Genomic DNA, 576,716 nt, shown 5'->3' with positions numbered 1-576,716 from the left:
ATACCAAATCAAAGTCTTCAGTAGACAAAATTCTTGTTTAGCTCAAAAGACTAAGTAGACATTGCCCCACTGAGTAAACAGGAAATTGCCTTTGAGAGAATTTGAACCTTTATCTATTAGTTGTGTTGCTAATGCCTGACACCTTTTTGTTTGACCTGAGAGAATGGAAAGCAGTTCAGAAACTTCTTGTTTTCCCACTTGAGCTTAATTTATTTAAAGAATAACCAAACCTAGATCCAGGCATTGTTACTGCCTGTGAATGATATGGATTCAGGATTAACCATCACTTCAAGCCTTGTCATCAGACCTGATTCATTCCTCATAGGAGGATCATGTGTTGTGTATGAGAAGCTTAAGAGAGTTTGATGCAAATCTAAGTACCCCTGGACTATTAAGAATTCAAGTATGCTTTTAGCTTGATAGAGGAGTAAGAGGCCACTTGTGAAGAAGTAGACTTAGGTGCAGTTGAAATCTAAGCAAAACTTGAAGCTGTTGTCCATTAATCTCTGAAAGTGGTGAGGGGCTGCTCAGTTATTGTTCAGCCTAATGTTTCCTCAAAGATGGAGCAGTTACCCACAGCAACTGTTTGGTATACCTCCCATTGTCTTAGAAAGCTTTTAGCTTCTGCCCATCCATCCAAAGTCACAAAACCCACTCAGGTGGGTTGTGTGTTTTTAAGACAAGCTCTTTTGTAAAAAAATATATATATATATATGTATGTAAGAAGAGCTTATAATAGAAAATCCCGGCCAGAAAGCTGTTCCAGATGTTTTATGATGGTGCTCAGTCATGTCCAACTCTGCGATCCTATGGACCATAGCCCACCATGCTCCTCTGTCCATGGGATTTCCCAGGCAAGAATACTGGAGTGGGTTCCCGTGCCCTCCTCCAGGGGATCTTTCCAACCTGGGGATTGAACCCACATCTCTTACATTTCCTGCAGTGGCAGGCAGGTTCTCTACCACTGGGTCCACCTGGGAAGCCCCTTATCTCTAGGAGTCTCTCTCCAATCAGATTTTAGCCCGTGTTTCCCAGCTTCTAATGTTGCTATTAGCCCACCTACCCTCTGCCATTTTTTTTAGTTCTGGCCTAAGTATTACTTGTTTCATTGATCCAAGGTTGGAACAAAAGAATTTAGAAAATCAAGGGGAAATAATTACAAAACTTTAGAAATTAACTCACAAAGCATAGATTTCTTATTCTAAGATGATAAGAACAAACTTGTTTTCTGTTCTCACCCCAATATGTCATAACTGTATTTATTACCTATTAATATATGGCCTTGATTTATCCATTCCCACTGCCAAAGAAATACATTTTTCTGCCTGTACAGAAGCATGTTCTTCATGTTGAACCAGTTTCTGATGTTTTGGTTATTTGCGGGGGTGGGTTGTTTGTTTTTAACACTGTGAAGTGTCCTTGTTCTGGCCTCATTTGCAAACAGCTATTATTGAGTTCAGGGTAGGCTGAGTAGGAAAAAGCTTATTCTGGCTCTTGTTTCTAATTCCTTTCACATCTCCTGAAGGGCCAGCTCACCCTCTTTTAGCTCAATAGAAGGCCTGTACAAACTGAAATGGAATTTTGATAAGGGTGGAAAGACACTTCAATTAGCTCTCCTGGGAATTAAGAGTTGAAGTGAGGTCACTTAGAGGATGATGACCTCTGGGATTTTAAGGTCAATGAATCTGGAGGTGAATGTCATGTGTGAGCAGAGAAGGACACTTTGTAGAGAATAAAGCAAATCACACTGAAAAAAAGGAAAGGTAACTGCCTAGAAAGAGAAGCTGTCTGAAATCGTTACAGTACTCATCAGGCACAGCCATTTATTTACTTCATGTCTTTGTGATTCCTGTGTTCTTAAGCTAGTTTGAGTGGGTTACTGTTCCATTGAATCAGATACCACTAAGGTATAGTTTTGAGCTTCCCTGGTTGGCTCAGATGGTAAAGAATCTGCCTGCAATACAAGAGACCTGGGTTTGATCCCCAAATTGGGAAGATCCCCAGGAGAGGGGAATGGCTACCCCTACTCCAGTATTCTTGCCTGGAGAATTTCATGGACAGAGGACCCTGGCAGGCTATGGTGTCACACAGAGTCACAAAGAGTCGGACATAACTGAGTGACTAACATTAACACAGTATAGTTTAATTCCATTTGTGATTTTTAAAGTTTTAAAAAGCTAAGAACTTGGAATTACACTACACACTATTTACTCAATATAAGAAGAATACTGATCTCAAATCAGCATCCATTCTATACATTCATTGTTAATATGAGGAAATTAAGTCTAGAGTGTGACAATATTTCCCTAAGAGTATTCATCACAGTATTATTTTTTTATCCAGTGTTAAGGAAAAGATTGCCATGTACACTCATAGTATGGAATGATTTTAATGGCTGCAAAATATAGGTAGTTTTTAGTAGGAAAATGGTCATACTGTGTCATGGAAAAGAACCTGTATCAATTTGTGTATAAAATATGGTGGCAACTAAACAAAACTATGTAGAAAAAAAGATGAGCAGTAATACTAGTTGCCCAGGGCTAATAGGATTATGAATGATTTTTTTTTCTGCTTTTTATAACTTTACAAATTACTATCCCCTCCAAAACAAAAAAGGTAGAAAGAAAGGAAATATTCCTCCCACATAGAGTAAGCATGCAATACTGAGTTGTTTCATGTATAAATGCAGCTCTCACATAACTTTTTGTAAAGGTATATGGTTACACAAACCTGGTTCAGTGCTTTGCTCACTTGAATGTATGTAAGAATCACCTGGGGAACTTGTTAACATAGATTCTAATTGGGTGTGGGGTGAGGCTTGATGTTCTGCTTTCCTAACATGTTCCTAGGTAATGTCAGTGCTCTTCTGGGAATTACAAGTATTTGTCCCAATTACATAGAGATAAAAATTATTTTTATATAGATAAAAATTAAACAATATGAAATTGAAAAGTTAAAACATCCAATTATTTTGAGAGTGGTGATAATACTTAAGTGAACTAAACGGTTTTATTCTAACATTATTAATGTGTTTGTTGGATAATGTGCTTTATTATTACTGCAGATACTGGAATTTCCCATACAAAGACATTCAGTTGTAACACAATATTTTAATAACAATCAGAATGAAATGTTCTTTCTCTGCATGCTTTATTGTGATCATTATGACTTACATTCACACACAGTTTTTGGCTCCATGCTCAAACCCACAAGTCCACATTCCTACAGGGTGGAATGCAGGCTCAGACTTAGGTTTGTGAAGTTCTCTAGTGAATTGGCAATATAAAATAATTAAACCAACTGGTCCTTCACCACAGACGGTTTGAGAAGCACTGCTCTTGAACATTGCATGCTACATACTAGGTGCTTAGAATTACTTGCTGAATGAATGAATAAATACAAAAGTGCCACTATTAAAAATGAATAAATAGAAAAGTATGACTATTAAAATTTTTTTCCTCATATTAATGTTTATGTATTGTGAGTGACAATTTGTTTATTTGTTGAGTATTCATATGATATCTGCCTTTTTTTTTTTTAGCTGCACTGCATGGCATGCAGGATCTTAATCCCCTCAACCAGGGATGAATCCTTGCCCCTGCAGTGAAACGCAGTCTTAACCACTGGACTGGTGGGGAAGTCCTCATACCTGCCTGTTAACTAGACAATATTATTAACCAAATCTCTCTACTCTTCAGTCAAGACAGCAAGTTTATTAAATACTATAGATGTCCACATATAAAGGGTGGTTTTCTCCAAAATTATCAGAAAAGAGAGTTGCTTTGTATTTGGGTTTTTATGAAGTCAAATTACAGAGTTCTGTCTCAGTGACATAGTTTTGAGAGCAAAGTACTGTCACCTCAATCAATGCTGTTAGATGCTTGCAGAGGTCACCTTAGAATTGCTAGAAAAGGTAGCAAAGACACTGAACGTGAATTCAATAACTTATTCTTCATACCACTAGTATAGATATCAATGTAAACAAGCCTTTTAAAGATCACTCTAAAAAACAATACTGTGTGTGATTATGTCGTAAAGATCAAGAGTAAATACTTATAATATGCACTGTTGTTGTCGTTCAGCTGCTCAGTTGTGTCCGACTCTTTGTGACCCTATGGACTGCAGCACTCCAGGCTTCACTATCTCCTGGAGTTTGCTCAAACTCATGTCCATTGAGTCAGTGATGCCATCCAACTCTCTCATCCTGACACCCCCGTCTCCTCCTGCACTCAGATGCACTAGATATACTGTTATGAAGCTGAATCGTGTCTTCCCAAACTTTGTATTTTGAAGCTCTCACCCCCCAATGTGACTTCTTTGAAGATAGGGCCTTGAAAGAGATGATTAAGGTTAAATGAGATTGCAAGGGCAGGGCTGTAATCCAATATGACTGTGTCCTCTAAAAGGAGACACCAAGGATGCATGTACTCAGAGAAAGAGGCCATGTGAAGACACAGCAAGTAGGTGGCCATCTGTCAGCCAAGGAGACAGATTTCAGGAGAACACAAACCTGCCAACCCCTTGACCTTGGACTTCCAGCCTCCAGAACTGAAAGAAAATAAATATCTATTATTTAAGCTGCCCCGTTAATGGTACTCCACTCTGGCAGCCTGAGCAGACTAATACAATACAGCATCCTACATGCTGGTTCAAATGGCAGAGCCCCCCAAACGGTGTGGATGGAAGTTCAGATTATGTGTCCTGGAAACCTGCCCAGATGGTTCAAAGTGTCCTGCTCCGAGGAAGAAGCAAGTGGCAAAGGTGTCTGTGAAATTTGATTGGAATTATTTCATAAAATAAGCATGAAAAAGGTAATGTTCTAAAAATATTTTTAGTATTAAAAGTTGACATTTAACTATTTCATCTATAGTCCTTTACATTTTTCTACTAGAGTTTGCTATTTAAAAAAAACTTTTTTATATTTTAAGAAAATGGGAGAGTGCCCTATAATTAGACTTTCTGAAAGTTTGCTTTTTTTTTTTAAAGACCAAAGTATAGCCCTCATGAAGAAATAACATGATATTATTTAGTATCGGAATCAGTCAAATTAGCTCTGGAGTAAAAAGGACATAATAGGGTATAGAGTTTATTTGAATTTCAAACAAATGCTTTATGTATAAATTTGATGGGAGTTGATCCTGTGGATATGTAATATGAATAGCTATATGCTGTTTAAATAATACATCAAATTAGAACCCTCTCCTTTATCCCCTGCCCTGACATCAGTGGCCATTGTTTGCTGGTTCACAGAAGATGCTGGTATTCACTGAGTATAAATGGAGATGTCCAGTGATGTGTAACCATTTCTTTTTCATTTTGGCATTCTCTTTTACATTCAGTAACCATGTATTTCTCATTCTAACAAGTTATGCTGCTGCTGCTGCTAAGTCGCTTCAGTTGTGTCCGACTCTGTGCGACCCCATAGACGGCCACCCACCAGGCTCCTCTGTCCATGGGATTCTCCAGGCAAGAACACTGGAGTGGGTTGCCATTTCCTTCTCCAATGCATGAAAGTGAAAGGCGAAAGTGAAGTCGCTCAGTCGTGTCCGACTCTTAGAGACCCCATGGACTGCAGCCTACCAGGGTCCTCTGTCCATGGGATTTTCCAGGCAAGAGTACTGGAGTGGGGTGCCATTGCCTTCTCTCTAATAAGTTATAGTTAGTCCCAAATTATGCATTTCCTTGCCATGGTTATACAGAAAAAAGTCAGTCTAATCCCAGGTTCATCAGTGAAGATATCACATTACTAACTTCACTTTGAACTTGGACATGCTGCAAGATGGAGATTCATGAAGCAGTGATTATTAAACAGGGAACACTCACACACAAATTTTCTAGGCTAGTTACCCCTATGACAAAACAGACAAAATGCCTGCAAATACTCTCTTCTTCAAAGTTTCCCTACCAGGGAAATACCTACCAAAATCAGAAACCATTGTACCCATCTAAAGAGCTTTACTTGTGAAGAGGTGAAACCTTAGGAACTACAAGATGTAAATAAAGTAGGAATATTATTATTGCCTTGTAATGAAACCAACGCGAAGAGATGCATATAAAATAGGTAAGAAGCTACAGACTGAAGCATAAGTTTTGGTCAAAGTGGGGATTTAGGTGCATGTAAATGAGTGCCTCAGCGGTAAAGAATCCGCCTGCCAATACAGGAGATGTGGGTTTGATCCCTGGGTCAGGAAGATCCCCTGGAGAAGGAAACAGCAACTCTCTCCAGTATTCTTGCCTGGGAAATCCCATGGACAGAGGAGCCTGCTGGGCTACACAGTCCATGGGGTCGCAAAGAGTCGGACACAACTTAGCAACTAAACAACAGCAAAAGAACTTTAGGTGCTTCCCAGATCCACCTGGTCCAGAGAATAGAGTCACACTCACATAAAGGATATGGTTCATATGAATAAGTATCTAGAATCTAAAAGAGGTTGAAGTACAGTGTACCTACCCCACCAGCAGTGTGCTTTTCTAAGAGATCCCAGTAACAACTATCATCAGTTGCTACGGGTGTCTCTATACCCACAGGACCGAGTATAATGCTGTGTATACAATAAGCGGTTAATAAGTGTAAATTAAACCAGTAAGTGCCTTGTCAGTGTAGTTTTGGAAAGCTGGAGAAGGGTGGGTTCTGGGAACTTTCTTTTCATCATAACCTTAAATTATGTCTCATCATTCAATTATTTCTGTAGTACATACAGAAGAATGTGAAATGTATAGAATTACAGGCATTTATGAGAAAATCGACCAGTATATTAAATTGAATAAGATGTATGCAGCTGGAAAAATGATCCTTGAGTATTTATCGATGGCGTGGGTGTCAATCCTCATGCTCACGTAGCTGCTCCTCTGGCTTTTCCTCCGCGGGGAGCTCCTCTCCGAGGCCAGCGTCAGCTGCACCATCATCCTGTCGGGCTTGTCTCCGTTCTCGGGGGTGTAGCTGCCCAGGTCGTTCACCTCCCCGTCACTGTAGCTGCCGTCCAGGAGGACCGCGCGCGGCTGAGGCAACCCGCAGGTGCAGGGAAGCTGCGGACACAGCAAACGCACGCTGGAATGCGAGCTCAGCCAATGAAGTTGCACAGAGGAGGGGATTGCCTTTTTCTACTTTCTTTCAAGGTGTGCCTGTTAGTTGCTCAGTCGCGTCCGACTCTTTGCGACCCCCTGGACTGTAGCCCACCAGGCCCCTCTGTCCATGGGATTCTCCAGGCAAGAATACTGGAGTGGATTGCCATTCCCTTCTCCAGAGGATCTTTCTGACCCAGGGATCAAACCCTAGTCTCCTGCATTGCAGGCAGGTTCTTTATCATTTGAGCTACAGGGAAGTCCTTTCTTTTAAGGGGTTGGGGGAATAATGATGGTGGCACTGTAAACATTTTATCAATGAAAGAGCAAGTAACCCATCAACTGTTAGGAAACACCAAGTCATATCGGAGGCCCACAAGAAGGTTCATGATCAGATAATCGCCATGTTCTCTCTGATACGACCCCTGATAGAATTGCTTGCAGTTATTGTGTGTGTTTGTGTGTGTATGTGTGTGTGAGAGAGAGGGGGAGAGAGAGAAAGAGAGAGAGATGGGGTGGGAATTTGAAAGGTGTGGCATTGTGGGGATAGTTTCCTCTACAGAGCCCGAGTTTTCTGGAGGAGATAATCATTGAACTGCAGACAGAATGAAGGGGAAACCAGGTGGGAGGGAAGATGATCTGGGAAATGATGGGAGTTGTATGAGCTCACGTATGAAGGAAATTTTCCTAGAATGGAGGATGTGCTTCCCTGGAAGCTTACATATATATATATATATAAGCTTTCAAGAGCCAGACATATCTATCCATCTGTCTGTGTATAATACATGCATATGTTTATTGCAGCATTTATTATACTGGCAAAAAATGGAAAAAAAAAACACTACCCATCAATAGGAGAATAAATCATGTTATAATACATCCAAGACATTCTTTATTATGCAACTATTAAAAAAATTGTCTTGGAAAGAGACATTTCTGGAAGCTTCTTTTATAATTCCTCTATGTTCATAAACCATTTGTCCCACCATGTTGAATTGCCATTTACTTTTATCACTGAACTAGGAACACCACCAAGATTGAAAAGATCTCGCCTTAGTTAACTTGACTTAGCAGTTCCTGGTCTATGTGTGGGTGCTCAGCCATTCAGTCCTGCCTGACTCTTTGAGATCCCATGGACAGCAGCCCACCCAGGCTCCTCTGTCCATGGAATTTTCCAGGCAAGAATACTAGAGAGGGTTGCCATTTCCAGGAACCTAGTTTATGGTAGGTGCTAAATAAATGTTTGAATGAGTAAAATAGGTAGCTCAGAGTAAATTTCACACCAGTTTAACTTATTCTTTTGTTTGCTGTCACAGCCAACTGGCGTAATAAGTGGAGATGGGAGTGCCATTATCCCATTTTACAGAGGAGGTCGGATCTGCCCAAGGTCCATTGCTAGACCAGATCCTACCCTTGCAGACACTCCTGCTCATGGTAAAGTCACCTTCTCCTGCGGCTTCCGCTCCTTCCGCTCCTGCACGGTGGTCAGGTAGTTGACGGCCGCGTACTCCAGCACCGAGAGGAACACGAACACGAAGCTGACCCAGAGGTAGATGTCCACGGCCTTGATGTAGGACACGCGGGGCATGGAGGCATTCACGCCCGTGATGATGGTGGACATGGTCAGCACCGTGGTGATCCCTGCAGACACAGAGAGAAAGGAACAGGGGTTTGTCTTTCACCAAACTCATTGGATGGCTTCGTGCCTCTCTTCTTTCTCCCAGCTGCTCCTCTGGCCTAGAACGTCTGCCTCCCTGCCCCTCCAGCTGCTCACCTTTCCAGTTTTAGCTTTCATGAAGTTTATCCTATTCCTCTGCTCCCAACTGTATCCCTGAATCTTTTCTTTTTTTTTTGGCCCTGCCCAGTGGCATATCTTAGTTCCCAGACTAAGGATTGAACCCGTGTGCCCTGCAATGAAAGCATGGAGTCTTAATGCAGTGAAAGTATGGTGTCTTAAGCACAGGACTGCCAGGGAATTCCTCCTCCTTGTGTCTTCATCATGGCACCTTTATCACTTTGTTTTTCTGCAGAGAGCCCCTGACAGGTTAGCAGTAAGACAATTCTTTCCATTCGGTTGTTTAAAACAAAGATTGCAGGGGAGTTCCCTGGTGGTCTAGTGGTTAGGATTCAATCCCTGGTTGGGAAATTGAGATTTTGCAAGCCTTGCAGAATAGTCAAAAAATAAATTAACTTTATTTATAAAATAAATATTTACAAAGAAATAAGAAGAAGATTGTATATACGAGCAGGTATGTATGTTTCTTGGAACTCCTTCTCCAAAAGAGAGGGGAAAAGTACACAAGTTACATTTTAATCTTTGTGCCTTGTTGCTGGTGTAGAATCCTGTAGTCCTCAGACTGTGTTATCAGCTGTCAGGGCCTGTCTGGGTCCTGGACCTGGCTGCCCATTCTGCAATGTTGACTTGAGGACTCTGTCAATTTTACCAAGGATGATGCTAACCTCATTTATGGGAGACAGATTCCTGAAACTAGAATGTTTATTTATTCAGCACAGTAACTGTTCAAGCTACAGAACAACCATTAAAGGCCAGGGCATCTGTCAGTGGGAATGTCCCTGAGATTTCAAATTAAGCTCAGAACATTTGCTTGGCAAACACCAAATCACAGCGAATTGGAGTCATCTTAAGGGCCAGCACCAATCCAGTTTCACTAAAACCTGATGTGTCATCCCCTCTCTTGAAGCCCCTGGATCTCTGAGCCATGGTGGTACATGTGGAGTGGGTGCAATATTTAAATCAGGGAAGAGAGTGGATGGCAAACAGCTATTGATAGTACAGTAGGGATTCTCAGACTTGAGTATGTATAAGAATTACTAGGGGAGGGACTTCTCTGGAAGTCCAGTGGTTGAGATTTCACCTTCCAATGCAGGGGTGCAGGTTCGAGTTCTGGTCAGGAAACTAAGATCCCACATGCCTCTCAGCCAAAAAACCAAAACATAAAACAGAAGCAGTGTTATAACAAATTAAATAAAGACTTTAAAAATGATCCACATCAAAAAAAAAAAAAAGGGTTACTGGGGGAGCTTGTTCAAAATGTAAATTCCTGGAACTCTCTCAGAGATTCTGATCCTGTACATGTAGATAGGCCCCAGGATTCTTCCTTTTAAACAATTTCTCCCAGAGAATCTGTCACAAAGATCCCTTGGGCCACCTTTTGAAAAGCCCTGTTACAGAATGTGACTTTCTTATCCAGGTAAGCAGAGAAAGCACTGCAGACCAGGACAACCCACTCCAGAACTCAGCTCTAATAAGATTGAAGATGAACTGTTTGTGTGGACTCCCAGGGGGACCTAGAAACAGCTTCGCTACACAGATTCTTAATAGGGGCATTATACCTGTGAATGAATAGCTTGATGTTTTTCTGAGTTATAATGCCCACAGGGATTCAGGACACATTTGGAAAGAAGGGTTTTATCTGGAAGGAATTCCTTGTATTTTCAGATGTCTGGAATGTGCACTTGAGATGTTGCTTACCTAAAGGGACTCTGGCGGGCACGGCTCTGCGATCAATCCAGAAGGACACCCAGGACAGCATGACCATCAGCGTGGCGGGAAAGTAGGTTTGGAGCAAGAAGAAGAAGATGTGGCGACGCAACGTGAAGTTGATGTACAGACGGTTGTACCAGCCTGGGGGACACAGGAAGAAGAAAGAATACACACCGTAGCCACTCATCTTCCCCATAGGACAGATTTTATTCAGAGAATCATAAATGTCTTAGACGCTTGCCTGGAAACTTACCCTACGTTTATAAAATGGAAGACAGAAAAACCATGGAACAGAATGATTATATGATAACCCACATCATAAGGGTTAGTACATTTCAAGGAATCTTTAGCCCCCGTCCTATACACAAAGGGAACCCCTTGGGAAGGACATGTAAGACTTTCGTTACTCAAATATGGCACAGGGCCCAGCAGCATCACCATCACTTGGGTGCTTGTTAGAAATGCAGACTCTCAGACCCCGCCCTGGATCTACTGAATCATAACTTCCTTTTGGGAATTTCCTGATTGTCCAGTGGTTAGGACTCAGTGCTTTCACTGTGGTGGCCCAGGTTCAACCCCTAGTTGGGGAAGTAAGATCCCACAAGCCCCACACTGTGGTCAAAAAAAAAAAAAGAAACTTCTTTTAACACTCCTCTCCAAATGATTCCTACATATGTTAAAGCTTGAGATGCGTGGATTTAACAACTCCCTCTGGATTTCTTTATGGGGGAAAAATATGTTTAAAATAAAAATACCAAGCTCACTACAACAATGCATTTAGGCTATGCTTTAGCTTCACCCTGGTATTCTTTACAAGGAAAACTTGTATGGAGGAATTGAAGGGAACAGAGAATGGTTGAAGGAGAGGAAAAGGCAGGATAAACTTGACATGACAAGCACTGAAAATAAAATGGGGACTTGGCAACATTAACTGGAAAACTGGCATCCCAGGACAATTTTAGTGCAACGGTTATATTTATAACAGCTCCAGAAAGTGATTGTGGAGGTGCTAGAGATTGAATATGTCCTTCTCAAATTCATGTGTTGAAACCTAATCCTCTAAGTGATGGTATTTGGAGGTGCGGCCTTTGGAAGGTGATTTCATCCTGAATGGGATTGGTGCCCTTATACAATAGGCCTCAGAGGGCTCCCTTGCACCTTCCTTCGTGTGAGGACACAGTGAGTCTATGAACTAGGAAGCGGGCTCTCATCAGACACTGAATATTTCAGACTCCAAGGAAGACAAGCCTGTCTGTGAGGCTCTGTGGGGGTTGTAAGTAGGGTAAGTTTCCTTGATCTTGACTTTCCAGCCTCCAGAACTGTGCAAAACAAGTTCCTGTTGTTTAGAAGCCACCCAGTCTATGGCTTCCTGGTGGCTTGGTGGTAAAGAATCTGCCTGCCAATGCAGGAGATGCAGAAGACGCCGGTTCGCTCCCTGCATTGGCAAGATCCCCTGGAGGAGGAAATGGCAATCCACTCCAGTATTCTTGATCCCATGGACAGAGGAGCCTGGTAGGCTACAGTCTATGGGGTTGCAAAGACTCAGACACAACTGAGCACGTGCGCATGCATGCACGCACGTGCGCTCACACACACACACACACACAGAGTTATGGTAGTTTTTTATAGCAGCCCAAGCACACTCAGACAAGAGGAAACGTCAAAATGCTAAGAGTCAAAGGAATGAGGGTTCCCCAAAGGACCAAGACTGGTGGGTGAGGTGTGCAAAAATAAGAGATGTGATATCACCATATGTTAGAAATGAGCAGTGCCTTCTGTTACAGATCAAAGAGTGTAGTCAACCATGCAGTGTTTCAGCAACAGAAATTGCAGAAAGATAAGAGCAAAGTCATCTTGAAAGGCAATTAGTTAAGAAAGAGGTAAGGGTTGGAGAGAGTGAAGCTCAGCTGTAACCTCAGCTGCCAGGAGGAAGACCACAGCACCTGTCCTCAGGCAATGTGGTGGTGGAGGCCGGGGTGGGGGGGGTAGCAAGCTTGCCCAAAGTCTGTTCAAAAAACGACAACGACACTGCCCGTGGGGTGTAGTTCCTGCACTGTGGCTCACAAGAGGGTCATAAGAGGAGCTGTGCAAACAGTACGGCAGCAGGGGACTGGTTAATAGAGAAGCACTCAAAGGGGCTGAAGTCAAGAGAACGCCAATGGAAAAGAATAAACCTGAAATTGGACTATTTTTTGCCCATAGGAGAGGGGTGTCTGGGAGTCATATCAGGGTGAAATTTCTGCTGTTAAACTGTCAATGCAATTGTCTCAAATAGACCTACGCAGAGGGCTTATGTTGGAGTTTTTATTAAGATTTTCTAGGTTATCACTTCTGATGCTGTGGTGGTATCAAAAAACCTTCCTCACCGTGTGCTCACCACCCCCTAGACCCGATCTGGAAATCTCATCTTTGGTTTCTAATCCTAGAGGCACAGGCTCTGCTCACTTGATAACCAATCCACACGCCTCCTGAGATCCAAGAAGCCCCCTCTCTTAGCCTCGCCCTCACCTGTGCTGCTGTAGAAGGCCAGCTTCGTAGTGGTGTGGAATTCCTGGATGAGGAACTGGGAGAGGGAGATCCGCTCGTCTGTCTTTAAGGAGTCATTGCCTTTCTTCCAGTAGAGCATGAGGTCATCTTCCGTGTAGGCATCTGAAAAGACAAGACGGCATCAGACGCTAGGAAAGACGAGCCTGTCTGTGAGGCTCTGTGGGGGTTGTAATAGGATCAGCTGAATAAACAAACTGCAGTCTAACAAAGCAAAACAAAATCCAAAAAGACAAATCTAATTCTCCTTAGTCTTCCAGAATCATCAGGGCAAAACTCTCAGGCCTAAATACTCATCCTGACTGCAAAAGTGTTCACCCTTCAAGTCAGCCTAAAAGCAGATGAAATTGCTATTTTTATAGACCAGAAACTACAATTTGCTGTTTAAAAAAAAAATTTTTTTTTTTTTTGCAGGTTAAATAGCGGCAACATTTCATATAGTTCAACTTTCTAAAGCACAGATAATTTAGTCCTTTCTTCTTTCAAAGGGTGATGATGCATCATTGATGGCAAATATGTTTAAACACTCTCAGGTAATAGGGGCTGCATTCTAGCAAGAAAAGACCCACAAGGAGATTTGCAGCCAAACAAGCTCTTTCTCTGCAGGCCTCTCATTGCTCTGCCCAGGGTAGAATCAAGGGGATTTCCCTGAGGATCCCTCCCTCTGGCCCCATACTTCCTCATCCCACTTATTTTAGGTGAGCACACTGCTTACCCCAACCCCGCAGACCTACCTGCTATCTGGGCAGAACTGGGGGTAAAACCTGAAGGGGCTGCTCCTATGTCAACAGTTCTTTCTGGGGCTCCCTGAGGCTCTGTTTTATTCCTTTTTTATTCTACCTCTAACCTTTGACCTATGCGTTGACCCCTTTCACGTGTGTACTTGGCCAGGCTACCGTAAGTATCAGGCGATTCAATCCAGCACTAATCTGGGTGCTGCTGGGGAGATGCTTGTAGCTGTGTTATCTACACCCAGCTCATTTGAAATAAAGGAGATGACCCAGGATAACCTGGGTGAGTCTGATCCCATCAGTTGAAAGGCCTTAAGAGCGGACCTGAGGTTTCCTGGAGGAAGATAAAATTCCATATGTGGACAGCAGGGTGGGGTCCTGCCCTGAGAGGCCCCAGCTTGCCCTTCCCCACCACCTGCCCTGCAGATGCTTACATAAGCCAGTCCTCTGCACTAGCCCTCTCCCTGTGTATGTCCTATGGCAGCCGTCCCCAACATTTTTGGCACCAGGGGCCAGTTTTGTGGAAGACAGTTTCTCCATGGACCAGGGTAGGGGGCATGGTTTCAAGCACATTACATTTATTGTGCACTTTATTTCTATTATTATTCCATCAGCTCCACCTCAGATCATTAGGCATTAGATCCTGAAGGTTGGGGACCCCTGTCCTGTGGTTCTGCTTCTCTGGTGGAAGCCTGACAGGTACCACTGCCTGGGTGTCATGGGGAAAGCAAGATTCTAGAGCCAACGATTAGTCCTTCACTGTTAAGCTCCATAAAGGAGATAACAGAAACCTTCTCACAGGGAGCTTGGGAGGATTAAGGACAGAGCGGGCGGAAAGCCATGGTGCATGAGGCAGTCACTCCCTTGGTCCTGGAATTTATTCTCCCTGACCCCACGTTGAGCGGCCCACAGAGTTGTCCATGCTGTCCCTCCTATGTGTGGAGTTCCTGTCCCTGTGCTCCTCAGTCCTGGGTGATTGGAGCCAGGGGACTCCTGATCCACCACCACGGCCCCGACAGGCTTACCAAGATGCCCTGGGCCAACGAAAGTCCTCACTGGGACTCTGACATGGGCTGGGATATGTCAGTGGGTGTGCACTGGTTTGAGAAGGTTTGAGTGTGGAAGGAGTCATGGTGGGGGGTGGACCAGACTGTGACAGTCAGAGGAAACATTTTGGCAGAGACTGGAGCAAGGGGCAGGTCCGTAGAGAGCTAGGGATGCCAGTCCTGGACGAGGTCGCAGCCTTGGTGCTCCTACAGCTGTTTAATTTTCCAGGGTTTCTGCATGTGTGTGCGTTTCCCAAGGCCCCTAGGTTATGCCCGAATGTCTCAGCCACCACCTGCGCTCACAGTGGCTGTCTCCTGGGGCAATTGCTGCCCAACTTGTTTTTGCCAGGAAATTCTTTCTTCAGTGGAAATCTTACTCAGAAAAGCAATAAAAGAGATCCACAAGGAGCTCTCTGGTGGACTGTGTGATGAGTGCCATGGTGGGGGCTTGGAAGGAGACCCACGTTTGCTGAGCCCTCAGCTCCTCTTCCCCAGGCATTTGCCCTGGGGAACTGGGAAATCTCCTGTTTCCACAGGACCAAGTTTATAACCACTGCCACGAGTATTAAAAGGGTCAATTATGGGAATAGAAGGTTTTAGTGCCAAATTTGTTCCTGATTTTCAAACTTACCCGAGACGTTGCTTCTATCTGAAAAGTCATCTCAAAAGCATAGTCATCTGTGATGACTTAGATGGGTGGTGGGATGGGGTGGGAGGTGGGAGGGAATATACATATACCTACGGCTAATTCATGTTGATATATGGCAGAAACCAACATGATATTGTAAAGTAATTATCCTCCAATTAAAAATAAATAAATTAATTAAAATTTATTAAGAGATTAAATTTCATGTTAAAAAAAAAAGCAGAATCACGAATAGGAATACATCCTGCTCCTACTCCTGAGAGTCAGAGGCGCCTAAAGTAACTTAAGGTCTGCGGGGGCTGTCTGGGCATAGGCTTACTCACAGCTCTCAATTTCAAGTGAGCACGTTTGTGTGTCCAGGGGAAACCGGCTGAAGTCCATGTTGCACATGGCGGTCACTGTAACCCTAGAAACATACAGATAAAATCCAATTGTGCAGAGGCTGCAAAATATAAGTGCAAAATGACAAAACAAAAAGAAAAGTCCTCTGCTTTCTCCCAATATAACTGCCTTCTTCTTATAGTTCATAAGCAATGTGCCAAGACCTAGAGAATCAAGTAGCTTATGTGTGATTTCCACACTGGAGTACTCTTGGGTGTTTATGTTTAACCCCAGGCTCACCGTGGGGCCAACAATGACTCTACTAACTCCCATCGCATGCAAACATTTTAGAGAAGCAATGGTCTCCATCGATAAAACAATGTGGGGACTTCTTTTGTGGTCCAATGATTAAGGTTTCGCCTTCCAGTAGGGTGCAGGTTCAATCCTTGGTCAGGGAGCGAAGATCCCACATTCCTTGTGGCCAGAAAACCAAAACATAAAACAGAAGCAATAGTGTAACAAATTCAATAAATATTTTTTTAAAAGAGCCACCTCTGAAATTAAAAATAAATAAAACAAGGTGAAACCACAACTCATATGGTTTCTTAAAAGAAACCATAGGAGTATATTGCTCTCCTGTTTCAGATTCATTCAAATTCTTCTTTTCTTGATTTTACTGACATTCAATATTTGTGTACAATGTTTTTACAATAACATTCATGAAGTATTTATGCCAGTTGCCAAATTAGGCACTTTATTTTTTTTTTTACAGTGTTGATATTTCTGTACTGATAATAACATCTACTAGCGGGTGCAGGTGTTCTTAGTGGATAATTCCATGGAGATCATAGTAATGGAAAAACACTGGAAGATCTTATGTATCAACATGCAAGCACTTGCTGGCATCTAATGGTTTTGCTTCAGAGTTTACTCAGGAAAATTGGCTTTTGCATCAAAGAATAAGCAAATACAGATTGTTAGTCATAGAAGAAAGATCTCCCGCCCAGTGTGGAATTCCATGGCAGGGTATGATTAACAGTCATTAGCTAGTGAACATACTATTTTTCCTTCAGCCATGGAAAATTGGCTATGTATAAGTTATGAAAATTATCTGGATAATTCATGGCCAAAAAGAAAAAATCACTTTTAAATGGAAATTTCAAGGAAAAGAGTTTTCTTGAAACTCAGTTAACCAGATATTTGCCTTATTTTCCTCATTCCATTTGAGTGTTGTGGTCTGGGAGGGATCTTGTGTTGTTAGCAGCTGGATCATCTTATCTCTCCTGGGAATACTGATACACAGGATGTTGTTTGGGGGGGTGGTCAGGCCAGCCTCTGACTTGGACACCTAATGGGTGGGCTCCCTTTTCTATGGGCACATCACCAGCACAACCACACCTGCATGGCATCACCAGCAAGGAAGAAACTAGGAGCTAAGCTTGGAGACATTTGTGGCAAACTTTGGGGACATCAAATGTCAAATGCAGGTAGGTTTTGCTATGAACAAAAGTATTAAATAGCCTCTTCTCTCTGTTGTCAGTTGATACAGGAACAGGGTTTTTAGAATCACAGACATTATCAGACTTGTTCTTGGTACCCTGACTTAATGCTTTTCCACTTGTAACCTAAGCATTGAACAAGCACAGCATGTGGTGTAATCTCACCCATGCTCACTGTTGTTCCCCTCAAGTTCTTTTAAATTATTTCATCTAGAGCATCTTCCCTTGGAAGGTTGACCAGTCCTGAGATTTTCCTGCTTACCCCTCTCCAATAACAGGCAGTCAAAACCCTCAGAACTAATCAAACATATCCCAGTTTAGTAACAAAGAATTTTGGTCCAAGGTATCGACATTTCAAACTTCATTCACATTTAGACTTCTGCTCCCCCTTCCCAGCTAAGGCACAGAGTTGCCATTTGAGTGGTCAGTGTCTGCCCATCTCTAATCGCCTCCTACATGGGTAGAAGTGAGATAAGAGGGGGATGGTTCTCTGGTGAGGTGGTTTCAAGCTCTCTGGAACCACTATGTGGTTGAAGGTGAGACTTTCTTTCCCAAGTCCTTCATTCCCATCACTGGGCACCTCCATCCTCCAGCAGCATCTTCCACTCCACCTCTTGGCTCACCACTCTCCATGCCCCACATGCTGAACTATTCCCAAACAAGCCTGGGAGTGCAGACTGGCCCCATCATGGCCAAAACTCCTCCTAGTTCTGCCCCTCGGTGGTTAAACAGCTCTTCTCTCACCCTCTAACTGCAGTGTGCCCCAACCATAAGCACACATGTGTCCTGGGCAGTCCAGCAAATGGCATGCCCACACCTCTCTCCCAAGAAAAATCTCTTCCTCCCAACAATCATTGACTCTCGTATCTTGAAACTGACTGGGAATTCAAGAACCATGGAATTGATTTTTCACTCTACTAGTGTGATGGAGCATCTCATTTGTGAATTTCACTTGTCATGCCTAGGAAATTTTACCATCCTATTACCTGTCGCTCCCTGCCCACCCCTCCTTGGTGTCCGTATCTCTCTCTGCATCTAATCCTTTGGTTCCTGCAGGTCTCCTCCACAAGGCTCCAATCATGCTAAGCTCAGTGACTTTATATTATTCATCTTTATGTACCCAGAGTTTAAGATGAGACCTGATAGGGTTTTTATCTGTACAACTCCGGGGGCCAATCTTAATATAAACACATTCTATTGAACGGATCAATGAGTATGGATGAGGTAAAGGGCAACATATTAGTACTGATTTAGTGTTAACTGCTGTTGACAGAGGTGACAATATCCAGCTCCTCCATGTTTTCCCCCAAATAAATCTCAAAGTAATAGCCCTCACTAACTTAGACCTCTTTATTTCTCTCTTAAACAAACCCATCATTTCATTTGCAATGAAAAATCAAATTATATGTTTTTAGGCACCTGTAGGCTCACTGACAACTTTGATGCTGAATAAACAGAGGTTTTCCACTTATTTCCTCTCTTCTGCCTCTGGTGTCATGTCCAATATTGCCAGACCAGACCTCCACCCATTCATGAAACCTGACTGCTAGACTATCAGAAGTTTACAAGCTGCTTGTTAAACATGATTTTTCCTTTTTTTGTTTTTTGTTTTTTGCTTTGCTGCTCAGCATGTGGGATCTTAGTTCCCTGATCAAGGATAGATTCCCCCCTTGCATTGGAAGCTCAGAGTCTTAATCGTTGGACCACCAAGGAAGTCCCAAACATAACCATTATTAAAAATTAAATTTCTGTTACAAACAGAAGTAAAACTCTGAGTCTGGTACCTAACTGCTTAGATTCTAAGCCAGGATGCAGTAATAAGAGATTACTATAAATATTCTTTAGGGGCAGAAATTCAGCTTCAAAAACATTGCCATCTCTGACTCTAAAGATACACTGCTTCGGTATAGGCACTCCCTTCCTAGACACTGGTGTGTGGATTCAGCTTTACCAAAATAAAATCTGTAAAACTGAAATGCACTCTCAGAACAGCACAGAAGGAATAAATCTCAGCCAGTAGCTGAGGCGCTGCTCTGTGAAGGCCTGCAGCTCATCTCTACACATCCTCCCGTGGGAGGTGGGGACCATGAGTTTCTCAAGTGGGCATATAGGGAAAGCCCCACTGCGATGTCTGTGCCTAAGGGAAGGTTATCCAGGTCAGTGCTTAATGCATAGTTAAACATTTTTAAGGCTACTGTTCAGCAGAGGGAATATAGCCAATATTTTATAATAACTGTAAATGGAGTATAGTCTATACACATATTGAATCACTATGTCATCCACCTAAAATTAATGTAATAGTGTAAATCAACTGTACAGAAAGAATGAATGAATGAACGAAAGGAAGGAAGGAAGAAAAAGAAAGAAAAAAACATTTCTAAGTCATCTGAGCTCATGATTTTATTCTTTATGTTTTCAAAGTGATGCTCAAAATACCATTTAAAATCCTCAAGTGGCCCGGGGTCCCCAGAGTCTCTCAAGGAGGATGCTCTGGTAAGAAGGAATTAAAAAAAAAAAAAAAATGCCTAAGCTGACCAGGTGAGGTAAACGACTTTTTTTTTTTTTTTTAAAGCAAAATTCCAAAATGGGAATCAGAGAGGTCAAAGGAGGCAGGTCTTTGAGAAGACTTACATTATCTACTTTTCTGACTCCTACTAGAGAAATAAAACCTTCATTAAACATTTGAAATTGAACTTGAACAGGGCCTAAATCATAAGCATCAGTATGAGAAATTTCCCCAAATGTATTTTCAAGGAGAAATAATTCTTTAAAATGTTTACTCGTGTGTAGAGTTAGGTTTTCCTGGTGTTGAAAAGTCAGAGCCCCTGGAAAGTTAGAAGTTCACTGTTCAAAGCCAAAAAGCAGAAGTGCTGTGGTGGAAGCAATGATACTCTAGGTTGACAAATGAGTTGCGCTTCCTCCCAGCTTTCGGGTTAAGAGGATGTTGAGGGGAAGAGATGCAGAAGGAGGTCAGGAAGGGCTCACCTGAGGCTGTAGAGCACTTTGCCATCAGGCTGGACCCGAAGCATCACATTGTCTGTGGTGGTGTCGTGGATGAAGGAGCGCTTGGAGTGCACAAAGAACATGTCGGGGACCCAGATCTTCTTCACCAGCCGGCCGTCAAACGTCATGCTGAGGTTGTTGGTGCTCGGGAAGGACAGCCTCTCGTCCTTCCAGTAGTGCCTCAGGTAGAGGGTCATCGTGAAGTCCTGGGACCAAGGGCAGAGAGGGGCAGCCCACACACTGAACAGCCGGGTGATAGCAGGGCTGAGGGGTGAACTGAGCCCAGGGAGGCCTTGCTTCTAGTCTCTGCTGCCTCGGGAGGGAGGGAACCCTGCATGGGGGACTCAGCAGGAGGCTGGCTCTACAGGGGTAGCCTGGATTCCCACCCCACTCCACCCCACCCCCGGGCACTTGCCTCCACTTCCAGAAGGCTGCTCCTGCCAGGGCCGGGACCCCAGCCTGAGAGTTCGTGCCTCTGGAAGCAGCCCTCAGCCAGGGAGTGGGGCTGGGGATGGGTAAGGGGCATGAATAACCCAGCTCTCTGGCCCCTCAGTGGAGACAACCCTGAGGTGAGCTCTTTGCGACTCCCTGAGAAGCCCAGAGGGACTGAGTCTCACATAGATCTGATTTGATGACATGACCCTTTCTGCTTCCTTCCTTTTCCCTGTCTCAGCTGTCCACCCTCTTCTTATGTAGATAATTTTTTTTGACAGCACCATATACATTTATATGGGTTTCCCAGGTAGTGCTAGTGGTAAAGAACCTGCCTGCCAATACAGGTAAACCCAGGTGATGCAGGTTCAATTCCTGGCTCAGGAAGATCTCCTGAAGGAGGGCACGGCAGCCCACTCCAGTATTCTTGCCTGGAGAATCCCATGGACAGAGGAGCCTGGCAGGTTGCAGTCCATAGGGTCACAACAGAGCTGGACACGACTGAAACGACCTAGCACACACACACACACACACACACACACACACAGGCTGTGCCACGCAGCTTGCAGGATCTTCATTCGCTGACCAGGAATTGAACTCAGGCCCTCAGTAGTTAAAGTGTGGAGTCCTAAGCCCTGGACCATCAGAGAATTCCACCCACTCTTTTCTTGTATTTCCTTGGTGTCTGTGTGTGCGCTCAGTTGCGTTTGACTCTTGGCAACCCCATTAGCTATAGCCCACCAGGCTCCTCTGTCCATGGAATTTTCCAGGGGAGAATACTGGAGTGGGTTGGCATTAAACTACCTGTGCCAGAATGCTAGTCTCAGGTCTGCTTCTCCCCAGCTAAGGCAAGTTTCTAAAAAGTCCTGGAAGTCAAGGAGCTGTAGAATGTTCTATTTGTTAATCTAAGCCCATTTAATAAAGAAAAACCGAGGAAACTTTCGCTTTTTCTGCATTTTCACAGCCAGACACAGAGTCCACAGGAGTAGCTGGTGTCTGGCTCCTTGGATCCCGCTGTTTATGTTGGACAGACTTTGCCCAGAAAGCACATCCCGCTGGCAAGAGCCTGGACACGGGAGTGGGGACGATCATGTCTGTCATGCGATCATGTCTGTTTCATACCAACAGGGCAGCTTTGAGCAACTGTCTCAACCTCCCTGAGCTACCTGTAAAATCAGTGTGAGAATTCCCACTGCCCAGGGAGTTGTGAGCCTGGTGAATTCTGGTGTGTGGAGTTCCTGGACCAGCACAGGGCCTGAGGGAATCCCCCATCCACAGCCTTGGTCAGAGAAGCACTTACCATGTCCACCTCTGAGATGCTGTCCAAGCTTTCCACCTGCACGTCCACACCAACAGGAATGGCTGGCCCTGGGGACAGGGCATGGCAAGAGCATTTACTCTTTTTATTTCAACTTTGACCATGAATGAGACAGGCATAAGGAGTATTTCCCCTAGAACATTCAGATTTGAAGGTTTGGTGTCCCACATGCCAGGCTGAAGTCAAACCAGAGATAAAAGGGTGGCATCATGGGCTCGCTCCCTGGAATATTCCAGCTAAGGTAAAAAAAAAAAAAAAATTCTTTTTTGGTCTGAGTCAGTCAGGTGATTCTGAAATGAGGAAGTTAATACAAAGCATTTGTCTTTGGTTACATATGTTCATCTAAAGGAACAATGAGACCTGGGTCAAAGTTGGGTCCCATCTAAAGAGCTACTCCTTAACATGATTTTTTTATTTTTGTATTTACCTCCTGATTTTGCACCATCTTTCATCTTGGAAGCCAGTGTCTCTGGCTAGGAGAAAGGCCCTGCTTGGTGAATCAGAACCAAGGTCAAATTCAAAACATTTGCCAAGGCACCGATCTGCATCTTTGCTAGATGATGGAGTCGCCTCCATGGGGGATGTGATACACTGGGTGGATATGAAAATATTATATTTGGGGGGCATTTATAACCATAAAAACTTAACATTTAAAAAAAGAAAGAATTATCAGGGAAGTAAATTACTGCCTCCTTTCCTCCCTGCTTTCAGGTGTATAGGACAGGCATGGAACATCATCACAGAATATCATCATGGAACATCATCACGGAGTGAAAAGGTGATTTGGGTCCAACAGCAGCAGATTAGGGACTGAATAAAGACTCCCTTCTAGAACCTGTTTATTCTTTAGACAAAAGTGACTGGAAGAAATAAAAGGCATGAGAATGATTTCTGAAATAAATATTTTTTTCCCAGGGGGAAAAAAAAACAAAACTCATAAGAATGAAAACCCTATTTGACACTAAGAAACCTGAAATCTGGCAGCTGCAGGCTAAGCTTCAAAGGGCTCTGGCACTAAATCATTATTTTCTAAACAATTTTAATTTAATTAAACTCAGCAGACCACACTCTACCCTAGGATACGGGCCCAGAGTTCTGTCTGCCAACTCCAGTATAAGAACAAATTTAGTCCAAGATTGATATTTCACATTAAATTGATAATGCAGTCATGATTTTAGAGGTATGATTAATGTGCATTTTTAAATGTATATTGCAGACAGAACTTTTACATTTTATTTAAAAAATTATGCATTTCTAGGAGCTATGAAAGTGAGCATCATTTAAGAAAATTTCAAAAACTGCTTCCACAAATCAAGAAATAAATTTAAAAGACCCAATTGAAAAAAAAAAAAGATTGCTGTTTTAGAGCATTTTCAGGAGGCACCTTTGGACTGCAACTGTCCCCACAGCCAGCTACTAACCTCCCAATTACTGAGACATCCTCGTTGGGAGATGTGGCCTGAGGACAGCTCGGCTGGTCTGGCCACCAACCAGCAACTGCCTCCCAAGAATGCGTTCAGCAGAGCTCGAGGCAGGCTGGCCAAGGGCAGGTGCTCAGATGACGCTGAGGGCTCAGGCCTTGTCCACAACCAAGGCAGACCTGATTGGGGTAGGGAGCAACACTGAATGGTTCCCTGGACTGATGCTGCCCACAGACAAACAGAAGGACCTGGAAAGAAGACAAGCCCCAAGAGTGTATGCCTCATACCTCCAAAGCCAGGCCTCATGCTGAAATCGTGGTCGTCTATCCTCAGAAGCTGCTCTGACTTTGTTAGTGGCGATTTTGTAATATCAGGGCTTCGTTTAAGAATTGGGCTGCAGAGTGGGAGAAAACAGATTGATCACATACCTTAATTAAGTCAGATGAAAACTATTTGCATTCAGACTGATCTTGACAAGCTTGATGGGCTATGGTATTTCTTCTTTAAAGCTACTGGAAATCCTCTCTTCCTTTCTCCAGCTTTCTGGATCAATAAACCAACCCAGAAGGTCCAAGACAGGAGTTTAGGAATGTGAATGAGGAGCTTGCAAAATACCAACTTCTAGGGGACTTCCGTGGTGGTTCAATGGTTAAGACTTCGCCTTCCAGCCTTCAAGCCCAACAGCACAGTACCCAAGCGAGAAGCCAAACCGAAGCGGCAGAAGAATGTGAGGAGGCCCTTCCAACACTGACACCCCTTCTCTTTCCTCCAATCAATGTCAGGGAGTCAAAAGGGTACAGCACCGGATGGAGTTTGATTTGTTTATTTTAAAATATTTTAAAAAGGGAAAATTTTAAGCTCAAATTGTTCACTCGATACTTTTAGGAAGCCCTGGAACCACTCTCCCTCCTCCACCAGCACCCAGGAACTGAATCTTATCTTCTGACAATACCAAAGAAATAGGGGATGTCTAGAACAAAGAACCTGGGGCCTGGACCTGGGCTGGACGGTATCTCCCACAGTGTGGGAACTGGGTATTTCCCTGGAATCTGTATGCCTTTATCTTGTCTTTTGCTTCTTACAGCAGATGACACTCCCCCCACCACCTTAAACGAGTCTGTCTGATTTCTTGACTCATTTCAGGAGGGAACCCCCTCCTTTGCCCTAGTATACTAGTTAAAAGAACAAGAAAGCATGTAACCCTAATTATAGGAGATATGTAAGAGTTCAGAGAGTGGGAACTCTCACCTTGTGGGTAATCACCCAACTTCATGCTTGTTGCTGCAGGGATGGACAAAACTAATAATTTTTAAAAAACAAGATTCATGCCCTCTGCCTTTGGGTGAGGGGGAAGGATAAAGGGGCTCCCGGCAGCCCCTTTATGATCCAAGGGTTTGTATTTTTTTAAGTTTGTTCATATTTGTATGTACATATCTATTTAAAGCCAGGGGATTATCTTTCTATAAATACATAACTGGCAAGAAAAAAAAAAAAAGACTTCGCCTTCCAGTGTAGGGGGTGTGGGTTCGCTCCCTGCTCAGGGAGATAAGATCTTACATGCCTCATGGTCAAAACCCAAAAAATATAAAACAGAAGCAATATTGTAAAAATTCAACAAAGACTTTAAAATAAATAAAATATTTAAAAACCCAACATCCAGGCCCCATCGCAGAGGTGCTGATCTGGGCAGAATGCAACCTGGACATTAATGTTTTTAAAAGCCTCCCAGATGATTTTAATGTGAAACCAAGGCTGAAAACTGCTGGTCCTGGGCTTACTAATAAGTCTAAACTCACCCAAAGCTCCTCAGCCATTTGGGGCAGGTTGCAGCTGCAGAGGAGAGGCAGTGGGTGTGGGCTGAGCCTGGCTCCCTTGGATCCCTCTGGCCCATTCTGCAGAGAGAGCACAGACTTGCCCCTGGGTCAAATGCCAACCTTTCTGGCTCCCTGGGAGGCAGCTTCTTGTGCTTCTGCTTCTGAATCGCATCTAGGGCCATTTTAATTCATTTTCACTTTTTCTAAGTAGGTAATATATTTCCCACAGGACTGGAAAAGGTCAGTTTTCATCCCAATCCCTAAGAAAGGCAATGCCAAAGAATGCTCAAACTACCACACAGTTGAACTCATCTCACACGCTAGTCAAATAATGCTCAAAATTCTCCAAGCCAGGCTTCAGCAATACGTGAACCGTGAACTTCCAGATGTTCAAGCTGGTTTTAGAAAAGGCGGAGGAACCAGAGATCAAATTGCCAACATCTGCTGGATCATCAAAAAAGCAAGAGAGTTCCAGAAAAGCATCTATTTCTGCTTTATTGACTATGCCAAAGCCTTTGACTATGTGGATCACAATAAACTGTGGAAAATTCTGAAAGAGATGGGAATACCAGACCACCTGATCTGCCTCTTGAGAATCCTGTATGCAGGTCAGGAAGCAACAGTCAGAACTGGACATGGAACAACAGACTGGTTCCAAATTGGAAAAGGAGTACGTCAAGGCTGTATAGTGTCAGCCTGCTTATTTAACTTATATGCAGAGTACATCATGAGAAATGCTGGGCTGGAGGAGGCACAAGCTGGAATCAAGATTGCTGGGAGAAATATCAGTAACCTCAGATATGCAGATGACACCACCCTTATGGCAGAAAGTGAAGTGAAACTAAAGAGCCTCTTGATGAAAGTGAAAGAGGAGAGTGAAAAAGTTGGCTTAAAGCTCAGCATTCAGAAAATTAAGATCATGGCATCTGGTCCCATCACTTCATGGCAAATGGATGGGGAAACAGTGGAAACAGTGTCAGACTTTATTTTTTTGGGCTCCAAAATCACTGCAGATGGTGATTGCAGCCATGAAATTAAAAGACGCTTACTCCTTGGAAGGAAAGTTATGACCAACCTAGATAGCATATTAAAAAGCAGAGATATAACTTTGCTAACAAAGGTCCGTCTAGTCAAGGCTATGGTTTTTCCAGTGGTCATGTATGGATGTGAGAGTTGGACTGTGAAGAAAGCTGAGCACTGAAGAATTGATGCTTTTGAACTGTGGTGTTGGAGAAGACCCTTGAGAGTCCCTTGGACTGCAAGGAGATCCAACCAGTCCATCCTAAAGGAGGTCAGTCCTGGGTATTCACTGGAAGGACTGATGTTGAAGCTGAAACTCCAATTCTTTGGCCACCTCATGTGAAGAGTTGACTCATTTGAAAAGACCCTGATGCTGGGAAGGATTGGGGGCAGGAGGAGAAGGGGATAACAGAGGATGAGATGGCTGGATGGCATCACCGACTCGATGGATATGAGTTTGGATAAGCTCCGGGAGTTGGTGATGGACAGGGAGGCCTGGCATGCGGCGATTCCTGGGGTCGCACAGAGTCGGACACGACTGAGCGACTGAAATGAACTGAACTGAATATATTTGCAGGGTTTGACAATTAAAAAGAAAAAGGAAATGCAGTGAAAAGTTGGCTTTCTACCTGTGCCTCCATTCATCCCATTCCCCCAGCCACTGTTACTGCTCTCTCTCTGTATTTCATTTGGCCGTGGGGCTTGTAGGATCTTAGTTCCCTGACCAGGGATCAACCCAGAGCCCCTGCTTTGCAAGCATGAGTCTTAACCACTGGACCGCCAGGGAAGTCCCCCTCCCCCTGTACCTCTCTTATTGGTTTCTGGTCCATCTGTTCAGAGTATCTTATGCTGCTGCTGCTGCTAAGTCGCTTCAGTCGTGTCCAACTCTGTGCAACCCCATAGACGGCAGCCCTCCAGGCTCCCCCGTCCCTGGGATTCTCCAGGCAAGAACACTGGAGTGGGTTGCCATTTCCTTCTCCAATGCATGAAAGTGAAAAGTGAAAGCAAGGATGATCAGTTGTGTCTTACTCTTAGTGACCCCATGGACTGCAGCCTACCAGGCTCCTCCGTCCATGGGATTTTCCAGGCAAAAGTACTGGAGTGGGTCGCCATTGCCTTCTCTGAGTATCTTTATAGGTACAAGCAAATACAAACATACATTCTTATATACCCTATTTTTCCAGTTTCATTGAGATATAATCAACACTTAACATTGTATTAGTTTTAGGTGTACAACATGATGATTTGTTACATGTATATTTTGTGGTAAAATTATTACCACAATGCATCTAGTTAGGCAATGGCACCCCACTCCAGTACTCTTGCCTGGAAAATCCCATGGACGGAGGAGCCTGGTAGGCTGCAGTCCATGGGGTCGCTAAGAGTCAGACACGACTGAGCAACTTCACTTTCACTTTTCACTTTCATGCATTGGAGAAGGAAATGGCAACCCGCTCCAGTGTTCTTGCCTGGAGAATCCCAGGGACGGGGGAGCCTGGTGGGCTGCCGTCTATGGGGTCTCACAGAGTCGGACACGACTGAAGCGACTTAGCAGCAGCAGCAGCATCTAGTTAACATCCCTCACCTCACATAGTCACACATTTTTTTTCTTGTGATGAGAAACTTTAAGAGCTACTCTTACAGTTTTCAAATATACAATATAGTAGTGTTAACTATAATCACCATGCTGTACATTAACATCCTCAGGACTTATTTATGATATAACTGGAAGCTTGTACCTCTTGATCCCTTTCATCCATTTCGCCCACCCCACACCCTCCATCTAGGGCAACCACCTATCTGTTCTCTGTATCTTCTAGTTTTTTTTTTTAATTCCACATAGAAGTGAAATCATACAGTATTTGTCATGTATCCTGTGGCAAATGGTCTCTTATTTTTATACATCAAGTACCATATAAACTTACACTTTTTCTTTCTTTCTTTATAATATATATAACTTGGATTTTTTTTCCCTTTCAAAGTATCCCAAGCCTCATATTCTTTTTCACACTACGTAGTGTTGCACTGCACGGATGTACCATCACTCACGTGCTCAGTCCTCTATCGGTGGACACATGAGTTGCTTCTAGTCTTTTGCTGTTACAATTAGTGCCTCAAGGGCCTTGCACAGTCTTCACTTACCCCTCAGCAGCATCTCTGGAACTCACAGAAACAATGAACTGCCCTCCCAGCTCCTCCTTGTCCCAACAGCAGTGTGTGTGTGCCCTCCCATGTACCATGCACACTCAAACACACACTCACACTTCTTTCAATGCACATGTCCCAAACTTTGGCCTACATCAGCATCTCTTGGAGGCCTGTTTCAAACCTAGGTTCCTGAACCTCCCCTTGCCCCAAAGTTTCTGATTTAACAGGTCTGGGCTGAGGTCTAAGAATTTGTATTTGTCACAAGTCTCCAGATGCTGCTGCTGGTGGTGGTCAGGAGATGGCACTTTATTTTAATGTTTTGGCCATGCTACCCAGCATGTGAAATATTAGATCCCTGACCAAGGATGGAACCTGTGCCCTCTACATTGGAAGCATGGAGTCTTAACCACTGGGCCACCAGAGAAGTTCCTGGAATTGGCACTTTGAGAACCAGAGCTCTGATGCATTCATCCTCAACACACAATTTCCTCCCTTGTAACTGGCTCTGTCCACCGTTAAGTCCTTTGCTATCTTCTTTCCTGAAGAAACTATCATTCTGGGTGGGGGGACGGGGAGGGGCGGAGAATATGTCTGGGAGACAGGAAAACAGAGTTCTACCCTCCAGTGACCTGCCTGCTCTGTGCCTTTGGGCACCTTTCCCTGGGATTTGGTTTCCTCATCTTATTGAAGGTGAAGCTCTGTGACAGGACCAGAGCCGCGTGGAGCCAACGGGATCGTGTGTGTGTACTTGCTTTTTGAGCTCGAAGGTGGACTGCACATGGAAGGAACCGTTGTTGTTTCTCAGCCAACAGGAAGTTTCTTCCTAAAGGAAGGAAATCGCTGAGCTGGCAGCAAAGGCAGCACCCCGCGGAAGAATCTTAACTAATGGATCAGGGTGGAGGTATGCTGCTGCTGGAAGGAAGGGAGGAAGCCACTGCTGCCCACTTCCTCTCTCTCCTAATGGAGCCAGGAGCCCCCTCCCTCTGCTCTCAGCCCCTTGGCCAGGAGTAGAGGCACTGCTGCAAATCACTGCAGCTCAGGAGTGGGGAAGAGACTCCTTACAGGGGTGTGCGTGCACCTCTGGTCAGTGTCTGCTTTACTTGAGCGCATCTTTGTGCACTCCGTCTTTGAGGCTTACTATGAAATTAAAACTAAAGGTGTTCTAGAGAGTCCAGGTACTCAAATCAACAAAGTATCCTTCACCCTCCAGATTTGCTTGAAATCTACCTGGAATAAAATGTGAAAGAAAAAAAAAAGACTACAAAACTGCAATGCATTATTTTAGCTTTTTGACAAGCAATTCCCATGACCCACAGAAGCAGGAATTTGAGGATTAATTATTCAGAAGGCCTGATTTGAAGAGGTCTGAACTAAACTATCTCCCCAACTGAAACTGATGGCATTTTTAACCTGGAACTGCCATGAAGCTGTCAGTATGGAGGCGACACATTGCCAGGTGGACCATTTCTCTTGGGCATCCTTGCACTGAAGCTTAGGGATTTAGCCAAAAGTGCTGGCAGGAGATGAGAGAGCAGAGGGCAATTCCTCCTTCTCTCTCGGCTTCGATGCCAGAGACTAGCAATGTCTGTGTTGCTCTGTGACCACCGATAATCACAGTACTTAAATAAGCTGCAGTTACCCAGTTTCCCCTTCAGTTCTGTGGGTAGCCGTGGCTTCCTGTTTTTCTTGTGCTTGGGGATGGGGCATTCACTTCCCTGGTTGCTGCCCTGAACCCTGTGCACCGCTCTGTGAGCGGTCTCTTTATTCAATTATTGGTTAAGCTCTTTTGAGTGCAGTGCTGTTTTCTGCCAAGACCCGACTGATGCCCAGGGATATCAGGGCTGATGCACAGGGATTATGTCATCCGAGACAAAGTGGAGCAGGGGCAGGTGTGCGCTCTGCAGGAGCTGGTCCCAGGGGTGGGGAAGGGCAGAGACTGGAAGGAGGGCTACAGGTCATCACAATGGATGGTGAGCAGGGGCAGGATGAGGCCACAGGCCACTGAGGGCAGAGTCCTCTTCATCTTTGGCATTTTGCACAGTGCTGGGTGCCCATGGACTCTCAGTACATGTTAGTGAGTGAAGAACGATATTAGTTCTTTGGATGGGTGCCAGAGAGAGCAATACAAGAGAGGCAGGAAGAAAGAGGTGGTAGGAACAAAAATCAAGTTTGGCCCTGATCTTACTGTGGCTTTTGTTGTTGTTTAGCTGCTATATCGTAGACCACCAGTCTCCTCTGTCCACGGAATTCTCCAGGCAAGAATACTGGAGTGGGTTGCCATGCTCTCCTCCAAGGGATCTTCCCCACCCAGGGATCGAACCTGAGTCTCCTGAACTGGCAGGTGAATTCTTTACCACTGAGCCACGAGGGAAGCTCTACTGTGGCTTTGGGCCAGTCTAAAACAGAACTGGGCACCGACTAAAGGAAGGGCTGCCAAATTCTGAGATGTCACTGCCTCTGCCATCATGAAGCTGAGATTCTAGCTTAGCAAAAAACTAATAATTAGGACACGTAAAATCTTATTCTTTTTTTGGCCACACCATGCAACTTGTGGGATCTTAGTTCCCCAACCAGGGATTGAACCCCAGCCATGGCAGTGAAATCACCGAGTCCTAGTCACTGTACCACCAGGGAACTCCCATAAAATCTTTTTAAAATTGTAGCTGTTTAATATTTTAAAATAACTATTATCTATTCACATTCCTATGTTAACTTTTTTTTTGGAAAATAGATTGAAGCCCAAAGGAAAGGATGAAAACCACCGAGAAATATCCTGTACCATCCTGAGTATATCCTTTTACAACACTGAGAGAGGAAAAAACACTGTAACTTGCTTTTAACTCAAGTTACAGTATATCTTAAAATACTTTTCATGTCACCAGCATCATTTTACCAGCTGAGGTATGAGTATTAAGCTTGAAATGAAGTGTAACATGCAGCAAATAAAGGAATAACTAACACTGCCTGAGTACTTACTCTCTGCTAGTTACCAGGTTAACTATATCATATGTATTAACTGGGTTAGTCCTTATAACCACCATGTGAGATAGGCCTTGCCACTGTGTCCATTTTATACATAAGGAAGCTAAGACACAGACGGTTTGAATAACTTGTGAAAGTGAAGGAGCCAGGAGTCACACTCAGAGGCTCTGGCTCTCAGGATGGGAGGCAAGTTTGTATCTCACCGAGGAAGAAGGAATTTGGTCTGCAGACTGCCTTCAGCTGTGACATCAGCTCCTACTGGAGTTTCCCCTGCCTGCCTGCCATGTAAATTTCAGACTTGGTTGCCCACACAATCACATGAGCCAATTCTTTAAATAAATCCTCCTCCCACCCCAGCTCCCCTAATATATATATATATATGTGTTGTGTGTTAGTCACTCACTCGTGTCCGACTCTTTGTGACTCCATGGACTGTAGCCCACCAAGCTCCTTTGTCCCTGGGATTCCCCAGGCAAGAATACTGGAGTGGGTTGCCATTTCCTTCTCCAAAAAAAAAAATATATATGTGTGTGTATATATATATATATATACACACACATATATATGTGTGTGTGTGTGTACATATGTGCTTAGTTCCTCAGTTGTGTCCAATTCTTTGTGACTCCATGGACTATAGCCCGCCAGGCTCTTCTGTCCATGGGAATTCTCCAGGCAAGAATACTGGAGTGGGTTGCCATGCCCTCCTCCAGGGGATCTTCCCAACCCAGGGATTGAGTCCAGGTCTCCTGCATTGCAGGCAGATTCTTTACCATCTGAGCCACGAGGGAAGCCTCATATATATACATATATAGGTATATATATTATAATAAATATTGCACTATATGTGTGTGTGTGTGTGTATGTGTGTAATACCACAGAGAGATAGACAGATAGATAGATACACATACATACATTGTTGTTTAGTATCTAAGTTTTGTCTGACTCTTTTGGGACCACATAGACTATAGCCCACCAGGCTCCTCTGTCCATAGGACTTCCCAGGCAAGAATACTGGAGTGGGTTGCCATTTCCTTCTCCAGAGGATCTTCCTGACCCCGGGACTGAACCTGCATCTCTTGCATCGGCAGGCAGATTCTTTATCACTGAACCACCAGGGAAGCCCCATATATATATAGACATACATATATACATGTTACGCACATCCTATTGGTTCTGTTTCTTGGGAGAACCCTGACTAATCGAGACAGTAAATACTCCTTGATGCCTAAAATCTGCACACCTGTGGGATACCTGAGTTGCCTGGAACTGGAAGGCTATGTCTGGCTTGGGTGGGGTGTCTGTGCTGTCTCAGAGTCTTCTGATCCAGCCTTCTTGCCACCACGATGGACCCAGGTTCCCACCAACCTGATGGATCCACAACATGCAGACTTGGCCAGTTATGGCCCTCCCAGGGGGACAAGAGAGCGCAGCAGGGCAAGATTGTCCACCTGCTTCTCTGGTAAAATCTCAACCTTGAACATCCCCTTTTCTTGATCTTTCTGTTTCTCAGTTTCCTATAAAATGAGGGAATAACCCTAACCTTATAGGATCACTATAAGGATTAAACAAGAAAATGTTAGCATGAACATTGCACTGGTTTTGACATATGAAAACATTTTCATATAGTTCAATCTGAATTTTACATCCATGAGTATAACTTCCTGTTCTCCTTTTACGGTTGTCAGATTTGGGCACAGGAAGTAGAGAAATGGGGGACGCAGAACTCTGAGGGTACACTGTGTGACCTGGCATGAGTTCTGTACTTTTCTGGGCCTTTCTCTTCTCATCTTTAAAAGGAGAGCATTTCCAAGGTCTTTGGAATTCTGTAGAGGAAGGAGTAAGGTCCAATTTGCTCACCACTGCTTCCAGTGCCTGGAACAGAGTGTTATCAATATATATTTGTTGAATGAATGAATGAATGAGTGAAGTACAAGAAAAGGAAGGGTTAAGAGTCTCTCATTTATTCATGCCCAACATTTCTTGAATATCTGCTATTAATCAGATACTGTCCTTGAACCTGGGGAGACAAGGATAAAGGTGTTAGTTGAGCCCTAGTTATAACTAAACTGTGCCCCGCCCATTCATATAGTCCCCTAACCCTCCATGTGACTGTATTTGGAGACAGGGCCTTTAGGGAGGTATTTAAGGTTAAATGAGATCACAAGACTGGTGTCCACCTAAGAAGAGAAAGAGTCACCACTTCCCCATCATATTCCGTCTCCCCAGTGGTGAGCCCAGAGGAAAGACCCTGTGAGGACACAGCAAAAAGGCGGCATCTACAAGCCCAGAAGAGATTCCTTCCCAGAAACCAAATTTGCCACCATCTTGATCATGGCCTTCTAGCCTCCAGGACTTGAGAAAATGAAAGTCTGTTGTTTAAGCCACCCAACCTGTGGTGTTTTGTTATGGCAGCCTGGGCAGACAGCTCTCATGGGGCTCATAGGCTGATAATGCTCAATGATTAGTTGTCTGAGATAGGATAGATGCGGGCCGTGGAAGCTCGGAAAAAAGTCATCTGAGACTTGAGATGCAGGGGTGGGGGAGGGCCAAGGAAGGTCTTCGAAAAAAGGTGACATCGATGCTAAATTTTGGAGGAGGAAAAAAAAAAACTGAGCCAGAGGAAGAGGGAAGAGATGGGTGTGGTGAGACCTGGGGCAGCCCAGTGAAGGCTCAGGAAACTATCAGGATGAGCGCTGCTTTGTAACTAGACAAGAGTGAGAAGCACAAAGTGAAGGCTCAAAGTTCTAGAAAGCTCTCTGGAGAATGAAGGGATTCAATGAAGAGAGAACACTGTTACTTAAAAGAAAAAAAATCACAGGACTTCCCTGGTGGTCCAGTAGTTAAGACTCCACATTCCCAATGCAGGGGGCCCAGGTTCAATTCCTGGTCAGGGAACTAGGTCCTGAATGCCTCAACTAAGACCCAGCACAGCCAAATTAAGAAAAAATATTTTTAAATAAAAATCTAATAAAAGAGGTGTAGGGTGATCAGAGAGATCCCGCCCATAACCCAGAGGTTTGTGCTTTGTCAGGACAGGTTCTGACAGCCAACAACCTCCTCCCTCCTGGCCTCTGCCCCTCATCACCTGAATCCACTGCAAGCTCCCATCACCTGCAAGCTCCCATTGCTGCCTATCCCTCTCACCTTCTTCTAGTCTCAGTGGTCTAGTTCACAGCCAGGCTTCTTGTAAAAGTGAGCCACATTCACTCCATTTTCTCCTCTCCACAACACACCGCCGCCCATCTCTTCTTGCTGAGACTGTTAACGGCTCTTCGCCCCGTAAGTGGAGCTTGCATCTTGGCCCTCTACCTGACTGATTTTGACCCTGGTGGGATCTGACCCACCAGGTTTTGTAATCCACCATGGATTGCTCCCTCCTTCTGGAAACCTTTGACACCTCAACTAAACACCTCTCTGGTCTGTAAGCCTCTTGCGGGGAGAGTGTGTACCTGACTCGGTCACTGATGAGGCACCCACTGCCCAGGGTGGTGTCTGCTCTGTAACAAGCATCTGATAACTGTCCCATAGATGCTCCCTTAGCCTCTTTGACACCTCTCCATTCCAGTTTTACACCTGTTTCTCTGATCATCCATTTCCAGCTTCCTTCCCTGAATCCTCTAGTTGTGTTATGTGGGATCTTTCCTCGTGGTGAGCAAGCTCAGTTGCCCTGCAGCATGTGGGATCTTAGTTCCTCAACCAGAGACTGAACCCACATCCCCTGCACTGCAAGGCGAATTCCTAACTACTGGACCATGAAGGAAGTCCCCACTGAGTCCTCTTCATCCTCACTTTAAATGTTGCTCATCCCCACAGCTCTCTCTCTTGTCCTGGTCTTATCTCATGCTGTCTTTGGGTCACTTCATCCATCACCACTGAGAAACTCTCTTTACAGCTACATCTCCAGACCCTAGTTCTCTTTTGAGCCACAGACCTAGAGGCCTTCCTGTCAACTGGACAACCATCTCCTAGTAGCTTGTAAGGACACCTGGGTCCACATGCTCATACTGAACTCATCCTCTTTGCCCCCAAACCTGCTTCTCCTCTTGCTCTCCCTTCCCAGGCACTCCCCTCTACCCAGTTACAACTTCCAGATACCTGCTAGACTCCCACCCAGTCTAATCCTGACAATTCTGCCTCCTTAAAGTTCTCATCCATCTTCCCCATCCCTGTTCATTTCATCCCACTAACACTGTCCTAGCTCTGGCTCTCACCATCCCTCATCTGGTCTAAAGCAGAGACTCTGGATGACTTTTTGTGTCTGCCTTGCAACTCCTTCTGCATCCTTCTGCCACCCTGCCACCAATGTCATCTCTCCAGAATGGAAATCAGCTGAAACTCTTAGATCCTCTCTTTCCTGCAGTTTACATTTGAATTCTATAGCATTACAGACAAGAACGCTAATGGTACTTTGCTTCTGATGGGATCAGTTTGTGCTTCCAGAGCTTGAGCAGAAATTTGTCCAGGGGCCTGCAGTGTAGACAGGCTAGATTTTCATTCTTCCAAGGGGGAGGGAGAGACCATAAGTACTGGTACATTCTAGAAACACTCCTCAATGCCCTAGCATTCTGATCTTTATCCAGCATGTTTCATGAAGGTAAATTCCATCTGGATATATCTCCCAAGAAGATGCTGAGAAAAACACAGAAATTATTTGCCAGGGCAGAGACTAGAGTAAGCCCCAAGTGAGGCACAAAATGTAAGGAGGCCCTTACTCTTGGGTCATGCAAGGCCCTATTCATGCAGTCAGCCACTTATTTTTCAGTTGTGCTCTGCTGCTTGTGGGATCTTAGTTCCCTGGCCAGGGATCGAACCCGTAACCTTGGCAGTGGAAGCAAAGAGTAGTAACCACTGGACCGCCGGGGAATTCCCAAGAGTCTCTTTAGATTTTGCATCATTGGCGCCTCACTAGCCTCACCCTCACTGTATGCATGTGTTCACCTTGCTTCTTATATTATTAGTATGAACCGTGAAAAGTAGCCTGGCTACAAATTACCTGCAGTTTATATGAGTTTAGAGTCTGGCTAAAATTAAGTGAGCCCTTTAAAAATTTAGGCTACATAAAAACAAAAAACCTGGCTAGGTTTACCATTTTGGAAAGTAATTCTGCCAGTTATTCTAGAACTTTACATGTTCTTATGCCATTTGATCTAATATACGTCTAGGAGTCTATCCTAATTAAATAATCATGCACGTAAACAATGACCTTACATACAAAAATATCCAGACAGAATGTTTATAATAACAAAGAGAAAGCAAATAAATACTGTAAGCAGAGGTGGTAAGCAGATGCTTAAGTGGTTGTAATTGTTATTATGCTTTATAGTGTGTCCATGCAAATGATAACACTATATACTTCATATAAGAAAATATGCAGATAAAATCACATTAAATACAATAAGTTTACGTAACTATATGCATAGAAAAATCCCAGACTAGTTAATATTCAATACATGCTTATTAAAAAAACAGAAGAAAATACACAAAAATGTTAACAAGGTTATTTCTAGGTTTGGGGATTATGGGTGACTTTTGTGCATTGAAAAAATTTTTTTCCTATCGTTTTTAAAACAATGTGTCTTTCATAATAAAAATAAAAGTTCCTTTAAGTAACTTTTAAAATGAAATGTATTTCACTATCAGGACTCACTTTGTCATTGTGCGTGTGTGTGTGCTCAGTCATGTCTGACTCTTTGTGACCCTATGGACTGTAGCCCACCAGATGCCTCTGTCCATGGGATTTTCCAGGCAAGAATGCAGGAATGGATTGCCATTTCCTTCTCCAGGGGATCTTCCTGACCCAGGGATCCACCCTGCGTCTTTGCATCTCCTGCACTGGCAAGCAGACTCTTTACCACTAGTGACACATTGGTATTCCTAGTAAGTCACCCCTCTAACTCTGGCTTGGGAGAGAGGCTGCGAAGTTTTTGGTGACAACCAATAGGATTTGTTGCTGTCGTCTGTAATCCTCGAGAGCACATTTGGTTCAGATCATCTCTAAGGCACAAATTCCACTGTTCGTCCAGCAGCTTCTGACTCTGACAGTGATATGACATGTGTTTTGTGCACAGCAGTCCCTGTCTGTGTCCCGGGCTCACCACCACCAATGGATATTTCAGCTCCTTAACTTTGCTATGTTGCTAAAACTGCTTAAAACAAGGGCTGTGAGCCATAGCTGGCTGTTCAGAAGCCCAGGTGTGAAGGGCTCTCTCAAACCCCTGAGTGGGTCACTGAGGAGTCAGACACCCAGCCCTCCCACTAGGCCCAGACTCCAGGAAACTGGATTTCCTTTCATATTCATCGATTTTACTTTTTTAAAAAAGTTTTTGGCCACACCTTGTGGCATGTGGGATCTTAGTGCTCTGATGAGGGATTGATCCTTCACCCCCTGCACGGGAACCAAGAAGGTTTAACCACTGGACCACCGGGAAAGTGCCATATTAATTGATACTTATGACCTCTGTTCATCTTACATTTAGAGATGAAGAAAGCTAAAGCTCAATTTGAACTCAGGCTGATAAAGGACCAAGAATCAAGAATGCCCTTCCTGCCTCCATCTCTTCATCAGTAAAGAGAGAGCTGGTTTTGGGGGTGGGGAGCGGGGTCTCCAAATATCCTATTTTATTGATGCATATCAGGCAAGCAGGTGTGCAGACGTGCACTTCCATTACCAGTGCTGTCACAGGGCCGCCCTGGTGAAGCTGATGCTGAAGGATCGGTCTGTTTCTGTCTGAGCTCCTTCCGCGGGCTGGCACAGCCAGGGCAGCACATACTTTGCTGGCAACCATCAGCAGCTGGTCCTTAGGCCAGTCCACCCCTGCACCCTCCCAAGTTTACAAATGGGGACTATCTAATGGGTCATATAGCTTGAAGAAAGCTGTTTTGTTCTCTTTTAAAAGATTGTAAAAGGGACCTACACATCTAGCAGAAATAATTAGAACTCACAGAATCATTCTCACTAATTAGAGGTCCCATCAGTCATTTGCGAATTCCCAGATTTGCTCCAACCTAGGATGCAAACATCATATAATTGCCCTTATTATTTTTAACATGCATATATGCTTTTTTTCTTCCAGAATCTTTCACCCAGGACAATTCCTAAGATATTGAAGAAAATGAAATGATAGCACTGTGTCAAATCTAAGCCTCATTTAAAAAGAAAACATAATTCTAACATCGTAAAAGGAGGAAGGGAGGAAAGCAGGAGAACAAAGGGAAAAGGAGCAAGAACGCAAAGGGCATCCACAGGAAACACCACATACTGGAAACGATTTCACAATGAAACTAGAAGCTTGCTGTACACACCGTCTCCCCCTAAACCCTCTGTGCTGAAATGTCCACTCACCTGCCTTTCTTCGACATCTCCTGTATGTCTCTTTTCCACCAGTGCACTCTGCTTTCAGTATGCAAAACCCACACCCACCACAAAAAGAAAATGCCAACTTTCATATTCTGGATGGCCAACATGGGTTTCCAAATCCAAACAGTTCTCTGAAGAAACAGCAAAAAAAAAAAAGGAAAAGGATGTTCTTTTTCTCTCTTAAGACATTATTGGTCTGTTCATTATTAGAAAGATGTTTATTCATGGACCAAAAAAAATCAACCCACGGTCTGTAATCTGGAGAGCAGGAGAAAGCAATTTCCACTAAACCTATAAATCCTCCTACGTCAGATGTCAGGGATTTTCTGCAGGGAGGTTGAAGTCCTGTGTCCCTGGCTGACAATTATTTTGGCTGGTCTAAATAAGTTCATTGTCAGAGGTGGTGAATTCGTTCATAAAGGGCTGTATAAATCTCTGGTCCAATGAATAGAAGGAAGTAAGGAGGAACCAAAACAATTTCCAAATCTAGAACTGCCTGAGGTGCTGAATTGCTTCTTACGCCCTGAAAATGAGCTCCTCCCTGGATCTATTTTAAGCTTTTAGCGGTTATTATTTGCTTCAGCTGAGGGCTAGATTTGGACAGCTCCCTGCCCCCACTCCTTTCTGTGGTTGAATCTGTGGAAACTGAGGGCTCTGTAACTGGGTGGGTTGTCTGTTTGGCTAACACTTCAGTGGAAGGCTAAGCCTTGTCTGGTGGACCCTCCAAGAATCTTCTCATCCTCTATGGATGTGGTTTTTATTGTCTTTGTTTTGTTTGTTTGTTTTGCTTTGATGTGGAGGATAGTAAATGCTTTCTTTTTCTGTATTTTTTCTTTATATTGGAGTATATTTGAGCTACAGCATTGTATTAGTTTCAGGTGTACAGCAAAGTGATTTAGTTATACATATACAATACCTGGGCTTCCAAGGTGGCACAGTGGTAAAGAATCTGCCTGCCATTGCAAGAGGTGCAAGAGATGCTGGTTCCATCCCTGGGTCAGGAAGATCACCTGGATCAGGAAATGGCAAACCCCTCCAGTATTCTTGGCTGGAAAATTCCATGGACAGAGGAGCCTGGCAGGCTATAGGCCATGGGGTTGCAAAGAGTCAGACAAAATGAGCACACACACATACATATATCTATTCTTTTTCATATTTTTTCCCATATAAATTATTACAGAATATTGAGTAGAGTTCCCTATCCTATACACTAGGTCCTTATTGATGATCTATTTTATATGTAACAGTATGTATGTGTTAATCCCAAACTCCTAATTTATCCCTCCCCACCTTGCCTTTCCCCTTTGGTAACTATAAGTTTGTTTGCTAAGTCTTTTAGTCAATTTTTGTTTTGTAAATAAGTTCGTTTGGATCATTGTTTTTAGATATCACTTATATGTGATATCACATGATATTTATCTTTCTCTGTCTGACTTTATGTAGTATGATAATCTCTAGGTCCATTCGTGTTGCTGCAAATGGCATCATTTCATTCTTTTTTATGGCTGAGTGGTATTCCATTGTATATATGTACCACATCTTTGTCCATTCATCTGTCAATGGACATTTAGATTGCTTCCATGTCTTGGCTATTGTAAATGCTGCAATGAACTTTTGGATGCATGTATCTTTTTGAAATATGGTTTGCTCCAGATATACACCTAGGAATGGGATTGCTGGATCATATGGTAGCTCTATTTTCGGTTTTTTAAGGAACCTCCAAACTGTTTTCTATACTGGCTTTAACAATTAACATTCCCATCAACAGTGGAGGAGTGTTGATTTTCTTTACGCTATTTTACAACCCTGTGAAAGGTAGATATTAATATGTAGAAAACTAATAGTAATATATATCTTTCCTGTCCATAGCTATGCAAATTATTCCTCTTGTCCACTAGAGAATATAAATCTCTGAAAAGCAAATCCTCATTTGAACTAGTTATAGCAAGTTCCCTCACTAATTAATGAGTTAAGCAAATTCTTTCACATGTGTTCATTTTATGGTTATGTGAGTCATAATTCAATCCTCTTGTGTAAATCAGAATAAAACACTTTCAATAAATACATGTTGGAAACAGTTCAACACACAGAAAGAAAGGCAGAATATGTGATGTCTCTAGAAGTCAACATAAGCCAAGCATCATTAGATACTTAGTTGATGTGTGTGTGTGTGGGTGCATCTGTGTTCAGTCATGTCAGACTCTTTGTGACCCCATGGACTGTAGCCCACTGGGCTCGTCTGTCCATGGGATTTCCCAGGCAAAAATACTGGAGTGGGTTGCATTTCCTGATCCAGGGGATCTTCTCAACCCGGGGATTGAACCCAAGTCTCCTGTCTCCTGCATTGGCAGGTGGATTCTTTACCACTGAGCCACCTAGGAAGCCAATAGTGACTTGCTGAAGAACCAAAGTAGCAAAAAGGGATGATTCTGGGGTTGAGTATATTAAAAATGTCTCCAGGCCAAGAAGGCATTGAGGGGGATATTAAATGGCTTTTTGATGCCCAGATTAGAAAATTTCTTTCTTTCTTGTTTGGAGAACCCTAGACTAGCTCCAACCACCAGAAGCCTGGACATAACCACAGAGAACAAATCTGGATGGCCTCACAGAGGCATTTCCTACCTTTTATCAGTAGCTTTGCAGAGAGCTGGCTCAGCAAATCTGAGTTAGCTCAGTGGAAGCACAGGCTGATAACAGGTGCTGAGCTTTCCCAGCAGGGCCATTTCTTCCTTCACCAGGAAGCTCCCATGTCAGAGCTGGATGGCAGGGGCCCATCTTGGAGCCATTTGGCCCCAGTCAACCATGCCCAACACAACTCAGGAGGATCAGGAGAGCTCAGAAAACTGTGTGATCTTTGCTACTTTCCTGCTTGTAAGTGCTCTTGATGAATGTTGTTTTGTTTTTTCCGTTAACACCACATGACTCCATTGCAGAGTATCTGTGCCCCTCTGCAGGACAGGGACATGGGAAGGAGTTGTCAAGACATCTGAAGATCAACAAATAAGATAGAAGAGTAAAAATTCAGAGGTAAATAATCCAGACTGATGGGGATGTCTGCTGCATATGATGGTCTTTTTTGTCTTGTTGCCCCTTCTTAGTGTGTGGTCCTTAGATGCACAAACTTGGGTGGCCACTAAGACTGTGGTCTAGGCCACCAAGAGAGGTAAGGAGAAGAAATGAAAGGCAAGCAATTTCACAAGTGACACAAGAGCTGTAGTCATCACTTTTATTCACATTCCATTGGCAAGAGCTTGGCCATGTAGCCACTCCTAGCTGTGAGGGGTCTGAGAAATGCAGTCTCTAGCTGAGTTACCTTATGTCTAGCTAAAATTCCATCACTATGGGAAGAAAGGAGAGTAAATTTGGAAGAACACTCAACCATCTGCCAAACTCTCCAACTTTGCTTTCCATCTTAGGAATCAGGTAGCAGTGACTTGAATTCCAGCATCTATTCCAATAAACCCCTTTTGCTAGGGTTTACTGGGTCCTTTTCCTCCTGGCCCACTTTATAATATAGAGCTGAACATTTCAGGTCAGTCAGAGCACCCAGACTAAAGAGAGAGGGGTCAAAACATCAGTCAGACCGTTCATCTGAGGCGTGTCGAAAAGGCTGATATTTATGATGAGCAGCCTCAGTAACCACCCCCGTTCTGCATTGCTGTTCTAATTCAGGTCAAAGTCCTTGATCCCTAGGTCCTTTAAAGCCCATCTGTAATGTGTGCTCTCTTTCTCATTTCCCTGTTGCCCCTTCCCTGTTGAACCATCAATCCCATGAAAAACACTTAAATTACTTAATTCAAGTTCTTTAATATGGCAAAAACAATAGGCTATCTGAAAACTGTGTGTGTGCCAAGACGCTTCAGTCATGTCCAACTCTTTGCAGCCCTATGGACTGTAGCCCACCAGACTTCTATACCTCTTAACTTTGGCATTTAATTGTTGTTGTTGTTCAGTCACCAAGTCGTGTCCTACTCTTCATGACTGCATGGACTGCAGCATGCCAGGCCTCCCTGTCCCTCACCAGCTCCTGAAGTTTGCCGAAGTTCATGTCCATTGCATCAGTGATGCCATCCAACCATCTGGCCCTCTGTCCCCCTCTTCTCCTTCTGCCTTCTATCTTTCCCAGCAGGCATTTAATTATCTGCTGCCTAAAATGGTTGACTACTTGTTTTCCCATATACCGTATTAGTCTTCTTTCTCTAAGGAAGATCATATAAATGTCATTACTGTATTTTAGTCATCTTTTAATCACATCAGCACTGAGCACAAGATTTTGTATACTGTTAGCTGAAAAATTACATCCCTTTTTAATTTTATTTTATCTTTTGGCTGTCCTGCACAGCCCGCAGGATCTTAGTTCCCCAATCAGTGATTGAACCCAGGCCATGGCAGTGCAACACTGGACCACCAGGGAACTCCCCTCCTTTTTGATTCTTTATTCCTCATCCTGCCTGCACGCTAAGTCGCATCAGTCATGTCCAACTCTGCGCAAAGCTATGGACTACAGCCTGCCAGGCTCCTCTGTCCATGGGATTCTCCAGGCAAGAATACTGGAGTGGGGTGCCATGCCCTCCTCTTCTTCCTCATAATTATAGCCGAATAATAACTGTTGCATGAATGCTTAGATCATTTATCTGGTGATTCTCTGAACAAGCCCTCAAACACTTGGCCAAAGTCCTTTGGATGCTGAGTAACTAGGTCTCCTTCCTGTGAGGCAACTGCTACCGCCTGCTTTGGCAAGTTCTTTCTACCACAAGCCATGAAAGACTTTTATAATATGGTTTTTAGAAGCTATAAAGATTAACTAGCAATGAAAAAATCGGTAAGTAAAAACACATATATCATCCCCCACCCCTTGAAAAAGAGAACAAAGGAAGGCAGCACTAAAAGATTTCTATTTTTTAAAATTACCACAGGGCTTCCCTGATGGTCCAGTGGTTAAGAATCTGCCTGCCGATGCAGGGCACTCAGGTTCAATCTTTGGTCCAGGAAGATTTCACGTGCTACGGGGCAACTCAGCCCGTGAGCCACAACTACTGAGCCCATGTGATGAAACTACTGTAGATCACATGCCCTAGAGTCCGTGTTCTGCAGCAAGAGAAGCCATCGCAATGAGAAGCCCGCACACCCCAACTAGAGAGTAGCCCTGCTCACTACAACAAGAGAAAGCCTGAGCATAGCAACAAAGACCCAGTGCAACCAAAAATAAATGGATAAAAGTGTTTTAAAATGACCATAGTTTGCTATGGTCATCAGTTAACTTGTTATGGTTGTTAGCTAACTTGAATTTTTCCCTCCATCAAGGTAGAACTAGAAATGAATGAAGTACTTATGAAGTACATGGTATTTTCAGCACAGTTGTGGACATCTTGGGTGACTTTGGACATGTTTTGACTTGCTGTACTTCTATCTCTCACTTGGAGAGATAACCCTTCTAAGTTACAGATCCATCTAGGACTAAGAATAAATAACAAATATCTTTAAAGTACTGGGTCAATGAAAAGAATAATATGCAACAACATCCTCGACAAGTGACCCAGGGAAAACCAACAGATAGTTTAAAATGAAGAGTAGTCCAGAGTAGTTACTCTTGGCCCCTATGTCAGCCCAGCTAGTGGGTGGCCTTGGGGAAACTGAAAGGAGTTCATTAATCCATATAAGCATGATATCTGCAAAAAAGAAAGATTGACACAAGCAGGTTTAAACAGAAATGTATCACCTCACAAGACAAGAAGTCCAGGTGACAGGGTTGTTGGATTTAGTGATGTTACCAAAAACCTGGTTCTTTCTTTCTCTCCTCCTTTCTCCTTTGGTCATGGTACTCATGGTTACAATATGACTGACAAAAGCAACAAGCTTCCACTTTCATTCCACATTCATATCCAGTGGGAGAGAAGGAGGGATAGCTTTCTTCCAGATCATAATAGATAAGCCCTACACTTCAGTCTGACTGGACCAAGAAACGTTCTAAGTCCACTCCTGGACCAGTTGCTTTTACCAGGTTAAAACATGCTCTGATTGTCTCAGACTAGTCAGGATCTCTTCTGGACTAGGAATGGGGAGATACTTGAGCAAAACCAAGGTTCTGAGCCAGGAAGAAGGAAAACAGGGTGACTGCTAGCTCAGCCACCAGTGGTGCCCATTGCTCACCAAAGGTGAAAGCATTCAGTTTCCAAAAGCCCAAGCAACTCCTGCAATAAAAAAAAAAAGTTCAAACCCATTTTGGAAGTGTTTGGAAGTGCAACTGAAGGCATAATGGCCTTCAGTCATGTCTTTTCTCCACAAAAATATTAAAACTACGACTGTTGTTCAGTTGCTAAGTCAAGTCGGACTCTTTGCGACCCCAAGAACTGTAGCCCATCAGACTCCTCTGTCCATGGGATTTCCCAGGTAAGAATATTGGAATAGGTTGCCATTTTCTCCTCCAGGTGATCTTCCTGATCCAATAATCAAACCTCATCTCCTGCATTGCAAGTGGGTGGCTTGTCGCTAAACCACCAATCATCTAATTTGAAAGGAAAGAAAGAAGACAGGCTCTTTGTGGTGTAAACCTTTGAACTACATTGCAGTTCCCTGGTGGCTCAGACAGTAAAGAATCCGCCTGCAATGCAAGAGACCCAGGTTCGATCCCTGGGTGCAGAAGATCCCCTGGAGAAGGGAACGGCTACCCACTCCAGTATTCTGGCCTGGAGAATTCCATGGACTGTATAGTCCATGGGTTCGCAAAGAGCCGAACACGACTGAGCGACTTTCACTTCACTTGACTTCACTCCAAGAGGAGAGTCAGTGCAGCCCTGTCGCCCTCTACTGGAATCATAGCAAAATTGTTGAAGGCAACTTGATTCCTTCCCAAACCTGTTTTTTTTTTTTTTTATAAATTTATTTATTTTAGTTGGGGGCTAATTACTTTACAATATTGTAATAGTTTTTGCCATACATTGACATGAATCAGCCATGGGTTTACATGTGTTCCCCTTCCTGGACCCCCCATCCACCTCCCTCCCCATCCCATCCCTCTGGGTCATCCCATTGCCTCGGCCCTGAGCCCTTGTCTCATGCATCGAACATGGAATGGTGTTCTGTTTCACATATGATAATATAACCAAACCACATACTTCTAGGTTCAAGTATGCAAAAATATTTTATTATCTTAACATGCTTTTTATTAAATCTTAACATGAGTTTTATAAAATCCTAACATGATTTTATTACTTAACATGTTTCTAGGTTCAAGTATGCAAAAAGTCCCCTTGTTTCCTGTTGATGGACTTTGATATTCTTGTCCTGACTCCAGGGGAGTCACTGTGGAGAAGAAAGGAAATACTGTGAGATCAATCTAGGTCTAAAGCCACATTAACCATATGGGGCCCCTCAGGGAGTCTGTTAGGATGGAAGAGTGGGTGAGGGTATGAGGTCCCCTCAGCAGCATTTGAAGGCAAAAGGAGAAGGGGCAGCAGAGGATGAGATAGTTGGATGGCATCACCAACTCAATGGACATGAACTTGAGCAAACTCAGGGAGAAAGTGAAGAACAAGGAAGCCTGGTGTGCTATAGTCCATGGGGTCACAGAGAGTCGGACACGACTGATCAACAAAAACAGCAGCAGCAGCAGCAGCCTTACGTGGTCTAAAGGCTGAATGTAAAACACAAGGACTTTGTTGCTGTCCCCAAAGCAACTGGACTACTAAATAATTGTAGTTTGCAATCAAATGGTCCTTTGGCATTTCTAAAACATTTTTACAAGATTAACTGGGCCCCAAGAATGAACTCGGAAGCAGACTTAGGTTACTACTTTTGCTTCATCAGTGAGGAACCCGAGGCCTTGAGACATCATTTTCCCCAGGATATGTAGCTAATAAATAGGAAAATTTGTGCTTTCAGTCCCCAGGATCCATGCTTTTTCATTGACTCTATATCCTGCTTTCCCTTCCTGGCTGGTCTGTAAAATGATTTTGTTATCTTACTTAACGTGTTTCCCAAGGCAGTTTGATGACAACTCAGATCTTTTAGTTAATTAGTTCCAGATTTTTCCCTGCTAACTTGAGAAACTGATTCATTAGCATGAAATAAAGGGTTTTTCTGGCAATGGTTAACAATGAATTCTTTGAGTGAGAAGCCACATTTGGACCTATTCAACTCTTGAAGAAAAGAAAGAATGTAATTTAATTGTATGACTAAATAAACAACAGGCTTAAACTGAACTCATGAGTCAATGTCCAGCAGAAAAGGACAGTTGTGCAATTTAATATGTGACAAGGCAATTTAATGTCCTAGGGGCAGACAATTTTTCCCTTCTTCCATTCTAGGTTCTTTGGCTGGTCTAATAATTAAATTGACATAAGACAGATTAATAAGAGAACGACCAAATTTAATTTTGTATATATAGGAGTCCCATAAAAATTTGAGACCCAGAGTTAAGTTGGGCAACTGAGACTTATATGCCATCCTCTGTCAAGCATTGGGTAGGTGTACTTCCCTGGCAGTAGGGTGGATAAGACCCTGCATTTTCAAGGCAGGGGGCAGGGGTTTGATCCCTGGTCAGAGAACTAGGATCCCACATGCAGTGCAGCCAAAATAATTGGACCACGGGCCTGGGTCTTCCAAACGGAGGAGGGTAATTCACAAGAAGATAAGAAGAGCTGGTATTTGATGGTTAGATGTTCATCCTTCCATGTAGATAGGTCGTTCAGATAAAATGTTGTCTCTAGTAGGATCTCTGCTTCTGGACCAGGCCCCCTATCTAAGTTCTTTTAGGCAGTTAAGGGAAAGTAAAAGTCTTCCCTGAGTCTGCTGGGTCTTGATTGCCTTCAGGTCAAAACAATCCACATGCCAAAGTGGCCTATTTGGGGGGTGACCTATTCGCCTCCCCTTCACTATTTAATTTTTTTCGGCATGTCACTTTCTTGGCTCATAGATTAACTTTGTTTGCATATAATTTAGTAAAATAAGTTAACAGATTCCATTTTTTCTTTGAATCTGTTAAAAAATCTTTTTAAACAACAAGTCTCAGACTGTATTCGTCTCCATGTTTTCAGATGACATGGTTCTTTGCTTTAAGGAGAGAGATGGAGATTGAGTCAGTGACATGGGATGTTTGTAGCCTGTGTCCACCTTCTGTCCTCTGAGAGTTGGGGTTAGGATTTCTCTGGGGGCCTCTGCAATCTCTCCTCCATGCCCTGCCACCCCACCGAGAAAACATCCAGGACAGCTCAGATGTGAACATTACAGGTATGTGGAGGGTTGTAGCCCTTCACTGGTGGTGACTCAAGTATACAGAATCGTGACTATTCCAGCTGGGAAACATGTTGGGGCTCCCCAGGTTAACCTCCCTTATTTAGCAACAGAACACAGCTCCAGATGGGTTATTTGGTTTTGCTGCTTTTTCCAAGTGGCTATAAAGTCATAGGAAGTTCTGGGTTTATTAGTTCCATTTAGGTACAACTGGTAATTTCCTGTTTTTAGTCAGTGCTGGAGAGAGAGCCGGCCAATCCCTGGTGATGTGGTCTTTGGATCCATGACTTGCTTTTTAATTACTCTATGGGTTGCTTGCTAAGTCACTTCAGTTTGTGTCCACTCTTTGCGACCCTATGGACCATAGCTCCTCTGTCCATGGGATTCTCCAGGTATTAACACTGGAGTAGGTTGCCATTTCCTCCTCCAGGGGATCCTCCCAACCCAGGGATCGAACTTGCATCCCTTACGTCTCCTGCATTGGCAGGCGGGTTCTTTACCACTAGCACCACCTGAGAAGCCAGTCAATTGTTCTATAGAAAATGCTAAAGAGAGCAGCTGCAGGTGGTTTTCTCAGCTGGTTCTTGAGTTGTATATTCAGTTGTTTCAGAAGTTGCTGAGTGAAGTTTCATCTAACTTTAGGATGTCCACAGCTCACACTCTGAAACCTCAGTGCTAGGGAAGTGTAATTTTTAGACATAACTCTTTTGCTTAAAAACCATGTTTTACTTTCAGGTCAATTTACAAGCATTAGTCTGTTGATTCCTAGTAATTTTTTTTAATTGAAGTATAGTTGATTTACAATGTCTCAAGTGTACAGCAAAACGATTCAATTATATACATATATATGTATAACTTTTTCAGATTCTTTTCCATTATGGGTTATTACAAGCTATTGAATATAGTTCCCTGTGCTGTACAAGCAGGTTCTTGCTGTTTATTTATCTTATATGTAGTAGCGTATGTCTGTTAATTCCAAATTCCTCATTTATCCCTCCCTCCAACTAGTAATTTTTAAATGCAAATGAAAAGCTGGTCTGTCCAGCCCCACCTGTCCACACCCAGTCTTACAAGCTTCTTCCCCAGCTCAGTTATTCATGGCCTCTCAGACAGAAGGAGGTGGCCGCTGAGGTGCTGAAGGAGTCTGTTAAGAAGCAAGTCCAAACTGCACAGGCGCTGAGGACAGAGACATTTAGTAAATGACCAAATGGCCTTGGGTGTGGGGATGCTCTCTTCTTAGCATTCAATGCCACGGGCATTTCCCACGTCAGCTGGACACCATGCTGTGTGTCCTGAGAAAGGCAGCCATAGGTGGGAACTCCTGGGATCTGTTCCAGCAGGTTGGTGGTTTTAATTATTGTGCAAATACAAAGTTTACACCAAGAATATGGCTGGCTCAGTCATGTCACAGTGAAGCCTCCGGGATGACCATTAGCTTTTAGGCAAGCTTTCAGTTTCTGTTACATCTGTTAGGTAACATGCCAAAGAATTTGAATATAGCAACCCTCCCACGAGGAAATAAAGGCTGAAGACAGTTCCTGTAACGTGGGTGGCTAGGAGGAGGTATAATGACAACTTCTTAGAAAGACAGATGGCACAATAGTAACAGCTCAGATTAGAGCCAATCCTACCTGGGTTCAAATCCCAGAGATGCTATTTATAGCTGTGTGGCTTCTGGGTGGTAAACCTGCCCAGGCTTCAAGTTCCTCATCTGTAAAATGGAAATGATAGCAACAGTGCTCATTTCTTGGGGAGGTAAATGAGTTAACAAACAAAAAGTACATGACGTGTAAAATGTTCCACTCTAGTCTCTCAAGGGAAAACTGTGAATTCGTCACAGACACCACCCACCTTGCACTTAGAGCTTTAAGCTAACAGTCTCCCATTTGCTTCTCACAACAGCCCTAGGAGGTTGGCTAGGTAGGAATTAATGTCTCTATTTTACACCTAAGGAAACTAAGAGCCCAAGAAAGTTCTCTGCTGTAAAACGGAACGATTAATAGCCCATCAGGAGTGGCTCATCTCTAAATTGTAGACATGTATTTTCCAACCAAGCCCATTTTCTTCATTTGGTGGCAACTGATAGATAAAAACCTTTTTAAAATACTTTATTTATTCTTATTTTTGGCTCTGTTGGATCTTCATTGCTGTGCAGGCTCTCTCTAGTTAGAGCAAGCAGGGGCTACTCCCTAGGTGTGGTGTGCGGGCTTCTCATTGGGGCGCCTTCTCTTGTGCAGAGCACGGGCTCTAGAACACAGGCTCAATAGTTGTGGCGAATGAGCTTAGTTGCTCCGTGGCATGTAGGATCTTCACCACTGAACCACCAAGGAAGCCTGATAACAACTTTTTTAAACTGCATGAATTCTGCTTCATCCTATCAACTTCTATGAATTCCTCACTCACCCCGTGTCCAACCAAAACAAACTTCAAGTCAACCAAAGCAAACTTCAAGTGTATGTTCGCCACCTCTGAGCTTTAGCCCAGGAACTTCTTTTTTTTTTTTAAGATTTTTTTTATGTGGAACCCCCCCCCTTTTTTTTGTCTTTATTGAATTCATTACAATGTTTGTTTCATGTTGGGGTTTTTTTTTTTTTTTTTTTTGGCTGAGAGGCATGTGGAAACTTAGCTCCTCGACCAGGGATAGAACCCTCACACCCTGCATTCGAAGGTGAAGTGTTGCTGGCCGAAATCTTGGCTTTCTCTGTCACTGAAGCGGAATTAAAAAAATATGGAAATACAGCCCAGATGAAATAGAAAAGAGGCTTTAATTCTCAAGTGTCAGGAGAGGGGAACACAGTAGGTTCATGCCTCAAGAACTGTGCCCCCCTCCATGAGGAGTCTAGGGGCTTATATTAGAAGACGGCTTGCAGTCAGGAGTCTGTGATGAGGAACAAAGGTGTTAGGAACTTGACTTCTTACTCTTGCATTGTTTCAAAGACAGTCATAGGCTGGTGTCAGTAACCCAGTAATTGATTCTGGCTGTTTGGTGGCTCTTCAGCCTTCTTTCTGATATGTAACTACAAGGGGAAGGGTGCTGTAAGGATAAATACCAGATACAGGATGTATTTAACATATGGTCAAAGGAAAATAGATGTGAAGTGTAGCTCCTACAGAGTTAGGGGACAGAAAAGCAAACTTAGACATGCAGAGTTAGAAGCAGTACTTTACTTTTTTTTTTACTTTACTTTTTTTAAAGTAAAAAAAATTAGGAATGTTCAGGCTTGCTCACTGTTCTCTTTATCTTCTTTGTTCTCAGTAAAAGGAAAGAAAAAAAAACTCATTCCTCTTTTTTTCTTTCCTTTTCACTGCAACAGGAGTCATAACCACTGGACTGCCAGGGAAGTCCCTAGTCCAGGAACTTCTCAATGAACATGTTTCTGTGCTATGTCAGGCACACACTCACACACACACCTGCCAGTTTCTTTGTTTATGAGTTACAAAGTCATTATTTGTTTACCATCATTATTATAAAAAACTTTATTTTTCCAAACCGGAAATAATCCAAATGTCTACCACATGAGAATGGATGAAGAAATCATGGTTTATTGAAACAATGGGCTACTTCTCAGCAGCAAAGAGTAATGAAATACAGATGCATGTAACGACATGAATTCATCTCAAAAATGTTATATTGAGTGAGAAAAGCCAGACACAGAAGGGTACCTACCTTATAATCCCATTTATGTGAAGCTTTAGAAATGACAGAACAAATTTAATGGTGAGAGAACTCAGAACATTGGATGTCAGGTCAGGGGGAGGTGAACACAGGGAATTATTAGAAATGGGGCACGTAGGGGCTTTATGAGGTGTCAGAAATGTTCTGTCTCTTAATAGGAAGACAGGTTAAGCAGAATATACTTTTAAAACTCATTGAACTGTACACTTAAAGTCTGTGCATTTTACTGCAAGTAAATCGTATCTCAATAAAGGCTGTCAGCTGTAGGTGGTTATACAGTTATGATTAAAAGGAAAGTGACTTCCCTGGAGGTCCAGTGGTTAAGACTTCACCTTCCACTGCAAGAGGCTCAGGTTTGATCCTTGGTTGGGGAGCTAAGATCCCACATGCCTTGTGGCCAAAAAAACCAAACCAGAAAACAAAAGCAATATTGTAACAAATTCAATAAAAGACTTTAAAAATGGTCAACATCATAAAAAATCTTTACGGTTAAAAAAGGCAACTTTCCCAGAAATACAGATATGACTAGGCATATAATTGGAAAGGGTTAATTTTGAATTTATGCTGGATCTGCTTCTGTAAATTTAACCCTCATTTTGCCACTTTTGTTATTGTGGTGGTGGTTTAGTTGCTCAGTCGTGTCTGACTCTTTGCGACTCCATGGACTCTAGCCTGCCAGGATCCTCTGTCCATGGGATTTTCCAGGCAAGAATACTGGAGTGGGTTGCCATTTCCTTCTCCAGGGGAACTTCACCACCCAGGAATAGAACCCTGGTCTCCTATATTGCAGGAAGTCTCCTGCACTGCAGGCGGATTCTTTACTGACTGAGCCACCAAGGAAGCCCCTTTGTTATTGCAGGTCAACGTAATGGCCTGCCTCAGGGAGATAGCCTGAGCTGCCAACCTTTGAAGGACTGTAAGGAAGTGAAACTAACACATCCCCCTGCCTGAGGCTTGCCGTTCTAGGGTACCTTTGCAAGGACTGAAGAGTCGTTTTACTTTGTTTGTCACCTCCCCCACCACCACCATCTCTGATCCATAAAAGAACCTGGCAGCCAGCCCCCAACAAGATGGTTATTTTGAGGCACTAGCCTGCCATCTTCTTGGTCAGCCAGCTCCTGAATAAAGTCCCTTCCTCATCCCAACACTTTGTCTTGGATTCATTGACCCATCTTGCGGCAACCAGAGTGAGCTTGGACTCAGTAACAAGCATGCCAACTATTTAGATGCCCATGTACATGCAGACAAGATGGTTGGGTGGCATCACTGACTCAATGGACATGAGTTTGAGCAAACTCTGGGAGATGGTGAAGGACAGGGAAGCCTGGAGTGCTGTAGTCCTTGGGGTCACGAAGAGTCAGACACAACTGAGAAACTGAACAACAATAATTCATACAGACTATTGACTAACATTCAATAGACAAGAGCAGCATAATATAGTAGAAAATAAAAGATGTCTTTGTTCTTGGACGCTACAACATTAAGGTAAGCAGTATCTTGAATCAAGCGGTCCAGATTACTGACTCATTTAGGGACCCATCGTTAATTTACAATGTTGTTTTTAGTGATCTTTTTTCTTTTGTTAAGAAAGACGCCCCAGAACAGTTAACTCCACCTATCCGATCTCACTCTGATATTCTTGTTTTCAATATATATATATATATCATATTTGCCTACTGACTCGATTTTTAAAAAATATTCAAACTCAGAAGAACCTCTCTTCTCTGTGGTCACATTTACATCCCCTCAGCCAGCAAGACATCTCAAAACAAGGCACTATTGTTGTGGTGAGAATGGGGGTGACTGGGGCAAATCCTTCATGCAACTGGGAGAACTAAGATGATGAATCACTAAGGAGACCGTGTCCTGCCCTCTTGAATGTGGTGATTAAACTTCCTCTAGAGGGTGAGGATTACAGGCCAGCTTGTCCTCTGGAGAGAGCAGCTCAAGGAGCAATCACCAAACAAGTGGGGCAGCTGGTGGCAGCGGAATCTTTGGGACTCCACAGTCTACCCCAAGGAGAATTGCCCTAGATCTCCTGACCCCATTGCTTTGTCTCCTAATTGGCAGAGTTGGAGGGAAAGGGAGAATACCTCCCTCTCCCAAAATAAACAACGATGGGGACTCACTGCCCGGGTCCTACTTCCAGGCTCAGAAACATTCCAAGTCTCCCTGAGCTTAGTTGTAGCAGAAGCTCTTGACATTACCACAGTACATTAGAAAGACCCATTTCTCTCTGACTGTCTGCTTCACACTTGAGATAGAACAGGAAAATGTGCGTGAGAGGCAGGGAGAGCAGAGGCATCAGCTATACTCGTCCTTAGAGAGGAGCTTCCCTATAGTTCTTAACTGGTGCTTCAGGAAGATCCCCTGGAGGAGGGCATGGCAACCCACTCCAGTATTCTTCCCTGAAGAATCCTATGGACAGAGGAGCCTAGCAGGCTACAGTCCATAGCGTCACAGAGTCAGACACGGCTGAAGCAACTTAGCACAGCACCGACACCTGGAATAACAGGCAAATTTGGCCTTGGAGTACAAAATGAAGCAGGGCAAAGGCTAATAGAGTTCTGCCAAGAGAATGCACTGGTCATAGCATACACCCTCTTCCAACAACACAAGAGAAGACTCTACACATGGACATCACCAGATGGTTGACACCGAAATCAGATTGATTATATTGTTTGCAGCCAAAGATGGAGAAGCTCTGTACAGTCAGCAAAAACAAGACCGGGAGCTGACTGTGGCTCAGATCATGAACTCCTTATTGCCAAATTCAGACTGAAATTGAAGAAAGTGGAGAAAACCACTAGACCATTCAGGTATGACCTAAATCAAATCCCTTATGACTATACAGTAGAAGTGAGAAATAGATTTAAAGGACTAGATCTGATAGACAGAGTGCCTGATGAACACGGAAAATGGGAGTGCCCTATTGGGTGGTATGGCAGGAACTGCTCTTTCCTATGCTCTGTGTTTCCCTTTCTTTCAGCATTTCCTCTTTGGGGGTTAGGTACATGCTTATTCAGAATAAATACATTTCCTAGCATTGTTTGCAGGTGGATGTGGCTAAGGGACCAAGTTCTGGCCCGTGGGAAGTGTGTAACAGCCTCCTGGAACTTTCCTTGAAAGATTACAGGCATGCTCCCTTTCCCCTTCATCCCCTTAAGCATCCTGCTTCTCCAGTGGCAGAAATGATGGCTGGTGGTCCAGAGGTTAAGATGCCATGCTTCCACTGCATGGGGCATGGGTTTGATCCCTGGTCGGGAAACTAGGATCCCACATGTCATGTGGCGGGACTAGAAAAAAATAATAATAAAATAAAAATTGAAAAAATAATGACGGCTCAAGCTCCTGCCACCGTCTTGAACCATGAGGTCAGGGGCCACAGTCTAGGGCTGCATCCGGTGAGCTAGAAAACCCAAGTTTTCCGTCCCTGAGGTCTATATGGAGGGAGCTGATGAACTGTCTGGACTGCCTCTTCCAGACTTCTTTCTTCTGAAGCCCTTGTTCTTTCACTGGTAATTGAGTCTAATTGAAACAGCAAGTCACTGAAAGCAAGTCACTGAGAACAAATGCAACCTGGAAGGTATTCCATGACATGAAGAAAATTTTTTCAAAGGAGTTTTCCTGAGGCCAGAAATATACTCCATGATGCTCAATGAACAGCATGATTCAGTGAAGAATCCTGAGAGCCAGGAGGCCAGGTACCTTCTGAATTAAGGAATGATGATAGGAGAAGATGGAAACTTCCCTTGGGCCCTTTGTCTCAGACCGCACAGTTTTCTTGTGGGAAACCGTAAAAGTGAAAAGGTTTGGGGGGCCAGAAGCCCCAGTTCTATTTCTGGCCTGTATCTTGCCATCTTCACCTCTTACCTCCTCTAAACCCTACTGCAGCATCTCCCACTCCCAGAACAGACCCTGAAGCACCCCCCAGAGAACCTTTTGGGTTTGCAACCATGTTTGAAAACCAACAGTTTGCAAACCATGCAAAACTCTCCCCCCAAAATTTATTTCAGACTTGGTACCAGCCTTTTAAAAAGAGTTACTGTTATCAACAACAACCACCACCAAAAAAGAGTTGGGATTATAAAAAAATCACGAACTCTGTGGGTGGGGCTCAGGCACTGAGACTATCTCAACAGCTTGCCGGGTGACTATTCCAGGCCTGGGAAGCATGGATTAAGGAGAATAATTAAAACATCAAGGAAATGCCTCAGTGCACAAATGCATAACATGCTTTGGAAATATAGATAAGTTAAAGTTATGCTTTGGGAAGGGAGAGGATGTAAGGGAAAGTCACAAAGGGGAGGCAACATCTGAGCTCAACTTTAAATAATGAGGGAGGGGTCTCTAGGGCCTCCCTGCTTAAGATGTGGTCTGCAGGCCAGCAGCACTGATGTCTCCAGGCTGCTTGTTAGAAACACATAATCCTGGAACTTTTCTGGTGGTCCAGTGGCTAACACTCTGCACTCCCAATGCAGGGGGCCTGGTTCAATTCCTAATTGGGGAACTGAGATCCCACCTGCCACAGCTAAGACACGGCTCAGCCAAATAAATATTTCTTAAAAAGAATGAAAGAAACGCATAAGCCAAGGTCCCCTCCCAAGCCTACTAAATGAGAATCTGCATTTTAACAAGGTCTACAGGTTATTAATAGGCACGTTTAATGTGAGATACCTTGGGCTAAATGGAATAAACAGCACTCGCCATCATAAACCTGGTCAGTTTAGATTCAACATGGTGTACTACACCTGAAGTTGGTTTTTCAATTTATCTTTTAAAATAAATCCCAAACCTAATATTCTCAAAGGTGACCCAAATGCCATTTCACGATGACATCTGCAGGTCTGAAAGTGAGGACTAAGCATTTTAATGAATCCACTGATGGAGAATATGTTTATACTACAGGTGTGGATTGCCCTCAGATAGCTCTGGAGGTTGGACAGGCTGGGACATAGGTCCCTTCTGGCATGGGATTTAGCTCTCAGTGCAAATAGGCCAATGTTTTAGCCCTCAGACATGTGCTGGGTGCACAGCTTTCCCTGTGGGTACCATTTCAAGTTGCGTCACGTTTCTTTGTGATCAGTGTGGGGTTAGGGTTAGAGGGTTGGGGATGTGTAGACTGCTCTGAACAGCTGCTGGTCCCACAGCTCAGCTTCTGGCCTCAAGGAGCTAAGCCCATGTCCAAGTTTAACTCTGAATTCCAACTGGCTGTTAGGATAACTCCAGCCAGACATGTTTCAGGACAACCCAGGCCAGTTTGGGGTTTTTTTTTTCAGCCCCTTCTCTAAGTAAAGAAATAAATCACGTTTTGCCTGAAAATACTATGAGCAATGAATTGTTTCATACAAATCCACCTACCTGATGGGTTGAACACAATTATGGAAGATGGCACATTTCATTCAGTGTGTAGGATGAAAATCCTTAAGACCCCCATGAGGTTTATGTGAGAAATGAATTAGGAGCCACACATCCAGCTCTCACTGTGGTGCTCTTTGGAGCAGAGAATGCACTCCGCACTCCTCCCTTTACACAGCGCAGTTGTGGGCCCTGCCCAGAGGCCTGTGGGATCCTAGTTTCCCCACCAGGGATCGAATCTACACTCGCCTGCAGTGGAAGTGCAGAGTCTTAACCACTCAAGACTCCTGCTTCCCAAGATGGGTCCACAGACCCAGTAACCAGGTTATAAACACCATTCTTGGACCACTTCCACCAACTCCAATAGAAGAGTTTGAAGAACTCACCATTAAAACCACAACCCTCATCCAGGCCAGGTATGCCATAGTATTCTTTTGAAGTCCTCCAAGAAAACAAGAGTCTAAAACCATCTCCTATTGTAAACATCAGTTCTCTGAACATTTTTCCTTCTACCTACATAAACCTTTTGTACTTGAGAGAATGGTTCCTCTTCTTTGCCAAGGAAGGCCATCATCTATCTGCATGATTTTTAAAGATTATTTATTTATTTGGCTTTGCCAGGTCTTCACTGAGGCACATGGGATCTTTAGCTGTGGCATGTGGGATCTTAGTTCCCTGACCAGGGATTGAACCTGTGCACCCTGAATTGGGAGTTTGGAGTCTTAACCACTGGAAACAAGTCCCCTACGTGCATGATCGATCCCATCTAGCCTCTGGCCTCCATCTTGCTTTGTTTGTTCACAGCCCTTACCCTTCTCAATTTTTATGTTATTATTTGCCCCCAGCCCTCCTCTCCCCTACTTGAGAGTATTCCTTCTTACTGGATCTGTGACAGTCTGCTGGTTCTTCTATTTCTCCGATCAGCATTCCTCTTCCCACCTAAATAAGTACTCCCAAGCTTTTATCTCTAGACCTCCTCTCTTCTACTTTTCTTCTGAGGAGTTTTGTTCCCCTTGATAGAGCTTCCTTGAGCACATCTGGGAAGATAGTCCCAAATTTTTATTCCCTTCAGCCCTTGACCAGCCTTTGTAAGTTTTTACTTGACATCTCTGCTTGCCTGTCAGACCCAGACTCCTCACCTTCCACTGGATTAGCTTCTTCCTCTGGCTGCCTGGTCTAAGTCAATATCAGCACACAGGCTGCACTTCTAAACATAACTGAGATTAAAATGAACTTTCTCTACTATCATCATCATTATTTTCCTGCCTCACTGGTTCCCTGAAACTCAGCAGCTTTCCATTTTTTGAATTCATGGTCTCCCTTCTACAGAGGGAAGAACAAAATCAAAGTGGTTTTGAAGAGTCCTAACTTTCTAAACTTGCTTACAACCCAGAGCTCTGGTTTTCTTTGACATTTGTGAGCCCAGACAAGAACCCGTCCAATTTCTTCCCCAGGTTTATTCTAAGTGAAATGAACCTAGAAGGACTCTTGACACTGGGGTCCTGGAACTGCTAGGATGTGAACCCAAGACTTCTGTACATTTGGTGGAGTGTCTGCTCACAGTTCCCTGAACACACCCAAGCTTTCCTTCTGCCATATTGATATTCCCTTCCCTCCTTTCCTATTAGTTGAAATTATATCTAGCCATTGCTCAAAATTTACCATAAACAGCAAAATCTGTAATCTCTCCCTCCTTTGAACCATTTTGAACCATGCCCACTATGAGTGTGAACTTTTTAAATTTTTGTCTTTCTTTTTTTTGTCACTCTGCACAGCCTTGTGGGATCTTAGTTCCCTCACCAGGGATTGAACCTGGGCCTCAGCAGTGAAAGCATCAAGTCCTAACCCCTGGACCTTCAGGGAATTCCCCAGTGTAAGTTTCTTAGTGACTAAAAGGAGTTTCCCATTCATTTCTTTATCTGCTACCACCCCAGGCACCACCCCATCCCCAACCTGGGCATAAGGCCTTGAAGACAAGTGCATGATAAATGTTGTCTCCTTGGTGTCCAAGAAGTATGTCTGATCATCAGTTTTTGTACAATACCTATTTCTTTTATTCTAGCATGCACATGTTTTACAATTTAACATTGGTGAAGTTGGGATTCATCCTATAATCATTGACTGCTATAATTTAATCAGCAGCATTTTTTTCCTCTCAGTGGTACATAAGCTATGCAGGCATCTTACATTTGATGGTGCCTTAGATTCAGTGAAATCAAGCATCATTCAAGCATCACTGATAACAATTATGTTTACTCATCTGTCCTCTCTCTACGGTGAATCATTCTCTTCTCAGTGTTTAATTCCTGTTCTCCACTCCTACGGTTGTCTCCTCTTCACCTCATTTAAATTTCTACCTTTCTCACGTAGAGTCACATTATTACACTGCAATAAGACTGTGCTAAATCTGAAGGTGTCATTGGCTCATGATAAAATGCTATTTACAGTTCTGTTTGCTATAGAATGAATGCCAGTTCACTATATAAGCTAAAATACATCTTTATTTTTGTTAAGTGTGAACAGGCCACCATGCTATAGGAGCTTCCATTTATGAAGACAACGTGGTCAGAAGTCAAGCAGTGTTGGAATTAAACACGACAACTAGAGCAACAGGATGTATTTAACAACAATGTAATTATCATTCTTTGAGCAGCAGTGTGGCCTAGAGAGTCTCCAGAGAGTCAAGGTTTCTAAACATGTCCAGATGCCCTGTACCATGCAATTTCCTTCTTTATGTACCTTCATTCTTCATTTGTTTACGAGGCTGGGAGAGCCACTGGTCTTGGGCCAGGCAACTACATGGAGGGGACGCTGTCCGCATCAGCATGGGTGTGCGGGGAGAGGTTGGGGGACCTGCCATGACTCCTAGTGTTGCAGAAATAGCTCGTCTCTCACCTCCTCCTGCAAACTAGGATCCAGCAAAAAAAGATGATTTGCCCCACAAACTCTGTACTCGGTGATCCCAAACTATCCTGCTTCTCTCAAGCTTTTTGCTCAGGCCAATCCTTCCATCCACACCAGCACTAATAAGACTTTCTGTGACTGTGGAAATGTTTTATAATCTGCACTATCCAATACAGCAGCCACTGGCCACATGTGGCTATTGAGTAGAGCACTTGAAACATGGCTAGTGCCATGTGGCAAGAACTCAGTTTTTTTAACTTTAATTAACTTAAATTTAAATTCATGGCCAGTGGCTACCACACTGGAAAGCCCACATCTAGCATGTACTTTCTACATGTGCACTTGGCATGAACATTTCTTCTCCAGATCCCCAACCTTCAAGGAACAGCGCAGAAGCTATTATCTCCAGGAGATCCAGTCTTCCACTGGAAATCATTCCTTCCTCAGAATTTCCATTACACATTGAACCATTTTTGTTGCACATAACGTTTTTAATGTACACATAATCACATATCACATCCTTGACCAGTCCTTTCCCCGAGGGCTGTGTGAGAATATAATTATGTCTTATTCTTACTTTGGATCCCACTATGTCTAGTGTAGTGAAAAAAAGTGAAAACGTTAGACACTTTGTCGTCTCCAATTGTTTGCATCCCTATGGACTATAGACCATCAGGATCCCCTGTCAATGAATTCTCCAGGCAAGAATACTAGAGTGGGTTGCCGTTCCCTTCTCCAGGGGATCTTTCCAACCCAGGGATAAAACCCAGGTCTTCTGCATCACAGGCAGATTCTTTACCATGTAAGCCACCAGGGAAGATCAATATCTAGTGTAGGGATGCTTTTAAATGTTTGTTGCATGAAACTTCTAATGACTGGAAGCAGAATTATTCACATTAACAATGAGGAATTGACAAGGATTATTGTGTAGTACAGGATTACCTTGACAAAAGACAGATCTGGGCCTTGGCCTCCAGGTCTTGGGAGGTAACTTCTAGACCCCTGAACTCTCCTGCCTGATAGGAGGGTCTTTGTTCACCTGGGGGCCTACAGCCATGCCAGATGGTCTAGGCAAACAGTTTGATTTATGATGGGATCTTGGGCTAAGGGTTATCAGCTCAGCCTCTGGAGGAATGGGAGACTAAGGTCAGCCATATGGGGAGTCAGCTGTATCCAGATGGCCAGCCCCCCCTAAAAAACTCTGCACCCTCATGGGTTTGGGCAGTGTCTCCCCAGCAGGCAATATTCAGTGCATACTGTCACATATTGCTGAGAAAAATATGCGCTGGCACAGGCTGGGTATTCAATATTTAATGAGTGGCTGAATGTATGGATGAATGAATGATGTCCCTTAATAACGCAAAATCATGGGAGTTGCCAGACTCACTCAGGTCAAATCATTTCCTGTCTGGGATCTGAGTTTTCCTTTATCTTCTTTCCTAGATAGGCACTTAATCTGGGTGTAGAGTTTACAGATTTTTTCATTTCCATTTTGAATCCTCATTTCCTGTCTCCTATCAAGAAAGCCCCTAAGATTGCCTTTCATTTCCTCCTCTCCTCTATAACAGAATCCTAGGCCTTATAAGGGTCTCAGAATATTCATCTGGGAGGCATTTGAGCCTTTTCTTTATTGGAAGGGGGCTCTCATGAAACAGTTCACATACAAAAACAGAAGAAGACAGTCCCAGAGAGGCAAAAAGTGGGACACAACACAGCATGAATGTCGAGTAAGCCCACGAGGTCTGGGGAAGGGCAGCTGGAGGGCTCCTGGGGTCCTCCAGGGGCCAGGATGCTGCTCGAGGTGGTCCAGGAGCTGCTGCTCTGTCTGTGAGGGGACATGGTCAGCAGGTCCATGTGTGGGCAGCCGGCCAGATCCCATAGATGTCCATATCAGGCAGGACAGTCCAAGGGTCTAGAAGTTACCTTCACCAGGCACAGCCTCGGAGTCCCTAGGCAAACACTGACCAATAAATCAAGTTGAAAAATATGTAGAAAGCTGGGAATATCAACCGGGAGTATTTGTCGATGGCGTGGGTGTTCTGGAAGATGCGAAGACCCACCTGGCCCTTCAGAAGCCCCTTCTTCCTGGAGGAGCTGGATTCATTGCTCAGGGCCAGGTGGACCACTATTTTGTCTTGTCTTTCTTCTTCTGTCAGAATATGGCTTCTCGGGTACCCAGCTAGGCTGTTGGCCTCAGACTCGCTGTAGCTTCCATCCAGCATCATGGTTCTTGAGTGAAGCATTCCACACATGCATGGGAACTGCAGGCAACAAACACAAGGGGAGATGTCAAGCACATTTAGACATGGAAGAGGCCCAGGTGAAGGGGCCTAGGCCGCGAGTAAAGCCCACGGCTACTCAGAACCACAGAAAGCAGAACTAGCAACATCTCCAGAGATCACTTGGTCCAATGACTCTCTACTTTGGCTGCATGTTAGAATCACCTTGGGGGTGCTTTAAACTGAGCACATGCAGGCTCCACTCTAGACTAATTGATTTAGGGCTCTCAGGTTATTCTACTAAGCAGAACTACTGATCTAGTCCAAATGCCCTCAGTTGCAGAAGCAAAAACTAAGAACAAGAGAAGCTATACAGCTCTCCTGGGATCAGACAGCTGGTGTCAGAATCAGGACTTTAAATTCACATATTCTGGTTCCAACCTCTGTGTATAAATACAAAGATGATTAGGTAGGAGAATGTCCTTATTTTAAAGGGTTACATTTAAGGTTCAAGGGTCATGGTGCCTGCCTGTTATGTATTTTTATTGTTTTATTTTTTCTTGGATAATCCTCTAAGTATAATTGATTTACAGTGTATAGTTTCAGGTATAGAACAAAGTGATTCAGTTTTATATATATAAGTATGCATGTGCAGATAGATGTAGATATATACGAGACTTTTTTCAGAGTCTTTTCCATTATAGGTTATAAGAAGCTATTGAGTACGGTTCCCTGTGCTATACAGTAGGTCCTTGTTTATCTATTTAATATATAGTAGTGTATATCTGTTCATCCCAAACTCTTAATTTATCCCCCCCACCAGCCCTTTGCCCTGTACTTTTAAATGGTTCAACTACACTGACAAAAAATATGTTTATATGAGAAAAAGTTCACACAAAAATGGCAAAATGTCAGCAATGTTCGATAGAGGGGCAGGTTATATGGATGCACATTATCCTATTTTTTCAACCAGTTCTGCAAGTATGAAAATGTTCATGAGAAATTATAAGGTGGAGGGAGGGAAATGGTTTTACTTAACTCCTTCTCACAATTTGAATCAGCAAAGCTGGCACTGGTTAAAGTTTGGCTCACGAGCCCATATTTGTTGAATGAAGGCTTTCCATATTTTGAATGACTCTATACAGCAAAGTCCAATACTTTCCTATATAAAGTCCAAAAGTATTTAAATATAATCCGAAGGTATTTGATAATAATCTATGTGCAGATTATTAAAAATTTAAACAAGGATTCACATACCCAAGTAAAAAGGATTTGTGTTTGATTGATGCTGTACAAAGGTATGATGCTAGCCAACTGACCATGGGTTTATTCTCAGTCTGTTGGTTGTAATATGTTTCAAACTCTGCTCTCAGCCCTGCTGTGCCTTTTCCATCTGGGAAAGTAAAATAATAACATTTCACACCCTGTCTCCTATTGTCATGGATCTTGAAATAGACAGATTGATACCAAGAGGCATTAGGATACAAAAATAGATGAAAAAAAATCAAAATTACTTGAAGTATTTTTACACTTGAAGAAATCTGTAGTTTGGAGAGCTATTTTTTTAACCAGGCATGATTGTTTCATTATAATTTCTATGTCTTGTCCCATCAGCAACAATAATTAAGTAGCACACTAATACATTCCTAGAATAATTAACATAGATTTTAAGGGTAAGGGTTAATAAGAGGTCATCTATTCAGTTCTTTGCATTTACCCAAACTTGGTAAAATTATGAGACATTGTTATATCACTGGGGACTTCTTTTTTTTTTTTAAGACACAGGTCTTTACTCCTTTTCCTTGCTCTAAGCTGAAATTCTGTCTGCTAAAATAGAAACAGACTTTAAAGATTTTAAGTTATAATCAGGTAATGCTCAAGATTATGGAAAATCTCTATTTCCCACATCAGCTCATTTCTAAGAAAAATTAAGTGGCTCTTGACACACTGGACAGGTCTGGATAATCAGCCAAAGAATTTGAGCACATACAGTGGAGCAGATCCCATGCCTCCACACTTTGCCTTCCAGCTTCAACCCAAAGCAGCATAGAGCCTCCTTTTGAACCCAGTTGAATCTAGCAGGCTCTGGTTAGACTTGCCGTCTGCAGAGCAGAAGTCAAACTTCAGTGGGCATCAGAATTGCTCAGGAACTTGTCAGCAATGCCAATTCCAGGGTGCCAGCTCCAGAGAATCTGAATCCATAGGTATAGGGTATGCCTGGAATCTTCATCAGTAGTAGGCTGAGAAGGTGAATCCAGGCCCCTTTGGGAACCTCAGCTCCCCTGGGGGCCATGTTAACAGTCATGAATAGTGATTTCTCTGTGGAACAGTGAGAGAGAGATTTCATGTCTCCCCACCTGTCTACCCTCCAGCAACTACACCTTCTCAGCCTTTCAATCGCATGTTTGACAACAGTGGAGAGCAAGCCCTTACTGCCTGGGTTTCTGTTCCCATAGACAGGGAACTAGACTTGGGGCCAATGGTCTGTCCACTGATGACTTCCTCTTTGCTCCTTAGATAGCATCGTATCATCACTGCCCAAGACCAGGCTCATAATATGGTAATAGGGTGATGATCTGCCTGAGAACATGTTATATGAAGTTAATAGTTCATAAGTCCATATTTGTTAGAGGAAGGCTTTGCTATTTTTTTAAAAGCTCTCCACGAGGAAAGCCTAACAGATTATAAATCAAGTGCTTAAGCAGAATCAAAAGCATTTGATAATGATCAATGTACAGATTATTGAAAATATGAACAAATACCCAAATGCTGAAGCAGAAAAGTTCTGAAGAGAACTTGAAATGTGTATCTTAAACATTCTAGCATATTTGAAGATACCATGGAAATACTTAGCAGATATACTGTGGAATTGAAAGACTATTTTTGAAAATGCAACACATCCTCTGCCTAAAATTTAAAGCTCTCTTATGCAAAGGAGCTCCCAGACACCTAGACATGCATCAATGTAGGATTTTTCAGTCCCCTAATCTCTACATCTTTCAGATGAACATTATTTTTATTAGTGCAATGATTAGTAAGGATTTGGTAACAAGTTGGCATTTTATTTCTTAAAGTGATTAATAAGAGTCTGTGTGTGAATAGAATAGACTTTTCCTCTCTGCCCAAGTGTATTGCCCTGTATTCCCCATTTGCATTCCATCTCATAGTATACTTTAATGTAGTGCAGTGCTGCATAGATAGCACAGCATTTCCAATGAGCCTAAAGGCTAAAGTCTCAGGATCAATGGGCCAGAAAACTGATAAATATATGAATTTTTTATTCTAGAACTTTCCTCTTGTCTGCTCAAAGGCCATGGAGACATTTTCCCTAGGCATATTCAAGAATGATAGTGAGACTTTACATGCATCTAGAACCATGCAATTTCAAAGTAACTTTCCCATACATTATTGCAAGGGTGTTGTAACCCTTAAGAGTAACCCTGGGAGGTAGGTGGGGTGAGGATTCTGTTATACTTTTTTAAAACAGATGAGGAAACTGAGGCCCAAGAGAAGTGGCAGAACTGAGATCAAGAACTCAAGTCTTCCTAGTTTTTGTCCAAAGACTAGCTACTTCTGGGATCCTTTGTGATAGAAGCTAGAATATTCTGAAATGGATCCTCCTCCTTTTGCACAAACATCTCCCTTTCCTCCCTCCCGCTATTCTCATCCAACCAGCAGCATGGACTCCAACAAGGAAATGAATGAAACTTCTCTTGCCTTCTCCTGCAGCTTCCGCTCCTTCCGCTCCTGCACGGTGGTCAGGTAGTTGACGGCCGCGTACTCCAGCACCGAGAGGAACACGAACACGAAGCTGACCCAGAGGTAGATGTCCACAGCCTTGATGTAGGACACACGGGGCATGGAGGCGTTCACGCCCGTGATGATGGTGGACATGGTCAGCACTGTGGTGATCCCTGCAATGTCCAGCTTTAGTTCAGCCTCTGACAAGTGTACACGGCTGCCCCATTTTACATTCTCTCTCTCTCTTATATCCAACCAGAAGTGCCCCGAGCAGGTTTCAACCTCATAGAGGTGTGAGAGTCTGCTCCAAAGCAGCCACCCTGTTCACCTCCTGGACCACTCACTGCGTGTCCCCTTTTACTCTGAGCCCCTTGGAGCTGGGGGTCTCTGTGATGTGACTGCCAAGATCCATGGTGCATCCCAGAGGATCTGCTCAGATGTGGAATTTAAAACAGTGACTGTGAAAATCGACTAGACTTCAATAAAAAGTAAAATTTTTTTAATTTAATAAAAATTTAACTAATTTAATTTAAAACTAATTAAATTAATTTAATTTAATAAAAATTTAAAAGCAGGGGCTAAAGAACCCCTCTCAAGGAACCTTCCCAAACCTCAAGAAAAGAACACATCCGCCCTCATCTGAGTCCAGAAAGCCTGTCACACCAGTTTCTTCCTCATTGTGTCTTGCTGGTCAAAACCTCTCGTGTCTCAGGGCCCAACCTGATTTTGTCCAAATTGACAATGATGAGGGGCAGTGTTGACTCTGACACTTAGGGGCTTCCAAGGCTAAGCCACAGCTCCAGGGAATGCAGCCTCCCTCTCCTTCCAAGAAATCATGAAAGATGGGCTCTGCTCCCAAACTCTGTCTAAACAAAGCCAACAAGCTAAGTTTTTGTATTTACAGAGTAGGTTTGGACATTTGTCGAATAGCCTCATTTATAAAAGTACTGAGCTCTGACACTGCCAGTGGTGGAGGTCCACGTCCCAGAAAAGTGCTCTCTTTCTGAAATGATTTGAGCAGAGGTGGTGTGGTTTGAGCTTCCTGAGGTTTTCACCATGTAGTCTGGGAAACTGAGAGCAGTGTGGAATTGGAAAGCAAGAAGTAGGAGGAAAGTTTGCTCCTCTGACTCGGACAGACCATCAGTTAAGAGTCCTGAATGGTGATTTTTACTTCTCTACATAGTGACCGGTTGAAAAAAAAAACAACCCACCCTGCCACACCTTATCAAGTGCTTTTACCCAGTGAGACTCTGGCGGGCACGGCTCTGCGGTCAATCCAGAAGGACACCCAAGACAGCATGACCATCAGGGTGGCGGGAAAGTAGGTTTGGAGCAAGAAAAAGAAGATGTGGCGACGCAACGTGAAGTTGATGTACAGACGGTTGTACCAGCCTGGGGGACACAGGAAGAAGCCAGTGAGGTCCCATCACAGAGGCAAAAACAAACTCTTTTCCTGGGAGCCCTTCTTTCCCCATCATCATATTCATCTTCAGCAGGAAGCTAAAATTCATGATCGGTTGCCTTAGTACAATAAACTTCCTTTCTAAAATCTAATCTCTCTGAGCCTCAGTTTTCTGGTCTATAAACTGGAGAGAATATCAATATTATCTACACCGTAGGTTTTTTTGGATAGAGAGTAGTTAATTCATATAAAGTGTTCAAAACAGCAGCACATAATGAAAAAGAAATTCTTATAAATGGCTTTAGGGACTTCCCTGGAGGCCCAGTGGTTAAGACTCCACACTTCCATTGCAGGGGACGCAAGTTCTATCCCTGGTTGGGGAACTAAGATCCCACATGCTGCTTGGTGCAGCCAAAAAAATAAATAATTTGTTTTAAAAAAAAGTTTTAGGAAAGAATTGATTTGAACTTGCCAAGAAGAGATGAGAAAAGAAAATTGTGTGGCAAATACACATCAGAGCAGAAGAGAAGAGAGGGATGAAGGTGAGCACTATGGACATAAAAGGAAGCAGGCACAGGCTGTCCTGACACCCTTGGCTGGGGCTCACTCTTCTCCACTGTTGGATGTTGTGGACAGAAGGGTGAGGCTGGGGGCAGGCGAATGGGGAGATAGTGGCCATGCAGGAGCAGACAGTAGCACAAAATCTTCCCACACCTGGGCCTGAGCTTCTTAGCACTGGGACAGGAAGGGTAAGGACCATAGCTCCTCTATGGTCCTATGGCTACTGCAGAGCTGTATATTGTATAAAGGTACATTGAAATTCTAACTCCCACCACCTGTGAATGTGACCTTACTGAGAAATCAGGTCTTTGTATATGTAATCAAAGTAAGGTGAGGTCCCTTTGAGTTGCTGCTGCTGCTGCTAAGTCGCTTCAGTCGTGTCTGACTCTTCGCGACTCCATGGACTGCAGCCTACCAGGCTCCTCCGTCCATGGGATTTTTCCAGGCAAGAGTACTGGAGTGGGTTGCCATTGCCTTCTCCGCCCTTTGAGTTAGGGTGGCCCATAACCCAATGACTGGAGTCCTTAGAGAAGAGGGAAATTTGGACATAGATGCACAAAAACACGGGCTTCCCTGGTGGCTCAGATGGTAATGCTCTGCCTGCAACGCAGGAGACCTGGGTTCAGTCCCCGGGTTGGGAAGATCCCCTAGAGAAGGGAATGGCTACCCACGCCAGTATTCTTGCCTGGAGAATTCCATGGATAGGGGAGCCTGGTGGGCTACAGTCCATGGGGTTGCAAAGAGTCAGACACACCATGGACATACCAGAGACACAGGGAGCCACATGACAATAAAGGCCGAGGTTGGAATAATGCCACAACCACCAGGAGCTGATAGGAGGCAGGGAAGGATCCCTTCCCAGAGTCTTCAGGAGGAGCAGAGTGCTCAGGCTTCCAGCCTCAGCACTGGGAGTGAACACATTCCTATTGTTTCAAGCATCCAGTTTGTGGTACTTTGTTAGGATGCCCCTAGGCCACTAATTACAAGGGCTGATGGTGAGATCAGAGAAGAGCTCACAAATGGATGCTCTCAAAACTTCAAATATGGCCCCAGGGTCCAAGAAGAGGTCACACTACACTTGAGAAATGAATCTATATCTCTGAATATAGGCTGTAAATATATTTCCCTGGAAAGCTATCCATCTATATCTTTAAGTCAGATGAATCTGTTTACAGAATCGTGTGTAAACCCTGACTTTTGTAAAATTACACTTTTGTAATTTTTCTAAGGGCTTCCCAGGTGGCTCAGTGGTAGAGAATCCGCCTGCCAAGAGGGAGACACCAGTTCGATCCCTGGGTTGGAACGATTCTCTGGAGAAGGAAATGTCCACCCACTCCAGTAGTCTTGCCTGGGAAATCCCACGGACAGAGAAGGCAGGCAGGCTACCGTCCATGGGGTATCCAAAGAGTCAGATACAACTTAGGGACTAACAACAATTTTGTAAAATGACATAATTAATCAGGATGTCTGCAAGGGTATTTGCTGAATTGTTCAGAATGACTGCCTCCAGCCATGGGATTTCAGAGGGCAGCAACTTTTAAAACCTCTGCATTTAAGTGCTGTTTTTGTTTTGTTGCACCATACATTATTAAAATGATAAAAAAAATTCTTTTCATTGGAAGGGGACCAAAGAAGAATGCTAATGTGTTTTCTTCCACATGTGAACCTAACCATGGCAGAAGTTAGCTACCCGTGCTGCTGTAGAAGGCCAGTCTGGAAGTGGTGTGGAATTTCTGAATCAGAAACTGAGATAGGGAGATCTTTTCATCCGTTTTCAGGGATTCGTCCCCATTCTTCCAATATAGCATCAGATCTTCATCTGTATATGCATCTTTGGGGAGAGGAAAAGAAGTTAATTTGACTCCTTGTCTTCTGAGGCAAGGTGGAGCAACAGGGCCCTCCTACACCAGCCTGGGAGTGAATAGGTCTTATCCCTGGCAGGAGGAACTCAGTCTCAGAGTTACTAAAATGGTACCGGGAGGGAAGAAGGTAAATATCTGTCATTATGAATACAGATACTTACAGCTTTCCAGCTCCAAAGAACAGGTCTGAGAATCCAGGGGAAAGTGGCTGAAATCCATGTTGCACATGGCGGTGACTGTAATCCTAGAACCCAAACAAACATGTTGGCTCATGCAGTGAGCTACTGACTCGCCTGTCTGCCCATAGTAAGGAGGACACAGACATGACCAGGAGCAGTTGCCTCCTTTAAGAAGCTTAGAAACCCAGGTCTCTAAGTTAACTTTTTTTCTTTTGGAGCACCACGTGGCGCACTGGATCTTATTTCCCCAACCAAGGATCGAACCCGTGTCCCCTGCATTGGAGGCACTAAATCTTAACCACTGGACCGCCAGGGAAGTCCCTCTAAGTTACTTTTAGACTTTTGTTTTCTATAGATGGTGATGTTTGCCCTGCCCAGATCCCAGCTCCTGAGGATATTGGTTGTGAATGACCCACACCAGCACCTCCCCAGGGCATTGTTCTTATCCAGAGAGCCACCTTCCCCAGAGATGCCCGGAGGTTATACCTCTGCACTCCCCATTCAAGGTTATTAGCATCAAACTATGGCAAACTGTACAGGCAGGCCACGAAGGTGGGAGATAAGACTATAATCACTCAAGTCGGCCCAGAAGACATTCTATGGTAGCATCTATTAAGCAGTAGCTATTGTTATTTTTCTAATGTTTATTATTAATAAACATTTATAATATGTTTGATAGAATGATAGACTCATAGGCTATCAGAGGCAGAGGGTGTAAAGATCATTGTCTCCCTCAATTTATTCAGGCTCAATTAGTCTCCTAACCCAAGCTTAAGATCCCCAGTGATGGGGAAGTTACCACCTACTATGGTGGCCATTTCATCTTTAGAGTCCTGTTATCAGATGATTCAGACCTTCCCATGTATTCCACAGACCCAACCACAGCAGCAAACTCTCCAGAGCCAAACGGACAGACCACACATTTTCTTAATAGAGGGTTTTTTCTTTGTGGTGGTTTTTTAACCCGGAATTGAATAGCTAATTTATTCCACAAATACTGTTTCCTCACCTACCATGAAAAGCACAGTTTAGCTCTGAGGATACAGTGGTAAATCAGTCAAACTCTCCCAGGCATTGTCCACACATATTAGAATGACACTAGACAGAGACCATGACCCCGGGGACAGTTACCTCATGCTATACAGCACCTGCCCGTCTGGGAACACTCTCAGCATGATGTTGTCCGTGGTGGTGTCATGGATGAATGACCGTTTGGAGTGAACAAAGAAGACATCAGGGACCCAGATCTTCTTCACCAGCCGGCCATCGAAGGTCATGCTCTTGTTGCTGGCACTGGGGAAAGCCAGCCGCTCATCCTTCCAGTAATGCCGCAGGTACAAGGTCATGGTGAAGTCCTGTGGAGCCAGGGTAAGACCAGAGACGCCTTACAAAGCTCCCTTCCTGACCATCATTGCTGCATCCATCACCATGATGGATGCCTCAGACTCAGCCTCCAGGGTCTGGGTGACAGTCTGCAGTCCTGCCGGATGACAGCCACCGCTGCCCCAGGAAAGAGAATGACTCATTCTCATGCCTTGTGAGATTGGAGCCCAAGAGACTGCACAGCTCCTCCTTCAGGCTTTGCAAAGAAAAAATGGCAGCTGTCATGCCCTCTGGCTGGCATGGAGCCAGCAGGCCAGGATTTCCCCAAAGCCTTGCACTCTTACCAATACCTGTGCACACATGGCTTCTTACCTATTGGCTAACCATTCATCTCAACTCAGTAGACACTTTCAGAAACCTGGACAGTCAAGTGTCCCATTTAGGAGGATTTCTACCACTAGACTTGTAAGATCTTTGAAGGCAGAATTATGTCCTGCCCACCACTGAATCTCCAGACCCTAGTTTAGTGCCTGGAAGAGCAGAGAAGTGGATGCTCAACAAATATTTGCAGGATGGAAAAAATGAGGGGAATGCAAGGATGAAGAGATAGGTAGCAGTATAATTTCAGCCTGAAAGCTTATTCTGTTAACAAGTGTCTCCATGGTTGTGCCTTAAATCAAGAGCAGAGCCCTTACACCGCAGCCAGAGCTAAGACATAAATGCAGGTGAGTCTTCTGGGAGCAGGTGGAGGAAGGCTGGAAAGATGCCTGTGATGGTGGGCTCAGAGTGGATGCCCATTTCTGCTCTACCAGCTACACCCAGATCCTTCCTGCCTGTCCTGCAGGCCAGTCCCATAGAGGTGAGCACCAACCAGCCCATCTCTTCAGTCCTTTACTTTCCTGTTTTGTCTTTCTGTTTGCAAACTCAGGGACTAGATCTGATAGACAGAGTGCCTGATGAACTATGGACGGAGGTTCGTGACATTGTACAGGAGACAGGGATCAAGACCATCCCCATGGAAAAGAAATGCAAAAAAGCAAAATGGCTGTCTGAGGAGGCCTTACAAATAGCTGGGAAAAGAAGAGAAGTGAAAAGCAAAGGAGAAAAGGAAAGATATTCCCATATGAATGCAGAGTTCCAAAGAATAGCAAGGAGAGATAAGAAAGCCTTCCTCAGTGATCAATGCAAAGAAATAGAGGAAAACAACAGAATGGGAAAGACTAGCGATCTCTTCAAGAAAATTCGAGATACCAAGGGAATATTTCATGTAAAGATGGGCTCGATAAAGGACAGAAATGGTATGGACCTAACAGAAGCAGAAGATATTAAGAAGAGATAGCAAGAATACACAGAAGAACTGTACAAAAAAGATCTTCATGGCCCAAATAATCACGATGATGTTATCACTCACCTAGAGCCAGACATCCTGGAATGTGAAGTCAAGTGGGCCTTAGAAAGCATCACTACGAACAAAGCTAGTGGAGGTGATGGAATTCCAGTTGAGCTATTTCAAATCCTGAAAGATGATGCTGTGAAAGTGCTGCACTCAATATGCCAGCAAATCTGGAAAACTCAGCAGTGGCCACAGGACTGGAAAAGGTCAGTTTTCATTCCAATCCCAAAGAAAGGCAATGCCAAAAAATGCTCAAATTACTGCACAATTGCACTCATCTCACACACTAGTAAAGTAATGCTCAAAATTCTCCAAGCCAGGCTTCAGCAATACATGAACCGTGAACTTCCAGATGTTCAAGCTGGATTTAGAAAAGGCAGAGGAACCAGAGATCAAATTGCCAACAACCACTGGATCATCGAAAAAGCAAGAGAGTTCCAGAAAAACATCTATTTCTGCTTTATTGACTATGCCAAAGACTCTGACTGTGTGGATAACTATAAACTGTGGAAAATTCTTTAAGAGATAGGAATACCAGACCACCTGACCTGTCTCTTGAGAAACCTGTATGCAGGTCAGGAAGCAACAGTTACAACTGGACATGGAACAACAGACTGGTTCCAAATAGGAAAAGGAGTATGTCAAGGCTGTATAGTGTCACCCTGCTTATTTAACTTATATGCAGAGTACATCATGAGAAATCCTGGTCTGGAGGAAGCACAAGCTGGAATCAAGGTTGCCGGGAGAAATATCAATAACCTCAGATATGCAGATGACACCACCTTTATGGCAGAAAGTGAAGAGGAACTAAAAAGCCTCTTGATGAAAGTGAAAGAGGAGAGTGAAAAGTGGAGGTGAAGTCACTCAGTCGTGTCCAACTCTTTGCCAGCCCCATGGACTGTAGCCTACCAGGATCCTCAGTCCATGGGGTTTTCCAGGCAAGAATACTGGAGTGGGTTGCCATTTCCTTCTCCAGGGGATCTTCCTGACCCAGGGATTGAACCCAGATCTCCTGCATTGTAGGCAGATGCTTTACCATCTGAGCTACCAGGGAAGCCTCATTCAGAAAACTAAGATTATGGCATCTGGTCCTATCACTTCATGCGAAATAGATGGGGAAACAGTGGAAACAGTGTCAGACTTTATTTTTGGGGGGCTCCAAAATCACTGCAGATGGTGATTGAAGCCATGAAATTAAAAGATGCTTACTCCTTGGAAGGAAAGTTACGACCAACCTAGACAGCATATTAAAAAGCAGAGTCATTACTTTGCCAACAAAGGTCCATCTAGTCAAGGCTATGGTTTTTCCAGTAGTCATGTATGGATGTGAGAGTTGGACTGTGAAGAAAGCTGAGCACTGAAGAATTGATGCTTTTGAACTGTGGGGTTGGAGAAGACTCTAGAGTGTCCGTTGGACTGCAAGGAGATCTAACCAGTCCATCCTAAAGGAGATCAGTCCTGGGTGTTCATTGGAAGGACTGATGTTGAAGTTGAAACTCCAAAACTTTGGCCACCTCATGCGAAGAGTTGACTCATTGGAAAAGACCCTGATGCTGGGAAGGATTGGGGGCAGGAGGAGAAGGGGACGACAGAGGATGAGATGGCTGGATGGCATCACTGACTCGATGGACATGAGTTTGGGTAAACTCTGGGAGTTAGTGATGGACAGGGAGGCCTGGCGTGCTGCGGTTCATGGGGTCGGACACGACTGAGCAACTGAACTGAACTGAACTGAACTGTTTCTTCTGCCTCAGAGATCTCAAACAAGCTCTTGCTGTGCCCTCTCCACAGCTATCAGGTCTCAGCTGAAATGAGACTTCTTCAAAGAGGCTCTGGTGACCACACAATCCTTCTGGAAACCACCAAAGAGTGAGAGGCGGGCACTGGTGATCAGAGACTTCCAGGTGAATGCATCTACCTCCTGCGCTCCTCCGAGTGTGGCTCGTCTGACCACTCACATTACTTGAGGGGTGTGTTCAGAACATAAAGTGCTGCCTCTCACTCCCAGAGACTGAATCTGCAAGACTGGCATGGGGGCTGGGATCTGCATTTAATCAACATCCCCTCCCAGGCTGGGGCTTCCCAGACGGCACAAGTTGGGCAAGAACCTGCCTGCCAGTGTAGGAGAGGGAAGAGTCTGGGATTCAGTCCCTGGGTCAGGAAGATCTCCGGGAGAAGAAAATGGCAACCCACTCCAGTATTCCTGCCTGGAGAATTCCATGAGGAGTCTGATGGGCTACAGTCCAGAGGGCCACAAAGAGTCAGACACGACTGAGCGACAGAGCACCCTCCCAAGTCATTTTGACCCATGAAGCTAGAGAACCCCAGCTCCACATTTCATTGCACCTGGGTCAACCTCCAAGTCCCAGTTTTATCCCCTCCAGCTGTGGCCCCGCCCCCAGGCACAGCTAGTACCAGTGTGGCCCCACCCACCGCAGGTTGTGGCAGGACAGCAGACGTGGCATCCCGCACCAGAGCTGCCCGCCAAGGGCCCCGCATACCATGTCCACCTCGGAGATGCTGTCCAGGCTCTCCACCTGCACGTCCACGCCCACTGGGATGGCAGGGCCTGCAGAGGGGCAAAGACAGCTGGTTAAGTTGCCTTCCACTGGGTGGGAATACAGCTCCAACCACCTTCCATGGGGACCCTGAGTAGAGCAGCAGTGAGGCGATGATTCAAATTCCATGAGGGTTTTCTTAATACTTCCTGATGTGTTGGGTGCCTAAGCTTTCTCCATGAAGGCTGGGACTGTGTCTACCTTAAGTGTCTTTCCTGGGTCACATGTGTGTGTGCTAAGTCTCTTCAGTCGTGTCTGACTCTTTGTGACTCCATAGACTGTAGCCGGCCAGGCTCCGCTGTCCATGGGATTCTCCAGGCGAGAATACTGAAGTGGGTTGCCATGCTCTGCTCCAGGGGATCTTCCTGACCCAGGTATAGAAACTGCATCTCTTAGGTCTCCTGCATTGGCAGGCGGATTCTTTACCACTAGCGCCACCTGGGAAGGCCAGGGTGGGTGTTTAATCTATGCTTGTATGAGTGGATGGGCTGGATGATGTATGTTATGCTTCTGTGAAATGATTTTTTTAGATTTTAATATTTATTTAAATTTAATGTTAACATTTTGAAATATTTAGTATTTTAGAACCCTCTTAAATGGGAAAAACCAAAAACCTGTATCTGTCAGGCATGTTAATGAATGCTGTTCCACTCACAGGTAAAAGATGTCTTTGAGAGCATCAGGTGGCATCTGGACAGGGCCTTCTAGGAGGAAGGTGTTGTCTGGAGGCCAGCCTGCTGCACCTGGGGCCTCTGGGCCCTGGCCAGTAGTTGCAGGACTGGGGCATGCCGACTCACAGTGGTCTGAGCCGGGAGAAACTTAGGGTGGCAGTGGGAGTCTGGGTCTCAGAGAATGAGGACTGGGAGGGCTGGGGACTTTAGCTGAAGGCAGGGAAGGAGGATCAGAGAGCCTAATAGGATCTAATGGGTCAGGATATTGGATGGGCTCACTGATTTCCCCAAACCTCTCCCGGTAGGTTTGCTAATACTTGCAATCTTACCATAAGAGATTTGGGGTTTTTTGACTGAACACGATAGAATGAGAACATTTTAGTTATTACTAGTGGGATTTCATGGCTATTTTCTGTGTTGTTAAACACGAACACAAATGAACACACACACACTGCTTTTTTTTGTCTGTCACACAGCATGGCTTGTGGAATCCTAGTGCCCCAGCCAGGAATTGAACCCAGGCCCACAGCAGTAAAAGCACTGAGTCCTAACCATTGGACTGCCAGGGAATTCCCACTTTTTATTTTTACTTTTCTCCTCCCAGATTAATTGGGTCATAAGCTTATCTTTTTATTTTCCTGTGCTCTCAACTGATGGCTCAGGTCAGGGCCCATGAAAGATCACTGCTCTGACAGCCAGTCTTTTAAAGGCTCCAGGTAGAATGGAATGGCCAGTGTGAGGCAGAGGCCCCCTCCTCAGGGATGACCGCTGGTCTTTCTCTCCTGAGGGGATTGCAACATGAGGAAGGGTCTGCTGGCAGCCTGGCCGGGGTCCCCCCTCCCAGCACCTAGACCCCTGTACTGGACCGTGTGCTCCCAGTATCACCGTGGGAAGCAGGGCTGTTTAATTCCTTGTCCTCTGGATCTCCCTTACCCCTGAGACATTAAAACAGCCCAGGCCCAGAGCTCTTCACCCTCCCTTGAGCCTTATCCCCTTTCCCGTTGTCCCCTTTCTATGGAGCACCATATAGCCCGTAATGCCCACTCATCCCCAAAGCCAAAGGGCAGAAATAGTAGAGCCATCTACTATTTGGACCCACTTTGGACCTCTTTGGACCCACTCTGGCCTCTTTGGATCCACTTCCTTGTGCCCTGGTTTTCAGATAATGAGTACAATGTTTGACCAGCGGCTGGACAATTTCCAGATAAAATACATCAGCTTCCTTGGTGCCTGCTACTGTGTCTCTCTATCCCCAGGGCCTGCCTTGCCCTCTGTAGCTCCAGTCGTTCTTTGGAGAGAAAGTTGATAAAGCCAGGGAGGGTGAATTCAAGGCTATGAGGTGTTGCCCATACGGGAGGGCAGGGCAGGTGTCAAGGATCCTGGGCTGTTGGAAACCATCTGTGTATTCAGGAGGCTCCAGAGCTGCGTTTGGGGACTCGCACCTGCAAACTTGAATGGGACCAAGTCTGCCTTCCTTGGTCCCAGGGCAGTGAAGGTCATCTTGGCCATTGACTGGCCCAGCAGCCCAAGGCTAAAGCTCCACCCCCAAGTTCTCCTCAGTGATCCACTTTGTCACCCTTCCCAACCTGATTTTTGAGAAATTGTTCCAAATTACTGGCCTTTCTCCTTCTTACATGAACAATTTTATGTTTTTAGTAGGACTGAGCCCTATAAGAGTTAGAAAGAAAAAATAGTCTAGTGAAGTTAACTAGGCATTCATGTCTTGGCTCCAGAACACTGATGTGGGTTTTTCAGCTTTAAGAAGATTGAATATCCCACATGCTGCAACTAAAATCCGGGGCAGCCAAATAAATAAATATTTTTTTAAAACTAGGAATAGGTACATAGAAATAAATCTAGCAAAATATCTGAATGTCTTCTATAAAGAAAGCTATGAACTACTGAGAGAAATGAAAGAAGACCTAAGTAAAGGAAAAATAATTTTCCTGAATTGGAAGATTCAATATTATAAAGATATTAATTGTGTTTGTATGTTTACTTTGCCAACAAAGGTCCATCTAGTCAAGGCTATGGTTTTTCCAGTGATCATGTATGGATGTGAGAGTTGGACTATAAACAAAGCTGAGCACCAAAGAATTGATGCTTTTGAACGGTGGGGTTGGAGAAGACTCTTGAGAGTCCCTTGGACTGCAAGGAGATCCAACCAGTCCATTTTAAAGGAGATCAGTCCTGGGTGTTCATTGGAAGGATTGATGTTGAAGCTGAAACTCCAATAATTTGGCCACCTGATGTGAAGAGCTGACTCATTTGAAAAGACCCTGATGCTGGGAAAGATTGAGGGCAGAAGGAGAAGGGGACAACAGAGGATGAGATGATTGGATGGCATCACTGACTCAATGGACATGAGTTTGGGTAGGCTCTGGGGGTTGGTGATGGACAGGGAGGCCTGGCGTGCTGCAGTTCATAGGGTTGCAAAGAGTCGGACACGACTGAGCGACTGAACTGAACTGAACTGTGTGTGTTAGTTGCTCAGCTGTGTCTGACTCTTTGAGATCCCATGGACAGCATCCCAGCAGGCTCCTCTGTCCGTGGAATTTTCTAGGCAAAAATACTGGGGTGGGTTGCCATTCCCTTCTCCAGGGAATCTTCCCAACCCAAGGATAAAACCTGGATCTCCCACACTGCAGGCAGATTCTTTACTGTCTGAGCCACCAGGGAAGCCCAAAGATATTAATTACCCCATATTAAACTATAGACTCAATGCAATTATACTCAAAATCCCATTTGGTTTTCTTGTGGAACTTGACAAAGAGGTTATTAAGGAAATTCAAAGTTCCAATAACAGTCCTTCTTGAAGGAAAAAAATGTGGGAGGATTTGTTCTACTGGATATCAGGATTTGCTATAGAAATACAGTAATTCAGAAGTGAAGTACTAGGACTCCAGTGGTTAGGACTCTGGTCTTGCAATGCAGGGCTTTCAGGTTTGATCCCTGATGGGGGAACTAAGACCGCATGTGCCATGTGGTGCGGTCAAAAAATTTTAAAAAACAAAAAATGAAGTACCAGTATAAAAATGGACAAATGAACAAATGGAACAGAGTGGAGACTCCAGAAACACACACACATTTATAGACACCTGATTTTAGATACCAGTGCAGATCATTGGAGAGGGAATAGTATCTTCAATAACTAATGCTGAGACAACGTACATGTGAAAATCATGCAATATGCAAAATAACTCCAAGTGGACTGTGGATTCAAAGGTAAGAGGCAAAATAACAAATAGCACGATAGCAATGGTCTTCTTTATCCAGACACAAAAAGCACTACCCTTAAGAAAACTAATGGCAAAACGAATCCTTTGGTGTTAGAAGCCAGAACAATGGTTGGCTACGGTGGAGAGAGACTTCTGGAGTTCTGGAAATTTCGTTTCTTGGTCAAGGTGCTGGTTGCAAGAATGTGTTCACTTTTTGATAATTTACTAAGCTGAACAGTTATGATCTGTGTACTTTTCTGTATACATGTTGTAGGTCAATGAAGAATTCTGATCAAAAAAATCAAGAAGTCTCCATGGAGAAAGTAAAAACAAGCTACTGAGTGGAAGATATTCCTAGTATATGTGACTGGCAAAGGGCTCATATACAGAATATAAAAATAACTCCTAAGAGCCCCATTAAGAAAAAATCAGATAATCCAGTACAAAAAGGGGCATGAGATTTGAATAGGCATTTAACAAAAGAACTGATCTTAAAAACGAGAGCCCTAGTTCCTCTTCACAGGATATATATAATGATCTGACCCATATGTTTGAGTTGTTCTGCAGAAACTAAGGCCCCCACTCAAGTGGAGGATGGTGACTACATGCAGACTGGTTGGAACCAGAAGGCTGATGATTAAGATTCCTAAAGCATCTTCATGTTACCTCACTAACTACCAAACAGAAGAAAGTTCCACAAGCTGCAACCTTTACTTCAAATGGTTGCCTTTAAACACCCTTCCCTGAAAGCCAGTGGGGAAAGCAGGTCTTTGGAGCACAAGCTGCCTTTCACAACAACCAGCATCAGTAAACTAGCTTCACTGTGAGTGGACTCAAGTTCAGTTTGGTAACAGGGGCAAGGTGTGGGTATAAGCTAGGGTTTGTGCTCCAGAAGGTAAGGGCCAAGGACACTGCAGAGGAGTTAGAGGGGTTTCCTCTGAGGGAAGAAGGCTGCTGGAGCCCCAGAAGGCCAACTTCCTCCCCAGCTTTAGCCTCTCCAACCTGTTCATCACAACAGTGAAGCGTAGACCGCACCCCCCGTGGACAAGTGGCTGGGAAGGTCCAAGAAGCATTCAGGGGAAGAGGCCACAGCTCCAAAACGAGGCACGCCCTTGCTTTGAGCTGGCTCCATGGGCCTTAGCTCTGCCAGCTGAATGGCATTTGGGGGCCTTGGTGGCCAGACCCCTATGGCTTGGAAATCCAGGGCTTGAACCCCTCCTAGGAAGAAGGCCACAGAGTAAAGCACGGGAGCATTCAAGAGAATCTCTGCTCACAGTCTTCGTGCCCTACACAGAGGGCTCCTTAAATAGGGGTGGAGCAAAAGTACACCAGGTGAAGATCATGTGTCTGAATTACCCTGGAAAATCCCTAGGAAGGTATCACATTGGAGACAGTCCACCTGGAGATGTAACTAGGAAGTAACCTTGTGAAGTGACACAGCAGTTGTGATACTGTGATATATTAAGATATGATATAATAAGAAATGTTTATTTGGTGTTCAGGCCCAGTTCCTAGCACAGAGCTCCTGAAACTCTTGTAGCTTCCTAAGTGATAGGGGTAAAAGGACTATTCTTTTGTTGTTCATAACAAACCACACCTGAGTTTAACCTAGAGTAGTGACTCTCAGTTAGCTCTCAGTTTCAGGATGGGGGCTGGTTGCTAAGGAAACAACCAGGTGATTAGATGGTTGGAACTTCCAGTCCAACCCCCCACCTTCTGGGGAAGGGAGGGCCTGGAGGTTGAGTTAACCAGCAGTGGCCAATGAGGTCGTCAATCATGTCTACACAATGGAACCTCCATAAACCCCTTAAACAGCCAGGTTCAGGGAGATTCCTGGTGAACACTTCAGGGAAGATGGTGTGCCCCAACTACGTGCGACAGAGGCCCCTGAGCTCAGGACCCTTCCGGTTCTCATGCTATGTCCTGCCTCATCCTCTGTCCCTCTGTATTTTTTACAAAGAAAGTGAAAGTGAAGTCGCGCAGTTGTGTCCGACTCTTTGTGGCCCCATGAACTGTAGCCTACCATGCTCCTCCGTCCAGGGGATTTTCCAGGCAAGAGTACTGGAGTGGGTTGCCATTTCCTTCTCCAGAGGATCTTCCCAACCCAGGGATCAAACTCACTTCTCCTGCAAGTCTCCTGCATGGCAGGGAGCTTCTTTACCTCTTGAGCCACCAGGGAAGCCCTAGGTAGTGTTAGAACCAAATTAAATTGTAGGACACGCAGCTGGTGTCCACAGACAATAAGGGAATTGTTTGGAGCAGAAAACCCACACATTAGACTCAGAAGTTTCGTGAGTAGAACAGATCATAGTAGCAGTAATAGTAACAGTACGAGCCCTTATCCTGGGAGAGGCCCTAACGGATTGTGTGCTGTGTGTCTAGGAGGCTGGGCCGCACACTCCCTGGGGCAGGAGCCATGTCTTTATCTCATGTCAGCAACCAGTGCTTGATGCATGGCCCACGCCACACTGTCCCCATGTCCCCATGCACATTCTCTCTGCCGCATCAGTCTTTGTTCAGTGCTTCCTGTAGGACACCTGAGTTTCAACCTCACGACAACCTGCTGAGGCAGGTACTGGAACTACCTCCATTCTATAGGCAAGAACCTGAGGACTCGAGATGGAAGTCTGGGAATTGAAGTCCCAGCCAGTGGAAGGCACAACCAGAAAGAAGTTGTGCCAGAACCCCCTCTTTAATGAATGCATTTCGCTGACCGGGGCATTCTCAATCAATAAAAAGTTATTGTTTCTTGAGCACTTCTTATGTGTTGTGCATTTTGCTGAAAACTCCACACATAATCTTCACTGAGGTTGCTCTAAGGATTCAGGAATTTTCCCTAGCCTCACAGCTATTAAGAGCTGGAGTCTGGACTAAGCAAGGCACAGTGGCCCCAGTATAATGGTTTTACAAGATGTCTGTAAATCCTTCAACACTCTTCCTAACAAAAGTCTAATTCCTCTCCCCTTTGAATCTGACTGGGCCTCTGTGGTCAACTCAAAGACTAGAATGCACCGGGACTAACAACGTTGTGAAACTTCCAGTTTCTGCTGGTTTCTCTTCTGCTGTCAGGTGGCCAAATTAGAGACCAGAGAGAGAGGGAATGATGAGAATGATGTCTTGATGCCCGAGGAGCCCCAGCTGTCCCAGGACTAGCTTTGACATCTTTCCACTCTGGGCACCAGACATGAGAAGGAAGACACTTTTGAGATGACCCTGAAGAGGAGCAAAACTTGCCAGCCCACAATGTCTCTTTGGCATATGCATTATTTTGAGCTGAAAACAATTGAAGCTAGAAAGACTCAGGAAGAAATTTGGACCTTCCACCTAAATGCCTTGGCTTCCTTGGTGGCTCAGGTGGTAAAGAATCCACCAGTAATGCAGGAGACTCAGGTTTGATCCCTCAGTCGGGAAGATCCCCTGGAGAAGGGACTGGTTACCCACTTCAGTATCCTTGCCTGGAGAATTCCATGGACAGAGGAGCCTGGCAGGTTACAGTCCATGGGGTTGCAAAGAGCTGGACACAATTGAGTGACTAACACACACACACACACACAAACTGCCTTATATAATTTACACAGAGGGCCTGTTCCCACAGTAGAGCTTGCTAAACTTGTTTGACTTTCTCTGGTGAATCAATCTCATGCCAACTTAATTCTTAGACCAGCCAGAAGAACCTAGAAGGATAGAGGAGAATTTCCTCCCGGACAAGGCCGCCCACTGCCACCATCTGACTGCATTCCCTTGAGAACTGAGCTGAGCACAACCTGATTTGTGAGCAGAAATAACCTGTTATTGTTTTAGGTCACAGCCAGGGTAGCTGGTTACATAGGATTGAATAGCCAGACACCAGAATTCTACAGCCCATGTTCTTAACCACAATGCTGTGAACAAATTAATTAATCAATAAGTGAGTGAAAGAATGAGTCTATGTGATGATTTCAAAGAAGAAAAAGGTCTTATTGAAACAGGAGGGAAGGGGGCAGGGCACAATCTTTAAAAGAATGACATAACTGTTGAGGACACGACAAAAATTGGTTAGAACCAACTAGGTCCAACATGGCCGAAGATTGGACTTCTAGTGGGCCTTGAGCCGGACCATATGCTCACTGTAATACATTAGCTAAATGACACTCCCACAAGAGCCATGATAGTTCCAAGGCTGACCATGAAAGGCCAAAAAGTGGCTGGTGGCCCAGTTTCTGGAAATTTCCACACCTTCTCCAAAATGGTTGGAATAATCCTGTCCTCCCACTTGTTAGCCTATGAAATTACCCAACCTATAAAATCTACCCACCCCATATTTTGAGAACTCTCACCTTCTGAGATAGCCTATGCTCTGTGAACTGTGTTTCTGCCATTACCACTCTCACCTTTCAAGATAGGTCATATTCTATGGCATGTGTCTCTAAATAAATCCACTCCTTACTCATCACTTTGTCTGTCACTGAATTCTTTCTGCAATGAGATATTAAGAACCTGAGATTCAGTCAGCCTTGAGAACAGGGGTGTGATTGCAATTTAAAGACAGTGGGTTCAGGTCCCAATCTGAGTGGGGCAGTTTCAATGCAGTTCCAAACAGCCAAGAGATGTTTCGTGTTAGAGGAAAGGCATTAACCCAGGGCTCTGGGCAGGGACGGGCCCTCGGATGAAGCAGGGAAGCACAGGGGGCCTCCGTGGAGAGATGCTCACAGCAGACACAGCCGGGATGTGAGGAACAGAGAGCCTTCAAAGACAGAGGAGGTGAGAGGTGAGGTAGTTCATGAGGTAGCTCACCTCCACCAGGGGAGGTGAGCCAGGGAGGTAGTTGGCCAGATTGTGGAAGTTCCAGGACTCAGAGGGGAGAGGCTGGGGCTGTATTTCATCTTGTAGAAGATGGGACGCCCTGCAGTTTCTGAGGGAGCAGCGTAGGGAAGGCAAGTTTCCAGGAGGTGAATTTGGTGACAAGGGGTAGTGTGGGGGCCATGGTGTGGGTGTCAGCAGGGCGTCCAGCCTTCTTATCACTATCATCCACTAAAGAGAAAATTTAATTGATTTCAGTTTATGAATTCATTTACACTTAAATGCCAAAGAATAAGATTTTGTCAGGGGGGTGGAGCTTTGGAGGGCCACAACCATTGTAACGTCTAAGATTTTTCCACCCTGCAACAAGGGGCTGAGAAACGTGTGGTGTGAGGGGTTGGGTTGGGGAGGGAGGGGCAGATCTGAGAGACACTGTAATGCATAATTCAACTTGGTTGATCAGGAGGGGGAAAAGGGTAGGAGGAAGGGGGGCAAAATCAGCAAGGGCCCCACAGCCCACTGCCTGAATACCTGCAGAAAGAGCTACAGAACATTGGCAGGTTCACTAAATGAAGGCCAGAAGCATGAGATTTGCAATTATCTCAAGGAAGCATGGGAGCCAATGTTTGCTGCCCTGTCTGCTACATTCTGGAGAAGGCAATGGCACCCCACTCCAGTACTCTTGCCTGGAAAATCCCATGGATGGAGGAGCCTGGTAGGCTGCAGTCCATGGGGTCGCGAAGAGTCGGATACTACTGAGTGACTTCATTTTCACTTGCATGCATTGGAGAAGAAAATGGCAGCCCACTCCAGTGTTCTTGCCTGGAGAATCCCAGGGATGGCGGAGCCTGGTGGGCTGTCATCTATGGGGTTGCAGATTTGGACACGACTGAAGCGACTTAGCAGCAGCAGCAGCAGCTGCTACATTCAGCCCTTTGTTGTTTGGATATAGCGCAGGAAGAGTTCTCCTGTGGTCTAGAAATGATATGGGGGAAGGGGCCCAGCCACTGCCCCGACCTGCCCCTGATCACAGGCTGGGCCCCCCAACCCCTTCTTTCCAGACTCACTCAATCTCAGCCCATCCAGACATGGCCCCTCCAGACCAAGACTCCACCCTACTCTGTGGGGGCAGCTGACCACTAAGGGCAGCGTCCACATGTACAAACCCACCCCCCAGGCAGGAGCATAATCAGAGATCCAGATGCCACATGCTTGAATACCTAAAGGTTGCAAGTCAAGCTAAGAAACTGCAAAATGGTATATATCCTGTCCTGCTGCTTTGACCAGTACACCTTCATGTCAACCCAGAAGGCCAACCCCAACCTTGGAACTCAGGCTTCTGGGAGCTCTGGCTGGCCCAAGACAGGGTAGGGAGAATGGCCCAGCTCCGAGCAGCCCTATTTCCACTCACAGCAGCACCCAGCATGTGCCTATGGACACCCAGATGCCCCACCCACACACACACACACACACACACACACACACATGCTGCTTGCATTCCACTGCCATGCTCCTGTTATCCATGAGCACCCTCCACCTTGGCCCCCTCTTCCTTTCTCCACCCACTGGGCTCAGCCCCTGTGCATCTTTCCTCATTGTGAGCATCACCTCTTGAATGACGGCATCTCTGATTCTCTCTCTGGACAGAACTGACCACTCAACTCCCTCTCCATCAGCAGAGATGCCCTCCATTTCTTCTGTAATATGTGACTGCACTGAGTCATTTCTATTTAACCTGTAGACAGCTTCTTGGGAACACTCTGGCATGCCAGCAATGCCAAGCGAAGTGACTGAACCCATGTCTTGTCCAGCAAGGGTGGCTCCTTGGCCTTCCTCCTCCTGAACTCCTGGAGGCAGCCCTTCCCTGGTGCCCACAACAAGCCCTGTTGCGCCCACCCTACAGCTCCTCTGTCCTTCCAGCAGTTCTCAGTAATTTGACGTCTTGATGTGAAGACTTCATTAACACTGGTCTCCCCGACCAGAGCATTAACACTCCAAGGACTGTGGCTGTATTGCTCACTGCTGGGTCCCCAAGTGCCGCCAACCCTGCTTCATATAAATCAGCTCCAAAAAAAACCATATTTGTCTTAAGAATGAAAATGAAAGTATTTTGGTTGGAGGACCTAACCTACTTTGTGTCCAGTTGCCCACCATCCTGACAAACTCCTTGGGTTTAATTCAAAAGAATCCATGATGACATCACATCCCTCCTTTACCTCCCACTTTTACATACATGTGTGCGTGCTAAGTCGCTTCAGTCATGTCTGACTGTTTACAACCCTATGAACTGTAGCCCACCAGGCTTCTCTGTCCATGGGATTCTCCAGGCAAGAATACTGGAGTGGGTTGCCATGCCCTTCTCCAGGGGATCTTACCAACCCGGGGATTAAACCCATGTCTCTTTAGTCTCCTGCATTGGCAGGCAGATTCTTTACCACTAGCACCACCTGGGAAGTTCCCCCACTTCTACAGTTTGAATTAAAAACCAGCACCATGTGGGACTTCTCTTGTGGTCCAGTGGTTAAGACCATACGTCCACTGCAAGGTGTGTGGGTTCAATCCCTGATCGGAGAACTAAATTCTCACATGCCGCTTGGCAAGAAAATTTTTTTTAAAGAATCAGCATTGTGCTGGTGAGAAGGTGAAATGATGTAGCTGCTGTAGAAAAAAGTGTGAGAGTTCCTCCAAAAATTAAACATAAAACTACCATGGGTTTCAGCAATTCCACTTCTGGGTATATTAGCCCCCAAACTGAAAACAGGGTCTTGAACAGACGTTGTACACACATGTTCATGGAAGCTTTTTTCCCCCATACCCAAAAGGAAGGAATAATCCAAATGTCTGTTGACAGATACATGGGTAAACAAGATGTGATACATTCATACAATGGACTATTGTTTGGCCTTAAAAAAGAAAGGAATCCTGTCACACACTACAACATGGATGAACCTTGAAGACAATGCTGAGTGAATCAGCCAGTCACAAAAAGACAAGTACTATATAATTCCACAGACACGAGGTGTCTAGAGCAGTCAGATTCAGAGACTGAAAGTAGAATGGTGGTCCTCAGGGATGGGGGAAGCAGGGAGTACAGAGTTATTGTTTATTGGAGCTTCGGTTTGGGAAGATGAAAAGTTTCAGCTCTAGACATGGATGCTGCTGATAGTTGGACAACAATGTGAATGTGCTTTGGCCACTGAACTATATGCTTAAAATGGTTGAGATGGTAAGTTATATGTTCTGTACGTTTTACACTCAATTTTTTAAAAATTAAAATTTAGTTTAAAAAAATTAAGCATATCACTTTTTCTAACAAATGGAAGGGAAACCCCAGGCAGGCCCCTGCGGGTTCTCCTAACCAGGACACACTTCCGAACCAGGCAGCTGGGAGCTTAGACAAGATATTTTTATTTCAACTGATCCCTGGGATTATTAGGAAGCTGCTAGATTTTTAATCTTTTCTTTTTCCAGACTGAAAAGGTCATCCAAGGGGTATCTAGTCTTAGGCAAATTCCTCTCTATCAGTTATTTTTAAATATCAGTCCCCAAGGAAGCCCCTGTTCGAGACACAAGTTAGAAAGAGAAGACAGGGATGGGAATACATACCCCATAATTGTTGAAGGGCACCCTGTGGGTGTGGCCTGCTGAGTATGCACAGCTGCTAAGGGGTGGGTGTGTTAGGCTGGACCTGCATTAGGGCAGTTTGGGCACAGGCTTTGCTTTGGACTGGGGGCCTGGCACAGAGCTGCCCCCAAAGAAGGCAGACTTACTATTACTTGCACAGAGTCACCTATGTGCTGTCTGTCAGCCTCCTTCCTCAGAGTCACACCCACCACCAGCCACCGCTCCTGCCCAGGAGTGAGGGGCTGGATGGAGATCCTCAGGAGCACTGGCAGAGACAGCTTCTGGGCTCTAAACCATCCACAGAGGCTCTAGGGACCGTAGATTGTGACAATCATTGGAACCCTGGGCAGTGGGAAGCCCCCTCCTGTGATGGCCCCGCTCAGCCTGCTTGGTCAGGACCCCTCCAGTTGCAAAGTTATTTCTGAGTTCATGTATGTGTACCTCACCGTGAGTTTCCCTAGTCCTACTTCATCCAAGTACCATCTAGATTTCCATGATAGCCCTGCAGGGAAGAAAAGGTGGCCAAAGGACCAGCTGCCCTGGGGGAGAAGGTTGGGAGGAAGGAGGAGCAGCTCCCACCCTTTGCCTTGGTGACTGAGACTGTGACAGCTGATGTGTAAGGGTCTTATTGCACCTGTTGGAGATGACATCTCCTTCTCCAGCAGCTTTCCCTAAAATCAGGGCTTTTCCCAGCCTCAGAGGCTTACTTGGGCAGGGGCAGGGGACTGTCCTGATCCTTCATATTCTGGGGGAGTCCAGCTGATGGGCCCAGCACTTGCAGGGATCAGGATACAGGAAGCCAAATTTGCTCCTCGAACGTGGCTTGAGGAAGGAGCACCCTGATGGGGCTGCAGCCTGTTGGATGATTCTGCTCAGAGCTGGGTTTTCTGAGAATGTGGCAGGATTTCACTTGCTGGTCCTGAGAGCTAGCTCCTGGCTTTCTCCCAGAGGAGGAGCGCGATTTTATGAGGCTTTCACTTTTGCATCTGACATCGCAGAAGAAACCCAAGTTTTGCCCCCAGTTTTTCTGTGCCCATCACTTAACTCTCTGGAGCCCAGGCGCTTCTTCTGTGAACTGAAGGTCCTGACCAGGTGATGGCTCAGGCTCCTGCCAGCAACAACAGCCTCCATGAGAAAGTTACAATGCGTGATTCAGAAGGTCACTCACACCCAGACGCACACAGCTGCCCCACAGAACTGTGCTCTGCCAAAGGGCTACACTGTGACTTTTGAGGACCCTGGACTCTTGCCTTCATGGACCCTTCCACCAGAAAAAACATTTTAAAAAGTATTGGTATAAAGATGAATATATTAGTATTATATATTAACATTTTATTCTACCTAAAATTTTATTTTTTTCTTCTGACTTTAAAATAAAATCTTTGTAGAGGCCCCTAGGAGTATTGTTTGTGAGGCCTAAACCCTATACCTACTCTGCCTAATTGCCTAGCACTGGAGGACATGCAAGTCAAAGGAGGTAAGAAAGAGACCCACTCAGGAGGGTGGGTCAGCAGCTGTGTGACGTGAGCCAGTCACCTCACCTCTCCACACCTCAAGTTCCTCATCTGGGCATAACTATATCTACTTCATAATTATGTCTACTTCATGGAGTTGTGAGGACTGAAGTAAGATCATGTCTGTAAGTGCCCTGATTAGAATGGTGCCTGGCACAGAAATCACCAAGAATTGTTCGTTGGCAATAATGCTATTGTTTGGCAACCTTGTCCCAGTCACCTGCTGACCCTCTGCATCTTAGCTCATCCTCTAGAACAGCGGTCCCCAGCCACCTTGGCACCAGATACTGCTTTCATGGAAGATAATTTTTTCACGGACAGGGGAAGTTTCTGGATGATTCAAGCACATTACATTTATTGTGCACTTCATTTCTATTATTATGCCATCAGCTGCACCTCAGATCAGCAGGCATTAGATCCTAGCGGTTGAGGACACCTGCTCTAGAAGAAAAACAAAGAGGAGCTTTCTGCTTAAGGATATCATCTCGCTTGGACCTCCTGGAGCACATCCAGCTAATTTTAGAGCTGCTTACTCAGGAAAATGTTACTGAAGTTCATGAAATTCTCTGGTGGCATTACCCAGAGCAAGCCCTCGAGGGCTCAGCCTGGCTGAGCAGCTTTCTGTCCCAGCAGGAAGAAGAGGCAGGGACTGTCATCAGTTGCCTGCTTTCTCCTCCTGCTTGGCAGGTGTCAGAGCTCAGGGAACTGAGTGAGAGGCTTTGAAAATGCAAAGGCCCCTGGGATACATTAACATCCTAATCCCCTAACAGTCACACAAGAGGGAGGCCTGACAGCTGGCTTTTTCTAAGGGGCTGTGAACCCGTAGGTGCCGGGGGCTTTATATACATCATCTCGTTTAATCCTGACAGCCACCGCAGATGGAAGGATTACTTCCCCCACTTCACAAACCACAAGCAGAGGGTCGGTGGCTTGCTCACAAGTCACTCCTGCTCCTTCCTGCCACCCCAGGAGGATGCTGGCACCTGAGAGAAGTTCAAGAGTGAGATAAAGGGGAATAGAGACCAGCCTGCCAGGGACTCTCTGGCCAGGGTGCATCAGCTGCCATGGTCCGAGCCTCAGTTTCCCTACCTGCACACAGGGTGCCTGGGCCTGTGTCTATGCATTCTGAGTCCCATCCTTCCGCCTGCCTTGTCGGTGCAGATGGCTGGCCCCTGTCCAGGCTCCTCTCTCCCTGTGGCATTTTCCTCCAGTTTCTGAGAGGGGCAGCCACCATCCATCCCAGAGCAGGGAAACTCTTTTGGGGGTAAGTCTGCAAGGGGGCTTTGCAAAGGGTTAAATTGTTTTTTGGGTTTTCTTTTTTTAAGATTTTTTTTTTTTTTGCCACACTCTGCAGCATACGGGATCTTAGCTCCCCAACCAGGGACTGAGCCCACTCCCTCTGCACTGGAAGTGTGGAGTCTTAACCACTGAACCACCAGGGAAGTTCCTGCAAGGGGTTAAATGGTTGCTGCATGCGCAAGCAGGTGGTCCCCCTCAGAAACCCAAATTCCCAGCCAGGCAAGGGGCAGCAGAGAACAGAGTCATTTTCTGTGCAGAACCTCCCACCTGCTCTTATTCTTTTAGGAAAGGCAAGTTGGCAGCAGCAGGGCTAGGCCTTTGAGAATGTAAACAGCTTCATCACCCCCAACGCCTCTTCTTGACAGCCCTCTCCACTCACTTCCTTCCATCGCTTTGCTCCAGGGGATAATTAGTGAGTTGGCCTTCGCTGACTGTGACTGGGAAACTCAAGGTCCCCCAGGAGGAGGGCTGTGCCTGAGGGAGACCGATGGAATAGCAGCAGGAGGCAGTCCTGGGATCAGGCTCCAAAGGGCTGAAGGTGGGGGGGTACACATCTTACCTCCAAAGGCGGGCCTCATGGTGAAATCGTGGTCATCCACTCTGAGAAGCGGCTGAGGTTTTCCATGTCGGATTTTGGTCATATCAGGGTTCTTCTTATACAGGTGACTGCAAAAACAGGCAAGAAACGTTTTCCATCCGCCCACTGAGGCATTGTATGAGATGATTTGGGGAGATTACTTACTACAGGATCTACCTGTTAGACACTTTTCCCCCCATCTTACTGTCTCTTTCTCCACTGAAGGGAGGTTGAGAGATAAAGGATCCGCGTCCCCCACCCCGGCTTGCCCCCAGCACCCCAGGCCCTCACAGACGGGCTGACCTGAGGACCTGGCCCTTCCAGAGGCTTCTAGAATAGATCCCTCCCAGACAGGACCCCATTCTCCCTTGGCAAGCTCCTAATTGTCTTGCCAAAAGTCATGATTGGATGATCAATGCTTGGGTTGAATGGTTTATGATGGTTTTGGTTTTTTTTCTTTTGAAATATTTCTTTAGGAATTTCCATGGTGGTCCAGTGGTTAAGAATCTGCCTACTAATGCAGGAGACATATCCTGATCCCAGAAGATCCCACATGCTGCAGAGCAGCTAAGCCCATGTGCCACAACTATTAAAGCCCGCATCATAGAGCCAGTGCTCAACAAGAGAAGCCACCCCAACGAACCTCAAGGGAGAGTACTACCTGCTTGCTGCAACTAGAGAAAGCATGCTTGCAGCAGCCAAGACCCAGTGCAGCCAAAAGTGAATTAAATTAATTAATTAACTTACAAAAATTTATTCAATGTTGTTATAATATTGGTTTTGTGATAAGTAAAATTCTGAGACAAATATAGTTAAAGTTTTAACAGGCTGGTTTGATCCTAGCCAGACCTGATATTCCTCACGTTGGTCCAGTTGGCAGCTGTCTACAGAAGCTACCCTGGCGGAGAGAGCCTCAACCCTAGGGAGAACAGACCGTTCATAGCCAGCGGGCATGGAGGCCACAGCTGGGCACAGAACTGCTCGAACCATCCAGCCAGGTGGTGAGGGAGGGGACTTGGAGCCCAGGACGGCAGACCCTGCTTCCCTGTCCTTCCTTTAACCCAGAGGACAAAGGAGTGATTCTCTCCTCACTCACACCTGCTCTTTCCATATCTTTTTCCCCCCACCACAACCACACATAATCCTAAATCAGTCAAGTTCCAAATATTCCAAAGCAATATTCTACTTACAGGATGATCACTAAACAGAAAACATAATAAGAGGAGAGGGAGAATAAAATGGAGAGGAAGGAAGAAAGGCAAGCAAGCAGTTATTTGAACATTTAGGTCTGACAGAATGTGAGTTTTAATTCTTTTTTTTTTTGGCCATTACTGTGAGGCTTACAGGATCTCAAAGTTCCCCAATAGGGATGGAATGCGGGCCCCAGCAGTGAAAATCCAGAATCCTCACCACTAGGCCACCAGGAAACTCCCTGAGATTTAATTCTTGATGGAAGGAAATAACCTTATAAGAAATCAGTGTTACTATAATACTATCTATAATGTGTTAGATACTGAAGGGTTTTAGAAATCAAGGAAGAGACTTTGTTTTTGAATGTCTGTTGTTCATTTATATACACCCCTATTTACTCTCTGTGTTCTTATCACACGTCATTGACTTTTTAGAGAAACAAGCATATTTCCTGTTTAAATTCTGTAAGAGGAGAGTGACACATTCCCTGTCTTGGGGTCCTGTTCTTTGAGACATCTTCCTATGAAATCCTTAAATTTCATTCTCTCAGCTCTGCCCAGATGGCATTATTTGATGTGAGGTCAAGGAAATGGCAACCCACTCCAGTATTCTTGTCTAGGATATCCCATGGACAGAAGAGCCTGGCAGGCTGCAGTCGATGGGGTTGCCAAGAGTCAGACACAACTGAAGCGACTTAGCATGCAGCATGCCTAAAAGAATTTGCACAGAGGGTCTGTTCCTGGAATAGAGCTGTCACCAGAAATGTCTGCAAAGAATAGAGGGTAGGGGTGGTGGAGAAACTCTGCAGGGCCTGGAATTCAGCATCCACCATGTCCCATTGTCTGCACAGCCTGACACAACATTTCTTTACCAAACATTTCTTTTTCCATCTTCACGTGAATTGCCTTCCTCCTGACTGAAGTCCTAAACCATTACCCCCAACATCCTCCTTTGTCTTTAGCTGAAGATGGTATTTAATGTGAGGACTTGGCCATTTGGGAGAATTACTCAGTTTTCCTCGGTCTCTCCCATGGATACAGATTATTAAACTTTTGTTTGATCTTCTCCTGTTACATTCTCTCATGTCAATTTAATTCTTACACCAGCCAGAAGAACCTAGCTGGGTAGAGGAAAATGTCTTTGTCTGGACAATATGGACAGCCTTCCTGCTCTCTCATTGCATGATTCTTTGATTCTTGGACTAAAATTTATTTTCTCAGCACATTCCTATGGAGCATTTACTCTGTCCAAAGACTCCTCATTCAAGTCATGAGAAGACAGACACTCATTCCCCTCACAGAGTTGATGAACAGACAGTAAACAAATGGAGAGATAGATAATATGACTTCAGAAAGTGTTAAGTGGCATAAAAATGTAATAAAGCAGAGTAAGGAAGAAGAGAGAGATGGGTTGGCGTAGAGGGTGGTCAGGGAAGACTTGTGAGCCCTGGAGAGAAGGTGAGCCATGAGAGGAACTGAAGAAAGTGCAGAGAGAGGGACCTGAGAGAGGGACCAGCAAGTGCAAATGTCCTGAGGTGAGTCTTGTGTGTGGAACAGTAAGAAGACCAGTGGGTGGAGAATGAGGAGAAGGAAAGCAGTAAGAAAGGAGGTGGAAGACAAGGCCAGGTGTCAGTAATGCCTATCGTGGCTCCCAATAGGCATTACTGACAGCCAGGGGCTAGGTCTGAGGCCCTCAGACGTATGACACCGAGTGGGGAAACCCATGGGAATTCTGAGCTGGGGAGTCACAAGGTCTGGATTAATACCTGAGAAGATCACTCAGGTAGAAGAGATGGTGGAAGGGCAGAGAAGAAGCAGGAAACCATTAGAAGGCTTTTGCTGAGAGAACATGGTACCTGGGTTAGGGCGGTGAGCAGTGAGGGTGTCGGAGAAGGCAATGGCACCCCACTCCAGTACTCTTGCCTGGAAAATCCCATGGATGGAGGAGTTTGGTGGGCTGCAGTCCATGGGGTCACTAAGAGTCGGACACAACTGAGCGACTTCACTTTCACTTTTCGCTTTCATGCATTGGAGAAGGAAACGGCAACCCACTCCAGTGTTCTTGCCTGGAGAATCCTAGGGACGGGGGAGCCTGCCATCTACGGGGCTGCCATCTACGGGGTTGCACAGAGTCGGACACGACTGAAGCGACTTAGCAGCAGCAGCAGCAGCAGCAGCAGTGAGGGTGTAGAGAATTGATCAGATTTGAGGGAGGCAGAAAGATCTTGCTGATGGCCTGGGGATGGGGATGGGGCAAACAGAGGCAAGGATGACCAAGTTTTACGACAAGCACCTGGGTGAATGGTGGAAACGTTTGCTAAGATGATAAAAACTGGGGAAGTGGCATGTTTGTGGAGATGATGGTGCATCAAATTCTTAGGAGCCATCTTGATTTCTAGATGCCTGTGAGACACCAGGTAGAAAGTGCAAATAGGGTGGCGGCGGCTCAGAAAGCAGGAGCACTAGCAGTGTTTCCACTTCCTTTGGCCTTAGGTTCTGGAGGTCCCTGGGGGCTCAGCAGAGGTACCTGACCCTCCTTCTTCCTGACCCCTTTGAACTCTGCCCTCAAACACCCCAGCCCAACTTCCTCCCCTTCTCCCCTTCTCACTGCTCATTCTCATCAGCATTCAAACTGGATTCTAGTCTCTCTCACCTTGAACCAAAACAAGGAAGAAAATCTGTCCAGAGCCCACAACTTCCTCATGCAAAATTCACTGGAAAGTGAAGGTGGCACTGTGGTGGTAGTTATACTCTTCTTTGAAGGTTTCTTTTTTAAAGAAATCATCTCTCCCTCCTCCCAAAGAGTAAATAACTTTCCCAAAGAGCTGCAGCCACTTCCTCAGTCCCAAGTGCTTCTTCCCCACTTAGCCTGAAGCCGAGGCCCTGCAGGTGCCCTTGCTGATGGTCAGGGAGGACCAGCCTCTGCTGGAAACCTCATCTTCCGGGACAGGGCACTCGGTCCTCCTCCCATCTCCACTGCAGTTTCTGTCCCTCCTCAGCCCCTTCTTTTCATGCCAGTGTCCTCAGGGCCCTGTCTCAGCCACCTTCTCTCCCTCTCGACACTCTCTTTGGCAATGGCTTCAACTGGCATTCACATACTGATGATTCTGAGACCTATGTCCCTTGCTCTGGACTTTGGATCCTACTAACTGATTATTCCCAGCTGGGTATCCTATAGGCTTTTCAACTCAGCATGTCCACAGTTTGAGAACTCTAAGTGCAAGGTGACCCAGCTGAAGGATGGGTGGGTCATTATATGAAACTGGAGAAAGGGTAGGAGGGGCAAGGATGAAATGGACAGACTGAGGCTGCAGAGCTCAGCCAGGGAGAGCCTTGAAGATCCTGTGAAGAATTTTATCTTTAACCAAAGGCTGAGGGAAAACATGGAAGGATGCTGGAGGAAGAAGCCTTGATCAGATTTGCTCTTGGACAAGCCGGCTGCAGCTGCACTCTCTGAGAAGAGGCCAGTGGTCTCTTCCTGTCCTTTAGCGGGAAGGTGGGACCTCAGTCAGTTCCCTAGAAGCTTGTGTGGTCACAGAGAGGTCATTTCAAGAACCTGCCAACCTCTTGAGTCTCTTCCCTAAGAAGCTGAGTGGGACCAGGCATGGCTCCCTGCGTGGCAGCCCCTGGGGAACTGTTCAGAAGCCTCAGCAAAGACATCTCAGGATGGTGGGAGGCAGAGCTCAGCCTGAAGGCTTAGCCCATCATGGACATTAAATTTTGAGGGCAGCCAGCTCGCTGTCTCCACTGCCTCACAGGGAGCAAATCCCTCCATGTCAACACAGTTTCTCTGTTTAGAGGGGAGGATTAGGGCAGCAGAAGTCCTCACGTGCCAACATGCTGGGGAGAGGGAGACTGACATCCCAGTGCCATTCAGAGGACCTGGAATTTTTGTTAAAGGTCCAGTCATTTGATAACTCAGGCTGCTGATACCCCGAGGCTTGGGCTGTTTGTGTGAGCTGGACGCCCTGCATCCATCCTTCACAATGGATGCCCACCCAAGTTCGAATGCCCGAGCCCTCCCACCCCAGACTCCAGGGGTGATATATTGGGCCCCAGCTATGAGGCTGGGAATCTTCACAGAACCTCAAATCCAGTGAAAGGGGGAGAGAAGAAAAATGTGTTCACTCCACCTTGAGAAGCAGGGCAAGTGCCATCATTGTGAGGGTTATCTGCTGCAATAACAGCAGCAATCATAACGACCACACCCCCCGTGAGTCACCCCTCCTTGCACAGGCCCCCAGCTGTGGTCACCCCATCATTCTATTTGAAGAAACGAGGTTCAGAAAGATCAGGAAACATGGCCACACAGTCAGCAAGCAGCAGAAGCAGGTCCCCAACCTGGTTTTCCCTGACTTCCCAACCCCACAGGCCCCTGGGGAGGGGGAGGGTCACTGGAGGGGGGGGTTTCCTGGGACCGGCCTTGGAGCCGTGATGCAAACAGAGAGAAGGGTGGTCAAGTGCAGGTGGAAGCAAGGGGGCAGCAAATGGAAGGAAAAATGAAAGGGGGCCCTGGGCTTTGGGACCAGGAGAGGCCAGACAGTGTGATCAGGACAGAGCCCAGACTCCCAGGTCTTGGTGTATTTTCAGATCTCAAGAGAGAAGGGCCTCTCTTGGCAGGGAAGCAGTCATGTGGTCAGGGGGCCACCTTAGGCAGCAGGATAGGAAGAAGTTGGAATAAAGCTGGGAGGCTGAGAGGCCAGAAGAAGAGAACAAAACAGAGAGCCAAGAGCAAACAGGCTCACTTGGCAGTGAGTCAGTAAAAGGCACACAAAGGGTCAGAAAACTGGAAGCAGTTTTGAAAAAGCTGCTGCTGGACAGAATAATTGTTTTGTCAGGGTGTGTTGGCTAGAGTGACACAGGGAAGGTTGACAGGTTAGAAGAGGTCCGTGCGTGTAGCTGTATGTGTGAGTGTGACCATATGTGTTACATGTGAATATATGACTGTGTGTGAGACCATGTGCGTGGTATGTGGTGTGGGGTGTGTGTGTGAATGGGACATCTAAGAGAAGGAGCGATTCCAAAGAGATGAAATGCTCTAAGACTGTAAGGAGAAAGGGTCAGGTCATTTTATTCCTGTTTATCAGCATAGCTTAACTCTTGTGTCAATAATGAAAGTACTTTTTCGTCAAATATTTGGCTGAAATTTTTCACACACAGACGTAGCTCTGTGGTTGTCTGAGTGTGCACACACCCTGGTGGTTTGCAAAAGGGCCTGGAACCATGTTTCCTTATGCTACTTTTCTCTATTTTTTCTCCTGCTTTCTGCTCAATAATTATTTTATATTCTTTGAATGATGTATGTTCATCTTTTCACCCACAGTACCATCTTATGGGATAGATTTCAAGAAGTTCTCACTCCTAAGGGTCAGATTTAATTCATCAGTAAACAGTATGGAGTTTCCTCAAAAAATTAAAACTAGAACTACCATATGATCCAGCAATTCCACTCTGGGTGGAAGAAACCAAAAACACTAATTTGAAAAGATATATGCACCCCAGTGTTCATAGCAGCATTGTTTACAATGGTCAAGATGTGGAAGCAGCCTCAGTGTCCATAACAAATGAGTAAAGAAGACGTGGTATATATTACAATGGAACAGTACTCAGTTATAAAAAGAAGAATGAAATTTTGCCATTTGCAACAACATGAATAGCAAAAGGGCAGGGAGAAGTTGGAATAAAGGAGGATATTATGCTAAATGAAATATTAATAAGAGAAAGACAAATACTGTATGATATCACTTATATGCAAAATCTAAAAAATAAAACAAACTAGTGAATATAACAAAAATAATAGACTCACAGATATAGAGAATAAACCAGTGATTAGGAGTGGGGAGAGGGAAGGGGGAACGGGTGAGAGAGGGGTAGGGGCATAAGAGGTACAAACTACTATGTATAATGTAAATAAGCTACAAGGATATATTGTACAGCACAGAGAATATAGCCAATATTTTATAATAACTATAAATGGAGTATAATCTATAAAATTTTTGAATCACTATGCTCTATACCTGAAACTAATATAATACTGAAAATCAACTATACCACAGTTAAAAAAAATTTTTTTTAATAAATTCAGTCTGTCCACAAGCTCAAGTAGGTGTCTGGGGATGAGACTGTGGGTCTTCTGAGGAGGGACAGAGATGCTGTGATTGCCCAGGTTGCAGAGTGGAGTCCCTGAGGGTCCCAGAGGGGCTCGTGCTGAACCCAGCACCACTGGAGAGAATAGACAGGTTCAGACGAAGCTTTCCCTCCAACCCGAGTAAGTCAGGGTCCTAGGTTCTGGTCCCAACAAGCCACTAGCAACTGCATGAGTTACTCAGGCTGAGGTCTTGGCCTCTGTAAAATGAGACAGTGTTTCCCCCTGTGTTCTCTGTGGAATATGAAACCCACAAGATAGTCCAAAAAAGTGTTGTTGTTGTTTTTTTTTTTTGGATAACCTCTGTGTAATTTATCCCCCTCTTCAAATACACAGTGTCTATTTACATAGTAAAAGTACCTGTTTAAAACAGTCTAAACCAGGATTTCCCAAGCTTCTTTGACCCTGGGACCTCCTTTTCATACAACACCTATTCACATATACAGAATTAGAACTCAGGGGAATTGCTGGATCTAGTGACCTCTGAGGTTCCTTCCAGTTCAACAGCCTAGGATTCTGAGATTATGTGTAACCAGGATGAGCCCTTGAGCGTGCTGCTTCTTTTCCATCATCCTAGTCAATTTGTATCTGGTTGCTTTCTGACTGAGTGGTATTAGACTCCACAGAGTCTTCACGTCTACCAGAGCAGCAGTCTCTAAAGTAGGGACACACGTGGAGGTCTCAAGATAGTCCACTGGGTTGCAGGAAGTAGAGACTGTAACTCTTATTTACAATTAGTTTTTATCTAAAAACAAAGCTATCAAGCTTTATATTTATAATAGTACATGTATGCAATTTGTGCATACACACACACACACACACACTGAAGGTACAGTTTCAAAAAATTGTCATTGATAGTGGTACATGATTAGAAAGGGAAACTAGGCAATGCCCTGGTGGTCCAGTGTTTAGGACTCTGTGATCTCACTGCCAAGGGCCCAGGTTCAGTCCCTGGTTGGGAAACTAAGATCCTGAAAGCAGATGTGACCAAAAAACTTTTTTTAAAAAGGAGACCACTGGCCTAGAAAATGTACCTCAAGATATTAGCTTATATTCATAATCACTAGTTCACACTGTGCCTAGTAGGATGGAAAACAGGTGTGTAACATCTCACACTTGATCTTTCCTTTGTGCTGAACAGACCTAGAGTATCGTGCTTGGTATATCAGTTCAAAACACATATGAAGGAACTTGATTTGTGATAATGAGTGCACATTCTGGGCCTAAGCAGTTTTTCTTGGAAATGTTTCCCTTACATCACAAAATTGCCTTCTCTGTTGTCCACACAAGTATTTCTGTTAAGCTAACAAATTTCAAACACCTTTTCTAAGATTTAAAACAGTGAAACGATATCCGAAACCATTATAAAATTGTTACCAATCAAATAATTTAAAGAAAACAACTCCCAGTTACATGTTTTCTTCATAATTCAAACTAAATTACTATATACAGTTCCCCTCAAAAAAAATTGTTGAGGTAATTGTTTAGCAAGCCATTTATGGTCCCTACAGGATGTAATCCCGAGAATCAAAGCAGCACAATCTGAGAAGCACAAAGATGCTTTACCCACTAAGTCTTCAGCTACCTGCCTTAAATCAGAATGTTTTGGAGGAATACAAACATCAGAATGAAAGGCCCAGCCTGTCACTCACTACTGGTGACACGATAGCGTATTCGTGCCCAGTGAGAGGCTGTGCTCATCTCCCTCCGACCGGAAAAGAGATTCCAGTAGGACGGACGATCTAACCCGCAGCCCTCCCGGAAACTGTCCCACAGAGTGCAGCTGCCACCTCCAGTCACCTTCCTCCCATCCTGCCCACGACTTTACCTTGGCTTGGACGTTTCCAGCTGCCCTGTCCATCTCCTCTTCTTGGGCTTTCTGCTCTCCACAAGAACCATCAAGCAAAACAGGAACAAAATGAGTCTTGAAAAATAAGGCATCCTGTGAATGTCTGTGATGCCGCAAGCTGCCTTCCAGGGACCTGCAGCAGGGCAGATCCCCCCAGGCTTAACCATTGAGTCGTGCTGCCTCGAGCCGGTGCTGCGAGGAGGGCATGGCTGGCCCGGCTGAGTTTCCTGATCTAATATTGATACCAAGGCTTGTGCCAACCCACTTCCCACCCCTTTGGGCTGTTGTGACACCAACAGCCAGGCTTTGCCCTCTCTGCTCCTTAGTGATTGGCTATTAGTAAGTTGGTTCTCCTGTGAAACTGTGGTTCTCCTGTGAAACTCAGCTTCCGCTGTGTCCTAGTAGAGCTTTGGCTAAAACTGTTACATAAAAAAAAAAATTAAATCTCTTGAACATGCCAGCTTTTTGCTGAGATCATTAATCCATCTTGCTGGCGACATAAAACCAGTCTGTCACATGCACAAGGGAGCAGGTTGGATTCTGAGCAGATTTGCAGGAAGGACTTGTGGACACAGAGATGAGCGCCTGACTGTGCCCAGGAAATGCTGAGCAAACACGAGATTGACCTGTTTCCACAGGCTTGCTTTACTCCTTGATCTAAGAGCCTGGGCTTTGCCTGTGGACAAGGGTGCTTAGTTTTTCCCCAAATACAGGTCTTTTTTTTTTTTTTTCAATCTTATCAAAGCATAAAATGCATTTTGATTTTGAAAGAAGGCATAAACCGAAGGAGAATTTGTGATTATGTAAGTTCATCTTCCTAGCAGGAACACTAGACTAATGCTGATCTTTCATCCTAAAAGGTATAATGTCGCCATCAGTGAGGCTTGATCCCTATCCTGGAATGTGGAATTATGAACATTAGAAGTGAAAAGATACACATGGTTGTTTCATCTACTCAACCAAAGAAAATGTTTAAAAACTACTTACTGGGGACTTTCCTGGTGATCCGGTGATTAGGACTCCAAGCTTCTATTGCAACAGAGCAAGTTCGATCCCTGGTCAGGAAACTAAAATTCCACACGGAGCAAAAAAAAAAAAACAACCAAAAAACTACTTATTGCTTGCTTGCTGCATCCTGGGAATGGAGAAAACAAGTGTGGCATCCTTATAGGTGGGGATGGAGGTCAGAAAGGACAATAGCTAAAAGTGAAACAGCATTAGGGTTTTCTTAGGAAAGAATCAAAAGCAGTTCTTTTGATCCCTTTAAGCAAAGTGGTATGACATGATCCACTTTATTTTTTCAGGAACTTCTAACTGGTATCAGTTAGGTCAGAGAAATTGTCATAATAAAAGAGGATGAGGTCCTGCCCTAAGGGAGGGGAACAGGGAAGACAGAAGAATGAGATAGTCAAGTTATCACTGAAGGGCAATATACATGGTGACTTTTCAGAGTAGAAGGTGAAAAAATTTGGTGAAAGAATTCAGTGAAAGCTAGGACTCTAGATTGGAGGCAGGTCTGGTAGGTCGTAAGGTTTCCCAGGTGGCACCAGAATCCCAGGTGGTAAAGAATCTGCCTACCAATGCAGGAGATGCAAGAGGCACAGGTTCGATCCCTGGGTCAGGAAGATCCCCTGGAGGAGGGCATGGCAACCCACTCCAGTATTCTTTCCTGGAGAATCCCAGGGACAGAGGAGCCTGGCAGGCTACAGTCAATGAGGTCACAAAGAGTCAGACACAGCTGAGCACTGGTGAGTTCAGTTCAGTTCAGTTCAGTCACTCAGTCCTGCCTGACTCTTTGCGACCCCATGGACTGCAGCACGCCTGTCCATCCCCAACTCCCGTAGCTTACTCAAACTCATGTCCATTGAGTTAGTGATGCCACCCGACCATCTCATCCTCTGTCATCCCCTTCTCCTCCTGCCTTCAATCTTTCCCAGCATCCGGGTCTTTTCTAGTGAGTCAGTTCTTTGCATTACGTGGCCAAAGTATTGGAGTTTCAGCTTCGGCATCAGTCCTTCCAGTGAATATTCAGGACTGATTTCCTTTAGGATAGACTGGTTGGATCTCTTTGCAGTCCAAGGGACTCTCAAGAGTCTTCTCCAACACCACAGCTCAAAAACATCAATTCTTCGGCACTCGGCTTTCTTTATAGTCCACCTCTCACATGCATACATGACTACTGGAAAAATCATAGCTTTGACATTATCTGACGTACCTGAGAGGTGGACAAGTTTGAAAGAGGGAGATAAATTTTAACTTGTGGAGTATGAGGTGTCATGGGACCTCTGGATGCCCAGTAGGCAGCTGGAGTATGAGCCTGGCGCTCAGGAAAAGGGTCTGAAATTGAAGAAATAGATGTGGCACCATCAGTGTCATGGCGGTAGTTTAACCACAGGAAAGGTGAGATCTTGTCAGGGAACAGAAGAGGTCAGAGCTCAAGCACAGAATCCTAAAGAATCTACACTCTTAAAGGCTGGGTGGGCAGCCAGAACACAGGCATAGAAGAACTAGCAGAGAGGTTGACTATGAAAACCAAAGGAATTTCAGGAGTGGGCCAGTTACCAGTCAGTGCTGGGAAGGAGTAAGAGCACAAAACAGGCTCCTGGATCTGGCAGCCCCGAGCACTGTAGTTTCAGCTGTGAGATGTGGCAAGAAGCCAAATTGCAATGAATTAACTAGAAATTTGGGTGTGGGAGTAATTTAGTATAGGGACTGGAGCTTCAGCTTCAGCACCAGTCCTTCCAATGAATACTCAGGGTTGATTTCCTTTAGATTGACTGGTTTGATCTTCTTGCAGTCAGAGGGACTCTCAAGAGTCTTCTCCAACACCACAGTTCAAAAGTATCAATTCTTTGGCACTCAGCCTTCTTTATGGCCAACTCTCACATCCATACATGACTACTGGGAAAACCACAGCTTTGACTATATGGACCTTTGGCAGCAAAGTGATGAATCTGTTGAAAAGTTCCATTCCTGATGAAGATTTAGTGAGAAAGAGATGTGACCTATGAAAAGTTCTTTTCCATAAATTTTGTCCCAAAGATCTCTTTTCATTTCTGTCATTTGGAACAGGCCAATCAGGGGCTGACTGGCTGGGAGCCTAGAATCGTGCATGAATGTAGTTGGTCTTGAAGTATTTGTTTTGTTGCATTTCAGATGCAACTTACGTCTTACCAGTTTTTTTCTCTAAGTTTTACTTTTAGTAGTTCAGTTCCTGTGATTACAGTAATAAAAATCAGTTGGAGATGTGTAACATTTTTTATAATTTTTTTTTGAAATATCATTCACATACCATAAATTTACCCCTTTAAAATGGGGTTTTTAGTTTTGTGCAACTGTCACCACCATTTAATCTTAGAACAGTTTCATCTCCTCCTCCAAAAGAAACTTCATACACAGTAGCAGTCTTTCTTCATTCTCCATTCCCCCCTGGCAATCACCAATCTACTTTTTGTATCCATGGATTTGCCTGTTTGGGGTATTTCATATAAATGGAATCATGCAATATGTAGTCTTTTGTGTCTGGCTTCACTCAGTATGTTTTCATCATTCAGCCATATTGAAGCAGGTATCGATAGTATAACTTCATTCCCTTTTATTGCCAAATAACATTCCTCCTGAGAAATTTGTATGCAGGTCAGGAAGCAACAGTTAGAACTGGACATGGAACAACAGACTGGTTCCAAATAGGAAAAGGAGTACGTCAAGGCTGTATATTGTCACCCTGCTTATTTAACCTATATGCAGAGTATATCATGAGAAATGCTGGGCTGGAGGAAGCACAAGCTGGAATTCAGATTGCCGGGAGAAACATCAAGAACCTCAGATATGCAGATAACACCACCCTTATGGCAGAAAGCGAAGAAGAACTAAAGAGCCTCTTGATGAAAGTTAAAGAGGAGAGTGAAAAAGTTGGCTTAAAGCTCAACATTCAGAAAACTAAGATCATGGCATCTGGTCCCATCACTTCATGGGAAATGGATGAGGAAACAGTGGAAACAGTGGCTGACTTTATTTTTCTGGGCTCCAAAATCACTGCAGATGGTGATTGCAGCATGAAATTAAAGGACTCTTACTCCTTGGAAGGAAAGTTATGACCAACCTAGATAGCATAATAAAAAGCAGAGACATTACTTTGCCAACAAAGGTCCGTCCAGTCAAGGCTATGGTTTTTCCAGTGGCCATGTATGGATGTGAGAGTTGGACTATAAACAAAGCTGAGCGCGAAGAATTGATGCTTTTGAACTGTGGTGTTGGAGAAGACTCTTGAGAGTCCCTTGGACTGCAAGGAGATCCAATCAATCCATCCTAAAGGAGATCAATCCTGGGTGTTCATTGGAAGGACTGATGCTGAAGCTGAAACTCCAATACTTTGGCCACCTGATGCGAAGAGCTGACTCACTGGAAAAGACTCTGATGCTGGGAAAGATTGAGGGCAGGAGGAGAAGGGGACGACAGAGGATGAGATGGTTGGATGGCATCACCGACTCAATGGACATGGGTTTGGGTGGACTCTGGGAGTTGGTGATGGGCAGGGAGGCCTGGCGTGCTGCGATTCATGGGGTCACAAAGAGTCAGACACAACTGAGCGACTGAACATTCCATCATATAGATACAACATGTCTTGTTTATTCATTCATCAGTTGATGGACATTTGAGTTTCCAGTTTGGGGCTATTGACAATAATACTATGAGGACTTCCCTGTCAGTCCAGTGGTAAAGACTTCACCTTTCAATGCAGGGGATGAGCATTTGATCCCTCATCAAGCAGTTAGGATCCCACATGCCTCTTTGCCAAAAAACCAAAACATAAAGCAGGAGCAATATTGTAACAAATTCAATAACGACTTTAAAAATGGTCTACAAAAAAAAAAATTATAAAACATTTTTTGAACATTCAAAAGCTATGAACATTCATGTACAAGTTGTGTGTATGTATTTGTCTTGGACATATACCTGGGTGTATTGCCGGGTCATATAACTCCATGTTCAAATTTTGCGGAACTGCTAAGTGGTTTTTCAAAGTGGCTGCACCATTTTACATTCCCACCAGCAGCACACCCTCTAGCCATCATAGTGGGTGTGAAGTGATGTCTCACTGTAGTTTTGACGTCCATGTCCCTAATGTCTAATTAATGATTCAAGTATCTTCTTTGTGCAAATGGCTATTCAAATCCTTTGCCACTTTTTAACCAGGTACTTATTTTTGAGTTATGAGTTCTTTAGATATTCTTGATACAAGTCTCTTATCAGACATATGATCTACATTTATTTTCTCCCATTTTGTGTTTTCACTTTATTAATGTTCTTTCAAACACAAAAGGTTTTGTATTCTGATGGAATATAACTTATCTACTTTTCCTTTGGTTGCTTATGCTTTTGATCTTCTAGCTAGCAAACCACTGCCTAACCCATGGTCAGGAAGATTTACATTTTCTTCTAAGTTTTTGCTCTTACTTTAAGGTCTTAAGATTCATTTTGAATTAATTTTGCATGTGGTGTGAAGCAGTGGATATATAACTTTAACATTTTTTTATTTCTCAGGACCAAGGATTGTCTCCAGTGGCTCAAGAGGGATGTGGAAAGCCCCCAATAATTTATATGCTGCCAAATTAGGCCAGAGTTAGGTGGGACTCTGGTCACACAGTCTTGTGTCCTACATTAAGGGTTCAGGCCTATTTTAAGGGCAATGCTACATGGGCCCTGAGCTTTTCTATTAAAATGGTACAAGAAATAGTTCAGTATTATGCATATTCCTGGAATAATTAAATTTATAGTGATTATAAAGCTAGGCACATTAACACAACTCAAAAGACATACAAGTCCAAGTAGAGCATTAGAGAAGTTTCCAGCTGCAGTGTGCAGCAAGAATGGAAACTTGTACTACTATTAATATATATGAAATAGATATCAAGAACCTAGTGTATAGCACAGGGAACTCTACACAACACTCTGTAATAACTTACATGGGAAACAAATCTAAAAGAGTGGATATATGTATATGTACAACTGATTCACTTTGCTGTACAGTAGAAAGTAGTACACATTGTAAATCGATTATATTCCAATAAAAATTAATCCAAAAAAACAGAAACTTAAGAGATTACTGTGCTAGTTTAGAGACGATATGGCTCATTAGGGTAGTGGTGGTGAGCAGGAAAAATGGAAAAAGGCAAGAGAACATTTAAGGAGGTAGAATGGACAGAACACCAAATGACACAAAGAATTCAAAATCAGGTACAAATAGTCACTGGTTTTATTCAGCAGCTCAAACTAGTTCTGAGGCATTTAAAGAGACGTTCCAAACAGCTCTGGAGCAATTATAGCCTCCCACAAAGGCTGTAAGAATACATTTCTTTTTTTCAGTGAGCCGCACAGCTTCTGGGATCCGAGTTCCTCGACCAAGGATTGAACCTGGGCTGTCAGCAGTGAAAGCACACAGTCCTAACCACTGGACCGCCAGGAGATTCCCAAAGTACACATTTAGGTACACATTATTTGTTTAAAGTTAGGTTCATTAAATGCGTTCACCTTTCATATACTTCTTTGTAAGTAATAAAACAATATAGGCTTTTTAGTACTTCAGCCTATATTTCTGCACAACTAAGCCCAATTGTGTGAGGTTTGCTTGTTTCTTGATTCGGCTCTATAAAAATGGGAGGACTCACGGTACCAGGAAGTTTATTCATAGCCAGAAAATAACAAAAAGATTTCTTATTCTCCTAAAATAGGAAATTTTATGTTTTCATAGTCAAAATAATACACAGTTTGAAAGGATTTTGTTTTTTAAAAAGTAGTTGAGAATTTTGATGAAATTCATTTATTTCAGTAGAATTAAACTATAAGCAGCATGAAAATGTAAAGTGCTACATAAAAGCCCACAATACATAAAATTTAAAAGGTTTCATTCATTTAAACAGTTACAGGCAAAACAGACATGTTTTTTTCAAGCAAGCATGCTATTTTAACTTCCCTTGTATGTGCTGTGTTGGTCAAAAAAAGTCACAAGTTACCTAAACCTGAGGATTTGGGAAAGGAGTCCTAAGCCTTTATCTACCAGATCACATATTTTTTCCTGCCCTTATGCTATAAATGAGGGATTACAGTGGGGCTTTAAAAATAATGGTTTTCTGAAGAGGCCCTTTATCGGGGTGTTAAGAATGGCTCCAAAGAGCAATTTTGTTCATTAACTTCACGATGGGGGTCAGATCGACAACTTAAGGATTTTTAAGTAGCAATGTGAGCTGAAAGGGAAGAAGCGAAAGATATGCCACTTTCAGATATGTGTATCAGGTGCTAAAAACAAAACAAAACAAAGGAGAAGCTGGCCTGGCAGTTGATGAGTGAGGGATGCGAGGCCAACTCAGGTAGAGGAGGAACTGTATGATGTGCCTTCTTCTTAATCAGTTTTAAGTCTACATACACCCCATGAAAACATGCAATGATATCGCATAGATTGAGGCTGGCTCAGAGGGAAAGCAGGGGAGATTGTTCCTAGCACACGATTCATCTCAGCAGAGACTGAGAGATGGGGATGTTCTTAGGCGGTAACATGACCTGGTGCTGTCCAGATGAGTCAGTGACCTCTTGCTAGGAGACCACTGAACCAACATCCCTAATATCTTACATTCCAAACCAAGACTTCAGAATGTATTTTTTCAGGGCAATAAAGTTGTAAGATACTAACTTATAATTTTTATGACATAGGAGGTCTTCATAAAGTCCTTAGGCTTTTTAGACTTTACCAACTTCAGCTGTAGACAGAAAAGTAACAATCTATAAAGACTTTAAAAATGCTAATTTATTAAAATTTAAGAAAACTGTGCATTATATCATAGTATACAATATGTTCTTATTTTAGATACAGACATAAACTGGGCTATCAAATGAAAACAAATTGTGTCTAACAGTTCATAGAACCAAAGCCCTATGAGAGCAGGAATAAAAATTAAATTGGCCTTTAAAATCATTTTATAAATTGTTTCTATATTGCCCATAATAAACCACATAAGGACTTTATAAATACCACTCTCCAAAGTACTCAAGATACATTATGGACTAACTTTTGTTGTCTTGCCTAGAACCTAAACACAATTTACAACACTGAGTTGTAAAAAAAATTAACTTACAAATGCACTTTTAGAGCATAACCTATTTGAAAGTTGGGGAGTGCCTGTATTTAAAAATTAAATCTTCATTAGCAACACTCTCGAGAGTGCCCTCAATGCTGCTACTGAACATGCTGAAGGCAATATTTTCCTGTGATTATATGTTCTCACCAGGCATTATTTACAATGATAGTTTAAATTATCTACTAGAGTCTGTGGAGCTAGCTAGCACTAAGTTATATATTGATTTTTGCACTGAAAATTATCTCTTGGGCTTTGATTAGGTGGGCAATTCTAAATAGAGGTTTTTCTAATTTCTATCACTGTTACACGGGCCCTGAGCTTTTCTATTAAAATGGTACATGAAATAGTTCAATATTATGCATATTCTTAAAATAATTAAATTTATAGTGATTATAAAGCTAGGCATATAATACAACTCAAAAGACATACAAGTCCAAGTAGAGCAAACATTCAAATCTTAAGATGCTCCCATTTAACTTTTGGAAGAAAATAAAGCAATTTCCTGGCTTGGACCCTTCCTTCCTTAAATCAAAGATCTATGGAGGATTGTTTTCCTTCTTTTTAAAAAAAATCTTGTGTGTGAACTGAAGGGGATAACAGCATATCAAAGTGGTTACAGAGTATTATTTCCTCTTCAAATAACATCCAGTAATAAAGATGTAATCTCATTTCCTCAGAAATGTTTGACCAAAATAGTTACTTTCACCAAAGAATGTTTAGGACATACAGTCAGTCATAGAATGGGCAATCCCAGTATCTCTCACATGAATACGTTTTAAGCAAGCTATTTGAGGAGTTTTATTTTCCCTTTTCAACTCTTATCCCTATATCATTCTACATAAGTAGAAACAGAGTACTCAATAAATGGTATTGAGTAACTAGTAATACTCACTGGAACTTAAATACCATCTTTTATCCAAAAATTGCAAAGGGTTATACAGAAGAGTATCACAAATTTACATAAAGAAAAGCTGAGGCGTGAAAAACAACAAATAAGTTATTTCCCTGTAGAGCAGGTTGGATAGAGAGACAAGGGACTTTGACTTCCAGTCCCTTAAACTAAGCAGGACACTGAATGTCTATAGATATATTTATACTGAATTTATAAGGATCAAAAAAGGAATGAAGGGTAAATATAAAATAATTATTTTGTAAACAATTCTTAGATTATACCCAATGCAGAATGTTTAATGAAGCAGCTGAGTCACAGCTCTTAAGACACAAAACAATATTATAACTCAAAGTCAAATATGTACTCATTGGCCAGATATATTCGTCGGAATATAAGAGCTGCCAATGCCAAAGTCAAGATGACAATCAAGACAGCAGATCCACCATGATCCGTGTGGTTGTCTCTTGGCTGCTGGCCCTGGGTGACATCTGGTGAAATAGATGACCTTCTTTGACTCTGCTGCTGGGCCCGGCGCTGTCGAGGGCTCATGGAGGTACTCTTAGCCACGGGTTGGGCAGGCTGTTGAAGGGATGCTGCTGAGGGGTTCTGGGTTCCATACTATGAAATTTTAAGAAATTCAGTTTGAAACTGGCAAAGAAAACTTGTATACATACAGGCTATTCAACAGTACATGGCACTGCACAGCAGTAAGGCAAAACCACCAAGAATTCTCTGAATGCTGAGATGAGTAACTCACCCTCCTGAATAAGCCAGCAACACAACTTATTTAGTGCTCATAGGTGGAGGAGGAATTTACCAGCAACAAATAAGACAAGGACGGAGTTTATCCACATTCTCCACAGATGGCTTTGTACTCGCCTCTGGCTGCAACTCCAACAGTATCTGCTAGGCATCTGAGTACCTCCCTTCTTTCAGGAGTCAAGGAGAGAAGCAATCTGAATCCCACTTTCTACATAAAGATTTACCATATTCTAAATGGCAAAAAAGGACAACTCTCAACAGTGTTCTTCCTCCAATGTTATCTTACTACATCCATAATCATAGAACATAGGAAATAATTTCAAACCATATGTTCTACATAGTAATATTGTTATAAAAATTAGATGTGGTTTTCAAAATAGGTTTATCCTTTCTCACAATCCCCATCAACTGAATTGAACACAAGTCCAGAACTCTTTACTGTGTGTTTCAACTGTGTTAATTTATGAGTGTAAAGCATGAACTATTGTCAAGAGTACCCTCGGTATGTGCTGAGAAAAATGTGGAAGTAGGTATGGGAGCCTCAAGTGTATCCTCTACTTTGGCAAAGGAGGTGCCCCCTAACAAGTCCTGGATGTCAACTTCTTTCTATCCTTTCAATGAATGCTTGGTCAAAGCAAAAACACCATGTGGTAACAAGTGATTCAAAGTCATAAATGTGGTTTATAGACAAGAATAGAGAAGGAAATGGCAAACCACTCCAGTACTCTTGCCTGGAAAATTCCATGGATGGAGGAGCCTGGTAGGCTACAGTCCATGGGGTTGCAAAGAGTCAGACATGACTGAGCGACTTCACTTTCTTTCTTTCTAAAGTTCCTTTTGGAGAAGGGAATGGCAACTCACTCCAGTGTTCTTGCCTGGAGAATCCCATGGACGGAGGGGCCTGGTGAGCTACAGTCTATGGGGTTGTATAAAGTCGGACACGACTAAGCAACTAACACACACACACACACAGAGAAGAAAGCTCTACAAAATATGAATTTCATTTTGCTTATACAGATACCTTAACTCTACCTCTAATAACCAAAGTCTTTGTTGTATTGAAAACTTTATACTGATTATAATAGAGCCAATACACATTCTTTCAAATAAGTAAGAATGCATGTTTTATTCAGAATAACTTTTTAAATTGAGTAAATACAAAAGATTTTAAATACTTTTCATTATAGAATATTTCAATATTTAGAAGAAAAAAAGAATCTAAAAATATAATTCAAATACTTTTTTAAAAAACAGGTAAGAGAATGAACTTTGTCAATAAATAGCTATAAACAATAGGGAAAAAACTGCTGATCTTAGTTATCTACAGAAGACATTACACTTTAATTCCGACATCACCTCAACATTAAAAGATGTAAATAATCTTTGGAAGCACTCAAACTTTCATAAAACAGAGGAAGTGACCCATAACACAGAGGCAGAACTTGGACTCTCGGGAGAAAGGAGCTCATTGAGGAGCAGGCGCACGAAGACTGCATTTTATGAGGTCTTACACTGTCACACTGCGTCATGCAGTGATTTAATACTAATGGAGGTGAACTGAGTTACAGTAACCAAGACAAGAGCACCACTGCATTTGAAATCTCCCATTCTTCCAACTGTTCAGCCAAGAAGATAAAAGTGTCTGATAGAGCAAAAGTACTCAAGGCTTATAGGGAAATGGGTTCTTAAGAAAAATAAAAAGGAAGGTGGTAGAATCAATCCAGAAACTAGCATAAGAGATTACTCATCTTAAAGCTTTTATTTACAGATGTTGTTTTTTTCCAGTAGTTTGAGTGGAGAACACAAGCCTGACCAGGACTAAAACAGGTAGTCTTACTATCACTAGGCTGGCTTCACCACTTCATGGATGTATGACCCTAAGCAAGTTATTTAACCAAAGACCCAGCTCCCTCTCTTGTACAAGGGTACTATCCAGTTCAGTAGTTGTGAAGATTAAACAGGATAATGATATAAAGTGTGCAGGATACACAATTGCTTATTAAATGTTAGGCATTACTAATATTACTATCAATATATCCCTTTGAAGACTCCAGATTTAGGTTAACAAAAGAAAAGTCATGACTTTATTTAGGACTAATTCTCACAATTTTATTATTATATTATTTAGAACAACAATCCCTCAAACAATGAATTTAGATGACATTTTAGTATGTGTACTGCATGGAAATATTTCTGTAGATATACTGCTTTAAATAGCTTCCTAAATTACAGATTCCTTTTGGATGATACATTACTGACTAAAACCTAGTGCTATGATATTATGAAATTCTCCCTATTTTAAACAATCCCATCACGGTAAAACTGTATGACTCCAAGGTTGTAGACCCAGAGGACTCTAGACTGGAGCTGAAGGAACTCAGCTGAAGGAACTAACTGAACTCAATTTTGGTGGTTCTTACTGAATTGCTGATGCAGAATCAATTTGGACTTGGCCATTTTCAACACCATTTCAACACCATTTCAAACATTTCAACAACATTTCAAAACACCATAGGTTTGGTAGCACAACATTTAAATCTTTGCCGTTTGCCTAAACTTGATCAAACACACATATCACAGAACGTATACTTGAGTGATAATTGTTTCCATTTCCTTCATTAAGATGAAGTGATCATTTCTGGGAATATAAAAGGTATGTGACATTTGTATCCAATTAAATTACATTTAAATATATATATATTTATACATAAACATCACGGTCACAGATAAGTCCCTTGTAATACACATAAAATTTTCTATCGTTTAACATCTATAAGGGAGTTTTGTGTTTGCTTCTTAATACAAAATGGAATGGCTTATTCAGAACCTCAATCTCTGGTCTGGGAAGAAGAAAAAAACCTGATAGACTGGAAGAACATAAGTCGACCATCAGTATTGTTCCGATTTCTACAGAGCTAAAAAAATCTGCATCAAAAAGCAACAGATGGCCTGATGTTATCTGCTGTACTTAGACTTTGAGCAATCTCTCGCCCCCTCAAGGATAAAAAAACGTAGCTTATCTGGGATTTGATGTATAACATCTCGCGAATTCATATTACACTGGCATGTAAAGCAGCTACCCCCAGCCAAAACCAGGTTTCAGTTACCTCCCTAGTGATCAAATTATATAATCACATTCTGAGATAATCTGTATGTGAATATAATTAAGAGCTAAACTTGTAACTATATGCAATTTATTGTTTTAACCAGAATTGGTATCAATTAATTACCTAGACCTATGAAGAAGAGTTCTGTGTTAGGTACTTTAAAATCAGAATGGGTGGTGATCACTTTGTAATGTATAGAAATACCAAATCACTACCCCGTGCACAGAACTAACTTAGTGTTGTAGGTAGACTAAACTTCAAAAACAAACTCAGAGAAAAAGAGATCAGATTTGTGGTTACCAGAGGGGTAGGAGAACAAGATGAAGGTAGTCAAAAGGTACAAACTTCCAGTTATATGATAAATAAGTCCTAAGGATGCAATGTACAATATGATTAATGCAATTAACATTGCTGTTACATATGAAAGTTGTTGAGAGTAAATCCTAAGAGTTTTCATCACAATGGAAAAAACTTTTTTTTCTTTTTCCATTCATTTTGTATCTATGAGCTACTAGATATTTGCTAAATTTATTGTGGTAATCATTTCATGGTATATGTAAGTCCGATCATTATGCTGTACACCTTTAAATTTATACAGTGCTGTATGTCAATTATATTGCTAAAACCGGATGAAAAAATAAGGAAGAAATCAAAATAGAAAAGACTACTGTAATAACAAAACCATTGTTTGTGTGATCTAATTTACTAAACTTTGTCATTTCTTTACCTGTATTCCTAGTATATTTTTAAAGTGCCAATCCTCAGATTCATTTATTCTACCAACAAATACGACCTACTATATACAAGGCACTATGCCAGGCACTAGGGATACAGTGCAGTAGAGAGGCCTGATCCTCAAGGAACATACATTCTGGGAAGTGAAACAGACAATAAATAATTGTAAAATAAATAACAACTGGAATAAGGATAACTGGAATACGCAACAGGGGACTTGACACAGATTTAAAATAGACTAAAGACAGATTTAAATACATTACAAAGTATTAGCAGACTGTCTTTATTACCCTCCTCCTCTCTGCAATAGGATGGTTCTATTTTTTTGAAAAACTATGACATAGAAAACAATTAGAATTCTAAAGGTGAAAAGTAATCTGAATATTTTTTTAACTATTTCAAGCTAAAACATATATTGACTAAAATTAATTCACTATATCCCTCTATGACATATAATTACATGGGCAACACATAAAGCAATTATCTCTTAGCACACGCTTTTTTCTTATACCTCCTTCTCCAGTCCCCTCCAAGAATTTACTTTATGGCAGCCTCTCTCCTGCTTTCTCCAACTCACTTTTTTCTACTCATCTCAGTCTCTTGAGGAGAAGGCAATGGCACCCCACTCCAGTACTCTTGCCTGGAAAATCCCATGGACAGAAGAGCCTGGTAGGCTGCAGTCCACGGGGTCGCGAAGAGTCAGACACGACTGAGCGACTTCACTTTCACTTTTCACTTTCATGCACTGGAGAAGGAAATGGCAACCCACTCCAGTGTTCTTGCCTGGAGAATCCCAGGGACAGCGGAGCCTGGTGGGCTGCCGTCTATGGGGTCGCACAGAGTCGGACACGACTGAAGCGACGCGGCAGCAGCAGCAGTCTCTTGAATGGGAGAGGACCACTCAGTCCCACTTTATATTTGCCTGGGCAAATCTGTATCTGCCCAGCTTCTATTTCAATTTCCCTGACTCTTTAACATCCTCTCTAAACTGGGGAAAGGGGGAAAGATGTGGCTACTCAACCAAACAACCTGTTACCAAAAAGACAATTCATCTCATATATAGAAAGTAAAGTCAGTGTTTTTTCCCTATAATCTTAATTATTTAGCAACAATCCAGTCACAGTTTCTTAATCGGTCTCTCCAATGACCAAGACCCACTAATGTTTGGACAATAGGTCAGGGCACAACTAATAAGACCCACAGCACCCATGGAATCTTTCCTTCAGTGATTATTTCTTAGACACTTACTATGCACAAGGCAGCACCGTCCAACAGAACATTTTTTGAGATGACAATAATGTTCTGTATCTATGCTGTCCAAAACAGTAGCCACTGGCCACTTGGGGCTTTTGAATGCTTGAACTGTGGCCAATGTGACTAAGGAACTGAATTTTTAATTTAGCTTAATTCTGAATAAGAGCAAGTACTTTATTTGGGAAGTGATCCCAAGAAAGCGTGCGCATGCATGCTTAGTCGCTCAGTTGTGTCTGGCTCTTTGCAACTCTTTAGACTGTAGCCCGCCAGGCTCCTCTGTCCATGGAATTCTCCAGGCAAGAATACTGGAGTAGGTTGCCATTTCCTCCTCCAGGGGATCTTCTCAACCCAGGGCTCAAACCAGAGTCTCTTGTGTCTCCTGTACTGCAGGCAGACTCTTTACCCTCTGAGTTTTAATAAGGTAAATATAAATTCAGAGAGCCACATGTGGCTAATGGCTATTCTACTGGACAGAGACAGTCTAAGGCAAATCTCTGACTCTAGGCCTTTGAGTCAGTGCCTTAATGCAGCTTAAGAAACCTGCCAAAGACAGAGTACCTATCAAGAAAGTGGCTAATGTATGTATATTTCATTTTATTCAGAGTCTAGCACTATACTGAAACTAACTTTTCAGAAAAGTCATATCAATAGAAGGAAGGTCCTATTTAGGTCCTATTGTCCTTTCTATAGAAAAGGAAGGACAATAGGACCTAAAATTGTTTTAGTCCAGCTCCATTTAACAAAAAAGAAGACTCCGAAAATATGAATAACTTGTTTAAGATACTATAATTCATTAGAGGGAGAGCTTGTCTCGAATCTGTTAGGAGGACCAAAATATTCAGATATTTCATCTAGAGATCTCCTCTTCCTACTGCAAATAATACGATGGTACAGATATAGAAGTAAAAGATAAGAGCCATACCGATGTACTTGCTGTAGCACCCTGGAATGTTGCAGGTATATCATCCTGTAAATCATTTAGTGAAAAAGAGTGGTTTAAGTCCGACTCAGCAATAGTCTTTCCAGATGAATTAACTTCTGCCTATTAAAAAAAAAAAAAGATACACCCAAGAGTAGTGTCACAAGAGGAGATGTACAGAATAACCCACAACCTACTAAATTCTCTCTTGGATTTATTTTTAATTATTTATTTTACTTTATTTAAATTACTACTTTAATATCAACTGTCAATCAGGTAAGCTCTGAACACTCATGGTGTCCAATACTGTGCTGGTAATTTAGGAGGAGGAATAGACAATACCTATTCTCAAGGAGCTGTTACTTGGTAAGGGACAAAACTAATACTCATGGTTCACGGTCCACTCCAAAAAGGTCTAAAAACTAAAGTTTTTTGTAATTTTCAGGCATAATCTGACATGTGAGGTTATTAACAGTGTATGTATTTGCACATTAGTGTAAATATTCCCAGGTTTGCTGATGAGATATTAATAGATTTGATAATCAGGAGCTGCCCCAGATCCCACCATGCATGTTTGTGCAAGTTTAATATTTTCTAAAATCTGAAATTCTGATGTACAAGAGACATTGGGCCCTAAGATTTTCAGAGAAGTAATGTTAAGTACAACAGGAATCCTCAGAAGGAAGAAAATAACCAACATTTATTAAGCACCTCTTCTTTTAGGCACCACAATAAAACAGAAGGAAAAGTTTCTCCCAAGACCTGGACATGGAAGGATATACAGGATGTAGAAAGGTGAGACAAGGGAGAAGGCAACATGCTGCTTAATGCAGGCTGACTTTTTTGATGGAGCTAATTAAATTCCAGAAGTAATTCAATGTTTGTGCAAAACATACACAGAACAAAAGGATATGAGAGATACGTCAGAATATTAATAGCAGCTATTGCGTGGGGATGGGATTATGCATGATTGTTATTTTCCTCTTATTGCTTATCTATAGTTTCTATAATAATAGTTAAAATTTATTATGCACCACATGGTTCTAAAGTGAGAATTAACTCAATCCTTATAAAAATCATACAAGTACCGTTATTTATTTACAGATGAGAAAAAGGTACAATATGAGCAATATGTCTCATGTCCTACACTAATAAGCAGCAAAGCTGAGATCTGACCCCTGGCAGAGTATACCAGAGTCCAAACTTTTAACTATTACTATGCTATAATGCTGCTTCTGAAAATACATTAGTTTTGTAATAAGGAAAATAATTTGTAAAGATCTCAGTACAACGGAACTATACTGCTTTACTTTCTATCCAAAATTTGGCTAGGCAACAAAAGGGTTTCATAGTTAGAATTTATTTACAAATTTAGAATACCTTAAAACTGATTTGTCTAGCCAGTTCCTTGGCTTCTTGGTCAGCCTGGCTTGAATCGCTTCCAGATTTCAAAGGCAACAGGATATCCTTCATGGCAAAGCCACATCCTTCACAACAGAAATCTTGTGATCTGGTAGGAAGTAATTTTTTGATGGATATAAATCAGATACTCAAAAGTTGATCTATCTAAGATACTCAAATACTGAGTGATTACATTTAAAAGAACACTGGACAACTCCATACCATATTCCTACATGTAAATTAGACAATTTTGGCAATAATTATAGTTCAAAGACAAACACACAAGTTAAATTGGTTTTTTAAAAAAATCCATGTCAATTATACCTCAATTTTAACTATCTGAAATTAAAAAAAAAATCAGCTTAGATCATTTTTTTCCCAATATACTACCTCTTTAAAAGAAAAGTTTTAGATCTATACGACAGCATACAAATTGCTTAACTACACTGTCCTTAAGTTCACACACAACAAGCCTATATTAAGTCTGTGTAAAAAGTCCATTATAAAGCTCAAATTGGGAGTTCTCTGGCAGTCCAGTGGTTAAGACAGTGCTTTCACTGCCATAGGCGTGGGTTTGATCCCTGATCCCGTATTCTTTTGGTGTGGCCAATAAAAAATTTAAAAAATCGAATACTATCTACAGATATTTCCAGGGGAAAAACTCAACAACTCTACTCATCTAAATAGCAGTACAATTTGAAAGATAAAAGACAATTCATGGAAAATCCAGACAATGAAATTTATCATTCATTACTAAACTTTTACAAAAACTATTTTGTCATACTTCTAGTTCAACATAATAAAACTCTTAGATCTTGAAGAACATATTAGTACATTATAAAGAACATACTATTTATAATTTCATGTAAACAAAACCCATATAAAAGCTGTACTAATTTAGTACTTACTGATGAATATTTTTTGTTTCACCAGAAGTAGCATTGCTGTCCACATCCTTTTGAGAATCAGTTGTATCCATATTATTTATCTTAAAGTGTGTTCACTTTTTTTTCCCCTCTATTTTTCTGTCGTGCTGAGCAGCATGTGGGATCTTAGTTCCCTGACCAGGGAAAGAACCCTCGCCCCTTGCAGTGGAAGTGTGGCATCTTAACCGTGGGACTGCCAGCAAAATCCCAAAATGTGTTCATTTTTTAACTGAGAAGTCAGATGAAGTTTAAAGGAGAAAGTTTACTTTTTAATACATTAGTTTATCCATAAGGACAGTATGCTACCATGGTTGAATGCAAAATCATGTTTCAGAAAGCCTATATCACAGACTAAGAACCTAGACTATATACAGTGAGAAGTCTAAACAAAAAAAGCCTTATTATTTTTTTAACCTTGTACATGAAATGAACTGGATACAAGCATCAATTTAGAAAGTCAACAAAGGAGATCAAAACAAATGCTATGTATTTAAAGTACATACTATAGTCTGTGAATAGTAGCTACAAGGTATATTCTGAACTTGGGAATAATGTTTAAAAGAAAAGTTGCTGATAAAACAGGGAGTCTATCAAATCTTCCTCAGGGATTGAACCCAGGGATTAAACCCGTGCCTCCTGCACTGCTGGCGGATTCTTTACCACTGAGCCACCAGGGAAGCCATGCTAGGGTAAGATATACTATCATTTAATTAAACATAATAGATCTGAAGGGTGGTAGGCAGCAAAGTTCAGAATAGGACAATGGTCAAACTCAAGAATTGGTCTCCACACTACTCAGAGGAGAGGCTACTCTGAATCTAATGACTACTCTGGGATATACAGACAGAATGTACCTGAAAAAACCTAGATGGCACAACTGCTGGGAAACTACAATTCAACAAAGAAAATCTCCTTTGCTTTATTCCAGATCACTTGTTGAGCACTTGCTATGAGGCAGATGCTACAGATACAAAGATGATAAAGTGGGTTTCCTCCCGGCCTTCAAAAAGGTTTTTAAAATCTTCATGGAAAGCAACATACATATCATTACTCTGGCTCTTTTCTACCTGTAATACTGCCCAAGTGGAGATAAATGACCAGCACTGTCTTCTAGAAGATACTGTGCACTGTAGGCTGGTATTACCAAATACTTTTTAAAGCTAGATAGCATGAAATAAATTCTTTAGAGTCTGATCACTCCTGGGAAATTAATACTTAATTTAATAAGTTTTAAATTAATTTAATTTAAATTAATAACTTAATTTCTAAGACAGCAAAACTAAGACTAGATCCTGTAGCGCCAAGGTAAGTCACACAAAGAGACAGAGCCTATCTGCTAATGGCCATTATCCAGAATGGTATTCACATCTTAACAAACAAGGAAAGGCAAAACTTACTTTTTGGCAAGGGCTCTTCTTTCCTCAGGTGTATAATCTAGAGAACCTATGGCTCCCTCTCCTTTTGTTGGCATAAACCCAATGATGGCTAATAATGCTGTTCTTACTGAAATAAAAAGTAAACATCAATCTAAGTTGCTTTGCAAAAGGAACTGGGTCTACTCTGAAAAGAAAAGACTCATAGGGTTTCACTAAAGAGGTACAAGTAGGGGACTGTATTAAAATGATGCAAAAATCCTGACAGGGAAAAGTATTTTAATTATTTATTCAATAATATAAAATTATTTATCCAAAACAGCTTCAATCTCGAAAGAGTATTATATCTTATTATTACGAATTGACTCAAGTTCTGTAAGACTTGTATTCACTGTAAATACTCACTACTCCATGAAGGCTGCCAAGTTTCAGGATGATGTCCTGAGATGCTCAAACAGATTTTCTTGCCTACTTCAAATCGTCCATTAGCCTTAGGAATAAATAAGACATTTAAAAAATTATGTACGTGTGTGTTTAATGTTTTATACTTTATAAGCATAAATATATTTTACATATAAATAATTTTTTAAAGATACTTTTTAGAGAATTTTTAAAGGATGGGATCTCTAAGGGGATACAGATTTTTGTCTTCTTATAGATACCCCACAAATATTTGTTAGATTCTGAATGAATAATAAAAGCTATTTTTAGAACCTGTCATAGCACATTTTGAAACTGAGTTGCACAACTGACATCTCAGTAAGACATAATGACGTCCTGATAGCCTCCTCTGTGCCTAGTATGGTGCTAGGCTCCAGGAAGGAGCTAAAAGAGAAGACATACAAAGGCTAGGATAAAATCTAAGGACTCGGTGTCACCTAACTAGATCCTGGGGAGGAAGGCTCTGAGGCTGGAGTGCCTCTCAGAAGGATGATGCAATTCCATACAGGAACACAGAAGTGAAAGACGAGAATGATTTCAGTTTTGTCTTGGTGGAAGAACTACTGATGGTGTCCAGCAGGCAGGCAAAAATATAGATGTGCTGATGGCAGAAGAAGATAATGCATTTCTGGTACTTGACTTTCACAGAGGTGATCAATGAAACCATTTCATAGAAATAAGAGAAAACAGATGTAGTCTGAACTTGTAGAATATCCATGCTTGGGAGAAGGAGAGGAAGAAGAGGCATGAAGTTAGAATACAAGTTCCAAGTAAGCAGAGTTTTTACTTATTCTCTGCTACACACACAGGGTTCATGACACGAGTTAAATAAATATTTGTCGAATGAAAGCTGGAGAAGACTTTTCAAAAGAGAGGAAGTGACTCAGAAGGAGCAAATACTGAACATCGGCATACATGATGATATCATCGATGAATAGCTGTGGCGTCAAATACCCTCCACCAGTTTCACCACGCACCAGCTCTCCCTTCAGACCAGCTGGCTCTCCCTGCCATCTAGCAGCTAAAAGGACTCCTAACACAGTAGGGCCCCTCCAGGGCTTCCTACTCCAGACCTACTGCCAACATGACTAATTCTCAATATCACCTAATATTTATTAAGCAGCTTCTATATATCAGGAACCTGACAGTATGATTATATTCTTCATATACATCCCTTCTGACAACTGAGAAAAATGAATTTCAAAGAGATTGTGTAACCTGCCCGTGACATGACGGACATGGCACTGGCCAGAATTCAGGTCTATTGGCTCTAAAACGAATGCTCTTTCCACTATAAACAAACACCGTAGGGAAAAACATTAATTTGGTAATGATGACAATTTTTTCTTTCACTATTTGCTACTCCATGTGTATCAGAAGTTTAACTTAGATGGAAAAGGATGAAGACTGAGAAGAGATGGTGTGAGTTCTCAAGCTGCTCTCTTGAGACTGGCATAGTAAGCATGTTTCAACAGAGTGCTATGTGTGGGAACCAGAACACAAGAAATGACACTATAGAGTTAGGATGTTTTGAAGGTTACAAAGAGAAAAAAAGGCTACAGCTTAAAGTCTTAGCAGAGACATGGGAAGGTTTTTGTTTCATTTTTGCTTCTTTCAAGTTAGAGGATAATCAAACACACATAAATGAAAGGAAATGAAGGAAGGAAAGCTTTAACAATTAAGAGAGGAATTTACTGATGGAACAAGGTCCCAGGAAAGATAAGAGAAACCTGGATGTATAGCTTTCCTTTACATGGAGATAAAATCTGTGAAGATGGAGAGAAATGCTAAGATATAAACAGTAATAACATAGCTAAAATTTATTGAGGACTCTATGTCAGTTCTTATTCTAAGAGCTGCATGTGAAGGTGAGAAAACTGTAAAAAAAAAAAAAAAGATGAGGAAAATGAAGGGCAAAGCATAAGGTGAAAAGCTGAAGGAGATAACGGGATTAAGGAGTACAACAACAGTAACTACCCTTTACTGAGTACTTATCATGTGTCAGACACTGTGCACAGCACTTTGTGTACACTAATTCACTGAATCCTAACAACCACACTATGGCAATGAGCATCATGAGTACTTCTCAGATGCTTCAACTTCCTAGGAATTTTTTTCTAGAAAAAATATAGTCCAAGGTCTGGTCTCCAAAAGCAAAGTTATAATAATAACGATCCACTTTATTCCTTAATGAAAAGGAATATGCATACTACACTTTACAGCCACCAGGAAGAGTTATTCCAGAAGCATTCCAAAGAGCTGAGAATTCTTACCGTCAGGAGAATGATGCTTGGTGGTTTCATGGGATACTCTGGTGGCAGTACTATTCGTCCATGATAAACTCCTCCATCAAAATCAGAATCTGGGGGCCCTCTAACTGTGAAGTGCCATTCAAAAAGATTATCCTGAACAAAAACAATAAGCATCAAGGGATCAAGAACATTAAAAAGTTGGATTGCTTTTACCAGTGAGTATTAGAAACATTAATGGATGAGAAGAATTAACATTTTATACTATTCCTAGGACAGTTTCTAATGCACAATGTCTCAAGTATAAAAGTTATAAGTAAAAGCTATTTACTCTAGCTTTGATGTCACATAAGAGCTAAAATATTTTTTTTAATGCATTTTAAAACACATGAGCACTGCTTTCATTGCTGTTGTTTAGCCACTAAGTCTTGTCCAACTCTTTCGCGACCCCATGGACTGTAGGCTGCCAGGTTCCTCTGTCCATGGGATTCTCCAGGCAAGAATATTGGAGTGGGGTGCCATTTCCTTCTCTAGGGGATCTTCCTGACCCAGGAATCAAACCCACGTCTCCTGTATTGGCAGGTGGATTCCTTGCCACTGAGCCACCAGGGAAGCCCCTTGAGCACCATTACATGTTCATAAATAAGATTATAGATTTACATACTTCCTATTATATTAGCTCCATTTATTTTTTCTGAAAAATCTCTTCTGGACCCCGAAGTTTTAATATGGACTAACTGCTTGACACATTCCGAAATTCTTCACTTGAATGTCTCCTGGCTTTACTGGAATCTCAATCTTCCTTTGTATGTTTTGTTCAGTTTTTATATTATTTTGGTGTGGTTTATTGTCAACTACATTTCTCTGAAAGGAATATAAGGAAGAAAATCTGTGCTCTTGTATGTCTAAACATGTATTTATTTTGAGTTCATGCTTGATCGTTCTCTGGATGTGGATTTACTTAATTAATTAAATTATTTTATTAAAAATCTATTTATTTTTATTAAATTATTATTATTTGATCTAAAAATATTATAGACTTAATTAAACTGATAAATCCCTGAATCCCTGAATCCCAATTAGTGAAAATTATTATTTATATAATCAAATAATTTACTATAAATTTGGATTATTTTAGCAAACTTTCCAAATTTATCCCTCATAATACTGAAAAGCTTATTAGTAAGTGGTCAGTAATATGAACACATAGGCTGTTAACATCATATGTTAATATCATCAGTTACCAAGTACTTCATAGTTTGCAAAATACTTGCACAAACATTATTACATTTTAGTCTCACCATTACCATGAAAACGAGACTGGACACATTTAAATACCCTCCTTTCACAGACTGGAAGACTGAGGTAGAGGTAGAGATGTTTATAGAAAAAGCCCAAACTAGCTGCAGAGACCCCTCAAGGGGCTAAGTCTCCAAATATAGTCTGGAGTTCTTTCCACTTCTCCTCCCTCATGCCTAACCTAATTTAGTATCTGAGGCCCCCCTCACTTTTTTTTTGGCCGAGCTTGGCATAGAGGATCCTAGTTCCCCAATCAGGGATTGAACTCCTGCAGTGGAAAACTGGCGTCTTAACCACTGGACCACCATGAAAGTCCCTGAGACTCATTTTATAGAGACCAGAAATCTGCTTCTTCTAAAACATCTGATTCTGAATGGCTAACAGAAGTACTCAGTATATACCTTAAACTAACACAACACTGTAAATAACTGTACTTCAATTTTTTTTTAATGGTTTAAAAAAATACTCAGAAAATATAGGGAATAAAATATATCAATAAAGCATACCGAACACATTTATAATGATTCAATGCAGTGAAAAAATAATTTTAAGAAACTTAGAAGACAGAAATAGGAACTAACCTCTAAAGGCTGTGCATGGTAATGATCTGTTGGATCTTTCAATTCTGCTGCTTCTTTCATTAAACGTTTAACAGCTAAAACAAAATTCACAAGATAGAGACATTTCAAATATACTTTTTCCATGTGATTAGCAGATTTACAGACCTAATGAATAAGTTCCTACTTCAACAAAAAAAGTGCAGAGGAATTATTCAATACAGCATATGATTTAATTATGTGATAATAGTAATAATGGGGGAAGAAAAGGCAGGTAGGCACTAGAAGAGTTACATATTAAATTAAATATATAGGGAAGTCTCAAAGAGATACTATTTTTCTCTGGTAAGTATTTATATATACTCCCTATTAGGTAGCACTCAAATATTAATTCACGTAATCCTCAAAACAACTGAGATGGGTGCTGTTTTTATCCCCATTTTCCAGATGAAGAAACTGAGACTTGGAGAGATTATACATGCCCAAGGTTACACAGCTGGTAAATGACAGAGCTAGGGATTTCAACACAGGCAGTCCAACTGTACCTTGTTAAAATATCTACATTAACAAGAAACATGGCCTCTGGCACTCATAACTCATGAAAAGTAAACCCCCTAAATATCCTCAACCTCAGGACTTTCCACTCAATATCTTCTTTGACTTAATGGCACTGTCCCAACGTCACTGAATCTTCATAGCCCTAACTGAATTCCTGTTTGAAATGATTCTTTGCTAAATTAAAACCTCCAATCCATTGACCCCACAACTTTCTTAACGCCAACTATACCTACACTCACGTCTCTCTATCCATGCTCTTGGCTCTTAGGCATTCCCCTTTCATACTCCCTTAATAAATTCAATTCTAACTGAGCCAATCCAACCATCTTCTAATTTGGAATCTATACCCAAACAGCTAGGCACTACTGAACGGGGTTTAAAAAGTCACAGAGACAGGCCCATTGATGCTATTATAGAGGTACTATTAACAACCTCCGCTGGGACACGGAGTGCCGCATCCAATGTCACACAATGTTCTGTATCTCTCCAGTAAACCCCACCCAACACCTTCCAACCAGTACCCCAAGACTATTTCATACCTATTCACTCTCTTTTCTTCCACCTCTTTCAGTTAATGGCACAGACTTTATCTCCATGATAAATGACTGTGAGCAGCCGATGACAGTTTAGAGTCCTATTTGTATCTGTACCTTCTTTGCTGCCCTATTGGATCATAAAGGTCAATCCTTTGATCTCAGCCCCCTCACCCTCAAGCTTTAGGTGCTAAAAAAAAATGTCAGGATACCGGTGTAGGATACAGGATAGCAAAGCCAGAGAAACACCAGATAGCTCAAGGCTCTCTGAAACTCTGCTTGAGAACAAACTAACATAGTTTAATACGTGTTATGAGTAAGGTACGCACCAGGCGGTAACCTGAGAGCAGACAGAAGAGAAAAGGGGTCAGGTACTGAGATCTCAAAGAAAGACAGTAGGAATTACCCAGCTAGGTATGAATAAGCGAAGGAAACAAAAAAAGTAAATATGCAGTGGCACAGATTGGAATGCTGTGGGGAGAGGTTACCTGAGAAGCAACTCACACATAAACCACCAAACAGTTCCTTATGTATCAGGACTTCTGCATAAAATTTCATTTTAATCAAGGGTTCCTAAGCTGGAAAAAAAATTCTTAAGTCACTATCCTATTCCATAACTATTAGTATTCTTTTCCATCTCCTACTCTGAACTAAGCCCTATAGGCAGAGAATTTGTTCATTTGATGAGTAAACAGTCACTAAGCTCATACTAGATGCTATGTGTGCTAAGCTGCTTCAGTGGTGTCTGACTCTGCGGAGCAGATGCTAGAGCTACAAGCAAACTAAAATACAGTTTCTGTTATCCAGGAGCTTATAGTCTGGGGGGGAGGGTCAATGCAAATAACACAATAAATGCTTTACTAGAATCATGTACATATTGAGACCCAATTTCTCCCCCACCCTCCACCCCCGAGTTCTAGTTATTAGGTTTTGTTCAATTGTTTGCACACATTCTACCTTCTATTTCAGACCTTCCTTCTTATGTACCAGCTCCTCAGCCTGCACTGCTGCTCCTCCTCCCATCCCCCACTTCATCAAGTCTGGCTCTCACTAGACCTTTAAGAAATTTACTCAGAAGGGTCTCCTTGACACCTTTTGTCCACTCTCAGAGGAGTGACTAGAGATTCCCATCTGGACACATAAAAGTCCCTGAGGAGTCCTGGGAGGACAGTGGATGCCAGGAATGCTCTCCAAGTTATTTCTAGTGGTCAGTCAGGTTTGGAAACCACTGCGCTGGAGACTACGTTGAGCCCCCTTGCTGTAAGTCCTCACAACACTCTATAATTTCTCTTTTATAAAGTTCACTTCTCACTTGTGATTAACACCTGTCTTTCATGCTCAATAACAACATCTACTTCACTGAAGTCTCCTCAGGACTTAGCACACAGTAAACACTCAAATATTAGCTGAAATGAATGTTAGTATCTTCCCCCAACAAAACTCTCTCCAAGGATCTGATTAAAAGCAGTGGTTTTCAAATTTATTTGATGAGATAAAATCCTTTGTTCAAAGAAAGGTTTAAGGAGAACCTCAATATGTAAAACAGGTAACAGCAGGCTAGCATGGAAGGACCTCTAAGCTATCTACCCCTTCCCACCTATTCTATCTAAGAGGCCCAGAGAAAAAGAATTGAAAACCCTTGGTTTAGAGCCATGTAAAAATATCTTTAGGTTAATATTATCAGATATAAATAAAATCATGAAAGTTGTTATGAAGTTAATTAGTTTAACATGATTGCTGCTGTCAGCAATCAAAGATGCCAAGGAAACTGTTTTTTCTTTCTCATTAGCTGGCTACATACGCTGAAGAGGTCAGGTTTTATTCATTCCATAACCTTATCACATTTTTCTCTGCCTCTTTCTCACTCAGTTTATTAGGAGAGAAGAAAATAAACATCCAATGGATATTACGAGAGATGTATGGAAGGGTCGGAACTGCTGCAAGAAATAATTTAAAGGAACAATCATTGGCTCAACTGAAACAAGAGGGAAAGGGCCAGGGCACAACCTCTGAAAGAATGACATGGCCCAAGGCCCATCAGTAACAGAAACTGATTAGAACCAAACGGGTCCAAGAGGGCAGACAAGTGGATTGCCACTAGACCTTAAGCCTCAGTATATGTTTATGCTCTTTCTAACACTTCAGCAAGCTAAAGGACACACCAACAGGCACCGTGACAGTTCCAAGGCAGTTCCTCCACCAAAAAGTGGGCGGTGGCCCAATTCCAAAAAATCCCAGCCCCCTTCCCCAAAACAGCTATTACAGTCCTCCCACTCATTAGCCTATGAAATTACCCAGCCCATAAAAGCTAACCACATACTTCCAGGCACCTCTTGCCTTCTGTGATGGCCTACACTCTGTCTGTAGAGTGTGTTTCTCTCTAAATCCACTTCTTACCTATCACTTTGTCTCTCACAGAATTCCTTCTGCAATGAGACATCAAGAACCTGAGCTTCATTACGTGCTGAAACCAGATGTGTGATCCCAGTTGGAAGACTGTGGGTTCTGGCTGAGTTCAAGTCCTGGCCAAGTGAGTACAAGTCTTAATATGAGGTGTATGGTTTCACTAAACAAGTTGATTTTATTAGTTCATGGGCCAACATAAGGACATACGATGTGAGAGTCAAAGTACATAGTCAAACAGAAGGTAAAACTATTCTAGTGTTCTTATACTCTATTTTTCCTGAAACAACATATACTATGAACACTTTTGTGAAAAAGAACATGGACTCTGGAATTAGAGCTGCATTAAAATTGGCTCTGACATTTTGTAGCTCTAAATACTTGAACAAATCTCTCAGTCTTATTCTGCTGCAATGTTTATGTCTGTCAAATGAAAGTAATTTCTTCACATAATTCTCCTTTCCTTTTCACTCCTCTCTCTTCCCCAGGTCAGAAATGGACTGGGATTTAAGGTCCTTTGATGATTATCTCTGGTTCAAATGCAGGCCTTAAGCACATGAAGTTGGCAACATAGCATGGCTCCCTGCCCGCAAAAGAAATGTCACTGCTATGGAATAGTCAAGATTCAAAGCACTGCCTGGAAACTAGGGCTGGAGCATAGACACTCCATCTCTTGCTACCACATGGCTAGTGAGGAAACTTTTCCCATTTCAGCTCCTCTCTTATCTCTTTGCAAGGTTATAAATGGAACTCTCCAACCATGGTAAGATAAGATGTGATAGGAAAGGAAGGTGGGGAGCACATGCATTCCTGCTTTCTTCTTTACATGGAGGCCACATGATCACTCTAGATCCGATCTCTAGGTTCCAAGGGCCTCCCATTAGCATTCTTCACATGCCCAGGTAACTCACTGGACTTTGGAGACAAAGCTCCAGGAAAAGGGGATCATTTACTGGTCACTATCATGCATCTATAACCTTTCTGAAAATAAATATCTTGATATCATCAATCTCCAAAGCATGGGCAAAATGCAGGAGACAGGCTTATCAAGGATGTGAAGCCAATGTTATGCTCCCCAAGAGCCTCTTCCTGCTCCCATAGTGAAGACATTTAAGCAAATATTTAAGGACTGATGTTTCTGCCCAGGAAGACCTTGCAAAGGTATATATTTGACAAACATTTAAAGAATATCTGAGTTATGGAGATAGAAGAATGACCAAAACTGTTTCTTGTCTTCAAAAAGCTCGTAGAGAAAGAAAGACATGAAAACAATTAAAATAGAAATACTGACCAAGGATGCACAATTATACGGACTACTTAGTATGCCTAAGGAAGCTGGACCAGGCGGAACCTTAAAGAAGCTTGAAGAATTAATAGGAATTTCAAATGGATAAAAGGGAAGGCATTCCAAGCAGAGGTTCCAACAGGGACCAAGGCATATAGGTAAGAGCTGCTCCATCTAGAAAATCACTCAGGCAAAATGGATAGACGGTGAAAATGCAAAGGAGCATAAGAGTGGTAGGAGATGAGGCTGGTGAGGAAGGCAAGGATCAAATCATGTTCCGCCCTCTGTGTTTAGTTGCTCAGTTGTGTCTGACTCTTTGTGACCCCATGGACTGTAGGCCGCTAGGCTCCTCTGTCCATGGGATTCTCCAGGCAAGAATACTGGAGTGGCTTACCTATTCCTTCTCCAGGGAAACTTCCTGACTCAGGAATAGAACAGGGGTCTCCTGCACTGCAGGCAAATTCTTTACCAGCTGAGCTACCAGGGAAGCCCATCTAGACCAAGTTAAACAGTCTACTTTGAACTTAATCCATAGCTACCAGGAAGCTATTAAAATTTCGTCAATTTGAAGGGGCTTCCCTGGTGGCTCAGCTGGTAAAGAATTCGCCTACAATGTGGGAGACCTGGGTTCAATCCCTGGGTTGGGAAGATCCCCTGAAGGGAATGGCTACCCACTCCAGTATTCTGTCCCGGAGAATTCCACGGACTGTAGAGTCCATGAAGTTGCAAAGAGTCGGACACAACTGAGCAACTTTCACTTTCACCAGGAAGCTATTAAAATTTTGCCAACTTGAGGAGTGACCTAATCAGTTTTTATTTTGTTTCAATTGATCTGGTGATGATGGACAGTAATTGATTAGATATATGTGACTTTGTACATTGGTGCCCGCATGGAAATGCATGTATTTGTGTGTGTTTCAGGGTAGGGAGTGGAGTAAAAAAGTAGTAAAAAAGAAATCAAAGATGACTCCCATGGGTTCCTGGGTGGCTGTCAATTCCTGGGATAAGGAAAGAGGGGGAGGAAAGAAAACTGATTGGTTTTTGGTTTTTACACCTTGTAGAGATTTTTTTTTTTGGTCTGTGGGAAATCTAGGTTAAGATGTTACATACCAGTAAGTTCTGTGTATCTCTAGCCTAGGAGAAGGGTTTAAATCGGACATTAAAACTTGAGAATGATTAGCGTGAAGGGGAAGTAGATATCCTGGGTATGGACAGAGTGCGTGTGTGCTCGGTCACTTCAGTCGTATCCAACTCTTTGCAACCCCGTGGACTGTAACCCGCCAGGCTCCTCTGTCCATGAGATTCTCCAGGCAAGAATATTGGAGTGGGTTGCCATGCCCTTCTCCAGGGATCTTCCTGACCTAGGGATCAAACCCATGTCTCCAGTGGCTCCTGCACTTCAGGCAGATTCTTTACCACTGAGTTACCAGGGAAGCCCATGGATAGAGTAACTCCTATATTTCTGATGGAGGTAATGGGTGACTTTGCACCAATCTCTTAAATGCCAACTATCTGCTGAACAAGCAGATAGGGCCCTTCTGAAGAAATCTTGCCACAGGAAGTTCTTTACACGTATGTCCCCTTACTTTGTACTCTGAGACCCTGATACTTAGACCAGAACAGACCCAAAAAAGAGAGCAGGGTGCCTGATCCAGAAGCAACTACTGACAGAGAAGTCAGAGGCTAATGAGGTGGTCTCACATAGAGTTCTGCCCATTATCACAGGTTCATTCTAGAAAAATCATTAAAAATACATTGTTCCATCTATAAAATGAACAAATTTACTATCCATATGCTAACAAACTGGCCTTTAGCCAGTCATTTGTATAGTCTTAACTTAATTGTCCCATCCATACCTCTAAGACAATTCCACGTCAGATAGAAAAAGGGTTATAGCTCTTACATTGTGCAGCGTTTTTAACCACTTCCTTTCATGCGTTCATTACCTTAAAACGTTATTACAAGACAGAAAAGAACAAAGAAAACATTTTCACTATACTTCCTGCACTTTCAATAAGTTCCATATTTCAGCTAATTCACTTTTTCTATGAATGCCAAATGATCTGTAGAATTAAAAAAAAAAAGTTTTAAAAAATTCTTTTTTAGAACAACAGCACTACCTTTGAGGAAATGAAACCAAAAAGACAAAGCAATTTATTATACAGCTAGAAGCACGTCTACCAAAGAAAGCTCGACCAGTACCAACCTCACAGTAGGTCATACAGTGTAGAAACAGAACAAAAATTCTGAAGAATTTTAAAAGCTTATCACAATCTCGGGTACAATAACCTATCAAAATTCAGCAAAGTCCTCTGACAACAATCTCTTGGGGCCCACCAACACTCCATTCCAAATTGCACTATTATTCATTTTCATTATTCTCTGGACATTCCACTAAGTACCTCAGCTATCTCAAGGAACTTGGTACCACGTGATCAAACAGTCACCCTACATTTTACCCACATATTTTTATTAAAATCGAGCACAATTTTAACATTCTAAACATTTGACCATCTAAGCTTAAAATTAAGCTTTTCTTTCCCTCTTTCTCTTTCATCTCCCCTTTTCCCCCCTGGAGTTCTTAGGAGATGGGTTGAGGATAGCAGGGGTGGTGAATCCACTGAAATTGAATCCTATAAACGTATTTCTTGGAGAGTCCAAACCCTTCCACGGATTTTTTTTTTTTTTAAGTCTATGGCTCCCCCAAACGTTATGACTGATTCTACAACACTTGGTTACCGGAGAACGTTTCTTAGCCTGAAATCACTCAAGTTAACAAAGCTCTGTTCAGTCAGTACCCTCAGGCTTTTCTTCAGTCTTTGTTATGTTTTTAAGTCATTAAAAAAAATTCAAGATTCACAGTATCAACTCTCTCCATGAGCATGCTAATCTTGCTGATTCTTACTGAGAAGTTGCTTCCTCGGTAGGAAAAAAAAAAAGAACCAATAAAGGTTGGCCAAACCATCACTAAAATCCTTTATCAGGATTATTTAGACCTGAAGTGTGGAGTTTCTCCCTCTGAACAAATTTATGAAGGTACAGATCCAATACCATTTATAGATTCCAAAGGTTTGTTTCAAGCTTATCTTAATCTGAGAGCTGCTTACTTTTCGTGCTTTTTTATTTTGTTGTTTAGTTGCTAAGTCGTTTCTGACTCTTTCGCGACCGCATGGCCTGTAGCCCACCAGACTGCTCTGTCCACGGGATTCTCCAGGCAAGAATACTGGAGTGGGTTGCCATTTCCTCCTCCAGGGGATCTTCCCGACCAGAATCCAACCCGCGTCTCCTGCACTGGCAGGCGGATTCTTCATCGCTGAGCCATCAGGGAAGCCCGCTCCTTTATTATACACCAGAAAAGTATTTGGGGCTAGGATTGTTTGGCTGCTTCTGTGAGTGAAGCAGGGGTATTAAATACAGGAAGAGAAGTTTCTATGCCTGAACAGAGACATACACACATCATACCAGTATGGCTAAAATTATGGTTAGTTCTAAAGTACACGGCTCAACTACTTTTCTTAGCTTTTTGGTTAAATGCTTTAGTCCAGAACATTTCCTTTACGTCTGTAATTCTATTTGCCCCAAAGGCTGCAAACTGGACGTTTAGACGAAATCCTCAAATGAGAGTGAGTCAAACAGCTAATAAAAGTCCGGTGGCGGCGACGGAGAAGAGCTAACGACCGTGTTCAAGGCGCAGGTAGGGCAAGGGGTTGATCTCTATTACTCACGGCCATCACCATTACACCTGTTCTCGGGGATGAGCTGATAACCCAGTTCTACGTGGCGAAAATGAGGGAAGGGCAGTCGGGGTGCGGCGGAGAGACCCCAGGTTTTGTGCCTGCCGGGCCGCCCGGCTCCGCGGCCTGCACCAGCCCGGCAGGCGGCGGGCTGGCGTAGAGCGCGGAACCGGGAGCGGAGAGGCGAGTGGCGGCCGACGCGAGGGGACCGCAGCGCGGGTCCCCGAGGTCTGGGGTCACTCCCCCATCGCGCTCACCGTGCGGCACCGCCCCCCGCCCACAGCCCCGCTCACCCGGACTCTTCAGGTTGTAGCGGGTCTCCATGGCGGGTGGCTGGCTCGGCTCCAGCCTCCCGGCCCGCCGCCGCAGTCTCCGCCTCTCCGCGCCGCCGCCTCCCGCGTCTCAACTCGGTTCGGGCCGACCCGGTCTGGCCGAGGAGCCTCCGCGGTGGCCGCCCCGCCCAGGCCGGCACTGAGGGCGGGGCGCGAGGGCGCGGGCTCCGCGGTGGCGCCGCCTCCTCCGCTGCTCCCCCGCCTCCCAGAGGGCCGGGCAGGCGCCGGCGCCGGCCGGGGTGTCACTGAAGCTGGGGCTGGGCTGGAGGTCAGCCTCTTCGTTTGGCCGCGGGCCCAAAGCCGCCGCGGCCGCCCGGCCTGCGTCACCCGCCCTCGCCCAGGTTTTGTGAAGTTGTCCTGACGTGGCAGTCGCTTCGTGGCGGGGGCGCGGCTCGGTCGCTGGTCACTTCTCCGGTCCCGCGAAGCGCACGCCGGGATCTGCAGGAGCGGGCGGCGCTCAGGTCTTATCCTTGCCCGGGCCCATCTGGGCTCCCCAGGCGCTTGCGGGACTCCCCGCGGAAAGGCGGCCCGAAACGCCCCGGCCGTCCTCGCTGCGGACGGATCTGGGCCCAGGTCCTCGAGACCCGTCCAGAGCTGCCCGGGCCCGGCGCCCGTGAGGACCCGCTTTGTTTTCAGATCGGTAGCTGTTTGGGGTGGAAACAGTTAAGTAGGAAAGGAGAAATCCAGTGCTAAGAGAATGAGAGGGTTTTTATAACATTTTTAACCCAGACAAATATGCTTAGGTGCAAGGCAGTTAAGCATTTGCGGAGATTTTTTTTAAAAAAAGAATTGGTTTCGGAACTATACATATATAAAAGGTATCCCCTCAAAGAACACATTTCAGGCTTCACTGTAGAAACTGACGTCACGAAAAAGACTTAAAAAGGGACAAGGATTTAGGAAAAGAGCGAGGATTGGGACGATGGAGAGTATGAAGAGAGAAGGAGAGAATTCTATGTGGAATGAAGGGGGTTAATCAGGTTGGGCAAATTTTATTTTGTTACATAAAAACAGAAAACTTTCTTTTTGAAAGGTAACAGTATGCCACCCCAAAACATGCCTCTTTGGCATAAGGATTATCTTGAGCTGAATATTTTTGAGAAAGAGCAGGCACAAGAGAATCTCTGAAAACAGAGTAGAAGTTACCCTTTCCTAAGAGAAATTTACGTTTTTTAAAACACATTTTTTTGCTGTGCTGTGCTTAGTCGCTCAGTTGTGTCTTCTTGCGACCCCATGGACTCTTTGCAACCCCATGGACTGTAGCCCACCAGGCCTCTGTCCATGGGGATTTGCCAGGCAAGAATACCGGAGAGAATTGCCATGCCCTCCTCCAGGGGATCTTCCCAACCCAGGGATCGAACCCAGGTCTTCCGCATTGCAGGTGGATTCTTTATGGCCTGAACCACCAAGGTCTGAGAAAGTTGAGGAAATGGCGAGAGAATCTCAATGTAGGAGGTGCTAACAAATCTGCGAAACAACTTTTACCCCTGTTCAGGTGCTTTCCCTATGCCCTCTCATTACTGGCCTCCTTCAATCCCCCTACAGCTTTCTTCTGTCTTTAGCTGAAGATAATATTAATCTTTGGAAGTGACTCAGGGAATTGCTCAGCTTGTTTTTTCTTTTGTTCATTTGTCTGTTGCAAGGGGTTTCAGCCAAGAACTCATAAGGGAAAAGTTGTGCCTTTTCACTGGTGGTGACATGGGTTATTTATACCCATTTTATAGATGAAGACAATTGAGGTCTCAGAGAACTCAAGCTTAAATTCTTCGTGTTTTCAACTACATCAAAAGTTCTTATCTGTGGCCCAAAAAAATATTGCCTGCCATTTCAGTGAACAAAGGATGTCTGCCTGCCATCAGTTGTTGCAGTTGCCCGTTGAAGGTGCACCCTGAAGGGAATTCAGGATAAAGAAAAAACAGGATACTGGCCCTAGAGAGTGGACAGAATAATTTCAGAGTCCAGACTCTTGCATCTTCTCATAGGTAGAAAAGCACTAAAATCATTAACTTGAGATACCTGTATTTTTGTGATTAACAGTAATCTTTTGATGTTCAACTACATGTTGTTTACGTTTTTTGTTTGGTTGGTTTTTTTCCCAGCAAGAACTCCTGTATATCCTGGCTCCTCTCTTATCAATTTGGAATGACTCCTCAGAGATACCTGAGAGGCAGCATCCTAGGCTAAAGTCCTCAGTAAGGCCACCAAATAAAACAGAATTCTCAACATTTAGAATGTGCATTTTTTCCAGTTGACATATCTTTCTGACATATTATTTTGTATCATGTTGATGAAAGGAAGTTTTCTAGATTTTTATTAATTTCATGATTTGAATACTTTGAAATCCAATTTACAGAGGTTCTTCAAGTTTCATTGACTTACATTCAAGTCTACTTATCTAGAAAGTGGAAGGACCCTGATTCAAGTCCATGTCTTCGACTCTAAAACTGTGATTGTTTTCACTGCAATAAAAACGAATCAGGCTGTCTTTCTTGTCTTATATTAATGAAAAGCCTTTCTTCCCTACCATTTGAAAAGAGGAACATGCTTCTTAGAACCTCAGAGGTATTCTTGAACTGCTGTCTATTGCAAGTTCATGTGCTTGACACAGTGAGGCCAAACAAACCAAAATGTTCAAGTTTGGAGCAGAGAACAGTTCACTGCAAGGGCCAAGCTAAGAGAGTGAGTGGCTCCTGCTCAAAAAAATTTGAACTCCCAGATGATTTTCTGGGGAGTTTTAGGGTTCCCAGGTGTGTGACTTTCTTCTGATAGGTTGGTGGTGAGGTAACAGGCAGAGAGGGCAATGGCACCCCACTCCAGTACTCTTGCCTGGAAAATCCCGTGGGTGGAGGAGCCTCGTAGGCTGCAGTCCATGGGGTCGCTAAGAGTCAGACACGACTGAGCCGTTTCACTTTCACTTTTCACTTTCATGCATTGGAGAAGGAAATGGCAACCCACTCCAGTGTTCTTGCCTGGAGAATCCCAGGGACGGCAGAGCCTGGTGGGCTGCCGTCTATGGGGTTGCACAGAGTCGGACACGACTGACGCGACTTAGCAGCAGCAGAGGTAACAGGGTGGTGCACCAGGAATCTTGTGCTCAGCCTGAAGTTACCCTGCTTCTTTAACTCATATGCAGAGTACATCATGAGAAATGCTGGGCTGGATGAAACACAAGCTGGAATCAAGATTGCCGGGAGAAATATCAATAACCTTAGATATGCAGATGACACCACCCTTATGGCAGAAAATGAAGAACTAAAGAGCCTCTTGATGAAAGTGAAAGAGGAGAGTGAAAATGTTGGCTTAAAACTCAACATTCAGAAAACTAGTATCATGGCATGTGGTTCCATCACTTCATGGCAAATAGATGGGAAACAATGGAAAGAGTGAGAGACTGTATTTTTGGGGGCTCCAAAATCACTGCAAGATGGTGACTGCAGCCATAAAATTAAAAGATGCTTGCTTCTTGGAAAAAAAGTTATGACCAACTTAGACAGCATATTAAAAAGCAGAGACATTACTTTGCCAACAAAGATCCATCTAGTCAAAGCTATGGTTTTTCCAGTAGTCATGTGTGGATATGAGAATTGGACTATAAAGAAAGCTGAGTGCCGAAGAATTGATGCTTTTGAACTGTGGTGTTGGAGAAGACTCTTGAGAGTCCCTTGGACAGCAAGGAGATCCAACCAGTCCATCCTAAGGGAAATCAGTCCTGAATATTCATTGGAAGGACTGATGCTGAAGCTGAAGCTCCAATACTTTGGCCACCTGATGGGAAGAGCTGACTCATTTGAAAAGACCCAGATGCTGGGAAAGATTGAGGGCAGGAGGAGAAGGGGATGACAGAGGATGGGATGGTTGGATGGCATCACTGACTCAATGGACATGAATTTGAGTAAACTCCAGGAGTTGGTGATAGACAGGAAGGCCTGGCATGCTGCACTCCATGGGGTCGGGAAGAATTGGACACAACTGATCAACTGAACTGACTGAAGTTACCATCCTCCACCTGAGTGGGGTGCCTTAGTTCCTATAGAAAGACTAACAGATATGTTGTTTTATATATCTCCCTTGAGGAGCTAGAACTCTGATTTCTGGCTGCACTATTATTCCCTGAGTGTTTTCCTTTGTTTCTGCATTCCATCACTTCCCATATTAGTAACTGTTTGAATCTGCCCTTAGAATTTTTTTCTTTTGACCACGCTGCTGGGCATGTGGGATCTTATTTCCCAGACCAGGGATGGAACCTGAGCTCCCTGCAGTGGAAGCACAGGGGTTCCTAACCACTAGACCACCAGGGAATTCCCAAAATGTTTTTTTCCTGATCATAAAAGTAATAACATGATTGTTGTTCGATATTGGAATATGAATAAAATACAACTCTCCTATAGTTCTCCTATTCAGAAATGACCATGATTAACACTCTAGTGTAGTTACCTTTAGCCTTTGTTTAGAAAGCATAGGTATGATAACATAGTTGAAATTCTATTGTTTATTTTTTTATACTAAAAATACCTGTCATCAGCTAATTGGATTACTTGTTTTGCAAGCAGCAGCGCTATTTTAACTTGTATAGTTAAAAAAGAAATGGCAGGCCCAAAATGGAGTCACTTGTATTAAGCCCCACATCAGCAAACCAATATTCAATACCCAACCTAACTGAAGTTACAACCTCCTCCAAGAATGCATTCTTAACTGGTCAGCCTGGAATTGTCTGGTCAGCACCAAGGTAACCTTCCACATAGTCCCCTGCCATACCAATAGGTAGGTTATCTAAATCTGAAACGATGCACTCGTTTCCCAATTCTGCCTATTAAGGCTTTCCAGTTTGTACAGCTCCTTTCTGCTTGCTACATGGGCTGCTGCCCGATTCATGAATCATTCAATAAAGCCAATTAGATCTTTAAAATTTAACTTAGTTGAATTAACAGTTTGAACTGACAAATTTTATGTCAGTGTCTTTCTAGTATATAATGCAAATTGAAAAAAATCTCAAAAAGCCATATATGGACTTTATTATAAACATTTTATTAATTACTTTGAATAGTTCATGAGGTTTTGATTTCTCATTAAAAAAAAAAGAACCTGCCATAGATTTTCCAATTTTCTTCCCCCAGGATTTCCCCTTTGTAGTGGTTAATATGGTACTAATCTGCTGGCAGGTATTAATGTCAGGAGATGTTGGTCGTTATCAGGGGCACTCATTTCAACTCTGGTTACCTAAACAAAAATGTCAGCCAGAAAGGAGTTCTTTGTTATTTTCATGCCTCACCTTACTGCATTGCAGGCATAATAGTTTTGTTTTTGTCTACCATCTGGTGGCCAGTTGAGGGATCCAGGAGAGAAACTGCTTCTTCGTTTTTTCTTTCTTAATTTCTGCTATAGTCAAAATATGTCTTCCCTGCTCATTCTGTGTGAACACTTTTCTAATATTATATCCCAGAAGAAAATATTCTGGAGAGGTATCAAGTGAGTATACCTGAAACCAGGGGAGTGCTTACAATACTAGTGCAGTAGATTCCTTCCATCAGATGACTTGTACCACATCTCAAAAAGTTTTCCCTGGGACTTCCCTGAGGGTCCAGTGGCCAACACTCCACATTCCCAGTGCAGGGGGCCTGGAACTAGATTTCCAATACCGCAACTAATTTCCTGCATGATGCATCTAAAGATCCTATGTATTCCAACTAAGACCCAGTGCAGCCAAATAAATATATAAAAAAAGTTTTCCCCACTAAGCAAAGAAACATTTTCTAATAGCTGTTTGCAACATTATTAAAATCATTTTTACTATGACTTTCTTAAAAATCATGTCTTTTCTTGAAAACCTAATTTGCTACTGTATCTTTGAATTTATCTGACATCTCCCCCCAAACTACAGCTCTTAATGTTAGGGGTGAGGAAAAGCAAACCTGCTTAGTATTGTGCTTTTGCTTTATTTGCATGATTGCATTTCTTTTTTTTTTTAATGTGCTTTTAAAAATAGCAACAAAAATTACAGTATTTCTTACTCCTTAGTTCTGATGAACTGATGAGTTTGACAGGAGATCTTTCACTTGCTAAACCTGGCTCTACAGGAAACACCTGCAACTAAGAAAAAACTGGTGGCTGTCATGATGGCAGCTAGAGAGCCAGGCACAGCCGTGTTTTCTCCCTCGCACCTTGAGTCCTCTCCTAACAGCTCTTTGGGCACTGTCCCCATATCCTGTTGCCCCAATTTGTCATTCTCTGGACTCCTTTTAGCCACTTGCTGAGGGATAACACTTGGTCAGCTACAGACCAGTCAGAATAGCTGAGAACTCTGCTCTCTACATTCACAGAATTTTCAGTTCCTATTCATTAGGAAAATGCAAAATGACCAAAAAATCACTATCAGAAGTTCAATACTTTTAAAGAAAATTGTGTTTTATTTACCACTACAGCATCCACAAACTTTCAAAAAAAAATCATAGTCCATAGATGTGTGAAACATTCTATTGACGATGCTCAAGGCATACAGGAATTATGGAACTCACAGTAATTCTACAGCCATTAGACATTAGACAATATTATTAACGCCTTTAGAACAAACCACTTTACCTGCTTCCTGGTAAAATTCTCTTCACAATTATAGGCGAATTTTGAATAACCAAGTCATCCACCTCTTTTTTAAAAAAAGTGGTACTGGACTTCCCTACGATGTATTCTTTCATCATAAAATAACCAAAAGATATGGGTATCCCATACTTTGTCTGCCTTATCACATCTGGTGAGAAAACAACTGGGCCAGTCTGACTTCCCCAGAAGCTGAAGTGGGCTTTAGGTGCACATGTTCTTAAATGGAAATATACAGTATATATGCCAGGATAGAAAGCAAACTTTTCCCCAAAATATCATTCTTCAGAAGAGAGTTGCCTTATATTTTGTCTTTGTCCTTTTTGAAAAAAATACTCCAAGAAGACACTATCTCTTGAAAGGACCTCAAGCAATGAGGCAAATTTCTTATACATTTTTATAAAATTTCTTATAAAGGCCACCTAGCAGAATCAGGCGAAAACTGTGAAGACATATTTATTCATTATTCCTGAGGTTATGACCTCAGAGAACAAGCACTGGAAATCATTAGTAGTAAGCTTCTTACAAAGGCATTAGAAATACAAGAATATCTATTTGTGGAGATTGTGAATATGCAAGGGAACAAAACACCTGTCCTTTGTTTAACAAATGGCTCCTGAGATGCAGTAAAATCTCCACTGACAGCAAAAGTGAAATTTTTCTGATCGACACAGCTGAAAGCCTGGATCAAATGAAAGAAAAATTAAAGAACTTCCTCAGAATTTCCCTACATTTGTTAAGATCTTAAAATTAAAAGAGAGAAGGAAAATATTTTAGGTTAGAAAGAAAATCCTCAGGTATCTTTGATCTTGTCAGTGGGTTTCTTCTAGCAGTGCTTACAAATGGCAGGTCATGACCCAACAGTGGATTGTGAGATCTTTTTTTTGTATAAAGGAAAGAGAACACTAGAATGCCTTGGAAATTGACAGGATAGTGCTTAATGAGAGGTTTTTAAAAAGTAATTGCAAGTATGAGGGCATGATAGTTTGCAATGTGAAATTGTATTTATTGTGTCTCACAACAAAAAGTTAAAAATGGATTTCATAAAGGGTTAACTCCTACAGTTCTATCCTATGGCAGTTTTAAGCATCCCATTCATTTTAAGCTTTGGGTATGAATTCACAAGGTCATTCTGCTTTTTAAAATAGTTTCTTTTCAAGATTGAACACTGAGGACCAAACTCCATCTCAGCTTTAACTGTAAATAATTTATTGAAACTAAAAACCATAATATTCTATAAAGACTGCTGAGGGTGCAGGTTCAATTCCTGGTTGGGGAGCTAAGATCTCACAAGCCACACAGTGCGGCCAAATAAATAATAAAAAGCTCTGTTTTAGCCTTATTTCCTACATCAGCGTTGCCTCACATCTTTCACTGTAACTCATATCAACATATTAGGAGGATATAAACATCACCTTGGCCAGCACTCACAGTTCCTGGTACAAACAGATTGAAAAGCTCTGTATTATAAATGTCTTATTAAAATAAAAGTTTTGTTTTAATAAATAAAAAAAGAAAATTTTATTAAAGTAAAAAATTAAAGTTTATCTATAAGATAAACTTTTTATTAAATCTAATTTGGAAATCATATTGACTTTGCATGTGGATTAAGTTAGAAAAGTCTGAACATTAAAGTAACACAACACATTTTTAAGATAATGTACCTCTTTTCTCAATTACAAGGGACAGCACTACTTCAGTAAACATTTTTACTTTCACATTCTATTTCTTATATTTACTGGGTTGGCTAGTTTGTTCAGGAACCTGAACGAAGTTTTTGGCCAACATAATAGTTACATTAGATTGATGATATATTATGTTAATAATATATTAAATATCGCTATTGGTCTGCTCTTAGAAGAACAAACTCAACTTCTCAGATGCTGGTTATGGCCCTCCATGGTCTTTGCTGGAGAATGTAAGATTCGATACAACTGTGGTTGCAAATACTGACATCTGCAGGGCCTAAAACTGGTTTATTTTATATTATTTTTAGATATCAAAATCCTTGCATTGTGTCTGTCTTTGAGCTATTTTACTAAGCACAAGGTCTGGCATATAATAGATATCCTATCAATAATTGTTGAATGAAAGAAAATTATATCTCAGAAAATGACTGATAAAGGAATGAGCCACCAGAGCAGCTCTGTTGAAGGAGAAGGAACCAAGGCTGGAGAAGGGGTCTTGGACTGAGCAGACAGGGTCTTGCAAATGTCGTTGAGGAGTTTGACTGCTGTTTGTAGTAGAAACCTACAAAGGGTGTTAATAAGCAAGCGGTGATGTGGTCAGAAGTGTGGTTAGAAGGTCAGTCCAGGTCTGGTGTGGAGAATGGAATGGATGGATGGCTGAGGCAGAGGGACACTGGGAGAGGGCACTGAGATTCAAATATGAGGAGAAGGTGGTCTCGACCAGGATAGTGGAGGGGAGATGGAGAGAAGAGATTCAGGAGACCTTTGTAAGGCTGAGCTGCAGGGACTGGGGGATTGCCTGGAGGTGAGCAAGAGGCAAGAGTCAAGAATGAGGTTCAAGCAGTGTGCTCGGTGGTCCCTCAGATTTCTCTTCAATAATATTTGGACAGAACAGACCCAGGGATGCCCTTTGCTCCAGCCTCCCACCAGCCTCCAACCTCTTTTCCAGTCGCAACCTTCGGAATCAGCCATTCAGTTACCCTGGGCCTCCAGGGCCTGCCAGCACCATTTTCTGAGCTTAGTTCTTTATTACCAATTAGCCCTGAGCTCCCAGATTCATCAGAGTTGTTATATCAAGATGGAGGCCACTATCAGCCTCCTGGTCAACATGCCTTTGTGGGCCTCCCACACCTCCCTTTCTCTGGGCTTCTATTTTGAATGGCGACGATGAGGCTCTGGTGGGCAAGGGTCATTTTGCCACAAACTGTTCAAGAAGAGGCACCAAGTATCTCTTAAAAGGCAAAACAGGTACAATAGCTGGACTCCCTTCCAGGAGGTGCAAGCCTCCCCAGGATGAGGGCGGGTAAAACCCAGGAGCCTAGATAGCTGCCATTCTCATGGAAAAGAAACTGCCCCAAGTCCTTTTGGGTCTGCATGCCCTGGGTTCTGCCCTCATTTCTGGATGAGCAGGTGAAACTCATCAAGAAGATGGCAACCATGTGACTGACCTCCCCGGACTGGGAGGTCCCAAGGCTGGGCTGGTGAGCATCTCTTGGAAAGACTCACCCTCCAAGCAGAACTAGGAGCCTCCAGAGTCCATCTGCCTTTGAGGAGGCCCTCTGGTGTTAGGGGTTCTTCCTGCAGCCATTTGGCAGCTTTCTAAGCACCCTGGAGCAATCTCACAAGCCTCAGACCAAACGGAAACAATAAAGCTTTTTGTGGGACAAAAAAAAGAGATCCAAGTTTCTGGCAGGGACTCTAGGGAGGAGGATGGTCACATCTTCACAGGGAGACAAGCTTTAGTAAACAAAGAAGCCAGTTCATTTTGGACATGTTAGATTTGAGGTTCCTCTTATAGAAGAGTCCAACAAAGGTTATGTTAGTGGCAATTTTAAATATAGGTCTGAAGGATTAGGGTTGAAATGTATCTTAGAATTTTCATCCAGATCAGTGTTTTAAGTTATTATAACATATACTACAAAATCAAGGTAAAGATTGAATACAACTCAGAGCAAAGGCTTATTCTCTCTTGATTTTCTTAGAGCTTGATATACTATTGCTTCTTTAAAAATCAAAAGGCTTGCAGATTCCCTGGCGGTCCAGTGGTTTGACTTAGTGCTTTTATTAACGTGGCCCAGGTTCAATCTCTGGTCAAGGATCCCACAAGCCTTGCACACAGCTTCCCCCCACCAAAAAAAGAAAAAAAAAATCGAATGGCTATTAAAAGGATTTACATTTTCTGATATTTAAATGTTATTAATATTATTTTTGGCAATAGAATTATTTAATGGATTAGAAAGAAAAAAAGCATCAAGTGAAGCACACTAGACTGTACCTATTGATTCTTGTGTATATAAATGCCTCAGTATGTCAGTCTTCATAAGCCCCTGCAGCAGAAACCCTGAACTTCCAAGTCCCTCTCTTTCTATTCATGAAATGAGGGATTTTTTTTTTTTGGCCTCTTGGCATGTGTGTTAGTCGCTCAGTTGTGCCGGACTCTTTGCGACCCCATGAACTGCAGCCCACCAGGCTCCTTGGTCCATGAGATTTTCCAGGAAAGGATACTGGAGTGGGTTGCCATTTCCTTCTCCAGGGGATCTTCCCAACCCAGGGATCGAACCCGACTGAGCTACAAGGGAAGCCCTTAATTCCCCGACAAGTGATGGAACCTCTGCCCACTGCACCGGAAGCAGAGAGTCATAACCACTCGACCATAAGGGAATTCCCCAAATGAGGGCATTCTAAGGGACATTTGGTGAGGTACTCAGAGCAGTAGTTGACAGAGTGGATTTCTAGGTCAGACTCCAGGCCTCATGCCTTACTAGTATTATCTTAACCAAGTCATTTCATCTCTTTGGCCCCAGTTGCCTCAGCTGTAAAATAGGATAACAGTACCCACTTCTTGGGTTTATGAGGGTAATTATGTAAAAGCACTTAAGAGCAGTGCACTCAGTATCAGTATTTCATAATGTTGTTAAGGACAACACTTTCTTTCCCCTATATTCAATATCACCACTGATTAAAAATCTTGGAAGTAGTTATTTCAGATTAGATTTTCCAATCAGAAACAGGATTTCATATATAACATCTTATGCTAGCCCATTCGGAGAACTCTGAGTGGACCTGTAAAGTCATTATACAGTGGAATCTTACTAACAATCAAAAGGAGGACTGTTAGGGAAAGAATTTTTAGATGGCTGGGGATTAGGGGCAGAGCAACAAGAATCAAAATCTTAAGTTTACTGAAGTAAGTTCTATAGCAAAACAAGCACGTCCCCATCAAAAGTATGGAGAGATGAAAGTGAAGTCTCTCAGTCATGTCTGGCTCTTTGCGACCCCATGGACTGGAGCCTAGCAGTCTCCTCTGTCCATGGAATTTTGCAGGCAAGAGTACTGGAGTGGGTTGCCATTTCCTTCTCCAGGGTATCTTCCCGATCCAGGGATCGAACCTATACCTAAGTCTCCCACATTGCAGGCAGACACTTTACCATCTGAGCCACCTGGGCAGCCCCATGGAGAGATGAGTTTTAAAAAAATGTAAATCCAACTTAAATAGAGAAATTTATCATTTCCCTAATATGAGAGCTGGTTATAGGACAAACACATTTATCTAAAGAAACCAACAGGTCTGATGAAGCAGTGATATGCATGCACAGTATATACAACCTCACAAACATGAAAGACCATGCTTCCTTTTCAGGAAAGAGACCATTCTGATCCCAGAAAGATTAGTTATGAATATGCCTGAAATAAAATGAGAGCCTTACCAAATCATGAGCACGTGACACATGCTTTTAAACTGGCAGCTAATATTCTTGAAAGCAATGGTTTAACAATGGTTATAAATAACATACTGCTCAAATAAAACATAATACTGAATATTATTGAGGTTGTTTAGTCACTAAGTCATGTCCGACTCTTTTGCAATGCTATGGACTGTAGCCAGCCAGGCTCCTCTGTCCATGGGATTTCCCAGGAAAGAATACCAGAGTGGGTTGCCATTTCCTTCTCCAGGGGATCTTCCCGACCCAAGGATCACACCCGAGTCTCCTGGGTTGGCAGGCAAATTCTTTACCACTGAGCCACCAGGGAAGCCCGATGAATATTATACTTGATTACAAATTACATCCAGTCTGCATGAATTGAATGCATACCATACTTTAATAATCAAGACAGTTCAGCTGTTTTTCTTGAATATATTTCAAACAGAGTTTGCATATAACCCGTACATAACAATATTGCTGTGTTTTTATTCATTTTATATTTAAGGGTCCAAAATATATTATATTCACAAAATAGTACTGTCTGTGAATGTCAACCAGTTTTTAATGTCTATTCCATCAGAAATATGCCACTCTGAAAAAAAAAAAGGAATATGCCACTCTGGCCATATACACTAATCTATATTACTGAAACTAAACAAAGATGATAATTCAGAGTCTCACCCCCACATATAAGTTCTAATTGCCCTGAAAACCTCTAGGTCAAGTTCTCAACCTTTGAAAATGAGCAGAAATATTCCAGAGCAGTCACCATAGCCATGTATTTGAGCTTCATATTTACACATTATTTTGTATACTTATATGTATTTGTAGCGGTGTATTTGAGACGTGAAAGTGACCACACACAAGAAAGCTAAGTCCCATATCAAAAACAAAGTGAAAAAGGAATTGAAGAGATTTTGTGATTCCAATAGCACAGACTTCAGAAACTAAATGTTTAGATGTAACTCCTACATTTTCTTGAACTAAGAGGTCATCGCTATGCTGACAGCTTTGAGGCAGTAGTCTATATATCAGTGTCATTAATCAAAGAGTGCACTTACTACCATGAACTTGGGTCTGATGCCACAGCATTAACTTTGCCTTTCCCCCAAAGAATCATTTGCTCTTGAAGTAGTAGGCATTTAAGGCACATTTTAACAAAACCCATCATATACCCAGCTTAAAAATGGAAGCTCCACCTAGTTACAATAATATACACCTAAGTAACATGCAATTTACCAGTTAGGCAAATGTCTCTATCTTGAGGATAAAGTTGTTTTAGAAAAGTGATTCTGTATTTGCGTATTCAGAAAGAAACACTGTGTAAAAAATATTTAAGAATTAGATTTCTAAGACTAGCCTCCAGGTACCATGTTGGCAAAGGTCCAACAGGTTATAGGTTTGGAAATTAGGAAAAAGACTTCCCTGGAGCCCTGGGTTCCTACACAGTGCTTCTGAGCAGGAATCATGAGGAAAGGAGTTAGGGCACCTTCATGATTTTTAGAAATTTCCTTCCAAAATGCACAGATCCTTGGGAGGGCTCAAACCTTAAATCAGCTACCACCTTAAATTGCAGTTTCCAGCCTCAAAGGAACAGGACTTGGGGAAGAATGGACAAGGAGAGGATAGAAAGAAGCCACAGATAGTACCAAGGAAAAGTTGCTTTAGGAACTATCCATTTTTGCTAGGATCAGCATTGCTATCCCTACGATGCTCTGCTAAAAATATATACATATGAATATTTTCTAATACCTGCCAACATGCTTTAGGGCACTGAGCCTTGGGATAGACCTAGAATTATCTACTTGGAATAGTTTGGGATGGGGGTAGATTTAGAATCTCTTCACTTGCTGCTGGTCTAAAGTAAACATAAGAGAAGAATTTCATAGAAACAGACACATAGCTAACTATAATGCTTCCTGTGGTCATCCTTGTCCACTGCCCTTTAGCAGTTTTCAGGATGGCTTTTTTAGCCACGCAGAGCATGTTGCTGGCGAGCTGAGCCCTAGTTCAATCGTAAGGTGGGGACAAGCAGAGTCCATGAGGCACACTGTCACAGCTGAGGAGACTCAGAGGTGACAAACGTGCCCACCAGGATTCAGTTCTGTGGCAGAGAACTGAAATATTGCCTGTGGTCATGGAGCAATGTTAAAAAAGAAAAGAAAAGAAAAGAAACTGGTCCTAAATAAACATTTGCAGTCTTGCATGGCAAGAGGCCCATTCCACAGAGGCGAAAAATTGTATAGGACTATATAGGATATATTTTTAAATCTGCAATTGCCAGTCACCTCCATTTGGGAAACCATGTAGCTTCTGATATTACTTTAGCTTGGGTGGCAGGTACAGAAAAGCCTTCAGAAACCCTGCAATTCAGTGGCATTCCAATTTCTCTCCAGTGATCGGCACCATTTTGGAAATATGGTCCCAAGGGACAACAATAACACAGCAGAAATAAATAACCTCTTTGTATAAAATGATTTTAGAGATGTCTGTTGAGGTAAAGAGTTTTATAAAAACTGTCAGGTAGGGAAGCACTCTCACAGCTATAGAAATGTTTAGATAAGTTTGGTGCTAATATTATTCTATAAAACTTCTATTTATATCCGTTATAAACAGGGGACAGGTCTTATTGCTCCTGGAGCTTGCCGCCCCAATCTGTTCCTCCATGGAAAAATGATTTTTCTCAATAATTGGCAGCAAAGATTCCCATGCTTTAAAAAGTCATTGCTAATGCATCACTTTTTGATTAATTTCCGTTTGCCCCATAGATACGGACTCAGTATGCATGTCCTAGACACCAAGGACAGAACAAAGCTTAGAAAAGTTGTTTTATCAAAGTTTAGTTCCATGAGAAAAAGAAAACATGAAAAAGTGCAAAATATATACAGTTCCTGGCAGTACGCACACAGGATTTTTTCTCGACTACAGACCATAAAAGTTTACATTTGTGTACTGAAGTTACAGTAGATTTCACTTCATTGTTAATACACAAGTTTTTGCTTCAAAGTGCTTACTTTATTTAAAAAAGAGAAGATTAAAAGAAAAGGTGGCAGGATTTTTTTTTTTTAACAACAAACGTATGTCCTATGTCCCAATCTCCTTCTTCCTCTTCCTTGAGTTTTTTACAACAAACGTATGTCTTGTGTCCCAACCTCCTTCCTCCTCTTCCTTTAGTGCAACACAGAGCAGCAGCTTCATTGAAACGTCTGATTTCAAAAGATGTTCCTGAAACCTCACCTACAGCAGTACCCTAGGTGTCCCGTTGGGGGTGGCTCCTTTTTTCTTCTGCAGCCGATTCTGAACCTTTCGCGATTTCACTACTTTCATTCTCACCTCAAAAACTTCATGGATGGCCTTCCGGAAGCAATGAAAATTATAGTCAATCAGCCCTGGAGAAGAAAACAAAAATATTTCTAAGTGCCACCTAGAAGTCTTTTCAAGTCAGCCGTAGTGAGGAAATGCCAGTAGGGGGCGGTAGAGGAGAAAACATAAGGTCCATAGACTTCCTAGAAGGTTTGCAGCTGAGCTTCAGGAATTGCAGGCAAAGTCTTGTGAATATATATTTTTACAAAGGAAAGGTTCCAGAGTATATACCACATTTTCAAAAGTGTTTATGACCCCAAAGTTTTGAAGAACCAACTGAACTGCCCTTTTAAAAAATCTTTCAGGATTAAAAATTGTAAGAACAATTAAAATATACCTTCAGTGAAATATTTATTAGTATCTTTTCCCCAAAAGGCATTACTAAATCGACTGTGAATGGAGGCAGACCTTGACTTGGAGGTTAGCTTACATCTCCAGGTCACAGTACCCATCAATCAATATTTACTGAAAAGATATTCAGGAAATATTTAAGCTACTGTCATAAGCCCTAGGGAAAACAAAGTCCCTGATTTCAGAGGGGTTATCATCACTTCAGGTCAACTCTGAGCTAAGAAATTCAACAATCAATGACACTCTCAGTGTTTCAATATTAAGTAAATTTTAAACAGTGAATAGTAAGGGAGAATTTTCTTGCATTTTCAGAAATTAATGATACAAAAATAGAATAAAATATAATCCAAGTCCTGAGCACATTTCAGATCATCAGCACTAATATGTAAAAGTATTGAGAGCAGTATTATGTATATACCAGTTTGGATAAGGCAGTGGGTTCCCTTTACTACCTTTGAAAGTGGAAGTGATAGTCGCTCAGTTGTGTCTAACTCTTTGTGACCCATGGACTGAAGCCTGCTAGGTTCCTCTGTCCATGGGATTCTCCAGGCAAGAATACTGGAGTGGGTTGCCATTCCCCTTGTCCAGGGGTCTTCCTGACCCAGGGATCAGGAAGTTTAAAGTTTACTACCTTTAAACTTATTAAAATAACTAGCCCCCAGAATATTTCCATCCACTCAAGTGATGCTTCCAGAGCCCCAACCCGCCCCCCCACCAAATAAATAAATAAATAAATAAATAAATAAAAATGGGATAGGGATTCCAGCCAAGGCAAGGAATGCTTCAAAGCAGTCATATAACTAAACACAAGTGTACTGTAAGAAACATCATCTCAACTTCCAGGAGCAGGAAACCCTCTGAGTGGCACCCTCTGCTGCTTCTGCAGTGACAGTGACCACAGTGCAACAAAACTAAGAGACCATTTCCTCAGGAAAAGACCGGTGAGAAAGAGCAGGAAAGAAATAAGAAATAAGTAAGCCCATGTATGGGCATTTCTTCTCTGCTGGTGGCTTTCTTTGGCGCACAGACAGGTACGAGCTGCTGCTGCTGAGTCGCTTCAGTCGTGTCCGATTCTGCGCGACCCCATAGATGGCAGCCCACCAGGCTCCCCTGTCTACAGGATTCTCTAGGCAAGAATACTGGAGTAGGTAGCCATTTCCTTCTCCAGAAAGGTACTAGGGCTATGGGAATAAAAGCCTCTGAGGGTAACCCTCATGATGGGGTATGAGAGCTGGTGGACAAAGTTGCCGTCTCGCATATCCAATGGGGGTGATTCTAAGTTTTTTGCACACATAGCTTCTCCAAGATTCCCTCAGCAGAAGTGAGCATAAGGGAACTCCCTGGTGCACCAGTGGTTATGATCCTGCATGCCTCACAGTGTAGCCAAAGAAACAAAAGAAAAAATTTTAAAATAATAAAAAGCATTTAAAGAGTATTTTTAAAAATAAGTGAGGATAAAGTTGCCACTGAAGATAGTTTTTCTACCTCCCTTCTCTATTTCCCCACTTCCTCACTTTTATTTCTTGGAACCATCTTCCAAATAAAACATGAACTTCAAAAAAAGAAAGAAACATGGACCAAAGACATGATTTTATTTAGTGAGAGTTTGAGTAAGATATGTGAAAGCCACCTCAAAACTCGACCTATGTGTGCAACTAACTGTAGGCAGAAAGCTTAGCTAAAGGGCTTTGGCTCAATGAGAACTCAACTCTAGGAAATTTCAGAGACAGACTACTGATGATTCCTGCCACATGTCAACTTATTCATCTGTGTCCTTTTAAAACATAACAGTAATCTTGCTGCATTTGGAGTTTTACAAGTGAAAATTCACAACTGAAGTTTTTAAAGGAAGTGTATACAAAGAGTTTGCTGTTTATTTCACTCGTTCATAAAAGGCAGTTGAAAAATATAGGAACAGAGACAGAACAGGACAAGCACCATCTTCAGCACCATACAAAGTTAAGGGATGGTCCCATATCCTTCTATTGGTTCAGTGATTTTCAGTCATAGCTGCACATTAAAAGCATCCTGGAAATTTTTATAAAATGAATGAACCCCAGGCTCTGCTCCCAGAAACTCTGTTCTAGTTGTTCGGTGGTGGGCCCTGATGGCTATATTTTTTAACCACCTCCCTTTCCAAGAATCCCACTTCTTTCCATCCTCCCCTTTCTGCCAAAGCAGTCAAAGATGATCCGAGAAAATGCAGACAGAAACCAACGTGCTGCTGCTGCTAAGTCGCTTCAGTCGTGTCCGACTCTGTGCGACCCCATAGATGGCAGCCCACCAGGCTCCCCCATCCCTGGGATTCTCCAAGCAAGAACAACATGGGGACAAGTCAATCAACAAGTGTCAATTATCAGCAACACTAACAGGACTCACTACTGAGATTAAGGCAGCAAGAACCAAGCGAACCACTTCCTGCATATGTAAAGCATCAAGCTCTTTATAAGTTAGGGTGATTGATTCAGTGCATTTGCCTGGGACTTTTCAAGTTTCAGCCCTGAAGGTCCCTTTTCTCAGGAACCCCCCTCCCTGTCACAGGCAAATGGAGATGGTTAGTCACTCTAAAAAGCAAACAAGTTTAATGTGATGTGAGTGAGAAACTTACCAATAATTATTTCCTTTTTGTTCATTATTTCTAAATTTTCTAAATGAATCTACTACTTTTTAACAGAAAAGTAATAAAAATCTTAATTTTGCTTTTATGTTCCAAAGAATTAAGAAAATTTTCAGGGTACAAATAAGTGAAAACAAAAGGATAAAAAACTATATAGACAAAATGGCACCAGTTTTGTTGGAAGAAAGGAAGGAAAGAGGGAATAACAGAAGAAAAGGTGACAGCAAGGGAAAAAAGCAGAAAGAAAACTCCAGAAATTTAACATAGGGTTCAGCTCTAAGATGGTGAAATTCAGTGATTTTATTTTGCTCTGTATACTTTAAGTTTTCAAAGCATTTTTAAATAATGAATATGTATTGCTTATAAGAAAAAAAGACTATTTCAGAAAATGTTCCTATTGCTACTTTGTTGGGAATTTAGGGTAATGGTTTAGTCACCAAGTTATGTCTGACTCTTGCAACCCCATGTACTGCAGCCTGACAGGCTCCTCTGTCCATGGAATTCTCCAGGCAAGAATACTGGAGTGGGTTGCCATTTCCTTCTCCATTTAGGGTAAATCATCTCCTAATTACTAGCAAAAATCCTTAACTACATCAGTAAGCTGATATTTCCCAGTTTAGATGGGGGGCAGGGAATATGAGTATCTTTAAGAGGTTAATTGCTTTTATTTCAAAATAAAATTCAATTTGGTCCTAAAAAATATTTGGTGATGTTATTAATTATACTAATATCTTCCCTTTTTTGGATTCACGATGCCATCCCTGTGTTTTAGGACTAAAGAATGGACAAGGGCTGAACAGAAGTATAAAAAAGTCTAGCTTTAAGATTGTATGAGTTTCATCCTTTACATGGGGAGGACAAGTGGTCACAACATCCCTAAAATCTTCTAGAGGTGTGGACAAAGAGGGAGGCCTTGGCCCTTTCTGGGGTAAGGGACTCTACAGCCAGGCAATAACACCCCAGCTGGCTTCGCTCCCCTCCCTGGGAAGGGGGTCTGGTTCCACTATCACCTCACCGCAGCAGCATCACTAGAGGGCAGGCTGGTTCACGGATCCCAAAACCTCACTGATGGGGGGAGGAGCCAAGGGGAGCCTGTGACTGAAGTCTGCAAGCCTCCAGAGGCACGGCTGCTGTCCACCCACATTCAACAAGCAGGAAAGGCAGTATTCGTCTGAATGGAAATGCTTCATTCAAATCACACACACAAAAAATTACCTTTTCTTTCAAAGCTTTCCTCTCTGACAAAGCACACAAGAGCCAGGAACTTTGTCACCTCTTTTAAATAAAGAACTGTTGTATTATTCAGCTTTATAATGGCTGTTGATTCCTTGTCATAGGGGGTTCCTGCTCCATCTTCTTTGAGGCTAAATGGGAACAGAAACCAAAACATATTTGACCATTAAGAACTACAATTTGTAACCCAGCAACAAGACCGGATTATCACAAAGAATGACGATCATAACGATAGGGAGTTTACACTTACAGTGCCCTTCAGCTAAATATCTCAGTAACACCCAATCACAAGAATGTACACAGTATATGATGGTCAATTTCCTACTGACACATTAAGTAGCTGAACTCTCCATGCACCTGAAGGACACAAAGTGACAGATGGAGTTAGTGCTTCTCCTCTCTGTGGCCCAAAGGGCTTCCTGTTTTCTCGTGACAGAATAACCAGGCTGTCCAAAGCACAGCCTGATTAAAGACCAAGAAGGGGTGAAGAATTTTTCCAAAATAAAGCAGCCTGAAGAGGCAGCCAAATGCTGGGCTAGATCCCTAATCTGGGGGAAAAAACTGCAATAAAAGAATTGGGACCACTGATAAAATTTAACAAAGGACTCTATATTAGATAATAGAGTCATGAAGCCATTTAAAATAGGCTTAATTTGATATTAAACTGTGGTCCTGTAAGAAAATGTCCTTGTTATTAAGAGACAGACGCTCAAGTATTAACAGCTAGGGTCAAAGGATCATGATCTGCAACTTACTCCCATATGGATCACAAAAACAAATGTGTACGTACAATCATCCCTACAGAGCAGGCTTAGGGCCTGGGCTTGGTTCCAAGACTCCCCCCCAGTAGATATGAAAATCCAAAGATGCTCAAGTTCCTTATGTAAAATGTATCTGCATATAACCTATGCACGTGCATGCTAAGTTGTGTCATTCATCCATGCTAAGTCGCGTCATTCATGTCCAACTCTTTGCAACCCTATGGACTGTAGCCCAGCAGGCTCCTCTGTCCAAGGGAGTCTCCAGGCAAGAAAACTGGAGTGGGCTACCATGCCCTCCTCCAGAGGATCTTCCTGACCCAGGGATCGAACCTGTGTCTCTTGTGTCTAACTGCACTGGCAGACGGGTTCTTTACTTGTAGTGCCGCCCAGAGAGCTCCAACCTATACACATCCTCCCATTTTGTTACTTTCCTTTCAGGATGCGGGATCTTGGTTTCCCGACAAGGAATCGAACCCATGCTCTGTGCCCTGAAAGCCCAGAGTCTTAACTGCTGGACCATCAAGGAAGTCCCATTCCTCCTTCCCACCATATACTTTTAATAATCTCTAGATGACATATAATGCCTAATACAATGCAAATATTATGGAAATAGTTGTCAGCGTGCAGCCAATTCAAGTTTTGCTTTTTGGAACTTTCTGGAATATTTTTCTAAATATTTTTAATCCACTGGTTGATTGAATCTGTCAATGTGGAACTCACATGGAGGGCCAACTGTATTAGAAAAAGAAAGAGCAAATATGGCTCATTAATAAAAACTGGTGAATCCCAGAGAAGGGTATATTGGAGTTCACTGTATTATTCTTGCATATTTTCTATAGATTTGAAATTTTTTCAAAATAAAAAGGTAAATAAATATTTAAGAAAAGGTGTGGCCTGCAAACACAAATTACTTGGGTTTGAATCCCAGCTCTCTTATTTTACTGTATAAATTTAGGCAAATTGAGTCACTTCTTTGAGCCTCGATTTCATCATTGTATATTAGCAGTGATTGCTTCAAAGTTTGCTAATGCAATGAAATAACATATACACAACATTAAGCATAGTGCTAAGAGCATATAAAATGTACAATGAATGTTAACTGCTATTATCATTATTGATATCACCTTTGTGATCAAAACTGGGCCCTTTGAAGACACTGATATACCCAGTTATGTATCTTTTGTTTATAGACAAAGGAGGATGTCATATACCTTTTCCTTATCTGAAACTGTGTGTTTTCAGAATCCCACCTGAGATTCCTGAACAGACCAGATCACCTGCTTCCAGGGTCTCCAATTTACAAGGCTGACTGCTTCCTGGGCTGTAGCATGCACCCTCAGCCACTCTCTGCAGGTCACCTGGGCTGGCTTGTGGCTACTCTAGCAAACAGTCTCAGGAAACCCCAGAACATATGCCCTATTTGTGACCCAGACCCATACTGGTTCTTACTGAACAGGGCAGGTTCCCAGGCATACTGCATTCCACCACAGGAAAACAATCTGCCAGCAAAGCCCTGCTCCCTCCTTCACCCAGCCCCTTCCTCCCAGTGTGTGAGCTGGATAAAAGTAACTCTGATTAACACTGTTTCCATGAACAACTTACCATTTATGTCTAATTACCATATGGCAAAATAATGATTATGCATATCATTATGTGCCAGATTAATTGTGCTGTTCATTGTTATTTGATTACGACAGTAATCTAAACTATAATCAGGATACATTCATCCTCCATGACTATTTCAAGGTCATCCACTTAACAGTTTAAAAACAAGAGAAGATTACAAGGCAGCAGTCTTAGGAAATAAGGTCTATTTCTAAAGCCAGATGGCAGTGTTTAATAATAATAATAATAATAATAATAATGAATTCCCTGGTGGTCCAGTGGTTAGGACTCCACGCTTCCACTGCAAGGGGCCCAGGTTCAATTCCTGGTCAGGCAATTAAGATCCTGCAACCCATGAGGCTTGGCCAAATAAATAAACTTTGAAAAAAAAAAGTTTTAAATAAATTAATTTTAAAAAATAATAATGGCAGATACATTTATCCAGGGTCCACCAGGGAAGACCTAATGATATTTCACCCTCACTACATTCCTGAGAGGTATGGATCAGTTTCCCTGTTTCATAAGGGAAGGGACTGTGGGTGGGCATGTGTGTGTAACAGTTAACAGAAAGAGTCTGAACCGAATGGAAGGAAACAGTGGTGAGACCAAGGCTCCCTAGAAGCTGGCAGAGAAGGTTGCATAAAGCAGATCATAGCCAGCGAGTAAAGAAAAAGATGAAGAAAAGCTTTACCCCATCAATGACTGTGAGATGATATTGTGAGATCCCATATTAACAGGCAGCAACAACCTAATACCTTAATAAGACAGTTCACACTCACGCACTCTGTACAAAATCCTGAATTCAGCAAATTTACTATTATGGGGAATTATTTCTGTGTCCAGTAACAAAATCAATTTTCTTCATTCCTTATTTTATATTCTTTTATATGTACAAGAAATTCAGTTTTCTAAGAAGGTAAGACCATAATATTAAGCAGGTAATGTTGTTTGCTTAGTTTTATAGTTCTCTGCTACCCACAGCAAAAGACAATCAAAAGTATACTGGAAAAAAAAATCCAGCCATTATTTCCTATTATAAAGAAGGTAACAGAACTATCGTTAATGTGAGATATTTATGTAGAAACCCAAAGATCCTAATACTTTCCCTCAAGTATACACGACATTATGATACGTGACAGATTTTTCAATAGACGAACTAGGAATCAGACAAGTTCAAATACTAATTTCATTCCTTAATGATAGTGTGAGCTGGGGTTAGAAACTTCACCACTCTGAACCTCAGTTTTCCTATCTGTAAAATGGGAATAGTAATTTCCCACCTCATGGAATAGTGAAGAATTCAATGGTATAATGTAGGCAATGAAATTATCAGCATAATGCCTAGGCATTTATTCAATTTTTTGTTATTATTATCACATACTAAATGGTGTATTTATAGATCTGAATCATTTCAAACAAAAGTATTAAGATCAAATAAGTAAATTCAAAATACCTCAAGGGTTACAAAAGAGAAACTTGCTTGACAGTAGCCTTTCAGAATGTTCTACTTACCCATAAATACAAGAAATATCAATGACCACATCGATCATGTCACAGCAGAGCTCGTAGGTTTGCATATCCACAGGGGTACTATCTGTTGCAATATAAATCTTACTGACCACATCAAAGAGAAACGCCTTTTCAATTCCAGAATTCTGAAACAAAAAGGAGATGCTGCCTTAAAGGGATAGCTGGTTTTAGAGCATGACATGGTTACATAAAATGATATGACATCCTCAGTCTCAAATATGAACTAGCAAAAATTTCGGTTGTTTCATTTTATTACAATTTAAACCTCATTATCATGAACATCTTTATAATGGATCTACTTAAGAAATGAAAACTGGAATTATCACACAAATTTTACTAATTTTAAATTAAAAAGTAGATTTTAAAAGTCTAAACAAACAAACTCAAAATTGTGCAGTGAGAATCAATGTGAATACAACTAAAGGTCTGTGGTAATTCTACTTTGAGCTGGTAGTTTTTAGGACTCAGCCAGCCACCATATCATTTATTCACAGTGTTAAACAGATTTTTAAAAATTCAACGTATCTTATAGCCAAAATTAACTTTTATGCCCTCCACCTCTGATAGGACTCTATTAACAATGAATGATTGCCTACAACTTCAATAAACATTCCGACTATACCAGTGAAGCATAGGAACTGTTTTGGGAGTTAACAGACCTAAAACAGTATGTAGGAGCAATCTTCAAATGTAGTATTTCAGAGACCTTGAAGTACTGTCAGACCAAGTAGAAATAAGATCGTTTTCACTTTTGCAACGTTATTCTTAAATTCTGCGAATGACTCTAATGGGATGATATTTATTTACTTACTGAGATAAAGATGTTTAGCAAATTCTCCAGGGTGGGAAGTTGTGGAATCAGTTTCTGAACCACTTTGCTAAAAGCTTCAAATATTGAATGGTCATATATGCTTGTCAGATAAAAGCTGAAAGACAAAACAGTATTTCATCACTTTTTACCTTTGAGGAATAGGCTGTTCAGACTGTCATAACACCAGTATCATGCCTTCTGTATTTACTACAGCTCTTCAGCACACATTCTAGCCCCTTCAGAAGTCAAAACCACCTCAGTAAAAAATGAACATGAGAATTCCCTGGCAGCCTGTGGGTTAGGACTCTGTACTTTCGCTGCCAAGAGCCAGGGTTCAATCCCTGCGTAGGGAGCTAAATTCCCAGAAGCCATTAGTGCGGCCAAAAAAAAGAACATATCTTAACAAGACATTTCTGTCCAGCTCCCTGAAGGCAAGAACTGTGCCTAGTCTCTGCTGACTGGCTGGACCAGAAGGCTTAAAAATGCAGATGCATGTGCCTATATCAGCTTCCTTACATTCTCCAAGAGAATCTGCACTAATCTTCATACACATCTCTCACGTTATAGCAGTTACATTATTGATACTGAAGTATCTAATCTTTTCATTTTTCTAATTTGCTGAATGAATGATGCATACCTACTACCCCACAAAAATTATAGAGAAGTGGCTTTCCTCTGTGAATATTTATTTCTATTCGTTTTTTTTAGAGGATTCCTTATAATTATAGATAGATACTACCTATAATAGTAAACCTCAGCATCGATTAACTTCCTGGATGTAGTGTATGGGTTTTCTCTTCCGTGTTTTTCATATGAGGAAGGCTTAGCTTTGCTCTTTGGTCAAAAAAATTTTTCATAACCCCAACACTTTTCTGAAAGATTGGAGTTAGCACACGCAAAGCTCACTTTTCCCAAATACTATCCTGATGTCTACAGCACAAAACAGGGTACACAGGTCAATGACTGTCTGTGCCAACTACTTGTGGTAACGTTGGGACCCCAATGATCCCTGAGGCATTTCTGTTCTCACCTGAGATGAATTTTTTCTAGCCCAGCATCTGCAAGGTCATCATTTGCCCTCTGGTGAATGTCTCTCTGGGTTTCAATTTTGTGGTCATCTGACAGACCATCCACTTTGTGAATAAACACCTCAAAGTTGATGTCGGTGTTGACCTTGTAGGCCCTGGTCACTGTGAGGTGGAGCCTGGCCAAGGCCTCCATGTAATCGTCCTGGGAACAAAGCACACGCATGTCAGGGAGGCCTCTCTGGGGCTTCTTGCTGAAGCCTTCTGGGCTGCCTCCCACCGTCTCCCGCCTCACCCCATCCCCAGCTTTACTGAGGTATGATTGACAAACACTGCGTGTATTTAAGGGCCAAGACATGTTTTCATACACACATGGTCGATGGCTACTTTGGGGGCACATGGGCAGAGTTGAGTGGTTTTCCTCTGTGGAAACTCCTCAGAGACAGCACAGCCTGCAAAGCCTAAAATAATGACCATCTGACCCTTTTTTAAAAAGTCTGCTGACCGCTGGTCTAGAGTAATTGCCCCAAATAACACAATGCTATTTTTTTCTCCTTCTACAGATGATACCCATACAATAATACAATGAAGGCCTGTGTGTACGCATCTCTCTGTTTAAGAAATCACACAGTGGACACCGAAGCCCCGCGTCTCTCCCCATCCTGCCAGCCGAGCCCATCACTCTACCCCACGTCTCCCAGAGGTTACCAGTATCCTGACTTCTGCCTTTAACATCACTCACCTCTTTATACATTACCATTAAGATATATCTACATATCCTCAAACAACATACAGAATTAATTTACATTATTTAAAAATTTACAGCAATATCAACTTGCCTGTGGATTACAGTTCACCTTATTCGCACCCATTATGTCAGTGAGATTCACCTTTGTTGAAGCACATAACTGATGTATGATTCCTATGAACAGTTCTATAAAATTCCATTGTGAATGGTTTATAATTTGTCACTTACTTGCCTGTTGATGGACATCCAGAATGTTTCCAGTTATGTGTTAGATCAGAAGATGACAATGTGGCCAGTCTCACGCACAAATCTCTGTGCCTGTTGGTGAGTTTCTTAGGGCTTACCCTGAATTCTGGCTTGTTGGGTCACAGGAATGAGCACCTTGAATTTGACTAGATAACATGTAAGAACCCCTCCTCCAGACTCTCACCAGCACCCAGGGTTGTCAAATCTCGTCATTACTGCCAACCTGAAGGGTGCGAATATGTCTCGGGTTTGGGGTTTTTTTGTTTTTCCTGGCTTCATGGCTTACAGGATCCAGTTCCCCAATCAGGGATCGAACCCGTGACCCTGGCAGTGGAAGCTCAGAGTCCTAACCACCGGACAACCAGGGAATTCCCCAACAGGTCTTGTTTTTATAGCAAAAACGAAAGGGATCTTCAAAACAAAATTTAAAGGACTTTTCACCCCCTCATTCTGACTCCAAAACTGGACAAATGCAGAAAAGCCAATAAAACAGGGGATGTTTTTGGCCATTCTTGTATTCCCAAAACTAATTAATAAAAATGTACCCCTATGTATGTATATGTATGGCTGAGTCCCTTTGCTGTCCACCTGGAAATATCACAACATTGTTAATCAGCTATAATATAAAATAAAAAGTTAAAAAAAAATAAAGTAGTTGTCCCATTCTGTATTCCTACCAGCAGTGTAGAAATTTCAGCTGTTCTCCGTGTTTCCTAACACTTGGTATTACCAGTTGGTTGGTTTGTTTTTGTCTTTTTCAATTTTGGCCATTCTGGTTGGCTTGGGGTGGTATCTCATTATAGTTTTTATTTGCATTTCCCTAATAACTAGTGATTTTGAGCATCTTTACACGTGCTCACTTGCTAACTGTATGTCTGGTTTGGCCGTGCGTCTATTAAAATATTTTGCCCATTTAAAAAAAAATGTATCCCCAGTCTTTAGATAAATCAAAATACTAAGATACTAACAGGAAACTATGAAGGGAGAAAAAGACTAGACAGTCATTTTCATCCTTCACACTCTAAAGAGTTGTTTAAAATGAAAAACAAACATTGGACACTGTGGCGTGGTTTAGTCACGTCCGACTCTGGTGACCCCATGGACTGTAGCCCGTCAGGCTCCTCTGTCCATGGGATTCTCCAGGCAAGAATACTGGAGTGGACTGCCATTTCCTCCTCAAGGGATTGGATGCTGGGCTAAGCATTTGGGAGAAATTCTAGTTTAATAATTTGGGGCACTTTCTTAACACATTATAATATCTTAAATAAAAAACAAAGTCATGATTATACAATTCCACATACAGAAATTCTAGACAAGGCAAACTATTCTATAGAGACAGAAAGCACATCACATCAGCCTGAGGCTGGAACCTGGGCAGGGGGTACATCTGAGAAAGGACACAAAGGAAGCTTTCAGGGTGGTGGAAACACTCTCAAAGTTAGAAGGTGGTTAGAAGGTGCATAGTGGTTGAACTGTGCACTTAAAATGAATGTAATTTGGGACCTTCCTGGTGGTCCAGTGGTTAAGAATCTGCCTTGTGGTGTAGGGGACATGGGTTCAGTCCCTGGTCAGGGAACTAAGATCCCACATGTGTGGGAGCAACTAAACCAGTCTGCTGCAACTACTGAGCTGCACACCACAAATAGAGAGTCTGTGTGCCACACACAACGCAAGATCCAACATGCTGCAACTAAGACCTGATGCAGCCAAATAAATATTTGTTAAAAAATGAGTGCAATTCACTGTATGTAAGTTACACTTCAACAAGTGTTATTGGTTATGTCTTTAACTGAAGAGAGGAGTTAAGGGCATGTGTCTGTAAGCAGAAGAAGCCAAGGTCAAGAGTGTATCATGATCTCAAAAGATTAGAAATCATTCCTCTAACCTCCCTGCCAAGCACATGAAATGGTCTGATTACCAGAAAACTGATGAAGTGGTACAGATCTACAAGAGCTAAAAAATGACATGACAAAGAAGAAAATATTTGATTACTAGAGCAGAGACAGTGAGTGATTTTTTCCTATTGTGTTTATTATCTTCTACAACAAATTTAAAAAAAGGGAAAACACCTTGTCTGGCTTCTATTCTCAAATTAGATCTAGGAATTACAGGCAGGTCACAATCACAATCACGGATATGAGTTAAGCCAACACTCTAGTTTGGATCCCAAGCACCTGTGAAATGGCTCCCAGGACAGGGTGGGGGTGCTCCCCTGGTGGCTCAATGGTAAAGAATCCACCTGCCAGTGTAGGAGACACAGGTTCAATCCCTGGTCTGGGAAGATCCCACAGGCCATAGAGCAACTAAGCCAGTGCACCACAACTACTGAGGCTGCACTCTCGAGCCTGTGTTCTACAACAAGAGAAGCCAGTGAAATGAGAAGCCATCACACCACAACTAGAGAGCAGCCTCCCACCCCAATCTCTGCAACTAGAGAAAAGCCCGAGCAGCAATGGAGACACAACACAGCCAAATAAGTAAATAAAATTATTTAAAAAAAAAAGAAATGGCTCCTGGGGTGGGGGGGCGAGGGTGGCCCTGGAGACGTGCTACATTCTGTGGGCTGCCCGGGGCGGGCAGTGTCCCTTGGGCAGTTCATGGGAAATCACTCTTGATGCTTTCATTCTCTTTTATTTTACATTATGTGAGGACACATTTTTCTCCTTGGTGATGTATTTATCTGGCAATCCTGTGACTGTGAGGAATTCACAAGCAAAAAATAAAACTAGGAGGTGTCAGACAAACAGAGTACTGCTTAGAGTACTGCAGTGACCTTCAAGAGTTGCTGAGACACTTTCCTCAAGTTCGGTTTTGTTTAGTGTTTTGCAATCACATCAAGTAAAGATTCCCACAAATGTGAATTTTTACAGTCTGCTTCCAACAGAAAAGTCTATTAGGCAGACTCGGAAACTGCTTTGTTAACGAAGTTAAATATTCCTTATTTTTAGTAAATGACAACTCTCAACAATGCTTTTCCCTACCTTTTAAAAAGTGTAACTTAAAAAGATGTATTTCTTACTCTTATGCCTTTTGTTGCCCTATGGCCCGAACAAAACCCAACAAGCCAAGAAACAAAACAAAGAACACATTTACCAACCCCTACTGAAAGTCCACTTTTCATGCTCAGGTTAAATTAAAACCAAATTACAGCTGCAATTTAAAAAACAGGCAAAAAAAAAAAAATAGAAAATAAAAATTGGCAAGTGTGGGAGGGAGAGGCATAAATTTGGAATTTGGGATTAACATATACACACTAGTGTGTCTAGTGTGTATACTCAGTCCTGTCCGATTCTTTGTGACTCCATGGACTGGGGCCCACCAGGCTCCTCCGTCCATGGGATTTCCCAGGCAAGAATACTGGAGTGGGTTGCCATTTTCCACTCCAGGGTATCTTCTCAACCCAGGGATCGAACCGATGGCTCTTGCATCTCCTGCATTGGCAGGCGCCACCTGGGAAGCCCAACATATACACACTACTGTATATAAAATAGATAACCAACAAGAACCTACTGTATAGCACAAGGAACTATACTCAAGATTTTATAATAACCTATAAGGAAAAGAATCTGAAAAAGAATATATGCATATATATTCTTTAATATATATCACCTGAAACTAATACAATATTGTAAATCAACTATACTTCAATCAAACAAACCAAAAAAAGGGAGATTACTTTGAGGCAATAAAAACACCCTAAACAATGAAAAAACCAGCAAGGGTACCTATTTTAGTCACATTAAAGCTGTATTATCAACACCTGAGACAGAGTTGCACAAGCAATTCAAATTCCATAAATGTAAACTGTATGTATAAACAATCTGGTATTGATGTTAAGTGCTTCCTGAGCCACAGTCCTGAAGTGATGAGTCAGGGCTGGAATCTACTTACCCACGGGCAGGGCCACTAGTTCTGCTACCCAGTTCAACAGCTACAGAAGCAGCAGCTGCAAGACTCAGGGACAAAAGGGAGCTTAGAAGAAAAAGAGGAGCGTGACAGCCCTGGAGCCTCCTCTCCCAATGAGTGGCTTGTTCACTGCCCGGCTGTTCATCTTGCGCTTTAAGCTTCCTGACTTATGGTGCTGGCCAACCTGAGACAGGAAGAAGGGGATACTGCCAAAACCACAGATGGGCCAGGAAACAGGTCAGGATGAGCAGGACAGCCAGGAAAGTGTGGCTCCCAGCAGCACCTGGACCCAATGAAGGTGCTAGAGGCATGCATCTCTGGATGGGCCCACAGGAAGAAAGGCATGGCTGTCCATGGATCAGATATTGGAATGGACAGCCTCCCTAGTCCACTACCCCACACACAAAGGAGAAAAAGAACCTCAAACCATCCGGCCATGCTCCCACAGCTCCACAAGTTCACCGTGCAGTCACTTGGAACTAAAAGGCTGAGTTGCAAATTTCATTATTATATTAAACAGGCACCTTGATCCATGAGTGAGTTTACAATGCTCTCGGGCATGAGTAGTCTTGTCCGAGAAAAGTTTTGCAAGCATGGACTCAGAACCATTATTACTGATGGTCTTCACAGCCCTTCCTCCCCAACACGACTGGGCTCGCAAGAGGCTCAGCCCCACCTGTCCATTTGCAGGTCCACAATTTCAGGCAAACATTGAGACCTGGGCTTAGAATTGGCTTAGGGCATTCCTGTAGGACTTGTTGCCTGCCTTTTAATCCCCTACAGCTATAAAAGAGAGCCCTCAGGAGGGCCTTCTGGCTAGCCCACCGTTGGGGACACTTTCTAAGAGTAACTGCACGTGGAATAGTTTGAAATAAATCAATGTCAGTGTCCCAGTCTGCTACCTGTGCTCTTTCCTAAGACTGACCTGCCTGAGATGTACTTTTAGTCCTGATGTTTCCCCCTCCTCCTGCCCTTACACCATCAGCCCTGTCCCCCACTTCACAGGACAAAGGCCCAGAGTACCAAAGAGACCATTCAGAAGGCTGATCTGAATACCAATAAAGTGAGTGACTTTCAAGCCTGGGGGATAAGGTTCTTCTCCAGCCAAGTGGCTCCCAATTCTTTGCTTTGAGCAAAGTTAAAATGAAAATACAATCAGGATTGTCTACTGATAAACCACAAAAAATAATTTTTTGTGTGACAGAAAATCAGGTAACCTAGGGGATACAACTTGGAAGCAATTTAAATAACTGAGTGAATGCTAGAGCAAAAATCACCCCATATCCACCTTATGTGAACAAGGTTTTTCAATACAAACAGAAACCAAAAATAGAATTGATGCTAAACCTTTAGTCAAGCAGATACAGATTGAGTAGAAAAAAATATATGTATCTCAAATTTCACATTTTGTATTTAGTTACCTCTAAAATACATACCAGTCATGTTGCCTTAACGGTGTACTAGTAGGAACTGTAATAATTTGATTCAGAAGAAAAATGTTCACTCTTAGAGAACTTTATCTTTACAGGAAATAGTAAACACTTTGCAATGTAGGTAATCATGTATTTTTGTTGCAGAGAACCTGTGATCTTTTAGAGATATCTGCCAAGAGTACCAGAGAGGGGACACACAGCTGCTTTCAGTGGCTATCACAGTGGTCCCCTCCCTCTGTGAGGTCCTCTTTAGGCTTGCTGAGGGCACACAGTTCCCAAACACTACTTGTTGGTCAGGGTTGCGTGAAGGGAGATTTTTTTCCCCTTTCCAAAGCCAGACAGCCACAACTGAGAAATGCTGCAGATGCTGCTGCTAAGTCACTTTAGTCGTGTCCGACTCTGTGCGACCCCATAGACGGCAGCCCACCAGGCTCTGCCGTCCCTGGGATTCTCCAGGCAAGAATACTGGAGTGGGTTGCCATTTCCCTCTCCAGTGCATGAAAGGGAAAAGTGAAAGTGAAGTCGCTCAGTCGTATCCGACTCTTAGCGACCCCATGGACTGTAGCCTACCAGGCTCTTCCATCCATGGGATTTTCCAGGCAAGAGTACTGGAGTGGGATGCCATTGCCTTCTCCTGAGAAATGCTAGTCTGGTAGAAATGCCTATTCCTGACCCTAAAACCCAAACCCAAACAATCGCAAAGGAACTTGTGTCAACGTAGGGGAGCAGGGGCATTGCAGTCCCACCAGACACCGAGATGGAGCCTTACCTGGGAGTCTATGACAAATATCAGTGCTCCTGTCCCTCGAAAGATCATCTCATAGTCAAAGGTGGGGTCGAAAAAGTCAATCTGTCCTGGGAAGTCCCAAATCTGAAAATTAACAAAGGAGCTGTTGGAAACATCCTCCCGGCAGATCTTGTTTGTGCTCTCCAAGAACAGAGTTTCGTTGGGAGACATTTTATGAAAGACGACTTTCTGGATGGATGACTTGCCACTCCTTCTTAGGCCCATGAGCAGGATCCTCGGCTTTACCTCCGTGCTGAAGGGGTCGCTAAAGTCCAGAACTGGGAAAACCACAAAACAAGAAGGAAGGTGAGAGGCTGTCACAGTGGTTAGTGAGAGGAGTTTCACTTCCGCCTTACACACGATTTATGATCCACAGACAATACCACCTTTTCAAAAACAGAAAGCGCTAACTCCATCACTCTCTCATCGAGGGGCCAGCTTTTAGTAAGTGAAAAACCCTGAAAAATGCTGCATCACCATCTCTCACACCATCTCAGAGGGCCAGAAAACATAGGCAATTCCCCATCACAAGCAGGAACTTCAGAGTGTGAAGACTAGAGGTTTCCAGGAACAGACAATACAGGGAAAGAACTCATCTTAGCATTCCAGAGTAAAGTCCTTCTTTGCCCAGATCATCAGTGTTTGCTAAAGAGATGCCTGTTTATTTGAATTATGCCTCAAAGAAACAATTCTGGACTTCATCAAAATTTAAAACCTCGTTGCTTCAAAAAAATTGAAGACAATCCAGAGTGGGAGAAAACATTTGCAAATCATATATATGATAAGGGTCTAGTATCCAAAATATATAAAGAACTCTTACAATTCAACAATAGAAAGATAATCCAATAAAAATGTGTAAAGGATTTAAACAGACATTTCTCCAAAGATACACATATGGCTAATAAACACATGAAAAGATGCTCAACATCATTAGTCATAAAGGCAATGCATATGAAAAAAATGAGATGCCACATCATACCCCACTAGGATGGGTTAAAAAGGATTGACAATAACAAGTGTTGGTGAGAATGTCAGGAAATGGGAACTCTCACACACTGCTGGTGATAACATAAAATAGTGTGCTTTGAAAAAACAGTTTGGCAGGTCCTCAAAAGCATGGGTTCGCACAGAGTCGGACACGACTGAAGCGACTTAGCAGCAGCAGCAGCAAAAGCTTAAACACTGAGTCACCATGCTATGCTATGCTATGCTATGCGAAGTCGCTTCAGTCGTGTCCGACTCTGTGCAACCCCACAGAAGGCAGCTCACCAGGCTCCGCCGTCCCTAGGATTCTCCAGGCAAGAATACTGGAGTGGGTTGCCATTTCTTTCTCCAGTGCATGAAAGGGAAAAGTGAAAGTGAAGTCGCTCAGTCGTGTCCGACTCTTAGCGACCCCATGGACTGTAGCCTACCAGGCTCCTCCGTCCATGGGATTTTCCAGGCAAGAGTACTGGAGTGGGGTGCCATTGCCTTCTCCCTGAGTCACCATATGACCCAGCAATTCTACTCCTAGAAGTAAAGATCTTACATACGTCCAAGCAAAAATCTGTACATGAGTGTTCACAGCAGCACTACTCATAACAGCCAAAAAGTAGAAACAATCCAATGGCCATCAGCTGAAATATGAATTAACAAAATGTGGTATACCCATATAATGGAATATTATTCAGCCATTAAAAAGGAATGAAGTATTGATTCATGCCACAACATGATCAATGTTGAAAACATTATGCTAAATGAAAGAAGACACAAAAGGTCACAAATTGTTTGATTCTGTTTATATGAAAAGTCCACAACAGACAAATTCATAAAGACAGAAGGTACTTCGTGGTTGCCAGGGGCTGGAGAGCGGGGGAAATGGGAAGTGACCATTAATGGTTATGTGTTTTATTTGGGGTGATGAAATGTTCTGGAATTAAATAGCAGTGATGTTTGCATTCCTTTGTGAATATATTAAAACCACTGATCTATATAGTTGAAAAGGCAAATATTATGATATGTGAAATATATTCCAACTTTTTAAAAAAAAACAGCTTCATGACTGACAAAAATAAAAGACCAAGTATGAAACCCAGTGAAAGATCAAGAAAAGAAACCAACACTTTAAGAAAAATGCATGGAGAAGCAAATGGCAACCTACTCCAGTATTCTTGCCTAGAAAATTCCATAGTCAGAGGAATCCATGTGGTCACAAATAGGATATGACTGAGCTACTGACCATAGGGGTAAGAATGGGAATCATCACTAACTGTTAATTAGTAAGAGGAATCTTATTGGGGAGATAAAAATGTTACAAAACTTGACTGTGGTGATGGTTGCACAACTAGGTAAGTTTAATGAAGGTTATTGAGTTCAGTTCAGTTCAGTTCAGTCGCTCAGTCGTGTCCGACTCTCTGCGACCCCATGAATTGCAGCACGCCAGGCCTCTCTGTCCATCACCAACTCCCGGAGTCTACCCAAACCCATGTTCATCGAGTCGGTGATGCCATCCAACCATCTCATCCTCTGTCGTCCCCTTCTCCTCCCGCCCCCAATCCTACCCAGCATTAGGGTCTTTTCCAATGAGTCAACCCTTCGCATGAGGTGGCCAAAGTATTGGAGCTTCAGCTTCAACATCAGACCTTCCAATGAACACCCAGGATTGATCTCTTTTAGGATGGATTGATTGGATCTCCTTGCAGTCCAAGAAACTCTCAAGAGTCTTCTCCAACACCACAGTTCAAAAGCATCAATTCTGCGGCACTCAGCTTTCTTCACCGTCCAACTCTCACATCCATACATGACCACTGGAAAAACCATAGTCTTGACTAGACGGACTTTTGTTGGCAAAGTAATGTCTCTGCTTTTAAACATGCTATCTAGGTTGGCCATAACCTTCCTTCCAAGTAGTAAGCATCTTTTAATTTCATGGCTGCAGTCACCATCAGCAGTGATTCTCGAGCCCAAAAAAGTAAAGTCTGACACTGTTTCCACTGTTTCCCCATCTATTTCCCATGGAGTGATGGGACCAGATGCCATGATCTTAGTTTTCTGAACGTTGAGCCTTAAGCCAACTTTTTCACTCTCCTCCTTCACCTTCATCAAGAGGCTCTTTAGTTCTTCTTCACTTTCTGCCATAAGGGTGGTGTCATCCGCATATCTGAGGTTATTGATATTTCTCCCAGCAATCTTGATTCCAGCCTGTGTTTCTTCCAGCCCAGCGTTTCTCATGATGTACTCTGCATATAAGTTAAATAAGCAGGGTGACAATATACAGCCTTGATGTACTCCTTTTCCTATTTGGAACCAGTCTGTTGTTCCATGTCCAGTTCTAACTGTTGCTTCCTGACCTGCATACAGGTTTCTCAAGAGACAGGTCAGATGGTCTGGTATTCCCATCTCTTTCAGAATTTTCCACAGTTTATTGTGATCCACACAGTTTATTGTGATCCACACAGTCAAAGGCTTTGGCATAGTCAACAAAAGAGTCCGAAATGCAGTACTTGGATGCAATCTCAAAAACGACAGAATGATCTCTGTTCGCTTCCAAGGCAAACCATTCAATATCACGGTAATCCAAGTCTATGCCCCGACCAGTAATGCTGAAGAAGCTGAAGTTGAACGATTCTATGAAGACCTACAAGACCTTCTAGAACTAACACCCAAAAAAGATGTCCTTTTCATTATAGGAGACTGGAATGCAAAAGTAGGAAGTCAAGAAACACCTGGCGTAACAGGCAGGTTTGGCCTTGGAGTACAGAATGAAGCAGGGCAAAGGCTAATAGAGTTTTGCCACGAGAACGCACTGGTAATAGCAAACACCCTATTCCAACAACACAAGAAGACTCTACAAGTGGACATCACCAGATGGTCAACACCGAAATCAGATTGATTATATTCTTTGCAGCCAAAGATGGAGAAGCTCTATACCGTCAGCAAAAACAAGACCGGGAGCAGACTGTGGCTCAGATCATGAACTGCTTATTGCCAAATTCAGACTTAAATTGAAGAAAGTAGGGAAAACCACTAGACCATTCAGGTATGACCTAGATCAAATCCCTTATGAGTATACAGTGGAAGTGACAAATAGATTTAAGGGACTAGACCTGATAGACAGAATGCCTGATGAACTATGGACAGAGGTTCGTGACATTGTACAGGAGACAGGGATCAAGAAAATCCCCATGGAAAAGAAATGCAAAAAAGCAAAATGGCTGTCTGAGGAGGCCTTACAGATAGCTGGGAAGAGAAGAGAAGCGAAAAGCAAAGGAGAAAAGGAAAGATATTCTCATCTGAATGCAGAGTTCCAAAGAATAGCAAGGAGAGATAAGAAAGCCTTCCTCAGCGATCAGTGCAAACAAATAGAGGAAAACAACAGATTGGGAAGGTCATTGAAGTGATCCTCAATTCCATTCCTGTTTAAGCATCTGGGTTCCCTGCCATAACATCTATTGCCACTCATATCTAGAATGAAGTGTTGTCTTGGAGCCTGTTGTACATTTAAAAATAAACTTTTCTTAAAAGGTCATTGAACTGTACAATTTAAATATGGAACCTAAATTATACCTCAATAAAGTTGTTTCTTTTTCAGAGTTTAAAAAAAAAGAAAGAAAAATGCAGAATACAGACAAAGATGGAAATGTGGTATTCACGAAACAAGACAGTTCAGAAAAAGAACAGTTATGGAAAAGGGTCTTAATGGATCTCAGAAATAGAAACGTAATTGGCAGGAGGGGAGGATATATGAATTGAAAAGCAGAATAAAGCAGATGAACATGGCATTAGTGACTAGAAAGTCAAAGTCTCTCAGAACACAGTACAAAGAGACAAAACAATGGAAAGGATGAAGTAAAGGTAAAAGTGACATCAAGAATAAAATTCGCAAGTCCCATTATTTTTCAAACAAGTTCCAAAAAGAAAAATTACAGAATATGGGGGAAAGCAATACTAAATTAAATAGATAATCCTTTTCCAGTTAAAATGAACATGCCCACAAAAAGGAGAAATTTAAACAAAAACATCCCCACACCAAGAATAATTATAGTAAAATTCAAAACATCAAGGATAATAATAAAACTTAAAACTATGAAAAGAGGAAAACTATTAGCTACAAAGGAATCATCAAGACATCAGACTTCTTAACAACACGAATGAAGAAAGAGAACAGGAGAGTATCATATGTCAAGGACTAGGAAAATATCTTTCACCCCAGATTTATATACCCAGTCATACTATGTCTCAAATGTAGGAGTGCAACAAAGATGTTTTCCAGGAATTCCCTGGCAGTCCAGTAGTAAAGACTGCAAGTTTCCACTGCTGGGAGGCCCAGGGTTCAATCCCTGAATTGGGAATTAAGATCCTGCAAGGATCATGGTGCAGCCAAAAAAAAAAGACATTTTCAGACATCGAAGGACTCTTGAAAGCTTACTGCCTACTTAATCTCTTTGAAAGAATTACTCAAGGATACACTCCTGAAAGAAAATACACTCAAATATAGTGAAATGCAATAAGCAATGGAAGACAAATTTTATTGAAACCTATTAATTTAAAATAAGTATTGATTTTAAATTTTGGAATAAAAAATTGGGAACTAAAATTCCAGACAAGGCAGACAGGGGAGATTGGTGAGAGAGAGGTAGACAAAAAGTAACAGAAGAGTATGGTTCTTGTTAGGAAAGCACAGTTGCATATCAATTTTTTAAAATAGAAGAATAAGCTTCTCAAAATATAAAACAGGTGCATCACATTAAATTATGCACAACCACAAAAATATTTCAGTGCTTATAAATGTCTTCATCTCTTCTCAGTTTACACTGCTGGATGTGGGTGCAGATTTTAACTTCTCTTCAGCAGAGTCTGCAAGACTCTATGGCATGATCACTGACAGAGCTGCCCTGCAGGTTGGCTCTCTTCCTCCTGGGAGAGTGTGGAGGTGATGGAGACCATTATGGAAAGGGGAGGGAATGTGTATGTGTGTTTACATACATCGAGTGGCTGGGAAGTGAAATATACATATGGTTATAATATACACACACAGCTGGAAGTATTTCCCTTTCCTGGCCAAATTCAAGCATGCACCGCCAACTATAAACAGCTGGGAAATGGTGAGTCAGATCAGCAAGAACACCATCAACTCTGTAGAGACCCCTACACTGACCCCCATGCAGATTCACTTTATCATATTAAACTATTGTTGTTTAGTTGCTTAAGTCGTGTCCAGCTCTTTGTGACCCCAGGGACTGTACCCCACCAGGCTCCTCTGTCCATGGGATTTCCCAGGCAAGAACACTGGAGTGGGTTGCCATTTCCTACTCAAGGGTAGGCTTTCCAGGTGGCGCCAATGCAGGAGACACATGAGATGGGTTCAATCCCTGGGTCAGGAAGATCCCCTGGAGGAGGAAATGGCAACCCACCCCAAGTATTCTTGCCTGGAAAATGCCATGGTCAAAGGAGTCTGGCGGGCTACAGTCCCTGGGGTCGCAAAGAGCTGGACACGACTGAGCACACACACACTGCAGAGGACCTTCCCGATCCGGGGATCGAACCCAAGTCTCTGGCATTGGCAGGTGGATTCTTTCTCACTGAGCCACCTTGGAAGCCCATATTTAATTGGCATGTACAGTAATACACTGTGTGCCAGGGACCTCGCTAGACATGTCTACAAACTTTACCCACCCAATGAGGAAGAACAAGTCTGTTCTACCCTTGAGGAACTTGGGGCAATGAACCAGCCCAAGGTCACAGGACTGGTATGTACTAGCACCCTCATCCAGGGCCTTAGCCCCCAGTCAGCTGGCATTCAACTAAAACTGCAACGAAGACAAAATAAGACGAGAAAATACCAGAGTGTGTTACGCATGACAAGAGTAAATGCTGCTAGGGAAACTTTTAAATTTACTTATACGTAGTGGGTGCTGTTTCACAATATAAATGCATTTTTTTATTGTGGACCCACGGTCAAAAAAGTTTTGTTTGCCACTGCTGTTGATCAGGGGAGGTTTCTTACATCAGAAAATTCTGCTGATGAGACTACCTTGGTGGTCCAGTAGTTAAGACTCCACATTTTCACTGCAGGGTGAACGAGTTTGATCCCTGCTTAGGGAACTAAGATCCTGCATGCTGCATGGCTCCGCCAAAAAAAAGAAAAGCCTGCTGGCAAAAATCTTCCTTCTAATCCTCCCCCACTCTCTCAAATATCCCTGCTTCTGAAATTCTATGGGGTTTCTCAAGAGGATCTCGTTCCACCCTGGGACTGGTAGTCAGGAGCTCCCATCAGCAAAGGAAACACCCGTAGGTCTCGTGCAGAGGGCTGCCCTCCACCCCTCATCACATTTCCCTGAGCTTCACCCACTTGCTCAAGTTTGATAAGAATCACCTGAGGAAAGTGATCCGTTAAAGAGAATTAAGGAGAGCTGCTTTGAAAAGAGCAATGAGAGGGCCATTATGTATTTCCTTATGTATTTTAAGGAACTACAGAAAAAATCTGGGACTAGAGCTGGGACCCCAGAAAGGGCTCTTTAAAAGTGTCCCTGGGGGTTTGCAGGAAGTTGCCAGAGTGAGGTGAAATTTACAAGAGGGCAGTTTGTTCCCGTTTCATAAAGGTTCCCTGAACGTCTGCCAAGTTCGACAGGGCTGAGCCAGGGGCTACAGACACAAAGAAAAGCTTCATTTCTTAGTGATCAGAGAGGAAAATAGACAAGAAAACCTGACAGCTTTACAATGCACTGCTATCTAGGTGTTATGGGTTCAGCAAGAAGGCTCCCTGGAGAAATCACATCTGAGTCTTCTAGGCGAGGAGGCATAAAAGAGATGAATGAGGGAAAGGTTGTGCCAGGAAAAAATCTAGACTTCCTGGAGTATAAGGAACAAGCCTGCCCACTCTCCAGAGGCCTCCCCTAGAACTCAGAATAAAATCCAGATGCCTTCTTTCCCTAAAAGGCCCTAGGTGGGCTGCCCTCTCATCCCATTCCTGGCTCACCCTCCCTGCTGCCCTCTCATCCCATTCCTGGCTCGCCCTCCCTGCCAGTTCCCTGTCCCACAGGCACACTGGCCTTCTGCTTCCTCACCTTCGGGCCCCCACTCGCTCCTCCCTCCACTTGGTTGGCTTTCCCCAGGCCTCCCCGGCTCTCCCACCCAGCCCAGGGGCAATTTCACCTCCTCTTGGCTCTCTGGGCCCCATCACTTCCTAATAGCCCTGTGTCTTTTTCATGGTACTTCACTATACAAAATTAACTTTTTACTTTATATGTTTGTCTTGTTTGTTTTGTTTATTGTCTTACACATACACAGGCAAAAAATTTGGTAGCACGTGGTGTGAGCCCAATAAATACCATTGAATAAATTAGTTGATAGAGAGGTTAACAGGCTAAGTCGTGAATGAAATGCAGGGAACTTTGGATTTTACTCTGAAAGTGATGAGGAAACCACTAAGGATTTTTAAGGAGAGACTAACAGGATCAGGGGCTTCCCTGGTGACTCGGTCAGTAACGAGTCGGTCTGTATCATAGGAGACCCAGGTTCGATCCTTGGGTTGGGAAGAGCCCCTGGAGAAGGAAATGGCAACCCACTCCAGTATTCTCGTCTGGAGAATCCCATGGACAGAGGAGCCTGGAGGACTACAGTCCATGCAGTCGCAGAATTGGACACAAGTGAGTGACAAACACACACACACACACACACACCATGATCAGGAAGGGCATTCCGGAGACTCACTCCACTTAAGAGGGTCAGTGTGGGGACTGTGAAGAATTCTAGAATAAGCCACTATGGCTTAAAAAAAAGACTATTTTGAGCTAAAGTCACTGGAGTTCTTGAAATCCCTTTTTTGAGCAAAGCAGATCCTCCCCCAAAGAACTCAATCGTCAAAAATCTTCTCCCCAGGAGCAACTCTCATCTTCTTTTTTTGGAGACTGAGACAAAAAGAAGTCAGCTACACCCAAACAATGTCACCAAACCCCTGACCCTCATCCCCTTTGAAGTCACTTTTTTCTCTCAGAAGTGTCCCTCCACCCCTCCTCCTCCTCTCCTAAGATGGTATATAAGTCCCAAATTCTAACTGCCTCCTTGAGTTGAATTTTTTGTGAACTCACATGCATCAGTACTTAACTAAACCTATTTTTCTCCTGTTCATATCTTTTGTCAGCTTAATTTGCAGGACTCTAACTCAGAACCTAAGAGTTTTTCCTCCCTGACAATGAGGAGGAGGTTGTTCTAGAAACACAAATGAGAAGAATTTGGAAATGGGCAGAAGGAATGGATCCATGAGAAGCTTAAATTCACTCAATACTACTCAGTGATCCTCTGAACACAGGGGACAAGGGAGAAAGAAATACCAGGTTTCCAATCTGGAAGATCAAGTGAACAAGGGCCCACTCACCAAGTTGTAAAGGCAAAGAGGCTGAAGAGGGATCTGAGGTCATTGAGTCCAGGGTGTCTATTGGCCTATGGCTCAGATGAGGACAAGACTGGGGCCCCAGAAGGCAATACAACTGTGAAGGTGCAGGAAGGTTTGAAGTGGTAATGCAGGTTGCTGAGACGGTCCACGCTTTGTTGGTCCATTTTTTCCCCTGATCTTCTTAGCTGAGGGTGACGGCACATTGGAAAAGTTTGAGCCTTGTTTACAGTGAAATGGCTCAAACCAACCTGTTGCAACCTCTTATCACCAAGAGTTACCATTTACGGACCACCTAAAAGCACACAGTGTCATCTCTAATCCTCAAATTGATAACGCGCATCCTTTGTCAGATGTGAAAACTAAGCCCTCAGTGTTTACCATAATAAACACTCAATAGGCATTCACTGGTTGGGATGATGAAATGAAAGTGATTGATGGGACTTCCCTGGTGGTCCAGTGCTTAAGACTCCATGCGTCCACTGGGGTCTTGTTGCAGAACTAAGATCTTGCATGCTGTGTGGTGAGTGAGCAGAACGTGAACTGAAACTTTAAGAAGAAACTCCACATCTGATTTTGGCCCAGCCCAGCACTTAGGTATCAAGAGGGTGAGTTTTATGCCCAAGTAAAGCTTATCCACTGTGGTCAGGGGCACTGAACATACCTATCTATCTTCCACTGGGTCCTGATACCCGATTTCACAAACAGCAGACAGAGCTTTATAACTAGACTGCTAGGGATCCCAGGGAAACTTAGTCACTGAAGGGGTAGCATTATAGGGAGGAGTTATCTAACTGGGCCTTGTCAGCCTTGAACACCTTCAGGTTAATGACTTAACCCTGAAGTGGCAGAGCCCTGTCAAACACTACAGAAGGGACAAAGATGGATCAGGGACTTGGGGACTGGGCTGTGCGGGGGGCCACATCTGACTGATCCTGTGGGCTGGGAATGTTCACAACAAAGAAGGGACCAGAAATCAGGAAAATGGGAACTGAGGTTCTGGCAGGGTTGACCCTGACTTTCTGGGGAGGACAAGGCATTGTATGAAACGCATTTCCTAAATTCTGATGTATCTGACAACTAAGAGCTATTATTATTATTGAAAATTCTCCAAGAGGTGACACCTTTGAACAGACCCAAAACTGGAAAATAAAACAAAGATTTAACGAAAGGATTAGGATAATGTGGTAGCAAATGGAATGGTTGAAAAAGTACCGTGTTAGTGCCAGAGTGGAGTAGAGTTAGTTGCTCACTCGTCTCTGACTCCTTGTGACCCCATGGACTGTAGCCGACCAGGCTCTTCTGTCCATGGGATTCTGTGGAAAGAATACTGGAGTGGGTTGTCATTCCTTTCTCCAGGGGATCTTTCCGACCTGGAGATCGAACCTGGGTCTCCTGCATTGCAGGCAGATTCTTTACCACTGAGCCATCAGGGAAGCCCGTTAGTGCCAGACTGGGGTTCAAATCCAAGCTTGCCCACTTACTAGCTGTGTAAATGCCCATACATGTATCAGAGCCCACAAGCCTTTATCTCATCTATCAGTTTCTGTCAGAGTGTACTCACACCCACCCACACACCCATTGTTCTTTTTTTCTTTCTCCCCCAGCCCAAGCCTAGGTAAGGAAAGGGTCTTTTGTGTAATGTGACCAGTGAGAGGCTCATTCACCCTTGAAGAAAAGTTAGAATGTCTTTGCTATTAGTATTCTGTGGGGTCCACAAGGGCTTAAGGTTCTACTGATACACATTTATGGTTTTATGAAGAGGCCTTGGGATTATTTCTATTTGCATCATTATCTGTAGTCCTTTATATTTCTGATCAATGGAACTATTTACACATTCAAGACCCGGAAGTCCAGTAAAATTCCAACCCAAGTAGGAATTAAATATACGAATAGTATTTTAATAAGAGAATATGCAAAAAATGATGGAAGATTTACTCTCTGTCTTATCAACTGACTACTTCGTAAGGAAAACTAAATGCAATCAGAACACATATTTTCAAAGGCAGAAAGGGTTTTGAAGGTGATTTTTATTTATATGTGAAGATCAAATCTTTCTCAAATCCTCTCACATCACACTGGCAGGTGACTAAAAAACATGATTCCATATACGAATATTTCCTTTACATATGTATTCAATAACATTTCTGGGAATTCCCTGACGCTTCAGTGGTTAGGACTCTCTGTGCTTTCACTGCCATGGCCCAGGTTCAATCCCTGGAGGGGGAACTAAGATCCCGAAAGCCATGTGACACATCCAAAATAAAAATACAAACAAAATATCTCTAATGTGTTCTGACCTACCCATGCTTCTGCAAGAAGGGAAAAGTATTCTTGTGAGCTTTTCATTTTTTCCTCCAAACTATCACTCTGAGAGTTATCGAGTTTATTTCACACACGGAGAAACAGAGCTGGAGTCTTCCCCAGAGGTCCTCAAGAGGAGAAAGTCCACCAGCAATCTGGGCGCTTTAGGCCAAAAGTGAAAAACCCTATTTGTCTTGCATGTCACAGCGGAACCAGGGAAAGCCACTGTCACAGAAGAGCTTTAAAGCCTTCTTTGAGAATTTAAAAGTTGCCTTTTTAAATTTTTTAAAATTTCTTTAAAAAAACTTTTTTTGTAGCACTTTGTGGCATGTTGAATCTTAGTTTCCCAACCAGGGATCAAACCCACATCCCCAGCGTTGGAAGCATGGAGTCTTAACTTTTGGACTGTCAGAAAGTCCCAAGAGTTGCCTTTAAAAAAAAAAAAAAAGGTAAGGAATACATGAATAAAAGAGGTAGAGAAGAAGAAAGAAAAATGAGCAGGGCAGAAGTGACCGTGGAAGTGAAATTATAGGATGGGAGTTGTGAGACTGAATAAAGCTGAGTGAACTCTGAGCCACGGCACCCCAGACAGAAAAAGATAACCCTTCAAACTCTGAGCCACATCCCTTATCCAGAACTCCAGAATTCACTGTTATTGCATATTTTTCCCATTAGACTACCCCATATCTGTTTTAATATTAAAATGGGAGAGATTTCTGGTAAAAGTAGAGGACCAAGATTCTATGACACCAGGAATCACTGAGACACGTTCACAAATATCTGATATAAAAATATGCTTTCTGACTATGTGTATTTGAATAAGCTCTGGGCCTAAGGTGTGACCTTGGTCACATCATTTTCAATTATTCGAGGCTTCCACCTCTTCCAACTCTTATATATCTCTGTATTTCAGAACCAGAAGAGATTAGCTATAGCCAGGGTTGTAGTCAACCTAAGTTGTTACGGACAAGAGAAAGGACTTATATTTCCATGAACCTGACCCTCTCCTAAATCTCTCTCAGTTCTAGCCTTGTGGCTGCAAAAAAGTCCCCTGGCATCTCTGACCCACGGATTCAGGATCAGAAGAACAATTCTACTTACTCTCAAGAAACAATGAAAAGAGATAACTCACTAATAATTTTAAATATTATTTTAAGAAAAAAACGCTGACTAATGATTAGTAGAATTGCCAGATTCACCACTTTTATAACCATCAGAGAAGTATCACCACCTGCTGACCCTGGATTTCTGTGTCTCCTGTAACCACCTAAACTGTCACTTCCTCAGACCCTGAGAGAGTACACAGGCTGCTATGGAAACAAGACCACACTTAGCTGCACTGTGGGTGAGCAGTCGTCTTAGCCAAATTTTCCTTAAAAATTGCGAGAGACTTTGGGAAAGAATAATTTCACTTTTGGATTAAATATGAGCATTTAATTGCTTTCCTTATAATTATAGTTTTTAAAGCACTGTAATTTACTAAAGACTTAAAGTCCATGTGTCTAAAAATAAATAAAAAATAAAATAACCATTATTTTTGGTGCAATTGTTTTTAACGGTTTAGTTATTGCAGCCTCCCTCTGGAGTTTTATCTGGAGCATGGGGGTTGAAGGTGAGACTCATCTTATCTCTAATTAACGACCCTGAAAGGGGGGGGTGTTCGGAAGTGGCCAAATCGATCCTTAACAGAACTAAAGTACCTAAGAACACTCCTGCTACTCATGAATAAAATGTGGAGTGTAAGCCAAAGTAGTTTAGTTTAAGGCTCACCTTAGCTACACTAACATTTTAAAACTTATCATAATGTAGTAAAATGTACGAGGCAACTCAGTTTAAAAATAAGATGGAGGGTTCCTTGTAAGACCACGGGCAAATAAAAATCACACAACCCACCTTCAATCATCTTCTTTTGCATAGATAGCAATGCTGGTCAGACCTGCATGCCACACACCAGGGCAGAGTTCTGAACCTCATGGAAAAAGCCCCATGTCACTGTGAAGCTCAGGCACCAAACCAAGTCCATTAGGAAGGTTTGGAATTCATTAGAGAGATGCTTTGCTCATGGTTCAAAGTGCATCATATTCATCTTTTCTCAGAGAAAATATGTCCTCCTCTCCAAACCCCATTTTCCACTACTTGAGTTTGTAAATATAAAATCTACCCCAAATACCAAATAACACAGGGTTATAAGGCAACACAGGGCCCAGGGCTCATTAGAAATCGGAATGACCATCTGGTGGCACCTTGATGCCTCAAGAAAGGAAGACCACAGGAGCAGAAGTCAGGACTCCCAGCCTCCAACCCCATCCTGACTCCCAGGGACCATATCAGCTGGCATGACAGTTGTCAGGGACAGTCCTTGCTAGAACTGCTGACTGAAAAAGCGAATGTTCTGATAGAGATTCTGCATTCAGGCCTAAACTCCCAAATCAAGCCAGCAACACTTGGAAAGAACAGGAGCCCAAGATAATGGAGGAAATCTTCAGAGAACAAACCATAGCCACAGCAGAATCAGGTGGAGAGAGGCCAGGCTTCATTCAGGAATGTGTGCTCCTCTCACCACAAAAATATACTCAGTGCTTTTAATAGCAAGATTCCAGTTTGATCCCAAGAACTCACAGGGGAAGATTCTGATACATTAAGCATCAGTTACAAGTGGGTTTACCTTGGGTTAGGAGCAGTGGGGCGCATCCTACATCTGGCTCTGGGGTAGCCCTTCCTTCAGGAAATTCCTTCCCCTCAGCTAAAGTGTTAATTTCACTTCAAGTCCCCAAATCAAAAATGCAAAGTGCCCCTTTAAAGAACTGCAGGAAAAACAAACAGGCCCCAAGCATTTCCCGGATCCCAGTCTCCAGCCCCCAGGACAATATCAAATTACAGGGTTTTTCTTCCCTAATATAGTCTCATTTCTTTTCCTTTTTTTCCAGAGGCTCACAATTGCACCCTACTGTGTCTACCCTTTCCAACACCTTGCAAACACATTCCCATTCCGAATCCCTCCGGAGCCTCCTAAGAATCTAGGGGAGGAGCTGACAAATGCAATTTGAATAATAATGAAGCGACTGAACAATTTAATTACCAAAGGTAGCCCTAGAGACTCCAACAAAAGGATGGAAAGCCTTTATCTATAAAAATGTGGCCACCTGCTAGACTGTGCGACCAATTATGGGGAATGCAGAAGAGAGAGGTGCACAGGTGCGCACAGAAGTTTAAGCAATTGAAGAATTAGCACAAAACGTCTCTAGGGACTGGTACCCTGAAAAAGCGTGGCTTGGAAAGCTCCTTTCTCATCTATCAGGCTCAAGACTAACTTTCTTCCCTTTCTGATTCATTGAAAGTAGCACCTACTGTAAGTAAAAAACTGCCCTTCTACCTCCCAGAAAGGCTTTGTTTGTATGGAGAATTTAAAATAAGTTCAATGAATTTTCAATAAAGGTTCTTCAAAATCAAGTCGAGAAAGTACTATTTAATCCCTCCTACAATTTCTTTAAAGTGAACACTCTTAAGTTCTTTCTTTAGGAAGCTGACAGTTTCACCTAGATGTTGTGTTTACTAGCTTTATTCTACTGACCTTTCCAAATGACCTTACAATAAAGGACTTTTTCCTCGCTTTGGCGGGAACGAAAAAGATGAATCTTTCTGGAATCCTAAAAGGCTCTCAACTTCCTTAGGCTTTAAGAATTAAAATGCAGGAAGCCCCCACAGGCTGGCCAATTGCTAAATCCCGCTTTTTGAAAAGGAAACAAGAGTTTGCTTCTAAGTGGCCCTGTATTCCCCCGCCCCGCGCTCACTCCAGGGCAGGCGCTGCCATGCCCAGGTGGTGACACCTAGCAGAGACAAGGTGTCCTAACAGCCGTATTTGCCTGGATCTCCGGATACCTGCGGCCACTCGGCGACTCCCTTATCACCTGGGCGCATCTCCCAGCCGCTCCACCGGTGCCGCCACGCCAGCCCCTGGGCCCCTCCCGCGGCGACACGGGGCAAGACTGACACCCGCAGCTGCCGACGACCTGCCAGTCACGCTGCCGCCGGCTGCCTTTTTTAGCCTTGACATCTGACCCCGGCTTCGATAGCAGCACTCAGGGAGAGGTCCCAGGCGCGCCGGGCGGTCCCTCCCCTCCCCAACCCCCAGACCCTATGGAGAGCTCGGAACTGCCCGAGAGCGCGCGTTCCTACAGTCCAAACGCCTCCTCTTTGCCCTCTCCACCGATCCCGGTCCCCCAGCCGCTGCCTGCACCCGGGCTCCCCCATTTTGCAGCTCGCGATAGCTCCTCCAGCGCCCCTGCCAGCCCCAACCCCGAAACTCCGCTTTCCTGGATCCCTTCCAAGTCCGCGGCCCGCGCGCCCGGCCAGGAGGGGGTGCCGGCCGAGGTCCTCCGGGCGGGGGGCCGAACCGGGAACCCGACGCTCACCTCCCTCCTCCGCCCCGCTGTCCGGCTCGGCGTCCGAGGAGTCGGGCCCGTCGCCGTAGTCCGCTAGCCCCACCAGCTCATCCTCCTCCTCCTCGTCGTCCTCCTCCTCCTCCGGCTGCGGCTTCCCCAGCACCTGGCTCATCGCGCCCACAGCCGGCCGTCCCGGGGACGACGGGGGTCCCTGGTGGGTGGGGGGGTCGGCCAAACCTCCTGGCCTGCGGCTCCCAACCTATTTCTAAATTGAGGTTTTGTCCCGAGGTCCGTGGGCGGAGGCGGGGACCGCGCTTCCCCCCGCGGCGGTCGGCGTCCAGGTCTGGGTCCCGCGGTTCCCAGCGCGCCCGGAGCCCCCTGCCCCGCCCCGCCTCGCCCCGCCCGCTCTCCCGCCCGCCGGCGGAGGAGTCAGCCGGAGCGCGGCAGTTCCTCCCCCGAGGAGGGAGAGAGAGACTGCGTGACCCAAGTCACCTGACACACAGTCACACACTCACACACACTCACACACACACATACCCCGCATGGGCGCGAGCGTGCTTTCCCGGGTGCGGGCACCGATCGTGGGGCGCTAGGCCGAGGCCGCGCGCACACACACTGAAGGGGGAGCAGGGCTGCGCGGGGCCCTCCACCCGCCAGAAGCGCGCACACACACGCCGGGTACTTGGGGCCCCGGGACCCGGCGCAGTCACCCACCGCGGCTGCGCGCCCGGGGCCCCCAAGCGCCCCTCCTGCACGTGGTCCACGCACAGGCGGGGGAGCTGGCGGCCCGCATAGCGGGAGGACCTCTCCCCGCCCACCTCGACACACACACACCCCACGTTGGGCGGCCTTCTCCCGTCTTCACTCCTGGGCGAGGGTTCCAGTCCCAAGAGAGCTCCCCCCGCACAACGCTGCTGCGCCCGAGACACCTCTCAGAGCCGCATGCCTAGAACACCCCGCGGATGCTGAAGCGCCCCAAGAAGAAAACTCGGGAGAAATGCACCGCAGAGGCGGCGCTGTCTCCATGGCAATTGCGTTTTAGTGCGCATTTGCGGTTCAAAGTGCTTCCCGCTGAGAAAACCTACCTACTGTAGTCACTAAGCAGGCCTACCCAGCTATAAACATTTCTGAAAAAATAACATGCCTCGTGGCTGACTAGCCTGAATAATTCCTCTGCAGCGTTTGGGGGAAGGTCTCAGGTGTATGATACACTAAGAGGCTCTTCATAGCCACCTCCTCCTATCTCATTGTTGCATAGGCTGTAATCCCAAATCCCAAAATAAAATGTTTCAGGGTTTTTTTTGAGTGGGGAGAGAGAAGGGGTAAGTGGCGAGGGGAGACAATTCTCGCATAGGAAAGCAGCAGTGTGGGGGTGAGACTAAAACCTGCATTCCTCCACAAGCTTTTCACCACAGGACAAACTGTACCCGCCCTTTCTGGATACTGCAAAAAATCACGTGGGTGAACTTCCTTCTGTCAAGCACAACGAGAAGGAAACCAGCTGGCCAGCAGGGTGACCCAGATCCCACAGGTGCCAGCAGCTCAGCAGGTGGTGTGAGAGAGAAGAGGAGGAGAGAGCTGAGGCTGGAGGCTCTGAGGGCCTCAGGGTGCTGCCTCTGTAGGGAATTCGGATGGAGAACCTACTCTATGCTAGGGACCTGGGCTCAGCGGTGAGGGTGAGGGCCTCCATGCAGGCTCAGCACAGTGTTCCTGCCCTGGAAGAAATCCCAGTCTAGCAATTGAAGACTCCTGTCCTGGATTTTGTAGTAACTATACGTGGATGCAGCTACACTTTCCAGGAGGTGGCTGCTTCTAATCGGGAAAGGTCCTGGAATTTTCCAGGTGGAAGCAGTGTAACATGTATGGCTGTATTAGTCAAAGTCCTTCCCAGAAGAAAAATAGACTGCACAGGCAAATATTTTAATTTAAAATGCTTTTTAAATTAAAAGGGACAATTTACTAGGATGTGGACAGACTTGAGGAATCCACACAGGGATTAGTAACAGTGAGAAGAGATTATCACCCCTAAACTAGTAGATGTAAAAGAAAAGTCCTGGACAAGGGGCCCCAAACAGGAGTTATAGCTGATGAGAAAGCAGCCACTGCCGGAGTCACATTGTGTTAAGGGGACAGCAGTGGGAAGGAGTACCCTGACCTCTCTCCCGTTCCATTCTCCAATCTCCTGCAAGAGCTTTCCATTGGCCAAAACCAACTGGATACTAGAGGGCTGGAGAGCCTGGAACCTAGTCCAGGACACAGAGATAGGGTAGGGAGGGCAGAGCGTGGGTTCCAGTCGTGGGGTGAGGGCAAGAAGTATACCCAGCACAAGCAGGTTCTATTTGCTCTTATCAGAGGAAATTATTTAGGGGCAATTTTCCTAGTCTAGTTTCATTCACCCTGTTTAATCCACATCTTCCTCTGTACCTGGGAGGAAGGCTCTTACAGAGTGGGTTTAAGACTTCCAGTTATCCCAGGACAAATCACCAGCCTGAGGAACTGTTGAGCTGGCCTGATTCAAACTGCAGAAGGATCTACAAGTCCAGAAGCCAGTCCAAGGTCAGCCCAGACAAGTAGGACATCCTTTGGGCTGGGTTGCTGAGTGTGTGTGCCCTGGGGACCCAGGGATTCAGGCAGGACAATTCCTAAGCCAAAAGCCCTTCTTTGCCTGAGACCAAGAAAAAGCAAGATACCTGAGGGTCCTCTCCCTTCCCTCAAATGAGAGATCCTGCAAGGGGGGTTTATAGAACACCAGCAGTAGATTGGAGCACTATTCTCAATAGAACATTTGAGAATTAGACCTTTCTTGAGGAAAAAAAAAACTATCAAAAAAATCAAAAGTCAAATCCTCAGTTATGCTCCACCCAAAGGTAGATAAGAGTCATATAAAGGTTTAAGAGATTCAAATTCCCTGTCCTGAAATTTCCCTGGTGGTCCAGTGGTTAAGAATCTGCCTGCCAATGTGGGGGGTGAGGGTTCGATCCCTCATCCGGGAAGATCCCACATGCCTCAGAGCAACTAAACCCGTGTGCCACAACTACTGAGCCCTCATGCCTAATGGCAGAGTAGCCCCTGCTCCCTGAAACTAGAGAAAGCCTGCATGCAACAACAAAGACAACAAAGACCCGGCACAGCCAAAAATAAATAAATAAACATATTCACTGTTGCTTCAGAAATGTACAGTATTGACGAAGTTTGAGCAAACAGAACAGGAAAAATCTTTATTGCTTTTCTTATTTCAATACTGTCAGCTTTCAAATAAGAAACAGGTTGAGGAAAGAGTAACATGGAAATTTATATTACCGTATGTAAAATAGCTAGCAAATGGGAATTTGCTGTATGGCTCAGGAAACTCAAACAAGGGCTCTGTATCAACCTAGAGGGGTGGAATGGGGAAGGAGATGGGAGGGAGGTTCAAAAGGGAGGCGATATATGTATACCTATGGCTGATTCATGTTGAGGTTTGACAGAAAGCAGCAATATTCTGAAAAGCAATTATCCTTCAATTTAAAAAAATTAAAAAAAGAAAAAGGTTGAAAAATATCTTAAAAGTTTTTAAATTGTAAAAGTAAGTGTGTATGGTTTCTTTCAGAATTTAAATAAAAATGGAAAGATGGAAAGACACTGGGACTTCCCAGGCGGTCAAGCTGAGCTTCCGAACTTCCAGTGCAGAGAGGGGTGCGGGTTCGATCACTGGTCAGGGAATAAGATCCCACATGCTGCACTGCACCACCAAAAGATTTGTTTTAAATGAAAGACACTAAACACTGAAAGCCTTTGAGACACTCAGTGTGGGATCTCCTCAGTGAATAGGCTACTGCCTTCATCACTCTGGCCTGGAACTCAGGCTCTGTGCTGTCTTCCTGGGAGAGCGTTCTCAGGAATGTGAGGATTTGTCTCTGAAGGTACTCATAGTTTTCGCTGCTGTATGTAACCATGGCAGGTTGCCATATACTTGATAGGTACTTAATAAATGTTTATGAAATGAATGAAAGAAAAGAAGGGAGGAAGTTACACAGTAGTCTCTGCACAGACCTGCATGTTTTTGAGAGAAACTTCAGGAAGCAGCGGAAGTCAAATTTTTCTACTTAATCTGAACTCTGGGAAATGCCACAGTGAGGTAAAATATGAACTACGTACTACAAGAGTGCAACTAGGCTGAGCGCAAGTGCATCATGCAAGAGATGATGCCCCTCAGGTCTTCATCCCTTCAGGACTGCCTGAAGATGTCAAGGGATTATAGTACAATGATTATTAAATGCTTATTCTATTTTTTCTAGGGCTTCCCAGGTGGCACCAGTGCTAAAGAACGTGCCTGCCAATGTAGGAGACGCAGGAGACACGAGTTTGATCCCCGGAATGGGAAGATCCCTGGAAGAGGAAACGGCAGCCCACTCTAGTGTTCTTGGCTGGAGAATCCCGGGAACAGAGGACCCTGGTGGGCTACAGTCTATAGGGTTGCAGAGAGTAGGACATGACTGAAGCAACTTAGCACACATTTTTGCTAACCCTTCCTAAAAAACTCTTTAACTTTATAGCATCATGAAAGAGGAGCTTTATCTTTTGCCATAATTTTCCAACTAATATTTATTATTTTCCATGAATAAGAGGCACTCTTCCAAAATAATATGATCTTCAAAATATTCCCATTAAGTATTATTATTGTTCTTAACTTACAGATAAGAAAAATTCTCCCAAGGTACCACATGAAGTAGATAGTGATACTATTTTGGAATGCAGCAGGCCATTAGATCTTATTCCTATTTAACAACCTAAAGCTAAAGTCAGTTACATTACGGCCTGAAACTGAAAAGGAGAAAGGGGAAGAGCTGGCTCCCAGTCTTCTAAGTAAAGAAGCAACACACACATAGACACTCAAGAATGAGTCTGTCATTTCAGGCTGTTAATTTACAGGATACACTAAAGGGAAGGGATAAAAGAAAAATTGAAAAGCTTCATTATTAAATTACTTGTCATAATAAAATTGTTGACCATCATCACACCTTTTATTAGGAACACCAATAGCAAATGATTTTGTTCCCTATCTGGTTTATATGCTGAGTTAAAGTATAACATCTAAGTGTTATTTTTGTTTAAAATTTGAATTTTAAAGGCCAGAAGTTTGTGCCCTTATTTTAGTGAATTATTTTGTTGTTACCAGTTAGATGCCTTGTGACGAGGAACATAAGAGCTATTTAAAAGAGACCTGTACAATTTAGGCAGAATAATTGCAGTCCAGAATAGGGCGAGCAATTACATGCAGCCTGCATCGTAGGGTATTCTGAGGCATCTGATGGCATTGCGCCTGGTTCCTGGGGTTTACATGTTGAAAGCCTCTCAGACTTTCTTTTTAAATAGGTATTTAAAGCCATTAATTCTCTCTTGAAGCAAGCAAAGGAAAGAGCCATCTACAGGATCTTGCTGGACTCCTGCGTATCTAGGAAAGCCAAATTTTTCAAGAGAGTACCTCAGAGTCTCTGGTTCTCCTAAGACAGCTGATTTCCTGATGAAATTGTTATAAATCATTAAATCATTTCCACTGAGGCAAACCATTATTTTTTATTATATTTTATGAAATATATTATAAACTTATATTTTATTAAAGGAATGTTTTGATATTATGTGAACATGCACATGGTAAACAGTCAAACAGCATAAAATAATATCCAAAGAAATGTCAGTCTCTCCTCCCACCCCACCCAGGGGCTCCTGGCTTCCCTCCACAGAGAGAAACACGCTGCTTTAATGTGCAAACGTATTCGTAGCCATTATAGAGATTTCTACTTGATAACTTCATCTCTTTTAATAGTCTACAAATATTTTTTTAATGAACATAAAGACAATTATACTTTTAGGGATGTATTTTGAAGAAGGTAAACAGAGAGGCAAGAGAGGAATGAAAGAAGCAGCCTGACTTAGATGGGACCACCGGAGAAGACTTTTCAAAGATGGTGACTTCCCTGGTGGTCCAGTGGCTAAGACTCCGAGTTCCCAATGCAGAGAGTCCAGGTTTGATCTTTGGTCAGGGAACTAGATCCCACATGCCACAACTAAGAATTTCCTACATGCAACATCAAAGATACCATGTGTGGCAAATAAGACCTGGCAGAGCCAAATAAATAAAAATAAATTAAAAAGAAAAAGAATTTGACATTTGAGTTGACCATGAAAAAGAGACAGAGAGCAAAGTGAAAGTCAGAGTGGAGTGTGTTCCCCTGGCAGGTATCTCCACAGGTGGAAAAACCAAGGAGAAGTGAAAGTGTTTGGTATTGGAGCGACAAAATGTCAATGTGATAAGAAAGGAGGAGGGTGGTAGGCTGAGAAACAGGTAGTCTTTTCTTCCAGGATAAAGAGTTTAGATTTTATTCCAAGGGCCACTGAAGCACTGAAGAGTTTTCAGAAGGGAGGTGAAATGCATGGTTTACATTTCTAAACATTGACGCTGGTAGATTGTTTCCAAAGATGGCCACAACCACCGTGTCATCCCACATACCCTCTGCAAATGTGACTCTGCCACTCCTCCCTCCTGTTTCCCCTCCTTTTAAAGTGGGCAGGCTCTGTGACTTGCCTTAACCAATAGAATCCAGCAAAAGTGACAGTGACACTGTGCAACATCTGAGCTTGGGTCATAAAAGACCGTGTTACTTCTTTTTTTCACTTTCTTGGTGCCTTGAGCCACCTTGAAAAGAAGCCTAGGCTAGCTTACTGGAGAGGCCCATGACAGGCGCTGAAAGATGCCAGAGCACAAGAGTAAAGAGGCCCCAGCATTCCAGCCATCCATCTGAGGGGCCAGGCATGTGGGTGACACCCTCTTAGATTCTCTAGCTCCACTTGCAGCCACATGAGCGAGTTCAGTTCACTCTGCATGAAACACAGACTTGCTATTTCAGCTGAACCTTGCCAGGCAACTCACATAATCATGAGCAAATATTGATAAAAATTGTTGGGTTTTTTTAAGCCATTAACGTATGGGTTGGTTTGTTACACAGCAGCCAATAACTGATGTACACATTCTGGCTGATGTGGGGAAAATGGATTGTAGATTTCAGGATGGAAACATAAATAACAGATCACTTTAGCAGTTCATAAATGAAATGAATAGAGAAGTGGAAAATGAGAGAAGTGGATAGATTTTACATAAATTTTGGAGGTAGAATAGATCAGAATTTATTGAAAGCTTAATTAACATGAATGTTCAGTGAAACGATTCCTAACAGATATGTGATTTGAGTAACTAGACGTATGGTAATGCCATTTATTAAAAAAAGTTAAGACCCATATAGGAGCAGGATTGAGGGATGGGAGGTGAATGAAGGTCCTTGATTTCTAACATTCTGGTTACCATCTATTGCCACAGGGAGAGCTGCCTTAATTTTGTAATTTCGGGCACTTTTTAGATGTTTATCATGTTTATTTTTGGTATAAATCATGAATTTTTCCAACTACAAGCCATGGATGAACTAAAGATGACATTTGTAAAAGTTCCAAACTAGTGAGATGGAATGGCTACATATCGACTTCCATCAAAAGTTAACTTTTTATTCATATGGACTTTTAAGAACAAGCTTCTGACATCAGAAGTTATGGTGCCATAACATGAGAGCAGAAAGCCTGGACAGTATAGTCAGCCAAACAGAGGTTCTAACAGCTCCATGTCTATAGATCAGTTTGGACTTGACAACCTCTGCCTTGGCTGGGACAGTTACCCTAACTGCAATGATACACACAAGCAAATTCTCCAAGACAAATGACCTTATTTAAAATCCTCAAGAATGAAGGAGTCTCCAGGATGGTGGAGTAGGAAGACCCTGAGCTCAGCTCCTCTCAAGGACACACCAAAATTACAACTATTCACAGAGATATTGTTGATGAGAAAGATCAGAACCTGCCAGAAAAGACCTCCCATAAGATACAAAGAAGGAATCACAACAAGGCAGGTAGGAGGGGCAGAGTTGCAGTACAGTGGCAACCCATACCCCTGGGTGAGCAACCCACAAACGGGAGAGCAATTACAACGGCAGAGGTTCTCCTCAAGGGGAGAGAGAACTGAGCCCCACATCAGTCTCCCCAGCCTGAGAGTTCTGCACGGGAAAGATGAGGCCCCAGAAAGTTTGGCTTTAAAGGCCAGTGGTGCTTACTTTTGGGAGACCCAGAGGGCTCTGGAAAATACAGACTCCACTCTTAAAGGGCACACATAAAGTTTCACCTCCTCTGGGACCCAGGGCAGGAGCAGTAATGTGAAAGGAGCCAGGGTCAGACCCACTTGCCAATCTTGGAGAGTCTCCCAGAGAGGCAGGAGGAAACTGGAACTCATTCTGGGAACACAGACAGTGGGTGCAGCCATTTTGGTGTGCTCATTCTACCACCTGGATGTTAGTGCTGGCAAGACATTGTGGAATCCTCCCTTTAGTTTATTAGCCTCAGAACTCGACCCGCCCCCCTCATTAGCCTGAGGCACCAGTGCTGGGATGTTACGCCCAGCAACTACCTGGGGGCTGTGTCCCCACCCCCCAGCAGTTAGGCTGCCTTAAGAGCCTCTGAACCCACAGCTCCCCAGGACATGGTCCTGTCCAACAGAGGACCCAGGTCCTGGCCCCACACACCAGTCACAGGAGCTCAACCTGGGACTCTCAGGGCCCTGCAGCCAGAGACTCCCAGACCTGGCTCCGCTCACTGGTGGGCGGACAAAGACCCAGGAACACCAGAGTCCGGCAGCCTGCCATGGCAGGACCCAGCCAACCCATCAGCAGTCCAATACTAGCTCTGGGACCCCTGAGCCCTGTAGCTAGAGACCCCAGGACCTGGATCGGCTTGCCGGTGGGCTGGCACTATCCCTGGGGCCCAGCTTCACCCCCTAGTAGGTGAGAACCAGTCCTGGGATCTCCTAGACCCCAACCCCATCTACCAGCGTGTGGACATAAGGCCTAGGACCACAGTCCCACAGCCTGCCTGCTCAGGACATGGCCAACACACCAGCCCCAGGACACCTGGACTCCAGACTCCAGTCTTGCCCACCAGCAGGCCAACTCCAGCTCTGGGACACCTTGGGTCACCAATCCAGGGTCCTGGGATCCAGCACCATCTCCTGTGGGCTGACACCAGCTTTGAGACCTCCCAGGGCTCCACAGCCAGAGTACCTGGGAGCTGGTGCTATCCACCCATGAGCTGGCGCTAGCCCTGGGCCCTGGGCCCACTCACCATCAGGCTAATATCAGCTCTGAGGTACCCGATTCCTTAGCCAGCCACTCTAGGATTCAGCCCTACTTAACCAGTGGCCAGCACCAGCTTTGGGATGTGCCGGCACCCGTGTCAGGAACTGTCCCCTCCCACCAGAAGGCCAACACTAAATTTGGGGATACTAGCCCCACAACCACCCATCCCACAATTCAACTCTGCCATCGGTGTGCCTGCATTAGCCCCAAGACTTACTGGGGTAAGTAAGCTGGGGTTCTCCAGCCAGCTCACGAGCCAGACTCTATATAAGGCAGGACCCGACCATCAAGCAGACTAGAAGCCAGCCATGCCTACCAGACTGCCCCCAGTAATCAGCCCACCACAAACGGGGAAATCCCTAGACCATGTAGTCTGGTGGCCAGAGGGGAGTGCACTGCTGGGACACGTAACACATCTCCTAAAAAGGCCACTTCTCCAAGGTCAGGAAACAAAACCAACCTAGAAGGTACATAGAAGAAAAACCAGCAAATTAAGCAGAATGAGGCAAAAGAGAACATGTTCCAAATGAAGGAACAAGTTAAAGCCCCAAAAGGAGAACATAAGTGAAGTGGAGATAGGCGATCTACCTGAGAAAGAGTTCAGGGTAATGATGTTAAAGATTATTAAAGAACTCAGGAGGAGAATGGATAGACAGAGTAAGAAGTCAGATTTTAACAAAGAGTTAGAAAATAAAAGAGAAGCACCATCAGAGATGAAAAATACAATAACTGAAATGAAAAATACATTAGAAGGGAGACTTCCCTGGCAGTCCAGTGGTTAAGATGCCCAAATTCCACTGCAGGGAGGCTGGGTTCAGTCCCTGATCCGGGAACTAAGATCCCACATGCTATGAGGCAAGGCCAGAAAAAAAAAACATTAGAAGGAATCAATAGTAGTATAGATAACACAGAGGAACATATCAGTGAGCTGGAAGATAAAGTAATAGAAATCATTGAAGCTGAACAAAAAAAAAGGGTAAAAAGAAATGAGGACCATTTAAGAGACTTCTGGGACAACATCAAGTATGTTAATATTCTCATTATAGGGGTCCCAGAAGGAGAGAGAAAGAGAAAAGGGAGAGAACATATTTGAATAAAAAGAGCAAAAATACTTCCCTAACCTGGGAAAGGAAATAGATATCCAAGTCTGGGAATTAATGAGTCCCAAACAGCAAATATGGAAAACTCGCCAGTGGCCACAGGACTGGAAAAGGTCAGTTTTCATTCCAATCCCAAAGAAAGGCAATGCCAAAGAATGCTCAAACTACCACACAATTGCACTCTCCTCACACGCTAGTAAAGTAATGCTCAAAATTCTCCAAGCCAGGCTTCAGCAATACGTGAACCGTGAACTTCCAGATGTTCAAGATGGTTTTAGAAAAGGCAGAGGAACCAGAGATCAAATTGCCAACATCCGATGGATCATCAAAAAAGCAAGAGAGTTCCAGAAAAACATCTATTTCGCTTTATTGACTATGCCAAACACTTTGACTGTGTGGATCACAATAAACTGTGGAAAATTCTTCAAGAGATAGGAATACCAGACCACCTGACCTGCCTCTTGAGAAACCTGCATGCAGGTCAGGAAGCAACAGTTAGAACTGGACATGGAACAACACACTGGTTCCAAATAGGAAAAGAAGTACGTCAAGGCTGTATAGTGTCACCCTGCTTATTTAACTTATATGCAGAGTACATCATGAGAAACGCCGGGCTGGAGGAAGCACAAGCTGGAATCAAGATTGCTGGGAGAAATATCAATAACCTCAGATATGCAGATGACACCACCCTTATGGCAGAAAGTGAAGAACTAAAGAGCCTCTTGATGAAAGTGAAAGAGGAGTGTGAAAAAGTTGGCTTAAAGCTCAACATTCAGAAAACTAAGATCATGGTGTCTGGTCCCATCACTTCATGGCAGATAGATGGGGAAACAGTGGAAACAGTGGCTGACTTTATTTTTCTGGGCTCCAAAATCACTGTAGATGGTGATTGCACCCATGAGATTAAAAGACGCTTACTCCTTGGAAGGAAAGCTATGACCAACCTAGACAGCATATTAAAAAGCAGAGACATTACTTTGCCAACAAAGGTCCGTCTAGTCAAGGCTATGGTTTTTCCAGTAGTCATGTATGGATGTGAGACTTGGACGGTGAAGAAGCTGAGTGCCGAAGAATTGATGCTTTTGAACTGTGGTGTTGGAGAGTTGCTTGGACTGCAAGGAGATCCAACCAGTCCATCCTAAAGGAGATCAGTCCTGGGTGTTCATTGGAAGGACTGATGTTGAAGTTGAAACTCCAATACTTTGGCCACTTGATGTGAAGAGCTGACTCATTGGAAAAGACCCTGATGCTGGGAAAGATTGAGGGCAGGAGGAGAAGGGGACGACAGAGGATGAGATGGTTGGATGGCATCACCAACTCGATGGACATGGATTTGAGTGGACTCCGGGAGTTGGTGATGGACAGGGAGGCCTGGCGTGCTGCGATTCATGGGGTCACAAAGAGTCAGACACGACTGAGCGACTAAACTCTACTGAACTGAAACAGGATCAATCCAAAGACAAATACTGTATAACATCACTTACATGTGGAATCCGAAAAATAAAACGAATGAATGAATATAACAAAACAGAAACAGACTCACAGATACAGAGAACAAACTAGTGGTTACTGGGGCGAGGAATGGGGTAGGGGCAAGATGGAGTAGGGGATTAAGAGGTACAAACTATTTTTTTTAATTTATTTATTTTAATTGGAGGCTAATTACTTTACAATATTGTAGTGGTTTTGCCATACATTGACATGAATCAGCCATGGGTGTACATGTGTTCTCCATCCTGAACCCCCCTCCCACCTCCCTCCCCATCCCAGAGGTACAAACTATTAATACTACGTATAAAATAAATAAATTACAAGGATATATTATACAGCACAGGGAACAGAGCGAATGAATATTTTACAATAACTTTACATGGAGTATAAACTATAAAAATTTTGAATCACTATGTTGTAGAACTATTGGTGAATTCAGAAGTTATGTCATATTCAGAGGATCCCAGGAAAGGTGTCTCAGGATATTTCAGGAGATAAAGCTTCGTTAGAAAAGGAACTTGGGTTTTACTTCTCTCTGTCCTCACTTTTCTCTCTGCATAAAAGCTGGCTTTCTGTGCTTCTCCCACCAGATGGCAGGAGATGGCTGCCTCACCTTTCGGGCCCAGTGATAGTGGGCTCAGATTCTGGAGCTAGACTATCCAGGTTCAAATCCTGGCTCCAACACTAACCAGCTGTGTGACTTGGATCAAGAAACTTAACCTCTCTGTGCCTCGATTTCCTCATCTCTCAACTGTTGTTAATGTTATATACCTCAATAGGATCGTGCTTAGTCACTCAATTGTGTCCGACTCTTTGCGATCCCATGGACTGTAGCCCACCAGGCTCGTCTGTCCATGGGGATTCTCCAAGCAAGAATACTGGAGTGGGCTGCCATGCCTTCCTCCAGAGGATCTTTCCAACCCAGGGATTGAACCTAGGTCCCCCGCATTGCAGGCGGATTCTTTACCATCTGAGCTACCAGGGAAGCCTTGCCTTTAAAGGTGAGCACTATATAAGTTTTAACTATTACCTTTGATTCCTAGGCAAGAAAATCTGGTTAGGGGACTTCCCTGGCAGTCTAGTGGGTAAGACTCTGCCTTCCAATGCAGGGGTATGGGTTTGATTCCCGGTCAGGGAACTAAGGTCCTATATGCAGCGAGGAGTTCCCAGAATTCAATGGGAATTTGCTGTGTGGCTCAGGAAACTCAAACAGGGGCTCTGTATCAACCTAGAGGGGTGGGGTGGGGAGGGAGATGGGAGGGAGGTCCAAAAGGGAGGGGATATATGTATACCTATGGAGAAGGCAATGGCACCCCACTCCAGTACTCTTGCCTGGAAAATCCCATGGACAGAAGAGCCTGGTAGGCTGCAGTCCATGGGGTCGCGAAGAGTCAGACACGACTGAGCGACTTCACTTTCACTTTTCACTTTCATGCATTGGAGAAGGAAATGGCAACCCACTCCAGTGTTCTTGCCTGGAGAATCCCAGGGACAGCGGAGCCTCGTGGGCTTCCGTCTATGGGGTCGCACAGAGTCGGACACGACTGAAGTGACGCAGCAGCAGCATATGTATACCGATGGCTGATTCATGTTGAGAGTTGACAGAAAACAGCAAAATTCTGTAAAGCAATTATCCTTCAATAAAAAATAAATTAAGACAAACAAAAAAAAGAGGCACTTGACTGTCAAAGTTTTATAAGTTGGGAAATTGATTACATGATTTACCCATGGTCACACATTCATTTTTCTACTGCGTAGTTGATCTTTATCATAATGACTAATAGAATCTCCTTATACATATATATAAAAAAATCTTATTGATTTGGGCCAGTGGTCCACTCTTAACAGCCCAATCATACTTTCAGTTCAGCTCAGTCACTCAGTTGTGTCCCACTCTTTGCAACCCCATGAACCGCAGCACGCCAGGCCTCCCTGTCCATCACCAACTCCCGGAGTCCACTCAAATCCATGTCCATCAAGTAGATGATGCCATTCAACCATCTCATCCTCTGTCGTCCCCTTTTCCTCCTGCCCTCAATCTTTCCCAGCATCAGGGTCTTTTCCAATGAGTCAGCTCTTCGCATCAAGTGGCCAAAGTATTGGAGTTTCAACTTCAACATCAGTCCTTCCAATGAACACCCAGGACTGATCTCCTTTAGGATGGACTGGTTGGATCTCCTTGCAGTCCAAGCAACTCTCCAACACCACAGTTCAAAAGCATCAATTCTTCGGCACTCAGCTTCTTCACCGTCCAAGTCTCACATCCATACATGACTACTGGAAAAACCATAGCCTTGACTAGACGGACCTTTGTTGGCAAAGTAATGTCTCTGCTTTTTAATATGCTGTCTAGGTTGGTCATAGCTTTCCTTCCAAGGAGTAAGCGTCTTTTAATCTCATGGGTGCAATCACTATCTACAGTGATTTTGGAGCCCAGAAAAATAAAGTCAGCCACTGTTTCCACTGTTTCCCCATCTATCTGCCATGAAGTGATGGGACCAGACACCATGATCTTAGTTTTCTGAATGTTGAGCTTTAAGCCAACTTTTTCACTCTCCACTTTCACTTTCATCAAGAGGCTCTTTAGTTCTTCTTCACTTTCTGCCATAAGGGTGGTGTCATCTGCATATCTGAGGTTATTGATATTTCTCCCAGCAATCTTGATTCCAGCTTGTGCTTCCTCCAGCCCGGCGTTTCTCATGATGTACTCTGCATATAAGTTAAATAAGCAGGGTGACACTATACAGCCTTGACGTACTTCTTTTCCTATTTGGAACCAGTGTGTTGTTCCATGTCCAGTTCTAACCGTTGCTTCCTGACCTGCATACAGATTTCTCAAGAGGTAGGTCAGGTAGTCTGGTATTCCTATCTCTTGAAGAATTTTCCACAGTTTATTGTGATCCACACAGTCAAAGTCTTTGGCATAGTCAATAAAGCAGAAATAGATGTTTTTCTGGAACTCTCTTGCTTTTTTGATGATCCATCGGATGTTGGCAATTTGATCTCTGGTTCCTCTGCCTTTTCTAAAAGCAGCTTGAGCATCTGGAAGTTCATGGTTCACGTATTGCTGAAGCCTGGCTTGGAGAATTTTGAGCATTACTTTACTAGCGTGTGAGGAGAGTGCAATTGTGTGGTAGTTTGAGCATTCTTTGGCATTGCCTTTCTTTGGGATTGGAATGAAAACTGACCTTTTCCAGTCCTGTGGCCACTGCTGAGTTTTCCAGATTTGCTGGCATATTGAGTGCAGCACTTTCACAGCGTCTTCTTTCAGGATATGAAATAGCTCAACTGGAATTCCATCACCTCCACTAGCTTTCTTCATAGTGATGCTTTCTAAGGCCCACTTGACTTCACTTTCCAGGATGTCTGGCTCTAGGTGAGTGCTCACACCATCGTGATTATCTGGGTCATGAAGATCTTTTTTGTACAGTTCTTCTGTGTATTCTTGCCATCTCTTCTTAATATCTTCTGCTTCTGTTAGGTCCCTACCATTTCTGTCCTTTATTGAGCCCATCTTTGCATGAAATGTTCCCTTGGTATCTCTAATTTTCTTGAAGAGATCTCTAGTTTTTCCCATTCTATTGTTTTCTTCTATTTCTTTTCATTGATCGCTGAGGAAGGCTTTCTTATCTCTCCTTGCTATTCTTAGGAACTCTGTGTTCAAATGGGTATATCTTTCCTTTTCGCCTTTGCTTTTGGCTTCCTGTCTTTTCACAGCTATTTGTAAGGCCTCCTCAGACAGCCATTTTGTTTTTTTGCATTTCTTTTTCTTGAGGATGGTCTTGATTTCTGTCTTCTGTACAATGTCACGAACCTCCATCCATAGTTCATCAGGCACTCTGTCTATCAGATCTAGTCCCTTAAATCTATTTCTTACTTCCACTGTGAAGTCATAAGGGATTTGATTTAGGTCATACCTGAATGGTCTAGTGGTTTTCTCCACTTTCTTCAATTTCAGTCTGAATTTACACAGTACTATATACTGCTACTCCTTCAGGGCATATACCTCAGCTATAATTCAACATTTGATTGAGGACTGTATTTACCACTAGACTTCAGGACCACTTCTTGGGCTCATCGTTTTGTTCTCAGTGCCTAACACAGCGGTCAGAATCTCTAGGTACACCATTTACGTTGTATTTTCTGTGCAATATGGTAGCCCGCTGGTGGTCCAGTTTCAACAAATATGCTGAATTAATAGTCCAACCCATTAGGGCTGAGGGTGTAGCTAGTGGCTGCAAAGGCCTACCTTCATGCGTGGGGAGGCAGTTCTGAGCAAAAGGAGATAAGCTTAACATAAACTTCCAAATATACCTACCACGTGCTTCACATGGCCAGGCACAGGGAATACAAAGTCAAACAAATGTCAGGCAGAGATTGTGGGTGGCATAATCCCCCTACCACTTTGTCCTTAGTTTGATATCCCTAAGTGTTCTTGAGTATCAACACAGCCACTGAAAGAAGCCCAGGCTCAGAGGCTGAATCATGATTGTTTACCCTGGGTATGATAATCACCCCCTCATTTCTGGGATCCAGTTGTGATCAATGACATGTAAGGAGAAATAAATTTAAGGGGCAGCTGGGAAGAGTTTGTTCCCAAATTAAAACACAATGGGAAGCGCTATCCCTTTTTCCTGCTTAGATGTCAAGCCAAAAACAAAAGCCAGTAATGAGGTGGTACAGTAGCATAATAAAGAATCTAGGCCCAGATATTTTATTATGTACGTTTTTACATGTTTAAACTGCTCTAGACAAGCATGCTCTTTCTTGCAGCCAAACACTTTTTAACTGATAAACACGGTCCCTTTATCTTCATAACTGAAAGTGAGCGAGGGAAACAAATCAGATAATCAGTTGCTTAAGATCAGAAACTCAGAAGGATGCCCACTATCATCACTCCTCTTCCACAGGGTACTGTAAGTGTTTAATTGCATAAAAAGATAGGAAAAAAGACAACAGGATTGTGACACTAAAAGCATGTACTATCCATAAAAGAAAAAATACAAAATTAAAAACTTTTTCTCAGCAAAGAGTCTGTTAAGAGAATGAGTAGAGTAAAATATTCATAAACCACACATCTGACATGGGACTTACACCTGGAATATGTAAAGAGTTTTCAAAATTCAACAGTAAAAACAATTCCAATTAGAAAATAGGTAAAGACATGAAGAGATGTTTCACCAAAGAGGCAGGGGTGCCAAATAAGTACATGAAAAGATGTTCAGCCTTTCAGCTTCCAGTATTGACCAAAATGACCAATCCAAAGGGAAAGAGGCAAGGCATCTGTTTGTATACCTTTTAGAAGATAGAAGTCACTCCTTTGGCCACACCCATGCGAATCTACAAGAAAGGTGATGTTGTAGACATCAAGGGAATAAACCTTGTTCAAAAATGGAATGCCCCGCAAAGGTTCTCAATGGCAAAACTGGAACAGTCATGCTGAGTGTTACTCAGCATGCTGTTGGCATTATTGTAAACAAACAGGTTAATGGCAAGATTCTTGCCAATAGAATTAATGTATGCATTGAACATATTATGCAACCCAGGAGTTGAGATTGCTTCTTGAAATATGTGAAGGAAAATGATCAGAAAAAGAAGGAAGCCAAAGAAAAGGGTATTTAGGTTCCACTGAAGTTTCAGCCTGCTCCACCCAGAGAGGCATACTTTGTGGGAAGCAATGGAAAGGAGCCTGAGCTGCTGGAACCCGTTTGCTATGAATTTAAAACTCAGGGTCTGTTTTCAAATGTAAGATGAGTAAAGAAGATGTGGTACATAGATACAATAGAATATTACTCAGCCACAGAAAGGAATGAAATTGGGTCATTTGTAGATATATGGATAGACTTGGAGTCTGTCATTAACAGAGTGAAGTAAGTCACAAAAACAGATATTGTACATTAACAGAGATATATGAAATCTAGAAAAATGGCTCACATGAACCTATTTGCAGAGCAGGAATAGAAACACAGACATAGGAACAGACATGTGGACACAAGGTGGGGAAGGGGAGGGTGGGGCAAACTAGGAGAGTAGCATTGACATATATTCACTACCCTGTATGAAACAGAGAGAGAGTGGGAAGCTGCTGTATAACGCAAGAAGCTCAGCTCGGTGCTCTGTGATGACCTCGACGGGTGGGATGGAGAGGGGTGGGAGGGAGGCTCGAGAGGGAGGGGATATATGTGTACATATAGCTGATTCACTTCATTGTACAGCAGAAAGTAACACAATACTATAAAGCAATCATATTCCAATTTAAAAAACATAGATTTTTCAGGATGTATGTGACCAGCATTGGGATAGGAAAATGTAACAAAACAGAGCACCTAAAACTGACCCATAGATATTTGGAAACCATTATAAGATAGCTCTAGCCCTGCGAATGAGAGGAGAAATTGAATTTCAGATGGAATGTGAAAGGCAAAACTTTACAACTTTCAGAAGAAAATTGGGAGAATGTTTTCATATCCTTGGAGCCAAGAAGGATTTCTCAAAACCCATAAATTTGGGCAAAAGACGAGAAATTAGCAACAGGGAAAACAAGAATAGTTGGCAAACATTAAAGATGAACAATTATACCTACAATTGGAGAAATGCAAACCACAGTATTTGATTTACAAATTTGTATTTGAAATACAAATCACAGTAAGAAATAATTTCACACCCACAGGAAAAATAAGCACTGGCAGAGATGTAGAGCCAGGGGACTTTCATACATCACTGCAGGAATTAAAATTGGTACAACTGAGTTAGAAAACCATTGGCATTACCTAGTATGTAAATTTGAACATACTTGTACCTTAAGACCCAACAATTCCACTTCCAAATATGTATCTTAAAAACTCTTGCACACATACCTCAGAAGAAATATTTAGGAATGTTCATAGCAACACTGTGTGCAAAAGCAAAAACTGGGACAATGTCCAACACACTGTCTGAAAGTAACCTGGGCAAATAAACTATGATATCTTCTCTCAATGAAATACCACATAACAGAGACACTGAATAGTTGAATCTCAGAAACAGAATGCTAAGTGAAAAAAAGCAAGCTGAACCAGAATGGTGAAGAATGATTCCACTTAGGAAAAAGTTCAAAAACAGGCAAAACTGAACAGTGTAGTATTTCGGGCTACATATATTTGTGGTAAGAGAATTATTAACTCAGAATTATGGATGGCCGTTTCCTTTGGAAGACAAGGAGAGTATGATCGTAGAGGAGGCATTTATGAATTTTCTTGAGTGGGAAGCCTTAGCAAGGGCAGTTTCAAGAAAGGAAGGCAGAACGGTGGTCTGAAGAACCAATTGCAGCTAGTGATGCAAAAGAAAGCTAGTGCGGTCAGCTCTTAAAGAAATGTTGCTGAAAATAGGAGCCAATTAGTTGGTTAGATGGCCTCACTGACTCAGTGAATTTGAACTACAGCAAACTCCAGGAGACAGTAGAGAACAGGGAAGCCTGGCGTGCAGCAGTCCATGAGGTTGCAAAGAGTGGGACACTACTTAGCAACTGAACAACAATATCCTAACAAAGCAATGAAAGCTATCATTGGTAGAGCCAAACTTTTTCTCATGAAGCAGAAGAAGGTAGTAAGGTGAATGTATGAGGTTGGCTATGATGGAACTGGACAGAGGGGCAGAACAGAATTGCAGGCTGCCAGCCTTCCTCACACACAGGGAGCTTTAGGATTCTCCTTTCATGAGATGCCAAAAGACCATGTGTCCACTTGGAAACAAGCAAGCATGATCTCCAAACAGCTCACCCACTGTCTGCTTTGGCTCTCATGAGGCCCCTCTGCCAGGAATTCCCATTAATTAAGGTCTGGGAAGAATTGCCGACCAGTCAGCTCCCAGGAGCATTCGCATGTCTTACAGATTGGCTTCTGTTCCTTTCAGCAAGATTAATGTGTGATTGCTCTGACTGCCCACGAATGCAACTTCAAACTCCATCTCATCTTCACTCTGTAGTGATCTCATAAAAGCCTCCTGGAGGAATGGAGCACTCTGTATCTCTGGATGTTTATTCAATGGACTAGCTTGGAAAAGCCTTTAATCTGGAAAAGTGTAAGAAAGAAACAGTCACACTGAAAGGTAATGGGTACTTTGACCTTGGGGGATCACCTAGCCCTCACTGGTGACCTATCTGGAGAGAAATTCAGAGCTGAAAGGCAAGGAAAAGAAATGTATTCTTCTAATAGCTCGTGATGGGGAATGACAGGGATGGGGACAAATCTGAAGAAAGCCAAAGGACACTCAGAAGAGAGGTCTCACATCCTGCCGAGTAAAATTCTAGTTATGACCTTGGGATTGGGGAAGTTTGGAAGTAGTGGGAGAAAATCAGGCACTTACTCTTCCCTGGTGTGCGTAGGACTGTTTGGATTCATTCTGATTGATGTTCCCTGAAGGAGAGAGGGAGACATATATCTTAAGAAAACGTAGGAGATCATCACGTTTCTTTCCCCCAGGTCTATTTCAGAGGGAATAAGGGAATAATCCGGTTAAAATTAAGTTTAGGTAAGCCAGAAACTCCATTCTGGGGTTTCACCTCCCTCTCCACCTTCCTGTGTTCAGAGATTAGATACCTGTTACGCTTCTTCAGAAGGTTGAATGAGATCCTTCCTACTCATTCATACATTCATTCAACAATAATTTATTGAGCGCTCGCTGTGTTCAGGGAACTCTTCTAGACACGGAAGAAGTAACTGAAAAATAGACAAAAACAGACCGAGTTAATAGTCCGTAAAGCGTGATTTGAATATAGGAGGTTGGACCGTTCAATGCTTCCTATTTCATTAAGAGATGCTTTCGACAAGCTACTAACCGACAAGCTGTTTGGAATAAAGGCTTCCTTTCTTCTCTTCAGCTTTCTAATGAATCTGGATCTTCCATCATTGTTGTCTAGCTTCCGTTGAGACATCTCAGCTAAGTGAACCACGAATACATTGAAATACACACTTGGCCACAGGTTGAAGGATGGTTTCTCCTCCCGAATCCCCTCTCCCTCCTAACAAACCTGGCAACCTCTGCTCGGAAAACCTCACCCAATTGCATGCCCTGGCTCCTCTCCCTCTTGATAAGGAGGCCTCTCAGCAGGCGCCGAAGGCGCGGCGGCGGGGCAGAGAGCTGGCTGCAGAGCAAGGCCAGCGGGAGGGCTGGGGGGCCCCACCTCGACCCGGGCCGCCGCCGCGCCGGAACCGGCCGCTGCGGGGCGCTGCGGTCCCAGCCTCCGAGCGCGGGCGGGCGGGGCGGAGGGCCGAGCGGGCGGCGGGCGAGGCGGCTCGGCCACAGGTAACCTGCGGAGCGGCGAGCGCAGCCCAGCGAGCGGCGGCAGGAGGCGGCGGCGCTGGGCGGCGCCGAGGCCCAGGGGCCGCCGGAGCCAGCGAGAACCCGTGCCCACCGAATCCCCTAGCCTCCCACCCTGTCGCCAGCATCGGACCCTGCGGCGCGGAGAGAAAGGTACTGTGTGACCTCTCCGGGTCCTTTCCAGACCTCTCTTTTCCGAGGGCCGGCGCCCCCTACTCCCGGTGGAAGGGGGGGCGCTCTGATCCGGGGAGGACGATGTCGCGGGTTGGGGCTCGCCCAGATCGCTGTCTGTTTGGGGAAGAGTCCCAGACCCAGCGCGATGCCGCCTTTCCTGCGGCCTCCGGGGAAGACGTCGCCGGAGTTGGGGGGGTGGTCCTCCCCCGGGCACCTCCCTTGTCGCTTTCCTTCAGTTGCTTCCCTAGAATATAGAACTTGGGGGAGGGGGCAGAGAACTTTCTCGCCTTTGCACGTCCCCTTCCTCTTGCTCCAGTGAGCTGAAAGAGTTTGTAGAAAGTGGTGGTGGTGGTCGGGGTGTGTGTGTGAGGGAACAGGGGTCCCCAGGTATTCCGGACGCGGAGACCCGGCAGTCTTGAGGCATCAAAGGAGGGTCTCCTCTGGTCGCCAGCGGCCCCCGCCGCCCCCGGGCCTGCGGCCGGCTTCGGAGTGACCGGACTTGGCTGGGTCGCGTCTGCAGCCTGGTCCCTTCCCTCACCCCTTAGAGAACCGCAAAGGGGCGTAGGCGCCGGACCACCGGGGCTATTCTGCCCCTGGGAGCTCCGTTCTGGCTGGAATTAAGCTCTGTAAAGAGTTAGCAAGTGGCATGTCCCAGAGCTCGAGGAAGCGAGCACGTTGTTTGGTCTGAATTGAGACATCAGTTCACCGACACTTGTCTTGGAAATTTCAGTGTGGTGCTTCCGGTTGATTTGAGGAAGGGGAGGGGAAGTGGCGTCTATTACTTGTTACCAGAGAGGAGCTTCAATTTCCTAAAGCGGGTCAAGCATGTTTTCCCTAAAGCGTGGTGAGATGGTGTAAGTGGTGGTGGAAGAGGTTCCCTTTGGGGTTATGAGACTGAGTCTTGATGCGTCTTGTTAGGTGCGTGACTTTGGAAAATTCATTTTTTTAAGCCTCAGTTTTTAGAATTGTAAACTGGTTGTATTGTACGTAACCTGGTAGTACTGTTGTAGAAATTAAATGTAAGTGAAAAGCTTGTCATAGAGCTCTTGAACGTTGGGCATTGTTTTTGTGAGCCTGTGGATGAAGAAAGTCATTTCACGTTTAGGTAACATCTACTAGGCCACTGTTAGTGGGAAGAACTTGGGGAATGAATACAAACACGCCTGGGTCCATGGTGGTCCCACAGTGCACTGGTGGTCTCTGGGGGGAGGCGGTCCCATCCTTAAAATAGCAACCTTGGTTCTCCTGGGGTCCTACCTGCTGACTACACCTGTTTATCGTCCATCGTCCTTAGCAGCTGCTTAATATATTGTAAATGAAGAATTTTTTAAAAAATTAAAGATCCTAATTAAAATCAGAAGCGTTTTCTGCACTCTAGGTCATAAATGAGGAGGGGAGAGAGGAAGAAGGGTGGAAAGGAATAAGAGCCCAGGAAAACTACTGATGGCACATTGGGAGATATAAACCAAAGGTGATAACAAAATGCCAATTTGTTAACTCCTGGTTCAGTGGTGGCACCAAAAATTAACCTTCGCTTCTCACTCAGACCCATCAGCCTCTCCAGAGCCCCTCCAGATAAGTACATAATCCAAGTAAAAGCAGACAGTTTGTGATCCAACTCTGCTTAGAGACAAGGCACACATTCAGCTCCCAGGGCACACGTATGCTGAAATTCTGGGGCCGCCACTGTGAACTATAGTGTGCATTCAGAAAGCAACAAATGGAGAAGTACAAATTAAAAAATGAGAACAGAAGACACACCCAGGTACCCATCACCCAGCTGAAGAACCAGAGTATCCTTAGAACCTTGCAGCCCCGAGCACTCCTCCCCATGGCATTCCACTTCTCTTTTATCTCCCGGAGGAACCACTAGTCTGGCTTTTGTGTTTATTTTCCCATTGCTTTTCACACTTAATATCTGATATGAAAAACTCTGTGGAAGGCAAGTTTCTAAATAACCATTTTCACAGTAACCTGGAGCCTGTAGAACTTAAAAGCAGGATATTGAGAGTAAGATGCAAACCACAAAAAAGCTGAAAGTATCAAAGTGCTGGGGAGAGCAGTCTCTCTGTCACGCTTTGCCTCGGGTTTCGTTGGCAAGGCTCCGCGGGTGTGTTCTGTCTGTATGGGGGAGGCCCAGTCTCTTCAAACATAGCTTGGAGGCTATAATTTTGAAAGCTTTGCTTGAGTCTCTAAGAATTGGAAAAACAGTAATTTGCATGCATGTGTTTTAGAAGTCTTTAAAAAAAATACCAATTATCCAGAGGACATTGTATTGGGATTTGAAGGATTAAGCCAACTGAGAGTGACCTTTAAAAACGGTTTTAACCTAAATTCTTCTTTTTCTGGTTGTGATGTTAGTGTTCAGGACTTTTAAGTTATTTCTTTGGGTTGACTCACAGCCCTCCTCCGTGAATCGCACACATTCTGTCACTTCTTGGTTAATCAGAGATTCCTAAACTTGGTTCATAGTGCCCTTTGTATCTCAGTAATTTTTTCACAGTGCCCCTAGTTTTCAGTAGCTAGTAAGTAGTTAGGTTGAAATAACGTAATAAGTATTTATATCCTAACAACATAGAAGCTGTTTGAAGAAAAATGACACACATAAACTAAGAGAAAAAAAATCTATATCATTCTTAAATAACCACAGTTTCAAATGGAGTGTGTGTGTGTGTGTGTGTGTGTGTGTGTGTGCTGCATGTGCGCACATACACACTTGGGATCTGATTGGATCCCAGTCTCATTTCCTGTCCCACATTAATTTTTCTGCAGCACTCGCTTTTTATCACAGCAACCACTGAAAACCCACGCTTTGCAGAGATACAATGTCATTGGTAGGAATGTGATAGGATCTGATTTGGCAACTGTGAACTCCACCAGCCTGTAGGTTCAACGTCCAACGTGTTGAGTACACTGTGTTTCCCTTGAAATTTTTGGAAATCCTGAGTTGTCCCTGTGAATTTGCTACAGCTCTCCCAGTGCCTTGGGGAACAGTTGAGGAATTGTTGGTCTGAGATAAAACCCGGTTCCCAGGAGAGACCAGTTACTAAGGAAGGTGTCTGCCTGAAAAAGCCCCAAGTTAAGCTTCTGTGGGGGTTTCCCAGGTGGCTCAGTGGGTAAAGAATCTGCCTGCACTGTAGGAGATGCCGACAGACTTGGGTTCGATCCCTGGGTCAGGAAGATCCCCTAGAGGAGGGCATGGTGACCTAACCCAGTATTCTTGCCTGGAGAATCGGGAGAGCGACCTAGCACACACTAAAGCTTCTGTGTGCAGTGGGCTTCATCTTGGTTTTCTCCTGTATGAAATAGAGTTGGCTAGAGCCTTCCTCATAAGACTCTTTAAGAGGATTAAACTAGATAATATATATAAAACCACCTTTTAAATACCTGGAATACAATGGAGTCTCAAGAAATAATAGCTGTTTTAATGGTTGTTATTATGTATGTGAGTGCTAAGTCGCTTCAGGGGTGTCTGACTCTTTGCGACCCTATGGATTGGACCCTATGGATTGGACCCTATGGACCACGAGGCTCCTCTGTCCATGGGATTCTCCATACAAGAATACTGGAGTGGGTTACCATGTCCTCCTCCAGGGAATCTTCCCGACCCAGGGATTGAACCCGCGTCTCTTATGTCTCCTGCATTGGAAAACGAGTTCTTTATCACTAGTGCCACCTGGGAAGCCTGGTGTTGTTATCAGAAAAGTGAAGTCACTCAGTCAGTGTCCAACTCTTTGTGACCCCATGGACTGTAGCTTACCAGGCTCCTCCATCCATGGGATTTTCCAGGCAAGAATACTGGAGTGGGTTACCATTTCTTTCTCCAGGAGATCTTCCCGACCCAGGGATTGAACCCGGGTCTCCCACTTTGTAGGCAGACGCTTTACCATCTGAGCCACCAGGGAAGTCAGTTGTTATTATAAATAGTACCAAATCAATGTCCAGTGATGGATATATGTCATTGCCCATATTTAAGAATAGTGGGTGCTTGAAATCTCTGTTAGCAAATAAACTATGAAGTAACTAGTTTACATTATAGGATGATTTATTGTTTTTTTCAAACAGAAAACTCTGGTTTACTATTGTGACGATCTTTGATTTTATTTAGACCATCTTTGGAATACTCATTTTCAGTGACCACCATGAGCCCTGGTTTGGACTGAGCCTGTATTAGTGCTCTTCTAAAGGGGGTACGGTTGTCTTATGTCTTGGGAAGTTTGAACATAGGTGATAGGCTGGGAAATGTTTCAAGTAGGATTTAATTTCTGCGTACACTTTTAGGACAGAGAGGCAGATAATCTTTTCAGATGATATATATATATATATATTTTAACTGTGTTTATTTATTTTTGGCTGTGCTGGGTCTTCATTGCTGCTCACAGGGTTTTTCTTGTGGCAAGCTGGGCTACTCTCTAGTTGCGGTGCACAGCTTCCTCACTGCAGCGGCTTTTCTTGTTTCCGAGCACGGGCTCTAGGGCTCTCGGCTTCAGTAGTTGGTTATAGCATGCCGGCTCCGTATTGCGGCTCCCGGGCTCTGGAGCACAGGTTCAGTAGTTGTGGCACACCGGATTAGTTGCTCTGTGGCAGGTGGGATCTTCCTGGATTATGGATTTGAACCCATGTCTCCTGCATTGGCAGGCGGATTCTTTACCACTGAGCCACCAGGGAAGCCCAAATGATATGGTTTTTATTAAATTGCAGAGCATCCCACGATAATGCTTATCAATAAGAGATACTTGTTAGTCTTCCAAGGAAAGGCTGACTTGGATAACGATGTCACAGATGGCTGTCATAGTTCCTTTTAAGAAACAGAACTTTCTTCCCTTGTCCTTTCCTTGTCCAGATCCCAAGTCTAAGCTAGGACCGAGTGATATTTTAACAATTTTGAAGAATACGCTCAAAAATACATTCATCATAGTGATGTTTCCTTAGCGTAGTTGTAGATTTTATTGTTGCTTTCTTCAGTCATTTATCATTGGGAAGCCTGTACAGAAGTGTAGGTGATACTTCCAAATTGACCTTAAATTTTTTTTCTGTTTGTTTTGGTTTATCATGTTGAGGGTTTTTTTTTCGCCCTCGATAAAATTTGGGTATATTTGTGTGTGTGAGAAACTATTTAATCACTTCTTCTGAAGTGATCATTCTTTTTCCATTTCATGCCCATCTATAGATTATCAGCATTATTTTTCTTTAACATGTTGCTTCCTTTTTTAAAAAATAAGAATTTCATATCTTGCCTTGGTTAGGTGGATTATATTTAATACTGAACATCTTTTTAAAAAAATGTTTATGGCTGACTTAACAATGTTATATTACTTTCAGGTAAACAGCATAGTGATTCATGATTTTTATAGATAATACTCAATGTCTTATGGTTTTAGGGTATAAAGTAGAAAACTGCATTGGATATTGAAATGTGGATTAGAATGAATTGCTTTCTTCCTTTTGTCTGCAACTCTTACTTAAAAGAAAATTGAGCCAAGGAGCAACTAAGGTCATGTGCCACAACTAGAGAAAGCAACAGGCAGCAACGAAGACCTTCACAACCAAAAATAAATAAATAAAATTATTTTTTTAAAAAAAAGAAAATTGAGAGTCAGAAAGTTTGAGCATCGATTTAACTATTAGAATCTGATATTAGCCACAAAGTGCTTTATGAAATGCTTTACTTTTTTTTAAAAGGTTGTTATCCATTCATGATGATGGTGATTTAGTTTCTAAGTCATGTCCAACTCTTGCAACCCCATGGACTGTAGCCCACCAGGCTCCTCTGTCCATGGGATTCTCCAGGCAAGAATCCTGGAGTGGGTTGCCATTTCCTTCTCTAGGGGATCTTCCCGACTCAGGTATCAACCCGGGTCTCTTCACTGCAGGTAGATTCTTTACTGACTGAGCTACCAGGGAAGCTCAATCCGTTATAGTTATTATAACTATTATATAGTTATTATGTTGGCTATATTTCCCATGTTGTACAATACATTCTTATAGCTTATGTTTTACCTCATAGTTTGTACCTTTGGGTCCCCTACCCCTATACTGCCCCTCCCTTCCCCACTTGCCTTTCCCCCTGGTAACCACTAGTTTGTTCTCTATATCTGTGAGTCTACTTCTTTTTTGTTTGTTTGTTTTAGTGACTAGTTTGTTGTATTTTTTAGATTCCACATCCAAGTGATTATCATACAGTATTTGTCTTTCTCTACCTGACTTATTTCACTTAGCATAACGCCCTCCATGTTCATCCATTTTGCTGCAAATGGCAAAATTCCATCTTTTTTATGACCAAATAATATTCCATTGTGTATATGTGTGTTTGTGTGTTGCACATCTTCTTTTCCATTCATCTGTTGATGGACACTTAGGTTGCTTCTGTATCTTGACAGCAGCTGCAAATAAGGCTGCTATGAGCATTGGGGGACATGTGTCTTTTTGAATTAGTTTTTTGTGTCTTTCAGATAAATACCCAGGAGTAGAATTGCCGAGTCACATCGTAGTTCTATTGTTAGCTTTCTGGGAAACCTCCATACTGTTTTCCATAGTGACTGTACCAATTTATATTCCTACCAACAGTGTACAAGTGTTCTCTTTCCTCCACATCCTTGCCAACATTTGTTATTTGTGTTCTTTTTGATGATCACCGTTCTGACAGGCATGAGATGATATCTCATTGTGGTTTTGATTTGCATTTCCCTGATGATTAGCAACGTTGAGCATCTTTTCATGTGTCTGTTGACCATCTGGGAAAGCTTAATATCTTCATATACAATTAGGAAAGGGTATGTAAGGATGAAAAGATTTAATTTAAATTTGGGAGTTTATTGATAGCTAAATGGACTTAATTTCTACATCAGTGATTTGTTGTTTTCAGTTCAGGAAGTGGAGTTCCCATAATGGAGATTATGGGAAATATTTCTGTCCATGATAGTAAAAAACATTCTTTTAAAAAAATTGAGATACCAGCAAATAGCAACCAAAAATGGAAAAGTAGTCCAAAGTAAACTAGTATTAATAACTAAACAAGAATCAGCAAGGTTTTGTTGTTGTTGTTGTTGATTTTTGGTAAAGGACCTATGCTTTGAGTAATGTTCCTAAAAGGAATAAATACAAAAGAATAAGGTCAATTTTCCTTACCAATATTAAGTAGATAAGAGGTGAAAACAGAACTTAGTTCTCTCTTAGTTTTCCACATCAACTCTAGGAATCCTGCTGTCCATCATCTTGTCGAGTTGGGTAGAGGGGCATGTCCGAGGCCTTGGGGAGGATGGAAGGACCACGGCAAACACGGTGTGGTCCAGGCTGCCAGCTCATTGTGGAGCTCTGGATGGTTTCTGAGAGCCTCAGTTTTCTCTTCACTGAGGGGACTAGACCAAAATATTGCTTTAAAAAATGTGTGGTTCTGTGAAATTATTCATAGTCACAGGGCAAAATCAGCATTCTTTTTCTTCCACACTTCTGAAGTAGATGCCGTTGAGTCAACCTGATCATCTGTGGACCAGAGAGAACTAAGGAGATTGTTAACTTGACGTAACCTGATGACTTCCTTTTATTATGAGCTTCAGTCGCTTACTGTGTTAAGTCCTTTCAGACTGTTCGTGCCTGTATTCACACTTGGGAATATAAATCCAAAATACCATTCTATTTTAAAACCTGATTCCAAGGTCAGAAAATTTATACTCTTATTTCTGTAAATTAGAGTTTTCAGTTTTTAAAAACGTTAGCATTTTATTCTAACTCTGGGCAAGTCCCACAGAAATCTGATATACAAGGAAATTGCCTCCAGGTGACAAGTTTGGGAAGTATTGTGTTTTTCCCACCTTTGCATCTCTGCAGGAATTTTAGACTTCTTAAAATGAACATATATTCAGTTTATGATCATAAAAATAAATATATCAGGTATTAATAAAAAGCTGTAAAATCACACAAGAAAATTCAGTGTTAATCATATGTATTAAGGAGAAGGCAATGACACCCCACTCCGGTTCTCTTGCCTGGAAAATCCCATGGACAGAGGAGCCTGGTAGGCTGCAGTCCATGAGGTCGCTAAGAGTTGGACACGACTGAGCGACTTCACTTTCACTTTTCACTTTCATGCAATGGAGAAGGAAATGGCAACCCACTCCAGTGTTCTTGCCTGGAGAATCCCAGGGACGGGGGAGCCTGGTGGGCTGCCGTCTATGGGGGGTCGCACAGAGTCAGATACGACTGAAGCAACTTAGCAGCAGCAGCAGCATATGTATTAAAAAAAAAAACTTTGTTCCCGTAGTGGAACTATTTAGATATTCTAGTAACTAAAATATTTGCTTAATAAGAGGTAAAAATGTAATAACATGAGATGGGCCTATTTTATCATGGTTAAATGGTAGTGATTTCAATTTATTATTGAGGATAAAAATAAACCAAATCATGAACAATTTGACTTGGAAAATTTCAGTTCAGATTTTTCACAAAGCTAAATTTTTTCTCTTTCTTTGTCAGGATAACATGTCTCATGCCAGTCTTTAAAGTTACTTTTTAGCTAGAAAATACCAAGTGAACAGTAAGTTCCAGCATGAAATTCTGGATTTGACCCAGTTTAGGTAGAATGCTGAAATGCATTGTGTACTGTTTTGTATTATGCCATATATAGTCTAAAATATTCAAGTACCACAGAGCAGACTTCTTGAATACACATATATGGATGCATTTGAGTATCCTCGTTATGCCCTATATTTACAGTTTTGGTTAACCTTTGATTAAGAGGCATGTGCTTCAGAGCTAATCTTACTGGGTAAGATGCCCGGTTCTGGCACCTATTGGTTGTAAAATTTTTGACAGTTTACTTAATTGTCAAACTGCCTCAATTTCCTAATCTGTAAAGTGGAGGTTTGATACAGTTTTGTACTCTGACTATGGTGATAGTTACATGAATCTGTGAATGTGATAAAATTCATAGAGCTACACACACACACACACACACATACCCTGAGCTCGTGGAAAAAGTGAAATCCAAGTAAGTTCTGTAGTTAATAGTATTATACCAATGCCAATTTCCTTGTTTTGATAATTGTACTCTGGTTATGTAAGACAGTTGGAGAAGGAAATGGCAACCCACTCTAGTATTCTTGCCTGGAAAATCCCATGGATGGAGGAGTGTGTCAGGCTTACAGTCCACAGAGTCACAAAGAGTCAGACACAACTGAGCGACTTCACTATGTAAGACGTTACTGTTGGGAGATAGGGTACATGGGCACTCTCTGTACTATTTTTTATTGTGATGTACATGACATAGAACTCACTATTTCAATAGTATTTTAAATATGCGGTTCAGTGGCATCAGTTTCGTTCTCATTGTTGTGTAACCATCACCACTGTCAGTCTCCAGAGACTTTCATCATCCTGAACTGAAACTGGGTACCCACTTAACAATAACTCCCCAAACTCATCTCCCCCAGACACCTGGTAACCACTGTTCTACTTTCTTTCTCTGTCGATTTGACTACTTGAGATGCATTATATAAGTGGAATCATACAGTGTTTTTTCTTTTGTGTGTGGCTTATTTTACTTATCGTCATGTCTTTGAGGTTCATGTACTATTTTTTTTTTTTTGCAACTTCTGTGAGAAAGTAGTAATGTTTAAAAATAAGATTTTTCTTCTATTTTCTTTTTTTTGGCTGTGCCACGTAGCATGCAGGATCTTAGTTCCCTGACCAAGGATCGAACCGGTGCCTGTTGCCGTGGAGACACAGAGTCCTAACCTTGGACCGCCAGAGAATTCTCTCAAAATAAAGTTTAAAAAAGAAAAAAATATCCCATTGATGGTGCCCCACTGCTGTACCGCACCAAGGCATAGAGGCTAGGGACAGTGCAGGATGGCCAGCAAAGCCAAAGTAACATTATGTCTCTTTCCTTCCTCCTCCTTATCCCCAGTCATAGAAGAGATGAAGGAATAGCTTTGTTCTCTCTTGCATAGGCAAGAGCCTGCATTATTTATTAGTAGGTTGCTGTATCAACCTGAGGCTGCTGCTGCTAAGTCACTTCAGTCGTGTCCGACTCTGTGTGACCCCATAGACAGCAGCCCACCAGGCTCCGCCGTCCCTGGGATTCTCCAGGCAAGAACATTGGAGTGGGTTGCCATTTCCTTCTCCCATGCATGAAAGTGAAAAGTGAAAGTGAAGTTGCTCAGTCGTGTCTGACTCTTCACGACCCCATGGGCTGCAGCCCACCAGGCTCCTCCGTCCATGGGATTTTCCAGGCAAGAGTACTGGAGTGGGGTGCCATGGCCTTCTCCGATCAACCTGAGGAGAAGCTTTTAAATCTCCCACTATAATGGGGATCCCTGGGCTTCCCTGATGGCTCAGCGGTAAAGTATCTACTTGCCAATACAGGAGACCTGGGTTCAATCCCTGGGTCAGGAAGATTCCCTGGAGAAGGAAATGGCAACCCATTCCAGTATTCTTGCCTGGAGAATTCCATGGACAGAGGGACCTGGCAGGTAAGAGTCCATAGGGTTGCAAAGAGTTGGACATGACTTAGAGACTAAACAACAACAACAAACTGCTGCTGCTGCTGCTAAGTTGCTTCAGTTGTGTCCGACTCTGTGTGACCCCATAGACGGCAGCCCACCAGGCTCCCCCGTCCCTGGGATTCTCCAGACAAGAACACTGGAGTGGGTTGCCATTTCCTTCTTCAATGCATGAAAGGGAAAAGTGAAAGTGAATCGCTCAGTCATGTCCGACTCTTAGCGACCCCATGGACCGCAGCCTACCAGGCTCCTCTGTCCATGGGATTTTCCAGGCAAGAGTACTGGAGTGGGTTGCCAGTGCCTTCTCCAAAACAACAACAAACTAGGGATTCTTAACGTGAGGTTCAGAACTGATGGACTGCAAAGGCTCTAACAGCTTCCAGGATTTAGGTGTGAGTAGTTAATGCTTATTTGTATATATGAAAGGGGAAACATTCCATAACTTTTGTTATATTCTTAAATGATTCTCTAACCCCCAAATAGTAAGCACTACAAGAAAATATAATTTAAATATAATTTATAGAGCTCTTCCCACCCCGTAACAAGCTTTTTCACTTGGGTGTCTTAGCCCCTTTCAGTTTTCTGGTGTATCTTTCCCCTTACCAGCCTCCAGAGGCTTTCTTGCTGTTCAAACCTGGGAGAAGCCTAAACAGTTTTTTCCCCTCAGCCTCCAGCCATTCTCTCCTGTGTCCTACAAACTCCAGGATCCTCAAGTAGCCCCAGAGTAAACCATCTTCAAGTCTCCAGTGGGCAGAGGTGGGACTCAGTGGGACTGAGCGGGACTCAGACTCTCTGGAGAAATTGTTACTGTTCAGTGGCTAAGTGACGTCCGACTCTTTGCGACCTCATGAATTGCAGCGCACCAGGCTTCGCTGTCCTTCACTGTCTCCCAGAATTTGCTCAAACTCATGTCCATCGAGTCAGTGATGCTGGAAAAATAGGAAGAAAATAATACTTGAGGTACACAGCTATGGAAAACTCAGGAAGTGGTTCTGAATGACTGAGGTTCAGTAGATTCTGCTCCAGGGGATGCAAACTTAATTTTCAGATTGTTTTCTGGTTTACACTTTGTGTTATAAATGTATTATAAACGTATCATACAATACATTCTACCTTGTGGAGTATCCAGTGGTTTAGGTGAGCTAAAAGATGTTAGGTATCAGAATTTATTTAACAAATAGAACTCCTCAGTCATTGAGACTGGTTTTTAACTCATAAATGGATTGCGCAAATGGGAAAAACTGTAACTTGCAAGTTTTTCTTATACATGTGATTCTCTAATCTTTGCATCCATCTTAGAAATCCTTCAATAAATCGTGACTTGACTCATTTATTCAACTCAAGTATATTCTGTTTGAGTAGGCTAACTGCTGTAACAAATGTCTCCAAATCTCAGTAGCTTAAGCCAGTAAAAGTTTACTTCCATCTCACCCAAAGTCCAAATAGGTTATTCCTGGTTAGGCAGCCCTCCTGGTTAGCTCTTCTTCAACTGATTCTCAGATAAAGGGTCCTTCCATCTTGTTAAACCGTCATGAACAAGGTGATTTCCAGTGTCACTACAGGGGTGAAGAGAGGGTGGGAAAGGCATACCAGAATAACTCCTTCCACCAGCAAGTAAAAACATTACTTCTACTCACATTCCATTGGCCAGAACCAGCTCAAATCCCCACCTCAATTTATGGAGGCTGGGAAATATATGTGCCTGGGTGGACAACTGCTTCTGAGCAATAGTGATTTACTTTAAAAGGGGAACAGAGCTCTTTGATGGATAAGTAGCCATCTTTTATATTAATATGCTAGTCTTTTAACTGGTCAGTTCAGTGTAACTGTGTCATATGATTTATTTCTCACTTTCCAAACAGCTATATATAAAGTGTTATGTCTTTGTAGTATAAGGTGTGGGTGAGACCTTCCTACAGGAAACAATTTTGTCATAATTCTTGAGTAAATAGAAATAGGATTAAACCATCTAGTTTCATACATTTATTAGGGAATGAAGTGTATTTTATTTTATTTATTTAGAGTCATCCAACTCCCTAGAGAATTGCACATTTGGGAAAGATGGAACAGAGGAAGATTAGCCAAGAACAAGAATATGCATGTCTCATTGGGTTCATGAATGTTCTTGTAATAATTTACTTCCAGCTGCTGGCAATAGGCAAGTATGAAAATTTTCCTCTTCTAAAAAAAGCAGTCTTCACCATGTGATGTATTACGCTGTCATAAATTAAGTGCAGCTTTTACTTATTTGCTCTTTGTTGTTGTTGTTCAGTCACTAAGTCATGTGTGACTCTTTGGAAACCCATGGACTGCACACCAGGCTTCGCTGTCCTCCAGTATACCCTGGAGTTTGCTCAAATTCATCTCCATTGAGTTGGTTGAGTTCATCTCATCCTCTGCCACCCTCTTCTTTTGCTTTCAGTCTTTCCCAGCATCAGGGTCTTTTCCAGTGAGTCAGCTCTTCGCATCAGGTAGCCAAAGGATTGGAACTTCAGCTTCAGCATCAGTCCTTCCAATGAATATTCAGGGTTGATTTTCTTTAGGATTAATTGGTTTGATCTCCTTACAGTCCAAGGGACTCTCAAGAGTCTTCTCCAGCACCACAATTCGAAAGTCATCAATTCTTCAACACTCAGCTTTGTTTATGGCCCAACTCTCACATCCATATATGACTAGTAGTAAGTGGAAAAACCATAGTTTTGATTATACAGACCTTAGTCAGCAAAGTGATGTCTTTGCTTTTTAATACGCTAAGTTTGTCATAGCTTTCTTTCCAAGGAGCAAGTGCCTTTTAATTTCATGACGGTAGTTACTGTCCGCAGTGATTTTGGAGCCCAAGAAAATGAAATCTGTCCTTGCTTCCACTTTTCCCCCTTCTATTTGCCATGAAGTGATGGGACCAGATGCCATGATCTTAGTTTTTTGAATGTTGAGTTTTAAGCAGCTTTTTCACTCTCCTCTTTCACCCTCATCAAGAGTCTCTTTAGTTCCTCTTTGCTTTCTGCCATGAGAGTGGTATCATCTACATATCTGAGGTTGTTGATATTTCTCCTGGCAATCGTGATTCCAGCTTGTGATTCATGCAGCCTGGCATTTGGCATGATGTAAATAAGCAGCGTGACAATATAATGGAAACTAAAGTTGTAAGATTTGGCTATATTTATTTACTTGAAACTATTTTGTGCCTGAGAGGGTGCCACTTAACTATATCCAGCATCTAACAGCTAGAAATGGAGAATATTGAGGGATTAATAAAATATCATGTGAAAGATCCCAGTACCTAGTTGGAGTCATAGAGAAAGTGGTCCATAACTTAGTAGTTACACCAACTATATGGGCATATCTTGTTTCATTGCTGTTTGCTTTATTGTGCTTCACAGATACTGCATTTTTTACAAATTGAAGGTGTGTGGCAACCCTGTATTGAGCAAGTCCATTTTCACCATTTTTCCAATGGCATTTGCTCACTTTGTGTCTTGTGTCATGTGTTGGTAATTCTTGTAGTATTTCAAACTTTTTCATTATTATGATGATGTATGGTCAGTGGTCTTTGATGTTACTATTGCAAAAAGATCATGACTCATTGAAGACTCAGATGATTATAAGCATTTTTTGGCAATAAAATATTTTAAACTTTTTAAATAAATAAAATATTTAAAATAAACATATGTATATTTTTAAGCCATAATGCTATATCACACTAAATAGGCTACAGAGTAGTGTAAATATAACTTTTATGAGTACTAAGAAGTCAGAAGACTGCTGTGACTTGCTTTATTGCAGTATTCAGTTTATTGAGTGGTCTGGAACCAAATCTGCATCGTCTTTGAGGTCTGCCTATAGTAATGTTTCATTTATCTGTTCATAGTTGGGATTGGGCTGTTTTACCTAAGGAAGAGGTGCCAATAATTAATATTTACCACCTTTTAGGTCCTAATTTTTTGCCTTTTTTTTCTTTTTTAAATTATGAAAGTATGGGACTTCCCTGGTGGTCCAGAGGCTCAGATTCCACTCTCCCAATGCAGGGACTGGGGTTTGATGCCTGGTCAGGAAACTAGGTCCCACATGACAAAACTAAGACCCAGTGCAGTCAAATACATAAATAAAACTAAAAAAATTAAATTATGAAAGTATGATAACACATTTACAGGAGACTTGGAAAATACAGAACAAAGTAACATATAGTTCCACTATATATTACAATTATTTTTTTAAGTAGATAAATAAAGATTTTTAGTTGGAGTTTCAATGTCAAACTCTCAAAAATTAGTAGGATGAATAGACAGAAAAGTAGAAGGATATAGTAGACCTAGAAGCACCACAAACCAATTCAACATAATTAAGATTTATATAATTTTTACACAACAGTAGGATACAAATTCTATTCAAGTTCCCATAGACTATAAACCAGGAGACACTGGAACATATCCAGGGCATAAAACAAGGTGCAAAAATTTCATGGTCTAAAGGTATTGAAATCATACAGAGTCTGTTGTCTTAGCACTGTGAAATTATGTTAGAAATCAATATCAAGAGATATTTGAAAATAACCCACATATTTTCAAATGTAATGTGACATTTACCGAGAGAGATTTTTGATTCAGCCATTGAAAGCCTCGATAAAGTTAAAAGACTGAAAAAACAGAGGGTGATTGCAGAGAAGAAAGCATTTAAATGAGGAATTAATATCAACCTAATTTTTAAAAAATAATTATATTTTATGGTGCCATGTTGGAATTAAAGATGCACGAGACCAAAGGTCAGCAAACTATAGCCATGGGCCAAGTCTAGCCCACTCCCTGTTTTGTAAAATTTTTTTAGAACATAGCCATACCCTTTGATTTCCATCCCGTCTGTGGCTGCTTTCACACTGTGCTAGCAGAGTTGAGTAATTGTCAGAGACCACACGACCCACAACATGTAATGTATTTATTTACTATCCCTTTACAGAAAGTTTGCTAACCCTTTCACTAGACTTAAATTAGTATAATTTGGGGGACTTCCCTGGTGGTCCAGTGGCTAAGACCTTGAACTCCCAATGCAGGGGGACCCAGTTCCATCCCTGGTGGGGGAACTAGATCCCACATGCTGCAATTAAGGGTTCCTATGTCGCCACTAAAGATAGCTAGAAGATCCTGCATGCCACAACTAAGACCCAAGCAGCCAAATAAATAAATAAGTAAAAATAAAATATTTTAAAAATCAGTATAACTTGGTTTGAGATGACTCTGTTTCTATGGACTTTCCTGGTGGCTCAGACCATGAAGAATCTGCCTGCAATGCAGGAGACCTGGGTTCAATCCCTGCATTGGTAAGATCCCCTAGAGAAGGGAATCCTAGTTAGGATTTACTTAATCTCTGGCCCACAGTTTACCATCGTAGTGGGGATAATAAAACCTACCTATCGAGAATCTAAAGTAGATTTTAAGTGATCTCACGTAAGTTACTCAATTGGTCTTGTAGTTAGCAATCTGCCAGTCTGTCTTCCAGTCTTTAGATCAATCCGTTTCCAGCTCACCATGAGTAAGAATCATCTGGGAACTCTATGACAGTTCAACGATGCCCACCCTGATTCCTCAGGGTCCTGATTCAGCAGATCCAGGGAGATGCACGCGTAACAAGCACCTCAGATTTTGATGGAGGACCTTAAGTTACTCAGACCCTTGTGGCAACTTGTCTTTGGGTCCCTAAAAATAGTTTCTCTGGTAGCTCTAAATATGCTTATTGACTCACCCCAGAACTGAAGCTTTGCCTGCTAGATAGGAGAGCGTGGAACTGAGAGGGGAATGCCCAATGGCATTAGTCATCAGCATTCTTCACACGTGCAGAGATACCCGGCCATGGGCTTATCATAGAAATCAAATCATTCACTGCCTGACTGCACCTATACAGCCATCTGCTGCCTTGCTTCCAAATAGAAATAATGATAGGGATGTTGGCACTGGGGCTTCAGAAAAAGTGACTGGTTTACATTGGAGCTCCGTATGCCTCTTGATGCTAAAAGGGAACAAATTAAATCTAAAATTAGCATTAAATCCCTTTTTAAAATCAAAATAAAAGTTAGTAGCAGAAGAAGTTACCAAGAGAGGAAGAACCTAAGTGCAGGTGTTTTATAGGCTCTTTAGGAACGGTTGCTTATTTAATTATTTATAATTTCCTTAATCTCCAGAATGTATTGTCCTAGGTTACCTGATACTTAATGAACGGCTTGCTCACTGAAGCCTTTGTTTCCCCCCATTTGCTGTTCAAAAACTTAGTACAGTAAAGAGCTGTAAAGCCAGTCATGAATAATAGCAAAATCTCCTGGCACCTGTTGGGTTTTTATACAATACGGAAAAAAGTGAGTACCCCCACCTCAAAAAAACCTCCAAAAACAAAACCCAGAAAAATAAAAACTTGAGGAATCGAAAAACCTCACACTATCAATATTTAATATGAGTGGAGCTGTGTTGCTGTTCAAAAGCAGTTTTAAAACTGAGGGTCAGGTGCATTGAAACATTTTGCATCTTTGCTACCCTGCTGAAATAAATCCTGGATGGTTGATTGGATGTAAGCCAGGGTATTTTGTACTTTGAAATGTAAGAGAAGTAAACACTTTACCGTCCAATGAGGGACTTGCAGCTAATTAGATACCTTCCTGTTGGGAGATGTCTTGGGAAACTTATCTCAAAAACATATGCTAATAAGGATTTAAAGAATCTTATGTAAGATTAGCAAAGGATTCCTTTCAATAATGAGTTCCCTTAGACTCAGGATATTTACTATATGATCAGAATTACTAATCATTCAAAATATACCCTCTTTAAGGGAGCCCAGCATTTCCCAGAACGTAGGAATACCATAGAGGAACAAGGTTCTCAAAAGGTTGCTAAGTAAATAACCATCTTCTATTTTTATTAAAATGATAATGTTAGATCATTCCTTTTCTTCCCTGAAAAATATGCAACAGGTTTAATTTATCTCTCCATACTAGAATTTCTTTCCTTCCTATTATTAAACTCTTCAGAAAAGGCCATTTTGAAAAAAAAATAAGGCTTCTGTCTTTAAAAATTGATTATTCTGATATACCAAAAGCTAACTGTCTTGATGCTTAGTGCATTTCTGTCTTTTTAAATCCAAAATTCACAAATTTAAATTCTTCCCTTGGTATTTAATGACTCATAAACACTAACACTGTGGTTATAACTGACTGGTTGTGTTAAAAGTGACCATGCTTTTGTGCTGAAAATAGAACATGAAATACTCTACCAGATTTTGCCCCAGGATGTCTGTGCACTTTCTTATTATGCCTCTCTCTCCCTCTGCCTTTGTAATTCCGTTAATGTCAGAGACATTAACATTGAGGGTAAGCAGGTAAATCTTAAGAGACTTGGAGTATTTGCTCTGAATTTACTAGCCAGCTAAACTGGATGGAGGTTGATATCTCAGTTATATAAGGCATACTTTTTGTTATTCAACATGAAAGTTGTGCATATAGTGGAGAGAAAACATATTCCTCAAATCAGTAGGCCGATAAAAGCCATGATGGATTTTGCATGAAAAAAGGAATGTCAGAGGCTGTCAGGGTATTTAAATGAGGGGAAAAATTCTATGTTATAGTAATCAATCTAAAAGGAAAGATGAAAAAGAATGGATGCTTGTGCAGGTATAACTGAATGACTGTGCTCTACACCTGTAACTAACACATCATTGTTAATCAACTATACTCCAATATAAAATAAAAAATTTTTGTTTAATTAAGAGAAAATGAAAGGAACGACCAAGTATTGATTGTAACCTAGCCAGATACCATGGGGCTTCCCTGGTGGCTTATTGGTAAAGAACCTGCCTGCCAATGCAGGAGACACAGGTTCAATCCCTGGGTCGGGAAGATCCCCTAGAGAAGGAAATGGTAACCCACTCCAGTATTCTTGCCTGAGAAATCCTACAGACACAGGAGCCTGGCGGGCTATGGTCCATGGTGTTGCAAAAAAGTTGGACATGACTTAGTGACTAAACAACAACCAGACACCATAAATCCACAGCAGCACTGTCTCAGCCTCACAGAATAAATGATATTCATTACATTTGAGTGTATTGTTGCCCTAGGATTAGGGAGGCCAAACTGTTTTACTGTTCTCTGCAGTCTAATCTCTACCTGAACAATAATTCAGAAAGAAAAATGTTAAGGTCAGTGACTTTCCACCTCCCTACGTATTTGTGTTTTTCTTTCTGATTAGCATTAGGTACTGTATCTTAAAACCCCAGGCCTCCACATTCAAACCTGGCTGAATGACCTCTCCTGGGCATGGACAATACAGATGCCCTTCAGGAGAAGTCTGCTTCATGGGAGACTGTCAGGCTTTAAAGAGAAGAGTGTGACCTGGCTGCCAGGAGGCTTAGTTTCCAGTTTCATGTCTGACCAAAGTCTTTGTGCCTTCTGCCAAGTCACTTTCTTACTTCTGTGGCTTTTCTTTTCTTTTAGAAAGGTGACCAATGGCCCACTGCTTCAGATGGGTCCTCATTCACTAGTCTCCTGCCTCTATGGGTTTGAGTCACAAAAACATTTTTTCGCCTTAACAAATTATTATAAGCCAAATACTTTTATAATGGCCACTCTAGTCAGGAAATCAAACTTTGCCAGTCACCCCAGAAGCCCCTCCTTGGGCTGCATCTCAATCATAACTCCCTCTCTCCCTCCAAATTAACTACAGGCCACCCTTGCCTGAGCTGTGGTGCTATAAAGAAAATAGAGCATGCTGAAACCCTGATTCCTAGTGTTATTTGCTCAGTCGTGTCTGACTCTTTGCAACCCCATGGACTATAGCCCTCCAGGCTCCTCTGCCCATGGGATTCTCCAGGCAAGAATATTGGAGTGGGCTGCCATGTGGGTTGCCATTTCTTTCTCCAGGGGATCTTCCTAACCCAGGGATCAAACCTGGGTTTCCTGCATTGCAGGCAGATTCTTTACCATCTGAGCCACCAGGGAAACCCTGATAGGCTATCTTAATAATCAGTGGGGAAAATTTCGATTTTAGTAGGACCTTTAAATGTTTGGCCAAAACATTAAAAACTATTCTACTGTCTGTTACAATTGTATAGGGAAATTTAAAAATACCAAAGTTTAGTACACTGTAATTTGAAACATTAGCAACACTGAATATTAGACTTTTATTTTCTTTGTAAAATCTTATCAAGAGTAGTTTGGTTTGCCTTTTCCCATCCTATAACTTATGATACAGAACAGGTAACTTTTCAGAATTTATTTTATTGGTGTATAGTTGATTTACAATGTTGTGTTAATTTCTCCTACAGCAAAGGAACTCAGTTATACATGCAAACATATACAGACTTCTCTGTCCATGGAATTCTCCAGGCAAGAATACTGGAGTAGGTAGCCATTCCCTTCTCCAGGGGATCTTCCCAATCCAGGGATCAAACCCAGGTCTCCTGCATTGCAGGCAGATCCTTTACTTTCTGAGCTACCGGGAAGCCCTATATACACATGTCTATATGTGTATACGTTCTTTTTCATATTCTTTTCCATTATGGCTTATCACAGGATATTGAACATAGTTCCCTGTGCTCTACAGTAGGATCTTGTTTATCCGTCTTCTGTATACTAGTTTGCATCTACAACAAGCATCTTTTCTATGCCTTGATTAACTTTCATGTTCTTGTCGAAGTCTGGATCAGTTTCTAATATTTTATCCTTTGCGCTTTCAGTGTCTTGAAGTGTTTGCAGGAGTTCCGTTCATGTGAAGCTTTTGCAGCGTCATTTCTTCATCCTTTTCATCTCCACACTTTCCTAATTTATGGTGATCAGTGCCCTTCTTTGGGTTCTTCTGGCTTCACATCTGGAGTCTTCAGGTGGTAGCTGTGTCAACTTACCATGGTCAGCCATTTCTTTTGTGACTCCGTCCTATTCCATTCAAATTTCACTTCCGACTTTTCATTTCTTGGTTTCACTTTCTTCTTTGTTGGCTAATTCCCTCTTTTAATTGCTCATTTTGGGAAGCTATTAGGTGGATTTTTCACTGGGAGACAAGGAGACAACACTGTCATGTGGTTTGTTGTCTGTGTGAACTAACAAATGACCAGTGGCTGATCACTGGCAGACTGGGAAAGATGTGATGCAGTTGGTCACTAATTGTGATGCACTTCTGTTGATTACATAGTGATTTGTAGACCAGAGAGCTGTTAATTGGTACCTCATGCAGTTCCTCAAAGTTAATACACCGTGGTAAGTGAGTTGGAAGACTGGTATAATTTAATCTGTGGGACCTGAAATAGTGCATGTTAGAATGTACAGGCAGCCTACACGTGTAAAGTGTAGGCTGCCTGGATTATTTGTTATAGTAATCACTTCCTTGTGTTTTTTTGTACCTCTGCTATCCAAGTGTGCATCTTTAGGTACTATGATTTAGTACTGTTCCTTAAAATGCTTTTGTTATGTTCTCTAAGTCTTTTTTTCTTTTTAATCCCTGGGTTTCCCTTCTGTGGGGCTTCCCTGGTGGTTCAGACGGTAAAGAATCTGCCCACAATATAGGAGACCCAGGTTCGATCCCTGGGTCGGGAAGATCCCCTGGAGAAGGGAATGGCAACCCACTCCAGTATTCTTGCCTGGAGAATTCCATGGAGAGAGGAGCCTTGCAGGCTATAGTCCATGGGGTTGCAAAAGACTCAGACATGGCTGAGCAACTAACACTTTCAGTTTCCCCTCTATATTAGTTTGCCAGGGCTGCCATAACAAAGCACCAGAGACTGAGTAGCTTAAACAACAGAAATTCCTTTTCTCACAGTGCTGGAGACTGGATGTCTCAGATCAAGGTGTTTATAGATCCGGTTGTCCCCTGAGGCCTCTCGCCTTGGCTTGCAGATGGCTGCCTTCTTGCTGTGTCTTCACATATTTTTTTTCTGTCCATGTGAACTCCTGGTGTCTCTTTGTCTTCTTATAAGGACACCAGTCCTGTTGGTGTCCTACCTAATGGTGTCCTATTAGGGTCTGCCTCCATGGCCTTGTTTTAACTTAATTACCTTGTTGAAGACTGTGTCTCCAATTGCAGTCACCTCCTTAGTATGGGGAGTTAGAGCTTCATATGAATTTTGTGGGGAACACAGTTGAGCCCATCACATATTCTACTCCTTTCTTTTCTTTACTGCATATCTATCAAAATCTTTACTACTTATCTTATGGGCTTGTTGACTGCTGGTTACATAAATCATAAACCATAATCACATACATTTTTCATCAAGAGTCATGATCACTCATGAAGGACAGCATTGAAGATTAGGCCTAGGTTACATTCTAGTTACTAAGCTGTATAACAGATCACCCTAAAACCTGGCAGCTTAAAACGGCAATAATTATTTATTGTCTCTCAAAGTCTCTCAGTCAGGAATTAGAGAGTGACTCAGCCGAGAAGTTCTGACTCTGGTCTCTCAGTAAGACTGCAGACAGATTTAGCTGGGGCTATGGTCATCTGAGGATTTGGGGCAAGGAGGATCTACTTTAAGATGCTTGCTCACTTGGCTGGCATGTTGGGGATGGCATGTTGGTGGGAGCCCTCAGTTCTTGCTGTGTGGCTGCTTGAATGTCCTCACAGCATGGCAGCTGATGTCCCCCTGAGGGAGTAATCCAAGAGATCTAGACAGAAGCTGCAGTGGATCGTCATCTTCACCATGTTCTATGGGTCACATGGATCCAGTCTTGATTCATTGTTGAAGAGGATTCCACAAGGGCATGAATATAGGAGGTATGGATCTTGGGGACTGGCTGCCATAAGTTGGATGCATAATAAGTGTCATCCTTTTGGGAAACCTGTTTGCAAATCTCTACCTTTCAAATGCTTGCATATCTTACAAGGCATGTCATCAAAGTTAAACATTACTAAATGTCTACTTTGTGCTTAATGAATTAATATTTTTAAGAGTTTTCAAGGTAACATTTTATTCTCAGTCTTTATGTTTGTCTAAAACCATTATCCAAATATACCTATTAGTAGATTTTTCTTCAACTTGATCATTCCTTTGAGATACTGGTCTTTAAAAAAAAATTTTTTTTTAACTTTTTAATCTTTTGGCCACCATGTGTGGCATGTGGGGTCTTAGATCCCTGACCAGGGATGGAACCCTGGCCACCTATATTGGCAGCATGGAGTCTTAACCACCGGACCACTGGGGAAGTCCCCTGAGATACTTATCTTAATTGATGGATCCTGAACTCTAAAATGTGGGAGTTTCAGATATCGCATAAGCCTTTATGTGAAGTAGGAGATTTTACTAGAAATGACAGAAGAGCACGTGCTAAGAAGCAGGGAGACTATATAAAGAAGAGGAAGCAAGTTGAACAGGGGTGAAGGTGAGTAGTGTGGAGAGTGTATCAGTTGATAGGAGAGAATAAAATTGGTGTGAGATGAAATGACTTATGAAAGGTTATAAATTTGTGCTACAGTTTTTATTATGTGCTGTTTGTAGAACGATATATAGTTATCTAAGTGATTTCGTAGTATGAAGTAGGAGATTCATGGCTTTATTAAATCAACTTATGTCCAGATGTAAAGCTAATGCTAATGCTTTAAAATTTACAAATAGCTGGGGAAAGAAGAGAAGTGAAAGGCAAAGGAGAAAGGGAAAGATATGCCAACTGAATGCAGAGTTCCGGAGAAGAGCAAGGAGAGATAAGAAAGCCTTCTTAAGTGAACAATGCAAAGAAATAGAGGAAAACAACAGAATGGGGAAGACTAGAGATCTCTTCAAGAAATTTAGAAGATACCAAGGGAACATTTCATGCAAGGATGGGCACAATAAAGGACAGAAACAGTAAGTACCTAATAGAAGCAGAAGAGATTAAGAAGAGGTGGCAAGAATACATGGGAGAATGATACAGAAAAGGTCTTAATGAGCCGGATAACCCTGATGTTGCGGTCACTCACCTACAGACAGACATCCTGGAGTGTGAAGTCAAGTGGGCTTTAGGAAGGATCACTACGAACGAAGCTAGTGGAAGTGATGGAATTCCAGCTGAGCTATTTAAAATCTTAAAAGATAATACTGTTAAAGTGCTGTACTCAATATGTCAGCAAATTTAGAAAACTCAGCATTGGCCACAGGATTGGAAAAGATCAGTTTTAATTCCAGTCCCAAAGAAGAAAGGGCAGTGCCAAAGACTGTCTAAACTACCATACAGTTGCACTCATTTCTCATGCTAGTAAGGTTATTCTCAAAATCCTTCAAGCTAGGCTTCAGCAGTACATGAACGAAGATCTTCCAGATGTATCAGCTGGGTTTAGAAAAGGCAGAGGAGTCAGAAATCAAATTGCCAACATTTGTTGGATCATAGAGAAAGTAAGGGAATTCCAGAAAACATCTGCTTCATTGGCTACTCGAAAGCCTTTGACTGTGTGGGTCACAACAAACTGTGGAAAATTCTTAAAGAGACAGGAGTCCCAGACCACCTTACCTGTCTCCTGAGAAACCTGTATGCAGGTCAAGAAGCAACAGTTACAACCTTACATTCTTCTTTATTGTTAATATTCCATTGTATAAATACCACATAGGATTAAAATTTTTTTAATAACTCATATTCACTCGTAATTCAGTATTTGTTAAATAAAGATGTTTTGGGTTCATTCATAAAGGAAAATTAGGAACATTTTTAAAATATGGTAATAGTTTAAGCACCTTAAGGTGTTATAGTTTGACTCTCATACAGGACTTCACACAGCTGCAGAAATGAGAGCAGTATCCAATATAGACTTTTGTGAGTACAGTATTAGAAATGATGTTATTGACTCTTTATACCCCTGGAAGTTTGTCTGATAAATTGAGTAGTTGTCACACTGAGTTTCATACAATTCATATCATAAAAATAAAACTAAGAACTAATATATGTGTATTCCACCTCACTCTACAGGCTCATTAGAAGTGATTGGTTGCTAGTTTCAAAAATACAGTGAAAGAAGTTTGCAATGTTTGTGTTCATTTGGGATCAGGCTGTTTTGCAGAGTCAAGATTATTGAAATTTATCTGTGGCAGAGATGGGTGAATAATGAACAGTTCTTTCTAGACACGTAATACAAGCTCCCTGTTGGCTTATGTCTGTCTGCCTTAGTAACAAAGATGTCTCTGTGCTATGAGGTAAAGACCTGGAGTGAACTGACTGCCCGGTAAAGGCTAAAAGCACTTGTAGGATATAGAACCACCGAGACTCATTATGATGACTAAATTGCTTATGAAATACCAGTGCTCTGAAGTCCTGATTGGAGTGGGCTTCACATGTCTGTGTTCTGTCTTTCCTATTTCATATGCAGCATTTTGATTTAGAGAGACAGTAAGGTCTGCTGACTAAAACAAAAAAAGATAGTCTTTGGGCAATTCCTATAAAAGACTCTTCCATTTGATCTTTTGTTATCTGAACCTTTTAATTATTTGTGGAGATATTTTAAAACACAGAAAATACACAGGCACTCAATATATTGACCGCCAAGATGAGTTTTTAGTTTTCAGTATCTTGCTTCACAAAATATAAGCATAAGGTCTTTCAGCTTGTGGGAAACAGGACTAGAAAAGTGAAGAACATTGATCCCTTCCAAGACTAGATTTTATTAATAGCTGTAGCTTCTAACTTTATTTTAGTGCTTTATAAACTCACCAAATCCCACTACTTAACATTAGCAATAAACTGCACCTTGCTTACTTCCCTTTACTTGAAGCTTTTAGTGTAATTGATTGGATACCTGCTTTTGCACATTTGCAAATGGTTATAAGTTATATATCAAATCCATTCCAGAGGGGTGTGGGAGAAGAGAAAAAGAAATGGATCTTACCGTCTTTTTAAAATGATCTTTTCTTCTCTATCTGGGCTTCCCTGGTGGCTCAGCTGGTAAAGAATCTGCCTGCAATGCAGGAGACCTGAGTTTGATCCCTGGGTTTGATCCCTGGGTTGGGAAGATCCCCTAGAGAAGGGAATGGCTACCCATTCCAGTATTCTGGCCTGGAGAATTCCATGGACTGTATAGTCCATGGGGTCGCAAAGAGTCAGACACGACTGAGAGACTTTCACTTCACTTTCTTCTCCAGCTAATGAATCTGGATAATTTTGAAACATCAACCACTTGATGTAGTTGGTTTTTCCCATTCGTTGTGCTGAGTGCTTGTCCCATTCAATACAGAGATTCATGCCCTTCACTTCTGGGAAATTTTCTTCTATCATTTCTTTGATAATTCACCTTTCTTCTTAAACTGTTTTCTTTTTTAAAACTTCTGATATGGAGAAGACCTATTGAATTGAGACTCTTTTTGCTTAACTCTTCTGTCTCTATTTCTGTCTCTGTCTTTTGGTTGTATTTCTTGGTAGATTTTTAAAACTTACTTTCATTCCTTTATTGAATTAAAAAATTTTTTGTCAATAATGGTTTTATTTCCAAGAAATCTCTTTTGTTCTTTAATCATTTTTTCATTTTAGCTTCTTCTATAATACTTTCTTTAATCTCTGAGGATACTAATTCAGGTTGTTTTTTTATATACATTTATGTGGCAATTTATATACATTATGTGGCAAAACCATCATAAAGGCAAAAAAAACAAAACACAAAATTCAAATAGCACTTATACTTTGGGGATATGCTTGGAGTGGAGCATAAAGAATATTGTTATTGGTTGTGACCTATTTTTTAAATTAGGAAGTGAGTTTTATTATGATCTTCATTCCTTATATATATTAAATATATTACATAATCTTTTATATGTGTTGAATATTTCATAAAAAATGAGAAAATTTGAAGGAAACTCCTTGTATCCCGTCTTGTGAGAGTAGACGTTTGACAGTGTTCTGTACCTGGAGTGGGGACATTGACTCTTTGTAATCATGACCCACCCTTTCAGCTCAACATGCAATTGAGAAATGACAGGGCTGAATGAATCAGCATAAACAGGGTAAAGTAAAGTGTAAAGTGAAGTGTAAAGTGAAGTGGCTCAGTTGTGTACGACTCTTTGGGACCCCATGGACTGTAGCCCACCAGGCTCCTCTGCCCATGGGATTTTCCAGGCAAGAATTCTAGAATGGGTTGCCATTTCCTTCTCCAGGGGATCTTCCCAACCCAGGGATTGAACCTGGGTTTCCCGCGCTGGAGTAGACTCCTTACCATCTGAGCCACCAGTGAACCCTATAAACAGGGTGGTTATGCATAATTCCTTTGGAGACGTTCTTGGCAGGATGCTCCGTGAAGTCACAAATTCTTGCAGACACCGTGGAGTCTTCCCTGTGATGTGTAAGAGATACCTCCACCAGCTCCTGACTATGTGCTGGACTTAAATTTCATCCTTTGCCTTCTCCACGGCACCTCGGGCACTTTTGCAGCACCTTTACTGTCATCACTTACACATCTCCGTAAGCCATTTTGGGTCAAAACTGTTTAACTGGACATGAAATAAAGGCAGAAAGAAACCTTAGAGGAGTAAAAGGGGCGGCTGGTAGAGAAAGCCCAGCACTGCGCTCACTGCCCATTGGTGAGAGCCCGTGGGCGGGGCCTGGCCAGGACTTTCCCTCTGCCCTCACCTCAGCCCCGGAATGATTCCCTTGAGTGCGTCTGTGAATGTGCTTAGGTTTTAGTACTAAAATAGTTGAGACAGAGGTCATCATGAATCAGAGCGAGTGCGGCACCACTAACCGGATACAGCTGTATGTAGTCTTTCAGTTTCTCCCCAATTTGTGTTTGTGTCCACTCCAGTACCAAGTGGTTCTAAGTCCCAAACCTCAACAAGTGTCCCCCTCTGTAAACACCAAGCTTTGGCTTCTTCCCCTCCCCCTGAAACAACGGTCACCGCGTCTTCCCTGGCTTTCGGACTTCCATACCTGCGGGAATCTCTCCTTTGCTTTTGGCCACTCCATGTTCTATTCCTGGCCTTCCAGGTGGCGCTCCTGGTAGAGAACCTACCTGCAATGTAGGAGATGTAAGAGAGGCGAGTTCAATCCCAGGGTCAGGAAGATACCCTGGAGGAGGGTATGGCAACCCACTCCAGTATTCTTGCCTGGAGACTCCCTTGGACAGAGGAGCCTGGTGGACTACAGTCCATAGGGTCACAAAGAGTTGGACACAACGGAAGTGACTTAGCACACACGCATGTTCTATTCTTTAATGTGGCTTATCTTCATTCTTTTTCTCTCATGTTAGTGGGGTCTTTGTTGGGAGAGGAGATAAGGGAGGTGTTTCATAAGCTTTCTTTTTTTCTGCCAAGAAATGTAAAAAAATGATTAAATTATGTTTTTCTTTTCTTTTTTTAATTGAAGTATAGTTGTTTTACAATATTACATTAGCTTTAGGTGTACGATATTGTGATTCAGTAAACTTTCTTTAATCAGAAACCAGTACTAACATTATGAGGCATTTTGTCTACCTCCACCTCCATCTTTTTTCTTTTTTTTTCTTTAGCTTCATTGATGTATAATTGACAAAATTGTACTTTATTTTTTTGGTAAGATATTTAAAGTGTACACCATGATGATTTGATATATATAGACACTGTGAAAGGATTACCATATCCATCACCTTACATGTTAACTTTTGTGTGTGTGTGAGAACGGTTAAGTCCTATTACTCAGTGAATTTCAGTTATATGTGTTATCAACCATAGTCACCATGTACATTATTTGATCCACAGACTTTATTCATCTTATAACTGAAGGTTTGTACCGTTTTCCTGACCTCTCCTCATTGCGTTCACTCTCTACCTCCTGGCAACCTCTTCTCTTTCTAGGAGTTTAGCTATTTAAATATCTATTTATTTATAATTTAAAAAAATTTTAAGATTCCATGCATAAGTGAGATCATGCAGTATTTGTGTTTCTCTTTCTGGCTCATTTCACTTAGCATAATGCCCTCCAGGTTCATTAATGCTGTTGCAAATAACAAGATTTCCTCCTTTTTCAAGGCTGAAATTCATTCCACTGTGTGTTGTGTGTATTTTCTTTAACCATTTATCCATTAATGGACACTTAGGTTGCTCACATACCTTGGCTATGGTGAATAATGCTGCAATGAGTATGGGAGGGAGTACAAATATCTTTTGGCGATACTGATTTCGTTTCTTTTGGATATATACACAGAAGTGGGATCGCTGAATTGTATGATAGTTCTATTTTTATTTTTTTGAGGCACCTCTGTACAGTTTTGCATAGTGACTGTCCCAATTTACATTCCCACCAATAATGTACAGGGGTCCCTTTTTCTCTGCATCCTTGACAACACTTTTTATCTCTTGCCCTTTTTAAAAAATATTTCTTTTATTTATTATTTATTTTTGGCTTCGCTGAGTCTTCATTGCTATACATGAGTTTTCTCCAGTTGCAGTGAGCAGGGGTTTCTCTTGTTGCAGAGCATGGGTTGTGGGCGGGAGGGCTTTGTAGTTGTGGTGCCTGGGCTTAGTTGCCCCGAGGCATGTCACATCTTCCGCTACCAGGGATCAGACTGGTGTCCCTTGCATTGCAAGGCAGATTTTTAACCACTGGACCACCAGGGAAGCCTCTAGCTTTGTTCTTTTTGCTCAAGATTGCTTTTGTTATTTGAGGTCTTTGGGTTTTCATACAGATTGTTTTTGGCTAAATCTTTATAATTGAAGGAGCTCATATTAACTAGTCTCATTCCTTGGTAAGGCAATGTTTTTTAGGTTCACTTTTGCAAAACAAATGTTTGATAATATGTATCTACATACTGGAGATATGGGTCAATCTAATTTATGTTAGGTGTAAAATCACAGTCCTCTAGTAATAGTGGCTCATCTTTAATAAGCTTTGGGATAGCAGAATAAAATAATCCTTTATGAACTGTAACTGAGGAGAACCATTATTGATCCCCGAAGTTAAAAAGCTGTCATTGTTCTTTAGTAAGATAATTTCATCACTAGTGGTGATATTTATCCTGTAGTCCAAATTCCTACTTTCATTGGCAGAATGTCACTTCTTTGTAACCTGACTGAGTGTCTAATTTTAGAACAGCAGATGGCTGGAGCTTGCTTTATATTGATTAGTAATATTTTTTCTTCTGACACACAGAAAACTTTTCTTTAGTCCCTTGCAACTTGATCATCCGTGCACCCTTACAGAAATCTCAGTGTGTCCTATATAGCTCAGAGTGTTATCTACAAGCACTTACATCTGTCAGGCTTTTGTTTGGAGGCCAGAACAGGAATGTCACATGATACACAGGAAATAGTCCTCTAATCTTACCTATTCACACATGACGTGACCATAATTTGTCACGCATCTTTTGTATTTTAATTAAAAAAGAAATTTTTTTCCTATGTTTTGACCGTGAATGTAGCCCTTGGATCTTAGTTCCCCTATGAGGGATCAAACCTGTGCCCTCTGTAGTGGAAATACAGTGTCTTACCACTGGCCCACCACGGAAGTCTGAGTCTTTTGCACTTTAACAACCCCGTTCCGAGAATTGACATTGCTTCCATCTAAACAACTTTGTAACTTCCTTAGGGGAAAATTGGTATACATTTTTGTTTATGAGGGAAATGAAAAATACTTTATTTTACGCTGGATTGTGAGTTAATATGTCTAGGTAGACTGTTACTAGCCAGAGCCAGGACCAAACTCTGGTTCATCTTGGTTGTTGCTCTGGAGTCTGTTGGAGAGACAAGGATGGTGAAAAAAGAGGCTTTATTTCGGAAGCCGGCACCTGGGGAGATGGTGGACTTACATTCCCCCAAATCACCTCCCAGTTGTCAGTTAGGGGTCAAAAGGTTTTAAAGGAGAATTTTCGGGGGCTCACTGGCAGTGAGTGTGCCAAATACGTTCAGAACAGCATAGTCAACAACGACTATCATCTCTAAACTGGTCATGCAGTAGTCTAATCAGCATCACTGTGATCGTTTTAAGCACAGTTAATCTTCAACCCTAGGGTTGATGTGTTCCTGTTTCCTTGAGGCCAGTTCTTGGAATTGTGCAAGCCACGGACTCAGTAGTGGTCAAGACAGAGCAATTTATGTCATGGCTACAGTCTGGTCATCCTACGGTTAGTTTTTTCCCTCTGGTGGCAGTTATAGTATTTGCAAAGCAATTGAGGAATGTGCATCAGACACTGTTATCTATGTCCTTCAGGGAGGAACTGAAGATTCTGTGACTCTCTTAATCATTAATCGCTTAATCCTGCTCTTTCGTGACTCAGGGAGGCCTGGGAGACTATAGCTTTTCTACAAACGAGCGACAGGGGATTTAGAAGGGCTTTTGTATCTGGGAAGGCCTCCCTGCCCCCACTGCCAAGTCCTGCTCTGTTATAAGACCTCTAGGAGTTATTTGTGGGGGACCCAGGAGACCTGGGGGCTTCCCAAGTGGCTCAGTGGAGAAGAATCTGCCTGCCAGTGCAGGAGATGTAAGAGATGCATGTTTGATCCCTGGGTTGGGAAGAAGATCCCCTGGAGAAGGAAATGGCAACCCACTCCAGTATTCTTGCCTGGAGAATCCCAGGGACAGAGGAGCCTGTCGGGCTACACACACACACACACACACACACACACACACACACACACACACACACACACACCATTCTCAAAATCTCAAACTGCAGTTGGTACCACTCTTCTGCTCCCTTCCCTGACCATGACAGTTCCTTGAAAATTTCTTTCCTATTCCTAAAAGCCAAGGAGGGTGTGTGTGTGTGTGTGTGTGTGTTGAGGGTAGGGAGAATGGTGATAGAGGAGTAAATACTGTAGGTGACTTTTCAGATAATCTGAGTGAAAACTTGAAACAAAAAGGAATAACCTGGTGAGACAGGAGAGAACATCCAGCCTCACCACCTGTCTCCCAATATACTCTGAAAATTCTGGCCCACAAAGATATCCTCTTTCTTTAAGAATTGGTAGTGCGTGTAATTATAGATTATCTGACATTTTACTTGAAATTACTTTTTAAAGGTGAGTCATTGCAAAGTGGTTAAGAGATCATGCTCTGGAGCTAGGGCAATTTAGGAAAAATCCTGGTTTTATGAGGTACTAACTGTGTGACCTTAGACAAGCTACATAACCTCTATGTGCCTCAGTTTCCTCATATGTAAATTGAGAATAATAATAATATCTACTTCACTGTTTTGTTATGGGTAAATTACTTAGCCAGCAACACTAATACATATTCATTGGAAAAGTAGATAGTGGGGCTTCCCTGATGGTCCAGTGGTTAGGACTCCACGCTCTCACTGCCCAGGGCCCAGGTTTAATCCCTGATTGGGGAACTGAGGTCCAACAAGCCATGCTGCACAGCCAAAAAAAGAAAAGTAGATAGTGTAAAAATTAGCAGAAAAAGAGATGAACATCTCCAATCCTTCCACCTATAGGTAACCACTATTATAATATTGGTACATACCTTTGTATGTTTTTTGTAGACAACATTAAGATCATACTTTCAATGTTATTTGTAACTTTTCCCCTTAATAATATATCATGAGCATTTGCCCAAACTTTTTAACATCATTATATCTAAAAGAGAACTATGTTGAAGCTTTAGGTGGCTTCCAGATTGTCACTTTTACATGAAATGCTTTGGTAAACATTTTTGTATGTTAATCTCACTCTTTTTTTTTTTTTTTGGCTGTGCCGTTCAGCTTTTGGGATCTCAGTTCTCTGACCAGAGATTGAATCTGGGCCTATGGCAGTGAAAGCCTGGAATACTAACCGCTAGGCCACCAGGGAACTCCCTCATCTCACTATTTTCCTTGAAGAGAAATGAAATTGCTGATTCAAAAGGCATTTCTTTTTATTTTTAAGGCTTTTGACACATATTGCCAAATTGCCCTCTAGAAGTGTTCGCTAGTGATGTGTGAGAGTTTGTTTTCTTGTCCTCTTGTCATTAGGGATTATTCTAAATTTGTTTTTTGGCTGCATTGTGGCATGTGGGATCTTAGTTCCCTGACCAGGGATCAAACACATGCTCCAGGTAATGGAAGCTGGAAGTCCCAACCACTGGACCACCAGAATTAATTCCCTCTTAATTTTTTATTTTAGATTCAATTTTATAGGTAAGAATTATATCTTCATTGTTTATGAAGAAAACTGAACATTTGTATATGTTTTTAGCTCTTGTGTTTCTTTTTCTTCTCTGTGTATATGAAGTGCCTTTGTATTCCTTGTCCATTCTTTCTTTGGGGGAAGTATTCACTTTCTTGTAAAGTTTCATTTTGTAAGAGATCTTTATGTTAAAAAGCTATTGATTGCCTTTATTAAAATTTTTTTCTCCCAAGAGGTAAAGTTTCAACAACAACTTTATTAATCAATTTGATACTCTGAGGTTGGTCAATTAAGCTTCATCCATCTTAGAGAAAACAAACTTTCTCTAAGAGAAAAACTATAATCAGTAGATATTTAGATTATCATATACAAGGTATATTATTTATAAACACAGCTGGGAAATCTTTTTATTTTTCCCTTCTGAATATACCAGACACTTGCTGGTGAGTTGATTTGGAGTTTGCTTTGTGAGTGAAATTACTTCATTCATTCTGATTAGGTATTGTGAATCCTGTTTTGTGCTTTATCTATGATATCTTTTTTTTTAAATTGAAGTATGTAGTTGATTTACAATGTTATATGTTAGTTTCTGGTGTACAGCCCAATGATTCAGATATATGTGTGTGTGTATGTGTGTGTGTGTGTGTGTGTGTATACATACACATATATACATACATACATATTCTTTTTCACATTTATTTCCATTATGATTTATTACAGGGTATTCAATATACTTCCATTTGTTATATAGTAGGACCTTGTTGTTTACCTCTTTTATATATATAGTAGCTTGTATCTGCTAATCCCCCCCAAAATATGGACTGCTTAAGAATTTGCTTATCATCCTTGCGTGGGGGTGTTACTAATCTCTGTGTCATCCAATTTTAGTTATATGTGCTGTGGAAGTGAGCATTATACTTGTGATATCTTAATGGATTCCTCAACTATTATCAGATGCTGTCTTGGTATTTTAAGCTCTTAGAGTCAGCCACAGTGCTTATGCCCTGTGTTTATCAAAGAACTTGCTTTGTAGATAAATCAAAAGTTGAGATGGAAGGCCCACAGATTTTTGTTATTCTAGAGCTGAGGTTGTAATGCTTAGTATACTAATAACCAAATTGAAAGGTGGATTCTTAGAAAGATTGAAACAGTTGCCAAAGATGAATGGGTGAGCAAGAGCTCGCTCTGTGTAGGGCAGATCATTGCTGCTCAGGCCTCCTGCGGGTATAACTTCTGAAAGCACATTGGAGGACTCATCCCTGTAGCTTTCTGACGCTTGAGCGGGAAGTATCTATTTTTGCGAAACCTGGAAATTCCCTTAGAGTACAGTTTGAAACTTTACTCATACCTTCAAACACATTTTGGAATTTAGAACAGCTGTAAAAATTCCTGCTGCCCCGATAGAGTTCCCAAGGCAGTGTGTCTCTCTTTCCACATTCTTTAGTTCCTAAGCTCCCCCCCACCACAAGCCCCCCCCCCCCGCCCCCACCAGCCATCTGAGGAGACATCGCTGATGACAGAAAAGCCTTCTGAAAACCACTAGGTGACTCATGCCATGCGTGTATGGCTTTAGGATTGATAGATGATTTTTTAAAATAGTTTACCCTTTCACGCTAAGGAGATTTTTGAAGTTCTGATCAGGGAATCCAAAAATTCACATTTTAGCTAATTGATGGTGAGGAGGATGCCTATCTTACCTGTCTGGATTTTTTTTTCAGTCAAAGTTTAATGAAATAGTCTGTGTTACCAATAATCTTTTATTTAAAAGTGAGAGCAGACTATGAGGAAATATATAAAATCTGTATAAATCAGCAGAGCAAAAATCATGTTCTTCCCAATATTATTTATGAATATTGAGATGTTATTTATTTAAGCATGATAAATATATTCTATTTTGATGGTTGAATATGAGGCTTGCTTAGAATTAAATTTTTTATTTTCATTTTTCTGAGTGACTATGACTTTTTTTAGCCAACCTAAGGGGTTTTATAATGTTTCTGTGGCCACTTAATCTGTATTTAGAAATTTAGTAGTATTTTCAGAGAATTTCCAAGGCATATCACAAAAATTTATGTTACAGACGTGTTTCTTCTTGATTCTCCCTCCCTTGGGCTCACCGTTCCCCACCTCCATCCCTTCAATTCCTCCAGACACACACACCCCACATTCCTCAGTTCTGGGTCAATTTATTTATTGCCTCATGTGTAATGATTATTGTAAATTCAGCTCTAAGGCTGTCTCTCAGGTTTCAGATTTCCTTTAGGAGAACTGTGTACTATTCCTGCCTCGCTTTCTTATACCTGGCACACAAGTAAGTTACAGAAGTAGAGGAGGAAACATTTGTTTATAAAATGTGATATTTGAGTAAAATTCTAAATGCAAAATGATTGACGGCAGATCTTGATTGAATCAGGTCAGCCTTGTCTTGATTGGGTTTCCTGTGGTTTTTAATGCTGTATGGTTCATACTGTGTGTAGACGCCTTTCGCCGTGCTTTTCATACTGCTCTCTACTTCTGTTGCCACCATTTTAATTCACAACTTTAGCTCACATCTCTGGCCTGTTAACATTTTCACTGGGTTTTCCCTGCATACATGGTCAAGTTCCTTCAATCTGCAAATCTCACAAGCAGCAGCTGGATTTATATGTCTGGACACTGTGCTGCCTAGAATACCCTCAGCATTGTGGTCCCAGCCCTCAGCCTCTTCAAGCCTCTTTACTGTGAGTGCAAGATTAATTTTCTAGTCTTATCACCTGCTGCTCCTTGACCCCCAGATTCTACCCTGTTGATCTGACAAGCCTGACAGTCCCTGAGTGGGCATTGCTTTTCCTCCCACCCGTCTCTGTGCTGAGAAATCTGACCCACCTTGGAAGTGGCACCATCTCCTCCAGCATTACTTTCCAGATCCCTGCCATTGGCAGCGTTCCTCTGCTTCAGGCAGCTCCGGTGTCCCTCATCAGGGATTATTTTTACATTTGTAGGCTCTTATCTGCCTTGCCGGAGGGTAGGAACCAGCTCATCCCCTAGACACACTCAACCTGCTTGGTCTGCAGTGCTCAGTCTTTCATCCCCTTCTGGTTCCTTCCCCCATCACCTTTCTCATTTCTCCATGAATTTGAGCAAACTCTGGGAAATGATGAAGTACAGGGAAACCTGGCGTGCTGCGGTTTTCGCAAAGAGTTGCAAAGAGTAGGACACGACTGAGTGACTGAACAACTCCAGAGAAACAGAACCAGGGGACACACACATGGAAAAATTTTTATAAAGAATTGGCTCATGTGATTTAGAGGCTGAGAAATCCCAAGAAATCCCGTGGAAAGCCTGAGAACCAACAGACAGGCAGGCCTCAGGCAGAGAGAGTAGGTTTTCTCTTGCTTATCCTTTTATTCTATCAGACCTTCTAGGGATTGGATGAAACATTAGGGAGGACCATCTACTTTACCCAGTCTACTGATTCAAATGGCAGTCATATCCAGAAACATCCTCATGACACCCAGAATATTGTTTAACCAAATAGCTGGGTACCCAGTGGCCCAATTAAGCTGGGACAGAAAATTAACCATCCCAGTAGTGAATATCTTTATATAGCTATTCTTAAACTCACCCCTCTCTTCCCATTATCTCTTTAAAAAATATTTATTTATTTGACTGCACCAGGCCTTAGTTGTGGCATGCAGGGTCTTTTAGTTGCAGCACATGGGCTCTAGTTCCCTGACCAGAGATTGAACTTGGGCCTCCTGAGTTGGGACTGCAGAGTCTTAGCCTCTGGACCACCAGCGAAGTCCCCCCATTATCTCTTTAGGATAAATTCCTGCATGTGAAATTGGTGGGTCAAATGTGTGTGTATTCTAGATGATTTTATTGCCCATCAGAAAGGTAAAGTTTTCAGTGGCTTTTCCACTGCCCTCACCAACATGAATATTGCCAAATCATCCTAATCTTTGCCAACTTTATGCTTTAAAAATATCTTTTTTTTTTGTATTTCTTTCAAGAGTAAGATTGGATATTATTTTGTAAGTTAATGTTTGCATGTGTTTGTGTTTTCCTTCAGTTAGACTGACTGCTGTATACTGGACTCTTTTAGGGTCCTAAGTCCAAATAATTCCAGTCTTTAATGGAGCTTTTGATTTTGTGTGTGTGGGGAATTGCCTAATCAGATCCTCTGTCCATTTTACTGTTTGAGTGTTTTGACTTTATTCATTGATAAGAACTTTTCAAAAATTATGCATGTTACCACATTTCAAACTGTGGTGCTGGAGAAGGCTCTTGAGAGTCCCTTGGACAGCCAGGACATCAAACCAGTCAATCCTAAAGGACATCAACTCTGAATATTCATCAGAAAGACTGATGCTGAAGGTAGTTCAATAGTTTGGACACCTGATGTGAAGAGCCTACTCATTGGAAAAGACCTTGATGCTGGGAAAGATTGAGGGCAGGAGGAGAAGGGGGCAAGAAGAGGATGAGATGGTTAGGTATCATCACTGACTCAATGAACATGAATCTGAGCAAACTCCAGGAGACAGTGAAGGACAGGGAAGCCTGATGTGCTGCCGTCCATGGGGGTCTCAAAGAGTCTGATTCAACTTAGCGACTGAACAACATTAATATATATTATCACAGTTTTAAAATTTTTGGCTTTTCAGTTTTAAGAAAGAAGAACAGAGCTGGAGGAACCAAGCTTCCTGACTTCAGGTTATACTACAAAGCTACAGTCATCAAGACAGTATAGTACTGGCACAAAAACAGAAATATAGAGCAATGGAACAAGATAGAAAGCCCAGAAATAAACCCATGCACCTATGGGTACCTTATTTTTTGCAAAGGAGGCAAGAATATACAATGGGGCAAAGACAGCCTCTTCAATAAATGGTGCTGGGAAAACTGTACAGCTACATGTAAAAGAATGAAATCCTAACACCATACACAAAGATAAACTCAAAATGGATTAAAGACCTAAATGTAAGACCAGAAACTATAAAACTCTTAGAGGAAAACACAGGGAGAACACTCGATGACATAAACCAAAGCAAGATCCTCTATGACCCACCTCCTAGAGTAACAGAAATAAAACAAAAGTAAGCAAGTGGGACCTGATTGAACTTAAAAGCTTTTGCACAGCAAAGGAAACTATAAGCAAGGTGGAAAGACAACCCTCAGAATGGGAAAAAATAATTGCAAATGAAACAACTGACAAAAGATTAATTTCCAAAATATACAAGCAGCTCATACAGCTCAATACCAGAAAAACAAACAACCCAATCAAAAAGTGGGAAAAAGGCCTGGACGGACATTTTTCCAAAGAAGACATACAGATGGCTAGCGGACGCATGAAAAGATGCTCAACATTGCTCATTATTAGAGAAATGCAAGTCAAAGCTACAATGAGATGTCACCTCACACTGGTCAGAATGGCCCTCATCAAAGAGTCTACAAACAGTAAATGCTGGAGAAGGTGTGGAGAAAGGGAACACTCTTGCACTGTTGGTGGGAATGTAAATTGATACAGCCACTATGGAAGACTGTATGGAGTGTCCTTAAAAAACTAGGAATAGAACCACTGTATGACCCAGCAATCCCACTCCTAGGCATATACCCTGAGGAATCCAAGATTGAAAGAGACACATGTATCCCATTGTTCATTGCAGCACTATCTGCAATAGCTAGAACATGGAAGCAACGGAGATTTCCATCAACAGATGAATGGATGAAGAACTTGTGGTATGTATACACAATAGAATATTACTTGGCCATAAAAAGAACACCTGTGACTCAGTTCTAATGAAGTGGATGAATCTAGAGCTTATTATACAGAGTGAAGTGAGTCAGAAAGAGAAAGATAAATACCATATTCTAACACATATATACGGAATCTAGAAAAATGGTACTGAAGAATTTATTTAGAGGGCAACAATGGAGAAACAGACATAGAGAATAGACTTATGGACTTGGGGAGAGGGAAGGAGAGGGTGAGATGTATGGAAAGAGTAACATGGAAACTTACATTACCGTATGTAAAATAGATAGCCAACAGGAAATTGCTGTATGGGTCAGGAAACTCAAACAGGGGCTCTGTATCAACCTAGAGGGTTGGGGTCGAGAGGGAGATAGGAGGGAGTTTCAAAAGGGAGGGGATACCTGTATACCTATGGCTGATTCATGTTGAGGTTTGACAGAAAACTGCCAAATTCTGTAAAGCAATTATCCTTCAATAAAAAATAAATTAATTAAAAAAATTTGGGGGGCTTTTATGATTAATATGAAAAGGCCTTTTGTACTCCTAAAATTGTAAAAATATTACTCCATAGTTTCCTCTAGTATTTTTATGGTTTTCTTTTTTTAATTATCATTTATTTTTTATACTTACATATAGATATTGTAACATCTATCATTTTACTTTCATTTTTGTAATTTCTTTACTTTTTTTCTTTGGCTGCACTGCACTAGAATGTGGGATCTTAGTTCCCCAAACAGGAATTGAACCCATGCCCCCTGCAGTGGAAGCATGGTATCTTAACCAACAGATTGCCAGATAATTCCCTATTTTTATACTTTCTAATAGGTAATGACCTCTTTGTTTTCAGTGGCTGTTTAATTCATTGGGTACTGCTAAATAGATATATGAACTGCATTATTTCTTCTTTATTAGCTGAACTGTAAAGAGAAACTTTATGTCATTTACTATTTGGTTCACTATTTTGATTACTCATTTACTATTTGGTACAGTTAACATATAGGACAGGTAGAATAAATCTTAATTCTTTATCAGTTAGTTTTTATAGGAGCTTTCTCATGGTAAAACTAGTGTAATCTTAGTCTACTGCACAGAGCACAGTGCCTATTGGAATAGCTTCTTGAAATACTTTTCTTTTAAGTAGAGGTGTAGAGATTTGCACAAGATCCTATAGGTAGTGGATTAGGTAAGAGGTTGTGTAGTTCCACCTCCTGTTTTTTTCTAAATGATAAGTAACCGTCTCTGCCTGCAGTCCATCCTTCCTGCCTCCCTTCCATCTCCAAACAGATAAATATAAATGCCTGTATGTATTATATATGGACATGTTAATCACTTCAAGTTCCAGTCCCATACGGTCAAACTCTGGTTACTGTGATTGGCCCAGAGTTAGTGAATCTATCGTACATGCCTGCTGGGTGAAGGAGCCCCTTAGAGGAGCAGGAACAGCTAGTTATTGGAGGTCAGTGTGCTTCTTGGATCTTCGCTGTCTTTGGCAGTAGTCCTGCTTCACGGTGGACCTGCCAAAAATTTATTGGGTGCTTTCCTGTCAGTCCCTCTCTGGATAGCCTGTGCCAGGAGTGTGGATACACCACCTGGGGATTCAGGCGGAAAACCTCAGGATGACAGGTGCTGACACACCTGACTCCAGGTTAGAAGGGGATGATTTTGCTGCCACCATCTCAGCATCTCACCAAGTCTCCCCATCTCTCGGCATCTCTGGACTATGACTGGCTTCCTCTGCGAGGCAGGACAAATCACACTGTTTCATGCTGCTTGCACACTGCCCCCCAACACCCCATCTCCCAAAACAACTAAAATCATTCACTCTCCTGCTCCCACGTCTGCTGATTGCTCAGGCCAACTTGTAATGTCTGTGTAATGGCTCTGTGAGGAGGATTCAGGTTCCCAGGTACCTGGGCTCACACCTGGCCAGGAAAAGCCCCAGAGGAAGAGAGGCCACTGCCTGCTTCCTGACCTCTCACCTGCCCCCATGGTCACTGGCCTGTCATCATGCATTGCTTCTACTTCCTTTGTGGTTAATAGAGATTCTTTAAATCAGACATTGTTGATTTTTATATTCCTGATCAGGCATCTCACGTTTTGAATTCAGGCACACTGTAAGTTTTTGCTCCCTTGCCTTTGTTTTTCACTTTTATGTAATCACTGCTGTAGGTCTAGAGAATTGACTGAAACTTGTTTTTCTTCAAAGGTGTCACTCTTGGTTTTTCTTCCCTTATAAAGTCTTGTCTTTAATCTTATCCTTCTAGGGTTGCCTAATCATAGGTCTCACCAGAGAATGTCTATGTCCCTGATGTATAGTGTTGATTTTAAGAGAAGTAACATTATTTTGTAAAGTAACATCTCACATTACCAGTGCAAATGGTTTTTTAAAAAATTTGTTTTCTAAGCAACTGTCAATCCAGTTAATGGTGGGTGGGACTTGAGGCTTAAAAACTGACATCTTATAGGGAATTCCCTGGAGGTCCAGTGGTTAAGACTTGGGCTTTCACTGCTGTGGACCCGGGTTCAACCCTTGGTCGGGAAACTAAGATTGCACAAGTCACAGCAGTGCGGGCAAAAAAAACAAAAAAATTGACAACTTGTAATGCTGTGTGTGAAGGGGATGCAGGAGGTAATGCTTATCTGCCAGACTTCCCCAGGTGGCCCCCATGAAATACTATACAACTCACCCAGCTTCCTTTTATCTTTTGCTTCTCACCTCTAAAGCTGTCATTAGCTTGAGGTCGAGAAAAAAATGTTCAGAATGTGCAGTGGTCCACAAATAGATATGATCAGTGTTCATAAAGATGCTTTCATTGACAAACTATAAGTATCAATAACTTGTAAAATTTTTTCTCTTCTTTTTTAATCTGAAAATTGCCCACTACATTGTTAATTGAATATAGTCTAGAAACAAGTCTAATTCATTAATTTCATTTTGGCTTGAAATTATTTGTGCTTTTACTCTGCCTCCTTTATAGCCTACACTGAAAAGATATAATTTAACCTACATTCTTGATCTGATCAGAATATTTGTACTTTGAGTCTACCACTGAGGGAGTCAATGTAAAATGAGAAATTTGTCTTACTTATAAATTGTCAGAAGGCAACAATCTCAAGACTTATTATGTAAATATGAACAGATGGATGGAAACACACTTATTTAGGAGACAAACCCTAGGAGCCCAAACCTAAGATCTGGACACTTCCTGTTTAAGCAAAAATAAGAAAAAATGAGAGCATATATGGCTCCCATTCTATGACTGTTTTCAAATAAGAGTTGCTGTACTTTAAATTCTGTTTGTGAAGCTGGGAGCTAAGAAGAAAATCTAAAACGTGCGTATTTCAACTAAATCTGTATCTTAGCATCTGTACTGGCATGCATATGATTGGAACATGTAGAGTTTGAATCAACACCCTTGTTTCTGGTTGGTTGCCAGAAATAAAGACATCAAAGGAAATAGTAAACCGGGCAGTGAATCAAAGCTGCATGAACTTTCCATTTAGTAGTTATTGTAAGTCTCTCATCTGCTTTCTAACTGCAACTGTATTTCCCAAAGACCCTGTGAGAAAGGGCCACCCTAGGTAGACCAGTTGTTCATTTTTGTTAACCTTTACTTTGTACATACTTTGTAGACTTGTTTCCTAGATGTGGAAATGCACAGTCAAAGGGAGTGAAACGTTAATAGGTTTAACAAATACTACCAAATTGTCTTTTAGAGAGGGTGTATCCATGTGCACTTCCACCAAGAAGTGAAGGTGAAACCAACCACTGAGTTGTGACAAATATTGTGGGTTGTTTGTTGGGAGCCAGACAAGACTGAAGTTTTGCCAGTCATCTTCTAGTCAAGAAGTTGATTCTTGGAATGGCTGGAAGCTATTTCAGACAGTGTAAAAAGATTTACAGATATTCTTAGAAAAGAACATTTTCTAAGAATACTTAGAATACATTTTCATAAATACCTTAAAATGAAAATATATAACTATATTGAATCTTTAAAAATAACACATAATCCTACTTTCAATAGATACTCATTTTTGCAAATTACTGTCGGCATATGGATATATTTTCTGGTTATAAATTGTATAATTTACTGTGTTACAATTACTTTTTTTCACAGAACTGTCTCATAAGCTGTTTCCTGTTTCTGTATGTTCATAATGGTCATTTAAAAGCTAAATTTTGTCATTGTACCATAATGTGCTAATTCAGCTCTTAATATTGAATATTTAATATACAACCGAATACTTAAACTGCATGTTCTTAATTAAGATGTATTGGTTTGTTCTGGTTATGAGAGTAATATAATTCATTATTTAAAAATTTAGAAAATACACAAAAATTAGGAAGAAATACCCAAAACTCTTTCTATAACTTCTGTTAATGAACTCTGTGAGCATTATATATTTTTTCCCTTTTCTTCCCTAATATTTTATTTTATTTTGCAGTTTGAGAATATACTATTTGTGTAAAACACACTAATTTTTACATATTTCTAAACTCAGGTTTTTTTTGGCTGTACCATGTAGCATTTGGAATCTTAGTTCCCTGACCAGGGATCGACTCCATGCCCCCTGCAGTGGAAGCGCAGATTCTTAACCACTGGACTGCCAGGGAAGTCCTTAAACCTTTAAAAATACCATTTTTCTGTTTTAAAAAAAGTGGAAGGTGCTTTTTTTTTCTTCTGACTATAATAGTAATTTGAAACTACTACAGAAAATTGAGAAACAATTCCAGGCATCCATAATATCACCCTGAGGCATATACCATTAATATTTTGGTTTATTACCTTCACATTTTATTCCTTTAAAGAAAATTTGAGATCTTCTACCATTAGTGGTTAATTTGGGGATGGTCATGGACTCTAAACTAAAACCCAAGTTAAGAACTCTTACTCTGTACATGAATATACCCCTTTTTAAATTAAACGTTATAAAACAGGCATTTAAAAATTGTTGTGAACTCTTATAAATCTACACATTTGCTGATTGTTGTGGGTTGAATTGTGTCGCCCTAAAATGCACTGTGAAAGTCTTAACTCCCTTTATCTCAAGTTGTCACCTTATTTGTAGATAAGGTCTCTATTGAGGAAGTCACTGGTGTGGGCCCTAGACCAGCATGACTGGTATCTTTTCGAAAAGAGGAAATTTGGAGACAGACCCAGATAGAGATGCTATCCATTCGCAGGTCAAGAAGAGAGACCTGGAGTGGATCCTTCCCTCATAGCTCTCAAAAGGCATCAACTCTGCTGACACATTTATTTCAGACTTGTGACCTCCAGAATCATGAGACAATAAATTGTGACTGTTGTTTAGGTCACTAGGTTTGTGGTATTTGGTTATGGCAGCCCTCAAAGGCAAATATGCTGATTACATATATAATCTTATATAATATATAGACGTTTGGATGCTGATTTACTGTGCTGGGTTGGGAGTACTAAACCAACAAAGTCAAGTTCCTTGACTTTGAGGTGCTTAGACTGGCACACAAGAATTGAACCCTGGGGTCATGCTGTGGTGGGCAGTGCTCAGGGCATCATGAGAGCCCAGAGCTGTCCCAGGGGTGAGGGCAGATTTCCCAGGAAAAGTACCACTTGAGCTGAGTTTGGAAGAACCACTGGGAGCTTACTTAACATTTCTATTGTTGAACATTAGGGTGTTTTTACTTTCCTGTGTTTTTCAATTATTTCTTTAGGATACATTCACAGCAATGCATTACTGAATTGCATAACATCCCAATGTGAAACTTGAAACATCATTTTTAGGGCGGTATAATATTCTAGTGAGTGGAAGTTTCCAGGTTTATTGAATCATCCTCTTTTATTGGGTAAGACTCTCCCTGATGCTATTTCCAGTTTTGCTATTATAAATGATGCTGTTAGGAACATCTTTTTGCAGAAAGCTTTCCCCGCAATTCGAAGTATTTCCTTAGTGATAGAACCCTAGAAATAGAATTACAGTATCAAAAAAGTCAAACTAGTTTTTAGAAATGCTGATTTACATTCCCATTAGTAATCAAGTAAAATTTATGACCATTCCATTTTAATTGATTATAATCTTTTATACCCTGTGGGGGCTTCCCTCATAGCTCAGTCGGTAAAGAATTTGCCTGCAATGCGGAGACCTGGGTTTGATCCCTGGGTTGGGAAGATCCCCTGGAGAAGGGAAAGGCTACCCACTCCAGTATTCTGGCCTGGAGAATTCCATGTACTGTATAGGCCAGAGTGTGTTAAAACAATTCAGTACTTCCCTCTTTTGAAGACTAAACCTTTCCTAGGAAGCAAAGTGAGATTTGTGGGATGGAAGACCCCCTCCTCCTTAGATTCTTTCCTCCCCCTGAGAAAAACCTGCTTAAAGGGCATTGCACCATCACAAACCTGCCCACACAATTTCTGTGCTGGTTTCTCACCAGCAGATGTGTGCATTGGCCTCTGCTTATACTCTCTTAGGTCATTGCTTATCTGAAATCGAATTGTCCCAAAAGATCAGCCTTCCAAGTGGGCTATTTTTGTTCTATTTTGAGCTTTTTTCAAAAAGACTCTTGTCCTCTGCCTTCTCTTACACCCTAAATGTTGGCAGAATATCTACTGTCATAGAGTAAACAAAAACCTCACAATCATGGAGACATGCTAGACCTATGTGGGCATGAAGGAACCATGTAGGAGTGATGGGGTTCTCAGTGAGAGAAGAGTTTGCTAACAAGCTTTGTATTGTTTCCTCATTTTAAAAGTGAGGTGAAGGACTTCCCTGGTGGTCCAGTGGCTAAGACTCCCTGCTTCCAATGCAGGGGGCCCAGGTTCAATCCCTGGTCAGGGAACTAGATTCCACATGCCCCAACTAAGAGTTTGAATACCACACACAACTAAAACCTGGTGCAGCCAAATAAATAAATAATTTTTTTTAAAAAAGAGAGCATTGAAGATAAAATTTGCTCTTTAAAAAAAAGTGAGTGTGAGTATATTTTATTCACTCAACTAGATAGTGAATATCACCTTAATTAGTTTTGTGTTCTCTGCCCCAAAGGTTGGAGAAGGAAATGGCAACCCACTCCAGTGTTCTTGCCTGGAGAATCCCAGGGACGGGGGAGCCTGGTGGGCTGCCGTCTATGGGGTCGCACAGAGTCGGACACGACTGAAGTGACTTAGCAGCAGCAGCAGCCCCAAAGGTTGCCCTGCATAATTAATTGATGTTGAATAATCATTGATATAATTTTAAAAAATGCCCCACTAATTACTTAAAAAACTTTACTCTTCAAGTCAGGGGAAGAAAACCAAGTCATGAATAGTTTAAACACTACAGAAGCACATATTTGGAAAGTATAAATCTCTTATATTCCTATCCCATGAAGATGAACAACCATGGTCTGCAATTTAGGATGTTTCTCCAAATTTTTTTCCCAGCATTTAAAAAATATAATGATGCTTAACCTCAGTAACAATAAATGAAATATAGAGTGAACAAAAACAAGATCCCCCCCATCCTGTTCTCAGTGACAAAGCAAAACATAAAAATACAGACTGATCATGTCCATGTTGGTGGTCAGGTAGGAAAATGGCACACCCATAGGACGGGGGAGGGAGAGTAAATGTATTTGGAGGATAATTTGTCAGTAAGTACCAAAATTTTATCTATACATACCTTGTGCATTTTCTCTGCTGACTTTAGAAAAGGGAGAATGTTGAGAGCTGTTTTATAATAATGTTCTTAGATGATGTGCCAGTGTTTTGGTGGTGGTGGTGGTGTGTGCGTGCTTAGCTGTGTCTGACTCTTGGCGAGCCCACGGACTGTAGCCCGCCAGGCCCCTCTGTCCATGGAATTTTCCAGGCAAGCGCACTGGAGCGGGTTGCCATTTCCTACTCCAGGGGTTCTTCCCTATCCAGGGATCCAGCCTGCATCTCTTGCGTCTCCTGCATTGGCAGGTATATTCTTTACCACTGTGTCACCTGGGAAGCGCAGTGGTTGTGGTCGTGGTGGTGGTGGTGGTAGGGTGTCTGCTGTATGAGGAGGCTTGAAGAAATCTCTTCTGAGTCTGCTTGGTACCCAGAACAATGCTGGGGACAGTGTGGGTCAAAGCAGTTCTCTTGATTCTTTCCCAATGTAGATGGAGAGAGAAGCTTTCCTGGGGAGGAGATTTTTAAGGGGGAAACAGTCCCCGTTAAGGAGGTCCCCTCAATCCCTGCGGGCACTTTCTGAAGGCGTTCCCTAGAACTCCCTCCTTTGCTTTGCTTCTCAGTCCTAAATTAGCAGAGAGATTCTGCCCTATGAAATATTCATGAGATTCAATTGACCGTAAAACACTTTGTAAATGTAAGTGCTGTAAGTGACCCAAATTATATCAGCAACTTTTTGAGAAATGGGAAGAAGAAGGAGAAGGAAGGTAAGGGAATAGATCCAGGTAGCCAACCTTGCCATTTTCAGACCATAATAAATGGGTCACAGATCTGCACTTTTGTAATTTCAGAAATGACTAAGGCTTGGATTGTTTTTGAGCATCACAAGAGTGGCTTCGTTTCAAGATAAATCAGTCTTTGTACATTACACAGATTATGCCACTTTTTAAATCCATATATATTGTTTTCGTAGTCATCCTGTTTCCAGCTTGAAAGATTCTGAGAACCCATAGGTAGTCAGGGTGGTCTTCTCACATCAGAGGCTAAGTAAGGAAGTCCCTGAAGGCAGCTGGCCTGGAAGGAGTTTCTGCCATCACCTCTCTTGGGGAGAGGGGGAATGGGGTAGGTCTAGGGGTCTTGCAGGACAGCAGCCTTGTGTCTGACTCTTGGTCAGGTGGAGGTGGTGGGGGCAGAGGCAGTGTTTTTCACTGTTGGACAGCTCCCTTCAGCATATGCAGATGCTGGCTCCATCCAGCCATCAACCCTTTGTTCTGCTGGCTGGAGCCCCCAGAATAAATCTACTCTGTGTCCTTCCCGTACTGCGATGGCCGTTCCCCACCCTCACCCTGTCTAAATCACTTCTTACTTGCAGGACAGGATTCCTAGGATTTCTGCCCTCCTGCTTACCCACTCTCCTCTGTCAAATACTAGGTGGACCCTCTAGTTTTCCCCACCCCCCTCCTTGTCCTTAGGGCTGCCTTTTTATAACAAATCCTAACACTGGTAAGTTTGTTCAGTTTCTTGTTTCTACATATCACTCCATTGTCTCATATTGACTTGTAAGTAAACTAAAACCCCAGAGCAGTTGCTTTTTGAGTCTGAGTGAAAGATGAAAACCTCTATTTCTCTGAACTTTTTTTTTTCCTTTTAGCTCTTTTTTTTTTTTTTTCAAGCCAGACAGACTTCTTTTGGAATTCTGACTCTGTTGGTCTTATCTAAAGCATTCATCTCTCCCAGCATGGTGTCCGAGGATAATTTGAAAAGCCTGTGATGTATTTACCTAGGCTTAGGACTCTGAAGAGGGTGACAAATCCTTCATGACGAGTTTGCCAGATGCCTGCTGGCAGCCAGTGGCTTCCAGGCTCCGTGGAGAGAGAGAAGGACTAAACCCAGGGCTTAAGTGCCGAGGGGCCCGGTCGGGGGAGCTTTGGTTTGACTATTGACATGTAAATGGTCAGAGGGGCCCGAGGCGGATCCTTCCATACCCTCGCGCCATCCTTCCAACCACACAAAGCCCAGCCCTGGACGGCTGCAGGGTGTGCCCTGTGAGGCACTCGGCATCCTGGCAGCAGAGGTAAGTCCCAATCAGCTCTGCTGTAAAACTTCTGTGTGGGACGGTGACTGTGGACTAGAAATTTCCCCAGGTACATGCAGTGGGAGTGGTCTCTTTGGATGTCAGTCGACAGAGGCTCAATGAAGGTTTTTTTGAAATGAAAAAGAATACTACTAAGTGATTAATTGGATTTGGTTTAAGGAAAAAAATAATCATATTTGCCCACATGCATGTGCATATACACGATTTGATGGTAGATGCTAGTTTCAAAGTACTTTTTGAATTTTACCTGAGATTTCTGTAGCACTGTTTTTGGCATCATGTTTCTATAGTCCCTCGGGCACAGCCCTCTTCTTTCTCCCTCTTGTCTCTAGGTCCTTTCCAGTTCATCCTCCCTTCTTGTTCTTATAATAATGGTAAATTGTGTGACTCATATAAGGAATGTCATTTTGTGCTTTACAAGTTAGAGAAGTGAAGGAAAAGTTGTACACCATTAGAAGAATTATATGAATAATTTATGAATAACCTCTACTAAAGAATGGAGGTGCTGAAGTTTGTGCTTTTTTCCCTCTCTCTCTAAAACTAAAGTGGAAGAATTTATGTAGCTATAGTGTCCTAAATTTAACATGTGGATCATAAAAGTTATATGTGCTAACTAAAGAGTGTCTCTCGACACCTAGCTCTGTGGGGATTAAGTCATCAGCCACAACAGGCGCTGACCTTTAACACCCCCTGAAAGGAGTTCAGGACAGAGATCAGGAGCGAAGCACTCTGTGCTCTGGGAAAAGCTAGCAGCATAGGACTTCATATAGTTAGATATTTTCAGGAGAAAATCTAATGAACCCAACTTGGTGCATCTTCTCATACCTGGAAAAGCACTAAAATTGTTAACGGAGACATCTGCTCCTTGTGACATAATAGCAGCCTTCTACGGAGATGTGTGCTGGATTGTGTGTCCCCCCCACTCCCCGCCCCGTCTCATCGTATATACTGTGACTTGCCCCTATACCTCTTCAGAGAAGTTCCTCAGAGCTGTCTGAGAGACTGTCTCCCGGGCTATCGTCCTCAGAAAGTCCCCAAATACAACTGCACTCAGAGCTCTTAGGTTATTCATTTTTTTCAGTTAACATTGTCAACACTTTGGACTGATTTTGTTACAAGTCCTTTAAGAACTAGCAAGAAATTATTTAAAATATAAGTTGAGATGTCACATTCAGAATCAGTGCTAGTTTGAGTTAGAGTAACTTGATTTTTAAAAAAAATCTCAAGGGAATTCCCTAAAGGTGCCTTGGTTAGGACTCTGGGCTTCCATTGCAGGGAGCACCGGTTCCATCCATCCTTGGTCAGGGAACTAAGACCCCGCATGCCCTGCGGCCAAAAAAAAAAAAAAACTCCAACTAAAAGGTATTATTTGGTAAAAGCTATCCCATGTAGGGCTCAGTTCCCTGACTAATTGAAGAGATGGTGCTTTAAGGAAAACATTTTGTTGCTGCTGCTGCTGCTAAGTCGCTTCAGTCGTGTCTGACTCTGTGCGACCCCATAGATGGCAGCCCATCAGGCTCTGCCATCCCTGGGATTCTCCAGGAAAGAACACTGGAGTGGGTTGCCATTTCTTTCTCCAATGCATGAAAGGGAAAAGTGAAAGTGAAGTCGCTCAGTCGTGTCCGACTCCTAGTGACCCCATGAACTGCAGCCTACCAGGCTCCTCCGTCCATGGGATTTTCCAGGCAAGAGTACTGGAGTGGGTTGCCATTGCCTTCTCCAAAACATTTTGTTAATAAAATGCAAATGTTTCCAGACCTCCCTCTCTCTCTCTGGTACAGATATTCTTGGCAGTATGAGTTCTGCGTACAGTGCATCCCATAGCCTTGAATATTGATTGTTAGTTCAGACACTTCTTGGTCCTATTAGAGTAATTATGATGATAGAATTACGCTCCCATACCAGAATACCCATAATGAGACTGAAAAAACAGCTCAGGCAGTCAGGCTTAGATCCAGAAGCCATAAATCCTATCAGTGAAGTGTGAAGTTTGTTCTTAATTTTTAAGGGTCTCATGCTCTAAGGAGCAGAATTAGGTGCAATGGAAAGAACACAAAACTGTTATGAGATATCTAGCTACTTAGGTAGCCTGGGCAAATGACTGACTCCCCTGCCCTCAGTGATGGACCAGGTCAGTGGTTCTGGACCAGGGTTGGCAATGTCCTTACAGGGGCCCTTGGGAATGTCGAGGGGGAACATTTCAAATTGTCCCAGTGTATGGAGGCACTAATGGTTGAGGACCGCAGAGACTAAAATCCTGAAATGCCACCCGATCCAGGGAAGAATTGGTCCACTCCAGATGCCAGTGGTGCCCATGCTGATGGACACTGAACCCAATGGTTGTCTCTGAGGTTCTTTCAGCTCTGTTTCTCTCAAGTTCACAGGCAGAGCATTGAAAGCGTCTAGAATGATGTCGAACTATTACACTTAGCACTTGTATCCCACGTGTGTGTAAGTGCGTGCTAAGTCGCTTCAGTTGTGTCCGACTCTTTGCAACCCTATGGACTGTATCTCTCCAGGCTCCTCTGTCTGTGGCAAGAATACTGGAATGGGTTGTCATTCCCTTCACCAAGGGATCTTCCCAATCCAGGGATCGAACCTGTGTCTCCCATGTCTCCTGTATTGCAGGCAGATTCTTTACCACTGAGCCACCAGGGAAGCCCCTGTAACTCACATTTGGTGTTAAATGCTGTGTTGTTGAGAGTGAGGACAGATCCAGTTGTGCTGGGTCAGGATGCTCGAGCTGTGGCAGCTCGGATTCAGAGCTTCGTTGCTGGGGAGTTCCCTGCTCTAAGCTCTACCGAAACTGTTCAAACGCAGGTACGGATCTGGCCTGGGTGTTGTGGTTGGCTTTGGATTGTCTTTCATGCCCTCCTGTCCTCAGAGGGAAGAAAACCGTTCATTGTGGCCACAGGCCTGGCCTCCAGGACCTGGATGGCTGTTTCAGCCCACTGCCCTGCTTCTGGGCACTATCCCCTCTGTTGGGAAGGGGGTTATCATGGGGACAGGTGCCACCCGCAGGTCCACCTGCCTATTGTCACAGGCCAGGCTGGGGGCCCTGATGATGCAGAACAGGATTCGGGCTGGAGTAAAGATTCCTAGGGAGTATGAATTCTTAGATAGTTTAGTGTGATTAAATTTTTATTTGACAGTCAAGTACTATTAAATCAAAGTCCCACAAGAAAGCTCTCAGGCTTATCTTTGTGTAGAAAGCAATAGAAGGGTGAGTGACTAATCCTCACCAGAAATTGGCTGTGATGTTGTATATATGTGCCATCTTACTAACTAACTTGTAAGATTACCTGGAACGTGTTTTTTAAGTGATGTGTTGTTAAAAACTTAAAATTGAAGTACATAAAAATACCAGTAGTTAACTTTGATATATATCCTGCCTGCCTTGACAATTTTACAAAGTTAGGGTTACAGTATGTGATATTTTGTAACTTTCCTTGTTCATGTCACACTATCTCATGAAAATGAGATATTTCTATGCTTCTGTCACATTTATATTACATCATTTTACATGACTTCTAGTGACCAATTGAGAGGACAGGGCAGAGACCCTAGAGTCAGACTCTGGGTGGATACCTCAACCTTGCCTCTTATCAGCTGGGCAAGTTATTTAACTGCTGTGTGTCTCCCCCTAGTCTTCTGTAAAATGGGGAGAATAATCATACCTGCTCGACTGTCTGCTTTGAGAATTAAATGAGGAGGTAGATGTTGAGTGCTTAGAATAGACCCTTGCATAAAGTAAACACTTACTCTATAGCGTCATCTCCTCAGCATCAGTGGCGATCCATGGCTGAACCATCTCTACTGACCCCTCTCCTGATATTCTTGCAATTAAATCCTTTCTGACCTCTAGAGTTACTACTTTTGGATCAGTTCCTAAAAGTGGAATTTCTGGGTCAGAGAGCAAACAACAGTTAGAGGCTTTGGATATGTATTGCTGAATTTTCCTCCTTTCTCAGAATTCACTCCTACCAGCTTTTCTCAGCTAAATTTAAAAAAACATTGATCTTGGCTTCCATCTAATATCCTGTGTTCTGGGACCTTCCCCTTCCAATAATGGGGGATATAAACTCATATAATATTGCTTTAGGGTGAGTATAATTAAGGAAATGAATTAGCTGCAAAATGACTTCCATAAAGCATGCCACAGTCAAATAAAAAACAAGGCCGTTCACCTGCCACTTGGTATTTCCCGTGTTCCTACTTCTCTCTACTGATCAAGAATTGTTTATGTGTGGGAAAAAGTAATATGAAACGCATAAGTGTAGTCCTCAAGCTCTCTTCCCCTCCAACCAAATTTAACTTCTAGACATACTGGAAGAAAAAAAAATTTAACCTTCAGCAACATGATAGGAAATGTACATGAAATTAGCCATATAACTTGTAAAACATTAGATTGGTCCCTTTATTCTGTGTTAATGTGAAAATCATTCATGGTATTGCATTTACTTTTACATTTACCATGACAAAACTGTTGTAAGTTGGTGTATACAGAGATGGGATCCATAGTGTTTGCTCCCAGGCCTGGAAGTGAGAGCTGTGGCCTGGGTTCCTTGTTCAGCAGGCCTGTCTTTACCAGTTGCTCCGTGATAACTCAGTTCTCCCACCCATCGTCTTGGTCAGGTGGTTGAGACCCCACTGCCCAGCATGACCTGGCCTGGCCTTTGCACGTATCATTGCTAGATGAAGCCTGCTTTTGTATTGTTCTCAGCAGTCCAGCCACCTGCATTAGATGATAAACATGAATGCAAACTTGAACGTTTAAACCATATGCTGCTGCTGCTGCTGCTAAGTCGCGTCAGTCATGTCCAACTCTGTGCGACCCCATAGACGGAAGCCCACCAGGCTCCCCCGTCCCTGGGATTCTCTAGGCAAGAACACTGGAGTGGGTTGCCATTTCCTTCTCCAATGCATGAAAGTGAAAAGTGAAAGTGAAGTCGCTCAGTCGTGTCCAACTCTTTGCGACCCCATGGACTGCAGCCCACTAGGCTCCTCCATCCATGGGATTCTCCAGGCAAAAGTACTGGAGTGGGTTGCCATTGCCTTCTCCATTAAATCATATGACCCAACACAATTATGAGGAAGATATTTGGTTGATTCCAAATATATTCAGTTTAGAATCTCATTAATGTTACCAAATGCAAGTTTGTGTGCCTTACGCACAGTGAGGCCAAACAAACTGAAACGTTGGCGTTTGGAGCATAGCAAGATTTATTGCAGGGCGGGCCAAGCAAGGAGAACTGGGTGTGTGTGAGGGTGGAAAGGTCTCGTGCTCAGAATATCCTGAGCTCCCTGAAGAATTTCAGCAAGGCAATTTTAAAACCAAGGTGAGGGACGGGGGGATCTTAGGGTATGTGACCCACTCGTGCACAGTTCTCTGATTGATTGATGTTGGGGTAACTGGGTGGTTAACGCTATCCTTAGGCTCCCATGGGTATGGGGTCTCATAATCATCAGGTAGTTAATTTCTTCCATTTGGTAGGGTTTTTTGCATCTGTAAAACAACTCAGAAAGTGTGTGCATCAGATACTATTACCTAGGCACTTCAGAGAGGAGCTATAGCAGAGCATATGGGGAAGGGTCTGTCCCAGGAAGACCCCACAGGATCCTGCACAGTTCTATTAGGAGCACAAAATATGAAAATTCTCATCAAGAATTCCAGATCTCTGAAAATACATCTTAGGACCCCAGAAGTATGCTCGAGAAAGGTTGACTCGGTTTGCAGACACTGTCCAAGGTATTTTTGATAATTATTGGCATTCCCAAAAGAAATGTGGGTTATATTTTTATTATTTCTTTGAACAGAACACTTGATTTACTTTTGTGCAAAGATAGTGGCTTTCAGACTCTGACTGTGACCCATTAGAAGAAATACATTTTACATAGTGACCTACTGTGTACGTACACATTTAAACACATGCAAGGAAACAGTTGTTTCCCAAAATACATGCACCACACTCTGATATTTCCAGTTCTGTTTTATTCTTTAAAATGGTGTTTATGATGGTACTGATGAACCTATTTACAGAGCAGCAATGGAGATGCAGACATAGAGAACAGACTTGTGGACGCAGCGTGGGAGGGACAGGGTGGGACGAATGAAGAGAGTAGCATGGAAACATATATATTACTGTATGTAAAATAGATAGCCAGTGGGAGTTTGCTGTATAACATAGGGAGCTCAACCCAGTGCTCTGTGACAACCTAGAGGGGTGGGATGGAGTGGGACTTGGGAGGGAGTTTCAAGAAGGAGGGGACATATGTATACCTCTGACTGATTCATGTTGATGTATGGCAGAAGCCAACACAATATTGTACAGCAATTCTCCTCCAATGAAAATTTTTTTAAAAAGTGGCACTTATGACCCACTAACTTACTTCCATGACCCACAAATGAGTCTGCAGGACCTGCAGTTTGGAAGTCCTGTTCCAGAACTTTATCACGGGCCTTTATCACAGGAAGCCTGTTGCCTTCCTCTAGGTGCTGAGCCCTGGGCATCACCTCTGGTCAGATCTCAGGGCCACAGGGCTGGTCCGGCAGTGGAGATGGAGCCCCATGTGCTGGCTGCCTGGGCACTTGAGCAGCTTCGCTCCTGGGGGCGTTCATCCTTCCCTGGACTGACTACAGCAGCTGACAGCTCTATCTGAGTGGGAAGGTTTAAACAAAGACACTAATTCAATCTGAGTGCCCCTGAATCTTGTCTTTGTCTCTGCTCTTGACAGAACAGAAGGAAGTTGTTCATTATTAAGGATGCCAGCTGCCCGTGGGTTGATGTATCTGTAGCCAGGCTGGCTTACTGTCAAGTCGAGAAGGTAAAGAGCTAGTTCCCTAGTTGGTGTGTTTTGAAGGAGTGCAGAAAGGATTTCCCTAAACATGTCTCCTCATTCCCTTGTGCCTAAAATTTTATATTTAGGAGTTCATCCTTTTTCAATCTTACAAGCTTTTTGGTTTCCCAGCTCAACATAAAAATATCCTTAAGGAAAGAGAATACCTTAAGATTGTATCAGATAACATTTGATGAGGATTTGGACAGCCACTGAGAGTTGGGGAGTGGGGGCGCTGCGGCAGGAGGCGGGGAGCCTAGAGGACTGTGGTCAGAATGGAGGGGCTTCGGGCTTCTGGAAGTTTCTGTGTCTAATGATAATTTGAAAGCTATTTGAAAGCATGGTGCTCTTTAAATGTTTCTATGAGAATTTTATGAAGACCTCATGGCTTGGAGCAGCTTCAGCAGGGCTTAGAGATGAGGGAACTGATCCAGATGATGAAGGATAAGGCATGAGGGAACCCTCCAAAAGTGACCAGAGCTCTTAGGACCACTTGCCACTCAAGGATTATGTGGCCCATATAACACTATAACCCATTGAATACAATGGATTTCTATTTTTGTTTAATAGATTGTCTGCAGACAACGTGACTTAAGTATGCCATCCAAGGTTCCCATTTTATTTTGTCCAGTGCCTTCCAAACACCTTCAACATATTTAGTCATTTTTCCTTAATTGTAGCTTTCTACTTGGTCAGATTACCACAATTTGATTGCATGCCAGTTTGCTTTTCTAGTTGTTGGTTATGATGGAATTTAGAGATAGAAAAAGACCTTAGTGATCACCTGGGTCGATGTTTTTCAGGCTGTGGTTATCAACCCATTCCTGGTCATTAAATCAGTCTCATGGGAGTTACTGACAGACCTTGTGGGTTGAATGGGTGAGAATGCTGTAAATATTTATCTTTCCCACCAGGCATTGTGCAGCACATGGGTACCCCCTGAGGAGTAGCAATATACACCACCCATTTCGTGCGATACAGATATAATCTTTCTTTTGTTTGACAAATATGTTTATCAAATTAAGCACCTGTTGTTTTTAGGTACGTTGGGGAGGGGTGGGGGGTACGAAGGTGAGGAAGACGTGGACCCTGCCTTCGAGATGCTCAAGTGGGAAGACAGGCATAAAAGGTTACTGTGACAGAGTGTGGTGGCTGCCCTGATGGGAACGTGAAATTCCCTCCTCCTTTCCTCGGGGAGCACCTGCCCTGGGGAGGCCGCACTTTGGAAAAGCAGCAGTGAACACAGTGAGAAGAAGCTGCAGGTATACCTGTGAGAAGGACAGATGAACCATCCTCAGCTTCAGAAAACGAGACCAGGAAAGGCTTCTAGTGAGCAGTGATAGCTCAGCCTGGTCAGTGCAGTGGGTTGAATGCTGGCTCCCAAATCTCTATCCATGGCCTAATCTCTGGAGGAGGCAAGGAAGGGATCCTTCCCGGAGCTTCCAGAGGAAGGACTGGCCTGCCCACACCTGGAGTTTGGAGTCTGGCCTCCAGACCGTTGAGAGAATAAATGACTGCTGTTTTAAGTCACCAAGTTTGTGGCAGTCTGTTATGGCAGTCCTAGCAAACATAGGCAGGAACCACAGAAGGGAGGGCGTTCCTGGAGAGAGAACAGGGTGGGAGGCAAAGCCCTGTGTGGGGAGAGGCGGGGGGCTGTCTGGCCAGAGCAGAGATTTTCTGAAAAGCAGTAACGGGAGACAGGGCTGCAGAACTGGTATTCGACGCCTGGCCTTTGTGGTGGTCTGAATAATGCTTTGTTTATAAAGGCTCATCTGATGGTTCATTGTGCTGCCTCTCAGGTAATGGCTCCTAACATCGGATGGCCCTGCAAAAAATACAGGGTGAGGTTTGTTTATTCCTCTGGCGGCTACACTCTTGTGTGAACACGTGGAAAATGCCAACAGTCACTGTGCGCTGGAGAGGGTGACACCCCGCCCCCCTCAGGGCCGCTATTTAGTCACTTGTCCCGTCTTATTCTTTTCTTTTTTTCCCCTCCCCTCGTCTTATTCTTGAACTTGTATTTCTCACTGCCTTTTCCTAAAAAGTTATATTTTTATAGCATTTTATTTCCTTGAAATTGTCAGTTAATGTTGAGCTCAATCCTGTGATGTGTAGTGAAAGTGAAGTTGCTCATTCGTGTCCGACTCTTTTGCGACCTCATGGACTGTAGCACCCCAGGCTCCTCAGTCTATGGGATCCTCCAGGTAAGAATACTGGAGTGGGTTGCCATTTCCTTCTCCAGGAGATCTTCCTAACCCTGGGATCGAACTCAGGTCTCCCACATTGCAGGTAGACTCTTTATGGTCTGAGCTACCAGGGAATCCCTGATATGTAGTGAGCATCTTTAAGCCAGATGAAGAAAATCATGTTCCTCATTGTGAAACTAGTCCATGCTCATTACAGGGATGCGGAAGTTCAGGCTGTAGAACAGATCTCCCTGCCTCATGCTCCTTCTTCTGGAACTGGGCCATTTGATGCCTTTTTGTTTTCTTTAGTGAGATAGAATTTAGGTGTGAGAGCATTTTGGGGTCAGTTTAAATGTTATTTCTTCGGGTTGAGAAATAGCAGCCTAAAGGTCTTGTGTCTCAGCTGTCTGTCTGACCCGCACGATATCTTCTTCTATCTTCACTTCCACACCAGCCAAATTTCACATACTCTTATGTTTTATGGCTTTAATGATGAGTTTTTAATCACAAAAATAATTCAAGCTTATAATAAAAGTGTCAAATGTTAGGTTTGAATGTATTGCTTGCATGCGTGTGAGCTCAGTCACTCAGTCAAGTCCGTCTCTTTGCAACTCCATGGACTGAGCCTGACAGGATCCTCTGTCCATGGGATTCTCCAAGCAAGAATACTGGAGTGGGTTGCCATTTCCTCCTCCAGGGGATCTTCCCTACCCAAGGATTGAACCTGTGTCTCCAGCATCTCTTGCATTGCAGGTGGATTCTTTTACCTCTGGGGCACCTGGGAAAGCCCTTGAATATATTGCTCCTCAGTATTTTAGCTGGCTGCAAAGCCCACTCCCCTCTTTGCTCTGGTTTGTACCCCCCCCCCCCCCAAATTCATGTGATGAAACCAAATGCCCAATGTGATGGTCTTTGGAGGTGGGGCCTTTGGGAGGTGATTAGGGCTTGAGATGGAGCCCTCATGAATGGAGTTAGTTCCCTTAAAAAGAGGCCCAGAGAGCTCCCTAGTCCCTTCCATGTGAGGACACAATGAAAAGGCACCATCTGTGAAACAGAAAGCCAACTCTCACCAAACACCAAATTGGCTGGCACCCGATCCTGGACTTCTGAGCCTCCAGAATTGAGAGAAATTGCTATTCTTTAGAAGCTGCCCAGCCTGTGGTATTTTGTTATAGCAGCCCACATGGACTAAGACATACTTCTCTCCCGGTATTAGTTTCCTGTGGCTTGTTGCAACAAATTCTCGCAAACTGGGAGGAGTAGAGCAATAGAAATGTGTTTCCTCACAGCCCTGGAAGCCAGGGCTCCAGAATCCGGGTGTGGGAGGGGCAAGCCCTCTCCAGAGGCTCTCGCGGATTCTGTTCTTGACTCTCCCAGCTAGCTGGGGTGCAGATATTTCTTGGCTTGAGGCTGCATCACTCCAGTCTTTGCTTCTGTCTTCACAAAACGGTTTCCTCTTGTGGTTGTCTATGTCCCCAGACACCCTTTGCCTCTCACTTATAAGGATACATATGATTGCATCCAGGGCCCAAAAGGTAAAATTCACTCTTTGGCCAAGTGAGGTCATACTCGCAGGTCCCAGTCTTACAGTGTGGATGTAACATTTTGAGGGGCTACCGTTCAACCCACTCACCATTGTTAAAGGAAAGATGATTATGACACAGGTTAAATGGTAAGAAATACTTTATTCAGGAACGTTGTGATAGGATCGACTATTGCTATAGGGGAGAGAGATTGGGCTCCACTCTGAATGTGACCAGAACAGATGGGGCTTTATAGCCAAAGAGGGGGTGGAGGGGAAGTTACTAAGAAGAGACATCAAGGGTAGGAGGAATTCTTGCTAAACTAACAGAATTCTTACTGAAGGCCAGCCAGAGTGATCAAGTACCACCCAAGGAATGATGGGGGAGGGGATGAAGAATTTGATCAGGTATTGAGGGTGATATCAAATATTAAAGTGGGAAGTATTAAGGGTCCTAAACTGACTTGGCAGGATTCTTGCTTAAACTAGGCTTTGCAGGCCGGACAAGGATGGGGGACCACTGTGAGCTTGATTAGGAGAGAGTCTTTGTCACAGTTCTCTTAAGCAGTATTTTCCAGACTCAGAAAGACCATAAAAGCCAACGCAAATTCTCAACAACTGAGCCAACTGAGCTCGTGCCCCTGGGGGAGCTTCACGCTGCAGCTGCCTAATTGGAAAAGTGGCTCCATGCAGGGTTCTCCTCTCTTGTCACTTGCAATCAATCTCTCTTGCCTCTCCAGACCCCTTGCCATGTGGACCTGCTGCCTTCTGTAGCAGGATCAGTCGACAGGACTCTCTGCTCCCCCCCATGCCAACCCTGCCCCACCCGGCCCCTCTGCCCACTCTGCACCTTAGAAAGCAGCACCTGCCTCTCCCTGAATGTTATTGGTTGGATTCAACCCATGAGGGCTGATGTTAGGGAACTCATTGTGACATCAGAGAGAATTTTAGATAAATCACTGTGTGGGAAGAGGAAACTGATTGCTGCTTTGGGGCCTAGCCTGGAAACATTTGGCAGCTGATAAGAAGCCCCACGGTCATTCTAAGGTCCTGCTTTGGCAGGAACCCCGTCTGTGGCTTGGGGGTGGGGCAGAGTGGGTCTGACTTCAAGCCTGGTATCCGTGGGGGGAGGCTGTCTGGGGAGCTCTTCCATAGCAGGAGAGGAGGGCTCTGTCTTCAAAATGACCTCATCCCTCTGGGTAGGACCAGGGTGGAACTGAGTCCAGATCTGTTGTTGGACTCACATCTGGGCAGGTAGTTGCCGGCTTGTGTCCTGCCCTGGAGACAGGTAATAAATCATTAAAGGTATTTACAGGTAGTAAATAAATGTCGGCTCAATGACTCCCTAAATAGCTCCCCTTGTGCTCCAGGGACTATGAGGCTCTGCTTCACCGTATTTTCCAGGACTTCCACAGGCGCCTTTTTGTACTACAGGGTGAGACAATAGTGGTTTTTTCTTGTCAAACCGAAACTCTTCTTGGGCTCTTCAGGAATTCAGTACCCTAATTATACTGCATTCGGCCCACGTGTATTGAACCCCACCCCTGTCCTGTGGTTCGTCTAGGACACTTCTTTTTTTATCTCATTGAACCTTTTACTGCCTTCAAGTTACAGGTATTATCTCCATTTTTTTTTTTTTTTTTGGATGAAGAAACAGGTTCAGGAAGGTTTTGACCTGCCCAGGTTCTTAAGTCTAATGACAGTGGAGTCAGGATTGGAACCTGGAACTGGCGACTCCAACCAGTGTGCATGCTCAGGGCCCCGCAAGGGCCCCCATTAAAGATGGGACAGAGCCTGGAGCTGACTGGGGCCTGCCTTAGGTCTTCAGTATGTCATACTGAGCCTGTTGAAAATGAAAACTCTGAAATTGTCCTTCTCCGGAGCTTCTCCAGTGGCTCAGTGGATAAAGAATCCACCTGCCAGTGCAGGAGACACAGGAGGCCCAGGTTCAATCCCTGGTTCGGGAAGATCCCCTGGAGGAGGAAACGGCAACCCACTCCGGTATTCTTTCCTGGAAAATCCCCATAGAGAGGAACCTGGTGGGCTGCAGTCCACGGGGTTGCAAAGAGTTGGACATGACTGAGTGACTAAGCATGCAAGGATGCTGAGATGCAGTGAGAAAGGCATTCTTGTATGTTGCCGTTGGTGGTATTGGAAGGTCTCAAGAACACTGAAGAGAGGGATTCTTAGCAAGTAGGGTTTTGTTATTGTTGTTTTGGGTTTGTTTGGGTTTTTTGGTAAGAATTTAGGAGTTTCATTTGGGAAGACAATAGTTGAATGAATAACAGAAAGAATTGTGTGTAGGAAGGGGTGTGGGGTCATCTAGAGTCCTTAGAAGGTTACATTCTCTTGGTGTGATTAAGGGCTGTCAGAGGGCACAGTAAATCACAGCCAGGATCCCGTTTATAGCAAGCCCGCAGTATGCGGACTGAAATCAGTGTGCAAACTGGAGATGTGGCCAGAGATGTGATATGAAACCAGGGGCCAGCTGCACCCAGGCCCTGGAAATCTCTCTCTCCCCACTTCTTTCCCTTTAGAGGAATGTGCCCTGGGGCCGTTTCAAATTTAAATCCCACTGTTTGTTTTTCAAGTGACAACAAATAAACATTAAATTTCAGAATTTAAGAGTTTATAAGGTCTGTAAGTAAGAGGTTTATCCCAACATCTAAGCGTAAATTCTAGCAGTTATGGTTTGATGGACAATATTGATGAAAAATTAAAATCGTGTTACTTCTCACTTTGCAGCAGATAGAGCTTCTACCCCAAATACAATGCCCCTGCTTTGGAGGACTTTGGAGCTTCCTTTACTCTGTTTTGGCTTCCTTGGTAGCTCAGCTGATAAAGAGTCCACTTGCAATGCAGGAGACCCTGGTTCGATTCCTGGGTTGGAAAGATCCTCTGGAGAAGGGAATGGCTACCCATTCCGGTATTCTGGCCTGGAGAATTCCATGGACTGTATAGTCCATGGAGTCACAGAGTCAGACATGACTGAGTGACTTTCAATTACTCTGTTTTGGTGTAAATTCTAAGTTGTCAGAAGTGCTTTCTTTTACCAAAGAAAATGAAATTTGAAATTAATTTTCCTTACTAGGTAGGTTTAATCTGATATAATTTTGAATGGACTAAATTCTCCTGAACATTAAAACAAATTCCAAAAAACAAACAAAAATTGTTACTGGCACAAGCTGATAATTTAGGATATTTAAAACTGAATTACAACCTTTAAACCACATTTATTGTTTGCTTGTCTTTTATTGGGCATACTTTGTTTTTCTTGTTTCCTCCTTTGTGACTTTCTAAACAGAGGATTTGAATCACCTCCTCCTTGTCTGATAAGTTCCTGCTCTGCGGAAATGCTGAACTTGATGATTCAGCTGCACCAAGCAAAGACTTTGTTTGCTATTTTTCTCTTTCTATTTCTCATTTTTAGATTTGTAGGACGGCTTCAAGAAATGGTACGTGTCACTAGATGCTACTTTTCTATGACGTCAGTCCAGAACCACTGGAATCCTTGGAAAGTGTTCTTTTGTCAAAATTGTCTTTTTTTTTTTTAACCACTTCTGTAAGCCTTATCTTCCTAAGTGTAGTACTGACATGTAACAGTGGTCGCATTTCCCTCTCTGGCTCTCCCTGTCTCTGGAGTTATTTTTAAGATAGGTTTATTGAGATGTGGCTTACATACCATATAACCCTCCCCGTATATTGTACAGCCCTCACTGCAGTGCAGCGTTGGAACGTTTTCCTCGCTCCTCATAGTTTGTTTCTGCCCGTATGCAGTCAGTCCTCACTCCCACCCCTAGCTCCAGGCAACCATTGGTCTTCTTTCTGTCTCTATGTATTTGCCTTTTCTAAAAATTCCATATACAATCACAGAGTATACATTTTTGTATTTGGCTACTTTCATTCAGCTTTTCTTTTCTTTTTTTGGCCGTGCCCCACGGCATGGGGATCTTAATTCTCTGACCAGGGATGGAACCTGCTTTGGAAGTGCAGAGTTTTCACCACTAGACTGCCGGGAAAGTCCCCCTCATTCAGCTTTTTTTGTTTTTTTACGGTTCAGCCCTGAAGTATGTATTTGTATTTGTTCTAGAGCTATTTAAAAAAACCCAATTTTCTATTGTTTTTAAAAAATCTATTTTCTGTTGTGGCAGTTTTAAAGGTAGAGAGACTGGTATAGGTTATCCACGTGCGCCTAACTCCCATATTCAATAATTAGGGATTTAAGAGTCAGTCTTGTTTCATCTACTGCCCTCCTTCTTTACCTTTCTCTCCCACACTCTTGGATTGTTTTGAAGCCATCCTAAATATGCTGTTACTTTATAAATAGTTTAATATATGCATTTGTATTTATCTCTTGCTTTTCTATAGTTAAGGAACTAATTATCTGTAGAAAAATGTGGGCACTTGGGTAAAGGAGAAGATAAAAGAGCTAAATTTGTAGTTTAGCTAAAATATAACACTTCTGCTATGTTCACGGTGCTACATGTGGCAATCTACCTTGTGATGTATAAATCCTGTGTGCCTACCAGATCTGCAGGATATAATTATAATACTTACTTCAGACATCAGTCTATAAGATAACAGATTTCCCTTCCAACATTTTTTAATCTTTTATATACATTTACTTTTATTCTAAAAGCCAAGTTTTGTTTTGCTTTTAAGAAGAGAAATGTATTGGGGGAGGGGTAAATTAGAAGTGTGGGATTAACACATGCACACTACTGTATATAAAACAGATAATCACAGGGACCTACTATATATTGAACTATATTCACTATCTTGCAAAGGAAATAAAACTGAAAAAAAATATATGTAATGTATAACTGAATCACTTTGCTGTACACCTGAAACTAACACAACATTGTAACATTGAACTGTAGTTCAATTTTTTAAAAAAAAGAAGTAATATAGGGGAACCCCAAGCACACTTGACCCAAGGTTGCCAATGGTAACACCTGGTACAGAACCATTCCACAGTATCACAACAAGAATATTGACTTTGATACAAAGTACAAGACATCACCCTCTCCTTAAAATCTGCTGCTGCTGCTGCTACATCGCTTCAGTCATGTCCGACTTTGTGCGACCCCATAGACGGCAGCCCACCAGGCTCCCCCATCCCTGGGGTTCTCCAGGCAAGAACACTGGAGTGTGTTGCCATTTCCTTCTCCAATGCATAAAAGTGAAAAGTGAAAGTGAAGTCGCTCAGTCGTGTCCGACTCCCTGCAACCCCACAGACTACAGCCTACCAGGCTCCTCTGTCCATGGGATTTTCCAGGCAAGAGTGCTGGAGTGGGGTGCCATCGCCTTCTCCATACTCCTTAAAATCTAGCAACCACTGATCTGTTCTCCGTGTCTGTAATTTTGTCCTTTCAAGAATGCTGTACACGTGGAATCATGCAGTAGATGACATTTTGGTTACATTGGCATTTTTCACTCAGCATAATTCTCTGGGGATTTATCCAGGGTGAAAAAAAAGAGAGAGAGAGAAAGAGAAATGTGTTATGGAGAATAATAAGTCTTCTGCTGAAACCAGTTATACAGAAAGGTAAAAGCAGATAATTTCAAATTTGCTAGTCGGAGATGGTGACCAAGGTGAAAATACTCTTTGGTCATAATTTATGTTGATGAGGGGCCCAGTTGGCTGTGGATGAGGTGGAATTTTATTTAAACTGGAATAGTCAAGGAGAAGTAAACTCCTACAGAGCTTTGCTCCTGCATAGACATTTGTTGTTTATAGAATTACTGAATATAAAATAAAGGCTAGCCTCTTTGTGGAAATGTGCACACAATTAGATAAAGATTCCTCTGGCAGCCACTTGAGGCAGGCCATCCTGTAGCGCATTCCCAACCACCTTCTCCCTTGCCTTCCTCTGCAATGGAGACTGGAAATTTGAATGTTTAACTTTCCTAACCACTTTCTAGCCGGGGGTGGCCATGTGATGCCGATGAGATAGGGCCAATTCTGCAGAATAAAAATATATACGTAAAGTGGAAAAAGTCTTTGACTCTTTTGCCTTCTTCCTACCTGACTAGATGTGACACCTGGAGGCAGAGCAGCCATTTTGGCGTCATGAGCTGATGTGAGGATTAAAGCCGTCACACTGAGCTTGACAAAATGTAAAAACAAAGGGAGCTTGGGTCCCTGAGTGTGTTATTGAACTGTTGCCCATCTTAGACTGCCTTCTTCAGGGCTTCTTCCTATGGGGTGAAAATAAGCCCTTATGTCACAAAGCCTGGTTAGTCAGGCTATTATTATTACTATTTTTTTGTGATGGTTGTTATTTGCAGCTGAATGCATTCTTCTTCGGTGATATTGGTGTATTTGTAGCTCTTCTGCCACCTCAGAGCTCTCTCACACCTAAGGCCACTCTGGACCTGGGAAATTTTAAGCCAGAAAAGTCCTAGCTATTATCTAGTCCAGCGGTTCTCAACCAGGGGGTAGAGGTCTCAGTATTTGTGGGGTGCCACTGGTATTTAGCAGCTAGAGGCCGGGTTGCTAACAGCCTGGGTGGCGAGGAGCAGTCCCACAGCACAAATGTTCCTCTTCAAAATGCCAGAAATGCCTGGTAAGAAACACTGATGTCATCAACTTCCCTGACTACTCCTAGTCAGGACTGATTAGAGCCAGCTCAGGACCCTGGAGACCCTGCTGCACTGGTGTGAGCAACCTGAAGGAAGTCCCCTTCCCACCCATACCTCTCTTAAGCATAGCCTGGCTTCCCTCTCACCTCTGTTACGGTGCCCTCCTTGATGCCTCAAACCTCCAGCATCACGGCTGCTTTCCAAATGGGAGATTGATGGCCCTGCAAGCCAGGGAGTAAGGGGAAAAGCCTGAAGTGCCCACTGAAACCCCTAACGCCCCCGCAGAACCACACTCTGAAAAGTCTCTGAGGCATCTGGGCCTGGAGTTTGTTAGTTTCAGTGCATTTGTCTTCCAGGCAGTCCTACTATTAATAGTATCATGTGATACTTTTTGAAATAAGTAAAAAAAAAGAAAAAATGCATTAAAGATGAATAGTAGCTGGAAGTGGAAGAGCCCTGGCTCTACCAGGTGCATCTTCTTCCAAGCGTTCTCACAGGTAATAGGGCTGATGGCAGAGCAGCCGTCTCCTGGGTCCTGGGTGGAGATGAAAGGGCGTGTGGCCTGGGAAAGCACTTTGGGAATGGTAAACGGCTTTATATTCTCATTAGAACAATGATGCTTTTAATGGCTTTGGGCATTAATCATAGACAAGGTCATGTAACAGGACCGTGGGTCGTAGTTTAAGTTTCTGTTGATTCTTGTTTTATTTTGATTTATTAGGTCCAAGGGAATTGATATCAGGCCAGGGCAATGGGTTGAGTAAGTAATAAAGATAATAGGGACGCACTTAGCAAAGTCAGAACTGTGCCCAGCTTACTCATATTTTTTCCAGCACAGAAAAGCACAGCTTTTACTGTATCTGAAAGACTTTGCTGGGAATGTGCCTCAAGATGAGGCTTGCACATGGGGCCATTTCTTAGGAGTTGATTTTTCCACATTCTAATTGCAAAACGCATTGTGATTAGAGTGCGTCTCCTATTTTTTTTTTTTTGGCTGGATCATGCAGCATGCAAAACTTCCCCAACCAGGCATTGAAGCCACACTCCCTGCATTGGAAACGCAGTCTTAACCACTGGACCACCGGGGAAGTCCCAGAATGCTTCTTTTTACATAGTACATAAATGCTACCTGCAACATCAAGGTGTAGACTTGTCTAATTGTGATCTGTTAGGGAAGCACCAGTATGGTTCCTATTTTCAGTGTTTCACTCTTTAAGAAGGGGCTTCCCTGGTGGCTCAATGGTAAAGAATCCACCAGCAAGGCAGGAGATGCGTGTTTGATCCCTGGGTTGGGAAGATCCCCTGGAGGATGGCACGGCAACCCACTCTAGTATTCTTGCCTGGAGAATTCCATGGATGGAGGAGCTTGGCAGGATCAGTCCAAAGGGTCGCAAAGAGTCAGACATGACTGAAGCGACTTAGCACACATGTGCGCACACACACCCTTTAAGGAACACATGCTTATAAAAACAGATGAAAACTTTCAGCAAAGCATCTCTTGGGTCTGCCCTTCTTGGAGTCCTTGAGCCTTGATTAATATTTGCATTCAAAAGGGAAGGGCCTTCTTGGCAAATAGAGCACGCACACCAGTCCTTGTAGGGTCGATTGCTTAGAACTCCTTCAGCTTAAACATCCTCTGGAAACATTTCTTCGACTCCCAGCCTTGAGAACGCCCATCTTATTCAGAGCTCGGCCTGACACCCTTGTCTCTAACCTTCTGTCAACTGTGTATCCTGCAACATCCTTGCATCAGAGCAAACTATTTCAGTGACTTGAGAAGGGGTTTCAGTGGTGACATTGTCTGGGAAATCCTTGAAAAAGATGTTTCTCACACTGGAGTGAATGGGCGTTTGTGTGTTGCCTAATACTGAGTGCTGTAACGCAGGTTCTTCTGTTTCATTCCTTTTCATTGAAAGGGCATCGTGGTGCTGAGTCTTTGCTTTGAGACAGCTCTTCAAAGTAAAGAAAACAGACAGAAAACAACAAAATTCTGTAAAGCAATTTATCCTTCAATTAAAAAATGAAAGCAAATAGAGTGTAGACTTGAACTGTGTGCTGCAGGTAACCTTATGCCCCAGCCCGTCCTGCCCTGCCCCATTTCTCTCCTTCTTGAATTCAATGGGTCTGGTTTGCAGAAGAGATTCTCAGGTGTTCACCGTCATTGGTTTTTGGCTGAAAGTTCTAGTTGGCTGCCACTGTACATACACAATTAGCACCATTACTTAGTCCCTGCATTCTCGTTAACATTAAATTACACTTGCCTTAAATTTTTAAAAATTTCATTTCCTCATTGGTTATTGGATGTTAGTAATATTTTCTCATGAGGTCTGCCACATTTCCTCACAGCAATAATTAGAATCATTATGATAGCAGTCATATCTGGAATTTACACTGCCTATTTACTTAAATTTTAATTTTTGTTTTCATGTATATAGTCATTTTAAATAAAATAATATTCCAATAATTAACATAACCATAATAAGAATAATCTAACTGTAATTATCTCAGGCAGAATAACCATTTCAGCATCTCAATAGAGATATGAAAGGATATAAGCCCATATCCCTGGCTACCAGGCTGATAGCCTAGACTTACTTGTTTTTTGGAACTGTCTGAGCAATAAACAAATATTTTGAAAAAACATCAATTAAAGCATATGCAGATTCGATACTTGTGTTCCTTACCTGACAGGACCCTTTCAGAGCTTTTGGCTCTTGTCAAGAAAATATAGCAATTAAATCCCATTATGATAATAACTACAGAAATGTAGGCCTTACAGTGTGGCAGGACTCTTCTAATCCTGTTATTTATTTTAATTCACTTAATTAAAAACAGAGATCTCAACATGTGGTATGACTAGAAAGCCTGCCAATCTCTAGCTAACGGTCTGCCTCCTCAAAGAATTACTCCATTCAACACAGAGAGGGGTGCAGCTGGAGTGGTTCTCACAGGACTGTGCCCATCCTTTGCTGCCACTGCTCCGAGTTCACTCTAACCCAGGCTGTAGCCCCTCCATTGGCCCCTCCCCAGCCTCCTGCTGATGCTGCAGGAACCCCTCCACCAACCAGCTGCAGCCCTCAGGCACCAGAGGGCTTGGCTTGGACCCATGCAGTCCTTGCAACCAGAATCTGGAGTCATCTGCAGAAGCCCTCTTGCCGAGGTTAGGGACCAGGCTACAACTACCATGCCTGTTGGGCCTCCCAGGTGACTTAGTGGTAAAGAATCTTCCTGCCAGTGCAGGAGATGCGTGTTTGATCCCTGGGTCAGGAAGATCCAGGATATTACACCCCACTCCAGTATTGCGGCCTGGGAAATCCCATGGACAGAGGAGCCTGGTGGGCTATAGTCCATGGGGTTGCAAAGAGTCAGACACGACTGAGTGATTGCTGCTGCTGCTGCTGCTGCTGCTGCTAAGTCGCTTCAGTCGTGTCCGACTCTGTGCGACCCTATAGACGGCAGCCCACCAGGCTCCGCTGTCCCTGGGATTCTCCGGGCAAGAATACTGGAGTGGGTTGCCGTTTCCTTCTCCAGTGCATGAAAGTGAAAAGTGAAAGTGAAGTCGCTCAGTCGTCCGACTCTTAGCGACCCCATGGACTGTAGCCTACCAGGCTCCTCCGTCCATGGGATTTTCCAAGCAAGAGTACTGGAGTGGGGTGCCATTGCCTTCTCCGGACTGAGTGATTAAAGAACAACAATAACGGCGCCTGTCAGGCAATGCCCAGCTTTCTGCATTAGAACATTGGTGGGTCTGATGCTTTTTAGCTGCTGGGGCTCTTAGGGCAGAACTGGAAGGAGGACAGGGCAAGGGGGTCCCACTGCCTCTAAGTCATGCTCTCTGCCTGCTTAGGAAGCAGTGTGGACAGGCCCAGGATAGAGGAGAGGACAGAAAGTCAGTGGACTCAGATCGGTCCAAGTGTTTATCTCAAGCCTGCTGCATCTCTAACAGCCCTCTGAAATGTGGAAGGGGGGTTCCGGGGGCCCTGCATGGAGTGTGGACTCCTGGGTCAGATGGAACCTGAATTTGGCCCCTAGCATTGCTCATCACTACCTCTGCAGACAGGGACAAGCTAACCAGTCCCTTAGAATCTTCATCTATTTGTTCAGTTCAAAACAGTTCCTGCCCTTGTGGAGCTAGAGGAGGGTGAAACGCAGTAAACAAAATAAATAAATAATGCTAGGTGCTAAGGCTGCAATCTTAAATAAGGTTGTCAGAGAAGGCATCACTGATAAGGTAACATTTGTGCCAACACTTGTAGGGGTCGAGTGGGAGGGCCATGTACATTCTGAATAGAGGGACAGCCATGCAAAGGTCCTGTGGCGAGGGTACCTGGTGTGTTGCTAGAGTATCAGGGAGGCCAGTGTGGCTGGAGTAGAATGAGCCAGGGTACTAAAGGTTGTGATCAGATTGGAAAGAGGAGGATTTTGATCCTGGAGGGCTCTGTAGACATGGTACAGACCTGGGCTTCCGGGCCATACGGGAAGCCATGTTTTGGGATGGGAGTAGGGGACTTGAAAATGTAGAAGAGGAATATGATCTGACTTAAGGTTTCCTTACCTTGGCAGTTGTGATGAGGGATAGTCGAGGGGAGGGGAAGGGCTCGAACAGGAAGACCAGGCAAGAGGCTGTGCAGCCCACAGGTGAGACAGGATGGAGGCCTGGACCAGGATGTGGTAGGGGAATGAGGGGAAGTGGTCAGATTGTGGATGTACTGAATAATGTCTGCCTGATGGAGCAGTTGTAGGATTAAATGAGATGCATACAGCTGCTGCTGGCATGTAGTGGGTCCTTGGTAAAGGCCAGCTGCTGTTGTTGCTTGTTGCCTTGCAGGACAGTCCTGACACACATACAGCATTCAGGTCAGGGATTTGTCCATCTGGTCAGCTGTAGCAGTGCTGGGACTGGAACTCAGAATTGCTGGCTTTAAACCAAAGAGAATGCCCCCTGCCTTTCCCTGCAGATCGAAATCACTGAAACCAGGGGAAGCACTCGATTAAATCACACGGGAAAGAATGGTGCTATCATACCTGACATGGTGTGAGCTTTGTTGGTGAAGCACCTGGTTACCACATCCCATACGTTCACAGGCGGTGTGATGGCTGATTGGCCTGTCATGTCTACTTGAGTTTGGCCTTTTCGTTGGGTTTTCCTGGGCATCCTCCACCCCCTGCAGGCAGTGGGCCTGACCCTCTTCCGGGACTCTGAGTCTCAGGCTGCCCTTCACCCGTGCGCCTAACATGCAGTTTCAGCGCTTGTCACCCATCCTGAAGTTTAAAGATTGAGCTTTAGAAAGTAAACGGAAGAGGGATAACTGCCTTCCTATTTTTTAATCATTTCAAAAGATACAGGATTTCCGTTAAGAATAAGTAAGCATTTAGTGCAGGAAACGGAAACCACTCTAAGGACTTCACGCAGGAAGAGATGGGGATTAAGTGGTCACAGACTTACTGGAAGGGACAGAGCCCCGAGGAGCCCTAGCCTGAGCCCAGGGTGATTCCCCAAAGTTTGAAGAACGGGCCCACCAGCGGACTCCCAGCTCAGAAGATGTTAACTGGGACTGTGGGTTTAGGAACCCACTCCCGGCCTGGGTTTCAGGGAGCAGGCAGCCTGAATGGGGAAGGGCCTGCCACCACCATGGAGAATGGTTCTAGAATGCGGCTGCAGAAAACCTCCCATCTCCCCTCCTTGCTTGCCAGCCACTTCTGTACAGGGCAGGCCTCTACTTGGCTTCCTAATTTTGCGCAGGTGCCTCCAGTTGGATCACAGCCCAAACTCTAACTGCAGGTGTGGGGTCTACAAAGTGTAGTTTTCGTTTTCTGCCCTCCAGCCAGGAGGAGGATGAGGTGAGGTCAAATACGCAGCCTCCCGTCTCCGGTGAAATCCCGCTTGCCTGCAATGGGTATGGCAGGGCCCCTCCTTCCGGTTGTGTTAGCTTGGCCCGTGTTGAGAAGATACCACCCGCAACATAAAACTCTACATTAAACACCAAATCCAACTGTCAATATTTTCCCAGCTTATCTTTAGTACAGTGCCATGTACTTTGTAATGGAGGAGTTCATATAATCAGTTACATTGTGGTAACCCTCTGATGTCTGTAAAATAAACAAAGTAGACCTGACAATCAGATTTTGGTTTATTTAAATTTGGAGAAAGTACCAAGCCTGGATTTCTGTTTATCACAAAATGCTTTTATGGTTCATGTCATTGCTTAAAAAGACTAGGCTAGTCACACTATTTATCTAAAATGACATGATCAACATTTGGTATGAAAAGCACTTTTAGCAGACTGTTTTCACTATAAAAATATGCAGGAGTGAGGGTCAGGTCCATGTAAAGGTTAACAAAAACACGAACTGACATCAACACTGCTCGGACCAGTCTGAGTGCTCTGGAGCCCAGAAATAGCCATTTCTTGCAGCTTTGTGTCGAGTCCATTTTGTAAAAGTTAATCAAATTTCTCTAACCATTACCTGACAAAGCAGCAGAGAATTAACCTGGCCTAATTAGTTTGGGAGCTAAATCAAACAGAATGAACATAAACCAGAGCCCAGATAGGATAGATGGCTGCTGGTGACCTCATCTGAAGGATAGGTTACTTTTGCTATAATAGTAAGTCTGAGCAGTCATGGGGGCTTCCCCAGCAGTAAAGAATTTGCCTGCAATGCAGCAGATGCAGGAGACATGGGTTCGATCCCTGGGTTGGGAAGATCCCCCTGGAGTAGGGCATGGCAACCCACTCCAGTATTCTTGCCAGAAAATCTCGCAGACAGAGGAGTCTGGCAGGCCACAGTCCATGGGGTCGCAAAAGAGTCAGACATGACCGAAGTGACTGAGCATGCATGCGTCAGTCATGGGGTTCCTGAAGAGTGCCCTGGATGATAGAACAGAAATTGGAAGATCGATGTCTCTCTGCAAATTGGAGGTTGGGGTTAAAAAAAATCAGTAAAATGCCACATATGTATCTAATACTACTTTATATACCCAAATAGATAGTTAAATATATAGGGGACTTCCCTGGTGGTCCAGTGGTTAAGGCTCTGTGGTCCCAGTGCAGGGGAGCGGCTTCAGTCCCTTGTTGTGAAAGTGGGATCCCATATGCCACGAGATCAAAAAGTAAAATAAAGTCAATAATATTAAAAATATAAAATTAATAACATTTTAAAGATATCTGTTTCCAAAGTGCACTGTATTCCTTGGTAACCCTTTTAAATCATTCTCTTCTGTCGTTAGGAAACATTACTGCATCTGCGTTGTGGACTGATCAGCCGCCGTTTTTTTCCTGTGCAGCCTGCACTTTCCCCTCCAACATTTGATTATGAAAATGGTCCTGTGTACAGCAAAACTGAAAGAATTTTACAATGAACATCTGTATAGCCACCACCTAAATTCCACCATCAATATTTTATTAAAATTGCTTTATTCCCTACAGTTATAGATGCTTTACCATCTACAGTTATTTAGTTATTGCTGCATAGCAAATTACCCCAAACTAAGGGCTCTTGTTGGCCAGTCCTCATGACTTGTGGGATTTAGTTCCCTGACCAGGGATTGAACCTATGCCCCGTGAAGTGGAAGCACAGAGTTTTAACCACTGGATCACCAGGGAATTCCTGGAGCTTATTTAAAACAATAAGCACTTATTATCTCACTTGGTCCTTATGAGTCAGAAATTGGGGAATGGCTTCTCTGAGTTGTTCTGGCTTGAGGTTCCCTGAGAAGCTGCAGTCTGGACATTGGCCAGGGGTTACAGTCATCTGCAGCGTGACTGGTGCTGGACAGCTCACTTCCAAGAGGACTCGCTCACATAGCTGATGGCTTGAACCTTCAAAGATGGCACAAGGCAGTTTCAAGTGGGTGCTGTTCAGAATGGTGGTTGCCAAGGGGCAGGGGGTTAGGGGAGGGATCAAGTGGGAGACTGGGATTAGCAGACGTAAGCTTTTATATAGAGAATGGGTAAACAATAAGGTCCTACTGTATAGCACAAGGAACTATATTCAATATCCTGTAATAAACCCTAGTGGAAAAGAATATAAAAAGAATGTATGTATGTATGTATAACTGAATTACTTTGCTATCCAGCAGTAATTAGTACAACATTGTAAATCAACTACACTTCAATTTAAAAAACAATTATATGTAACAATCACAACTATATAACCTAATATAAAAAGTTACAACCACAGGGAATCCCCTGATGGTCCAATGGTCAGGACTCCACACTTTTCACTACTGAGGGTGCAAGTTCAATCCCTGGTCAGGGAACTAAGATCCCACAAGCCACACAGAGCAGCAAAAAAAAAAAAACACCATGTTATAAACACAAATGTACACCTAAGCTTGTCGTTAAAAATGTGAAAACATTTTATATGGAAGTTTTATACAGATTAAATATTTAGTATCTTTCCTTATTTAAAAAAAAATGGGTGCTGTTGACAGTAAGTAACTCAGAAATGATGGAGTGGGGCTGGAGGATTCAGGGAAAGCTTTGCCCTAAAGGTGAGACTTGCTTGGTATGGCATTCCAGCCAGGGCTGATGCTAACACCAGGGCAGAGCGAGAACGTCAGGTGGAGTGGGAAGCAGAATGAGACATGTCCAGAGGCGCAGGAAGGGTTCTGTGGACTGGATTACATTGGGGAAGGCAGCTTTAATGGCTCCTAACAGGAGGGGCTTCAGCTCCCCAGACTGAAATCTTTAGACGTGGTCATTAATGTCTGAAATACAGCAGCACCCAAAAACTTCTTTTCCTAGGTACACAGACATTTTTATTCACACACTCAGTGTATTCTTTTGAGGTTGAAATATTGTGGATGGTTCTCTGCTCTTTAAAGCTTCTTTCTATTGAAAGCTTTCTTTTTTACCCCTCGAAGCACATCTTCCTAAATTTTTTTTAAAAAATATTTCTTTGGCTGTACCAGTTCTTAGCTGCAGTGTGGGATCGAGTTCCTTGACCAGGGATGGAACCTGGGCCCCCTGTATTGGGAGCACAGAGTCGTAACCACTGGACCACCAAGGAAGTCCCCCCTAATTTTTAAATGTGTATTCCTGTTCCTGACCCCAGAACAGGACCAGACTGGATAACAGAAACATCTCTGGGAATGCTTGGCTCCCTTAAACCAGGAGGATGATAGCTACTGCTCCTCTGTCACAGGTGAAGCCCCCACCTAGGACATTGGTGGGGAGGCGAAGGTGGCGGGGGGTGCCTCCTGAGTGCTATGGGGGGTGGTTTTGTTGAGGGTTTTGAGGCCCTCACCCAGCGGTGGAAGGAGAGTACACCCCGCCTTGGGGGAGGTCAGCTGCCCTCTGAGTGACTGCCAACCCCCTCTCTGCTTTCCTGGGAGGTGAGCCTCTTTCTTGGACGTGTACCCAGGACCTGCCCTTCTCCTGGCAGTTTCCTGGTGGTCAGTGGGCTGCAGTGGGAGGGGGTGGAGAGATTGGCCTTCCTGAACCAGGTAGAGAACATATCAGTGTCCTCTTGATTCAGATGGGAGGATCCTCCTTTATGGTCAAAGAATAAAGAGTATAAACAATGAAAAACACCTTATCAGGCCAAGTCAGTGACCCATGAATCAAAGAATTCCAAGTCTTTAGTGCTGGAGAATGTTGACAATCACCCTGTACAGCCCCTCTTATAAAGATAAGAAAGAAACCTGGAAGCCAAGGAATGGGCCAGCTGGTTTGAAGCCTAGCCAAGTAGGTAGGTCCTGGGGCTCCTGGTTCTCTGCTCATAAAGGCTGCTGTTCATTTTGTACCCACTTTTGTGTGTGTTGGCTTCTGTTTTGGTACTTCACACAGTGCGCATTCATGAAGTGTATTACCTCCAAAAATAAAAGCATTGCCTTAAGAATTATTTTCCCGAAGTAATAGTTACAAGTTGTATAGTATTTATGTAGTGCTTATGTGTAGTACTTACTTGACAGGTTCTAAATTCCTTCCAGATAGAAATTCTTTAATCTTCTAACCATCCTAGGAGGTAAATATGATTGTTGTTGCTGCTGTTGAGTTGCTAAATTGTGTCCAACTCTTGCGACCCCATGAACTGTAGCCCGCCAGTCTCCTCTGTCCATGGGATTTCCCAGTCAAGAATACTGGAATGGGTTGCCATTTCCTTCTCCAGGGAACTGAGGAATCGTACCCACGTCTCCTGCATTGCCGGCTGATTCTCTACCACTGAGCCACCAGGGAAGCTGATAAATATGATTACTATCCCCATTTTCTGGATGAGAAAACTGAGGCATGAAGAGATCACGGTGACCTCTCCAAGATGAGGTGGCTGTACAACCCATGCTGTTAACCCCACTTGGCCCTGATTCCCTGTGCAAACATCAGTGCTGTTGACTGAATCTTCAAAGCTTTCTGTTTTCTAGGCATGTGATAGACTTGTGCTTCCCACCTCCTTGTGTCTTTGGGGCCATGTGACTACTTGTGGCCACTGAGTTGTGAAAAGTGTGTTGTGTCACTTCTGAGCTAGATCGTGTTATCGCTATTGTATGATCCTCCAGATCTGTTCTTCTCTATGCCCTGGAGACTGGTGGTTTCTCTGTGAGCCTGGGCAAGTCAGAGAGGAAACAGAGCCCCAGCCAACCCTAGGTGGACAGAGCTGGGGTGTGAAAGAAACTGAGATGTGGGGGCTGTTTGTCACTGAGTCCATCCTGACTGATGTAATCTCTGATGTGCCTAGTATTTCAAGGAGTACCTTAGTAATAGGCTTCCCTGGTGGCTCAGACAGTAAAGAATCTGCCTGCAATGTGGGAGACCTGGGTTCTACCCCTGGGTTGGGAAGATCGCCTGGAGAAGGGCATGGCAACCCATTCCAGTATTCTTGCCTGGAGACTTCTCCAACCAAACAGAAATGGTTCTTTGGATCATTTGATACTTAGTGTGTGGGTCACTGACTTTCTTAGAACGTTGGAAAAGAGGTTGGGCAAATGAACTCAAGCTATGAGAGTAAGAAAAAATGTGGTACCTCTTCTCATTTTCCTGCAAGTCCTTCAGCTTCCACCTGTCCAATCGGTTGCATAGCCCGCTTGTCCAATCCGTTGCATAGCCCACCTGTCCAATCGGTTACATAGCCCACATAAACATCAGGCAGTTACCTGCACAGATGTGTGAACAGGAGTGTGCTGTGTATGTTTGACTGCAAATCTATCAGCATTACAACAAATAGCAAAGACTCAAAAAAATATCACAGCAATTATCACAGCTACGAAAGATGAGACAGGTAGGGGTCCAAGGTCATATGAGAATGATCTTCTGTTGACAGTTCACGTCACTGTTTCCTGGATTATTAGTGGTTTTTCTGAGCCACATGGGACCAGATGGCCAGATGAGCTAAGAAGTATTGCCTTGGGATAGTCCCTCGCAGTTTGGTGGTTAGGACTCAGTGCTTGAGAGCCTGGATTCAGTCCCTGGTCAGAGAACTAAGATCCCACATGCCTCGAGGTGCAGCCAAAAAGTATTCCCCTGGACTTCAAATTCTAGGCTGCAGCGTGGAAGGGGTGAGCAAACCCAGATCTTCCTGTTTCATGTGAACAAGAATGGTGCATGTTTTTAAAAAGCAGCCAGTTATATTAGCTTTGGTTATGATAGTGTTGTTGTTTGTTTTGTCTTAGGAGAGAACAGTAGGTATGTAGCTACAAGACAAATTGGCAAAAATAAAAGTTTGTCCTCCCACATTCTCTTCTTTAAGATGTGATTTCTTAAGTATCACCGTTACAGCATGCTGAGAAATACAGAGATTTTATTTAACATTGCTCCGGTTTTCAGAACTTCATTTTTGAAAAAGTATTCAAAGGCAGTTTTTTTTGGTGGGGGCTGCGTCGTGAGGCATGAGGGATCTTAGTTCCCTGACTAGGGATGAAACCCAGGCCCTTGGCAGTGAGAGCACAGAGTCCTAACCACTGGACTGCCGTGGAATCCCCCAGACTGAGTACTTTTTGAGCATCTACTATGTGCCTAGATGGGGCTCTAGTGGTCCTTGCCACCCTGGGGCTCACAGTCCATCCCAGGAGACAGAAGTTAAACAAGTAATGACAAGTCTCCTCAGAGTCATGAAGAGAAACCCACAGCGGATTTCCCTGGACGTGCGGGTCAGGGAGGGTCTCCCTGGGAAAGTGACACCCAGACTCAGGCTTCAGAAGTGAGTGAAAGTTAAACCAACGAAGGAGGGAGGGAGAGTTCCAGATGAGGGAAGCACATATTGCCAAGGCAGGCCTTGAGAGCGTGACGAGCCCCGAGAGGTGAGGCTGGGGTCAGGGGGCCGGTGCCTCCTGTTAAGAATTGTAAGTTGAATCCTAAGGGCAGCCAACATGCTGTGAAAGGCCTTAAGAAGAGAAATGACACACTCAGATTTCTGTTTTTTAAAAGAGCACTCCGGCCTCAATGAAAAGAAACCAGAGACAAGCCTGGTTGACAGGCTCTGGTACCGATACAGACAAGTGGCAAGAGATGATGGAGGCCTGGGCCTGGGTGGTTGCAGTGGGGCTGGAGAGAATTGGATGGATTAGATCTAGTTCCCTTTGTAAAAATAATGTGTTTTTTTTCTCATTACTTAGATACTTTTCTGATTTATTTTTGGCTGTGCTGGTTCTTCTTTGCCGTGTGGCCTTTTCTCTAGCTGAGGCCAATGGGAGCTACTCTGTAGTTGTGGCGCACAGGCTTCTCATTGTGGTGGCCTCTCTTGTTGCAGAGCAGGGGCTGGCTCTAGGGTGCTCAGGCTTCAGGAGTTACGTCTCCTGGGCTCTAGAGCACAGGCTCAGTAGTTGTGGTGCAAGGGCTTGGTTGCTTCTCGGCATGTGGGATCTTCCCAGACCAGGGCTTTGAACCTGTGTCTCCTGCACCGACAGATTCTTTACCACTGAGCCACTGGAGAAGCCCTTAAATGTTTTTCTTAAAGAAAATCTTGAGAAAATGTATAAGCACGAAAAAGAAAATCACCTAATCCCGTCTCCCAAGGAGCAGCGTTGTTTCTTCAGTATAAACCCTTCTAACCTCTCTTCTAGGCATTTACAATACACATTAGTTGTAAAAGCAAAATTTATATATTATGTATGCATGGTTTGATAACCTATACTTAAAAAAACTTAATGTACTTATTTTTTAGGCACGCACCCTGCTTGCAGTGTCTTAGTTCCTAGACCAGGGATTGAACCCAGGCCCTTGGCAGTGAGAGCACAGAGTTCCAACCACCAGACCTCCAGGGAATTCCCTAATCTATACTTTTAATAATATCCTTTCTAGCTTCCCATGTAAGTTCTTTGGACTGTGTTGGCAGTCGAAATGCCTTGGTGTGAGTTTGTACATTTCTCCAGAAAGAATCCCCTATTGGTGTATATAGATAAACTGAGTGCCTGTTTTTTTTTGAGCCTGCTATACAGTCCTTGTTTTGTTCAGTCTCTCCGTCATGTCGGACTGTTTGCAACCCCATGGACTGTAGCACGTCGGTGTTCCCTGTACTTCACTATCTCCTGGAGTTTGCTCAGACTCATATTCATCGAGTTGGTGATGCCATCCAACCATCTCATCCTCTGTCGTCCCCTTCTCCTCCTGCCCTCAATCATTCCCAGCATCAGGGTCTTTTCCAGTGAGTCAGCTTTTCATAGCAGGTGGCCAAAGTATTGGAGCTTGAGCTTCAACATTAGTGCTTCCAATGAATATTCAGGGTTGATTTTGTTGGTTCTGAATCTTGTTAATTCCTGGCCTGAAGGAATCTGTATGCAACCATGGGAGAAGGGTCCCTGGGAGATGCTTTGTAGAAGCTGCTGTCCCCACAACTCAGGTGTAAGGCAGGCAGCCACCATTCAGGGTTTCTCGAGGCTGCCGCCAGGGCAGGGGAGGTGCTGATGGCACTCAGCTGCATCTCTGAATGGTCAGAGGGAAAGGGCGTCAGAGACTGAGAACAAGCCGCCAAACAGCTTCCTGCAGAGTGGGCTGAGGCCGGCACCTCTGCTGAAGGGGAATGTAAGAAATGAAATACTGAAAATAGCACAGTATTATGTATCAAATCTGTCTCAATTAAAAAGGGAAATGAGATAATTTGGGGGTGTCTCCTTGAAACAGTGTGTGTGATGACCCTTCTTAATAGGTCATTAAACAAGCTGATATCCTTCCAAATCAGGAATTGTTTGTCATCCCTGCTCGATTTGTCACTCTCGCTTTGTCAGATATTTTTTTTGTCTGCCAAATCTGTAGAAGGAATTCTAGCTTCCTGGATCAGCAGTATTCACCAGAGGCCTGGGAGGTTTCTATAGGGCAGCCCCTGAAGGTTGAGGGACTAGCATCTCTTGGTTCTAGGGACATTTCTCATAGAATTTTCCCCTCCTTCTCTTCCAGAAGAGATTAGGAGGGACAGTCTCATGATCTTGAGCAGCACTTATTTAGACTTGCACCCTCCTGGTCTCGGTATCTGGCCCCAGCACTGCGTAAGGAGGAAGGGGTCAATTCTAGTGGCCCAAAGCCTGGTCCCAACCTCCCTGAGATGCAACCTTCAGCACATCAGGGGGGTCAAAGATGCAGGGATTGCTCCAGGTCACCAGCTTCCCTAGGCAGCAAAGCTGGGATGACCTTCTGTGCCCAGGGTCCATCTCGGTCAGATAGAGATGGGAGGTTTCCCCCTGAGAGCTGGAGCAGCCTCTCCAGCCTGATATTTTATTCTCCCACATTTAACCATGTTAATCTGTGCCAGGGCGCTGGAGGGTAGGCCTCAGGAGAGGGTGATGTTTAAGGAGCTGCGGTGCCTTGGGCAGTCAGTCTTGGATTGGACAAGATTAACATCTTCCTTTTCTTTTCTGTTTTGAAGCAAAATAGATAACATATAAGAAATGGACAGGAGTTTGAGTGAACTCTGGGAGATGGTGGACAGGGAAACCTGGCGTGTGCATGAGGTTGCAAAGAGTAGGACATGGACTTAGTGACTGAACAACAAATTATAAGAAATGATAAAATTCACATGTGGTGGTGATTATCACATTACCGAAAAGAGTTTTTTAACTTTTAGGTACACATGTGTCCCAGGTGACCTCTGTTTCTCTTTCCACACTCCCTGGGAATTCAGGCAGGAGGGAAAGTGGTGGCAACTCTGAGAGGCAGTTTGCTTTTTTGCATTCGTGAGCGGTTGTCTTCGTGGGATCAGCTGGGGAGGGCTGGCTCTTGGTAAATATAAAGAGGGAATTTGCCTTCAAAGATTGTCCTTCAGAGGATCTAAGCAGATGTCTCAAGAAGGCTTTTTCTTTATTTTTTATTGAAATATAGTTGATTTACAGTGTTGTGTTAATTTCTGCCGTACAGCAAAGTGACTCAGTTACACACTGAATCTCATATATATATATGTATATATATATATATGTACATATGTATATATATGTTCTTTTTTATATTCTTATCCTGCGTGGTTTCTCCCAGGATATTGAACACAGTTCCCTGGGCTGTACAGTAGGACCTTGTTGTTTAAATAAAGTTTTTCTTTTTTTATTATTTTATTTTTAAATTGGAGGATAATTGCTTTGCAATATTTTGTTAGTTTCTGCAAAACTATCACCATGAATCAGCCATAAGTATACATATGTCCCCTCCCTCACGACCCTCCCTCCCACCTCCCACCCCATCCCACCCCTCTAGTTTGTCACAGAGCACTGGATTTGAGTTCCCTGCGTCATACAGCAAATTTCCACTGGCTCTCGAATTTTATGTATGGTTTTGTGCATGTTTTGATGATAGTCTCTCAATCAGTCCCACTTTCTCTTCCCTCCCCTGTGTCCGCAAGTCTGTTCTCTGTCTCTGCATCTCCATTACTGCCCTGCAGATAGGTTCATCAGTACCATCTTTCTAGATTCCTTATATGTGTGTTAATATATGATATTTGTCTTTCTCTTTCTGACTTACTACACTCTGTAGAGTAGGCTCTAGGTCCATCCATCTCATTAGAACTGAGTCAAATGCATTCCTTTTTGTGGCTGAGTAATATTCTATTGAAGCTGAAACTCTAATACTTTGGCCACCTCATGCAAAGAGTTGACTCATTGGAAAAGACCCTAATGCTGGGAAGGACTGGGGGCAGGAGGAGAAGGGGACGATAGAGGATGAGATGGTTGGATGGCATCACCGACTAGATGGACATGGGTTTGGGTAAACTCCGGGAGTTGGTGATGGACAGGGAGGCCGGAGTGCTGCGATTCATGGGGTCGCAAAGAGTCAGACACGACTGAGCGACTGAACTGAACTGAACTGAACTGAATATTCTATTGTGTATATATACCATAACTTCTTTATCCATTCCTCTATTGATGGACATATAGGTTGCTTCCATGTCCTGGCTGTTGTAAGTAGTGCTGCTATGTATGTTGGGGTATTTGTGTCTTTCTCAATTATGGTTTCTCAGGGTATATACCCAGTAGTGGGATTGCTGGGTCATATGGTAGTTTATTCCTTTTTTTTAAGGACTCTCCATACTGTTCTCCATAGTGGTTGTGTCAATTTGCATTCCCACCAACAGTGCAAGAGCGTTCACTTTTCTCCACACCCTCTCTCTGCATTTTTTATTTGTAGATTTTTTTGATGATGGCCATTCTGACAGGTATGAGGTGATATCTCATTGTTGTTTTGATTTGCATTTCTTTAATAATGAGTGATGTTGAGCATCTTTTCATGTGCTTATTAGCCATCTGTGTGTCTTCTTTGGAGAAGTGTCTGTTTAGGTCTTCTACTTTTTGATTGTGTTGTTTGTTTTTCTGGTATTGAGCTGAATGAGCTGCTTGTGTATTTTGGCAATTAATCCTTTGTCAGTTGTTTCTTTTTTCTATTACTGGACCAGCTTATGGTTGGAGGACTTCAGGGTCTTTCAGGGATACACATGCTTAGGGTATGGACTTCCCAGCTGATGCTCGTGGTAAAGAATCTGCCTGCCAATGCAGGAGACATAAGAGATACAGGCTTGATCCCTGGGTTGGGAAGATCCCCTGGAGGAGGGCTTGGCAACCCACTCCAGGATTCTTGCCTGTAGAATTCCATGGACAGAGGTGCCTGGTGGGCTACAGTCCATAGGATTGTAGAGAGTTGGACATGACTGAGCACACATACACACGCACATACTTAGGTATGTCATAAAAAGTGACAAAGCCAAGCACTGAACTTTTCAAAAGAAGAGCTGAGGCATAGTGCTGTACGGCCACAGGGGACTGTTCTTTTTTTATATTTATCATCCTGACAACTTATTCCTATCCTGCCCAGAGAAGAGTTTCCACTCCCTTCTGGATCTAGAATTCTCCCTTTTTACCGTAAGTGAAGCTGTGGAAGGTTTGATGTCACAAGGTCTGTGGTGTGCCAGAGTCGCCAGACCCACACCTCTCTCTGCACAGTTTTCTCAGTGGCTGGAGTGGCTAGTATCATTTATTCATTTGACAACCACTTAGGACACAACCGTGTTTGGTGCTGAGCTTGTTGCAAGAAATACATTGAAGTCACTACCCTTGAGGAGTTTACTGCGTGAATCAGTCTCTTGGGCTGGGTTGGTGTCTAATATCAGATATTGGTTCTAATGCTACATGCTCTTACCTCTAGTGTCTAATAATGGTGCAGTCTGTTTGGCTATACAACACATTTCTGTAATGAAATGAGCTCATATGCAATTTAAAAGTGAATAATATCAGTTCATGTGCTTCTCATCCTATGGAAGAAGAGCCACGGTAGCAGGTTAGAATTATAACCTTTATAATTCTCCACCCAGCAGGAAAGGGAAATGCCCTCAGCTGAACTTCTCATCCACAGGAAGGAGCTCTTTCTGCTCTGTTTTAAGAAAATTAAAAATGGATGCCTGTGCCCAGAGCTCCATTCCTAGAGACGTGGACCCCTAGCCTTGAGGGCTCCCAGCTGGCAGCAGGTTGTATGTCCTCCTGTCTGGTCTGGCACTGGAAAACCAGCATCTCCATCCTGTCGGGTCTTTTTGTACCTTTAATATTTTCTGCAGTCACCTCTTGCTGCCACAGGCTGCTGGTTTGCTTCTGAGGTACTAATTATGTGTGTGTGTGTGCATGGTCTTGTTACCATTGATGTTTTTAAAATTTAAGTATAGTTTACAGTGTTGTGTTAGTTTCTGGTATAGAGAAAAGTGATTCAGATATATATGTGTGTGTGTGTGTGTGTGTGTGTGTGTGTGTGTGTGTGTGTGTGTGTGTGTGTGTGTGTGTGTGTGTATTCTCTTTCAGATCACTTTCCATTGTAGGTTATTGCAAGATATTGAATACAGTTCCCTGTGCTATACAGTAGGTCCTTATTGTTTGTCTATTTTATATGTAGTAGTGTGTATCTGCTAATGCCAAACTCCTAATTGGTTACCATAGGTTTTGTTAGTATATGTGCTGCCGAAGCAAGCCTGGTTACCTTTGGTTTTGAATGATCTTTGAGTGGTCCGATCCATCCTGTATTTCCCCAATGCCCTGGTGCTGACTTCTGGAAGGCCTGGAGGGGTAAACATTCTTACACTGAAGTGGGAGTTCTGAGCCTCCCATCCCCTCTGCTCAGCCTGGCCCAGCACTCTTCCATCTGTGAACTCTCAAGGAATAGAGCCCTGGAAGTCCTGTGCCGGGCTCTACAGTGTGGCTGCAGCTGGAGACAGGGACTGGGGGGCCTGACCAGCTCTCAGTGGTTCACAGTCGGCAGGGGATTTTATAGTCCGTTTACCATTTCCTGAATTGGGCACAGAGTGAGGCCTGTAAACTATCTTAATATGTGGGAAGGGGGGACTGTTTGGAATCCCTTTTTTTGTGACCTGATTCTGGGGTGACCTTAAGTGAGTAATAAAACCCTTCAGTGGCAGCAGGGAGTTCAGGAGCCTAGTTCCTACTCAAAGAGACAGAGCATCAGTGGTCCTCACTTGGCACAGTGCCCAGACTGCATCAGGCCTTCCACTTACAGCACTCCAGCTTGGGGCCAGGCCAGCCCAGCAGAAAGGGCCCAGGTTGGAGTAATAATTAAGGATGCAGGAAACGCAGTCAGGAGGACTTTCTTTGAAAATGTTCCCAAGATACATGTATAACCTGATCCTGAAAGTCAAACCTTATGCCGGGTGGAGAGGTTCCACCAGCAGCCCCATGGAGCTCTCCTGGTCCCTTCACTCCTCATGCTGTGCCATGGAAGACCATTTAAAAAGCACAGAGGGTGCTTTGAGGAGCAAATCTATTTATTCATCTTCTGCATTTGAACATCAGGGGTTAAAAAGATGGTTGAGATTATTTGCACCACACAGATCTAAAAATGCTGTCATGGGCATTCATAGGAGGCTTTGTCAACCTCAGTCTGTTTTAGGAGTCATAAGCGAGGGAGGCCTGATCTCTGTTGCTCTGTGACCCAGAAAGCTTGTCTGTGGGGACAAGAGGTGGCTCAGTGTGCCTGTGGCCATGCACCCCCCCTGCCCTGCCCAGTGGATGGAGAGGTGTGCTCCTGTCTGGGAATTCAGCCAACACTGTGGTCTGTTCTTTCTCTTGGCTCCTGTTTTCACGGTTATGTCACTGTTAGATAGAGGAATCAACAGAATGGAAGATATGGGCAAATAAATATGTTCCAATTGGAAGAAGCAGTGAATCCATTGTACTAGCAAGTACTTTCCTTGAAGGAGAATTATAGGATGCTTTATCTCACTTTTCTAAGAGAAAAGACATTATTATCCAATCACATGGATGAAAACTGCTTGATATTTCTCAGATCCTTCTATTTCAGCATCTCCCCATCCTTATCCCAGTCCAAGCCTCTGCATCTGTGATGCTGCAGCAGCAGTAGTCCTGTTGATAACCCCAGGTGCCACCATTGCCCCATCCCTCTGCGCTTCATGCTGCACCACGCAGACCATTTCAATATCGCTGATCTGGTCGTGGGACTTCCTCTTAAATGCCTTCCCAGGGCTCACCATTGCCCCATCCACCTTCCTTGCCTTCTCATCCCATGACTGGATCACTGGGATACCTGGACCTTTGAGTGTCCTCCACCCACAACACCACGTCATCCCTCCTTATTCCCTGTATTAGTAAGGGTTCTCCAGAGAGACAGACCAATGGGATGTGTGTGTGTGTGAAGAGATTTATCATAAGGATTTTGCTCTTGTGATTATGGAGGGTCGCAAATTCAAAATCTGTAGACTGGGCCAGCAGGCTGGAGACCCAAGAGAGCTGATGTTTCAGTTCCAGTCTGAAAGCAATCTGCTGGAGAATTCTCTGTCTTTTTGTTCTAGCCAGACCTTCAACTAGATGAAGTCCACGCACATTATGGAGGGCAATCTGCTATACTCAGATTGCCTGACTAAATGCTAATCTCATCCCCAAACAGCCTTACAGAAACATCCTGAATGTTTGACTAAATATCTGTACACCCTGTAGTGCAGCAAGTTGACACATAAAATTTACTATCACACTTCTCTTTGCTTTTTCTCATCTGTCCACAGCTTATCTAATGTGCTACACTAATTCTAGACTCAGGGGCTTTGTGCAAGCTGCTTATTCCACCTGGAGTGCTTTTGCATCTGGAATTCCACTTCCTTAAGAGGGCCTTCCCTGATCTCCCAAGCTAGGTTCATTCCCTCAGCTATATATATTGCTAGAATACACTAAGTTTCCCTTGAATATCACACTTAGAATCACTTGCTCAGTGCCAACCTTTCCCACTAGACTTTAAGTTCCATGGAGGCAGGAATCATTTCTGATTTGCTGTTAACATGCCTGACCTTTACTATCTTTTCAAAGGTCATCCAATGAATGAATGAATGAATGAAAGTACTAATAGTTTACACTGTATTAAATGCTTATAAGATATGAGACTCTTAACATACATACATGCAACCCTGTGAAGTACATATGATTATCTTCACTTTTACAGAGGCCCACAGAAGTTAGGGACTTGCCCAAAGTCATGTCACTAGTCATATAGAATCTGGGCTTCAAATAGCATAATAATAAATGTACCTGCGAGTGCTTACAGCACTTAATAAGGGTCAGGTACCATTTGACAACTTGTAGCAGCCCGATGTGGTAGGGAGCCCATACATGCCCCACAGTGTTCCCTCCTCTTGGATTCTCTCTGGAAGACCTGCTTCCATATGTCTTAGGAACCCAGAATCTGGAATTTGTGGGGAGGCTGGTCCCTCTTAATCCTAGAGTCTTCTCTAGACCATCTTCAGTTGTCTTTTCCTCTGCCCCAGTAAACAGGGGCAAGTTAGCAAGTCTGCTGGCTAAGGTGACGTCCAGTTGAGGAACAGTTCTACTCTGCCCTTCTTGAAGGTATTTCTAGTCTGTCCAAGAACCCCCTCGCCAGCAACCACCGTGAATGTGTGTGGGCAGAGAAAAGCTTCTCTTTGTGATCACCGTACTCTCCCCAAAGCAGTTCTCTCTCCCTGTCTGCCACTTCTGTACACCTAGTGGGATTGTGGGGTAAGCCAGATATTCTGAGTGACCTGGGCAAGGTGAGTCCAGGAATGTCACATAGTACCTGGTGCCAATAAGTAGTAAGGTTTGGTTTTCTGAAATCCAGTATATATTAATGCATGTGTTTTTTGAGTCTCTTTGTCTTCTCAAGATGACTTGAAATACGTTTACACCCCCAGGATATGGGGGGATTGTTAGCTAAAGGTCTATTTCGTTATGTTAAATTACAGACTGATGTCCTAGGAGACTGAATCCCCTGGAGGATGGGGCAGGTCTTTTTTTGTTCCTGTGTCAAGTTGCAATATTAATAATGCAGCCACGTATGGCTCGGCTATAGAAGGATTTAATTTTCAAAGACAATTAGACACTTTTATGGCTGACTTGAAGCATTTGTCCCCAACCACTGAGTTGGTATCGTGTTGCCTCCCTAAGGGGTTCTTGCTGACGGTCAAAGGAGAGATAAGTCGGGGGAGGTACAAAGCTTTTCAATTTATTTATGATCCTGTTAGGTGTCAAGACTGTAATTACTCTGTAACTGTTGCCTTTGCCGAAAGAAAAAAAATAGTTCATGGAAAACCTGTTCTATGGAGAAGTCCTTTTCTGAACTTGAAAGATTTGTCTATCCTTCCAGAGCAGTGAGTGAAGAGGAATGAAGATTTCAGCCTAATCTTTTTCCTAACCAGTGAGTTTGTAGAGCACTTTTTGATGAATAAGAATTTGTTTAACAGAATCTTTAGATCCTTTTTTTTCTTTTGGTCATACCAAGTGGTATGCAAGACCTTTGTTCCCCAACCAGGGATTGAACCTATGCAAACCTATGCCCCCTGCAGTGGAAGCATGGAGTCTTAACCACTGGACTGCTAGGTTAGTCCCTTATTTTTACATTCTTAACTAGACATCTCACAGACAACTCATTCATTCATTCATTCAGCAAATATCTATTAAGTGTTACTGTGCCCAGGGACTGTGGCAGGCTTGGGGATAAAGTGATGAACATGGGAGAGGCCCTGGAGCATGGGAGAAGCCCCGGCCCTTTTGGAGCTCCCGTGGGATGGGGGTGACTGGAGACAAACAATATCAAGTAAGTAAATTAATGAAAATGATTTCACATAGTGTTGACTGTTGTAGAGAATAGAACTTGGTCACGTGATGAAGTGTGTGCATTTGGGGGAGGGGGTAGCTAGCCCATTCTGAACCACCCAAAACATTGTAGACTTAGGGACTTGCTGCCTGAGGAAGGTTTCCTGTTCCTGTCCCTGCTACCAGCATCATTGCAGTGGTACCGCCTACCTGGCAGGTGGAAAAGGATTCCTTTGCGAGAACCTGGCAAACTTTTAGCGGGACTCTCTTTGGATTCCTCTTTCAGCTAAATAGAGCACAGAGCTTCTTTAGGGAAAAGAGAAGAAGGCATTGCAAGTTTTAAACAAGAGTAAGGTTCCCCAATCGCTGCCTCAATCAGGTTCATTAAAACTGAATGTATATTTAAAACTTCCTTATGATTAACTGTGTTATAATGTAAGTAGTAACGCTTGAATGTCTCCACTATGTTGAAAGGCATCTTGATTTAGGAGAAAGGGAGTCATGTACCCTCTAAACCTTTGGCTTTCACTAAGTGTAAGTAGTAAATCTCAAATGCCTGTGGTATAAATAAGGTGACGTTTCTAAGAATTAGCCACTCTAGGAAATAAATATTTGGCTTGAAAAGCTCTACTTCTGTATACTGTTTGCATGTTTCCCCAGCTGCTGTGTTTTGATAGCTGGGGCAATAAGATTAAAACAGACACGAGTTAAAAACACACACATACACACACCAAAAGATCAGTGCAAAGATCTGAGTTTGTGCTTTTGGTTTCACTGATAAATACAGAACGTGCTGTACATATGGTGTCTGGCTACATTCCTCCCCTGTGCCGGGCCATAGCGTACCCAGGACCCTTCAGCAGGATGCTCTACAGACAACCCCTGGCAGTAGTGACCAGTATGATTTAGGGCCTTGTTCTGTGTGGAGAGCAAACTTAAGTCAAAAATGCATGTATTCTGAAGGAAAGCCATATATTTGTCCTAATGTGGAAAGATGATGCCTCCTTTTTTTTTTTTTTTAAATGTTTTTCTATTTATTTGGCTGCATTGGGTCTCAGTGGCAAGATTCTTCATTGTGGCACTTAGGCTCAGCTGCTGTGCGGCATGGGGGATCTTAGTTCCCCGACCAGGGATCGAACCCGAATCCCCTGTGTTGCAAGGTGTATTCTTAACCACTGGACCACCAGGGAAGTCTCAGTGGATGCCATCATGAAGCTAGTTAGGGAGCACCCAGCAGTTGAGAACAGTTGCCCTGGAGTTTGGCAAGCAAGTCACATCCTGACCCAACCTCTGGCTAGCTGTGCAATCCTGGTTAAGTGGCCTGACCTCTCTTTGGTTTATTTCCTCACCTATGAAAGGTGGGTAATCACAGGGCCAACCCCCGTGCTGTTCAGAGGTGTTAAGTGAAGACCTTATCATGATGCGTGGTCCAGGGTTAAAAGGTCCAGCACTGTTATCTCTCTTATCATTCCTACCATCATCTCTACTGGATTCTACCTGGTATCCAGATGGGGCTGCGTTTGCCCCGCTGCTGTGTCTCTGTAAAGCAGCTTAAAAGCTACATGGAGGTGCTCCTTGGAGGAAGGGATGTACTGCTGTGAACTTGCCTCTAAGTGATTCTGCTCCCAGTCTCAGAGCAGTGGCATGCACTCTTGGTGAAATGCTGCCTGACGGTCCTCTCTGTGGCCCTGATGTGCAGAGAAAGACTCGTCTGGGAATTTTTAAAGGAATGTAGCTGATCCAGTAGGAGTTGTCACAAAGGCTAACTTGAATGTATGTGCATTTATACACACACTCACACATAATTGTATTGTAGGGCTTCCCTAGTGGCTCAGACAGTAAAGAATCTGCCTGCAGTGCAGGAGACCTGGATTCGATACCTGGGTCGGGAAGATACCCTGGAGGAGGAAATGGTTACCCACTCCAATACTCTTTCCTGGAGAATCCCATGGACAGAGGCATCTGCTGGGCTACGGTCCTTGGGGTCACAAAGAGTCAGACATGACTGAATGACTAACACTTTCACTTTCATAACTGTATTATATTTATAAAGTAAAAAATATATTTTAGTATATATATATATATTTAATGGCATCAGAATTGATTAAGTAAAATGAATGACCTTATGTTACGTAGGGAGAACCTTGGAAAGTAAGCCAGTAGGCTGGTGAGCTTCCTCTGTTCTTCTCTAGTCCAACTGCAAAGCTGGGCAAGATGGGTACTTTTTTTCCTTTGTTCCATCTGAAAATGTCTGTGATGGATGCAAAGAGATATTTGTTCATTGCCACATTATTTGTGACAAAAGTAAAAAAAGAATTGTAAACAGCCTAAATGATTATCAATAAAGGAATGTCTAAATAAACTAGTGTTCCACAGAATCCTATTAACAGCAGTTTTTTAAAAAAAAAATCAAGTTGCAAAGAATTAATATGATAATTATATTAAAATGCACACACACACAACTGTATACCATTGAGAGAATGTGTGTTTGTACTTCTGTGTGTGTGTGTGTGTGTGTGTGTGTGTGTACATGCCCACAGAAATAATTTGAAAGGGGTGTCATCAAACTGGGAATGTAGTTTCCTACCAGGAAGGAAATTGGGATGAAGAGAAGGTGAAATTCAAGGGGAATTTTTCTTTCACTATCATATTTGAATTTTAATGTACAATGAGAAATTACATATGTATTACTTGTATGGTTAAATTTAAAATAATTTCTAAAATAGACGTGAGGACAACTATCTTAGTTCAGGCTGCTATAATGAAAACCGTAGACTGGGCGGCTTAAATAGCAAATATTTCTTTCTCACAGTTCTGGAGGCCAGGAAGTCCAAGGTCAAGATGCTGGGTGATTCTCGTTTTGGCAAGGACTCTCTTCCTAGCTTGTGGACAGCCACCTCTTTGTTGTATCCTCAGATGGCAGGGAGAGAGGGGACTCTGGTCTCCTTTTCTTCTTAGAAGGGTACTAATCCCATTATGGGCCCCATCCTCATGATCTCATCTAAACCTAACTACCTCCCAAAGCAGCTTCCCAATTCCATCCCACTGGGAATGAGGCTTCAGTACTTGAATTTGGGGAGACACAAGTGTAGTGAATAACACCAATCTGCAAAGCTTTTGGAGAAGGCAATGGCACCCCACTCCAGTACTCTTGCCTGGAAAATCCCATGGACGGAGGAGCCTAGTAGGCTGCAGTCTATGGGGTCGCTAGGGGTCGGACACGACTGAGGGGCTTCACTTTCACTTTTCACTTTCATGCATTGGAGAAGGAAATGGCAGCCCACTCCAGTATTCTTGCCTGGAGAATCCCAGGGACGGGGAAGCCCGGTGGGCTGCCGTCTATGGGGTCGCACAGAGTCGGACACGACTGAAGCGACTTAGCAGCAGCAGTAGCAGCAAAGCTTTTGAAAAGCTCCATTGCAGAGTGTAAAGCCATGTACTTGTGAAGATACCAATAAATAATATAAATTCTCACTCCAGGACCCTGGTATTTTTCAGATATAACAGCCAGTGATATTTCTTCAACCAAAATTCATGTTCCATTTAGATTCCAAGTGTTAGGCTGACTAAACAAAATGGACAGTCTACCCATAGTTAGACTTTGGTCTGCAAAGGACTGCTTTTCTAGTGGTCTTTTGTCATAGACAAATGGCTCTCACTAACTACATAATGAGTATCTACTCTTTGCAAAGCACTGTGAAGGCAAATAAGGGAAGAATAAGAGTAGAATATTACTCCTTAGCTGTAAGAATTTTTCTGTGTCACTGTTTGGATGAACTGTGACACCTGAAATTATTTAAGATAATCAGTATAAGTAATTCAGTGTTAAATCACTTCACAACATATTCTTCTTAAGGCAGAAATTAGCTGAAGGTACTCCTAATTATAGCCTGTTAATTTCAACTTCAGAAACTAGTGTCATTTTTTCCCCCTTTCTATTTGTCTAACAAATTTCTATTTCCGATCATTAAGAAGAAGGTAACTCTGTGGGGAGAGTAGGATTTCATTTGCCCAAATGAGCAACTTTTAACTACTCAATTTCAAGTTGCCAAATGTCTATTTGTTCTTGGGTTTTTGTGGTATTCAGCTTGCCTGATGTTGGACAGAATTTAGGTCACTAAATACCATGGAAATGCAAGGAATGTCAGACATGACAAAAAGCTGTTGTAGTATGAATGTTCCTTCATGTGTGTGCTTGCTAAGTTTCTCAGTCATGTCTGACTCTTTGCGACCTCATGGACTTTAGCCCGCCAGGGATTGTCCATGGGATTCTCCAGGCAAGAATACTGGAGAGGGTTGCCATGCCTTCCTCAGGGGATCTTCCCACCCAAAGATCAAACCTTCATCTCTTACATCTCCTGCATTGACAGGCAGATTCTTTTACCAATAACACCACTTGGGAAGCCCATAAATGTTCCTTCATGCCATCTTCTAAAGGCAAATATACTACTTTTTATTTTACCTTTTTAGACTGCCAACTATCATGTCAGGGACAGAGTACTATTTTATTTTACAGATGTAAGAAAAATAGCATCTGTAGATCTTCCTTTTCTAGAGATGGTGCTGAGTCTTCCTAGGGAGCCGTTGTGAGGATTCTGTTAGTGTCTAAGTTTCTCTCTATGTACTTTACAGCTGGAGGCTGGGGAAATACCCACAGATGCTTCTGTGGACCTAATAGACCCCCTGTGAAACAGATGTGGTCACAACTCCATTTGTCACTGGGACTCCATAAGCCTCCACTCCAACTAGAGAACTACCTTTTGGGTCCCATGGGTTCAGGGTCAATTCAGACCCAGTCCAACACAAAAGATTTGGCATCCACTTTCTCCAGTGCCAAAGATCCTCGTAAGCAGTTACAGAGCTTTGTAGCAGGACCAGTGAATTCTTTACCATATGAACTCTCTGGACGGGTTCCTTTCTAAGGAGATCTAGCCTCTTCTCTTCCAGTGGCCAGTGAGCCTGTGGATTATAGCAGCTGATGTCAGTCTTCTGTTCTCCAGCTCACTCTCTCTCGCTTTTTAATTTTGTTGTCATTTGTTTTTGTTTACTTTTTCAAGAACCAGGTCATGCCAGGTCATGGTTGCGACATGCAATATCTTTAGTGGGATCTAGTTCCCTGGCCGGGGATTGAACCTAGGTCCCCTGCATTGGGAGCATGGTGTCTTAGCCACTGGGCCACCAGGGAAGTCCCTCCAGCTCACTGTTGATTTTTTTTTTATACAAGTCAAATAACACCCCTAGTCAGTCCACCCATATTGCCTGCAGCCGATCCGTCATGGCCACAGGTTCCTAATGATCAAAGCACCCCGTTTGCCACTCTGACCTTGCTTTTGATTATTGTGTTTACATTCATCTAGCCTCTGATGCTTAGTTGTCACCACTTGGCCCCGGTCTTGTGGAATCCTGTCATCCTCCGAAAGAGCCCAATACCAGGGACCATCTCCCATGTCAACTCCAGCCAACAGAGACCAGAACCATTGGACATCTCACTAGTGCTCTTACCCTTTCATGAAGGGAGCAACCTCTTGGTTTTCCTAGAATCATGGTCAGCTGTGTGTGCTGTGTGCTAAGCTGCATCAGTCGTGTCCCCCTCTTTGCGACCCTATGGACTGGCGCCCTCCAGGCTCCTCTGTGCATGGGGTTCTCCAGGCAATAATACTGGAGTGGGTTTCCATGCCTTCCTCCAGGGGATCTTCCTGACTCAGGGATTGAACCCACATCTCTTATGTTTCCTGCATTGGTAGGTGGGTTCTTTACCACCAGTGCCTCCTGGGAAGCCCCCATGGTCAGATAGTGGGCTCTTTTTTATTCTCTCGTGATAAGTCCAATCTTAACCCTACAACCTTCAAAGCTTCAACTCATTTCTCAATATCATGCCAAGGCAGTTCCAGAATCTCCATTTAATTCATCGTAGGCCATCCTTGTGCCCAGGCTTCCAGGAACCATCCTAACAATTGAGGACCACCTTCAGGTGTCTGTGCCCCAGGATACTAAGCCACCAGTTACCGGAGAGTGTTTCTGGGTTGATAAGTTCTCTTCAGTCCAGCCTGACACTCACCACCGCATCAACCCTTCCTCACCCACACATTCTCCATCCCATCTGTACATAACAGTGGAAACTGAAAGTCCTTTAGAACAAAGCTGTTTCCTGAAAGAGCAGGGACTCTTTACAAGAAATTTCCCTGCAGGCTGTGCTGAGACCTGGCCCTAATTATCAGCTAGGGTGGAAGGATTTTGAGGAAGGGGAGTATCACCTTATGAGGCAGCTGACTCAGGTGAGGTCTTTGCAGGTCTCCAGGCAAGAAGGGGCAGCTCTCCTCCCAAAAGAAGGAGCTGTGTTGCCGGTCAGAAAGTTCAGGGGCGTTTGGGAGTTCGGGATTGTGGGGCTTATGCACTAGTGTCCCTGTGGCAAATCTCAGGGCCACTCCATACAGGTAAACTCCCCACACCTCTAGGAGTCCCACCCTTGGGTGCCAGAGAAACTCCATCCCAGGTGGGTGCTGTGTAATTCTCCTGGTCGGTAGTTCTGGTTGTAGCTAATAAGGCAGAGGTGAGAGAATTGTGAAGTAGTGCACAAAATGTGTCCAGAACAAGCATTTTCCACAGGACTTTATTGACAAGGTGAGGTCAGAGAAATACTTCACTTAAACCCAGAACTTCCTGTGTGACAGATACATTCACAGCAGTCACAGAAGGCCAGGAATCTTCAAGTGCCTCCAATTCCCAAAGATGGATTAAGTCTTGAAGAAAGCAGTATTGAACTAGACTCAAACATGGTTGTTTAGTCATATAGATGCAATAATAATAGTGGTTATTGAAAGCTGGCATCTGTATGCATTCTAGATTATTGTTGTTGCGTCCTAAGTTGTGTCCAACTCTTTCAAGACCCTATGGACTGTAGCCCACCAGGCTCCTCTGTCCATGGGATTTCCTAGGCAAGAATATTGGAGTGGGTTGCCCCCATGCATTATAGATATATGCCTTATCTCATTTCCCTAAAATAGTGTTTTTATACATGATCTTATTTAATTTTCAAAAAATTTTATTAAGTTGATAATATATCCTGTTTACAAAAGATACTCTGATACTCAGAGAAGTTAAGTAGCTTCTCTACAGTAAAATAACCAGTAAGGGATGGATCTAAATTTATCTGACTCTAAAATGTTAACCAGCTGATTTTTTTTTTACTGGAGTAGAGTTGCAACCAGCTGATTTTTAATAGCTCTGTTGATACCCAACAAAACCATGAAAATTTAGAGGAAGAAATGTGTATACCAGTCAGAATTTTTTATACATATGTAGATAATTTCTGAAAAAGGAACAGTACAACAAACCAAAGATGTTCTAAAACATCATTTTCAAAAAAGTTGAAAGCAATGTGATGATTTTTAAAAATTGCAATAAGCTACATTAGGGAAAAAAATGAGAGAAAAAAAGACAATAGAGGGAAGCTCTTGTTCCATAGGATCTTCTCACTGTGTCTGGCATTCACCAAGGTGACTCCAGGACCATGGAGAAGGGCACCCGCTGTAGGCAGTCTTTCTTCAGCCCTTGGTAATTACAGGATACATTTTAAACTACCATCCTGAAATATTACCTTTAAGGAAACTTCTGATTTTGGAGTACTATTGGCATTGCTAAGAGTGATAACTAAAAAGGTCCTATTACAACTTGTTATTTGGCGGATTATATAGAATGTGTTTCAGTAACAAGGTGAGTCAGGCATAGGGGACAGTGGTTGATCTGGCAAGAATTGGCTCTTGGACAGTAGAAACCATCATTATCACACTTGCTTCTGCCACCTCCAATAGGAGCAACATGCCCGGCAGTTTGAGAGGTATGGTGATGGGATCTGCCTTTTCTTGGGCCCACAGCCCTGGGTAACATCCTTGCTTTTACTTGAGGAAGAAGGGGGAGAGTGGAAGGCATTGAGCATGTTTTCTTGGGGAATGGAAAAGGGAGCAACTTGTTCAGCTGATCTTCAGCCAGCAAGCATTCCCAGCGGTAGCTCCTTGATAGCTCTCCTCGCGGACCTTGGAGAGAGCTCTTCCCATCCTGGTTCTCTGCTCATTAACGTTTCTTCCTTTATGGCAGGATTTCCCCCTTTTGACTGAACAGCAGCCTCACCAGTTTAATTCCTTATGTAATGTGTAGAAAATTATACCATTTAGTGGATAAAGGGGTCTGAGAGATGTCGCTGATGAGTATATCCCAGGAATGTCGAAAGTATGTTTGTGAAGAGCTAGTTTCTGCTATCGGAGAAGGCAGTGGCACCCCACTCCAGTACTCTTGCCTGGAAAATCCCATGGATGGAGGACCCTAGCAGGCTGCAGTCCATGGGGTCGCAAAGAGTCGGACACGACTGAGTGACTTCACTTTCACTTTTCACTTTCATGCATTGGAGAAGGAAATGGCAACCCACTCCTGTGTTCTTGCCTGGAGAATCCCAGGGACAGCAGAGCCTGGTGGGCTGCCGTCTATGGGGTCGCACAGAGTCGGACACGACTGAGGTGACTTAGCAGCAGCAGTTTCTACTATTTCTGTCACTTTACCATCAACACTAGTTTATTGGGCATTTTCTTTTTTCTTTTATTTATGTGTTTATTGAGGTATAGTTGATATACAAGGTTGTGCTAGTTTCAGGTGTACAGCAAATTCAGTTATATACAAATACATACATACACACATATTCTTTTTCAGATTTTTTTTCCCTTTATAGGTTATTACAAAATACTGAGTATAGTTCTGTGTGCTATCGGTAGATCTTTATTGATTATCTATTTTGTATACAGTAGTGTGTATATGTTGGGGCTTCCTTGGTAGCTCAGCTGGTAAAGGATCCGCCTGCAATGGAGGAGACCTTGGTTTGATTCCTGGGTTGGTAAGACCCCCGGAGGAGGGCATGGCAACCCACTCCAGTATTCTTGCCTGGAGAATCCCAGTGGACAAAAGAGCCTGGTGGGCTACAGTCCATGGGGTTGCAAAGACTCAGACACGACTGAGTGACTAAGCCCATCACAGTGTGTATATGTTAATCCCAGAGTCCTAATTTATCCTCCCCACCTTTCCCTTTTGGTAACCATAACTTTGTTTTCTGTCTGTGAGTCTGTTTCTGATTTATAAATAAGTTGATTTGTATCATTTTTTTTAAGATTCTGCATTTAAGTGATATCATATAATACTTGTTTTTTTCTCTTACGTCACTCAGTATGACAATCTCTAGGTCCATGCAGTCGCTGGAAATGGCATTATTCTGGCTTTTTTTTTTTAATGATTGAGTAATATTCCATTGTATATATATGTACTGCACATCTTCTTTATGTATTCATCCATTGATGAACATTTAGGTTACTTTTATGTCTTGGCTATTGTGAATAATGCTTCAGTGAATATTAGGGTACATATATCTTTTTGAATTATGGTTTTCTCCAGATATATGCCCAGAGTGGGATTGCAGGATCATATGGTAGCTCTATTTTCAGTTTCTTAAAGAACCTCTCTACTGTTCTCCATACTGGCTACACCAGTTTGCCTTCCCCCCAACAGTGGAGAAGGGCTCCCTTTTCTCTACACCCTCGCCACCATTTATTATTTGTAGACCTTTTGATGATGACCATTTTGACTGCTGGGGCTTCCCTGGTGGCTCAGATGGTAAAGAATCTGCCTGCAATACAAGAGACGTGGGTTCACTCACTGGGTTGGGATGATCCCCTGGAGAAGGGAATGGCAACCCACTCCAGTATTCTTGCCTGGGGAATTCCATGGACAGAGGAGCCTGGTGGGCTACAGTCCATGGGGTCACAAAGAGTCAGACACAACTGAGCAACTAATACACTCACACACACACACGTTCTGACTGGTATGAGGTGATACCTCATTGTAGTTTTGATTTGAATCTCTCTAATAATTAGCCATGTTGACCATTTTTCATGTGCCTTTTGGCCATCTGCATTCTTCTTTGCAGAAATGTCTATTTAGATCTTCTGCCCATTTTTGATTGGGGTGTTTGTTTTTTTTTCATATTGAGCTATATGAGCTGTTTCTATATTTTGGAGCTTAATCCCTTGTCAGTTGCATCATTTGCAAATATTTTCTCCCATTTTGTAAGTTGTCTTTTCATTTTGTTTATGGTTTCCTTTTGCTGTGCAAAAGCTTTTAAGCTTAATTAGATCTCATTTGTTTGTTTTTGTTTTCATTACTGTAGGAGACAGAGCCAAAGAGATATTGCTGCAGTTTATGTCAGAGAAGGTCCTATTGTTCATTTTTTATGTGTCATCACGGTACCAAACTCTTATCACCTTGTTTTCTGAAGGTTATGCTATTTTTTAATTGATGTGTAGTTGATGTACAATATTATCTGTTACAGGTGTACAATAGAGTGATTTAGCATTTTTAAAGGTTGTACTCCATTTATAGTTACTATAAAATATTGGCTCTGTTCCCTGTGCCGTAGAATATATCCTTGTTGCTTATCTATTTAATACATAGTAGTTTATAGCTCTTAATCCCTTACCTCTATTCTGCCCCTCCCCTCGCCCCACTGGTAACCACTGGTTTGTTCTCTCTGTGAGTCGGCTTGTTTTTGTTACATTCACTGTTTTGTTGTAATTTTTAGATTCCACATATAAGTTTGAGTCTCACAAGAGCCATCTGAGATCATTATTTTATTATCTCCATTGTACAGAGGAGGAGACTGAGGCTTGGAGGGCTTATTAGATGATTTGTCCCAGCATCATGTGTTCAGCAGATGAAAGTCAAATCCACGTCCTATTTCAGTAACTTAGTCAAGTTATTGACTCATAACTTGATGTTCTTTAGAACTGTTACATTTCACATCTCATAAAATTCACTCTTTTGAGGCATACAATTTAGTGGTTTTTATTATATTCAGAAAGGTATATAACCATCACCAGCATCTAATTTTAGAACATTTTCATCACCTCAAAAAGAAACCCCAAACCCACTAATAAGCCATTTCCCTTGCTTCTCTTTCCCACTTCCTCTTGCAACCAGCAGTCTATTTCCTGTCTCTAAGGATTTGCCTGTCCTGGACGTTTGGTATAAAGACTAGCATACAACATGTGACGTTTGGTGTCTGACTCTGTTGGCTCAGACGGTAAAGAAACTGCCTGCAATGCAGGAGACCCTGGGTTCAATCACTGGGTCAGGAAGACCCCCTGGAGAAGGGCATGGTTACCCTCTTCAGTGTTCTTGCCTGGAAAATTCCATGGACAGAGGAGCCTGGTGGGCTCCTCATGGAGTCAGTCCATGGAGTTGCAGAGAGTTGGACACAACTGAATGACTAACATTTTTTTTCCTGTTTACTTAGCTTAATGTTTTCAAAGTCCATCCGTGTTATATCAAGTATCCGTGTTTCATTCCTTTTTATGCCTGAACAGCATTTCATTGTATGGTTATGTACCGCATTTGGTTTGTCCATTCACCAGCTGATTGACATTTGAGTTTCCACTTTTGGTGATGAATACTGCTCATGTGGCACCTGGATGACTTCACTGGGCTTTTACTTGAAAATTTGTCTTCTTCTCAAAATATGAAATAAAATACAGTAGTTTCTGAGGCATTGTTTAGAAGACTTCATAATATGGGGGCTTCCCTGGTGGCTCAGAGGTTAATGCGTCTGCCTGCAATGTGGGAGACCCAGGTTCGATCCCTGGGTCGGGAAGATCCCCTGAAGAAGGAAATGGCAACCCACTCCAGTATTCTTGCCTGGAGAATCCCATGGATGGAGGAGCCTGGTAGGCTATAGTCCATGGGGTCGCAAAGAGTCGGACACAACAGAGCGACTTCACTTTCACTTTCACTTTTCACTTTCATAATATGGAGAGGCAGGCTCTCTGAGGGGACTTGTCCTTTGGCGCTTTGTTACTATTTTGATGACCTCATCCAATGGGAAGCAGTGTTGTGAAACCCTGAGTCTCAGCATGTGGCTGGAGAGCACATGATTTACATGGTAATCATCGTTATGTTTCCATTTCCGTTTCATCTCCAATCACTGGAATACATTCAAGTGCTTTTTAAGTCTAATTTGAGAAAAACAAGTCATGAACTAAATGAGATGCCATTCTCAGGGTCCTCTGTTTTCCATCATTTGGGTATTTGCTGTGGGCCCAGTGGATGGATGGGCTTCCCAGGTGGCACTAGTGGTAAAGAAACTGCCCGCCAAAAAAAAAAAAAAGAAACTGCCCGCCAGTGCAGGAGATATGAGACATGGATTCAATCCCTGGGTCGGAAGACCCCCTGGAGGAGGGCATGGCAACCCACTCCAATATTCTTGGGAAAATCCCATGGATAGAGGAGCCTGGTGGGCTACAGTCCATGGGGTGTAAAAGAGTCGACACACGACTTGGCACGCAAGCACGCAGTGGGTGGGTAGTTTGTTTCTCTGTGGACGGGGCAAGGCTGCTGTTGACCTAAACAGGAGGGCTGCACTGTGTCAGGTCAGCTGCCTCTGCTGGCGAATTTTCAGTTAATGATACTCCAGCAGTGATTGTTCTTTCTCAACATATCTATAAAAAAAAATTAGCAAAAACGAATTAGAGTTAAAGGTTTCTTCTTTTTGCATGACTTGTTGAAGGCATGGACTGCTTCTCAGTGGTGATAGAAACCCAGCGCCCAGCAGTCCTGCCTCTGGGACTCACATAGACCAAGAGGGTACATTTGAATGTGAGAAAGATGGATAGAAACATCTGCTACAGTGGAACATACATTTGTGTACATAGGACCCAACAATGCCACTCTAGGTAAACATGTGTATTTGTGGAGTCTCCTGAAGAGATGAGTGTAAGAATTTTTATAGCAGCACTGTTTTCAATACACAAAACACAGAAGTACGCAAAAGCTTGTCAATAGAAGAGTGGATACATGAACGGTGGAATATTCATTCACACAGTGGGATATAATATATGTCAGTGAGAATGAAAGGAGTGTAACTACAAGCAGCAATGTGGAAGAAGCTCACAAATGTAGAGTGAAAGAAGCCAGGCAAAAAAGAATACATGAGCAGAATATGAAGTTCAAAAATAGGCAAAACTAAGCTTCACATTAAAATTCAGGACAGTGGTTACCCTTGGGATGGGGGGTGGTCAGTGGTCAGAAGCAGCAAGAGCAGGGCTCTGGGAAGCTTTGCTAATTTCTTTTCTTGACTAAGCTGCTATTCACACAGGTCTGTTCTGTTTGTTTGTTTTTTTTTCCCCACAATGATCAGGACTTTATTTAAAAATTAGTAAACAATAGTGTAGAATCATTGATATGTAAATTTCTAAAATCCTGCATCTTAAATTTGGTTGGCAAAGACCAGTTAGTGGCTCAGTGGTAAAGAACCCACCTACCAATGCAGGAGACACAGGAGACGTGAGTTCAATCCCTGGGTCAGGAAGATCCTGTGGAGAAGGAAATGGCAACCCACTCTAGTATTCTTGCCTGGAAAATCCCACAGATAGAGGAGCCTGGTGGCCTGCAGTCCACGGGGTTGCAGAGTCAGACACGACTGAGCACGCACATACAATTTAGCCTACACAGTTAGCTATAGGCATGAGTTTAGTCTTCCATGTAGAAACCAGATACTAAAGTGTAAAGAAAAAAGCTTCCTATTGTTTGAAAATACCAGTTTTAAGTAGAGGACTGTAAAAATGCGTAGATGTTTAATAAAAGAATTGACTGTACAGGAGTACTCCCCTTTCACATTATTCCTTTTTACTTCATATGCGAGTTATTAGTTACGCTATAGGATTTAACTGTCACAATACTAAAAGGCAACTATTTAGGGAAGAGGCAGAAAAAAAGAATGCATGTAAGCTAGTATTTCCGTTAGGTACAGTGAACATAATAGTGTTTTCGGAAGGCAAGATAAAAATTACTCAAGTCTAGCTTGTTTCTCACTGAATAAAAGCAATAGGCTAAACACAGAGCTCCTCTGTGAATCTAATAATCAATGCCTTGGTCACCACATTGGTCATCTCTGGGGTAGTCATCTTAGTACTCACCATGAATATTCATCCGGGTATTCTGCCTGATAATCACTGTCACTGATTTCCGGCTCATTGGTTCCTGTTCCTTGGCTTCCATTGTGAATGACAGGTTCTGTGGGAGCAGCATGGATTCTTGCTGCCCAAGTCCATACACACTCATTCCTTTCTGGGAAGCGACTTTGTTGGTACTTGGCTGTAGAAAAATTGTGGAGTTGCCCACAGGTTGTAATGTTAGCTTCTAAATGTCTCTTCCGGTACCCAGTGCTAACATCCCCACCTGCCTGGCTCCTTTGTTCGTGCCCATTTGCAGACTAATTGTGGTCTTATCCAAAGATTTGTCAGTTTGCATTTGGGGATCACAAAGATGCCTCCTCGTCCCTTAGGCTGTCTTCCCTGTTCACCTGGCGCATTTGTCGGCTCCCATCTACAAACTGGTTACACTTTGGCCAGCTTTTAATTTTCCTTCATCAAAACATCTTGTTTTTCTGTGTACTTAGCTCCAATGTCAATAGTTGTATGGAATCCTTTTGCTTTGGTCAGACCTTCTAGGGCCATGAGCATCGTCTGAACCTGGGTGGTGTTTCCATTCTCAGAAAGATCATTTGCTTCAAATATGTCGTGTGGCCTCATGCCATAAGTCTGAGTAGCTTTAATCAAGTTACAGTATTCTCCAACTGAGGCCAGTTTAGTGAGAACTCATTGACCTTCCCTGAGTCTGGCTGTATTGTTCATGAGTTCACAGAGGATTATGCCATCTTTTAAGTCCAGCTGGAAGTTGGTGCCAGTGCTCATGCCTGTCACCTCTTCTGTCCAATAGCAAAGATCTTCTTCTGCCCAATGATCATGCTTGGAAGCAATCCTGTTCTTGACCTCGGCCTAGAGCCCATAGGAACGGCGCTTGTTGAAGTGGGTCATGATGATTCAGGTGATGGGAAGAGGCTGAGTTCGTGTCTGGGGGATTTCTTGCTCTCGGCTTCCCTGCTCCTGGCCCTGAGGAGTGGCTGCAGCACAAGGTGCTCGGAGCTCGCTCCTCTGGCTGGTGAAGGAGTCGCTGGGACTCGGGCGGCAGGATGCGGGCCGTGCCTTGGCTGCTCAGTTGAACAAGGTCCTGCAGAGCCTCCCGGTCAGCTGTGGAGTCTCGCACAAACTAGGTCTGTTCTGTTTTTGAAAGTTCAACATGCTGTACACCTAAGATTTGTACATTTTTTTGGTAAATTATACATTTTAAAATATAGAATGTAATATATGTGTGTGTGCGTGCTAAGTCGCTTCAGTCTGGTCCAATTCTTTGTGACCCTATGGATGGTAGCCCTCCAAGCTTCTCTGTCCATGGGATTCTCCAGGCAAGAATACTGGAGTGGGTTGCCATGCCCTCCTCCAGGGGATCTTCCCCACCCAAGGATCAAACTCACATCTCTTACATCTCCTACATTGGCAGGCAGGTTCTTTACCACTAGCGCCACCTGGAAAGCCCATAAAGTGTAATGTGTGTGTATATGATTACATATGAATATATTCATATACATAATTGTTATCAGGTTTTCTCCACCTCTAGTTTTCATTCTAAAATAAAATGCTGTAGGGACTTCCTGGCGGTTCAGTGGTTAAGACTCCTCATTTACAATGTATGGGGCATGGGTTCAATTCCTGGTTCAATCCCAAATGCCACACGGAATGCCAAAAAATAAAACATTGTTAAACATGATACAGACGATGGAAGTGTGATAAGTACATCCAATCAGAAGAAATTCCTGCATTCATTCAACAAATTCTGATGAGCAGAGACTGGGCCAGGTGGATGGCTCCTGGCCTGGGAAGGAGTGGGAGGTGGGCAAGATCGGGCAGCACCCCCACGTCCCCACCAGTGGCTGCATCCTCACTGGGGTGCTCACTGTCTTCTCACGTTGTCCCTGCTCCTTTGTTCCTCCCTCCCACCTCCCCACCTTGACCCTTCTTTTTCCCTCTATTGCCTTCCCCCCACCATGCTTCTTGTTTTGACATTGGATGTGAACGATCATCGGAGAGGCCATCTGCCTGAAATTAGAGACTGCACAGTACTAGCCTTGCCCAGGTTTTGGGAGCACCCCTGGAGAAGGGCTGTTAGGACAGGAATCGTTTCTCTGGAGAGAGTCTGTGGATTCTCCCCAGGGACTGGGTCCCAGGCCCCTGAGAGCGAGGAAGAGCCAAGCCTGAGAGTGAAAGCTCCACCACCAAGTGTAGTGAGGCCAGACTCAGGCTTTGCTGCAGAGAGAGCCCGGCCTCGTGCTCTTAGAGACCGTCAGAAGGGGGAGGGCCCAGGCTTCACCCGGACCCTGACACAGAGGGGCTCACAGCATGTCATTCCTCAGGCCACCCATCCCCTGAAGACCGCTGAAGCTCAACTAATTAAATATAGTTCCATTATGGAAATAATCTGACAATAATAATGAGAAAATCCTGTGAGACGTAACTATTTTAAGATTGGTTTAAACTCTTGGAAATGAATATCTCTGGGGCCAATTCTCAGCATATAAGCAAGTCAAGGTCACTGTCATTCCCACTGCCTTCACCGTAGGAACCTCTTCTCCTTGTAAAGAAGAGACAACTTCAATTTCGAATAATGCACCATGACTGATGATGACAGTGTGGTATGTTTATCATGGGCTGTAATTATGGGCAAGAGACTTTCGTGGAGCAGACTTGCCCATGGTTAATTTGTGGCTAAAACTTACAATATGAACAATCACCAATTTGAGAGAAATTCTCAGCTGGGAAATAACCAGAAATAACCAGGCTGAGGGAGAGGGGTGAGGGAAGCTGACTTCCAGCGGGACCTTCCTGGGTAGCCAACCTCTTCCTCAGTGGTCCTCGCCTCCCTGGGGGTCGGAGTCCCCAGGTGGGATGTGTCTTCTTGAGCCATGGACTGTGCATATGCATGTGTGTGATCATCGGTGTGTGAGGACACGAGGACAGGGAGAGAGCTGCAGAGCCTCTCAGGCGCCTGCTCCACTTAAAGTCCTGATTCCCTTCATCTACAGAGACGGACACTTGCTCCCAGCAAAGCTCTGTGCCCAAGCCAAATGCTGCATCATGCTGTGTGCTGAGCAAGGGTATGGGATCTCCCTGGGGCAACCCCTGGGAACTCTAAGGAAAGGTGAAGGTGTAAGAGATGCAGGAAGGACTCAAATCTAATTAGAAAGTTTATCCTCCAGTAGACTGCATACATGCACACAAGCACACCTGCCTGAGTGCTTACTCTGTGTAAGTACTGTGCTAAGTGCTTGCCATCCACTCCTACAGCAAGCCCTTCTAGCTGCCCCTTGAAGTCAATTGCTGTTATTGTTTAGTTGCTAAGTTGTGTCCGACTCTTTTGCAACCCCATGGACTGCAGCCTGCCAGGGTCTTCTGTCCATGGGATTTTTTAGGCAAGAATACTAGAGTGGGTTGCTATTTTCTCCTCCAGGGGATTTTCCCAACACAGGGATCCAACCTGTGTCTCCTGCATTGGCAGGCATTTTCTTTGCCGCTGAGCCACCTGGGAAGCCCGTGAAGTCAGCAGCTACCATTTTTTCCCCCATCTTACAGTCGAGGACATTAAGGCCCAAGGAAGTTCTATAACTTGCCCAGAGTCATGTAGTTCGCTCTGTGGGTGGAAAGTTTCAATAGACCCTCTTCTCCTCTTGCTTCTTCCCAGTCCTGCCCCCACCAGGAGGAATCAGAAGGAAATTGAGATGAGGGGGCCAGGTGTGGAGTTTTCTGCACGCAGTGGTGTGTATGCAGTACCTGCCTTTCCAGACCAGTGGTGAAGGACAGTGTTACCATCAAATCACATCTAACCAGGACATGCTGCTGAGAGCTGCACCTTTTAAGAAGAGTTCTGGACATTAGTATATATAAAGTAGAAAACCAACAAGGATCTACTGTATAGCACAGGAAACTATACTTAATATTTCTTTTGTGTATGTGTGTGTGTGTATATATATATATATTCAATATCTTGTGTTTGTGTGTGTGTGTATAACTGAATTACCGTGCTATGCACCCAAAACTCACTCTACATTGTAAATCAACTACATACTTCAGTGAAAAAGTAAGTAAAGATAAAAAGTTATTGGAGAAAGCTGTGTGGGTTAAAGGTGATAGGGGTGGGGGAGGATGGCATGCATCATAGCATCTGGAGTTTCTAGGATCAGATGGACATCATGGTCAGAAATTCTTCAGTGGGGGTCTTCTCTGGCTGTCCAGTGGCTAAGACTCCATGCTCCCAATGCAGGAGGCCTGAGTTTGATCCCTGGTTGGCGAACTAGATCCCACCTGCCGCAACTAAGACCCAGCTCAGTCAAATAAATGTTTTTTTTTTAATGAAATACTTCATTGGCAATGTCATTGCCTAAACTGGGACCCCTGCGATGAAAACCAGGTTTAGCCAAGATAAAAGCAACCATTTCTGGAGGTTCACTTAGTGGACATTGATAGACAAGATCAATCTGTGTGTGGCTGGTGGAGTTTAAATGGTTTCTCCCTGAAGGGTCATGGACTTGAGAGAAGGCCTATGTCCTCCAAGGAATATAGCAGAAGAAATCCGCTGGAATTACACATTACAGTGGTAAATCACAGTTGGTGTTTACTGCTGAGTAGATGACACTCCTGTTAATCCCAGACTTCCCTTTGCCTTATCTGAGGTTGTGTTTGCGGGGTTACATTTGGACACTTCATTCCTAGCTAGCAGAGCAGCTTCGTGTTTTGTTTTTTGTGTGTGCAAAATTGGAAACTGACAGCCCAGCGTGGCTTTTTCTCCGTGTCTCCTGTAGGGAGGCTGCGAGGATGCAGCCTGAGTTGGCCCTGGCTGGAGCCACCCTGGTGAGGGCAGCTCTCCATCCTTGTGCGTGACCCATCACTTCCTGGCATCCCAGCGTCTCCTTCCTGAAAGGGTGGGTGAAGGGCGTTTTATAGGAATATGTCATCAGTAGAACACTCTTAGCCCCTGGAACCTCATTGTCCCTCAGACAGCAGTGAGGGACCCCTTAGCTACAGTGTCATTTATACGTGTTGAAGTGACATAATGGAGTCCTGGCTTTTGGCCAAGAAGGTATGGATGTGTGTGAGTGACTTTAAAAAAAGAAGCACAGCCTGTGATGTTGATTGACCCAGACAGGCCATTGGTAAAGAGTTACTAAGCATCCATTATGTATAAGACATTTGTACTCGTTTCCTGCGGCCACTGTAACAAATTACCACAAACTAACTGGCTTCCGACAACAAAATCTATTCTCCCACGTTCTGGAAGCCTGAAATCTGAAATCAAGGCGAAGTCTTCTGAGAAGGACACCCAGAATCAGGTTTGAAGGATAAGGAGGAGTTTGGGAAAGATCTAACGGTCATTTTAAGCAAAAAGAACAGGATGGTGCTTTCAAGGTGACCTGAGCACCCTTGTGGCCAAGTGAGGGTACAGGATGGGTGGGTGGATGGGTCAGAAGAAGAGGTGGTGCACACGGGCTGAGACCAGACCACACATGGGTTTATGTATCCCTGAACTTTGTGCTGGGGGACTGTGAGTCACTGAGGATTGTAGCAGAGGAAAAACATGATCACATTTGTGCTGTGCAAAGTGCATTCTGACACCAGTGATCACATACACCGAGGCGGGGGAGGGAATTGAAGCAGGGAGACCAACATGGCAGAACAGCTTCCACCTGCAAACTTTAGCCCTGCAAACTCTAAGCCCCCCGGATGGTTTGTTCACATGAAGCTATCTTTGTCAAGAGGAGAGTCCGCAGACAAGGCAAAATAATTGTCACCAAAAGCCCAGATCCCACCACTCAGCAGACCCTACCACCCAGCAGACCCCACCACCCAGCAGACCTCACCACCCAGCAACCTCCATCACCCAGCAAACCCCCACCAGGCAGCAACCCCCACCACCCAGCAGACCCCTGCTTGGCAGATAGGCATGGTGTCCATGGCTCCTCACGCATTGCAGCTTAGCTGTCAGTGCTCCGACTTTGCCATCTTGAAACAACTGGAGGAGAAGGCTGAGTTTCTCATGACTCCCTTTCTTCTAAAACTAATATATCAGAAGGGGGAACTTACCTGAAGGTGGCTCAATGGCCTCTAAGAGGAGAGAGAATTGAACCACTGTTGGCTCAGTGGCTGTCTTTCCTGAGAGTCAAGCTTAAGTAATCCTACCAACTCTCTGGTCAGGTTGGGCTGACCTCTACAAAGTTATCTTTTATCCAAGATACATTTCAGGCCAATGTATACTCACTCTGTGAATCTTGAACGTTAGTCTGGCTTTGGCTTCTAACCAGTTCCCAGACAAAATCTCATCTACAGAGGCAGGTTCTATTAGGCAAGCAAAAGCTTACATCACCTCTTTCATCCCAACTTCTCAGTTTAGAAGAATTTCAGGAAACACCTTCAGCATCCAGTTGGAGACCAGTGTGACAGTTCAGGTGAGAAATGATGATAGCCTGAGTGAAGGCCGTGGCAGTGCAGCTAGAGATGAAAGAACAAGTCAAGAACAGTTAAGCAATAACCATACAGCCATGCTTAATATTTACTGAGCACTTTGTACGTGCCAGGCTGAGATAGCCTAGGTATTATCTCATTCAACCTTTGCAACAACCCAATCAGTTAGGGATTATTATTCTCTCTGTTTTATACATGAGGAAGTGGGCTTAGAATCAAGTGGGTAATTTGCCCATTTTAAGTGCAGAACCGGGATTTGAGCCTAGGATTTGAGCCTAGGAAATCCGACTTCACAGCTTGCATTTTATTTTTTAAAAAATATTTGTTTGTTTGTTTATTTATGGCTGCATCAGGTTTTAGTTGCAGCATACAGTATCTTTGTTGTGGCATGCGGGATCTTTCATTGCAGCTCGCAGACTTCTCTCTAGTTGCAGTACCTGGGCTTAGCTGCCCTGTGGCATGTGGGATCTTAGTTTCCTGACCAGGGATCGAACCCACCTCCCCTGCATTGCAAGGCGGATTCTTAACCACTGGACCACCAGAGAAGCCCCCAGAATTTGCATTTTAAATCTCTGTCTTACTGTCTCAAACCAGGAGGATTTGGTAAACTCCTGGATGTGGGGGTGGGGAAAGAAGAATAAGAGGAAAGGGAGGGTGGTTCCAGATGAGGGAAACAGGCAGACAGATGGCAGACGGGACCCCTCACCAAAAAGGGAACACAGGGAAAAGAATGGGTTTGGACAGAAGAATGTTAGCATGTTGATGGGGACCATCTGAGTAAGATGTCTGTTAAATGGTTGGGTGTTTTAAAAAAGGGAGCTTTAGAGAGTGATTGAGGCTAAAGAAGATTTGGAGCAATCCGTTTCTAGGCAGCAGAGGAGTGTGTGGGCAGCAGGTGTGGGGGATATGTCGGTACTGAGATCTTCTAGAAAGGAAAATGAGCAGAGAAGACAATACGGGATAGAATCTCAGGACCTGCAACACTTACGGGACCAGTGAAAGAGGAGCCCTTGGATGAAGAAATAGTCCATGGATGGTAGGAGCATGAGGAGAGAGTAGGTCATGGAAACCAGTGGAGGAGGAAGTGTGATGAAGGAGAGAGGGTAGCAGTGTCTAATGCAACAGACAAATCATGTAACGTGAGAACTGAAGGTTACCCTTGCACTTGGCAGCTAGTCGATGTAAAATCAGCTGTTACAATGCAGATTATTGCAGCCACTTTGGAAGACACAACAGCAGTTTCTGTGCTTCCCAGGTGGCGCTAGTGGTCAAGAACTCACCTGCCAATACAGGAGACTTAAGAGACGCAGGTTCAATCTCTAGGTTGAGAAGATCCCCTGGAGGAAGGCACGTATTCTTGCCTGGAGAATCTCATGGACAAAGGAGCCTGGAGGGCTCCAATCCATAGGATCATACAGTCAGACATGACTAAAGCAACTTAGCATGCAGCACATCAGCTTCTTACAAAACTACACACTGTCCTACCGTATGATTCAGCAATTGTATTCCTTGGTATTTACCCAAATGAGATGAAGACTTATGTACACACAAAAATACGCATGTAGAGTTTTTAAATTGAAATGTAGTTGACATGTATATCAGTATTGTGTTCATTTTAGGTGAACTACACAGTGATTTGACACTTACATACCTTATGAAATGATCAGCACAGTAAATCTAGTAACCATCTGTCCCCATACAAAACTATTACAATGTTATTGATGATATTCCGTATTCTGTATATTACATCCCTGTGGCTTATTTGCCCTTGGATGTTTATAGCAGGTTTATCCATCATTGTGAAAAGTTGAAAGCAACCAAGATGTCTTTTAGTAGGTGAATAGATAAATGCTGGTACATCCATACAATGGAATATTATTCAGCACTAAAAAAAAAAAAAGAGTTATCAAGCCATGAAAAGACAGGGAGGAACCTTAAATGCACATTACTAAGTGAAAAGAGCCAGCCTGGAAAGGAGACATATTGTATGATTCCAACTATATGACATTCTGGAAAAAGCAACACTTTAGAGACAGTAGAAGGATCAGTGGTTGTTAAGGGTTGTGGGGGAGGGAGGGATGAATGGTGGAGCACTAATCCAATGAAGCTGTTGTGTATGATACTCTCATGGTGGGTATATGTCATTATACATTTGTGCAGACCCAAGGACCTGTACAGCACAGAGTGAATGCTATACAAACCATGGGCTTTAGTTAATGAGTCAATATTGACTCAGCAGTTATAACAAATGTACCACACTAATACAAGATGTTAATAATAGGGGACACTGTGGTGAGTTCGAGGGCCAGGGTGTGGGTTAAGAGCTATAAGGAACCTCTTTATGCTTTCTGTTTAGTTTTTATATAAACCTAAAACTGCTCTAAAAAGTAAAGTGTATTAACTAAAACTGAAAGAGGGAAATGCAAAAGGAATAAAAAAAGCAAAGGAAAGAAGAAGAGAAAGCTGTATACATACAGTCTTGAAAGTGGAGCATGAACCCATAATTATGACTAATCCAATTCTGTGTGTTTGAGTTCCAAGCTGTATACAAATCTGACCAGTCTCTCTTACCAACATCTAGAGTTCCCATCACACATGCAAGTTACAGGCCAGTGTCTTTGGCATGATGTGAAAATTTTTCCACAACCTGACTGCAGTGCCATCTGTAATCTTTGCCTATGTGTTATAAGCTCCAGCTGCAGCATCTCTCTTTTTATAGATATATATTTTTATTTTTATTTTGGCTGTGCCAGGTCTTAGTTGCAGCAGGTGGGGTCTTCAGTCTTTGATGTTTGCAGCATGTGTGGTCTAGTTCCTTGACCAGGGATTGAACCCAGGCCCCCTGCTTTGGGAATGTGGAGTCTTAGCCACTGGACCACTGGGGAAGTCCTGAAGCAAGTCTCTTTGCCCCTCTTTCCTACACTTTCAGACGACTCTGCCTTCACTCTTGCCTCTTGCTGTTTCCTCTGCCCATGCCCTCCCCCACTTCTCTCCCTAACAAAATCCTCTCATCCTCCAAGACCCAGTTCAACTATGACCTTCTCTGTAAGAGCGTTCCTGACCTCCTTTCACCCCAGCACACCAAGCAAGAAAGCTCTCTTGCTGGGTTTCCGTAGTTCTTTGTGACTGTCTCTTCAATAAATGTTTCATACACCACAGAATCAACAACCACAGCATCAGGGATGGTTTAGCAAGAAAACTGGGGGTAGAAAGAAGCCAGATCAAAGCAAGTTGGAGTGGGTAAGAGCTGACATATGGATACATGGCAGGTGGACTACTCTCTGAGGTTGGTTTTATTGTCATTTGGTATTGATTGTGTAGCGTTACCTTTAGCATTTGTGGTTTTACCCAGTAGAGGTTGAGGACAGTGAGAGGAAAATTCTGGGGGTGGCTGTGGTGCCGTCCAGTGCTGACACACCTCTGTCACTTGAGATCAGTAATTCTTAGAGTCCCAGGAGATGCTTTCCTCTTTTTTGAGGAGGAAGAGAGAGGGAAGAACGAATCCACCCCCCATTTGTTATCTCTTGGAGGTTTTGCAGCCGTAGCCTGCTTAATCTTTGGGGAAAGGAAAAAGGAAAAAGTCAACCCCCCAAAAAACAAAACAGAAAACTAGTTGACTTAGTTGGCACCTCTTCTATTTCTTGTGGGATCTACAGACTCCTGAAGACCAATTAATGCTTAGAAAAAACAATTGATTATTATCTTTTCTAGCATCTATTGAACAGCCATTAAAGGCTAACTATGTTCAGGAACTATGCCAGGCACTGGAGATACAAGATAAACAAAATAGCATTTCTGCCTTCAAGGAGTTCAGTGTAACTAGGAAGACCAACCTTGAGCCCATGCCAGCAAATTACAGAGTGAGGGGAGCTCAGGTCATAGTCACTAGGGCTGCCATTACAAGGTACTGTAGACTGGGTGGCTTCAATGGCAAGAATTTATTTCTTCGTAGTTCTGAAGGCTGGAAGCCCCTGATCAAAGTCCAGCAGAGTTTGTTTCTGATAAGGATCTTCCTGGCTTGCAGATGATGGCTTTTTTTGCTGTCCTTACATGGCGTTTCCTATGAGCATGGCTTGGAGGCAGGGGTGCAGGTGTGAAAAGAGAGGGGCGGGGGAGAGAGTGAGCATGGAGAGACTCTTTGGTGTCTCTCCTTATAAGGACACTAATCGTATCAGATCAGGGCCCTACCCTTAGAACCTCATTTTACCTTGCTTATGCTTGTGCTCAGTCTTTAAGTCATTTCTGACTCTCTGCGATCCCATGGACTGCAGTCCACCAGGCTCCTCTGCCCATGGGATTTTCCAGGCAAGAATACTGGAGTGGGTTGCCATTTCCTTCTCCAGGGGAATCTTTCCTGACCCAGGGATTGAACCCATGTCTCCTGCATCTCCTGCATTGGCAGGAGGATTCTTTAGCACTGAGCCACCTGGGAAGTTCTGTTTTACCTTAATTATCTCCTAATGGCTCCATTTCCAATATAGTCACATTAAGGGTTAGGGCTTCAGTACCTGAATTTGGGGGTGACACAATTTTCAGCCCATAGCAGGGTTTACAGAAAACTGTGGGAGAACAGATAAGCGGGTGATCATCTTGTCGCAGGGGAGACGGAGCAGCAGAAGGCTCGTAAGTGGATGACACTGCATCTGGATTGTGGGCCATTTGCTATGTGATGTGAGTGCCCAGCCCCAACTTGGCAGCTCTGGTGATCTAGCAGCACCAGACAACCAAAAAGTAGTTATCATTGCCCTATGTAAAAAGGAGAGGTTTCTGCATCACAAGCCTCCTGTCAGCCCCATCTTTATTCAGTGGTGTATCCTTGTACCACCGATAGTATTTTGACATGTCAGCAGCTTTTCTTGATGGTGAGGTATGTCATAGGTTTTCTGAAGAGTATCCAGATGTCACTCAACTTTCACTGCAACAACCTCTCTAATGCCTCCTGCGGAGGTGATTATTTGAAAAATCCAGTAAATGTCAGATTCAGAAGAGCATAGTTACTGTACGTGCGATGTTCTCAGGAAATCAGCATAACTGTTCCTTAGCCGTGATGGGCTTGCTCAAGACTTGCCTCTCCGTCCCTGCCTTTTGCAGACAGCACGTGTGAACACCAGGCTCATGAGCAACCAGTGTTGTCCTGTCCTCACCAACAGTGTTGTGCTGAGGGTCGCTGACTCTGGAGTCGGTCTCTCAGAAGGAAATGTCCCAGGACCGCTGAGCAAATGAACCACTCCTCGCTTTATCCTTCTGTCGCATTCAGTGTCCGGTTCTCAGCTGGCATCTGGCCTTTTGGGCCATGATCAAGGCTGATCAGGTCAAGATGATGGGTTTCTTCAAGGTAGGGAGCAAGTCGCATGCATCTGTGTTCTAAGCTCATTGGTCCTCCAGTAGCAGTTGCAGTAACCCAGCAGTGATCACTTTTGACTAAACTAGTATAAAGGTCTTGCATTAAAAATAGGAGTGTCATTCTACCGGCATTTGGTCTCCCCAGGGAATTCATTCTTGCTGCAGCACACCAGCCATAGTTGCTAGCTATTCTCCTGCCCTTGGTATAAGCCGAACACTGGCCAAAGCAGAATCAGCCCCCTGCGCATAGGAGCTGCTGCCCTCGAGGGAGCGGGGGCAGGGTTTTGGGCAGAAAGGGGGTTCAGAGGGTTCATGCCGACAGTCATTTTCCCATCTCCAGAACAAACAATTCCGGCTTTAGAAATGAGGGGGGAGAATAGTAATATTAGCACAAGTCAGACTCAGACCCCTCTTCCTTTCTGTGATTATTCAAGTTGGGAAGTTGGTTTTCCGCTGCTTCAGCAAGTGGTCTGGAAGACACACCTGTGACGTAGAGGGCCATTGACAGCCCTTGAAAGAGCTCCCTGTCTTCTCCCTTCCCCTTTTCCTGCAGAGACTCTGTTCAGAGGAGGATTTCTGAGACAAACTATCAGTTCACAAACACTGGAAACAGTTTCTCAACCAGCCCCTAGTCTCCTATGCTGCTGCAGTCCCTGTGTTGGAACCCTCTGCCTAAAGGGCTGGGTTGGGAGAGTCTCTGGGTCTCTGCTGTTTCCACAAAGCGAACATTTCCCTAACTGCTGTCCTAAAGGCAGTTCCTTACAGATTTCAACTCTTCTTGCATCCTCCCTCCTTTACAACCTGTACATGCATCTCTGTATTACTGCTGAAAGAATGCAGACTTTGTTTCTCTGTCGTCTGAACATCATTGACAACCATTCCACCCATCTGTGAATTATTCCCTGAGTCTTTGATCAGAGCAGTGTTACAGGTCCTCTGCCGGCAGGAGGGAGCAGTCCAACAAAATCGGAAGACCCAGGACTTTCAGAAGCTGTGCCGGGCAGACTAGGAAGCCACAAAACATTGCGAGCTGGATGGATGTCCTAGTATGCTTTTTAATGTGATCTGGCCGGTGTTGGCTGAGGAAGCTCAAGGGGAAAAGGCAGCGAACATTGTAACGTAAATTACTGCGGACCCTTGCGCGTGACAGTACTAGGAAGCTAATGATCTCCAAGAAAGAGCTGACCGTGATTTTTCCAGCAACAGAAAATGATGTAGAACGGGGAGGACAGACCCCCCCAGATGTGAGTACAATCTCTCCTCAACACAGGGTTTGGACCAGTAGGAGCAAAGAGAGTTATCTTAACTGATGGTGCTCCCTAACCAGAGTGTCTGTGGACCATCTCTGGGTGGGCTGTGCGTAATGCCTGGCTGGAACTTCTGTGTGCAGATTTCTTCTAAAATATTTTTGCCTTGTTAGGAGACTGAATGCAGTGGCTTTGAGATATCGGTACCAGGGGACCTTGTTATAAATCTTCAAGAAAACCCCATAGACCTTTTGCTATAAAAAGAAAATGGATCACATCACAGACCAAGCAGCTGTGTGGCCCCCTGGCATTTGATGGGAGACAAAAGCACTGACGAATTGGAAAGCAATAGAAAATGGGGCAGTGGGCCAGGAGGAAGGAGAGAAATCTTAGGAAGCTAAATTCCTTTCTCAATTCATGATGCTCATTGCATATTTATGATCGTGCATTTATTTCCTTCCTGCTTAAAGAACTGGCAGCTTGTTTGCATTTAAGGTTTTTCTCCTGTGAAAAACGCTGTAAAAGTGACAAAGAGGGATGTGATTGATAGACTTGGGGCAGAAATTCCTCACAGCCAGCAATGGAAAGTGTCTTGGATAATAGCTGGTCTATTTGGGAGCGAAAGCTCACATTTAATGAGGGAATGGGGCTATGCAGCCTCGATACCCAACAGGTAGGCAGTAACTCTGATTGCAGACTGCTCACCATCCCTCTCTATTCCTCTGCCCTTCCTACTCACTACTGGGGGTCCAACATCCTCCTTACCCCTCCCACCAGCCCAGTCCCTTCCGCCTGGTCTGATTTGTCAGTTCAGAGGTATCAGAGGAAAGGAGAGTATCTCCTCACTGCAGAAGCATGGGGATCATTGTTCTGGAAAAGAGGTCGGGATACCAAAGATGTCGGGCAATGATCATGAGAGAGGTGGAGAGGAAAATGAGCCCAGGGTGGCAGTCACAAAGGAAGACTCAACCACTTTGATCCCTCCCTCCGCCCCCCTCTGCTGTGTGTCAATGAAAATGCAGGTGAATGCTGGAGGTCCTTTCAGTGAAGCGATTACTGGATTTAAATTGAGTGTGAACTTGAGATCCCCAAGGTATGTGGGTGCATCCCTGTGGGATACAGGGACTATACTAACAGCACAGTAGAAACCGGGAACCTGAAATTCTGTTCCTGCTTTTGCAGGCAGTTTTCTTTGCCCCTCTGGTGGTTGTGGGGGCGATCCAAAATCCCATGAGAGACTTGTCCTAGAGGCACCCTCAGCCTTAGGCAGGCTGTGCGTTGGCTGTGGTGGAGGGGGTGGATTGGGGTGGGGCATTTCATTCTTAAGTAGCTGCCATGGAAATTTTTTTTTTTTAATAAATGACATTTCTACTTGGCCAACATTTTCTCAGAAATGTAGTGTCTCTCCCTCTTAAAAAAAAAAAAAGGAATAGTAATGTGTGCTGGATTTGTAAAGCACTGTTTACCAAAGGTAATCACGGGCTATCTCAGTAGCTTGCAGCCATGGCAATCAGTGTACCTCGGCTTTTGTCTCAGTGTCTGCGAGGCAGAATTTATTCCATGGGACAGAAGGGAGGGAGGGAGCAGCTGTAAGCATAGACAGGCCTGCTGACCCGTGCTTCCGTTGCTGGGGAGACTGGACGGCGTTGCTGGGGAGACTGGACGGCACTGCTGGTCTGCAGCTCCTAACCTTAGCTGACGGCCTGCAAGGAGATCTCTATCCACAGGAGTTATTAGCTGCAGAGTGAAGTGGTGAAATTGTAGCCATGATGATAATATTTGTATGAACTGGGAATTGTACTCAAGACTCTCGAATGCTCGTCACAGGAAAGGTTTGGGAAGGTGGGGATGGCCTTGTAGGTCGTGTGCACAGAAATAACAAGTGAGTCAAGGAAGAAGAATGTGGTTGTGGAAGCAAGAGCATTTAGGAAGCCAGGGCTGATTTTCTGCATTTTCATGCCATTGGGTCCTGGAGTGCTTCTACTGGGTTGGGACAAACAGAGGAGAAGCTCCATGTAATTGGTGTGAAGATAGCATGCTTTACCTGAATAAAGAGAGAGAGCCTACAGTATCCTATGTTGACAAAAGCCACTAAAAGCGCTCCCAGACAGGGGGACATTCTGGGAAACCTAAAGCCCAAACTTCGGTCTTTCAGGGCAACCCTGGGATTTCCAAAGGCTTTTCCAGCCCCATTTCTGTTTTTCATCTCAACTTTATTCTTTCATTGGCTTATTCATTCAACAAAGATTTCAGGGTCATCCCAGCAGTTTCTGACCGTGGCTAAGAGAAGGGGTCTCCTGCTTGTACCTTCTCCAGGTTTGTTGCACTTCTGATGAGCCTGATGATAAGAACAGTGTGGGTTTGTGAGGGCTCCTTCTGCCTTTTTCCATGTTTTTTTTTTTTTTTTTTTGTGCCTTGCTCCGTGGCTTTTGGGATCTTAGTTCCCAGACCAGGAATTGAACCCAAACCCTTGAAAGTGAAAGCATAGAGTCCTGACCATTAGACCTCAAGGGAACTCCCTTCCCTTGCTATTCTTTACCCACACTTTGGACGGCAGATGGATGATGGAAATTTGGTCATTTGCAAGCTGAGCAGGGGCTTCCCAAGTGGCGCTAGAACCTGCTTGCCAATTCAAGAGACGTAAGAGATTCAGGTTCGATCCCTGGATTGGGAAGATCCCCTGGAGGAGGGGATGGCAACCCACTCCAGTGTTCTTGCCTGGAGGATCCCCATGGACAGAGGAGCCTGGCAGGCTATAGTCCATAGGGTCGTAAAGAGTCGGGCACAACTGAAGTGACTTAGCACGCACAGCACAAGCTGAGCAGAGATAAGAATGACATTTCTGAAGTTGTACTACTCACATTTGACCAATGACTTCACATAATAAAATACTGTCTTTAGTCCCCACAGTCCTGTTCTCCCAGCCACCTGGAGTGGTTGGTGACATGGCCCACCTGGATGTCAAGGTGAAGGAGAATCAGAGCCAATTCCTTACTCTTTAGAGACTGAGAGGACCGTGGTGTTTGCCTGGAAACCACTGTAAAGAACGTCTGTTCCTTCTGGGTCTTCAAAATTAGAATGTGTGGTAGGCCTTACGCTACAGTATTTTCTTTCCATAGCCCATGTTGGTATTTTTAATAAGTACATTTGAAGACAAAAAGAGGCCCATACTTTCTGCTGTCCTGGTAGGAATGGGTCACAGAGTCTTAAGCATTCCTTTGGCCCCCAAAACCTTCACCTTTGGCATAACACCAGTGGTTCTGGTTTGCTCTAATAGTGGCCCAGGGCTCCCAGGAGGAGTCAATCTTTAAAATTTGGTTCATTTGGCATTTGGTGGAAAGATGGGTTTCAGTTTACTGCTAGTACTACCCCCAGATCAGTGCTCTGAGCACACAAACCTGTGGGTGGTTTGTGTTGGCACAAGCCCTCCCTAGAGTAACCGTGCATGCTAAGGCACTTCAGTTGTGTCCGACTCTTTGTGACCCCATGGACTGTAGCCCCCCAGGCATGTCTGTCCATGGGATTCTCCAGGCAAAAATAGTGGAGTGGGTTGCTATACTGTCCTCCAGGGGATCTTCCCAGCCCAGGGATCGAACCTGAATCTCTTATGTCTCCTGCATTGGCAAACAGGTTCTTTACCACTAGCACCCCCTGGGTGGCCCCAAAAGTAACTGTAGCATCTGTTTATTGCAGCAGTTATTGGCCAGGGGATGGCCCGGGCCTGCTCCCAGCTCTCTGACTGTTCCAGAACTCAGGAACGTGCACTATGAACAGTGAGAAAAGGATGAAGATAGAGAATGGCAGGAAATGCTGGGAGAAAGTCCATGGATATAATCCTGTCCTCAGGGTCTCTGTGGGCTGCGGTCCATGGGCACCCAACCGGCCAGGGGAATAGGCATGTTGGCCTTGGTGAACCCACAGAGCACAGTCCAGAGGGCCTTTTGTGGTCACACTCAGTGTAGTTACCTGCCGAGGGTGAGCCTGGAAACCAGGCTACATTCAGGGGATTTCATCGGGTCTCTGAGACCCTCTGTTATCTGCAGAGCAGACCTCGCAGTTCTTGGCCTAATGGTCAAGAGGCAGTGCGGGGTGGGGGGTTGGGGGTGCGGGGTTGGGGGTGGGGGATAGGGTGGGCTGGTTCAGCACCCTCTTTGCCTTCCAGTTGCAAATTCAGGGTTTGCTCTGCAGAGGGTGCTTCCTGAGTGTCCTGTCTCCCCCAGTTCCCCTCCCCAGCAGCAAGCAATCAACAGATGCCCTAAAACCAGGGCGGAGAGATGTGGCGTGTCTCGAGTGCTGAGTGGCGCTGATGGCAGCTTTGTTCTGTAACCCCCAGGTCCCGAAGATGGCATAGTGACGAAGTCACCTTCCAATGATCAGAGCGTCTTTACCCGAGGGTGCCTGCCTGGGCCCGTGATGTCGTGTTGAGCCGAAGGAACTTGTCTACCACTTCCCCGAAAACGTCTTTCTCTCCTAATTCATGAGCCAGCAGGATGCGGTCGCTGCGCTTTCAGAACGCCTGCTCATAGCTGCGTACAAAGGCCAGACAGAGAATGTGGTTCAGCTCATCAACAAGGGCGCCAAGGTAGCAGTTACCAAGGTAACAAGAGAGTAAACACTTCAGCCATTCCCTGGGGAAAAGCCCATGTCTTAACCATGGTCCGTAAAACTGTTGTGTTTGGTTCATAGTCTTCAAAGAACTAGCTTTCCCCTCCCCCCAGTGATGGAGGTTTAGGGAGAAAGCAGGATTAAAAATGCTTTCATTGCTGTCTTTCAAATGGAGTCACTTGTAATTAGCATTTGACCCTCTTTAAAATCACAGCAGTCCGTGGGGTCGCAGTCAGGTACGACAGTGACTGGGCACACATAGCACAGAGTCACAGAGTGGCTTTTTCTCACTTCTTTAGCCAAATAGACAAGAGATCTCTGTGGAGAAGTTGGGGCACAAAAACTGACTGGGTAGAGTGTTTGCATGGAAATCACATTAAGCCTCTTGGAGAGGCTTGTGGGCGGGTCAGCCACTCCAACCTGCAGAACCTTGTTGCTCCCGTCTGAACAGTGATGGGCTTGGACCAGGTGACCCTCAGCCTCTTTGGACTGATTTCACCCAGGTCAGTGAGATGTGTAGCAAGCTTTGGAGGGCACTCTTGATCCCTCACCAACAGATGACACACAGGCCCAGGGGCAGCTTTGTAGCAAAACTGAGGTCAGGCCGACTCTGCCTAGTAAGGTGACAGGTGCAAATCCATGGACGACATAATACTGATGGCAAAACTTAGTATTGCCTCAACCACTGTGTAGAACCTCTTAGAAGAGATTCTCTTTGCACCCTCACTTTAGGGATGAGGAAACTGAGGCACAGAAAGATTGTAGTAACTTCAAGGCCCAGGGGTCCCCACCCGCTGACTGGCAGAACCGCAACTTGGACCCCCTCATGGCTCCAAAGCTCCCCCACTCCAGACCACCCAGAGAGAGCTCTGGAGAGAGGCACAGTTTCATTTTACAAACAGTAATGTCTGTTAACCCCTGACCTCCTGTGGCAAAGATTAGCCAGCTCACATTTTCAGTTACTCACGGGCAGTCTCTGTAGTTCATGCTTCTGACATGTGCTTTTTCTAGCACCACCAGGCAGTTAACTCAGTTCTGATGGCATCTCTCTGAAGAGAGCATCAGATCTCATGGACTGAGGGCTCAGTCCCGCAAGACATCCCACCCCCACACCAGCCGCTGACACTGGCTACAAGGCCAGTTATTGATATTTCTCCCAGAAATCTTGATTCCAGATTGTGCTTCATCCAGCCTAGCATTTCTCATGATGTACTCTGCATATAAGTTAAATAATCAGGGTGACAATATACATCCTTGACATATTTCTTTCCCAATTTTGAACCAGTCTGTTGTTCATGTCCAGTTCTAACTGTTGCTTCTTGACCCACATACAGATTTCTCAGGAGGCAGGTAAGGTGATCTGGTATTCCCATCTCTTGAAGAATTTTCCAGTTTATTGTGATCCACACAGTCAAAGCTTTGGCATAGTCAGTAAAGCAGAAGTAGATTCTGGAACTCTCAGAAGTTTTTCTGGAACTCTCTTGCTTTTTCGATGATCCAGTGGATGTTGGCAATTTGATCTCTGGAGGTCAGGAAAGTGCAACTGAAAGTTCCAACCTCCAATCACTGTTGGTTCCTCTGGGAACCCATCCTTAGGGCTTTCCATCGGTTAGTGCTCAGTCATGTCTGACTCTTTGCGACCCTATGGATTGTAGTCACCAGGCTCCTTTGTCCCTGGGATTTTCCAGGCAAAATACTGGAGTGGGTTGCCATTTCCTACTCCAGAGGATCTTCCTAACTCAGGGATCAAAGCTACGTCTCTTGTGTCTCCTGCATTGGCAGGCTGATTCTTCACCACTGTACCACCTGGGAAGCCCAGGGCTTTTCGTAAGTTATCATGTTAACATAAATTCAGGTGTGGTTGAAAGAGATTTATTATGAATAGCACACTCCTTTCACGTTTATGGCTCTGGAGCTATTTCAGGAACTGACAGAAGACCAACTATAAGAACAAAAGATGCTCCAATTGCTCTCATCACTCAGGAAATTTCAAGGAGCTGTAAGGAGCTATAAGCCGAGAATGGAGACTAAGAGCAAATATATATTTCTTATTATAAGTCACAATCACAACACTGGTCTCTAGAGAGAGAAAATCTTTGGCTACTGAAATGTCTCCCATTGGCCTAGCAGCACTCTGACCTAGGTGGTGACAAGGTTGTGTGGGAGCCAGGGTGAACCTTCAGTCAGGCCCCAGCATGGTCTCCCCACAGCTCTTCAGGCCCCAGGCAGTCACATGTGGGAGAAGGTACAAGAACTCTGTAGTTAGGGCACATGTGCACACATTTTGACTTTGCTATATTTGCTAATTGTGCAAGTTGCTTAACTTCTTTGAGCTTCAATTTTCTTATCTGTAAAGTGGGTATAATAATACCCACTTTTCAGATTTATTATAATAGTAACTTATTAAAGCTCTTAACACATAGTCTGCAATTTCTTTGTTTTTAATTAAAAAGATTTTTTTGTTTATTTGGCTGTACCAGGTCTTAGTTGTGGCATTCGGGATCTTTAGTTGTGGCATGTGGGATCATGTTCCCTGACTAGGGGTGGAACCCAGGCCCCTGCACTGGGGGGAACTCAGAGGCTTAGCCACTGAACCACCAGGGAAATCCCTGCAAGTTCTCTTTCTTAAACGGACTTCATTTGCTCTTTAAAGAACAGCTTTATTGAACTATAACTTGCATGCCAAAATATTTACCCATTATAAGTGTGAAATTCAATAATTTTTAATGTATTTGCAGAGCTGTGCAACCATCACCATATTCTAAGGTTTTTAAAATTTTATCTATTTATTTTTGGCTGTGCTGCGTCTTCACTGCTTTGCTTGGGCTTTTTCTAGTTGCGGTGAGTGGGGCCACTCTCTAGTTGTGGTGCTCTCCCTCCCGGCCCCACCTGCCCAGGGTTCACTGCAGAGTGGATGGGCAGAAAACAGCAGGTGGCAACATGGGGGGGTACAATATGGAGGGTAAGGAAGAAAATGAGGGAGCAAGGGAAAGAAAAAAATGAACTAAAGACCCTATTCAAACTTCATAATATCATGTGTATCTAATTTATATAAAATGTTACATTTGCATATATGTTTATGCACAAAGAACTTAGGAAAGAATTGCATTTATATTGACCAGTTATATTCATTGATAAATGAAAAAGGCAAGTATCGAAGTAGTAAGTGATAGGTATAGTCCGATGCATTTTGGTTAAAACACAAATCCACTGCTCTCTGCAAACATGCTTGTGTTTGTGTGAACATGGAGGAAAACTGTGGGGGAACACAAGACACTGTTGATGCTGGTTCCCTGGCGGACAAGAGGATTAGCTTCGCTTCTAAAGATGTTTCCATTGTATTGTTCTGCTTATTAAAACAAGCATATATCACTTTAGTAATTTGTGAAACATGAAATCAAGTTTAGAAATATGTGTTGAGTGCCTGTGCCTGCACTGGACCAGTGCTGTGTATTTAGCACCTCACTGAAATTCTCACAGCTCAGAAAGCCTGTGCTCTTATCTGTGCGATACTTATAAGGAAAGAGGGTTATTGAACAGGAAGCTATTCGAGCAATTAAATTACTTCCCTGTTGGCTCAGACTTCAAGAATCTGCCTGCAATGCAGGAGACCAGTGTTCAATCCCAGGTTGGGAAGATCCCCTGGAGGAGAGCATGGCAACCCACTCCAGTATTCTTGCCTGGAGAATTCCATGGACAGAGGAGCCTGGCGGGCTACAGTCCATGGGGGTGCAAAGGGTGGACTCGACTGAGCAGAGAAACCAACCAACCTGGGCGAGAACCAGCCCTGTCTGGCTCTGAGGCCCACACTTAGGACAGCACCTGAGCTGTTCCTTCAGCACCAGCCCAAGGACTCCTCCCCAGCTGCTTCTCCCCACCAGGGCACACAGGGAAAGAGGCCAACGTGTGGGAGGGACTTTTGCCAGTGGGACTTCTCTCTCCCCATCCCCAGTACCACACTTACACCGTTGCCAGGGTTTTTAAGCAACTTCAGAAATTCCCGGCCAAGGAACTGTAGTGCAGAGGGTGTGAACATGGACCTAGGAGCCAGACTCGCCTGGGTTCAAATGGGAGCATATTTACTAGCTCTGTGATCTTGATCCCTTTGTGATTCATATCATCACCGTGAAAATGAGGATAAAGTAATACTGGCTACCTCATGCGGTTGTTTCAATACTAACTGAATCAATATACACAAGGGACTTAGAATGGCATTTGGCATGTGGCACGAGTTGAATGTGGTCGCTGTTATGAGGTGGTCCTGATGATGCAACAACCAGCATCTTATGGTCTGAGAGTCAGGGTCTGAGCACCAGGCAGAGAGTCCTGAGCAGAGGACACAGGCTGGTCAACGTCCTCATCTGAAAAATGAGGCTAACCCCCACCTTGTGGGGTGGCTGTGAGGATTACATGAGACGACAGCTGTGGAGCGCAGTGTCCAGGATTGAATGAAGAGAGAACTCTGCTTCTGTCTTGCCTGCCTGCCTGCAGTGAGGACTTACCAGGTCTCTACAATTGGCAAGAGCCAGTTCCTTAAAGTAAACCTCCCCCCATCCAACCTGCTGAATTGATGAACATATTGGGGAATGCTATTCAGCAACAGGAGGGACTGAGCTACCAGCAGAGGCAAGAGCATGAATGAATCTCAAAGCCATATGCATTTGAAGCCAGACACAAAAGGCCACATGCATTGTGATTCCCTTTGTACAACTTTCTTGTTGTTGTTGTTCAGTCGCTAAGTCATGTCCAACTCTTTGTGACCTCATGGACTGCAACATGCCAGGCTCCCCTGTCCTTCACTATCTCCCAGAGTTTGCTCAAACTCATGTCTATTGAGTTGGTGATGCTATCTATCGGATTCTGTCTAACATGCTATCTAACCATTGACTTTACCATCTTTATCTAACATGCTATCTAACCATTGACTTTTTCAGTTCAGTTCAGTTCAGTCGCTTAGTTGTGTCAACTCTTTGCGACCCCATGGACTGCAGCACACCAGGTTTCCCTGTCCATCACCAATTCCCAGAGCTTGTTCAAACTCATGTCCATGGAGTCTGTGATGCCATCCAACTATCTCATCCTCTGTTGTCCCCATCTCCTCTTGCCTTCAATCTTTCCTAGCATCAGGGTCTTTTCCAGTGAGTTGGCTCTTTGCATCAGGTGGACAAAGTATTGGAACTTCAGCTTCAGCATCAGTCCTTCCAATGAACATTCAGGGCTGATTTCCTTTAGGATTGACTGGTTTGATCTCCTTGCTGTCCAAGGGACTCTCAAGAGTCTTCTCCAGCACCACAGTTCAAAAGCATCAATTCTTTGGTGCTCACCTTTCTTAATGGTCCAACTCTCACATCCATACATGACTACTGGAAAAACCATAGCTTTGATTAGGTGGACCTTTGTCAGTAAAGTAATGTCTCTGCTTTTTAATATGCTGTCTAGGTTTGTCATAGCTTTTCTTCCAAGGAGCTTTTCTTCCATGGCTGCAGTCACCATCTGCAGTGATTTTGGAACCCAAGAAAATAAAAGTCTGTCACTATTTCTGTTGTTTTCCCATCTATTTGCCATGAAGTGATGGAACTAGATGCCATGATCTTCATTTTTTGAATGTTGAGTTTCAAGCCAGCTTTTTCACTCTTCTCTTTCACCTTTATCAAGAGGACCTTTAGTTCCTCTTCACTTTCTGCCATAATGGTAGTGTCATCTGCGTATGTGAGGTTATTGCTATTTCTCCCTGAAGAATCAAAATTGTAGGAACAGAAAATAGATAAGTGATTGCTGGGGACCAGGGATGGTGGAAAGGGACGACTGGGGAAAAAAAAAAAGCGAGTGGGAATTTTGGGAAGGAAATACAATTCTCTATTTTGCCTACACTAGTGATTTTGTATGATTCTATACATTGATCCAAACACATCAAACTGAATACCTAAAAAGGATGAATTTTATTGAATGTTAATTATGCCTTGATTTAAAAAAAAATAGCTGTTCTAAATATAATCATTATTATGTAAGGAAATAAACTTAAAGGGGTTTAATATCATTGTTGGAGAGGGGGAAATTTCTTCACACCTTCCCCCCTAAATTTTTTAGTTTGGTCTAGTAATTAAATTGACACAAGACAGAGTAACAGGAGAAAAAAAGATAACTTAATTCATATACACAGAGGTGTCATAGAAATGGGACATCCCTGCCTACCTGCCCCAAAGTGACCAAAGCAGTTTGTTTATGTGTCATTTTTAAACAAAGAAACAATTATCTGTGAAGGTTTAAGAAAACAAAGGGGCTTGTGTTTGGGATAGCAGACTCGTGAAGAAGCTTGCTTATACTAAAGCTTCCTTAGCCTAGAATTCTATAGCTCTGTTGGTAAGGATGCTTTTTGTCCTCCTGGTTTATAGGGAGGATTCCTTCATGTAGATTTATTTCCTGCTTGCAGAGGGAAAGAGCGGGGGCTAGCCTGTCTTGTAACAATATTTTCCCCTACCGGTCGTTTCTCAAGTAGCTTTAATTCAAAATAATCAATGTGCATTGAGGCATACTTTGGGCAGCCTGTTCCGGGCCTCGACACATTCATAGGTTCGTGGCTCCTGTGGAGGTTTCACATCAGGGCTCCCATTACTAGTGAACAACTATGCTCCAATAAATACAAACTTTAAACTTTTAAAAAGAGAGCTGCAAAGGGTTTGAGTTTAGTAACTTTCCCAAGTGTGACACTTGATCATGTCTGCAGAAACTAAGATGTGCAGGGCTGGTAGATACTTTCTGGCAGCCTGTCCCAAGAAAAGGCTAGAGCTGATGGATGATATACGTTCACAGCCTCAAGAAACACAGCCAGTAATAGTGCAAACCAAGGATCTTTTTTGTTGTTTGTTCATTTGCTTTGGTTTTGAATCCGTGGGAGTGTGTTTAATGTTGGACTTACTGGAATGAGAGCCTGGTGGTCTGTGGTCCTTTCCTAAAAGCTGCCAGTCCCCAAGAGGCAGGCAATGGGAGAAGCAGACGCTTACAAGGCCCTTGGTTAGGTGAAAGTGTCCACTGGAGAGAATGTGTTGTCTGTCACAGGCTTCTTCCAGAAGACTCCATATACTTGTTTTAAAAGATAGAGAAAAAAATTTTTTTTTAATTTTTTGGCTGAGCTGCACAGCATGTAGTTCCCTGACCAGGGTTTGAACCCTGACCCCCTGCTGTAGAAGATCAAAGTCTTAACTACTGAACTTCAGGAAATTCCCTAAAAAATTAAATATTTTGAACAGGTAATACATCCACGTGGCTCTAAAACAGAAGGTATGAAATGTTGATAAGTCTTTCTCCCACACTGTCTCCCAACCTCTCAGTGTCTCCTATTCTGAAGGCAACCTGTGTTGTCTGTTTCTTAGCGTTTTTCCCCTGAGATATTTCATGTGTATATGTGTAGATGGATGTATCACTATGTGTATCTCCATGAATTGTTTCTGGACAAATGGTAGGATACTATATATATCCTCCTTCCCTTTGCTTTTTCTTTTTTTTTTTTATATTAGTTTATTATTTGGCTGTGCTGGGTCTTAGTGGTGGCACGCAGTATCTTTGATCTTCACTGCAACATGCAGGTTCTTTTAGTTGTGGCATGCAGGATCTAGTTCTCTGACCAGGGATCAAACCTGGGTACTCTGCATTGAGAGCCCAGAGTCTCAGCCACTGGACCACCAGGGAAGTCCCTCCCTTTGCTTTCTTCAATGAACTGTAATTGGCTTCACCTATCCCCTGTCCATGGGCCTTTAAATTATGTTTATTGTCTGTTCTTGGAAATTACTCTGCAGCGATTGGCCTTGTCCTGAGGTGGTCTTGAACAGCGTGGTTCTGTCTGTGGGACGGCTTTCTCTAAGTGGCACCAATGGGGCAAAGGCATGTCTGCCCTTGTCATTTTCACAGCCAGAGCAGAATTGCTCTGCATGGAGCTTGTGCTGGTGTCCACTCTCCTGGCGCCTGCAAGCACTGCCCTTTAAGTGCGCTGTGACCAGTGCTATACCAGCCCCCTGCTCCTCCCACTCCTCCTGGCCCTTCTTCTGGATTTATCCTGCCTCTATCACATCCTCGCCAGGAGCTTTCTGCAGTGGCTCTATTTGGCCTTTGAACCTCTCCCCTTTGGCTTGGGGTTTATAGAATTTTCTCTTTTCCAGCTGCTGTGGGTTATGTCTAATGACAACCTCCTGGGAGTCAGGGAGAAAAGCGAGGGGTGGGTGATGGGAGACCAGTGGTTGGAATCTCCACAGTCTCCTCCCCTCTCTCACCCTCCGCTCACAGCTGGCATCCAGGGTTCCCTCCCCAGGCGGCCTGAGACTCTGCATCTCACACCCAGGAGCCAGTGTGTTCTCACCTCCCTAGTGAGGGCGGAGCCTGCACGGGGCTGATGTAGCCCAGTCCTTCTCTTGGATCCACACACTCTGTGAAGGCCCTGCGGGTGTATACTTACGTGTCAGGTCAAACAGAAAATGTGCTTTTTGTTCTACAATAGCTAGAAACATCACCCTGTGGGAAGAAAATTTCAACTGGGAAAACTCGGGCCTTTGTAGTTAATTGTTAGAAATCAAGGAAACTTGACATGTGGTGGTAATTCTGAGCAACTGTTATAAAATGAACACATGTTCAGATTTTATGTAATCCATTAGTGAGAGAACCAGTAAAATGTTGTTACTGGTTCAAAAGAGAATGCAAAGAATTACAAATATGCAGGTCTTAGGAAAGCAGAAATAAATTCGCTTATTAGATATAAAATTGGCTGAGATACACTGAATATGCTAGACATGACTTATTGGCATCACCCTCAGGATTCTAAGACTTACAAAATTGTGAAATAGCTCAAAGATAAGGAAGATAACCAGGATATGACCTGGGATAGTGCTGTGCCTGAGACAGGACATCTAGTCATCTCTCTCTTTTTTACTCATTTTGTATTTTAATTTTGTTTAAAATATTTTCATTTCAAAAATTATAGCAAAATATGCATAACACAATATTTACTACTCTAACTATGTGTAAATGTTCAATTCAGTGGAATTAAGTCCGTTCACATTGTTGTGCAACCATCAGCCCCGTCCATCTCCAAAATTCGTCTTCCCAGATGGAAGCTTCAGTTCAGTTCAGTTGCTCAGTCATGTCCGACTCTTTGCGACCCCATGAATTGCAGCACACCAGGCCTCTCTGTCCATCTCCAACTCCCGGAGTCTACCCAAACCCATGTCCATCGAGTCGGTGATGCCATCCAGCCATCTCATCCTCTGTTGTCCCCTTCTCCTCCTGCCCCCAATCCTACCCAGCATTAGGGTCTTTTCCAATGAGTCAACTCTTCGCATGAGGTGGCCAAAGTATTGCAGTTTCAGCTTCAACATCAGACCTTCCAATGAACACCCAGGACTGATCTCTTTTAGGATGGATTGATTGGATCTCCTTGCAGTCCAAGGGACTCTCAAGAGTCTTCTCCAACACCACAGTTCAAAAGCATCAATTCTGCGGCGCTCAGCTTTCTTCATCATCCAACTCTCACATCCATACATGACCACTGGAAAAACCATAGCCTTGACTAGACAGACCTTTGTTGGCAAAGTAATGTCTCTGCTTTTAAATATGCTATCTAGGTTGGCCATAACCTTCCTTCCAAGGAGTAAGCGTCTTTTAATTTCATGGCTGCAGTCACCATCAGCAGTGATTTTGGAGCCCCAAAAAATAAAGTCTGACACTGTTTGCACTGTTTCCCCATCTATTTCCCATGAAGTGATGGGACCAGATGCCATGATCTTAGTTTTCTGAACGTTGAGATTTAAGCCAACTTTTTCACTCTCCTCTTTCACTTTCATCAAGAGGCTCTTTAGTTCTTCTTCACTTTTTTCCATAAGGGTGGTGTCATCCGCGTATCTGAGGTTATTGATATTTCTCCCGGCAATCTTGATTCCAGCTTGTGTTTCTTCCAGCCCAGCGTTTCTCATGATGTACTCTGCATATAAGTTAAATAAGCAGGGTGACAATATACAGCCTTGATGTACTCCTTTTCATATTTGGAACCAGTCTGTTGTTCCATGTCCAGTTCTAACTGTTGCTTCCTGACCTGCATACAGGTTTCTCAAGAGACAGGTCAGATGGTCTGGTATTCCCATCTCTTTCAGAATTTTCCACAGTTTATTGTGATCCACACAGTCAAAGGCTTTGGCATAGTCAGTAAAGCAGAAATAGATGTTTTTCTGGAACTCTCTTGCTTTTTCGATGATCCATCGGATGTTGGCAATTTGATCTCTGGTTCCTCTGCCTTTTCTAAAACCAGCTTGAACATCTGGAAGTTCACGGTACACATATTGCTGAAGCCTGGCTTGGAGAATTTTGAGCATTACTTTACTGCTTGGTACCCATTAAACACTTCCTCCCCATTACCCCATTGCCCTGGTCGCTTGCAACCACAGCTCCACACTCTGTGATTTTGTCAACTGTTTAAAAATCTCCCAATTTTTCCTTACCAAGAGTAGAGGCCGTGAATCACATTCACCATCTCTGTGACCCTGGCCAAGTAATTAGTAGCCTCCTTGAACCTTGGTTTCTTGTCTGTACCATCAGCCTAACCCCTGCCTCGGGGATTTGTTGTGCAGATCCATCAAGATAATCCATGTAGAGTGCTTGTACAATGTAACAAGGATGTCAGACAAACTCAGGGGATGGTAGTTATTTTGATCATAATTACTGTTTCTTCACTGGGGTCCCCAGAGGCACAGGAGTTCTCATAGGTAGGTCAACAGTTCCCATGTGTGATCACATGTGTGATCACCTGGAGACCTTTAAAAAATACCGATACCGATACCTGGTTTCTGATTGAATTGGTGTGGGGTGTGGCTGGATTTGTTTCAGAGCCCCAGGTGAATGAGTCACTCACTGCTCCAGGCCTTCCTCCCCAGGCTCAGGAGGGGATCCCCTCATGAGTGGTGGGGCAACACTCTGTACTGAGCTGTGGGTGAGTCAGTGGTAGACGCCTGGGATCCACCGCGCTCTTTGTGGCAACCCCACAAAACAGTGGTATTCTCAATGCTGTAATACAGGCTAGAAACAAGTTTACCTGCAGGAGGTACAGTGTGTAGGGAGGCAAGTGCCTGCTGTGAATGGTATGGCTTGCCTGGGAGACATGCCTGGCAAGTTACTGGGTCAGCACCAGGAAAGTCTGGGTGAATGTTAACTTCTGATGGTGCAGGTATTAATTAGGCAGGCAGCCTGGGAACTTGTGTTTCTAGCAAAGTACAGGGTGTCCTCCGGAGATGCTCTTCAGAGAAAAGAGAGGACAAAGTAAGAACAGGTGTCGTGGGTCACACTGAAGTCCCTGCCTGGGCCTGAGAGGAGACGAGCTGTAATTGAGAGGTATAAGCGTTGAGACTCAGGGATAGATCTGCAGCACTGACTCAGGCATCTCAGGAGAGGCAGTTGAGGCAGCTTTGGAAGGGAGCTCAGGGTGGGCCCTGATTCTCTTGGCTGCTTTCTCAGCCTCTGGGGAAGTTTTGGGAGGGGTGCTGTTCTGCTGCCCTCTTGCTATGTCTGTGGTGTGTTCAGCGCCGGTAAAGGTCAGGCCACTTTCCCAGCTCTGGGCCAGCTTGGTGGGTGTGGTGGCCCAGGGACCCACTCCACACCAGGGTGTTCATACAGCTGGTCATCTGCATCCCCCAGCCCTGGGTCTGTCTGCACTGGAAATGGAAGCCTCAAGCTGCACAGCTGACTATTTTACAGCCTGGATTAATGTGCTGGTGATACTCCTAAAGCCATGTATTTGATAGATCCTCATCACCTAGAAGAGAGATTGCAGTGTCATGGCACAGTTGGGTGTCAGTATTTGTAAACTCTCCTTGTATCTTTCCTGAGCAAAATGCGCTGGAGGATCACTGGTTTTCAGACCAGGAATCATCCTGGTGTACAACTTCCGAAGTGTCATCAACTAATCCACACTCTGGGATTATTGCAAAATGAGGAAGCCGGAGAGGAAAGGGGCTTTTGAAGCTGCTGAGTTGCCCACTTGGGCCTCTGCTCAGATGTCATTGCAGACGGTCTGTTGGTGGATCCTCTATTAGTTTTCTTCTTTCTCTTTTCTTACTCTTTAAGCTGTAATGACTTCAGTTTCAGAAAATAGATGAAGCCAGTAACTTGTCTAGAGACTGAAAATTCTTTTTCAGCAGGCCTCTTGGTTTGTTTCCAGTGAAAGTTGGCTGTTGCTTGTTTAAGTTGTTATAAACCAAGGATATAAACCAAGATGGGTGAGGAGGAGGCAACTGTGCCTGGTGTTCTTTCAGCTGGTATTTCCGTCAAATAGAGCAATGTATACAGAATTATACACCATGAACAAAAGAAATTTATTCCAAGTACACGAGGCTGATTCTACATCAGTCAATGTAATCCTACCATGTCAATAGGTGTCTTAGCTATAACATGATATGATAGACTGAGTGGCTTAAACACCAAAAATTTATTTTTCACAGTTCTTACAGCTGGAAGGTCCAAGATAGAGATGCTGGCAGGTTTGGTTCTTGGTGAGGGTCCTCTTCCTGGCTTACCAACATATTTACTGTGGAATATTATTCAACCTTTAAAAGGAATGGAATTCTGATACATGCTACAACATGAATGAACCTTGAAACTGTTACGCTAAGTGAAGTAAGTGAAGTGAAAGGCAAAGGAGAAAAGGAAAGATATACCCATCTAAATGCAGAGTTGCAGAGAATAGCAAGGAGACATAAGAAAGGCTTTTTAAGTGAACAATGTAAAGAAATAGAGGAAAATAATAGAATGGGAAAGACTAGAGATCTCTTCAAGAAAATTAGAGATACCAAGGGAACGTTTCATGCAAAGATGGGCACAATAAAGGACAGAAACGATATGGACCTAACAGAAGCAGAAGATATTAAGAAAAGGTGGCAACAATACACAGAAGAACTATACAAAAAAGATCTTAATGGTTAACCACCTGGATAACCACGATGGTATGATCACTGACCTAGAGCCAGACATCCTAGAATGTGAAGTCAAGTGGGCCTTAGGGAGCATCACTACAAACAAAGCTAGTGGAGGTGATAGAATTCCAGTTAAGTTGTTTCAAATCCTAAAAGATGATGTTGCTAAAGTGGTGCACTCAATATGCCAGCAAATTTGGAAAACTCAGCATTGGCCACAGGACTGGAAAAGGTCAGTTTTCTTTCGAATCCCAAAGAAGGGCAATGCCAAAGAATGTTCAAACTACCACACAATTGTATTCATTTCACATGCTAGCAGGGCTTCCCTTGTAGCTCAACTGGTAAAGAATTCGCCTGCAATGCAGGAAATCCCAGTTTGATTCCTGAGTTGGGAAGATCCCCTGGAGAAGGGATAGGCTACCCACTCTAGTATTTTTGGCTTCTATGGTTGCTCAGATGGTAAAGAATGTGCCTGCAATGCAGGAGACCTGGGTTTGATTCCTGGGTTGGGAAGATGCCCTAGAGGAGGGCATGGCAACCCACTCCAGTATTCTTGCCTGGAGAATCCCCATAGACAGAGGAGCCTGGCAGGTTACAGTTCATGGGGTCACAAAGAGTCAGACATTACTGAGCTACTAAGCACAGCACAGCACATGCTAGCAAAAGTAATGCTCAAAATCCTGCAAGCTAGTCTTCAACAGTACTTGAACCGAGAACTTCCACATGTACTATCTGAATTTAGAAAAGGCAGAGGAACCAGAAACCAAATGGCCAACATGCGTTGGATCATAAAAGAAACTAGAGAATTACACAAAAAGCATCTGTTTCTGCTTCATTGACTATGCTAAAGCCTTTGGCTTTGTGGATTACAACAAACAGTGGAAAATTCTTCAAGAGATGAGAATACCAGACCACCTTACCTGCCTCCCGAGAAACCTATATGCAGGTCAGGAAGCAACAGTTAGAACTGGACATGGAACAATGGTCTGGCTCAAAATTGGGAAAGGAGTATGTCAAGGCTATAAATCGTCACCCAGCTTATTTAACTTATATGCAGAGTACTTCATGGGAAATGCTGGACTGGATGAAGCACAAGCTGGAATCAAGATTGCTGGGAGAAATATCAATAACCTTAGATATGCAGATGACACCACCCTCATGGCAGAAAGTGAAGAGGAACTAAAGAGCCTCTTGAAGAAAGTGAAAGAGGAGAGTGAAAAAGCTGGCTTAAAACTCAACATTCAAAAAGACTAAGATCCTGGCATCCAGTCCCATCACTTCATGGCAAATAGATGGGGAAGCAATGGAAACAATGACAGACTTTATTTTCTTGGGTTCCAAAATCACTGCAGATGGTGACTGCAGCCATGAAATTAAAAGACGCTTGTTCTTTGGAAGAAAAGCAATGAGAAATCTAGACAGTATATTAAAAAGCAGAGGCATTACTTTGCTGACAAAGGTCCATCTAGCCAAAGCTATGGTTTTTCCAGTAGTCACGTATGGATGTGATAGGTGAATAAAAAGGCTGAACGCCGAAGAATTGATGCCTTGTAACTGTGGTGTTGGAGAAGACTCTTGAGAATCCCTTGGACAGCAAGGAGATCAAACCAGTCAATCCTAAGGGAAATCAACCCTGAATATTTACTGGAAGGACTGATGCTGAAGCTCCAGTACTTTGGCCACCTGATGCAAAGAGCTGACTCACTGGAAAAGACCCTGATGCTGGGCAAGATTGAAGGCAGGAGGAGAAGAGGACTACAGAAGATGAGATGGTTGAATGGCATCATCTACTCAATGAATGTAAGTTTGGGCAAACTCTGGGAGATGGTGAAGGACAGGGAAGCCTGGCGTGTTGCAGTCCAAAGGGGATGGAAAGAGGTGGACGCAACTGAGCAACTAAAGAACAACAAAATGAAATGAGAGAGACACAAAAGGACAAATATTGTATAACTCCACTTATATAAGGAACCTTGAATAGTTGATTTAGTAGAGTTGAGAAGTAGGGTAGAGAGGGAATTCCCTGGTTGTCCAGTGATTAGGACTCTGTGCTTTTACTGCCAAGGGCCCGAGGTTTTGGGGAACTAAAATCCCACAAGCTGGCTGTTCGGCCAAAAAAAAGAAAAAAGAAAAATAGGATAGAAATTAGCAGGCTTTGGGAGAGGGAAATTATTGTTTAATGCATACAGGGTTTCTGTTTGGAATAATTGAAAGTTTCAGAATTGAATAATGGTTATGGTTGTACAACATTGTAAGTATACGTAATGCTGCTGAATTAAAAACTAAAAAACTGGTTTAAATGGTAAAGTTTATTACTCATATTTTTCCGTAATAATTTTTTAAAAATTCACTCAAGAAGCAGCGGAAAACATAAATAGTCAGATTACCATAGAAAAGATTAGAAATGTGATTAAACCTTTGACAAGTGCTAGGGTCAAATGGTTTCATAGCGTTGTTCTATTCTTTAAAAACAGCAACAACAAAAACAGTTCCACTGCTGTTTAAAGTATTGTAAAGCATAGATCAAAATGGAAAGTTGGATTTTATGTTATAAAGCCAGTGCAACCTTAATACCAAAACCAGGTAAATATAGATAAGAGTGAAAGAAATAATACAAGAACTATAGAGCAATCTCAATTATGAATTAGAAGTAAAAATTCTTAAGCCAGTGCAACCTTAATACCAAAACCAGGTAAATATAGATAAGAGTGAGAGAAATAATACAAGAACTATAGAGCAATCTCAATTATGAATTAGAAGGAAAAATTCTTAATCAGTCAGTCAGTCAGTCAGTTCAGTCGCTCAGTCGTGTCCGACTCTTTGCGACCCCATGAATCTCAGCACGCCAGGTCTCCCTGTCCATCACCAACTCCCGGAGTTTACCCAAACCCATGTCCATCGAGTTGGTGATGCCATCCAACCATCTCATCCTCTGTCGTCCCCTTCTCCTCCTGCCCCCAGTCCTTCCCAGCATTAGGGTCTTTTCCAATAAGTCATCTCTTCGCATGAGGTGGCCAAAGTATTGGAGTTTCAACTTCAACATCAGTCCTTCCAATGAACACCCAGGACTGATCTCCTTTAGGATGGACTGGTTGGATCTCCTTGCAGTCCAAGGGACTCTCAAGAGTCTTCTCCAACACCACAGTTCAAAAGCATCAGTTCTGCGGCACTCAGCTTTCTTCTCCATCCAACTCTCACATCCATACATGACCACTGGAAAAACCATAGCCTTGACTAGACGGACCTTTGTTGGCAAAGTAATGTCTCTGCTTTTCAATATGCTATCTAGGTTGGTCATAACCTTTCTTTCAAGGAGTAAGCATCTTTTAATTTCATGGCTGCAATCACCATCAGCAGTGATTTTGGAGCCCCAAGAAATAAAGTCTGACACTGTTCCCACTGTTTCCCCAAATGGTCCTACTTAATAGAATACAGTACATATCAGAATAGCACAGTGTGACCAAGTGGAGTTTGATCCAGGAATGCAAGGATGGTTCTTTAATTCATTACACCAATAGATTACAAGGAAAACAAACACATGATTATATTAACAGTTGCCGAAAAGGCGACGATTCCAATAAGAATCAGGAAATAAGAGAGGACAGTTCTCATCTCCCAACCATAGTTCTTCAGGCACTGGACTGCCAGGCTTTCCTCTGTCAGTGTGTCAACCCACTGAAAATGTAGTCTAAGTAGCTGCCAGTGAGGAGCATGGAGGCCCTTATCTGATACCTTCTAACTTAGGAAACTGATATGCTATAGGAATCAATGGGATTCTTAACAGCCAGTTGAGTCGATTGAGTTATTTTGGTCCTTCTTCTGGTGGACCTTTCTAGAAACAAGCCCAAGCCTGGCAATTTGTGCATCACCTCAAAAAGAACTCTCTTATGAATTAAGCCACTTTATTTGAATAATTGATTCCTGATCATAGAGTTTAAATCATCTCTCCCAATTACTTATGATTATTAGTCCCTCCCCAAAGTAAGACTTAGAGAAGCATTATGAAGCTTTTTGGCATAGGAAGCTGACGGTTTTAAAAGGAAAGACTGTAGCGACTTCCCTGGCGGTCCAGTGGCTAGGACTGCACGTTCCCAGTGCAGGGTTCCCTGGTTTGATCCTGCATGCCGCAAGTAAAAATTCTGCATGCTGCAACTGAGACCCAGTGCAACCAGATAAATAATTATTTTAAAAACTAATGAAAAAATAAAAGAAAGGACTGTTCTTTCAGAGGACAGTATCCCTGCCTGTGTGCGACTGGACTGTTGATCGCTGGGGCAGGACTCTTACCTCTGTCCCCTGATACATTTTGTCTTATTAAAATTAGCCTGTCCTTTCAATCTGACATTATGTTGGATCCTGAGTTTTGTCATCCAAGGACTTTATTCCCTTGCTGCATCTTGTCACCGACAGTCTGATTAAAATGTGATGTGTCACTCATCCAAGTAGACAGGTAGATGAAACACATTTCCAAAAAGGAAAGAAAGTTCTGAAGGCTTTTTAAACTGAATGTTTTTTAATGTAAAGATTTATTCTCTCACTTTTTTTTTTCGTCCATGGCACTTTTTTTTTGGTCCATTTTCTCCCTGAATGTCTTTATAACTTTGTTTTTATTGAATCATAAGCCTGACAAGGACTTTGAAGTTTTGGACCTAAATCTACATCACTCCAAACAGTTGGAGCTCTGGAAATACTGTTTATGATAAGGGGACCCTGGGGCCACCTAAGAAAGTTGGTGGGGAATCTTCTATAATTTAAAACCTAAGTGAAGGACTTCCCTGGTAGTCCAGTGGTTAAGGCTGTGTGCTTCCAATGAAGGGGCTCAGGTTCAATCCCTGGTCAGAGAACTAACATCCCACATGCTGTGCAGTACAACCGGGGGTTGGGGGAGAACAGAAAAAACCCAAACAGTTAAAAACAATTCAATAAAAAAAACTACCTAAACGGCTGGGCCAAATGGCCAGGATTCCAGCTATTATTTGTTCTGCCACAAGTAACATTTTAGCTCTTGGAAATCACTGACCATCTACAAGCCTTACTACCTTCATCCAAATTAAACTCTCAGAGACTCGTTTCAATCTGAATATTATATTGTTTCTAAAATATGTGCCACTCTTACTTCACTAACGTTACCGCTTTCTTGCTTCCCATCTCTCTCTTTCCCATTTTCTATTCCTTCCTTAAAGCTGCAGGTAATACAGACAGACTTTATTTGCCTCAGAAAAAGACTGCATGACTCTGACCTATTATATTTCTCAGGATCTGAAGAAAGGAAGTGTTGTCACTTTGACATTATTACACTGATTTAGGTTGTACCTAAATGCTTCTTGTCAAACTGTTTCCCCTCATGTGGGTCACATCTCTGCAATGGCCCTCCTTGTAACAATCCCCGGTTAAGATGGTTCAGTTGTTTTATTTCTTCCAGCTCATGAGCCTCAATTTCTTTAGCCTCCCTTTGCCGCACGGGTCTGTTGTGACCTTGAGCAAAAGTTTATCATTCAACAAAGACAAAGTGTTCCGAGAATGGCTAAGCTCCTTCTCACTTCTTGGGTCCACTCTCTTAGACCAGGTGGCTGCCTTGAGGAGTTGAGGCTCGGCATCCATGGGGCAGGCATCCACGGAGCAGGTGTTCGTGGGACAAGTGTTGTCTGTGTGAAAGGCCAGCCCTTTAGTAGGGAGGATCAACAATACCTAAGCAGGAGAGAGGAGCTATGAACCAGCCTCCAGGTCCTGGCTGGAGTAATGAGTGACCAGGGTTGCGACCCAGCACTCCCGGGCACCATGGAGTCTGTATGAAGAGAGAGTCTTTTTTTACCCCCTGCAATTTAATTTTATTTATTTTTTAAACTGGAATATAATTGCTTTACAATGTTGTATTAGTTAAAGCTTTTCAGGTAGCTGCAACGCAGGAGACATAAGAGATGCGGATTTAATCCCTGGGTGTTGAAGGTCCCCTGAAGAGGGTGTGGCAATCCACTCCAGTATTCTTGCCTGGAGAATCCCATGGACAGAGGAACCATGGGGTCAAAAAAAGTCAGACACAACTGAAGCTACTTAGCGTGCACATTGTGTTAGTTTCTGCTGTACAGTGAAGTGAACCAGCCATATGTATACATATATCCCCTCCCTCTTGGACCTCTCTCCCACCCCACGCCTCGAGGTCATCATGAAGCACCAAGCTGAGCTCCCTGTGCTCTCTAGCAGCTTCCCACTAGCTGTGTAAAATAGCTCTCCCACCTCCAGCTGGGAGTTAGGCTCTTCCAAATGAGCAGCAGAGACTTTTCGTTCAGAGTGCTCTTTATGATCACCTGTGAGTATAATTTATGGGTCACCTGCTGGATTGGGAGTCACTCTGATGTTCCTATGCAGCAATTCTGTTAGAAATCGGGACCCATGGGGCTCAACCTGCCAGAACAAAGCAGCACCCGGACCCGAGTTGTTGACAGTGAGGCCACCTTTTCTGTGGTTGTTGCCTGGCAACGTCTCTAGGCCCTTCGCTGTTCACTTCCCTGAAAGTGAATGTCTCCAAGCCTCTGCCCTTCCCTGGTCGGATCAGGGAGATGTGCTGCCTGCAGGGTCCTGCACCCCCTACCCCGCTGGTCTCAGATGGCCGGTCCTGACCCCAGGGCAGGTGGGAGAACCTGCACAGCTAAAGCCTTCAAGGAGGGATTTATAACCTCCAGTGCATGTTTGTCACAGGGAGCTTCAAAAACACCCACGCTGAGACCCCACCCTAGCTTGATGGAATGTGGGGGTAAATTTTGAGATTTTAAAAATATTTTCAGGTGAATCTATGGTGCAACAGAGTTGAAAACCCATCATTTATGTTATAGCTTGAAATGTGGTCCTAATACTAGCAGCATCTGCTTCTCTTGGGAGCTTGTTGTTGTTTGTTGTTCAGTTACTGAGTTGTGTCCGACTCTTTGTGACCCCATGGACTGCTTCCCTGTCCTTCACTGTCTCCCAGAGTTTGCTCAAACTCATGCGCATTGATTCGGTGATGCCACCCAACCATCTCATCCTCTGTTGCCCATTTCTTCTCCTGCCCTCAATCTTTCCCAGCATCAGGGTCTTTTCCAATGAGTCGGCTCTTTGCATCAGGTAGCCAAAGTATCAGAGCTTCAGCTTCAGCATCAGTTCTTCCAATGAATATTCAGGGTTGATTTCCTTTTGGTGACTCAGATGGTAAAGAATCAGCCTGCATTGCAGGAGACCCAGGTTCAATCCCTGGGTCAGGAAGAGCCTCTGGAGAAGGGAATGGCAACCCACTCCAGTATTCTTGCCTGGAGAATCCCATGGATAGAGGAGCCTGGCAGGCTACATACAGTCCTTGGGATTGCAAAAAAGTCAGATAGGACTGAGCGACTAACACTTTCACTTTCAGCCTTCTTTATGGTCCAGTTCTAACATCCATACATGACTGCTGGAAAAACCATAGCTTTGACTAGATGGACCTTTATCGGCCAAGTCATGTCTGCTTTTTAATATGCTGTCTAGGCTGGCCATAGCTTTTCTTCCAAGGGGCAAGTGTCTTTTAATTTCATGGCTGCAGTCACCGTCCACAGTGATTTTGGAACCCAAGACAATAAAATCTGCCACTGTTTCCGCTTTTTCCCCATCTATTTGCCATGAAGTGATGGGACCGGATGCCATGATCTTCTTTTTTTGAATGCTGAGTTTTAAGCCAGCTTTTTCACTCTCCTCCTTCACCCTCATCAAGAGGCTCTTTAGTTACAGGAGCTTGTTAGAAATACAAATTGTCAGTCTCCACTCCAGACCTACAAAATCAGAAACCCTTTAACAGGGCCCAGATAGCTGTCTTTAACAAGCCTCTGCTGCCCTGTGAAGTTTGAAGACCACTGGTTTAAGGCATAATATTAACGCACAAGCAAGCTAGTTTCATGTGACCTGTGAATGTAACTGCAAAAGCACCAATAGAAAAGATGCAGTGGAAAAGTAAGGATAAAAGCGACAAATCATTGTATGGGGTGGGAGAATCGCGAATGATTTGCTTTTATTTTGCAGATATTTAGTGAAGTCATTATTTTTATTTTTTCTTCGTTGTGGCACACAGGCTTTCTCTAGTTGTGGTGAGCAGGGGCTACTCTCTAGTTGCAGTGCACAGGCTTCTCACTGTGGTGCAGTTCTGCCCACGGGGAGATCATGGCCTAGTTGGAAGTTCAGTCAGAACACGATTGGTGGTTTCCTGGGGGGAGCTGAAGTGCTGTGGGCATGGAGAAGGCAGCTGGGGCCATTTCTTCTTGGAGAACAGAAGGGTGTTCCCAGTAAAGAAGGTTCTTCCCAAGAGACATGGAGACTGGAGACCTTTGACTGTATTTCATAAATGACCGTGGATGAGATCTAGCTGGTGGGAACCTCGATTCTCCAGCGAGGGCCCACTTGGTTACCTAGGAGACCCGACATCCAGCTCTTTACCCATGTCTGTGCCATTCACAAGATCTCACCAAGGCAAAGGTGTGGGAGTGTCGAGGAGGAGGGGCAGCAGTTGGGGGTCTTCAGGGGTGAGGGCTGAGGCAGAGGGAAGGAAACCTGTGATGGATGCTGGGTGTCGCCATACTTATCCTATCTCAATGGTTAGTGGGGACTTTCCTATTTCAGATGAGTAAACAGGCTTAGGAGAGTGTCCAACACAAAATCAACCAGGTATTACCAGTCAGAGGTGGGATTTGAACCAAGCTCGTTGAGCTCCAGTGCTTCTGGCCTTTCCTTTCTTCGGAGAGAGCACTCTGCTGACCTTGGATGAGGAAGGTGCCTCTAGTCCAGGGCCATTCTGTTAACACCTTATAGTTTCTAAAGCACCTCCAGGCATGATCTGGTTTTAAACCACATCCGTGTTTCCTTCTCTGGCTTTCTGATTATTCGTGTTCACTTGGACAAACCCTCTTGCCTCCTTGGGCCTCAGCGTCCACACAGTAATCCCTGGTTGCTGACAAGGATGTTCTTCAGGGCTCCCCTGACCTGACTCCCATTGACCCCTTGACCTGTGGTCCCCTTCCCAGTCTCTCTCAGGGAAGCTCCTCCGGTCATGGTCTGCACTTTCCAGATGCTCAGAAACACTGTATCCTGCCATCTTGTCAGCCTTCCTCACCGCACACGTCTTTCTCCTTTTAATAGAGATGGGCTTCCCTTTGTTCAGAATGCCCCAGAAACTTTGTGAAGGTCACTGATCGGATGTCCTGGACAAGGACACATGGTAGGAGGAGCCTGGGGTCAGGTCAGCAAGGGGAACCAGGCTATTTGGCTTCATCTGATCATCTGTGGACAGTTCGTTGGAGGAATCAAGGTTAACCAGCCCGCATAGAACATAATCGCCAGTCGAGGAAGGTCACGCCTTCATCTCATCTCCGATGCTGCCTTTTTATGAAGGCTTTATATAGCCTGTTTTCTTGGGAGAAACTTTTTTCTTAATTAAGAATTCTAATTTTAATGTGAGCTCTGACCTCTTTCTTTCCAGAATCATTCTAATGCTTTGATTGCATTTCACAGGTTGAAATTAAAACCCTTTATTGTCTACTATCTCTGTTTTCCTGCAAGGCTAGTTACCCATGGCAAACAGGCCCTTGATCAAGAACACAAATGTGTTTATCCTGCTGGAATACCAATAAAGGGCTTTGGGAAGCTTTATCAAGGTGCGAAAAAGGACTTGGGCCATATGAAACCCTTATTCCTCCAGGAGTGTTTCTGTATAGGTGGGGTCTGTGGTTAAATGCTGTTTGGAAACATTTCTTCACAGTGAACTTGAGGGAGAAAGCAAAGGGGGCATAATGTCTCCTTTAGAAGTTGGAGAATTCGGAGCTTGGCAAGGTCAGTTTTCCAGATAGGAATTGACTTACTCTGAAGAGTGCTGTTCTGTGTGTGAGCCTCAGTGTCATAGCTCAGGAGCCCCTGGCAGGGGATAGTCATCTCTATGACCCAACAGCAGGGCTGAGAAGCCCACCCACTCAGGTGCACAGAAGATGTACACACACACGTGTTCTGTCACCCACTGGGAACAGCCTGGAACTCACCAGTGACAGAATGAGTGAATAATGTGACAATATTTTTAAAAATAAAAAATAGAATGTTGGACCCCCCAAATTGCTAAATGACATTGTTTAGTTTAGTACCATTTATGTAAAGTTTGAAGACAAGCAAAACAATTTTTATCTATTGTGCATGGTTACAAACATGTAGTAATGTATAATAACAGACAAAGGAACAATGAGTTCCAAATTGATTGGTTACCTAGGGGTTGAGGGGAAATGAGATATGGGAGGGGTTCACAAGGAACAGCTATGGTTTCTTTAGTTTTTTCTTTAAGTGCTTAGTGAAAGTGAAGGTGTTAGTTGCTCAGTTGCATCCACCTCTTTGCCACCCCATGGACTGCAGCCCACCAGGCTCCTCTGTCCATAGAATTTCCCAGGCAAGAATATGGAAGTGGGTTGCCATTTCCTTTTCAAAGGGATCTTCCCAACCCAGGGATCGAACCCGGGTCTGGTTTCTTTAGTTTTCTCTTAAAGTTAATGGTGGGTATGTGCATTTTCAAATATTATTCATATTTTTGAATGGTTGAAGTACTTTGTAATTTAAAAATTTTTAAATTTGTTTTACAAAGGAGAGAATCTATTCTAATGATTTGTCCAGCAGTTTCAGTTTTGAGGAATTACTAGCCAGACATCTCTGGGGCTAAGTAGCTTGACATTTTGCTGCTCTTCCATCTCTTACCCCATCAGATACACTATGGCCACATCACCAATCCTGACTGTCACACCAGTAGGGAAATCACAGAAGATGTGAAAGCCCTCACCTTTCTACTTGCCTGTTGGATGAATTGGAGTAGAAATTATGCACTAAAGGAAATCTTCACATTTTGAACATATTTTGTTCATAGCTCACAATGCCAATAGCCATGGTTACCTGAGACAAACTTGAATTCTGAGTAAATCTAAGCATCGCTTGACAAACCGAAGGCCAGGGGTGGAGGGGAACACCGCTGTGCAAACCTTGCTCTTGTGACGTCTCGTTCTGAAATCAATGTTTGCTCTGCATTAACAGCATGGCCGGACGCCCCTGCATCTTGCTGCCAATAAGGGCCATCTTTCTGTGGTCCAGATCTTGCTGAAGGCTGGCTGTGACCTCGATGTCCAGGATGATGTGAGTAGAAGCCATCATTCTATTGGGGAATGGCTGTCAACCGGGCTTGTCTGCATAGAATCCCACAACATGTAACTAGCTGTGAGGTGGGAGAGGGACAGTAGTTGTTGCTCTCCAGCACTTTTTAGCTCCACCTTTGTGGGAAGAACTTCCCCTTGAAGCCCTGCTCTGGGCTCAGGGCAAGTTTGGTTTGGTTTTCCCATCATAGTTCCTATCGAGTATTATTATTTCCTATCTAGTATTATTCAAGTACAGGGCCTTGAAGGGTGTTTTGTCTGTTTCCTTGTCTTGGTACGAAGGAACACACTACATACACACACACACACACGCACACACGCACGCACGCATGCACACAGGTTTGGGCAAGTCTTCCTGGAAATGTGTCATTGATCAAACTTACCACTGGAGAAAAAGATGAAGCTTAAAAACTTAAATTTTTGTCTTTTCTTGCCTTGATTTCTCTTAGTATGCATTTAGTTTAAAAGGACCGATTTAAAGAAAAAAACAGGACATCGATCTCGTGTAGTCTGAGAAAAACGACGCCTCCAGAAAGATTCACTCTGGTGCTCTGCCATGATTGAGAGTCATTCTCTGAGTTTCTTCAGTCAAATTATCTAGAAAGAGATTCCACTTGGCTCTTTTGGGTTCAGGAATCCATTCCTGAGTAAATCAGCAGTGGCTGGCATGGAGTCATGTAGTGCAGGGGGTAGCCCTGCTGGGTTTTGGGCCAGGCTAGATTCTCTAAGAAGGGGATGTGAAAAAGATTATATAAATTGCCCTCCAGTGGGCTATTAGGAAAATGTTCTAATGATAATCTGATTGGAAACTCTTTTTGGAAATTTTCTAACTCTAACTGTGATTTGTACAGTAGGACTCGAAGAGGTAAAAACTTTTATGGGGAACACAGACTCTTGGAGACTTTGTACTCATAAACCCCTTTCAGATTCACCTTTAATCACTGTGCTTACAGAATGTTATCAAAGTTCAGACCCTCTTTTGGGCTAGAGTGTGGGTCACCAAAGTGCTTCTAGTCTTCTTTGAGTCCCTGTGTAATGTCTGAAAACTTGGCAAACACACAAGTTGAGAAGGACAGCATTCACAAAGCAATAACTAAATGTGTCATATCCATGGGCAGAAGGCTGTCAGTGTCATTCAGAAATTTCTGGTTATATTTGGAACCTGTTGAGTCATCAAGGATGTTATTTTCAAAAGATGCTGATCTAGCTTTAAGCTGTTGATTTCTACCCTGGGTCACAATACACTTTTTTCTTTTCCAGTACTGTAGCCATCATAACATACCTGATTATATCTTATCCTTACATGACAGGAGCAAAAATACAGGGAGAGGGAAGAGATTCTGACCACAGGAAAGGCAGGGCATTGAATTGTTGGTGCAAATATGTTGGGCAGCATCTGCTCTTCTCTGCATAATTAAAGCCCTTGCTGCCTCAGTGGCAAGGCTGCAGTAATACCAGGGTGCTAACCCATCATGACCCAGCACTCCTGCCTCAGGTCCTGAGCTCCAGGTATCACTGTGTTCTCCTGCAGCAACAGCCATGCAGACTTTCCAGAATTACTGCTGTTTATATCAGGCAAGATAGGAAGTAAACTAGTCAGGGGTTCTCACAGGGTAGCCAAAGGGGTACATGTCAGCAGAAGGAAAGCCAGCTCTACCGTCTCTTTATTTATTGAAATTATTAATATATTTTGCATCTTTCCCTTGCCATAGACAATGCATATATTGCTTCTCTCAATTAGTTTAAAACAAAACAAAAGCGCATACACAACAACAAAACAGTGTAAAAACAGCTGGAAGTGGGAGGTTTCTTGACTCTCACTAGTTCTGAAGTAATGCATTTGTCAGAATATGGTTCATGTGTGTCTTCTATGTATTTACTCTGCTTATTGATCAGCCTTGAAACCCATGCAGGAATTCAAGGAAGAAAACTCCTTATGGATGGTCTTTAAAGAAGCTGGGAATGGGAGTTCCCTGGTGGTCCAGTGGTTAGGACTCAGTGCTTTCATTGCCATGGCCCAGGTTCAATCTCTGATCAGGGAACAAAGATCCTGCAAGCTGTGAGGGATGAGCAAAAAATAATAAAAACATAAAGAAGCTGGGAGATAAAGTATTGGAAAAAAAAAATTTCAGAAGTTACCTGTCTTGGGTGATGGGTAACAATAGAGAATGTTAACGTTATGAAGAATTTACTCCTAACTTCATGTTCTACAGATACTATGCTTTGTATCATGGTAAAGACTGAGAATTAGTTGAAGAATGACCTCCAGTGCCCTGGAGTGGGATTATTATGAATTTGAACCTGTGGAAACCAGTTCTTTAGAATATGGAACTCCAGGGGCAAGTTCCCTCTTGCTTCCTGCCAACCCTGCCAACGCTCATTGGAGCACTAACGCCATCTCTGATTGGTCGATGAGCAATCACACAGCCCCCACCTCAGAAATAGTCCAGGACCCCGTGGCCACAGGAAAAGGCACGAAGGAAGAGAAAAATAAGAAAAGCCAGAGAAGACAGGCTAGGAAGAACCCCAGAAGATCAGAGAGAGAAAAAGAGGTCAGCGATTGTTTTGTGCACCTACCCTGTCTTGAGCTTCCTTGCAATATGGCTGCCTGTGCCACCTGGGAGGGATTCCTCCTGAAGAGGGACAGGGGCCACCCTTGCATGACTGGGGTTTCTTCCATGAGCTTGGCTTGGAATCTGCCCACACTGTGCTCGCTCTTTTTCACCAAGCAGGAGAGAACACGTATTTCAGAACCAAGTTTTAGACCTCAGTGGATGCAAACCTTTTATAATCTCTAAGTAAGAAACACTGATGTCCTAGAAAAATGGAGAGCTGGCAGTTCACACACTTTGCAGACAAGTCCCTTTGCAGTCACTCTGGAACATGATGTGCATGTTCCAAATCAGAGTGCCAAACTACAAGTTTGCTGGGTCGTCAAGTTCCAGCTTCAGTGTTTTCTCTTCTGCTTCTTTGTAGTTAATCATTCAACAAATACTTCTCAGGTGCTATACTTGCCAAGGCATTGGGCTAAAGTACTTAGCTTGATGACGCCATAAACAGGCAGCCCCATCCCCTAGAAGCACCTAATTGTTTTAAAGACCTGTTTAAGGTTAATTGACTTCACAGGTTATAAACAGTATGGGCAAGTGCAAAAAGCCTTGACAATTTGAATTTTGCCCCGACTGTGGGTACATTTGTGCTAAGTCTCCTCAGTGGTGTCTAACTCTTTGCGACTCTATGGACTGTAGCCCTCCAGGCTCCTCTGTCCATGGGATTCTCCAAGCAAGAATACTGGAGTGGGTTGCCATTCCCTTCTCCAGGGGTCCTCCCCAACCCAGGGATCGAAACCTGCATTTCTTATATCTCCTGCATTGGCAGATGGGTTCTTTACCGCTAGTGCCACCTGGGAGGCCCCTGTCCCAATTGTGCTACCCTGAATTAGCTGGTTACTCTAAGCTAGGCACTGAACTGCACTGGACCTTTGTTTTTTAATCAATAAAATGAGATAATTGGATGCCACAGTGCTTGGAGTGTAGTAGAGAGTCAGTAAATATTCACTGAATGGATAATGAGTAAATGCTGTTGAGGGTGCCAAACTTCTCCCAGCTTTTTTTCTCTCCAAAATTTCAGAATTTCATGGTTGATCTTTAAATCATAGAGAAATAAAGATTATGTCTAAATTGCTGCTTAGGTCTGTTAATAAGTATGTATAGAGGCACATTTTGTTTCAGTATTTGAAAAGTATACTTACTTCCTTTTAATTTATTTTTTTAACTTTTTATTTTGTATTGGGGAATAGCCAGTTAACAATGTTGCAGTAGTTTCAGGTGAACAGTGAAGGGACTCAGCCATACATATATATGTATCCCTTCTCCCTCAAGCTCCCCTCCTATCCAGGCTGCCACATGACATTGAGCAGAGTTCCCTGTGCTATACAGTAGGTCCTTGTTGGTTATCCATTTAAAATATAGCAGTGTGTACATGTCCATCCCAATTCCCTAACTATCCCTTCCTCCCGTCCTTCCCCCGCTGGCAAGCACAAGTTCATTCCCTCGGTCTGTGAATCTCTTTCTGTTATGTAGAAAGTATACTTTTGAAATAATACTTTTACTTCCAAAGGAAGTTTTAGTTCCATAAGAGGAAGAATTGATTCACAGGCCATTGACCCTGTTGCAGTAAAGGGTCTTAGGTGTTCATTTATGTCATGTTCTGGGGAAGAGTAGGTCTGAGACAGCCGAGGTGGCCCTTGACTTATGTATTCATGTCTCTCGGCTGGCGATGCTCACCTTGGTAACTTCAGGGTGGCTGGTTTTTATGTGCCAGAGAAACCCAGAACCACCCCACCTCATGTGAGCAGAGCTCACGGTCCCTCTTGAGGACCATGCAGGGTGGGGAATGGCTGGCTCTGGCCTTCACAACCCGGTACCTCCGACATACGAGGCAAGGACCCTGGCTCTGAGCGTGTCTCTGACCGAGAAGTGTGAAGGTGGAGGGGCGGCTGTGTCCTGGAGACGAGCAGGGCCGGGAGAAGGGACCCGCCGGACACACCTGTGCCAGGTGCACGAGGACCACTGGGCTCCCCCCACAGCCTCGCCCGGCCCGGCAGGTCTCCCGAGTCCTGTTCATCCATCTGGAAATCTACTTTTAAGGGCTGAACTAGAATTGAGATTTAGCTTCCTCCATTGAGTTAGAGTTTCACAAAAGAAAGTTATCCCCACAGAAGCAAGTACAGGAGATTCACGCTAAAAGCAAGTAATAAATCACGGTGGTGTTCTGGCTCCAAAGTTGCCTCAGCTCATGATTTAGTGGCAGCCCACGAGGCACAGTAAAACATTTGATCTGAAGCCAGGCCCCCAACACGACCCACACTTTATTCACAGCAAAATGGTTACGTTTGGTTACGTAAAAGGGTTGTTCTAATTGCGCCAAGGAGTGCAGGTTAGCGTGCCCGCAGTGTGTAGGAATGGTTAAAGGCCTCTAACAACTAGAAATCTGACCAAGCTGGTGTTTCCTCTGAAGAAGAGGGCTGGCTGCAGCCTCACCTTTGTTGCTGAGAACAGGGCACCTCCTTTCTCATCAGGTCAGTAACAATAAATTACACTTGAGGTCCATTTTGGGAAAACCCATCATGATGCTGATGGGGAAACAGGCAGTCTTGAAGATTCTTACAGAAGTTTTCAAAAATTGAGACTGGGGCTTTCCTGGTGGCTCAGTGGTAAAGAATCTACCTGCCAGTACAGGAGACACAGATTCGATCCCTGGTCCAGGAAGATCCCACATGCCGTGGAGCAACTGAGCCCACGTGCCACTACTATTAGCCTGTGCTCTGGAGCCTGGGAGTTGCAGCTACTGAAGCCTGCATGCCATAACTAGCGAAAAGCCCTCGCAACAGCAGACTCAGCACTGCCCCCCAAATTAATTAATTTTTTTAAAAAATTGAGACCTGGCAGTTTTTCATGATTATCTGTTTGGGCCTCAAGTACACCTCATCTGGAAACACTTCCTAAGTTGTTTGAAGAGGATGTATAATGGCTTTGCTCACCTCCTGTAACCACTGACCCAGTGGCCATGTTCTTTTGATGACATGGCACATAGAAAGGGTCCTCTTTGAGTAAGGGGTCTTGGAAAGGTGAGTGAGAAGAAAAGCAAGGCTAAACCTACTTTGTAATGGGAATCATAGCATCGGATGCTGAGGGGAGGGTTGGTGACAGAAGGCGCGGACAGTGGATGGAATCATGGTCACGGTTACCTCTACCCTCCTGACCCATCTAGGAAGAAATCTCTTAGATTCTACAGAATGAAGAGGAAAGCTTCTGAGACATGGACAGTCCCACCCCATTCCTGGTATATCAGTACAGCTTAGACATTTAATAAATAGAAGTTTTTTGATGGTAGAAATTATATATGTAAAAAATTGGAAAGAATTAAAAAGTTTAAAGAAGAAAATAAACATTATTTCCCCTCATGAATTTTTAAAGGGAATTTTTTTTTTTTAAGTTTTAGGAATGTGAATTTGGTTTTTAAGTAGGATTAAGTGCTTTTTATTGTGATGAACTATACATAAAATTGACCATTTTAACCATTTTTAAGGGCACAGTTCTTTGGCATTAAGTACCTTCGCATTGTTATGCAAACATCACCACGGTCTGTCTCTGGAACTTTTTTCGATTAAGTGCTTTTAAAGTGGATGGTCATTTGTTACAGATCCCAGGGATATAAGTAGAATCAGTGTTTGATGAAGGCTATTTATAGGTAGCAGTGCAGCCCTCTTTAAAAAGCCTCCATGTTCTCCGTGTTCTAGTTGGTCTCTCCTCTCTTGGGCCAAGGAGCAGGAGTACCCCGGGGCTTGTCTTTTGCCCCTCCTAGGTTCCACCAGAAAATTGTTTATGCAAAACTCTTGCCACCCAGATCATAGACAAAGGAGAGGAAGGGACTTGCCTCCTTTCACAGAGGAAGAACTTGAAGTCCAGCGAGGTGACAGGTGTCCTCCAAGGCTTGCACAGAGCACATCTCCTGACCCCCTTGCCCTGCTCCCCTTCTGTCCTACCAGGAATTTTCCACACCGTTCACGCATCTCCCCATTCAAGCTTACACCCCAGGCTGGACTTGATTTCCTGAGAGCCTGTCAGAGATAACATGTGTTCTCAGAGACTTCAGAACTATCTCTTGCTACAGACTTCACTGTCTTACCTCTAGGATGTTAGTCCTTCTCTCAACTGCAATTAGGGGAAGTCAACTTCCCTTTGGCACTCTGACAGAGAAAGAGAAGGCTGGCCATCCCAGGAATCTGATCACAGAGAAAGGGGTCAGATGCAAGCCCTAACAGTGAGGATGCTGTCATGCGATGTTTGAAGAGTCTTAGAGATGTGCAGTGACAGCCTGAGTCCCCGAGTCCATCCTCAGATGTCCTGACATATCCCCTGCATTGTTTGCTCTAGGCCAGGGCCAGTCAATCAAGAAGGAGTCCACCCACTCTCTGGTCCTGAGTGCTGCTGAGTGACAGAGTAGGCTAGTGAGTCCTCTGACCCTGGGGAATGAGAGGACTCAGCAGAGAGTAAAGATTCCAGGCATTGTTGGTTACCTTGCACAGCCCACAGTCTGACCTTCAGACCCGCTCATCACAGTTGTGACAGTCCCGTTGCCATCCCCTGGGGTGGCGGGTAAGAGCCTGACTCTCATCCAGAGGTCAGCTCTGTGGCCCAGGGTTGCTCTGCGATTGGCTCAAGGTTACCACTGAGTTTGTGAACATAGTCATTCTTCCCGGCATGCACTATCTGTTGACTAGACCACTGAGCCCAGGTGGCCCTCGGTGACTGAGGATAATGTCCTTCCTGAACGGTGAAGCAGGGGAGAGTGCTGACCGCCGTCCCTGCCTTCCCACCGCCTGCAGGGGGACCAGACCGCCTTGCACCGGGCCACGGTGGTGGGGAACACCGAGGTCATTGCGGCACTCATCCAGGAGGGCTGTGCTCTGGACCGACAGGACAAGGTGAGCAGGGAAGGGGGGAATGCGTCAGCCTGAGAACTCGCTCTGGGGATTTCCTATTGCGTGAAACGTCGTCATTCCTGAGTCTTATCGCTCATGATTCAACATGAGGAAATCAGCCCGGAGTTCCTCTGAAAGAGTATCTGATCTCCCAGCAAACTGAACATTTCAAAAAGCCCTTCCCTCTTTTCTGTGGCAGCAGTGAACAACCACAGAAATATAAACAGTGAAAAAAAAAAGCCCGGAAGTAATGAGCTGCGGAGGCCTGGATGGGGGGACCCCACATCCAGAGAGTCTGAGTGGAAGCCCCCAGACTGGCATTTCTACCTCTTCTCTGTGCTTCCCTTTCCCTCACCCTATCTCCAGGTCCCACCCCACTCAATTCATTGCACTTGATGTTTCTTTTTTTAATAGTAAGTTAAGCAAACACAAGACCTGTGGAATTGGTTGATTTTTATTTAAAAGTCACCTATGGAAGACACCTGTTTACCATATTTACAAATCACTGCCTATTGTTTTTTTTTTATCGTATTTACAAGTCACTGTCCTCAGTGCCTGCTCATTTGTTTGGGGCCCTGAGGCTTCTGGATTAAACTGGGAGAGATCAGATTTGGAGAGAGAAAAAAGAGCTGTAGGAATCTACTTGTCCGCCCGTGGGACCCTGGAGCTTCTGAAGCTGGACTCTCCATCTGCCTGATCTTTGCAGGGTTCTCTCTGGGGCCAGGAGTGGAGCAGGGCAGCCCCTGGGGCGGTGTAGGTGGGTGAGGGAGGGACACTACACTTCCCGATGCAGCTTTCTGTTCAGCATGAATGGTGTGTAGGAGCCTTTCTCACCACCCCAGTTCCCAGAGAGACTTAAGCCCTAATGCCTTAAGTCATCCACTGTGCATCAAAAAGCTAGAACGCATCTGGAGTGGTACTTGTTAGGTACCATTTCTGGGAGAAGGAAGAAACTGGCCACTCAGATCACTCCTTGGGTTCTGTGGTTTAGGTGAGAAACCCCAGCCAAGAGAGGCCCCTGGGTGGGCCTTAAAATAACCTGTGCTGTGCTGACGGGGAGCAGATGGATCAGGCTTGGGTGACGGGGCTTTCTCTCCTGTGTGTCCCCCAGGACGGGAACACGGCCCTGCACGAAGCATCCTGGCACGGTTTCAGCCAGTCGGCCAAGCTGCTCGTTAAAGCCGGAGCCAACGTGCTTGCCAAGAACAAGGTGAGGTCCGGCAGATGTGAGACCCCCTTGGTCACAGTGAGGACGGCCCAGCCCGCCTTCTTTAAGGGAGCCTCCTCTCACCGAGCAGAACTAGGGCTTGGAACCTGGTGCAGTTGAAAGCTTGGAGCTCCTGGAGCGCTCCTGTGAGGGCTGCGGCTCCCCCTGCTTTCCCGTAGGTCCCTGAGAGTGTGATCACGGGAGCCAGCCCCGTCCTGCGGGGACAGAAGACCACAGCATCTCCTCTCCCTTGCTGTCCTCTGTCACTCTCCTCCTCCCTCCCTGTCTTTCCCTGCCATGTCCCTGGATCAGCCCAAAAGCCTCACACAGACTCTGACCTGTCTTGTCCCTTCTCATCCTACTCCTCCTCTCCTCAGGAACTTTCCAGAAAGCTCCTCACCTGTCACTGTCTTGGGCCTCCCCAGAGCGGCCTCAACCTCTGTTGTCATCTCTGGGCGATTTTGGCGTGTGCCCCCCGGGCTTGCAGGGTGGGCCCACCATCTCTTCCTTCACCCCCTCCCTTAGGGACATCCGGTTTCTTTTCTGCCCATTGACCCTCAGGGTGGGGACCTGCCCATTGGGTGGCCAGGTTTCTCCAGCTCCTGGAACTGCACACAGCTCGATGCTGTGCTGACTGGTGAGATGTTTTCCCGTGGTTCCCTCATGGGCCGAGGGCTTCAGGGAAGCAGCCGTCCCTGCAGTGTGGCATCACCAGTAAAAGGCTGGCTCACTGCCTGGAGGGCTAGTGGCTCTCCATTTCTTTCAGGTGGGACATGGCCTGGAACAGGAGTTGGTAAGTTTATACCAACTCCAAATAGGTGGTTCCCAATTAACGGACAGGGAGGCCTCAGCTGCGAGCCGGTAGAGTCTTATAAGACATGTGATTTGTTTGTGACACAGTTAGGGCTGTGAACTAGCCTGGGTGGGTCCCCTTCACCACACTGCCACCTGCCCCCTGCAGGGCCCTTCCAAACTGTGCAGGGAGCCACGAGTTCTCTCTCTAGATAGAGCAGCATAGGTGAGGTGTCATCCCCAGAGAGGGACTTACATGCTCACCAGCCGCAATCTCTAGGAAGCCTCTAGAAGGTCCTTCTCTTTCTTTTTTCCCACAAATAAAATTATAAGATATTTAAAGTCTACAATATGATGATTTGATAGCTCCCAAGGGTTAGTGAACACATCAATCACCCCCATTTATTTACCTTTTTGTGTATGTGTGAGAGAACATTTAAGTTCTACAATTAGCAAATTTCAATTATACAATACAGTGTTATTAGCTGTAGTCCCCATGTTACACGTTAGATCTGCAGGCCTTGTTCATCTTATAGCTGGAAGTTTATACCCTTTTACCAACCTCTCTGTATCCCCCCATCCCTCACCCCAGCTTCTGGCAGCCACTTTTCTACTCTCTTTCTACAAGTCCTTTTTTTTTTCCCCAGATTCCACATAGAAATGAGATCATAGAGTATTTGTCTTTCTGTCTAACTTATTTCACTTGGTGTATCACCCCTAGGTACATCTATGTTGTTGCAAATGACAGGATTTCTTTCTTTTTAAAGGTTGGATAATATTCCATCGCATAAGAAAGGTCCTTGCTCAGCCAAGAACAGCAGCCCCTCTGGAAATCAGTACTCATTTCAGGGTGGGGAAAATGCCTGCTATTTATACAGCAGGTCACAGTTCTTTAAATTTCAGGTTTGACTTTGCAGCCTTTTGTGTCTACTTTCATTTTACCTTGTGGTTGTGAGAGCCTTCCATGTTATTACATGTATGATTAGTGCATTCCTTTTGATCACTGGGTAGTGTTCCACTGTGTGGATGTACCATAATCTGTATTCTAACCCATGTTTTTTCGTTTTTCTTCCTCCAAATGCTTTTCAGCATGATCGATATTTTCTTATTGACAAAGTAAATTTTGTTATATTTGTACAGCCATCAAATTTCTTTTATTTCACTTATTTTTTTTCAACATATATTTAAGTGACTCCCAGGAAGCCAACAGCTTTGGGAAAACCTTGTCTATGCACTGAGAATTACACTAAGCTGAACCCCAAGCCCTGAGCCCTGCCAGGGAATGGAGTGTTTAAAATGTGGGCAGACCCTTTGTTTCGGAGGACTAAGCTAGCAGTGCTTCTCTATTTGGCTGCACTTTAAAATCTCCTGGGAAAGTTTTTTAAAAAAGCAGGGGAAAGAAGAGGGGAGAAAACCAAACCCACATGATGACTAGGCCTGGGGTGACCAGCTGTCCTGGTTTGGCCTAGAGTTAGGGAAGGGGTTCCCAGAAAGCAGACCTTTCAGCACCTACACATGAACAGCCTGGCCCCACCCCCTGGGGCAGGGACATTGCGTTGCATCTGTGCACTGGTTTGTTGAAACGATCCCCCAGTGGAGTCCAACCTGCAGCCAAGGCTTGATAACCAACAAGCTCACTCAACTCTCAGGCTCAGAACTCATCAGGTTCCTGGAGGTAGCAGCAAGAAAGAAAGACCCTGCCCAGGCTGGTTAGAGCTAATGTCATGAGAAGGATGATAAGTGGCCCTGCAGCAACACAGCTTTCCTCTGTTTTTAAAAACTCATTCCTCTTTTCAAAGGTAAGGAATATAAACCATCCTTGAGTCTGGGCAGACAGTGCCGTGTGATCCAGAGAGGAGTGAGCCAGGCCGGGGAAAAGCCATAAACAGGCTGACAGCTCTGAGCCCACAACTGCAGTCCTGACCCAGCTTTTACACTCAGCAGAACAAACACGGAGCTTGTGTGTTTAATCTCCCGAATCCTTGCACCGAAGCCTGTTGCCTGCTTTTCTTGTCACTTTCCTAGGGGTTATCAGCAGCCTTGCAGGCCTTATTCCCTTAGTTTCAGAAAGTTCTCTTCTTGTCAATGAAGTCTTTCTGCAAGATTGCTGTGTATGTGATCCTGACCTTTGGTTGCCGTTTGACCTTGAAGGTAGACTCCCAAAAGCAAGAGGGTCTCTATCTGTATGGAAAGTGATAGATGCAGTTGTATTGCCTGTCGTGTGGGGACCTTGCCCTAGTTTAAATTTTGATGTTTCAAGAAAAACTCAAGATTTGGAAGAGGCTTGCAAATTAAATCTGTTACTGTAGCCTGCCGGAATTGGCCTGTTTTACCTCCATTGGTAGGCTGTACACAGCTGTTCCTTGCTCCTCTTATAACTAAGAGGAACAGCCTTGTGCATGTGCCTGGTACTCTGCCATGAAGAAGATGGTCTCCTGAGCACTCCGAATCAACCCTCACTGTCTCAGCACATAGGGGTCATGCTCCACTTTACAGGTGAGGAATTCATGGTGGCGCTTATTAAGAGCATTCCCCAGTAGCTTGCAAGCAGTAAGTGGCAAAGCCAGGGTTTGGAACCAAGGTTTTATGACCCATGTGACTTCTGCTGGTGTGGATTACCAGTTACGTGTTCTTGCCTCTGAAGCACCCCAGCTGGATCCACCGAGCAGAAAGCAGAGAGTGTGAACAGTGACTCTCCTGTAAGTCTTGGCCCCCTGCAAGCGTGCCCGGTCTGCAGGAGGTGTTGCTAACATGTGCCCTCCTCTGTTTGCCTCTCTCCCAGGCGGGGAACACGGCTCTGCATCTGGCCTGCCAGAACAGCCATGCCCAGAGTACCCGCGTCCTTCTGCTGGGCGGCTCCCGCGCCGACCTCAAAAATAACGTGGGTGAACAAAAATAGCATCTCTTGCACTCTCTTCTGTTGCCTCTAGTATGAAAGCATACTGGAGTATTCACGTGTAGAAAATGAAAATTTGTTAATAAAAGGGGTTTGGGGACTATCAAAGTATTCATTTGTTGCTAATTCCTAAAGGATCCTTTTGCAGCAGTCCCCAGTCGTTTTGACTCAAGGGACGGGTTTCATGGAAGACAATTTTTTCACGGATGGGGGCAGGGTTGGGGGATGGTTTCGGGATGATTCAAGTGCATTACGTTTATTGTGAACTTTAATGCCACCGGTGATCTGACAAGAGGTACCAGTCCGTGGCCCAGAGACTGGGGACCTCTGCATTAGGGGAATGGGAAGAGGAATCAACACTAGGAAACATTGATTTTTCTCCCATGCTTGCCCCTTGCTCCTCAGCCTCTCAGTCTGTTTTATCATTTTGTACAGTAGGTGTCTATCAAGTGGGTCTAAGAATGAATAATTACTCATTTCAGTTTTCAGGAAGCCTCCGCCCACACAGTGTTGTACTCTTAGTAAATACCGGCTGATGCTGTACTGGGGAGGCTGTCTGATGCTCTGTGCCCAGCATCTACAAATCTGTCACTGAGCCATCCTTGGGATGAGCCGATGATCAGTAGTTCTTGGAGGTTCCTGACCTGAAAGGTCCCACGGGCATCCCCCTTCCCTCCATGGATGCTGCATTTCCTTCATGAAGCCCATGCCACATGGCAAGAGAATCTGAGGCTTCTTCAAAAATGACTTTGGCCAGGCAACTTCCCTGGTGGTCCAGTGGTTAGGACTCTGTGCTTCCACTGCAAGGGGCACGGGTTTGATCCCTGGTCGGGGAACCAAGTCCTACATGCCATGCACCGTGGCCAAAAAAAAAAATGGGCTTTTACCTGGGGTTCCCTGATTGGGGGCAGGCTCATCTAAAGTGGTCCTGAGAATGCTCTGAACTTCAGCTTTGAGCTTGGTTCCTTCTTAGTCCGGAGGAGAAGGTTGTGCTGAAGTGTCACCATCTCTAGACAGAACTAGAGCTCAAATGAGAAGTCAGGGGAGCACCGCAAAACTTCACGACATTGTCTCCAGTTCTCTTGTTTTCTCTCTGGGAGCAGTTTGGCCTGCGACCACTAAAGAAAGCCCTGCTCTTGAGTTTTTCTGAATGTCCTTTTTTATGCCCAGGGATTGCTTCCTCATCAGCTTCCTAGACTGCACTGCTCCCCATGAGATCCTGGGGTACTACTAGAATGGGATGCACTTGAATTTTTTAGAGCACGTAATCTTAAAATCCAGCAACTCATCCCACTTTCCTAGTCCATTCAGCCATGATGGATCTATGATGGGGAAAGTCTCATTTCCAAAGCGATGCTATCGGTCTTAGGCAGTGTAATCCAGAGCCTTTGGGTTGTAGGAGAGGCAGGGGTCAGTGGAGTCTTAGTAAGTGCCTGCTAGACAGAGCCTCTCTTAGTTTTGGCGAAGGTCTCTTGAGCAGCAGGCATCCAGGACCTGAAAGCGGAGACAGAGTCTGCGTGGTGGGAAAGAGAGCGCACACAGAAAAGGGCTGCAAGTCGTGGAGTGAGCACCTATGATAAAGGAGATGCTTGTCATTCAGGCCGTTACCCTGTGAGGAGTATATGCTAGTCTGCTAGCTTTGAAATGATAGTTTTCTTTTAATTTTCTGTTTTGTTTTGTAACCACTCAGACCATGCTTAGAGTTTGATTTCTGTCCGCAGGCAGGCGACACCTGTTTGCACGTTGCTGCACGCTATAATCACTTGTCCATCATTAAGCTCCTCCTCAGTGCTTTCTGTTCTGTCCATGAAAAGAACCAGGTCAGTGCATGTGTTCGCCCCATGGTTCACCGGCAGGTGTGTTAGCACCAGCGGGGACAGAGGTTTCTAGGTGCCTTCTCCCTGTATGGGACTCGGCCAGTGCTGGCCTTTGAAGGAACCATAGATTTCCTGTGGCCCTGGTTTATCTGGCGTCCTGGAGAAAGCATGCTCTGTCATTCCAGTGCCTATCACATGTGCATAGTGAACATTTTTGGAAATCCTGGGGGTGGGTTTTGTTATTAGTGTGATTTTTAAAAATGAAACCCACAAGGAAGAATGGCTTGGTAAGGAAGCAAGGGCTTTCGGTGTCATGATTCCTGAGTTCTGTTCCTTGCACCGCCACCTTTATGTGAGCTGATGGAGTCTCTCGTTTCTCTAAAAGTTCGGTGCATGGTCAGTATCTACACCGTGTAGTGGAGTTTTGAAATAAAGCTGTGGTTATTATAGTGTTCTGGGGCAATGTGATTTTTCAATAGTCATTTGGATTTTTAAAAGTTGTCTTGTTATTTATTGAAACCTATACCTAACTGATGCATTGTTTGGCTTTTCTGAGTTTGGGTACATAAATCTGAAATTTAAAAAATTAGATGATTCAGATTAAAAATGCCCTATAATGGTGATTACTGACCCTGGCTTCATATTAGAATCAAAAGGTAATTAAAATATACCATTCCTGAATCCCACCCCAATGTAAATGACCAGAACATCTGGGGGTGAGGTCCAGGAAACAGTATTTTTTAAAAGCTCCTGGTCTAAGTGTGGGCTTCCCTGGTGACTCAGTCAGTAAAGAATCTGCCTGTAGTGCAGGAGACTTCCTGCAATATAGGAGACCAGGGTTCAATCCCTGGGTTGGGAAGTTCCCTTGGAGAATGAAATGGCAACCCACTCCAGTATTCTTGCCTGGAAAATCCCATGCTTGAGTGTGCAGACAGGATTGAGAACCACTGACCTAATAACTAAAGTCTGTCATTCTACAGTCTCCCCGGGATTCTAGTTTATCGGATTATCTCAACACAGCCCTCACCAACCAGTGCTTCTCAACCTGGGAGGCACATTTCAATCACCTGGGAGCTTTGAAAAATCATCATGCCCTATCTGTGCTTCAGACCAATTAAGTCAATGTCTGGGTGGGACCCCGGCGTCAGTAGTTGATAAAGCTTCCCAGCTGATTCCAGTGAGCAGCAGAGACTAGAAACCGCAGGTCCAAAACCCCTAACATACAACTAGGTGACTCAGGAATGAAATGAACACTTTCCCTGTCTACTCACCAGGGAAGGAGACCCAAGGATGGCTGGATTTTCATACTTGATCACCTGCCAGGAATGAATGAATGAGTGATTTCACTTCTGTATGCGTCTGACTTATTTATGTCATCTGGTTTGGTAATTAAAACCAACATTTGCATTTGGAATTGGCCCACCAAGCTGCATCTGTTCATATTCTCCTTTGATTGTCTGAAAGGCTTTTTGTTAAAAATAAATTATTGGCTAAATTTGGTAAGAAGTTGAAAACAGCTGGTGTTAAATGAATGCTATCTTCAGTGACTCCACCCAAACAGAAAACTCCCTGGCCTGTAGGATGATCCCAGTGGGCCTTTCACATCCCTAAGGGTGGCTGCAGGGCTGGGCTATTACTCTGGGGCCTGCAGAAGTAGTTACCTTAGAAGCTCTTGCTCATTCTAGCTCAGAAACCAAGGGGTTCTCTGCCCATCCCCTGCCAAGGCAGACAGACAGGGTCCAGAGCTACCTTTTAAAGTCAAAATGTTAAAAAGTGTGAGTTAAAAGAAATATTTAAAATGCATGGCTGAGATCCTGCTTCTGTGTAAGGTCAGGGCCTACCATTCCCAACATCCCAGGCCCAGCGTTGCTTGGCCCCCCTGCACTTAATCCTTTCCTGTGATTTCTGGCATCTCACTCAGAAAGGAATGTGGTATTTGTGCGTAGTTCATTCAGTTCCCAAGATCTTTTAAAAAAGAATCACACTTAAGCAACAGGATCCTACTCTATAGCACAGGGAACTATATTCAATATCCTGTGATAAACCATAATGGAAAAGGACATAAAAAATATATATAACTGAATTACATTGCTACATAGTAGAAATTAATACATTATAAATCAATTATATTTCAATAAAATAATTTAAAAAATAAAGTGTGAGTTAAAAGAAATATTTTTAAGAAATAATAAAAAGAATGACATAATACTTTAGCAAAGAGCCGCTTGTCAGTCTAAAGCAAATTTTAGTTTAACTTTGAAAAGCCACCACCAAGCCATGGGATAAAAAGCTGGAGGGCTGTGAGCCACGATCCCATGGGGTTTAGCGGGCTTTCTTCTGATGGATTCCAGGCTGGAGACACGGCACTTCATATTGCCGCTGCCCTAAATCACAAGAAGGTGGTTAAAATCTTGCTGGAAGCCGGAGCAGATGGGACCATCGTCAATAATGTAAGTGGAGTTGCAGCCAAGGTTTCTAAAGCCGTTCCCACCCCTTTCGGGTCAGGGTGTGCTGTGGCCGCCTCACCCCCTGTGAACTCAGCACACAGCCTCGCCCAGCCTCGCTCTGGAAGAGCTGTAGCGTGCTGACCCCACAACCCCTGGGGCCCGAGGGTGTGGACTCGAGGGGACCCCTGCTCTCAACTGCCCCGTGAGTTACTAACCCCAAGGGCCCATCTTCAGACAATTCCCGAGCACGTCCTGACATGAAAAGGGTTTCTAAGTAAACTGGCAAGTAGATGTTACCGGAAGTGACTTCCAGGCCTTCTAAACAGATGTGGTCCTCAGAAAAATGGCCATCAGGTCAGTCTTCCTCAAAGCTCTGATTCATCTCTCTCCAAAATCATCTGTTCCTCCTCTCAATATTTTCCTCCTTCCCTCTCTGCCTCTGCCTTCACCTTCCCCTCTCCTTGTCTGTCTGTCTCATCCTATAGCAGGTACCAGCTCAGACACCCTCTCTTTATCAAGGTTGGCCCGTGGTGTCTGTGCTCCTGAAACTGCACAGCCTCGGGGCTGTGGGGGAAGAGGGGCTCTGGGGGCAGAACAGTTGTCTGGGGAGTTGGGGTATTGAAGCTGGTGAAAGGCTTCTGTATCTAGTCCTCCCCTGGGCTCCCAGCCCTAGTACCTTGATGGGGCGGTATCTCTCCCATGAGACCTTGAGCACCTTTCCCTTCCTCTGAATCCAACTCTTATTAACTCCTGGTTTGGGGCTTAGTCTCCCTAGAGCCTGTGTTACGGCCATAGCTTCTCGTTTTTCACAATCCAGTTCTTGAGTCTCTGTGGCCAGGCCCTGATCTCCCCTTGCAAGAGTCTTTTCCATTGTTCTCCAGGGAAAATTTATCACCTGGCTAGAGTTTTATGAATCTGTTTCCTCAGCTGAGATGTTCCATCTTCGCCTAGTCTGTGTTTTTTTTTTTTTAAACCTCCCTCATCTCTTTTCCAGGAAGCCTACCTGGGTGAGCAGACCCCTCGACCTTTGTCTCCTACTCACTTACTGCTCACTGTGTCAGCACTTCCCTCAGGTGTGACTGGTGGTTTTTAGTCACTAAGTGTGTCTAACTCTTTCCACCTGCCAGTGCAGGAGATGCGGGTTCAGTCCCTGGATTGAGAAGATTCCCTGGAGGAGGGAATGGCATCACATTCCAGTATTTTTGCCTGGAGAATCCCATGGAGAGAGGAGCCTGGCCGGGGTCGGAAAAGAGAGTCAGACACGATTTAGAGATTAAACACCACCACCACCTTCTGAAGGTGTGACTGGGCTCACCTATTTAAGGTGAGGCTCAAGAGCAGGGCTGTGTCACATGCACAGTTGTGTTTCACTGGTCACGTGTAGGTGCTCATGTGACCCGGTGTGGGGTTGCCAGCCCCCGGAGAGCTGTCCCGGCTGGAGTCCCATCCTCACTGGTCCTCCCTGTGCCTTTCCTTAGGCAGGCCGGACTCCGCTGGAGACTGCCCGCTACCACAATAATCCGGAAGTTGCTCTCCTGCTCACTAAAGCGCCCCAGGTAGGATCTGCTGCATTTTCCCTTGTATTGATTATGCGGGGTCTGCAGAGTTGTTGGGATTCCTCGGGTTGCGATCTGCTGAAGCCAGTTCAAACCACCTTATGTAAGGGACTGATGGGTTTCCTGAGCCAGGTAGTGGGAAAAGTAGGAATCCACGTGAGCCTCCAGGAAACTGGAACCAGAGACTTCAGGCCCAGCAGGCTGATCTCATACACGGGCATCGTTTCCTCTCTTTGGCTGGATCATTGTCACAACCAGTTTCCTGGATCGTAATTTCCCAGCCAGGGAGAAGTACCAGTTTAAAACGCTGTAGGAGAGACTCCCTTGGCGTTCCAGTGGTTAAGACTCTGTGCTTCCAATGCAGGGCACGTGGGTTTGATCCTTGGTAGGGGAACAAAGATCCCATAGGGTGGGCAGCGCAGCCAAAAAATGAAAACAATAAAACATAATAGGAGAAGGTCGTGATTGGGAGCTTGGGGCAGATGCCCAGAACAAGTGGGACAGAGGTGCTTTAGGGAGATGGTGGCGTCTGTTTGACCACGTGGTTAGAAGAGGTATTTCCCAGAGAAAGGTGGGAATGGGCATTGTCTGGGCAGCTGTATATGTCCACTAGAGGCAATTGAGTACAGTACCGTTGTACTCCTTTTAATTAAATATTGCATGATGGTATATTGGCCATCATTCAATTTTAATAGATGACTGATATTTAAGGTTGAAACGGTCTAAGTCAAAAATTTAATCATGATAATTTATAAGCTAATAATTTATGATTATTAATTTATGATTTCAGCACCCTGAAATAGCTTTGTTTATATTACCTTCCACAGATACATAATGTTTATATAGCTGTGCCTATTATGTATATCCCCCTTTGTATTCTGCCTTTTATCCTATCTATGATAGGAAACTGTTCTGCGGTCTTCACAATTATTTATCATAATGGAAGCATAAGATTCTTTTCTGGTTGCTGACTAGTATTAAACCATTTCCTTAATGTTAGACATTTTGGTTATTTCCAAATTGGAGCTACTTTTTTCCTTTATAGCAAACAGTGATTGGTTTCCACCTTATTCTGGCTAATGCTGAAAGAAGGCAAAGTCTTGGGGAGCCAAAGGGATAGCCTAGACCCCAGGTGCTGCCCAGGCCCAGCCAACTCAGGTTCTGGGTGGCCTTGATTCCATCTATGTATTAAAAACATGCCTGATGTAACTAGCAGTTTCTGGAAGTAGTTAAGATTTTATCTCTTGCAGAATCAATCACCCTCTTGCCCATGGAGTAAGTCCTTTTCAGTGGGCTCTGGAGATGCACAGAGCCCCTGAAAGGTGTGAGTCGGATGCTCCTTCAGAAAAAGGCTCCACCTCTGTCTAGCTGTTTGCAAACAATTTCTCAGCAGAATCACCTCCGGAATCCTGATAGAAAAATGCTAGCCTTTCCTGGATCAAAAAGGACAGGGTGCTGTATAAGTGTCAGAATCCATTGCAGCTACCTGGCGTTTCAGAGTCTGGTAGTTTGAGGGACAGCCAGCCCTGTGCTCAGCCATATGAAGACCATCAAGTCTTGTGGGGTGGAGGATCCCCCTGGCACACAAGGACTGATGTGCCTTTAACCTGCCTGTCACTTATCTTCTAGAGCCCAAGGATCTGGATTCCCAGGGATAAAGCTCACTTGTGAACTATTTTCCTGTATGGGTTCTCCTTTAGCCTTTACCATTTAAAAAAATGGCTTGGGACTTCCCTGGTGATCCAGTGGCTAAGACCCCGCGCTCTCATTGCAGGGGGCCCGGGTTTGATCCCTGGTCAGGAAACTAGATCCCACATGCCACAACTAAGACCCAGTGCAGCCAAATAAATAAATATTTTTTTAAAAAAGGCTTAAGCAAGATTTTCCACACCCATACTGAATAGCAAATAAATAGAACATTTTTTTTAAGTTTTTTCTTTTCTTTTACATAATTGTATGTACTAACACTTATTTTTCAATGCAAAGTAAAAGCTTTGAAATATGCATAAAATTGTATGCATACTAGTCTGTTGATCTGTAGTTATGGAAATGGCTTCAGTGTTTGTCTTATCCAAAATGAGAAATTCCCTTGTCCCGGCACCTTAGTTGATCATGGATTTTGATGGTTCACAGCAGTACTAAGAGGGTATTTCCTTCCAAGACCTTAAGATTAATATTCCCTGATTTCTGTGAGGTGGAGAAGACTGATGATCAGTGTGGTGGGTATAGTTCTCTGAGAAAGGCTGTGAGCCATGCAGAGTTGTCACTGGCTAATAATGTGGTCAGTGGAGGGAATTTTTCTGATTGTTTTGTGTTTGGTGAACTGAATGTTACTCCTCATTTTTGGTTGATGTGGTTCACAGATGCTTCGGAAAGTGACTTTTAGGCTGATTCTGGAGCTGTGTCCTGTTGTAAGTGTCCGTAAAGCAGATGAGCAGTGGGCACTAGTTGCTTCTTTTCATCTGACTCGACTTCCTACTGAGTCTAAATTTAGCTTAGGACACTGGTTCTCAGACCTTTTCTGTCTAAAGACCCTTTAACTTTTCTTCAATGTTATGGAGGCCCATAATGAACTTTATGTACATGAGTTTATATCTATCAGTAGTTACCAATTGAAAATAAAGTTGAGAAATATTAAATACTTTATCATTGGAAAGTAAATCCATTTTGTAATAACATAAATAGCATCATTTTGCAAAAGAATACTTTTCAAAACAAACTGAGAAGAATAGAATTGTTGAACATTTTTTGCACATCTTATTGTCTGACTTAGATCAGAATTCTGCCATCTTTTATTTCTGCATGTGATCTATTGTAATATCACTTACATAGCTTCTGGCAAACACCACAGTACACTCATGAGAGAATGAGCGTGAAAAATGCCAATGTTGTAATATTATGAAAATGATCTTAACCTCATGGACACAGGGATCCCTGAACACTTTTAGACCTGCTGGCTTTCAGGGGATGAGAATATAATTTAAAAAGTTTGTTCAGCTGCAGGCATTTATTTTCCATTTAGGTGGTACCCACTGCCTGTTGAGGGTAGTTTTTTTTTTTGTCCTATAATGTGTCACTTCAATTTAATGAACACAAGAAAGTCTGACCTTGAGATGAAAATCACTAGGCTGAATTTCAGAGAACACTTGTCTGTCTATAAGACAATAAAATACTGTTTTATTGCAGAAAGAGTGTGACCTTGAAAGTGCTTCCGACTTCTGGACCTCCTTTGGTTTTTTAAAGGGAGTGAACCCTGGAACTAGGAGTAGGGAGTCTGGAGGAAAAGGGTGTCGGGCTGAGCCAGAGACTGAAGGTTTCCACCAGCTCAAAGACCTGTGTTCTGTGTTCGCTTAGAAGCCTTTCTGCCAACTAAGTGACTCTAAGGCCCCCAGGCAGGTGGAAGACACCTGACAGGGACCGATGGACCAGGTGTGCCTGCTACCTACTTTGTCTTGGTTAATACCAGCAGCTCCCTGTTCTCATGTTTGAGAGGCCAGAGCACAGAGAGGTCAAATAACTTGCTTGAAGATCTCCAGCTTGCTGCTAGGCTTCAGTCTGCAGGGTCCCACATTGTACGCTTGTGTCCCTTCCATGTCTCTGCACTTGAAGGGGCTGACCAAAGGCTTCTTCTAGGGGAAGAGACTCCAGCCCCATGGCTGGTACTATGGCTCACAGCTGCATCTCAGTGATATTTGAATGAAAGTTCTATTTGAATAAACTTGGATACAATTCAGCCAAGAAGGAAGTCTGATAGGCTAGATCAGGCCCTGTATCCCAAGACAGACTGTGCCTGGCATAGGGCTGCCGCATTGCACAACTCCAGGGGACGCCGTTCCTGTCCTGGGCTATGTGAGTGGTGCTCCCTGGAGTTGAGCAGTGCACAACCTGCTCACACCTACATGGCGGCCCTGGCCCAGCACTAGGTGCCTGTTAATGTTGTTGTAGACTGTGAGCTCCTCAAGGTCAGGAATGATGTCCTTGCATCTCTGGGACCCTAAGTGCCCAGCACAGGGTGTAGAGGACATAGCAGGTGGTCCAGAGGCACTTGTTTGACGTGGTCTCCACAGCTCGGCTGGTGGCTCTTGTCAGGTCTGCACACACCAGTAGTTTGTAACGATGCCTCTTGCCTCCTTCAGGTCTTGCGCTTCAGTCGTGGGCGAAGCCTGAGGAAAAAGAGAGAGAGGCTCAAGGAAGAGAGGAGAGCTCAGTCTGTGCCGAGAGATGAGGTGGCACAAAGCAAGGTGGGGGGCGGCCCTCCCGCCCGCCTGCGGGTGGGAAACTGTCTCCCTGCCTCCTCTGGGCTCGCCTCGGTCTCTCCTTCCTGCTGGGTCCTTCAGAGCTTGTCTTTCCTTCCGACCTCTTGTCTTCCACTCTCCCAAGATTTCAGGCTGTGGGCTCGCATGCCACTGGTCTTTTCCAACACCCCGTGTGTTTGCGAGCCCTGAGCATCTGTGGCCTCGACACTTCCATGTGGACAGCACTGTCTCGGACAGCACACCCTCCATCATGTAGAGCAGTGGTTTGCAAAATGTGGATCCACTTGTCACCTGGAACCTTGTTAGAAATGCAAATTTGGGGGCCTCACCCCAGACCCACTGGATCAGAAACTCTGAGGTGGGGCCCAGAAATCTGTGGTTGAACAAGCTCTCCAGGTGATTTCAACCTGGACTAAAATTGGAGGACCACTGGCATAGCTTGCTGCCTCTGTTTCCTCTTAGGGAATAAACCAAGGCAGTGCTAGCCCACATGGCTCCTTGTGCAAATTAGAAAAAGATGCCTCCTGGACAGATCAGCCCAACACAGGGCACTTATGGTGAAAAGAGCCAGAGATGGACTTCAGCTCCCTCTGCCTCACTCATGCCCTCAGCTTCGTGCCTTTGTGCAGTGAACAGCTTGCACAACTGTACGTGGCAGCTCCAGAATGAACCATGCCTTTCAACTCCCCCAGGGGGAAGAAGACTAGGATATAGAGACAATTTTGGGGACATAAAATTTTATACCAAGTACCTGTTTTTCTGTCCATTTGAGAATCTTATCAATTTCCAGGGTTAAAGCATTGTACCACTCATTATGTTCCTGTGTATGAATTTTACATGTTAACTTGTAAACGTTCTCAAAAGGACTAGAAATGGTGATTTTTCCCCCCTCTTCATTTCAGAGGGTTCTCATTCTCCTCTATGAATTGTGAGGGTCCAAGTTCAAAGAATGAGTGGAGTTGTCTTTTTGTTGAACTGTAAAAGATAAAAAAAACCTCTAATGCTGAAGTGTTTCATGTGTGCTAGCTTTCTGAAGTTCTAAAACACAGAATGAGACCCAAGGCGATATCTAGTTTGGCACCTAATAAATAAAAAGACAAATATTCAACTCCCCAGGAAAAGCACAGGTGTTCAGTTAGAATCACAAGCAGTGCTCCCTGTGTCTGAAATTTGTCATTTTTTAATGATTCCCAGGGGTCCTTTAAGTGGATGGAGTCTGGGAAATGTTATGCCATGATGGAATAAGGCTGAGGGGTCCAATAGAGGAGGTGTCTGGGTTTTTTTCCTCCCTCTGTAGGGAAGTGTCTCGGCAGGAGACACCCATAGCAGTGAACAGGCTGCACCCAGGAAAGAAGAGGCCAGAGAAGATGTCCTGTCCGCCTCCCCGGAGCCCAGAGCAAAGGACAACAGACAGAGAAAGTCAAGACCCAAGGTCAGGAGGCACGTGAGAGCCGCCGAGAGGGCTGGGAGGTGGGCTGGCGGAGGGCCCTGGAATAGCGTCATGCCAAGCAGTTAAAAAGCCACTTCACACAAAAAAAAAAAAAAAACCACTTCACTTGGCTTGCTTGCTGCTTTGGAGCCAGAGCACAGAAATTGGCCCTGGCCAGCTGCAGACACAAGGTTAGCATGTGACAGCTCTCTTGGCACGTGGTCCCTAGAGTAGAACGCCACCAGAGAGCATGGTGGACCAGGTGGGAGCTGCTGGCTGGGTGTCAGGCTTGCAGATGTCACCTGCTCACAGAGGCGATCTCCTCTCCCACAGGTGTCAGCATTTTCTGACCCCACCCCTCCAGCAGACCAGCAGCCCGGACAGCAGAAGAACGTGCACGGTCACAATCACCCTAAAAAGAGGCCCAGGCATCGCTGCTCGCCCCCGCCCCCTCCGCACGAGTTCAGAGCATACCAGCTCTACACGCTGTACCGGGGCAAGGACGGCAAAGTGATGCAGGTACCTGCTGGGCCCTGTCAGGACAGGACCAAGGGCTGCAAGCAAGGAGTCTGTGTAACCCTATTGCTGGAGGCTAATATCCATTGTAGGCAGTGACTACAGAAGGCAGGAGCTTTGATGATAAGCCAGCTGGTCCTCCCCACCTAAATAGTACAGTACCCTCTTGCTGCTTAGGCCTGGTGAGCCAAGGGATGTTACAAAGCTTTCTGCACCATCCTTGTTCAGTCGCTAAGTCATGTCCAACTCTGTGACCTGATGGACTGCAGCACACCAGGCCTCCCTGTCCCTGACTCTCCGGGAGCTTGCCCAAGTTCATGTCCATTGAATCGGTGATGCCATCCAACCATCTCATACTCTGTCACACTCTTCTCCTTTGCCTTCAATCTTTCCCAGCATCAGTATCTTTTCCAATGAATCAACTCTTCGCATCAGATGGCCAAAGTATTGGAGCTTCAGCTTCAGCATCAGTCCTTCCAATGAGTATTCAGGGTTCATTTCCTTTAGGATGGACTGGTTTGATCTCCTTTCAGTCCAAGGGACTCTCAAGAGTCTTCTCCAGCATCATCATTAGGTGACCAGATAATCTTGAGACCAGAGAAAGGATAAAAGCAGCTTGAGGGAATTCCTTTGCAGTCCAGTGGGTAGGACTTGTTGCTTTCACTGCCAGGGGCCTGGGTTTGATCCCTTATCTGGGAACTAAGATCTCGCAAGCTGGAGTGCCCACACACACAAAAAGCCAACTGAGGATTGGGACTGTACGTTACCCTCTCTGAATCTTCTTAGCATTTACCAGCCCTATTGGCTTGGCTTGTTAGACAGTCCAGGGTGAGTCTCCTCCATCACATGTGTCCCCCAGGTGTACTGACCAACACAGGATGGGTACCAAGGAATAAACAAGTTGAATTGATTCCTTTCTGGCTTTCCTCTTAGGCACCAATAAATGGCTGTCGGTGTGAACCCCTGATCAACAAGCTGGAGAATCAGCTGGAAGCAACTGTGGAGGAAATCAAAGCAGAGCTGGTGTCAGTTCAGGATAAGATGAACGTGAAGCTGGGGCACATGGAGAATAAGACCCAGCACCAAGTAAGTGGTCGCCATTCTCCTAATGACGCAGTGTTCTGGCAGAAAATGAAATCAGAGACCTCAGCACGCCTTTCTGTCATGCAAACTCTACCCTGAGCATGTCGGGCAGACTGTCAGGGAAGAGGCCTGTGGTTTCTTTAAAGCCATTGTGATTTCTTTCTTTTTTAAAAAAAATTTTATTGGAGTATAGTTGCTTTACAATATTGTGTTGGTTTCTGCGGTACAGCAAAGTGAATCAGCCACACATATATATATATCCCCTCTTTTTTGGATTTCCCTCCCATTTAGGTCACCACATAGCAATGAGTAGAGTTCCCTGTGCTACACTCATTAGTTATCTGTTTTATACATAGTAGTGTAGGTAGGTAGGTTTAGTTGCTCAGTTGTGTCCAATTCTTGCGACCCCATGGACTGTAGCCCACCAGGCTCCTCTATCCACGGGACTCTCCAGGCAAGAATACTGGAGTGGGTTGCCATTTCCTTCTCCATACATGGTAGTGTATATATATGTAAATGTAAATCTCAATTCATCCTACCTCCTCTTCCTCCCTTGGTATCCATATGTTTGTTCTCTGTTTGTGTCTCTATTCCTGCCCTGCAAATAGGTTCATTTGTACTGTTTTTCTAGATTCCATATATATGCATTAAAATAGAGAATATTTTTCTCTTTCTGACTCATTTTGCATGACAGTCTCTAGGTCCATCCACATCTCTGCAAATGGCACAATTTCATTCTTTTTTATGGTTGAGTAATATTTTGTTGTATATATGTACCACATCTTCTTTATCCTTTCCTCTGTTGATGGACATTTAGGTTGCTTCCATGTCCTGGCTATTGTAAATAGTGATGCAGTGAACACTGGGGTGCACGTATCTTTTGGAATTATGGTTTTCTTCAGGTATATGCCCAGGAATGGGATGGCTGGGTCATACGGTAGATCCCCTGGCGATCTTTTTCAAGATTGCCAGGAGAAATATCAATAACCTCAGGTATGCAGATGACGCCACCCTTATGGCAGAAAGCGAAGAAGAACTGAAGAGCCTCTTGATGAAAGTGGAAGAGGAGAGTGAAAAAGTTGGCTTAAAGCTCAACATACAGAAAACTAAGATCATGGCATCTGGTCCCATCACGTCATGGCAAATAGATGGGGAAACAGTGACAGATTTTATTTTGGGGGCTCCAAAATCACTGCAGATGGTGAGTGCAGCCATGAAAGTAAAACACACTTGCTCCTTGGAAGAAAAGTTATGACCAACCTAGACAGCATATTAAAAAGCAGAGATGTTACTTTGCCAACAAAGATCCATCTAGTCAAAGCTATGGTTTTTCCAGTAGTCATGTATGGAAGTGAGAGTTGGACTATAAAGAAAGCTGAGCACCAAAAATTGATGCTTTTGAACTGTGGTGTTGGAGAAGACTCTTGAGAGTCCCTTGGACTGCAAGGAGATCCAACCAGTCCATCCTAAAGGAAATCGGTCCTGAATATTCACTGGAAGGACTGATGATGAAGCTGAAACTCCAATACTTTGGCCACCTGATGCGAAGAACTGACTGATTAGAAAAGACCCCGATGCTGGGAAAGATTGAAGGCGGGAGGAGAAGAGGATGATAGAGGATGAGATGGTTGGATGGCATCACTGACTCAGTGGACATGAGATTGAGTAAACTCTGGGAGTTGGCAATGGACAGGGAGGCCTGGTGTGCTACAGTCCATGGGGTTGCAAAGAGTCTGACACAACTGAGCTACTGAACTGAACTGATGATAGGTCTAGTTTTAGTTTTGTAAGGAACCTCTGTGCTATTCTCCATAGTGGATACTTCAGTTCACATTCCCATCAGCAGTGTAGGAGGGCTTCCTTTTCTCCACACCCTCTCCAGCGTTTATTGTTTGTAGATTTTTGATGTTGGCCATTCTGACTGGTGTGAAGTGATACCTCGTTGTAGTTTTGATTGGCATTTCTCTAATCTTTAGTTGTGTTGACCATCTTTTCATGTGCCTCCTGGCCACCTGCATGTCTTCTTTGCAGAAATGTCTATTTAGGTTTTCTGCCCATTGTGATCACTTTAGATGATTTCTTGAAAGCCATTGACTTAAAAATTTTTAAGAGCATGTTTAAATTGCTTCTGATTATAAAATAATATATACCATTATGGAGCATTTTAAAACATATGAAAACTAGGAAAGGAAAATAAATCACCTGTGAACCTACTATGATGAAAAAGCACTGTTAATATTTGGGTTTATTTCTTCCAGTCCTTTCTTTTATGTCTGTGTGCTTTACTCCTCTTTCCCATTGTACACTAAAGTAATACAATCATGTTTATCTTTTTTTATTTTTCCAACTTTATTTTGAAAGTGGTCATACATACAAAAAGGTTGAAATGATAGCCTATTGAATGTTTGTGCGTCCTCCACCTGGGTTCAACCAGTAGTTACTGTGTTACCACATTTGCATTGTGTCTCTTGCACACACTTTTGGTTCTTTTGCTTAACTGTTTGCTGACCCATTACCTTTAAGTATTCCAGAGCACATCCACTAAGAATGAGGATCTTGTCTTTCCTTACACAATACCATTTTCACATCTGAGAAAAGTAACACTAATTGTATAATATGCAGTCCATATTCAGATTTTCTCAGTTCTCCTAAAATATGTGTGTCTTATAGCTGGTTTTGTTTTTAATCCCAACCTAGGATCCAGTGAATAATTTGTGTTTGTATACTATATGTTAGGTCTCTGTGGTCTCTTTTCATCTAAAACAGCCCCTGGTTTCTTCTTGTGGCTCTTGTTTTTTCCCATAATAACTTTTTAAAAGAGTCCAAGCCATTTGTTTCATAGAACGTTTTATAGTCTGGATTTGTCTGACAGTTTCTTCATGGTATTTTTAACTTGTTCCTCTATCCCTGTATGTCTGTAAAGTGAAAGTTAGGTCTAGAGCAGTAATCCTCGAAGTGTTGTCCCCAAACCAGCAGCATCAGCATCATCTGGGGACTTGAGGGGGAAAATATGCAAATTCTTGGGCCTCCTCCCAAATCTCCTGAATTTAACTGTAAATAAAACTCCAGGGGCAGAGTCTTAGCGACCTGTATTTTAACAGAATCTCCAGGTGATGCTGGTAAAAACAAGTTTGAGAACCATTAGTCTAGATGCTTATTTAGGTTCAGGTTAAATATTTTTGGAAAGAATATTTCATAGTTAATTATGTAAGCTTCAAATTACATCACATCAGAAGAGACACATCAGGATGTCTCATTATTACTGATGCTAAGTTTGATTGCTTGGCTAAGGTGGTAACCACTGTCTCTCTCCACTGCAAAGTTATGTTTTCCCTTTGTAATTAATAGATATGTGATGGATATAGGTTTTTAAATATAAAAAAAACTTTTAAAAGCTTACAAAGTAACACATGTTCATTGGGGAAAACACTTCACGTGCAGAAATATTATTGTAGTGACCCTGCCCAGAAATCTTCCCATTACTATGTATTTTCCTGTAGGTTTTTTCTTTTATAGATATAACCTTACTGATTTTCACTTTTAAACAAAAAATGGAACTATACTGTGCTTTTTTTTGCAGTTTACTTTTTAAGTTAGTAAAGAGCTAGAGTGTGCTTTTTAATAGTGGTAGACATGTAAAGTTACAGTGTACTTTTTAATAGTGGTGTACAATTTCTATGCGAGGAAATATAATTTTGCTTCCTGCTTTTTTCACTTAATTTAAATTTTTTTAGTATCATTTTATTTATTTTTGACTGTGCTAGGCCTTTGTGGCTGCTCAGGGTTTTCTCTAGTTGCAGTGCTTAGGCTTCTCATTGTCATGCTCTCTCTTGTGGAGCACAGGCTCTAGGGCATTGGCTCAATAGTTACACCTTCCAGGCCTAGTTGCTCCACAACATGTGCAATCCTTCTGGACCAGGGATCAAACCTGTGTCTTTTGCATTGGCAGGAGACTGAGCCACGAGGGAAGCCATTTCACTTAATTTTGTTTCTTGAGCACTTTCCCACGTCCTTGGCTTCATAATATTCCAGCATATCAATACCACATAATTTATTTAACCATACCTTTTGTTAGAGACTAAAGTTGCTTATAATTTTTCACTCTACTGAATAAATGTTGTGAACATTTATGTACAGAAACTTGATTGCTTCTGAGGTTATATGCTTAGAATTAGGATAATGGGATCCAAAGTTAAGAATATGTTTAAGGCTCTTGATAAGTGTTAGCAAGCTACTTAATTGAAAGGTTGTACCAATTTATATCCTACAAGCAGGATCTGAGTTTCTATTTCAAACCTTTGCTATCACTGAATTTTTTTTTAAGTTTTTGCCAAATTAACTAAGGACATTTGACTTTAATTTGTACGTCCCTGTCTATTGGTGAAATTGAGTATTTTTCAGGTTTGTGGGTTATTTGCATTTCATAAAAAGCCCATTTTAAAAATATCTGGGCCATAATAGATTAGTTAAAACTGTTTTGTAAATAAAACCTCACTTTGGCTAGCCCCAGCACAGAGGGGGATGCGTTAGGTGAATGTTGGGATGTCTCACGGGACCTCTGTTTGGTTCAAAGAAGGTGACAGACTGGGGTTTAGAACCTTAGTCCTAATTCTGGTTCTCAGGGGACTGACTCTAGTGCAGCATGAGTCAGGAGCACGTGCCCGGACCAGTCAACTATGCCCCAGGAACACAGCTGGGTGTCAACCTGGGTACTGCCCAGTCTAGGCAGGGGGTGGGAGGTGGGAGAGCAGGCTGGTCCTAGGAAACAGGAGGAGAGCGGGTCCCAGGAGGCTGTGAGGGATGAGGAGCCCAAGCAGAAGGAGCTCACCAAATCTCCAGAGCTGCTGCTCCTCTTTTATTTACGAACATCTGAGCGTGGAACATCAGCATGTCTCCAACAGGAGAAGCGCCCGCCGCCGAGCCCTCCGTGTCTGGCTCCCATTCACAGCGGTTCCTTTTTCTTCTGTGGACCTTGTCATGCAGTGAGAGTTTGTCCTGCAGGGTGTTAGAGCCCCACAGGAAGTGTCCTGCTTAGGGACTGGAGGAGCAGAGAAGGGCACATGATTGCAAGATGACAGTCACTTGTTCCTCCTGAGAGAGTCAATTCCTAGGGAGGTTGATAAGAAGTCTGGGGTCCCTGAGAAGGAGAAAGGGGCCTGGGGTCCTTGAGGAAGAGATAGGGGTCTGAAATTCTCAAAGAGGAGGAAAGGACAAACATCTTTTTTTTCCTCTACCTTCCCTAGTCTTAGTCACATAAAATGTTTTTTTTCTTTAAGCCTGGAACTGATGATTACACAACTCAGTTTAAACTCTGTACCAGGGATTATATGACAACATCGTATCCTGCTTGTGGACATTTTCTCCTTCCTGAAAACGTTCTGACTAATCCTGATATTTTATGAATGTACATTATAGGAATGGGCCTGGTAGGATCTTTCTATTGTTAAATTCTAATCCTGTTATCCTAAAATGTAAATTGTGGGAGTGGGTCTGGTAAAGTTTCACAGACTTGAGATATTCTTTTGATTTATTGTAAATAACTCCCTTGCTAACACTAGCGAGGGGGCCACTCTCCATCCCCCTTCTGATGTCTGTGTCAGAAGCTTTCTCAGTCCCTTTTCATACTTTAATAAAACTCTGCTACACAAAAGCTCTTGAGTGATCAAGCCTGTTCCCTGGTCCCGAAGCTAAATCTTCGGAGATCACAAATCCAACATTGTTCACTGTAAGCTGTCACTCCCTGAAGTGATCCCTTTGAACTCGGTCCATGCCCTTCTTCACAGGTGCTGTGACTCCTTTCAGTGAAGGATCTGTTCACTGGGAATGCTGGAGGAAAGCTCTGACTATTCAGCTGCTTTCATTTCTTCTTGGGCAACCACTAACATTTAAAAAGGGGAAAGGGGGTTAAAAAAATTTTTAAAAGAGGAGTTGGACCTAGAGGGGTGGGATGGGGAGGGAGGTCGGAGGGGACATGGGTAAACCTTTGGTTGATCCATGCTGATGTTTGGTAGAAACCAACACAATACTGTAAAGCAACTATCCTTCAATTAAAATTAAATAAAGTAAAAACAATTTTTTTTAAAAAGGAATTGGGATAGCTCCAATCTCCTTGAAATAGTTTTTCCTTGTAATAATAGTCTTGGAAATAATTTTCAAAGGCCCATACAAATTTTCTGTTACCGACAAGGAATAATTGGCTCAAATTGTATATTTGCTGTGTATTTATAGTCTCTGGACCCACTCAGGACTTTTAAATGAGAAAAAGAAAGCATTGGCTTACACAGAAACATACTCAGAAATTCTGAAAGCTTAAAGAGTTCCATGAGGGCCACATGAAAAGAATAGGGTGAGGAGTGGGATGTGCTTGCCTTCTGTCTGGCCCCTGCTTGGTACCCCTGAGCCCCCTACTCATCTCAGGAGTGAAGACATCAGGGCCCATCCTTAGATCATCTCAGTCACAACTTCCCCTTTGCCCATTGAATCCTAGATGCGGGTTCTGGACAAGCTGATGGTGGAGCGACTCTCAGCAGAGAGGACGGAGTGCCTGAACCGCCTGCAGCAGCACTCGGACGCAGAGAAGCACGAGGGAGAGAAACGGCAGGTGAAAACCAGCATCTGTCTGTCCTGTCCACACTTCTCCCCTGAGGCAAGGGACTCAGACCTATCATTGAAAATCCCCAGATCCTCTAAAAGTGTTTGCATGACAGAGCATGTCATTTTTATAACCTGAAGGTAGGAAAGAGCCTGGAGTTCAATTCCTGTTTGTGGCTGAATATGCTGGTAGGAGGCGGAGGCCTAGCAGTTTGTAGAAGGTGCTGGGGAAAAGCTGGGCTCAGCCCAGGGTCAGTGCTGTGTACTGTGCTTCTGCTGGGCTGTGACTTCGTTGTTGCACAAAATTTTGTTCCTGCCCTCAGAGTGTGTGGATCACCCAGGACGGCAGACACGAGATGAGTTCCTGTGAGTGTGTGAGTTTGTGCCCCTAAGCAGCCAGACATGCTTTAGGTGTCTGTGTGTGCTGTGTGCTCAGTCATGTCTGACTCCGCGACCCCATGGACTAGCCCGCCAAACTCCTCTGTCCATGGGATTTTCCAGGCAAGAATCCTGGAGCGGGTTGCCTTTTCCTCCTCCAGGGGATCTTCCCAACCCAGGGATGGAACCTGAGTCTCTTGTGTCTCCTTCATTGTCAGGCAGATTCTTTACCACTGCACCATCTGGGTGTTTGCTTTTAAAGTGCCTCTAAGTCAGTTAATGAAGATAATAGTTAGCTATCGGCTTGAGTGTTAGGTTGAATCCTGGGCTTCGGGGGGCCCACAGAGAAGGCTCTGTGGCCTGTAGGAGGCAGGTAGCCCACAACTTTGGGACTTGTCCAGATAATAGTCTGTCATAATTGAAAAATCCATTCTTCAGGCTTTAGTTCATAAGCTGTGTATCAAAGTCTCCTGATGATTTGTGTTCTAACTTGTGGGATTTTTTTTAGATGTCCTTGGTGGATGAATTAAAAACCTGGTGCATGTTAAAGATTCAGAATCTGGAACTGAAGCTTTCTGGAGATTCTAGGGCCTCCAGGACTAAATCCACACCATCCACTTGCGAGTCCTCCACAGGTAACCAGCATGCCCCCCCATCCAAAGGTGATGAAACCCCCAGATCGAGTTCTCTTCTACATCTGAAGACAGCCCATGTGATAGGGCTGCATGAAACACTAGATTGTAGCATGAACTCTGTAGGGGCCAGGACCATGCTGTTTCTATATAATAATAACTCCTATTTAAGTGTTCAAAAATTTATTGAATGAAGAAATAAAAGAATCAGTGACAGCAGTGCAATACTGATAGTGTGAAAGTGGACACCCAAAGATTAGGGTGAGGAAGGGACATGTTTGTTTGGCAGGACACTTGCCCTTGCACCTCTCTCCCTTTCTCATCCTTGATCAGCCTTCCACCTTTGGCCAGCTCTGCATGGGTGCTAAGTCATGTCCGACTCTTTTTGACCCTGTAGACTGTAGCTCTCCAGGCTTCTCTGTCCATGGGATTCTCCAGACAAGAATACTGGAGTGGATTTCCGAGTCCTCCTCCAGGGTAACTTCCCGACCCATATTGAAACCACATCTCTTTACATCTCCTGCACAGCCTCGTTAAACCACAGATCATATATCGAAGCTGCCCCAGGTGCTGGGTAAGAGATGCTTTTAGCAGAGCACCTTTATGTTAGCTCAGTGGTTATACTCAATGATGATCACTTGAGGACATGTACAGTCTTAGTAATTAGACCTTCACTGGGGATTTTGATGTGTTGTGTATTTCATGTTACCATGGACCATTTCTGCATCTTTGTGCCTTAATGGTGGGGAAAATCCTGGGCAAGTTTTTCATGCTGGGACTAGTTATGGAACTTGTCATAGAGCTCTGGGTAGGGGGATTAGGACCACCTCTCCAAATTGGGTCAAGGAACTTGTAACTGGGGCTCTGGTGTGGAAAGGGCCCAGAAATTAGAGAATGAGGGTACTTACTCTCATCAGTAAGTGCCCGGCTCTGCTTTAGGACATACGGTGAGATGTATCATCCTTAACCATCAGGAAGTGGTACCCAGAGCCCTCTCAGGGAGATTGGGTTGTTGTTTAGTCGCTCAGTCATGTCCGACTCTTTGTGACCCCATGGACTCTAGCCCACTAGGCTCCTCTGTCCATGGGGTTTCCCAGACGAGAATACTGGAGTGGGTTGCCTTTTCCTTCTTCAGGGGATCTTCCTGACCCAAGATCGAACTGATGTCTCCTGTATTGGCAGGCAGATTCTTTACCACTCAGCCACTTGGGAAGTCGTGTAGATTGAGACAGGCTAAAGGAAAGGCCAGCAACATTTTGGCTTAGATGCTTTGAGTGGGTCTAACACAGCACCCCTGAAAGCCCTGACAAGACAACATCATAATCCAGGGAGAAGCAGAAGGAAAGGATGGGAGAAGCTGCACAGGCGGGTGGTGATTGAGAGTTTGGTGGCTTACAGGATTCCCAGGACTCTGAAATGCTGGCCCAAGTGACTGTATGAACAGATTCACTCTGACTTTTGTTTTCCTCCCAAAACCAGGTGTGGATCAGTCAGTGGTGACTGCAGGCCCAGTAGCAGCCTCGGACAGTTCCCCCCAGGTGGTCAGGCCCAAGGAAAAGGCCCTCAGCTCCACCACCACCCACAGACTCCAGCAGCAAGAGCTGTCTTCCTCGGATTGTACGGGCTCCCGACTGAGGAACGTCAAGGTCCAGACAGCCTCGCTCCCCTTGAAAGAGGCCGCTAGATGCGATCCACAGGCTGGGCCTTGTGTTGACAGAGGCACCCAGACCAAGAAGTCTGGGAAAAGTGGGCAGACAAGGCACCGAGGCCAGCAGCCAGCAGTCAACACTGCTGGCGGGCAGCCACCACCTCTAGCAGCAGGCGGCGAGCAGACCGCCCCTCACGTTCGAGACACCTCCCAAGCGCTAGAGCTCACCCAGTATTTCTTTGAGGCTGTTTCCACCCAGATGGAAAAGTGGTATGAAAGGAAGATTGAAGAAGCACGAAGCCAAGCCAGTCAGAAAGCCCAGCAAGACAAGGCCACGCTGGAGGAACACATTAAAAGTTTAGAGGAAGAACTTGCTAAACTAAGGACTAAGGTACAGAAGGAAAACTAGGGCCCATAGTGAAAGACAGGGCAGCCTGGTGCACTGCAGTCCATAGAGGTGCAAAGAGTTGGATATAACTGAGCGGCTGAACAAATTAAAAAACAAATGGCCTGAGAAAGGATCCTTGAGGATTTCCTGTCCTGCAGCTGCAGAAGAGCTATGTCCAAGGTGTCGGTTATTGTGCACATAGCAGAACTTTCCTTTAAAAAAAAAACACACTGATTTCTAAAATGTGCCAGACACACGTTTCCCACGCCCTGAAGTTATGAAGACTTCAACAATTAGACTGAAACCAGGGGAAGTGTGCTTGGTTTCAGGTTTCATTATAGACTCAAAACCTCAGCCCAAGTTCATCTGAAGTTCAAAAGCTCAAATTAAAGAGCCATGCTAAGAAACTGAAGGATGTATAAGCGTAAACCCTAATATTACCGATATGAAATAATGTAAATGAAAAGCAAGAAAAAATATTCATCCCTGTGAACTCGATTTAAGCAGTCATTCATATCAACATAGCTGCTGTGCCTGGACAGAGTGTCTTTCTGAAGAGCTGTAATAGACACGCCGAGGAATGTCAAGATCCAGATAGCCTCGCTCCCTCAAGTTCATAATTCTCAAGATGCTGACATTTTAACCAGGGGAAAACTCATCAAATTTTGAGGAGAACGATTTTCACGATGTCACAAGATCCAGTATATCTTAAAATGTTTTGAAAAGTCAGAGTGTATTTAAACAGCTAGTTAATTGGCTAATAGCACTGAAAATGTTTGTTAATAGTGAACTCAAATGAGAAAGGTTCAGATCATTCGATCATGGTGTTTGTATCTTGCAGCAAAATATAGAAATACTACAATCAATCATAGGGATTTTCAAGTGGATTAATGGAAAAAACATTCCCATAACAATTACCTGAAGTTTTTATAATCTAGTTCCCAGCCAAATTATCTTTAGAGTACCTTTCTGAATTTGAGCATATTGGTCTATACATTTTATAAAGACAGTATTTCATTTTGAATTGAGTTCTGTCATTGAGGAAACTCAAAAGCTTCCCACTGCTTTGTAGTGACTATGTCAAGGTAAATAATCCAATAAATTGACTTAGATTCTCCAGCATCATGGAGCCCTAGATTTTTACTCTGCTCTGTGGGGTGTACAAAGTTGAAAAGTAACAGTATATTGAAACTTTGGATTATCTTTCAAGCTTTTTGTCCTTTGGAATGTGGCATTGTATTCATCTCCTCAAAATTCCATATATGCACAGAAACTTCGAATCTATTTCTATAAACACAGGAACCAAGTACTGTTGTCTGTAATTTTGAATAAAGTTTTGCTCATTGAGCCAAAGAGAAAAATGTGACTTCTTGACATGGGAACACCCAGAGAAACAAAGTATGCATTTAGTCCGTGTGTTCTGCCCCTCAAGCTCGGTTGTTTTGGGTTTGTTCTTTTAAATATAATCAATGGATCCAGGCGTTCCTAATAAATGTAGATGTATGTCACCGTTCTGAAACCCGGACAAGGAATTAATTTGGTGTTCTCTCAAGTTTATCATTAGGTCTGTGAGCTCATCTTGTTCCTCTGCTACTTGGTGGGGAGACAACTTCTCAGAGACTCTCGTTAGATTGCGAACTGTAGGGGCGTTTTGGTCTCTTCATTACCCTGTTTGTTCCAGTGCAGCATCACAGGATTGTAGGGCTACGTGGTACCTTGAGTTTTCTAAATCTGTCCCCAAAAAGGTATCACTAAACCTCTTCAGAATCCTTCCTCAGTATACATCAGTCTATTGAGAGCTGCCGGATACTGAACTCCTGAGACGATCAGTAAGTCGTGTTCCAAGTAGCAGTTATTCTCACCCATGAAGAGATCTGTTACCTTGTGGGGGTATATCCCTGTTGAGAAATGCTGAAAACATTTTAATGCTTTGGTGGTATTTTGATTATATAACTCCTGCCCACCAGCAGCAGGCAGCTTACTGTGAACTGGAAAATTCCATCAGAGTCAGGGAAGAGACTAGGGGGAAACGTGAAAGGTCAAGTGCACCTAGTATGGCAGATTATGTGGCTCTTGTTTCCCATAGAAGGGAAAACCAGTGGAGGCCAGGAAACCGAACAGGGTCAGCCAGCTTCTAACTCAAAGAGATTACAGCATCTCAAGACAAATCCAGCAGTGTTTTCAACAACTGTGTGTGTTCTTAGCATTGTCAAAAACTCAACTAAGGCTCCCACGTGTATTTTTTCTTTTTTCCCTTGTGCTGTTGGCTAAAATGAGCAAATGCCACAACAGTGCTTTTCCTAAGAAGCAGAACTATTAACAACTTATGGCCAGTCATGTAGGTTGTGTTTCAAACTGAGGCTGGAATTTTCAATAGCTGTGGGAAAAATTATGTAAAATACAGAAAAGATGTACAATATTGTAGTATTTTTTTAATTGCTAGTGCATTATTGCATTGAGTATAGTAAATATCTGTGATAAATTGAATATTCTAATTTTACTTTAGACTTTGGGAGCCCAAAATAAAGGAAGGGGTGTTTTCATGTTTATACCTTCTTTTTTTCAGTCAGAAGTTGATTCAGTCGAAAGTTGAAGCTTGAGAGGTATGTTGTATTCTATTTAATATTTTTACCACCTTGAACTTCTCTCTCTTCCAAGCATTAAATATGGTTTTCAACATTATGGAAAATATCTCATTATTTAAAGAATGAAAGTGAGAATACTTTGTTTAGCCAACATTTTCATTTGTGTGGTTGACCAAATTTTATGGTTCCAGAAGGAGTGCTTTCACCTAGCCACACTTCACCTTGTTTTTAAAAGAATGTAATTTAGACTAAATACACTTGCTTTTAAAGGAGATCAGGTGTACTGCATGAAAACGTAAAAAAATTTTTAAGCCTGCTGTAACATGAAAAGATTTTTCAGTGCAAGCTTAAACAAAATGCTTTCTTTAAACTGTTGACCTTTTGGAAAATACTGAACAAAGGAGAAGGGTACAAAACCTCATTGTGTGCAGGCTAAGATAATGTATTTTTTTACTAACTGTTTCTAAAAGCTAAATGTATTTCCTATGATATAAAAGCCAATGAATTAACTAAGACTTAAAGGACAAATCAGTTAAAAAAAAAACCTAATGGCCTTTTAGAATATGTTTTACCAACGAGAAATTTATGAAGACTATTTTTTCAGCCATCATTTTATTTAAGGAGAAATATTCTTTTCGTCTACCACTTAGCCAAATGTGACTAAATGTGAACACACTGACTTAAATCCATGAGACACACAGAAGCAAGACACTGTTCAGCAAAGCACTTTTTTTTAACAAAATGGACTGGGTAAAAGTGATTTACTCTCTTCAGCAAAGATAAGTAGTAAATTTCATTTAATCCTTAAGGTATTTCTCAAACGTCTGATTCAAGGAAGGAAACAGCCTGAGGTGATTCCCAGTTTGGCACAGAATGACAGCTTGCTTTTAATCCTGTTCGGGCCTTACTCTACATAATCCTTATTTTTTTTCAATGTAGATGTAAGCTGCTTCCTTTTGGTCGTTTTACTTGAATTTTCCTTACTTTTCTATAAAAGATAATTGAGCTATTTAAGTTTGGCTTTCCGCCGCTCAGCTTCTCCTGAGTGGAGGAGAGGCGTGACTGCAGTAATACAAATTCCAGGAAATAGGATGTCTTGCCTTCCTCAAACACTGGAAGGTCATCTGTCCCGGCAGACACATCTGCAGCAAGGCCTGTGCCATGCAGTTCAGACTTTGATAGCACACTGAAATGGGGGAATGACACAGGAGCAGTCAGAAATATAATAGCCGTAGCCACTTTTCATGTGCTAGAAAGCTTTTGTATTTAAAAAGCTTCTAATATAAAAAGACTGATTTATTGTAGTGGTGGTGGTGGTTTAGTTGCTAAGTCGTGTCCGACTCTTGCAAACCCATGGACTGTAGCACACCAGGCTCCTCTGTTCATGGGATTTTCCAGGCAAGAATACTGGAGTGGATTGCCATTTCTTTCTCTACAGCATCTTCCCAACCCAGGAAACGAACCCAGGTCTCCTGCATTGCAGGCAGATTCTTTACCGACTGAGCTATGAGGGAAGCCCTTATTGTAGTTGATATACATAAACTGAACGTTCAAACCTTAAACTTTGGGAACAAAACATTCAAACAATAGTCTAGTATTGCTGACTCAATGGGCAGTTACTTGAGCAAACTCCAGGAAACAGTGGAGGACAGAGGAGCCTGACATGATGCAGTCCACGGAGGTGAAAAAGAGTTGGACGTGACTTAGTGACTGAACAATAACTAGTTTACACGCAACACTCAGAAAGTTAATTTGCCTAATCCAAAATAGTCATAAAGATGAATTAAATGTTTCACCAGCAGTTCTCTTCTGGCCAATTTCTTAGTTCATGACCAAGGTTAGATGTATGAGAAGAAACTGCTAAATAAATCTTCCTTTAGGCTAAACAACAGACTTGACTTATAATTCAGAGGAGGTAAAGCTGTAAGTAGACACATAAAATCAAACTGTTCATTAGAGATGAAGGGAAAAGCTTATCCCTGAGAATGATCTTAGCTTTGGAAAGATGCAAATTCAACTTTTTGTGTGTTTTATCCACTTAAAAACCCAGTTAGGTTTTCTTGGGGAGTCTGTGGTATTTTGATTCTTGCAAATACAAACCACAAATGCTCTAACATCTTCCACATACCCACTGCTAGGATGAACATCAAAGTCACTGACAGCCACACACTTCATAAAGGATGGTTTTTAGCTTCAAGATTTTAGATTAACTAGAGACAGCCTGTATTTGCGTATGTATGTCAATCATGCCACACAGAGAAAAGGATAAATATTTCTAAGTTTGTTCTTTGTTCAGAAACTGTTCACAAATGCTTTTCCTTTTGTTCATCAGATGGCTGGCCTAAAGTACATCTAGATAAAAACTGGCTCATGCAAGCATTTAAAATGTCCACATTCCCCTGTGGAAGAGTATTCAGAATTATTTTTTTTTGTGGCCTCTGAAGCTGTGGGAGGTGAAGGTGGGCCTTGGGATGCAGGTTATTGATACACCACCACAGGTTTACACAGCTTTATCACCCTGCAAAAGTTCTACATCTTTCAGGTGCTGCTCAGATCCTTGGATTAACTTTTTACATCTGTTCTGTAGATGAACTGCCAATCCCAGCATCTTCGGTGAGCTTTCACTTTCACTGAATTAACTGTTAAAAACATTTGGTTTCTTTCAAGGGTCCTGAAGTCAACTTTATATCCAGTGTATTCTTCAGACTGTTTTTTCCTGTTACTGGGGCAGAATCTAATGCACTGAGGAGCTTCCTAAATGATTTATTTTACTTTCCACATGGCTGTTAAGGTAACTGTATTTGTTTTGTCCAGAAACTGCCTCTTCTTTTTGGAAGGTTCATAAAGTTTCTCTTTCTCCTCTTTCCAACAAAGTTCTAGATTCCCTGTGGTGATCTCTTCAGAGAGTCCTCTGAGTATCAGATATGATACATCTGAACGACATGCCTCAACAACCCTGAGGGATAACAAGGAAGGACGTTCCAAAGGAGTTCTAGACTGTCTCCTGAGGTCAGTACACCTCCAGCCCTACACCTCACAGTTTTTCAAAACAGCTTTACTGACTTACACAAAAAAATCAGGGTGGGGGGGGGATGGCTTTATTGAGAGATAATTTGCATACAGGTAAAATGTACAATTCAATCGAGTTTAGAATATTCAGAGTTGTGCATTCATATAAATGGAATCAGACAATATATAATCTTTTGTGACTGGCCTCTTAATAATGTTTTCAAGGTTCATTCAGGTGTAGCATGTATCAGTACTTCATTCCTTTTCGTTTGCTAAATAATATTTTATTGTATGGGTATACCACATTTTACTTAGCCCTTAATCCGTTGATAGGCATTTGGATTGTCTACTTTGTGGCTCTTGTGAATAATGCTGTTTTACCCTTTGGGCAACTGGACAGTCTGTTTCCAAAATGGCTGCATAATTTTATAGTCCCACCAGCCACGTATAAGGGTTCCAATTTCTCCATCCTCACAAACATTTGCAGTTACATCCCTTTTTAATTACAGTCATCCTAGTGGATGTGAATAGCGTCTCTTGGTGGTTTTGATTTGCATTTCCCTGATGACTGACTAATGGTGTGGAACATCTTTTTATGTGCTATCTGTTGTACTGATTTTTGCTTCTTACAAAATACTGCTGACACGTCCAAAAAACATTTTCAAACTACTGGGTGTGTTTTTCCGTGCTAAGACAATTGCTCTGATGCACTTTTCTTGGCTCTTTCTCTGATATGCTACGCTCCATGTTCTGATATTTTACTCCAGGGTTCTACATATGAACAGTTTCACTTGGCTTTGGGCTGCCCATGGTTGAGCCTACGCTCAACTAAACACATGGAGACTTTGAAAACCTTTCAGAACAATGCTGTAGTTAAGATCTGGCTAAAGCAAGTGTTTTTTCTAACTCTTTGAGCTGCATATTGCCTTGAGTAATCATCATCCGGATTGTATCCTGTAGAAGAAAGTGAAATCTGGTCAGTTTTAATTGGTAGAACAAGATACAGTTCTACCCTTTCATCTGTTAAAATTAAGAATTAATACTGAGAACTGGAACTGCTGCACTTTAGGAAAGCCCAGAATTAACAATCAGGGGTGTACAATTGTCTGACATGCTTTCATATATCCCAAACATACTTCCCAAACCACCATGCTGTAATATTTATCATCTTTTCATGTGTGTGCATGCAGATAATTGGTTTAACAGAAAAGCTGGGTGATGCCACTGTAGAGTGTAGACAGAACAAACACTGTAAAATTTAAAATACCAGTTAAGTGAAAAATCAGTGACGTTGAGAGCAATGATCAAGATATGTCATTTCAGTGACATATTCCAAGACAGCTACTAGATTTTTAAGAAAGCTAAAGAGCATCCCAGGTGGCACTAGTGGTAAAGAACCCACCTGCCAATGCAGGAGACCTAAGAGACGTGGGTTTGACCCCTGGGTTGCGAAGATCCCCTGGAGGAGGGAGGGCATGGCAGCCTACTCCAAGGCAAGTGTTCTTGCCTGGAGAATCCCATGGACAGAGGAGCCTGGAGCTATTTCAGCAGGTATTCCAAGATGGAGTATGAACTTTTTTAAAAAAAAGAACTCACTAATCAGTACAAAAGGGTCACGGTCTTCCCTCACTAGTGATCTTGGTCTCACCTCTTCTGTGGCACTTTTGTTTCTTCTGAATTCTTCTCTCGCCCAGTCCTTCAGGTATTTGCGATCAGAATCATTTGGAACTTGCCGAATTGCCTGCAAAATCCTTCTGTAGAGGAGGAGAACTTGTTGCCTTCTCATGAACTGTACAGGAGAGGAGAAATAGCAATTACAGCTGCACAATCGTCAGTTCTCTTTGGTCCTCAATTTTGAAAAGAGGAAAGAAAACCATTTTTTCCCCTAAGAAAACGGCAAGAAGTTTACTTGGACTGTTTACTCATTTGTCAAATACAGGAACCCTCAAAGAGTACAAGCGACAGAGGAGTCTTTATAGTGTTTCACCAGGCAATGAGGTACCCGGGCTAGATACCAATACCTCAGCCAGCCTCTCGGCTCCGCGACCTGAGAGCAGCCCTGCCCCGCAGCGCGATTCGTCCGCCAGGGCACGAAGCCCCGCCCCCATCCCGAGCCAATCAGAGTGCTGCGCGCGTAGGGGCTTCCTCCCCAGTCCCTCAGTCCCACTCTATAGGATGGGTGGAGGAAGCGGCAGAGAATCGAGCTCAGACCCAGAAAAGCCCAGAACAGGTGGTACCTGCTTAAGCGTTAGCGTCGCTGGGGGCAAGCGGGAAGTGGCCATGTCGTCCTGACAGCGTGATTCGTCAAAGCCCCGGCGCGCAGGAGCGGAAGTAGGGGGGTGACGGGGCGGGGCGAGCTCGGTTTCCTGGGAGACGGCCTGCAGCGTGTGCGCCGCCTGAAGAACCTGGCAGTCTATTGGTCGGAACTAAAGCCGAGGCAGTTTCGCTTTGTCTTAGCCTGTTTTTTCTATCAGAGAAATGGGATAACCGGTCCTGCATACTAGACTGTTGTGAGAATGAAATAGTGGTGAGGTATTTAGCACAGTTCTTGACACGTGTTTGTTCTATTAAATGAAAGGTTAAGGGTTTTGATGGTGAAGGGAGAAAACTATTCCTTTTGCGATTTAGTGTATATAGCTAAAATTGTAAATGTTAATTTCTCAAAGTTTGTTTTCGGCTCTTCTCGTTTTTGTCCTGCTCTTTTCTGTTGCATTTTTCCTGGCGCTGTAGTCTTCATGATCGTCGTTAGTTACAAGGTTTTAGGTGGTTGTCCCATTGCAGTTTTGAGAACTTTGCATCACTAGTAATGAGAAACCGAATATCCCTACACCTTAAGCTTTTATTTCCCGATACTTGTTTTTATTCTCCCCTCAGTATATTCTTGAGTGTACAGGCTCTTGGCGTGTATTAACTGTAAGAGGTTAGTGAATCCCCCTCCTACTTCCGAATTAAAATACGGCCTTAAATGTTCAGTAGTTACCGGTTCGTTCCCTGACCATCTCTTACTTGCTTGGAATCCTAACCCTAGTTGTGTACTTCAGTGTGTGTGTGTGTGTGTGTGTGTGTGTGTGTGTGTGTGTGTGTGTGTGTGTGTGTGTGTGTGTGTGTGTGTGTGTGTGTGTGTGTGTGTGTGTGTGTGTGTGTGTGTGTGTGTGTGTGTGTGTGTAATGATAGCATCTACGTGTGTGTGTGTGTGAAATGATAGCATCTACCAGAGTTGTTATTGTAGTTTTGTATGCAGTGCACTGAGAACAGAACCTAGCACATATAAGCACACTAATGGCTATTACCAGGCATTGTGTGAATGTTAATGCCATAACCCACCCTTTTTCAAGCCCATGGGCTGTAGGCCACCAGGCTCCTCCATCCATGTCATTTCCCTGGCAAGAATACTGGGATGGGTTGCCATTTGCTCCAGGGATCTTCTTGACCCAGGGATCAAACCTGTCTCATGCATGCAGGCAAAGCCTGAAAACTTGTCTACTAATTAGCAATTCATTTTTTTAGTGAAATATCCCTTGTCACTTTCAGTTACACTTATTTTGCTAATTGTTATGACTTTGGTCCTTTATGATGACCTCGATTTTTATTCTAATTTTATATGCAGTTTGCCATATTTTAAAAATTTTGATCTTTTATATAGCTTTAAGTCTGTATACACTGTATTTTCTATTATTTTGATTCTTTTCAATTTCATCTTTAATTCTTAAAAAATTTTCATTATTCATGTTTATAATATTTACTCCACCTGGAATTTTGTTTATAGCATAATGGGGATATAAGTTCTTTTCCAGTTGTAAACTATAATTTCAGCACCATTTATTAACCATTCATTCATCTCCCTGGGCTTTGTGATGGCCTTGGTAAATTCTTTTAGGGTCTGAACAACCCTTACAGCTATTTTATCCTGGTTTTTGTTGTTGTGTTTCATTAAGCAGTAATCCTATCCTGTAGTATCTTGGAAGAGTCTATTAACTTTCTCTATGACCTTTAGAAATGTTTTGTCAGTTTCCTTTAAATCATCTTAGAATCTTAACATGAGAATAGACATTTTTATACTATTTCTTCTTTTCATCCAGAAACATCCCCTTATGACAGACACTGGTAATGCTGTCGTGAGTCATATATGCCTTCTGTTCTCAGAATCACTCTTAGGGTAGGGAGACATAAGTCTAAGGTAGTATTACAGATGCTGTCAAGGCTCCTACCATGGGAGCTCATTCTTCTTCCAGGGCTTATCTGAGCTAAGTGTTCAACAGAAAGGCAAAGTGGGTAAGAGAATTCCAGGCAAAGAACATACGGAACACTGGCCGATTCTAGGGCTCCTGTGGTTTGCTGTGAGCAGATCAAATAGTGTGGTAGGGATGCTGGAAGAGAAGGGACAAGGGAGCTAGGCCAAGAAACAACAAATAGTACCTTCTTCATAGGAATTCAGAAAGATCTCCTTGGATGCTGTATGATGGAGTGAAGCTGGCACAGTGATCAGTCGTTTTGAGCTACATTTTAAAAGAGCTTCAGCTGCAGTACAGTACAGAGGAAAGCAAAAGGGAAGAGGAAGAATAAGATAAATGTCTAGAAGTGAGACCTGACAAGACTGGGGTTTGGATGGAGATGGGAGAGGAACGTGAGGCAGATGGAAAGGCTGAGTTCCACGTGAGAGAGAGAGTGAGCAAGCATCCACAGTAGCTGCTTCTCAGTGACTCAGGCATGTCACGCTTCCTAATCAACCCCCTCAGTTCCTGTGTCTGCTGCTGTGCTTCCTAACCTTTCCCCATCACAGCACAAACTGAAAATGGCACTTCTGGGTAACCTGCTTACTGAAATTCTTCTGTGCCACCTTATTAGCTATCCTAGGGCCATGGGGATCATTCATGTTGGTGTACCAATTGGGATGCTCCAGCTTAGCTGGTCCTGTCAATTAAAGGTAGATACGATGGACTGCGTCACAGTCATAATGTTGGTTCTTACCTCCCTGCAGGAAGATTAAACTTCCTGCCCCACAGAGGCCTTTGGCCAGTGATACATCTCCTCCACTCAGAACTCATCTTGGAATAGTACCCTTACAAGCCATTGTGTGCGTCCACCACCCTGCCCTTCTGCCCTGAGGCCAGCATGCTGAGGCTCACCCACCATAGACATGAACACAAGAAACAGACCCTGGGGCTGTTTGAGGTAAGCCACTGAAGTTGCAGGGTCATGATACACAGCATAAACTACTGACAGCTGCCTGATAACAGCAGTCAAGACCCCTCGCGCACCTTTTACACTCTTGTCATATTCCATTAAGAATGGTCATAAGTGACATCAACCGTGGTATACTTTTTAATACTTTTCAGAATACAAGCTGCATAGATTTTTTAGAATAAAAAAATGATATAACCTCAGGTACATGCTTTAGGACACTTGGTTCAACAACAACAAGCAATCTGTGTCTTTGAGGACCACCTCAGAAGGGTGGCACACTTCACAGTGTAACACACGTGGAGATGGACAATTACATCCTGGCATGTTGTCTACAAAAGGACATTTGGACAGGCAGAACTTAAATAGAACACACCACAGTTTCAAGTATTCAAGCACTGCTTTTTGGCCAAGTAAATAAAAAACTGCCGAAGAACTGCTGGTGGATTTCTGACTGGGAAAGAGGTTTGGCTGCTCAGTTCTTCTGACACAGCACTTCTTTTCCAGGATGAGCCTGGCTCAGTTCAGCTTGAAAGCAGTGTGAGGAATGATTCTTCCTCTTAAGTGTTAAGAAAAAATGAACTAAAGAAATAAATTACTACAACAGGAACTGTGGCATTGAGAGAATGGAATAAACAAAGGGAAAATCATCTTTCCATCATTGCATAGTCTCCCGAAGCAGCAAAGGTGAAGGACAGGGAAAAGCCCCTTCCTTCATATACGACCCAAGGGTCATTCTCTGAGGATCTGGGTGCCCATAATGTCTGGTTGCTTTATGAGAACACACACAGCATAAGGTTCCTACCCTTGGAGAGAGGGTAATTCCTTTCACAAGAAGCATGGTAAGAAAATACGCTGACTCTCTAAAAATAAAGTGGGGCTGTCTTAGCCATTTGACAGCTTTTGGGTACACACTGTGGACTTAGCAAGGCTAAGCCATAGGACAGGGTCAAAAGGGACACTCCCTTTATTTAGTCCTTTGTCCGGAAGTCTGGCACAGTCCCATGTTCCCGGCAGCATCTCCTCAAGGTGGTGTCCAGGATCCCTGTGAGGGGAAGCAGGGAGCTGGGCCCAAGGGTGGGGTGCAGCTTCCTCTTGGGCCAGGGCTGCCCCAGGTATGAGACACCTGCTGCTGTTCCTTCACTGCCCCAGGTTTGTTATAAGAACCAGAGCCCAGGCACAAGCAGAGAGCACGAACTGTTTTCCTTAGGCCCTGAGATTGAAACTTACGTTGCGATAATTTTTTGTAGCTGTTGGGTGAATGTTTATAAATCAGGTCTAAGATAAAATAACATTTTCAAGCTAGGAGTTCAGAAACAGTTCTCCAGAAAGGAGCCCCTGGCAAGCAGTGTGACATTCTGAGCGCAGTTAAAAGTCTCACTTGGGACTGTGTTCCTCCTGCTCTATGGGTGGTCAGAGGCCGTCACCAGCTCAAACCACTGCCTGAGAGCATCGCTGAGCGTCTCGGGAAGTGCGTTCACATCACGGAGAATTATGTAAAACGGGAATGGGAACTCTTCCATGTACGATCGGATTTCAGGCATTTCTCCAGGCCCTTTAAATATTGGTACCTTAATGTCCAAGATGGAATCCTGGCAACAGAAGACATTTTGAAGAGAAAAATTAAATCAGCTCTTTTATGATCTCTTGCAGACAATAGGTTCCTGCATATAAAAGTAGCTCTCTTTAAGGAAGAGGCAGATCTCTTTCTGAGTATCCCTGCCAGGAGAATGAACACCAAAAGGGAGGGAAAGGGGTAGATGAGCAAACCTGATTTCCCTATGATGGTGTTTCCTATTATCTACTTGGAATAATTCACATGAAGTCTTCAACTTGCTATTTAGGCCTTAATGTGACCTGGAGAGATGGGACTTCCCCTGGAACAGAAATGCCTGTGGATACCTTTCATGTAGCCACTGATGCTTGCTCCTTTGAGGAGGACATTGCTGAGATACAAGTACCTGGAAAGGGCTGGCTATATTTCCAGTGGACAAGGCCCGTCACAAAGATTGCAGTGCCTGTGGTGATGCTGTGCAGAGGGAGACGACCTACCAGAGTACCAGTCAGCACAGTGAGTGGTTCAGAGGATGGTCTCTAGTATGTATGGCTTCCAAGTCATTACCTACAACCTCTCCGTGTTTGTCTTTTGCCTTTGAGTGGGAATAACCATGTGTACATCACTGAGTTACTGCACAATTACATGAGAACATAACTATAAGATGCCTCAAACAGTGCCCTTCAGGATGCCATGAGTGTTAGAGGAGTTCTCAGTATGATGGTAAGACACAGGCCATTTCTCAGATAGAACAGCTTCGAGGGAATTCTCACTTTATCTCCAGAAAAGTGGCTTTTAGTAGTCACTCACCCGTGAACTGGGATTGTCCAACACAACAAAAATAACAAAGATGTTAGCGTTCCGGGCGGCCTGAACTGCTGCTAGGACTCTGTCCTTGCCCTCAAGGAAAAGCCCGCGTCCATCAGAGACCACCAGGAGGAGCTGGGCGATTTCTGGAGAGGAACACATAGCAGGAGAGGAAAACTCAAATAACTCGAGAACTATCACGGTAAGACAAATTAGGCAGGCCTTCTCTGGACTAGTAAAACCAAACAGTTCTGAAACTGATGAATTCTGGCACAGAGAGGGTCTCCAATTAGATCTGTTACTTTGAATGTGTGAGGCAGAGACAAAGCTGCGCAAACACTTCTGTCAATAAAACAATTTCCCAATAGTGCTTTGGGGATATGTCACATTTAGATCAACTTTGTTGTAGAACAACATGTGAGAATGAAAACACATGTTTATGGATATAAAGTATAAAAAGAGCAGTCAAGAGCAGACCATTATAAGAAAGTACCCAAATCAGAAACCTGGAACTGTATCTTTCAGATTTGTCAATTTCCTGTACCTAAATTCTGTTTTTTTTTCCCCCTTGAAATTGACTCATTTAAACAAAACTTAAATAGACGAGACCACTAAAATGAAGAGTGAATAAAAATGTTTTAAAATTTTTAGCATGTTATAATAATTTTCAGTGCAAGACAGTAGTGCTTGAGGGCGGGCAGGCAGTCTTCTGTCAAGGAAGGTTAGCAAGTGTTGAGAGGCGTGAATGACCTGCTTCAACAGGTACAATCAGAATGGAGGATTTAGGAAAGGGCTAGAACTGGTGTGCTGCAAAAGCCCCAGTCAATCACGGATGGATTAGCTGGTTTCTGAATTACGTCGTCCTCTGCTTTCCTTTGTTACTAAAATATTACAGAATACTCTTTACATTTAATTCCACACACCTTGCTCCTTCCTTTCACAAGTGAACTCAAATCTATCAAATAAAAAATTCCATGGATTAAAAAATTCCATGAATGTTTAATACCTCCCATCATCCCCTGTTCATGTCTTTTCCTATAAAGCATACACTTGAAAAGATGCTGATGGGTACACTAAGGTGAGACAAGCAATTTGCAAATAATACAGGAACAGAAAGTGTTTTGTTAACAAAGACCAAAGAACACAGCTTACCTGGACTGACGTTTTGTGAGAGTTGCTGAGCGGCTGCAAACATGTTGGCTACAGACTCTAGAAACTAAACCAAAACCAGAAATAGACAATTAGAAAACTATTTAACTCTTTCCATTGTCACAGAGACTGAAATTACTTCTGGAACTTAAGTGATCATCTCAAATCTATAGGAACCAAACTGTCCCAGTCACCTGCAAAGGACTGACAAGCCTTGCACTTGGTGTTTACCTTGGGTCTGACACTCTCAAGCCTAGACCTGTATCCCTGGCATATAACCCCCTGGTGTTCTACCATAAACCCCAAAGGGGGGAAGAAAACCACTTATTCTGGGGGACAGGAAGTCAATAATTCCCCAAATGAACCAAAGAGCTATCTTTCAAGAAAGGAAAATAACTGAGCAAAAAAGGGCAACCCCCCCCCATAACATATCCATAAGGAAGGAAGTTAAATTAAGATAGGAATCAGGAGAGAATTACTACCCCATACTGTTCTGAACTCATGCCACCCCAAGCAAGTCACTAGCTTTATTTCACATCACTTCTCTAGGCTAAATGGTGGAGAGAAATTGGCCTTGACCCACTTGATAAGCGTACTGGGAAGTAGTTCATTTTCCTAAAATGTTCCAAACTGCTCAAAAACAGTAGGGAGCCAAAAAATCAAAGTCAAATGATCTTTGAATAACAGAAAAAGAGGTCACATTGTATTTAATAATGGATGCCAAAGGAGATTCTATTCCAGTGGTACACAATCTGAGGTTTAGGACTATTCTCTATTGTAAATTTTACCATATTAGGGAGGAGAGAGTCCTAAAAACTGTCTCTCCTATACCAGAAAAAAAGGGGCTTCCCTTAGTGGCTCAGCTGGTAAAGAAACTGCCAGCAATGCGGCAGACCTAGGTTCGACCCCTGGGTTGGGAAGATCCCCTGGAGAAGGGAAAGGCTACCCACTCCAGTATTCTGGCCTAGAGAATTCCATGGGGTTGCAAAGAGTTGGACACGACTGAGCGACTTCCACTTTTATACCAGAAAGTAACTTCAGAAGACATCTGATGTCATCAGCTTACCTGAGCAATTTTGGTTTTCTTTTGCTGGAATTTGCAGAGCCGCAGAATCTGGGACCCTGAGTAATCACTGAATTGTTCGTGGAATGGATGTAATAGTTTTACAGACTCTCCAAAACTTGGAGGAGAAAAACCAAATACAATGGGAGTTACTTTTTGTCATGCCAAAAAAGGTTGGTTTTCCCAAAGGGATTAAAAGGCACCTTTACCTGCACACTGCAATCTGACCGACTTCCAGAAGGGTTAGAGCATTTCCAATCACGGCCAAAGACTCAAAGGCAAGCTGTGAAACAGAAAGTGGAGGGGTGAAGGCATCAGGGTATTCTTGACACCAATGCCTTTCAACTCTTTATACCACGAGTCCCACAGGAAACGCTATTATTTTGGTATGGCAGGCGAACACCATCAATATGGCTGTTCACCAACTCAGAGGCCTTGGTAGTCTTAGGCCCTCGCTAATGCCACAGGCACCAAAACCCAGTATCTGTTATAGTAGTAAGAAAGGTCTGCTTTAGCATTATCCAATAAAAGTGATCTCCAGAAACTTGGTCCATAAATTATGGTTTCCCCCTGCTTTTTTGACTAAATAAGCTCTCATGGATAAAAGATTTTATTAACCAATTTATTCTAATCTATGCATGCATGACGGTATAGTTTTAGACTTTAAATTCAATTGAAAAGATGATGATATTTGTAGCAACTAACACCTACTGAACATATATCAAGTGCCTGGCACTGAACCGAGTGCTCTATATATGTTATTTCATTTAGTCTTCATAAACAACTATGAGTCTGAGTTAAGTATTGTTATAATCCTTTTTTAAGAAGTAAAATGAAGTGCCCAAAGTCATGTACTAAATGGGGAGTTGAGACTTGAACCCAGGTTTAGATGTTATGCTTTTTTTTTCCAGCAAAGTGTATATATAGACTTTAGGTTACTCACTGGCTCGTGCTGGGTAACAGCATCACTGCGGAACCACCCCCCCACTCTCCATGTCCATGACGGTGGGTGGGGTTGTAAGTAACTCTACCCAGGCTCCTAAGCCCTGTTAATACTGACAGAACACTAACTCTACACAGACTTAAAGAAATGTATACTGAAGACATTTTCTTAGAGAAATCAGAGATAGTCAGATACTAAATTGTGCATGGTCTAAAAGACTACAGTGCATCATGTTTTGTGGAAAATAAACATTGTCGGACTGACTTACCCTGCAGCTAGACAGTTGCACAGCAAGGCTAAGAAATACAACAGTCTAAAAGATCTATAATCTAGGAGACCACAATCTTTGGGACATCCTGAAATTGCTTTTGAACTCTTTAACCTTTAGGTCTTCTCAAATATGGTATCACATTCTCAGAACTAACTGGTATTCCAAAGTGCTTTTTGTCCAGACCACATTCAATACAAATACATTCAGGTGGCCCATGAAACTGTCACTCCACTGCTCCTCCTTACCTGTTTGGTGTGGTTGTCCACCATGCTGGAAGAATCATCGACAGCCAGACAGATTTGATACTGCCGTTTACTGGGCTTGGTTCTTCGAAGCCAAATCTTGTCTTTCCGAAACTGGCTGGCAATGTATGGAATGACCTTCCGCATGTTCAGTCGCTTCCCAGTTCGATAGTCCCCTCTATTAAATTTAACCAAACAAGATTAGAGCTGAAAGCACAGTAACAGTACCCGACAGCCAATTACACCAAATAACCAGTTTCCTGGCACCAAGAAGTATTACTGTCGAATGAGACTGCTGGGATCTTCTTGATCAGCAGCCAGAAAAAAAACAGATATGTATGTGGCAATAATGATTAGGTCCTTTTAGAAAATGTAAAACACTTTTTAAAAAGAAAAAAAATGTTTGCATTGACTGTTAAGTCTTGGATTCTCTCTTCTTTTCTAAAACTCTGATTTTGGACACCCCTTTGGAAAGATTTAGGTGAGTGATGTGTGCAGCACGTGCGTGACCCAACATGCAGAGGGTGAGCAGCACACACGCCCAAGGTTCAGCCAGTTTCCCCATCCGATATTAACAAGTCACAGAAGCTTCTCTGTAGAGGCAGCAACATGGCAACAAGGTAAGGACGCCACACTGGTGCCTGTGCAGCAGAAATGGCTACCTAGACGCCAGCACCACAACTGGTGGGTGCTGGCTCAGCAGGAAAGGCGACACTGCCATCTTCTCAGGGCGCCATGAGTGCCTCCAGTGGAGAAGACTTACTTCAGCTTGGCGGCCTGGGTTGGCTCCAGTATGAGACGAAGCTGTTCACACAGCTGTTGTGAAAGAGGCGCAGTTAAGACCAGATAACTCTGCCACATTTCCGCTGCGGCCTTCTCCTGTGACAACAATATGCAAGGTGCCTTTAGAATGTCAGACCCAGCCAAGGTCATTACAGCAAGACAAGGGCTTGAAACAAAGCAGAAGAAAACAACTTGCTTCTCTTGGCAAGCTGATTCACTTGGTTTAAAATGTCTCCTCTTCCACCAAAGCCACTAATGAGCAGTTCCAATGAGAAAGAATGAAACAATAAGGCAGTAAAAGATTGGAATTCATGACCAGATCAGTGCTTTATTCACATCTCCTATGAGGGGTACATAATGTGTACCCTTCACATGGAGAGGGAGCTGTGATGGTTAAGTTTGGTGTCAGGAGATCCAGCCACTTAAATCATGGGCTCTCAGGGTCTTGTTTCAAAAGCAAAAGTGACAAGGGCAAATCTCTCAAGTAACACACTTAACAGTATGCTTACTTCCTGGGTTACAAAGCTCCCATTTTTTTTTTTTTTTAGGCCAATTATGGCACAGCAATCATTACATACATGTGATGAGAATGATGATACTAGATATATTTGTGTATACATATATATAACAAATTTTGGATGCAAGCTCACTAAAAAGAACTTTCGGTTAATCTACACTTCCACTTTACATCAGCTGGCAGTGTTCTTGGTGGTCTATTCAGAGAGTGACACAGTATCTAGACTTTTGTCCCACATCTCAACCACCGTCACCTCTATTACTTCCATTACAGAGTGAGCAATGGAAGTTAAAAAATGAAACATCAGTTTTTCTGTTTTAATTAAGCTGCACATCTAGTGGCTCAGTCGATTCTACCAAGGTAACTGGAGTTAAGAACCTATTAAGTTTGCTGTATCTTAGAAAAGTCAAGACACTTAGTAAAAAGACCAGTGACTCACTTCTTCTGGGTTTCCAGATTCATGTGGCTGCCATGTTTCCAGCTGTCTCTCCAGCTCCTGTCTTAGCTCACTGACATCTTTTAAGAAGGGCTAAAAGGGAAAAGTCACAGATAGAGGAGACCCAGGTTGGAATCACTAATTCATTATCCTTGGTTCTTGGTTGCCTTCTTCCCTGCAGTATGAACTCCCACTGGGATGTAAAACTTGAGCAAATTTAACGGCACAAAAGATGCCAGACAACTATTCTCCTTCCCATTTTTTTGAGGGTAAGATGGATAAAGGAAATTCTGAACATTTAATAAATCCCAAAGTACCCAGGAAGGTATCAATAACAGCAATGTTCTTTGATTAATCTAGACTACCATTAGGTCAAAGAGTTTGGGAAAACTCAGTTAACTGGCTCTTCCTAAATGTAGGCATTAAGTCAAAGATGCTTACAGCTTAACTAACATAAACTTAACTGACCTGCAGGCTCCCAACACAAGGCTGGTGAATGTGAGAAGAGCAGATGTGAGGGCCAGAGGCCCACGGGCCAGAGGCCCACGGGCCAGGCCCCCCCACCATGGCCAGGTAAGGACACAGATCTCCCACAGTGACCCTGGGACTGGCTATTAGAAGTGTGTTACCTGCTCAGAGAGCTGCTCACACACCTGCTCAGTGTGTACCTGACACACTCAGAAGTGTGTCACACCAACAGTACTCCTTGAAAGATTGATACGATATGAAGCCCCCAAACCACCAGATGCTTACGAAGTTCTTAAGAATTAAAAGTAATTTATAATTCCATATTGTCAACTTATTAAAGTGGTGATCTGTTAAAGTTTTAGGACCTGGAAAATCGTGTCCACAAGTAACTGATGGGCTGTGTGAATGGTGGAATCTCGGCTTCTTTCTGGTTTCTCATTCTCTGTCTCCTTGTGTGATAGGTCTGTCCTGGGGTCTTGGTCGTCCTCTGTTTTAACAGTTTGGGTCTCCATCTCCATCTCTTCAGAGCCTGTTCTCACAGAAGGACTGAGTTTTACTTACCATAATATCAGCATAATGAAGACTGAGCCTCCAGTCACATGTCAATCCTGCAGTCGCTCAGACTTCACTCATTCACCTCCCAGCACATTAACATGTCAGCTCCCTGTGTTCTTTCTCTCTGAGACAGTCATTGCCAATTCACACTCCCTTAACTCCCCTCTCTCCCGACCCTGTTGTGTTCTGGGGAGGGGAAAGTAGGGGAGACTGTTTTACCCTGACAAGCCTTTTAGAACTGTGTGATCCATTAAACTGTGTGCATGCAGAACACTGATAAAAATTAAAATCATAGTTCCATCTTATAGATGAGGAAGCTGTGGCAAAGAAAAATAATTTGCCTCCACCTGTAAAGTAAGACAAAGTCTGGATTTGAATCAAGGAAGATCTAATCACAGAGCTATGTCTTTACTGTCCTATAATGGTATCTGCAATTCTAACGCCCCTGAGAAGCAAGCAGAAGCAGTTGTTGAATTTAGCAGGTTATTTTGAATTTGCATTTATTTCATTGCTGATGTTCTTTTTCCATGTGTGTTGAATACATTAAAAAAAAAATGAACTGCCTTGTAATAGCACTTGGGGTCGGTTATGAAATGGAACAGTTATAAAATGTAAGAAGTTAGTGTTACTTTCTCACATGCACTTCCTCTGTTTCTTTAAACATTTGATTGCATTTTATGCTAACAGTGCGTATTTTATAATTAAAAATATTGTTTCTCTAGTAATCAAGAACGTCTCTTCTGGTTATAACTGGAGTATGTGCATTGTTTGGTTTTCTTCTACATATTTAAAAAAGACTGCCAGGATTTTGTCTGAAACTTGGGCTTCTTCGTGAATGTCAGTGACCTGTAACACCACTCCCCCACCTTTCTACTCCCAAAGGAAGTATGTACAGGGGAGTTACTACGGGCAAATGAGTATCTAAGTCATGGGTTAGGAGGCAGAAAGAATAGACCAGGCAAGACAACAGTACAAGAGTCAGGGAGCTTAGGTGGGAGGGGGGTGTTCACCGCAGGACTCACTCACCTGGCTGGGCCGTGCTCCCCGACTTGACCTCCTCTGGCTTCAGCTGCTCTGTGTCTACCGCTCTGAGCTCCTCCTGCTCCTCTGGGTCCATGGAGGTATCCTCTACCTCCTCCTCTTCGTGAGCCTTGCTGGAGTCCTTTGCTGATTGCTGCTGCTCCGTGCTGGCCACATCTGCCAACAAAGTGCATACACATAAAAAGCTTAGCTCTTTGCAGAACTGAGTCATTGTAAGTGGATGTGCTTTTGGTCAGAGATTCTACCACTGACTAGTTATGTGGCCTGGACACTGAACACAGTACTTGGCTTGCTTGTGAGCTGCTGACCTAAGTGTCTTATTTCCCTGTTGTCCCCAGAAACTGTAAGGATATAATGTAACCATACATGTGACCACAGAATAGGATGTTTAGCTGTTGGATTTTTATTGCTATGATCAGAGACTGAACCAGAATAAACATGCTGAGCACATGACTCAGAGCAGCTAATGGAATTATCCTCATTGCCAAGTCATGGGTGGAGAAACTGTAGTGATGAAGTATAACAGCGGAGGGTGGGGGACACAGAAAGACAACATAGGTATCCCAGGATCGTGACCCTGGACAAGTTCTTAAACTTCTTTGGCCTCAGGATGCTGATCTATAAAACGGAGGCATCCTAGCTTGTAAAGATTACTAGAGGAACTCCATGATCAAGGCTGCAAAGCTCAGAACAGTGCTAGGCACAAAAGCCCCATGTATGGCAGTTGTCACTGGTTCTACATCATTCTTCTTAAAGGTGGGGACAGGAAGAGAAGAGAGTAATCCACAGGCGAGCAGTCTTTTCTGTGTCATATTATCAATACCAGCTTACGTATTAGGAACGAAACAGTGAAAAGTCACCCAGAGAGCTCGGAGGGGAGGCTGAGTGATGACTGACTTCCTATACTGAGATCTTTGTCACTTACACTCTGAACCACTGCAGAGTGACAGTGAAGAAACATCTGCTACTCAGATCCCTGAGACCAGTGGTGGGTTTGGATAGCCAACCGTCACCAATAATATTAAAAAGGCTTACACTAGACCCAGAACCCTGAGCACTGAAACCCTGCGCTTGGCCACAGATACCTTTATTTCAAAACCAAATTGTATATCTGCACAGTTCTTATTAGAAGGAAACTCGTTTGAGAAGTCATTTCCCCTCCCTCCTAAGATGACTTTGTAACAACACCTGGCAGACACAGTCAGCATAAGCGCTCACAGAGCCTGATGAGCGAGGGAGGGGCCTCCCCAGCTCTGTACCGTAGGTCTGTGCATCGTAGGGCTCGCTGCCCTGTTTGATGTGCTCAAATGCTTCCGCGTCCTCCGCCTGGGCCTGGGGCTGGGCCGGGCCCTGCTCGGCATGGCTCTCGGTATCCATGGTCCTCAGCCTCTTATGCACACGCTCACTATGATCACCCGTGGAGCGTTCATTGTCGGCCTGCCCAGGTTTCCTCTTAAAACTCTGTGGGAAAAACGAGGAAATTCATCAGAACCTTGTAATACAAAAAGAATAAAAATAACCATAATGTTTATCCTCAGGGGGCTGATTAAATAAATCAGGTACAGCCATACAAGAGTGGAATTCAATGCAGCTGTTGGTAGAAGATCTCTAAATACACATACAAAGCAATCTATATGATATACTTCTATATCTGAAATAAAGGCAAAGAGGCAAAGACACTCTCACACAGACGTGCATACACACAAACATCCATACATATGCAGTAAATCTCTTTGAAGACAAGACCGGTAGTACTAATATGCTCTGAGGACAGTCCCTTGGGTGGCTTGAACACAGGGATAAAACAGAAGCTTTCTAGGGCATTGGTTTCTACAGACTGATTTTGTGTCACATGCATAAACAGCACCCCATTTTTAAAAATCTTGTATTTAAAACAGAAAATAGGGAATTTGCCAGCGGTGCAGGAGTTGGAACTCAGCACTTTTTTTGCTGGGGCCCAGGTTTAATCCCTGGTCAGGGAACTAAGATCCCACAGGCTGTGCGGGGCAGCTAAATAAAATAGGATTAGGTAGGCTAGAACAGAACTGAATAGAACTAAAGAAACCAAACAGAAGAGAATGGACAGTGAACAGACTACTACTAGTCAGTAGCTTGGCAACACCACCTGGTTCTTAGGTTCCAAAACAAGAGCATCACAGGATCAGGGTATGCGTTTGTCTGTCCCCACCAAGAAAAAGGGAAGAAGCCCGGCGGTCCTGGTCTGCTTGCCAAGGCTGCCATCATGGTAGGACAGCAAAGGCTGGGAATTTTTTTTTTAACCAGTATATCTGGAGCATCATCTTACACGCAGCCTTCACCTAAGTTTAGCTGAAGAGTGATAGAGACCTGTGTGTTTTTCCTGGTGTGTTTCTGGGAGGCCATCCGCGCCATGAAGCTTGATTCATGGCCTTCTGCCTGGTTTGCATCCGCAGCTCCACTGCCATGTTCCTATGAAATCCAAGCCACAAAGAGTGAGGGGTAGGAAGCAGAATAAGCAACTGGTTATAGCCTGTACCCCGTACAGTTCCCCTCAGTCACGTGCAGTCGGCCCTCTGAATCTGTGGACACGGAGGGCCCACTGCACTACACCACTTTACATAAGTGACTTGAGCGGCCGTGGATTTGGGTATCCGTGGGGGTCTTGGAATCAATCCCTTTTGGAGCCCAGGGGATGACTGTGACCACACCTGCCTGTCTGCTCTGGAACTCACCCGTCACTAACGCCTGGCCTGTGGGCAGAAACAGAAGCACCTAGACCTGTCTGTTACCCTCTTGGGGGACTCTGTTGTCTACAGGAGGTAATGAATTACTCTGAAAGCAGGACAGACCTCGATCAGAAATAAGGCTTCATCATCAACCAGCTGGGTACCCTTGAGACTGTCATTTAACTTTACGGGGGCTTATTTAACTCAAGATACAAAATGGAGAACATAGAACAATAATATTTATTTGGCTGCTGTGAAGATCTACTAGAGTAATGAAATGCTCAGCACCTCATGAACGGGTGCTGAGTAAATGGGTTGGAAGGGTAAGAGAGGTATAAACAGTTGTAATTAGTGCTGAGAAAATGGGGATTCAGAGAGGCCAAGGGAGTGGTCCAGAGACACCACTGAGCAGCAGGCCCCCTGACTTCCAGGACTCCCTCCAGACTATCAATGCCCCAACTGCAGCCACAAAAGACACATCACCCCACATCAAGGAATAAAGAAGTATTCTGCTTTTTAAATTAAAATGTTTGGCAGCCTGGTGAACAGTAAGGAAAAAGGATGCACTGTTAGACCCACATCACTGCATGAAACCTCAAGTCAACTCTTCTTTGCTTAGGAGCTTTGAAAACAGAATTTGAACCTGATTCTCCCACAGAGAACTACACTCTAGTAATTTTTTCTCATTAAGCACATCACTTAAGTACAGTGTGTAAAAATATTCTGGGATTTGTTCCATATAAATACAGGTGTACGACTATTTTCTTAAAGAATGGGAGCTGGTGTTTAAGATATCAACAACAAAAAAACATTACACAGAAATCACTACTGCTGAACAACATGGTTTCACACAGGGAGAAGAGGCCCTCCCAGGAGGCAGCTGGTGGAGACAAGGCCCTCACCTCCCTGCCCTGCTCCTTCTCGGGTGCGGTCCCAGCCAGCTCCACAGCCTGCTCACTCTGCACGCTCTCCAAGCCTGTCTGCCCACAGGACTCATGCTCCTTCCTCTCTGCAGGCTCTGGCACCGGCTCCTCCATGTCAGAGTTCTCTCCTTCTTCTTTTTCCTGCATCTGCAAGGAAATCAAATAGCATTAAATGCTCTGAGGGAAGAAGATGAAGTGAGGGCCCCTCTCCTCACCGAGAGGAGCCTGAAGGGAGGGGATCAGTCACAAACTGAAAACTGCTTGGCGCTGTCACCTGCTCATGGGAAAGTATCCTAAGAGAGTCTAGCGAGAAGATGGTACTCTTTTCTCATCATTATTACTTTTAATAGAGGACAAGTCAGATCCACTGTGATACCTGAGGCTGTAGACCTTGGTCAACAGGTAGGTTCTTTTCTGCACTTTCCTCACTGGTGTCTTTGTCCTCGTCCTCCGAGGACAGCGGCTCCTCCTCTGTGTCCTCGTCAGGGTGATCGGCAGCATCCCGGTCTCCGTCGTCAGCTCCGGTATCCATCTTTTCCTCTCCCTCCTCCCCCTTGTCATCTTCACTGTGGCCTCCCTCAGGCTGGGGTTGACCTTGACCTTCATCCTGATCAGCCTCAGTCTCTTCGTTTATGTCCTCAGCTTCATGACCTTCTTCTTCAGTATCCTTTGGTTGTTCTTTAATTTCCAAAGGATTCTCTTCTGGACAGATGAAACAAAAAGAAAGAACACAGAATTTAAAAACTAAACAATATGATTTCTTAAGATGAGATACAGTTACCCAAGCATCTTTTTATTATTCTCAAACCATAAGTTGGCAAACTATGGTCTATGGGCCAAATCTGGCCATCTACATATTTCTGCGAGTAGTTATACTGGAACACCGCTGCACCCAGTTGTTCACCGATGTGTCTACGCCATCTGTTCTGTGTTACCTATGGCTGACTTCACACTACAAGAGCAGAACTGAGGATTTGCGACTCTGTTGCAGCTTATGACTGGCAAAGACTGATCTGTTTATTATTTGACCAACCCTTCACAGAAGAGTTTAGCTACATCTGCTCTTCACTATACTTATATATTGTATACTACTGTTTGGATATCCATTAAAAATCCAAAAAGCCACCACAACAATAGGAATATTTTAGAACAGACAGGAAATGCTAATCTAATTTTCAATTATCATTAGGAATAACTGATGGACATCATTCCTTACCATACACAGAAAATATAACATATATTCAAATGGGAACAATTCTATTTGAAAAAGTTTTGTTTAAAAGAGCTTTTCTGTAATTTGGATACTTCAGAAATCAATTACTTTGTTAGTAAATAATTCTTTAAAATCATTGCTTCTTCAGACTCAGAAAAAAGTAGTGGTTATCATTGTGTGGGTGGGATGGGTAATATAGGAGCAGGAGGTGTTAGGTACAGACTGGTGATGTAAGATAGGCCCAAGGATGTACTGTATAACACAGGGAACATAGCCAGTATTTTTTTCATTATCTGTAAATGGAAAGAGCTGTATAAAGATAATTTTTCCAGTAATTGCTTCTTAGTTTATATACACAGTAGCTTAAAATGAGCCTGGATAGTTTTCTAGGGCAAAATAGCTTATTAGATTCTCAGTGAGCTTTAATTTTATGCTTGCTTGGCTGTTCAATTTAAAGTTGAAATAAACTTCCAGTATTATAAGGTAATGAAAGTGCCTTGGAAGCAATAGCTTATACTTTGCTTAAAAAGGAGAACTAGAGATTCACCGGGTGAAGAATGTTCTAAGCACAGCTATCAAATACCTTAAATATAAAAAAGGCATTTTATGTTTATGAGAGCCATATACTCACCTCCTAGATTTAAGAGATGTTAATATTTTGCCACAAGTATATCAAATCTGTCACTTATATTTAAGGAATAAAATAGTTCTGGACACAATTGTCAGGGTGCTGGATGTCTCTGCTCTTCCTACTTCCTTAGAGCTCATAACCTGAAGTTACCGTTAATTATTCCTGTGTTTTCATACATTTGATGCATCCATAAACTATATAGTACTATTTCTTTTAGCAATTTGTCACATAAATAGTACCTCTCATTTATTCTTTTGTAATTTGCTCTTTTTGTTCTAACATGGTGTTTTTAATAGCTTTCTAAATATGTAACTGCCTCACTAAGAAGCTGAGTGAGGCTGATGCTACCTTCCTGTCTGGTTACCCATCATGACAGGGTCTCTGTCACAGCAGCATCACCTATACCACCTCCTGACACCAGCACTCCCTAAGGGAGTCACACTCAGAGGGAACAGTGGGTGACAGAAGCACTGGATTACTGTTGTGCCAAGTGAGTTCTCTTGGGATTATTCAATTTTACTTCCCATTATGATTTCATGTTTCAACCTAAACACAGAATATAAGAACAACAACCAATAACTTTCCTAGGGGACAATTCCCTGGCAGTCCAGTGGTTAGGACTTGGTGCTTTCACTGCAGCTGCCCAGGTTCAATTCCTGGCTGGGGAACTAAGATCCAGCAAGCTGTGTGGTATAGTCAAAATTAATTATTTAAAACAAAACAAAACTTTCACAAGAAAGCTAGTAACTGGGCTCTACAAGAGGCCTGACTCTACCTGGACTGCACAGTGTTCATATCAACCCATGAGAGGGGGCCCACGGTGAACCTGGAGGGAGGTGGAACCGTGTGTGACAGCACCACCCGGACACAGAGGCAGCGAGATACAGGACAGGAGATGACAGGAGTGACTAAGACCTGCTGGTTACAAGCTTCAGGTCTACTTGGAGGAGAAACACAACAAAGAAAAAGCAAGCGATTTTATCAAGCTGGAATTGCATTGATCAGATATGATAATGAGCTGGCCATGACACTGGCCTGAAAAGGAATCAGTTATTGCTCATTTTCAGTGACTTTCAACAGGCCCTTTATGTTTTAAAAGACGCACCTTCTCCATCTTCATGATCAGTGTCCCCATCATCATCCTTGTCTTCACTGTCTAAGTTCAAGTCGTCTGGAAGGTCCAAGGCCTCAGGTTCGGGCAGCTTTTCCTCGTTGCCATGGTAAGGATCCACCTCGTTCTCATCATATTCCCTCTTTGGGTAACAAAGAGATCAGGAAAAATAAAAAGTAAACTTTTAAAAAGAATAACATTCACACATAATTAGCTCTAAACACAGCTGACTCTTGAACAATACAGGTTTGAATGGTGCAGGTCCACTTATACAGACCACTTTATGTGGATTTTTTCCAATAAATATGCACTATGGTACCACACAGACTCGTGGCTGTTAGGACCTGAGGCTGCAGAGTCCGTGGGTATAGAGGGCCAGCTATAAAGTTACACACAGATTTCCAACCTTGCAGGTGGTCAGTGCCCCCAGTGCCCACACTGTTCAAGGGTCAACTGTCCTTATGCTGAGAGAATACAACGTCTCTGCTCTAAAATTACCAGCACACATGAGAATTTTAGCAATATTTTTACAATTTTCATGTTGGAATGTCAAGTTTCACTTTCTGTTCACATTCTCCATGGAGAGGAGGAGCTGTGTTACCTAATCTCAAAGAGGACATGGAAGTTTATGGAAGAAATATACAAAAGGACTGTGAGTTTTAGTTTCTAAACTACAACATGAGTCCTAACAGCACAAAGCTCATCTCATTGGTAACCGTGGTTAGACATTTTATGTTAAGAGGCTCTATGACACATTCCTTTATGAGGCAGTGGGAAAACAAATGATAAGTAGGGGAAAAAAACGTCCTGAGACACCCTGGGAGCTGTGCATTGCAGTGGCCCTGGCCTTGAATGAGGAGGGCAGGTGGGTTTTGAATCCTCATTACCTCATCTATTTGTTCATTAATTTTGTCTTGGCCTCGTCCATCATCATCAGCTTCTGCTTCTTCTTTTTCCTCCTTCTTATCTTGCTGGGTTTTCTCTCTGTTTGACTTGCCAGCATCTAAGTTGTCATCTTTAGCAACAAGTTCAGAATCTTCCTAAATATCAGAGGAATAAAAAACACAAGATCATCACTCTCAATCTAAAACACTGCTTTCACTTTACTGTCTAACGCAGCTCCCAGGCATGTGCTGGGCTGGGCCAGTCCCATGGAACCATCCAGCTGACAGGGCACACCTATCGTCCTGGAGGGAACAGGCAGGACAGCGCAGGTGGCAGCAGTGACAGCAGGCGTGTGAACAGCAGGGCGGGAAGGGGTGTCTGAGCTGTGGGATGTATCACACCTAGCCCTGGGGGTCCCCTAAGCTCAGGGTTGGGGAAGTGCAGTGACCACTGACAGAATCAGATATAGCATCAATACCGAGTGATCCAACTTCCCTCCTCCATAACACAAAGGATGCCTCAGGTCGGGCTACTCTTTGAGCCCTGAATACAATAAAAAATCTAGATAGCAGAAAAAAAACAGAAAAATAAGAGATGGAAGAAAAACCAAGACAGAAAAGAAAGAGCAATGAACAACAGGGAGTGGTAGTGGGTAGGATGACTGCTCCCTCTCATCGTGGGGACAAAGTGATGGGGGAATCTTCTACTTACCTCATCCATTCCTGGTCCTGTTTCTTCAGTCTTACTGTCTTCCTCCTCGTCTTCTTCATCGTCATCATCACCCCAAAGCCTCTCATCTAGTTTGTCAGCTTCCTCGCCATTCAGATCGCCCATCTGTTTATCTAGGTCTCCAGTCTCACTATCTGATTTTTCATCATCCTCTTCTGAAAGGGAAGGCACTGAGCTCAGTTCGGCAGATCCCCAGACTAATCTGTTCCTGTGTGTGTGGGAGAGGCAGGGACCCGGCCAGGATCCTACTTGGGATGTGCTGCCTAATTCTACAGAACACCCTACAGGCAGATGCTTTTTTAGATGTCCTGAAGCACTCCTACTGTGTCTGCAGACTGGAGAAGAAAAGAGGTCTGGGATGTGTGATGGTAAAGGACTAAAGGAGGGTGGTAAAACAGCTGTCAGGATGTCTCATTCTGGTGCTGGGAGAGTTCATTATGGGTCCCAGCAACCTCACTGGGTTTTGGTTTCTTATCTGGGAAATAAAAATCAAGGGTGGTCTACAGTATCTCCAAGGTTCCTCCCCATCTCCAACCTATTCTATGCCAATGATTCTATCTAACATCTCAAATCATGTGTCTTGATCAATTAACCAGAATTTTCTTTCCTTGCTCAAATAACCAGACTTTTCTTTTGTCTTTGATCAAGATCTGCTTTGACAAAGGTTATACTCTTACACTTACTTAGGCATGCATACCTTCTTCTACCCTGAGGTTAGCTATCATTTCTGTAAGGTATTCACTTAAAATAACACACTGTATTTCAAATTAAGCTTTGGATAGAAATTTAGGGCAACAGTTGAATTATGGTAATAACATGACAGATGATAATGTGCTGTTAGAAATCATTATCAAATAATTTTCAATGACATGTAATACTCATAAGTTAAATGAAAAAAGCAGACTACAGAACCATTCATGGTCTCTGTGTGTGTGTGTCTGAATATATATGCAATAAATGGAAATACCCCAAAATTAAGTGATTTGGGTGACAGGTACAATGGTATTGATTTGATTTCTGTATTTTTATTCCAAATCATCTACAACAAATGTCTACTGATTTTGCAATTAGAAAAAAATACATACATATTAAAAAAAAAAAAATCCTCTCTAGAACAATTCAACTTGAGCTGAGAGCCAAGCTCGGTGAGGGTGCATCTCCTTGCTTTCCCTAGAGGACACCCCAGGTCACTCATCTGGCACATGGAGCGCTGGACCATCAGAGCCGGTGTCTCAGTTTACTCAGAGCAGAATCTCCACAAGGAACTCGAGACCCCGACACACCAGCACACACAGCGTATGCTGATGCTTCCACCGCAGTCACGAAGAATAACCAACTTCCTCCAAGAGTATATACTAGGCTACTTACTGGGAACATGTGGTTTCTTGGAGAAAATATCCACTTTTCAAAAGCAAGAATGAAATGGCAGATAATCTCAAACCTTGTTCTTCCAGCTCCCCATCGTGCATTTTCCCATCAAAGTCTTCTGACATCTCAATGGCATTATCCTCGCCCTTAATGTCTGATTTTGAGTCAGGATCTTCTTTATCCTTTTCTTGACCCTTCTGAAATGTATCTTCTGCCTAAATAAAAAGCATTATAGAAACATAAATGAACATAATGTTACTAATGTTTATTCAGCTCTGAAGAGAATATAAATATATAAATGCCAAGGTCAATGGTATAAAATTTTCTCTGGGGAGAGAAAAAAGAACAGAGAAAATACACATGATTTGTGACTTGCTTTAATATTTCTGTTAACTGATTTCTAGTTTTTTTGCATTTGTTGTTAGAGAATATAAACTTTTGTTGAGGTTTCCTTCATGTGAATTTTTTTTTTAATCCAGACATATTTTAAAAGTCTATGTATTCTGTATGTAGGATAAAAAAAAACCACTTACTATACTGCATATAAATTTAATATCTATCTTGTCACTTTGATCTCTCATAGACATTACCCAACTGTGAATGTAATTTCCCCCTCCACTACTTTCTGTTTTATCTTATTTGAAGTACATACAGTTAATTTACAATGTTATGTTAGTTTCAGATGTATAGCAAAGTGATTCAGATATACTCACACTTCTTCAGATCATTTTCCATTATAAGTTATCACAAGATATTGAATACAGTTACCTGTATTATACAGTAGGTCCTTGCTGCTTATCTGTTTTATATATAGTAGTGTGTACCTGCTGCTAATCTCAAACTCCTAATTTATCCCTCTTCCAGTAAATGCAATTTTCTTCACTTTTCCTTAAACTACATATTCCTATACAATCTATATTATATCTTGGGCAAAAGATTCAGATTGCTATCTCTTCCATTATGGTTGAATTTTAAAAGTCCTTTTTTAAGATACAAAAGTAATACAATCTCATATAAAAATTTCTAAGCCCAACAGAAAGAGTACGTTTCCCTGGCATCCGCATCCTCCAAAATTCCCAAAGAAATTACCACTGGTGATGTTCTGACACATCTTTTTTATCTGTAAGTACACCAACAGATCCTTAGAAATATAATATATATAGTATATATCAATACCTGCCTCCCAGCAGGTATTGTTTTCAAACAAGAAAGGGATCATTCTTTACAAACTGTTGTGCAATCTGCTTTTTCTAAGTTAAAAAAATATGTCCTAGATATATTTCCATGTTGATACTTAAAAACTTATGTCATTATGTTTAATTATAGTATTGCTCTGCATAAATAGTATCATTTAAAAATAATTCTTTCCTGATGAATATATGGATTCTTTCACAATTTTCACCAGTGTAAATAATGCTGTAGTAAACATTTTTGTATAAACATACTCTCTTATACACATATTTATCTTGGGGCCTTATGAGATTTCTGTGAGAAAACATGGAATTCCTAGATCAAAGAACACAAAGAGTTTAAAATTTATTAGATACTGCCAAATTCTTCTGAAAGTTTTTTATCTCACTTAATAATGTTTTTTTGCAATGGATTTGTACTTTTCTATGAGGTTTCTTTTACTTTATTTTTTTCCCTCATTTATAAAGTACTGGGTGCTAATTAAGTTAAATTTGAGGAATACAGAAAGACCAATACACACACACACACGGACACACACACTGTACATTAGAGCTCTACCACATAAACGCAAGCATTACTCTTTTGGTTTTTTATATCTTTCCAATTTTCCCTTCAAAGGAAGAGAGGAAATCTGGATCAGTTTGTTCCTCTATTTTTAATAGGTATGACTACACCTTAAATAGAAATTTATGGACTGCTTTAAATTTAGAATACAGGTGATAAACTGAAATTCCACTATCTCTTCTTTCTTCAAGTCACAGTTGATTAATCTAATGACTAAATGGCTAAAAGTATGTTTAAAAAAAAAAATCCAAATCAGACTGGAATTTTAAAAAGTAATACAAGAATCTTAGTCCAAAGCATCTAAATATTTCAAAAGCATTCTTGATTCCAACTAAAAAAGGATAGAGATATTTAAAATTTGAACATGTCAAAGACATACAACATCAAATCTATTAATAACACTGGCACTGTTGTTTAATGTAATCATTACTTAAAATAGACAAACTTTTTGTCCTTAAATGAACCACTACCAAAAGTGTTCTCTAAAAAATCAGCAAAAATGTTCCCATTTAAAATAAAAAATTTTATATCTATTTCCTTCCCAAATTGTAGGTACAACCAACAACCTAGCTACAAAGTATCCTTTCTATTGTCTTCAAGCTTTTAATTTACAGCCACTCCCTAAACTCCAGTTTTCTTAAGGTACCTAAATCAGTCCAAAAACCATTAACTTAGTAGCAAAAACATATGTGTAATTTAAATATATGTGTAATTTAATTATATGTGTAATTTAAATACTGGAAAAGGAGTGCATGCTTCTGCATCCAATTTACATATTTCATGGCCATGAAAACATACCTGTTCTTCATTTTCTATCTGATCACTCACATCCTTCATGCCCTCGCCTTCTCCAATCCCTCCTCCCTCATAGTCATGGAACTCAGTCGCCCCCTCTCCCGCTGAATCTTCCATAAACTCTTTGGGCAGGCAAAATCCCTTGAAAATAAAGAGTGAACGTTAGATACAAATGCAATAAAGAAGCGATTCCCAGTCCTGCTGCAGGAAAAAATACCCTACATAAATGATAAATTTTTTTCTAGCTCAGTATTTTACATCTGATGAAAGGACAGGAGACTTTTTGACACTCTTTTCTTCCTTGGTGATAAGTTATTATGTAGTTTCAAAGCTTGACATCAGATTTAATATATGAGGTTTTGACTGTGGAAGCCTCTCGTATGTAGTAATCTGTCATTCCACCAATAGAAAAATTTGAATGAGGTATATACTAGGACGGTACTTAAGGAGCAAATCACCAGGGGTGGGGAGGGAGAGTAAACCCTCTCAGTGTCTAAATCCCAAAAGGGTTATGTCCTTCTTTATCTACTTCCCAAATTAGTAAGCCAGAGAGGAAAGAGAGAAGACAAGTACCTGTGAGGTATAGCAACTTGAAAGCAAATGTTGTAAGTGAGAGATTTCATGTTCTTTCATTAAGGAAAATTTTGTGTGATGTTCCTCAAATCAAGTCACGGTGTGTGCATGCGTGTTTGGCTAAGTTGCTTCAGTTGTGTTTGACTCTGCAATCCTAAGGACCACAGTCCACCAGGCTCCTCTGTCCATGGGATTCTCTAGGCAAGAATACTGGAGTAGGTTGCTGTGCCCTCCTCCAGGGGATCTTTCCAATCCAGGGATTGAACCGGAGTCTCTTACATCTGCCTGCATTGGCAGGCAGGTTCTTTACCACTAGCACCACCTGGGAAGTAATTATAATGCAAAAAAATAAAAGCACCCCCTGCCCACCCCACCCCAGCTCTTGAAGTAACCTGTCACTCTCAGCCTGGGCTATCTGCTGCCAAAGCACTTGGCAACCCTTATGGCATGGGGTCTAGAGATATAGCAACACTTGTGAAGAGTTAACAAAACTGTATTTCATGTCAGAAGATAGCCTAAAAATAAGTATCAAATACTAGTGTGTGGGATGAAATTGACTAGAAAAAGAAATCGAAGAAAATAATGGCTCTCAATCAGAAATTCTACCAGAGAAAAGTATAAGCTATCAAGATATTTGTCAATCTGAGGATGAGAATGTACTACGAATATGCTGACAACAAGACCAAGATCCGAGACCAACAAACACTGACTGTGACTGAGTTACACAGAAACAGCTTTCTATGGACTAAGTGCTTTAATCACAACCTAGATTTATTATCTTAGCACTGTATCTAATCTATTTTCAAGTTCCCTCAGCACTCCTCAGAGAGAACGGGAATACAGTACAGACACTTAAAAAATTAAGGGAAAGGCAAACTCACTTTCAGGACATGTATGGAATTACCCAAGGCCTAAGTGTTGCGAGAGGGCATCAAAGGGCAGACACACTAAAACTAAAATTACAGAAAACTAGCTAATCTGATCACACGGACCACAGCCTTGTCTATCTCAATGAAACTAAGCCATGCCGTGTGGGGCCACCCAAGATGGATGGGTCATGGTGGAGAGGTTTGACAGATTGTGGTCCACTGGAGAAGGGCATGGCAAACCACTTCAGTATTCTTGCCTTGAGAACCCCATGAACAGTATGAAAAGACAAAAGGATAGGACACTGAAAGATGAACTCCCCAGGTCAGTAGGTGCCCAATATGCTAATGGAGATCAGTGGAGAAATAACTCCAGAAAGAATGATGGGATGGAGCCAAAGCAAAACCGATACCCAACTGTGGATATGACTGGTGATAGACGCAAAGTCCGATGCTGTAAAGAGCAATATTGCATAGGAACCTGGAATGTTAGGTCCATGAATCAAGGCAAATTGGAAGTGGTCAAACAGGAGATGGCAAGAGTGAACGTCGACATTCTAGGAATCAGCGAACTAAGATGGACTGGAATGGGTGAATTTAACTCAGATGACCATTATATCTACTGCTGTGGGCAAGAATCCCTTAGAAGAAATGGAATAGCCATCATGGTCAACAAAAGAGTCCAAAATGCAGTACTTGGATGCAATCTCAAAAACGACAGAATGATCTCTGTTCGTTTCCAAGGCAAACCATTCAATATCACGGTAATCCAAGGCTATGCCCCGACCAGTAATGCCGAAGAAGCTGAAGTTAAACGGTTCTATGAAGACCTACAAGACCTTCTAGAACTAACACCCAAAAAAGATGTCCTTTTCATTATAGGAGACTGGAATGCAAAAGTAGGAAGTCAAGAAACACCTGGCATAACAGGCAAGTTTGGCCTTGGAGTACAGAATGAAGCAGGGCAAAGGCTAATAGAGTTTTGCCACGAGAACGCACTGGTAATAGCAAACACCCTATTCCAACAACACAAGAGAAGACTCTACACGTGGACATCACCAGATGGTCAACACTGAAATTAGATTGATTATATTCTTTGCAGCCAAAGGCGGAGAAGCTCTATACAGTCAGCAAAAACAAGACCAGGAGCAGACTGTGGCTCAGATCATGAACTGCTTACTGCCAAATTCAGACTTAAATTGAAGGAAGTAGGGAAAACCACTAGACCATTCAGGTATGACCTAGATCAAATCCCTTATGAGTATACAGTGGAAGTGACAAATAGATTTAAGGGACTAGACCTGATAGACAGAGTGCCTGATGAACTATGGACAGAGGTTCGTGACATTGTACAAGAGACAGGGATCAAGAAAATCCCCATGGAAAAGAAATGCAAAACAGCAAAATGGCTGTCTGAAGAGGCCTTACAGATAGCTGGGAAGAGAAGAGAAGCGAAAAGCAAAGGAGAAAAGGAAAGATATTCCCATCTGAATGCAGAGTTCCAAAGAATAGCAAGGAGAGATAAGAAAGCCTTCCTCAGCGATCAGTGCAAAGAAATAGAGGAAAACAACAGATTGGGAAAGACTAGAGATCTCTTCAAGAAAATTAGAGATACCAAAGAAACATTTCATGCAAAGATGGGCTCGATAAAGGACAGAAATGGTATGGACCTAACAGAAGCAGAAGATATTAAGAAGAGGTGGCAAGAATACACAGAAGAACGGTACAAAAAAGATCTTCATGACCCAGATAATCACGATGGTGTGATCACTCACCTAGAGCCAGACATCCTGGAATGTGAAGTCAAGTGGGCCTTAGGAAGTATCACTACAAACAAAGCTAGTGGAGGTGATGGAATTCCAGTTGAGCTATTTTGAGTCCTAAAAGATGATGCTGTGAAAGTGCTGCATTCAATATGCCAGCAAATTTGGAAAACTCAGCAGTGGCCACAGGACTGGAAAAGGTCAGTTTTCGTTCCAATCCCAAAGAAAGGCAATGCCAAAGAATGCTCAAACTACCGCACAATTGCACTCATCTCACATGCTAGTAAAGTAATGCTCAAAATTCTCCAAGCCAGGCTTCAGCAATACGTGAACCGTGAACTTCCAGATGTTCAAGCTGGTTTTAGAAAAGGCAGAGGAACCAGAGATCAAATTGCCAATATCCGCTGGATCATCGAAAAAGCAAGAGTTCCAGAAAAACATCTACTTCTGCTTTATTGACTATGCCAAAGCCTTTGACTGTGTGGATCACAAAAAACTGTGGAACATTCTGAAAGAGATGGGAATACCAGACCATCTGACCTGTCTCTTGAGAAACCTGTATGCAGGTCAGGAAGCAACAGTTAGAACTGGACATGGAACAACAGACTGGTTCCAAATAGGAAAAGGAGTACGTCAAGGCTGTATACTGTCACCCTGCTTATTTAACTTATATTCAGAGTACATCATGAGAAACACTGGGCTGGAAGAAACACAAGCTGGAATCAAGATTGCTGGAAGAAATATCAATAACCTCAGAAATGCGGATGACACCACCCTTATGGCAGAGAGTGAAGAAGAACTAAAGAGCCTCTTGATGAAGGTGAAGGAGGAAAGTGAAAAAGTTGGCTTAAAGCTCAACGTTCAGAAAACTAAGATCATGGCATCTGGTCCCATCACTCCATGGGAAATAGATGGGGAAACAGTGGAAACAGTGTCAGACTTTATTTTTTTGGGCTCCAGAATCACTGCTGATGGTGACTGCAGCCATGAAATTAAAAGACGCTTACTCCTTGGAAGGAAGGTTATGGCCAACCTAGATAGCATATTTAAAAGCAGAGACATTACTTTGCCAACAAAAGTCCATCTAGTCAAGGCTATGGTTTTTCCAGTGGTCATATATGGATGTGAGAGTTGGATGGTGAAGAAAGCTGAGCGCTGAAGAATTGATGCTTTTGAACTGTGGTGTTGGAGAAGACTCTCGAGAGTCCCTTGGACTGCAAGGAGATCCAATCAATCCATCCTAAAAGAGATCAATCCTGGGTGTTCATTGGAAGGTCTGATGTTGAAGCTGAAACTCCAATACTTTGGCCACCTCATGCCAAGGGTTGACTCATTGGAAAAGACCCTAATGCTGGGTAGGATTGGGGGCGGGAGAAGAAGGGGACGACAGAGGATGAGATGGGTGGATGGCATCACTGACTCGATGAACATGGGTTTGGGTAGACTCCGGGAGTTGGTGATGGACAGAGAGGCCTGGCGTGCTGCAGTTCATGGGGTCGCAAAGAGTCGGACACGACTGAGCGACTGAACTGAACTGATCTTAGAAAGGTGACTGGAAAATACATTTTGGTTAAAATAGTGAGGTAAATGGCTACGTACTCCAGTATTCCTGCCTGGAGAATCCTGTGCAGAGAGGATCCTGGTGGGCTACAGTCCACGGGATCACACAGAGTCAGACAAGACTGAGCACCTAACACTTTCTCATGCTATTTTAAAGAAGTACGTTTAGATGCATGCAGAGTAAGTCATAAAAGGAAGGAGATTCAGATGTCCTTCTGCAGGGCACATTACTGCTGAAGCTGAGACAGACACTAAGCTCTCAGCACTCTGCTTTAATCAGAACCACTTCTACCCCCACAACCCCATCCGTAAACACACACAGGTCTGACCGGCCACAGTCATTCTAGAACCTGTCAGACAACAGCAATGGTGCAAGTGGACAATCATAGCTGACCCAAGTCTCAGGGCACCCTCAACATACTGTCCTGCCCCTGTTTCTGCAGGCAGTGTTCCCTCCAGAAGGGATGGGATATAAGACTGGCTCAGTGCCCCTCGATAGAGGGGGCAAATCTAAGACTCCTTCCATTACTCAATAAAAGCACACACTTATCCTCTAGATACAAGGGCTTGCCTCCCCATTTTTTTTAACCCTTTGTAGCATTTTAGATACTCAAAACTAAGAACTTGTGATTGTTTACAAGAAGCCTAGACCTCACCTTCAGTTTGTATATTCCTATCTTCTTCAAGTGCATCTCACCTGTACTGTATTTAGATTCAGGAAAGATCTTAAAATACTAGGGACATTAAAAGAAACAAAAAAAAGAAAACAGAACAAAAAACTATATACTTAGTTGAAGGTGGTTCTCACAAAAATGCAAGTCTCATTTTACAAATGAGGAAACTGAGGCTAAGTGACTCACTCACTCTGGATCTCGGGACCAGATACCCCTGTGACTGGCCTTACCATGCCATGCTGAGTCTGTTAGATCTGTCTGCTGCTCCTGAATTCCAAGGGTAGGGTCTACAGTCTCTACAATATCAATGCTTTTCACAGCACTGGGATCATGGCTGAATGAAGGAATGACTTCCCTATTAAAGATGCCCACCTCTCTTAACCTTAAGAGCCCCATTACCATTGCATGAATAAGTATAAATGACTTACAACTTAATAGCATTAAAGTGAAGTTGCTGACTCTTTGCAACCCTATGAACCATAGCCTGCCAGGCTCCCCCATCCATGGGATTTTCCAGGCAAGAATACTGGAGTGGGTTGCCATTTTCTTCTCCAGGGGATCTTCCTGACCCAGAGATCGAACTCAGATCTCCCACACTGCAGGCAGACTCTTTACCCTCTAAGCCACCAGGGCTTAATAGCATTAAGGATTCATTTATCCTACAGGTCTAGCTCAGAGTTGTCAGAAGACTTCAAATTGGAGACAGAGAGAGGAGTGTGAACAGAAAGCAACAGCCTTTAGACGGACCCTGTAGTCTAAGGAAACCCCCGGTGAGGGACCTGAAGGTTCCAAGACATTAGTAGAAACAAGCTTAGTAAAAGGGGAATAAACAAAGCCATAAGAAATTCACAGGGAGGGCTAATCACCTCCTGCTATTTGTAAAGGTCCAGAATAAAAGCCCCTCAAACCAAACACTGATGGGTATGGAATATTTGGGTACCTGCTGCTCCATGTAAACAGTTCTTACCTTCTGGGCAAGCTCCGTAAAGATCTGGGCAAGCACAGAGAGCAGCTTTGCAGTGCTACGGTGAGTTGCCAAAGACATGGTCAGGAAGAAGAGGACAAGGTCAGAGTACCTGGACAGCATGGGCACCAGGCGCACCAACAAGCGGCAGGACTGGGTGAAGAACTGGGGGCAAAACAGATCGAAAGGCCTGCTTACACCAGGTCTCCTCTGGGGTAACCAGGTAGTGACAGCGGTTGCACAACACTGAGTGTATTAAATGTCACTAATGGTACATTTTCATTACACACAGGTACACCACACGTGCTCACTGGGATTTCTTCCTCATTCACACAAACTCTCACAACACTACACTTCAAATTCTTAGTGACTTAAGTCACTTGTTAACAAAGGTTGTTTAGCTTTTTAAAAAGTATGTTTATAAACAAATTCTGCTGGGATTCAAAGTTTGCACTGGAAGCAATGCAACAGAATAACACACAAGTCCTATAAATTAAGTTGTTTCTCTGGACTTAGGGAGGTGACAATATCATCCTCTTCTGGCTTACTGAAGGAAAAGGGGGTCACATGATATGGCCAGTAATCCTTAGTTATGGCGGTAACATCCACCATTAACATCAAACACCCAGGAGTATGTGATTAGGATATGAAAAAATTCTAGGTACGTCAATCCTAGATACTCTAGACTGCCATCATTTTTGCACTTACAATCGTAATCCTTAGCAAGCAAGCTCTAAGTTTTCCAAAGTTTGTCAGTGAGGTCTACACGCACAAAGAGATCAAATTCTTAGTGATTCTGCCAAGGAGGCCTGCTTTGGGACCACTAGGTGAAACCCCGTCTGCTTCTGCTCAGCCCACGTGGACAGTGAGAAGCTTGTAAGGATCCGCTGGTTACCGTGTGCTTGGCTGCTGTACCATCCTCGCCGGATGATTTCAGCTTCTCCACCAGCTCAGAGACAGCGGAAATGATTCTCTGCACATGCAATGTGCTCACGTCGGCCCAGAAGTCCTCCTCCAGGAGTTTTGTGAGGTGTCCTAACTGCAAGCTCTCAAAGCCTGAAGCCTCTTTCATTCACAGAAAAGAACAACACAGTGAATAACAGAATAAACTCTCCTCCTCTCCATTCATCCAACAATTATTCCAACATTTGCCCTTAGATATTTAAAATAGATCATCAAATAAAAAAATCAAGTAAGAAACTAGTATTTTCCTGATTCTAGACATACCTTCTTCTTCTTGGGGTCTTGCCTGGTCAGTGTTCTCCTCTGTTTTTTCACTGTTTCTTTCTGCTAAATTCTGAATGGCACAAAGGATGGCCCGGATGGCGGTTTCCATTTGCTCTGAAAAATCCTCTACAAACCCTTCATCCAGCATTTGGTTTCCTAGTAAGATAACATGGTGCAGAACAAATTTTTAAAACTCAGTCATTGGTTTCAGTGCCTCTGGAAATTACTAACAATCCTCATTTGTCATTGTAACAAACAGCCACCAGCTAAGCACCTGCTAAGGCTGAGTCACTGTCAAGCTGTGCTGGGTATAAAGAATGAGACACAACCCTGGCGTAGATAAACCTACAAGGTTATTTCCTTGTATTAAAACAATTTTGCTGAAAGAATGCCAAAAATATGAAAACAGTCAAGATGGAGTATATAAATACCAACTTAATCCAAACAGGAACTGTCAGCTTTCCAGCCTAAAGAGAACTTTCTGGGACAGCCAGTGAGCCTGTGCTGTCTCCCTACTCATGTGCTATAAAGTAAGTAATGTGATGGCAACCGAGAGGCAAGGTGCTCAAACAAAAGTTAAGAGCTATGTGCTCGGGCTTCCCAGGTGGCTCAGTGGTGAAGAGTCTGCCTGCCAATGCAGGAGACACGGGTTCAATCCCTGGTCTAGGAAGATCCCACATGCTGTGGAGCAACTAAGTCCATGCTCCACAACTATTGAACCTGTGTTCTAGAGTCTGGGAACTGCAACTACTGAGCCCACTTGCCACAACTACTGAAGTCCACCCACCCTAGAGCATGTGCTCCCATCAAGAGAAGTCACCACAATGTGAAGCCCACACGTTGCAACAAAGAGTAGCCCCCACTCACTGCAACTAGAGAAAAGCCTGCGCAGATCAAAGACCCAACACAACCAAAGATAAATAAATTTACACACACACACACACACACACACACATATATAAGAGCTATGGGCTCCAATCACACTTCTTGGCCTTAGAACCCTGAACAGATATATCTAGAACAAAACAACGTTTCTTTAGGACAATGTGGACTTAAATCTACAAGACGGCGTTCCTATACTGGGCTTTTAACTCCCTTACTGAAAAGCAGTCCTCACCTTCTTGGCTGCCTGGGGTGAGCAGATGTGTCTTCCAGGTAGTGAAGTCATCTGTGGCTTTATTGATCTCTCTTCTTACATATTCCACGCTCTCAATTAAAGCCATTTGTGGGTCTGTTTGCTCACTCCCAACCCCTGGAAGAATGAACAAGGACTCTAGGCCTTGCAAATGAGCTGACACCTGGGATAGGCCGCTCAGCCCAGAAGAGCAAACTTCAAAATCTTTCCTGCAACAACAAAAATGCCACAATGTTGAAAGCAAGGCGCTACCACCCATCTACACCCACCCTTCCCTCCCTCCAACCACTAAAACTCAGGGCATCTAGAGACTTACAGCTGGACATATGCCCACAAAGCACTATGCAGGTCACCGGAAAACTGAGGACTGAGGCACGACCCTTTCCTTCCCTCACTGAACTGTGACCATGCGTCCACACAGAGGCAGAGCAGAGACACAGGCACACTCACCAAGAATGAAAGAGAGCCTCGCAAGATTGCTGCCTAATTCTGTCGACATCAGCTTTCACAGTTTTAACGGTTTTCAGCATCTCTGTTAATCTCGCAGTTGACTGCTGCCAAAGTGGGTCCTGTTTCCGCATCAGGCAACCAGAGGGCAGCTGCGTTTCTGGAGCTGGGGACGGGTAGGTCAGGTCTGACTGGATCAGGTCCAGCGCTGCTCCAGAAAGCTGCCCCTCAGGGCGCTCTGGGTCTTCCGGGTAGGGGATGTGGCCGTGGGCGTGGCCAGGAGCAGGCCTGGCAGCCGGGCAGCACTGGAGGAGCCAGGAGAGCTGCTCCAGCAGGACTTGGGTCTGCATAGCCAGGTGCTGCAGCCTCTCAGTCCACTGCTGTACCCCATCCTGAGGAGGGAAGGCCACGGGGTAGATGGGTGGCCCCGTCAGCCTGCCGTCCATCTCTTGCACACAACTGAGGAGGTTCCTGTGAAGAGAAACAAACGCAGGGGAAAAACACATGACACCTTCAACTGTGTCACCGAGCTGTTTGTTAACAGTAAATTCATTGATTTCTGAATGAAGTATGGACTTTTCCACCTAATCAAGAAGAGAGGCTCCCCCAGAGGAGTAAAAGGTCTGATCACATGCCTTCCAAAGTACTTAAATACAGCCTTTGGTGTTTAAACACACCCTTCTGAGCAGCAGCAGAACGGGAACTCACTGCTTATCGTCTGCCACTAACAGGCCTCTCATACCCAACACAGTCACAGCACCGCAGTGACTTCAGCCACTATTTTCTAAAATAAAAAATCTAGTAAATGTAGTCTATATAAACTCTTGTGAGCAGAGATAAAATAGATGAAGTGACTACAGTCTAGAATATGATCTCTCAGCCAAGGATCCACTCAGCAGGTGATGACAGGCTTCCTAGCCGTCCTCATCTTTTTAAATATCTCTTTCCGTTGGGGAGCATCTGTGTATAGTTCAGCAAACTGCAACTCTTTGATCCAAAGAGCCTAACAAACTGAAGCCAATTCACATCTGATCTGTGCCGAGACTGGGATGCCCTGATGCCATGAATGCAACCCTGTCCCTCAGCCCACGTGGACTGCCAACCATGAACTCCCTCACTCCAGACCCAGGTGTGGTTCAGCCGTGACCATTTTTCCTGCCTGACTCAGCCTTCAACTCATCCCACAGAGGTGCTGCCAACATCAGGGGGCAGAAGCATTACCACCAAAAGTAAGGGGCCAAGGCAACCCCATCTGCCTCTTCGGGCCTCAGACCTCACATCACAAACGAGAGCCGCTCGTGCAGCAACTGTGAGCCGCACACAATTCTCCTGGCTTCATTCTGAGAAACGCAGCCAGTCAGCAATACCTGAGGAGGATCCACTGCTCGGTCAGTGCAGTCAGGGAGCGCCGCTGTCGGATGAGCACCTTCATCAGATGTGCCGAGAACCCTTTACACCGCTCCATGTGGCCCGCGCTCACCTCCTGGCAGGGAGAGAGGAGAGTGTCCTGAGGGGCCACGTGGTGCAGACGCCACTGGTCCCGCACTCCTGGAGGAGCCCTGTGGGGGCAAGCTGGCTGTGCTGCCCTCTAGAGGTCACACATCCGTCCACCTCTGGGAGCAGGGCTTCTCCAATTAGCTACCACAGACTACGGTTGTTTGTTCCATGAGCAGGAACTAGTTTAACACCAAAACTGGGTATCAGTGATCTTTTCTCAGTTTACGGGGGGGCGGAAATACGAGGGTGGCTTTCTCAACTTGAAGATTTTCTTCCATAATTTTTCTTTTCTTTTTTCTTTTTTTTTTTTATTTTATTTTTTATTATTATTATTTTTTTTAAATAAATTTATTTATTTTAGTTGGGGGCTAATTACTTTACAATATTGTAATAGTTTTTGCCATACATTGACATGAATCAGCCATAATTTTTCTTAAGGATTTGGACCTGCTAGCAAATGGTGAGTAATAGAACTTGTTATCAAATGCTTTCTGGTTAAGCACAAAATTACATTGATTACATTACAGTCTCAGGTTGATAATTGCAAAGAGCTCAGTCACCTCCAGTGATGGGCTGTGATCATGTGACCAGGTCTGAGGACGCTGTCCTGGATGAACAGGAGTCCCCAGGTCCTGCAATCCCAAGGCTCTATCATCCTACCTTGGCAGGAGCTGCCAGGACCGCACTAAGCCTGATGTGCCGTGCAAGAGAGCGATAGAAGTACTTCTGGCAGCCCTCCCACGAAGACGAGATTTCTGTAAGCAATCTGGAGAAGAAATCAACATGATGTAATTAATTAAAATCACTATCTCCACCCCAGATCCCGAGGAGTCAGAGACTGGTCCGTTCAGCCACAACCAGAAGCCAAGAGTCTGAGCAGATTTACTTCTGTGAGGACTCATTGAATCAGGTACTCGTCAGTCCTTTACACAAAGGATGTGACAATAACAAGAGACCTTAGAAGATGTTTGCGTATATGGCACACTTAAAAATGTGACCATTCTCATAGATTTTCACCTGTACATTCAAATCAAGTGAGCAGACCTCAGGAAAAATCAAAGGGCCAAAAAAATAATGGGAGAAATGAATACGAGGAGGAAAGAGAAATGAAAAGAAAATCAACAGTTACTAACACTTGCTTTAAATGCTCAAAGTGGTCCCTTGTCTTCCTCACCCCACCAGACTCCCAACAGAACCCAAACCTTCCAATGTTTTACATTTGTTCCTTACCTTTTAAAAGGGCAGATGGAGAGGGAAGTTTTTTAAAAAAGAAAACTAACACTTACTAGGTGCTCACCACCTGCCAGTCCTAAGCCGGCACTTTTCTAAATGTTATCTTTATGGCGACACTAGGACAGAAGTACTGCTACCTCCACTCTGGCAAATGAGGCCATGGAGGCTTAGCTGACTTGCTCCATTTATAATTAAAACACTAACCTAGAATCAGCCTCCTGAGTGCTGCTGACTATAGACAATGCGCTCTGGAGATCCAACGGGCGAAGATGGAGCATTTCTTGAGGGTTTTTTGTACGGGCCCAGGAAAGACCTTTGCGATATGACAAACCTAGGAATAAACATGTTTTTAAATAAAGAAACTCTGAAGAGAATGGATTAGCAATACCACCGCTAATCAAAGTCATGTCCTAGGAACAGCATCGCCCAGGACTCTCAGGCCCTGCCCCACACTGAGCGAAACAGAATCCGCTTCTGCACTTCAGCAAGATTCCCCAGGTAGTTCATACACAAGTTACTTCGAGAAGCATTGCTCTCTATGCAACGCTGGAAGGGTATGTGCTGTACAACAACTGGCGATGAAAATAACACACATGGTTTCTGGGAAACCTCAATGCAAAACTGTGAAAACTATTTGGGAGTCACAAATGGTTCATCATAGGATTTTCGTACGTGTAACGAACTCTCAGAATGGCATTTCAAAACCTTGCTTTCCACCTTATGTTTCGCACTATCTCAACTGTCTCTACAAAGTTTCCCCAAATCAACCGTGTTATTTTTCTTCCTAAAAGCAGATGAGCATACTCCACTGAGTTTCCAGTGAAAACTGTACCAGTTTTTGTCAGGTGTTTAAAGAGGTCTGCTAAAGCGCGCTGCTTCTGCATGAGAATGTGCTTGGCTTCCGACCGCTGCTTCTCCTTCTCTGCAGAGGGGTCCACCTTTAAGCTCTGAAGCTCACTCATAAAGGAGATTACTTCGCCTGCAGGGAAGACAAGGGAGAAACATGGAAATCCCCAGGAATTCTTAATATACTCAGATTATCCAAGACCACGGACATTTTGGAACCAAACACCGAGTGTCATTCATCTTTATGTCTAACAGTCCTCAGCACTGGTAAATTCTCAGTGACAACTGATGACATGCATGACAAGAGAAAAATCGGAAACAATGTATCTTAACAACAAACAACCCAAATAAAAGTAGCTAATCTTTTTATCCAGAGGTTTTATAATCAGTCAAGCAAAAAACACTATTGAACATGGATCATGTGCCATGACTTACACTAGGAACTTTAAAACAGTTGAATAAATTTCCCATAACTACAACATGAATTGAGCTTCTATGCTGTACCATGTGCTTTGAAAACGGTCTTTTAACCTGTACAGCTCCAGAACTTCTTTTTAGCCACTCTAAGAGGCTCAGAAAGTCTAGTCATTTTCCAAAGGCCATTCAGCTACAGAGCAGACTTGAAGCTAGGACTTGAACCCTGGCTGAACTGACTCCAATGCCCAGATTCTTTCTCCAGCACTACGCTGCCTTCCTGAATACCCACAGGAACCAAGAACACAAAGGTGCTGCCAATCTGCCACAGGTAGTGTCATAAGCTGACTGCATGTCCTGCCAAGTCCATGCCGAAGTCCTAATCTCCCAGGACCTCAGAATACGACTGTATTTAGAGATGGGGCCTTTCAGGAGCCCATGAAGGTAAAAGGAGGCCTTGTGGGTGTGCTCTAATCTAATCTGGCTGGCAACCTTAATAGAGGAGACAGGGACATAGAAAAGGCATCTACAAAGCCAAGGAGAGAGCCTCAGAAAAAACCAACCCTGCTGACACTCTAATCTTGGACTTTCAGTCTCCAGAACTGTGAGAAAATCAATTCCTATTATTTAAACCACCTGAGACGTGGCACAGCTGCCCCTTGAACAACGTGGGTTTGAACTGTGTGGGTCCACTTACTTACATGGGAGTCTTGTTTTTTGTTTTTTTTTTCAATAGTAAGTACCTCAGGGCTTACACGAGCCTGAGTTGAATGAATTCGCGGATGTGGAACCACGGACACAGATGACCGACTAAGTGACACCTGGGTTTCCCAGCTTGTGAAAGGGCGGTGCCCCCAGCACCTGCGCTGTTCACGGGTCAGCTGTACTTTTCCAAGGCAGCCCAAGCAGACGAACGCAGGTGGTCAAGTCTGTCAGGTGAGAGCCCACACCCCGCACACACCCAGCACAGCTGGCAAGAGAGTTTGCCATGCGTCTCCCGAAGGGCACGCCTGGGATCTGTAGGCCATTCACCCCCATCATTAGGCAAAGGCAGGCAGGTTATCTCGAAAAATGGATATTAGGCTATTACTCTAACAAATTGGTTTTTACTTTATTTACTTGGCTGTGCCAGGTCTTAAATGTAGCATGTGGGATCTAGTTCCCTGACCAGGGATGGAATCTGGATCCCCTGCATTGGGAGCACAGAGACTTAACCAATGGACTGCCAGGGAAGTCCCACTAACAAGTTTCTTTTTTCTTTTTAAATATCTTCCTGAGGTCAGACTGCAGCCTTACTGGAGAAGGACCAGCTTCACTGTGACCCCACACTCGCTGGGGCTGAGTGGAGGTGGAGGAAGTGGTGAAAGGCTGCCAATGGCCCAAACAGTCTATTAAGTTTTGGATCCCCTTTCCCAGCCATTGCCGATACACTGCAGAGCAAGAACCAGGGAGACGAGATTGCTACGCCTCTTTGAAGTGAAAGGAAAAAGAAAGGGACTATGGATGAACTTTTCTTCTCCTTTAACTAGAGAGAGACAACATTTTGAGAGGTGGTGACAGTGTCCAGACTCTAAGAAACCCTTCACTCATGTCCCTGACCAGGAAGAGCTGATGTGGACAAGGCTGCTGTAGAGAATGGCTAACATCTCTCTGGTCTGCACAAGAGGAGGACAAGACGAGAACCACAGTGACCATCTGTGGGGTCTCAGCTGATTGTGTCTGGGTTTGGCTGGTTTGTAACCCACTTCCTTATTCAATTACCTGCTCTACAATACTAGGACACAGGTAATTAATTCCAGCCTTCCTGGGCCACCAGGGATACTAGAGAAATAAAGCCCCCTCAGCCTGGGCATGCACCCACCGGTGAACTGGTCGAGGCCCTCCACGAGGCGGGGCAGAGGGCTTCCCTGCATGAGCGTTAGGCACATCTTCCTCATGCGTTTCAGGAGTTTCGGCAAGCGATGCAGAAGGGCCCCCTCCGAGGGGAGAGGGGCGCCCTGACACTCCTCTGGAAGAGCAGCCTGTGAGACAGAGCACAACAGTCATGGTACACTCCCCGCCATGGGTGCTGAATTAAATGTCATGCCCTCCACATACCTGGCTCAGCCACAGGAAGCTCCCCTTGCCCCGTCTCTGAAGTCTCACAAGAACAAATAAAACATCACCAAAAGTAAAACAGCATGTGCCTCAGGTACTTAGAAGAGTATGTAGCTGGTATGCGAGGTCCCTGTCAGGGAAGTCCATGACCCCACTGCCCCCAGCGCCGCCTTCTGTGCTTGTCACGAGGGGCCGTGCTCCTGCTCCCTGAAGGCAGGATTGGGCAGCAGAACTACTGCCTCTGAGATAATGTGCCACACTGTGCTTCTCAGACACACAGGCAGGGCTAACCTGACCGCCAAATCCTACTTCAGCCACCATCTCTCATCACCCTCTGATTCCTGACACTTCAAATACCAGGATCCAGATCCTAGGGAAGGCAGCAGATGAAGGGAAACTAGGCAAAGGGAAAAGCTTTTGTCTGTTGGGGGCACAGTTTCACTACTTTTTTTTCCTGAGGAATCCCTGAAATTCTTGTGCTTTCATCGATAACAAAAAAATATGATTAGCGTTAGGAGCGGTGAGGTGATGAATACAATCAAAAGAAAATAAATTTGGCAGCCATATCATACGCTCAATTTCTACTAAACTCTCTGAGCCATTAAAATATTTAACACAGCTTGAAGAATTGCAACGCTAACCCTCTAGACCCAGCGTGGAAAGCACAACATGATGGCAAAAGCCATCCCTCCCTTACGAGGGCTCCCCACACCCAGTGACTCTGCAGCAGGGACACCCTCCTGTAACAGACCTACTCATGAAATGTTTGGATAATGGTTTACGTTTTCAGGAATTTTGTAAGCCAGTTCTTAAGTCTTGGTGCTGGAAACTGGCCATGATGGAAGTTCACACATTTCCACACCATAGTCATCAGCAACCACTTCAAAGCAGCACGTCACTGCACACAGTCACTCCCGGTGTGTGCAGCAGCCTCATCGCATGGGGTCCCAAAGGCAGCTTCCATGTCCTATTCCTAAACTGATGCTTTAAATCTTCCCTTACGGGTAAGTGAACTGTTCACAGATAAGCACATCGGTTTTGTATACAGGCCCACATTAAGCTTCCAGCACACGGATTAACGCTTTTTGCCTTACTAGGCAGCAGGGTCAGAAAGACAAACACCACACCACTAGCCCAAAAAGGAAGATTTCAAAGGCATTCCCTTACCTAGCTTTAAGGGCGCGTCTCCCACAGAAAGCACAGACCCTGTCCGACCAGCTCAGGAAGAAGCAAACACTATCCTGCGAGCTAATACCTGCGCGGCTGCTGGCCGGGCTAACAGGGTCTCCCTCAGCGCCCTGTTCAGACTCTGAATGGGGGACTCCTCACTCGCGGCGGCACCTGTTGGCCTTGGCAAAGAGTCCGGCTGCTCCTCGTCACCCTCCACCAGGGATGACCGGCAGGGTTCGCTCAGGACAGCTTCAAATTTCTTCATGAATTTAAAGAGGGTTCTGGACCCGAGGTAATGAGAGATAAGGGCAGGAAAAAGTAAAAATGGAAAAGTGAGGAAATATGTAAATGACATAATGCATACACAGGCAACTTAATAACTTGTACCTTTGGTATACAATGAGTGTCTTAGAAACTCATAATCTTTTTTTTTTTTTTTAAGGAAAAAGCATGGCAGGTATTCTAATCTCAACTGAAGCCAGGAATGGTGAGATAACTTGGCTGAAGGTGAGCAGGTGGCAGAGGACTCGACCTTCAGCAGCACACAGCCTGCTCTGCCTCCAGACACATCAGTTCCTCCCACAGTGAGACTGCTTTGGGTGGGAGGGGTCGGTGCTGGGCAGCCAGCAGAACAGTCTAGTGTTTTTTAGTAAGTTTAAGGTAGCACAAATCAGGCCTTTGTAACAATGTAGTTATGCTGTCTACAATTCAAAAATTCTGAGTTTTGGCCACTCCCCATTTTAAAAGATGAATTACCTGTGTGTCTTTTCCACAGATTGCTTAATAGACCAGAAGCTGACATCATTCCACTTGGATATCTTAACAAACTCCTGTAAGATAAATGAAGCTCAAGGAAGGGCTTTACAAAGGTGGTATCATTCTGTTTCTTTCTAGATCACCCGTGTGATGACCAGATCTCTCTTCATCCCTAACACAGGATGGTGTGTCAGTGAACAAGTAAAACAAGTCTAATAAAGGGACACGTGTTTGTCTCAAAGCAATGGAAAAAAGTGCTGCTACAATCAGTATGTCGCTGTGTACTCTAGCATAAACCGGCGTTGGTTCCACAACCGCTGAAAGTATCAAAGGATTCTCATTACTCCCCAGCACGGCCATAGCCCATAGCCCAACACCAGGTGGCGCTCCTCTGAGGTGGAAGAGGGAGCCATCCTCTCTGGCTGTGACTGGGGAGGGGGCCGTAACAGTCCTCTTAGGCACCTCTGATGGGTGCCACTCCATGGAACCCTCACACACGTGGCCAGGGCACCAGTGGAGCCAATGCCACAAAACGCAAAACCTGCCATCCTGCTTGGTAGCTGCTATGCTCCCCTTCATTCCTCAGAGCCCCCATTTCACTGTTAATCCAATTAGGAAACAGAACTGAGAATTTGCTGCTTTTGTTCTCCCAAGAGTGATTATGACTGCTGTTCATCTTACTTTAAGCTCTTTTTCTAGAGGGGAACGAAGTTCCACAATTTTGGCCTGGACCCGGTCGAAGAACTGCTTGTAATAGTGGTACAAGTTCCACAGAACACTGCAAAGTGCATCTGGAAGAAAGAAAAAGCAAATGAAAACACCGCATGTGTTGCTGGCTTCTCCCATGGGGCTGCACACTCAGGTGATCCTCCCTCATTACTCTCTGGGCCATGACATCACAGCAGAGCTCCCAGAGATTATGTAACAGCTCGTCAGGGAGCCAGGCTTAGCACTTCCCAGAGATGCAGGCTGCCAACACTACCCCTATTTTTTTCATTTCAGTCTGCAGTGGGTATTTTCTTCAATCGCACTTTTGTTCTTAAAGAAGGCATACTCAGATGTTCTACCAAATGCACAATTTCCAACTCTTTCTCAGAATCTTACTGTAAAGTCAGCAGAAACAGCATGTTTTAAAAGATGGCATATTAAGAGCTCACCTTGACTACTCACTCACGTAAATCTATACCTTACAGTGACACTTTTATCTAAACTGCTGTGGTCAGGGATGGTAACTGACAGTAGAAGTTTTATGTGCAGTTGCTTGATATGTGGCAGTGCTCTCCTGAGATCAAAGAACCTAATTATAGCCTGGATCAAGCAGAAGCTTAGCGGGACATATGCACTGTCTAGACAGACAGACGTGCTGCCTCAACATGCCAGCTCCTAGGACTGCATCTGTTGATTTACCGCTGCCACAGTTCACTAGCCAGCGATTCAATTATAACCAGTCTGCACTTGATTTCAGTGTTTTTCTCTTTATCTTACCTGAACCACATTATAGTAAAAGACAACTGCAGGTGTCTTATTTAAAACTTGGTATGCAACAAGACACCTGTCTCATGAATTCAAAGCCTAATCATTTTAACAGCATAGGGTAAAATTAAAGAAAAAAAGTATTATACACACATATGTATATCCTTACCTTTTCCTTCGACTTGCGGCATCAGCAAGACATGACAATGGAAAACCAGTAACATCTGAAGTCGTATGTGGAACTCCCCCAGTGAGGATCCTTCAATAAATGCTTGTAATGTGCTGACCAGCAACATCAGGGTCATCTGTTTGTCATCTTTAGAGATTAAAAGAGGAAAACACATGTGTCCACAACCATCACTCAGTGTCATACACAGTCTACTATGAGATCCCGGAGGGACACCAGTTAATGTGAAATTTGGAGCAAGGACCACAGCTAAATTTCAAGCTGGTTTAAAGATGGCAGCTGCACTAGCAGTATATGTGAAATGCACTCATGGCAAAAGAGGAAACTGAATCATGAGGCCCTTGTTCTAAGCATGAGATGAAACCCTTTTAACTCAAACATTGTAACTACTACCTACCAAGACAGAAACTTCCTCTCTGACTTGTCTCATGGACACAGAGAATAAGGAAATCTTATCTTATGACTAGCTCTCTAGACTCTGGATGAGTCACTTAAGCCTCTCTGACGGCCATCATTATTCTCAGTAAGAAAAGAACTACACAGCTTTTTCGGCTGACCTCTCGGGAATACTGGCAGTCACACAACATGTCCTGTCTGAAAGCGGTAGGGGGAGGACAAGGGAGCAGTAAATCCCAGACTCTGCAGCACTTCAAGCTTAGCCTGGATCCTCTACATAAGCAGGGAATTCACGGTCAGGTGGTACCTTCCTGCTCCTCTGTTTGTTCCTGCATGTGCTTCTCCAGCATCTGGTAGATGGAGAACCAATGTTTGGTGGATTTCTCAGTGTGGCGCTTCATGGTATTATCCAAACTCATGGACCAGCAGCTGAAATGTGGGAGGAGAGGCCAAGGAGGCATGTAAGGAAACCCATTCAAATATGTGAAACCTCAGAGGCAGGAGCTAAATATTCACAATTCTCTCCTCCTAAATGAAGATGGAGAAGCTGCCAGTCTGCTGCTTCAAAATGCATGCTGTTATCTGGTCTCCAACTGACACGTGACACCAACTCTGAAGAAACAACCCATCCAAAGACCATGTCCCTACAATGTAAGTTCAAGAAGGGGAGTGACAAATGAATCACTCACTTCAGTTCCAGTTTACGCCAACGGATGATCAACTGACTGACCAAATCAAGATGTTTCCGCAGAGACAGGGTTCGACTTGCATTCTCCTCCCAATCCTGACGAGACACAGAAGAAATTCACTACAGCCATTATTCAGTCCCCTGATCACCTCCTCCCTCAGGAACATCCTTGGCTTTTCTTAAGCAAAGACCACTGGGACCTTAAACAACTTCTCCACTGATGCACCAGGTGGTGCTAGTGGTAAAGAACCCACCTGCCAATGCAGGAGACCTAAGAGACATGGGTTTAATCCCTGGATCAGGAAGATCCCTTGGAGGAGGAAATGGCAACCCACTTCAGTAGTCTTGCCTGGGAAATTCCATGGACAGAGGAGCCTGGTGGGCTTCAGTCCGTAGGGTCACAAAGAGTCGGACATGACTGAAGCAACTTAGCATGCATGCACACACCAATACATAACCATCCCGCTTATCCAGCTTGGAGATCTTTCTGGTTACCTGACTAACCTCCAGCTGAGCAAATAGCACAGGATTTGGAGACCTGAGTCTGAATCCCTGTATTGTTAGTCACGTGACCCCCTTAAAGTCCAGAGCCCTAATCTGAAAATCAGGGGAGCACCAGCCACTTCAGAGGCTATGAGAGGACTGAGGAGGTGAAGAGTGCAGACACCCAGCCAGTCTGAAGGCCAACTCGAACAATAAGAGAATCTCTTCAGTTGACGACAAACTAAAATGAGGACTAGAGAGAGAATCCTCTTACCTGTGCCTTTGCCAGAAGGATCTCTAAGCCATTCAGGAACTTTGAGATGGGGCTGGAAAGTGGGAAACTACAGATTCGGTCCATTACAACCAGCAGCTGCAAGGGGGAGAGAAAAAGATCTGGGCATGCTCATGGGACTATCAATCGCCCAGTTACAGGGTACTGAAGATGGGTCTGCCTGTTTCACGCAAAGGCCCTGCTTCACAAGCACCCATGAAAGCTGTGGGTAAAACTCCAAGGTTGTGGATCCTGCCCAAGACGAACTCTCTCTCTGATGTATTACTCTGGAAGTAAGACTGAGTTTGATAAGGTTACTCCTTATTACTCTGTTATGAGTTATTATAGAATTAGCTGAAGATCACAGAGCAAGGGTCTGAGTTAAAACTACCAAGCTTGAAAGAGCCAGACCCTTGTTTACATAAGGATGTGTCTGAATAAAGAGAGGAATGCAGCAGCATTTCATATGTGGATGGCAAACCCTGAGCAACAGATAAAGCAAGCGGAATCTCAAACACCATTCACAAGCAGCATTACAAACGTGTATATTCATCCTACAGGAAACAGTGCCTCCTCGAACCGCGTTCTGTAAAACCTCTGTCTGTGTGACCACTGTGCAAGTCAATGCACCTGGGACAGTGAGAAGCCGCCTCCCCACCACTGCCCTACCTGCTCAAGCGCCGGGTGCTCTGGCCAATCCTGCAGCAGCCGGTGAACAGCCTCTGAGAAGCCTTGAAGCACGGGTTGGCAGTGCCGAGCTTCTGGGATGTTGGGGTGATGGTAGAAGTCATAGGGCCCGTCAGGCTTCACCATCAGGTCTGAGGTCGCTTCCCCAAAGAGAGTGTTATGGGATAGGGTGCAGGCCAAAAGTTGGCTGCCCAAGAGTTGGTCATTCAGCTCAACTCCTGTGAAATTATTAACAAGATCACAGTAAAGTCAGTGTTAAGTTACAAAGATGTTAGAAACATGCTCAGAAATAATGAATGACTGGGACTGAATGAAGCAGACATTGCAATGCCATTCACCCCCAAAGCAACACAAGCCCAGGAGGCTGTGACTCTGATACTAAGTGGTCACCAAAACCTGCCAAGTTTCAGGATACACAGATAGTACTTCCACATAATCAAAGAGGGTGCAGTTTGGTTTGACAGGTTCAAATTCCCAGTTTTTGTGGCTATTCTTGGGGAAATAAAAGCTTCCTTCCTACTTGAACCATGGTGTTTTGTTTTCATGAGAAATAGAGGCAAAATGAAAGCTTCCTTCCTACTTGCATAGAACAAATCATGAGGTCACGTAGGAAACTGCATCAAACCATACCCTGTGAAATTAATTTCTGAGTTCCCGGGCTACTCCCAGCAATACATGATTTCATTAGAAAAGCACCAAAGCTGTTAGAGGGAAATTAGAAATAATGTGGAGAAACAAGACCATTAAAACTAATAGCGTATCCTTACTTTCTTAATCCCTTTAACCCAAAGTATTCAAAGGATGAGAAACCATGGTTACGGCAGAATTTTAAATCGATTTTGGAATTAGCTTTAAGTCCTTTAAGTTAAGGAAATGCCATTAACTCAAACTTAGCAAAAACAGGGAGGTAGCAGTTTTAATTGTTCCAGAAGCAGCAATCACATCGACTCATTCTGATTTCCCAAGAGCTAAAGAGAAGCAAACCACCATACCCATCAGTGGGTAGAAGTGTGTCATGAGACATGCTCCCGTCTGGTAGCAAGAGAGAAACAGGCTGAGGTAGTGCTCTGCCCTGTGGGGCGGTGGACTCTGCTGGTACCAGAGGGACCGGGCGAAGCCGAGGCACAGCTGCTGGTGGATGCGCATTACAGCCTGCATGGAGCTCTGTGACAGGACGGCAGGGCCAGGGGTGGCCTCCTCTTCTTGTCCACCTGAAGGTCCCTTCTCCTCTAGGGTGGGTTCTACCAAAATATCTGCGAAGTCCTGTAAATAACATTAGAGCAATTGAACTTGTGAAAATCAAAATCCAGTTCTAATCAGACTAAAAGGAATGGGGAGGGATGGAGTGTGAATGATCAAGAAGATGAAGTAGCAAATTATGTGCATGAAAAAGTATTTTAAAAATTACAAAACCGTTCAAAGGGAATGTAACAGCAACTAACAAAAGTGTTGCAGTCAGTTATAGAGTAAATCCTAAGAGCTCTCATCACAAGGAAAAAAAATTTTCTTTTATTTTATATCTATATGAGTGATGGGTGTTCACTATATTGTGGTAATCGTTGCATGACAGATAGAAGTCAGATCATTATGCTAAGCACCTTAAACTCAAACAGTGCTGGTTGTTGATTATATCTCAATAAAACTGAAAGGGGAAAAAAAAATCCCCAACCATTCAAAGGTGAGGTGTGTGGCACCAGGGGAGCACACTGCCCACCTTCTCATGCAGTGGGAACTGGCTCCTGAATGCCCGCTCTTCTTCTTCCTCCTCGCTCAGGGCTGTCCTGGAGGTCCTGCTCCGGTATCTGTACAGGCTGCTTTCCTGCTCCGCCTTCTCCTGGGCTATGTGTTCCTGCTCATCCCACTCATTGACGATTTCCTGAAAAATCACACATTCCAGCAAAAGCTTCTTTGCCTTTGCTGAGGCACTTATAGTGAACAAAGGTAGGATTTGCTATTTCTTTGTTTCTCATGAATACAAAACACCAGGATCCAAAAACAAACAAATGACAACCTTCAAGAAACTCAATTCCATGTAGCGGAGAGTAAATGGGCTTTGTTTGCAAACTATGTATCTGTAGCAAACTGAGTTTCCTAAATTCTCCCTTGTTGTATTGTTACAATTTTGCAGGTGTGAAAATCCGCAGGACTGGGGACCTGCTGTTAGGCGTGGGTGGTGCTCTGTATTAGGGGTGGGCAAAGTGGGCATGTGATGCAGACTGCACTTGGCCAGCACCTCAGGGAGATGGATGGCCCACTGGTTCAGAAAAGAGAAAAGAGACTGGGGACTGGGTGTTCTTGGGGAACCAATCAGGCAAAACTGGGCCATACCTTACCAGACATTTCCTAAATTCCCTACTACCTCTAAAGCCCTTTAATTGGCAAAAACTATCCAGAAACCACCCAGTACTGAGGAAGACTGAGGACATGAGCATCCTCCATTCAGGAAGATAGTTTGTATCAGAAGCCTAAGCAACCAACCAGTTAACCTTTGTCTCAGCAATTCTGCTTTCTCAAAATTTTACCCAAAGCTCTAGCTTTACGACTTTTCTTAGAATGGCACTGGTTTGGGTTTTTCTCTCTTCTAAAACAGCAAAAAGACTTTACATACAAATGTAAATATTTAGTGATAGGAATATACCAATGTGTTAACAGTTCATATGGTTCACATGGCTTTAAGTGGCAGAATCTAACAATTTAGCTTATACTTATTCTTTTAACTGTCTACAATGAGAACAAATTGCTTTTGTTGGTAAGGGATAAAAGCAGAAGTTATTTTCTTAATGTTAATAAAAGTTGATACCATCACATGGCAAAAGCCATCGTAAACAAAGTCAACACCAACAAACTAGAAGAGACCATCTGCAATGTGCATCAAGCACAAAGGACTGACATCACTAATGATTTTTTTTGATCTCTTCAAAACTAACAAAGGCCCCTAAACCTGACAATTAAATGTGAAAAAACAAGAAACAACTACTCGATCCCCACTCCCTAACCACACAATCTCATCTACCTCGGGCACGGCAAGTGTCCTGCAGGCACCCTGCTTGTGTCCCCGGCGCCTTGCTGGAGGTAGGCTCACCTGACAGGCGTGTCTGAAGAGCTGCAGGGCCCGCTGGTCCAGCTCTCCCTTGCACAGCACGTGGGAGCGCAGATACAGGAGGGCGTTCAGCAGCAGCTGTTCTCGGCTTGCGCAGGGGCTCTGGCCCTTCTCTTCCAGCTCCCGTCCTCCCGAGCGCTTGAGCATCAGCTTGCTGAGGCCACGCAGCACCTCCTCCGACTTCACAGAGCACAGAGCATCTGCGTGTGCATAGTAGGTAGGGAAGGCAGGGCCCACCGATGGGAAAGCCAGCAGGGACGTGGCCAGGGCCCCCAGCCTGTCTGCGCCGGCCAGGCCGCCCTGGAGTGAGGAGTGGACCTCGCCTGCCACCAGCCGCATGCCGTGCTGCAGCTGCAGGATGGAGGCCTGCAGTGGAGCCGTGGCGTCTGGGTACAGGGCAAACTCCTCGGCCAGCCGCCTCCGGAACTGGTGGTGTGATTGCTGCCAGGAGGCCTCCTCCTTCAGAAGGTTCTGGGCCACCTGGGTGGCCCGAGGTCCATCCGAGCGCAGGGCCTGCAGGAGCCGTGTGAGCAGATCCTGAACGGCGGCGGCCTGGGCGATGCTGCTGACGTAGTGGTGGATTTCCTGCACCAGGGCCTCATATGTAGGCAGCGGGGGCCGGCAGGCCTGCTTCTTGGACAGGCTGTAGATTAAGTTCTCCAGCTGATCAATTCTCTGGCGAAGCAACCTAAAGGCAAATCAACACCATATGCAAATTCTATCAGAGGCAAAACAACAAATCTAGACTGAGCTCTCGGGAAATAGAAGAAAGGCATTTCACTTTCTGAGGCATAAAATGATGATATACTGACAATTACAACAAGAATGGATTATACATCTACAGCATTTACCATGTGTAACTCATGTTGTCAAGCACTTTGGACGTACATCTCATTGAAGTAGGTACTATTTTATCCTCCTTTTACAGAGAGGGCACTGAGGTGTAAGGCACTGAGTGGTCTACCCAAGGTCTAAAGCTGATGGAGCTCAGAACCCACTAAACAGTACTTCCTAAGGTAACAGATCCCCTGGTGCCCATCATCGCACCCAACTCCTTCTACACTGAGAGGAAGCTCTGCTTTCAACCCTTTTGGCTCCATGTGAGTCCCCCCACACCTCTTCACAGAGTATATTTTTCCTGATTATAACTGTGGCTTTGGGATCTACTTGCTAATAGAGCTCACAGATGTAGATTATAACCTCAGCTTAACACTGTAATTACACTGCAAAATGTCTTTTTAAAAAGAAGATTCTAGCTGATAATCTCAAGTTCAAATAATCATCACTCTACAGTGTTACCTGATGTGAGGGTGAGAATGACTGAGGATGACTTCATCTTCCAGGTTTCTTCCAGTCTGCAGCTGGAATGAGAGGTTCCGGGTCTTCCACTCACACTGCAGCTGGTGTAACTAGCAGAAGAGGAGACTGGTTTGCTGTGCCCAGCTAGGACCAGGCCTGAGACACACAGCCCCGAAGGAGGGTCGCTCCCTGGATGGAAGGAACCTGGGCACCTGAATGACCCAATGATTGGGGGGTGGATTCTGCTCCACTAATCTGGACCACTCACCTCAGAGCTGTCAGGTGAAAAGAAACTATCTCATTGATGCCAATGAACTACTGAGTCTCTGCTATAGCAGCTTGCCCTTCACCCCAACTAATTTAATTTTCCTTCCTCAAAATATAGGTCTAATATATCACTGTTTAACATACTCAGTTCCTGAGTTTGGTTGGGAGTTCAAATAGCAAGAAGTACATCACATTATCTGAATCTACCTAATTCTTGAGTTTTGGATAACAAACACCAACAGTTCAAAACCTAAGGTCTACTCATTGTTGCTGTTTAGTCACCAAGTCGTGTCAGACTTTTTTATGACCCCACGGACTTAGGCCGCCAGGCTCTTCTGTCCAAGGGGATTCTCCAGGCAAGAATACTGGAGTGGGTTGCCATGCCCTTCTCCAAAGGATCTTCCCAATTCACGGATCGAACCCACGTTTCCGGGGTCTCCCTTACCACTGAGCCACCTGGGATGCCCCTAAGGAATACTATACCCTGTCTAAAGAAGTCACTCAAATCCAAGTATCCAAAACTTAATCTAGGTAGAGGGATCCAGATGGTGAGGGATACTATGAGCGTTTAGGACAGCCTATCTATCGGTGGCATGTAACTAGCATGGTGGTTATATAACCCCTCGTGGTGCCTGACCCTACTCAGAAGAACCCACAGACAGGACAACATAGTCTGTAGAACACACTCCTGGAATGTCACAGGGTAGCTTATGCACATCACTCCCCTGTGCTCTTAGAATCCAGAAGGGAGTAAAAGGAGTAATACACTAAGCAAAGCCAGCCAGTCAGGATGCAGCCCACACTCCAACCCTCCCTTCATACCTCTTCCTTGGCGTACTTGAGCTTGTACTCCCTCTTCACGGCGGGGTCGAAGCGCGCCTGGGGAAGCCAGGTCTGGATCTGGAGCAGGCCCAGGCTCACCCACAGGCTCCCACGGCGGGCTGGCTCGGGCAGGTCGCACTTGCCCTCCACCTCCCCGAACAAGTGGCGCAGGGAGGTAAGCAGGAGGCACAGCAGCTCCTTGGGCAGCGCCTCCTGCCTAGCCAGGTCCCCAAGAGTCTCGCCCACGTGATGGAAGGCTTGGCTGTCCCCGAGCAGCAGCTGCCTGCAGTTGTGCACATGCTCTTGCTGCCGGGGCTCGGGGAGCAGCTCCGCCAGGCCGGTCAGATGCCGGCCCAGCACCAGGCCCTGGAGCTGGGAATCAGTACGTCTGCGGGGACAGGGGAGCACTTACTGGGGTCTGCACTGCAGTCACCAGCATTCCTTTCTTACACTAGCATTCGTTCTTCCAGAAAACAGCGAGGCAGACTACACTGCTCTCCAGACTACACCTGGAGATGAATTTCTACTCTCAATCTGATATGGTTTTCTAGGTACCACCCTCTTGGTGACAATACACTGACAGCTGGCAGAGGGGCTGGCCAGCTCATAGCAGTCTCTGTTATGGACCGAAAACCTGCTCATTCAGCCAAAAAACACCTTTCCTCCACCCACCAGAAAGAGCCACTACCCAAGCAAGCTCTGACCGAGGTCCCCATGACACCCTGGAGGAAAGACAGGAGCTGTACCGTCTACCCAGGGAGAGGGGATACCTGAACTCTGCCACCACCGGGACAGCCATGTTGGTCCAGAGCATCGAGCTGACATCCCGGAGCTGCTGGCATCTCTCGACCCACTCCCCCAGGGTGACTTGTGAGGACGACAGGATGGGGAGGCCGCTCACATCCCAGGGACTTGCTCTACAGCTGCTGGTCACGATCTCAAAGCAGCACTTGGAGAACACAGCTCTGCTGAGACTGCCGGGACCCTGAGGGAGGGAGAGGAGTCAAGTTAACTTTTAGAAATTAACTAAAGGGGTTTCAACAAGCAGCACTGGGGCACCTCAGGTTGTCAGGAACAGGTAACCGTCATCCGGAGACAGGACCAGACTGGCAGAGTGAGGTCGGGTGCAGTGGGCCCTTGAAGGACTCCATTCTCTACGAATGAGGAGCAGGGGTTGCTTTTGTCAAGCAGGAGAAAACCCCTCACACCTGGGCATCAGGAAGACCATTTGTGCGGCAGGGCTGGGGGCACACCGCCGGAAGGTGAGACTTGGAGGCAGGGGAAAGTGCTGGAAGACAAACAGACGAGCCAGGGACAAGCCTCTGCTCCCTGGAATGTCAACCTGGGACACAGGAACAGTGTCCATGACAACAGGTTAGGGGTGAGATCCACAGGAAAGCAAACCTCGACTGTATGCAACTCTTGGCGATCCATAAGGTTTAACACTAAAGGCTTTGAGATGTCTTATATTAAAGGAATCAATTTTGATATAGGAATGGAACAGAACTGAATCCTACATCCATAAAAACTTATGAGAATAAAGTACTGTGTCAGAAGTGGCATTTCAAATAAGATGGAAAGAATGAACTAGGGGAAACTAGTGTTGTTAATACTGCTTTTGGATATATTTGTTTGTAGAAGATAAAAAATTTACATCCCTACCTCACAAAAGAAGATATTCTGATGAGACTGACATAAACATAAATATGAACAAATGGTTTTTAACTCTATGCGTAGTGAAGAAAGACTTATTTAAAAGCGTATCAAAGCCATAACGTAGCAAGTGGCTACTGTATTTGAAAACTATAAAATGTGTATGATATAAGAAAACATCTTCAAACCTGCGAGACAACAGAACACTAGAAATATATTTCCAACCATGTTAGATGAAGGTTTAATATGCATAATATATAATGAGATCTTCATTAATAAAATGACATTTAATGACCCTTTTTAAACAAAATGGGCAATAAACATGACTGGAAAATTCAGAGAAAGAAATAAAAACAAACAATATACATATGTAAAGATGTTCTATCTCGATAAAAATCAAAGGAATACAAATTAAAACAAGTTCTAAAGTGAACGACTGGTAATAATTCAAAGTATTAATGACATCAAGTGGGGCAAAGATATGGAAACACAGGATATGAGAAGTGATCCCTACTTCATGTCTTCCCTCTTCACCATCTCCTAGCAGGAAGAGTGAAAAACAAAACCTACTTCCCTAGACGTTCTGATAACATATATAAATCTCTTTAAATGTGCACACACTTTGGCCAAGGGTTAAATCCCAAGCCTCATCACAATCCATGGAAATAGTAGACAAGTAGACAAAGGCTTATACAAGGGTAGCTGATGCAGGGATGCTTGCTACAGGAAGCGGGAGGAGAAGGCAAGAAATCTCAGTGCTTATCAATAAGAAAGTGATAAAATGCTTTGCAGCACAGCAGTCCAGTGGAATATCTTAAAAAGAACAAGCTGGGTGCTAGGTGCAAATTTTCATGACATACTATGTGAACCAAGGAAGTAGCCTTGCTTTTGATTACACGAGAGAAATTTTTTCTACTGTCAAACATTTTTATAATTTTCTGCCAACAAACCTTTAATGTGGGGTCCAGAAGAGACCTGGGTGTTTCCCTCTGCTGTTCACCAGGCAGAGGGTTCCACTTCAGCCAGTACTCTGGATGTGTGGTCACAGTGCTGCTCCAGAAAGACGTAAATGTGGAATTAAACAACTCGGACCACAAAGAGATCCTTTCTTCAGTAGTCATCTAGAGATAAAGGATTAATCAGATAAGAGAGTATTCGAGAAAGATTCTATAAATCCAGTTATAAGGTCTCTGTCTTGTAATATCATCCAGAACTAACATGGATTTAAAGATTATTAATCCTAATGTTTCTGATTTTCTGCCACCCCAGTTATCTTAGTCACATTATTTAACCTATTTATACTTTGATACAACATGAGAGCTGATTCTGTAAGAGTGCATGTGAAAATGTAATTAAAATAATCACATAATTATGTATCAAAATAAATGAATAAAACATTATCCAAAAAAATTTAAGGTTGTACTAATGAAGTAATAATAACTACAATTTACCACTATTCATATTCAACAACTTACTCTCTATGGAAGAGTAAAAAACACTAATAATACATTTTTGAGCAAATAAAATAAAAATTAGCAAATATTTTAGCCTCATTTAACTGGGAACCAAATGGAATGAAACTGTGATAAGAGCAGGAAAATATCTACACTATTACTGAAAAAAACATTCAAAGTTCTCCCCTTTGAAACTTAATTCAGAAAATATTAGTTTTACAACACGCAATTTTTAAGATTATTCTGCAACGTTCTGCAACCAGTGTGCCACAAAAAATCTAATCAGTTCACAGCGCAAAGGAGGCTTTTGATTTTGACTTTGATTTTTACCTTCTGATGGTGCACTAAGGACCAAAGGTCTCGAAGCTCTTGAGGATCAACTGGTGTGTGCTTAAGACAAAATGTGATGTGATGACTTATCTCCTCATCTATCTGAGGCTGCTGGTGTTTGCTTGACCTGCTCAAGAAGTAGAGAGGGGGAGAGAGTGAGCTGTGGGCTTTCCATGAACTGTTAGAAAACTGCTATGGAAGGGGAGATGGAACACACACAAAATAGGCAAAGAATCAAGAATTTTTGCCTTTCCAAAGTGACAAATGACCTCCCTCTGCTTCAGCAACTTCTCCCCCTCAAGACAAGGCTGTGCTTTATTTTAAATGTAGGATACACAGAATAACCTTCCAAGAATATAAGCTGCCTCAAAGGAAAAAAACCTGAAGGATGGCTCACCTTCTCAGACAAGCCTGTGTCATAAAATCAGCTGTGACTTTGTACTGCCAAAGCATAGCCAGGTATTCCATCACAGGCCACAGCTGAACACTCCTGGTGAGCTGGATTAAGGAGCTAAAGTCTGGCTGCGACAGGAAGGAAGCATCACTGTGCTTCTTCTCCAGAAAACCAAGTGAAATTCCTTTGGCTTTTAGTTCTAAACACTGAGCATTCACAAGATTCTTCAATCCATCTGGACAAAAAGATACACAGCAGTCAGTGGTCACGCTCAGATTCCCAACAGCCAGTTATGTGACTATGAGCTTAACTTGAGTTCAATTTCACCTGAGCTCGAGTTTCTCATGTGTTAAATAATATAGTATTTATATACTATGGGGGGGAAGAAGGAGAAGAATATCTAAGGGAGAACTTTTGAAAACTTACTGACAAAGAAAAAGAAAAAACCAACTTATTGGCTGCAGAGGACATGCTTAGAACCACTGTCAGCTAGCCACACACCTGAGTCAACATCTTCCAGAATATTAGCTCTGAGGACCAACCCCCAGGCCTGGAGGAGACTTTTCTTTAATGTCCCTTCAGATGCAACCATTTGGAGCCGACTAATGTCTTCCTGCCATCCACTCTCCCCAAGAGCAGGCATCCACTCTCTGATGGTAAGAGCTTTGTTAAAGACCTTCAGTTGTGAAAAACACTCTACGACCAGCTCGTCCTGAAACAACAAAACCCAGGAAAGCCTATTATAGAGGAGAAAAGTGGTTCTTTTTAGAAGCCTATTCATATCTGAAAAAGTTTTAAAATATTTCCTCAATGCTTCTACAAACATAAAGTTGGTTTACTCCTGTTACTCTAAGGATATTTTACAGTAATAAAGTTAAAAGTCTACTCAACCTTAAAAGTCTCAAGACTAAGTAAAACAATAACACTTAACAAATCAGTAAATAGTGCTCACTGAACATTCAAAAATTTACAGGCAGGGCTGAGTCTAGTTGAAGCTCAGTGCCCACATTCCAAGAGAGCTTCAGAAGAGGTCAAATCTTGGTGTTTACTACATGCTTCCAAATTGTACCTTAAAAGGAAAGGGTCGTCCCAGGAACTTCTGCAACTTCTTTACACCTGAGAATCCACCAGTTGGGCTCTCCAAGCAATTTTGAATATGTTCTGAAACGGTCTGAACCTCTTTGTAGTATCTTTAGCAGAGGAGATAAAAGGGCAGAAGGGAGGTGAGAAAAGGGGGAAGTGCTGGATATTAAGGGACACTGCATATACTTTATACGAGATTTACATTCACCGACAAGTCAAAGAGGGAGCAAACCAAAGTAAAGTAAGAAGAAACACATTTCCTTTCCAAACATCAATCCTGTAGATACTGACGTTGTTTCTCTAAATGTGAGTCTTACTTGTCTTCATGGTTCATCAGGAGTTGGGGGATCCGACAGACCAAACGTTTTAAAACCCAGTGCCAGTGAAGGGCAAGCAAGGCCAGGCCCGAGGCATCTACTTTAACTGTGTCGGCCATAGTCCAAAACCGGTCCCGCCACCGCACGGAACCCAAGATCTAAAAACAAAGCAAATCAAGACCGCTCACAAACATCTCACAGTAAAGGACACAAAACACAGACTTCAGTAGTTAATCAATACACAACATATACATGTTAAAGATCTAGCATTCGACTGGAATATTTTTAGGGATATTAAGGCAGTCAGAGAAGGCAAAGATCTTTCGTCCTATTACTGGAAGTTCAGAGCTATTGGGGAAAATAGAATCACTGGGTCATGTTGTAAGTGTACACTCAATGTTAATAAGAAATCACAACTTGCTTTACAAAGAAGCTGCACTATTTTGAATCCCAACCAGCAGTGTAGGTGGGTTTCAGTTTTTAACCTTAGCCATTCTGGTGAGTGGAACTGCACTGTGGTTTCTATTTACATCTCCTTGATAACTAATGATATAGAAAATTTTCCAAGTTCTCAGTGGGCATTCATTATCTTCTGAGAAGCATCTATTCGAATTCTCTTGTTCCTTTTTAAAACCGGGCTATTACTTTGGTTTTAAACAATTTATATACAATTTATGAACAGTGTCTCCTAGTGTTTTCATTTTCTTAAAGCTGTCTATTAAGAACCATTTTTAATTTTGACAAAATTGAATTCATCAATTTTTTCTTTTATGAAAAATGCCCTGAAATCTTTGCCTATTCTCAAGCTGTGAATATTTTCTATGTTTTCTTTTAGAGGTTCATTAACTTTAGCTTTTAGACATAGGTCTATAATTCATTTAGATGTTAACTTTTCTGACATAAGGCAGGGGTAAAGGCTCATATTTATTACATGGATATCTAGTTTTTGCCTCACCATTTGTTAAAGAACTGTTTCCCTCATTAAATTAATTCACTATATATTACTATTTGAGGGTCTACTTCTAAATTCTCTTTTATTTCATTAGTCTATGTCTATCCTTATGACAATAACTACTGTTTTCATTAATGTAGTGTTGTAATGCAAAAATCAGGTACTGAGTTTCCAACATTGCTGTTCTTCTAATTAGGTATTCTTATGGCAAAGTAGTCTCCAGATTAGTGGTAATCTTTCAGGCTTTATGATGTCAAAGCTATTTTCATAATAATATCATGTTATTTGTCCTCTTTGCTATGGTGACATCTGCAGTGATAGTACCAAAAAGAAGGGCAGGGGCTGGGATGGCAGACAAACTGTGATTGGGTGTCTGGCAAACAGTGTGTAGAAAATGAAGTCAATCTGTCAATTCAAGAAAAACAAGACTGCCGAAAATAAAACTCAAAACTTTTAAGCAAAGCTCAGAACTCTGAAAAACTAAGAGCCTGACAAATTCCCAATACTTAAAAGATTTTCTGATGAAGTCCTGCGGTAATTTTTCAAGAGTATGACTTCTTAATTTATATTGGAAAATGAAATGTGCCAACATTTGGAAGATCTGATAACTCACTTAACAATACTTTCCAAATTACCAATGCACAAGCTGCAAATATACACAAGGGTAACATGCAAGGATAAAGTCCATCCAAAGTGTATGTCAGGCCAATGAATTTTAACACATGACAGATCACTATTTTTTCAAATTCCACATTATAAGTAACCTTTACAAAACTATCACTTGTCAAGCTGTGGTATACACTCAAAGGCCATTCACAATTACATGGGAATGTTTATTAAACTAGCCTTCACTTTCCAAGCTCTTAACAATATGAAATAGAGGTCAGCTTCTCTTCAGAAACTTCAACCCATACAACATATCATAAGAGAGCAAATCAGGGGCAGGTGTGAGAAACCGGCTTTCCTTGTTAAGCCAGACATGAAGAGATTTGCAGAAATGTAACACCGTTCCACTCTTAATTTTTGTTTTGGAAAATGGTTGGTTTTTCATTAAAAATGTTACTCATGTTAATGTGAATTTGTTACTGTGTTTTTAAACAGACTAACACATAATTTTTTACATTTCTCAGATTTACTTCGTAATACAGTAAATATACATGTAACCACATACGCAAAAGTTCTTTGAGATTTGGGAATGGGGTGGGGCAGGTCTTGAGACTAAAAAGTTTAAGACCTACAATTCTAATTTATCACAATTTCTGGAATAATCTGGATTCAATCCCAGTTTAGTCCACATGTGACAATCATGTCTAAGAAGGCTTAAGTAAACTAAAATATAACTGTTAAAATTCTGATTTTTAGCAACAAGTAGATGGACAAATAAGTTATAGTATGTATACATTCAACAGACCATTACTTGGCAATAAAAAGGAATGAACTGAGACACAAAACAATATGGATGTATCTCAAAATGATTTTAAATGAATGTAGACTGATAAAAACAATATAAAATGCCAGAAATAGAAATATAAAAGCAATATAAAATGCTGTAGTAACAGAAAGCAGATCAATGGAAACCTGCTGGAGGCAGAGGGCAGGAAAACGGAAGAGAAAACAGAGGACGGAAGGTTTGAGGGTGATGGGTGGGCTCCTTGTTATGACTGTGGCAACGGCATCACACGTACACACAGGCCAAAACATATAAATCTGTACACTTTAAACACACGCAATTTATTATCTCAATTACACCCTTATACAGCTTTAAAATACGAGTATCTATTTAAAATTCACACAAACAATTTCTCAATATTGGACATATGACTACAATGAAGTTAGTTGTTCCCCTAAAAATCTTTGTGTCAGGAAATGTCACTTAAAAGAAAAACAGGTACATCTCCTCACCTCGTTAACACCAGCATCAGACAGCGTGCCCTGAGAGGACTGTACCCAGAGCAGGATTAACGTATCACAAAGTTCAAAGAAAGCAGCAAGATTGACCACGATTTCATGGGGCAGGCTGTGATAGCTCTCCGGATCTTACAGTTGGTATAAATAAGAACATTTGATCAGTTTTAATTCTGTGGACATTTTCAAAATTAACAGCAGTCTAGAACTTAACATTGTCCTCAGTACAAAGGTCAAGGTCAAAGTTGAAAGCAAATCTTTGCCTATAATTATTAAGTTAGCAAATTAGGCGTGTATACGTAGAGATGTTCATGTATCAATTAAAAAAAAAAGCATTTGTTTAAATACAAAACAAATTCTAAGATATTACATATATGACCAGATGGATAGATAACAGGAAGATATGAGAAGATATAAATGAATCTCTACTATTAACATAGCTACTGCAAGAGTAAACTTTTACTGTTTTTATGCTGCTACAGTTTGAGTATTTTCCAAGAAATACCATTATCTTTTCAATTGAATAAAAAAAAAGGAAGGAGGAAGAAAAGAACCCATAACCAAATGCTTATGAGCTCATACTTCTGAGCCAAGAGACCAGGTCTCAAGCTCTGGCTCTGCTACTTGCTAGAGAGGTGACCCAGAACATCTCTGTGCCTCCCTTTCCTTACTCATGAGACTCACCTCATGGTGGCCAAAAAAATAAATAAATAAATGAGATCGAGGACATGTAAAAAAGCACTTAAGTCAAAAATACTGAGTAAAGGAAGATGTCAAAATCAGGTCACCAAATCAAAAGGAATCAGTAGCATGGCAGCACCTGCGGAACCTCTCACCATCAGGAGCGTCATGCAGCCAGATGTGTAACTGAGGAAGGTAAAAGCAACGTCCTTACCTTTATGGAATTCAAAGGACATTCTCAAAACACTGTTTCTTAACTTTTTGCCACCAAAAGAAATCGAATTTGCTTCAGTAAAAATCCGTTTTTCCCGGTCGAAATATATGATAGTCCTGAAATGAGATTCCACAATTAACAAATAGTGATCAGTTCAGAATACTTATCATAGCCTCTACCTGCTGAATCCTAAGAACCCTTGGAACATCAATTTCCCTCAGTCTGTCATTCCCCTCAGGCCTCTGAAAATTCTGGATTAGAGAGATGGGCAGTGACAAAGATGACAACTAAGCTGGTGGGGGGAGGAAGACAGAGGGCTAGGTAAACTGCCTGGTCCCACTGTGTTGCTCTGCCATGATCTGACAAACTGCACTGTGGACTCTTGACACTGGCCATCATAGGGAATTCCCTGGCAGTCCAGTGGCTGCGACTCGGTGCTTTCACCGCTATGACCCAGGTTCAATCCCTGGTCAGGGAACTAAGATTTTGAAAGCCTCTCAGTGCAGTAACCCCCCACACAAAAAAAACCCCAAACCAGCCATCATACAATTAATCTGCAATGTCAGAAGTTACCCAGGAAGGAGGATGAGGGAGTTGCTGGGAGGAAGGGGCAAGGGGTCCTCTGAGGTGTTACTACATTATCACATCAGTGAGTTCACTTTGTGAAAATTCGTCAAAACGATATACACTCATCATCAGTGGCACTTTTCTGTAATGCATGTTATATCTCAGTTACAAAATTATTTTTCTAAATCTCTTACACTGATGGCTAATTAAAAAGTATTACTGGTCATTACATTAAACAGTAAGGAATGACCAACTTATAAAACAATTATGTAAATTTATACTATATGTGACTATGTACGTAGACCTTCACCATTTGATGGGACAGACGGTTGAGGAAAGAACTTGTGAAAATGCAGGGAGCTATTGGAAATCACACAGAAAACAGTGGAAACACAGCTATCTTGTGATAAAAGATTAACCATAAAACAAATCCCACTACTGATACTCCCCAGTGTATCTATTAATAAGCACCCTGTTAAATTATTAAGAATCTGCCAATTCAAAGGCACTAGGACATCAGGGTCAGAATGACTTTTGCTGTGCATAGAGCTTGAAGGAGAGGTGGTAACAAAGGCAATCATACCAGACACTCAGCACTCCTCAGATTCAGAATATTAAATACATATTCTGTATGTATATTAATATATGTCTATATTCTTAGGCAATGTGGGTTCGATCCCTGAGTTGGGAAGATCCCCTGGAAAAAGAAATTGCAACCCACTCCAGTATTCTTGCCTGGGAAAATTACATGGACAGAGGAGCCTGGCGGGCTACAGTCCATGGGGTCACAAGAGTCAGGCATGACTTAGCCATTAAACAACCATTTGTGAAGTCACAGGGTATAGTGAGGCAAACAGTGCCCACAATAGTAGGCTTCACCTACTTGTTTGCAACAGACTCTAAAAGGGCAAAGAGCTGCTCAGGCTGGTCTGTCTGTGGGTCAAAGTCCATCGCATTTCTGATGATGTCCACAGCCTGCATGTTCCATCGGGGATCCAGAGGGATCACGGATTCATCTGGTTTAAGGAACAAAAGAAAAGGTAGAATTCTGGAGTTAAACTCTCTGTCTGGCAAATTTCAGCTGAGGATTTTCACCGTTTTACTTTGATCACATAAAGTCCTGCTGGGGAAGAGAAACGGAAATGGTTCAATCCGCGACAGTTTCAAAACCAATGCATTCACTTGCTCAGGTCCCATTACTGGTTGGAAAAGAATTCATGGATTTAATTACCCAATTTTTTGCCATTAACCACAAGAAAACTAACTTCCATGGCAGAAAATGAATGAACACACCTCAGTAATTTGCCTTTAATAAGAAAAACAACTCAAAGATTATTTTGCTTAAAACCCATTTCTTTATAATCACAGGGTACGCTGCTGTCACCTCTGCTCCTTTGGCTCAAACTTGGTATGAAAATCTCTGTACAGCAGCAGCCATCAGACTCTGACCTGTTACAGAGGTGGAGATTCCAGTGGAAGGAGCTATGACAAAACAATCGGAATGTTAATTTGAGGGTGGCTGGGTGGCTCAGTGGAGTACTTCAACCTCTAAAGGCACCCACAATACAGCAGACTAACAAATGCCTACTGTGAATAGCAAGGTACGGTGGGGGGACCCATATCCCAAAATCCAGCAAGATTACATGATCCAGAGCTACTCAGCTGAAAAGGATAAAGGAAGATGAGCCAATCAGTGGGCAAGCAAAGGCTGCTGTGAAGGGAATCTACCACTCTACTCTAGAACTATGTTCCCAAAGACCAAAGTTCCTTCATGAATGGAAAGCCATAATTCAGTTCAGCCACAATCTGACTCTGACATTAGTTTTCTCTATCATTTGATTTCTGCCCAACCATCTACCCCATTACCTTTAGTGTACACAAGGTAGTCATATGTATACATAAGATTATAATTATATAAACATAAGGCGTAGCACAAAAGCATCATGCACACTTTTTTCCCAAACCAAATGAGTAATAGCATGTTTTGATCAATGTCAGATGAAAACTGTGAAATTCTGAATACCTCATTTGATTAGATAGCTTGGATGGCTATTCCTTTTATCATTGTGGTTTTGTTTAGTAACTGTGAATTTAAGACTTTATAACTTCATCATTAAGGTTTTCTGTTTTCTGAAGAAACTGAACGTGTACTACTTTCCCTTCATCTCAAAAGAGATCATAGTTTAAAACCCTTTTTGTTAACAGTACTTACTAATACATCACAGTCTATTATAAGTTGAAGGGGCCTCAGTTCCCATATTTTTTCAAACAAAGGCAGCTGAGTACGAATGATGGACCCAGACTCAACAAGCCAGTTTGTGGCCAAGTTGGGACCGGAGCCCAGACTTCCAACTCCTGTGTTCTTCCCACTACATTGTGTGTCATCACCCTTTTTCAGAAACTGAAGAATCAATACACAGTTTTGAACAAAAGCAGCAGAATATGCATCAGGATACTCTGAGTCTTCTTTTAAAAACTGTTACAAGTGGGAGCTCTGACAGATCTTTTTCCCATGAACTCAATGGACAAGAGTGCTGAGAGCTAGAAATCAAGGCAGGTGCAGTACCTGTTACATTTGGTTGTAATATTTTGATGACATTACTGACCCCAGATGAGAGAGAATTTGAGTAAAAATTCCTAAGAGCTGCAGCACTGGCTTCCAAATGAATCTGTATTGACTCTGTGGAGGAAGGAGAAGCAGATGTTAAGTTATCATCTCAAGTAGTGCCATCCATTCAAGCTTTCTGTTCTACAGCTGCTGTCACAGTGGCCACGTCACAGGTTATGTTTTAGTAGCTACCTGTGTCTAGCAGCTACCACACAGGACAAAGCAGATGAGAATATGTATCCAATTTCCCTCTACACATATTCAGACATCACATGTACCACCCAATAATACACACATACAATGGCTCATCTATAAATTCTCCTAGAGTAGAAAAACTCACATACACTCAATTACTTTAGTCAACAAGTTCTACCCACAAATTCTTGTACTTAAAACCTTTAAAGCTACTTGGAATGAAAAACATAGGAAGAAATTAAGAATGATCATTTAGACCACTCGAACGAAAGTAAGATTAGACTCTTATGTACTTTCATGGGAAGTAAATTTACCAAAAGCAACCCTTTTCCAGAAAGAATACATGTGCAACAGAGTAAGTACAGGAAAAAAAAAAAAAAAAGCAGGATGTTAAAAAAACTTAAAAGTAACATAATACCGTACATTTTCCTTCTGGATTTGATAGAAGGCTGGACAGATCCTGAAATGCTAAGGTTTACATGGGGAAAAGTTTCTCTCGGGGAACTTCTAGGGTAGACGTGTACCTTAATGTTTTAACAGTTAAATAAACAATAATGCTAAGTCATAAACGTCCTGCTAGGAGCGTCCCCAGATGTAATTTTAACTGTGTAGTTGAAGAGGAAAACAACTGCTGAGTTATGAAAGCAGGGTATGTGTACATAAATTCCCTCATTACACAAATTAAGCTTCTTTACTCACCAAGCCCCTGTGGCATATTCTTGGCTAAATGATAAAGCCATTTAACTCTGAGCATCCAGTCTTGATTGGTTGCTCTTTCTATGAGCAATTTAACAGCCACAGCCAGCGCATCTGGCTCATCAATCCAATAAGTATCCACTTCAACTGAAGTGAACTTTAAGTTCTCCGGGTGGGAGGACTGCATAATTTTCTCTAAGTCTGGCAAAGTAAGAGGCTGAATCCTGAAATTCATTACAATAGACAAAGTTAGTATTAGGGTTAAATCTTCATTTCATATTTCAAAGAACCAAGACAAGTAACTTCATAATTAATCTATCAAAGAGTTAACAGGGAATATATAAGTTCCCTCCAAAGAGGGAAAATCAAAACATGTACCTATAATAAATAATAAATAGGGAGCAATATCACAACAAACAATGAAACTATGTGGAAAGTGATCACATAACATTATGGTCAAATATACTGGGTCGTGACCATGACCATCTAAAAAAAGAGAGAGGGAGAAAGAGAGGGAAGAAGGAAAGCAGGAAGGAAGGGAGGGAGGAAGTCAAGAGAGAGACACACAAGCTCAAGGCTCCGCTAACCTTGCCCAGTTGCTTGTTTTCATGCTCAGCCTGTTGAGACAATACGCTAAGATCTGCCCGTCACCTCGGACTTTAGAGAGGTGAGAATCTTCTGTAGTGAAGAGAGCCGAGGGCAGAGAATCTGGCCACAGCCCCAGCGCAAGAAGGGAGCTGCCCCAGGTTTCGTGTGCTTGCAGCGAAGAAACATGTTTCTCTAGGAGAGCCTGCACAAGCTGGTGGGAGACAGAAACACATGGTGTACGGTCCCCAAGACACAGTGCTCTTACGAACACTAGTGGAATAATGGCAGTCTTCTAGGCTCCCTGTGATCCTCTCAATAGTCAAGACACATTCCTCAACATACAACATGACAAAATTTCACTTTTTCTGCTGAGAGGCAAGTTTCAAGGCATATTTAATCACATTTACGCTATCTTCCAGAAAAGTGCCTGGATACCAGATCTCTGTTACAGCATAACTGCAGGTGAGCTCTCTAAGGCCATTAAAGTTGCTGCCAGCAGAGTATCCTCCCACCTCCTGCAGTGTTGTACTCCAGAAAGCTGTGTCAGACACCTCACAGTACCTGCTGGTTTGCTGGGGAAGCCTGGGAATGGACATATGCTTCCCAACATGCTTTAGAAAATGCGCTGTCTAAGCTCAGGCCTCGCTGCAGATACTGCACGATGAGGGAGGCTGTCTGAATGAGGTTCGACACCGAGGACGCTGGAGAAGCTGTAAAGAAGAAACGGTACCATCTGTGAGCAACAGATTCTGCAAAATCTCCAGAGAAAATGGACAAATTTCATCTTCACATCAAACTTCCACCCGGGCACTTATCTCAGAAAGCCTTCCAAGTGGAGTCCAGGGGGCTCACTAGCACTCAGTGAACTTGCGAAAACATTCATTCACATTCCTTGCCTGCTGGCCTGCCTCCCCCACTCCCTCTCAGGGAGCAGCACATTGTGGGGAAGTGACCAGATGACTTAAACATGATAAAGCCGGGCCACATATACCCTTGACCTAAAGCTGACACACTGAAGGGGACAAAATGGGCATGGCACCAAAAAGCACCATGGGCTTTGAAATCCAACTAAGTTGTCATTATTAACTGTGTGGCATTCCCAAGTTACTCAACCTCTCTCAGTCTCATCTGTAAAATGGAAACATACCTTGCAGAACTAATATGAGGATTAAATAAGCAGCCAACATTGTACCTAACACAGAGTAGTTTACTTAATAAATAACATTTCATTATTTTTCATTGTTACTATTACTGCCCTTTCTTGTATCTTCAGACATTTAGAAGAAGTAATACCTGTCTGTTTTAAACAATTCCAAGTTCCCTCTTTATTCAACCATCAAGAGATTCAATGATGACCGTGAAAGATTTTCAGGACAACCTTCACCAATCTCAGTGCCAAAAGTAATATTCTTCCTAGTGTGGGCCTCTGACTGCATGCCTCAGAATTCCCTGGGAAGCTTCTTGACATGCTGATTCCTCTGGCTCACTCAGACCGGCTGAACCCAATCTCTTGGTGGGCAGGGGGAGGAGGAGAGTAGCCAGTACAACTATATTATTAATAGGCTTTCTAGGTCATTTCTATCTCTATGTACACTAAATTCAAGAACTCCTAGATTAGCAGTCAAGTGGAATGACATGAATTTCCACGGGAATAAAACTCTGCAGAGGCCTGGAAGTCAAGAACCTTACCTACAACAGCACTTCGGGTCTCTGTGTGCAAAGCCAAAAGGGTGTCACACACGCTGTCCCCCACCAACCCAAGGCTGTGCAGCAGGACTTTCAGATCTAGGTCATCGGGGATGCTCCCATCCCCTTCTCCTGAAATGTAGATTTCAAGTCCACGATTTCTCATAGCTCGGGATATTTCTCCATGAACAGGATCCATTGAGAGAAAAAGTCTAGTAGTATAAGCAATTCAAAGAGGGGAAAAAGACATCAAAATCTCATTGCAACCAACAGTGTAGCACTGCAACATCCGGCAAGGGCAAAGCATATGCGGCTCATCATCAGGAGCTGGACACCAATGGCTCAACTCACAAATACTGTCTTCACCTGCATTCTATCCTCTAGTTCCAAGTGCATCAATACAGCCAGTTTCTCTTTCTAAGGAACTAAGGATTGTGTGTCCACTTTGAGTACTGAGGGCTGTAAAATTCTTACTCTCAGATATTCCCCAAATCAGCCAGCGCTAATTCATCATTCTAACTCATCTAGAGAGAAAACAAAGAGGAGTGTATTCTCCAGAAACACTTAGCTTCATAATAGTCGGTGTCCATCAACTTCTGTATCTAGCCATCTGATAGTTCACCCTTCCCCCAGAACTCAACAGCTAATTCCTGCTTACCCTCCTCGCACCAAACCTGCTCCTTTGCCAGTCTTCCCCTTTTTCAATGAATAGCACCCCATTTACCTCATTATTCAAGCCAGAACCTCAGGTGCTACCATTGCTTCCTCCTTTTCTTAACCCACAAGCCCATCAGCAAGTCCCACTGATCTGACTGCTCTCGTGTAAGCCATCATTTTTTGCATGAACTACTGCAAAAGGCTTTTAATGGGTCTCCCTGCTTCCACCCTTCACCACCAACCCTAGGCAGGGACCTCATCTTTCGGCTGACTGAGTGTACAAATACAATATGTAAGGAGGCCCTAATGAATGGCCACCTCTGATATCCAGGTTGAGACTCTGCGGCAGAAATACCTGAAATTGGGATGTGGCGTTACGGTGGGAGTGGATCCATCAATCAGTCCTCTCTCGCTAACAGTGAGGACACCTCCAGGTTCCAACAAAGCATTCAAACGATCCAGCACCGATGGGCTGTACAGAGAGAACCCAAATGGTGGACAGGCCCGAGTGCCACACTGACCACTGCCCTGGCTCAGGCCTCTCACTCCTCCTGACCCACCCCCAACCCCCAGACAGAATTAAGATCTCTTAGCTGATCAACACCCTTTTTCACTCCCCAAAGACACACAGCCTAGAGAGTCATAAACATAACTGGATTTTAATTGAGGACATTCTGAAAATGTTCAGAATGTAGAAAAGCCCATCATCTGACCTGTACTGCACTCACTGTGTAGGCACAGTAGCTTCATGCTTGTCCTTTTCCTTGCTTTAGAATCAAGTGGTACACTCAGAATGCACATTTACTAAATGTCTGCCCTGTTATCAGATCCTCCATTATAAAAACCTGTACTTCAGAATGATCCTAACAAAAGGAAGTTTTCTGAGGTTGAATGAAAACATGTAACTCAAAGGAAGTTTTGGTTGGAAAAAATAATCCAATTTTGTTAGCATTCAGTTCAGCTCAAAACTATCTGCTAGAACGAAAATCTTGCAGCTAATGACCAACTACCATTGTTCACCACAAGGGGAAGTCTACAGAATACAGCAGACAATGTGCTTATAGTTAAGAAAACAGTGGATTAAAAACAGTAGAGCTTCCACCTGGGTTTCTACTTTGACAAGCACATCTCAAACTTCAGTCAGACCCACTCATGATTGAACAGAAGGTCCTTACTTGCAGAAGTTAACATTGTCCATCAAAAGCCAATCTCCAGACTTCAGGGCCTGAACCAACATGCTGTCGACCCATTCGAACGTGCCACGGCTGCGGCCACTGGCTGACTGCATAAGCTTCACCCCAAAGCTTCGGAACTCCTCCACGAGTTTGGCAAACTCTGAAATGTCACAGTCACAGCACTTAACTTCAAACCAGGGCAATCAAGCACAAACAAAATAAAAAACTAAGAGCTTATTAAAAGAAGGCTGGAAATGTATGGCTCAGTGCTTTAAAGTTTCATAATAAGGTAAACAAAAGGATTTTTGTTTTTGTTTGAACAAGTAAGAAAATTAGGTTTGGGGATAGAAAATACCTCTTAAGGGCCTTCTGCATGAATGGCTAGATAAGAGTTGACTCAAGGGTGATGGAGAAGGTAAATAATCTTTACCTGTTTTAATTTCTCAAAATGGCAGAAGGATAAAGCCTCCTACTTATTACTGCATTTATACCATACGAAACTGCTATAAGTTTGCACAGTGTAATTAAAGTCATCAAACCAGGCTTCCTTTATAATGACCACATCATATATAGTAACAACTGGTATTTATTTACTCTACAGTTTATATAGCCCTTTCCTGGAAATTTTTCAATTGGTCTTCCTTATTAGAAATTGATTTCTAACCCTTTTTTGTATCACAAGGTAATATATTTCTGCTTCTAGTCATGAAGGATTAACAAGGTTTAGACTTAACCTCACAGTGTCAACAACTGGAAACATGGTAAACTATATGAATCACAACTGCTTTCAGACACTGGAAAACAGACAGCACAGAAGGGAAGGAGGCCCTATAATTGACTGGCTTTCGGCCTGAAAGTAATTTCTAGATTGCAAAGCAGGGAGAGGAAACTCAGATCCTGAGATCTCACTGACTTGAGGACACAGACTGAAATTCAGGGAGATGGAGGCAACCTGAATGAAAGGCAGGATACTCAAAAGAAAGAAGTTACTCAAAGAAAGAGCTCCAGAAATCCAGAAAGAGGTCCCTGGGCCTTTGGCTCAATAATAATCTCCATGTGCAAGGGAAGGCTGAAATTCCATGTGTAAAAAATTCCAAGGAAAGAACTATTACTGGGGAGCTGTGAACTGAACTCCCAGAGTTCACAGGGCTGAATAACACTCCAGTTCCCACCAATCAAAGCGAAGAGACCCCATGGAACACACAGGACCTTTAGAAGCGATTACACAGGGCCATGCCTCAAGAGGGGCGCTAATCTGACTTAGCCCGCATACACAGGTTAAGAGTTTAGGCTTCCTAGGTGGCGCTAGTAATAGAGAACACGCCTGCCAATGTAAGAGATGCAGGTTCGATACCTGGGTCAGGAAGACACCCTGAAGAAGGAAATGGCAACCCACTCCGGTATTCTTGCCTGGAAAATCCCATGGACAGAGGAGCCTGGTGGGCTACAGTCCATGGGGTTGCAAAGAGTTGGACACGACTTAGCTAAGTTGACTCTTCTTAGCACAAAGAGTCAAAAGTGACTTAGCACATAAAGGATACTCTGGCCCTGACCTTAAACAGCTTAATAGCAAGTTTGAAAAGATAAAAATGATCCAAAAGTAACTCAACAGACTTACCCGCCACTCAAAGAAACCCTCAGAACACCAAAACACAGCACTCAGCAACTTGAATAAAAATATCCAGAATCTAATAAACATGACTAGACATATTTTCTGGCTTTTTAAAGTCACTAAGTGCTGCATGCTGATGTTAATAGAGCTATTATAAAATATTCAATATATATAAAGATTTTAAGGTAAAATATGAAACACCTAAAATATATTTTAAAAGTCATACATGTTTATCACAAAACATTAAAATATAAAATAGTTTAAAAAAGAAGCTATGTTTAATCAAAAATAAAATAGTAGTAGACAAGTTTTACAGCCAGCCTTTTAGACTCTATTGATATCCCCAAGAAATTACTCACTATGAAAATAAATCCTAAATAAAAAGCAGTATTGAGAATGGGCTGTGAGAACTTACCCTAGATATTTAAATTTTAACTGACTTACGAAAGAAATATATACACACCAGATTTCAGGTTTTGGAGTCAGAGAGGCTTGGAACCAAAACCGAGTCCAACCACATCATAACAAGAAGACACTGGGCAGGTTAACCTCTATGAGCATTCATTTCCCCATGTATAAAATGGAGTTGTCTTTCCTTGTAATGTGGTGTTGTGAGGATTAAAAGTAAATATATTTTATATAGTGTCCAACACTGGATAGGAATTCAATGGTGAGTTTACAATCCCCAAAGGTTAAAAAATATAAAGTGATATGGGGGTGGGTTTAGTCACTAAGTTGTATCTGACCCTTGCGATCTTGTAGACTGTATCCCATCAGGCTCCTCTGTCCATAAGATTTTCCAGGCAAGAATACCGGAGTGGGTTGTCATTTCCTTCTCCAGGGGGATCTTCTCAATCTAGAGACTGAACCCTGGTCTCCTGCACTGCAGGCAGATTCTTACTGACTGAGCTACCAGGAAAGCGATAAAATAGTGATATATGACTTCGTTAAACATATCTAACAATTAATTTGAATGAATGAGTAAAGAATTTCAAATTAAAATGGTGAGTTTGAATTGGAACATGACAGAGAAAATCAGTAATGAAATAACTGTCTTAACTAAGAAAGTAAACTATCTGACCCAGAGCCACGGATACACTGTAGACGCAGCTAGAAGAGGGGGGTCATTTCTTCATCCCTAGGGAATCCACTATTCCTAGAGAATAACTAAGGGTTCCTTAGGAATAACTCATTATGAGCAGGTTTTGGAAATAAAGGATGGCAATCTTAGTGACAGGCTTCAACTTTTAATCAATTCTCCCCTGCCCGCCAAAAAGCTGCACTACAAGATGAGAGCTGAATGTTTCCAGATCAACTGAGGAATTTCTTCCACCTTCTATGCAAAATGAATAAACACATCCTAGCTATTAATTGAGACTTCTATTCTTCAGTTTAAAAATATTCAATTACTTGAGAAATTATTAATAAGTTTAAAAAATAGGCCAACAAAAAATAAAACCAGATTTACATGCAAGTCACTGGGGCTGATTACACACAAAATAAGTCAAACTCAGTAATCAATTTCTTTCCTTTGCTTAGGATCACCAATTCTGAATAGTTTACATCAGCTTCACTTTACTTTCTAGGAAACTTTCTAATTTCAAACCTTGATTGTTAATAATCTAATCATCAAATTCATTTTAAAAGTTATGGGCATTGCACGTACAAATGTATTACCTGTGGGTGGCCATTCTATGGGCAATGCCAAGTGACTGATACCCACGCCCAATGAGACATACCTGCCTTGGAGTAGGAGTTGATTTTGTTGTTGAGTCTCTGCATAAGCAGTAACACTGCTTCCAGCTTATTGACAATCTCCATCGTGATACCTTTACCATCTTCCCCAAGACGCTTGGGCTTATACGTCAGAAGGAAATGACTCCAGGCTCGCAGCACTACTTCTGCGTCGTCGGCACTGACAAGGAGGCTGTCTCTTACCAGGGCCCTGACTGTGCCCTCCACCTTCTCAAGGAGCTGCCTCCATGGCCGGATAAGATCAACCTGCAATTTTCAGAGCACGTGAACCCAGCATAGCCAATGGCCACCGCTACTGTAGCAACCCAACACAGAAAACTGCTCCATTTAGTGCCCTGCCTAAAAATACAGGGGCAGATCAGTTACCTGCTCAAATCCACCCAGAAGCTCCGTAGTGTCCATTGCACTGTTCACGGCCATGATCTTCAAAGTGTGACCAGTAAGGTGTGCCAGGAGCTGAACCAAACTGGTCTTGCCCACTGAGGCTGGCCCCACGAGGATGACCATCCAGCTCATTTGTACACACTTCATAACTGACTCCAGCGACTGTAAAGACTGGTGCAGGAGCGACAGGGGATGGCAGGTCGGTGGAGGAACATAGCTGCCACGGGAAAGCACTGAGTAGCCCAGCTGAAAAAGATAGCCCAGTGAGATTTCACAAGTGTGCCTGGCGTGGGAGCCGAAGCCAGAGAGGACTATGGAAGAGCATCAGCCTATTCGCCTCACCTGAACATCATAGGGAGTGATGTGCAACAGCCTGGTTCCCATGTACGGGTTGGAATTTGAATTAAACACATCCTTGAACACAGCAATGACCTAAAGGAAGATGATGATAAAATCAAAATGCAAATCATTACATCAAATTCTGGGCCAAACCTTCTAGAACGAACACTAGTAAATATGAACAGCAATATGAAAATCACAATATTGTGAGTTATTACCCTTTTGAATTTTCCTATTAAAAAGGATTGCATTTATTTAATTCTTCAGAAGGAAAACAAATGGAAGCTCACGAAAAGAGCGATAATCTCAAATTATGAGATTCCATAGAGAATATACCATAAATTAAAACAGAGCCACGGAGACTACGGTAGATCTCAAGATAAAAAATTAATTTGCTTTCATCATTCAAGATACCACCTAAAGAAGGTAGAAGAGAGAAGCATGAAATTTATGAAGAACAATGACCATCATTTCTTGATACCTGCCAAACATTATATTAGGTGCTTTAATAGATTATTTCTGATCCAAATACCCTCTCAAAATATTTCTATTTCCATTTTATGGATATGGCTATTATATTCACACAAGTTATGTGATTTGCTCATGGGTGGTAACTGAATTTAAATCTAAGCCTGTCTGACTGGAAAAGCACTGTTATCCTTCTAAATATTTATGCAGAAAAGCATTATTTCTTTATTTACATTTATTTGTCCCTTCCTTAGCAGCAATACTGTTAAAAACTTTTTGCTAATAGTATTCTTTCTTGCATTTCTTTTAAAAATCTAAGAGGAGCTGGAGTGGGGGAAAGATAAGGATGCATAAAAATCACTAATTTAGCCCACAGCAGCAGCAAAGATTCCTGCCACCCAAAATATTTACGACAAGTAGTGCATTCGAACAAAGTAGCAATACTCATACTAATCAATGTACACTGGAGTGAAAATAAAAACAATAAAGACAAAGACATAATGAGTGTTAAACACTAAGAGCCGAATAGCGGCACAGAAGAAAATGCTCCCTCCTGAGTCTGGGTGATTTTTGACCTTATATTTCACTCTAAGGCATACCACCTCCTCTCCCTGATGCTATACGGACATTAAAATTACAAATTATTTTTACAACCTTTTTCTTTCTACTATTATTTTTCTTAACTTTTCTTTTCCTCCCAGAAAACATTTGGTCAACTGAAACAACTGAACTGAAGGAGTGGTGGAAACCTTCCACACCCTACAGTAACTCATCATCTGACCAACATCAATTACCCAACACTGGCCAGTCCGGCCACAGTTAACATACTAGAGTAAGTTGATAAAGAAATTAAAATACCAACTGATGATAGATGAATTATATAAAATTGTATTAATAAAAAAATGAACTGAATATTTTGTCCTAGTATAAAGATTGAAAGCTACTCGCATGTAACACATGAGCTGTTGATGCTGGGCTGGATTCTGGATACCACATAAACAAGGATCTGTGCTCTCAGCAGCACAACCAAAGTGTCTGAAAGCCACATGTGCCATGGACAGCCACTTCTTCACATTTCTGTTTATAACTCACATGAATTTGTAAACTACGTTGTTACTTTGTGAGCAACTGTGATATAGTAGAAGAAATAGCAAGCAAAGTGGAAAGGTCTGGGCTGGAGAGCTGGCTCTGTCACTCAGAACACGGAGACTCCATGACTGAGCCTTGGATCCTCATCTCTAAGAGGTCATGACAGTGTCTCCCAACTGCAGCTGTTGTGAAATTTTCCATGAACTGCATTTTAAATACCACAAAGCAAAATGCATCCATTATTACAGTTTACTAAGTGAGGAATTCTGGTGTTATTTTCTACTTATGAAGGGGTATTTTTTACTTTCATTTAGATATGGAATATCCTCCCTTTTATCTATTTATACTTTCTAGATTAAGTATTTTGCAATCTGACATGTATTTAAAGGTAGAAAACCCTCCTCTTCTACTTGTTATCAATATCCTCCCTTTTATCTATTTATACTTTCTAGATTAAGTATTTTGCAATTTGATATGTATTTAAAGGTAGAAAACCCTCCTCTTCTACTTGTTATCACCTCTCTTCTCCTGCTTCTCATCTTTGTGCCTGGAACCAAGGTGATGAAGACCAAGCCTTTATTATTGCAGGGTGATACTGTTTAAGAAGGTAAGCGATCATGGCAGTGTAGATAGGTAAGCAAACTGTGTCCTCTAAAGCAAACTACACTATGAGACTCAGACAGATTAAGTTTTTGTTTCTGCCCTTAACTTCTAAATTTCCAAGCAGTGTTACTGAGTTTGGTATTGTTGATGAAGTACAGCCTTTCTCTCCCTCAGGGAGAAATCAAAGAAATACAAAAGGCAAGCATGAAACTCACCTTTTCTTTATCTTCCTTGGTTCTCATTCTCTCACCATAGACCAAAAACACATGCTGACCAGGATTGTAACACCCGGGGGACTGGTCAACTAGCATCAATTGACACCAGCGGAAAAGGTCCCGGAGGTTGAATTCCCAGGGTCCTCCTATTTGCCCCCATTTCTTCTCAACGGTCACTTCATGATCAATCTGAAAAGAAAACACCCTTACTGGGAAGCACATCCCACTGCTCAGGACTGCGTTCAGTATGATCAACACAGTGCAAGCACACGTAATCTGAAACAGATTAACAGGCTGGATTCAGATGTCTCCTCCCAACTCAGACGTCTCAATGCCAGGAATACCCTGTAAACATTATAAAAATGATACATGCAACAGACCTGAAAAACTGTTAACTCTCAAATGAGTAGCCTGCCTTCCATTAGAAACTTTTAGAGTTCCATATGATTTATCTCAGTTGCAGAGACTGGTAATGAGATAGTATTCCATATTGAGAAAATGATGATCCAAATAAGCCAGAAAAATAAAGAACAATTAATGCACATAGGTACTTACTTGGTTGTTGAAAGCAACCATTTTTTTAACAATATTTTTGTCAATGGCTGGAAACAGAGTACTGGCAATGAACTCCATGTCTATTACTGTAAGGGGATCCACGAAGACCTAGAAAATCCAAAAATAACATGAAAAAAAATGCCATCATTTCTCTTTACCGAACATGACTGCCACGACTTATGTAATATTTTTATTTAATACCAAAGGAACAATGCCTTAGAGATATATATATATATACGTATTTCAGTTATAGAAATTTCTTTTCTTGCATTCTCAGGATATGGAATCATATAAAATCTTTGAAATACAGAGCAGAAGGTTTTCTTGTTAGCTTCATTCTAATGGTTTAGAGAAAGATACCTGCGATTAATATTTTAAGAATATTTGTAATTTTAATCTCCTATTATGTAAAATTCTCTCAAATATCTGGATGGTAAGTATACAAAGTATTTATTTTTAAATTTGATCAACTTCTTAAGAGTTTTGAAATTTTTCATATAAACTTCTTAGAAGATACTTAGTAAAGTCTTAATTACCAAGAAAGGAACATTAAAGAAAGCTAACATCTAGAGGCATTTCCAAGCCACTGCTTTGAAAAAAGATGTTAAAACAAGTAAGTGTATGTGTACACACACACACTGCTGCTGCAATAAAAAAAGATACAACTATTAATGGTGGTTGACTTTGGTATGGAGAATACTGGATTTTTTATTCTTCATGATACTTTTTTTGTGCTTTTCTGAGATTAATGCACTATTTTCATTATAAAATAATTTTTTAATGTTCTAACAGACACTTAAAAAGATTGGCCTTAATCCTTGAGCACAGTAATAGAATCCTCAAGATGGTCGTGATCTTACTTTCCTCCAACTGATAACATACCAGGTCCTCTTAAACCTAAGATAAAGGATTCACACCAGGAGAGAAAAGATGACAGGAATCAGTCACATTAACAGCCATCACATCCAGACATGAAATTGAAAAGCAGACTATTATACTAAGCCTGTCTCATTCTCCTAGTGGGCACCCTCATAGCTATTATTACTCCCAGGACCACCTTTGGTTTTTGGGCAACAGTAAATCTTACCTGAGTGAATCTATTTAGGAAAGACCTGGGCAAGCCCTTCCTCCCGCCTCCTTGTCTAAAAGGATTTTGACAGCCAAAAATCTTGGTTTTCTCATGCTGCACTTGAAAGCTCATTCCTAACTCAGGAACATAGATTTCTCCTCGGTGGTCAAAACAAGCATTGAGTCCTTCCAAGACTGACTGAGAAGCCAGGTTAAGCTATTTGGAGAAAAAGGTACATATTCAGCTATCACAAAAAACACGAAAATAATACACATGAAAAGTAGTCTTATCTTCAACAGGGATGGGGACAGAGTTCAAACAACATTGGTAACACTGTGTTCGTTAAGCTGAAATGACATGTATTCAGTCTACTATTAATATTTCATCTATGTGTTAGAGAAATTTGGGGTGTATAAAATAGCAATAATTTTTAAGCAATCTGAATAGTCAGACTAAATTCTTTAAAAGAAGTTAAATTAGTCTCAAAAATTAGGCTATATCTGTTACCTGCTCCTATATTGGCCTGCTTTATAAACTATAGCTTACCAGTACAAAGATATCTCATGCTTAAATATCTGGGATTTTTTTTAAAGAAGTAAGCTAGCTCTTTATATAAACATCCTTTCTCGATCAAGTAAATCTGAATAAAATCTCTAAACAGTTTTCAAAGTCATGATATAAACCACATAATGTGGATCTAATGATGCCAACAGTTTTGTGAATAAGAACAAGTATGAGGATTTGTGTGTGTCCCAGAAATGAAAAGAGCTAAATGGAGCTAAACTCAGCATCTGAGTTAGAGCTCAGGGATGTGAAGTATTGGTAGTTCTTAGATAACACGGAAAACCTCAACTGTGAAATGTGAATCAGTAAAATGCAAATGGGCCAAAAATCAGATTATATTAGAATTTCAAGTACCACGTTTACACAGGCACTCAAAACACAAACTCTGCTATATACCCTCAAACAGGTCAAGTTATAAAAGCTGCTCTTACATAATGACTTCAAGTCCAGGTTGTCTGGCAGTCCCTACATGGATTTCCACAAAATATGATGCTGGTCAACAGTCTCAAGCTTTCAAACTAGGCATTCTTTTTTTTTTTTTTTTTTTTTCTGGTTAATGATTATCCTATCACATATCTTTTGCCAAAAATCAGCAGGGGTGGTGAGGGGGTAGAGGGAGAAAGATGGGGAGACGGACAAAATCTGTCCCTCTCTTTAATCTCTTCTCAAGATGAGTAGGAAGCAGCTCAGCAGAAAAGGAATCCCATGGCAGTCCTGTCACTGCAGACTCAATGGGGTATGAATCTAGGGAATCTGTTGGGGCCTGTGTCAGAAGTGATCTGTGGTACTTTCATCACTTATTATCATTTAACCTGCACCACTACTTGCTCGCCCTTTCCTGAACACACCAAACTCACTCAGTTCTTTGGGTCACAATCTTAAATTTTTTATTTTGTGCATCACATCTCCATTATCTCTCTAGCTGCCTGTCAGTTACAGAGACCCAAGCACTTATCATGCATCTCATGATGTGCTCCGTTCTTCTGGTCACTAATCTACCCCCAACCTGCACCTATAACACTGACTGCTTTCTCACCAGATTTGTGTGGCTCTTCCTACTATAACCTTCCCCAACCTTTCGGCTGAAATGAACTGATAGGCACTATTTGTAAACTACGTTTATCTCTGAAAATAGAAACACAGCAAGCCTACCACAGGCTAGAAAATAAAACTAGTGAAGAAGCAGTTTTTCTGGAGGCTAGTTCACAAAAGTAGGAGTTTGTACGTGATATGCAGAGGGGCTTCTGTTTGTGCCTTCTGACAACTGACTTTCCTTACTCGTAAAAGAAACCACAGAGGATTCTTTTCATTGGAGAATTTACTAGCCAACAACATGATCCAGTGCAAAATGCCCTCAAGTTATGCAAACTCTGCCCCGCTCCTCACATGTCTGATCCTATCTGGTGGCCTGATGGGCTGTCCTCTCACCTCATCCAACACAACCCAATGGCCTGCCTTCAGGGCTGCCAGCAAGGGGCCGTCACGCCAGGCAAACTCTCCTCCCTTGCCACCCTCAACAGGTAGATCAGCTCCAAACAGGTCTGTGATGTCCTATGAGAAGAAAAAGAAGTGAGGGAAAGCCAATATTATATAAAAAATTACCTAGATTCCAAGATCCCAAATCTGAAATGATAGTTAAGCCTCATTCTTATTCTTATACCCCCTTCTTATTCTTATACTCAATAGAGAACTAATCAATTTCACAACCAGGGGCCCAGGAGCACCTTCTCATCACAGCACTCTAAGAATCTATCAACTAGAGTCGTAGCTACCAGTTTTCAACTTTGGCTGTTCTTGAAAACAAATTGGTGAGCTTAAAAAACACCAAAACAATACCCAAGCCCTGCTCCCAGACCCCATTCCAGAAGATTCTAATTTGTCATCTCTGTCCCCTAGTTTTATAAGATTGTTTAAAGGTCATTTTATCTGTAATTAATTTCTTTAGAAAGGACAAACAGGTTATATTACAATAAATACCTCAGTGGGTGATTCTATCTCAAAAGAAAGTTAGAGTAAAGCATCTAGAGAGACTAATACTACAGGTGTCATCTATTAATGAACACGGAGGGAGAATCAGGCTTGTAGATCATGTTGCTGCGATCTTCATCACCATGAAATATTTGGGGCTCTGATAACATCATAATTATTTCTGACTAAGAAAGACTATAATGGATAAAGACATTACTCCCTATACTATCCCCATCAGCTGTAGCATGATGAAGCTTACCGTCTGCTCTGACAAGTTGATTCGGACAAGCGTGTTGCCTGAAGCCCTGGCTAAGGCTCCCACCAAACTCGTCTTGCCCACACCGGGGGAGCCCTCCAGTAGGATGGGTTTGTTCAGTTTTGTAGCTCTTAAGAGCCTCTGGGCATTCATAGCTGTGGTGCCTGCACTGAGTGCATAGTCAGCAATATTATTCTTATGCAAGACAGGGCCTGAAGTGTAGAAAAGTCACATATAAGCTGGACATCACACCAAATCATACATATATATCAACTGGAGATTAGACAAATCCACCACGTAGACTGTCAGTCAGTGAAGTACAACCTGTGGTGAAAATGCTTAACCTTATTTCAATATATTTCCTCACTTCTGGGTTCACAAGTGCTTTCCAACAACAGCCAGCAGCATACTTTTTTCATCTGTGATGACCACACGTCTATACACAGGTTGGAACTGCAAGCATGTATCTTTGCATATTTCCTTTCATAACCTATACCTGGAGTCACTACTCCATGTGCTTGTACATTTACCCTGTACTTGTATTTTCCTAAAACTCAAGCAGAAGCTAGGCATACAGGCCAGATGGTTCCACATAAACAATTTCACTCAAGGTTTTAAGCCACCAGACAATTGAGGATGCATCTTGTAGCTGAAGTGCAGGACTAATACCAGTCTTATAGGGCTTAATATTTATGCACTATGTCTTCTGGAAAAAGTTTCTGGTACATCAGTTTGGAGTGGAGCTAAAAAAACATCTATTTTCTCAGCTATGAAAGCAGAAGCAAAGACTATCCAAGTCACAAGCCACAAGCACTCAGTTCCTACATGAGAAAACTGAATACCACCATGATGGCTTCGGGAAGGGCTCTAATGGCTAGATCACAAGAGCCACATCAGAGATGAAAATAGTACCAAGGATGAGGAAGAGGGAAAGGGGCAATGTTCCATTCAGCCAGGAAGCTGGGCTGGTTTAGTTCATCACTGAACCCCCGTAATTCTGTGTATTCCTGGAACCCAACAATTATTAACACAGAGAGGAAGGAGGGACAAGAAATAAATGACTCTGCTAGAGAAGCAATAATTCAAAAAGTCATGAGTACCCTGGAAAGATATCTAATATAACTACTTCATTTAAACATTTGACAGAGGAAACCTAATAAGAGCAAGGATTAAAACTTAAATCCACTTGCCATTTCCTACTTAACCACTCATTTATTCATCCATCTCTCATTTTCTGAATGTCTATGACTGTTAGGCTACATGACAGATGCCAGGGACAGGAAGGTGAGTGACATAATGCTTGCCCTCAAGGGTACACAAAACTGTTTTTGTAAATGGTGATAAGGTTCTATGGTTGAAACATTTGGGCTGAATGACCACTTTAGGAAAGGTCTTATTTTGAGCACTAATACAAGAATAAGTGCATTTTATGGGACAATTTATTCATATACCAAAGACTATGTTATCTTCTATTTTTGCATGCCAGTTATATATTTTTTAACCACTCACACAATAATGATTACACCAAGTCAGATTGTAACTCAGTTATCTAGTTTCAAAGTAATCATGAGTATGATACACTAAAATTAAAAGTCACAATAAAAGTCAACTGTCTAGGAACCACAAGAGAATCATTTATTTAAGATCAATCTTACCCCTTGATATAAAAAATGGATGAATTCCCCAAACGTTATCTATCCCAGTGAATTCTTTGGCTTTGAGTCTGTCGTAAATCTTCAATTCATTTTTCTGACTTTCTGTAAGTCGGCCTATCTTGGAAAGTTTCTTGATTAGGAATTTCAGACATTCTCTGCGAGCCAAGAGAGCCGTACCAAACCCAGAGGAAGTTACCCCTAGAAGAAAGAGGATCAGTCCATCAAATGACAGCAGGGTACCAAGTTTTACAACCACACAGCAGGAGCTCTAGGTGAACTACAATAGCCAATGTAAGTAGCCCTACGCTCCCCCAAAACCATCAGATCATCAATTCAACAGTAGCTTATTCAGTAAGCACTTCAGTAACAGCATGATAAATCAGCCTGGAGAAAAGAGCAACCAGTGTGCTACTACTTTTAGTCATGTGGGCTTGTATTTCTAATTTTCATGGCTGAAAAAAAACTTAAATATTACATTTAATAAACTGTAGTAAACTTAACTACAAGATTCCGGCCGATTAACTCTAAATGACTCTGTTAAGAAATACCATGTTAAATTCTTCAAGAGCATTACCAGCAGTCTTCCATCAGAATCACTATTTTGTGCTTACTAAATCCCTGGTCTGTAAGCAGTGAAAAGTCTTCTCCACTGTTTTATAACAATCGCCTCTCAAAAAGAGTAAAATGAGAATCCCTGTGAGTCTTAGAAATGTTAACATAAATCTGTACACAGTCACTGGCTCAGAGGTCTGGGCCTGCTCCATCTCATGGTCCCCTCTATCCTAACCCCTTGTTCTTACCAGCCAACATACCTGAGCCAATTCCATCTATGTACACTAGGCATGCGGCGTGGACAAAAGATGTCACCGTGGAGACAGTCTCCTGTCTTTTCAAAGCAGCTTCCTCCCCCATCGTGTTCATGAAGTTGACCCAGGACAGGATATCTCTGATACTGACCACACATCTTCGACCAAACTCCTGGTGGGTCAGCCAATCAATGAAATCCAGCATCACTTCAGCTATGTCAGCCCCTAAGACACAAGGAAGCATAGAGGTTTGCTATTAAAAAAGACTCCAGAACGGGGGTTTGCAACCTGAGGCCCACAGACAGTCTTTTTCTAAGAAAACAAGGTCCACAGCTTTAATCACATTTCCATAGGGTTCAATGAACAGCATTCTACCCCAACCCCCAAACAAACAAAAAACCAGAAAGAAAACTTGAGAATTAAAGTCTTTAAGGAGGTGCCCTGAAAACTGCTCCAAGAAATAAAGTATCCATAAACCTCAGTCTCAGAGAAGCAGATATCCTTTCACATTCTTTAAGAAAGAAGGGAAATTAATAAAAAAAAAAGAAAGAAAGAAAGAAGGGAAAGTGATCCAGACATTACTTGCATTAGGGCTTGTATTAAGGCTCAGACCAGATCTAGGTCCTAAATTTAGTCTGTTTGATCCCAAGAATATGGATACATCAAGGCAATCAAGGCTCAATTAAGAGAGAGGAAAACAAAGATGTTTTGGCTCTCACTGAACATTCTAAGAATTGTTAAACCTAGATTATAACTATATGGTAGCTTTTAAAATACTACTCTATTTTCCTTCTGTTTGAGAATTTTCATAATGAAAAGAAGTTTTAAAGTGAAATAATAAGTTAGTTGACAACTACTGAAGAAACACAGTTGAAAATTCTATAAACATTTTCTAAAGGTGGTAATCACTAAAATTTAAACCACATTTTCCTTGGAATTACATGGTGGTTCAGTGATTGACCCCTGGTTGGGGAACTAGGATCCCACAAGCCACATGGCACAGTCAAGTAAAAAAACCCTGTATTTCCCTTATCTTTAGCCAACAAATATTATATATTTTATAATAACAAATCTATTATAAAGATGGCCAACAGGTGAAACCATCAGAAAGCTAAACTTCAGTAACCCTGGTGAAGGAGTGACATTTTAGAAGAAGGTTCCAGGCTAGTATTTTCCTTAGGTCTATTTGTTCCCATTTCTCCTTAGAACATACCATATACACATACTACTAATGTCCTACTCCCCTCGTTCCAATACACAACTTCTCGCCCCACTACCCCCCCCCACACACCTGAATACTCTCACCTTTATGATCTGTTCTACCCAGAGATAGTCCTGGACGAAGATTACGGCTAATGATCTGAATTAAATCTTCACGCCTTGTGCTTTGAGGGCACCATATCTCTGTAAAGCGGTTTCTTAAGGCAGGAGATAGCTACAAAGAACACAAATTCTAATGTGAATATCTGCGAGGAAAGTTAGAAAACAAATCTCTTGAATGTTGGCTGTGAATCTGGCAAGTATCCAGAGCTTCTTTTCTTACCTCTTCTACTATCTATAATTTATTGAACACTTATTTGTCCTGGCTCCTAACACATGTCATCTCATTAACCTCCACCACACTCCCCAAACTCATATTCCCATCACTTTCTTTGTAATCATGGTAGAGAACTTCAAGGTCTCATGGAGTCCGTGCTGCAAGGAAATTTCCAGCCCCAGTAGATACTCCCAAATCCCAACCCCTTCCCCAAAGCAGAGGCCCTTCCCTTTACTTTCCCTTCAGCTACTTTAACTGGTGGCTTAGAAAAAGTAAATGCTATCTTCCCATAGGGGAGAGCTGTCTGAAGTAGAGAGAGAAAACTTGGATATGGTTCAAAGGGAGTGAAAAGGTAAAGAGGTGAATATTTACTGCCTATATGACAATGAACAGTTTAGTCCTCCAGTCTTAAGAGCCTTTGCCTCAGTCTGAATTCTCTTACCCTTCCCCTAGGTCAGATAACCCCCATTCACAACAGTGCACCAATGATTTCCTTTTACCGGACAACTGGATCAACACCATACTTTTGTCTACCCAGCTGAGCACAGCAGGACCACATGCTGCCTGGCTCAGCCAGGCCCCAGTTCCAGGATCCCAACTCTGTCTGAAGCAAGGCATGCAAATCAAAAGGCAGCTTTCCCTTCAGTAAAAGTTGGCAATCTCTGTCCAAAAAAACTCAAGCAAACCTGCCAGGCAAGTTAACACATACAACCTTGAAATCAGATCTTTCTGTGTTATTTCCACTTGCCTAGAAGCCTATTTTCCTATTTTGTTTGAAACTGTGACGTATTTTATTTCTTCTCAGTACATTTCTCGAAGCACAACGATCATCTTTTTCTTCATACTACTGAGGAAAAATAGCTTTGAAATACCAGTTTCACATTCCAGGGGCCCACCATGTTACCAAGAATCTTAATAGCTTTTACTCCTGATCAATCTATTTCTTCCCACCATCCTGACCAACAACCAGCCCATTCCCTCCCTAACCTGAAGAGACCAGGGTCCCAAACACAATGCAGACTTCTCACTGAAAGGCTTCACAAGCCTGAGAACCACGGGGTTCGGGGTGCTCCAAGCTAACTGGACCCTCACACCACTTTCTGAACAGAAGACACTGCCCTCACCCTCTCCTTTACCAACAGTTTGAGGGTGACCCACACAACACCTGAGATAACTGATACGCTCCACCTGCAAAACCAGGGCAGGATCCTGGCTGCCACTGCTTTCGTGTCATTTTAAAATCACTCATATCACCACCCCTGTGTTTAGCAGAGTAGACTCTAAAAGCAGAACATGAAAATAAACTTCAGCTTCAACTCTTCTCATCCATAAAACTAGAATAAAAACTTGCACACAGAGCTCCCTTGAGAATTTGTTACAGTAACACATGCAGAAAGCCAGGCAAAGTGACTGAAACAATGAAATTTCACGCACATACAAAAAGGGAAAGATCAAGTAAGGAAATGTTTTATCTGCCAGAATTATTTTACAACCTTATAATGACTTTGAAATGTCTTTCTGGATTTTTGTTTTTTATTCAGTTTCTACGCAACATAAAATTCTAGATAAATTTTTACATACTATATTTATGGGTGCCAGTGAGCTGAGGTCAAAAGGCAGAAAAAAAAATGATGCTTTAACAACAGTTTTACCTCTTTTTTTCCAAAATCGCCCCCAGGGTTCATGGTTGCCAAGATACGGAATTTCTTCCCAGCTGTCAACAGCTCTACCTCATTATCCTTGTCCTCAAGGTTGCCTTTTTCAGCTAATAACAGAGTCTTTTCCACTTCAAGGACACTGGAAGAAAAATTGGAGAATGTAAGATTAGAAAAGGCTTCTGTATTCTCTTTTGTGTTCACAGTGTTCTTAAAAAGGAAAATAAAATCATCTCTGCTTAGCTTTCCCTTTAGTTAATGATCTCCTCTGACAAACTTCAGAATTTTTTTTACTAGTTATCCTAATTCCTGTGTCATGGAACGATAGTTCTGATCAAAAGAAAAAGCATTCTTTTTTCTACTTTAAGCCCTATTAAGACATTTGTTTTAAAAATGGGTGACTTGTATGCAAATATTCATGGCAACATTATTCATAAGTGGAGGAAACAACCCAAATATCACCAAGAGGTGAGTGGGAAAAAAAAATCCAGTATTATCAACATAGTGAAGTACTATTAGGAATAATAAGGAGCACAATAATGATGTAGGCTACACCCATGGATGGACCTCCAAACATTGATGCAAAGTGACAGAAGAGACGACTTATATGAAATGTCTTGAAAAGACAAATCTATACAGACAGGAAGCAGATTAGCAGTTGCCTGGAGCATGAGGAAGCATCAAATACAAACTGTAAATGCAACGCTGAGGTCCTACTGGGATGGTGGAAGTGTAAACTGGATTGTGGTGGTGGCAAAACTCAGTAAATTTACTAAAACTTATTGAACTATACATTTAAAACAGGTACATTTCATGATATATACATTATATCTCAATCAGGAAAAATAGTTAATCATCAAGATCCACACTGATCTGAGGTCTTTTTGTCTAATTATTCTGCTATGTCCATTTATCTTACTTTCAGTAATACATTTTTTTCTATCTCATGATTGAACATGTACTTTAAATAAACAATGCTTTATTTTTCTAAACATGTGACCAATCTGCTGAGTCAAAAGGTCTCAATAAATGTTGCATCTTACTATTGTCACTGCACAACAAGACCTTCTGTTTTGATTATTCCTCGTCAAGTAGCAATTTTGCTTCACCAGTGCTTTGTATCTGCCAAAGAGTCGTGACAGATGGGTGGTTCCCACAGTGGCTACTGCCTTCAAGGGATTTTGTCAGGTGAACCACCCTCACTTCTAGTGCAACCGCTGCTGGCACTCGGTCATCAGGGGTCCATCCATCAGGACTCCATGTGGTGGCCAAGGTGTCCTGCCTTGGTTGCCAGGGCTTCATTCTACTGGACAGGATATTCCTGAAATCTCATGCATATTTTTCTCGCCATTTAAAAAATTTCTGGAAGCCATGTTCCAAACAGGTGAGTTCACTTCAGGTTTTACTTTTCTTGTCCTGCCTAAAGTCTTTCACAGTCCAAAAAAGCAGGTTTCTGTAAGTTTATTGAAGGCTTTAAGAAAATCCTTAAACTGCTTTATCTGATCAGATTTTGGTACTCGTGCAGCCATATTCTTTGGGAATGTTCATTAGTCACCTTTTCTGATCCATGAGTTTCCTTTCTGTTCTGGAAAATCAGCAGTCCAACCTTTGCTTAAATGTTTCCAGAGAGGGCTGATTTCTTATTTAAGCACAGGCTCTCACATCCAACACCAATATGAGGCTGGGGGCTGTGCAGCCAGCCAGGTCTGAGTGGAGGGTAAAGGTCCTGTCCTGGGGTACTAAGAGGCCTTATAGCAATAACACCTAGGATTTTGATTCTATTTCTTTGAGAAAAAAATCAATGGCCGTGTAGTAATTTGCCTTAAAAAAGGATTCTAACTTGGGTTCGTTTGTTTTAGCCCTAGCATCCCATAGTCCCATCTTTCTGATTATTAACAGCTAAACAGAAGAACTAGGTCTCTTAAAGAAGACACTGAGTTCTAAAGCCTAAAAGAGCAATTGCTCACCATCGTTTTCAAACATTTTCAACAGACCTATGAAGAACATTACTGTGCACAGGATTAGTATCTGAAAAACCCAGACCAGCAAAAACATCAAACACAGGGCAAACCTCTTACACGTGTGTACCTGTTGAGTCTTTCCAGGACAGAGTCATCAGCCAGCGAGATCTCATCCAAGAGGAAGAAGCCGTCCTCCTTCATGGCCAGAACCAAAGGCCCATCATGCCACTCAAAGAGTCTTGCTGTGTCAATTTCCTCCTACGATTTGGAAAAGAAGCGGGTTAACTTAAAGAGTAGGTAGCTCCACAAGACAATACACACGTAGCCAGCATGTGTCCACTAGGGAAAGGGTCCTTCTGCAGAGAATACAGATCAAGGAACAAGGAAAAGAACTTGTGTAACTGGGTGCTCATGGAGCCCCCATGTAGACCAGTGAAAATATGAAGATAAGATACATATCAAATCTGGAATCAAACACCCACCATGAACAAAAGCCCACAGTTGACTCCTGCATGGAGCCAACTTCAGTTCTCTAGATGAACGAGCACAGCATCACTCTCTCTGGACACACCTTGTCATTTGGCTTCCGTCGCACCGGCCGCAGCCCCCCCAGGAAGTCCGAGGTCTCCACGTGTAAGTGGCAGTTGACGGAGTATAATTTCTGATTTGCCAAGGCTGCAAACACCTGACAGATGGTAGTTTTCCCACACCTGTGAGAGACACACACCAGATTACCAAGGAGCATGAATTTCAAACATACCTCCACAAACACCCAAGCAGCAAGAGAGAGGAGCCCTGGGGAGAGCCTCACCAAAGCCACAGAGACTGCTGGTGAACTCAGGGCCTCTGCCCTCTGCCTCAGAGGGCCCTTCCCCCAAACACGAGCACCCTGCCGTGTCTCAGACAGAAGGGCAAGTGCTGCGTGAACTCTATGGAATGGAACCCTGTCTCCTGACTTTACCCCGTGTCTCCAACCAGCAGCACAGGTTCACCGAATTCCAATGCCCTGCCCACCAGCATCGCCAGTCGCCGCATGCCCTCAGTCCACACGATGTGGCTGAACTTAGATTCCAGGGTGGATATCGGAGTAGACAATTTACCTATCAAAGGCAGAGTACACATTTAGGTTCTAATATGAGTACAAATCAATTCATTTTCCTTGGGATATGATGACCTACTCACTCAGCAATTTTAGGACATTTTCTTTGGAGAAGAGCGATTGAGGACATAATTTTTTCTTAAAATGTTTCTCAAGGACTTCTTGAATCACAACCACCTCCTCCTGCTTCCTGACTCTGCCTGCCAGAAGCATAAAACCTTGAAAAGAAAAAAAAAAGAACCATCAAGTGTCCATAGCAAGGAACACTGAGACTATGGAGCATTAGCTGCTGTGAAGAGGAAACCTAAAGACCTACTTTGGAAAACAAAGAGACCCTACTACAACTAACTGTATACCCCATCAACACGAGCTCTAGGTAAATCTAACGCAAATGAACTCGTGGGCACTAAAAGACATTCAGGAATGTTGAGAGCAGCTTTGTTTCTAATAGCTAAAAAGCAGAAATGATCCCCATGTCCATCAACAAGAGAATGGATAAACATGATACCTCTACACGATGGGTTACAACATAGTAATAATTTAAAAGGAATGAAGTCCTGATACACAAAACAGCATGGCTGAATCTCACATTAGGTTGAGTGAAAATTCGCCAGACCCAAGAGCACACACTGCATGATGCTGTTTAGACGAAGCGGAAGCTCAGGCAGAATCTATCACTGGTGACAGATGTCAGAGGAGTGGTTACCTCCAGGAGTTAAGACTGGCAAGAGCCGTGAAGGAATCTTCCGAGGAAATAGTAATAGAAATACCCTAAATCTTAGCCAAGGTGGTGATTTACATATGGGTATCCACATATATGCTTCCCTGGTGGCTCAGACGGTTAAGTGTCTGCCTGCAATGAGGGAGACCTGGGTTCGATCCCGGGTTGGGAAGATCCTCTGGAGAAGGAAATGGCAACCCACTCCAGTGCTCTTGCCTGGAAAATCCCATGGACAGAGGAGCCTTGTAAGCTACAGTCCATGGGGTAGCAAAGAGTCGGACACGACTGAGCGACTTCACTTCACATCCACATATATAAAAATACACTGAGCTTTACATGAAATAATATAGCACCTCCCCCATTTTACTGTTATATTTTGTTATACCTCGATGAAAAAAAATTAAAAAAAAAAAGTTCCTCCCCCTCTTCTTTACCAGTTAAGAAGAGCAAATGCAACTCTCATGGGTTAGTTTTATTTCTTCTCCATGCTTCTCCATCACCCTATTAATGACTCACCAAGACCTCTCAAATCAGAAGATTCTGAAAGGCTTTCATGAAGAGGAGCATACAAATTCTTCCAATTGATTATACCAAAATGACCAAATCTGAGTCTCAGATGACATGATTGCCTTCTCTTACAACTCTGGCATCATCTAATCTGTCAGTTTTCTCCAAGATTCTAAAGCATAAGCAGGATTCTCCATGGTCACCACACTGCAGGTAAATGGTGCACAAAGAACCACCAACCTCCTGCCTAAACTCCTAATGGCACTATGTCCATACCCTGACCTCCTACATGAGGGTACCAATGAGAACACCTTCGCAACCAAAATGTAACAGAACAGAGCCCTTGCAGAAATAGGACACTAATAACAGCAGTCTAGACTTGAGGGACAAAGGCTCTGTTCATGCAATGCCCAGGAAAATGTATATACTGACCACAATTTGAGCAAGATTTGTTTTAACAACACAGCTTGTGATCTACCCTAAGTTCACAGTCAGAGAGCATGTGCTGAGAGCATACCATCGTTGGCTAAGTGCTGCAGCCAGTCATACTCCTTCTCCGTCTGCTCAGCCAATCTGTATCGCTCAGCCCACCGAAACAGATCACGGAGGGTGATGAAGCCTTGCTTTCCAGCAAACACTGAAGAACCTCTGCGATAGGACTGTTAAAGCACCAAAACAAATGAAAAAGGGTGATGGCAAGCACAAAGTACAGAATTCCTAACCAATTTAGGCTCCCATAGGAAAAGATTACAAAAAATAATACAAATAGTGGCAAACATGAAGGAAAAGTAATTCCATAGTGTAGGATCACAGTGTAAGAGTGGCAATTGTTGGCGTTTTAGGGAGTGATTCAAAAATGTATAATTTTGACAAAAACCACTTTTAACCTCATAAAATAAATAGGATAGTCTTTAAAAAAAAAAAAAAAAAAAGAAAAAAAACCTGTAGCTTTGTAGAGTTCACAAGAATAGTAACACAACAAGGATGAATCTCTTTAGTTAGGTCCATACAAGGATTATTGTATCCATTTAAAAAACAAAAACGGCACTTTGTCAATGCCAGATTCCAACCTTAGTAAATGCTTCAATATTATCCACAAGTAGGGAACGTCATCACACACAATTATCAGAAAAATTTTAACATGTTATGAAATTGCTGAATTATAAAACAAAACCAAAAAAATGAATATTAATGGAATGCATGTTAAAGATACGATCCTTACTCTGAGAAAAAAAAAAAAAAATAATAATAATAATAATAAAATGGACTGCTGTTTCTACCCCAGGAAGTCTCAGATTCTGTTCACCAAATCTGATCAACACAGTCCATTTGTCACTAAGTGACGGAGAGATGGAATACCTGAAGGTCCAGCATGACTTTAACCAACTTGCTGCAGTAGGAGGGTGGCAAGCTACACCGCTTGTGCAAGATTGTCTCCAACTCAGAACTAGGCAGTTCATCAAAGTGCAATTCTACAAACCGATTCCTGAAGGCTCTAGAAAGCACCTGGGGAACGTGCAGAGAACAACATGATAAAGAGGGCCTTTGCATCTGATTTCCAAAATGGAGGCTCTATTATTCATCATAAAAAGAAAAACCCTTCAAAAGAGGTAAAAATATAGTCTTACCAAGAAGACTTACATGATGTGGTGACAAACAGGAGTAAAGGGGCAAGTGCTACACACCTTTCTGCCTCCGTAGAGTCCTGGGGGATTCTGGGTAGCAAAGAGCATGAAGCGAGGATGTGCTTTGACAACTTCTTGTGTTTCTGTTATGAGCAATTCACGGTTATCATCCAGCAGTCTGTTCAGTGCCTCTAACACATCGGTGGGGGCCAAATTTAACTCATCTAAAATAATCCAATAGCCCTTCCTCATAGCATCAATAAGAACACCTTAGGGGAAACAAATAATGAGAATCAGTGCATAAATTGGTCCAAAGTGTTATATACCAATCAACAAATCCTAGATTATCGTTAAATTTCAAAGCAAATTACTCTCTGCAGCTAGTCATGTCCCAAAATAATTTGTGGTGTTAAACATCAAGGAAACATACACTCTTCAAAACTAGGCCTTAGTCCTGTCTACAGCTGACAAGATGAGTGTGGCCCAAAGTAAGCATCAGCCCTAACCATCACCCCTTATCTGTCATAGAGCCCAGGGAGGAAGAAAAACCAGCCATTAGGGCGTCCATGTGCCTCAACTGAAAAGGCTTAAGACTGCCTGAGGAAATCCATGGAACAGAATAATAATCCTACCTTCTTTAAACACAAGCTTCCCTGAGGAGTCAGATGTGTAACAACCGATATACTCCTGAATATCCGTGTGCTCGTGGTTGTTAATACGCACACAATGGTTACCAGTAGCTTCGGCCAGCCACCGGATCAGGCTTGTTTTACCCACTGATGTCTCTCCCTGAATCAGCACCGGATAGGTTCTTTAAAAGATCAACCAGTAAAGCAATTTAGAAAAAGACAGAAATCAGAATAAATCATGTAGCATTAAGAAAAAAAATGACTATAACATTTAATATCCTAAGAGAACGTTTTTATACACCTATGCACTATGAATGGAATATTTCTTAAGCCCTGAGCAGTTTCTGTGTGAAAGCAGTTACCGAGAAACTACTGAAGAAAGTAGTTCCAGCCCCTCTTGCACTAGGTAAGAAACCGTGAGTGTGACTAGCTACTACTCGCTTAAGAAATAATAGGTGATAGGTATCCATCAGCAAAATACTAAAAGGCAGTCTTAATAATGGTGAAAATTATCTGCACAGGTACTGCTCCCACCAAATGGTACAACTAGAAATGGTGTTTTGTGCCAGGTGAAAAGTGGCAGGATTGACTTTAGAAAGTAATTATTCACTCAGCAAATGAGTAAGAGTAAAGCTCTTTCAAAGTTAAGGAAGCAGGACTAGACTCTGAGCAATGCCTATGCTGGTAAGACATCAGAGCAGTGAGAGCAAAGATCCACACACCCTGCAGAGACCACTCGGACTATGTCTCTCAGGTTCAGCTTGACGGAAGACGTGAGGATGTATGTCTCGTCTATGGTAGGCTCCTTGTCTCCCACTGAAATCCAGTAGCCTTCCACCTGGATAAGCCTACCTCCTTTCGGTTCTGGAATAGGCTGAAAGACACAAGGGTCAGAGAAATAACCCACAATCCCACAACAGCTATGGCATTCTCTCAGAGAAGGGTGTAGAGTGGGAAGAGAACTGTCACCAAGGATGTTGCCTTGTTCTGGATGCTTTCAACATTAAAATCCACAGATGAACATGAAAATAAAATTACTTTGAGGGATGAGAACAAAATGGTGACATGTACTGGTCTTAAAACTCAGGTAGGGGAAGGTAGATTTGGGGGGAACTTATATCAAAATAATTTCTCAGATAGTTTATGACTCAGTTCTCTCCTCTCATCTATCAAAATTCTCACTCTAATCAAGTATTTTGGTCAAAAATATGTTTCATATAAACCACATTCCCCAAACAAGGCCAGTGTTGTACTGCAGTGGGGGGGTAGAGGTGGGGTTACACCACTAAATTCTGGATCCCCTAGAAGACATTAAAAATAAAAGCAACCCCCCAGAGAAACTAATTTGTTAAGAATAATATTGTAGTAAAGGCATAATCTTTTGAAGATGTGGTGGAAGTTAAGCTGATTTATACAAAACGACCATTTCTGATCTATAAAAATGGCAAAGTGGTGGTCACATATATAGCTATAGAAAAGTGCTCTTTTAGCCTCCTGACTTGAAGCCATAATTATAGGCACTGCTTTTAAGGACTCCTCAGTCGGGCAGAAGGTAGCAAGAAAAAAGAACTGTTAAGCCTCCATCATGTGTAACCATGAGGAACACATACAAAAAATAAGTGCAGGGGAATTGTATTGAGATAACCAAAGCAAGTTTGAGTCTTTTCTCAATGTTTTCACAGTTTACCCAAAGTATATATTCATGTGTTACTTGTATAGTTTTTCAAAAGGAAAAAACACTGAATCCAAGTACCCCTAAGTCCCAGTGGCCCTTTCTTCCTAAAGAGAGAGCAACTGACGTGTGAACAAGACAGCTAGTGAGCCAGTTTCTATCAGCCTCCTTCAATCCCATGCATTCTGTGATTCCCTTTGTCAAACTGAAATGGTAATTGTGTGTAATAGAAAAACAAAAAGGAAAGCGGGGGGAGGAGTCTAACCACTGATCAAAAGGGAGGTATGCAAATAAATCATGGTGTAAGCTTCTGATGAAATGTTAAGTGACAATCAGAAACCATGTCACTCACAGTGATTTCTGGTACAGACATAAAAATACATCTAGGATATAGTTAGACTAAGAAGGAAGCTACAGAACATTCTTTTGAGATGGTCTCCTTTATAACACTTATATTAGATATACACAGGCATACCCTAAAGATTTTCCAGGTTGAATTCCAGACCACGGCAATAAAGTCAGTATTGCAATAAAGACAGTCACGCAAAATTTTGGTTTCTCAGTGCATATGAAAGTTATGTTTACGCCGTACTACAATCTAGTAAGCATGCAATAATGTGTCTAAAAAAATGTACATACCTAAATTTAAGAATGCTCTATTGCTAAAAATGCTCACCATCAACTGACAACAAACATAGGGTTGCCACAGACCTTCAATCTGTAAAAACTGCAATATCTGGGAAGTACATTAAAGCAAAATGCAATCCATGGAAGTATGCCTGTATTAGAATTTACCTTGCTAAAGCTACACACACACACAAATATCAGAATTTGATATACAAAAATTATTTTAACAAATTATATATATATATATACATATATATATGATTTAGAAGGAAAGGATAATCTGTAGGTCTTAAATCTCCAAAGAGTAAGATTACCATGACTTTTTATCACCTAAGGTGCTATCTTAGATAGTAACATACTATTTAATGTTTAAATTTTGTGGGATAAACTTTTATAATTAGAAACAAGTTTTGCAAAAAAAAAAAAAAAAAAAAAAAATCCCAAACAGCTAATAATCTGATATTTCTGCCTTTATGTTACATCAAAAATCAAAAAAGAGGACTTTCCCAGGGATACAGTGTATAAGAATCCACCTGCCAAGGCAGGAGACACAGGTTCAATCCCTGGTCTGGAAGATCCCACCTGCTGTGGAGCAACTAAGTCCATATACCACAACTACTGGGTCCGTGCTCTACAGCCCATGCGCCTAGAGCCTGTGCTCCGAAACAAGGGAAGCCACTGCAATGAGAAGTCTCTGCACTGCAACCAAGAGTAGCCCCTGCTCACCGCAACTAGAAAAAGCCTGCACATAGCAACAAAGACACAGCGAAGCCAAATAAATAAAATTTTAGAAAAAGATTAAAAAAGAACCTACCTGCTTCAGCAGACTTTTTACATTGCCAGAGACAATGTGTTGACAAATGAGCTTCTGAACGATTGGGTGTGATGCCCTGTCAAGTTGTGTTAAGAAACCCAAACAAAAGCCCTAGAAAAAAACACAAATACACACAACAGTAGGTATCCTTCTGTAATAAGAGGCCAACTTATTCCAAGAACACAATCCGACCTCTCGGGTGGTGTTGGTGCACAGAACAACTTTTAAACGTGTTACAACGCTAGAAAAAGGCAGATGGTAGGTGAGAGTTCCGGGATGAAACATTCTGGGCTAATCTTACTGAAGCACACACAGACCAGGCACCTGCATCCCCACGCCTCCCTTCCCAGGGCGTGCCCACCCCCCAAGCTCCCCGCCACACAGACTGTACACAGACCTCATAGAGCGAGCGCTGTATGCTGCCACATGGATTGGAAGCTGCAAACCGCAGGGCCCTACACAGAGTCCGAAGGCTGTAGTGAGGTCTGTGGCCGGTCCCATCCACCAACTTTGTTTCACACTCTTTCCTCACAGCTGTGTAGAAGCTACAAAGAGGATGCAGTTCAGATTTATTTCAGTGACCAATAAGTGTTATTATTTTGCTGTTGTTCCTGTTTCTTCTACAGAAGGGCCAAGAGTCATTTTTATAGATTAGGTGGCCAAGCTTACATAAAACTTGCCATCAAAAATAAGAAAATGAAGATGGATCAATTTCCTTCAGGATAAAAGAGAGAGGTGAGAAATCTCTGACTCTTAAAGAAAAGACAGGGAGATTTAAGACGTATTTAGCAAGAATCTTTTGAATCCTAACACAGGGTTCCAGAGTTGGCTTTAATATGAGAGTCAAGTGAAATCCCTGTATAAACTCTAGTGGTGATGGCCAAGCACATAGAAAACAAAAATCATGGTGTTTTTTAAAGTCTACAGATATGGTTATAACCAATAATGACAAAGTCGTAAAAAGCATGATGATCAGTGACCATTTCTATTTTCATTACCACATACTTTAGAAGTTCAGAAGATGACAAGATGGAAGAAATTTCAGAGGGAAACATCAAACGCAAAACTCAAAAAGTCATGAAAATTCGTAAGCAAATACCACAAAATCAATTATAACCAAATGTGTGTCAGAGATAAAACTCAGGTTCTTGCCCAAATGGGATCTGGCTTGCCTCTTTTCAATCTAGCTAGATATCCTTTCTTTTGTAGAAAGAATCTACATTCCAGAGTGAGTTTTTATATATGGAACATGCACCTCTTGTACTATCAGCACTTATAAGAGCCACACTGCTTTATCCCAGCTTTCTGAATATTTGTACTATTCTTGGCTAACAAAAAGTGCTCAGATTTTAAAATGTGGTGTGACAAACCATTCCAAAGCCCTTTGACAAATGTCTCCTCGACTACCCTATTTAAAACAGGGCTCTACGTCTTATTGTCTAACTGACATTTTATGTGTTATTTTTCTTCACTTATCACAACCAAAAATAACAGTACATCTCTCTTTATTTATCACCTGCAGAATTAAAGCTCCATGAAAAGAACAAAGATTGTTTTGTTTACAGCTGTACTCCTAGCACCTAAGCAACTCAATAACCATTTGTATTTAAAAAAAAAACAAAGCACAAAAAGCAAAGTAAAACACTAACATGATCTAACTTCAAAACCTTTACATAATGTATATTTCATTTTAGAGAACACAGAGAAAATTAAGTGACACGCCCCAAAATGACAGAATTAGTTTGACAGAGCCAGCACTAGAATCCAGGGTGTCTGATACAAAGACTATACCCCTTCCAAATGGCATACAAAAAAGAGGAAAGACTCAAAAGCACCAAGCCACATCACCACTCTACAGATCATTCAGCTAAGCCTCTATTAATTCCAAACCAGATCCAATTAATTATATCAAGCTTTCCCCCCTTCTATGGCTAACATGCAAACTGCACAAAGGATTTCACCAAGGCAGATCAAGATACTATTTATATCTCCTCAAAGAATTTGAATCCTCCAAGGACTCAAACTCTCAGCTCTGAATACAGAAGTAATTAGGAGAGTATTATCTGTTACAGATTTTCATAGGCAGTGATTTATAAGCTCTGTATGTACTAGGTTGGCCAAAAAGTTTGTTTGGGTTTTTCTCTACCATCTTACAGAAAAACCCAAATAAACTTTTTGGCCAACTCAATAGCTTCCTTAGGAAAATCCAAGGGAGTCCATAAGTTTCCAACTTTAAAAATAAAGTCTAAATAATTCTTCCATCAGTCTTCTCTTGTTAGAAGCAAAAGAAGAAAATTTATATGGATGAGACATATTTTTCTGTTCAGAGGAAAAGTTTATAAAGAGAAACCAGAGAGAACGCACGTTATGATTCCTTGCACTGTGTTCTTGTTCACACTCAAGCCTTTCAGATAATCCACAATAAGAATCTGCAAGTCTTCTTTACTTTCTAATTCTTCTACATAAAGTTCTGTGAATCTGTAAGACAATTATTCCATTACTGCCATATTGAGGAAGTTAATACATCTATCTTAACAAAACAAAAACATAAGACAAAAGAAGTTATGTCAACTTACTCTACCCACTTGTAATATGAATTATGAAAGCCTTTCAACTCGAGATACAGGTTGATCATAACAAAACAGAAAAATAACATAGCTGTTATCAAAAATCTACACTACAACTACTACTACTGTAAGACAAAAATCAAACAGTCCTTGCAAAAACAGTTACAAAAATAAGGCTTATTCTTCCTCATTCTTGGGCTTCCCAGGTGGCACAGTGGTAAAGAACCTGCCTGCCAATGCAGGAGACACAGGAGACGCAAGTTTGATCCCTGTGTTGGGAAGATCCCCTAGAGTAGGAAATGGCAACCCCACTCCAGTATTCTTGCCTGGGAAATTCCATGGGCAGAGGAACCTGGTGGGCTACAGTCCATGGGGTTGCAAAAGAGTTGGACATGACTGAGTGACTGAACACACATCCTTATCCTTAATTTCAGAATGTGTTCTTGATCACAACTACATGTAACAAAAAATACATACAACAACAACAAAGTCCCCTCAACATCAAAAATTAATAGTTGTAGCAAAGGAAAATACAACTCATGGTTGATAAAATTTGCCCAAGTTTTTATTATATTATTACTATTTTATTATCTTATAATATGGGAAGAGATTTAATAAAGTTTTAACATTATTTTAAAACTCAGATTCAACAGGTTACCAACAACAAACAAGCTCATTTATCTTTTCCCAATGCTTCATACATAAAAATCTTGTCCTTGTTACTCAGTATTTAATGATGAAAACTGAAATTTAATGTCCTTTTACAAATCATTAGCCTCATCCAAAAGGACTCATCCTAAGATGCACTTATGTTGTTATATGAGATACTGTTATTTCCTTATATGAAGGTTTTCTAATAGCCAAAGGGCTATTTGAAGAAGGAAAGATTTTTGTTTTCAACAATATCCATGAGTCATCAAATGGATTAACTAACATTAAATGTCAAATTAACAACCAAAAGGAAAAAATTCCCTAGTGTTCTGGAGTTTTCTGTATTCCAACCACCTATAGAAAGAAAAATATGACAAGTAAAAAGATTCCTCTATCAGCAGTCAAGAAATTTCAAGCATTGTTATGAGGGTTGATTATGTTACTACTACCAATCAATAAATCAAGAGAACTTAATTTTAAAACTGTCTACAGGTACCAGCCCATGTCCCCTTACCTGTTTCTTATTCCTGGTGGGAGATTTCTTTTGCCTACATCAGTTGCTGGATTCATACACGCAAATAAACGGAAGTCGGGGTGACGAACCAGTGGTTCTGTTAAAAGAAAACTCGAACTTCTCAACAACTTGTAATAGTAAGTGATGGGGAAGACTAACTCCACTAAGCCCCCGGGTGAACCACTCTGCCTCAAGGCTCAGCAAGGGCGGTACCGGCTGCTCAACCATCTCTGCCTTTGGTGAAACCCCACTGAAATCAGTTTCCAGATCTATGTATACAACCTAATTTTAAGCTGCCATTCCACCATCTCTTATGCTGTGGCTGTCCACGCTATTTTGTTTCATCACCTATTCACCAGTGTGTATTTTGTCACTGAGTGAGCATGCTTTATTACCCACTATCCAAATGCTTTGACAAATTATTTTATTTTTTTCATTCTCTTTAACACCTAACAGTAAGACTCTGCATAAAATTACTATCTACAGAATAAATAAATCACACTGAGAGGCCCATGCAATCTGCCTAACTGAAAGAATACTACTTTAAAGAGGTCAAAAGGCCTCACATCAAGTCCATCCCAGGAGGATCAAGAGCTACCTGTGTCTCCTCGATCCAGCAACACCAGGGAGCCAGAGGAGCCTTCAAGTAAACCACTCAGACATTCTAAAGTTTCTGGAGCAGCCAGGTTAATCTCATCCAACAAAATCCACTCTCCTCTCTTCACAGCCTGAGCTAATGTACCCTAGAAGATGAAGTCAAATGTCAAGGATCCATTTCAGATACAGACACACTCACCAACAGCAGTTATGAGAGCAGGGTTAGAGCAGAGGCAGGGGCAAACTGCTCCTGCCTCATGAGCTTATGCCTTGATGCCAATGGTGCCAACTGGCTGCCAGAGCTAAGGTCAAGTTAACTTTTTTCAAATGTCCAAAAAGGTCAAAGAAATATCTTTGAGCCTAAGAGTGAGATGCAATAAACTAGACCACTGAATTATATGGGTGGTGAGATAAATAAAAACTTATAATGTATTCAGATGTTTAAAAGCATACAAATGGCTAGTAAAAGCAACCAAAATAAACACAGGGTGAGGCTATAAGTAAGTACACCAAGAAAAGATAAATGACTAAGAGTGTGCAGTAGTTGTAATACAGAGCCTTCACAGTTTCTGAAGAATGTCAAAATGAATCTCTCCTCCTGATTTTATCTCTTGAAGTTCTATTTTCAAAAGCACTGAAAAATAAGCCTTATAGTCTGTTCAACTGACATATCAGAAACTGAACTGTTTTAGTGTTAAGTGCTTTATACTTTTGCTTTCATGATGATCCTAACAAAGAATCTTCTATAAGTAAAAAAAAAACAGACCAAATGTATGAAACTTCAGTGTGATGCCGAGTCATGAAATAGGTATAAAACCTATTTTGACAGCACTTGATAATTTCATTGGTTATTTTAGAAACAATTATAATAAGATGACTTGCTGATGTCTAAATTCTCCACAACAGATACATAGTTGAGGGACCTCTCTCTCACTAAGACATCATCTCAAGTAAGATTACTGCATCACCCTTAGGGTAAGGTCTGAAGACTATCACAATTTTCTTTAATAAAAATATAAAAAAACTTAAGTCACAAATATTCAATTACACTGATCCTGCAAGGTCACAGGACAGAAAATAGTACAACTACTCATGCACTGGAATCAAAAATGTAGCCCCACATGAATGGATCCAAATCCACCCCCCACCCACAAATACAAACAAAGCTACAAAACAATAAAAAATTCACTAGTTATCCTCAACTGCATCTTACAAAATAATAATGACAGTGCTCATGAACACTACAATTTTGGGCTTCCTTGGGGGCTCTGTGGCGAAGAGTCCGCCTGCCAATGCAGGAGACACGGGTTTGATCCCTGATCTGGGAAGATCCCACATGCCACAGAGCAACTAAGCCCTTGCACATAAGTACTGAGCCTGCGCGCCACAACTCGAGAAAAGCCCAGGCAGCAGTAAAGGTCCAGCACAGCCAAAATTAATTAAAATCTTAAATTACATAAAAAAGACTTTATCACATCTATAAAAAGACATTTAACCCCCCAGGGAATTCTTTCATTAAGTGCTTACTGTTCTAAACAAGCCCTAGAACACACAATAGTAGCCTCTTTAACTTGCATTTTGCATCAAATCAACATTCCCTTAACCTAAACAATCAAAGCAAAATACCTCTACAAATGCAAACAATAGGGCATTCTCAGTCATTTTCATCTGTTGTTGGGCATGGTTGAGTCTAAGACCAAATGCTTCCCACTTCTCTTTTAGAAGTGACCCTAGAGAAGAAGCAAGACAAGAATTAAAAATACATTTTGAGTCATAATATACATAACTTAAAAAACCACATAATTAACAAAACACACACAAAAATCACATCTTAGAAGTATAAAAAATTAAGTCCAAATGCTTACACAATGCCAACCATATGCAGTCACTATACTAGCCAGTTCATTTATATGCATATGCATTAGATAACTCATTTATCCTCACTACTCCCACTTTATAGATGAGAAAGTAGAGAGGATAACTAAGCCACCATAAGCCCCATTCACTGTGGAATTCAGTTTTCTGGAAATAAGCTCTTCTTTTAAGCATACGTGACTTACTGACCACTAAGTGGTACCTGTACATCAACATCACCAACCACTGACATATAGAAATCTTGCTGAATCCAGGGAGCAGCAATACTTCGGAATTAGTCATGTTTGCCCTAAGTTCCAGCAATCCCTAATTCGTGTTGGATCATTCTGCCCCAAACTCTTCTTCTAATTCTGCTCATTAGACTCCAGCCATGACCTCCCACTAGCAGCCCGGGCTGCCACCTACCAGTCTCACGCTCTGCCCCATCCTTGTTGACAGCTGACTTGTGCACATGTTGCATTAGCTTCAGGAGATCTTGCCACCGTTTCTGCCTATAACACGTCTGAATGTGTCCCAAGAATGTCAAGTTTTGCTTCTTTGAAAATGTCTGAGCAAAGAGTTCTTCAAATGCCTCCCGTAAGGGCAGCCAAATAAGCTTATGGTCCACTGGCTTGTAACTGAAACAAAAAGTAGATATGTGATTCACAAGCTTCTGAAGCTAACAGAAACTGGGACGTATACCTAAGAAAACAGGAATAGGTGTAAGATTTCTTCTAATCAAAATTAGAAATAATAGCAAAATACTTAAAAATCTATGTTAAAATTTTAAATTATGATCTATTTTTTCCACTCCATGTGTTTGAAGGGTCTACGCTAAAAGTAAACACTAGTATCAGATAACCAAATTATGAAAAAATTTGCAATGGTTTGTGACCCTCCAAGGCTCAACTATTTAATTCTGAGTATTAAAATTCTCTTTTATTTCTTAGCATTTTATTTTTCTGGTTGGGGAATTAGGGAATTAATTCATTTAAATTAAAATTTAATTTACTACTGTGGGTGGGGAGAGGTTAATAAGAGTCAAGAAACACTGCTCTGGCTAGATTTAAGATAAGTTGCCCAAGCAGCACTAACCATTCTGGAAGATTAGACAAGATCAAGCACACAATTTTCTGCAGCCTAGGACACTAAATACTACAATTCAAGGATGATAACCTCAATTTTATTTCCAAGAAATATAATTTGAGAACCAAAACAGGATCAAAATGTTTCAAAACAGGCAAGTACAATTGGAGAATCATGGATACTATTTACTCACTGGCCTGTGAGGAGGAACAATGAGACAAGCGAAACCCAGTGCCCTGAAACTGAGCATCTTCATGGAATAGTCTGATTTCAGAGAAAGAATGAGAACTTCACAAACTCAACTTCGCTTCCCAGTAAGCACTGACCCATTAATTAGTACAAACATTCCTTTACTCCATTCATTCCACTGAGATTTACTGAACACCTCTAGGGTTCGGCACTGAGTAAACAAGACCCACCAGCTCTTGCCCCTCAGGAGCTTACAATCTAACCAAAAAGACAACAGAGGAAGACACCTACTAGTATAAAATATCAAGTAGAAACTGGAATGCCAGTAGATAAAATGAAAGCAGAGGGGGTGAAAGAAGAATTTTAGTACTTTAGCTGTGATAGTCAGAGGAGGCTGTGTTAAAGATGGGAATTGGAAGGCAATCAAACAAGCAAGAGTTTGGCTAAGTAAATACCCCTGGGTGGCAGGGGAGGTCGCAGAGGAAACAGAAACACGGAGGGGAGTGTGGCTGGCAAGGCAGCAGAGCTGAAGGAAGGAGGGAGAGAATGCCCGCGAGAGGTGATGAAGGGTTTGTAGTACATTCCACATGGACTGAAGTCAGCGAGGAAGAGAGTGATATAATCTGATCACACTACCACAGAATCACGTCCATTTACCAGATGGAAGAGAGGCTGGGGGTGGGGGAGGTAGGAGGAGAAGCAAAGATGAGAGACCTACAATGGACCAGGCAGAGGACAATGAGCCAGAATGTCAACAGCACAATGTTAACAAATTAAGCAAAATACAAATGCAATTTAAATAAAATAGCTAGTCTTAAAGATGAGAGAATAAATGGGATCCAAAGCTAACTGAGGCATCAGAGTAATGATAAAGAAGATAGATGCTCAGGCAGACAGCTGGGTTCAAGTCACAGACTAGTCATTACCTTGAACAAGGCACTTAATCCTTGTGAGCCTCAGGTCCCTTGTGTGTAAATGGGAATAATGAACAGGTTGCTAAGATGGCTAAGGGAGTGAACATAGGTAAAAACTCAAAACAGTGCCTGGCACAGGAATGCCATTGAAGAGCAATCTGTTACAATTGCTACAACTAGTAACTAGCTCAGTGAACTGAATTCATCAAAAAAATGGCTTTATATTTCAAATTAGTCTGGGCTCCTTAAGAAAAAAGCTTGTTCATTTAAAACTGAAAGCATATTGGCCGGTTAAGTCAATAAATGCTTCAAATGATGGAGAAAATGAACATACATATATACAGCTTGCTAAAAATAAACTAACAAAAATATTCAATGGAAACCAACCTGTCACAGGGTGAACTGATGAATCAACCTATGAATTGTTATAGACTAGAGTTCCCAACATATCTTTTGAAAGGACGCCTCAGGAGCAACCTGAAGGCCAAGAGAAGGAGGTCTAGACCACCTGGTCCTCATGGACAGTCACTCAGGGTCTACCTGTTACATACATGATACATGGAGACCACAAACAAGAGCTCACTTGAAAATGACTAGAACAAAAGAAAATGACTCTCTAAAATGACCATCCATGAAAGAACATCAAGTGCAAAAGCAACATGAAACAGCACACGGTGAGTAACTGAAAGGGCAAACACTTCACCTCATTTGGGATCAGGATTCTGAGTCTGAGGACAGGCACTTGTGCCCTGCTATATCCTGTGCAGTTTCCTTTATGGATGATGCTTCCTTGAGGGGCTTAGAGGAGAATGCAGGTTGGCCATCTTATTTCTATTTCTGTAAGATCTTTAATTTTCCTCCCATTTCTTATTTCCATCATTGTTGACTTCTCCAAGGACCCCTCCCCATCTCTATATATCGGTTTCTCTTTCAGAGGCTGCCCCTTCCAATTCCATTTCCAGCACTGTGAACCTGTGCCATTTAGTGATGGCCTTGAAGGCCTTACTCTTACAAAACGCATTTATCCTTAATTATAACTTCTCAAAAAACCAATCGAAAGGATCCAGATTTGCAAGTCAGACTAATTAGGACTATAAATTTCTTTTATCTTTCACCATAGTATTTGATAAATGCAAAATATGTTTAATAAACAAATTATTAATACAAAACATAAAACCAGTTTCATAGATAAAACTAACCACACATTCCCAAAATAGAACTATGAAGTTTTCTATACCTCTTCTCCCTACCCACTCCTCTGTCTTCCGTACTCTTGCTTTTTAATTAATAAAATCATTTTTGTTCTTCAAATTTTATACACAAAGACTCTTAAGCAAGAGAGTCATTCATACATCTAAGATATATATTAAAACATGTGATTTACACACCACTTGCCAGTAATACAAAAGGACAGAAAACAAGGGATACTTCCAGCCATACAAAACTGAATGTATCCAAGTTTTCTTTTGATTACTGATGCTAACATACTAACAAGTTAGCACCAAAAATAAAATTCCAGTTACCACATTCTGATTTCAACCTTTTGTATTATCAACTGCATCAGGGCACAATGTGTACTCCCTACATTTAAAACTACTTGCATTAAAAAAAAAAAAAAAGAAATTAAAGAAGAAAACACTATTTGCAATGGCTGATATAACACTACAAATTCTTAAAAGAGACTGATACAGCCTATGTTCAATTAGTACAAGAACAATGCCATCTGTGTTAGCTATACTTAACTGTAGGGCATTACAGAATACAGAGTAGAAACAGACAGTAGTACAGACATACTTGGAGAAGGAAATGGCAACCCACTCCAGTATTCTTGCCTGGAAAATCTCATGGACAGAGGAGCCTGGCGGGTGACAGTCCAGGGGGTTGCTAAGAGCTGGACATGACTGAGCAACTAAACAACAACAACAGACATACTAGTTAAATAACAAATTCCATTTATTACTAAGAACACACTGTAAGTACCACAACCAGGGAAAGGGGAGACTGTCAATTAACTGAACAGAAGGAATATAAAAGCAAAGTAGAAAAGACCACTGAGGAAAAACAGAGTGAAAGAAGAACTGGAGTAAGACAGGTTAAGTCTCAGCTGACAGATTTTAAGACAGTATAGAAATTTAAAATACATCGTCAAGGTATGTGTAGAGCAGAATTTAAGAGATCATGAGGATAAGAAAATCAGAGGCAAAAAAGGAAGCAGGATTCCAAAATAGCACTCCACCCAGAGCAGGAAGGGATAGGGGCTGGAAAGAGCAAAAGTAAAAATAATGCTACAGTATAAAGTGCCCTTTAAAAAAAAAAAAAGAGTATATAAAGAGCTTCTCGTGGATATCATAAAGAGAAAAAAGAACAGTGACTTCTACTGTTCTATGCTTTTAAGGATTTGTGCAAGCAACTGTTTAGAATTAATGGGACACATCCTAGTATCATTCAACATAAGGTATGCCATAGCATCTATCAGTTTTACAGCCTTCAGCACAGATTAAAGTTGTTTAAAAACTAACATATTCAAAAAAATCAAAAGGAAGAAGGGCATTTAAGTGACAATAGTGAAGTCCCATTTAACCAAGTGGAGGCTAATTAACCTTTCAAAGATAATCAAACTGCAGGAGAGTCTCCCTTGAAGGCAGCATAACTCAAGAACATCCTCTTTAGATAAATATTACTTAATTGCATTCAGTTCAGTTCAGTTGCTCAGTCGTGTCTGACTCTTTGCGACCCCATGGACTGCAGCACACCAGGCTTCCCTGTCCATCACCAACTCCCGGAGCTTGCTCAAACTCATGTCCATTGAGTCACTGATGCCATCGAACCATCTCATCCTCTGTCGTCCCCTTCTCCTCCCACCTTCAATTTTCCTCAGCATTAGGGTCTTTTCAAATAAGTTAGTTCTTCGCATCAGGTAGCCAAAGTTTTGGAGTTTCAGCTTCAGCCTCAGTCCTTCCAATGAATATTCAGGACTGATTTCCTTTAGGATGGACTGGTTGGATCTCCTGGCTGTTCAAGGGACTCTCAAGAGTCTTCACCAACACAGTTCAAAAGCATCAATTCTTTGGCGCTCAGCTTTCTTTATAGTCCAACTCTCACATCCATATATGTCTACTGGAAAAACCACAGCTTTGACTAGACAATCTCTATCAATCTCTGCTTATTGATATGCTGTATAGGTTGGTCATAACCTTTCTTCCAAGGAGCAAGCGTCTTTTAATTTCATGGCTGCTGTCACCATCTGAAGTGATTTTGGAGCCCCTCAAAATAAAGTCTTGTCACTGTTTCCATTGTTTCCCATCTATCTGCCACGAAGTGATTGGACCAGATGCCATGACCTTAGTTTTCTGAATGTTGAGTTTTAAGCCAACTTTTTTACTCTTTTTCACTTTCTTCAAGAGGCTCTTTAGTTCTTCTTTGCTTTCTGCCATAAGGGTGGTGTCATCTGCATATCTGAGGTTATTGATATTTCTCGCAGCAATCTTGATTTCAGCTTGTGCTTTATCCAGCCCAGCATTTTGCATGATGTACTCTGCATGTAAGTTAAATAAGCAGGGTGACAATATGCAGCTTTGACGTACTCCTTTCCCGATTTGGAACCAGTCTGTTGTTTCATGTCCAGTTCTAACTGTTGCTTCTTGACCTGCATACAGGTTTCTCAGGAGGCAGGTAAGGAAGTCTGGTATTCCCATCTCTTTAAAAATTGTCCACAGTTTGTTGTGACCCACAGTTGACTGCATACTCACCTTTATATTCCAGCCCCCACCCCACACCCTCAGCAGGATCTCTGAGAGCAAGAACCTCAAGAATTCTTTAAAATGAAGAGAAACATCTACATACCCAAGAGCCCCTTAATAAACCCTAATAAATATCCTGCTGGGGTAGGCATAGGGCGGCAAGTTGTTGAACACTTTTCCAAGGTTAGTATTGAGCTTGATAGGAAAGAAGTATTTCTTACCTCAAGCAGTGAACATAAAATAACAAGAAAAAGGTTTAAAACCATACTTACCCTCCCAGCAAATCTGCAGTGTCACTTTGCTGATTCATATTGACAACTCTCAAACGGTGGCCTTTAAGAAAAAAAGGGTATAAAGAGTTATTCTGAAAATGTAAAGACTGACAATACCCACTGTGATCCTTAACGATGTGCAGACATGGGCACGGGCAAATCTTTTAATGTGCACTTCCTCTGACCCCTCATTTTATTTTCAGGAATCTTGACTATTCAAAATTTTAACCTAACCCAGAGAGAATGAAACATTCACTGCTCTAGCATCAGGTAACTGAAAACAATAACAAAAAATCCTTCAGTAAGTCAATGTCTATGGATTAGAACTAAATAAATATCTAGTGTGAAATATTAATTTAGACATCAGAACAGGAATGAGGTAGTTCCGTTTTTAAAGATGACCAATATGCTTAACTAAACACAATACAGAGAAGGATCCCATCTGTTTCAAAACAAAACCAAAGCACTATGTATGTGCAGGCCATAGATTAGAACTGAAAAAATTAATACCAACGTGTTAATAGTAGTTATTTCCAGGCGGAGAGATCTTTTTCCAAGGAAAAAGATTCCAGTGCTTATCTCCAGGGGAAATGGAGCTGCGGCACTTTTTAAGTTCCAATATTCTTTGGACTCTAGTTTTTAAAAAGGCAGTCAGTATGAAATGAAATGTCTCTTGTCTAGGGCAGAGTGCATCCCCTCCAGGCGTTACCTGTAATGTGAGCCAAGTACTGGACTGTGGAGGTTTTGCCAGTTCCAGTTTCTCCCACCAGCAACACAGGCTCCCCTTTGCTAACACATACCGCGAGCTGTTCAATAAGAACAGAGGATGGCCTCGTAGCAGCAAAGGTGAGCTTCTCCCTGGGGAGGGGAAAGTACGTAAGCAGTTGGAGAGACAAGCTGTAAGCTTCTCTTAGTGTTGCTCTGAGGAATCAGACTCGACAAATAAGACAACTCAAGAAGGGACTGTCTTCACATTGTATGGGATGGCTTACAACATAAGAATTGCAGAACTCATTCTATAAACATGGAACATTTACATACCTAGTACTCTGGAAATTACACACATACATACACTAGGCTCTGGAAATTCAAACACCAACAAGATACAACATCTGTATTACCTATGTCATCTTGGGCAAATTACTTAACCTCTCTTAGCCTTGGTTTCCTAACCTGTACAATCTGGACAACAACTCTTAACTAGTTGCAGTAAGTCTCCCACAAATTCATGTCCACCCAGTACCTGTGAATGTGACCTTATTTGGGAAAAAGGTCTTTACAGGAATAAGAAGATTAAAATCATACTGTATTGGATTTAAGCGCTGGTCTTAAATCCAATGGCCCGTGTTCTCATACAGAAAGAGAAATTTAGAGACACAAAAAACACACAAGGAAAACGACCATAATACAATGGAGTCAGAGACTGAACTGAAGCAGCTACAAGGTAAGGAACACCAAGGACTAGTGCACGCCATCAGAAGTCAGGAGGAGGCAAGAGCCTTCAGAGGGAACGTGGCCCTGTCAGCACCTGGATTTCAGCCTTCCAGCCTCCAGAACTGAGAAGAAATGTTTATGGCAAACCATCAAGTTTATGGGTAAACCATCAAGTTTATGGGCAAACCATCAAGTTTATGGGCAAACCATCAAGTTTATGGGCAAACCATCAAGTTTATGGGCAAACCATCAAGTTTATGGTGCTAGTGGTACAGAACCCACATGTCAAAGCAGGAGACACAAGAGACCCAGGTACGGTACCTGGGTCGGGAAGATTCCCTAGAGAAGGAAATGGCAACGTACTCCAGTATTCTTGCTTGGAGAACCCCATGGACAGAGGAGCCTGGCGGGCTATAGTCCATGGAGTTGAAAAGAGTCAGATACGACTAAAACAACTTAGCACGCATGCATACATGAATCAAGTTTATGGTCATTTGTGAGGAGAGTCCTAGGGTGCTAACAAACACATTAATTCATAGGATTACTATAATCACACGCGAAAACATGCAAAACAGCACTTAGCACAATGTTAGGAATACAGCAAATATTTAGTAAATGGTAACTAGATCTCAGAAACTTATAAAAGTCCAGCCTTCAAGGAATTAACAGACTAATGTTAGGACCAAGCCTGCCTTCCAAGTGATGCTTACTTCACTAAATAAATACGTTACAATGAATAACATCAAAGATACATCTTTGCTAGTCCCAAATTTCTAACGACCCCTCATCATCCCCCTCCACCTCCTAATATCTAGTTTCACAGGACACATTTTGGAAAATCACTGCTCCTAACTGTCTAGCACACTGGAGAGATCACAGTTCAGACACGTGCTTTACTCAGAGAAAAGGGTCAGGACCAAATGCTCCTTCCACCACGTTCCCAATGACCCCTAGTGCTCAGCCCAGTCTGGAGCCCTGATTACCTCTGCACGTGGACAGCCTCGCTTTGTTTTCGTAGAAGCCGCACTCGACCCACTCGCACATCGAGCTCGTTGACCACAATCTCCGGTTTGTAAAGTTGACAGAAGAATTCCGCCTACGGGAGGGGAAAGATTACCTGAGTAAAACTCTGCATACTCTTCACTTAAATCATGAGGCTTACTGTGTCCCCTCTACCAAGAAGCACGTTCGGCTTCCTAGATAGGCAAGTTAGCATTTAATTTTATTTTAAAATATTTTCCAAGTTTCTGTTTTTAAAAACACTGATTATAAATGTTCCCTAACAGTACAATTTATTCATTCAAATAAGCCTCTATCTACCTACATAAAGTGAACACAGTCAAGAAAAAGCTGTACTCCTAAATGATACTTCTAAAAAAATCAAAGTAATTTTTCTTCAGCTATGTTTTCTTCACAACAAACTGTGGAAAATTCTTACAGAGATGGGAATACCAGACTACCTGACCTGCCTCCTGAGAAATCTGTATGCAGGTCAAGAAGCAACAGTTAGAACTAGACATGGAACAACAGACTGGTTCCAAATCGGGAAAGGAGTACATCAAGGCTGCATATCGTCACCTTGCTTATTTAACTTACATGCAGAGTACATCATGCAAAATGCTGGGTTGGATGAAGCACAAGCTGGAATCAAGATTGCTGCGAGAAATATCAATAACCTCAGATATGCAGATGATATCACCCTTATGGCAGAAAGCGAAGAAGAATTCAAGAGCCTCTTGAAGAAAGTGAAAGAGGAGAGTGAAAAAGTTGGCTTAAAACTCAACATTCAGAAAACTAAGGTCATGGCACCTGGTCCAATCACTTCACGGCAAATAGATGGGCAACAATGGAAACAGTGACAGACTTTACTTTTTCAGGCTCTAAAATCACTGTAGATGGTGACAGCAGCCATGAAATTAAAAGACGCTTGCTCCTTGGAAGAAAAGCTATTATCAACCTAGACAGCATATTAATAAGCGGAGACATTCCTTTGCCAACAAAGGTCTGTCTAGTCAAAGCTGTGGTTTTTCCAGTAGTCATGTATGGATGTGAGAGTTGGACTATAAAGAAAGCTGAGCACCAAAGAATTCATGCTTTTGAACTGTGGTGTTGGAGAAGACTCTTGAGAGTCACCTGGACAGCAAGGGGATCCAACCAGTCGATCCTAAAGGAAGTCAGTCCTGAATATTCATTGGAAGGACTGAGGCTGAAGCTGAAACTCCAAACTTTGGCCACCTGACACGAAGAGCTGACTCACTGGAAAAGACCCTGATGCTGAGAAAGACTGAAGGTGGGAGGAGAAAGGGACGACAGAGGATGAGATGATTGGATGGCATCACTGACTTGATGGACATGAGTTTGAGCAAGCTCCAGGAGTTGGTAATGGACAAGGAAGCCTGGCGTGCTGTAGTCCGTGGGGTCACAAAGAGTCGGACACAAGTAAGTGACCAAACTGAACTGAAGCTTTGGAAATGGGAAGGCTTATTAGAATATTTGCTAAGACATAGTTCCAATCCTGAATCCATAACCTACAGAATAACATGTCCGTTAAACACTGCAAAGTAAGGCACGTGTGTGAGAAAGAATGCAAGGCAGCTCACTTTAAGAATATGGACCATAGGGAGAACTACTTATCCAAGAGACAGTGAGTTTTATGTCCATGAGAGGCAGCAATGAACTAACAACTTTGCAAAAGTTTTTCTAGGCAAGGGCCAGAGACCAGCAAGTAAGCTAAATAATCCAACTTCCTTTCAAGAGGGAAGTAGAAATAGCACTACATACCTTTTTCTTGGAAATGTTCAATTTGCTTCCAATGACTTCTGCCATTTTCAGTTTGCTCGTCTGCTTAGAAAGCATTGCTGTGAAACAGTCCAGAGCCTATTAAAATAACCAAGGCAAATAGCAACTGACTTTTTAAATAACACATTAATGACAGAGCACTGCTGTCCAGGCCACAAAAGGAAGGAACATAAAATACAACAGGAACATTTCTGCAAGAAAGACTAAAAGGAGAGTATAAATAAGGTACCAACCCTAGACTTAAAGACCTTACCACAACAGAGACAGGACACCAAAAATGTTAAGGCTTTATTATCAATATATTGGTTAATTAGGAAAATACACACACGCAGCCCATTTGCAAATGTAAAATGCAGGCAAAAATAGCAGTTAGCATTAATCCCTGGGTAGGTATACGATTCTGTAGGGGAAAATGATTCTCAGATAGTGGAGAGAACACCAAAAGATTACTTTTGAGCTGTAAAGGGAGATTCTTGGTGTGCAATAAAGGAATGCTGTCATTACCCTAACCCAGTACTTAGCCACTACTGAGAAGCCAAGATACATGTCTTCTGCTGTAATAAGAATTTATCTGGTGTTTGTCCCTAATTCCTACACAGCCTTTCAAAAATTCTAAATCACCAGGACTAAGGAGTGTCTTTTGTTATTCACTAGAGTCCTCATGGGCCCTACTGGGTTTATTATGCTAAGCAAGGTAACTGTAGATGAGCCCTTACTTAGTTTATCAGAGGAAATGGCCAGGCCAGAAAGACCAAGCATGAACAGGAGAACTGAAACTTCCATCCCCAACACTTGGAGAGGGTGGAGGGGCTGGTAGACAACATGATGTATGATGAAGGTGGCACACCCTGCCTCCAAAGGTGTGCCTGTGTTCAGATTCCTGAAATCTTTCCCTGTGTGTCTCTTTCATTTGACTGTTTCTGAGTAATATTTTTAATAGTAAAACTATAATCTGTACAGTAAGTACAGAGCCTCCAAAGAGTTCTATGAGACAATCACTGTACCTGACAAGTTTGTGGGAATCCCTGAATTTACAACTGATTGGTCCGAAGTGTGGGTGGGCCTTCAAGACTTGCGGCTGGAGTCTAAGGTGGGATGGTCTTGTGGAGGACTGAGTCCTTGAACCTGTGTGGGCTTCACTAACTCCAGGTAGTCAGTATCAGAACTGGACTGAATTGTAGGACACCAGCTGGTGTCAAAACAGAGAAGACGCAACCAGATAAAGCCAAAAGGTGAAACATTCTGTAAAACAACTGGTCTGATTTCTTCAACAAGGTAGTGTGGGGTTTTTTTGAGGGGCTGGGGGGCGTGGCTCTAATACAGTAAAAGAGTTCTTAATTCCATATGCATAGACAAAGATGTACAAGGAGATACACCAAGGTATTAATAGTACAGGGGAATCTCTGAATGGGAGAATATTTTTTACCATTTTGTTTTCCCATATTTTCTCATTTTTACAATACATATATATTGCTTCTATATTAATAAAATGTTGTTGTTTAGTCGCTAAGTAGTTCCATTTCTTTTTTGACCCCATGGACTACAGCCCAGCAGGCTCCTCTGTCCATGGGATTTCCCAGGCAAGAATACTGGAATGGACTGCCACTTCCTTCTCCAGGGAATCTTCCCGCCCCAGGGATCGAATCCGTGTCTCCTGCAGTGGCAGGCAGATTCTTGACCACTGAGCCACGAGGGGAGCCCATATTAATAAAATACTTGTACACAAATGTTCACAGCAGCATTATTCACAACAGGTGAAAAGAACCCAAATATCCATTAACGTATGAGTGGATAAACAAAATGTGGTATATCAATACAATGAAATGTTATTCAGCCATAAAGAGAATGAAGTACTGACTCATGATACAACATGGATTAACCAAGAGAATATGTTGAGTGAAAGAAAATAAAAGGGTCACCTAATGTATGATTTCATTTATATGAAATGTCCAGAATAAACAAATCTATAGACAGGAGGTAGATTAGTGATTGTCAGAGGCTGCAGAGAGAAGAAAAACAGGCACAATGGTTGATGGTTACAAGGTTTCTTTTTGAGGTGATGAAAATGTTCTAGAATTATTTAGTGGTGATGGTTGCATAATTCTGTAAATATGCTAAAATACACTGAATTGTACATCTTAAAAGAGTGAATTTTATGGGCTGTCAACCACATAAACACACACACACACACACACACACACACACACACACACATTAACATTCTAAAATAGAAACTAAAGAAGATCCTCCCCATGCCAGTTTTATTTTAAAAGTACAAAACAAGATTATCTGTAGGAAGATGAGCAATGTTGGAGGACGGGAAGGAAATTTCACTGGACAGAAGATTAAAGGACTGGCATACAGCACTTCAGGGTCTGGCTTGATTAAGTGTGTGCTCTGAATCAGGGTTCTTTCTACTTAAAGTATCTTCACCAAACAGAGATACTGCTCACCAAAACAGGTCACTATCCTTCCTCAATCCTAGCTGACAGACACGGTAACACTTTACAGTCAAAACAGGTCAACGTTTTAAGAGCCCAAAGATCTTCAGGCGGTACCACTTTTACTCTTAACCAAGTGGAAATAAATCTCTCTCTGTTCTTATTGAATATGGCAGAGCTGTAATTCAACAGCGTTTCCCTCTAGCACAACACACTTTCCCCCCAGCCCAGCATACAAGAACAGACTTTATAACCCACATACATTTCTCTGGACTAAAGTTAAAAAGGCCTGCTGGGGCAAGTGGTGGGATCAGACAAATACACATCTGTCAAACAGACTAAGAAATTATACATAGAAATTAATACTAAACATCTTAGAAACTCTTTTTGTTTTATAATAGTATTACTACCTGGGAGATTTTTTCCTTTCATTGAAGCTTTAATTTCAGCATCTGTTTTACTCTGTTTCAAACTAGACTTATTTGAAATTAGGGGTAACCCATTTCAAGAGTCACAAAACATTTATCATGCTCACTTAGCTCTAAGACAACTTTAGTTCAGTTTTAACTAGCTAAGGATATACATAGTACCTAGACCATAGAAAAGCTTTCTGATAATAGTCAAGAGACAGAAAATAACAGTGGAAATCAGCAGCCTTGTAGAACACAGAGAAAACAAGCAGGAAGACTATATCTTACCTCTTGAAAAATATTTAACGATGCTGATGAAGACAGACTGTCAAAGCTGTGGGCAATCCTATTACACCAATTCAGTAGATCCCTTTAAAAAAAAAAAAAGGTAAGAAATAAAAAACCACAGGTCAAAGATAGCAAAGGTATCAGAGTTTACTTGGGTCTGGGAACATCTGACCACAAAGACTCTCTTTTTCTGGCAACTGAATATAAACAGTGTCAAGTCAGGAAAAAGTATGAGTGGACCTAGTCCTTACCTCTACCAGGAAGCAACCTATAACTCATTTCTCCCCCATCCATACCAGACAAGGTAGCAAAAGACAGGAGCAATTAACTCTCAGAGCAAACTTAAGGGGAGCTGCCCATTCCCAATTCTCACTTCTCAAAGAGCAAGTCAACCACTGCAAATGTAGCTCAAAAGAACAGAATTTACTATATACAGCAAAACCCAAGAATCTTATTTATGACCCCATTTGTCACAAAAGAACATCCAGTGAAAAAACTATGTCAGTAGTTTTCCAACTTTTTTCACTATTTCCAACTTTTAAAGTTATTTCTTAAACTTCCAATTATAATTCCTAGGGATGCAATGTACAGCATGATAAGTATAATTAGCACTGCTGTATGTTATATATGAAAAGTTGTTACATTATCACAAGAAAAAAATTTTTTACTATTTAACTTAGTATCTGTGAGATGATGGAGGTTCACTCAACTTGTAGTAAACATTTCATATGCCTGTAATCATTATCCTATATGCCATAAACTTATACAGAGCTGTCAGTTATACCTCAATAAAACTGTAAGAAGGAAAAAGTTATTTTTTAAAGCTAACACAATATTATCTTCATAAGCCTTTCCATTCAGTAACTATAGATCTCAAAGAGATTAGAGACTGAGAACATCTAATTTCAAAATCAGACTTCTTGTAACCATTCAGTTTGAGCTGCTAAGAACTTCTGAGAGAAGCAATTTTTTAAAATACCAACCCAAAAGCGTTTAGCCCAGTACCTGAGAGACAATTCTCTTCCCTCAAGGCTTAGTCTCTTGTTTTCTTGTCTTGCTTCTGGAACCTCCTCTGGTGTCTGTTCCCCTCCAACAGAACTTTCCCTCAAACAGTGACGCTTCTCTCCAATAAGCTGGACGTAAATATCAAGCAGGTGATCGGTTGCTGCTGATAAGCTGGGATATCTATTTTGAAGAACCTGACAGAGGAGAAAAAAAACAAACAAAAAAAAAAATTTAGCAACAGACAAAGTGATTTTTAAAAGTATACCAAAAATTAATTTCTCTAGGAGATCTGTCATCTCGAGCAAGTGTAAGAACGTCCACCTTCACCCATTACCTCCAATCCCCCACAGACTATGACCTCTTCCTGCCCAGAACTGTTATCGGACAATCTCACGGCCCATCACACAGCTCTGGGTACAGCAGCTCAGTGGGAAAGACGTCTCAAACAACATGGGCATCCAAAGGCCATGCACTTCAAGTACTATGTACTCCAACCGTTTTAAAGACAATTCTAGCACCGTCACTAAGTCATTTCTCGGCCAAAAGCAGAAATGAGAACAGTTCAGTAGGAAAGGAAACAAAAGTTTTTTTAAAAGCAGAACAGCAAAGGGAGCTCGTCCGAAGTCCTGATAAAAAGTAGTTTTTATCAGACAGTAGAATTTAGAGAGCAAAAGATCTGGTCCAATTCACTTCAATAACTATTAACAATCTTGTACAGTGTTAATACTTGGTGGCCACAATATTATAATATTTATGATATGGATTTGTTAAGTCTACTTGAGAAGAAAAATATCACATATGTATTAGAAATATTATTAGCTAATATATTTAAATTGGCTTAGGTATACCATGATTTCAATTTATATTAGTATATGAAATATCAACATATTTTATATATATTAAAGAGGTAAAGTCCACATATTTACAAAGATAGAGAACTAAAATCTTTTAATAGTGTCACCTTACATATTAGATCTCATAGATTTTAATTTCTTCATACCTTTTTTTAAATTGGACGATTTTACAAATTTTAATATTTCAAATGTATTAAAAATTAAGTAAAGATAGAAGTGAATAATAAAATCAACAAATTCATTTTATTTGCTACACATGTGGATCTTTCAAAGAGTGAATAAACATGTTCTGTGTATGGAACTGACCATGTATTTATGGACTGTGGCTCCCATAAACAAAATACATACTTCCATCACCCATAAAACAAACAGAAAGTTCCCTTGTGCCCCTTTTGTAATCACACCCTTCCCCACAACCCCTGTCCCTGGAATCTTGAACCTGATTCCAATCAGTACAGTTTTGCTTTCAAATTTCTCATATACATGGAATCATACAGGATGTAGAGCATAGTTTGGTTTCTCTTACTCAGCATCATGTTTTTGAAATTCACCCAAACATTACTGTATGTATCAGTAGTTCATTCTATTTTATTGCTGAGGAGTAATTCCATCATATGAACATGTGTACTTATGATCATGGTGGGGGAAAAAAGCTATTTTTACTTGAAAAAAACTTAGGTTTAACACTTTAGTAGGGCTTGGTTATTTGGGAAAAAAGTTCTGAATAGTGATTTATATGTACCAACCAATTAGTCATTTTCTACTTCAGACAAAAAATACCTTTTGTTATTACCATAAATGTCAAAATGTAAACAGAATATCACATGATAAACTAATCTGACATGATATGCTTATCAATATTTAAATGTTTGAAAACATTTAAAGAACTACAACAGCAAAAAAAAAAAAAAAAAAAAAGAGGGGTATTATGTCAGAGCAATACAACACACATGAGTTGTGAGGCACGGAATGGATGCTGGGGACACCAAAATGAGTAAGCTACTGGAGGAGCTTACAGTTGAGAGCAGCAAGAGAGGGAGATAAAGACATACAGACACACAAGTACACAACTGAGAACTACAATGAGATAAGAAACTCACAAGGCTGTAGAGACAGAAAAATCACACCATCAAGGCCAGGGTTCTTAGAAATTATATGAAGGTTGATCCAGTAATTGGTGCCCTCTGAAAACCCCTCTGTTAATAAACACTTAATGCTATTAATAGATAAAATATTTGAAAGGGTTGTCTGGTGCCACTTATTTATGTAAAAATTTACACCAAGAAAGAGGAAAAGTGACCTTGCCATGCCTGAATGTTCACTGGCAATACTTTATTTGCTACTGTCCAAAGTGAAGTGCTGGGAGACAGAAAGCTGCCCAAGTGAGAAGGTAGATGCAGAGGAGGAGAGAGGTTGGCAGCGTAAAGTGAGGCACACCGCTTAGGGATCACAGAGAACCAGTGATCCTACAAAGTGAACCAACGTATAAAGCCTTTAAATTAAGTCATCTCAGTTTCCATTAAGATCCAGATGAAACTGCACATGAAACTGTTAACTGTGAAAGATACTAGTTACAATCAACTTAGTAAAAATAAAAAGATCCTTTGAGGACAACTGGGGAAATTCTAATGTGGTCTGAGAATTAATGCTACTGAGGAATAACTATTCACTTTATTGACTATAATAACGATATTGTGGTTACATATGGAAATGTACTTAGAGATGCATGAAAGTATTTAAAGGTGAAATGCTGCGAGGTTTGCTTTCAAATATATTAGCAAATAAAAAGTACTAGATGAAGTTAATATAGTAGAATGTTAGCATGTTAACTGTTAAATTTAGAGTGGTGAGTATTTTCGTTTACTCATTGGGCTATTTCCCCTCTCTACATGTAAGTCTGAAACTTTTAAAATAGGAATTCTCTGGCGGCTCAGTGGTAAAGAATCTGCCCGCCAATGTAGGAGACATGGGTTTGATCCCTGGGTTGGGAAGATCCCTTGGAAAAGAAAATGGCAACCCACTCCACAATTCTTGCCTGGGAAATCCCATGGACCTAGAAGAGACTAGTGGCTACAGTCCATGGGGCTGCAAAAAGCTGAACACGACATAGTGACTAAACAACAACAGAGCTGATTCACTTCTTTGTATACTAGAAACTAACACAACACCGAAACTTTCAATATAAATGAAAAGTAAAAAAGAAAAGCACTGATACCTTCAAATAATCACATACCTCATTCAGTTCTGCCTTATCCATATTATCCAGGTGAATTTTGGTCCAGTATTTGTCTAGTAGAGTAGCATGACTATTTAACGGTCGATACCAATTTCCTCCACAGCTCAAGAGTCTGTATTGACAAAATGAAAAGCAGAGTCACAAAAAATTCCTAAGTTTTAATCTTGAATTATGCCCCTGGTTATCCCTTGCTATACACTATGTCACATCTGAATAAAACTCACAATTCCTTCTGGTGCCAAGACACTATTATATTAGGCTTACAGGGAGGATGACAATGAAACTCTGCCACTGACTCAGCTTCGACTATTTTCCTGGGGAGAGTAATAGGGCTTTAACCAAGTTATTTTCAAATTACTGCAAACAGTCCTATTAGGCATTTTGATCTCAAAAACATGTTTCTTTTCATTAAGATGTAACTTCAGGAAAAAAGAAAACAAACCAAGACCCATAGCACTAAAAATAAGTTCACTGTTTATTTACCAAAAGCTACAGTACCTAAAACTATTTAAAATACCCAGAGAAAAGAAGGAATAGTCATTGAACACATATTCTGGGCAAGCCACAGGCTTACACTTAAGCCATTAATTTAATCCTCATAACAACTGCCCTGAGGGAACAGTGATGTTCTTTTCCTCTAACCACAAGGAAGAACCATAAGGAAGAGAAAGAAAAATGTTCTTGCTCACTCAACTATGACTGCAAATGGCAAAACCAAGAAACGAACTGAAGTTGGTGTGACATCCTTGTATGATGTCTCAGGACTTTCCAGGAAAGAACTTCACTATCACTGTGAATAAAAACAGGTTCTATTAAAACTAACAGGGTCTAACAAGGTGCTCCTCGAAGAGGGTTAGATCAGCTCTGCATTCCATCTGGGAGTGAATGTTCACAGACGTACAGTAAACACTAACATAATCACCAAACACAATGTAGCATTAGTTTCCCTCTTGGGCATTCTAAGATCTTGGAGAAACTGTACAGGTAGTCAGGTAGTAGGAAATAAGCCACTGCCTTCACATTATTTTAAAATGTAGACAGGGACATATACATAAGTTTCTTTAGGTTTTAGTCCTTTGTTGATGCTTATCTTCAATTTATTTATTTAAACTGCTTGACGTCTACATGGCTTCATTAGCATCAGCGCCACCATCATCGTTGGGCATTCACCATGTGACATCATTTCACCTAAACTTTACAACTTACACCAAGTTGTAAAGCAGGTATTATTGGTCCCATCAGAATCAGCCAAGCAAGGTACATATAGATACAAAGAGTCAGTGTCAGGATTCAAACCCAGGGCTATCTGACAACTGTCATTTCTGATTATGTTTGAAAATATGAAAACAAGTTTTTTAAGACTGGTTACTTATTTCTAAGTGAAAAAACAAAACTTTTATTTTCTAAACTAATTATCTCCATGAAAAACAGTCAGGAATGAGAAGGTTGGATCTGTTCCAACTAACCTTACTTAAAGGCCCAGAGAACTCTATTCCTGGACTTGTGAACTCAGCACTCTAGCATGTGGACTCATGAGCAAGAGGCTCCACTGTGGAAACAACAGGGTTAATAGGACATACCTCCTGGTTGCAAAGAACTGAAATCCAGGAGCCACCTTCACACAGTCACCTTGGCCAGGAATCAAGAGCTCTCCATTCTCCAAGAGAGGGATCAGCACAGAAACCTAAATCACAAAATTCCAGTGACAAAGCTATAAAGACAGAAGTAGCAAAAAAAAAAAAAACAAACCCAAAACCAGCCTTCTAACCAAATGACAAACACATACTTAAAGGAAACCCTACTTCTCACAGCATAAACTGGGGTCAAAACAGGTGGGAATACTGGAGTCGACTACACTCCAGCAGAGCAACTTGCTCGTTCAGATTCGCTGAGTGCCCACTACGGGCCAGAATCAAGCCAGACACAAGAACTCCAGACACGGCTGAGCCATTACAGCCCAGCGCCTAATGGGAGGCAGCTGCAAACTACCACACAGCATAACTGGTGTGACCCCAAGTGATAAACAAAACACCATGTGAAGACAGGCTGTCGATGAGTGTGGAGTAGATTAGAAGCAAGGCAGTGAAGCCACCCTAGAGGTGCTGCCATTCACTGAGTCTTCAAGTGGAATAGGAATTAGTCCAGTTTGGTGGGAAAGGAACAGCACAATCACTCCAGGCAAAAATATTAAAATGAATAAAAACATACATGCCTAAGAGTGTGGCATGAGAAGACTCTGTGATGGTTAGGGCAGAATGTGCATGGGAAGTAGTGAAAAAATACTAGGCTTAAGAGACAGAGGATAAAAGCCCTTCTATGCTGAGCTAAGAAGTTTGAACTTTTTCATGAGTGGTTGAGAGGATTTTATTCAGGAGAAAAAAACTTTGTTTTACATTTTAGAAAACGAACTGTACAACAATATGGAAGATAAACTGAAAGAAAGCCAGCCTGGATGGAAAGAAGTGAAAAAACATACCAGTCAGGTAACAAAGGCAAGATGGCAAGATAGATAGAGACCAAAACAAGAAGCCCTGTGCTAAGGCAGCAGGCCAGGAGGGAACAGAGTAAGAGATAAGGAAAAAGTACTAAGCAGCGTCAGACTAAGTGAGTGGGAGATGAGAGTAAGGAGACAGCAAAGTTCTGGCTTGGCGATTACGTGGCAGGAAAGGTTGTTCTGGGAAAACAGCAGACAAGGCACATTTTGAACATCCTAAACCCGTACTCACTAAGGAATCTAAGGAGAGATTTTTCTAAGAAAAGTATGGACTAGACATATGGATGTAGGGGATGGGAGTTTAAGGATGAAGTTTTGAAAAACAAAGTAAGAACAACAAAGAGCCAAGAAAGAGGGTTCTAAAATATCAACATAACTTTATTAAGCATCATTAGTTCATACATGGCTAGGAGTAGAAAGGGAAAGTAAAAGAGGGGCAACTCCAAGGTAACAATTAAACTTGAAACAAAAGACAACAATCCTGAATGAGATCTATAAAAGCTACCTTGAAATAGTAATGGATTCACTATTAGCTGAGTTCTGGAAATAACAAAATAATAATCAACAGGAAGGCATATTTTTGAGTAAACATAACTTTACTATAATGGTAAGTTTAAATATAATCAACTGAACAAACATACCCTCTGGAATCAAATGTAGTAACAAAAGGGGAATGGAACACAAAATGGAACTAAAAGAATTTTCTGATGTACTAGACATGACCCAAGTAATGATAAGTAAGAACAAGACAGAAAGCAACAGTCTGGTCTTGAATCTGGACTTGGTCATCAAAGAATGTGCTTAGCTATGGGACAGGGTCAGACGTCTACATTTCACCATGACCTGAATGGAAAATCCCTTATGTTCGTCTAACTTCTTTGGCTGAAATTCTATGATTCATAATCCTAATGACTTCTCAGGTATCCTGAGGTCTAAAAAAATTTGTCCAGAAGAGAGAGCACTAGAAAGGGCTAAGACTCAACAAATACTTTTAAGTTGGCCTTGTAATTTGTAATTCAGTTCCATTTTAAAGTCTCCTTGGTAGGAGTCATCCCTGGCTCTGGGCTTATCAAGAAAACTAAGTTCCAGCCCTATAAAACTAAGCATTAAAATCTTAGAACACAGTGGTAACACTAGGCCAATAACCCCATTGCATCTTTACCTCAGACTCTAAAATATGCATGTGTCGTAAGACACACATATTTAGCCCCTCTTTCCCCTTCATATCTCCCTAAACCCAAAGACCTTCCCCCCCTCTCCCTCTCCCTCCTCCATCTCTGTCTCCTCTTTCTCTAATCCAAGAGGGTAAAGTCCACACAGAGGTAGCTTTAGGGTTCACGTTAAAGAAAACTAAAACCAATCTTGGGAAAATCTGCCCACAGAAAGATTTTTTTCATTTTGTAATACATTTTAGGGTGGGAGTTGGGTGGCTGGGGGGGGGAAACGGCACAGTTCACAGAATACAGAAGAAACACGGACTGCCTCCATAGCTAAATTTCATACACATAGAAAAGTGATCTTTTTAAAAAGTCAGAAATACACATCCAGTTTATTTTCCTTAATGGAACAAAGACAAGCAGGTGCTTATGACATCATTTCTACCTTCCTGTGTCCTCAGCTCACTGATCTACAGATGCCATGGCTGGGGAGTGGGCTTCAAAGTTCTCAATGTATCTGTAACACGCATAAGATGTTTCCCACTGAGCCTATTCTTAGAAAGGCTGTGATACTGATCACATTTTAAACTAAAGGAGGGAAAAAAAATACTGCAAAAATGATCACACATTTGACTATTAGAGGAAACAGTACAAGCAGAATTTTACTGATTTTCTATCAAGCAAGAGATCAGCCTAGTAATCCAAGAGCTCAAATAGATTAGGTGGACAATCAACATACCATCTCTAATGAAATACCTGTGTTGTTTAAATAACGCCCCAGAATCACTATTAACACAATTTGAAGACAAGAAATTAGCGTGTTAATGTGGAGATGACATACCACATCCAAGGGGGCATAGTCAATATCCTCCAGAAGGATCCAGTGTCCCTTGGTGGCTGCCTGCGTCAAGGTCCCAGGCTGCCACACAAACTCCCCTGGGATATCTGTGCAGCGATACATCCCCAAAAGCATCTGCAGAAAGAAGATGAAGTACTTACTGAAACCACACACCTGAGGTGCCAGTGCCACATCCTGAGATTAGTTCCACTGAACTTCTACAGGGTTATAATGGGCACCTGAGGTTTTATAGCATGATCCCCTCTGTTATGAGGAATACCAGTTAATTACAGTTTCTTAGCAAAAACATTATTTTAAAGCAAATATTCAAAGTATGTTCATCCACCAAAATCTGCCATTTCTTAGTTACCTTACTGTCAGTCTGATCTCCAAGTTGGACTTTGAGAAGTTGAGGGGGCTTCCTTCTACCTGTCATTGCAGCTAAATGTTCAACTAAGGAAGTTTTGCCACATCCAATTGGTCCTTCTAACAACACAGCATTCTGAGAAGCCACTGCCATAGCCAGGGTCTGAAGATTTTTGCACACTGAGTCGACCAGCACGTAAGACCCAAAGGTCAGCTCCTGTTCATGAGAAGAACTCCTACTACTCGCCTAAGGAGATAAGTGAGAAATAAAAGGCACATTAAGAAGAGTCTTTCCACCAAAGGGCACAGGTTAATTTCTACAACAACTGATTTTTACATAAACCTCTGCCAATAAATTGGTAGTACAGGATCTACAATGAGAAGTATGTAGCCAAAGTAAGGATCCGGCTTTTTCCCTTTCCTGTCTCCCATCCTAGGGAGAGGGGTGTGAACTTACTAACCAATATAAGAAAACCTCTCCTAAAGTTTAAGAAACCAAAAAAGTTGATACATAGTGAATGGGAGCAAGTCTCATTTGTCATGACTGGATTTTTTTCTTCCTCTTACCATATTCTAGGATTTCATGTCTAAGATAAAGAATGCACAAATACACTTATGAGACAATCATGGAAGTAAAGACACTAATAGGATATGCTATAAAACCACTCAATTTTTTTCCAGGTACAATAAAGAATACCAGGGATTTAATTTTTTTTTTTAATTTTACTGAAGTACAGTTGATTCAGTTCAGTTCAGTCTTTCAGTCGTGTCCAACTCTTTGCGACCCCATGAATCGCAGCACGCCAGGCCTCCCTGTCCATCACCATCTCCCAGAGTTTGCCCAAACTCATGTCCATCGAGTCGGTGACGCCATCCAGCCATCTCATCCTCTGTCGTCCCCCTCTCCTCCTGCCCCCAATCCTTCCCAGCATCAGGGTCTTTTTCAATAAGTCAACTCTTCGCATGAGGTGGCCAAAGTATTGGAGTTTCAGCTTCAACATCAGTCCTTCCAATGAACACCCAGGACTGATCTCCTTTAGGATGGACTGGTTCGATCTCCTTGCAGTCCAAGGGACTCTCAAGAGTCTTCTCCAACACCACAGTTCAAAAGCATCAATTCTTCTGTGCTCAGCTTTCTTTATAGTCCAACTCTCACATCCATACATGACTACTGGAAAAACCATAGCCTTGACTAGACGGACCTTTGTTGGCAAAGTAATGTCTCTGCTTTTAAATATGCTATCTAGGTTGGTCATAACATGTTGTATTAATTTCTGCTATACAGCAAAGTGATTCAACTACACATATATACATTCTTATATAGTCTTTTCCATTATGGTTAATCACAGAATATTGAATAGAGTTCCCAGTGCTACATATCCACTATATAGTTTGCATAACAGAAATCTACACACACACTAAACTACAGGCATACCTCAAAGATTTTGCAGGTTGAATTCCAAATCACAGCAATAAAACAAATATCATTAATAAACCAAGTCACACAAAACTTTCGGTTTCCCAGTGCATATAAAAGTTATGTTTACACTATACTCTGGTCCATTAAGTGTGCAATAGTTTTATGTCTAGAAAACAATGTACATACCTTCATTTAAAAAACATTTTATTGCTCAGAATGCTAACCATCATCTGAGACTTCCCTGAAATGAAATCTTTGCAACAGTAGCAAAGATCATCAGTCACAGATCACCATAACAAATATAACAGCAATTAAACAGTTTTAAATATTGCAAGAATTACCAAAATGTGATAGGGAAACATTAAGTGAGCAAACGCTGTTGGGAAAATGGTACCAACAGACTTGCTCAAGGCTGAGATGCCACAATCCTTCAGTTTGTAAAAAACTAAACAAGCAAAACACCATGCAACATCCATGAGCACAATAAAGCAAGGCATGCCTATTTAATTAAGGATATTTTTATATTACAATAATAATTATATATTATTATATATAATACATCACAATAAATTATAATAATTTAATTAATATTTAATTAAGAAATAATGTGGTAACTGAGAGTTGCTTCAAAATAATACAGTGTGAAGAGTGTTCAGAAATATAAATGCAACGTAACTGACCATGAATTTATAATTACTGAAGCTGAATGACTACATGTGAATTCATTATACTACTATTTCTACTTTGGAATATGTTTAACATTTTCCATAACAAAAAGTAAAATCATAATCATAGTCATAATGTACCCAATATGTTTAATGGGTAATATTAGTTTTATAAGATGAAAAGTTCTGGAGCTTGTTTGTGCAACAATGTAAATATACTCAACACTACTGAGGAGTACACTTAAAAATGTTAAAAGATGGAGAACGTTACATTCATTTTACCACAACTTTTATAAAATTTAATAATAATCTACCTCCTGGCACAGAAAAAAGGATCTCTTGGAAGAGCGCAATGATTATGAACTTTTAAGGAATGGTAACTTCTCAAACAGAGCTTGTCCCCTAAAGATATGTAAGGACAAAATGAGATTTGGGGCTGGAAGCTGCTGAACTTTTCGCAGAGCTGTTACTCTCAGCAACTAGCAGGCTGGACTGTAGCTCCAGGCCGCACTTCTGCCCCAGTGCTCTGCCACTGCAATCCACTATCAAGCCCATCCCAACCTGAATCCTTCCCTGTGTTAAAGTGCTAATGCTCCAAACCTAACCTATGTTGTTGTTGTTTGTTGTTTACTAAGTTACATTCTGACTCTTTGCGGCTCCATGGACTGCAGCACACCAGGCTTCCTTGTCCTTCACTATCTCCTGGAGTTTGCTCAAACTCCTGTTCATTGAGTCAGTGATGTCATCCAATCATCTCATCCTCTGTCTACATTAGGATCTGTCTACATTAGGAAAGTGGTTAAAGAGGGGTGGGCAAGTCTTTCTGACCACAGGGAAATACCAGGGGCTTTGGAAATACTGCTGTCTCAGTGCTGGCAACAGATGTATCTAGTTTATGAATTATCATGCAGCTGTACACAAGATGTGCACTTTTTTCTATCTACTTTATACTAATCCTTTTCATTGTTCTTCCCAGATACAAACTGATGGTCAAAGAATGACCCAGGACTTGTTCCAGGGAGAAAACTAGGTTGATCTGATGAACTGACTAAAGACTGCTGGAGAAAAACAGAGTGGCCTTTCCAAAGTGTAGTATGGAGCCACTTTCTTGGAAAGGTCATTTACTATGGCAGGGGACAAGTTCACTGCAGATGCAGGCCTCCCACACCACAGGCAGAGAATATTCTGACAGAAAGAGGCTGCTGGCAGTAACACCTGGGCCGAGCCCTATCTCTGCCAAAGGGCAGCCCAAGGGCCCTGGGCAAGTCACTCTGCCTTGTGCTAAGAAGCTTCATTGGTGTCTGACTTTTTGCCACCCTATGGACCGTAGCCCACCAGGTTCCTTTGTCCATGGGAATTCTCCAAGCAAGAAAACTGGAGTGGGTTGCCACACCCTTCTCCAGGGGATCTTCCCCACCCAAGGATTGAACCCACATGTCTTGAGTCTCACGCATTGGCAGGTGGGTTCTTTACCACTAGCGCCACCTGAGAAGCCCCATTCTGCCTTAGTTTTATATAAATATGGCATCACAGTGTGTGACATCCAACTTCAAACAGCTGCTAAAGCAAGTAAACAAGTCATATATGGAGGAGTTTTGTTCAAGTTAAGAGCCTGACGCACAGGCATCATTACGATTTCTAATCCCACACTAAACAGGGACAATGGGACTATCAGAGAGGAGGGTCCTGGGTGAATTTTCTACTCTCTCCCTGAATACTTCTCTAAGTGGAACAGTAATTTGGCAAACTCAATTTTGCTCACACATAAAACACAAAGCCCAGCCAAGGAAAAATACACACTCGGTGTTTAGATGGAAGAGGGCACACCTACCACTGATGTCAACATACCTGCTCTTCGGGGGCTGGCGGCTGCCCAGGCAACACCACACCACAAACAGCAGTGACCCTGGAGGAGAGGTCTGCCGAAACAAGGTGTCCTGTTGAGTACTGCAGCTCCTTGTCCTTCCGCCAAAGGGGTGTGTCTGGATTGGCCAACACCAAGGCCTTCTCCAAGTCCTGCAGCTGGGCCTCCTCAAGTAACCTGAGGGAATGAGGAGCTCGTCAATGACTCTAATGCCCACTACAGCCACACTACCATCTCTAGGAATGCTCTCGCCTACCTTAACCTGAAATGGATCAGTTCTTCACTATTAAAAATCTTCTTAAGGAATGATAACTTGTGCTCTTCATTCATACAGGTGACCAAAGCAAGACAATTGGCTGTGTACCTGGAGAAAACCAAAGTATATAAACTCAGGATCTGCAGTGGAGTCTAAAGAATAAAGAAAATTTACTAGCCAACGGAACACTCAAAAACGAAGTCTTATGGAATTAATACAAGGAAGGGTAGAAATCACAAATCAGGCATAGTGAATTCACTTAATGGAATATAAGAACAATGGAATTCCACTTATATCATCTGATTTTCCTCCGAAATGACACATGAAAAGGAGTAAGAACCCCAAAGGCACCAGAAAAAAAACAACGTATTTTAAATGGTTTCCTTTTCCTCCTCACACACACAACTTCAGGGTCCTGCAACTGTCCCCATACTAGAAGAACAGGAACAGTCCACCAGCTACGCACCAGCGGACCAAGGTGTCATGGCTCCTGAGGAGTGGGACACACACACTCCAGTCCCAGAGGTCCCGGAACACAGACTGGTTTTGCTGCAGAAACTTGTAAGCTGCCTCCATTAGGTCCCGAAGCTTCATCCGCCTGCGCCCATACCGGACTGGATTTGCATCTGAACTCTCTAGGAAGAGCCTCTGAAAGACTGGAGATGCGTCCTTGAAATACCTCAGGGCAAATCTTCAAAAGAAAAAGAGTGTTCATTGGTTGGTAAGAATATCATAGCATATATATATATATATCCATTTTTTAATGGAACAAAACGACAAAGTGTAATGGTAACTCTCAAGGGCTTACAAGCCAAGAGATGAATGCTTAAAGCCACCTAGTCCTAAGATTGTATTCTGCTTGAGTTCAGGAACCAGAATTGCAGCAGGAGATATCTGAGTAACAGGAAACAAAAACCACAAGAACTTATCACAAGTGTTTACTACTGAAAATACACTCATTTTCAACAAGTATTTATTGACTTCTCACTATGAGTCAGACACTGTTTCAGACACCGTGTTAAGTATTGGAGGTACAAAACCAAGAAGATACCTCCCTTGAGGGAGCTTGCTATCTAGGAAGGAAGGGAGTCACAGAAACAAAGTGAAGCACAAAGAACATGGATTCAACTGAACCTGAGAAAGTCAAAAAGAGATGCTTTGCCTGCATCTTAAAAGATGAAGAGGAGCTCTTCGTGAAACACAAAGGTAGTAAGACTAGAAAAGAGGGACCAAAAGCTACAAGACATACAGAAAGTAATAACGGCAATAGTAAGTCCTTCTATATATGTAATTAGTTTTAACGTAACTGGTTTACTCCCAATCAAAAGACACAGATTAAATGGACTTTAAAAAAAAAAAGCATCAGACAATATGTTATGTATGAGAAACCCACTCTAGATCTAAAGCTACACATAGGCTGAAAGTGAGGAGATGAAAAAAAAAAAATCTATGCAAATGGTAATCCAAACGGAGCAGGAATGACTATATTGATATCAGTCAAACAGGCTTTAAATATATGGAATAATGAGAAAGATGATCAATAAGGAAACAGAGAACTTGAACAACACTACAGAGCAAAGGGATCTAAACAGGCATGTACAGAATCCTCTACCCAACAACAGAAGAATATATATTCTTCTCACATGCACATGGAACATTCTCCAGAATAGTTCACATGTAAGGACACAAAACAACTCTCAAAAGACTTTAAAGTACTGAAAAGACACACAATACTTTTTGTATAATTATACAAATTACAATGGAATGAAATTAGAAAGTGACAGCAGAAAGAAAATTGGAAAATCTTCAAATACATGGAAATTAAACAACACACTCTTAAACAACTGATGGATCCAATAAGAAGTTACAAAGAAAATTAGAGAGGACCTTGAAACAAATGAAAAGAAAAATCCAACACACCAAAACCTACGGTATACAACAAAAGCAATGCTGAGAGTGAAGTTTATAGCTACAAACATGTATACTTAAAAAGATCTCAAGCTAACAACCTAACTTTATACCTCAAATAACTGAAAAAAAAAAAAGAATAAACCCAAAGCCAACAAAAGAAATAATCAAGATTAAAAGCAGAGATAGAAACTAGAAAAGCAACAGGGAAAAATAATCAACAAACCTAAGAACTGGTTTTTGAACAGATCAAGAAAAGTGACAAACTCTGAGGTTAACTAAGAAAAAAATAAAAGATTCAAAAAACAACAATCAAGGGACTTCTCTGGAGGTCCAGTGGTTAAGATTCCATGCTCCCAATGCAGGGGGCACAGGTTCCATCCCTGGTTGCGGAACTAAGATCTCACAAACAAACAAAAAAATTACACAAAAAAACAACAATAAGAAATGAAAGAGAGGTGCCACATTACGGATGCCACAAAAATAAAACAGATTATAAGGAATACTGTGAGGGAATTTCCTGCCGATTGGACTCTGCACTTCTACTGCAGGGAACATGGGTTTCATCACTGGTCAGGGAACTAAGATCCTGCATCCCACGCAGTGTGGCCAGAAAACAAAGATTCAGTTGTGGCTTGGAAGGGAGACATGGCAGGTGTGTGTGGGGGGTGGGGGGGGTGGGGGAGGGAGGAAAAGTAGGCTGGTGTCGACAGCACATGTGGAACCAACAGGCAGCAACAAACATATAGGCAGATAAGCAGTAACCAAGTCATCAACCTGACCCATGAGGCCTTTGAGGATAAGGGGAAATGAACAGAGTGGACTGGCAATGGCCATAAGCCTGGGCGGCAAGTGGAGGAAAAGACTGTGGTTCATTGGAAGCATGCAAAAAGAGGCCTGGTTGATATTTCCTGCTGAACTTAGTTGACTGCAGTACTCTTTTCTCTAGAGACCCATCATTTTTAGAGAGTGCTCTAAAATTCTGATCTAACCAATGATGGATGGACCAATAAAGCACACTTAGCCAGAGAATAACAAAACCAGATTCTTCCCTAGAGAATATTCGAGAATATGGAGAATAGTCTCTTCCCAAGGATAAGACTAAGAGTCGTAAGGTCTAAAACGCAACAAGGAACACCATCCTGTTAAATATCTAATCCTGGATGAGTCACTTACTTGGGCAACTTGTCACACTCCTTCACGCATCTAGAGGGAAGACCTGGAGTCCAGTTCTGGCCCTGACATTTAGAACAACTTAGCTCACTCAGCTAACCCCTCTGAAGATCTGAAATGGAACTAACAGCGCCTGAATAAGTCACAGTACAAAGATCAAAAAGATAATGCTTATCTACTTACTTTAACATTCGAAAGCCTATATAAACATACATTATTAGTAAAATACCACCATTCAGTTCCAAAATCCACACTCCTAACTCCCACAGCAGATCCACAAAATTTTCATGCTCAAGGATGTTCAACGTCTTATTATACATCAAAAATTCAGAAAACAACCTAATTGCCCAACAAAGGGGTAAGAAGTGATAAAATACTACACAACTTTTTAAACAGTTTTACTTACTGAGGCAAAGATGGCCATATGTGACTAAATTTAAAAACAAGATGCAGGTTAAAAATTATAGTATGTATTTTTATTAGAATTAGTATGTAACCAAATGTTTTTTAATTTTATTAAAATTGTATTTTAAAAACACGTGCACAAATGTTCTAAAATTTGCTGTGGTAATGGTTGCACCTATCCGCAAATATACAAAAACCCAGTGAATTGCACACTTCTGTGGTATATAAATTACATCTCAATAAAGCAATTTTTAAAATATATGCACATAAAAATCGACATGCACACTCTCAGATGGGTGTAAGAATAAGAAAAAGAAAAGGGATTTGGGAGAAAAAAATACCAAATTAATAGCAGTTAAGAATTTCAGGGTGGAGAGGACCTTTTGCTTTTTACAATTTTATATTGAGTGTTACTTGAATATAGTGCTTCTGTAATCAAAAGATGATATTCTTTTTCTCAGAAGAATGCTACCAGAATTCTTAGAGGGAGAAAGGAAATTTAAAACTAAGTATGTGTTACCTTTCCAGCACTTCTGAACACAGTTTTGAAGCAGAGGTGTATAAAAGCATAACTACTTTTGGTTGCTCATTCAGTTCTATGCAAGCCTGATTTCAGCATGACTGTCCATATGTATACAGCACTGCACACATGAAGCATGCTCTCCCACAGCATTCTACCTGCTACTGTTCACAAAAGACCATTACTAGGCCCACCCATTATTGCTCTTTCCAATCAAAGACAGAGCACTGATGTGGAGCCCCATGTCCAGGACAAACTAACAGCAAATGAGAAACTGAAGCCAAGAAATTAACCTAGTGCAACCCAAATGAACTTGGGTGATTACACTAGTCCCCCTTATCCATGGGGGATGTGATCCAAGACCCCTGGTGGATGCCTGTAACCATGGATAGTACTGAACTCCGTACACACGGTTTTTTCCTATACATACATACTTCTGATAAAGTTTAATTTATAAATCAGCCACAGGATATCCAAATTGTCAGCATCATCCTGCTTTGGGGCCATTATTAAGTAAAGTAAAGGTTACTTGAACACAAGCTCTTCAACACCACAGCCCAGGTGGCTACTAAGTGACAAGTGGGTGGGCAGCAAATATAACATAGATATGCTAGAGAAAGAGATGATTCACACTCCAGGCAGGACACTACAGGATTCCATCACACTACTCAGAACAGCATGCAACTTACAACTTATGAACTCTTTGGAATTTTTCACTTAATTTTTTTGGATATGGTTGACTTCAGGCAACTGAAACCACAGGAAATGAAACCACTGATAACGAAACCACAGATAAAGGAGGAATGCTACATTCTTTTCCTCCTGGAAATATAAATATAATCATTAGTTCTAACATGCTGTTCAGATCAAGTTCTGTATAAATCAGTCAACAAATACATGAATGAGGATGAGTGGGCAGCACCACAAACTAGGAAAAAAGAGCAAGGGCTTTGGAGGCAGCTAAACCTAGGACTGAATTCCAGCTCCACCACCTTCTAGTAAGGGGACTTAGAGCAAGTTATTTAGGAGTGGTTGTTCTTCATCACTAATGAAAGACGGCTTTCACAAGATTTGCAAGCCATGGCTGAAAGGACGATGTGTTAAAGGGCCTTGTGAGAACCAGGGAGTGGGGAGAAACAAGAAAGGGGGAAAGCAAACTAAAACAAAAAGCCAAGAACTAAAAGATGCAAAATATAAGAGTAAGGTACAATCAGAACTTAAAAATAAGGTTACACTCCTGAGAGAACACTAAAGGGGAAAAAAAAAATCAACACATAATGTGTACATTGGGGGCTTCCCTGGTGCCTCAGTGGTAAAGAATACGCCTGTCAATGCAGGATACACAGGTTTGATCTCTGAGTCGAGAAGATCTCTTGGAGAAGGAAATGGTAACCCGCTCCAGTATTCTATCCGGGAAAATCCTATGGACAGAGGAGCTTGGGGTCACAAAAGAGTCAAACACAACTAAGTGACTAAACAACAATGGAGTACCTTAACTATCTGAAACCATTTACAAAGTTACAGCTGAAGAAATTTGGGAACGCAAGAACCTAGTCAGGAACAGGACTAGATGATTTTTTAAAATTAGAACTTTGAAACCAAAACTAGTATATCAGAACAGAGAAAGCATCAACAGACCAAGAGTGTTCTCACAGAGTCCTGACAAAGAATCTGCCAAAGAGTAAAAAATGCACTGAAGGACTGAAGATGAAGAAACAGTAATGAATAACAACAAAATGGTAATTATGTGAGGTAATGGCTGTATTAACTGTTACTGTAGTAAATATCTTGCAATACGTATCTCAAATCTCCACACTGTACACCTTAAACTTACACAAAAATGTTTTATGTCAATTATATCTCAATAAAGCTGAGGGGGAGGAGGGACCAGTAATGCATAAGCAAGGGAATAAAAAGAAAGACCTTGTTACTACTGAGATACCTGATGGAAACTCCAAATAGGTAGGCACCCTGGCCTCAGAAAGAGGTGTGAACTGAAAAATGAATGTCATTACAATAAGAGCAAGCCTGACTGGGTTCCTCCTCTCCAGTCTCTCTTACAGCTTTTCATCCCCATCCCATCTCTCATCTCTTCATTCTTCCCTCCTTACTCTTCCTCCACATTTTGACAGTAGGAAATGCTCTCTATTTCCAAGAGGGTAACACACTCATTTTTCTTAATGACTTCTTGCTCCCCTTAAGTATTTGGCTCACACCTCTATTAATATATTGCATCCTGCTGTTTACAAGTACAGAAACTCATTACGTGTGACTTTCTTACTCCCACCATGTGACCTAGAGCTCAAAGGGAGGACTCCTACATCTATCTACTGAATGAATGACTGCATCCTATCTAGATATATTAGGTATAATCCTAATACGTTAGGTAATTTCCTCCAGAGGAAATTTAGAGCACAAGTGAAACTAATCAGCTACATTTTTTAAAACTAAAAATCAAAATCCCATTCCACATCACGACCTATAGTTCATTGTATGTCCTGCCTGACTCATCATTCACACACATTTACACATGGTGCTTTTGTTTTTCTTTTTTTGCTTGTCTCTAAATTACTCTAACACTGGCACATTATATAATTTTTGGAACAAGGTGAGAGCATAAATAAAACCTATTGCCTTGGCAAAATGAAAAGAAGAAAAAGTAGTGGTGCCTCACATTCCTTTAGTAAGAACATAAAATTTGAAGCTGATGGGAAACCAGATGTAGCTACTCTATCATTTTAGTGATTCTCAAACACAATCTGAAAGCACTCTACCACTAAGGCTTAAGAGAAGTGGGAGTTCAATTACTCACAGGTCAATCCTACAGGGTAAGCACAGAACAGTCAGCACACCTTGTGAAACAGTACCACAGTCAAGTATACCTAAGCGATGAAAGCGGCCAGTGAGGCCACAATCTGGATCCTCAATCAACCCAGAGAATAGGTTCCTGACACCACGTATGATGGTGACCTTTAACTCTGCTGTGTATGTTTTAGTTCTCTCAAACAACTAGGTCCATATTTTTCCTCCTCTTTTAGAAAAGCTCACATAAATTAAGTGAGCTTCCCTCAAGTCTTCATTTCTTATTCCCTCATCAAAGGATCAGACTAGAGATCATACTTATAGGAAAGCCAAAGTGTACTTATTATGTTGATGAAAACTAATAAGAGATGCTCTACTAAGTGAAGTCAGATATGAGAAAAACAATGTCACATGATATCACTTATATGTACAATCTAAAAAAATGGTACTAACGAACCTATTTACAAAACAGAATTTGAGTCACAGATATAGAGAACAAACTTATGATTACCAACGGGGAAAGGAGGTCGAAGGGGATAAATTGGGAGACTGATATTGACGTATATACAATACTATATATAAAACAGATAATTAATAAAAACCTACTTTACAGCACAGGGAAGTCTTTGATACTTTCTAATGATCTATATGGGAATGGAGTCTGGAAGAGAATGGATATATGCATGTATATGGCTGACTTGAGCTTCCCTTGTAGCTCAGCTGATAAAGAACCCACCTGCAACGTGGGAGACCTGGGTTTGATCCCTGGATTAGGAAGATCCCCTGGAGAAGGGAATGACTACCCACTCCAGTATTCTGGCCTGGAGAATCCCAAGGACTATCCATGGAGTTGCAAAGAGTTGGACACACTGAGCGACTACCACTCACACTCACTTAGTTGCCTCTTCTGACTATTCCACACAAACCTATCAATTTGAGAAAATCAGGTGCAGTGGCACGTGTCTATAAAACCAGCTAGCTGGAAGCTGAGGCAGGAAGATGGCTTGGGAGAGGAGTTCTGGGCTGTGGGACGCTCTGCCCACTGGGCGTCCACACTAAGTTTGGCTCACTGGGATGACCCCATGGGAACAAGAGACCACCAGATTGCCTAAGGAAGGGTGAACCAGCCCAAGCTGGGCAGACAGGAGATGAAATGAAAAATGCATTAGAATCCAGTTCTAACACAACTTCTTATCACACTTTGGATGTGAACAGATTTACAGAAGTGGGAAGAGACACGAGAGATCCTGTAACCCACCCCCTACAGCTGCTCCAGCAAGAATCTCACACATCTGAAGTGGATGCTGTAAGAGCCTCATGGATGTAAAACTCATTTACATCCATCTTATATGCCTTTCTTGCCAGATGACAGAATCCTTGGGGGTAGGGGAGATATCCTGGTCATATTCTCCAGACTTATCTTGATGGCCAAGACTTCAAACCTAGTAAACGGTCACTGAATTGAGCTGGATAAATGGCTTCTTCTGTGACTATTTTTATAACACACTCCTTTCTCCCCTCTCTGTTATTTCCCCTCTTCTCTTCATCTCAGCTCAGACTCCTCCTTACTTCCAGCAGAGTGTGGGGTCTACCATCTCAAGGAGAAACATGAAGAATAAAACTGTTACTCACGGGAGGACGTCAGGATGGTTACCAATGAGTTTGCTCATTGACACACAGAGCCGTTCGTGTAAATCATGGTTGACTTGGCCTCCGGCTTTAATGGCTTCAGCATTCCTTTCCAGCAAATCCAAAAGCAGAGGGCGCAGCTGGCGGCCAATCAGCACAGTATAGTCCTTATCCAGAAGTAACTGTGCTAAGGTATTCAAGATACACTGGCGATCTTGAGGTGTCCACACCTGAGAAAGGCAAGACAAATTCGTTTGTGACTGCTACAGAACAGTCCTAGCTTATATTCGATTTCCAGACTTCATAACTGTTATTTTACAAAACATAGTGGGGTTTCTTTGCAATAGGACTAGTGAATCCAATGTAAACTGAAAGTGAAAGTGGCTCAGTTGTGTCTGACTCTTTGCCATCCCATGGACTATACAGTCCATGGAATTCTCCAGGCCAGAATACTGGAGTGGGTAGCCTTTCCCTTCTCCAGGAGATCTTCCCAACCCAGGGATCGAACTCAGGTCTCCCACATTGCAGGTGGATTCTTTACCAGCTGAGCCACAAGGAAAGCTCCAATCAATTGTAAAGGCTGCAACAAAAAAGTTTCAGCCCACTGGGGTTTGAGATAAAAGGAATGACATCAGGATTCCATGTAAAATGCTAGACAGCTTCAGCTTCCTTGAAAAAGAATCTGTTGCAGAGTCATAACAGTTTTCAGGGAATTCAGTGCTTCCCCCAACTCCTTTGTCTGCAAGGAAAACAGTTAAATAAGGAAAAAGTACAGTTAGTATGCAAAACTGCCAACTCTCTTGAGGAAAGAATAGATATAAGAAATCAATTCCTGGAAATAAATGAAGATATATCCCCATGAAGACATCAGACTTTAAATAATAAACAAGACAGGTCCTAAAGCAGACAGGCACCCTTTGATATACAAGATGAAATAAACCACAAAATTCTATTGTTTGGGACCAGAATGTCCATGAACATAAAAAGGAAAACTGAAAAGTATGAAGAATGTCTCATATTGCTAGTCTGTAAGCAGTCCTGCACAACCCTTGCCAGGCAATGTGACAGTGAGTTTAAATTACCTGAGGGGCATACCCTCTGACCCACCAAGCCCAATGCTATGAATTTACAGCCTAAAGAGTTTGATACTAAATGGTTATCTTTAAGAGTACAGCTGGAACACAACCTAAATACCATATTCAAAAATACAGTAACTTTTTCCAAAGTTCCAACACTGTTCTTGTATGTAGTATTAATAACTTATTCCATTTTATTTCTTACTAGTTTTTTTACTGTACCACAACTTGTTTATCCATTCACATGTTGATAGATATTTGCACTGTTTCCACCTATCATCAATAAAGCTACCATGAACATTCATGTACAAAAGATTTACGGACATATTTTCATGACTTTTATTTTTCGGCCATGCCATGTGGCAAGGAGGATCTTAGTCCCCAGTCAGGGATTGAACCTTGGCCCTCAGCAGTGAAAACACAGAGCCCTAACCACTGAAACACCAGGGAATTGTCTAAACTTTGATTTTTAATTTTAAAGAAATTTTAAGAAACTTCTTGGGCTTCCCTGGTGGCTCAAACGGTAAAGAATCTGCCTGCAATACAGGAGACCTGGGTTTAATCCCTGGGTCGGGAAGATCCCCTGGAGAAAGGAAAGGCTACCCACTCCAGTATTCTGTCCTGGAGAACTTCGTGATCAGAGGAGCCTGGTGGGCTACAGTCCACAGGGTCACAAAGAGTCAGACACTCAATGTTTAACAGAAGTTGTTTTCCAAAGTATTTGTACCATTTCACATCCCCACCAGCAATGTCTAAGTGCTTCAGCTGCTATATAAATTCACAAATACACAGTACTATCAGTCTTAATTTTAGCCATTCTAGTGGAGGTGGAGTGGCATATAGTATAAAGTGTCTAACAGCCACTCATTTATCTTCTGTGATGTAATTTGTTCAAATCTTTTACCCATTTTTAAATAGGGTTGTCCCTGTATTAACCATGATGGTTTCTGTATATCCTCTATATCAGCTTGAAGAAGTTCTGTTCTAATCACACTTCGTTTTTGTCTGTTTCCTGAATGAGCTTTGTTAGTTGGCATTCCTCCAACGCCCTTATCATCTAAATTGTCTAATATATTAGCATAACACTTTTCATATTAGTCACTTATCTTTCTATTCTTTTTAAAATCTGTAATTGTGGCCTTCTTCCATTCTTAATAATTTGGATTTTTCACTTTTATTCTTGGTCAATCTTTTCAAAGAATCAACTTCTGGTTTCAATGGCTTGCTATACAGTTTATTCATTTCCTATTTCATTCACTCCTGCTGTTAGCTTTATTATTTTCTTCCCTCTATTTATTTTGAATGTAATTTCCTCTTTTTTTATATTTCACAAGGTGGAAGTGTAAGAAATATCATTAATTTCAAACCATGTTTTTCTTATATTCATATATTTCACGTTATGAATTTCCTTCTAATTGTAGCTAAAATCCACAAATTGTTTAAATTATAATACAGTTCAAAATTTTTGATTCTCCCAGAAATTTCTTCTCTGATCATAAGCTTCTTTAAATTTTCTTACTTAATTTCTAACATTTAGGGATTTTTTCCTTATTTAACTTATTTAACATATTATTTAACTTATATGCAGAGTACATCATGTGAAATGCCAGGCTGGATGAAGCACAAGCTGGAATCTAGACTGCCGAGAGAAATATCAATAACCTCAGATATGCAGATGACACCACCCTTACGGCAGAAAGTGAAGAGGAACTAAAGAGCCTCTTGATGAAAGTGAAAGAGGAGAGTGAAAAAGTTGGCTTAAAACTCAACATTCAGAAAACTAAGATCATGGCATCCGGTCCCATCACTTCATGGCAAATAGATGGGAAATAATGGAAACAGTGAGAGACTTTATTTTGGGGGCTCCAAAATCACTGCAGATAGTGACTGCAGCCATGAAATTAAAAGCAGCTTGCTCCTTGCAAGAAAAGTTATGACCAACCTAGACAGCATTTTAAAAAGCAGAGACATTACTTTGCCAACAAAGGTCCGTCTAGTCAAAGCTATGGTTTTTCCAGTAGTCATGTATGGATGTGCGAGTTGGACTATAAAGAAAACTAAGTGCTGAAGAATTGATGCTTTTGAACTGTAGTGTTGGAGAAGGCTCTTAAGAGTCCCTTGGACAGCAAGGAGATTCAGCCAGTCCATCCCAAAGGAAATCAGTCCTGAATACTCACTGGAAGGACTGATGGTGAAGCTGAAACTCCAACACTTCGGCCACCTGATGCGATGAACTGACTCACTGGAAAAGACTCTGATGCTGGGAAAGACTGAAGGTGGGAGGAGAAGGGGACGACAGAGGATCGGCATCATCGACTCGATGGACGTGAGTATGAGCAAACTCTGGGAGTTGGTGATGGACAGGGAAGCCTTCCGTGCTGCAGTCCATGGGGTTGGGCAAAGAGATGGACAGGAATGAATGACTGGACTGAACTGAACTGAGGGATTTTTCCCAGCATTATTTTGAGGGTTTCCCTTGCTAATTTCATCTCATTGAGATAACTGAATATGCCTTTTACGATTTCAATTCTTCTACATTTCTTGAGATTTGTTTAATGGCCCATCTTATGATCTATCTTGGTGAATGTTTCAGATGTACAGAGCATATATTCTGGAAATATTGGGCACAGTATCCTATAATGCCAATTAGGTCAGGTTTGTTGATAGTGTTCAGGTATTCTGTATCCTTGCTGATTTTCCGTATTTGTACTCTCAAGAATTGAGGTTAGAGTATTAAAATTCTCCAATTATAACTGTGATTGTCTATTTTTCCTTTTCTATCACTTTCTGATTCATGTATTTTGTTATTAGATGCATGCATATTTAGGTTTCTTTCTTAATTCTGAAATACTGACATTTAGGGCTGGATACGTTCCTTGCTGTGAAGGCTACCCTGAGTATTAAAAGATGTTTAGCAGCATCCCTGGCCTTTATGCTCTACATGCCAGTAATATCCCCATCACAGGTTGTGAAAATCTTTAAAAGTCTCTATATTTGCCCCAGAGAGTAAAATTCCCCCAGTTGAGAGTCACCAGGCAGGGGGAAAAAAAGCACTTCAAAAAAGAAAATGGAAATAAGATTAACAGAAAATAAAGTTTCTTTTAAAAATTAAAAAAAAATTCATATGCTATCTCAGAAAGTTTAGATTTTGATTCTGGAGATAATGGAGAGCTTTTAGACTGAATAGTGATAGATTCAGATTTGTCTTATTAATGATAACTTACATTAAATGGCCAGAATAAGGTGGGAGATAATAGCTAAAAGGAATAGGGGCTTCTTTTTGAAGTAACAGAAATGCTCAAAAGTGGACTGTGTTGACAGTTGCACATACCTGTGAACAGAGCAAAAGCCACTGAACTGTACACTTAAATGGATGAATTATATGGCATATGAATGATATCTCAAAGCTGTCTTTAAAAAGTTCTAATTCTAGCTCACAAGTATTGATTACTTTCTGTGAGTCAGGCACTGTGGTAAGCTCCTCAAATGCAACATCTAGATTTCACAATCTTATTTATAGCAATAATAACAGCAACCACTTTTATAGACAACACTTACTCTACCCTAGGCACCTAACTCTCATAGCAACCCATGAAGTAAGTAACATTATCCCCATTTTACAGACAAGGAAACTGAAAAATAAAAAAAAGGATAATGTCATAAAGCTGAGAGTAGAACCAGGAATCACATCACAGGCTCCAGAATCTCTGCTTTTAACTACTCTGTAACTATTTAGCAACTATCACACGTAATACATATCACGAAACTTAGACTTAAGAGAGTCGAGCAATTTGCAGGAGGCCCCAAAAACAATGGTAACACACTTCAGTATTCTTGCTTGGGAAATCCCATGGACAGAGGAGTCTGGTGGGCTACGACTGTCCACGGGGTTGCAGAAGGGTTAGACACAACTTAGTGAGTAAACAACAACAATAAGGAAAGAGAAGAGGACTTCCCTGATGGTCCAGTGGTCAAGAGTCTGTGCTTTCACTGTAAGGGAGTGGGTTCAGTCCCTGGTAGGGGAACTAAGATCCCGCATGCCACATGCATTGCCAAAACACAAAACCAAAAAAAGAATCCTTCAGTCTCACTACCCACACATGCTCTCAAGCACTCTGCTCTTCCTCAACATAGAGAGTGATCAAGGACATAAGATGTGATTCTGTGATTTATAGTAAAAAAAAAACAAACAAAAAAACACACTTAGTCTTCAAAACCCCACACCTGTCCAAGTACCTAAAACTCTGTGAATTTCCTGTGATGAGAGAAGTATGCTACAGTAACGCAGTGAATTTTGGAAAGTGGCTAAGCTGGGAGCCAATCATGTGATTAGAGGATTAGAACTTTCATCCCCATGCCTTGACCTCTGAGGAGGGCAGAGGGGCTAGAGATTAAGAGCTGAATCACCAATGGCCAGAGATTTAATCAATTGTGCCTGTGAAGGAAGCTTTCATAAAAACCCCAAAGAATATGGTTAGGAGAGCTTCAGGGTTGGCTGTCCTAAAAAGTGAAATATTTCTCCAAGTTTTGTGAGCTGCTCTAGCAAATTAATCAAACCCAAGAAAGAATTTCTTGGAACCCCCAATTTATAGGCCAGCTGGTCAGAAAAGCAGGTGAGGGTGGTAGAAGTCTTTTAGGGCTAAGCCTTTACTCTGAAGGAACTGACGCTTTCTGCCGGTAAACAGCATCAGAATTGAGTTAAATTGTAGGACACTAGCTGGTGTCTGAGAATTGCTCGGTAGTGCTAGAAAGAAACCCCCCGTGCTGGAATTAAGAGTCAGAACTGTAGGATGCTAGTAGTACTAAGGATGAAGAGAAAGACACAGATTCAATAACAAGGAAGGAAAATCAGGAGGACTTGTCTATATGTGACGGAAAAGGAGCGAAAGAGTTGAGAACACTCAGTTTTCTGTCACAAGGGACTGGACAGAGAGACGGGGTGTCACCAGCTGAGATGAAGAACAAAGGAAGCACATCCTAAAAATTTACTTCAGATCCCAAACTCCATGAGAAGTAAGGTTTCAAAATCTTTGCTGGGAGTTCCCTGGTGGTCTAGTGGTTAGGACTCCATGCTTTCACTGTCCAGGCAGGTTCAATCTCTGGCAGGGGAACTAAAATCATGAGGTTCAGTGGTGGAAAAGAAGGTCTTTGCTCTCCAGTAAAAATCACTGTTTCCCGAAATAGGAGAAAAATAGGATGGCAACACAATCAACTCTTCTCTGAGTGAAAGGCTTGAAATCATAACTGAAAATAGAAAGGAGCAAACCTGAAAGACATTTCTCAGATTGGATAGAATCTGAGACTGAGGAGAGACAAATGGAAAGTACAGGTGGCCGGGATCTTCTTAATTCAATTGAACTTTCTAGTAGCTTTCAAGTCCCTCAACATTACTATATACAGTCTCAGAATCTACCTGAGTGGTTCCCACACTTCAAAATCTCAGATTCTCTTTTTTTAAAAGGCTGTGAAGCATTTCCTCATTTTACTCCCAATGCATAAGCACTAATTTTCTGTCCAATTACTGTGAAGAACCATAAATAAACCTCCTGCTGTCAGTGGTCCATGATCCCCAGCTTCAGAACCTCTGCTCTAAATGCAAGCCCACTTACAGAAAAATACTTCTAGCCATAATACATAGTTCAGGAGCCTGTCACCACAAGCTCAGCTCATATAAATTGATTTTTTCATTAGTCCAGCCAATCAAAATTCAGTTTTTCTTTCCAGACCTCTCTGTTAATGTTAATCATCCCTTCCTTGGGGGAAATCACAGGCCAGATAACTCCAGGCATATCTTCCACTCCTCCCTCCCCTTTGCTATTACACGTTCAATTTGTCATCAAACAGACATGCCTCTCCCGTTAGCTCCCGGCCTCTCCAGACCCGAAAAACTGCTGTTGCTTCCTTAGCAATAGGATATATACGTTCTAGATACCGGAGTTAGAAAAAAAAAAAATTTTCCCCCTACTTTCAAGCTCACAGGTGTAGCGGGGAAGCATAAAATATAAAGTTAAAATGCCAGGTGAAAAAATGCGTGATAAGGATCCTCAACTCAGATAGCGAGTGGTCAACGAGAGAAGGTTCTTAAAAGGACAGAGCACCCATTTTCCAGAAAACTAATTAATAATTCCTATGGCTTACGAATTATGCCCTTGCTGTCTCGCTTGGCCCATCAGTTGTATTCTGTGTTGATGAACGTCTCCAAAAATAGACACGAAATACCTTGGGGGTCAGAGACTATACCGAATTTATCTGTATCCGCAAAGTACCACACTGCGTCTTACTCCCAGCAGGAATACAATCAATACTTGTCAGTGGGCAGGAAAGTCAGAAAAGGCAGAAAGGAAACATCCACCCAAGCTAACAGAGGTGGCTGGACTCAGCACGCTTAAGTAATACAAATGTCAAAAGGGCAAACATGCAACCTCAATTAGAAAAACAAAAAACCACGTTTCTCTCTGAAGGTCACGTCTGGCGCACGCAGCCAGGGTGCTGCAAGGGAATAAATTGGTGGAGAGAAGGGAAGACTCCCATAGAAAAACAAAAGGCTCCTTCCAGCCTCCTCAAATGCGCGCGGACGCCTCCCCCACTGGCCAGCCTTGGGGAAGGGGCCAGAGAGACAAGACGACGCTCTCCGGTCCCCTGCGTCTTCGCGCAGGGCCATGGGGCACGCGCCAGGCGGTTGGTGGGGGCGGCCCAACTCTTTCCCTCCCTCTCCTTCTCTTACCTGCTTGACCAAGAACCTGCCCAGCTCGCTGCGGCTCTTCTCGTTCTTGGCAGCGATTAACCGCAGCGGCGCGGCCGCCACCTCCAGCAAGAGGTGCTCCATGATCACGGGTCCCCCGCCCCGGGAGGCCACCGGCGCTCCTTGCTTCGCGCTAAGAACCCCAGAGCCGCTAAGGTCACCCCGCCGGAACTGCTACCAACTACGTCTCCAGTGAAAGCGGCGGCTGCCGCTCCGCGAGTAACTAGAGAGCGGCGGCAGCACACGTGAGGGGAGCACGCGGCGCTCTGCATCATCAGTCCGCGACCGCGCCGACCGGCGATCGCGGCCCCGCCTCCTCGGCACCGGAAACTCGGGGCGTCAGTATCTATACAGTTCCGGCATAGACTCTAGCAGAAAGCTTTTGCTGGTGGAGGCTAACGGTTATAGTGATGGGAGATCCGGAGGCAAAGAGTGGTGTAACAGCAATTCAGGAGAAGCTAGGGGGCCCCTAGGGCCGTGTGCCTACGATCCTCAGCCCGCCATGCCTCCTTCTGCCTCAGCAGGCAAAAAGATCAGCTAGGAATGAAAAGCAGATTTACCCCCTCTAATCCATCAACTCCCCTTTTAGACGGTTGGCCTATACAAATTCACACACAGGTGTAACAAGCATAGATGGCCCTTGCAGCAGTCTTATTATAAGTATTGGATGTAAGTGTTAAGAGGGGTGGTAAAAGAAACTTTCATCTGTTGAGATATAGAAAAGTCATTTTGGGTTATACATGAGTTAAGGTGAATTTTATGTTAAGGAAAATAGCCTCTTTGTGGCCTATCAAACATAAATTGTATATGTGCTTCAATTATTAAAGCGAAGAGTACACTGAGAAGAAGTAAAGAATGTCCATGTTAAAAATAAAGATTAAATGCCTCTCTTTCTGGGACGCTAATGCTGGTCCTACTTTGATGGTAAGACTTCTTTCTCTAGGTGCTAAGGTCACGTGGACTCTCATATACTTGCTGGTGTGTGTGTGTGTGTGTGTGTGTGTGTGTGTGTGTGTTTTAAACCTTGAAGAAATGTAATGTGTGTGTGTGTTTTAAACCTTGAAGAAATGTAATGTGTGTGTGTGTTTTAAACCTTGCAGAAATGTAACTCTGCCATGCAGACTCTCATGTATTTGCTGATGTGTGTGTGTATGTGTGTGTGTGTGTGTTTTAAACCTTGAAGAACTGTAACCCTGTCTTATTTAATGGTCTTTGTTTTGACAAGATGTAAAACTGTGCTGGAACCCATGCTTCTCTGGAGCAGCTTCACAGAGTAATCTGGGAAACTGGCTTCTGGGCTAGTCCTTAGTTTGGCTGAAATAAAACTTGTTCCTATTCTTATTATAGATTGTTGATTATTTTCATTGACATGGGGATGAAATTAAGTATGGTATATAGGACACTGAATATTCTGAAGGCACTGTGAAGAGTGGAGTAGAAGAGTACATAAAATTAAAAGTGCGTTTATGTCAAATTCATTCATGAACAAGCCAAAATAATGACAAAGTCAGACCAGTGGTTGCTTTTGGGGGTATTGACTGAGAAGGGCCTAAGGGAACTTCCTAGGGTGATAGAAATATTTCATTATCTTCCCCTGTGTGGTGGTTACTCTGATAGATACAAATGCCATCATTTGTTTATTTGCTTTTTTCTTTAAAATTGAGGATACATGTCAAAATACTGTGTTCCAAGGTCTTCTCAGGTGGCTCAATGGTAAAGAATTGCCTGCCAATGCAGGAGGTGGGGTTCTGATCCCTGGGTTGTGAAGGTCCCATGGAGGAGGAAATGGCAACCCACTCCAGTATTCTTGTGGAGAATCCCATGGAATGAGGAGCTTGGCAGGGTACAGTCTATTAGGTCACAAAGAGTTGGACATGACTGAGTGACTGGACATGAATGCACTGTGTTCCAAGTTTCCCTGGATTAGATCTTTTTTCCTGTTCTGGGTGGATATGTTACTTTGAAATGCAGATAAGTTTACCATATTCGTAGACCTTTGATTTTAAGTTGAAAAGACAAAGACATTGACCAATGTGATGAAAGTGAAAGAGGAGAGTGAAAAAGTTGGCTTAAAGCTCAACATTCAGAAAACTAAGATCATGGCATCCAGTCCCATCACTTCATGGCAAATAGATGGGGAAACAGTGGAAACAGTGGCTGACTTTATTTTTTGGGGCTTCAAAATCACTGCAGATGGTGATTGCAGCCATGAAATTAAAAGACGCTTGCTTACTCCTTGGAAGGAAAGTTATGACCAACCTAGACAGCATTTTAAAAAGCAGAGACATCACTTTGTCAACAAAGGTCCATCTAGTCAAGGCTGTGGTTTTTCCAGTGGTCATGTATGGATGTGAGAGTTGGACTATAAAGAAAGCTGAGCACGGAAGAATTGATGCCTTTGAACTGTGGTGTTGGAGAAGACGCTTGAGAGTCCCTTGGACTGCAAGGAGATCCAACCAGTCCATCCTAAAGGAGATCAGTCCTGAGTGTTCCTTAGAAGGACTGATGTTGAAGCTGAAACTCCAATACGTTGGCCACCTGATGCAAAGAGCTGACTCATTTGAAAAGACCCTGGGAAAGATTGAGGGCAGGAGGAGAAGGGGACGACAGAGGATGAGATGGTTGGATGGCATCACCAACTCAATGGACGTGGGTTTGGGTGAACTCCGGGAGTTGGTGATGGGCAGGGAGGCCTGGCGTGCTGCAGTCCATGGGGTTGCAAAGAGTCGGACATGACTGAGCAACTGAACTGAACTGAAAAGTATGTTTGAAAGAACTTGAGGTTTCACTACATGTTTAGAGACTTATGTAATACGGAAGAATCTTTTGTATTCTATTACAAGTTAATCATAAAAGAGATGTTGTCTGTAAGTTTAAATTATACATAATGGTCCATCTCTGGGAACCCTGCTTCCAGGTAATGAGAATTAAGCTAAAATACTGTTGTTTAGCTCATAGGAAACATCCTGACCAGGCCTACTTTTGAATGACTATAGAGAAGAAGAAATTATCACTTCCCCTCCAGAGGCTGATGGGAAACAGGAAGTGTTTGACTTTACTCTCTCTCCTTTTAGTATAAAAGGAGACTGAATTCTAAACTCGGAAGATGGTTCTTTGAGGCATGAGTTCACCATCTTCTCTGTCTGCTGGCTTTCCAAATAAAGTTGTTATACTTTGCCCTAACAACTAGTCTCTTGATTATTGGCTTGTCATGTGGCAGAGTAGTATGAGCTTAAACTCGGTAGCCCTTACGAATGTTTTAATTGTCAGTTTTTGTGTTCGTCCTACAAGTATGAAGTGTTTAAAAAACAGATCAAATGCATTATATTTACAAATGGGGTTTAAAATACTGAAAGGAATTTAACTACATGCTGTAAATGGGAGCAATTATTAATTTAAATTCATCAAATATTAAAGTCTTTCTCTGGCCTTCCATTCTCATATTTCATGTAACAATTTTAATAAAACTCTGCAGTTTTGTTCTGTCGTTGCCATAACTGTTCCAGTAATCTAATTCTTTGTAACAAAGTATTACCTTAAATTATACTGACTTAAAACACCAACTATTTTATGTGTGTGTGAGCTAAGTCACTTCAGTCGTGTCTGACTCTTTGCAGTCCTATGGATTGTAGCCTGCCAGACTCCTCTGTCCATGGGATTCTCCAAGCAAGAATACTGGAGTGGTTGCCATGCCCTCCTTCAGGAGATCTTCCCGACCCAGGGATTAAACCCATATCTCCTGCATGGGAAGGCAGGTTTTTTACCAGTGACTAGTGCCACCAATACTTTATAATAGGGATGTTCAGGAATTTGAGCAGGGCTCTGCTGGCAATTCTTCTCTTCCATGGGATATTGACTGAGGGCATTCAGTTGTATTGAGCTAGTCAATGGCCTAATCTGGTGGGTCCAAGATAGGTTCACTCACACATCTTGTATCCTGGCAGGGATGGCTGGAAGGCTGAGCTCAGCTGGAACTTTAAGCTGGAATGCTTACATGACAATTTGAGGTTAAGAAAAGAGAGATCTCCAAGAAGCCTTGATAGAAACTGCAAGGTCCTAAAACATCCCTGACCTTGCATCCTATGGTCAAGCAAGTCGCTAAAGCCAGCCCAGACTCAAGGGACTGGAAATTAGGCTTCATTTCTCAATGGAGGAGTGGCAAATAATTTCCAGTCATCTTTATTTACCGCAGCTGATGCACTTTTTGATATTTCTAACAGAATTTTCCAGAGCACTTTCATTTGAATTATTTGAGTAACAGAGTTTTTTAAAACTATATATAATGCTAACACTGGAAATGTTAAGCCTAGCCTCTTAGCCACATTCAGGATACTGAGTATCTTGCACTTGTTCCTTTGGATAGATTCCCCCTCCTTCTCTCCTTCTTCATCCTCCTCTCTGCCCTTAGGTGCTGACCTGTTCAGACTACAAGGAGTCTAAGTCTTAGGTGTGTTCATGACATATTGCAATCGAGGTTATCATTGCTTCCAAACCCTTTAAGGAACAGAAACAAGGAATATGTATTTTAAAAAATCATGAGTTCATGCTGACATTTCCAATTCATGTAAAATAGTATAAGATTTCACCCCTAATATTTTTGATTTTATCCTTGGATCTCCTTTCTCTTTCAATAAATATCTTAATTCCTAAAAATATTAAAATATTACATATTTCTTTATTCCACAAGATACAAAAATAGTTTCAAAATTACAACAGTAATACTAACAATAAAACTACTGCATGAGTTATAAGATTTCTTTGCAGTTCTTTTTGTCCTTAGAAATATATCCCACTTATGATATACAGTCAGAGCACTGTATTAATATGTCACTTAAAATATTTGTTTTGTCTATGTGGTTATATTTCTCTTGTTTACATAATTTCATTATTTAGATTTATTTTTCATTTTAATGTTTTTTCTTCCTGATTTAACTCAATCTTTTAATATATGAAACTCTTCTATAGTTTAAAAGTAAAAGCTTATAAAAAGGCAAACTTAACACGTTAAATAGGTAAAATATATGGTATGTGAATTATATCTCAATGAAACCGTAATTTAAAAAAAGGAAGAAGAGCCATGCATATTTCCATACATATATTTTGCTTGTTTTTGCATAACAACACTTGAAGGATTAATTAGAACCTAATAAAAAAAGGTACCATACGGTACCTGAAGCCACCATTTAATATTTTTATGTGGAAATAATTCTTTATTTAGTAAAAATACTTAAATGGTGGCTTCAGTTTCCGTATGGTACCTTTTTTATTAGGTTCTAATTTATCTTTCAAGTGTTGCTATGTGAAAACAAGCAAAATATATGTATATTTTTTCTAATTCTTTTATTGTACTTTTATCCCCCTTAACACTGTATCTCCTAGTTACATAAACATCTTCTTCAGAAATTGCTTTTACTTTAGCAAGATTTGCAATCGTGAGTTCAGACTCCATAAAGGATATAACTGTTTTACACTACTCCATTTCGCTAAGAAAAATATTGATTTCTTCAGTTGGCTTCTGTAAGTTTACCAAACTGGCAATGAGGTCTTTTGAAGCAAATATTTTTACAGGTAGTTTCCACCTCCCACCTCCCAACAGCACCTTTCTTGACAGGGCTTGCAGAATCTTAGTTGCAAGATCTTAGTTACTTCCCTGACCAGGGAATAAACCCAAGCCATAGCAGTGAAAGCACAGAGTTCTAACCACTGGACCACCAGGGAATTCCCCAAGCAAATATTTTTAAACCAAATACTACTTTCTGTTCAATGTAAAGTATTTAAGAGAGTATCAGTAACATGGAGAGACTTTGTAAGGCTTAAATTATAAGGTTATTCTTTTTTGGAAGATAATTTTGCTGGAAACCTGTATTTTTGAGGCCCATATGCTGTGTTCTCAATAATTTTTTTTGATGATTGCCATCATTAAGTACTCATGCTGAAAACCAGTATTCAATCAGTTGCTATGTTTTATCACTTTCATCTCCTAAATTGTCTAAAATCAATTCCCTAGGCTACCTGCCATCTCCCTCATCTTCTCTGGATCACTGCAACCGCACCTCAAAATCCTCCTTCTCAAGGCCAACAGAGCATCTGAATGTAAATCAGATCACCAGCACCCCAAGCTTAAAAACTTTTGGTGTCCTGCCCATGCCTCATCTTTAAAAGTAAATTCCAAGCTCTTCGACAAGTTCTTATGGGGCTTCAAGGTCTGACCCAAGCCTCTCTCTCCAGCCTCACCTCACCCTTTATGCTCCAGCAACGTCATATGCCTTGTGATTGCACCCCCTCTACCCTCGCAGTTTCCACTACCTGGAAAGCTACCTGGCTAATTTCTCTTCAGAAGCAACGGTGGTTGGGGGAGAATCTAGGAAACCAATATTCTTCCAAAACATATTCACCCAAATGAGGACTTTTTGAAAAACTTTAAAAGATACAATAAATTGTTAATGACAGTCGCAAGTTGTTAAAATGGACAAACAGGAGGAAAGGACTAGGGGTCAAGATCATACCTCTAGATGAGGTAGCAGCGGAAGCTGGCTTTATTTCCCCACCGGTTAATGGCTCAAGGCCAGCCTCTGGGGGTTAGACCCTACAGGTGCCTCTGATGCCCGCAAGTTCTAAGAGATGATTCTGGTAGCCTGACTCTAAAAAGCACTCCTCTCTCTCCCATCCCACTTGACTGGTATCCCCTCGATACCAACTCCCAGGGGTAAACTGCTTATCCTTCAGTCAAGCATCTGAGGGAAGTGCACAACAGGGCTTACTCATCGTCATCACTTCAGCGCCCAGCACCTGTCTAGCACGCGTATGGCAATCAGTCGAATTAACTGAACAAAGAACTAAATAAATTAGTCGAATTAACAGAACAAAGAACTAAGTAAATGACAGTGCCTTCTCAGGAAGATCTCCTGGAGAAGGAAATGGCAACCCACTCCAGTATTCTTGCCTGGAAAAATCCCACGGACGAAGGAGCCTGGTAGACTACAGTCCATGGGGTCGCAAAGAGTCGGACGCGACTGAGCGACTTCAGTCAGTCTCAGCGATTACTTTTCCCTTTCATTAAAGAGCTCCCAGACCCCGCCCTACCTCAGCCAAGGTTCTGCCCCTTCCGTAACGAAGCCCCGCCCCTTCTTCCCCGCCAGGGCAGGCCCCGCCCCTTTGCCTCAAACACGCGAGTTTGGCGCCAACCGTGTTTTTTTTAATCCCTCCCAAAGGCGGGAACTATTAATGTGCGCCGAGGACGTGCTTTGCGTCCGATCCGATTGGCCGTGGGCGCTCAGTCCCGCCTCCGGGTCCTAATAGCGAGCTGGCATTGGTGGAGACGCCAGGGAGACCAGGCTGCCCAGAGAGGATCCCAGGCTGCTTTGGTCCAGGCGGGGCGGGTAAGTTCTTGTTGGGGGTCCGGTCTGCGCGGAGCTTCTGGGAAGAGTTTGCATGGGGCGGTAGTCCCCTCAGCGGAGGCTGACTGCGTCTGGGGAGCCAGGGAGTTGAAGGGAGCAGCGGAATCGGTGGGGGTTGGCGTGCGTCTGATGGCCGGGGCCCCCAGGAAGCCGCGTTCCTCGGATGCAGCTTCTGGGCTTTCACTCCAGATCCCTCTGTGGTCCTTCGGGAGAATTCGGGAGGCGGAGGGGCGGGGGGGGGGGGCGAGGACTAGCGCGGGTAGGAATTGTCCTTTCGACCACTCTTCCTGCCCCTCCCCTCCAAAACCTATCTCTCCTTGGAATTGTCCTTTCGACCAGTCTTCCTTCCCCTCCCCCAAAAAACCTATCTCTCCTTGGAATGTACTCGTTCGGATGCGATTCTCTGGAGGAATGGGTCTTTGCTGTGTCTGGTGATCATTGATGTAGTTTGTTTCGGCCACTGTTATACCCAGAGAAGTTGTTTACCTTAATCTCTCAGGTATGAGAATCTTTCCTAACACAGAGTAGACCCTAAATCAGATGTGAATGTATAATTTGTAGAGTCTCAAGATTTGCGCTTCAGACATCAACTTGCCATTGATTCTGATGCTTCCCTGCTCTTTCCCATTCTTTACAGCTCTAGCTCCAAACCTTGTCTGTCTTGAAGGCTCCTCCCGCATCTCACTCGGGGCTCTTTTGATTGAGGAGGGACAGAGGCCTTCAGGGGAAGAATCCCCCTAACCCAATTAGTTCCAGCGTTTCTTGCCATTTTGCAAGAGATCACCCATTTAAAATTTTTTTTGCATTCTTCTCTCTAATGAATATTCTTGGTTTTGTCATCTGGCTTTAGAGACAGCTAGGTTCTAATCCCGGAGAAGGCAATGGCACCCCACTCCGGTATTCTTGCCTGGAGAATCCCAGGGACGGGGGAGCCTGGTGGGCTGCCGTCTATGGGGTCGCACAGAGTCGGACACGACTGAAGCGACTTAGCAGCAGATTCTAATCCCAGGTCTCCCTTTAACAGCTGTTGGACCTTGAGGCGAGTTTCTCTTATCTATTTCTGCATCTGTAAATTGGGAAAAATAATAGTTTGTACCTCATAGGACTTTGGGAGGATTTGAGATACATTAATAATGTATTTAAGAGCATTTAGATCAGTGGCTGGCACATAGGGTACAATATATATGGTGTTTGTTACTCTTTTCCCCTTACATCATTTTAGGGATCTTGCTATATTAGATTAAGCCTTTCTTGTGAGCCTAAAAATACCCTTTCCCTCTCCCCTGACTCTTTGTCTACAGATATTTTTGTTTTTCTCTACAAATGTTTATTTCATTCCCTCATTTTTTTTTTTCTTAAAGGAAACCTCCTTCAGACTGTCTCTTAAAGACATCCTATCACAAAAGTCTAGGTGATCCTTCCCTCATCTGCTTTGCTTTCACATCTGAATTCACTGGGATTGTTCCTCAAAAGATTATGAGTGAGCTTGCAACTCTTTGCTTTCATCATCATGGTTCTCAACTTTAAAAAGTTTGCCTTTACACTTTGGTGCAACTCTCCTATCAGAAACAATTCTCATTGTATACTGAGACACTCATTTGGAGACAGATGAGAGGAAATGTGAAAAATCCTTCTTCCCAAGAGATACGGATACATAATTCCTCCTTTTCTGTTTCCTGTCTTCCTTTTCAAGAGAATCACTGGTCTTTGTAACTTCAAGAGTAATCTCACTTGTAGCGGTTGTATCTTTTTAATTGATGAAGTATAGTTGCTTTACAATGTTGTGTTAGTTTCTGGTATACAGCAAAGTGATTCAGTTTTATATACTCTTTTCTTATATATATACTCTATATATTCTCTTTCATGTTATTTTTCATTATGATTCATTACAGGATATTGAATATAGTGTGCTGTGCTATAGGACCTTATGGTTTATCTATTTCATATATAGTAGTTTGTATCTGCTAACCCAAACTCCTGATTTATCCCTTCCTCACACTCCTTTTCCCGTTTGATAACTATAAACTTGTTTTCTGTGTCTGTGAATCTTTCTGTTTTGTGAATAAGTTCATTTGTGTCATATTTTAGATTCAACATGTAAATGATCTCATTTGGTATTTGTCTTACTCTTTCTGACTTACTTTACTCAATATAACAATCTCTTGGGCTAGCCATGTTGCTGAAGATAGCAATATTTCATTCTTTTTATGGCTGAGTAGTATTCCATTGTGTATGTATACCACATCTTTTTTATCCATTCACTTGTCAATGGACATTTAGATTGTTTCTATGTCTTGGCTATTATAAATAGTAACAATTATGTCTTGTCTTCTGTGCTATATACTGTCAGTTTAGACATCTTGTCCTGAATGTCCTACACATAATTCAACATGTCTTCTTTGGTTCTCCATTTCAGTTAAAAGCATGACTACCTTGTTATTGAAGCTAGGAACTGAAGAGTTGTCTTTAGCAAATTGGGATTTTGATTATTTCAGCAAATATTTTTTTTATTACCTACCAACCTGTCAGGCTCTGTGCTGAGACCTGGGATACAAGGGTAAACAGAACAGACCAGGGCCTGGTCTTGGTGGAGCGTATAGTCTAGTGGATGAGACAGATATTTCTTTAGGAATCCCACAAAAATGTAATCATAAACTGAAAAGAGGCCATGTAGAGAAAGGACACAGTGTTATAAGAATATTTAACAGATGGTTAAATTTAACAGGGGCTTCCCTGGTGATTTCGACAGTGAATATCTACCGGCAATGCAGGAGACCTAGGTTGGGTTTGGAGTATAGGCTGTCAGGAGTCTCCTGCATCTCTTGCATTGCAGGTGGATTCTTTACTGCTGAGCCACTGGGGAAGCCCTTAAGCCACAGTATCAAAGAGGAACTGAGTGAAGGAGGGCAGTGAGAAAAGAGCACTCCCTGCTGAGGCCCTGTGGTGGGAGGAACAGACTGTGTTCCAGGAGCTGAAGGAGGGCCCTTATGATCAGAGCAGAGATTCCTGGAGAATGGGGGAGAATGATGCAGACTAACACTGCAGCTTCCCTAGTGGCTCAGTGGTAAAGAATCCGCCTGCAGTGCAGGAGACTCTCGTTCGCTCTCTGGGTCAGAAAGATCCCCTGGAGAAGGGAATGGCAACCTACTCCAGTATTCTTGCCTGGGGAATCCTAGGGACAGAGGAGCCTGGCAGGCTGCAGTCCATAGGGTCTCACAGAGTCAGACATGGCTGAAGCGACTGAGCACACAGCACACAACACTTAGAGGAGTGGGCAGAGGCTGGCTCACTCAGGGCTTTGTAAGCAGAACTGTGACAAATTTGTTTTCTAACCTAGAATCAGCTGGAAGCACTGAAGAGTTTTAAGCAAAGGAGGGAACATGATCATATTTGCATTTTGAAAAGACAACTCAGGCTGTGGTTTTGAAACGGGCAATATTGGGTACTTGAATAGGTGCGTGCATGCTAAGTTGATTCAGTCGTGTCCGACTCTTTGCGACCCTGTGGACTGTAGCCCACCAGGCTCTTCTGTCCGTGGGACTCTCCAGGAAAGAATACTGGAGTGGATTGCCATTTTCTACTCCCGGGTATCTTCCTGACCCAGGGATTGAACCCATGTCTCTTATATCTCCTGCATTGGCAGGCGGGGATCTTTACCACTAGCTCCATCTGGGAAGCCCGATACTTGAATACATTTTTCCTTAAATCTTTTTGATTCTGTCACTGAAATCTCTGAGGTCTGCTTCTAATCTTTATTTCCACTGTTAATAACTTAGTCACCCCTCATTGTCTCCTGTATAATAGCCTTTGCTATCTGCCTCACTACTAATATTTTCAGTACTCTTCTTGCTAGAGTTGAATGTCTGAAATGCAGATTTTTTTTCTTTGAAATGCAGATTTGATCATTATATTTCTTGGCCTTAAAAGCTTTTAGTGGTTCCCTCATTCTATGGTTGAAGAAGTCCAAGTATTTCACCAGACTTTCTAAAACCTCAGTTCTCACATTCTATTCTGTGGGTATTCAAACCCAGTCTTGCTTGTGAACTTATTGAAAAATGTGGGAAGATGGTGTCAGGAAGTGTGTTTGCACGCAGGAATCCAGTTTCACTGAACCTTGGGATTTTGGAAATCTTGGGGTAGTGAGTGAGATGGTCAGAAATGTAGGTGCCAGTGTCTGTGTTGACTTTATTCAGTAAGTATTGGGAAGTAATACGAAGTTTTTGAGCAGGAAATGAGATGAACAGGATTGCTTTGGAAGAACTAACTCAACAATTGTGGGTAGCATATGTTTGGAGAGGGAAGATAACTAGGTAGCTATAGTGGGGGCTGAAACAAATTTCTTTAGCAAGAACAAAGAAAAAGAGAGAAGCATCATTAGGGATGCTACTCAAAGACACAGCAATGCAGGAGGTGACAGATGTTGATGGAAAGATTTTTTTTTTGTGGTTTGATTTTGGACTTGGTGAGCTTGGACTTACAGGAATGTGTTTATTAACTTTAGCATCTTATTGCTGACTCTTAGTTTGTATTTTAGTACAGGCAGTTCCTAGTTTTCAGGCACTGAAGGAGCAGCAGAGGCGTCTGATCTGGTATCCCTGTTTTTTGTAGCAGTTCTTGCTCTCTATCCCAACTTCTTTGTGTTTGCCCATCAAATATTGAATCCAGACTTTGCTTTGCAGTTGTAGAAAATAAGATGTCCAGGAGCTTGTCACCTTAGGAGAGTATTCAGATACATTTTTACAAGGGCCCAATAGCATTTAGAACTAGTTTTGTGTTATTAAATTGTAACTACAGCTCTGTGAAGTCTTCCCTATGAGCTTTTCCCTAACCCTAAGTAGTCTTTTGAGTGAGAGCCAGTGAATAAACCATGAGCTTTAGTTAACAGATATAGATATATTTTGGTTAAGGGTCTTTTGGTTGATTTCCTTGTTTATTCAGCACACCTTTATTTTCATATTTATGTATTAAGTGCTGAGAATATAGAGATTTCTAAAACTTGATCTCTGCTTTCAGGTTGCTCATATTCTGTCTAACTGCTGTCCAGTACAGCAACCTCTAGCCACATATGGCCATTTAACTTTTTTTTTTCTCTTGGCCATGCTACACAGCTTGAGGGATCTTAGTTTCCCAACTAGGGATTGAGCCCCCATGCCCCCTGCAATGGAAGTGTGGAGTCCTAACCACTGGACCACCAGGGAACCCCCTCTTTAACTCTTAAGTTATTTAAAACAAGCTACAATTTAAACATCAGTCTCAATGTGTTAGGCCACTTAATGGATTCACCAATATGTCCATGTTCTAATCTTAGGAACCTATGAATATGTTGCCTTACATGGCAAAAGAAAGTTTGCAGGGAATTCTCTGGTCCAAGTTAATGGAGAAGAATGTTAGAATCCAAGGTATGGATATTATGTGTGCTTATTGCTCCTTTGCTGGTGGAGCAAAGAAATATCAATACATGTGTGTCTACTAACTCATGTATATACATGTACCTATAATTACTTCTATATCTAATCATCTGTACCTATGTTGAGTTAAATGTGTGTTCTTACTGATATTTTCAGCTATAATCTATTACCATAGGTGTCATTTTTAGTATGTTCTCTTGCTTTTCTGTAACTTGCTTCAGTAGCAAGAAACCTGGCTCTCACTACCACCCATTGATTAAATCATTCAACTCCAATATACATATATAACAGATCAGAACTATCAATTTGTACCCTGATGGGAAGCAACTTCATCAACTAGAAGACAGTGCTTATGCTAATTGAGATTTTAATGCTATACCATCTTCCATTTGGGGGAATAAATCTTACTTGTCCTTAGTGTACTTTTGTTTTTGTTTTTTGTTTAATGTCTTGCTGGATGCAGTTGGCTAATACTTTTAAAAAACTGTTTCTGTGTTCATAAGAAAGATTGACCTCTAGTTTTCCTGTCTTGTAATTTTCCTGTTTTGTCCTGTCTTTGCCCAGTTTTGATGTCTAGACTGTACTAACCTTATAAATCTTGTCTCTCAGCCTTTTTCCCCCCATCTGTTGTCTGGAATAGATTTTATCTCTTGTTTGAAGGTATGATAGAATTATAAGTTTCTTTATGAGTAGATTACTATATCAAATTGTTTAATCATCCTAGATTAACTACTGTATTGAATTATTTAAAAATGTGTTCATATTTTCTGTTTCTTCTTTAGTCAGTTTTTACAAGTTACATTTTTCTGAAAAGCCATCCTTTTCATTGAACTTTCAAATATATTTTGTTAATAACTTAATCTCTGCTGTATGTGAAACTGTTGTGCACGTGTGCTCAGTCACTCAGTTGTGTCCAACTCTTTGGGACCCCATGGACTGTAGCCCACCAGGCTCCTCTGTCCATGGGATTTTCCTGGCACAAATACTGGAGTAAGTTGCCGTTTCCTTCTCCAGGGGATCTTCCTGATCTAGGGATCAAACCCAAGTCTCCCGCAGCTCCTACATTGGCAGGCGTGTTCTTTACTGCTGAACCACCGGGGAAGCCCGTGTGAAGCCGTACTCCTTTTCTATTCCTAATGTTTGTTCTTTCTTTTTCTTTATTAGTTTTGCCAGGTATATGCCTATTTGATTCATCCCTTTAAAGAGCTAGTATTTATTTTTATTCATCTTCATAGCGTTTGTTTCTTTTCATTAATTTATTTTTTTGTGTGTCTCTTTCAGTTTACTTTGTTCTTTTTGTTGAGTTGGATGACCTAATTAATATTTTGTATTCTTTTCCTATAAATTTATTTAATGCTATAACTTTTCCTCTAAAAGTACAATTTTCGTTGTACCCCACAAATGTTGTGTATTATATTCATTGTTAGTTAGTTCTGTGTATTTCCCAATTTCCATTAATATTTGTTCTTTGACCTATGTTTGTGGTTTTTGAAAGTAATTGGGAAATTTGAAAATGCACTGTTAATTTCAAATTTTATTAATAAAAGCATATCTGTGAAATTTGCTGAAACTCACTATTATAATACATTGTCCATTTTTATAAATGTGCTTGGAAGTAATATAAGTGTTGTTATTTAGTGTAGCTAATGTAAAAATCATCAGATCAAATCTGTCAATTTTGTGTTCAGAGATGTATCTTTAAATCTCTTTTAACTGCTCAATTAGCAGAGTGTGTTAAAACCTCTGTTGTAATTGCTTACGAGTATCAGACAAAAGCCACATGGTGGCTTTAAAAGAGAAAGCGTATTAGAAAGTATTGTTAACAGTGAGTTGGAATAACTGGGAATTGGTTAGTAAAGAGTTAAAGATAACCCTAAGAAACTAGGAGTAGCAGATACAGGATCAGCCACTACCTTCAGGGTTGAGATAGATCATCCAGAGAAGACCCATCTCCCCATTATTGGGAAGAGTGTGGCCCGGGCTAATTGAATGATGGAGAAATTGCCAAGTGCCTTGCTGGTGACAGTGCTTTGAACCTAGCAGAGGAGGTACATAGGGAAGCCCCTAGATGCTGCTGGCTGTTGGGTGCTGTGGGATCCAGGCGTTGGAGAAGCTGCCCTCTCCATAAGCCTAGCAGGAGAAAGCTATGTCCTGCAGGAGTCCATTGTAATAGCAACCTTATGTATAGGAGGCAAGCATGTCGAAAAATTGTGCCTTTGCAGAAACCTAGTGCTGGAGATACTAAATGCTGGAGAACGCTGGCTCTGTAGGTACTGAGTGCTGGAGAACGCTGGCTCTGCAGGAACCTGGCCAGCCAGACACACTGAAAGTAGGAAGAGAACCCCGCTTCCTTTCCAGGGTCCCTTCAGCACTCTCTCCTGACAAGACTGTACATAGGGCCAGTTAGCAAAGGAGAAATATTTTCAAGGCCTACCTCCATTATCACACAAGGGTGCTGCTGCTGCTAAGTCGCTTCAGTCGTGTCCGACTCTGCGACCCCATAGATGGCAGCCCACCAGGCTCCACCGTCCCTGGGATTCTCCAGGCAAGAACACTGGAGTGGGTTGCCATTTCCTTCTCCACTGCATGAAAGTGGAAAATGAAAGTGAAGTCGCTCAGTCGTGTCCAACTCTTCGCGACCCCATGGACTGCAGCCTATCACACAAGGGTAGATAGGGAATAAAGAGGGATCATAATTGCCACAATTCCTTTAACTTTATGTGCATATACATATATATAAATAATTCTCAGAAACAATTATAAATAATTCTCAGAGACAATTTTGAAGATCTCTTAATGCTACATCTACTGTAACTAAGAAATAAGCAGCCACTTTCCTCTTAAATTTTAAAAGGAATTTAAAAAAATATATTTTATTTGGTGGTAGAGGCCTAGAAAGTAAGGTTGGCAGACAGTGATCCCATAAACAATTGGAGAAAAGTTTAAGACAGGTGAGGGGCAAAAACTCAGGATTTTTTGAATCTCTTGTATTTCCCAATTTTAAATAACCAAGACAAGTAGAATCTTTTTTTTTGTCTTTTTAGAGTAATACCTGCCAATAGTAAAAACTGAAACTGTGAAATAATATGCAGTGAAGACTTTGCTCTATTTGATCTGTTTAACCAAGTCATCAGATTAATGGGTCACCATTTTGTGAAAAAAAAAAAAAAAATCCATTGAGTGATGCTCCCTTCAGTTTGCAGCTAGTAGTAGGTTACTGTCAGGAAACCTGTGAGTTTCTTCTCCCTCAGTTGGGTGCTGCTTTACCAAGAGTTAGTTGTGTTACTTGCCAAATGTGATTATGCCATCTTTGCCTTTTGTAATTATTGCGCAGGCTATAACAGTTGATTAAAAATATACATATGCCTTGATTTTATTTAAAGACATATAAATTGTATCTCTTGTGGTAGAATCATGACCTTTCTTTGAGTATACATCCAATGATTAGAGCTCTGACTTCCTTGCACACCAAGAAGATGTTGCTTAGGATTTCCAGGACTGTTTTCATTTGAGTAACAAATTCTGTACTTCTGAGTCCATCTGAGTCCAGACTAGATTTTCTCTTCCAGTATTTTGGATTATGTCACCCTCACTTGATTTGATAGCAATTGTAAGTGTCTTGCTTCTCACCTTTTAGACTTTCTAAAACATTTAGTCTAGTTTTTCCTGGGAAATCGCTGAATAGTAATCTCACTCCAGTATTCTTGCCTGGGAAATTCCATGGACAGAGGAGGCTGGCAGGTTATAGTCCATGGGATCGCAAAGAGTCAGACATGACTTAGTGACTAAACCAACAACAACAATCATACTTTTACTTAGAAAAATAAGAAAATAAGCATAATTGAATTTGATAATAGATGCACCTGGTTGTGGTAGGTTATCTCAGTTGGTGAGAGCAGAGATATGCAGGCACAGATACCCTTAATAACTGCAAATAGCCATAGTGGCCATAGTTCATTGACTGTGGGCAACATTCATATATCTTACAGGCAGAATGGAGAGTGTCAGATAAGTTAGTGAAAGTCAGATAAGTCAAGATATTTTTAAACTGCTTTGGATTCTTACGTTGCTTCCAGTCTCGTGCTACATCGAATATTCCTGTGTATACATTTTTGTAATCATGTGCTTGATATATCTATAGAGCAAATTACTAGACATGAAATTGTTTAAATTGCATTTAAAAATTTGATAGCTGTTGCCAGATCACCTCCTTAGAGTTTGTACCAGCATATGCTTGATGTATGCGAGTATGTGTGAATATTGTTTAGTTGCTAAGTAGTATCTGATTCTTTTGCAACCCCATGGACTGTAGCCTGCCAGGCTTCTCTGTCCATGGGATTTCCCAGGCAAGAATCGAGGAGTGGGTTGCCATTTCCTTCTCCAGGGGATCTTCCCAACCCAAGTTATCAAACCCACGTCTCCTGTGTTGGCAAGCAGACTCTACCACAGAGCCACCTGGGAAGCCCATGAGAGTATAGATGTCACTTTTTTCCAACACCTTTACCAACCTAGTATAGTATCAAACTCTTTGCAATTTGCCCATCTTACTCCCTTGTTGGTAAAAACATGTATGTCTAGAGTCTCATGTATATCTAAGGTTACCCCCAGGTTTGATGATTTGTTAAGAGGACTCACAGAACTCACGATATATTTGTACTTACTTAGTATGATAGTTGGCTTATTTTAGTATAAAAGCTAATTTATATTTTGGTCTACTTTATAAAATTGGCATCATTTACTTTGTGATATGGGTTAACCATATCAACAAGTTTAAGATTTTTTGTTTTATAGTTTTAGCTTTTAGAAAATGCCAGACATTAAAAAACAACAACAGAGTGAACTCTGTCATTGTGTCCAAATTTGAAAGTTATCTTTTAACTTAAAGCTAAGTTTAGTCTCTGAATTGTGAGGTTGATTTTAACAGTGGAGAATATTTCTATTTAATACCTTAGATGGAGACTATCAAAAAGAAATAGGATCATGGCAGCAGATGATGACAATGGTGATGGAACAAGTTTATTTGATGTCTTTTCTGGTAAGAGCTCATTTTAATTGTCTTTCTAAATTTATTTAATTATAAAGTCATGTATTTATTCTCATTGATAACACTGTCGTTATCAACTTTTTCTCCCCACACGTAAATGAATACAATCAAGTGCTTGGCAAATAGAAAGTGCTTAGTAAGTGAGAACTTTCTGATTATACTTTCAGACCTCTTAAATATAATAAAATTAACAACTTTGCCAGTATAAGCAGTAATGATTTTTTATTGTCATATGCAAAAATATAAGGGAAAAAATATAAGTAAAAAAGCTGGCTTAAAACTCAACACCCAAAAATGAAGATCATGGTATCCGGTCCCATCAGTTCATGCAAACAGATGGGGGAAAAATGGAAATAGTGACAGGCTTTATTTTGAGGGGCCAAAATCACTGTGGATAGTGACTGCAGCCGTGAAATTAAAAGACGCTTATTTCTTGGAAGAAAAGCTATGACAAATCTAGACTTGTGTGCATGCTAAGTTGTTTCAGTTGTATTCAACTCTTTGCAACCCCATGGACTGTAGCCTACCAGGCTTCTCTGTCCACAGGATTCTCCAGGCAAGAATACTGGAGTGGATTGCCATTTCCTCCTCCCAGTGATGTTCCTGACCCAGGGATGTACCCACATAGCTCCTGGGTGTCCTGTGTTTCAGGTGGATTCTTTACCATTAAGCCATCTGGGAAGCCTGACAAACCTAGACAGTATATTAAAAAGCAGAGACATCACTTTGCCGACCAAGCTCCGTATAGTCAAAGCTGTGGTTTTTCCAGTAGTCATGTACGGATGTGAAAGTTGGACCATAAAGAAGGCTGAGCGCTGAAGAATTGATGCTTTCAAACTGTGGTGCTTTAGAAGACTCTTGAGAGTCCCTTGGACAACAGGAGATCAAACTAGTCAATCCTAAAGAAAATCGACCCTGAATATTCTTTGGAAGGACTTGATCCTGAAGCTCCAATACTTTGGTCACCTGATGCAAAGAGCCAACTCATTGGAAAGGACCCTGATGCTGGGAAAGATTGAGGGCAGGAGGAGAAGTGGGCGACAGGATGAGATGGTTGGAATGGTGTTATCAACTCAATGGACATGAATTTGAGCAAACTCCGGGAGACAGTGAAGGACAGGGAGGCCTGGTGTGCTGCAGTCCATGGGGTCACAGAGAGTCGGGCATGACTGAGTGACTGAACAGTGAACAAGAGGAATTCCCTGGTGGTCCAATGATTAGGACTTGGTGGTTTCACTGATAAGGTGTATGTGTATGTGTTTATATATATATATACACATATACCATATATATACTTATCATATATATATGTATGATAGATACTTGTTACTCTTGAAACTGATATTTCCAGTAAATGGAGTGGTACTTGCTTATTGTTGTTTAGGGAAAAATTAACAGTCACAAATAGATGATTAGTTTGAAAGATGCAGCCAAGACCCAGTAGTAAAATAAGCTCATAAAATGGAAATATTTTTAGTAATACAAGATTTTAAACTTCTAAATCCTGACATAACATTTTAGTTCTTTGGTCTTAATTATAATTATGCTATGACAATCTCATTAAACTTTTTGAGGATATAGTTGTATATTTATTGATCAGAATTATGATTGCTATACAATGAAAAGGGCAGTTGTAGAACTTGTCTAGTAGAATTCCATTTTTGCTTGATGGTGGTTTAGTCACTAAATCATGTCCGACTCTTGCAACCCCATGGACTGTAGCCTGCCAGACTCCTCTGTTCATGGGATTCTCTGGGCAAGAATACTGGAGTGGTTTGCCATTTCCTTCTCCAGGGGATCTTCCTGACCCAGGGATCGACCCCCAGGTCTCCTGCATTGCAGGCAGATTCGTTACCAACTGAGCTATGAGGAAAAATATGTTTTAAAAAACTAATATCCATAGACATGAATAGATTCACATGGAATATGGCCATCATAACCACTCTGGATAGCATTATTTGTTTTTTGTTGTTATTTAATTATTTTTGCTGATGTTTTGTTATGCTGCTATATATTTGTCTTATGATATTTTTTCTTTGAAAAATTCTAAACCAATAGAAAAATGGAAAGTATAATGACCACCTTTACTTTTCATTTAGATTCATAAGTATCACAACTGTAAGTCCTATTTTGAAGGGCAAAACTATTTTGTTATTCTCATTTGCTGGAAATAGCTGCTCTCATTTCTGTGTACTGCTCTCTCTCAAGTTTTTGTCCACATGCATACATTGTTTGATAGTCACATACACAGTATACATTTTTATTTTTACTAGTTAACATGGTTTCACAAACATTTTTATTCCTATAACATTTTTGTACTTGTCTTGTATTATATCTGTCATTTCAGACTTATAGAAAAGTTGCAAGAATAAGAACATGCAAGGAACCTTTTACCTATGCCAGTGGCTTTAACATTGTACACATACTTTTTTATTTATACACATGCATGCACACAGTTTTTTCCTGACCTATTTGATAATCAGTTGTATACATTATGGTCCCTTATGTCCAAATACTTCAGTGTATAGTTCACGAGCAAAAGTTGGTTTTCTTACATAAAGACAGCATAATCATCAATTTCAGTAAATTTAACACTAATACTATAATTTTATTTAGTCTACCATCTTTATACCAGTTTTATCAGTTAATACAATAATGTCCTTTATTGCTGTGATTGGATTTAGACATCTCATTTTAAAAGTTTAGTTTGTTTCATCAGTTTTTTTCCTTTCTGATTTTCTTGCCTGTTTCAAGTATTTGAATATATTTGAGAATTTCATTCTGATTTACAAATTAGCTTTTTGGTTATACCTTTCTGCACTGTTTTTTATAATTGATTGCTCGAGGGACTGCAATATACGTTTTTAACATTTTATAGTCTAGTTATTAAAATGTAAGAATCTTTATGTAAGATGTAGAATCTTGTACATATAGTTGCATTTGACCTCCTTCTGTCCCTTTATGTTAAAGATGTCATGAACCCTGTGATACAGTGCTGTAATTTTTATTTTAGCCTATTGTATGTATCTTAAATAAACTAAGAGGAATTAAAACCAGTTAAGATGAAATATTAGTCTTTTGTATTTACTCAGTTATTTACCATTTTTCTCCTTCTAGTATCCTCTAGTATCCTTCTAGTATCGCTTTCCTCCCCGTTGTCTCTTTTCTTCTGGGACTCCAGGTATATAGTATGTGAGAACTCGTGATATTCTATAGGTTAGTAAGTGATCTTTTTTAAAATATTTTTTCCTCTATTCTTGCAATTGGATAATTTATTATCTGTCTTCAAGCTCACTGCCTCCTCTGTTGAATCTTTTTACATTAGGTATTGTAGTTTCAGTTTTAAAATTTTCATTTGGTTTTAGAGTTGTTTTTGTCTACCAAGATTTCCTTTGAGAAATTTTGAATTGCGTTTTGGACATTGTAAATGTTCGAGATATATGATTCTGTTATATTCCTCTGAAAAGTGCTAGTGTTTTTAATTTTAGCAGGCATTTATCTCAACTGAACTTGATCTTCTGTCTTCCCTGTGGTGAACAGTAGCTGAAATCTCTGTTTAGCTACAGAGATTTTTTAGCTTTTAGCTGGACTCCTGGGAGTTTTAACCTTTACTTGTGTTATTCAGATTTGGGCACAATTTGGGGAGTCCTCTCTGTGGCTCTTTGGATTTCCTCTTTCTAGTTGCTATTAATCACTCCCAAAGTTTTTTCTCTAATTCTTTAGGCTATTAGGACTGGAAGTGTCCATCTGAGTTTTTCTGCCTACTGTGGCTCCAACTAGGGCTTATCCTTGCACAAAAACTTTTAAAAAATAAAGGGGATAGGAATTCATTGCTTCTTGCAGGGGTCATCTCCTCTCCAGTTTTTGCCTGCTTTGGATTGCTCTTCAGTTCTTCAGATACCTTTATTTATTTATTTATTTATTTATTTTTTATTTTTTATTTTTTTAGATACCTTTTTTTAAAAAAAATTTAGGTACAGTTTACATATAATATTACAGTAATTTCAGATGTACAATATAATAATTCCATATTTGTATATATTGTGAAATGATTGCCACAGTAAGTCCAGTGATAGAGCATTAGCTACAGTTAGCTTTTAGTATTTTGTTTAGAGTTTTTCTTTTTGCAGGAAGATTGTTCTGATACTGGATTGGGAATCTTCTTACTAGTATCGTTTTGAAAGTGAGTTTTTAAGTCTGTATCTATGTACTAAGATGTGTGTGTTTATAAGGATGTACAAAAGCTTCTAAACAGTTTTCTTTTTTGGCACAAGACTGATATTCTTTTTCTGGTCCTTCAGAGTTGAAATGGAAAAACTTCACTAAGTACATCGAGTCAATTTTAACCAGTCTTTGTTTTTTTTTTTTTTCCAGCTTCTCCTCTTAAAAATAATGATGAAGGTTCTTTGGACATATATGCTGGGTTGGACAGTGCTGGTTCTGGTATGTAAATTCTGTAACAAAATACTTTTTTATTTTGTTTGGTCAGTCTGTTGGAAGTGTTTATTTTGTTGTTACCAATTCCTGGCATAACTCATAGCTTCTCAACAATTTGCCTTTTCTTTGAAGTGATTATACTCAGGTAACTATTTTTTGCCCAAATCTTTATCAGTGAAAAAATTAGCCCTTAGGTTTGTTTTTCTTCTGGGTGTCAGATTTAATTGGACCTTATGGAAAAGTATTTTGTACCATTAAAAATAAAGCTGGTGGTGGTGACTATGTCTATTACCTCATACACTGTTGCAGGCTACGTGATATTAGAACTTTTGAAAAGGGTAGGTACTATATGTGTTTTCAAATGAATCAGTACAGATATAATATGCAGAGAGTCTAATGACCTGTCTGATTGAGAAAACTTTTCTGCAATCAGATTTTTCAAAGCTTTGAACAAATATGATCTTTACATTTGATTTGTTGACAAATTTGTTTTAGGTAAAGTGGTTCTCCAATTCTAATCTGAAATTAGTATAGATTTAGATGAAATACAAGAGATGGGGAAATGTATAGCTCTTTGGGTAGAGGTAGACACTATATTAAAACACTTAACATGTATATTTTTCTTTTTTTACCCTAGTTTTATTGCGATATAATTGACATAAATATTAAGTAAGTTTAAGATGTATAGTGTGTTGGTTTTATACACTTAAATATTGCGAAATAATTACCACCATAGCATTAGCTAACACCTGTATAGCATCACATGATTACCATCTCTTTAAGATTACTCTAGCAATTTTCGATTATATAAAATAGTGTTATTAACTATAATCACTATGCTGTACATTATATCCCCAGAACTTAATCATCTTAAAGCTGGAAGTTTGTATATTCGTCCACAAACTTGGAAGAGTTTGATCAATATCTCTTTTCCCCCACTCCCAGCCCTTGGTAACCATCATTTTTAGTCTCTGTTTCCATACATTTCAGTTTTTTAAATTTTTTTTTACTTTTTTTTTTTTTCTTTTTGGCCGCTCTGCGGGGCTCATGGGATTTTAGTTCTCCAGCCAGGAATGGAACCTGTGCCCCCTGCATTGAAAGTATGTAGTCTTAACCTATGGACTGCCAGGCACTTCCCTTTATTGAAATATAGTTGACTTACATTGTTTTGTTAGTTTCAGGTATACAGTAAAGTGATTCAGTTATATAGATAGATAGAGATATATTCTTTTTTGTATTCTTTTCCATTATAGGTTATTACAAGATATTAAGTATGGTTGCAGATTTTAAATTCAGGTTTTTAATTTGAGTTGATTTCTGTGTGTGCTATATAAATATAAAGGTCTACTTTCTTACTTTTGCTTGTGGCTGTCCAGTTTTCCCAACACCATCTATTGAAGGGACTATCCTTTCCCCATTGTATATTTTTGGCACCTTTGTCATAAGTTGGGACCATACACGTGCCTGCCTGCGAAGTCACTTCAGTTGCATCCAACTCTTTGAGTGACCGTATGGACTGTGGTCTGCTAGGCTCCTCTGTCCATGGGATTCTCCAGGCAAGAATACTAGAGTGGGTTGCCATGTTCTTCTCCAGTGGATCTTCCTGACCTGGAATCAAACCTGGGTCTCTTGCATTGCGGGCAGCTTCTTTACCATCTGAGCTGCCTGTGACTGTATATGCCTGTGTTTATTTCCAGGCTTCCTATTCTGTTCCACTGATCTCTGTATCTGTTTTTTTTTTTTTCCCCCCCAAGGCAGGTGTTTTCTGGTGTGGGCTGGAAAACCTGCTAGACAAATTGTAAAAGAGCTGTAGCACTTATGTGTGTGTGCTTATCCCTATAAAAATATACTTTTGATTACTACAGTGTTGTATTATAGTTTGAAATCAGGAAGTATGATGCCTCCCCCTTTCATCTTCTTTCTCAAGATTGCTATGGTTATTTGCAGTCTTGTGGTTCCATACATATTTTAGGATTGTTTTTCCCATTTCTTTGAAAAGTGCCATTGGAGTTTTGATAGGGATTTTATTGAATCTGGCAATACTTACTTTAATGTAAGGGTTTCTTGCTTGTTTTAGACAGTGCATCCAAATCCTCTGTACCATCCAGGAATTGTTTGGATTTATATGAAGAAATCCTGACTGAAGAAGGAACTGCAAAGGAGGCAACATATAATGATGTATGGGCTACCAGAATTATGAACGACAGTTATTTTGTGCTTTGATATCTCCTGAAATGCAGGCATTGGCTAACTTCTGAATGGGCATTCTATGTTTGAGAAGTAGTTCTTAGACTAAAAGAATATTTACATCAGTTTCTGCCTTCAGATCTGTTTTAAAACAGTATCTTCTGAATGTTTGCCTAAATGTAGTTATAATTTTGCTTGATTAAATTTAAGTGTCTAAATATATAAAATCTCAACAGGTAAATCAGTGTGATAAAACATTTTATCTTTTCATGATTTGTACTAAATTATAAATTGTCCCAAGACGTCATGCAGGCAAATTTCTTTCTACCTTATTTGAATTTAAAGTTTGGAGACTGAATGTGAAACTAAAGAAAATAACATTGTTGGCAGGCCCAGCTTTAAAAACCAGTAATCTAACTAGATACCTGTTAATAGAAATAGACCTCATTTACCCTACTTTGTGAGTTGATTTACAAAGTTTTAAATATTTTGTAATGTCATTTAAGTTAAGAAAATAATTTAAAATGATGCTTGATCTTTTTGTATTTTACAGTTGCAGGCAGAATATGGAAAATGTCAGCTGCAAATGAAAGAGCTGATGAAAAAGTTTAAAGAAATACAGACACAGGTAGAATTATAATGAATATTTTATTTTTGCCTTATTAACCTTTAAAATCAAAATTTAGTAAAATTCTTTGTTAGAAATTAAAATGCTAAAGGGTTGACAGATTATAAGGAAACTTTTTTTCAAAGTGTTATGTGAAATAGCAAGTCTGGCCAAATATACATTATTTCCAGTGTCAATGAAACTGATAAAACTGCTTGATTTGTTCAATGATATTGACCAATGATTAAATAACTGTCGCTAGACTAGTTAATAGTTAAAGAATAGAAAATTTTGATTGTATCAACTGGTTTAAAAGAATGGCTTGAGGAGCCAAGATTTAGAATGACTGATGGGGGAAAATGGTGGTGCCCTCACAGTTTTTACCAGGGTGACTTTTTTTGTTATCATGCTGCAGAATCAGGAATGTCCTGTTCTGATTTTTATTTTTTGGTAAAGTTGTTTCTCTTTCTTTCCCCTTTCTCCCAAAGAGCCAGTCAGTCCTCAATTCATTCTTCGTTCACCTAAGAACTAGTATATTATTTCAAGTTAAACCTCCAGTTATTAAATATAACACAAATTTTATCATTTCCAAAATAATGACCCAGGCAGAACTTTTTTTCTGGTCATTTATTGGTTTTTCATTTTGATCCCTCTTTTAAATTGTTTTATTTTAAATAGTCTTTCTTTGGTGCTAGTTTCTTCTCTGAATCTCAGCCTCCCCATTTGTATAACGAACATCACTGTACTCTTCCTATGACTATTATGAGAGTTTCATAAGATAAAATAAGTGATGCCTGGCATGTAGTTAGCATTCAGTAATCAACAGCTATATAAATAGTGGTTTATTCCATAGATACATACTTTACTAAATATATTTTATGATGTTTAGAATTTTAGCTTAAAAAATGAAAACCAGTCTCTTAAGAAAAATATCTCAGCACTTATCAAAACGGCCAGAGTGGAAATAAACCGCAAGGATGAAGAAATAAATAATCTTCACCAAAGGTATGATTGACAGATGTGGATATGTTTGTAAATTACATGAATATTGATATGTGGAATATTTTTACCTTTGGAAAGATAATGAAAATCGTGCATTTTCTTAAATTTTTAAGGTTGTACTGAGAGGAGCCAATATTCTAATGGTATATTGTCATAATGATTTCTGTATGATTATTAATAGAATATTGCCACATACCTCTCTGAATATATCCAGTTTTGTAATATACTGGGATCTTGTTCTGATATTCTTTGATCCTGAGAAGATGATGGTGTATGTCATGGGTTCCAAAAGGGGCCCACCAAATTACTAAAATACAAGGAGGATGTCTGTGTCATACATTCTGTCATAGACAACTCTTAAAATATCTCAATTATATATTCTTTTTCCTCTGAAATGGATTTTCTATTAATTTCTCTCTTTCCCTCTCTCACTTTTTTTTTGGTGGGGCAGTAGTTGGCTTCAGAGAATTTCATCTCTTCTCCCCTTGATAGTCCAAACCTCCAAAACAGTTATCGAAATTTACTATCTCTGTTTCTCCACCTTCCATTTCTACTCACTCTTGAACTCAGGCCACTCTGACCTCTTCCTCCTGTGACTACCACTAAATTCATCATATAGTTTTGGCTACTCATTTTAACTTGTCTTTACACATAATTTGACATAATTGACACTTTTTCCTTGAAATAGTTTCTCCCTTTGGCTTTCATGATCCTTAGTTTTCTTCCTGACTTGACACTTATTTTTCTGGCAAAGTTGGTTTTCTTCAAAGCTATGTCTTTACTTCCCTTTCTCTTTCAGTATTTTCTGTTGATGTAATCTTACTTGTACTAGTCAGTTCCATTTATATGTAGATAACTACTTTACATCTGTAAAAAATTTTCAAAGTTACCTCATCCAAAACTGAATTTAAGATTGAACCCATTCCATTGTTCCTTGCTCAGTGGATTCCCTAACATTTATTTAGCTGGTGCAAGCTAGAGAGACTGAAGAATAGGATGACCATTTAATTTATTGCCCAAACCAGGATACTTTTGAGAGTAGAAGGAAGTGCTATTAGTAATTACACTGATATTACTTGGCAAACTGGGACATGCAGGCCTTGGAGTCATCAGTGACACTTAGCTCTTTATCATCCTTCAGATCCAAATCCATTACCATGTCCTGTTGATTTTTATGTCTATATTCTCTCAACTCATTCATTTCTCTCCCATTTCTGCTGTCACTGCTGCCCATCACCTCTCAGCTGAACTGGCAGTGGTCTTTGTGCTCAGAACTGTTCATCCCCTCTTGCTCTTTGCAGCCTCTGGTTTCTCACTTCTTAATATTAAAGCCACAGGACACTTTGTAAAGCACAGCTTTGGTCATCTATCACAGAACTACCCCATCCCACCTCTTTTCCTCTTTCTTCCCGCCACCCCGCCCTCCCTCCCCTCTTTTCTTTCTCCTGTAGTGAAGGAAATCTGAACGACAGCGGCAAGTGCTGGGAGAGAACTGAGAGGTCCTCCAGGCTTTATTTGAGCAAAGCAAATGAAAGAGAGTTCCTTATTTTAAAAACTTGTCCATTACATTGGAAACTGGTAAATTCTTACTACTTATTCTTTTTTACAAAGTAAAATTAGTTTTGCCAGTATGTGGGCCCCCAGTTTTAAAGTCTATCACATGTGATTAAACCTTGGATTATTAAAAAGGAATTAATGTTGTTTTTGGTGTTAATTTCTATTTCTTAATAGACTTTCGGAGTTTCCACATTTTCGGAATAATCATAAAACTTCAAGGACATCAGATTTAGTTAAAACAAAAGATCTTAAATCCAGATCTCCCCATTTGGATGACTCTTCAAAGACTGATCACAGAGTGAAAAGTGATGTTTCTAAAGATGTACATTATAGCACTTCACTGCCAAACCACGAAAAGGAAGGAAAATCACACTGTGAAAAAAAGAGCACATCTGCTGAAAAACACTCCACCAATGGCATTTGGTCACGTTTCCATTATCAGGTTGGTGAGAGTAGTTCAAATGAGGATCATAGAAGAGGAAGGAAAGATAGTCGACATAGCCAATACAACCGGGGGACTGATAGAATACGAAAAGTCTTGAGCACTAGCTATGGTGATGGTGAACTGAGGAACACAGAGGCCAGTCAAAGGCTACAAGGACATCCTGAGAAATATGGTAAAGGTGAACCAAAGGCTGAAAGCAAAACTGCAAAGTTGAAAAGTAACACAGATTTAGATTATAAAAATGAACGCATCAGCTCTTCTTGGGAGAAAGAAAGCTCTAGAGACAAGTCACACACTCGACTAGAATCTCAAAGTGACAGAAAACTCGAAAGACAAAGTGAAAGATCACAAAATGTAAATAGAAAAGAACTTAAATCACAAGACAAAGAAGAAAGAAAAGTTGATCAGAAGTCAAAATCTGTAGTGAAAGGCCAGGATCATTGGAGAAGATCTGAACGGGCGGTGCTTCCGCGTTCCAAAAATGAACTAGCAAAGTCTCACAATTCAAGTAAATACCATTTAGAGGAGAGAAGAGGCTGGGAAGATTGTAAAAGAGACAGGGCTGTAAGTAATCATAGTTTTCAAGAGGGAAGATGTCAGTCTTCTCTTTTAGCCAGTAGAACTCACAAACACATTGATTCCATGGAAGTTGATGCTGTGCACCAGCGGGAAAATGCACCTTTCAGAGCAGAAAGGCACAGAACTGAAGAAAAGAGGAAAAGGGAACGAGAGAGCAAAGAAGAAAATAAACATATGAGAAATGAAGAAAGAGTACCTCCAGGACATTTGCAGAAGACTAACAGAGAAACTAAGAAAACCACCGCAGACTTAAAGAGACAGAATGAGCCAAAAAATGATAAAGGGGAGGTCTCTAACAATGATGTTTCTGAAGGAGCGAATAATAAGGAGCCAGCAGTTAGAGCTGAGAGTGCCCCAAATGAACCACAAAACAAAGACTTAAAGTTGAGCTTTATGGAAAAATTGAACTTAACTCTTTCTCCTGCTAAAAAGCAGCCTGTTTCTCAGGATAATCAGCATACAATAACTGATACTCCCCAGTCCTGTGACATATGTGATTCTGAGTTGTTGGTGCAGGCTAAGATGGTGACATGTGTTCCCTCTGTCAGTGAACATATCACAGAGGAATCCAAATCTGAGTTATTGGAACCAAAGAATGCTCTTACAGCAGCACCTGAACCCAGGACCAGTATTTCAGAACAGAAAGTAGAAGAAAATAGTTTGTCTATTGCATCTGTGGAGAATACTGTGCCTGGTGACACACCCATATGTGGCACAGAGACTTCCTTTTCAGCACCTGTGGAAATGGAACCAACAGAATGTTCATTATCTTCATCCACAGAAATGGAACAGACTGTTAATGGTGCCAGGGCAGCAGTTCCTGTGATAATAGACACAGCACAGACAAATGTTTCTCAGAATGTTGGCTTGGAATTGGATAGCAAAAGAAACAGTGACTTAAATTCTGGTAGTATTTCTGAAGAGACAGAAATGAAGGAGGCTTTTTCAACAAATGTGACCAAATCCAGTGAAAGCATTTTGCAGCCTTTAGTTGAAGAAACTGGCATTCTGCCAACCGTCCTTTCAGAAGGTGGTACACCAAAACTTGAGCCTTCTCTTGTAGACCCACCACTGGCTGAGAATAAGTCTTGTCATTTGGATCCTTGCTTACCTAAAGAGACTCCAGAATCTTTACTTCAGCAGACTGAGTTAATGGGTGACAGAATGGAAGTTGGTGAAACAAACTCAGTATATCATGATGATGAGAACTCAGTTCTGAGCATTGACTTTAATCAGCTGAGACCTATTCCAGAAGCCATCAGTCCTCTGAATAGTCCAGTGAGACCTGTAGCAAAAGTTCTTAGACTGGAAAGTGCATCTCAAGTTCCATTATATAATAATAGTCATAAAGGTAATACTTTATATTATCTCCTATAGCTTATCTTGATGTGAGAATGTAAAATACACCAGCAAGGGGGGGGGACAAAAAAAAAATACACCAGCAAGATGAATTAATGCTTTTTATTTGATAATATAACTAGTGTTCAGACCTCTGTTGTTAACTAATAATGTACATTGAGCCTTTAGTCTAGGTTTAGATAATGCTTATTTATACAAAAAAGAGAATGGTAGGACAGATTGTTTCAAATATTCTTTGCCTGTATTCAGATACTTTCTTCTTGTTTAAAAACCATCATCAAATGGCATAGAGTAGGTGATGCTGCTAACATCAAGAAATGAACAGTTGGTTTTGCTGGTTACCCAAATGATCAAACTGTGCAATATCATTATTGTCAGGAGGCACCTTCTCAGACCAGTAAAGATGAATCATATGATAAGTGTTAGACGTTAACATTCTGCTTTTTTTTTTTAAAGCTATTAAAATAATAAATTGCCTCAACATTTAATTTTTTGTTATATTTAATGTGGAAATGTTAAATGACACTCATTGGTTATGTGGCCATAATATGCTTTTCTCTTTCACAGATGTGTTTCTACCAAATTCAGCTCATTCTACCTCCAGGAGTCAGTCTGATCTCAACAAGGAAAATCAAAAGCCAATATGCAAATCTGACAAATTTGCAGAAGCAGACTCCCACAAGAATTCATCTTTAGATGAATTAGAAGAAGGAGAAATTATAAGTGACAGTGAAAAACCTGAACCACAAAATTTTGACAAAAGTGCCAAACCAAGAGCTTCTACAGAAGTGAAGAACACAAAAACTAGCCCAGAAAGTAGGAGAAGCTCTGTGCGTTTGGATAAAGACAATAGGAAGATATCCTCTATGAAAATGCATCAGACCAAAAGCAGATGGAATAGAAGACGAAGTGAATGTAGCAGATCTTCAAAAACAGAGAAGAAAGAGAGGTCAATGAGCACTTCCAGCCTGGAAAAAATAGTTCCAATCATTGTCACACCCTCTTCTGTCCGAGATATTATGCACATGTTACGGATGATAAGAAAACATGTAAGGAAAAATTATATGAAATTCAAGGTAAAATTTTCATTAATACAGTTTCATAGAATTATTGAGTCAGCAATTTTGAGTTTTACATCACTAATTAAATACCTGGACTTGTCCAAAATATCTAAGTCAGTGACTACTTTACAGAAGAATCTCTGTGATGTTATAGAATCCAAACTCAAGCAAGTTAAAAAGAATGGCATTGTGGATCGTTTATTTGAACAGCAGCTACCAGATATGAAGAAAAAATTGTGGAAATTTGTAGATGAACAACTCGACTATTTGTTTGCAAAACTTAAGAAAATCTTTTTAAAATTTTGTGACTCCATAAATGTTGGCAGTGACAGTGACGAAGGAAAGCTTGAAAAGAAAAGTAAAGAGAAAGCACGATCTTCACACTATCAGAAGGGGAATATAAACAACTTGGGCAAAGAAATGTTGAAAGAGAAATCCCCCAAGTCAGAAGATTCTGGTTCTTCTAAGTCTTCAGTAGGTTGTAAAAAATCTGAGGAAAAACATCAAGAGCAAAAGAATTCCAATATTAACACAGTAAAGCATGACATTAAAAAGACTGCTAACACTTGCTTTGATAATATGAAGAATCCTCAATCTGAAGAGCATTCCTTGCAACCAAACTGCCTGAGCACCCCAAAGCCAGGAAAAATTGAAGGTAGCACCATAGAGGATGCCCACACATCCCAGCTCGCTCCTTTGAAGCCAGAACGCAGTTTTGAGATACTTACTGAACAGCAGGCATCTAGCCTTACATTTAATTTAGTGAGTGATGCACAGATGGGAGAAATATTTAAAAGTTTGTTGCAAGGTTCTGATCTTTTGGACAACAGTGTTAACTGTAATGAAAAAAGTGAGTGGGAGTTAAAGACACCAGAGAAACATCTGATAGAGAGTCTCAAATGTGAATCTATGCCAGCTTGTACAACTGAAGAGCTTGTTTCTGGGGTGGTTTCTCCCTGCCCTAAGATAATTAGTGATGACAACTGGTCCTTACTGTCATCTGAGAAAGGTCCATCTCTGTCTTCAGGGCTTTCATTGCCAGTTCATCCGGATGTGTTGGATGAAAATTGTATGTTCGAAGTGTCCGCTAACACAGCTTTAAGTAAAGATAATGTATGTGGTTCAGAAAAGAGCAAGCCCTGCATTTCTTCCATACTTCTTGAAGATCTAGCTGTCTCTTTAACAGTACCATCACCTCTGAAGTCAGATGGCCATCTCAGTTTTTTAAAGCAAGAAGTTTTATCTAATTCAACGCCCGAAGAAGTTATTAGTGCCCATTTTAGTGAGGATGCCTTACTGGAGGAAGAGGACGCATCTGAACAGGATATTCATTTAGCCCTGGAGTCTGATAATTCAAGCAGTAAATCAAGTTGTTCTTCATCATGGACAAGCCGGCCTGTTGCTCCAGGCTTTCAATACCACCCTAACCTCCCCATGCACGCTGTCATAATGGAAAAGTCCAACGATCACTTCATTGTGAAAATTCGGCGTGCGGCACCATCTACCTCCCCTACTCTTGTACAGAATACAGTGGCTGATGAATATCTGCCGAGAGTAGAAAAGGAAGCTGATGAAGCAGTGGAGGAAGAATATATTTCATGTCAGAACAGAGTTTTTAAACCTGTGGAGGAACTGAAAAATTCCAGTAAGAATGTTGATGATAGATTAGTTCATGAGGAACAAGACTGTGTGATACAGACAGAAGTTCCTGACATATATGAATTTCTTAAAGATGCTTCAGGTAAAGTGAGTCAAAGTACTGAAGAGGCTGAAGAATGTTTCAAGTTGCATCAAGTATGGGAACCAAAAGTGTCTGAAAGCATTGAAGAATTGCCTCCAGTGGAAGAAATTCCACGTTCTGTTGAGGATCATCTTCCAAACACATGTATAGACCTCACAAAAGATACAGTCACCGAGACCAAAAAGTTGGGGGAATTCGTAGAAGTGACAGTTTTAAATATTGATCAGTTGGGATGTTCTGGAAGTAGTGTGGATCAGAATGCTCCAATATTAGACAATATGCAGCCTGAAACTGTTGATACTTTTATTGATTTGACACAAGATGTTTCAAGTGACAGTAAAAATGAAGGTAACCATCCTGCTGTAGTTGTTGAAGACTTGGAGTGTCCGGTGATATGTATTGATGAAGATAACTCGAAGGAAGAAAATGTGCAGGTGGCAAACAGGCCTTTGGAATGTGTCGTTGAGGAGGCCTGTATCGATCTAACCTCAGAAACTTCCAGTTCAGGTGAAGTGAAAAAGGATGATTTAAACTCAGAGTCAGCATTAAATTCCAACAGTTCAGAGTTGCCTGGGACGTTAGATAAACCTCACAAAAAGAGAAGGAATCTTTCTGATCTAAATCCTTCTTCTCAGAAAAAACAGAAAAAGGAAACAGACTTAACCAGTAGGGAAAAGACCAAAAAAATTACCCAAGACTCGGGTGAGAATGGTAATGCTCATCGAAGGAAAGCCAGTAAGAAAAAGGCCCCTTCAGTGACTAAAGACCCCTCATCATTAAAGGAAAGCCCAGGGACTAAGGATGCATCAGCAGCGTCTGCCACTTCTTTTACAAGCCTTTCTGCAAAGAATGTTATTAAAAAGAAGGGAGAAATTATAGTTTCGTGGACAAGGTAAGAATCTAAAGAGACTATTAAATCACCAGGAAATTTTGAGACACCAGAAATCTATCATGGCATAGTTTTATCCCAACTTAAAATAGGGAAAGGGATCACTTCAAAAGTGGCCAAAGTTGGTAGAAAATACACTCTAGGATACAGCCCAGCTGTACTGTAGAACAGTCTAGAGCAGTGGTTCTTGACCAGGGATGTGTACTGGCACGATGGACAGAACTTTTCACTATGTTTTAACCTCACTTTTTCAATGAAAAACAGAATCTTTCACTCGTAAGGGACCTAGTAATATACACATTTTCTTTAGAAAGGAGGAATGACAGCTGGTGAATAGGATAAAAAGTGTGAGTGTTTGTAATTTGAGTTTTCTCAAATTAGAAGTTTCAAAACAAAGTTTTATAAATTTTGTTGTATTTTAATGTGTACTTAAAAAAAAATGCAGATGTAAAGACTGCATTTCAGATGTAAAGGTAACCACAGTTGTGAACCATTAAGCTAGAGGAACACGATCTCCAGACTGGCTAGAGTGTATAATGATACTGAATTTTCTTGAAATTGGGGTCAGTTTTAATACCTCAGTCCTCCATGCTTTCATTTCAGGTAACCTGTAGATGGTAAAATCTCAGAGATTGTAATAAGAAACATTGGGTCAGACCATGTAGAAAAAGCAGAGCTCTAGGGATTAGAAGATCTGAATTCTATATTATTTTTTGGTTCTTCTCACGTATTAAGTCTGTGATCACGTTTGGGTCCTAACTTTATAAGTACTATTTACACACTACAGGTAGAATTTTAAGAAAATCTTTCATTTTTGTCATTAGAAAAATACATTAATGTATTTGTTTTGGAAAATTTGGGAAATTTATATGAACTCAAAGATTAAAATCATCCATAGTCTTCTCTCTCAGATAACTATTGTCCATTATTTTAGTATATACACTTTTCCTTTTTTTATGAGTTTTAACAAAAATGCCAATTCTTAGTAGTAGATATTAAGAAAGTGAGCTTTTTCTTACCTTTCTGTTCTAACCTACAGAAACTAAATAACATTTTTCCCCTTTCAGAAATGATGACCGGGAAATTTTATTGGAATGTCAGAAAAAAGGGCCATCATTGAAAACATTTACTCATTTAGCTGCTAAGTTGAATAAAAATCCATATCAGGTAACTACCCAAATTTTACATCTCTATTGTTTCACAGATGGTACTACTCTAAATACTTAGATTTTATTTTTAATGTGTTTAAAATATATAGATATTTATTAGTTAACATCTTTAAAAGCATTGCTCTTTGGAGAATTCTCTGGTCATCCAGTAGATAGGACTCCGTACTTTCATTACCAAGAGTGTGGATTCAGTCCCTGGTTGGGGAGCCAAGGTCCCACAAGCTGCACAGTGGGGCCAAAAAAAATATGGTTCTTGATGTTCTTCATGTAGAACTGTTAAAAGCTTGGTGATTGTGGAAGAAATTTGAAACAATCTTAATTCTTTTTCTGTCATTTTACCATTTACTTATTTGATCTCAAGCAATTTTGTAATGATACTTTCTTGCTTAAGAAAGTTTAATATTGAAAAGTTAAATAGCAGTTACCTTTATTATGAACATATTTTGTTTTTTGAAATATTACTTTACCATTTTATTAAGGGTAGCTTTCTCTGTCTTTAGATGTTTTCTTTCTTTTTTTTTTCCCCACAAATCAGAAGGCTGACTTTATTTTTTTTATTTTTAAAAAAATTTATTTATTTTAGATGTTTTACGAAAATATTCATCAAAGATAGAAAAATATATTATTGCAATATATACAATTAACTCTCATTTAAAATTTTTCAGGTCTCAGAAAGATTCCAGCAGCTAATGAAGCTCTTTGAAAAGTCCAAATGCAGGTAGTTAATGGTTACACTGCAGGAGGCTAGTAAAGTAAGTGTTTGACACTGTACCTGTTTGGTTAATGGCCTATTAGTCATTGAAGATGTGAGTGGTGGGTGAGAGGCATCTAGTTGAGCTCGTGCTTCAGTCACAGGTTAGAGGATGATTGCTCGTGAAGTCTTCTGAGTCACCTATCTTAGAAGGTGGGATGTGCTCAGTGAAGCCTGCTGCAGTTAGATCAGGATAGCCTCTCTCCTCCACCTTCTGCGTGCTCATGAGTCTAAGGTGGGGGCAAATCCATTTGATGATTGATTATAAACTTTTATAGATAAAGAAAAGAAAGCATTCTTGAGGGAATTTCCTGGGGCCCAGGGGTTAAGACTCTGTGCTTCCACTTCAGGGGGCCTCAGTTCGATACCTGGTCGGAGAAATAAGATCCTGCATGCCATATAGTGCAGCCAAAAGAAAGAAAAGAAAACATTCTTGAATAGCAGTATATTTCATAGCCAGTGAAGTCTGTGCAGTCATTGTAATTTAACATTTTTCTCATTTTTAATTGAGTGCTAAAATACTTTAAATACAAAACATACATTTAAAAACATGAAATCCATTGTCATCTGAAGAGGTGACACGACTTACTACATTACATTATTAATAATGTACACAGACATGTTTCTTTAAGCCATTGTACAGATTTATTAAGGCAATATGTATCAGATTTTTTTCTTTAAGACCTAGGCCAGTTGCCTAAATATTTTGGATTTTTCTGGAAGGAGAATTGTAAAGATATTTAACAAATCACTATTTTTCAGTTGATTTGTAGTCATAGTTATTTGAATCCAAAACACCCAACTTTATAGGTAAATCCTAATAAAAACCATATTTGGACATTGATCTCATTGTGAAGGGTTCTGAATATTTTTGAATCATAAAAATCTGTTCCTAAACTTAGTATAAATTACTGTCTTTTAGATAATCTGTTAATTTCAGTATCCTCTTAGAGCAACTAGTTTGTTAATGATACCTTCAAAAGATATTTAGTAGTTTATGTGAAATTAAAATTCTGTTTATGTAATTCAGAATGTAAGATTGAATAATGGGGAATTTGAAGAAAAAGCTTATTCTAAAGAACCTTAAAAAAAATAGTTCGATGCGAAAATTGCCTGATTATTTTTCAGATTCATTATAAATAAATTAAAAAAATTTTCACTACCTTTAGGAACTTAAACTGAGGTTTTATCTAAATGTTGTCATAAAATGTGACTTCCATTCTCTTTTTGAAGATAATGTCCATTCATGAAAGAATTAACTTGTATCTGGAAGTGATGTTTATTAGTTTGAAATTTCCAAATTCCATTGCAAATGTATAATTTTTTCATGGATTTGATACTTGACATTTTATTTGCTTGCATGATAGCACAAATAGTATGTTATTTCATTCCTAGTTTGTTTCTTTGCTGATTTTTTTTCCTTCAAGTACTATTCAGTTCAGTTCAGTTTAGTGGCTCAGTCGTGTCTGACTCTTTGCGACCCCATGAATCGCAGCATGCCAGGCCTCTCTGTCCATCACCAACTCCCAGAGTCTACCCAAACCCATGTCCATCGAGTTGGTGATGCCATCCAGCCATCTCATCCTCTGTCGTTCCCTTCTCCTCCTGCCCCCAATCCTTCCCAGCATTAGGGTCTTTTCCAATGAGTCAACTCTTCGCATGAGGTGGCCAAAGTATTGGATTTTCAGCTTCAATATCAGTCCTTCCAATGAACACCCAGGACTGATCTCCTTTATGATGGACTGGTTGGATCTCCTTGCAGTCCAAGGGACTCTCAAGAGTCTTCTCCAACACTATAGTTCAAAAGCATCAATTCTTCGGTGCTCAGCTTTCTCCACCGTCCAACTCTCACATCCATACATGACTACTGGAAAAACCATAGCTTTGACTAGACGGACCTTTGTTGGCAGAGTAATGTCTCTGCTTTTCAATATGCTATCTAGGTTGATCATAACCTTTCTTCCAAGGAGTAAGCGTCTTTTAATTTCATGGCTGCAATCACCATCAGCAGTGATTTTGGAGCCCCAAAAAATAAAGTCTGACATTGTTTGCACTGTTTCCCATCTATTTCCCATGAAGTGATGGGACCAGATGCCATAATCTTAGTTTTCTGAATGTTCAGCTTTAAGCCAACTTTTTCACTCTCCTCTTTCACTTTCATCAAGAGGCTCTTTAGTTCTTCTTCGCTTTCTGCCATAAGGATGGTGTCATCTGCATATCTGAGGTTATTGATATTTCTCCCGGCAACCATTCAGGTATGACCTAAATCAAATCCCTTATGATTATACAGTGGGAGTGACAAATAGATTTAAGGGATAGATCTGATAGACAGAGTGCCTGATGAACTATGGACAGAGGTTCGTGACATTGTACAGGAGACAGGGATCAAGACCATCCCCATGGAAAAGAAATGCAAAAAAGCAAAATGGCAGTCTGAGGAGGCCTTACAAATAGCTGGGAAAAGAAGAGAAGCGAAAAGCAAAGGAGAAAAGGAAAGATATTCCCATCTGAATGCAGAGTTCCAAAGAATAGCAAGGAGAGATAAGAAAGCCTTCCTCAGAGATCAATGCAAAGAAATAGAGGAAAACAACAGAATGGGAAAGAATAGAGATCTCTTCAAGAAAATTAGAGATACCAAGGGAACATTTCATGCAAAGATGGGCTCGATAAAGGACAGAAATGGTATGGACCTAACAGAAGCAGAAGATATTAAGAAGAGGTGGCAAGAATACACAGAAGAACTGTACAAAAAAGATCTTCACGACCCAATAATCACGATGGTGTGATCACTCACCAAGAGCCAGACATCCTGGAATGTGAAGTCAAGTGGGCCTTAGAAAGCATCACTACGAACAAAGCTAGTGGAGGTGATGGAATTCCAGTTGAGCTATTTCAAATCCTCAAAGATGATGCTGTGAAAGTGCTGCACTCAATATGCCAGCAAATCTGGAAAACTCAGCAGTGGCCACAGGACTGGAAAAGGTCAGTTTTCATTCCAATCCCAAAGAAAGGCAATGCCAAAGAATGCTCAAACTACCGCACAATTGCACTCATCTCACACACTAGTAAAGTAATGCTCAAAATTCTCCAAGCCAGGCTTCAACAATACGTGAACTGTGAACTTCCAGATGTTCAAGCTGGTTTTAGAAAAGGCAGAGGAACCACAGATCAAATTGCCAACATCCGCCAGATCATCAAAAAAGCAAGAGAGTTCCAGAAAAACATCTATTTCTGCTTTATTGACTATGCCAAAGCCTTTGACTGTGTGGATAACAATAAACTGTGGAAAATTCTGAAAGAGATGGGAATACCAGACCATCTGACCTGTCTCTTGAGAAACCTGTATGCAGGTCAGGAAGCAACAGTTAGAACTAGACATGGAACAACAGACTGGTTCCAAACAGGAAAAGGAGTACGTCAAGGCTGTATATTGTCAAGTACTATAGTTTCATTAAATTCTTATCAAAAGCAGAGTGTAATAATCAAGTTACCAACCTGATTCTGTAAAAAGCTAGTTCTTTAACCACCAGTTTTATCCAGGGCTTCCCTGGTGGCTCATATGGTTAAGAATCTGCAACAAGGGAGACCCAGATTCGATCCCTGGGTTGTGAAGATCCCCAGGAGAAGGGCATGGCAACCCACTCCAGTATTCTTGCCTGGAGAATCCCATGGACAGAGGATTCTGGCAGGCTAGAGTTCATGGGGTTGCAAAGAGTTGGACATGACTGAGTGACTAACACACACACACACACATTGTCTAAGTAGAACTCACTTGAAAGAACAGCACTTTGTGAAATGATCATATCAGAAAAACAGAATCGTAACTTTAGCATTTTCTTATATTACAGGTAAGTTGCCGAGTTTCTTGGAGTCTTAATTGATATTGCATACTACACAAAAGCTTGGAATCCTTCATGTTTTTAATGGAGCAGGAGAGGGCAGTTTTATGACACATTTGATTACCAGATAATAATCTGCATTTGTTATTACTTGCTGACTCTTAACTTCAGGCCAACATGGTCAACTTGTTCCTGCATCAGTCTGACTTGCTCACCTGTTACTGGTCAGGATATTTATTTCTAAACAGGTTACAACTTGTTATTAAGGTAAAAGCAACAATGAAACAGTATTGAAATCTTAGTTTTGATATTTCAAAGAAATGACTTTCTTTTCTAGATTTTTAAAAATAGTTTTGTAGCATTTTAAACTTAACCATTATTTAGTTTGTTTCATCCATTTTTATTTGCTTTTGTAATTGTCTGTCCTCATTTTGTTAAATTGTAAAATAATTTAAATAGTGTATCTGTAAATATGTATAATTATAATGATGTAAAATACTTTCTGTGTGTGTGTATGTTTGGGTGTATACACACACATGAATGGCTGTGCCTAGCCAAGGATTTTTTTTATTTGTATAAAACTTTTTGTATAAAGTTTGCTTTCATTACCAGTAATGTATAAATAAAACCATGTAAAGTTCTGTTATATTCTGATTAGAATGTTTCTTTTATTATGTATTAGAATGTTTCTTTTATTGTGTTTAGATAGTAATTAAAATCGAAAAAAGATAAAATGCCCAGGAGCCTTGGAGGCTATTTTGAAGTGGTTCTTGGTGGGGGCGTGGCTGGCTAAATGTGCTGGAGTAGATTCATCGGAGCAAACCAGTGCTTTTGCCTGCTTTCTCACAGCAGGTATTGGTACAGTGAACAGTGCCCCAGGGGTCCTCACAGACAAAATCAGGGCAGTGCAAAAATTCCTTTTGGGTAAAGATCTGGGAAATGCAGGTAAGGATTGCCTGGCTATGCATTATTTATCCATCCCTCTTCCTTCAGACTGGTGGTACTGGTAGGTTACAATCTAGGCTTGGGGCTCTGAAGTTACTGAGGAAATTGCCATTTCTCCCAGTGTCTGCAGGGGAAGCCCTGATCTAAAGGATTACTTGGTAGAGAACAAACTGAAATAATGAGCTGTGGTTGTATAGTTCTGGGGCTATCTGCCATAAGGCTTGTCCTTTCCCCTTTCTTTCAGTCCCCAGCATAGCCAAGCCCTCAGCTGGCCCTTAGCCCTTCCTCAGTGCATACTATCACTCAGAACCCTTACCACCAGGTAAATGGGTTCACAAGCCAAAGTAAAGAAGCAGCTAAGAGATACCACTGAATCTAAGAGAACAAACTGGATTACATAAGACCATAAAGATCTAAGATAAAGCCAGTAAACAGTAAAAGGAAAAACAGATTTTGGCAGTGTAGTATAAGAAATAACCAAGTAGAAATATCAAAAACAATGTTTAAAATAAAGGTAAAATGGAATCAAAGTAGAGTGGGTACAGATGTATCACTACAAACAAAGCTAGTGGAGGTGATGGAATTCCAGTTGAGCTATTTCAAATCCTCATAGATGATCCTCTGAAAGTGCTGCACTCAATACGCCACCAAATTTGGAAAGCTCAGCAGTGGCCACAGGACTGGAAAAGGTCCATTTTCATTCCAATCCCAAAGAAAGGCAGTGCCAAAGAACGTTCAAACTACCGCACAATTGCACTCATCTCACATGCTAGCAAAGTAATGCTCAAAATTCTCCAAGCCAGGCTTCAACAGTATGTGAACCGAGAACTTCCAGATGTTCAAGCTGGATTTAAAAAAGACAGGAACCAGAAATGAAATTGCCAACATCCAATGGATCATCAAAAAAGCAAGAGAGCTCCAGAAAAACATCTGCTTTATTGACTATGCCAAAGCCTTTGACTGTGTGGGTCACAACAAACTGGAAAAGTCTTCAAGAGATGGGAATACCAGGCCACCTGACCTACCTCCTGAGAAATCTGTATGCGGGTCAAGAGGCAGCACAACCGGACATGAAACAACAGACTGGTTCCAAATTGGGAAAGGAGTACATCAAGGCTGTATATTGTCACCCTGCTTATTTAACTTATATGCAGAGTACATCATGTGAAATGCCTGGCTGGATGAAGCACAAGCTGGAATCAAGATTCCTGGGAGAAATATCAATAACCTCAGATATACAGATGACACCACCCTTATGGCAGAAAGCAAAGAAGAACTAAAGAACCTCTTGATGAAAGTGAAAGAGGAGAGTGAAAAAGTTGGCTTAAAACTCAACATACAGAAAAGTAAGATCATGGCATCTGGTCCCGTCACTTCATGGCAAATAGATGGGGAAACAATGGAAACAGCGAGAAATTATTTTCTTGGGTTCCAAAGTCATTGCAGATGGTGACTGCAGCCATGAAATTAAGACTCTTGCTCCTTGAAAGAAAAGCTATGACAAACCTAGACAGCATATTAAAAAGCAGAGACATTACTTTGCCAACAAAGGTCCATCTAGTCAAAGCTATGGTTTTTCCAGTAGTCATGTAGACACATACTGAAATTAGGAATATTAAAGATTTAATAAGAAAAATCTAAAGGCTTTTAGACAGTAGATCATTGTGCAAAAAACAGGAATCATACTGACCTTACTCTTCTGAAGGGCAATGCTTGCTGTAAGGAAACAATATTTTTAAAGTATTAGAGCTAAAATTTTATGTCCATTTATATTGTTATTCACATGTGTAAGTTTAATAAAAGGAGTAAGATTTATCACTCAAAGATTCACATTGTAAACATTTTTGAAGAGAGTACTCCATACAAAAAACAAGTGCAGAAAATGTTTCAAGAGCTAGGGATTGAGTGAATTACCCGATACCTTGTTGATGTGTGTATAGGCAGACCTCAGGGATATTGCAGGTTTTGTTCCAGACCACTGTAATAAAGCAAGTCACGAGTCTTAGGGGGGGTCTCGCTTCTGCCCACAGGAGTTTATGTCACCAGGTGTGAACAAGGTGGCATTGTGAATACTGGAGGTCATTGAGAGCACAAAGGCAGAGGCTATGGACCTGTGCCCCTTTCTCTACCGTGAGATGTTTATTCTCTCTAACCTTTCTGTTCCCTTCTGTTTCAAATCTGAGTGTGTTTTAGGCCTACTAGTGACTCCACAGATTCAGCAAAACTTTGGGTGTGAGTAAAAGTAGGAACTTTAAAAAAAGAAAAAACCAAACAAAACCAAACTTGTCTTCTATGGCAGTAAATCCTCACCCTCTGGTATGCTAATTTTTGCTGAACCCTCCGGCGAGTTTTGATGAAGCTCAACCCAGTGGTGCTCCTGTGTTTCCCACAGCTGTGCAGTGCCAACATGACTGACCTCATCAGGACATTCAGTTACTTCTGTGAGGTTTGGAGAGTTACTCACTCTGTCCCTGTCTTAAAGATAATTCACCTAGTTGCTCAAAGTCTTCAAGAGTAAAGATTGGATTGATTCATATGCTGAAGACTTTTTTAAAAATCAGATGTATGGTTGCATTTATTTTTTTTCTTTCTAGCTTGAACATTTATTTTCTTGAGTAGGTAACACATTTAGAGAATTCCATGTAAAAGTATTCATCTCACCTCTTCCTCATTCATTGTGTTACCTTCCCGTAAGGCATCTAATACTAGGACTTATTTTATATACCCTTATAAACATATGAATTTAGTATTTTGATTCTGGTAAAATGCATTTAAGCTTTTAAATCCATTACTGTGCAGGTGAACTTCAGGAGTAAATGTCAAGGGCTTTCTTGGACAATATACCCAATACTATACAAATACACATATTAATACATTGTGTGATTTCACCTCTAGTTAACTCTGTCAGTTTGTACTTGAGGCTAGTGTGCTAGGGTAGTGGAAATTTATCCTCCCCACCTCAACCTGTCTACCTTTCATTATCATTCTTTCTTTAAATATATAGGCAGATGATACTTAGAAACTGTCAATGATTTTATTTGCTTTCTGTATATT

At 42.5% G+C, this 576,716-nt stretch overlaps 9 protein-coding genes, 4 long non-coding RNA genes, 2 other non-coding genes and 2 pseudogenes across 58 annotated transcripts; 6 read left to right on the top strand and 11 right to left on the bottom strand.

The window, feature by feature from the left end:
• Nucleotides 1-5,061: 5,061 nt before the first annotated feature.
• On the bottom strand, nt 5,062-39,392 carry LOC145520981 (gamma-aminobutyric acid receptor subunit rho-1). 4 transcript variants are annotated; one of them, XM_081528561.1, is made up of 12 exons: nt 38,835-38,956; nt 34,903-34,911; nt 29,611-29,643; nt 25,920-25,928; nt 23,816-23,922; nt 22,090-22,157; nt 20,340-20,563; nt 15,858-15,940; nt 13,076-13,216; nt 10,556-10,708; nt 8,507-8,703; nt 5,062-7,026 (listed from the first exon to the last, which is right to left on the bottom strand). In XM_081528561.1, the coding sequence occupies exons 1-12, from the start codon at nt 38,954-38,956 to the stop codon at nt 6,733-6,735; spliced, it is 1,440 nt and encodes a 479-aa protein (XP_081384687.1). In that variant the 3' UTR covers nt 5,062-6,732. The 4 variants fall into 4 exon arrangements, 3 of the variants coding, with proteins under 3 accessions (XP_081384687.1, XP_081384686.1, XP_081384688.1); XM_081528560.1 differs by lacking the exons at nt 25,920-25,928; nt 34,903-34,911 and adding an exon at nt 29,140-29,170 and having other exon boundaries at nt 29,631-29,647; XR_014064966.1 differs by lacking the exons at nt 25,920-25,928; nt 29,611-29,643; nt 34,903-34,911 and having other exon boundaries at nt 5,062-5,446; nt 6,274-7,026; nt 38,835-39,392.
• Nucleotides 39,393-61,619: 22,227 nt separating this feature from the next.
• GABRR2 (gamma-aminobutyric acid type A receptor subunit rho2) lies at nt 61,620-102,459 on the bottom strand. 5 transcript variants are annotated; one of them, XM_081528547.1, is made up of 12 exons: nt 101,701-101,793; nt 101,110-101,189; nt 100,102-100,152; nt 90,921-91,027; nt 75,200-75,267; nt 71,114-71,337; nt 69,965-70,047; nt 69,632-69,772; nt 67,218-67,370; nt 65,955-66,151; nt 62,079-62,279; nt 61,620-61,978 (listed from the first exon to the last, which is right to left on the bottom strand). In XM_081528547.1, the coding sequence occupies exons 4-12, from the start codon at nt 91,000-91,002 to the stop codon at nt 61,931-61,933; spliced, it is 1,197 nt and encodes a 398-aa protein (XP_081384673.1). In that variant the 5' UTR covers nt 91,003-91,027; nt 100,102-100,152; nt 101,110-101,189; nt 101,701-101,793; the 3' UTR covers nt 61,620-61,930. The 5 variants fall into 5 exon arrangements, with proteins under 5 accessions (XP_081384673.1, XP_081384671.1, XP_081384670.1 ...); XM_081528545.1 differs by lacking the exon at nt 101,701-101,793 and adding an exon at nt 102,338-102,459 and having other exon boundaries at nt 61,620-62,279; nt 100,102-100,197; XM_081528544.1 differs by having other exon boundaries at nt 61,620-62,279; nt 100,102-100,197.
• A 6,957-nt stretch (nt 102,460-109,416) lies between these two features.
• Nucleotides 109,417-133,316, bottom strand: UBE2J1 (ubiquitin conjugating enzyme E2 J1). Of its 3 annotated transcripts, none has more exons than XM_081528554.1 (8): nt 132,674-133,316; nt 124,194-124,267; nt 122,338-122,469; nt 120,029-120,113; nt 119,648-119,753; nt 117,304-117,433; nt 115,927-116,046; nt 109,417-109,764 (listed from the first exon to the last, which is right to left on the bottom strand). In XM_081528554.1, the coding sequence occupies exons 2-8, from the start codon at nt 124,251-124,253 to the stop codon at nt 109,486-109,488; spliced, it is 912 nt and encodes a 303-aa protein (XP_081384680.1). In that variant the 5' UTR covers nt 124,254-124,267; nt 132,674-133,316; the 3' UTR covers nt 109,417-109,485. The 3 variants fall into 3 exon arrangements, with proteins under 3 accessions (XP_081384680.1, XP_081384678.1, XP_081384679.1); XM_081528552.1 differs by having other exon boundaries at nt 132,976-133,316; XM_081528553.1 differs by lacking the exon at nt 132,674-133,316 and adding an exon at nt 125,267-125,340.
• On the top strand, nt 125,322-132,634 carry LOC145520978 (uncharacterized). The gene is made up of 4 exons (XR_014064963.1): nt 125,322-126,520; nt 127,679-127,790; nt 128,152-129,106; nt 132,085-132,634. It is a non-coding gene; the product is annotated as an uncharacterized LOC145520978 (long non-coding RNA).
• Nucleotides 133,317-133,419: 103 nt separating the features above from the next.
• Nucleotides 133,420-138,819, top strand: LOC145520979 (uncharacterized). Its single transcript, XR_014064964.1, has 2 exons — nt 133,420-133,676; nt 136,148-138,819. It is a non-coding gene; the product is annotated as an uncharacterized LOC145520979 (long non-coding RNA).
• A 6,556-nt stretch (nt 138,820-145,375) lies between these two features.
• On the bottom strand, nt 145,376-182,285 carry RRAGD (Ras related GTP binding D). 4 transcript variants are annotated; one of them, XM_081528549.1, is made up of 8 exons: nt 181,500-181,869; nt 165,600-165,691; nt 165,396-165,497; nt 158,299-158,498; nt 157,269-157,383; nt 156,440-156,582; nt 152,544-152,692; nt 145,376-148,386 (listed from the first exon to the last, which is right to left on the bottom strand). In XM_081528549.1, exons 1-8 carry the CDS (start codon nt 181,639-181,641, stop codon nt 148,235-148,237), a joined length of 1,095 nt encoding a protein of 364 aa, XP_081384675.1. In that variant the 5' UTR covers nt 181,642-181,869; the 3' UTR covers nt 145,376-148,234. The 4 variants fall into 4 exon arrangements, with proteins under 4 accessions (XP_081384675.1, XP_081384676.1, XP_081384674.1 ...); XM_081528550.1 differs by lacking the exon at nt 181,500-181,869 and adding an exon at nt 182,007-182,285 and having other exon boundaries at nt 165,396-165,691; XM_081528548.1 differs by having other exon boundaries at nt 165,396-165,691.
• A 15,675-nt stretch (nt 182,286-197,960) lies between these two features.
• On the bottom strand, nt 197,961-272,902 carry LOC145521915 (uncharacterized). Its single transcript, XM_081530878.1, has 7 exons — nt 272,815-272,902; nt 203,028-203,280; nt 202,305-202,970; nt 202,085-202,185; nt 201,846-201,965; nt 201,613-201,662; nt 197,961-201,317 (listed from the first exon to the last, which is right to left on the bottom strand). The coding sequence occupies exons 1-4, from the start codon at nt 272,900-272,902 to the stop codon at nt 202,182-202,184; spliced, it is 1,011 nt and encodes a 336-aa protein (XP_081387004.1). The 3' UTR covers nt 197,961-201,317; nt 201,613-201,662; nt 201,846-201,965; nt 202,085-202,181.
• On the top strand, nt 202,496-401,413 carry ANKRD6 (ankyrin repeat domain 6). 26 transcript variants are annotated; one of them, XR_014064960.1, is made up of 20 exons: nt 202,559-202,719; nt 321,625-321,888; nt 353,393-353,491; nt 354,600-354,698; nt 358,270-358,368; nt 360,105-360,203; nt 362,552-362,650; nt 364,126-364,203; nt 369,757-369,891; nt 370,222-370,407; nt 371,338-371,490; nt 377,975-378,088; nt 378,965-379,091; nt 380,568-381,127; nt 383,691-383,727; nt 386,584-386,718; nt 391,697-391,890; nt 393,744-393,970; nt 400,140-400,238; nt 400,595-401,413. XR_014064960.1 is itself a non-coding variant. In XM_081528515.1 (18 exons), the coding sequence occupies exons 2-17, from the start codon at nt 321,769-321,771 to the stop codon at nt 383,715-383,717; spliced, it is 2,211 nt and encodes a 736-aa protein (XP_081384641.1). In that variant the 5' UTR covers nt 202,496-202,719; nt 321,625-321,768; the 3' UTR covers nt 383,718-383,727; nt 386,377-386,402. The 26 variants fall into 26 exon arrangements, 25 of the variants coding, with proteins under 25 accessions (XP_081384641.1, XP_081384642.1, XP_081384644.1 ...); XM_081528515.1 differs by lacking the exons at nt 386,584-386,718; nt 391,697-391,890; nt 393,744-393,970; nt 400,140-400,238; nt 400,595-401,413 and adding exons at nt 345,887-345,985; nt 368,340-368,444; nt 386,377-386,402 and having other exon boundaries at nt 202,496-202,719; nt 358,270-358,372; nt 360,109-360,203; nt 369,757-369,903; XM_081528513.1 differs by lacking the exons at nt 383,691-383,727; nt 386,584-386,718; nt 391,697-391,890; ... (1 more) ...; nt 400,140-400,238; nt 400,595-401,413 and adding exons at nt 345,887-345,985; nt 348,216-348,554; nt 368,340-368,444 and having other exon boundaries at nt 202,514-202,719; nt 380,568-382,485.
• Nucleotides 247,699-247,771, top strand: TRNAW-CCA (transfer RNA tryptophan (anticodon CCA)). The gene has a single exon. It is a non-coding gene; the product is annotated as a tRNA-Trp (tRNA).
• LOC145520970 (calponin-3 pseudogene) lies at nt 304,160-305,169 on the bottom strand (annotated as a pseudogene).
• Nucleotides 315,482-321,836, bottom strand: LOC145520972 (uncharacterized). The gene is made up of 2 exons (XR_014064961.1): nt 321,680-321,836; nt 315,482-319,629 (listed from the first exon to the last, which is right to left on the bottom strand). It is a non-coding gene; the product is annotated as an uncharacterized LOC145520972 (long non-coding RNA).
• Nucleotides 386,792-389,035, bottom strand: LYRM2 (LYR motif containing 2). Its single transcript, XM_081528541.1, has 3 exons — nt 388,956-389,035; nt 388,367-388,507; nt 386,792-387,672 (listed from the first exon to the last, which is right to left on the bottom strand). Exons 1-3 carry the CDS (start codon nt 388,998-389,000, stop codon nt 387,592-387,594), a joined length of 267 nt encoding a protein of 88 aa, XP_081384667.1. The 5' UTR covers nt 389,001-389,035; the 3' UTR covers nt 386,792-387,591.
• MDN1 (midasin AAA ATPase 1) lies at nt 392,018-534,581 on the bottom strand. Of its 6 annotated transcripts, none has more exons than XM_081528506.1 (102): nt 533,228-534,581; nt 525,431-525,657; nt 517,457-517,681; nt 516,991-517,098; nt 516,719-516,911; nt 512,790-513,032; nt 512,423-512,554; nt 509,511-509,614; nt 507,928-508,042; nt 504,841-505,034; nt 503,836-503,917; nt 500,679-500,774; nt 498,881-498,993; nt 497,173-497,321; nt 496,464-496,524; nt 490,689-490,900; nt 490,035-490,138; nt 488,410-488,554; nt 487,812-487,908; nt 486,444-486,557; nt 484,477-484,624; nt 484,080-484,190; nt 481,689-481,840; nt 480,970-481,148; nt 480,398-480,606; nt 480,072-480,218; nt 479,230-479,371; nt 477,568-477,702; nt 477,347-477,485; nt 476,957-477,095; nt 476,513-476,643; nt 474,422-474,566; nt 472,538-472,667; nt 471,239-471,457; nt 470,427-470,624; nt 468,775-468,983; nt 467,976-468,098; nt 466,002-466,199; nt 464,915-465,022; nt 464,360-464,548; nt 461,988-462,077; nt 461,628-461,891; nt 461,246-461,507; nt 457,895-458,054; nt 457,075-457,191; nt 456,066-456,274; nt 454,938-455,086; nt 454,376-454,587; nt 453,792-454,012; nt 452,856-452,969; nt 451,173-451,305; nt 449,723-449,838; nt 448,825-448,958; nt 445,971-446,128; nt 445,640-445,760; nt 445,072-445,282; nt 444,574-444,805; nt 444,177-444,303; nt 443,343-443,513; nt 441,510-441,724; nt 440,740-441,127; nt 439,651-439,760; nt 438,334-439,039; nt 436,966-437,127; nt 436,244-436,514; nt 435,234-435,469; nt 434,568-434,663; nt 433,812-433,906; nt 433,430-433,551; nt 432,709-432,855; nt 431,748-431,857; nt 431,067-431,140; nt 430,396-430,591; nt 428,905-429,064; nt 426,616-426,762; nt 425,988-426,114; nt 425,211-425,316; nt 424,421-424,536; nt 423,057-423,524; nt 422,589-422,815; nt 421,472-421,627; nt 421,140-421,309; nt 420,248-420,409; nt 413,848-413,985; nt 411,368-411,509; nt 409,909-410,081; nt 409,200-409,352; nt 408,307-408,454; nt 405,734-406,059; nt 405,337-405,504; nt 404,076-404,177; nt 402,989-403,190; nt 401,715-401,885; nt 400,499-400,662; nt 399,669-399,758; nt 398,693-398,808; nt 397,933-398,107; nt 396,683-396,756; nt 396,477-396,591; nt 395,414-395,477; nt 394,265-394,407; nt 392,018-393,491 (listed from the first exon to the last, which is right to left on the bottom strand). In XM_081528506.1, the coding sequence occupies exons 1-102, from the start codon at nt 533,327-533,329 to the stop codon at nt 393,303-393,305; spliced, it is 16,788 nt and encodes a 5,595-aa protein (XP_081384632.1). In that variant the 5' UTR covers nt 533,330-534,581; the 3' UTR covers nt 392,018-393,302. The 6 variants fall into 6 exon arrangements, with proteins under 6 accessions (XP_081384632.1, XP_081384633.1, XP_081384635.1 ...); XM_081528507.1 differs by having other exon boundaries at nt 405,337-405,498; XM_081528509.1 differs by having other exon boundaries at nt 405,337-405,498; nt 421,140-421,300.
• Nucleotides 451,179-451,870, top strand: LOC145520973 (uncharacterized). The gene is made up of 2 exons (XR_014064962.1): nt 451,179-451,329; nt 451,658-451,870. It is a non-coding gene; the product is annotated as an uncharacterized LOC145520973 (long non-coding RNA).
• LOC145520854 (mitochondrial import inner membrane translocase subunit Tim9-like) lies at nt 475,674-475,953 on the bottom strand (annotated as a pseudogene).
• Nucleotides 534,582-540,568: 5,987 nt separating the features above from the next.
• CASP8AP2 (caspase 8 associated protein 2) lies at nt 540,569-573,363 on the top strand. 2 transcript variants are annotated; one of them, XM_081528501.1, is made up of 13 exons: nt 540,569-541,141; nt 545,177-545,231; nt 545,951-546,041; nt 551,003-551,085; nt 555,469-555,537; nt 557,609-557,709; nt 558,272-558,346; nt 559,215-559,330; nt 561,059-563,259; nt 563,835-566,961; nt 568,026-568,125; nt 568,793-568,879; nt 572,727-573,363. In XM_081528501.1, exons 4-12 carry the CDS (start codon nt 551,031-551,033, stop codon nt 568,847-568,849), a joined length of 5,901 nt encoding a protein of 1,966 aa, XP_081384627.1. In that variant the 5' UTR covers nt 540,569-541,141; nt 545,177-545,231; nt 545,951-546,041; nt 551,003-551,030; the 3' UTR covers nt 568,850-568,879; nt 572,727-573,363. The 2 variants fall into 2 exon arrangements, with proteins under 2 accessions (XP_081384627.1, XP_081384626.1); XM_081528500.1 differs by lacking the exons at nt 545,177-545,231; nt 545,951-546,041 and having other exon boundaries at nt 540,569-540,624.
• LOC145522105 (U7 small nuclear RNA) lies at nt 557,286-557,349 on the bottom strand. The gene has a single exon (XR_014065919.1). It is a non-coding gene; the product is annotated as a U7 small nuclear RNA (small nuclear RNA).
• Nucleotides 573,364-576,716: the final 3,353 nt, after the last annotated feature.

Source organism: Giraffa tippelskirchi, chromosome 9 (assembly GCF_054371585.1).
Source record: "Giraffa tippelskirchi isolate mGirTip1 chromosome 9, T2T-mGirTip1v1.2.pri, whole genome shotgun sequence".
Taxonomy (NCBI): domain Eukaryota; kingdom Metazoa; phylum Chordata; class Mammalia; order Artiodactyla; family Giraffidae; genus Giraffa; species Giraffa tippelskirchi.
Note: the sequence above shows the minus strand (reverse complement) of the source record. Positions and strands in the feature narration are given on the sequence as shown.

Bases quoted from the DNA above. Each gene is read 5' to 3' on its own strand.
- LOC145520981 (XM_081528561.1), bottom strand. From the start codon at position 38,956: ATGTTGGCCATCCAGAATATGAAAGTTGGCATTTTCTTTTTGTGGTGG. The intron at 20,564-22,089 runs GTAAGTGCTTCT...CCTTGGTCCCAG, and splicing joins GCATCTCAGAGGTGGACATG to GACTTCACGATGACCCTCTA. The intron at 15,941-20,339 runs GTGAGCCCTTCC...GTATGTTTCTAG, and splicing joins AAAGTGCTCTACAGCCTCAG to GGTTACAGTGACCGCCATGT.
- GABRR2 (XM_081528543.1), bottom strand. From the start codon at position 100,214: ATGCCTTATTTTTCAAGACTCATTTTGTTCCTGTTTTGCTTGATGGTT. The intron at 75,268-90,920 runs GTAAGATGTGTA...GCCCCTCTGCAG, and splicing joins CATGAGGCCCGCCTTTGGAG to GCCCTGCCATCCCAGTGGGC. The intron at 67,371-69,631 runs GTAGCTAACTTC...TGTGTCCCCCAG, and splicing joins GGCCTTCTACAGCAGCACGG to GCTGGTACAACCGTCTGTAC.
- UBE2J1 (XM_081528552.1), bottom strand. From the start codon at position 133,006: ATGGAGACCCGCTACAACCTGAAGAGTCCGG. The intron at 122,470-124,193 runs GTTAGTTCCTAT...GTTTTTGTTCAG, and splicing joins ACCATGCACAGCCTTTAGAG to GATAATCTTTTTGAATGGCA. The intron at 109,765-115,926 runs GTATGGCTCTTA...AAAATTTCATAG, and splicing joins GTGCTACAGCAAGTACATCG to TATGGAACCCAGAACCCCTC.
- RRAGD (XM_081528548.1), bottom strand. From the start codon at position 181,641: ATGAGCCAGGTGCTGGGGAAGCCGCAGCCGGAGGAGGAGGAGGACGAC. The intron at 152,693-156,439 runs GTAAGTAGAACA...GTTCCCATTTAG, and splicing joins GATATTTCTTGTATTTATGG to CCTCAAAGAAGATGGAGCAG. The intron at 148,387-152,543 runs GTAATTTTTTGT...TTTCTTCTCCAG, and splicing joins GGAAAGCTTTGAAAGAAAAG to GGCTGATTGACTATAATTTT.
- LOC145521915 (XM_081530878.1), bottom strand. From the start codon at position 272,902: ATGACAGGCCAATCAGCCATCACACCGCCTGTGAACGTATGGGATGTG. The intron at 203,281-272,814 runs GTATGATAGCAC...CGGTTCTCTAAG, and splicing joins CAAAGCTCACACCATGTCAG to GGGTGAGGGAAGGGACCAGG. The intron at 202,971-203,027 runs GCGAGAAAGTTC...AAGCAACTGAAG, and splicing joins GAGGAAGGGGACGTGCAAAG to GAAAGCGACAAGGGAGGTGC.
- ANKRD6 (XM_081528513.1), top strand. From the start codon at position 348,261: ATGACCTCCAGTGCCCTGGAGTGGGATTATTATGAATTTGAACCTGTG. The intron at 354,699-358,269 runs GTGAGGTCCGGC...CCTCTCTCCCAG, and splicing joins ACGTGCTTGCCAAGAACAAG to GCGGGGAACACGGCTCTGCA. The intron at 370,408-371,337 runs GTACCTGCTGGG...CTTTCCTCTTAG, and splicing joins AGGACGGCAAAGTGATGCAG to GCACCAATAAATGGCTGTCG.
- LYRM2 (XM_081528541.1), bottom strand. From the start codon at position 389,000: ATGGCCACTTCCCGCTTGCCCCCAGCGACGCTAACGCTTAAGCAG. The intron at 388,508-388,955 runs GTACCACCTGTT...TCTCCTGTACAG, and splicing joins CGACGCTAACGCTTAAGCAG to TTCATGAGAAGGCAACAAGT. The intron at 387,673-388,366 runs GTGAGACCAAGA...TTTCTTCTACAG, and splicing joins ACAAAAGTGCCACAGAAGAG to GATACAATCCGGATGATGAT.
- MDN1 (XM_081528506.1), bottom strand. From the start codon at position 533,329: ATGGAGCACCTCTTGCTGGAGGTGGCGGCCGCGCCGCTGCGGTTAATC. The intron at 484,191-484,476 runs GTCTGTGTACAG...GTTTTTTTCTAG, and splicing joins TACAGCGCTCGCTCTATGAG to GGCTTTTGTTTGGGTTTCTT. The intron at 437,128-438,333 runs GTGAGCCTACCT...GTGATTTTTCAG, and splicing joins TCTTCAGACACGCCTGTCAG to GAAATCGTCAATGAGTGGGA.
- CASP8AP2 (XM_081528500.1), top strand. From the start codon at position 551,031: ATGGCAGCAGATGATGACAATGGTGATGGAACAAGTTTATTTGATGTC. The intron at 558,347-559,214 runs GTAGAATTATAA...TATGATGTTTAG, and splicing joins TTAAAGAAATACAGACACAG to AATTTTAGCTTAAAAAATGA. The intron at 559,331-561,058 runs GTATGATTGACA...ATTTCTTAATAG, and splicing joins ATAAATAATCTTCACCAAAG to ACTTTCGGAGTTTCCACATT.